This window comes from Saimiri boliviensis, chromosome 4, assembly GCF_048565385.1.
Source record: "Saimiri boliviensis isolate mSaiBol1 chromosome 4, mSaiBol1.pri, whole genome shotgun sequence".
NCBI lineage: Eukaryota > Metazoa > Chordata > Mammalia > Primates > Cebidae > Saimiri > Saimiri boliviensis.
In genome coordinates this window covers 23478228-24054943 of record NC_133452.1, presented here as the reverse complement: position 1 = coordinate 24054943, position 576716 = coordinate 23478228, and the positions used below count along the sequence as shown (strand labels likewise).

The 576716-nt window shown below is 36.8% G+C and overlaps 2 protein-coding genes, 1 long non-coding RNA gene and 1 pseudogene across 12 annotated transcripts; 3 read left to right on the top strand and 1 right to left on the bottom strand.

The window, feature by feature from the left end:
- The first annotated feature begins 5964 nt into the window (after positions 1-5964).
- On the top strand, positions 5965-11227 carry LOC104651180 (uncharacterized). The gene is made up of 2 exons (XR_012517162.1): positions 5965-6069; positions 9180-11227. It is a non-coding gene; the product is annotated as an uncharacterized LOC104651180 (long non-coding RNA).
- On the bottom strand, positions 10555-96369 carry SHPRH (SNF2 histone linker PHD RING helicase). 4 transcript variants are annotated; one of them, XM_010337528.2, is made up of 30 exons: positions 96162-96368; positions 87399-88064; positions 85121-85250; positions 83058-83276; positions 81069-81147; positions 80301-80451; positions 79048-79156; positions 78199-78455; positions 75296-75952; positions 73778-74029; positions 72910-72988; positions 66700-66863; positions 66333-66589; positions 64361-64482; positions 58786-58874; positions 57514-57606; positions 56152-56259; positions 55088-55230; positions 54099-54272; positions 53718-53780; positions 52562-52787; positions 50741-50884; positions 49548-49649; positions 44240-44311; positions 41491-41679; positions 20930-21022; positions 20239-20325; positions 19262-19440; positions 14115-14195; positions 10555-12723 (listed from the first exon to the last, which is right to left on the bottom strand). In XM_010337528.2, exons 2-30 carry the CDS (start codon positions 88029-88031, stop codon positions 12627-12629), a joined length of 5049 nt encoding a protein of 1682 aa, XP_010335830.1. In that variant the 5' UTR covers positions 88032-88064; positions 96162-96368; the 3' UTR covers positions 10555-12626. The 4 variants fall into 4 exon arrangements, 3 of the variants coding, with proteins under 3 accessions (XP_010335830.1, XP_074253416.1, XP_074253417.1); XM_074397315.1 differs by lacking the exon at positions 96162-96368 and adding an exon at positions 95908-96118; XR_012517161.1 differs by lacking the exon at positions 19262-19440 and having other exon boundaries at positions 12636-12723.
- Positions 96370-144220: 47851 nt separating this feature from the next.
- On the top strand, positions 144221-561340 carry GRM1 (glutamate metabotropic receptor 1). 7 transcript variants are annotated; one of them, XM_074397314.1, is made up of 10 exons: positions 144221-144368; positions 145759-146780; positions 280485-280734; positions 432321-432556; positions 478420-478666; positions 485405-485573; positions 515188-515314; positions 522565-523495; positions 550304-550388; positions 557646-561340. In XM_074397314.1, the coding sequence occupies exons 2-9, from the start codon at positions 146081-146083 to the stop codon at positions 550362-550364; spliced, it is 2721 nt and encodes a 906-aa protein (XP_074253415.1). In that variant the 5' UTR covers positions 144221-144368; positions 145759-146080; the 3' UTR covers positions 550365-550388; positions 557646-561340. The 7 variants fall into 7 exon arrangements, with proteins under 7 accessions (XP_074253415.1, XP_010335829.1, XP_074253413.1 ...); XM_010337527.3 differs by having other exon boundaries at positions 557611-561340; XM_074397312.1 differs by lacking the exon at positions 550304-550388.
- Positions 291165-296414, top strand: LOC141584246 (FUN14 domain-containing protein 2 pseudogene; annotated as a pseudogene).
- Positions 561341-576716: the final 15376 nt, after the last annotated feature.

Sequence of the window (576716 nt, the reverse complement as noted above, 5' to 3'; positions counted from 1 at the left end):
CAGAGCAAAAGAAACTATCAAGAGAGTAAATATACAACCTACAGAATGGGAGAAAATTGTTGTAATCTATGCATCTCACAAAGGCCTAATATCCAGAATCTACAAGGAACTTAAATTTACAAAAAAAAAAGAAAAACCCATTAAAAAGTGGGCAAAGAACATGAACAGACACTTCTCAAAAGAAGATATACATGTGGCTAACAAACATCTAAAAAAATCCTTCACATCACTGATTATTAAAGAAATGCAAATCGAAACCACAATGAGATACCATTTCACATCATTCAGAATGGTGATTATTAAAAAGTCAAAAAAATGACAGATGCTGATGAGGTTGTGGAGAGAAAGAAACACTTTTATACTGTTGGTGGGTGTGAAAGTAGTTCATCCATTGTGGAAAACAGTGTGGTGATTCCTCAAAGACAAAGAAGCAGAAATACCATTTGACCCAGCAATCTCATTACTGAGTATATACCCAAAGGAATCTAAATCATTTTCTTATAAACACACATGCACACACACGTTTTTTGCAGCAGTATTCACAATAGTAGACATAAAATCAACCTAAATTCCCTTCAATAATAGACTGGATGAGGAAAATGTACATATACAACATGGAATACTATGCAGCCATAAAAAGGAATGAGATCATGTCCTTTGCAGGGACATTGATGGAGATGGAGGCCATCATCCTTAACACAGGAACAGAAAACCAAATATTGCATGTTCTCACTTATAAGTGGAAGCTAAATGATGAGAATATATGCACACATGGTGGGGAACAACACACACTGGGGCCTGTTGGAGAGTAGGGGGTAGGAGGAGGAAGAGGATTGGGAAGAATAGCTATTGGATAATGGGCTTAATACCTGGATGATAGGATGAGCTATGCAGCAAACCGCCATGGCACACATTTGCCTATGTAACAAACCTGCACATCCTGCCCATGTGCCCCTGAACTTAAAATAAAAGTTGAAAAAAAAAAAAAAAAGAGAGTGATCATGTCAGGAACTAGGTGGTAGCTATGGAGATGATGAAAAGTTGTCAGAGTCTAGAAATATTTTGGGGGTGGGCTTGATTGGCTGGTAGATTAGATGTGAAAGATGACAGAAGAAAGAGGGACTAGGATGACTCCAGAGTTTTTGCTTTGAGCATAAAAAGAATGAATGCCATTTACTGAGATCAGAGAAAATAGCCAGTCAGTTTATTCTTATACTATTAATTGACACAACTTCTATTAACAAATTCATTTTATTTTCTGAAAGTTACAGAAGACTTTACTGGTTATGACCTTATATTCCTTTAATGGTCATCTGCAGCCAAAATCATAGACACAAATTATGGGGAGAGTTCTTGGTAAGCCTCCCATTCCTGCTACTAGGAGAAACCTGCAGGCCCATGTGTCCCAGCGGCATACAGTAATTGCTAAGCGTGAGTGGGGATGTCAGTTTTAGTGTCTCAGTAACAACTGTTAAAGGAGAAAGGGAGGAAAGGAAAGGGGAGGGGAGGGAAGGGGAGGGAGGAGAGGAGAAAGGAGGGAAGGAGAGGGAAAGGGAGGAGAGAGGAAGGGAAGGGGAGGGGAGGGACTAAAAGTTATAAACTATTTAGTCCCAGCTTCTAGAAGGCAGAGGCATGAGGTCTACTTAGGATCCTCTTGAGACAGGTGAACACTTTTTGGTGTCATAAATTTAATATCACAAGGTGATGTTATGTTAGTATTATGACTTCAAAATGTGTGGACAGGCTGGGCACAGTAGCTCACACCTGTAATCCCAGCACTTTGAGAGGCCGAGGCAGGTCGATCACCTGAATAAGGAGTTTAAGACCAGCCTGGCCAACATGGGGAAACCCCTTCTCTACTACAAATACAAAATTAGCTGGGCATGGTGGAGCATGCCTGTAATACCAGCAATTTGGGAAGCTGAGGCAGGAGAATCACTTAAATCCAGGAGGAGGAGGTTGCAGTGAGTCGAGATTGTGCCATTTCACTCCACTATGGGCAACAAGAGTGAAACCCCATCTCAACAACAAAAAAAGTGTGAGCAAATGTCATTTACACCATAATTTCAGAATGCAATAAATTCACATTTAAAAATCTTGAAGTACACTGTATCAAAATTTTACTCCATCTTTCATCCTTATGTAATTTTGTTGATAGGCTGGAAGGACAATGAAAGTGAGTTCAATCATGCTGCCTGGTGTCCTTAATGATAAATACTAAGTGTATTTGCAAACTCTCTGTTAATACAGCAAATTTTTTTTATTCTGAGCTTTATTGAGGTATAATTGACATACAAAAATTGTACATATTTAAGGTGTATAATGTAATGTTTTGATATACATATACATTCTGAAATGATGATCAAAATCAAGATAATTAACACGTCTGTCACCTCATAGTTATCCTTTTAGCAAATCCTTTACTAGGTGGCAAAATTGATTTTAAAATCACATTTTTATTTCCTTGAAATTTTTTCATCTGTAAATGTTCAAGGGCAGTCTTTTAATATAATACAAGCAGCTCATTCCTTCTGTGGCTCCAAGTTGGCACTTCAGCGTCAGGTTTAAACTTTAGAGCAATATATGAAAATCTCCTGAATAAACTTGTCAAAGATTATGGCCACCAAAACTTAGGATGATCAAGGAAACTGCTTTTTACATAATGTTCGGAATATTTAAACTCCACAGAGCTAGAATAAATGAAGTAGAAGTTAAACATGTAGATTTTTTTTCTTACGGTACACGGTCTATGTTATTGCTGATCGAATATCCCAAATCCAAAAATCCCAAATTTGAAATACTCCAAAATCTGAAACCTTTTGAGCACTGATCAAAGGCTCAAAGGAAATCCATTTTGGATTTCAGATGCTCAGCCTGTAAGCATATAATGCAAGTATTCAAAAATCTGAAATCCAAAACATTTCTGGTCCCAATCATTTTGAATATGGGATATTTAACCTGCACTATGGTCAACAGTTAGTTCTTCCTTGGCTTATGCCAGTGGTTCTTGATTTAAGTCCCAGGAGATATTGGAAATGTCTGGAAACATTTTTGGTTGTCAAAACTTGGGGGTGGAGTCTGTTTCTGGTATCCAATGGGTAGAGGCCAGGGATGCTGCTCAATTTTATAATGCACAGGACAGGCCCCCAAAGAAGAATTGCCTGGCCCAAAATGTCAATCGGTAGTGCTGCGATTGAGAATCCTTGCCTTAGGCCATAGCCATTCCACAGCTCAAATCACAGTTGCATTCCTTTAGCTGGACCTTATAGTTCAGTTATTCTACTCAATATTTGAATGCTGAAGGAAGATTGGCCCTCTAGGGTTGTATTTTAGAACAGGGAGAATGTACTACTTTGAGGTTGCATACTTTAAAATGTCATTATGTGTGTTGGAAGACCATTTGATTCCTTACGAGAAGTTAACAAGTGTGCCAGATTAGGCCTTCACCCAAGATTGTCATGAGGGTTAATGAGAGGTTTTTAAGATACTAGTTATCTTTGTTTCATGTTTAAGAACTTTATGCATTGCCTGGTTATTCCAGTTCCATGGCAAGCTCTTCAGTTGGGTTTCAGTTATAGCCGGCAATTCCAGATGCTACAACATTTTAACTGTGGCTGCCAGATATCAGTAAGATTCTCAAGCCTGGAGTACAACATACTTTACAATGTGTGCCTCATATTTTGAAGACCATCTGTCTTATTTTCGTCTACAATTGGCTCTGCCAAAGTTTTGCATGCCAAGTGATATTTTTTAAAATAAGATTTTGTGCTACTTTAAAATGCTTCAAAAATATCTTTGAGATATAATTCACACACCATAAGATTCACTCATTTAAAGTGTGCAAGTCAATGGTTTTTAGTAGATTCATAAAGTTGTGCAACTATCACTACAGTCTAAATTTAGAACATTTTCATGACCCCAGAAAGAAACCCCATGCCCATTAGCAGTCACTCCAGCTCCTCGCCTATCCTAGGCAACCACTAATGTAATTTCTGTCTCCAAAGATTTGTCTGTACTTACCAGGAGTGGCAGTGAGGAAGGAGACCCAGGCATCTGGGATCACCTTCCCCTCGACTTCCACAATGAATTTCAAGAGAAGAAAAAGCAGGCTACCTGGTGCCTCCCGAATCACCTTCCTGTAAATAACACACTTGGTACTGGGGAAACTCTCCAGAAGACAGCTTTTACTTAAAACAAGATCAAACCCCCACCCCACTCCTCCATCCGGAGACCAGAGCCCTTTCATATGTGATTTCTAACTGTAAACCCGAAACCTTTTCATATGTGACTTCTAAAACTGTAAACCCGAAACCCTTTCATATGTGACTTCTAAAACTGTAATCCCGAAACCCTTTCATACGTGATTTCTAAATCTGTAAACCCAGAAATTCACATGTGATTCCTAAACCTGTAAATCCAAAACCCTTTCACTGGTGATTTCTAAGGCTGTAAACCTAAGATTGTTTCACATGTAATATCTAGAGTGTAAGTCTATACAAAGGCAGAACCTTCCTTTGTTAGACGAGCTGGGTTTGGACAACTCATCGCCCGGCTCCCGTCGGTAATAAGACCCTCCTTTCCCCATTCGTTGTTCGAGAGCTCTGTTTCTCGTGGCTGGTCCTGCTACACTGGTGTACACCTGTAGTCCCAGCTACTTGAGGATGCCAAAGTGAAAGGATCGCTTAAATCCAGTAGTTTGAGGCTTCAGTAAACTATGATAGTGCTACTGCATTCCCTTCTGGATGACAGAGTGAGAACCCATCTCTAAAAAAAATAAAGATTTGCCTATTCTAGACATTTCATATAAATAGAGGTATACATTATTTTTGGGCTGGTTTCTTTCACTTAGAGTGTTTTTAAGGTTCATCCATTTTGTATCATGTTTCAGTACTTCATTTCTTTTTTGTCCAAGTCATATTCCATTGGAAGTATATACCAATTTGGTTTATCCATTTATTATTTGATGGGCATTTGGGTTGTTTCCACATTTGCCTACTATAAATAATACTGCTATAAATATTCACATACAAGTTTTTGTATGAACGTATGTTTTCATTTCTCTCCATCATTATTATGGGCTGAATTGTGGCTCCATCAAATTCACAATTTGAAGTCCCAACCCCTAGTATCCCAGGATGTAATTGTATTTAAAGATAAGGTCTGTACAGAGGTGGTTATATTAAAGGAAAGCTGCTAGGATGGGGGCTGTAATCCTATATGAATAGTGTCCTTAGAAAAAGCCATCAGGGACCTGTGTGCACAGGGAGAGACCATGTGAGGACACAGAAAACAGCCATCTGCAAGAAAGGAGAGAGATCTTAGAAGAAAACAGACCTGTCAGCACTGTAATCTTCAACTGCCAGCCTCCAAAACTATAAGAAATAACTTTCTATTGTTTAGTTTACTCAGTCTATGGTATTTTGTTAGGCAGCTCTAGCAGAATAAGGTGCATACCTAGGAGCAGACATGTTGGCTCATGTGTTAAGTCCATTTAACACTCCAAGGACCTGCCAGACTGTTCATATGAGGTTTTGTATGAATATATGTTTTATTTTCTATTAAGTACATAGGAGTAGCATAGCTGCTATAACTATCTGACATGGATACATAGTTTTCCAAAGCAGCTGCAACATTTTACATTCCCACCAGCAATGTTTGGGGGTTCCAATTTTCCATATCCTTAGCAAAACTTGTTATTGTCTATCTTTTTATTATAGTCCAAGGACTAAGCTCTGATTTTTTATCTTGCTCCAATTCCTATCTAGGGAGTCTGGGGAGTCGTGTCCTACAAACCATGGATTCTTATCAGATGCGTTTTATTTGACCCTATCTATATATTGTAACTTGCTTTACAATCTTACCCTGGCATAACATTATGAGACAAGGAAAAAATATTTAGCTCCAAAATATATTTTCTTGCCATGGCTTGAAATTGCCTTGCAAAGTCTCTTGGGGGGTGGGGGAGGGTGGGAATCTACATTCTGTAGAGAATCCCCTTCCCCTTTTGTTTCCCTTTCTTTGCAGATCCAGTGGATAATCAACTAAGAGCCAGGCACCCGTTTAAGTCTGGTAAGAAACATTTTACAACCTGCCCTCTCTTAAGTCTGCTATTTCCTCTTAACAGTAAATCTAGTTCTACACAATCCTTTTATCTTTAACCCGAAATTCCTTCCTATTGATCCCAAGTCTTTAGACAAGCTCAACCGTCAACCAATGTTTAAATTGACCTATAGCCTGGGGGGCCCCAACTTTGAGTTGTCCCATCTTTCTGAACCAAACCAATGTATTTCTTAAATGAATTTGATTGATGTCTCACGGCTCTCTAAAATATATAAAACCAAGCTGTACCCCTACCATCTTGGGCACATGTTCTCAGAACTCCCCAGGGCTGTGTCACAGGCCATGGCCACTCATATTTGGCTTAGAATAAGTCTCTTTAAATATTTTACAGAGTTTGACTCTTCATCGATAAGTCATATGGTGTAAAGTGATAGCTCTCCGTTTCTTAATAGCCTTTATTTTCTAGAGCAGTTTTAGGTTCACAGCAAAATTGAGCAGAAAGTACATAGAGTTCCCATATACTCCTCACTCCCCGCAACCCCATGCACAATCTCCCCTACCATCAGTATCCCACAACACAGTCGTACATTTGTTTCCAACAATGACGTATCATTATCCAAAGTCCATAGTTTATATTAGGGTTCATTTTTGGAGTTGCACATTCTATGGGTTTTGGCAAATGTGTAATGACATATGTCCACCCCTGTAGTAGCATACAGAAGGCTCACTGTCCTAAAAATCCCATTTTGTTTATTCATTCCTTCCTCTTTTCCAAACCTTCATATTTCGGTTTTGATATCTACTTTCCCAGCAGCTAGTGCTGTTGATCATCTTTTCATGTGCTTATTGGTCACTTACATATTATCTTCTTTGGAGAAATGAGTATTCAAATCCTTTGCCCATTTTTTAAAAAAATTATACTTTAAGTTCTGAGGTACATGTGCAGCTCATGCAGGATTGTTACATAGGTATAAACATGTCATGGTGGTTTGCTGCATCCATCTCCCATCATCTACATTAGGTATTTCTCCTAAAATTGGGTTTTCTGTTGTTGGATATGACTGCTTTTTAAGGTTGAATTTGCTCCCTACCAAGGAGAAAAAAACCCATGACTTTTGTCTACTATGAGAAAAACAAGAATACTTTATTATTGTGGAGAATGGCTTCCTCAGCAAATTCACTGTCCTTTCTGCTTGGGATTCACTAAATGTTAATAAAGTCACTTTGTGGTTTCAGAGCAGAGCCGTCATTTTTCTTGGCAGCCAGATTTATATGACTCCAAAAGAAACAACCAGCATTAGGCAATATTAAATAAAATTTAGAGATAAAAGCTAATCAGTTTGAATAACAATTACTTACTTATATAAAAATCAAGGAATTAGAATCAAATAGCACCTGTTATTGCTCATGGGCTTCAAAAGATTTCTATCAATTTGGTACTATTAAAACTTCCTCGAAAGTTAAATATGAAACACATGGAAATAATAGTTACATGAGAAACACTGAGTCATTTCTCAGTGCTTATGAGCTGGGTCCCTTTGGTGGACAGGATTTGTGCAAATGTCTTAGTAACTACATGACTCTGCTCTGTTGTGAGCCACATTTATCATATTTGTCACTTAATTTATTCTAACCAGTTAAATCCAACTATTTACGGAACACCCAGTAAATGGAAGGCACTGCCTCTTCTACTGGAGTCATTAAATTCTTTGATACATTTTAAGAAAGAGTTGTTTTTTCTGTTTAGTAATTAAAAAACAAAATAGCGCCCCCCACCCCCAATATCTCCTTGTATTTCTTAGTTGGGTGAAGATATTCTGGAACTGAACACCATATATTTTGGGAGAAAGAAAAACAAACCTAAATTGGAAAATGCCACAGTTATTAAAACTCTTGAAGTTTATCTGCATTAAAAAAAAAAAAAATCCTTTCCTTTTCTTGAAAAGGAGATTCAGACCATCCTGGCCAACATGGTGAAACCCCGTCTCTACTAAAATACAAAAAGTTAGCTGGGCATGGTGGCACGAGCCTGTAATCCCAACTACTAGGGAGGCTAAGGCAGGGGGAATCGTTTGAACTTGGGAGGCCGATGTTGCAGTGAGCAGAGATCGCGACACTATACTCCAGCCTGGTGACAGAGCAAGACTCCATCTAAATAAATATCACTGCATAAACTAGATGACTGCTTGAGTCATCATTCACAACTTATTAAAAAGACAGAAGTGCCTCTTACAGAAGTGTATTTATTTGCACCCTACCATGCTGGTAGAAAACCGGGAAGGCAAATCTGAGTGCATGGTAGAAAACGGTCAGTTGCAGAATATAAACATTTACATGATTACAATTACAGCTTGAGAAGTGAAAAGCACTGGGGAAGTTTTAGGTAAATATAACATTCCATACTGATGCTTTCACAGTTTAATAGCAGAATCACTTATAAACATTCTGATAAAGATCAGAAACCAAAATACATTCCTGTTTAGAACACAGATTTGCATTTACCAAAGAAGACATGGATCTGTGACAAAGAAAAAATATACTCAATACTATCAACAGGCAATGATGCTGTCAGTCCATGGACACTTTTACAAAGACTCTAGAAAAATAACTGGAGATAGCAGTTGTTTGATTATGGGAAGCTGGGAGAACAAAAGAGGCAAGAGGGGCCTTACAGTTATGGGTAGACAACTGGAGACATGATATGGTAAATGTTAATTAAATAGTCTTGGCAGAAAATAACCACAGGTAATTTCAGTAAGTATATCCTAAATAAATAATAAAATGTGCAGAAGCGATTTCTAAGGAAATTTGAGCACAGATGTTTACTCCTTAGAACACTGGAAGGGTCAGTGATCAGAACTGTGCTCACAGGTCTGGAAAGATCCCATAGGTCGAGGACACATCGCTCCTCTAATGAGCTCGCTAGGGCAGTGTGGAGCATTAAGAGCAGGTTTACTAGAGAGACAAAGACAACAATAGGGTTTGGAAAGGCTGACCATTTTTTAAAAAGGCTGTTTTTTTGATAGGCAGAGAAAAATTACTGGTTTTAATAACAGTAGTCACCTATACAAAGATCATTATACAGATAATGGAGGCTGTTTTTTATTTCTATTTTGCAGGAAAAGAACCGTAAGCTGCAATAAAAATTTGGTTTCAACATAACAGTCAGTTTCCCAAAAATCAGTATTGAGAGTCACTAACATTAAATGATGAAGATCCAAGACTGGTGTGGGGATCTTTACTCTTCATAGACGAGCTGTACATGGCTTGGAAAGGCTGTCTGAAGGCAGGGGAAGGTTGGAGATCCAACTTTGGCCTCTGCCAAGTACTCGTGCTATTTTCTGTGTGTGATACTATCTGTTTTATAACTCAGAGGCAACACCACATACCTAGCATAAGGCTTGAACTCCCTTTGGGGTTATCAATTACTTACATAGCCTTCTTCTAAGGGAAAGCTTGCAACGGGTTCATATTCGACCCTTACATGTGATGAGCATTCATGTGGGCTCCACAATGGAAGAGGTACACAGAGATTCTTGTCAACAGAAAATTTTAGAAAACAGCTATCTGATCTCACTATGAAGAAATCTTACTGACTTGAGTTCCTTTATCAGAGTAGACAGGCTTAAAATGCACTGCTTCCACTATACTGCTGTAATTAATTTGCTGTTTTTGTTTTTGCACTGGTTTTGAATTCATTTAATTGGTTTTAATTCATTTGTTTTATATTCCATTTTTGTATTTGTATGCCAGTTAAAAATTATGAAAAGGCACATTTTGGGATTTTGTTTAGCTAAATTCTATAAAAATGGAAAGATACCTTTTATTCGACTTACGTAAGCCTGAGGTTATGCAGCACAGGTGATCTTTGCATTTCTGAAAGGTTATCTTGTTGTTTAATGAACATAAATAACTTAAGCACACTGGGAGAGCTACTAAATAAGAGACTGAAAAGACATGAATTCTTACTTTGTCCACCTGAAAGGATAGCTTGAGTTGGTGACTAATCTTGCGTTGTTAAAATTAGTTCCTAAATATTTAGATAAGTAGTTGGTTTGATCGTTATTTGTAAAGTATTAGTAGTTACATGTTGAATTATCATGTTAAGATTTTTAGTTTGTTGTTCATGTGATATGAAAGATGCCAATTCCTAAAACTGAATGTATGGCTTATTCAGCTCAGGTCACATACAAAGAGAAAAGCTGAAGCTGCAATAAACACTGAGCTATCTGGGTTTGAAGCAAAAGGCTATGAAGTATATGCACTTTACCTTCTATGTATTTTTTAGTTCTAGTAATCTCATCATGTAACAGAAAATGATTCTCCAGGTCCAAACACATTTAAGTTTAATGGTTGGGGCTACTCTAACAATTGTGGCTATTTCATTTTTTCTCACTGGTTCATTAGCATACCATCCATTTAAGAACTACTTATAAGCATAGTAATATTTTAGAGGCTTTAAAATATAATAGAGGAAGAAAACGTTAAAAATCCTTTGTTTGCAGTCAAGAAAATGTGAAAATCAGATTTGTATTTGTTTTGGACAATTGGGAACTGTCACAATTGTTTTGAAGATATAACAAATGTATACACATTAAGAGATTCTATAGTATCAGCCATTTTGACATCTTTTGTAGAAAGAAAAACACCAAAAAACCCCATATGTTCTACGGCTCAGAAATCAAGGAATTCCACAATTTTACTTTCCACTAAAATATTTATTTAATTGATATCTTACAGAAATAAATAAGAACAGTTTTTGTCTAATAGATCATTTTATATATATGTAATTATTTATTTATTTTTACAAAATTGAAGCATATCAAATTGTTTTCTCTAAAACATAGCTCAGAAAGGAATACTAGAAAACAAACACAAATACTGGAAGAGTCTCATTATTAAATTATAAGCATGGGCCTTCTGAATCGCAGCATGACATGTTATTAGTAAAAGAATGTAAGATACGGAGTCAGGGGACCTGGGCTCCACTGTTTACTTGCTACATGTCCTAAGAAAGTTTCTGAACTTCAGTTCTCTATACCTTGAAAACAGGAATGATATTCATTATAACAACTTCACAAGACTGTTGGGCAAATTAAACATGTAAATGTATAGGAAAGCTCTTTTTAGTATGTGAAGAGCTATAAAAATAACAGTTTGATTTAATTTCATATAAAAGAATCAATGCATACCTCCTTTTAACTGAAGAATAAGCACCAAAAGTGTGTGTGTGTTTTCTTCAGCTGAATTATGTCACTCTATAAACCTAGAGTAAGAAAATGCACCTTAACTGAGCACCAAAGCCTCTCAGACAAATGGGATCCAGGGAATGGTTCTATGAGTTCTCCAGGAAGCTAAGTAGGATCTAGAAAGTCCTGAGGGTCAAAGAGGGCCCTTTAAAACTCTGAAGGCTCAAAGAAAAGGAAGCCAAACAAGAACATTTATATTACATCAAATGGCTAGGATTAAGCAAGCTACTCCTTATTCAGCAATTTCGAAGTCCATTAATTCTTCACAGAAGAAGAAACACTTGGTTATTATCACCTGCAACAATTCGCTTATGTGAACATGGCATTCTGTTGTTCAAAAGGTCAAAGACTCGTGCTTAAGGGAGGAACAACTGGAATAAAATGGCAACTGTACCATGAATTCAGATATCAGTGGCTAAAAAGTCTAGTTACAGAAGAACATGGGAAAGAATTCAAGACATCCGTATAATAATGATTCAAAACAAAGTGTGCTACATTTCCATGTTATAATGATAAGATGAAGTCATAAAACTGCAATATTTACAGATACATCAATCTTATAACATAAAAAAAACCTTAATAGTGAGAAAAATTAAGAGTAGAGAAAACAGAAAATTTTAAGGTAAACATTAATACATTTTAAAAATCTATTTGGAGTTAACTGTTTACACAGACACCACTTTACACATAATAGAAAAATGAATATTTTCAGTGTTTTCATTTTTAGTAGCAAGATGCAGAGGAAAGAAATAACTGTCTAACATTAACTTATTGTAAGGAGTTGTATTACTGCAGAATTACTAGGTATGAAGTTATGGTATAAACCTACTCAAAACGACAAGTTAATTCACCATCTACTTAAAACATTACTAACAAGATATTTGTGAATCATGTGCTAAAGATACTGAAGGCCCTTCCAAAACTGAGATCTATGTTGGTTGAAATACCAGGTCATATAAAGCTAGACTAGTTTACTTTCTTACTCCAACTCTTTTTATGACTGATGTTACTGTAAGAAAAGTACCCATTACCTCTCTTAATTCCCTTGTATCATCAGATACAGATATTATTTGGGACCACAAAATAAATGTTTTATTAAGAGTGGAAAATTAAAAATCTTTATAGAGCTTTTGAAAACAGAATACTGAAAAGGGCCTAAGAAGTACCAGGCCACTGAATAACCAGAACAAGAAACAAATGCTTTCATCTAGGAACAGTGTTAGCTGATAACTACTTGGTTTTTAACCTTGTAACTTTGCTCTACAGCTATGAAAGTTTATTAATACATTAAAGTCGATGGAATGAATAAAGTGTAGTTCATTCAAGCTCTTCAGTTTCTTTGGTAAATAGGTCTGCTAGGTCAGCCACGGTCAAGACGGAGGCCTCTGAATGCTTCACTGATGAATTTGTGTGACTGCAAGGTTTTCCAAACGAGCACAGTCAGAAAGAAACCCCAAGGAATCAGCAATTATATTTGTAATAATAACAACTAGACCCATATTTTTTCTTAAGTTTTTATAATTGGGCTATAAGAAACTCCCAGAGGAAAGCAAGTGATAAAATCATTACTATACCTTGTCAAAACCAGTGAAGACTTCTATATATTACTTTTAGGGTTTGTCAAAATGTTTCTTCTCTGCAAAGAATAAAACCCCTGACAACTGCTACTATGCTCTCACCTTACAAAGTACCTTCCTACACCTAAAGTTAATTTGTTTCAAGGGAATTTCAAACAATTCTTATAACTGCTATTTTATTACAACAGCCTAAATAAAAATCACAGAAGTCCGATACACAAGGATATAAGAACTCTAAAAAGCTTCACGTTTTAAGTAAAAAGGCTCTTGTGAAAGCCTCTTTCCTTACCATAAACCATCACTGGAAGAAAATTTCTGGTGTCAAATTGCTCCTTTGCTATGGGACAATCCCTTCTAAGGTAATAATCTCTTCCTTGGGTACATTCCAATCCTACTTACCTCCTAAAGATGTAGAAAGATTTATGTTTTCAAAAAGACTAACAAATTATAGCATAAATATTAGAAAGTTCTATGATTCTAAAGACAAACTTTTAAAATTAAGACTGGTTTGGTCTCTCTGCTTTTGTTCTGTCTTTGGATTGACACCACAATTAACAAGTTTTTTTTTTTTCGGACGAGTCTCGTTCTGTTGCTCAGGCTGGAGTGCAGTGGTATGATCTTGGCTCACTGCAACCTCTGCCCCCTTCCCCCTGGGTTCAAGAGATTCTCCTGCCTCAGCCTCCTGAGAAGCTGGGACTATGGGCACATGCCACCAAGACTGGCTAATTTTCATGTTTTTAGTAGAGATGGGGTTTCGCCATGTTGGCCAGGCTGGTCTCAAACTCCCAACCTGAGGTTATCCACCCGCCCTGGAGACCCAAAGTGAGCCACCACGTGTGGCCTACCAAATTTTAAAGTCCAGATTATTTCTATCAACACATGACTAACAAGTGTGATGTAGAAAGCAGCAATACAAGTTTAGTTTATACATATCAGACTAAGGCTTGTGTCAGGCATAAAGATATATTTCATTTAAAAAGTGATCCAATGTGGCAAAGAAATGTAGGATAGTTTATGTTTACATGTTACAATTAACCAATTAATTCAAATATAGAATGTCTGGAACACCGACTGGGAAACATTGAAAAGACAAAATGTCAGACCTTGCTTTTAAAAAGTATTTGTGTTATATTTTTTGTCATCATCTAAGTGAAGAAGTTCCAAAGGTACACACAAACTTTTACCAGGAAAACCTTCCCCCTTCTGCTTGTTGTAAATTATTACCTACCTCCTCTCAGCAGTTTTCAGCATTGCCTGCATTCTTTCTTCTATTGTTGCTTTAATTAAGAATCTGTGTACAATGGTAGGTCTAAAAGGCACAAAGAATTTTAATCTTAAAAACACAGTAAACAAATTCATACAAACCGACTTCACATTTTATATGCTATATTCATCAGTCAGTTGGTGCCCACTTGTGGCAATTGCTGGGAGGGGTTGGCATCAAATAAAATGAACTATTTAATCTCCATGAGTTGACATTCTAATGAGGACAGACAATAAACACAGACAAGAGTAAGGTAGTTTCAGGTAAATATAATGCCAAGAGGAGACTGACATGTGAACTGAAACAACAGTGATGGGAACAAGGCCAGTAGGCAAAGGAGGAGTAAGAAGAATATCCAAAGGGAAGAACAGCACATACATGCACAATCCCTGGGAAGGCAACATGTGTGGAACAAGCCTAACATGTTCAAGAGGCCAAAAGAAGGCTAGCATGGCAGAAGCACCCTGTAAACAAGGGAGAGATAGTTGAAAAGAAGGGCAGAGAGATGTGCAGGGTCCAGGTCACATAGGGCCTTGCAGGGTGTGATCAAGCATTTGAATTTTATCATGGTTATAATGGGAAGCCCTTGGTGGCAACTGTATGGAGGATGCACTTCTTGTTCAGCAACAAGAGCACCAGGGAAGCCAGTTAAGAAGTTCTGTAGTCATCTGGGTAAGAGTGAGTGTACTATGGTTGCATCAGTGGAGATAGTAGTCAAGTAGATTTGGAATATCTTTTGGAGGCAGAGTTGACAAAACTTAAAAGATGATTGGGATGTGAGATGTGAAAAGAGAAATATAGAAGAGTCCTAGATTTCTGATCTGGGCAGGAACAGATGACAATGCCACATTATAAGATGGGAAAACCTTAGGGTGGGGGTGAGAGTGCAGAAGCAACACAATTTTGTTTTGTCCATGTGAAACCTGATACCTATTAAACATGTATCCAGGGTGAGTCCAGAGATATGTGTGCAGAGACAGAACTGGATATATGCACCTGGGATGGGAGCTATATGGGTATGTCTGGACTAGGGGTATATACCTTCGAGTCATCAACCTATAAAAGCTACGTAAATCCCTAAGACTGGAAAAATTCATCTAAGGGGTTTAGACAACCCTCAGACCACTGCCAAGAAGTAGGTCAACTAAAAACGTTATAAGCCTCACTTCAGTGATAGAGAAAAATCAACCAGATAGATTGAGAGAGAATAGGGGATGAAAAAGTAGAGATGGAGGTAGGACGTAAGAGAGGGTGTGTATCTTTTTTAAGATGGATAATATTAAGACATATTTCCAGGGTAATATATGACAGGATGAGTATCCCTAATCCCCAAACCCCCAAATCTAAAATGCTTCAAAATCCAAAACTTTTTGAATGCCAACGTGACAAGTGGAGAATTCAACATCTGACTTCCTGTAATGAGTCATAGTCAAAACACAGTAAAAACTTGGTTTTGTGCACAAAGTTATTTAAAATATTACATAAAATCACCTTCAGGCTATGTGTGGAAGTTGCATATGAAACACAAATAAATTTCATGTTTAGACTGGGGTTTCATTCCTAAGATATTTCACTGTGTATATGCAAATATTCTAGAATCTCAAAAAAATCCAAAGGCAAAACACTTGAAGCATTTCAGTTAATGGATACTCAACCTGTACACAGGAAATACACACATCTTTGAAAATATGAGAAGGAATGGGATCCAGGACGAATGAAATGGGTAGCTTTTGAAAGAAAAGGGACACTTCTACTGTAATAAAAGGGAAGGCATATGAGGTACTTTCCTGCTTATCACTGGATGACACATCCATGTTCCTACCTAACACCAACCCTCCCTCCACTTCAGCGTTCCATCCCATATCCTCTTGCTCACTCAAGGGCATTGTCAAACATTCTCCCTGCTGTATTCCTTCACTAGTGTTTTGTCTCTAATGAATCATTCTCTTATTCTCCTATTTGAAAGGAAAAACAAAAACTTCTCTTGATTTCATTCTCTTCCTTTTCTCTGCAGCAAAACTCCTCAAAATACTAGCCTTACCCAGTCACACAGAAGCAGCAGTGCGCTGTGGTTAAAGCTTGTACAGTGAAGGCAGAATGGCTGTGTCTGAAATCTGCCACCACTTTTACCAGCTGTCTGACCATGGGCAAGTTACGCTCTCTTTGTCACATAAGTATTTGTTAAATAAGAAATACACAAAATCCCATTCTCTCTAAAACTCAAGTTAGGCTGTTGCCTCTATCACTTAACCTGGTTTTGTATCTCGATGTTGCTAAATCTATGATCAATTCTCAATTCTTGTCTTCCTTGACACTTTTCACAGCACCTGAAACAGCTGACCATATCCTCTTCCTTAGGTACATTCTTTGCTTGGCTCCTAGGACACCCCTGTCTTCTGGTTTTCTTCCTAACTCATTTCTTGATCTTTATCTGTTACCTTTGCTGGTTCCTTCTACTCTCCTAGAACAGTTTAACTTTGGCACCCTGGAGTTGAGTCCATGGTTGTCTTCTCTATCTAAACTCACCCTTAGGTAATCTCATTCAGTCTCGTGACTTAATGGACTTGTAACTGTACATTCAGTTACATAATAGAAATCTCCATTTGGATGTCTGTTCTTCTCTTACCAAATCTGCTCTACCCTGTAGGGCATGTTCCTCCTCCAGCTCAGCTGAAGTTTACTTCATCTTTTTAGTCGTCCAAGCCATGGTGTTATCCTTGACCCTCTCACATCCCATGTCCAGTCTGTCCAAAAGTACTGTCAGTTCTGTCTTCAAAATATATCTAGAACCTGACTACCCCTCACCATGTGTGCTGCTACCGCCATGGTCAGATTACCTTCAGCTCTCACCAGGATGACTGCAATAGCCTCCAAAACTCTCCCTGCTTTTACTCTCCCTTGCTCCCCTTCACTCCCACCCCATCATAGCACTCAGAATGATTCTTTTAAAACTTAAGTGAGATATGAAACACTTTTGCTCAAAGCCTTCCAATGGCTCCCTATTTCACACAGGGTAAAAGCACTGTCTTCACAGTGGTTTCCTGGGCCCAATGTAATCCCTCTCCCCACTGAGCCCTCTGACTTCAACTCCTGCTTCTCTTTCCTTTAGCAACTGTGGCTCCTTGCTATTCTTCTAACATACCATACTTCTGACTTAGGGCCTTTGCACCAAACGCACTGTTTACTTAAACATTTTTTCCCAAGATACCTGCAAGACTAACTTTCTCATTTTCCCATTTCTTTTAAGTCCTTGCTCAAATATTACCTTCTCAATAAGGCCTTGCATGCCTTCCTGCCCAGACACTCTTACTTCCTCACCCTGTTCTACTTTTCCAGCTCCTAACATAGTCTATATTGTACTTATTATGTTTATTGTTTACCATCTGTCTACCAACTCCATTAGAGCTAGAATTAAGCTCCATGAGGGTGTCTCATGTTCCTAAAACAGTGCGTGGCACACAGAAGATGCTCAGTAAAAATCTACCAAAAAGTATGTGAGTACTGATGCAGGCAGACTGTTCAAACTGATGATGGAAACATGAGGTAGTTCTAGTCTGATTGTGTATGTTTCCCCTGTATGAGGCAAGACTGCCATAGGGAAGAAGAAGACAAATTTAAGACAGACTCCTTAGAAAGTAGCAAAATTGATTTACTTGGGAAGCATAGTAAGATTTTTGGGTAATACTGAATGGTCTTTTAGAGTTGTGGTTTTAAATCTGAGACTAGTCCAGTCTATGCTTTAAAAGAGCATTGGTAGGACAAAAAAATCAATATTTAAAAACATAGAAGAAAACCAACAAACACAAGTAAGACATGACTGCATTTTAAATGACACGCGGTGGTATGTTAGAACAAGTCCGCATTTACTGCAGTAATGTTACCTTGCCCTGTTTGTTAAGAGGCTTAATAAACATGTCTCCTCCCTGCTTACAATTAAACCCTTTATTTTCCCTCCCACCTACTACTTACAGAACAGTCTATATATCTGGGTATGACAGAGAAGACCTCATCTACTGCCAATCATCCCTTTCTCATGCTGTATACTACTACAATACCAAACTCCTTATAGTCCCTAGAAATATCATTTCATTTCTCACCATTGTATTTTTGCATATATAGCTCTCTTTGGCTGTGTGAATACTCCTTTCCAGCCTACTTTGAAGTAATTATTCCTTCAAGACTCAACATCATAAAGTCTTTGCTGACTCTGTAGGGCCTGAGTGATCATTATCTTCTTTTGTTAACACAGTACTTTTATTATACTTTTGCACACTCTATCACAGCACTTTAAATCATGTTTCCTGTACTACAGAGTGACCTCCTTAGGGAAATAAATTATGTATCATTCAATATGAATCTTCAGTATTTAGAATAATGCCTGACATACAGTAGATGCTCAATAAATATTGATTTAATAAGTGCTTATTATGGGTGGGGGTGTGTGTGTGTGTGTGTGTTTGTGTGTGTGTGTGTTTTCTTTTTTAAATATTGAAGACTTGTAACATCCAGCAGGTAATACTAGGAGGCCTTATCAAAGATTAACTGTCTATTCTGATATATGAATAAAGGTAATACATACCATATAATAATATTCACTATTAGGTTTGCTTTGGGCCCTAAACTGAATCTAATGATCTCTTGGAGCTGACTTAGGGGATTTTTCCTAAGGTTAAGAATTTAAGAAGGAGCCACTTATTTTCAGTCATGTACAAGGTATGTCTTCTTTTAAACACAGGGCTACTTTAAACAATCAAAACTCCATTCTCCTCAAAGGCATGATGGATGCCTTCAACTTTTTGCAGCTGTCTTAAGTATTTCTGACAAGGTTTTTTTTTTTTTGGATTAAGTGATAAGGTTTTTGTGGGAAGGAAGACAAAAAAATTTGGGAACATTTGGGGGTTTGCTTCTTGGAGAAGGGAGGATTGGAAATCTCATGCTTTTTAATTAAATAAGAAGTTATCAGTTATAAAATAAATAATTAAAAAATATAATCTCTAAGGAAATAATTAAAAACAAGTAGGCTATGATGAACATAAATGAAGAGTTTAAATACTGACTTGGTTTCTAAGAAAACTGAAGCAAATGTGACTGAGTCTAATTTTAGTCCTTACTTTGTCTGTCCAATTCGGTGCACCCTCCCTATGGCCTGAAGCTCATGGGCAGGGTTCAATATGGGCTCCACCAAGAGAACATGAGTTGCTTCAATGATAGTTAATCCATTAGAACCTGTGTGCAGGGGCAGCAGCAAAATATTGATTTGGGGATCACGTTTAAATGCTGAAAGGTTCTCCTAAAAAAGAAAGGTACATTTTAATTTTAGCTGGATCAGTTAAAATAAGAGCAGTACGTTATAGCTCACTGTAAAGATGTCTAATGCTATCTATTACTATTGTGAAAGGTAATAGCTAAGAAAATTAAATGTAAAATTACCAACTTTAGAAAATGTAAACTTGTTGCTTGATTTTAATTATGAAGAAAAGTATCATATAAGTTCTCTTGTTCTTTGTCATATGTAGAGGAATCACAAGACAGATGCATGTGATACATGCAAATTAAACTATATGAGGTTAGAGGAAAGACAAAGAGAAATAATGTGCTAGAGTGAATGTGAGATAAGAAACACGAATCTGCTAAATTTTCATTTGGTCTCTCTGTGTGCCCGAGGTCATACTCCTGTCACTGTGCTGAGTATGATGTAAGGATAATTGTGACCACATGCAGTTCTGCCTGACAGTGACTTTAGAAGCTAATCCCTGGGGTGTGAGGCCTGGTCTGTATTCAAAAGGTATATATATCATAGTCAATCTTTTCCTGTACTGACAAAAAAAAAGACAAAAAAAATAAAGGACCTCAAGTTAGGAGATCTTTAAAAAACCAATGGTCTTGTTATAGTTGTAATTAAATCCTCTGAAAACACCTAAAGTTTCTCTACTTTGCTTTTAATATTCACTTTATAATTAATCAAGAACTCAGACCCTGTTTTGTGGCTTGCATGACACAAGACAATAAATGTAAGTAAGCTAGTTAATAGCAGTTTCAATTTGCAACTGTGTCTACTACAAGAATCAGGAGTAAAATCTTAACGTACCTGAAATGTCTTAACACGACTGATCTGTGCAAATTCCATGTTGTTGTCAGTGAGAGCTTTTGAAATAATATCTAATACATCTTGCCACTAGAACACATAAAACAATGAGAAAACCAATATTTATATATAGCTTTTATCTAAGGGTATCTGAAAAGGAAATACATCAAAATGATTTTTATACAAAACCCTCAAATGTAGTACCGTCAATATTATTTAGCTCTGTCTGAAACAGTAGTTTTGTTTTCGTTTTTTGCATCAATAGTCATGGTTTTAGAAATGGAATTAAGATAAACAAACAGTAGAAAATATAGAATGAAGAACATACTGGAATATAATTACTTAGTTTTCTAAAATGAAAACTCGAGGTTTTATTCAACACTTAATATTCAGATTCTCCCCTTTTTTTTTTAACCCAAATTCTTGTGAAATGAGACTTTCAAGGTCAGAAATTCCAATTTTAAAAATGTTAAACTAAGAAAATCTTTAAGTGAAAGTAATATAAAGTCATGAAATGTAGCTACACAAATTGCCTTGTGAAGCATTATCAAATTTCTCTAAAAATAATTCTATCTTATGGATTTGGAAAAAAAAATCTAAGGGTAAACATTACAAATTAGTTCTCAGCTGGTTAACTGATTAGGGAGGGAAAATCAGTTCAAGTTAATATTGAGGATGAAAATGTTGATTATACCGTCGAGAAAACGAGTGCTTTAGCCCCTGGATCTCTAAGCTGTATTTTCATCAGAGTTCTGACCACAGCTTCCACTTTTGTAGAATGGCTGCCCTTTGAATACACACAAAAAAAATACACATTACTACTAAATAGAATCTAAATAGTTAAGGATGGAAGGAAAAGCAATATAAAATATTTTATTATCAAAGCTAAACATGCATCAGAATAAATTATCAGGTATATATGTCTCTTTTTCATTTTGTATTTGCTGGAAATTTTCTTTGGCCTAGAAATGTAGAAGTCATGAAATTTACACACAGACATTTGAATGTAAAAGCATGCCAGAAAGTCATAAAGTGCAATGGCCCTAAAGATATTTTTAGCTGAATAGTCAGGTTTTATAGTTACAAAATTTCGTTACTTTAGCAGACATGATGTTTTAAAACATTCTTCATTTTATTCTTTCTTCAGATATTATGTCATTAGAAATGTTAAGAACACAATGAATCAAAACTCTCAATGTAAGCAAACAGTGAAGGATCCAACCAATGGGGAACGCTTTCTTGAAAAGGTATTAATCAGAAACAATGACAGAGGTACAAATGATGCCACTTAGAATGAAGCAGATTCATACAAGGCTATCACTTACAACTATGTTTTTTTTGTATCTTCCATAACCATTTCTATGAGATGAGAATAAAAGTGAGAAAATGATTTTAAAGATGGAGAAATAAGAAAATGAGGAATACAGAGCAAGTATTTTATAGCCCTCAATGAGAAAGTTTTCCTTCTGGAGTGCTCTCAGAGATGGTATGACAGACAGATTAAGGTTGTGGGATTTTGAATGAGACAAATCTAAGTTCAACTCACAGTTCTGCAACTCACTAGTTATAGTTTCTAACCCTTTGTCTACTAATCTGTCAAATAGGGCTGAATGATAATTATATCTTTTTCCCAAGGTGGCTGTGATGTTTAAATGAGAAAATGTATACAAAGTATTTAGCCCAACAACTGGCAAGGAGTAAACACTCAAGAACTTACTATCTTCCTGAGATATTAAATATGAGCACTAAAATGACACAGATTATACCACAAGGGAAGGCAGATTTAACCAAAAAGAAGAAAAAATATTTCCACAGCAGCATAAACCCTGTCCCTCAATCCTCTCAATACACTTTTACATGAAGAAACATTCAAAGGTAAAAATAGAAACAAAACAAGAAAGCTATACTAATTTTAAGTCAGCAAAATGGAATAATGGAAGAAGTTTTAAACTCCTCATGCTAAAATACTGATTCTACAGTTATTTTCTCTGGATATGTAGACTTTCAATTATACTCGCAAGGTTAAAAATGTATTACAAAGATAAAAATGTACTACAAAGGACCTATTTCAGTCTAACAATTATCTCAAATAGGAGCCAAGAGAAAATAGAAAATTTAGTGTACAGGTGATCATTTCAGAATTTAGACAAAAACATCCATGTTCCTTGCAAAGTCTTTCTTTAAAAAATATTTCAAGTGAAATACCAGGGTAACTATGAATCCTTCTAATGATTAATCTGTTTCTTACTAAAAGTTCAAAAGAAAATAGAATAAATCTTTTGTAACCAACATTCCTAGCACTGTAGTGGTAAATCTATGTAGGAAAAGAGCAGAGCATTCATTTTTATCAAAGACTGGCCAGTTCAGTGGTAGGGCTCAATGATGCCTTCCAAATGCTACAGTTCTGAACCATCTCATTTCAGTCTAGTCACTTTCTACTTCCTAGCAGAACAAGTTAGGCTACAAAACAAGTCTTGAAAACAAATTCAAGACTGAAATTACCATCAAGTATCTTTTCTGACAATGGAATGAAACTAGAAATCCACAATAGAAGGAATTTTCGAAAAATAACAAAAATGTACAAATTAAATAATATGCTCTTGAACATTCAAAGGGTCAATAAAGAAATTAAAAGGAAAAATTAAAAATATCTTGAGACAAATGAAAATAATAATACAACATAACAAAACTTAATGGAAACACAGCAAAAGCACTTCTAATAATAAAGCTTATAGAAATAAACACCTATATAAAAGACGAAGAAATGTTCCAAATAAACAACCTAATATTGCACCACAAGGAACAAGAAAAGGAAGAGCAAAGTAACTGAGTCAGCAGAAGGAATGGTATAATAAAAATCAGAGCAGAAATAAGTGAAATAGAGGTCAGAAAAAAAAAATACGGAAAAGAACAATGAAATTCTTAGTTGGTTATCTGAAAACATAAATACAATGGACAGTCCTTTAAGTAGACTAAGCAAAAATAATAGTAAAATTTTAAAAATTATAAATGAAAGAAGAGACATTACAACTGATACCATAGAAATACAGAGAATCATAAGAAACTTGTGAACAGCTGTATGTCAACAAATCAGAAAATCTACAAGAAATGGATAAATTCCCAGAAACAGACAATCTACCAAGACTGAATCACAAAGAAACAGAAAATCTGAACAGACCAGTATGCAGTAAGGAGACTGAGTCAGTAATAAAGTCTCCCATCAAAGAAAAGCATAGGTCCTGGTGGGTTCACTCATAAAGTCTAACAATTATTTAAAGAAGGACTAATACCAATTTGAACTGAAGAGGGAATATTCTTAATTCCCTTTACAAGACCAGGATTACTCTGATATCAAAGTCAGACAAGAACACTATAAGAAAAGAAAATTACAGGCCAGTATCTCTGATGAAAACATGTAGAAATCCTCAACAAAATACTAGAAAGCCAAATTCCACAGTAAACACAGTAAAAGGGACCACTCACCATGATTAACAGGGGTTTATCTCTGGCATGCAAGGATGGTTTTATATATGCAAATCAATAAATGTGATACAGCACATTAACTGAATGAAGAGAAAAAAATAATCTCTTCAGTATATGCAGAAAACATATCTGATAAAATTCAACATACTTTAATATTAAAAACTCTCAACAACTTAGGCATAGAAGGAAGGTACCTTAACACAATAAAGGCCATAAATGATAAGCCTACCAGCTAGCATCATACTCAATGGTGAAAAGTAAGTTTTTCTTCTAAGATCAGCAAAAAACGAATGCCTACTCTTGCCACTGCTATTCAACGTAGTATTGGAAGTATTAGCTAGAGCAATTAGGAAAGAAAAAGAAATAAAAGGCATTCAAATTGTAAAGGAGGAAGTTAAAATGTTTGCAGATGACATGATCTTATATAGAGAAAATTCTAAAGATTCCACAAAAAACCTGTTAAAATAAACAAATTTAGCAAAGTTTCAGGATACAAAAGAAACACAAAAACCAGTAGCATTTCTATACTAACAATGAATTATCCAAAAAGGAAAGCAAAAAAAAAAAAATTTCCATTTATAATACCATGAAAAAATGCTTATGAAGAAATTGAATCAAGGCAAGAGATCTGTACACTAAAAATTATGAAACATTAATAAAAAATTAAAGAGAACACAAATAAATGGAAAGAAATCACATGTTCATGGACTGAAAAAAATTAATATTGTTAAATATTAACCAACATGATCCACAGATTCAATGCAATCCCTATTGAAATTCCAATGACATTTTTCATATAAATAGTACTATGATTTGAGTTTGTCCTCAGTGATATTCCTGCTGAAATTTGATACTCAGTATGGTGGTGTTGGGAGGTAGGGCCCAGTGGCAGGTGTTTTCAGTCATGGGGGTGGATCTTCCATGAATGACTTGGTGCTACTCTCTTGGTAGTGAGTAAATTCTCTCTTGTGCAAGAATGGATGAGCTCCTGTGAGGGCAGGATGTTATAATGTAAATTTCCTCCTTATGTTTGTTCCACTCTCTTTGTATCTGTCTTCTAGTCCTATGACTTCTGCCACATTATTATGCAGCAAGGAAGCCCTCACGTAAAGGGCCATCCTCTTAAACTTCCCTGCCTACAGAACAAGGAGTTACATAATCCTCTTTTCTTTCTGAGATAGGTTCTTGCGTTGTTTCCCTGGTTGGAATGCAGTGGTGTAATCACAGCTCAGAGTAACCCTGAATTGCTGGGCTTAAGTGATTCTCCCTCCTTAGTCTCCCGAGTAGCTGGGACTACAGGTGTGCACCACCATGCCTGGCCAATTTTTAATTTAATTTAATTTTGTTTTGGTAGAGACACAGTTTCACTATGTTGCCCAGGCTGGTCTTGAACTCCTAGCCTCAAGTGATACTCCCACCTTGGCCTCCCAAGTCACTGAGATTGTAGGCAAGAGTCACTGCATCTGGCCATAACTCTGTTTCTTTATAAATTACCCGGTCTCAAATATTCTGTTATGGCAACATAAAACAGACAAAGAAAAACAGAAAAAAAATCCTAAAATTCACATGGAACCACAAAAGACCTTGGATAACCAAAGCAAACTTGAGCGCAAAGCTAAACATATCACACTCCCTGATTCTAAAACACATTATAAAACTACAATAATCAAAACTGTTTTTATGCTACTGACATAAAAACAGACACATAGACCAATGGAACAGGAGAGACAGCCCAGAAGTAAACCCACACATACGTAGTCAACCAATCTTTAACAAAGATAAGAAGATCACACAATGAGGGAAAAACACTCTCTTCAATAAACTGTGCTAAAACAACCTGATTATCCACATGGAGAAGAATAAAACTGGACCTTTATCTCACACCATATAAAAAATCAACTCAAAATGGATTAAAGATTTAAATATAAGACCTGAAATTACAAAACTACTACTTGACAATGGTCTTGGTAAAGACTTTCTGGATATGACCCAAAAAACACTGGCAACAAAAGGAAAAAGATAAATCGGCTTGCATTAAAGTAACAAGTTTTGCAAAGCAAAGTTAATAAGCAACAGACAATCTACAACAAAAAAGAAACTATCTGCGAACTACACATGTGATGAGTTATTATCCAAAATATACAAGAAACTCAAACGACTCAACAGCAATAAAACCACCTGAGGAAAAAATGGGCAAAGGACCTGAAAAGATATTACTCAAATAGTTAACAGGTATAGGAAAAGGTGCTCAAAAACACTAATCATCAGGGAAATACAAATTAAAACCACACTGAGATACCACCTTATTCCCATTAGAATGACTATTATAAAAATGACAAGAGGTAAGTGTTGGTGAGAAGGTTGAGAACAGGAAACCCTTGTATACTATTGGTGAGAATCCAGATGAGCAGAGCCATTCTGCAAAATAGTAAAGAGGTTCCTCAACACATTAAAAATAGAACTACCACGTGATCCAGCAATTCCATTTCTGGGTATATATCCAGGTGAAATTAAACCAGTACGTGGAAGAGAGATCTGCATTCTCAAGTTAATTTCAGCATTATTCACAGTAGCCAAAACATGGAATCAACTTAAGTGTCCATCAGCTGATGAATACATTTTAAAACACGGTATATATACACATGGAATATGTTTTTACCTCACAGTAAAACCTGTCAGGTGAGACAACATCAACGTACCTGAAAGACACTATGCTAACTGAAATAAAACAGGCACAGAAAAGACAGAAACTGCATGATCTCACTTATATGTAGTATCTAACAACATTGAACTCCTAGAAGCAGAGAGTAGAATGGTGGTTACCAGAGGCTGAAGTTTGTGGAGGGAAGGGGGTGGGTTAAATGGTACAAAGTTTTAGTTAGACAGAAGGAATAATCTACAGACCTATTGTACAGAATGGTGACTATACTACATAATAATGTATTATATACAGTTGTCCCTTGGTATCCATGGGGAATTAGATCTAGGACCCCCACTGGAAATCAAAATCTCAGATGCTAAGTGCCTCACAAAAAATGGCAGTTTTTACATATAGCCTACACATATCCTTCTGTATACTTAAATCACCTCTACATTACTTACAATACTTAATACAATGAATTTTACATAATTATTATAGTGCCTTTTAAGAACTTAACGTTTTTTACACATGTTGTATTGTGATGTTTTATTGTTGCTGAATTTTTCTTGAGTATTTTTTATCTGTGGTTAACTGAACCTGTTGATGCAGAATCCGCAAATATGGGGGACCAACTATACTTGAAAACTGCTAAGAAGGCAGATTTCAAATGTTCTAATCACAAAAACTGTTATGTACGTGAAGTGACGGATATGTTCATCAGCTTGATTAAATCCTTCCACAATATCCACATATATTAAAACATCATGTTGCACATGACCATAAGTATATACAAATTTTTCATTTGACAGTTAACAAAGAACTATATTAGGAACTGGATATACAAAGATGAAAAAATACATTCCCTTGTCCCCAAATAGACACACTCTAACACATGTTACAGAATATGAAGAAAAATATATAAGGATGGTTTATCTGCTGGTTTGGCCTAAAAGCAACTAAAATGAATGCTTTATACTGCCTTAATGAGCACTATACACATTCTACTGCTCTTTTTCATGTTTCTTCTATCTCATATATGTAAATAAACTTGGGTTCAAATCTGTCAGCTTCTGAGAAGACTATTCAATGTGGTTAGTGCTATAGAAAGCAAATTATTCACTTTGTTAAAAAAAATAGATTAAAACAGGAAAAAGAGGATGGGTTACATATAGGCAAGGCTGCTTGGGAAAAAGCAAAAAAGTAAGAAAAGCAACTGCAGATACCAACCTCTTCTTGTGTAAGCTGTTAACACAGTATGAACATTCTCAAGACAGGTAAGCTGGTAGCCTCAGTCAAACTCATTATTTAGTTACAGCAGTAAACAGATGGCAAAGTTAAGCTGGAATTATATGCATTAGGAAAGAGTGTGCATGGGAATAGAAATCCCACAAAACTGCTAGACAATCTCTTAATATATCAGGTTGATAAAGTACTTAATTATAAGCACCTCTGTCCTCTTCTGACATTATTGTCCCTTTTCTTACTCCCATCCTTTCTCCTTAGTCTCTTCAACACACACCCTAATCCTACCCTTGTGCTTACTGCTAGGTTTTTCTTCATGTCTGAAACATTAATGACCAAGGCCCAGTTTTGGAGTAACGACACAGCTTCTGTCCTTTACCTTCACTGACTGTATCTTTGCCATTCTTCTCTCCAAGGCACAAATTCTCTCTAAGGTCAACTTGAGAACTGAGATGAGAGACATACAAAGTGTTCCCAGTCAGCTCAAGGCTGTTATCGCTTCTGTTTTTCTACTCAAGGCACAAAGTCAGAAGCCAGAAGAATTAAAATATTTAAAAATAAAGAAGTGAAGTAAATGCAGTCTTTCACTTTCTGGAAAATAAAGTACAAAATTAAAAGCTCCAGAATTTGGGGTAGGAAGTCAACACACTGAAAAAACAGCAGAGACCCACTAGCACCAAAGGCCACTAAAGAATATTTCTAGTGAAGTTTGGCCTGGAAGTCACTTTGTAATACAACTCAGGATCAGAAATGTCATGTAGCTTTTTATCTACTGTGCCACTAGCTTATTTTTATCACAGAGTTAAATCTGATGGAAATAAGGTGTTCTATAGTGGCAGTCTCCTGTCGTAAAATGTGGAGAACCTAAACTTTGAATTACAGGTTGTTAAATGTGTTAAAATGACAGAAAACTCGGTTTTATTTCTTTGCCATATATGCAGCAGACTGAAAATTCTTCTAATAAAGCAACCAAATAGCATCTGATCTAGATTTTAATCCTCTCCCCTCCAGAATGAGATGAACTACTTTACCAATGTAATTTCAGAGTGGGAAAGGGCTTTTCATGCACTGAAGACTGATTGGGGATAAAAGAGGGAGCAATATTAATAGTAAAATCTGAGCATTGGTGTAGAAAGAAACACTGTAGCTTGGCTTTACTCTATTTTGATTCATGTCCATTTCCTATCTACTGAGATTCCTTACTTAGGGGAGAAAGGAAAGAAAGGAGAACACATATGAGCTCTCTGCTGCAGCAGCAAAGGGCCACTTGCACTTGATTTACACATACAAAAGAAAAACAATACTCTGTGACTAGGAAGATATTGTTACATTGTATTACTTTTCAATGACTCTATATAAAGTGAATACGGGATCACACTTTGAAACAGGACTTGGCAATTTATCACCCTGAATTAAGAGCTTGTTACTCAATATATCCCTTTGTCACCAATCTAGTTCCTTTTCCTTTCCCATTTTCTATTTTTTTCTGTTAATCTAATCTGTCCACATCTTTCTACCACCTTTTTCTGTGCAGGACCTGCAGATTCCCATGGTCATGCTTAGCTCCATTTGTAAAATTAAGAGCTAAAGTGGCTCTGACTCCTCAAGAACATCAGAAAAGACAATACAATGGAGATGATGAATATACTCAGTCTTGTTTTTTTATCAAACAAAAGAGAGAACATTCATCTTTGGAGACTATGTCAACAGGCAGGCTATATCTTTAGGGATATTATATGTTATATATTAATATACATATTCATACAAATGAAATACACACACAAATATATGTGAAACACTTCCAAAAAAGTTTTACACTGAGAGGACTGTTAAGTCACAAGTTATTTCCTATTTTGGAATTTTCTGACTTCTGTTACTTTTATTCTGGACTCTTCTTTTTGAAATACAGCTAACTCCTTCAATGTGTCTGTGTTGTCCATTGCAGGATCAGCTGAGTAAGATCAGTTAACATTGTTTTATTTCTGTCTGCACCTGTTGACCATGCTAAAAACCCATACTGGTAGTGACAGATACAATTCAGGGCAGTTATGAAGCTTATATCATTGGTGCTACCAGGGGGAAATACTTTTCAAGCATATGTCTAGGGCAAGTACTGGATTCTTCAAGCATTCACATGATATTTCAATAAAGCTCAATAGAAATTATGCCTGGGCTGTGGAAAATCTTACAAGTGTACTAAGCCACAAAAAAAATTATCCTGTTCTTTTAAACACTTTGCATAGTTATTTCAAAGATGTAAGTTAGCAATGAAAAAAAGTTAAATATTTTATTTGGAGCTAAAGGTGGTTAGGGTTACTAGGTATACAGACTATTCAATTGTTACCCATCAATGCATTCAGCAGTCAAATACTTACTGAGTGCCTATTAAATGCCAGGTATTGCTCCAAATGCCTCATATGAAATAGTGAATAAAACAAAGTGCCTATCTCATAAACAAGTCCTCTAACTTTTAATGGAGTTTATGCTCCACAAGTGATCAAGCTTTTCATAAAGATAAGTTCATAAAGATAACTTTTATTTTATATCTTAGAAGTCTCTACTGTGTGTTCAATTTATTACAGGCTATGGCTAACTTTAACATAAGGCTAACAGTTCAGAATTACAAATATTAACTCGGCCAGTGAACAGAAATAGGGTTTTTTTGTTTTGTTTTGTTTTGTTTTTGCAATTATATTTAGTCAGGAAATATTTTAACAAAAATATACAAATGCATTCCAAATTTATCAGTTAATGTTCATGTTATATAAACTTCTATCTTATATGAGAGTATTTAAATATAATCATTTCTGGATTATATTTACCAAATTATTTTATTCCTATTTTAAACTCAGAATTTTCTAGTTTTTTCCACTCAGATGTTTATTTTAATTATATTTTAAAGTGTGAGACAGATGTCACAAATGATCTTTAACTGAACAAAAACTCAAATTAAAAAAAAACAGAACAGGAGTCTACACGTAGTAGAATTCTACACATAGTATGGCTAAGCTTCTCTGGGAATTGGAATGTAGAGATGTAGAGTTTTTTTTTGTCTACAAAAAGGCTGTGTATTTGCTTGATAAAAAAATGCAGATTTCTGGACCACATCCCAGGTCTAATGAGTCAAAATTTATGGGGTAGAGCCTTAACAAAAATATTTATTTTAAAAAGCAGGCCAGTTGATGGTCACATACTTATAAGTTTGACAAGAGAAGCAATTGTGTAGCATGTGGTGTGTGGGAAGAGTACTGTATTGCTGTCATTTTATCTATGTAGTGGCTATATCTATTTTCTCCTGGAAAGAAATTTCTTATTATCTAAGACTCTCGTTCATTATAGGGTCAGGGTTTCCACTGGCAAAAATGCTTTGTATGAAACCTCGCCAAACGTTAAGACACAGGGAACAAGACACGTGGGCCATATGTTCTGCCAGGAGGCCTACTTCACCATCCAAAATGCCTGGCAGTTGTCAGAACTTGCAAGGGGAATTTTGTTTACTTTGTGAGCTGCCCAGTAGGTTCCAAAGGTCATTTAGGAATACTGTCACACTGTTGCTAGGGAAGACATGGTCTTCAACTTAGGTGCATCCACCGAACTGGACGTTTGTAACCCCAATATTCATTTTATATCTATGGTCAATCAACAGCATTCCTTACATTGTAAAATTTCTTATTTCCAAGAAATACCACTTAAAAAATGTCTACTACTGTTAAATAGTAGTTGTATGTTTTCCAAATATCTTTTATCCACAGAACAGCTATATGATTAAGCATTATGTATGATACATTGTTTGCTGTGACTGAGAATCTTGACATAAATACAGTGAAATAACCATTTCAGAAATAAATTTTATATTTCAGAAAATATAAACATTTCAATTAAATAAAAAATTACTTCTCAGTATTGTTTATTAAAGATCAGGGATTTGATATCAACAATAATAAACAGAAAAAAACTACGTTTAGGAATAATTGGAACTAATAGGTCTAAAATTTGAAAATAATGTCTTATTTACACAGAGTCATGTTTATTTACATACAAATCCAAAATAGGCAATGTGACCATTTACATGGAAATTTCAAAGAGGCACAAGAGAGGGATGAAGTCTCAGCATACAATAAGCAGATGGAAGTGACAGACAGCAGGGCAGAAATGTGACAGAAGTCAGAAGAGGGGACAGGAAGTACAAGGCAAATGTGACAGACACAACTGGTAACAGAAAAAGTGGTGACGAGCCAACCTAAAAGTGGCATGAAGCAATGTGAGGAGGTCGAAGAGGGATAAAACTTGCTTGCACAATGGTACAATATTCAGTCTTATGTTCAAGAAAAGGAAATGTAATTACATATGCATGTATGACAAAAGGGAAATTATCTTTACTAAATTCTATAATCTTAATTTTTTTTTAAGATGCTTCAGTTAATTCACGTGTTCAATACTCATGAAAGACAGAGAGAAGTGAGAGCACAATAAACAGTATTTAGACACTGATATCTTTGCTCCAACAGCACAGCACATGTAACTGTGCCAATCTCTACCCTGGGTGTCTAGGAAAGCTGCCATAAAATGAACAGGTGTTTGGGTGTGATTGGCTCAATGACTGTTTCATAGACTATGCTGTTGACTGGTAGCTAGAGCAATCACTTCCTCAATCTCTCTGCACAAAGCCTGACACAGCACTTGTTTCTTCTGACAGTTCCTTGTACTGTGATGCATGCTTTCACCTAAGGGTAAGCCACCTCTTCTTAGCCACAAAAGCCATCTGTGGCCCTTGAGATGCCTGTGGCCAGAGAAAGAGAAACAAGAGAAAAAAGGAAGGCTAAGAAAGACTATCTTTATGGGAAGGAAAGGGGAAACTTTAGGAGTGGGAAAGAAAGGGGGAGAGAGGGACTGGGAAGGAGAGTAGTTCTTAGTGTTGCAGGCAGGAGAAAGAATAACTGTCAAATGCCTCAAGGCTGTACCATAAGTCACCTACCTCTTCATTCAGTAACTCTTTGGCATTTGCTTTAAAAATACAGCCCTCCCCTAGTATCTGCGAGGGACTGACTAGTTCAAAAACCCCTGCGGACACCAAGATCCCAGGATGCTCAAAGCCCTTACATAAAACAATGTCGTATTTGCATATAACATATACATAGCCTCCTGTATACTTTAAATCATCTCTAGATTACCTCATATAATCCCTACACATCATTTCATGTGTATGGATTCAACATAGACTTGGCATGCTGCAAATTCAAGTATCTACTCTAGAACTTCATGGAATTTTTTTTTTTCCAAATGTTTTTGATCCATGGTTGGCTGAATCCACCGACACACAGTGCTGACTGTAAAACATATCCAGGGGATTCACTGATAGGGAACAGGACTAGATGATCCTTAGGTCATGATGTTCTCATCACCTATCCTTGCCCATTTTGTTACTCCCATACTGTCCGGGACTTCCTTCCTGCTTGTTCACCCTCTGATTCTTTTCCTTTCCCTCCTGGACCTTTCACTGGTATCCCCAGGAACTCATACTTTATTACAAGCAACAATTCTTTCATATTTTCTACCTTTTGTGGAAATATTGCTCTTCACTTCCCTGCTTTAATTAGAATCTGACTATCCTCTAAGCATACTGGTCTCTCAGCAGCGCTTCTGAATGAAGGATGTTTATTCTCTCACTCCTTGCATTTGACACAAATGCAAGTTTCAGATCATTATTTCTCATTTGTGTAACAACTTCCATTCTTTTGAGGCCCAGTTATCCCAACTCTACCCTTTCCTATCATTTACTGAACCCTACCTTACATTCACTAAAGAACTTTGGTGCCTAATTTACTCTATAACTCAATTCTAGATATTACATATTGTCTGCCTGGACAACCATCCAAAATGCAGGTCTCATTGTTTCATCTTCTAGCCTCTTTTCTTCTCTGCCTCACTTGAGTCACTTACTTCTACAGTCATATCTGGCGTACCTGACCTCTCCAGAATGACTATGATCTCCCATACTCAGGGGACACCTATGCTTATCTTTTGTGCTGAATAGCCCAATTTATACCTGTTATTTGACTTCAATGAGACCTCTACTTTCTCTCTATACATCAACATTCTCCTTCTTTTCAAGAAACTTGCATTTCAAATTATCCTTTCTCCCATACCTTCTGTCTATCCTTTTTCACTAGAGATTAAACAAGTGTAAGAATCTTTCGTCTTAAACAAAAGAAAATAACAAAGTGATGTTTTTCTGTACTCATATCTTCTGGTTATAATTCTGTTTCTATCTAATATTTTCTACTCTTGTGGAAATACTGCTCTTCACTTCCCTGCTTTAATTAGAATCTAGCTATCCTCTATGCATAGTGGTCTCTCAGCAGCCTGTCTGAATGAAGTGAATTTAAGAAACAGTTGGGCATTTTTTTCTACTTGTTGACTTCCTGCTCATCCCTCAATCCCTCCCAACTTGCTTTCTGCCTCTACTTTTGCATTAAAAGAACTCCTTCTAGAGTCATCAGTGACTTCATTAGACAATTAGTCCACACTGTAGTTGATCCACAATCAGCACTACTACCTCCTTACCAAAGCAGAGCTTCCCTGTGGCCTCTGCTGCCAGCATACTGCCCTGGATTGCCCAGCCCTAGTTGCTCCTTCTCATTTTCCAGCCCTCCCTACTTGATTCAGTCTTTAATTCAATCTACCAGTACCATGCTATTTTGGTTACTGTAGCCTTCTAGTATAGTTTGAAATCAGGTAGCATGATGTCCCTAGCTGTGTTCTTCTGCAGTGCTTATCACAATTATAACACATTAATTACTTGTTAGCATCTGTGCTTCTTGCCCCAACGCAAACTCCTTCACCAATTTCCACAAGAGGAGCAACCATATCTATTTTATTTATGGGCGTATGCTGCAGCTGCGAGGCCTTGCCTGTGTGCTAGCACATGTCCAATATATGTGTGGAATGAATGGATGGATGAATGCTTATTCTAACTGTGGGATTCTGTTTATCCCGACAGACTAGAGAGAAATAGGACTGATATTTTTAGGTTTTACTCAAATAACAATAAAAAAGAGCAATTAAAAGTTCTTTAATTAAACTACAGTTTTCTTGGGAGGGGGCACCCTAACAACTAACTATTGGTAGTGAAATTCAACTTGTGGCTGATTCTACTTACAAAATACATTCTTGAAAGTGAAAAGAGAGTATCAAAAACTCAGAAGAAGAGGGAATAAAGAACACTTTATATTGCTTAAGAGTCAACCTCATCATTCTCCATTCTCATTCTCTAACTCTTCCTTAAAGCCCACATTTGCTACTACATTTAGATACTGATGTGTCCTTTGTTCAAGTTTGGTTAGAAAAAATATTTAAAAAGCATATTTAAGGAAAAGAAAGAACAAAATAGCCTCCACTTTGTACTAAATACCCCTTAAGCAGTGAATCCAATTATAGATCCAGTCTGGATAACAAATTACAGTAATTTTTTAAAAATTCTGAATGAGTCTTAGCTGGCGAGCAGAGCCCTGAGACGGCAGAATAGCCCATTCATCTGAAATAGCGAGTCAGGCCAGGAGATTCCTAGGCAAAAAATCCGCCAGGAGCCGGCGCCGCAGTTCGAGCCGACTCCGTGAGTCGCAGCACGGGAGATCCCGGCGCCTTTTCAACAAGCGACCGGAACGCGGGGTCCTTCAACTTAAAAGAAAAGACTCTGAGTCAGGGAGCCAGGTGATCAGGCTCGGTTGGTCCCACCCCTCCACCCCCAACAACAACGAAAACAAAACAGTAATTGGAAACCCTCTGGGTTGAGCCCTTCAAACCAAGCACAGCTGAACCGGGACGGTCCGCCTCCCTGGGGGAGGGGCTTCCGCCATTACTGAGACTCTCCACCACTACGGAGGCAGACTGCAGTTGCCGAGGCAACCCGCCATTGCCCAGGCACCCTGCCACAACAGAGAGAGTCCACCATAACAGAGGCGGGGCCACCATTGCCGAGACAGTTCTAACTACGCCCATATAAAAAGGACTACAGGGAAGAGCTCAGGGCAGCTGGGCGGAGCCCACAGCAGCTCAGCAAAGCCCCTGCGGGCAGGCAGTGGCTAGGTGTGCTGCTAGCTGGGCGGGTCCGACCTGAAAGAAAAATCAAAAAAGGCAGTAGTGCAACGGAAACTCATAAAGCTCCAACTCCCTGGGACAGAGACAGACAACAGGTGGATAAACCCACAAAAATGGGAAGAACCCAGCGCAAAAAGGATGAAAACTCCCGAAACCAGAACACCTCTCCTCCTAAAAGGGATCACAACTCCTCACCAGCAAGGGAACCAGACCGGATGGAGAAGGAGGGTGATGAAATGACAGAATCAGACTTTAGAAGGTGGGTAGTAAGAAACTACAATGAGCTAAAAGAACATGTTCTAACCCATTGCAAAGAAAATAGGAACCTTGAAAAAAGATTGGACGAACTGCTGACGAGAATGGACAGCATAGAGAGGAGTATAAATGAATTGATGGAGCTGAAAAACGCAACACGAGAACTTCGTGAAGCATGCACAAGCTTCAACAGCCGAATTGACCAAGCAGAAGAAAGGATATCAGAGGTCGAAGATCAACTCAATGAAATAAAAAGAGAAGGCAAGAACAGAGAAAAAAGCGCAGAAAGGAATGAACAAAATCTTCAAGAAATGTGGGACTATGTGAAAAGACCTAATCTACGTCTGATAGGTGTACCTGAATGTGATGAAGAGAATGAATCCAAGCTGGAAAATACTCTTCAGGATATTATCCGGGAAAACTTCCCTAACCTAGCAAGGCAGACCAATATTCAAATCCAGGAAATACAGAGAACACCACAAAGATATTCCTCAAGAAGAGCAACCCCAAGGCACATAATCGTCAGATTCACCAGGGTTGAAATGAAAGAGAAAATGCTAAGGGCAGCCAGAGAGAAAGGTCGGGTTACCCACAAAGGGAAGCCCATTAGACTCACAGCAGATCTCTCAGCAGAAACCCTACAAGCCAGAAGAGATTGGGGGCCAATATTCAACATCCTCAAAGAAAAGAACTTTCAACCCAGAATCTCCTATCCAGCCAAACTAAGCTTCATAAGTGAAGGAAAAATAAAATCCTTTGTGAACAAGCAAGCACTCAGAGATTTCATCACCACCAAACCTGCTCTACAAGAACTCCTGAAAGAGGCTCTACACATGTAAAGGAACAACCAGTACCAGCCACTCCAAAAACACACCAAATGGTAAAAAAGCATCAACACAATCAAGAATCTGCATCGACTAACCAACAAAACAGCCAGGTAGCATCAAAATGACAGCATCAAATTCACACATAACAATACTATCCCTAAATGTCAATGGACTAAATGCCCCAATCAAAAGACAAAGACTGGCAAATTGGATAAAAAGCCAAAACCCATCAGTGTGCTGTATCCAGGAAACCCATCTTACATGCAAGGATACACAAAGGCTCAAAATAAAGGGATGGAGGAAGATCTACCAAGCAAATGGAGAGCAAAAAAAGGCAGGAGTTGCAATTCTCATCTCTGATAAAATAGACTTTAAAGCAACAAAGATCAAAAGAGACAAAGAAGGACATTACATAATGGTAAAAGGATCACTGCAACAAGAAGAGCTAACGATCCTAAATATATACGCACCCAATACAGGAGCACCCAGATACATAAGGCAAGTTCTTAATGACTTACAAAGAGACTTAGACTCCCACACAATAATAGTGGGAGACTTTAACACCCCATTGTCAATATTAGACAGATCAACCAGACAGAAAATCAACAAGGATATCCAGGACCTGAATACAGACCTGGAACAAGCAAACCTAATAGACATTTACAGAACTCTCCACCCCAAATCCACAGAATATACATTCTTCTCAGCACCACATCACACCTACTCTAAAATTGACCACATAATTGGCAATAAATCACTCCTCAGCAAATGCAAAAGAACAGAAATCATAACAAACAGTCTCTCAGACCACAGTGCAATCGAGTTAGAACTCAGAATGCAGAAACTAACTCAGAACCGCACAGCTTCATGGAAACTGAACAACTTGCTCTTGAATGTTGACTGGATAAACAATGAAATGAAGGCAGAAATAAAGATGTTCTTCGAAACCAATGAGAACGAAGACACAACATACCAGAATCTCTGGGACACATTTAAAGCAGTCTCTAGAGGAAAATATATAGCAATGAGTGCCCACATGAGAAGAAAGGAGAGATCGAAAATTGACACCCTATCATCAAAATTGAAAGAGCTAGAGGAGCGAGATCAAAAAAACTCAAAACCTAGCAGAAGACAGGAAATAACTAAGATCAGAGCAGAACTGAAGGAAATAGAGACACAAAAAACTCTTCAAAAAATCAATAAATCCAGGAGCTGGTTTTTTGAAAAGATCAACAAAATAGACAGACCACTAGCCAGATTAATAAAAAAGAAAATAGAGAATAACCAAATTGATGCAATAAACAACGATAAAGGTGATATCACCACAGATTCCACAGAAATCCAAACCATCATCAGAGATTATTACAAACAACTCTATGCACATAAACTAGTAAACCTGGAAGAAATGGATAAATTCCTGGACACCTGCATCCTCCCAAGCCTAAACCTGGAAGAAGCCGAAACCCTGAATAGACCAATAACATGGTCTGAAGTTGAGGCAGCAATAAAGAGCCTACCACCCAAAAAAAGCCCAGGTCCAGATGGGTTCACAGCTGAATTCTACCAGACATACAAGGAGGAGCTGATACCATTCCTTCTGAAACTATTCCAGACAATCCAAAAAGAGGGAATCCTTCCCAAATCATTTTACGAGACAAACATCATCCTGATACCAAAACCTGGCAGAGACTCAACAAGAAAAGAAAATTTCAGGCCAATATCCATGATGAACATAGATGCAAAAATCTTCAATAAAATACTGGCAAACCGATTGCAACAGCATATCAAAAAGCTCATCCACCATGATCAAGTAGGATTCATCCCGGGGATGCAAGGCTGGTTCAACATACGCAAGTCCATAAACGTAATCCACCACATAAACAGAACCAAAGACAAAAACCACATGATTATCTCGATTGATGCAGAGAAGGCTTTTGACAAAATTCAACAACCCTTTATGCTAAAAACCCTCAATAAACTAGGTATTGACGGAACGTATCTCAAAACAATAAAAGCTATTTACGACAAACCAACAGCCAATATCATACTGAATGGGCAAAAACTGGAAGCATTCCCTTTGAAATCTGGCACTAGACAAGGATGCCCTCTCTCACCACTCCTATTCAATATAGTACTGGAAGTTCTAGCCAGAGCAATCAGGCAAGAAAAAGAACTAAAGGGTATCCAAATTGGAAAGGAGGAAATCAAATTGTCTCTATTTGCAGATGACATGATTGTATATCTGGAAGACCCCATCATCTCAGCCCAAAATCTCCTGAAACTGATAAACAACTTCAGCAAAGTCTCCGGATACAAAATCAACGTGCAAAAATCACAAGCATTCCTACACACCAGTAATAGACTTCAAGAGAGCCAAATCAAGAACGAACTGCCATTCACAATTGCTATAAAGAGAATAAAGTACCTAGGAATACAACTAACAAGGAACGTAAAGGACCTCTTCAAGGAGAACTACAAGCCATTGCTCAACGAAATAAGAGAGGATACAAACAGATGGAGAAACATTCCATGTTCATGGTTAGGAAGAATCAACATCATGAAAATGGCCATACTGCCCAAAGTAATTTACAGATTCAACGCTATTCCCATCAAGCTACCAATGACCTTCTTCACAGAACTGGGAAAAAAAAAAAAAACACCTTAAACTTCATGTGGAACCTAAAGAAAGCCCACATAGCCAAGTCAATTCTAAGCAAAAACAACAAAGCAGGAGGCATCACACTACCAGACTTCAAACTATACTACAAGGCTACGGTAATCAAAACAGCATGGTACTGGTACCAAAACAGAGATATAGACCAATGGAACAGAACAGAGGCCTCACAGGAAATACAACATACCCACAACCATCTGATCTTCGACAAACCTGACAAAAACAAGCAATGGGGAAAGTATTCCCTGTTTAATAAATGGTGTTGGGAAAACTGGCTAGCCATGTGCAGAAAGCAGAAACAGGACCCCTTCCTGACACCTTACACCAAAATTAACTCCAGATGGATTAAAGACTTAAACATCAGACCTAATACCATAAAAACCTTAGAGGAAAATCTAGGCAAAACCATTCAGGACATAGGTGTAGGCAAGGACTTCATGACCAAAACGCCAAAAGCAATGGCAACAAAAGCCAAAATAGACAAATTGGGACCTAATCAAACTCCACAGCTTCTGCACGGCAAAACAAACAGTCAGTAGAGTGAATCGGCAACCAACAGAATGGGAAAAAATTTTTGCAGTCTACCCATCTGACAAGGGGCTGATATCCAGAATTTACAAAGAACTAAAGCAGATCTACAAGAAAAAAACAAACAAGCCCATTCAAAAATGGGCAAAGGATATGAACAGATACTTTACAAAAGAAGACATACGGGAGGCCAACAAACATATGAAAAAATGCTCATCATCACTGGTCATCAGAGAAATGCAAATCAAAACCACATTGAGATACCATCTTACACCAGTTAGAATGGCGATCATTAAAAAATCGGGAAACAACAGATGCTGGAGAGGATGTGGAGAAACAGGAACACTTTTACACTGTTGGTGGGAATGTAAATTAATTCAACCATTGTGGAAGACAGTGTGGCGATTCCTCAAGGACCTAAAAATAGAAATCCCATTTGACCCGGCAATCCCATTACTGGGTATATATCCAAAGGATTATAAATCATTCTACTACAAGGACACATGCACACGAATGTTCATTGCAGCACTGTTTACAATAGCAAAGACCTGGAACCAACCCAAATGCCCAACGATGATAGACTGGATAGGGAAAATGTGGTACATATACACCATGGAATATTATGCAGCCATCAAAAACGATGAGTTCACGTCCTTTGTAGGGACATGGATGAACCTGGAAACCATTATTCTCAGGAAACTGACACAAGAGCAGAAAATCAAACACCGTATATTCTCACTCATAGGCGGGTGTTGAACAATGAGAACACATGGACACAGGGAGGGGAGCACTACACACTGGGATCCGTTGGGGGGAAATGGGGGAGGGGCCGGGGGGTGGGGAGGTGGGAAGAGATAGCATGGGGAGAAATGACAGATACAGGTGAGGGGACGGAAGGAAGCAAAGCACACTGCCATGTGTGTACCTATGCAACAATCTTGCATGTTCATCACACGTACCCCAAAACCTAAAATGCAATTAAAAAAAAAAAAAAATTCTGAATGAAGCATGGAAAAAAAATTAGAAAAATAATGCCAAAATTTGGCTGCACCCCGAAATATCAATCCATGCTGTTTAAATTCTTGTTACTGTCTTCATTAACCAATTTACTTTTTCCTTCTGTTTAGTTGGACACATCTTATATGCAGGGTTGAGCAAAAGAATGAGGAAAACTCTTTCTTTACATTTAACCAGACCTCTATCTACTTGTGGTGGATAGAAATACTATAGAGAGAGGATGATAGGAAACTGGAATTTTAAGATGTTACATTTTAGCCACAGTGTGCATGACTATTGCTAACCATGTTTGAATAAATGTTCTGTGTTCCTCCCCCAATTAAAACTTAGATGGTTAAGCGGAGGCTTTCAGGCAGTATATCTATGGACAACAGTGGTATCCACCTATCCACTGTGCCAAGCTTGTTGTGATATTCATGGTTTCTTAATCAGATACTGCTTCCTATTATATCGCCTTACCTATGCTTCTGCGTGTTCCTGACCTACTTTACCTTCACAGGGATGTCCTCTTCCTGGCTTGCTTTCTCTGATGTGAAGACATACGATATTTCTTTGTGAGATGTGGTCTGGCGGCAGATTGCACACTTAATGGAGCTTCTGTGAGATCCCACGCTGTATTGTTCGACAATTATAGAAATGCATTCATTACAGAAACAGTGACCACAGGTCAGTACTGCCCACTAAAAAGAAAACACATAGAACAAGCTTTAGCACCACTATTAAAGATGCCTTTCAATTCTATCAAAAAAAGCCTTAGTGCTATCAAAGATGCCTTTCGATTTGTAAGTATACTAAAAGGAGAAGGAAGTCATCATTTTTCTTCCTAAAGATTTCATGACATTAATATTCTCTGTTATAAAGCTAAGTTGTGCTTTTAAATTAATTGTTTTTTATTCCAAAGTAAGCTTTCATAGTCTTCGGTTCTGTTTATCCAAATAGTGAGTATGATAGCCATCACTACTTTGTAGGAAGCTGGTGTTCTCATTTCTGTATCTGGGAAAAGTGCAAATTAGTCCTTCAGCACTCTAACAATATATATAACAGAGGGACTCAGAATAACATTATTTTGGAGATAATATCATACTCAATATGTTCTACTTAATTCAAAAAGCATAGTTTCACACATTAAAGCACTTATATAGAAAACAATATAGGCTAGCTAGTTAGTATCTCGAATTTATTTTAAAAGTGGTTCTGGGTAGTTTTTTAAAAAAAAATACAAAAAAACAAAAAGAAAATTTTAAGAAACCCCTTGTCATATTTCGGGAAAAATAAAATAATCCACTCTGAATCTCTGCAACACACCATGGAGACTTTGGCCCTCTTTGGCAATGAGAGACGTAAAGGAGCAACAGATTTAGTTTAGGTGTAAGTTCTAAAAGCCATGGCATCTTATAAATGTATATTTAACCTTTTTCACCTGGTAAAGACAGTATGAAAAACTGTTGTTTTGAGTGACAAAGCTCCTAAATCCTTAAGCTATTTTTGTTTTCAGGATTTGGACATGTATGGAAAGAAAGCATATGGCTGGCCCACTCAAGGTTCTTCGCAGGACCAACTAACATGCTCTTTGGAAAAGAACTCAGAATGAAAGAAAGAGGAAATTGAGGTATATAAGCTTGGTTTTAAAACCACTACTTTGCCTGTTATTGGCTATACTATTCCTACTGTTTTTTAGCTGCACCTCTGCCAGAGTCCACAGGAGTTGAGACTAATGAAATTGAAGAGCTATTTTATCCGCATTTTGTATGACACAGAGCAGCAGTCCATTGCACTTTATGAACCTCTAGCGCCACTGGGTTACTCTATTGAAAAGCAGTTTTGTGACTCACTGGTGCTCAAAAAGGACCAACTAAACAGCTAGACAGGTCCACCTACATGTACAACGGTGAAGAACCAGTGAGATACCTGGCGCCTGAGCACTAGGAGTGACAGGAAGCTGACTGACCCAAACAGAAGAAACAAATGGCAATGCCTCCAGAGGCATCAGCTGGTACACAGAGGTTATCTCTGACAGATTCCTATTTAATAGCTATAAATTAGAAGAAGAGGAGAACTGAGGAGGCAAAAAGGGAAAAACATATACAGCTACTATACATTGTGAGTATGAACGGAGCTTGAAAAGTAGTTTTGCTACTATTATTAAAATCCGGTATGGTCTTTTAAGCGTAGGAAACCTAGGTTATGCTAGACTTAAATGAACAATGTATATGGAAGAACTTTAAAAACTGAAAATGTTTAAGATGAAATAAAATGTCTGAGACAGTCCAGTTGCATGAATCTTATCAAAACTGAAAGCAAAAGAGACTACTTTCTGTCAGATGTCACCAGCATTTGTACACTACTATTCTGCTCAGTTTCCAATGTAATATCTCTACCTTTAAGATACATTACCAAATGAAGTGTTCTTGTGATCTCACCTTCTCCACCAATCTTGGAAAGCAAAAGGTACTTTCTTCTTGATTATTACTGGTCAGAATATAGAATGCATATATTTACCTTTCAACTCTCAGTTCCACAGAAAAAACAGCCAAGAATATTTCTACTTCTTCAACAGTAATAGGCTTATCTTTCAAATTTTCAAAAGCAATGAATATTCTGATATATATATATATATATATATGTATTTAGCTTAGAAAGCAGAAACTTGTATTTTCGTAAATTGCAATTCTCCTAGAGGAGAATATGGTTCCACCATGTTTACAGACACTATGTGTACTAATATTCACAAAGAAATATATTTAATATAGTGGTCTACCAAAATCACATGAAAATTTCCCTAGGAGAGATTAATTTGCACTCTAAAGTACAAGTATTATGAGATATGAAAACTGCCAAGAAGTATGATTCTATATTAATGTAATACCTTAAGTAAATGTATGTGTGTTATGCCACATTTCCATGTAATTATTGAATAACTATGTTACCTGATGAAGTCAAATAAATGGACACAATCTTGTGACTAGAAACAATGTTTGAAACTATTTATCTTTAATGAAAAAGATGGGGTCATTTTAGAAATATTTTTTCACTTTCCATTTAAGAAAAATGTTGCTCAGACCTCTATCCCTAAGAATGTTACCTAACCTCAGGTGTTACCTTTAAGATGATGGTAATACTTGCCTTTCACAGAAACTAGTCTTGAGAAAAATCAGAGAAAGAAAAAAATATTTTATGTAGAACCCTTGGGAAACTGTAAGGTTATTTTATAAATGCGTGTGATGTTTATCATAACTTCACCTGTTTTCCCAGCTGTCGAGCACAGATTGGACAAGGTTCTGGATTAATACCTTCTGATGTTTTGTCTTGAGACTATCCAAAAAAGAATTAAAAAATATTAGTTACATTTTTACATATAAAACCTGATACATGTTTTGCAACTCACAGAAGTGAATACTGGCAATTACAATTTTCATAATCTATCAATTTAGATGATGCATTAATCTCTATATTACCTTATTATTCCTGGGACTTACAAATACCATTTATTCAAGGAGTGAACAAAAAAATAAAAACAATTTTAATCATACAGGTTGAATATCCCTAATCCAAAACCTGAAATCTGAAATTTCAGATAACAGATTTTCAGATTTGGGATGATTAACTGGTATAATGCAAGTATTCTAGAATTTGAAGAAGTCTGAAATCTGAAACACTTCTGGTTCTAACCATTTCAGATAAGGCACACTTAACCTGTAGCTTAAACTATAGTATTAGCATATCTTGATTACAGTAGAAGGCAAAATTAAAAGCAAACTATGACAGCTAGATTTTTAAAGTTTTATTTTTAGGCTAAATTTTGTTATTAAAATATACAGATTACTTAAAAATATACAATTTAGAATTTTGAAATAAGAGCTCCTTAATGTTTTTGAAAAAACTTGTACTTAATCTGCATATCTACTTGGCATAAAAGCATAGATATTGAAAGAGTCAGCATTGATTTATATAATGTAACTCCTTATTAACAGGCTTCTTCTCAGCATCCTTTTCCTAAACTCATATAAAGCAAATAACTGGGAAACAGAAACATTACTGATTTCAGACCTCTTTATAACCAAAAATTATATCAAAAACAATAGCTTTTCGAACTCTCCTTAGTATTATAAAAACTGAAAGAGTTTCAAAAAAGTCCCCAACCAAGTGGACAGGTTTTAAAACTGAGGAAAACATAAAGGAAAATAAATTAGAATAAAAGATCACTAAATTTTTTTGTCTGAGGTTTGACTAACCAAATAAGCAATTAAAAATTCTATATCATTTAGGCTGGGCGCGGTGGCTCATGCCCGTAATCACAGCACTTTGGGAGGAGGCCAAGGCGGGTGGATCATGAGGTCAAGAGATTGAGACCATCCTGGCCAATATGGAGAAACCCTGTCTCTACTAAAAATACAAAAATTAGCTGGGTGTGGCGGCGCACACCTGTAGTCCCATCCACTGGGAGGCTGAGGTAGGAGAACTGCTTGAACCTGGGAGGTGGAGGTTGTAGTGAGCCAAGATCCCGCCACTGCACTCCAGCCTGGAGCCTGGCAATGGAGCGAGACTCTGTCTTAAAAATGAATAAATAAATAAATAAATAAATAAAATCTATCATTTGGCTTATAAATAGTAAATAAATAAATATCTAAATTGTGCATGGATTCAGCAACTCTAAAGGTTAAAAACAATTCTGCTAACTAAAACAAAGTTATGTAGACATTTCAACAAATTGAACAACTGAATTATTCTTTCCTCTGATAAATCAATAAAATATATATATATATATATATATATATTTGCAGTTCTATGATGTCCATTTGATGCCACCATGTAGATTCCAATTCATTTTATCTATGTTGTCCAGTTTTCCTTTTCACGTATAATAAATCACCCAAAATTTTAGTGGATTAAAACAAACATGCATTTCCCATGATATTACAGGTGATTTGGGGATGGGCTGAGTTGGCTAGGGTTGGATGGTCTATAATGGTCTCATGCTCATGTCTAGCAGTTGGTATGCTATCTGGTCTGTGTGGAGGGCTGAGCTGAGCTGGGGCTCTGCTGCTTAAGAAGGTAAACTGGGTTTTTTTTTCAGGCAGTCTCATGGAGTTCCAAAGGACAGCAAGAATGGGAGTACCCCAAAGTGCATGGACTTTTTAGGTCTCTGCATGTCAGAAGGTCAAACAAAAGTTATCTGACTAAGACAGAGTCAGTATAGATGGAGACTGCTTATAGGAATGTACACATGAAAGATCATTGCTGTAGCACTTTGTAAACAATCTACCATAATTCACAATAGCTCTTCTTTCCCAATATGTCAATAAAGAACTGAAATTTATACATATGGTGAGATTATAAATATTTTAGGCCTTGTGGGACACATGGTCTGTATTTTAACTAGTCAGCTTCACTACTATAGCATGAACGTAGCCACAGACAATAGGTAAATGAATGAGTGTGACCATATTCCAATAAAACTCTACTTACAAAAAAAGGTAGTGGGCTGAATTTTTTCAACGCATGGTAATTCGTAGATCTTTAACTTAAACAATTTATAAATTTTCCTGTAAGCACCGTCACATACTTTTACTTTCACACAGTTCAGAGTATTTTTGAATCTCCATTTTGACTTCTTCTTTGATCCATGGGTCACTCAGAAGTATGTTGTCAATTTCTAAACTTTTAGGGATTTATCTAGTTATATTTCCATTACGGATTTCTGGTTTAAATTCTTCTTCAGTCAGAAATCACACTCTTGCATACTTTTAATCCTCTGAAAATTTTAAGAGCTGCTTTTTGAATTAGCATAAGGTCTATTTTGATAAATGTTCCATATACACCTAAAAAATATGTATTCTGCAGTTGTTGAGTGGTCTGTGTCAATTAGGTCATATTTGTTCATTAGTGTTCAAATGTTCAATATCTTTATGGACTTTTTGTTCATTTCTCTGGAAGAATCTTATAATAGTTTACCTCTGCTTACCTCCTTCGTGCTACTAACATATATTTTAGTTCTACATATGTTGTATAACCCATAGAACAGCATTGCTGCTTTTAAATAAGTCAATATCCTTGCATATTTATCTACATAGCTTCTGCTCTTCATTCCTTACCGTATGTTCCATCCTTCAATCTGAAATAATTTTCCTTCAGTCCAAAGAAGTTCCTTTAGTATTTATTGTGATGTGGGTTTACTGGAAATGAATTCTTCCAGTTTGTGTTTGTCTGAAAATATCTTTATTTTCCTTTTTTTTAAAAAAAGGAAATTTTTCTGTAAGTATAGTATTCTAGGTTGACTTTTTTTTTTTTTTTAAGCATTTTGAAGATGTTCTAACATCAACTGGTTACAGAGAGAAACTATGTAAAACAGTGAAACATTTTTAAAGGTGAAAAGAAAAACATCTCTATGTAGCCACCAGTTTTATTAGTGCTCTTTTGTAAATATTAAGTGTTTTATCTCTCAACTTTTAAAATTTTTATCTTCCATTATTTTTGGTCTCCAGGAGTTTGACTATAATATACACCTAGGCAGTATTTTTGTTTTTGTTTACTTATTCTGCTTAGGGTTTCTGAACTTCTTGAATCTGTAAGACATTTGTCATATTGTCTTTTATCAGTTTTAAAAATTCTCAGCCATTATCTCTTGAAGCTCCTGTCCTATTCTCTTTTCCTCCTGAACTTAAATTACAAGTATGCTAGATCTATGAAATTACAAGTATGCTATATTAAACAACTGTCTCAATATCTTTTGCCCTATTTTGCTCTTTATTTTTGTATCTATGCCACTTCAAATTGGGTATTTTCTACTGTACTGTACTTGAGTTCATAAACAATCTTTTTCTGTGTCTGGTCTCCATTCAATGAGTTTTTGATTTCAGATACTGTATTTCTGCAGTTCTATAATGTCCATTTGATAAGATTCCAATTCGTTTTATCTATGTGGTACAGTTTTCCTTTTCCTTTTTTTTCCTTTTCCCTTTTTTCAATACAAGTTGAGCATTCCAAATCCAAAAATCCATAATCTCGAATGCTCTAAAATCATAAACTTTTTAAGTGTTGATGTGATGCTCAAAGTTAATGCTCACTGGAACATTTTAAATTTTGGATTTGAGATGTTAAACCTGCATCAAATTGTTGAAGTGCTTTTAGGAAAAGCTTATATAAATTTGTATTTTCATTGATAATGCATAAAACATATCCATTCACTGCCCTTTTTCACCACTGGGGTGTATAATCATTTAAAAAATTTGTGTCCACTTGTTGGCAGAAAATGGCACCTGTGTAATTTGATTTTCCATCATTAAGGATTATATGCTTTTAGTTTTATTAACAGCCAAATAGAATTTTCCTATGTAGATTATTCAAAGCCTTAAAATTTTAGGTTTAAAAAATATTTTAACATATAAAAAATGAGGTACAATTAACAGATAACTGTCTTTTCTTTTGACTACCATATTTAAAGTATAGAAATCTTACATTTAAAAAACTCATGCCCAGCAATGTTGAGACATTTCTCCTAAGTGTTACATTCTTAATGTTAGCATTTTGTATGACACTTTAAAATTTTCTATCTTTCAGAATAACAGTGTTGTTAATCATAACAGTAGAATCTTAATAATATTAATGGCAGCAAAAACCCAGAAAGTGCTTAAAAGAGCAGAAACTACTCTAGCATTTTACATATATTAACTCACATAATCCTCAAGAGAATCCTATACTATAAAGTAGTGTCGATATCATTTTATAGATGATGCAACGGAAGGTGAATAACTTAAGTAATCTCACATATCTAGAAAATAGTGAAGTCACGACTCAAAATTGGGCTGTCTAGATTCAGTCCGTCTTCTCGTCGCCATGCTATTTTATCTATAAGGAATGTCTAACTTTTCACTTTGAGATTTACTGATTCACGTATATGCTGGACCAGTTTTTGGAACAATTCAAATTTGTAGCTTGTTTTCACTTGCCCTATCCAAATATTTACTACGGTATCTTGCCCCAAGAAGGTGCTCTGCCAACTCTTAATATACAAATTCCTGCAATAAAATGGAATTATATTTAATCAATGACTCATCAATTCATCAATGCTCAAATAATACTTAGATCACAACTCAGAACATGTGTCTTGAATTACACTTAATATTTAACGTCTACCTTTATTACCATGTACTCTGATTTAGTAGCTTTCCTAACACATTTCAGTTTCAAATAACAAATTAAAAAATATTGTTGTATTTATGAATGAATGCATATGTATAAATTGCACTATGCCATTTTCACCAAGATACGCTGTAATACCTCTACTCTTCGAGACTTTGAACTACAGTCCATTTACATTGTTCTCTACTATAGAGTGCAGGCTTTCTATATCTAATGCATAACATAATTTCTATAGATAAAATATTCTTTTGGGATCTGTCTAGTTATTGTAGAGACAAAGGTAGTGTTCTGACTCATACAACACAAATATTATTTTTAAAAAATGTGCACCATTAATTATGAAAAGAGTCACCAAAGTGGTTTATGATAATATAGCATAGGAAAAAGTAGCACGTCTTAAAAACAATACCTTCTCCAAATTAGTTAGGTAAAGAAGCTGCCCAAGTTTTTTCTGAAGCTGTGATGTAGCAACGGCTTTATCATTTAGTAGTTTTATTCGATTTTGTTCTACCTAAAGAAAATAAAAATTTTTTTATTCTCTCTCAGAAAGACAGTTAAATTATGTTAAACATATGCAATTCTCCAATAATATAATTGTATTCTTTTTTTTAAAAAAAAACCTACTTATATTCTAAAACACAAGTTTTCAAAATGGACACTAGATAATATATTTCAAATGACTTTTTAGTTTTCCCTTATGAAAGTCACAACTCAATGTAGAGCTCTTTTAAATAGGAAGTGTCCCTGTGTACCTGAAGTCAGATAAAAATCAGCTCAAATTCTATTATGTTCCATTGTTTTTCAGTAATAGATCCATGGGATAAAGAAATGTCAAATGATTTGCTGCTCTAGCCTCAGTGATTTCATGAAATCCAGAAAAGAATCTCTCTGCCCTTCCTTCCTCTGCTCCCCCGGTAGAATATAGCAGACAGAGAAGGAACACTCTAACAAGAATAATTTACTTTCTCAGAAAAACTTACTCACAATTCACACATAGTAACTATATCTAAATTTTTCCAAGTTATATTCTACAAGCTGTACAGAAACAGACGTAAAGCACTAAACAAATCAAGAATAAAAATGAATTATAAAGAAAATAATATCTTTTAATGGAGAATTTAAAAAATTGCTGGAGTTATGTTTTCAAACCTGGGTTACAAAGACAAATTTATTAGAAGGTAAGTTGTTAACGTTAGTTCGTCATTAGTAAAAGAAACTGCAAAAGAAAAGGTTTCAGTTTTTCTTAAGGAAGATTTTTCTAGTTCTGATAAAACTGAGGTTAATAGAAAAAAATCTAAAAAGTGAGAATATTTATTGGTTTTAAGCACCTATAATGTTTAAAATAAAAAATAGATGAATGTGCAACGTGGAGAGAAACAAAATGCATCAAAATAGTGAATGCTAAGCAAGTAACAGACATGAAATCCCTCATCTTTGACTTTTTTTATCTACAAAGACAATTTTTCATGGGTCGAATTAAAAATGAAGACTAAATACACACTTATAGATCAGTGAGTGCCCTGATTCTGCCTCTTCTTTGGGTCTTGGATATCCATAACATCTGCTTGCTGTTCCCTTTTCTGTGATTTACTTGCCAATTACCTCGTGTGGTTCAATAATATGAAGAACTGGCGGATTAGGCTTTGGCTCCCTAGGATCACGCACTCTTAGTCGTTCTGTAGCCATTGCAAGTTCATCAACAGCAGACACACGATTCCTCAGAGCCATCCAATATTCATGAAGCAACTGAAGGAACAGAAAAGACAAACCAGTGGTAAAGCATGTAATTAAAACCGGTTAAAATCACCAAGATGTGCCTTAAGCAAAAGTCTTCAATGAGATCTTATATTTTTTTTCTCTATGTGTCTAAAGTACAAGTAGTTCCTGGGGTCATTTTTAGGATGAAATGTGAATGAAAAAAATCTCTATAGGATGCTACCTCTTTAGATTCTCAGGAACAGAATACAAAGATTTCTTGGTAGGACCAAAAATCTTTATAAAGTCTAATGCTAGACTGACAGAATCTCTTCTCTGTTTTATTTTATTAAAAATATTTTTATTATAACATATTTCACATATCTATTTATAAAATGGCAACAAGAATACTAAAATATGCACCATCCAATTTGAGAAAGAATAATATGAATTCCTTGGAAAATCTCTGTGTGTTCTTTCTCAATTCTTTCTTTCCTCATATATTCCTCTTTCAGTACCCAACCATGGGCCAAACCCCTATTCTGAATTGTATTTATCCTTCTACATCTTTCATTTAACTTACACTATGTGAAACATATTATTAATAATTCAGTTATTATAGATGTTTCTGAAATTCACAGAAATAGTATCAATCACCATGCATTTTTTTGACAGCCTCTCTTCACTAACTTTACATTTTGAGGTAGATCTGGTGGATATGTATAGTAGGAGCTCATTCAATTGCGTTTCTATGAAAAGGTCTGTAAAGTTATGCAGAACAAAATGTACAAAGATCTGGGAGAACTGCACAACAAGCTCTCCTCCGGACAAAGGGCATGTGGTCAAACTGAATCCAAAGAAAGAATATAGGGGTAACTGCACATTATACATAACACTGTCTTCTTCCATGGCTTACTGTAATTAACTCTTAATATGCTTTCTATTCACAAGAGTAATGTGTGAGAAAAAAATTATTAGGAAGCAATGATTTCAATATTTTAAAAGTATTCCCCAATTTATGACATATCAACTGATAGTACAAATAACTATCTTTCTGCAAAAAATTTTTATCCTATTTTAAAAAGAACTTTTAAAAAAATATTGGATAAGATTATGACATTATAAGTGAAACACTTCTTTTCTTCCTCTGCCTATCTCACCTGTAAAGCAGGACAATGGATAACCAATCCAAATAAAACAATAATTCAAAATTAATGAATTGTGGAATCTCAAGTACAGAGTTATAATATGATAGAATGATTAAAGTACAAATATGAAAGGGCACATTGTGCTTTATTCATTGGAATGGTTTCCAGACTTATAGGATGAGAAGTATTTACTATGTTCCTTAATCTTTAAGGTTGTTGATGCTTGCCTGTTATTCACAGAACAAAAATAAAACAAAACATTAATTTCATACGATAGCAGTGAAAGATAAAGCTAATAATAGTACGAAACACTTTCACAGCTAAACAAAAAGTTTCATGTAAGTTTCAGTTTAATAATGATTTCCTTTTAGTAATTTAATAAACAGAATGTCTTTGAGTATTACGGTCTTTTCTATCCTTTATTACAACAATTAAATTGTAGGCAAAGAGAACGAATGCCACCTCAGTCTCTAAAGACGAGTATACAAAACTAGAGAGAGAGAAAAAGAAAAGTAGCAATTAAAATTCCTGTGAAAAAGGAGAATTTTTAATATTGAAAGGAAATTTAAAAATACTATACCTTATATTCTTTCTTCCATGCTTCAAAGAGATCCATTGAAGTGCTGCCTTCATCAACAAATTCAACATCAAATCTATGTGATTTTGCAAATGATAGTATTGCTTTCATAGATCGCTCTGTCTCACTTATTGCCCAGAGACCCCGGGTCGTGGTAGGTACTCGATCATCCACCAGTCCTTCTTCATCTTCTATCATCTCTTCAAATATTGCAGTCTGGCCTTTGACTCTGAAAACATACCAGAACAAAACGACATTAATTGCTATCAGTGAGTAAGAAGCACTGTAAATGAGTGATATTAGCAAAACAAATACAGAAGCAAGGTCAGTAACTTTTCAACAACTTTCAATGTGAGGTCTAAAAGAACATGTCTGCAAGTCTTTGGAAAAACCAAAAACAACCCTGAAAAAGCTGAAACATAAATTTGGCCATTTTTTTTTTAAATTCTATTATGTCAACTGTCATAAATAGAAAGACTATTGATTCATTCACCATAACACAACACAAAAATCTTGTTTTCTTCCTTGACATACAGAAGTGAACACATGGCAAGGAAATACATAGGGAGAATTTCTATTTTAGAGAAATTGTATTTGTTGGAGATGAATAAACATAATTTGGATAGAAACATGAAGAAATGTATTATTTCCTTCAGTAATAACAAAAACGGACTTGACTTAAAATAGAAATAATGGTGAAATACCAGGATGAAAGTAGACACATTTATTATTCTAACAAGCTTCACTCTGAGAATCCAGGTGTTTGTGACAAGGTTTGCTTATGGTTTTATTAAAGTAATAACACATTCTTTATTCCTGAAAAGTTATACTGGACATTATGAGTTCTTCCTTGAATAGTACTAAAATGCTAGCAAAACCTGTATAATTCAAATCCACTTGACTCTAGAGTCTGGGATTTTACCACTCCCCAAAACTACACCTCAATTAATTATATATTACTACACCATGAACATTTAGTGGGTAACTTCTGGCTAGGTAAAACTGGGAATATTAAACAATCAAATGCCAAAGTACTAATCAATTTAATTAAAGAAACAATATAATAAAGGTTACTGTGGAGAAAATACAGTCTTTAATACTGAGTCTTACAAAATGTTTCACTTTCATGATGGGTAATATAATCAAATAGAAAACTTACGTGTTGGAAAATAGCTTTGATTCATACTCTGTGAACAATTCATCAGCTTTACAAAAGACACAGCTGGAAAAAAGAGATTAACAGAGAAATATTCACAAACATAATCAGCAATCTGGTAATTTTAAGGAGAAGCTTAGTATTTTGACTTCATTTTTCATTTTACTAGATATGCCATTTTGGAAAAAAAAAATCACATGGTTTTTCATACATTGTCCTTATGATTTTATTTTTCTCTAAATAAGATTAATAATGTATCTCTTTCTACTTCTGCCTCAATCAAAATGAAAAAACCTTTATTATATGAGTCAATTGTTTCTTCTCTAAGAAATCTAGCTTAAAGAAATGATACCATTTCATTGTATGATTTCTTCTATTACCTACCAGTTGAGAGGAAGCCTGGCTGGTCGGAGGTGGCAGACTGTTGCAGACTCAATAACATTACGAGATGGAGGTCCCTCCAGGTTTTTTACAGCATCTCTTACTAGTTTCTGGCATTTATTTAGCTCTTCCATTTGTGTTGTAAGTAGGAACTGAAGACCTCTGCAATCATGGAACCTGATTCCCACCAGCACCACCACAGACAACACAAAGAAAAGTATAATAGGTCAATTTCCCCCAATTCAGAAGATGGTTGCCAAGCAAAGTGTTAAAGAAACTGTTTGCTTTTTTTTTTTTTTTTTTTTTCTAACCAGCCACATTTGAGTGAGTTTCCCTTCAGAGTGTATTCAAAGTATAATACTGGGTGTCTACTATAAAAGATACCAAAACATTTGATAGTCCGGTGCTCAGGAACTGAAAAAGAGCACAAAAAATATATGTCTCTGTCTCAGATATCCTTGAAAAAGCAGGATGACCATATTCTTCTGTTTTAAACCTGACTACAGATGGCCCTCTTGACATCCTTGCTCTATACGAGGAGGTGCCTGCAGGACGAAACATAACATAAAAGTAGAAAATTGGAAAGAAGAAAAATGGCTAAGAATTATATTCCTTGGTTGAAAAAATATATATATGTTTGAATATGTAGATATACTTAATTAAATCTGTAATCATGACCTTTGCCAAACACTTTTCCTGTATAATTTCAATAGTTACTAATGTGCTCACATTATGAAATGTAACATATTAAAGTAACTAAAGTAACAAAGGTATGTGGCAGTTAGGAGTTAAACTCAATTACAGACCCATAACCATTTTTATAAACGGTGAATAAAGAGGGCTACAAAAAAGGAAGTATGAATGTGTGTGTATATGTTTATGAAAGGAGAAAAAAAGCCAAGAATAATAAGAAATCAGAAACTAAAAAATACAAGGAGGATTTATTTGCTATAAAAGCTATGAGTAGATACTTTTTCTTCATATTTTCTTACTTCTCTGACATAGAAAGCTTGCCAGTTTGTTGCTTGTAGTTGCTGGTTATTTCATTTCGCACTCGCTGAACAAGCTCCTCATCAATAGTAAATTCTATTGCTCCGTGGATCACATTTAGCCACCAAGGAGAATTAGAATGAATCTGCAAAAAAGGTAGCAGTTAATAAATGAATAGATTTTCTTTTAGTGCTCACTAGGCTTCCGTCTCTGGGAAGGGTGATGTCAAAATTCAAACAAAATAATAAATGCTATTCTCAAAGAGACGATCACAGAGGGGAGATGAGTATACATATTCTATGTACAATGCTCACTTCCTCTTTTGGAAAACATAATTAAAGAGAATACCTATATTCTAACTTCTCTGGATAAATGAGAATTTATTGTATGGACTTATATAACAAAGCTGTAACTAAAAAAATCCTTTATATGTGAAAAGGTCACAGGTCTCTTTATCAGCATAAGAAGGAAAGCCTTCATTCTAATCTAACTAATTGAACTAGATTCTACTTAATAGATAATCTACAACAACTAACAAAATGATTTCCCAGGATAGTAAATAATTAATGAATAAGGAAGACAAAAATTTATAATGCCTGATTTAAAAATTGAAAATAAAAGTGCATTTGTGTAACCTTTTTAGATTTTGCTACTGTTTTCATAAAACAGAAATTTTAGAAATGACAAATGGTATATATTCTGCAGTAAAAACACCTACGATTCTAATGTTTTAACATCTTAAAACAACTCAGAAACAAAATCAAAAGGAGGTTATAGAAGTCTTTACTTTCTTCAAAAGACAACTGTTACATACTCAAGGTAAGAGAAAACCCTAAGAGTTCAAAATAAAGAGAACCTCAAAATAGCTGACTTATCTATACATCTGTTCATTCAACCAATAATCATTGCTAACAGTAAATAAACTTGTATTGTGAGTCAGACAATGCACTAGGTGCTAAGAATTCCAAGATGAATAAGAAATTCAAGTTTCTCCATACAAAAAAAACAAAACCAAAACTGTTATCTGGAGACAAACACAAGTAAGAAACACTGCATTGTGGGGTACCTTTCTTTGAAGCTCATGGATGGTCTGCTGCACAGGATATAAAGCTTGCTGGGCTTCAGCAACTTCTGTATTACACTTGCTCATATAGTGCTCTCGCAGCTGTTTGGCCTGTGTTGAAACAGAAAATATAAACTTTCACTCCTGATCTAGAACATAATGTAGTATGATGTTTCAAGAAGAATGGGTCATTTAATGTATTTAAGGCTACTTCATTTAAACATAAAACTACAAGTATACTGTAGAGGACATAGAAGTCATGCTAAAAATTCCTTATATATGGCAGTTAACAAACTTTACCTGTCCAAGTAACAAAATTTAAGAAATTCCAAAGATTTGTTTGCCAAATTTTTATTTACCTTTTTTTTTAGTTAGAATAAGCAAAGCAGACACACCTTTCTAAAATTTGGCTAATTTAGGTATTACAATTACGGCAGTTTAAAAATAATCCCTTAGAATATACAGTAATACAGGTGTTAGGGACTGAATTTTGTTTCCCCAAAATTCATATGCTGACGCTCTAAGAAAATAGATATTATATGTTCTCACTACGAAAAAATAAGTATGAGGTAATGGATATGTTAGTTTGATTCAGCTATTCCAGTGTCTACATATATCAAAACATCACTTTCTAAAACATAAATATGTAAAATTTTTGTCAATTAAAATAGTTTGCCAGACCTCTTTAGCCCCCAAAACAACGAGTGCAAATAGGCTGTGCAAACTTATACAACTTATTTTTTATCTTGTTGACTCATATAAAGGCTCCACTTCAGGTTCGATACATTTCAAGCACACATACTCTTTTGATTTTAGCTCTTTAATGTTTAAAAACAGCAAAAATCCCCAGAAGAATCTGCAGAAAAAGCTATTAACAATTTATAGTAAAATAATTTATTATATCACTCTTTTCAATATCATTCTTTTCAGTAAAAGTCAACACTTTTTGAAGAGGAAACTCTTTGAGAGAACTTACACCAAAAATTTGACTTTACCCCCTTAAAAAAAAAAAAAAGGTGGAGAAAAGAGCAAAAGTTTATATATTTACTAAGCTATATCTTTCATAGATCTGCCATGAGATCAACGAAAGTTTTCTTTTTAAAACTTAATTACATTCTGTTCTGTTGGCTACCAACAGCCATATCTACAACAAGCATTTATCACATAACTGCAGGTAGATCAGCAGAGAAGCCAAATAATGCTGCCATTCTCTGCCACCTAAAACCACAACAAAATTTGAAACATCAAAGAAACCGGAAAACATGATTACATTTATTTAAATGTTGTATGTCCTAGGATGTACATGGAGCATAAAGTTTGAAGATAATATACTTTTATAGACAGAATGAAAATAATAATAATGACCTCTTCCTCAAGTCGACCATCACGCAAGGTAGGAGGTATCCCTGGGTGCTTGGCTGTCAACAATTCCATCAAGTTATGGGTGGCATGAAGTCTCTACAAACACAACAAAGGCATTAATTATGACAGTCAATGCAGAAGACTCTGAAGAGAACCTAATATTGATAAGGCACACAGAACACTAACAGCACATTAAGAACATATCACTAAATACTTTTCCTATAAAACAATCTGAGTACTACCGCTTTGTTTTCTTTACTCAAGAGCAGGGTATTAAAAGCCTAGGACCTGCCTTTTGTAACCCTTATCCATGCTGAATATAAGATTTATGGCCAGGAGTGGTGGCTCACATCTATAAACCCAGCACTTTGGGAGGCCAAGATGGGCAGATCATGAGGTCAGAAGATCAAGACCATCCAGGCTAACACGGTGAAATCCCTTCTCTACTACAAATGCAAAAGAAAAAATTAGCCAGATGTGGTGGTGCACGCCTGTAGTCCCAGCTACTTGCGAGGCTGAGGCAGGAGAATCGTTTGAACCAGGGAGGTGGAGGTTGCAGTGAGACAAGATCACGCCACTGCACTACAGCCTGGGTGAGAGAGCGAGACTCCAACTCAAAAAAAAAAAAAAAAGAACTTATATTCAATTTTTCCCCACCTTCCAATTTTCCATGTTTCTCTAAAAACCCACTGTGGTACACTGGACATGCTACTCCCAAGTCTGAATGTTAATGACATCTTACCTGGGACTCAAGCCTAAACTTGCCAAAATTAATAAAACTATCTTTACTTCCTATTTAGCTAGAGAGCCTTGTCTATATGAGTCAATGACAGATTCAAGAAGGGAAAGAGAAAATAATTAAAATGTCCAAATCTCCCTAAAGACCTCTAAAAATTATCATTAGGTAAATTTTATTGCTTAGTTCCTTTTCTTATTAATGAAAACCATGTGAATAAATATGTTGATATTCATAAGCAAAAGTGATAAAACTGACCTACTCTTTCAAGTACCTGTATCTGGAGCTACTTTTAAATGTAGCTTACATAGAATTACCTTGTCAGGCTTGTGCCCAAAACTTCCCTGAATGGAACAGTAGTGATTCTCAAATGTTAGCGTACATACAAATCACTTAAAATGCTTATCGAGAAGACCGAATCCCAAATTTCATCCTCAGTGATTATGACTGTTAACATTTATCCTTTTAAATATTCAGAAAAATTACTTTGTTTAAAAAATAAAACAGAATACATATGAAACTGCTTAGTGTTTACTTACTTGAAGTGAATCAGTTTTCAGCTTTCCTTTGTGTTCCTCTGACGAGCGCAACACTTCTCTGTACAATTCTGCTGCCAAGGCATACTCACCTAAAGAATTAAAATGTACTTAAAGTGTAAGAGAATCACATATTTAGCTCCAATGTCATCTAGTTGTACATTATTTAAAAATACTGTAAACATATAACATAATGAATGTAACTGTTTTTTTAAGTAAAGTAATTTGACTTGGAATTAATATGATTGTCCTAGTATTAAAAAAAGCTAGCATAAAAAAAAGGTATAATGATTAGACTCTAATGTAAAGCAGGTGAATTTGATCTATTCACTATGATACTTGGTTTTCCATATTTTTAAAAAGACATGCTTTCTGAGGAAGAAACAAAAATACTCATATTCAATATTACAAAGGTTTAAGTCAAATTTGGAAACACCCATTCTTGGCCACTTGGTGGTGCTAACATTTCTAAGTAAACTGTAGTGGATTTAATACTGCCTAATTTTGTATAAAAACCATTTGGAGAAAACACATTGTTCAAAATTAGAATAATACAGTGTGTTTAATACCAGTCAAGGAGAATCTCAGAAAATGTATTAATGTATCATATGTATTTATTCATATATAATATGAGCAAATCTTTTTTATAGTTTAAAATTAATTTTAGATTTCTTTTAAAAGGCAGACCTTCACTGTCTGATTTCCACATTAGAAGAATCTAATTTATGTAAGTTACATATGTAATGTTACTTTAAAAAATGAATATTGTTTAACACACCACTATGAAGTTAATGAAAACTAAAAGCAGCAAATCTATTATTTTTAGGTTGAAAATTACAATTAAATTCAGCAGGAACATATCCTCTATTAATGAACTTTTGGTAGCATATTTCTCTTGGTAACCAGCAATTGTTTATTGTAATTTCACACACAGAAAGAAAAGAGCAATGATGTGGCTTCTGTTACGGAACTGTGTAGTATTTTGACATAGAAGCTTATTATACCTTGACCCTGATAGGGCACAACTGTGATGGTAATAATCAGAGGTGGAACCCTTTTTCCTGGTCCTCATACTATACATAACCACAGATCAGGGGAAAGTAAATATGAAAAGGGGACAAGAAGAAAAAGCCAAGGGAGGAAATTCACTCACTGTCTAAGCTTCTGAACCATAACAGAATACAATGAGGAATGTAATTTTAAAATCAAGATGGGAAAGTTGAAATTTATTTTTATTAATGTGACAATCTACAACTACTGTATTATTCCATTTCAAAAATTTTTGACTATGAGTTTTAACCTACTATAGACAGCACAATATTGAGGTTTATAATCAAAAAGTATTATTTGATTTGAAATAAAAAGATCCAGGGCACATTCTGTCAATTAACTAAAATCTCAAGAAAGCAACTAAGCTTTTCTGGAACTCAGGTTCCTAGGTAAAATGTGGATAATATCTCAATCACTGGGCACTTATAAGGATAAAATAGCATATATACATGAAAGTGTTATATATAATGTAAAAATCTTATAAAAGACAGTATTTCTTAGGTATAAAGCTACATTTTAATGACCTGAAAATATTTTAAATATGTTCATTATTCATGTATTTTCAAGGACAAGAACACATTTATCATCTGCAATAGTCAAGTAGTCTATTGAATTTAATCATGACTATTCAATTAATTTGGCACTGGGAGAAACTGATATTAGATATGACACATATTTTCCCAATTTTTGCCTAATTATTTCCACACTGATAAATAGAAATCCTTAATTAAAAAAAAAAAAAACTCTATTAAAATAGTTGCCTTGTTAAGTTTTTCACTATGGATTGTAAAGCAAAAAAATTTTTTAGACGTTAGATTGATACCTAGACTATCACAGTCACAGGACAAGTTTAGCAACTGAGATGACTATGATGATAACGGTGATTAACTGTTAAGAGAAAATGCAAACTTGCAAATGCTGCTAGCTAACTTGAGGACTTTCTAGGGAGTGTCCTAGAGGGAAGATTTGCTCACAAAGTAACATGTATTATATGTGAACAATTTAACAGGAATATATAATAATATGCCCTTTTCTATTATTAGTTATTGATAACAGAATTTACATTGTGAGCAGGTTGAAAGTGGTAAGAATCTAAGGTAACCTTCATATTACTATAATCAATAGCGTAATTCTTCATCTATATGTTTTTATAAAGTTTTCAATGTGCTTCCACATTTTGTATTAAGAACAATAGTTGAAGGAAGTAAAACACCTGTATATTTTATTGACAAAGACACAGAGGTTCGGAAATCTTGACTAATATACTCCATTTCACAGGGTTCCAACTGCAGCATGTAAGAAGGCCAATCCTTTTCAGTTCTTGTCTAGAGCTATTTCTACTCAGCTTCTGAGAATCCTTATAACTCTATTCAAGTATCCAGCACAGTAAGAGTCACTTCCCATTTCTGGTTCTCTTACGCTAAAGAGCTAACAACTAAAGACAGGCTACTCAACGAGGCTTAATGTAAGAATATTTCCTTATATTCTACAAAAAGCACACATTTCTTTGGACAACTGATTTCTTTGTACTTCATCTGCTTTTTTTTAAATTTCTTAAGGTAGCAGCTGAAGTCTCCAATTTGAAACTTTCTTTTCTAGTACGTATCTAGTGCTATAAATTTCTTAATTACTGATTTGCTGCCTCCCACAAATTTTGATATTTCATTTTTATTCAACTCAAAATACCTCCTACCTTCCCTTTTACTTCTTAACCCAAAGGTTTAAAAGTGTGTTACTTATTTTCAAAGTATTTGGGATAAATACTTTCCAGTTATCCTTCTGTTCTTGGTATCTACCACTGTGGGCATAGAACATACTCTGCAGGTGTGAATCCTTTGAAATTTACTGACTTGTTTTATAGCCCAGAATATGCCCTATCTTGATATACATTTGACATGTACTTGAAAACAATGTGTATTCTTCTTTGGTTGAGTAAAGTATTCAATAAAGACTGATTAGATATACTGGTGACAGTGCTGTTTGAGCTATGTATGTCCTCACTTATTTTCTACTTATTCTACACAACTGAGAGAGGGATGTAGAAATATCTGACAATAATTATTGTTTATTTCTCATTATAATTCTATCAGTTTTCAATATTTATTTTGAAACTCTTGTTCAGTTACATTAATATTTAGAATTTTTTTTCTCTAGTGATAAAGTAACACCCTTTATCATTGATAATATTCTTTGCTCTGAAATCTACTTAAGAAGCTCCAGTGGTACAATCAGTTAGCAGGCAGTATTAACAAGAAATCTATTTTACTTAATAGGAATATAGTGGCTTTATCTTTCTTTTGATTAGTCTTAACATATCTTTTTTATCCTCTTATATTTACATCTTTAAATATAAAGTGGGCTTCTTATAGAGAGCATATTGCGGATTATTGTTTTTTAGTCCAGTCTGACAATCCAGGCCTCTTAATTGGGATATTTAGAGCATTACATCTTATATGACCACTGATAAGCTGATCTACCATCTTGCTGTTTGTTTTCTAATCATCTCATCTGTTTTTTGCCCCCTTTTGCTTTTTTGCTTTTTTTTTTTTTTACGATTGAAGATTTTTAATTTTTTTTTTTTTTTTTTTTTTTTTTGGAAACAGAGTCTCACTCCGTTGCCAAACTGGGATGCAGTGGTACAATCTTGGCTCACCAAAATCTCTGCCTCCTGGGTTCAAGTGATTCTCTTGCCTCAGCCTCCCAAGTAGGTGGGACTACAAGTGTGCACCAAAACACCCAGCTAATTTTTGTATTTTTAGTAGAGATGATGGTTCACCATGTTGGCCAGGATGGTCTCGATCTCCTGACCTTGTGATACATCCACCTTGGCCTCCCAAAGTGCTGGGATTATAGGCATAAGCCACCGTGCCCAGTCAATTTTTTATTATTATCTTCTTATCTACTCTTTTGGATCATTACCTCTAACTCCTTGTTGTATTCTGAAGTGGTGACTGTGAAGAATGCACATTCTTTCCTTTGTAACAGTCTACTTTCAGGTAATATTTTACCTCTTATATTATAATAATCTTACAATAGTATACATCCATGTTTCCCCAGACTTTTTGTTTTTGCACATTGTACATTTACATGACATAAAACTCACAATATATTTCTTCCTGTTTTTCCTCTTTGGGGCCTCTAACCAACACATTTATATTAGGCCATTTGAAGTTGTCCACAACCTCACTGATGCTCTTTTCAAAATTTTCAGTCTTCATCCTTTGTTTTTCATGTTGGCAAGTTTCTTTACTATTCTATAATTTGATTTTATTGATTTTTTTCTTAGGCCATATCTAATCTATTTAAGTGAATTTTTTATATTTAACATTGAAATTTCTAGAAGTTTGCATGTTTTCAATGTTTCTACTTAACATGCTTAATCTATACTCTTGAACCCACAGAATACATTTTTAATGTTTCTCCTATTTATATGGAAAGATGTCTATATGGCATTTATTAAAAGTGCCAGTTATATAACTTCTGCTTCCAGCCAAGATAGAGTAACAGAGAATGGATTTGCTCTCCTTCCTATAAAAAGTATATTTCATGTAGTTTGTAAGACATTAGCTATAACACACAAAAAGAGTGATCCCTGAGAGATGGGGAAGCCACCAAGTAAATAATCTGTTTTATTTTTGTGCATAACACTCTAACTTTACACACATACATTTTGTGTGTGTGTAGGAGGGTGAGTGTGTACTTGTCATCCTCTGTAAGAATTTAAAGTCTGCAAGATCAGAGAGTTACTTTATTTGCTGTATCACTGTTACCTAGATCAGGTGTGGCACACAAATATTTGCTGAAAAAATGATCCTAGAAACAGATTTTTAAATCAATGAACAATAATTCCTTAAATGTGTCAAAATTTAACCATTCTTTTATTTCTAACCATGCTGGTTGTTTACATTTGTTTACTATTAAAGACTAAGATGAACAACTTAAAAACACATCTTTGTATCCTCATTTCCTTAAAAAAGAACTTCTAGGGGCCAGGCGCAGCGTCTTACGCCTGTAATCTCAGCGCTTTGGAATGCCTAGGTGGGCAGATCCTGAGGTCAGGAGATCTAGACAATCCTGGCCAACACGGTGAAACTCTTTCTCTATGAAAATACAAAAAAATAGCTGGGTGTGGTGATAGGTGCCTGTAGTCCTAGCTGGGTGTGGTGGTAGGTGCCCCCCCTCGGTGGGGGCTGAGGCAGGAGAATTGCTTGAATCCAGAATATCAGACCTAAGAGGTTGCAGTGAGCCAAGACTGCGCCACTACACTCCAGTCTGGTGACAGAGCGAGACTCTGGTCTCATAAAAAAAAAAAAAAAAAGACTTTTCTAAAAATGGAAATAAATCATATGTAAATTTTGAAGGTTTTTGAAATGTTCTATGAAACTGCTCTGTATTAAGTTGAACCTATTTAAACTATAATCAGTAGTGTGTGAGAATATCTTTTTGGGGAGGATTTTAACTTTTTCCAATTAACCTTCCTCAGGAAGTGTTTGGAAGAATCAGAAATAACAAAGTAATCACCTTCTACCTTTAATAATATGAATGCCTGCTAAGCCATTGAGGGCACAAACTAGCTGTCGATGGGCTTCTTCACATTCAGTCCCACATTTCTTCTGCAAAGATGTCAGCAGCTCTTCCATTGTCATGGTGCTAAAAGAAAAAGCAAACTGTTCAAAACTAGAAAGAAAATCCCAAGGGTTACTTCAGTGGAAGTGTTACATCAAACATCATACTGTAAGACCAGTATGAGAGTCTTACAATCTTTATGAGATCTCTAGCATTTTTTTTTTTTGCCTCCATTTTTACCATTATTTTTTCCCGTATAAGCACCTCTATTTGATCACACCATTCTTTGAGTTTTTCCCATTTCAGTAAAAGGAGAATGGAACTATAAAAATCTTACTCAAGTACAAAGTACAACATGATATATCTGAAACATTACAGGTATTAAAATGTAAGACTGATTCTGAATCCCAGCACTGCAATGTAATTGAAAAACCTCTTTGAGCCTGAATATATTTTTAAAATTATTATTTTTTTTTTTTTAAAGAAAGATGGGGTTTCACCATGTTGGTCAGGCTGGTCTTGAACTCCCGACCTCAGGCAACTCACTCGCCTTGGCCTCCAAAGTGCTTGGATTACAGGCGTGAGCCACCATGCCCGGCCCGAGCCTGAATTTTTTTTAATCAGTTAAAAATGAAGATCCTCCAAGGATCAGGTTAAATGCCATTTGCACCAAAAGGCTGTCTAACCTTAACCATTCATATATAGTTTCCAAACTCTAAATGTACACAGCAAATTTACATTTTCACTTCATATTTTAGAAATGTGTAATTTCTGCCATTTCCTTTATTTGTCTATGACCTGCTTAAAAGCAAAGACAAAATTGAATCCTCTTTCTATCTGTATAACCAAAGGGCAGTTCCTGAGTTGCAGTCTGATTCACAAAAAGGTTCTGGGACAATGGAGTATTATGAACACAAATTTCTTAACGTTCTCAGAATGAATAATCAGAGAGATAGAAAATATTTCATGGTAATCTAATTCCCTGATGTGGGAACTATGAAATAAGAATAAAAGTCTTTCATATCTGGAGTATGCCAAAACCCTAACAAAATAATAATTTAAGAAACCTCAACAATAATCCTAATTTTAACAGAAGTGTTTAAGACCAGGTGTGGTGGTTAATGCCTGTCAACTAAAAAATTTGGGAGGCTGACACAGGAGGCGTGCTTGGGGCCAGGTGTTCAGCATCAGCTCAGGCAACATAGCGAGGCTCCATCTCTAAAAAACATGTAATAGGCTGGGTTCGATGTCTCACACCTGTAATCCCACCACTTTGGGAGGCTGAGGGAGGTGGATTGCCTGAGGTCAGGAATTCGAGACTAGCCTGATCAACAGAATGAAACCCTGCCTCTATTAAGAATATAAAATTAGCTGGGCGTGGTGGCACATGTCTATAATCCCAGCTACTTGGAAGGCTGGGCAGAAGAACTACTGGCACCCAGGAGGTAGAAACTGCAATGAGCCAAGATTGTGCCACTGCACTCCAGCCTAGGTGACAAGAGCGAAACTGTCTCAAAACAAAAAAAAAACCCAAACAAACATAAAATAAAAAATTAGCTGGCTGTAGTGGTTGCACTTGTAGTCTTAGCTACTTGAGAGGCTAAGGCAGAAGGATCATTTGAGCCCAGGAATTTGAGGCTGCCACTGTGAGCTATGATCACACCACTGCACTCCAGTGGGAAAGAGTGAGATCCTATTTCGAAAAAGTACCAAAAAACAAATAAAAAAAAAACCACTGTATAAGAGAAATGCTCAAAACCATGAAAATAATTATTTTGATGATATAATTCTCCATTGCAAATGATGTGCCATAACAAAGAAAACCTCCACACTATTAAAAATAACTGACAACTCAGTTACATGACTGAATGAAACTGTGGCCAGAAATATTATCTATTATATCAACTGCAATATAAAAAAGTTGATACTAAAACCTTTTTTGAAGTGGCAAGAACTCCCCACGAACAGCCTGTGGGTGGCAGCAGGCCTGTCTGAGCCTCAGCAATGGATACAGGATAGAGGTGACAGTCCTTCTGTCCAGGCTGCTGAGCTTCAGAGCCCAGTCAGAAATCTTCCTGAGTTTTACCACTGCATCCTGGCAGCACACCTCATGCTGACGGTGATAGAAATGCCTTTCTACTGGAGAAAAGTGGAGCCAGTGTATTTCTTCAGTTTGTGGTGGTATTTGGATCTGTAAAAAGGAGCAGGAAAAAAAAAAATTTCACCTAAAAATTTAACTTTCATCCCAATTATTTCTTTTCTCTTATAGTACCTTTATCAATAAAAACTTATTGTACTGACTTGGTCAATCACATCTTTCTTTGCCGACCTCCACAGTATCTTGGCAATAAAGCTGTAGAGATGCTGAGGATTCTTCTTGCAGTAAGGCCGATAGAGAAGTCGAACCCACCAGTGTTTGACACAGTAAGGTTCAATACCAAGAAAGACCACTAACCCAAAAAGATCTGAAAAGAGAAAAAGAAAGTACACTGAGAATAACTCTATTACTTCATTACTATTTTGCAGAAGCATTTCTACAGACATTACACAGCACATAAACCTTCCATTAATTAACATACAGATTGTATAGGCTCTTAAATCTGAAATTCAATTCCAAATCCATTTATATTTATTGAGCATCTATTCTGCCCTAGGTTTTTTGCTAGATGCTAAAATACTGTTAGGTTTATGGATGCATTACACAAAGCTTATACTTAATTCAAAAATCTGAAATCTCCATCAGAAGTTAAACCAAAAACCACTCAACTGAATGTGTACAGAAAGACATACATAAGAAATAACATCCTCTGAAACCAAGAGATGCAAGACTTGCTGGATCAGGAAAAAAAAATTTCTAATCACACAGATAATATGAAGAATATTCTCTGATACAATATTCCTTATACCTTTATCTAACAATTCTTCTCCTAGAAAAGCCTAAGATAATAGTAAAAATATAGGTAAGATTTACTTACACGGTGATATTCATAGCAACAATATGTAGAATAAGAATGACTCAAAGAAATAAATTATGGTAATCCCATAAAATAGAACTATTTTTCTTTTCTGATTCAGCATGCCTTGTATTTGCTAGCTTTAGAGCATGAGACTTCTTGTGCATCTCTTGACTGGGCACACTCAATTTTATATTCTATTCGCCCTGCCCCACCCACCTCACTTGACATACCCTGAACAGTTTTCCATATATTTATTTGTGATGCCTTAGCCAAGGTCTTCCTGTTGCCCAGGGTGCAGTATAGTTGCACCATCTCAACTCACTGCAGTCTCAACCTCCTGGGCTCAAGTGATCCTCCTACCTCAGCCTCCTGAGTAGCTGAGATCATAGGTGTGCACATACACCATGCCTCGATAGTTTTTAAAAATTTTCTGTAGAGACAGGGTTTCCCTATGTTGTCCAGCCTGATCTCGAACTCCTGGGCTCAAGTGGTCCTCCTGCCTCAGGATCTCAAAGTGCTGGGATTACAGGTGTGAGCCACTATGCCTGGCTTGTAACTTTCTTTATACTTTTCAGTACAGTTCAGTTTTTTCAAAATGGGCATATATTCTCTTCAGAAGCCATAAAACAGTAATAAAAATATCCTTACCACACCTACAACACCTATTCTGAAGATGATCAACAAATATTTAGACTGAATTAAGTTACCATGATGTTTGCTGGGAGTTAGTAACATCTGAAACAACCAATGCTTCACTGCTATGCAAAGGTCCACAGATTGATATTTAGCTCAGATCAATTGAACTGCTATATGCTACCTCTTCCTTCAGGTCCCAGAGCCATCACTAACAAAACTTGCCAAAATCTCAAATTCATAATCTTTTTGTATAAACATGCTTATTTTCTGGTAGTATTCACTAGGGAAACCAGTCACCATTCATGGATTTATGCAAGTCAGCAATCTTGGTATCTCCTGATCTGTCACTGAGGCCTGTTAATTTTTCCCTATCTACTTTTTTTCTGTATCTTTAGGACAAACCTAGGCCAAATCAAAAGTGCCAGCACCACTTGCCTAGATTACTTCTTATAGACAATTGATATCCTAACATCCACTCTTACCCTCTTCTAAACCACTCTCCACACTGCAAGAAGAGTGATCTTTTAAAATACAAATCTAACCATAAGATGACCCCAACCACTGTGTTTACATCATTTCAATAGCTCCTGTTCCTAAGGAAAAAAATAAAATTCTTTAACATGGTGAACAGCATCCTCCACAGTCCCATCTCTACCCACCTAGTCTCTCGATGCACCATTATCTCCCTAGCTCTTTATGCTTCTAGCCACACTGATACTATGTCTGCCATGATCTATTCACATTAATATTTTCTGTTTCCTCTACAATAGCGCATTTTTTCCTTCTCTCTTTACCTAACATATGTTTGTGTTTCAGGTCACAGCCCAGTTGTCAGTTCCTTCTGCATCCCAAGTGCATGATGCTATAGAACCAGATTTTTTTTTAATGAAACCTATTACAGTTAGAATTTTCCATTTTTTTTATTTGTGAAAGTAATCTCAATTGCCATTTAATATTTATCTAAGTATTTAAGAAATATTTTAAGGAATATATGTTTTCCTCTAAGCTGTAAGCTCAACAGATCAGGGATCCTATTCACTTTTGCTCATCATCTGCTATGGTTTTAATGTATCCCCCAAAAGTTCACGTGTTAGAAGCTTAATTTCCAATGAACAGTATTAGTATTAGGAGGTGGGGCCTAGTAAGATGTGACTTGGTCACGAGCATGGAACCCTCATGAGTGGATTAATGTCATTATTGTGGGAGCTGGTTAGCTATCTCAAGGGTTGTTTGTTATAAACCAAGTCCAGCCTCCAGTGCTTCTCTGTATCTCATGTACTCCTTCCACCTTCCACCTTCGACCATGGGATGATCCTTGCCAGCTGCCAGTGTCATGCTCTTAGATGTCCCAGCCTCTAGAATTGTGAGTTAAATAGGCTTCCCTTTTTTGTAGTTATCTAGTCTGTGGTATCCTAAAAGCAAAAATCTGTTAAGATTTATCCTACCTCACAAAGAAATAAATGAAATACATAAATAATAATAAATGAAATAATAAATGCATCACAAAGTACTTATTTAACTTCGACACTTTCAAAGACACTAAAATAGGTAAATGACTACATAAATGAAAAATAAAAACAAAAGCAGAAGTAGAAGCAGCTATCATTCATCGAATATTTAATATTTGCTAAGTACTGTGCTAAATCCTTTGTAAACTTTATTATAATTACTCTTTAAAACACCTTATTTTATAGATAAGAAAAATAAGGACTTACATGTTTAAGGAATTTATTTATGGTCACACAACTAATAAGTCAGGATGTAATATAACCAAGGTTTATATACTTCCCAAAGTCAATGCTTTCTGTATTATACAAACAAATATGTTATGTAGAAAAAGGGTGTGTTGGGGGGTAGAAGGAGTGGAATTGTTCTTCCATATTTGACATTCCAAGTAGATGACCTTATTTCAGTCTGGCAATTTCTGGAGACATTTCTGGGTGTCAGAATTGTAGGAGTGCTACTAGCCATCTAGTGGGTAGAAGCTAAACATCCTAAAACATACAGGACAGTTCCCAAAGAAAAAGAATTATCTGGCCCCAAATGTCAATAGAGCCAATGCTGAGAAACCCTAGTTTAGCACAAAAAGAAAACAAATGAGACTTCCATGTCCAAATACAACACAGTTTAAGTCATGAGGAGACTAACATTCCCAGTGTGACAACTAGAAATAAAACATTTAATTGTAAGAATCATAAAGATACCAGAGATATGGAAGCAAGAGGAAAAGACAAAATTCTAGAAAACCTAGAAAAGCTCCTTTGGAGCCGACTTGGAACATGAGAAAAACTTGTCTAGTGCAAATATATATACGGCTACACATACATATCAAAATTTTCAAAGGTGCTATTTTAAATATTTGGTTACATTATATGTCATTTATACCTCAATAAAGTTCAAATAGCTTAATAAAGCTGGTTTTCAAAAAATTACTCAAGAATTTGTTGAATGGTGACAGGGACTCAAAACACTTGCCAACATCTTACATCTCCAAAAAAATATATCTAGGGAACTAAGAAATGTTTGCTCATATTCTTTCAACATTAAAATTAGAAAAAGTAACTCTGATAGTCATGTACTCTTTTCTATACTCTCTCAGCTAACTTTTGAGCTGAGTAAGATCTTAGATCTTATTAACGCCTAAAGATTATAATTTTGACAGTTTGGAAATTGTAAATATTTTAAAATATTTCATGTTTAAAAAAACATGAAAGGAGACCAATAAATGTGGTCCTTTACGGAACCTAATATTATTCTATAAATACGTATCTAAATGTAGCATTTAAGTTATGCAAATATTTAAATATATACTAGAAAATATTACTAGAAAACCTTTCCCTCCTAAAAATAATCATTGGAAAACACTGCATTTAGAGGTTTAAGTAATGGGTGCTGATATTTTTGCTTTTAGTGGAATAAGTTTTCCTGCTGAAAACAAACATACGAAAACTTGGATTTTCAGAAAGATAAGTTTTAAAGATGAATATTTACTATGGAACTTCCAAGTATATTTAAATTTTGTAATTTAACTAAATTTTTTTTTTTATGTTAATATTTATAGTGTGCCAGAAAGTATAATCTTTGCAACTATTTAGATGATGAAACTTTGAGGTATCAACTTAAAAGTTATGTGAAGGGGTATATTGTTTTCCAAAAGTCTTTCTTTTTTTTTTTTTTTAAATCACTTTTGTTTTTTTATTAGATATCCTCCTATGAAAGTAATTACTACAACTTTCTTTCACTACCTAATTTTCCATTTGTATATTTAAAGCCAAATCCCAAGAAATAAAGCAAGTTTTTCTTAATACTCAGAAATGTAATGAAGAAATATATCTGTACATCAAAATATTATATAGTTTAACCAAAGTATTATTTTATCCCATCAAATATTTAATATAAACATAAAATACTTTTTAACTTCAAGCAACCATACTTGCTAAGTTGGGTCTTTGTCAAGGCATAGGCGCTTAATGAGTATATAGTTTAATCTGAGGCTTTCAACCCTTTGACCATGAAAATGAATTCCAAGGAATTAGCCAAATTCTTTTTTCTCTCTATTCAAAATTTAACATTTATCTTATTGCCTGTTTTTTTTTTTTTTTTTTTTTTTTAAAGAAAAGGAAGAAAGAGAAAGAGGAAGAGGGAGAGAGGATGGGGGTATTGCTTTATTGCCCGGGCTAGAATGCAGTCTAAATATGGGTATGCCTGTAATTGTCCTTAATAATGGAGACATGAAAGAAAATGAGGGAAGAGAATAGCAAACAAGGAGCCAACCAAGATTTCTTTTAAACTTCTAAGTTGATATGATGTGGTACTGATAAGAGTGTATATTTTGTATATTTAAAGTGGAGAGTTCTATAAATGTTAATTACATTTACTTGTTCCAGATCTGAGTTCAAGTCCTGAATATCGTTGTTAATTTTCTGTCTCATTGATCTGTCTAATATTAATGTTGAAGTCTCCCACTATTATTATGTGGGAGTCTAAGTCTCTTTATAAGTCTTGTATGTCTGCGTATTCCTGTATTGGGTGCGTATATATTTAGGATCTTTAGCTCTTCTTGTTGTTGCATTGATCCTTTTATCATTATATAATGTCCTTCTTTGCTTCTTTTGATCTTTGTTGCTTAATTGTAACTTCTGCTTTTTATTTATTTATTTATGCTCTCTGTTAAACTAAATTTTAATAACAGCTTTTAGAGAAATATATAAAACAAGATTTAGTTAAACTTTTTATTTTAGATATTCACAACTTGAATACAGGTTTTAAAAATGCAGTGTCTGTTCTACGGAAAAAGTGACAATAACATTAATGCAGAGGGATCATTTCAATGTATGTGTGGAGAGGAGGAAAAAATCAGACACAATCTAAATATCCAAGAAGGGGAATGGTTCAAGGAATAATGATATATACATATAGTGTGATATTATGAGGCTACTAATAACTTTCATAATTACTAAAATTATGGTCCTAGTATTTGTGTATTCACACAATAAAAACTACAGTCTCCATTTTTATAGACACAGTCAATTGAAATTAATTCCCTTTCTCCCTTTTTCTGCCTCTCCTCCTTCCCCGCTCCAGCCTTTGCTTCTTTTTGGTTAGCTTCTTTCTGTTTTCTACCTACGACTTTGGAACTCTAATTCAAACTATATCTATGCTGTTTAGGAAGGTACAATAATTGCTCAACTTAAGGCAATGAGACCTCTTACTATGTATGTGTCCCAATATACACAAACAGAAAAATCACCTGAGTCCCATTTAAAAAGATAAATGCTTGAAACTATTAGGTCAACTATAGAGACATGATTCATCACTTCAGTAAGGATTGCAGCAAAGGTTAAGCATAACAATACTTTTTTCTCTAAAAAATGAAGCTTTTCAAAATCATGCAATATGTGAGGAAACCATACATTACCCTCTAATCCTCTCTGTACTGGAGTGCCACTGATACACCACCGATTAATCCCACTCAAACGCTGGGCCATTTCCGCAGCCTGATAAGAGAGAAAATGAAATAAAAACAAAACCCAGAAAACCACAGGAAGAGCAAAGAAGTCAGGTATACTCATGAAAAACAGCCCATTAAAAGCTACACTTCTGGTGAGATGTACCTGCTTTTATTTAACAGTTATCACATTCAATGTTGAATGTTATATTCAGTGGACCATCTTCCAGTACAGTGGCTCTCATTAGTGGGAGGCTGCCACGCGGTCCCCTAAAATAGAGGGGTAGTTCAAATACCTATAGAATGAAAAAGCCCCTGAATAAAACTGATCCATGCCCTACATCACTCCATCCTCCAGATACGCTAATAGATGACTCATATTTTCAGTTCAGGTTATAGACTGGCCAAAGACAGCAGAATAAAGACATGATACTCAAAGGCTGAATCAAAATTCTGTCCTCTAAAGAAGGATTTTCTGTTAACATTTTGGCCTCTGATTTAAAAAACTATCAAAGTCAACTTTGGCTTAAAGCTATCAGAGGCTACATGATGAGCTCCCAGTTAGCAGAAATGCTTATAAAAGTTCCTAAATGCAGTTTAGTTTGATCTGCATCATACATAAAGAGACATCTTACTGAAAAATACGTATTTCATATAAAGTAATGATTTACAGAGTACAAAACTAATTTCAAATGGTTATGTAGTTCATAGCACAAGAGAAAAGCACAAGTAGTGTTCCTGCAGGTTAATTATACTTAAAGTATTAAACTATTCAAGTTCCCCTAATTCTTTTCTCCCTTCTTCCCCAGCCCTCAAAAGACTTTGCAGAAACTCTCACTTTTACTGCAGGACATTCAACCATCTGAGCTTCATCAAGGCAAATCCTCCACCACTCCACGGCTACTAGGGGGCTTGGGATAGCCATATAGCGCTTCTGGTTCCGTAGGCGACGTCCATCCTCACTATTACTATGTGGGATATCAACATAATTTAATTCTGAACGAAGTACATCATAGGTGATGATAACTATATCCTGTTCTGCCAAAAAATGAGGTTGTAAAAAGCCATCTTTCTTCACTCCTTGATATACCTAGGAAATAATCAATATAGGCAGTTATTGCAAAAAGGCTCACTAAAAACAATAAAATATTCACTCATTTATACTCTTACTCAGTCCTCACTATTTTCTTAGGAGCATTCATGCTATGAGACAGGTCCCATACCTGTTTAGAGAAGGATATATTTTAGTGTGGAAGATGAATTACATAACCAATGTGCAAGAAACTGTAATAAATAGAAATGTGACAGTATCTTTGCGAAAAGATGAATTCAGTAGCAGAGAAGGTGAAATCACAGAGGAGTTAAAACTTGGGGTATATCAAAAAGGTTCTCATAGGTGGCAAAAAGAGAAAAGGGCTGTATGTATGTAGGAGGATGGAATCAATAGCAATGTGAAAGCACAATGGTATGAAAAACTAGAACAATAAGAGCTATTATTTATGAAATGCCTTTTATGTTTCAGATACTGAGCTACGCATTATCTCCAAACTTCAACAATAATTCTGTTGGTAGTTGTTAATATTTCTATCCCACACATAAGGAAAATAAAAGTGACTTGCTCAAAACTGAAAGAACTAAGACTCAAAGGTTTGCCTACCCACACAGAACAGAGCTTCTTAAGAGCAGAAATTGTTTTACTTATTACTGTATTCTCCATGCCTATGTAGAGTGGATGAAATATAACAACCTTCAGTAACATTTGCATGGAAACGAAGAATGAAAGTAGTGAAGAGTACTAATATTAGGAAACAATAACATTACTATGTGCCCAATAATTTAGGAAATCATATTTGCTAGATACTATTTTTCACTGGATATTATTTTTAAAACTCAGCACAGTTCCTGGCACATAACAGATGGTGAATAAAGATTTGCTGTATAAGTAAATTCTTATTTTACAGCTGAGGTAACTGAAGCTTCACAGGATAATGCTGGAGTTAAGAGATGGCAGATCAGATAAGAAGCTCCTATTACACAGTGCTGCCTTTGGATTACATTTCTCTCTGAAGACTATAAATGCTTATACCAAGATTTTTTTCATTTACATAATCAAGATTTTTTAAAAAGCTCTCACATTTTTATATTCAAAATGCTTTAACGGTGAAATTCTGACGTTAGAAAAGAGTAACACTATACTATTTCTTAGTCTCAATATTTTTCTTTAAGCTTTGATTTAACATTACTATTAAATCATTCAGTTAGTTTTGAGGATAAACAAAGAAACAAAGATGAGAAAACTATCATGAAGAAACAACACTTATATTTCCTCTCCCTCTTTAGTCCACAGTGGCCTTACCAAGACTCGAAGAGACGATGACCTCACGTGCCTGTTGATCTCATCTACCCATTGGTGACAGATAGAACTTGGAGAGATGATCAGAGTTGCTCTTGTTGATACTGGCTCCATTGCAACAAGGCAGTGGGGGCAGTAAAAAGGCTTGATCTTCAGATTTTTCTCATCATAATTCACACACTTTGCATGCTGCCATAGGTGACACTTCAGGCACTGAACACGAGGCTTACGATCTATCTGATCAAGTTCACCACATATGCACTCAAAGCGATAATCAGAGGTGTCAAAGGGACTCATGATATTAGAAGGTGGCACATCACTCTCAGCAGGATGTAGAGATTGGGCACAGTCCTCTGTTTCAAGTTCTTGGTTGAATTCAGATATACAGGTATTTTTAGACATAGCAACATCAGTTATTCCAGAGTCACTAGTAGCTGGACCTTGTGAATTGGGATTGATAAAAGATTGACTTTTTCCTTTTTTTGTGGATGGAATAGGCTTTTTCCTCAATTTACTACGATTTCTCCGGGACTTATAATAATAATAGTAAGGATCATCATCATCATCATCAGAGGTGTTCGATGGCAAGTATTCAGAATCTGTGTCCTTGTTCCCTGATTTTTTAGATTCTTTCTGAGTTTTCCTTGGACTCCCTAATGCCTATGAGAAAAATATTTAATTAATTTATTTCAACATAGTTGCATTTCTGAAATTAAACTCCTGACTTTACGTAAGTATTTTATATAAAAATCTAGCAGCCAGTCTTTGCTACCCTTTTCCCTGAGGAGAATCATTCCTGATAAGTGGCTTTCAATCTGCCCTCTGTAAGGACCCTCACTTTAGTCTGCAGATCTCAAAACAAAAGGAAGGCTCTACAAGCGCACAAGATCTGGAGAGATGAAAGATTAGAAAGATAAAGGAAGCTACTAATATGTTGTTATTAATCTACTATGATTTATAGTCTGCCTCAATCAATACAAGACTAGTACTTTCAAGTACATACATATACAAATTAGGGCAATTACAAAAATACCAAGTAGCAAAATATAGCATCCAAAGAAAGTAAAAGATAATGCAATGGTTACTGCAATTAGCAAATAGATTCCTTCTTTCCTTCCCCTTTCTACCTGTGTCCTCTCTTGCAATTATAAACAGTTTTATAACATAGAGGGAATATGACAGGCAGGTAGGTAATAGAGACAGCTTCCTCCAAGTGAGATCAGAACTGAAGTCAAACAGGGGAGTTAGGACACAACATGTAATCAATGGCATTAACTGAGGGAAATTTTCTAGTTTTGGCAGCAGCACGGTTACCAAAAGCAGATTTCATTGCTGTATTCTATGCTACCTGAGGGTATTGACTCCCTACTCCAGGAAATGAATTTTTTGTCCTTTTCATGGTGGCCAAGCTGGTAGCTCCACATTTTAACTTGTTACCATCAGTCTTCAGTTATGTCTGCAAATATTATAACTATTTTCCTAAAAGCAAATTGAAATTACTGGCCCAACAAAAGCAGTTTTCTATCAAAATGCAGGAATTTTAAAAAGATAATAATATAAGGAAAATGAGAATTTATATAAAAGATTTGAAATTATGTAACATGCAATGCAAATTTCAGGTATTATTAATATTTTTGAAATATGGAACAAACTTTTTAACTGCTGACAGCAGCATAAGAATGCACAAGGCCAGGCTTGTGGTGGCTCACCCCAGTAATTCTAATCGAGGCTTTGTGAGGCTGAGGAAGGATGAACACTGAGGCAATCAGTTTAAGAACAGCCTGGGCAAAATAGTGAGACCCCCACCTCTACAAAAAAGAAAAATTAACCAGGCATGGTGGCCTGTAGTCCTAACTACTTGGGAGGCTAAGGCAAGATGACAGCTTGAGCATAGGAGTTCAGTGCTTCAGTTAGCTATTGAGGGACTGTGCTAAGGAAAAAAACTTTTCTTCCCGAGTCCACTACGGGCATGGTTTCAAAGGCAGGAGCTTCCCAGCACCAAGCCTCCAACCACGCCCAAATCTGAAAGGTAAAGTTATTTGTCTAACTTTCCCCCTCGAGGGCTGGGTAGAAGAGCCAAGTGAGCTTCTTTGTTCAAAAAGCCCGCAGAAACCTCTGGGAAGAGGCGGTTCCATTGCAGACCAAGTAGCCAATCTGGTATCAGAGTCAAAGACAAATCACTCCAGAGGAAGTTTGAAAGAACTCCTCTCATTGGACAAGAACATGAAGGGGAGGGAATAACTCAAGGGTTAACCAAGCCCGATGCTCCTTACCTATAGGGATACCTCGCTTGTATCCCCTCCCATGGCAGCATGGGAGCTGCATCTCTTTTTATTCTCTCTCTCTCTTTCTCTCTGCCTAATAAATTGTTCTCTGCAAAACTCTTTGGCTCCACGATATTTATTCCAACAATAAGCTCACTGCACCTCCAGCGGCCCTTTCCCCACTCTTGGGATAAGAGGGCCAAGGGCCTGGGCACATCGGGTAACTGGGAGCGTTCCAGGAGCCCTGGCTCCCTCCCACAGCTACACTATGACCACTGCATTCTAGCCAGGGCAATAGACAGATGCCCTGTCTCTTAAAAAATAATAATAAAAATAATACAGAAGACGCTTTAGACTCTTATGATATGCTTAGCCAACAAATTTTATAATTCACTCAAAAGTATCTGAGTGTTTTTTACGTGCCAAGCACAATACTCTAGGTTTAATGATAACCAAAATAAAGTTACTCTCATGAAGTTTACAACCACAAAGAAAATATGAGTTACAGATCTAAGTACTTTTCCTAAAAATTTTGTTTTTTATCTTTAGATTGTAAGAGTTTCAGTATCAAGGTGGGATCTGTCAATGTACTCGCTATCACATACATGCAGCTAATATTGAGCTTAACTCAAGCTCTGTTACCTGCTTTTTTGTTTTATCACATATATCCTCTTCCTTGTAATTCTTTCCCAATGTAAAAGTCCCAGAGAAACCATGGCCTTTGATCTGTTTCACAAGACCTTCGAAAATTAAACATTTCAGCATCCGTTTCAAAAGACTCCTGTTCCGTTGAACATCGTATCTGTATATAGAACTGACATATTTATAGATGGAAAGGATGGACACTCCTTTTTTTCCATTCATTTCTTTCACAGCTGTCAGGATCATCACACGTGTAGCTAAACGTAAAAGGATATGCTAACTCAGTCAAAATAATTAAAATGAAAAGAAAGTAAAACTTGGTTAATCTTAATCTGCATGAAGACTGAGTTAAGAAAAAAAATCAAAGATTTATTACAGTGTAGTCCCATTTTGAAAAATAAGTAATAAAAATGTATCTCAGCACAAGAAACAAATTACTGTACTAGAAATAATTGAAGGAAGAATTACTAATATTCAATTGTTAATACTACAAAACAATAATCATTTAAAATTATAAAAGAAAACTTCACCATTATTTAAGTATCCTCTACTGTTAGTATGAGAAACATTCATTTGCTAAAAGATAAACAAAGCTTGGTTTAAATTATAACCTAAAGAAATTTAAATGTAACAAGACTGAGCAAGAACTACCGGGACCAAACAAGTCAAACAAAAGAATATATCTTCACTTTTGTTAAGATATTATTACATGTAATTAAAATCATTTATGAAAGCATGTAACTGTAAAAACAATTATTCATAACAATTATAAGATATCTCTAAGGATGGTATGAACTTTAGCAAAGATCACTCTAAGAAGGTATTTCCTTTAAGATATGTCATACTTACGAGGGCACTGAACTTTTTCTTTTGGTTCAAATGCGATATTATGGATTTCTGTCTCTTTCACTTTTCCTCCAAAATAATGTGATGGAATAAAATAATTCACCACTTTTCCCTGATATAAACAACATTCAGCAGTTACAAAGTGTTTTGCTTTCAGTATTCTGAATTGCTTACTGAAATTAACTTTCCTTCTTTATCAAAATGCAAAACAGGTGTTAAAAAAAAAAACTGCAAGAGAAAGGGCCAAATATGCTACAGACATATACATACCTTTTTTTTATTTCTGAGCTTATCGCTAGAAATCACTTATCTTAAATTACCAAAATGTTATGTGTGGAACCTCTGAAATTAATTTTTAAAGGTATATTTAAATATAAAATTAACCCACTAAATTTACAGTAATATGAAAGTAACTTGGAATTAAAATAGTAATGAGCAGGAAATCTCAGAAAGAAGTTACTGATAGTTAAGTTAATATATTCCAAGTCATTTTTTCTACAAAAAAAAAACATATTTTTTTTTTATTTCCTACTCAAATCTGAAAGGTTAATTCTGCAAACTTGACCTTACTGAAAGATAACATAATGCTAAAGCTGTGAGCCTGGTGGGTCCTAGATGTAATTAATTATGGTTATACCTTTAACTACTGCCTTCATTTCAGCAAGTTTTAATGAAATGACTTCAGATTTCATTACTGGAAAACTGAACTATACACTATATTTGCCTTAGTGGATGTTATTTCTGTAAACTCTAAAATTTGTATTTTTAAACACAAAGTATTTTGGGACAAGGACTTCAAGTCTGTTTCATTTAGCAATATTTTGACTAAGCTACCTGTTCTTTAACAAAGTTCTAATAATTTGGCTCTAAGCTGTATATGTCTGAGATTTGTAGAATATTTTTCAATAGCTCTTAAAAATATTTAGTGGTAATATGGAGACTTCTATTAGTGACAAAACATTTGAGGAATCAATAGTACTTTTGTAAAGGAGTTTCTCTGCCAACTAGAAGGAAGTTTAGTAAGTGACTGCAAATTTTCTTCCTAGTATGACAACATCATTTAATAAATAAACCTTCTGGGTCACAAATAATCCCATTCCCTCTGCCCAGTTGAAGTTAACTAAGCACTAATATAAATCATTACCCACAGAGTGAACAGAAAGTGTTGACTTAAGTGCCAAGCAAATGTTCAACATATGATGCTTTTTGAGAACATATGTCCCTTGCTTTTCCAAGTACTACCGTACTCTTCCTACCTCAGGAAGAGTGAGAGCATCTTGTTTGACATCTTGTCGAGTATGTGTCAGAATTAGAGCCAAAACCTCCACTGTCTTTCCAAGACCCATCTCATCTGCTAAGATTCCACCAAGCAACTGAGGCCCAGAATTTGGGTACTCACGAATGATGCTAAGGAAAAAACAAGAGAAATCACATCATAGGAATCTGAATATAAATTATACTGTTCCTAGTTACTTTTCCTAAAAAGAACTAAAAGCAATGCATGAAGTCTAAGTTTACTGAAACTATATTTTAGGGTGAAACAATTCAAACCGTAGATTATGAACATAAGAACTGTGATAACCCAAAAAACTGCCTAAGCTGACAAGTCAGTCTGCAGAAATGAGTAGTAGTTGAAAGAGAACACACCTGCCTTCTTTCTATGATCTTTATGAATCTATGAATAAAAAAATTACTAAGGGCAATATAACTACTGATTCATTCATGAAGAAAAAAGAAAAACTGGCACCATAATAAACAAGATGATATTTTTACTTAGAATAATAATCTCTTTAAATATTGATAACTAAGCACCTTACGTCTATTATTCCAAAATCATTTACTGAAAAATGACAAGTGCTATTAATTATAAATCTATCCTATCCATAAAGATGTCTAATTAATAAGACTTTACCTTTGACTCCTTCATGAGATAGGGCCAAAGTTATAGTTATGCTAATGATCTTGGACAGTTTTTCATTACATGTATTTTTTAAATAAAGCATATAAGTAAAATTTTGCCTTACCAGCCTGTATATGGATTATAGTAGAGTTTCAAACCCTCAGATGTAACAATCTCTCTCCATAAGTAGTGTAGGGCACTTTCTAGAGAAAAATATAATAACAAACTTTTGTTTTCCCTCTGTCAGATAATCACATTAAAACAAGAATAAGTTAACAGTGAGAATACTCTGACATAGTGATACCCATATTCTTGTGAAGTCTCATTCTGAAAAAGCCACATACTTAACATATGAGTAAAAAGCTAAATGTCACTCTATTTCCTTTCTTCTGATACTACTCTTTAGCTCCCTTTGTTTTGGTCACAAATCTGTATCAGCAAATAATAAGACAGAAAAGCAAAGTGTAGCAAATTACAGAGAATTAACAGGAAAACTAATACACATAACCAGCTCCTACCTGATAAGTCTATTTTTAATAAATCTTGCAATAAATTCTATGAAGTCTTTGAATAATTCAATAGGCATATGCTAGTGGGCTAACGCATTTACCTGAATCAGACCTGACCACTTCTACAGGTCTGAGAGTGGGAAGAAAGGTTTAACTGAGAAAAAAATATCTAAAACCATAACTCGGAAGTGCTGAATTTGCTTCTATCAGAATCTTCCACTATCCTTCCCCTTAATATTTAACTTATTTAAACCAACTGCCAAATAAGTAGCATGTTTCTACCCACCAATGAAACACCAAGTAATTCTCAGTCACCTTCTTTAGAGATAACAGATGGTTTATATTTTTATCTGATAGAATAAAATGACCATTAAAAATTCAAAAAACTACAGATGTTGGCACAAATGCAGTAAAAAGGGAATGCTTTCACACTATTGATGGGAATGAAAATTGGTACAATCTCTATGAAAAACAGCATGGAGATTTCTCCATGAACGGAAATCTATCATTTACTCCAGCAACACTACTGGGTATCTACCCAAAGGGAAACAAGTCATTAAATCAAAAAGACACCTGTGCTTACATGTTTATTGGAATACAAATTCACAATTGCAAAGATATGGGATCAATTTAAGTGCCTAGAAATCAATGAGTGGATAAAGAAAATGTGTGATGATGGGGGCAGGTGTGTATACACACCATGGAGACCATGGAATAGTACACAGCCATAAAAAAGAATGAAATAATGTTTTTTGCAGCAACTTGGATGAAAATGCAGACCATTAAATCTGAAGTGAAGAAACTGGAACAGGAAAACAAATACCACATGTTCTTTCTTACAAGTGTTAGCTAAGCTATGAATACACAGTGGCATACAGAATAGTATAATGGATACTGGAGACTCAGAAGGGACGTGAGGGATGAAAAATTACTGAGTGGGCACAATCTACACTATTTAGATGATGGGTACATTAAAAGCCCAGACTTCATCACTATCTAATTCATCCACGTAACCTAACACCACTTTTAACCCCAACGAAGTTATTGAAAAAAATACAAGAATAAAGAAGTGGCATAAATCCCTCCTGTAAAATGACTACTTTCATAAAAATTTTCAATAGATGTCATTTTATTACTTATTAAAAAGAAAAAATGTAAAATCTAGGAAAATTAATCACCTAAGTCTCCTACTTTGGTAAATTTGCTTTCTGTCACTAACATTCACCATTAAATTGTGAGAAGTTTCTTGCAGATGGTCAATAAGATTCCCACTTGACCAGATTTTAAACAGCAACTCTTTGTTTGAAAGGAGCGTAAAAAAAAAATTTCCCTGGTTTTAAAAAATTCCTATTGAGGGAGTCTTTGATTTCCTTTTGTCAGGAAAAACCAGTTCAAACTTTTATTAATGAAGAAACCCACAAATTATTTTTCTTAGATTTCAATTTTGAAGAATTTCTTAGGAAATAATTTTGTTTATATATAAACAACCGTTCTATCTTACATTTTCAGCACATTTATTTTAACGATCAATTTCTCCCTACCCTAATTGTCTCTCATATAATCTCTCTAATCAATCTGCTTTTCTTTAAACATCTTATTCTTACCAGTAGCAGGAGTGCTTCTGAAACACTCTTGTTGTAGCATCCAATTGACAGCCTCTCTTTGGTAGGGTCTCAACACAGGGATCAATGCAGGATGCTGAACATCCACTTGGATAGACCGTGTTTCTTGCTGATGTGTTTGTTTCACAAAGTGATACAGCTCGTCAATGTCCTGTCCCTCTGGCTCACTTTCTGGATCATCTTCATCCTCTTCCAACACATCTGTACATCACACAACAAACGTTCTCAAAAACTGATACACCATTTCTAATTATAAGCAATTCTTATTCTAAGAGCATATGATGAACTTGCCCAACTCTGGGGCCTTGTTTAGTGTGTTCTGTCACTGTAAGGCCCTATCTTTTATTTCTTCATTAATCAAAAATCTACTCATCCATTCTTTAAGAAAGTTTATCTGCCTACTTTTTCCATGGCATTTTCTTTTTTTTCTCTTTTGCTGTGCAATACTTTTATATCCTGGCTATAACATTACTACACTGTAATCTATCTGGTACTGCAATCATTTACGTGCACTGGTCCCTTTCCCAGTGAGACAAAGGCAAAGTTATTAACTTCTGTAGCCCCTTAGAGAATCTAACATGTAGCTGACATGTCTTGCCTATTGGATATTTTATGAACATATGAGGAACTCAATGTGAATACCATTTGAAGTTTATACAGGAACAATTTATTTCACTTTTACAATTTTAACATACAAAGTCCATATGCAGACATAACTGTTCTATGTCTAATAAGTAAAGGGTTCTCATTTTATTTCTTATGCTAAAAAAGGATAGGCATTTGGTAGCAGTAGCAGCCATCTGGAAGACAAGTGATTATGCTATTGATGCAAAGTTGTAAAAACACTAATTTCATTTGGTGAGCACAATTGCTCTGTAGATTTATGTTTCCTATAACATAAAAAAATAAAAACCTTGAACATATTTACAAACTCCTTTCAGCTAATAGTTCTTTATTTAAAACCTAATTCTTTCAAGGTGAAAAACTATACCATTTATTTCTGAATTGCTTGCAAAAAGGCCTATACACTTTTATAGGACATACCTCATAAATTCCAAAACTAAAAATCGCACCAAAAAAATGTACGACTTTTTTTCCAATAAAATATATGCAACCTAAAATTTCCAAAACTTCATACTTAATGTATAGCTATATGCTTGGTTGTCTTAGAATTTTACTATAATTATAAAATCTAAGATTAATAGCTAAATTAAGTTTTCCTTACATATCAGGCTTTAAAATGTACAAATTGTGATATTTGTAAAAGGCCATAACTTTAAAAATTCTAGATGTACTTAAATTTATTCCTTTTAATCCCAAAACCAGAGATTTCCTCATTTAAAGTACTTATCTTGCAAAATAACTTACTATTACTGATATTACAAAGCATTGCAAAGAATGTACCAGAGAACAATCAAAGTTAAAAACTGATTTTCCAAAAACTCCAGTATGATAATGTTCTATAATTTGCACCTGAAATAATGCTGACCCACCATAAGCAGAACTTGGAGAATTTGGGCTGTTTTTCCGATAGTGTTGATGAGCTGCACCACACCATCTACACTCTCCCGTGGTGACCAATGGCAGACAAGTCTGAATCTGCAGTCCTGACCAAAGATGCAACATCTTGCCAAGAAATAGAGCAAAGTTATCTGGTCTTTATGGGAACCAGGCTTTTGAAATTATTTGTCGGACTGCAAAGGAGAGGTGGAATAAATGCCAGCCAAGAATCTCCGCCATGACAAAATAAAAGCACAAAAATAATGCAAAAATCCCAAACAAGTCAGATCCCTTTAGACTCTGCCTTTTGACTTGCATATTGACTCTGAAAATATTTTTTAATATTACTATAAGCTAGGCACAGAGTTAAACAAGAAACAAATTATATTAGTGGGGCATTTCAAATAAGTATAATTTGCCATAAAATCATTTAATTTTTATTATGGCTGCATTTGCTGTTTTTCTGGTTGTTATTTCTAAGAGTTAGAGAAAAAAACTCACAACTCCTAAGTAATAGCAATTTTTAAGTTTACTGCAAATATTACCTGGAATAACATAATTGTGTAACTTCTCCATTACTTTCTTCATGAGCTGATTGAACTTTTTCATTCTTGAATTTGCATCACTCAAGAAGTCTAGTTTTGCTAGGCCAGCTTCCAAAAGATAAATTCCAACCTACAAAGAATTAATCAAAATGAAAGTAGTTTCAATTCAAATACAGCATTCTTTATGAGGACATAAGAAAGGAGAAAAATAGCATACTACTTTTAAAGGTTTTCATAGTATTTGTGCCACAGATAATAAATACATACCAAACAAATTTCCCCCACATTTCATTTTCAGTAAGAAATTCATTCTACAAATGTACAACGTACAATTTGAGTTGCTAGAAAGTGTTTCCCTAACTGAAATTGAACTTGGAAGAATGTGATAAGAACACCTAGTTCTACCTACCAATGCGATGATTCCCAAAACTGATGAATTAATCAGTCAAGTTTGTTAAAAACACAGATCTCACCAGAAGATTATGATATACAAGCTAGGACTCTTCTGCACTGTTAGGTTTGGGCATCCTTATTACTGAATCAAACACTAAAACATCTTTAAATATCAACCTTGATTAATGTTAATATTTTGACCCGAGTGAAGCAATGTAGTATAAAGTTTTACAGTTTAAAGACTTGATTCTGAACATTGGCATTCATATTTAGAAGCTAAATAAATTTGAGAAAAATAACCTACTTATTTTGACCCAAATGTCCTCATTTACAAAATAGAAGTCTAGCTTCCCTTTACTTCATGGTGACTATGTTGGACCTGAGTCCCTAATCGCTGAGAATGTCATATTTTTTCACTAAAGAACAGAATCCACCAGGCTTACACAGGAATGAATGACAAAGAATGTATTTCATTCTTTGCAAAATTACTGTTTGCATTCTGTCTTGGCTCACTTGAAGACGTCTTACTACGGCAGCAATAAATGTTTAAATATTTGCAAAATTCAGGATCAGGAAAAACAGAATAGATAAAGACTTGGTTTGCAGAAATGTAGATAGAACACAGATATCCATGTAAGTCATAAACTATTACATACTTGTTACCACTGAGCCACAATTTTGGCAAAATCAGTAAAGACGTTAATGCTTGGTTATACAGTTTCACTGTACAGGGAAAAATTAATTGCAATCTAATAATTCTAAATTTTCTCCTTTCCTTCTGACAATTCTGAAATTGTTGTTTCTTATTAATGCAAAAAATGTATGAGACAGTTTTCGGTTAAACAACACGAAATTAACATTTTAAAATTTCTTTTCAAGATTTAGCATAAAAGCATATTAACTTGCTTCATAGTTTACAACGTGTACTTCCTTACTTTATCTGATCTGCTTTTAAACACAATTCTATGCTGTAAGAAGAATGAATATTATTTACATTTCATAAAGAAATTGAAATTAGAGCATTTAAATGATTCACATAAAGTTACTTGGCCAGTGAATGGCAGAGACAGAAATAAATTACAAATTCATTCATTCATCTTCTGAAAATTTAGGTACTTTACTAGATTATAAACATGAAAGGCTTCATAGTCTAGCAAGGGGGAAAGATCTAAAATGTCAGTACATGACAAGCTGCCAAGGCCAAAAAAAAAACAACAACAAAAATGTATCAGAGATTCCGAGGAGAGGGCATGCAATACTACTAACAGATTTAAAAAACGATCTCCCTGAATGGATTAAATGCTAAACTACATATTAAAGAATGACCAGGAATTACCAGGGAAGGGGAAGGGAACAACTCAAGCAGAGGGAACAGTGAGAACAAAAGTAAAGACACAGAAAGACAGTGTGGAAGAAATAAATCAATTTGGAGTTTCTGGGTCAAAATAAAAAAAATAATAATAAAGAATACGGCTCAAGGGTTTGTCAGGGGAGGAACCTGTGTAACAGATTAGAAAGATTATACTTAATTCTGTAAGCAATAAAGAGTAGAATTTCATTTGCATTCATTACCATTCTAGGATTATGAATGGGCAAAATAGCAAACAGAGAAATGGTTAAATGACTGATGAACTAAGAGGAAGAGATGATGAGGACCAAAACAAGTCACTGAAAGTAGAGATGAAAGATCTTGAAAAAGTGTAGACTAAAAATGGTTAGTTGTAACATACATTTTTTATAGTTATTAAAAGCTTAAAGTAAAGTGCACTTTGAAACTTAACAATGAAGGGCTTATTGCTGGCTTTTCAGACTTCTCTCATAAGTTAATTTCAAAGTGGACTGCCAATATAGAAGAGCCATAAAAGACACCACAAAAATTGAGTACCTTGATAATGTGATTTCCTTCTGGTTTCTGATAAAGTTTTATTCTTCTCTTCTTCTGTAGCCATGCCAAATCTTCTAACATTTCACCACTGAAGGATGACTCCACTAGAACACCCTTGTCACAAATACTCACTAGTTCTTTTTTTTGTTTCTCTACATCTTCACCTTTTGAATGAACACAGATCAGGAACTGATTGCTTGACTCTGAACTCATCAATGTAAAACTCCTTTCAGAAAAATTTTCAATTAAACTCTGTTCAGGAAGAAGCTGAAGAGTTAATTCTCCTAGACATGCTTTCCAGGAATTATCGAAGCGATAGGGAGAAATCACAATATTCAACTTTTCAGACAAAGGCGAGAAAATACCAACAGTCTCTTCTTTTTCAATTGGTTTTGAGAAGCTCATCACTTCTGAACACCTCTTCTTATCTCTGTGAGCCACTTCTTCTTTTAGACTATCACTCAGAATGATGCAATGAGCAGAAGAGGTATCTGAACCTGGGCAGGGCTGCTCTTCATCATCACTTAAGGTGATAATTTCATTCCTTCTGTCCTCATGCATATTCCAATGAAGCTGCTGTTGCTTTTTCTCGTCTACCCTCACTGGAGGAGCACGTTTCCGTCGGCTGCTCATTTTCAAGTTTTTTTTCGTTGGTAACTGTGAACTCTAGAAGACAATTGAAACAACAAGAGGTATACCAAGAGATGATTTAGTATTTAAGGGTTACCCAACGAGAAACTCAGCATAAATTCATAGCCAATACACATAATATAAAATCTTCAGTGAGATAAATAAAAAGCAATAGTAATTTTTTACCAGGTCAATATAACTAAGGAATGAACATATTAATCATAATCTCATGTATCAAATAAATTCTAATGGTTTTACTAATCTTTAATGTATAAATTTAGTAAAGGCAATTTGTTGTATAAAATAAACTGTAGACATACATGTAATAAGCAATATAATAGAAACATAAATCTCTCAGTCCCAAGTAATTTAACTGCCCCTCAGAACGAAGTCTAACAATACTTAAAAGAGTAAAGCAAAATCTAACACAAATGTCCAGCATCAAATCTAAAATTAGCAGGCATGCAAAAAAAAAAAAAAAAAAAAAAAGAAAGAAAAGAAAACAGAAAAATAAGACCCATGACAAGGAGGAAAAAAATCAAAAGCCCCAGAAATGACACAGATGATATAATTAGCAGAAACAATCAATCAAACAGCTACATAAATATTCTCAATATGTTCAAGAAGGTAAAGGAAAACATGAACAAGACAAAGAGATGATAGATATACAAGTGAACCCTGTAGAATTTATGCAGATGGAAAAGCAACTTCTGAAACAAAAAACACATTGTATGAGATTACCAGCAGATTAGAAATGGCAAAAAAAAAAAAAAAGCAGAATAAGCTTAAATGGTGGAAACAACAGAAACAAAAGGAATTGTCAAAAATGAAGCTGAGATCAGCAAAGACTGAAAAAATAATAAACAGAACATCAGAAACCTACTGGACAATGTCAAGGAGTCAAACAGCATAAAACTGGAATCTTAGCAGGAAAGAAGGAAAAGGATGCAAAATACTTTTTGAAAAAATCATGCATGAAAATTTTCCAAATTCTATAAAAACCATCGACCCAGAAAAACAAGAAGCTCAATAAAACCCAATGAGGGCAAACCCAAGGACAATCACAATCTAAGGTATGCTGTAATTGAATTACTGAAAAGTGAGGGCTTCTCTTTAGATATGCCATATTTCTCTGGTTTAGACACTTCTCCTACCCTACTGTTCTAAACTCAGCAAAACATCTTTCAAAACAAATGAAGGTGAAAAAAAGACAAACAAAGGCCAAAAGCACTTATCAGCTGTATACCTATAATCTAAGAAATGTTACAAGAAGTTCTTGGGTAGAAGAAATATGACATCAGATGGAAATCTGGATCCACATAAGGAAATAAAAAGCAAAAATGAAAAATATGTGTATAAATATAATAAACTTTTTCTTGACTTTTAATTTCTCTAAAAGCTAACTGACTATATTTTTATTGTGAAAATTTTCAAGCATATACAAAAACATAGAAAATAGTATAATCAAAGATCTATACAATGTTCTATGTTTCTGAACTGGAAGACTCAATATGTTCAAATGTCAATTTCTCAGTATTGACCTATAGAAAAGTAATCCCAATCAAAATTCCAACAGGTTTCTTTTGTAGGAACTGACAACCTGATGTTAAAATTTATACAAAAATGCCTACAATACAGAAAAGTCAATATAATTTTAGAAAAGAAAAAGTTTCATCAAAATTAAATATTTTGGTTCTTCAAAAGATACTGTCATCAAAATAAGACAAGTCATAGACAGGAGAAAATATTAGCAAATCAAGTATCTGATGAAGGATATGTTTGCAGAATATACAAAGAACTGTCACAAATCAATATTAAGAGACACTTAATTTAAAAATGGTCAAAAATTTTTGAACAGACATTTCACCAAAGATGACCTATAAGTGTAAAATAAGCACATGAAAATATTTTCACCACCATCAGTCATTAAAGCAATGCAAATTCAACCCAAAATCACAATGAGATGCCCACTATATTAGAATAGTCACAAATTTAAAACACTGAGAGTATGGCTCAAGCAGAACTGAACCATTTGAACACAGTAGAGTCACTTTGGAAAAGCTTATGAGTTTCTAATAAAATGAAATATAACTTACTATACAGCCTAGTAATCCCTCTCTTAGGTATTTATCCAAGAGAAATCAAAACATAAATCCACAAAAACTTAAAACTTAAATGTTAACAACTTTACTATTAAAAGTCCCAAACTGGAAGAAAATCCAAATGTCCAGCAACTGGTGAATGGACAAACTGCAGCATAGTCACACAAATGGAATACTATTCTGTGATAAAAAAAAGAAACAAGACTTCTATAAAATGACATGAACTGTTAGAGCATTATGCTAAACTGAAGGAAGCCAGATGTGAAAGACTATATACTGTATGATTTCATTTACATGAAATTCTTGAAATGGCAAAAAAACTAATTGCAGAAAGCGATTAGTGGTTACCAGGGGCAAGGAAGTAGAAAGAGGTGACTGATGGCAAAGAAGCTGGAAGGAAGGCTTTGGGGTAACAGAAATGTTCAACATATGATTGCATAGTATATACCTGTCAAAACTCATCAAATTACATATTTTAAATTGTTGAATTTTTTAATATATAAATTATATCTTAAAGTTGATTTAAAGAGCAAAAACAAAGTAGATGCATGATTTATAAATTTTAATATTAAGTATAACTTTATTCTAATAAACCTGAAAAATCTAGATAAAATGAGTAGTTTGTTAACAAAATACAAATGAACAAAACTGGCCCTACAAACAAAACATGAATAGACTAACAACCATAAAAGAAACTAAAATAATATTATTTACTGCCTAAGATCTATCCTCCTTCCTTGATGACTGAAACTTTATTTAGGAACAAGGTAGCCCTGTGATTCGAAGGAAGGTTTCCTTGGCAGATCCAAGGAAGTAGTTTCTATCTGCTATTGGCCAAAGCAAGTCCAATAAGTTAGTTATTAGCTGCATGTGGATACTTAATTTTAAATACAGTTATGCATTGCATAGTGGGATTTTGTTTGATAAGGGACCAAATATTACAGTGGTTCCATAAGGGAGCTGAAAAATTCCTATGGACTATTGACATCACAGCCATTGTATCATAGTTCATTACTTTATTTTTTAGTAAATTTAGCCATAGCCTAACTGTAGTGTTTACAAGGTCTACAAAAGTGTACAGTAATGCCTTAGGCCTCCACACTCACTGAGAGCAACTTTCAGTGTTATAAGCAGCATTCATGATAAGTCTTCTATACCATACCTTTACTGTACCTTTTCTATATTTAGATATGTTTAAATAAACAAATACTACTGTGTGACAACTGCCTACAGAATCTAGCACAGTAATAAACTGTACGGGTTTGTAGCTTAGGAGCAGTAGGCTGTACCATAGAGTCTAGGTGTATAGCAGGCTGGCAGTACCATCTAGGTTTGTGTAAGTATACTCTAAGATGTTCACACAACAAACTTGCCTCATAACATATCCTTATCATTAAGTGATATGTGACTATACATAAAATTAAATGCTATTATAAACTCAGCTCTTTGGTCCCACTTGCCCCACTTCAAGTGCTCAACAGCCCTTTGTGACTGGTGGCTACTGTACTGGACAGTACAAATATAGAACATTCACATAATTGCAAAAAGTCTATATATCAAACAGTGCTTAAGTCCATCATGAGAATTCTATTCCCTTAGCTAGTACTTCACTTAAGAATGTGCAGGTGATGGATTAAAATCGATCCTTGGCTATGGTTACCTACTTTTAAAGTGTGTTAGCCTAGCTTATCTTGAGGAATATTATAGAAAGTTCTTAATTTCCTAAGTGTTTATGTTTGTGTTTGTCCAGTTCTCCTCAAAGCACAAGCTGGAATACTGAAAGTCGGTCACTCTGCTAGAACTTTAAAAAGTTAGGCTATACCAGCTTATCAGTTAACTACTGCCACCAACATGCTGTATAACACACTACTCTAAAGCTCAATGCCTTGATACAGCAATCATAATCATTTCTTCTCACATATCTGCACATTAGCTGAAAGAGGCTGATCTAGGCTAGGTTTCTGGAAGAGCAGTTTGGGTCTGCTTAATGTAGTTCTTATCCCCACTCCTTGAATCAGCAAAGTAACCTAGGAATGTTCTTTATGGCAATGGTTGAGGTGTATTCGTGCAAATCCAATCACACGAGTAGTTTCAAAGTGCTTAAAAACCACAAAGGTGCCACAGTGACCAAAACAAGTCAAATCCATGGACCCAATGTCAAGTAGTAGAGAATTATACTACACTTCTTTACTGGGTGAAACTGCATATGGCAAAGAACGTGGATTTGGGGGGTGGAGGCATAAAGGGGGTGGAGGAAGGGAATTAAGCCAGTTACACAATGTACCACACTAACCATAATAATATTAATTATTGTGGAATAATAATAATATTAGTTACTGTGGAATCATGAACTCTGAAAACCCAAAAACAACTGTCTAGCAGTCTCACATTTGCAAAGCAATGTGGCTTACAGATGAGAATGCAACACTTTGAAGTCTTAAATTCATTCTAATTCCAGTTTTGGCATTTGCTAACTGTGTGGCACTGGAATAGCTATCCAGTCTTCTGTGCCAGTTTTCTCATCTCTAAAATGGGCATGATAGCAGGATTGTGGTTAGAAGTAATTTAAGTACAATTGTGCGGTACCAGAAATTTGGCCTGTATTCAAATGGTAGTTGCTAAAATCATCATCCTGAGAATACTCTAAACCAGCAGTTCCCAACTTTTTTGGTATCATAAACAGGTTTCATGGAAGATAATTTTTCGATGGACTGGAGGAGAAAAGTGGGAGGTGGAGGGGGTGGTTTAGGGATGAAATCGTTTCACTTTAGATCATCAGGCAATAGATTTTAATAAGAAGCGGGCAACCTAGATCCTGTGTATATGCATTTCACAGGAGGGTTCATGCTCCTATGATAATCTACTGACTGTTGATCTGGCAGGAGGCAGAGCTCAGGTGGTAATGCTCGCTCGCCCACAGCTCACGTCCTGTAGTGCAGCCTGGTTCTAACAGGCCATGGACTGGCACCAGTCGCCCAGGGTTTGGGGACTCTTGCTCCAAACTACATTTTACAATAACCAAACTTTAATGTGGCAAAATGGGGGACCACAGATCAGTGCTTCTCAAACTTGACTGCACATTAGAATCATCAGAGAAACTTAAAAAAATCCTGATGCCTAGTCGACTAAATCAGAATGTCTTAGGGAAGGACCCAGGCACTACCCCTTTACTTTTTATAATCCCTAAAAAATTCCAGCGCGCAGCCAAATTTGAAAAACCTTGTTATGGATAACCAGCTGCCTACTTAAATCCACTTCTTTCCTTTCAAAAGTACAGAGTAGTTGAGAAATGGCTGCACAGCTTAGCATGGTCCTGTGACCAGTCCTAGCTAATGGAATGTGAGAAGTAATATGTGCCATGTTTCTTAGAATAATTTTTGTAACAGACATATTACCAAACCAGAAAACATTACTTCAACTATTTATTCTGTTTTCTGGTAAAATCCATCTAGTATCTTTTAAATTATGTACACCATTATAATTTGCACATTCCTTCAGATGTTTTATTTCAACCTGATTCTTCCAATACTAGTGCCTAAAGGTACTTATCAATGATACTGATAAATTGCAGACAAGTAAATACCAGAATTTCTAGCAATGCTCTCCCTTTGTCCAGTTCTTAACTGAGTAAACATTCATAATCAAAAAATCACCAAACAAACAAAAAGCTCCTGGTTTTGGTTGACTCTTAAGACAATCTCTATTCAGAGTTAACTTCTTGAATGAAAGAAAATAGTATTTGGTCAAAAATACTTAAGACTAAAATGCTATTTGGCTACTAGTAAGTCAAGTACTAGTGAAACTCTATACTAGAAGAAATTCCCATATTCGTCTAGCTTTCTTCATACCTTAGCAATCACAACTACTTCTTCCTCCTTAATCAGCAGTGTTTGGGTAGAACATGATTATGTGAAGTTTTATACATGGACCACACTTTTATTGTCTTGTATTTAAATGTAAAAGCCTTTTGCTTGAATTGCTTTTATGCCTGTTTCCATCCCAGTCTTTCCTGGAAAGTCTTCCATGACTAGAGAAGGTGAGTTAAGGGCCCCTCTTTCTTCCAGCCAACTGTTACAGTGCTCACTTTGAAAGATGGGCGAGAGTAGTTTCACATTCAGTGTTGTACTCCTAATGTTGTACTCCCAATGACCTTCCTAGCAGGTCAGTGCTAGGAAGTAAAGACATACTAAAAGGGTGAAACAAAGATCTCTAACTCCATGGATATATTCCTTCCTTTTGAGGACCCAATGGTACTTTACTCACATTTCTTTTTGGAGAATTGTCTCTTATCCAGATTCTAGAAGACTATAGGTAATGTGAAACTATTCTTTCGTATTTCTGAGAAAAATGAAATCTAATGAAATACTAGAATGAGGCAGGGAAACCTGACTGAACTGTATCTTTTAACAGAAAACAAGGATGGAATCCCAGAAAAATAAATGTAAAATGTTAAATTACTAAGAAAATCCAACAAATGAATAACAAACTTTAAATTCACCTTTTTCCCTCCAAAATATTATTTCCTCTTTAAAACATACATACAAATCCTGAATTACAACAAATCCATGGTAGACCTTGGTTCAGGCTATCAAGGGCAAAAGGGATTATATACTTGCCATATTTCCTGTCCAAAGGGTTGTTTTATGGAAGCAAAGCCCACTCCTTACAAAGTACTAGGAAGCTCTTAATGACCCAGGATGAACACAATCTTTTCCCTTTCTGCAGAAATTCCAGCAAGGTGAAGTACTTTCATCTACTGAATGCTAAAATACGTTAGTTACATACACTTGGAAAATGTCCTTATAAGAAGCTTTTTCACCAGCAAACTGTTTCCCCTAAATCTTACTAGCCTAAACTCTTAATAATAAAAGCTTTGTTTTAATAGTTCTACAAGTCCAGCTCCTTTCGGGTGTATAAACAGGATATATAGGAGCATCTCTCAAAAGTAAATTACTTTATTCTCAACTACCAGCTTACTGGTTAACTGGTCCTTCAAAGCTCCAGAAAGTGCAGGTTAATGAGCACAGATATAATTATTACAATACTGCTCAGGACCTCCGTCTCTAGCATGTTTCCTAATCATAAGCCAATAGTTTTTTTGGTGATAATACAGATATTATGGATCATTTCTATTCAAGAGAGTTTCATCATTCCTACTAATGCCCACTGGAATAATGTAAAATAACACTAATGACTTTAATTGCATCTTATTTTGCTCAGATAAAGCCCCAAGTTCCTTAAGTAAAAGTTGGAAGGCATCCCACATCTCTTATTTCTATCTCGTGCTAATGTCAAACTACTTGGAAAAAGGGTACATGCTTCCCGGTCGTTATTTAATAATACTGTGTTTATTATACAGTGACCATCAATCATCAAATAACACCCTACTTTCGTTCCTAAACCTAGCAAGTGCCAGTCACACTGTACAATGTGAAAGGATGATTCTGAGGTTGAACGATTCGAATGTAATTAATCTGGCTCCAAAGGTAACGGAGAACTCCGAGTCGGACTGAGAAGCCTCCGTCTCCCCTTTTACTAACACAACGCCGCGCATAAAGAGGGGAGGCGGCGTCCCAGTTCCAGCCTGGGGGACAGATCTGCTGCGCACAGTGATACCCATTCAGTTATCTTCCTAGAGACCCACAAGCGGCTCCCGGAGACCGAGCGGGGCTGTCAGCGCCGGATCCCTCCCAGCAGGCCCAGCAGACAAGCGACCGCGAGGCCGGAGAGCGCGACGACGGACCCCGGTTCCTAGAGTGTGGACGCTCGAGACACACCTCAGGCCCCGATACAGGGGGAGAAGCACAGCCTCCTTTCCCACTGCCCCACTGTATCCCGGGAGAGCCGCGGGGGTCCGGGGCTCGCTCGTCCGGGATCGAGAAGGGGTGCGGAAGACTCGCGCTGCGACTCCCTCGCAGTCCTCGAGCTTCCCGGGCTCCAGGACAACCAGAGTCCTCTCTCCCCGGTCCGGAAGGCCAGAGACGGCCTCCCTCCTGACCTCTGACCCCTGACCCTCCACCCAAGCGCCTACCCAAGCGGGTTCTTCGAGCCTCTTGAGTCCCTTTGCACCAGGCCTGCGCTCCTCTACGGACTCCGCAGATCACAGGCACGCATTCGCCACCCACCGAACAGCCGCTTGAGGTCGGCAGGAGAGCTTTCTGTGGGATCGTGTAGGGGTTCCCGGGGAGACCCAGAAACCACAGCGCCTAGCTGCCGGGCGCGCGCAGCAGCGTGGGGTCAAGGCGAATGCGCGCGTCGGAAAGCCCGCCCCCTTTTTCCTGCACTGGCTTCATGAGTCTCTTCTGCGCAAGTCCACACTGTTAAAAAACCTGCTAAGAATACAGCGGAGTCTCGCGATAGCTCTGCCACACACCATTAGAAAATACAGCAGGGAAGCCGGGCGCGGTGGCTCAAGCCTGTAATCCCAGCACTTTGGGAGGCCGAGGCGGGTGGATCACGAGGTCAAGAGATCGAGACCATCCTGGTCAACATGGTGAAACCCCGTCTCTACTAAAGGTGCAAAAAATTAGCTGGGCATGGTGGCACGTGCCTGTAATTCCAGCTACTCAGGAGGCTGAGGCAGGAGAATTGCCTGAACCCAGGAGGCGGAGGTTGCGGTGAGCCGAGATCACGCCATTGCACTCCAGCCTGGGTAACAAGAGCGAAACTCCGTCTCAAAAAAAAAAAAAAACAAAACAAAACAAAAAAAAAAAAAAAAAAAAAAACAGAAAATACAGCAGGGGCTGGATGCCCGAAGTAAGGGGCGGGGTTTCCGGCTGTGGGGCGGGGCTCCCCTGAAGCGAAGGCTGTGTGTGCTTCGTAGCTTTAGTAAAAAGGCACGGGACCGGCGTGGTGGCTCACACCTGTAATCCCAGCGCTTTGGGAGGCCAAGGCGGGCGGATAGCCTGAGGTCAGGAGTTCCAGACCAGCCTGGCCGAGAGAGTGAAACCCCGTCTCTAGTAAAAATACAAAAGTTAGCCGGGCCTGGTGGTACGCGTCTGTAGTGCCAGCTGTTCAGGAGGCTGAGGCAGAGGTTGCAGTAAGCCGAAATCACGCCACTACGCTCCAGCCTGGGCGATTAAAAAAAAAAAAAAAAAAAAAGGAAGAAAAGAATTCTGCAAAAGCATCTATTTTACTGCTAGAAAGCAGCCACTAAGTAGGTACGAATAAAGCTGCTCTCCCTTAAAAATAGACTTTAAAGGAAAATGTGAATAAATATTCTAAGATGAGAGAAACTATTAAATATATTTGTTGCGTTGGAGCTGGCCTTCCACTGTTGGTCTTTTTACCTCACCTCTTTCTCACAGAAGTGAGCTTAACATTGGAATAACTCTGAGAGGCTTCAGGGTCAGGAGCCTGTGAAATAACCCTAAGGAAACTCATTGGGCACTCAGATTAGTGCCTAATAGCAGCGTTTCTGCTGTGGAGGCCTCCACCAGGAAGAAGATTAAGACTCAGACTTAGATGACTCAGAAGATTAAGACTCAGGCTAAAATGTTAGCATTTTTTAGCAATAAAATATTTACAGTTAAGGTATATACTTTTTTTTTTTAAGACATAATGCTATTGCACACTTAATACACTATAATGTAGTGTCAGTGTGGGTTTTATATACACTGGGAAACCAAAAAATATCCTGTGACTTGCTTTATTGCAATATTTGCTTTACTGTGGTAGTCTGGAACAAAACCTGTGATATCTCCAAGGTATGCCTATAGATGGAAATAAGTTACTTTACTACAGGATTTATGAGGCAAGCTAAGAAAAGTAGTGCTAATGCTGGAACTTTGGCGAGTAGGGTCCTCCTTCCTTGGCAAACCGATCATTTTATCAAATACAGGGTGATGTAAAGTTGCTTCTCAATGTGTAATTTTCAACTTGTTTTTAATCATTTATTGTGCTGCATAAGGTTATCTTTGATAGTTTTATGTCACCTCTCATCATTGGAGAAGAGAATTGGGCTCAGAGTTTGGCCGAGTCTATCCAACTAATGCTAGACAGAAATTTTTAAAAATAAGCACAGCAGGCCGGGCACCGTGACTGACACCTGTAATTCCAGCACTCTGGAGGGCAAGGTGGGCAGATTGCCTGAGCTCAGGAGTTTGCGACCGACCAGCCTGGGCAACATGGTGAAGCCCAGCCTCTACTAAAAAAATTCAAAAAAATTAGCCAAGCCTGGCAGCATGCCCCTGTAGTCCCAGCTATTTGGGAGGCTGAGGCAAGAGAATTGCTTGAACCTGGGAGGCAGAGGTTGCAGTGAGCCAAGATTTCACCACTGCACTCCAGCCTAGGCAACAGAGCAAGACTCTGTCTCAAAAAGAAAAACACACACACACACACACACACACACACACACACACACAGCATCATTTCACCTTTGTTCACCTTGATTGGAGTGATTTCTATACATAATCATGGTAATACCTATGCAAGAGATTAAACTTCAGATCCAGTTGTCTGTTGTATAGAGATGCAACTTCCAACCATAGAGATGGAATTCTGTACACTACTGTTCAATGATTATAATGAAACAAAATTCTTTTAAATTTTCTAATGTTCAATTTTGTATTTACCAAACGCTCTGCATATTCTTTGAAAAATTTCTCTATGGAATAATATTTTCAATATTAGAATCATCAGAGCTAATTTCAGAAAACATGGTTCATGATTGCACCTTGGCCCTCTGGCAGCTCCCAGCTGTGAGACACCTGTTCACCCCTGAGTACACTGAGTTCATCCACCTATTAGATGCTAGTGATCTAATGACATTCTGCAAATCAGAATGGACTGATTGGACATTGTGCATCTTGCCAGCGAACAACTCAGTGTTTGTGCAACTAAGTTCATCTGCTCCTTCTTGAAACTATGATATGAAAGCAGTCAGACCACTTTCTTCCTTATATGATCTCACTAACTTTATAGATTCATTTTCTTTTGGGGACAGTGGCTTTATTCTAGCCATACCCCCTAACTGGGGCATCTGTTTTACAAATGAATATTCTAAGTTGTTCTCAAGGAGGAGGGCTAGTTGAGAGAGACAGTACAGGAGTTAATGCAAATTTAACTCCCTTTGGGGACAGAAACAGGATAAATGACGATTTATCAGTGAAGAACTTTATATTTTGCTAAAACCCTTTTATGTTTGTTTTTCCATTTGACTCCTAGACTAGTAATAGGCTTTTAAAATTTCCATTTTACAGGAGACCAATCTGAGACTCAGAAGTTTGGTAATTTGCCACAATTTAGCTGTAAGAGAACAAGAATACCTAACACTCTTGATTCTTCTATCTAAGCTATTGCCTCTTATTACTAAATTGTGTTGTCTGTCAAATAAAAATAAACAGCTTAGTCATCAACCTTACTAAGTAACCATGGGCAAACTGAAGTCAACAGGTGTGTCATTACTTATTGACACAGGGTTTGTATATCAACAATAAGGATCATTCAGTATCAACACTGTGTTCTCCTCAATAGATCATTAACAAAATACCGAGAGAAATGTATTCCATATTCTACTTAACTTTGCCTGCTCTCTGGAAACAAAGTAGATGGCCACCCAGTATGATTGGGGATTCCCAAAGATGACTCCTTGTTGCCAGTTCCTGCTACCAACCTGTCTTGGGACTGCTTTCCCTTCTCCTGACAAAATGAAAATATTAGGATCAAAATCACTATTCTGGAATGAATTACAATGTCCAAAACCACTGTTAAAATGTGTGTAGTAGCAAAAAAAAAAAAAAAAAAAAAAGAGTTGGAAGAAGAAACAAGGTCTTGGAAAACTGGTGTTACCAGGAGTCATCAGCTATGATGAGGGAAGTGATATCGAATCAACTAAACAAAAAATGTTACCAAGGGTTGGCCATGCTTTCCAGGAGAATGAGCAGGACAGGAGAATATTGGGGACAGGAGGTGTGCGAACTGAACACAAATCCTCATTTTTAGAACTTTACAGCTTTTCCCTAGGCTAGACCTGGGTAGATTTAATTTTTAATTTTCAATTTTATTTTTCCTTGATGATTTACAAGTTGGATTGGTTTCAAAGTCCAAAGTTTGTTCTGTCTCCCCTGCTGCAAGTTCAACCTGCAAACTAAAAACTCAAGCTGTGTTCCTTCTGCCTCCCAGAACTTGTAAAGCAAAATTTGTAGTCTGTACGCAAAATGCTGCATTGAACAGGAACCTATGACTGTGTCTGTTTTAGGTGTGAATAAAGCAACTATGTAAATTAGGTAAAAACAAGAAGGTTGAAGGTGAATCTGCTGATAAGGAAAGATGGGACATTATGTTCAGTGTTTATCAATGAAGATAATATAATCTGTATCATAGGCCCTCTTTTCCACCATCCCAATTCCTCCCCACCCTCCATACCCAACTTACTTTTTCCCGTAAGGCATGTTTATTTTTTTTAAATTAATCTTATCAGTATGGTCTTAGGCATTAAGGAATAGGAATATTGTAGGTGACTGTTAATGTTTATGACTGAGTAATATTTATTATGCAGTTTTAAAATCTACAAGTATTCTTTGAGTATTTCAAGGGTCACTATCTTGTGCCATTTTGAAGTACGAAAATAGTAGATAGAACTTTCAAAATGAATCGAAGATCTCAAGAAATCTTACTCATAATAGTGTTAACATAAAGTGATGCTTGCCAGGAAATGAAGAGCCTTTCCAAAGCTTCCATCCACTAGCAGGGTAGCACCATACTCAGACTTCAGCATTTGTGTGTTGTTTAGGTCACCTTGGGACAATGACAAAATTAGATCTGGATTCCATTTCCTTTAAGCCCTGTTGAATTTCTGAACTCCTCATTATGACTTTAAATAAACTCTTAAATACCACACAATAGTAGTATATAATGACTAATTATGTTTGTTTATTTGTTTGTTTGTTTTTTGGGACAGAGTCTCACTCTGTCTCCCGGCTGGAGAGCAGTGGCTCAATCCTGGCTCACTGCAATCTCTCCCCCCACCCCCCTCCCCAGTTCAAGTGATTCTCTTCCCTCAGCCTCCTGAATAGCTAGCTGGGCTTATAGGCATGTGCTACCATGCCCAGCTAATTTTTATGTTTTTTAGCAGAGACAGGTTTTCACCATGTTGGTCAAGCTGGTCTCAAACTCCCAATCTCCAGTGATACGCCTGCCTTAGCCTCCCAGAGCCCAAAGTGCTGGGTTTACAGGTGTGAGCCTCCGCATCCGCCCTAATTACGTTCTTATGCTGTAACACCCCCATGTTGACTATGAGCTCCTGGGATTTCACTTTTTTAAAATTAACGATACCATCCGACCATCTAAGGTAACTCCAGTGAAATTAATACAGAGACAACCTGCAATACAGGTTGAGTATTTCCTAGCCAAGGGCATATTTCTCAGATTTCTCATTCATTTCCCAAAGAATGAATCAGACTTTGCAGACAGGTTAAAATCTTTGACCCAACACTAACTAGCTGCATGTCTTTGGGCAACTCATTTCTTTTTGAGTCACAATTTTAAAAGTATAGTGGGAATATAAACACCTACTTTGAGCATATTATGTACGTATATAAATTTGCTCGTAACATCAGGTGGAAATTTTTTTTTGGCAATTTTCAGAGCTGAAGCTCAGGAAAAAAAAAGTCTCATGGTCAGGGTTTTTCAACCTCAGTGTTACTGAAATTTCGGTTCAGATAATTTGTTATGATAGGATCTTCTGTGCATTGTAGGATATTTAGGAGCAAACCTAGTCTCTACCCACTAAATGCCAGTAGCAACCCCCTACCACAGATGTGACCATCAAAAAATGTCCCCCAAAATTGCCAAGCATCCTCTGGGGTATAAAATAGCCTCTGGTTGAGAATCACTGAGCTAGATACTTGTAACTTTGAATCCTCAGTACCTACAAGATTACCTTGCAGACAGTAGGTGTTTAATAAATGTTTGTGTTAATGTAAGTGTTCACAACTGGATTTTGTTGGCAGGTAAACACCACTGATACAGACTTTGAAATTTTCCTATTTGGTTGGAATATTCAGATACTTTGGCATTGTGTCCACCCTTTTTTCTTTTAAGTAAAATTTACCTAAATTACACTTATCTTTCCTAAACAGATCTTGATAAGTGAACTGAGCTTATTTACTCTTTTCATATGCTTTTCTTGTATATTTCCTAATGTTTCATATTTACTCACTAAGTTATATACTAGATACTGTGATGATTCATTTTCTATACCTCAGCCAATGTCAATAATAATCCACACAGTGCATCTGACTTTGATGCAATTTCACATGTATGACATGACTTCATTTAAATATTTTATTTTCGTAAGTTACTATAATTATTGTATCAATATAAAGTTTTTTAAAGCTGGCATCTTTTAAAAAATCTTAGATTATTAAATTAATGGATATTTTTGATTAAAGTAATTTTCATGTGGACAGAGAAAAAGTATGATGATTTACTCAGGATTGAAAAATCTTTGGAACAATATGGAAAATTTACATTTACTGTATTGGGAACCATAAATATATTGTGTTATCCTGAATTCTAAAAGGACACATTGAAAAATTGTGTTATAAATTACTAAAGCTGGAATATTGTGAACATATCAATAAATATTTAATATTTATAAGTAATTAATATCTAAACAATAATTAATATTAATTAGTATTGTCTATCAATAGATAATTAATATTAAACTAACTTCTGTAGCAGTAAATTTGGTGGAATATGGAAAAGTATCTAAAGCTACTCTCTTTAGAAGTAACTTTGTTAAGATTTTTATTTTTGCTTGATTCTATCTTGGAAGGTTGCTAATAGTTTATTTTGGGGGGGTTATCTAAGGGAGGAGTAAAACTCCTGGCACGTAGGAGGCACAGAGTAAATTTCATTGTTCTACTCTCCATTCTTGACTCTTCCCAGCCCTATGTCTGCTTGATGACCAAGTTCTGACCATGAACTTCCATCATTACTCCCATTATCCTAGTTCATATTGCCTTAGTCCATATTCCCACTGGAGTACTGCAACAGCTTAAATGGTCACCCTGCCTCAAGTCATGTGCCTCTCTCCTCCACTCCTTTCCACATGTCAGCATTATTTTTTAAAACATATCTATATCTGACTAAATTATTTCTTCTACTTACTACTATTCAATGGCTCCACATTTCCTTCAAGACAAAGTCTAAATTCGCATGATGAATAATGCATTTTCTGACCTGGCTTTTACCTATCTGTCCTTCTTTATCCCTCATTATGTTCTTGAATTTGTGCTAAAATCATACTGGGTTACTTGAAACTCCTCTAACAGTATCTCCTCTCCAGGTAGGTATACATGCTTCTATTTTGTCTATAATAATCCCATCCATTGTCAGGCATGGTGGCTCATGCCTATAATCCCAGCACTTTGGGAGGCCGAGGCAGATCATGAGGTCAGGAGATTGAGACCATCCTAGCTAAAATGGTGAAACCCTGTCTCTATAAAAAATACAAAAAATTATCAGAGTGGTGGCACATGCCTGTAGTCCCAGCTACTCTGGAGACTGAGGCAGGAGAATCACTTGAACTTGGGAGGTGGAGGTTGCAGTGAGCTGAGATTGTGCCACTGCACTCTAGCCTGGGTGACCGAGTGAGACTCTGTCTCAAATAAATAAAATAAAGTAAAATAAAATCATCTCCTTTTTTGTTTTCCTGGAGTACACTGTGGAGGTGCCTCTCATGACATTTTAGGCACTGTACTATAATTGGCTATTTACTCGTTTGTCTCATTTTTAGTAGATTGTAGGCTCCTTGAGGACAAGTGATATGTCCTATTTATCACTGAATCCTCATTAACAGAGAGCCAACTCAATCAATAAATTTAAGCTCTTCTTTTTCTTCAGTTCCAGGTTAGCATCAGAGGACATATTTATTGTGAACATGATATGTTCACCTTGATTTTCTGAATTCTGGAGGTTAATGTCAAAGATGGTAAAAATGATGCTGATTATATTGAGTGACCTTATATCCTATGTGTGAGAGAACTGCCTGTTGGAGGGGCTAACCTGTTTGCATCTGTCAAAATTATACTGTCAGCCTAGCTGACTGCTCTGTGGAAGGAAATTTTTATCTTAAAATAAAAAAAATGTGGGCATCTCTAAGATAGTACTGTTCAATAAAAATATAATGTGAGCTGCATATGTATTTTAAATATTCTAGTAGCCAGATTTAAAAAGTAAAAAGGAACAGGTGAAATTAGTTTTATTAATTAATTTAAATAATAAATTTTATTTAACCATTATACTCAAAATATAATAATTTTTATAATTCCATTTTTATTGCAACATGTAATCAAAATAAAAGTTCTTAATGGGATATTTTATATTCTTGGTTTTTGTACTTGATCTTTGAAATATGATTTATATTTTATTCCTATAGCACATCTCAATTTGGACTGTCCGTTTTCAAGCACTTAAAAGCCACATATGGCCAGTGGCTACCATCTTGGACAGTGTAGCTTTAGAAGCTTAAGTAGAATATGTCAACTTAGAACAGGACTGCAAATATTTCCAGGGTTTTCCTTCAGAATCCTTGATGCTGAACTGAGATGTCGGCCCCTTAATGAAGGAGAAAACTAATGAACAGGAGGTCACAGAGCTGAATAATAAGAAGAGTGACGAAATATACAGTAATGGCATCACAGATCTGATACTTCTTAAGAGGCAAATCCAAACAGAGAAAGTTCTCTTAATCATGTTTGACTAAGGGCCAGATGGCCTGATGTAGCACTTTCTAGACTGTATGAGATGCCAAAAAGGGTCCCAGGGAAAAGGGTTAAGTGGCTAAATGTGTCTGACTAATAATAGGTTAAATAGGTGGAGCTGTAGCAGGTGTTTTTTCCTATTTGATTTGTGATAATTTTAAAAATATATGTATATTTAAAATTATACAAGTAGTCCATGAATGTATTCACTTAAAAAATTAAAATATGAAATCTCTCCTAGATGCCTAATCCCATTTCCTACCCAAAATGTGTGTCATCCCAAATTTTGTTGCTGTATTGGAAAAGATCTTTCCAGATCTTTTCCTATATATTTACGAACACACATATGCACTTAGAATTACTTACAGTGAGAGCTGGTTGTCCAAAGGGAGCTGGAGTTTTAGAGGGATTCAGCTGTGATCAGAAATGACGTAACAAGCAGGGAGGGAACAGGTGAGAAATGGTCTGACCTGTCTTCCTGTCTTCTGCTGGTATCTCCTGATGGCTGAATGTAATGGAAAGCCAGCTGTGATGCAGCTCATGTGATGAGTTTATAGGAATCAGTCTCTCAGGGAACCATTTAGGGCAGAGAAAGACAGAAAATGTCTCTTGAGATGGACAAGAAATGGAGACTAACCAACTATCAATATTATTATAGCCCCCCCCTTTTTTTTAAGATGAAGTCTTGCTCTGTCAACACAATTGGAGTACAGTGGTGTGATGTCAGCTCACTGCAACCTCTGCTTCCTGGGTTGAAGTGATTCTCCTGTGTCAGCCTCATGAGTAGCTAGTATTACTGGCACAAGCCACCATGCATGGCTAATTTTTGTATTTTTAGTAGACATGGGGTTTCACTATGTTGACCAGGCTGGTCTCAAACTCCTGACCTCAAGCAATCCACCCTCCTCGGCCTCCCAAAGTGCTGGGATTGCAGGCGTGAGCCACTGCTCCCAACCTAGACAACTGTCATTGTTGTCTTTCAAAGTTGCTACACCAATTATTCTCCAGCCATCAGTGTGTGAGAATACTTGTGTCCCCATAGAGTTGCCAATACTTGAGATAAAAGATTCCTAGAGCTTTTCTAAGTTATTTGACCTCAGAACTCTTTGTTTTTCTAAAATACTAGTAATATCTTGTTGACAAAATATATATTGGGAACCATCCATTTACTAGATAGAATAGTCTTTGGGACCATCGACTTAATAGCTGTGTGGCCTTGGTCAAGTTCCTTAGCTTCTCTGAACTTCAGTTTCCAGAAATTCATAATATCTACTTTGCAGAGTTCTTGACAAGATTAAATGTACTTAGGACAGTATCTGGCCCATAGTAGAAAGAGAAAGTGGTACCTAAAAATAGGGATTGGAGGAAGAGGCCATGTTTTTACTAGGTTTCTAAGGAGAAATCTCTTTTTTGATTCTTTTTTTTAATTGCATTTTAGGTTTTGGGGTACATGTGAAGAACATGCAAGATTGTTGCATAGGTATACACATGGCAGTGTGATTTGCTGCCTTCCTCCCCATCACCTATGTCTGGTATTTCTTCCCATGCTCTCTCTCCCCAACTCCCTACCCTCTCTTTTTTGATTCTTAAACTTTTCTACCAAAATTTCCCTATGGTCAGAGAAAGGTCTGCTATGCCATAGGAGCCTAAAGATGTGGCCTGTGAAGCCATCTAACACACTTGTGAAATGGGTTTTACCATTTAAAAATCATATAAGTAGGCTGGGCACAGTGGCTTATGCCTGTAATTCTAGCACTTTGGGAGGCTGAGGCAGGTAGATTGCTTGATCCCAAGAGTTTGAGACCAGCCAGGGCAACATGGCAAATCCCCATCTATATTAAAAAATAATGAAAAGCACATACATATTATGTTCAAATCAGTAATTTATTCATTTTCTAAACTACAACTTTATGTTTAAAAAATACTATTTTTTACATGAAGTCTTTGGGCAAAATTTGTGAAAAAGAACATATGCCTTCTTTATACTGTAGTTTCAAAGTAAATGGCTAATTATGCTACATATGAGGAACTCAGCTAGAAGCAGTGCTGCCTTATTTATTTAAAAATTACTTCGGAGCATATATTGAATATGAGGCACCATGCTAGGAACTGGTAATAAAATGGCAAACAGACAAAAGTTTTCTCCTTGAGAAACTTAGATTTTAGTTGGTATAGGCAGATAACAACAAGCAACTCAACACAGAAGGAAGATGATTAAATGATATTTACTCTGAAGAATTTCATAAAGAAGCCATATAATAGGCTGGAGTGGGCCTATTTTAAAGATGATGGTTAGAAAAGGTTTTTCTGAGGAATTATCATTTTAGCTGAGTACTAAAGAGTGAAAATGAGCCAGTTACTCTAGGCATTTTTAGGCAAAGGGAGTTGTAAGAGTAAGGGTTCCATGTGGAAGAAGTTCTTGGCATAAAGAACAGAAAGAATCTGTTTTTGGCACAGTAGATACTTGAGGTAGTATCATGTGATAAGGAATGAGTAAGGCAGAAGCCAGATCATGTCAGACTTTGCAGGTCATGGTAAGGCATTTGAATATTATTCTATAGGCAATCTAAAATTTTTAAGCTGGGAAGTGATGTGATTTGAATTTAAATATCATTTTGTCTGTCATATAGATAATGGGTCAGAGAGGCATAAAAGAGGAAGAGAGGGACCAGTTAGAAAGCAGATTGGAAGAGTGTAGAAGGAGCAGGTAGAGAGAAGTAGGTGCATTTAAAATATATTTGGGAGACAAAATGGACAGAATTTTGTAATAGAATGGATGGAGGGTGATGAGAAAAAGAGGAGTCAAGGATGACATAGTTTTGAACTTGAGCAAGTTGAGTCAAGGGTAGTGCCATTTGCCGAAATGGAGAAGATTTGGAAGAGAAAGCTTTAGCTTCTTTTTGGATACATTAAGTGTAAAATGACTGTTAATATATCCACAAGGGTATCTCAGGGAGTAGACAATTGTATATAGGTAGAAGGAGTCATTACCCCAGTGGGTCTAATCACTTGGAGGGTTTGTTAAAACATTGGTTGCTGGGTGCCACCCTTAGAGTTTCCAATTCAGAAGCTCTGAAGTGGGAGCTCTGGAAAATGTGCTTTTCTAACAAGTTCCCGGGTGATGCTGCTGCTGCCAGTCCTGGAGCCACGCTTTGAGAACCACTACACTAATGTAAAGTGGATGAGATTATCTAAAAAGAGAATGTGGATAAGGGAATGAAAAGGACATGGCATCAGGCCTGGGACCTTCAGAATTTAGATTCCAGGACAGAGAATTCCCCAATTTTTGATGTTATCTTCTTCCAAAGCTCAAGTAAACTTATTTCTCTGGGCTCCTAACAGCTAGAAAAAAACAAGAAGTTCATAACTAAAGTAATAATTGAGGAATTTTAACAGTTTGAATGACCCTTATCAAAATGATTTATTTGTAATAAAATCAATATTTCATTACATTTCAATCCTTTCAAAATAATTTATTTATGTAGGAGACCTTTTAGCCAAATGATATGAAAATGGCCAGAATTTTTTACTTGCCCAAAACATTTTTACCAGAGATCTTTTGAATTTTTATTTACAAGGGGGTGGGAGATAACAATTTCCCTGTTTTACCAGTGACCAGTGAAGAAGTTCCTGTTGCTTTAATGCCTGTTTTCTGCCATGCAGAATATTTGTTCAATTTCTTTCAAGTTGGATGTGATACATTAAAATCAACCCAAAAAGCATAGATTTGTTTCCTTAAGGGGGATAATTCATAATGGATATGCTGGCAGAAATGAAATATTTAATTAACTACTTAAAATCAAATCATCTGTGATTATTACACTGATTACAAAAGAAATATCATCTTATGTAGTATGGAATATTTATGAAAGTGTGCTTTCAGTTATTTTGAATACAGATATGCATTTATAAAACATTTCAGATTGATTAAAATTTCTCTGCCTTAAAGGACTAGTTTTAGTTATTAAATGTCTCATTATCCTCATCCCTTTGATGGTGCACATTTTGAGGAGTTCTAATAGAATATTTCTAAAGTGACTGCTGGCTATAAAGAGTCATTAGAAAATGTAAGATATTGAAATGGATGATGGGGAAAACTATATTTGTAGATGTAAATAAACATTGCTTTTAGATTCTTGCACCATATGCTTTATTTTCTAATTAGAGATAAGTGTAACTACATAAAATCAATGAAAAGTTTCATTGCTGTTATCTCTATTTTATGTGTTATTTTGCTATTTCGATTTTCTTTTTAAAACTTGGTATATTATTAAGTCATTTGTGGCAAGTATCAAAATACCAGTCTAGACAGGTTTCCTAACTTAGTCTGAGCTTGTCCTTATAATCTGATATCTTTCAATTTCTTGAGAAATGGGGATGCTTTGCACTTATGGGATCAAGTCTTACAGGAAAGTGTTCATCATCCACATTTTGAAGAAAAATGGTGTGGCTTAGTAGAGACCCTGCCTGAAAGCTATAGGAGGCCTTGTTAGCTTAAAATAATGCACAGAAGTCAAAATACACATAGCCAATTTCTGTATGGAGTTGAGTTCTTTGCTACTTAACTGCTAATATAATGCCAAGGAAAATATATGAAGTCTAATTGGCAGAGGCACTGTAGACAGGCACAGTAAGAATACCAGCAATATGGGAATAATTTAGAGACTACAGGAAATCCACACCTCTTTCTCTATCTCTAAATTCTTTCCTCTGTTCACAGTCTTTCAATGGTTTCCCATTTCAAAACAAAAACAAAAACAAAAACAAAAAAACGAAACAAATCCGAATGGCCTATAAGGCTCTAAATGAACTGGTTTCCCATTTGCTTTCTGACTTCATTCCCTGCTGGTCTTTCCACACAAAATGACTTTCTGGCATGTCTTCAGTCACACCAGGTACCCACAAGCCCTAGGGCCTGCCGTCAGATGTTTCCTCTGCTTGGGACACTTTCACAGATAAATTCTCAAGAGTAACTCCCTCACCACCTTCAAATCTTTGTTCAGACGTCACCCTCTCAGTGAGACCTGAATACTCATTAAAGTTACATCCCATTCTGTAGTGTCCACCTTACACTTTTGCTCCCTAACCTACAGTTCTTACTTTCTAAAGGGTACTTGTAGCATATTATGTAATTTATTTATTATGTTTTGTGTTTATCTTCTGTTTCACCTTGGTAGAAAGAAGTCAGAGGTTTTCACGTGGTTTGTTCATTGATGTATCCTAGTCACTTAGAAAAGTACCTGGCATATAATAGGTACTCAGTAGATAGTGATTATTGGTAAATTCATAATAAAAATAATGATGGTCACTTACATTTACAATAGAGTTTTAAAAACACATTTACTTTATTTTTAGAATGTTCTAGTAAATATGAAACTATCTTGAAGAGGGTACCCCAAGAAAACCAGGTAGAATGAGATTTATCAGGGACAGCAGAACCCCAAGAGACTGGGAGAAAGGGTATATATGTTTGACAAGCAATGACTCTGCAAAGTCCAATACACCCAGATGCTTGTGTGCAAAGTAGTCAGTTGAATTAATGATTTGTTGGTCAGGGCTATAGAAAACAGATCATTCCAGAGGTGAGGTTAAGAAGGCATGAAGAGTTAGTGTTGCCTAAATCACAATTTCATCTATATCTGTACATTTTTTGGACATTATAATCAGAGAATATCGTGGTTGGTTGGTAAAGACAAGAGTTAAGAAACAGGAAAATTGGTTTACTTTTAAATCATGCACAGATTCTTTTATATGTGGTTTATGCATTTAGCATGTAAGAGGGAAATACTATTTGGTAAGCAATTTAAGAATAACAACCTAGGGGAATAGATATACTGGAAGACTGGGGCCTTTCTTTCTGAATGGACACATTTTGTCTGTGATATATGTAGCCTAATGATTCTTTTTTTTTTTTTTTTTTTTTTTTTTGAGACGGAGTTTCGCTCTTGTTTCCCAGGCTGGAGTGCAATGGCGCGATCTCGGCTCACTGCAACCTCCGCCTCCTGGGCTCAGGCAATTCTCCCGCCTCAGCCGCCTAAGTAGCTGGGATTACAGGCACGCACCACCACGCCCAGCTAGTTTTTTGTATTTTTAGTAGAGACGGGGTTTCACCGTGTTGACCAGGATGGTCTGGATCTCTTGACCTCGTGATCCACCCACCTCAGCCTCCCAAAGTGCTGGGATTACAGGCTTGAGCCACCGCGCCTGGCGCCTAATGATTATTCAGTGGCGAGAGAAAAAAGAATCCCAAACCAATTTTGTTTTTGAAATATTAGCAAATTTAGCTTGAGAATAACAGCATTGGAACTATCTGTCTTACATACCTGTGGGAAACAAAAACAGCTTCAACCTTCTTCAACAAACAAATATTTTATTTCTCCCTGCAAAGATAAAATCTCCAACCAGAGAATAACCATTTACTTTTAGCTGCAATAACTAGACAAGACTATAAAGCAAGTAGACAACTGGGTTAGCTCCCTTGGTTAGAAAGAGTTAATGCTATATTTTATAAATTCTACCTGTGGTTATCTTTCATACTTAATCAGTTTAAAAAAATATATCTTAAACATAATGAATTAACTATTGTTCTTTTGGTATATATGAGACTAAATTTAATTTTTTAAAAAGCTTTTCCTTGAAAAATATACATGACATAAAACTGTTCTTCTGAGCTATTCTAAAATGTTTTGTTGCATTTACACATAAAGCAAATTTTTTAAAAGAATTAGAACCATGTAGTGGTTCTATAATCTATACTATAATTAGAACCATGTATAGATATAATAATCTATACCTCTGCAAAGACAGATGTTCAAAGTATAGAATTCTTTTTATATAATAACCTTGATAACCTTTTTATATGATAACTTTAATTCCAAAAGTTGGTCTAACTCTAACTTTTCCAATTGTAATACACCTTTTATAATTTTATTTTTTCGTTGAATCTGTATTCCCAACTCTAGGAACTAAATGTTGAATAGCTTGAAAATAAACTGTTTAGTTATTTAAAAACAAACAAACAAAAAACAGTAGTTCATTCCCAGTCCCTTGAAGTCACCACTGTGAAAGACAATTAGACCAGTCAATAATTATTATTGAAAACAGTATTTAGCCTCACAATGGTAGAGAGATGATCATCAAGACAGAGTATATTTGCATGTCCTGATATCTGGAAGGAAGTTATCTAGAAGTAAATATAATTTTTAAATAAAAGGGATATTCTCACTCATAGGCGGGTGTTGAACAATGAGAACACATGGACACAGGGAGGGGAGCACTACACACTGGGGTCCGTTGGGGGGAAATGGGGGAGGGGCGGGGGGTGGGGAGGTGGGAAGAGATAGCATGGGGAGAAATGACAGATACAGGTGAGGGGACGGAAGGCAGCAAACCACACTGCCATGTGTGTACCTATGCAACAATCTTGCGTGTTCATCACATGTACCCCAAAACCTAAAATGCAATTAAAAAAAAAAAAGACTGCACACCAAAAAAAAAAAAAATCCATGTCTAAATAATTTAATGATGAATTTTTTAAAGCATGAATTGTCTTGGTTATGAAGGATTTTCCATGAAATTAACAGAATTCCTGATGAATTTTGGCTTAAATAATAAAGCCAAGAAGTCTGGAAGAAAGTGGCTCCATGTTTGCTGTAGCAGTTGGTCAGTACATTTCGCTTTGTTTGCACCTGCACATTTTAATCAACCTTCCCTTCATGACCTCAAGACAGCTACAGGAGCTCTAGGCAGCAAAACCTAGAGCTTTTTTTTTTTTGTGGCCCTGCCCGTTTCTTTCTGCTTGAGATAGGGCAGGGCCACAAAACTTTCTTCTTGCAAGATGTTTGTATCTTGAAAAAAAATTTTCCAAAATGTTTCCAAACAGACTTTATTTTAGATCTCATTGATTGTAACTGTTTCAAATGGCTACCTCTAACTCCAAGGAATATGGGAAGGCAAATATGTAATGAAGGAGAATAGGAAAATTGGATTTCTGTGACTGGTTTATATTAATCATGGGTCTTTTTCCAGGGCTAGCAAAAAGACCTACCTTCCTTCATGTCAAGAAATCTTAGCTATCTGAAAACAACTGAGATTCCGTTAACTAATACTTGACAAGATTAGCAAAATTCTTTCCTGCTGCCCCCAGCTAATGGCTATGACCCGAAGCTTAAAATAAAATAAAAATATATTCCTTTGATTACTTTCCAAGACCTACCAGCAGTTGGGGCTGGCCGTCATTCTTTATGGGTCGTTGAGATGTCCAGTTCCGAGAAGAGTCTCTGACACTGTGCACCTGCCCGCTCATTCATAGTCATTATAAAGGAGAGGTAGTGGGATTTGGAGGAATGCTGTGATTGTGAGCAAAGTTCATTCTCTCCTCTCTCTTTTCTCAAGGCCACAGCAAGAAGAAGATCGACATTTCATTTCTTGAATGATATCCACTCATGTCTACCTCTTAGATTTCTTGAATCCTTTGGTAGCATAGACACAAGTAACCAAATAAGCTCATAGAAACTACTTGTTGCATTATTTAATTTTTCTCTTCTCCCTTGGAATATATGCTTATTATTTGGGATGATTTCATTGACTCCTGTACCCAACAGTTTTGAATAGTTTTGTGAGGCACAGGTATTAGAGGTTAATGATGATACAGTTGAGTGCTATTTGGAACTGTTTCAGATTGGGACTTAGGGGTATCTGGATTATCTCTTCTCTCCTTCTTCCTTCCCTAAGGATTTCTACACAAATCACATATCTAAGCAACAATAGCAGAATGGAGACCCAAGAACCACATCATCAATTACCAGGCATACTTCCAGTTACACTTTGGTAAGTAGAACTGGGGTATGCAACTTAGACTCAAGCCCTAAACAGTGATCATATTCTATTTTCTTCCATTCCTCAGATGGTTCAGGTATGCTCAGTCATGATGAAATCAGTACAGTGAAGAGGCAAAAACAGATGTTTCTGTTGATAGAGCCATAGCTCTAGCTTGGGTTAGGATAAGGATGTAAGAAGTTCTTTGAATCAAATATAAAATTAAATTTTAAAAGGAACAAAATGAAGTCTAAAAATTTGGAATCAGACTGTCTTAATAACAAAAAGCAGTAAAAAGATTATGTAATCTATATAGGATAGTGAGAGAATAGTTCCTCAGAAGGAAAAGGAAGTTAAACAAAAGAGATTTGGTATAGCTCTATTTTTAAAAAAATTTTTATCTTTGTAACTCAATGAATTCTCCAATCAACCAGTCACATAGGTCTGTTTATTGTGTTGTTTTTATGTCAAATATATGGTTGTTATGTCTGTTAGGAGTGTATGCTGTTATATAAGCATATATTGTAAGGATTTATGAATTAATTTATTATTAGTTAGAAACTCAATATCTAAAATAGAAAACATATTAAAGGACAGCACATTATTTAAATGGATACACATGGGAACCCTGGACCTGGCCCATTAAACCACTTTTTTCTCCTAGGCCTCCAGGCAGGTGATAGGAGGGGCTGTTGTGAAGACCTCTGACATACCCTGGAGACATTTTTTCCCATTGTCTTGGATGTTAACATTCAGTTCCTCATTACATATGCAAATTTCTGCAGCTGGCTTGAATTTCTCCTCAGAAAATAGGATTTTCTTTTCTACTGCATTATCAGGCTACAAATTTTTCAAATTTTTATGCTCTGCTTTCCTTTTAAAACTGAATGCCTTTAACAGCACCCAAGTTACATCTTGAATGCTTTGCTGCTTAGAAATTTCATCCACCACATAATCCTAAATCATCTCTCTGAAGTTCAGAGTTCCACAAATCTCCAGGGTAGGGGCAAAATGTCACCAGTTTCTTTGCTACGGCATAACGAGAGTCACCTTTGCTCCAGTTTCCAACAAGTTTCTCATCCCCATCTGAGATCATCTCAGCCTGGACCTTATTGTTCATATCACTATCAGCATTTTTGTCAAAGCCATTCAACAAGTCTCTAGGAAGTTCCAAATTTTCCCAAGTTTTCCTGTCTTTTTCTGAGCCTCCCAAACTGTCCCAACCTCAGCCTGTTACCCAGTTCCAAAGTTGCTTCCACATTTTCAGGTATTTTTTTCTGCAACACTCCACTCTACTGGTATCAGTTTTCTGTATTAGTCTGTTTTCATGCTGCTATTAAAGACATTCCTGAGACTGGGCAATTTACAAAGGAAAGAGGTTTAATTGTACTTACAGTTCCACATGGATAGGGAAGCCTCACAATCATGGCAGAAGGCAAGAAGGAGCAAGTCACTTCTTACATAGATGGCAGCAGGTAAAGATACAGAGCTTGTGCAGGGGAACTGCTGTTTTTAAAACCATCATATCTCATGAGACTTATTCACTGTCATGAGAACAGCATGGAAAAGACCTGCCCCCATGATTCAGTTACCTCCCACTGGGTTCCTCCCACAATATGAGGAAATTCAAGATGAGATTTGGGTGGGGACACAGCCAAACCATATTAATAGTCATTGATTATTGTAAAATATTTGGAATATGTATAAAAGTCAGTGTTTAAAAAATATTTATTGAATGAATGAATGAATGGGGGGCATTTTGCTTTTAACCATTCAGTGGACTGACTCCTAGACTTCCTGGTGTTGTGTCTTATTATGTCTGAGACAAAATTTGAGCTCTTCCTATTGAAAGAGACAATTAGCAATAAGTGTTCAAAGCAATTTGAATGCTTTAAAAATAACACATTTAAAAAAATAACATGTATGCAAGACAGAAATAGGAGTACACAGAAACCCTTTTATTTTTAAGCTTCAAAGTGAAATCTATAATTACAGTAAGGACCTGACCCCAAATTAAGAACTGAAAATACTTAGCAACCAGTCAGAAGAACAACATATATCCAGAAGCTGTTTTCTTTAGCAGACTGTTTCTATGTTGAAATCTGTAACTGGCAAAAACAAAATAGAAGAAAACTACATGTGGAGAGGAAAATGGCCAATTGCAATTCCTCTGTATCTTATAGACTTGTACTTCCCTTGTTTTATGTATCCTGGAGCAGAGTGTCAGAACTTGGTAAAATTTCTGACTTGGAAATCCTAAAAAAAAAGAGCAACTACAAACAAAACCAGATCATGCTGATTTAGATGTAAACTTTCTTGGAGACAGTAGATAGCACAGATGACCCTCCTCAGTTACAGCAACACTTGACTTTATCCCCGAATGTAAGTCCTCCTTTTCTTCCAAGCTAATCTTATTTCCCATTCCTGTAATGCCTTTTAGCTCTCAAATATAATATGCCCCATCTGGAAAGCTGTTCTCCCTGAAAAACGTGTATCTTTTGACTAACTCATGTTTTTTTTCCCCTTTAAAACAAAATTCAAAAATTCCTTCATCTATCAAGTAATCTCTGACTGATGTCCTTTGACTAGGATCTACTGCTAAGTGTCATTTTAGTTCCTATGTGTTTAAGAAAATATTTGTCATTCATAGTGATGTTGCTTTATGTTTTTCTTATGCTTTTCTGGCATTTTTATATTTGGAACTCTTATGTGATTTATAACAGAATACCTCAAAAGTAATATTTCAGAAGAAAAAGTGATACAGGTAATTTGGTTTTCTAGGATTATCTTATCATTTGGTTAGCACTAAAATGACTTGATTTTGCAGGCATGCTTCTGAGAGTATATTAGAGTAGTGGTTCCTATCTGAGATGCTGGGAGCACTAGAGTATTCTTAAATATCATTTCATGGTCTATCAGAAAAATTTATATTTTAAAAGAAGTCTGGCCAGGCATGGAGGCTCATGCCTGTAATCCCAGGACTTTTGGAGGCCAAGGCAGGCAGATCACTGAGGTCAGGAGTTTGAGATCAACCTGGCCAACATGGTGAAACCCAGTCTCTACTAAAAATACAAAAAATTAGCTGAGCATGGTAGTGCACATCTGTAGTTCCAGCTACTTGAGAGGCTGAGGCAGGAGAATCACTTGAACCAGGAACATGGAGTTTGCAGTGAGCCGAGATCACTCCATTGAACTCCAGCCTGGGCGACAAGGTAAAACTCTGTCTCTAATAATAATAATAATAATAATAATAATAATAATAATAATAGAAGTCTAATGGAAGTTTTGTTTCCTGAAAGGCCACCATTTAGGCTAAAACCATTCGTTTCGGTGCTACAGGATGTTTTTTGCATTGTTGTAAACGAAGTGGTGCAATTCTTTGCATCCATGAGGGTAATATAAAAGACATCTTGGTGGTGAAAGGATTGGTTACCATTCAAATAGACCCTCCTCAGGGCTTTGCTTATAGGTAGCACATATTCCACAGTTTGGATATCCTATATATGATAATTTATATTTAAAAAGATGCTTTGACCCAATTTTTTTTCTATAAATACAACAATTAGAATTAGCAATGTGACTTTAGACTGCTTTCTTAAATAATAATTGTCACATATGTGGTGTCTTCTGTGTGATACACAGTCTTTGGCACTGTTCATTCACAATCTCACGAATCTTTAAAACTATTCCATGAAGCTATTGTTTGTATTTTAATATTAAAGAGATGGAGGTTGAGAAGACATGAGTAACTCGTTCAAGGTTAACGAGTAAGTAAGCAGAAGGGCTAGGATTTGAAAGCAGATCTGTCTGAATCCAGAGTGCTTACTCATTCAACTATTCTTTCTTTCCTGGAAAAATAAATAGACAAACTATGATTAGATTTAGAAGATACATAACATGCAGACAAGAGAGTTGTCCTGTTTGCTCTAAATTTTGTGTGTGTGTGTGTGTGTGTGTGTGTGTTTTTTTTCCCATGGGTGGTTTGTTGCTTTTCTATCAAGAAACTTGATCTTAATGACATTTTTTGCATTTTCTGCTGCTCTAAAAGCATTTCTTTATCTCTGACTTTCCCTGGATTTTGAGTTCCTTAGTTCATGAGTCATGATTTTAGCCTCATGTTCTTTCTAACTTGTGATTCATTATATCTGAATCATGTATATAACATCCTATTTCTCAGTGATGTTTACAAATTGTTTTTTTCTCCTCTCAATGAAAACTGAAAGAACAGAAAGTAAACAAAAAAAGTATTATTTGGTCTCATTCAGTATTGGAGCAAGCTTTTACCACTGCAATTAGGTCCTCTAATAAGGTCACAGTTGTTGGATGACTAACATACCCATGGAAGTATTTATTTACTACCCAACACTATGATCATCATGTGCTATACTGTCTTTTCTGATCTTTTCCTCACCAAGTCATTATTTCTAGGAAATGTAGTTCTATTTTAAAAATGAAAGTTTTCAGCTCATTTTGGGCTCAACTGTTCTTAGTGTTTGTAACAATCTGCTTTCTTCTGCCTTCTTTCAGATTAAGTGAGTCTTTTTTATGATTCCATTTTATATTCACTTTTGTCATGTTAGTTATTCCACTTCTTAAATTTTTAAATGATTATGCTAAAGTTTGTAATAGACATTTTTAACAGTCTTTCTTCAAATAATATTGTAACACTTCAGAGTGCAAGAACCTTAGAAGAATATACATCATTATATTTCCATTTTCTCCCTCCCATATTTTGTACTGCTGCCATACATTTTCCTTCTACATTTGTTTTAAACCACCCAATACGTCATTCCTATTTTTATTTTAGACAATTATCCTTTAAAGATATTAAAATAAGGATTACATTTCTTTTATAATTGTATTTATTTTTACCATTTCTGGCATCTTTCATTCCTTCGTGCAGATCCAAATTTCTATCTAGTATCATTTCTTATGCCTGAAGAATTCTCAACATTACTTGTAGTACAGATATGTTGAGGTGAATTCTCTCACCTTTTGTTTGTGTGAAAAAGTCTTTATTTTTTCTTTGTTTTAAAAGATATTTTCCTTTGGTGTGGAATTTTAGTTGACAGTGTTTTATTTTTTTTTATTTTGTGCTTCAAAGGTGATCTTCATTGAATTTTGGCTCCCTATTTTTTTATGAGAACTATTCTGTCATTCTTTTATTTGTTTTTCTCAGTATAATGTTGCATTTTTGTCTACCTTTAAGACTTTCTTCTTTTCTTTGGTTTTAATGTGCACAAATATGTTTTTCTTTGTGCTTATCTTTCTTTGGGTTCCCTCAGCTTTTTTAAATGAAATTTGTTGATTTTCATTAAATTTTAGCTTGGGCCAGTATTCCTTCATATATGTCTTCTTTTTCATCCTCTCCTTCTTCTTTAGCTTCATATGTGTAGGTGCTTTTGATGCTTCAGAGCCCATGGATACTATATTTTTTCCTTCACTTGGTTTTTTCTTTGCATTTGAGTTAGAACTCAACTGATCTATCTTCAAGTTCACTGTTGTTGTTTTTCTAACTTTGTTTTGTCCAATCTGATGATGAGCACACCAAGGAATTCTTCATTTCTGAATATTTTTATTTATAGATTTTCTATTGCATTTATATCTTCCATTTTTCTCCTGATAGTTATACTAATCTATTTGTATAATTGTTCCAACATATATGACATCACTGTGTTCGTTTACTGTTTTGTCTCTAGACAGTTGGTAATTTTTTTTATTGATTTCCTTTTGTTTGTGTGTGTCTAGTAATTTTTTAAAAGAATACCAACATTATAGCAGTAGAGACTGTTGTAAATAACATTTTTGCTTAGAAACAGAAATACTTTTCTGTCAACAGAAGATTGAGTTGATATAGTCAGGAACTGAACTGGATTTGATTTTGTTGTTACTCTACCTATCTTTAATGCTGCATAGTCTTTATATTACTCTGTTGCTTTATCTTGTGATTATTGTGAGACCTGGAGTGAGAGAGCATCGTCCTTTCTATTTCTGCTGCACACTGAGCTTTGAGCAGGCCTTTAACACCTGTGTCTTTGAGGAGGTCTCTCTCCATGCTTACTCCTTCAGCAGTAGACTACTGCTTCTTGTTACTTGATGAAAGAGGTATGGTGGTAACTGTTTATTTCCTGTTTCAGTTCTCCTGAACTAACCCCTAAAGCTGAGTGCCTCCACTTTGGAAGTGGGGCTTCTTCCACATACAACTCACTTTTAATGACTTGATTTCTTGATAAGGTCCCTTTTGAAGCTTTAAAAAGTATAAAGGGTCATATTATATAATCATTGGCATGCACTTAAATTGTTTTATCCTTGTCAATAATTAGAATCTGAATTTCAATCTCTATCACTCTGGGTGGTGTCAGGTATACAACTAAACCTCTTTTATTTCTACACCTGTTTTATTCTTGGTCTTTCTCCATCTGCCTTTCTCACCATTTTCCATTTTCAGTGCCTTAACTTGGAGTTTGACCAATGATAGAAAACAATATATGGATTGGTACCACAAATTGCATACATTTCACCCTGGATTGGATGCTCATTGTGCTTCTAAATTTTCCTCTTCCAAGTGCCTACTTATCTCAGTGGTATTTCTGCCTTCCCTGGCTCCTCCCAGACATTCTTCTAGGAACTAAGGATGTGATCAAACACAATCATTGACCTCATAGAATTTTCAGACTAGCACTGGATATTAATTGATCAGATTGAGCAATACCACTTTATATTTGCCATCCCTGACTTCAGAATAGCATTTCCTGCTTTTCTTGTACCCAGCTGTTGTGGTCTATTAAGTGTCGCTTTAATTCAGAAATTTTATTTAGCTGGAATTTTACACTCCTCCTCTTCATTAAATGAGAGTGGGTGGATTGTATTCTGGAGTGTGTGTGTGTATGTATGTGTGTGTGTATGTGTGTGTGTGTGTAACAACAGAGAGAGAGAGGGAGGGAGGGAGAAGAGAGTGAAAGAAGGAGAGAGATAAAGAGAAAGAGAGCAAGTGAAAGAAAGAGAACGTGTTATAGATAAGACGGACTTGAACCTGTTAATATGCTGAAGAGGGACCAGTAAACAAGGTATAATTTGTGCACTTGGTACTTTTGGGAGAAGAGAGGTAGAACCTAAGATATTGAGGAATAATTCACCTTAGGAGAAAAGTGGGACACTATACCTCTAAGAAAAATTAAAAGGGAAAATATTTCCTAGATAAAATGAATGTACAAGCATTGAGTAAATACAACTATCCAAATGTAGTAAACTGGCCAAGACAAAGGGGCTCCAGGCCTCATGCAACTTCAAAATTGAATGAGGCGGTAATTAAATCTTAAAGCTCCAAAATAGTTTATTTTGTCTCCATGTCTCACAACCCAGTCACCCTGATGCAAGAGATGGGCTCCAATGAACTTGGACAACTCTGCCCCTATGGCTTTCCAAGGTACAGGCCCCCTCCTGGCTGCTTTCACAGGCTGGTGTTGAGTGTCTGCAGCTTTTCAAAGCACACAGTGCAAGATCTACCATTCTGGGATCTGGAGGGCAGTAGATCTCTTCTCACAGTCCACTAGGCAGTGCCTCAGTGGGGACTCTGTGTGGGGGCTTTGACCCCACATTTTCCTTCTGCACTGCCCTAGCAGAACTTCTTCAAGATGGCTTCACCTCTGCAGCAAACTTCTGCCTTGACATCCAAGTGGTTCCACATTTTCAGGTATCTTCATAGCAGCACTCCACTGTTTGTGGTACGGATTTACTGTATTAGTCCATTTTCTTGCTTCTATGAACAAATACCCAAGACTGGGTAATTTATAAAGAAAAGAGATTTAATTGACTCACAGTCTTGCATGGCTAGGGAGGTCTCAGGAACTTGCAATCATGGCAGAAGGCACTTCTTCACAGGGTGGCAAGAGAGAGAATGAGTGCCAAGCAAAGAAGGAAAAGCTCCTTATAAAACCATCAGATCACTCACTCATGATCACAAGAACAGCATACAGGAATTGCCTTCTGATCTAATCACCTCCCATGAGGTCCCTTCTCCAATACGAGGGGATTACAATTTGGATTACAATTCAAGATAATATTTAAGTGAGAACACAGAGGTAGACCATATGACCTGGAAACCAGGACTATGGTTTTTGTTTGCATGGATTTACCTCTTCTGGATATTTCATATAAATAAATCTTATACATAACAATTTGGATCTGATTCTTTCTTCTGCCTGTTCAAATGTGCTATGCAAACATTTATGGATTTTTTCATTTCAGTTATTACACTTTTGAGCTCCATTTGTTATACTTTTGGTAGCTTTCTTTTATAATTTTTATCTCTTCATTAATATTCTCTACTTGTTGAGACATTGTTATTTTGGTTTCCTTGCACTCTTTTTCAATGGTTTTCTATAGCTCTTTAAATATATTAACTATATTGTGCTTCCAGGGACAGTTTCTGTTAATTCTTTCTGTGATTAGGCCATACTTCTTATTTTTTTATACTTTGTATTTTTTTTGCAAACTGGACATTTAAAATATTATAATGTGGTAACCATAGAAATCGGATTCTCCCCTTCCTCACGGTTTGGTTTTGTAGTTTTCTGTGGGTTTTAGTTGGTTGTTTGGTTAGTCACTTTTCTAAGTTATTTTGCGATTTCTGTATTCTTTGTTGTATATAGTCTTCAATCTGTTTCTTTGGCTTGTACTCAGCTAGTGCTTTGACAGTTTTCCTTAAATGCCTGGCTCCAAAAACAAAACAGAACAAAACAATAATAAAAAAGAAAACAAAAGAAGGAAAGAAGGAAGAAAATGCAAAAAAGAAAATAAAGAAACCCTCTTATACTTTACAGCTTTTGCTCTGTTGGAACACTCCAACTCAGCCAGGGTGCTTACAACTCTGCCTTAGCCTTCACTTCCTGCTTATGCTAAATCTAGACATGAGTCAGTGGTGAAAGCATAGAATGTTCTCAGATATTTTCTGAGTGTGTATTCTGCCCTGGTCATGTGCATGGTTTTCTAAATTTTCCTATTTACGTGGGTGCTTTTCAATGCCCTTATTCCCCAGAAAACTTTCTTTCCTTCTTTTCCTCTCATGCTTTTGGCATGTCTATTGTTTACCTCAACTGGAATCTCTTGCCTCAGGTGGTAGTGGGTTGCTCATTTGTCTTACAATGTTTTCAAAGAATTCCCTTTGCATTACCCCTTTTCCACACTAAGGCATTCCAAATTAGCTGAAACAAAGGCAAGCACCTTGTGTCAATCCTTTGGTAGCCTTCGCAAAGTCTAAAACCAATAAACGCAATTTTTTGAGAATGAGGTTTCCTCTGCTTTCTTGCAAACCAGAGTTCAGAGTCCCACACTGGAAATGTGGGCATCCTACCCTCTTCTGTATCATCACCAAGTTTTAAAGGAGTTGAGCAAGAGCAAGTATAAGTGCTCTAACACTTTCCTACCATTTTAATGCTGCTTTTTTTCTTGATTAAGTATTTGCTTGATTAATATAAGCTGTTATCTGTTCTTTGGAGTTCTGACAAAATTGATTTTGACAGTTTTGCTTGATTTGCTGTTGTTTCTACACTGAAATGAGCCCTTGAAGCTAGCTATCCCACCATTTTTGCTAACGTTATCTCTATAAATGGTTTTATATTTTAAGACTTTTTAAAAAAACCTTTTATTTTAGGTTAGGGGGTACATGTGAAAGTTTGTTGCATAGGTAAACACATGTCATGGGGATTTGTTGTACATATTATTTTATCACGAGATATTAGGTTATCTTTTCTGATCCTCTCTCTTCTCTCACTCTTCCCCTAGTTTCCTTCTTTGTGTCCATAAATTCTAATCATTTAGCTCTCACTTATAAGTGAGAACATGTGGTGTTTGCTTTTCTGTTCCGATGTTTGTGGAGGATGATGGCTTCCAACTTCATCCATGTTTCTGCAAAGGACATGATCTCATTCTTTTTTATGGCTACACAGTATTCCATATATATGTGTATATGTACTGCATTTTATTTTTCCACTCTGTCATCGATGAACATTAAGTTGATTCCATGTTTTTGCTATTGTGAATAATGCTGCAACAAACATGGCATCTATGTGTCTTCAGGTAGACTGATTTATATTCCTCTGGGTAAAACCCAGTAATAGAATTGCTGGGTCAAATGTTAGTTCTGCTTTTAACTCTTTGAGGAATTGCCATACTGCTTTCCACAATGGTTGAACTAATTTACACTTCCGCCAACAGTGTATAAGTGTTGCTTTTTCTCCACAACCTCACCAGCATCTGTTATTTTTTTTTGTTTTGTTTTAATAACAGCCATTCTGACTGGTGTGAAATGGTATTTCATTATGGTTTTGGTTTGCATTTCCTAATGACTGGTGTTATTGTGCTTTTTTATTTCTTATGCTTGCTGGTGGCATGTATATCTTCTTTTGAGAAGTGTCTGTTCATGTCCTTTACCCACTTTTAATTGGGTTGTTTTTCTCTTGTAGATTTGTTTAAGCTTTATATAGATGTTGGATATTAGACCATTGCCAGATGCTAGTTTGCAGATATTTTCTCCCATTCTGAAGGTTGTCTGTTTACTCTGTTGATAGTTTCTTTTGCTGTGCAAAAGCTCTTAAGTTTAATTAGATCCCACTTGTCAATTTTTTCTTTTGTTGCAACTGCTTTTGAATTTTTTTGTCATGAAATCTTTTCCTGTTCCTATGTCCAGGATGATATTGCCTATGTTGGTTTCCAGGGTTTTCATACTTTTGGGTTTTACAATCAAGTTTTTAGCTTGGTGATTTTTGTATAGGGTATAAGGAAAAGGTTCTGCTTCAATCTTCTGTATATGGCTAACCAGTTGTAGCAGCACCATTTATTGAAACGGGAGCCTTTACCCCATTCCTTGCTTTGTCAGCTTTGTCAAAGATCAGATGATTGTAGATGTGTGACCTTTTTTCCAAGCTCTCTGTTCTGTTCCATTGGTCTATGTGCCTGATTTTTGTATCAGTACCATAGCTAACCAGGGAGGTGAAAGATCTCTACAATGAGAATTAAAAAACATTGCTCAAAGAAATCAGAGAAGATACAAACAAATGGAAAACATTCAATGCTCATAGATAGGAAGAAGCAATATCATTAAAATGGCTGTGCTGCCCAAACCAACTTACAGATTCAATGCTATTCCTATCAAGCTGCTAATGACATTCTTCACAGAACTAGAAAAAAAAAAAACTATTTTAAAATTCATATGGAGCCAAGAAAGAGCCCAAATAGCCAAGGTAATTCTAAGCAAAAAGAACAAACCTGGACACATCAAGTTACCTGACTGAAAACTATATTGCAAGGCTATACTAAGAAAAAAAATCAAAAGAATACTATTTTACAGCCTGTGAAAATTTTATGAAATTCAAAGTTTGATGTCCGTAAATATTTATTGGGACATATCTACACTCATTCATTTACAAGTTAGCTATGTCTACTTCAGTGCTACAATAGCAGAGTTGAGTAGTTTTGACATAATGTGGTCTGCAAGCCTAAAATATTTACAATCTGACCCTTTATAGAAAAAAATTGCCAGCCTCTGTTTTAAAGCCTCTGAGCCTCCAGTGTCCTCTCTACCTCTTCAAGCCTCCAAATTGTTGTTATTGACATCTTCTTTAAAAATAATTTTAATTTGTCTCAAATCTTTTTAATTTACTCTACAATGTACTTCTCAATTTGACCCAACCTTCTGCTTAAGCCTTATCTCTCATCCCTTCTCTAGGTCTACTCTAATTACATCACACTTCTTACTCTTTTCCTTAAATGGGATGGTTTTTTTTTCTATGAACGTTTATGCATTGGCATATCCTTTTATTTCTTAGGATACTCCTTCAGACTTTTTAAACCTGTGAAATCCTGATTGTCTGTGGAATAGGTTGAATATTGGTCCTACCCTCCTAAGCTCCAAGAGAGAGGCCAACCTGTAATCAATGAATGTGATCTTATTTGGAAGAAAAGTCTTTGTAGATGTAATTAAGGTAAGGAATTTGAGATGAGATCATCCTGGCTAGGCCCCACATCCAATGACAAGTTTTCTTATAAGAGAAGATTAAGGGGAAAGGACATACAGAGGAAGAGGTGATACGAAGGCAGAGGCAAAGACTGGAGTGATGTGCCTACAAGCCAGCAGCCAACCTGTGCTAGGAATCATGCATGAAATGTGCTCTTCCTCAGAACCTCCAGAAGCAACCAAGTAAGCTAACATATTAATTTCCAATTTCTGGCCTCCGGAACTATGAGAAAATGAATTTCTGTTGTTTTCAGCCACCATTTGTTGTGATTTGTTATAGCAGCCCTGAAAATGTAACACATCCTCTAAACAACCCAGCTCAAATGTCATTTTATGAAGGATTATCTCATTACATGCTCATTCCTCTTTTGTATTATAGCATTTACCACATTTTATTTCAATTTATTTTTTTCAAGTGTTTATCTTCTCTAAAAGCTCTGAACTTGTCTGGGATAAGAATAAGAACTTAGTTTCATTTTATCCCTCACATTTAGCATGATATCTGGTGTACAGTGACTACCCATATTTATTGAATGAATGAATGAATGATAATAGAATATCAGATGACATAGCAAGCCTGGCTTAGAGTCAGTTTATTGGTATTCTATATTTGGTTCCGCTACTTAAAAGTTTGACCACATGACACTTTGATCCTCAACTTGCCCATCTGTAAAGTATGAGAGTAGAACTAAGACTTTTCCCAGCTGTGCAATTTTAAGATGTCTCATTTCTTTCGAGTGATTTCTTTCCTGTCTGTTTCTGTTTTCGTGATTGAATATAGAGAAAAATATCTTTTCGATTCTTCAGGGAAAATAATCACACCTCTAACATTTTATGAGATATATACATATCTATAAATATAGTTTGTTTAAAAAGATTTTAATGGTTCCTCTCCCTTTCTTTAGTTTCTGGAGCAAACCCAGAAATAACCTGATAAAAATATGTGAAAGATTTTCTGTTGTTATGACCACAGCAAACAAATTTTGTGGCTTTGAAAGCTGAACCTGTATGCTTTAATAATGAATCTAGTGTTGACATTAAAATTTTTTCAGGGATACATTTTATAATAGTTATTAATCATTTGAAGTGTACATATTTCACAATAATACAAAAATAGAGGCATATAAAATACATGTAATTTATTATAAAGACAAATACAACTGCAATGTGCCTAATTTATTGTTTGTAATCAGCTCTGAAATTAGTTTTCTTTTGGATAGCTCAAATTATTTATTTTTTAATGGTCTGTTTTTGATATTTCTGTTGTGTCAAAATGCTAATGCATCAGTCCATTGATGATATAAGCACTTGGGTATCCACATGTGAGGAACACAAGTTAAAAGTCAACACAACATGTTATTTGGACATTATTTGCATCAATGAAGATGTACCTTTATATAGGCCCTTCTTCAAAGTGCTGTTAAAACTTTGACTCAGAAAATCACTTGCAAGATAATTACCCCCACAAAGAGATAAGAAAATAGAAATGTCAGTATAGTCATAGAATGAAGGCTAAAAGGAAAACTACTAGATGAATTCGAGTCAGAAGTTGAGAACCCAACTTTACAGTGTAGCAAAGTGTTGTTTTGAAAGGAATTAGGAATCCTTATAAAAGCTAATTAATTTGGAGACCACTTAAAAACCACACTACCTAAAAGGGAAGAAAACCTAGAAGTCCTGTGCATGTCAAACTCGAATCTTTTTTCCTATGCTGTTCACAGAATTCTTTTTCACCTTTCAAATACAGCTTATTTTTATTGAGACCCTATCGTGTGCATGGATCTGTACCATTGATTGCAAGTATAGAATTTGATCTGGTTATTAAAACCAACACTTCTGTAGTCTTTCTTCTTGATTATGTAAGGCATGTACAATGCAGATACTTTCTTGGTGTCAATTAAAGTGGCATAGTTGAGAAGGCATCAGAACAAGCAGCAATCAGTAAAAATCAATGTTTTCTGAAGGCCTCCAAGCAGAAAAGGGGGCTGGAGCTGGGCTTTCCAGGAAGGGAGAGACCAGCATGGCAGGGAGAAGACAAGCCTGCAATAGAGGTAGGAATAAAAGTAATGTTCATGGAGGGAGTGGAGGAATGCATAGGTAAGTAAAGATCAAACATAGGGTACAAGTTAGGTTGGAGAGATCCACATTTAAGTCATCCTAGAAATATCATGTTGTGTTCTATAAAGTCTTATGGAAGAATAAACTATTAATTGAAAGAACCTTATGGGTCTTTGAAGTAAAAAATCCCCTTATGAAATCTCACCCCCCAATTTATAAAATATTGAGAACAAATTATTTGGTCTATTTAGATTTACACAGGTACTGCATATTTAGAAGTCTTCCTATGCAGGTATTAATATATCTCAACAGCATTGATACTGATAACTTCATTTTTGAAGTTGGAATCAACCTTAGTTCATATAATTTTACTCTCATACAGTGTTTAAATTAGTTAATTTTGGCATTTATTTTTTATTAATCTTGTAGCTATACCAGCATTTATATTTTCTTATCTCTTTATGGTAATATCAGTTGATAGGTTAATCTACTGATCGACTGATTTTCTGCACTCTTTCCCAATGCATTCTCCAATGGTAGTAGAAGAGATTCTCAGGAGTTACAGGACTTGAGTTAGGAATCAAGGCCTATGAAACTTCTATATTCCATTAATGTCTCTATTACATTTGCTTTTTTTGCTTCCCGCAACAAGATAACAATTTTCATCTAAAGCTTGAATTGCCTCAGGAATGTGAGAAGAATTAATCTTATTCACAGTAATTGTCAGAGAAGAATGAGGGGAAACAGTTACAGATTTTTTTTTAAAAGGTCATTTTAAAATTTAATGTAATCTCAATCAAAATTAAAAATGGGGAGAGCCTATGTAACCAGCGCTAGCTAGAGTTGAATCAGCAGAAATAAAAATCTGTTGGAGAGCCTGGGCTCTTTCCTTATGATGGTTGCTCCCCTATAAAGATGTTATAGTTGCTCACTTTTGCTGTTGTGGATACATGTACTGAATTTGACACCTACTAATTGGGAGACAAAGGAAGTCTGAATTTACCTTGTAATCCTTAGGCCACAGAAGAATTCTGTCAGGACTATTTAAAAATCTTTCTCCAAGCTGTGTTGTGGACTAAATTATCTTCCCTTCTATCACTGGGGACATTGGTCATTCAAAGCAGGACACTTTTGAGAGTGAAAGGTAGTGTTAAAAAATAAATCCATGAATTAATCTATAAGAGGTATACACTGAATCTGTTCTGGGCAAGCCAGAACATATTTCTGCCCAAAGAAGAAGCCTCTTCCATTATTAATTATCCCAAAATTATCTTCTTACAGCTATGAATATGAGCTACACTGTCTCAAACTCCACCCCGATTCTCTTAAACTCTTAGTTCTAAAACACATATTAGAATTAAAAAACCATAATCAACAAGCTTCCTTCACTCTGTTGTAGTGCTCTCTTTCACTAGAAAACTGATCAGACACATCAGTGGTCATTTGAGGCTCATCTGTGATACTTATTGTAGTGTACTTTGGCTTGGCTCTTCCCTTAAAGACCCTCAAGATAAGCATATTTTGGTCTTTCCTTCGAACCTATCAGATTATTGAGAGAAGCATCTTCTTTCTTTCTTTTCCTTTTCTTGATTTTTTTTTTTTTTTGAAGTGGAGTTTTGCTCTGTCACCAGGCTGGAGTGCAGGGGTGCAGTCTCGGCTCACTGCAACCTCCACCTCCTTGGTTCAAGTGATTCTCCTGCCTCAGCCTCCCAAGTAGCTGAGATTACAGGCACGTGCCACCACACCTGCTAATTTTTGTATTTTCAGTAGAGATGGGGTTTCACCATGTTGACCTGGATGGTCTCGATCTCCTGACTTCGTGGTCCACCCACCTTGGCCTCCCAAAGTGCTGGGATTACAGGAGTGAGCCACCATGCCCTGCCGAGAGAAGCGTCTTCTAACTCCCTTCATAGAAGGTATTAACCAGTTGTTAATTTTCAGAAAGATGAGTAGGGGAAGAGGCCAGAAAAGTGGATGTCATCATTAGCATGTGAGTGTTCATTTAATTTCCTTGTTTTCAGTATGACAACCACACTCAACTATGCCCGATGTTGCCTGTGCAGATATCCTTTGTTTTACCCTTTCCAGAGAAGAGATTTCTAGGTTTTCCTGGGAGGAGGAGGGTTATTTGGCTATAGGGTCAGTGAGGCAATCTGAGGATTTATTTGCTTTTCAAACTTCCAACCCATTCTCTCACTTTGCCTTCATCCTTACCTCTAATTTTAGAGGTAGCTAATGCTACATTTCTTTTTTTTTCTTTCTTTTTTTTTTTTTTAACGAGACACACACTAAAATCTGATTTGTTTATTGCCTGCAACATTTTTCTTTTCTTTTTTTGTTTCAAATACCAATTCAAACCAGGCTTTTTTATACTAAGAAGTTATCTGTTGTTTATCTGATGTTCAAATTCAACTGTCTGCTCATTGCTTTTATTTGCTAAACTTGGCAACCCTATCTCTAGCCCCTGTGAATCGGGGAAGGGTCCAGGAAGCTACAAATAGAAGCCTTTTTTTTTTTTTTTTTTTTTTTTTGAGATGGAGTTTTGCTCTTGTTACCCAGGCTGGAGTGCAATGGCGCGATCTCGGCTCACCGCAACCTCCGCCTCCTGGGTTCAGGCAATTCTCCTGCCTCAGCCTCCTGAGTAGCTGGGATTACAGGCACGTGCCACCATGCCCAGCTAATTTTTTTGTATTTTTAGTAGAGACGGGGTTTCACCATGTTGATCAGGATGGTCTCGATCTCTCGACCTCGTGATCCACCCGCCTCGGCCTCCCAAAGTGCTGGGATTACAGGTTTGAGCCACCGCGCCCGGCCAATAGAAGCCTTTTAAGGGAAGGCTTCCAGAGTGACACACAGTCATTCTTGCCCACATTTCATTGCCTAGAATTTAGTCATGGCCACACCTGGACACACCTAGATAGAAGAACGGCTGGGAAATAAAATTTGCTGGTTAACCAGGTGCCTAACTTCTATAATGCCTTCTCTATAATGCCTTCTATAATGCGATTATAGAAGAAAGAGAGAACATTAGGGGAGAACATTATAAATGTGGGAATATTTAGCAGGCTACCATAGCATATCTTTGAAAAAAAATTTTTTTAGTTTCATTAGTTCTAAATTCTGTCAGAGACATCAATTTCTCTAAATCAGATTTCTGTCGTCTTCCATATTTTCCATTTCCTGTCTAATCACTTAAATCTCTGTCCTTTTCCTTTATATTTGATGTGCTTAAAAAAAATCTATCATTTATCCCACAATTTTCTGCCACATATTTCTTGTTTTTATTTTTTTTTAAATAGAGATGAGGTCTCGCTGTGTTGTGCAGGCTGTTGAACTTCTTCTTTTTTTTTTTTTTTTTTTTTTTTTTGCAGAGGTTGGTGTGGGGTGGGAGGGGAGGGCAGCTGGGATGTAGAAACGTTCCGAACCTACCAGAAGCTCTTCCAAACCCTTACATACCATTAGTCTGTAAGAAAGAATACTCCGACAGAAATCGGCCAGAAGACCCTCTCAGGTTTTTTTCTTCTTTCTTTCTTTCTTTTTTTTTTTTTTTGGTTTGTTTGTTTGTTTGCTTGGTTTTTTTAGAGATAAGAAGAGAGAATGCGGAGGAAAGGTGGGGCAGAAGGAAAGGAGATTAGATTTTTTTTTTTTTATAATAAGAAAAAGAATAAAGAGGAAGAAAGAGAAAGAGGAAGAGAGAGAGAGGATGGGGTATTGCTTTATTGCCCGGGCTAGAATGCAGTCTAAATATGGGTATGCCTATAATTGTCCTTAATAATGGAGAGATAAAAGAAAATGAGGGAAGAGAATAACAAACAAGGAGCCAACCAACATTTCATTTAAACTTCTAAGTTGATATGATGTGGTACTGATAAGAGTGTATATTTTGTGTATTTAAAGTGGAGAGTTCTATAAATGTTAATTACATTTACTTGTTCCAGATCTGAGTTCAAGTCCTGGATATCGTTGTTAATTTTCTGTCTCATTGATCTGTCTAATATTAATGTTGAAGTCTCCCACTATTATTGTGTGGGAGTCTAAGTCTCTTTATTAGTCTTGTATGTCTGGGTATTCCTGTATTAGGTGCGTATATATTTAGGATCTTTAGCTCTTCTTGTTGTTGCATTGATCCTTTTATCATTATATAATGTCCTTCTTTGCTTCTTTTGATCTTTGTTGCTTTAACGACTATTTTATCAGAGGCAAAAATTGTAACTTCTGCTTTTTATTTATATATTTTAGCTCTCTGGTTGGTTGGTAAATCTTTCTCCATCCCTTGTTTTGAGTCTTTGTGTATCCTTGAATATGAGATGGGTCTGGATGCAGCATACTGATGGGTTTTAGTTTTTTATTCAAATTGCCTGTCTGTCTTTGGATTGGGGGATTTAGTCAATTTAAATTTAGAGTTAATAATGATATATGTGAGTTTAATACTGCCATTTAATATTAGCTGGCTATTTTGCCCATTAGTTGATGTAAATTCTTCATTATATTGATGCTCTTTTTGGTATTTTTAGAAAGGCTGATACTGTTTGTTCCTTTCTATGTGTAGTGGTTCTTTCAGAAGCTCTTGTAAAGCAGGCCTGGTGGTAATGAAATCTCTGAGTGCTTGCTTGTTCACAAAAAACTTTATTTTTCCTTCACTTATGAAGCTTAGTTTGGCTGGATGTGAAATTCTTGGTTGAAAGTTCTTTTATTTAAGGATGTTGAATCTTGGTCCCCACTCTCTTCTGGCTTGTAGGGTTTCTGCTGAGAGATCTGCTGTAAGTCTGATAGACTTCCCTTTGTGGGTAACCTGACCTTTCTCTCTGGCTGCCCTTAGTATTTTCTCCTTCATTTCAACCCTGGTGAATCTGACGATTATGTGCCTTGGAGTTGCTCTTCTTGAGGAATATCTTTGTGGTGTTCTCTGTATTACCTGGAGTTGTATATTATTCTGCCTTACTAGGCTGGGAAAATTTTCCTGAATAATATCCTGAAGCATATTTTCCAGCTTGGATTCATTCTGTTCGTCACATTCAGGTACACCTATCAAGCGTAGATTAGGTCTTTTCACATAGTCCCACATTTCTTGGAGACTTTGCTTGTTCCTTTTTATCCTTTTTTCTCTAATCTTGTCTTCTTGTTTTATTTCATTGAGTTGGTCTTTGACCTCTGATATACTTTCTTCTGCTTGATCAATTCGGCTGTTAAAACTCGTGCATACTTCACGTAGTTCTCATATTGTGATTTTCAGCTCCATCAATTAATTCACTTATATTCCTCTCTAAATTGTGTATTCTTGTTAACATTTTGTCAAACCTTTTTTCAAAGTGCTTAGTTTCTTTAGATTGGGTTTGAACAAGTTCTTTTAATTCACAGAAGTTTATTATCCACATTTTGAAGCCTGCTTCTGTAATTGGAACACACTCGTTCTCCATCAAGCCTTGTTTCCTTGCTGATGAGGAACTGTGATCCGCTGCTGAGGGAGAGGCGTTCTGATCTTGGGTATTCTCAGCCTTTTTTGGCTGTTTTCTTCCCTTCATTGTAGATTTATCCATCTGTGGTCTTTATAATTACTGTCTTTGTAATTGGGTTTCCGAGTGGACGTCCAACTTACTGATTCTCAGCGCCGAAATCTGAGCAACCCACTGTGCCGACTAAATCAGCGGCGTTAAGATTGATGGTGCTTTTCTGACTCTGCACCGAGAACTGACGCTCGGAGGCGCTGGCAAAACCGCCTCGCCGGTCACAAGAGTCGCGCTGACGATCTGTGGGGCTCCTCCACTGGGAATCTCCTGGTGCATGAGCAGCAAGAATTCATGTGAAGGTGTGGCATCCTCTTATTCTTTGTGCTTTCACTGGGAGCTACAATCCCGTGCTGCTAGTAATCAGCCATCTTGGATCTCTCCCCTCAAGATGCTACCAGTTTCTTAATGTGGGTTCTGTGATATAACTTCAATTGCTTATGAATTTTTTTCACTGCCAGCCTAGAATTCACCTTTCTTGAATATTCTCAAGCAGTCACCCTTTTATCATATGTGTTTTTTGCTTACTTTCCCCGTTTTCTGAATTCCTTTTCTTTTTCCCTTAAAGATTTATGCATTAAAAATCTCATCATTATCATTTTAATGACAATATAATAATTTACTAAGGAAACAAAAGTAAATGAGTGTGTTTGATTTTCCTTCTTTTTCCAGATTTAAACAGTATTTTAAAATTAGATTATATTTTGCTACTTACTAGTGTCTAGAAATGCAGTCAGTTTGGTATACTAGATTTATATGTAGAACCTCTGCTCAACTCTCTTATTAATTCTAAAAATTAGTCTGCAAATTCTTTTAGGTTATTCTGTATCCGATTCAGTATTCAAACCACTCCGTCAGTCTTCCACTCCCAATACTTGACCAAAATTACTCTTGCTATGGCTACTAGTTTTCCCTATTTTGCAAAATCCAGGGGATGCTTTTCTATTGTAATTTTAATTGGTGTGTTTCAGCAACATTACATACAACTTATTTATTCCTCCTTCTTGAGGTTCCTTTTCTTCTTTGCTTTTGTTAGCATCTTATTCTTCCAGATTCTCTTCTGTTTCTTTGGATGCTTGATTTGATAGATCCTTTTCCTTTAGCTACTTGGAGTTTCTTAGTTTTATTCCTTGGCTCTTTCCTGCTACCATTGTTGTCATCACTATCACCAACAGCAACTGTCATTGACATCGTTATTAATATATAATTAGCTGTCACAACTGTCACAACTATTTCAGGTTTCTAAGCCTTTGAGCTTGAAAAATCAACTCTACAAATTTCCTAATTGTTAAAACAATTGACAAATCTATAGGCATATCATGACTTGTAGGGTAAGAAAAACAGGGTTGAAGCCCATATATGTTAATTATGATAAATACAAAATGTCTAATAAATTCTTATATTTTAATCATCAAGAATTATTCTGATAATAAGCTTATTTCAAAGTTTCAGTCTGGGTTATAGGTGGCTAACTAAAATAGACAGTATGGTTTGGTTAGGTCAGACAGCAGAATCAAAATGAACTGTTCCCAGCTGTGTTAACTATACAGCACAATATATCGATTATTAAATACTTCTATGGTAAACTGGATTAGATGGTTTGATTATTCTAAGGCAATTTAGTGGAAATCCAACATATCTGAGTAGCTGAAAAGGTCTTATTCAAGTATGAAAAATTGCTTTATTATTAAGTCTGGAAAGCAAATCTTTCACAAAAATTTTGAACCTTAGTGAACTTTAGACCTGTTTCAACAAGATACTACCTCCTCTATCACCGAAGAGCATCATTGTCCTTATATAATAATAATAATAATACATAATAATTATTATATCTACTATTTATATTTAAAATGATCAGTCTACTAAGCACTTCCATTTAATTCTTAAAATAACTCTGTCAGGATAAGTATGATTATTTCTGTTTCTTGAGGAAACTGGGATTTAGAGATGCTGTCACTTCTTTGGGCCCCAGAATTAAAAAGCTATGGAGCTGGGGTTCAAATGTAAGTCTGATCTGACTGCCATCATAGATCCTTTCTGACTCCAAAGTTACTTGAATCCTTGAAGTAAGCTTATCACCGTATGCAGAGAGTATATATTTATGTGTATAGATGTGTGTGTGTGTGTGTGTGTGTGTGTGTGTGTGTGTTTGTATGAGAGAAATAGAGAGAGAGAGAGAGAGAGAGAGAGAGAGAGAAAGAGGTAAACTTTTTTTCTACTTAGTCTTTTATAGCTGAATTTTGTATTAAGATTCCCATTTGCTTATATTTTCCTTCTGAATGAATAACTATCATTTGACTTTAATTTTGTTTCTTGAAAATAACCTAAATTTCTTGGCAATCTTATAGGCATATGTCATAAATGATACTGACACAATTTTCATCTTGGAATAAAATTTTTAATTTTGGGCATTTATAGAAGTATGATTCTAAATCTCAAACAATAATTATGATTTGTGTGCAGAATCCTGTGCATCCATGCATGTGTGTATATATGTATGTGGTTGCAGTAATTCTTGTTATTGTACACATATTGATAAATAAATATAAAGGCATTCAGACATTTAAAAAACCTCATAAGGTGCATTTGATCTGTTTCCTAATTCTCATGCCCTGCAATCTGGTTTCTGATGCTATTCCTCCTCATAAAACTGATTTGATAATATTACCACGGAGCTACTTCTTGATAAATTTAATGAACGACTTTTAGTCCTTTTTGTTCCTCCCATGTTCTTGAAGTACTCTTTCTCATTGGTTTATTGACCTACTGTTTGTTAGTTTTTAGATATTTCTGCTGCTTCTCAATGAAATTTGTGGGTTCCATTTCTCTGCTTTTACCATATCCAGGGTTTTTTTTTTCTTACCCTGGATATTCCATGAGTCATCTTATCAACTTCTGTGTTTTAATTTTTGCCAAGGTTCCCCACAGATATTTCACTGCTGCATATCTCATTTCTGACCCCTAAACTTGTACACAAATTACTTTTGGGAGCATTTCTTTTGGCAGGTCTCAAAGGTACTTTAATGAGTCTCAAATGAAATTCATCATTTCCCATTAACTTTCAACTCTTCCGTTTCCAATATTTTCTATATCAGTAAATGGTACCACTGCCTGGTAACTTGTGCTAAATTCCAAACTGGGGAGTCATTTCTTATTGCTTTTTCATGCTCAATCTCTATAACATCTTATGTTTTATTGCTGTCCTTCCAGTTTTTACATGTTTATACATTGTCACTGCTAGTGCCTTAGTTCATTTAATCATGATCTCCCACTTTGATTACTTGCAACCTCTTTTTAAATTAATTTTATTGATATGAAATATACTTGCAGTAAAACACACAGATTTTGCATATAATTCCCATAGTTTTGAAAAATATATATACCTATGTAATAACACTCTAATAAAAATCGGGAACATTTATATTGCTCCAGATGATTTTCTCTAACTCATTTCCAGCTGATCTGCCAAACCTCATGCAAAGGCCATCACTTTTCTGATTTCTATTTGTTTAGATGACTGTGACTATCCTTGAACTTTATATAAATTGGATCAAACAGTATGTTCTCTGGTGTCTTTTAGTCAAAATAATGTTCGTGAGAATTTATCTATTTTATTGTATGAATCTGTAATTTGTTCTTTTTTTTATTGTGGAGTAGTGTTCCATTGTATCGTGATAAGACAATTTGTTTATTCTCTGATAAACAAATAAAAAGGATAAAGGATATGTTTCAGGTAGGTCAATATTTTGGTGATGTGCATATTGTATAACAACTATGTTGTAGATTTTCTATTGCAGTGAGGTAGGAATGCAATAATTTCTATTTAAACAGGAGTAATAATTTAATTGATTATGTAGGTGAAACTGTAGTAGGAAAGTCTTTTCTAGTGAAGGCTTTTATTGGATCTGAAAATTTAGATACTTTTCTTGCTTAATTGTTCAAAAGTTGGCTGTGAGACTGCAAGTAGGTTACTGCCTTTATTAGAACTGTTATAAAAGATGGCTATTTTAAGCAAATAGAACAATCACCTGTAATGTTTGTGCCCTCAGCAGATGAAACACCCAAGGGAAAGGAATTCAAATTCATTTTCTTCATTACTTAAGCATTTTCTGAGAAGAGCATCAATTCAAAGCTTAAAGGAAAATGAAAATAAATAATATTTAGCTCAGTTTAGATGTTTTGTTTTTATTACACTCAATTTATGAATTTGGAATAAAGATAGTGGGATGTGGCACTGCCACTCATTTGTTATCTAAGCTCAGGTAAGAAAATATTCCTGGTGTCTCAACTTTTTCATCTATGGGACTTCCATAACTATTTTGCTAATCAGATATAATGGTTCTGAGAACATTTTCAAACAGTTACTTTCAATTTATATAGCCCCAACATTAGATAAAGTTTAGCTTACATTTAATTATCTTCTCTCTACTTTTATAAAATTTTATTTTCTGTATACTAGCATATGCAGCATAGTAGTAAAAATGGTTTTATCGCATTGGAAACACATTTTAGTACTTCAAATTTAATGATTTTTGTAGTGTAAATATGGTTCTAAAAGATTTAATACTAATTAGGCTAGTTACTTGCACCTGAGAAATAGTTGCAAAATAATTGCTTTTTTAAACCCTATATTAAAGAATAAATGAGAAAAGTCTGTAAACTGCTTGACTTTGATATTCTTAGAGAAAGGCATTGACACAAGATGATAATTTTAATGTTCAGAAAGAATGTTCCATTCATTTATTCAATGAATATTTGAGGACCTATAATGAGCCAGACATTATAGGCACTGGAGATACAGCAGGGAATAAAACAGACAATAGTTGCAACCTTCACCATGCTTCCAAAATAATGTGTTTGTCTTATTCTCCTTAATTGTAATTTTAGATCAATTTTTAAATTTATTTTTTCTTTCTTTTTTGAATTAGCAAAGTTTTTTAAATTGATATGTAATAGATGCACATATTTTGAGGTACATATGTAACATTTATACATTCATATAAAGGTAAAGGTTAAATCAGGGTAATTGGGACAGCCATCACCTTAAGTATTTATCTTTTCTTTATGCTAGGAACATTCAATTTCCTCTCTTCTAGCTCTTTTGAAATGTAGAACATATTATTGTTAACTATAGGCACTCTTCTGGTTTATCAAACATTCAATTGTATTTAATACTATAAAAATAAATATTTGGACAGTTGCGGCAGAACAGTATGTGGCCAAAGGTATGTGTCCCAGTCAATCTGCATGAGTCCACAGAGCCATTAATGATTTCTAATTGCTTATGGAAGTTGATTCTTTTGGTCCTATCTCTAAATATAGTCCTATGTATGGTAATAGGTTAATTAATCAGTCCAATACAACAATTGAACACATAGCAAATTTGGCCTTAGTTCTTATCTTTCAAAGCATTTTCTTTACTTTGTTAATCATCCAAGTTTTATAAAAGTGTTTTGAGTTTCTTAAAGGAAGAGATTTTATTTTCCAATAGATCTTGGAGAACAAAGTCCAATGAAGATATGGAAGTTTCTCACTTGATTTAAGCAATATAGATAGCCAAATTGGATAGATAAACTGAAAATTCTCAGTAGGACTTGAATTATCTTGCCGAAACTATGAATTCAATATAAGAATGTAAGAAATCTTATGCTCAATTAAATTAATTGTCCATGGCGCATGATAGTTTATGGAAAAGCATGATATTTACTCTCCACAATATTGATCTATCTTGAACATCCGTTATGTTCCCTTGTAATATACTGCATATCAATGCTCTACAAATAAATTTTCTACAAAGACATTTTGATCTTATTTCTATTTTCAGTCACTACTATCTCTTTAGTTTATTACCACTTGTGTATACTTCATTTGCATATGTAGGTAACTGTATAAACTTTACTTTTCAAAATACCCATCTGAGTATACTGTAATGTGGAATACAAGCTTGATATGGTTTGGCTTTGTGTTTCCACCCAAATCTCATCTCAAATTGCAATCCCCAAGTGTTGAGGGAGGGACCTGGTGGGAGGTAATTGGATCATGGGGGCTGCTTCCCCCATGTTGTTCTCATTATAGCATTCTCAGAAGATCTTTTGTTATTATAAGTGGCAGTTTCCCCTGCTCTCTCTCTCCTGCTGCCAAGGGAAGACATTACTTGTTTCCTCTTTGCCTTCTTTATAGCAGAGTGAGAAGGGACTGAAACAGGAAATTGGTCCTACAGAGGCAGAGAGTGGGTGCTGCTATAAAGATAACCTGAAAATGTGGAAGCAACTTTGGAATGAGGTAACAGGCAGAGTTCAGAACAGTTTGGAGGGCTCAGAGAAAGACATGGGAGGAAGGAAGATTTGGGAAAGTCTGAAACTTTCTAGAGTCTTGTTGAATGGTTTTGACCAAAATTCCGATAGTGGTATGGACTATGAAGTCCAGGCTGAGGTAGTCTTACATGGAGATGAGGAACTTATTGGGAAATGGAGCAAAGGTCACTCTTGCTATGCTTTGACAAAGAGATGGGTAGCATTTTTTCACTGCCATAGAGATCTGTGAAACTTAGAACTTGAGAGATGCTTCAGGGTATCTGACAGAAGAAATTATTATTATTATTATTATTGTTATTATTTTTGAGATGGACTTCCACTCTAGTAGCCCAGGCTGGAATGGAATGCTGTAATCTCGGGTCACTGCAACCTCCACCTCCCAGGTTCAAACAATTCTCTACCTCAGCCTCCTGAGAAGCTGGGTTTACAGGTATGCACCACCATGCCTGGCTAATTTTGTATTTTTAATAGAGACAGGGTTTCTCTATGTTGATCAGGCTGGTCTTGAACTCTGGATCTCCACCTGCCTCAGCCTCCCAAAGTGCTGGGATTACAGACATGAGCCACTGCGCCTGGCTGGTAGAAGAAATTTCTAAGCAACAAAACGTTAAAGAGGTTACTTGCTTTTTTCTGAAAGTGTGCATTTGTATGTGTTCACAAATAGATAGTTTGAAACTGGAAGTTATGTTTAAGACAGAAACAGAGCATAAAAGTTTGAAAAATTTGTCCCCTGACCATGTGGTAGAAAAGATAACCCCTTTTCTGGGGAAAAATTTAAGCCAACTGCAGAAATTTGTGTAAGTAATGAGGAGCTGAATGTTAATCACCAAGGCAATGGGGAAATCTTTCCAGGACGTGTCAGAGATCTTCAAGACAGACCCACCTATCACAGGCCTAGAGACCTAGGAAAGATAAATGATTTCAGGAGTCAGGTCCAGGGCACCTTTGCTCTATGAAGCCCTGGGACTTGGAGCACTGTATTTCATTTGCTCCAGCTCCAGCTGTGGCTAAGAAGGGCCAAGGCACAGCTTGGGCCATTGCTTCAGAGGCTGCAAGCCCTAAGCCTTGGAAGTTTCCATGTGATGTTGAACCTATAGGTACACAGAAGTGAAAAATTGAGGCTGGAAATCTCTGCCTAGATTTCAAAGGATGTATGAAAATGCCTGGATGTCCAGACAGAAGTCTGCTGCAGGAGCAGGGCCCTCATAGAGAACCTCTGCAAGGGCAATGCAGAAGGGAAATGCGGTGTTGGAGCCCTCACACAGAGTCTCCACTGGGGCACTGCCTAGTGGAGCTATGAGAAAAGGACCACCATCCTCCAGATTCCATAATGGTATTTCCACTGAAATCTTGCACTGTGTGTCAGGAAAAGCTACAGGCACTCAATGCAAGTCCATGAAGAAGATGTTAAAGGCCATAGGGGCCCACCCCTTTCATCAGCATTCCCTGGTTGTGTGACATGGAGTCAAATGACATTATTATGAAGCTTTAAGATTTAATGACTGTCCCATTGGCTTTCTGACTTGCATGAAGCCTGTGGCCTCTTTATTTTGGGCAATTTCTTCCATTTGGAATGGAAACATTTACTTCATGCCTGTACCTCTGTTGTATCTTGATTGTAACTAACTTGCTTTTGATTTTACTGGATCATAGGTGGAAGGGACTTGCCTTGTTTCAGATGAGACTTTGGACTTGGACTTTTGGATTAATGCTATAATGAAGTAAGACTATGAGGGATTGTTGAGAAGGCATGATTGGTTTTGAAATGTGAAAGGGGCATGAGATTTGGGAGAGGCCAGGGGCAAAATGACACGATTTGGCTTTGTGTCCCCATCCAAATCTCATCTCAAATTTTAATACCTAAGTATTGAGGGAGGACCTGGTGGGAGGTGATTGAATCATGGGAGCAGTTCTCATGATAGGTGAATGAGTTTTCAGGAGATCTGATGGTTTCATAAGTGGCAGTTTCCCCTGCTCTTCTGCCACTGTGGGAAGATGTCCTTTGCTTCCCCTTCACCTTTTGACATGATTATATTTCTTTATAGCAGTGTAAGAATGGACTAATACAAAGCTTAATTCATCCCCTTTTTTTGGGTCTTATTCTTGCTCACTTCTTATCTTTCTTATTTGAAGAGTTTGAATTTCTAGCTGATTTTATGTGGAAAATTTTATATCCTTTTGCTCTTTTATAACCTAGACTCATTCTTCTATGAAATGTTTTATGATGGAAAGCAATGATAATTATGCATACATCCATAAGGAGGGTGACCACAGTTTTGTTGATGGGTAGTATTTACCTTATTACTCTATAAGGATGATGAGCATTCTGTTGTTCTTATTGTTTACAGCAGGACATTAAATGATTGTTTTGAGATAATAGCTCAGATATTGTTTTGATCTTGATCTCCTCTACATGGTGTATTAAATAGATTTCCCAAAACTAAATACTAATAACACTTTTGTGTTCTGCTACAAATCACATACTAGATTAGATATTCTTTTGATTTTGATCTTGACCTCCAACACATTGTGTATAGATTTCCAAAACTAAATACTGATAACACTTTTTTACCCTGCTACAGATAATATACTGATTGTAATGTGATTTCATACTAGTACTGAATATTCACACTAACAATACTTCTCAATTCGTGAACCTTTAATATTCTTTGAACTCCTATAGATTAGTGCATTTACCTGTATTTGCTAGTTTGTATGTAACTCATTGTTTTAGTAATCCCCTTCAATCCCACTGGTAGAACCATCCCTTAGATGTCTGCACATGCATTATACCCCGCCTCCTATGTGAAGTCTTCATTTATTAAAAGAAAAGCATATTTGGATGTTCTTGTCTTCTATCTCAGTGCTTTTTATTTTCTTGTTTTTGTCTTGGTGCCTTCTATAGTTAACTCTTAAATCATTATCAATGTGATATATTAAAGACGTTCATAAGTTTAATTGATCATTTCAAATCAATACATTTGAAATTATCTTTTCTTTAGCACTTCAAATATGGAATTTTTGCATATGCATACATCTGGCACATTATAATAATCTTCAAGTTCATCCTCTTTGAAATGATTAGTTTCAGTCAGCCTGAATGTGTAGCTTTTACTTGGACTGTAAAATGAATTTCAGAACTAATAAATTTGAACATTTAATTATTCCTTCAGTACAGCAATGTGATACATTAAAGATGTTCAGCTTTAGGAGCACATGTTGAAACTAAATGTGGACTTCAGAGACATTACTTTTTCTAATGCTGAAAAATCATAATTAAGGGTTTACATATGCACAGAAATCTTTTCACATTCACTATACCTATGAAATATAGGAAAATAATGTTTACAGCTTATCATATACTAATAGAATTATCTAAAATTGAACTTCAGTGGCTACTAGAAGGTCAGATACTGGGGGACACTGTGCATACCTCTGGCTTACTGTTCTTAGAACAGACATATTTCTAGGGTAGAGGCAGAGAACAATTTAGTCCCATATGTGAAGATCAGAACTTTACCTCTTCTCATTTTCCTTATGTAGACATGTGGCTACTTCCTGAATTGAGATCACTTAGTCTAAAGAATATGAACATTGTTTAGTGCATTATCTGTAGAAAAAGAAAAAAAAACTATATTCTCTTTAGGCTGTCATAAAATCCAGAAAACTCTGACACTTAGGGAAAAAAGACCAGGACCAGATGAGAAAGACCTTTTGCTATTGACTACAGGCATTGTTTTCCTTCCTGAATTTCATGGAACACACTGAAGAGCATTTGAAACTGCCTCATGTGGTTTGTCCCCTACAGTCTGATGTGGCACCATTCCATAATTTAATAATGACATGAGCAAGGCGATTATAAGCTGACCCATAAGAGACCAATGTAAGCTGATCTCTCTGCTCTGCAGATGACACAAATAGAAAGCTTTGAACAACAGCAGAAAGACACACTGTCACTTGTCTTTTTCCCCTGAAAAAGCCAGGACACATTCTGCTCAGCCAACATGTTCCCAGAGGAATGCGATTTAACTTCCACTTTTCACGCAGTAAGAAGCAGCACCATAGACCTGTAGGGAAGGTGATGGCAGTCAGGGAGGAATCTGGATAAGTGTTTGTCACTCCAGTGTTTTCATGTGACCTGACTCTCATTCTCAATTTAGCTACATCTTGACCTGAAAATGCAGCCACAATATGCCTCTCTTCATTTGGCTTACCTTAATTCGTAATGGGCATGCCTGTCCTTTTCCTTTTCCCACCCCATGCAGCCTCTTTCTGATTTCCCTTGCAATCTACTAATAGAGCCTTTCTCTAGATGTCTATACATGTATTTACACTCTGTTTTTCTCTGTAGGGACTTTATTTGCAGAGAGAGAAAATATATTTGAGTCCCTGAGATATATACAAAGATATCTACCCCAAAGCAGCTTATGCAGTTCTCCACTTCTTTGGCCAGATCATCTGATTATTCACATATCTGGCAGCTGCTTTAAGACCGCTCATGTAGTAAAGGAATTAATATTCCCAATTCTTCCTAGCTTGTCTTCCCTCCTCCCTCTATCAAGCGACTGATTTTTATGCATGAGGTAATAGACAAGCCTTGGGTGACCTGTTTTTTTTTTTTTTTTTTCTTTTCTTTTCTATCCCTCCCTCCCCCCTCTTTTTCCCTTGCGGTAAAATAGTGCTGAAGAAAGAGGGCACTAGTGTACAGCCCAGATCTCATCCTTGCACCGACTGGATTAGAGCTGAGGCGTCTGCAAGCCGAGCGTGGCCACAGTCCTCTGGCCCTGGGACCATAGCGCTGTCTACCCCGACTCAGGTACTCAGGTACGTCTTAAGTCAATGTCCTCCAAACAGACTCAGGTGAGCGGACACTTCCTCGGGTGAAACCCACCCACAACGGCAGACAAAGTTCCAGTCTATCAGATTTTCCTCCGGGTCCCAGGAGCATTCTCTCTTATGTATTTCTTTTCGTCCTGTATCCTCGGGAGGCGTCGGGACCCATGGGTGCCTGAGTCGTCTTTCTCCTTTTTCTGCCTCACCTTCTGTGCTCTCCTCGCCCGCTCCCATAGCCCCCTTTCGTCGACTCTCACCTTGAAAAAGGGAGCAGGGGAGGAACGGGAGAGGGAGCCAACTTCAGCCCCGCAGGCAGCTGAGATTTGGCGCCTCTGTCCCCAAGCGGGAGGGTTTGATATATACCTGCAGAAGCCATGCAAGGTAACGAGAATGAGGGCGGAGGGGCGGTGGGGACTCGAGTGGAGGGGTGTGTGTGTGTGTGTGTGTGTGTGTGTGTGTGTGTAAAGAAAGCAGAGGAGAGCAAAGGGGTTCAGGGAATTGCAACTCACTGGTGGTCAAAGCGTCCCTTGCAGGCCCTGCCAGGGAAGGTCTGGCTGGACCGAGCACTGTCCAGGGTCCTGAAAGCGTCACGGCTCCGGCTGCAGCGGCGAGAGCAACTGGGAAGCTCCTCTCCGTTCCCTTTCTAGCAACTATGCAAATCCCAAAGGTCCCGATTAGGCGAGTGCAGGACCACCTCTAACTCGTCCACCCACTGTGGAAAACAAGTTACCTTATCTGCACCCCTTCTTCTTGAACATACACAACAAGCCTGACATCTTAGGGGGGAAAACATAACAAACTCCTCCATACGGAGACTTTACCAGGCGTTGCCTTAGTAACTAATATGGATTTTCTTCAAGCTGGCAAATTTATATTTACAGCTGATTGTATGTCAGGGTTTCCTCAATCCTTCAAAATTAAAGTTAAAAGGTGCATTCCTTGTTTGCGTTCATTTTAAAGTTGAGCTTCCACCTTTACAATGAGTTTCCAAATTTTCTTCTTGGAAAAAGTTGATCTTTTCCAGTCAGGAAAGTTCTCTTGGGTTGAAGGACCCAGGTCCTCCCCTCCTCTCTGCTCACCTTCCCCACCGCCCTCCAACTTAGAAAGCATGATAGGTTTTAGGGGACCAGGAAGAGACTTAAGGCTGGAGGAGCCGGCAAGTTGGCAGGGCTTTCCGCTGCCCGGACCCCTGAGGACACAGCGGGCAGGACACCCCGCCTTCCTCAGTGACTACAGCTGCGTTCCAAGCTGTCCCTGCAGCCGAAGTCAGGATGTGCCGAAATGAAATGGGCAAGGCAACTGTTAACATCACAGACCCCAGAGTTTTAACACAGGTCCTCTGATGACATGGCTTTGATTTTTCTCTGTCTTTTGTCAGCAGCATCCAGCTCTCCGCCGCCAACACGACTTCCACTGTACTCTTTATCAATTTACCTTGCTTGATGCACCGGTGAAGAACGGGGGATTCGAATTCCCCTACAAACGCCTCCAGCTCGTAGAGGCGGTTGTGGAGGACCCAGAGGAGGAGGCGAAGGGGAAGGAGGCGGTGGTGGAGGAGGCAACCGCCGTGGACCAGCACTGTTGGCGAAGGGCAGCACGCCGGGAGAGGCTGCGCTGAGCGTCTGCGGGGAGCGCGCCGGGAGCCTGCAGCGGGACCTGCGAGGGAACGCGGCTGGCGGGCTGTGGACCGCGTCCTCACCACCATGGTCCGGCTCCTCTTGGTTTTTTTCCCAGCGATCTTTTTGGAAGTGTCCCTTCTCTCCAGAAGCCCCGGCAGGAAAGTGTTGCTGGCGGGAGCGTCGTCTCAGCGCTCGGTGGCCAGAATGGACGGAGATGTCATCATTGGAGCCCTCTTCTCAGTCCACCACCAGCCTCCAGCAGAGAAAGTACCCGAGAGAAAGTGTGGGGAGATCAGGGAGCAGTATGGCATCCAGAGGGTGGAGGCCATGTTCCACACCTTGGATAAGATCAACGCGGACCCAGTCCTCCTGCCCAACATCACCCTGGGCAGTGAGATCCGGGACTCCTGCTGGCACTCTTCCGTGGCTCTAGAACAGAGCATTGAGTTCATTAGGGACTCTCTGATTTCCATTCGAGATGAGAAGGATGGGCTCAACCGGTGCCTGCCTGACGGCCAGTCCCTCCCCCCAGGCAGGACTAAGAAGCCTATTGCAGGAGTGATCGGTCCCGGCTCCAGCTCCGTAGCTATTCAAGTGCAGAACCTGCTTCAGCTCTTTGACATCCCCCAGATCGCTTACTCAGCCACAAGCATCGACCTGAGTGACAAAACTTTGTATAAATACTTCCTGAGGGTTGTTCCTTCTGACACTTTGCAGGCAAGGGCCATGCTTGACATAGTCAAACGTTACAATTGGACCTATGTCTCTGCAGTCCACACGGAAGGTAGGCATTATATTTGGGAAAGAAAGGTACTGAGAAAACCAGGGCATTGCATGATGTGCTCCTGGGATCATAGTATTGTTCCTGTTTATTTCTAGCACTGTGGGGGACAGAATTTACCCTTATCAGTTCTGCTCACCCAGGCATTGCCTTTTATCCTCAGTTCCTTACAGTTATAATTATAGTGTAAGAAAATTGTACCCTGTGGCATATCTGAGGTTAGTAGGAGCTAAAAGGATATCAAACTTTCCAGGCAAAGTGTCCAGCAATAGATTTGACTTGGATACTTGTTTGCCCTCATATTTTGAGTGTGTGTTTGGAAGGCTTATTTGTTCAAGGTGTTACATTGCTCTTCAGTGACTGGCTATGACTTTCTAGGTGTAATGAGTTAATTCAGTGTGAGTGATTGGCAAGAAGAAGTTACTACTCCACAAATTGAACTTCAAAGCTTCATCTTTCTTGAACAGTTGAAGGTGTTTCTTTAACCTCGTATACCCCTTCTTACATATCCATAACTTTCCTGTGAATGTAGGATTAATGAAGTCATCTCCCTCAGTATATCAGAAACTTACATTTTTACTTCTGAAGTACCTTAGTTACAAAGAAAAACTAAATAATTTAAATCATTTATCTTTTTACTTTATATGCTAAAATGGTCCAGATTCCCTAACTCCCTCAACAAGTACTTCTTTTATGAGAAATAACACTGGTGACCACTTACTTGGATTTGAGTTTTGGTTTCTAGTCTTTTTCTTCTAACACAATGAATTGACATATTAGAATTAAAGTTAGACCAGTAAAACACTAATGAATGGATAGCAGATATCAAGTTTATGTCTTTCTAAAATGAAATAGATTTACCTAAGGTTAAAAGCATTGATTTTTCCAGAGACTTATGGATGTGGATTCTCAAAAAATTTTAAATTTAAAGATTTTCTATACTCTTTTTTTTTACCTTAGATAATATACATTTTTTAATAAAAGTGGATTTCTGAGCTCAGCTACTCTTAACTCCCCCGGTAGGTTTATGAAAATACTGAGGCCCTGGTTATAAATTAACATCTAGGACAACTCACATGTATAAGCTAGCATAAGAAGACAATCTTGATGGTACTTCTGCATTCACTTTTCTCCAAGTAAAATGATTTTTAAGAAGCCATAGACATGGCTCTGTGTTCCTTTAATGTTTCCAAAATATTTAGTTACTGGTGTGAGGTCTGATTACAGAAATCGGCAGTATCCACAGTGAAGTGATTATATGGTTGTCATTAATGAAAACAGATACTTTATAAAGGGAAAAAAATATTCAGAACAAACATAAATCTTATAGAATTACACTTCATAATTTCAGTTTTTGCTTTTGGAAAAAATTATATGCTGTGATATTGTAACTTTATAACAACTGACTTATGCTTCTGAAGCTTGGTTTTTAATCACAAAATGCATACCTTTTTTTGAACAAAAATTCATTACTTTTTAAAGACACCCTTAAGTTCAGATATTCATTCCTTATATTCTAATATTTGACTTTCCTACATGTTAATGCTTAACATACTTTCCTTTAGTGCTTACTTAAATGAAACATCCTGAAAGAGCAAGTTAAAATGTGTTAAATATCAGCATTGGATAGATCCAGAGATAATGGCAAAGAGAATGGCAAAATCTAGATTGAATGTGATTTATTTAAATATTTAATAAAATTTCCCCCATTTGAGCTAGATAATTGATTATTGACATTAGAAGTATTAATTCTTTCTTCTGGAAGAAGTAATACTTTATCATTTTTATACACCAGTTTTATTTTCCATATTTTATTATAAGATTATTTTATTTGGTGAGAGGTGGCTAATAGTGGGTTGCTTTCTGAGAACTAGAATTGTGTTTTTGGGAAATTAATTGAACTTGTTTTCACTAATTTTGCTTATGTGTTAGTTTGGATTACTGTGTTTCCTTTCTGCCTTATGATTGGTATTGTACGGCAAAGACAATGTCTCCATACTAGAATAGTGATTGGTTTCAGACTACCTTGCGTTCACAGAGCAGCATCATAGTAATATGTGGTGTTTATTTTATTACCAAGTGATTATACTATTTGCCTTGCCATTCATATATTATACCTTGTTTCTTCTCAAAGGGAATTAGTCACTTCTCTTAATAGATGTAACATCTGTGAAAACTAAACTGCATTTCTTTCTTTCTATCTGCAAAGAAATTTTGTGTAAACTCCAACTGAAGATTTATTTTTCCTGAGGCTTTGCCCTCCTGCTTCTCAGAGACCCATCGTGTACTGGCCTACAGGCACTTTCTTGGATCATTTAGTAATTTTCCTGCTTTCAGACTGATGGGGTCGCCTACTGGTGACAGTTCCCTGTCAAATAGCAGCAAAGACCGCATACCAGTGTTTTCTCTGTCATCTGAACACTATTCAGCAAGAAAGCCAGTTTGTCTGGATATTGGCAACTTAGGGCTTAGAAATTCTGGGGCCTCCCATGACCTTCACCTCTCCTTTCCAAATCAGACATTCCCTAGTCATTCATTATCACAGTTTCTTGTATCAGAAGTTAACCAAGTACAGTTAATACCAAAAACACTAAGTGACTGGACTGGTGTACCTTCATTTCTATAGTTAATTGTGACTACCTTGAAATCATATTGTTTTTGAATGCTACAGTTGTTTTTATATTGAAGCTAAACTTGGAGATATTTTCTCTTTTGTTTTATATTTTAACCAGTTATGATTTTTTATATTCTTTTACATTATTTCCAACCTTATATTATTTGTAGCACAGTCGATACATACCAATTATCAATTTACATAAAATAAAAGAAAATCAGTAGACATAAAGTTACCTGCAATGCAACAGACTCTCCAGAAATTGTTCATGATTGTCTCTGGAAGGAAATGTTAAGATGGATATGTCAAGGGTGAGGCAGGATATTGGAGTAATGGAGCCTTATCCACAAATACAATTTGAATGCACTTTGGAGCAAGCTGCTTACCTGGAATGTGAGTCTTTAAGTATGCTAAGTATATAGTACATAAATAGCCTACTGCTGATGAGAATATCTCAGCCAAGGACACTTAATTTTGTTCTTCTGATAAAATTCAGATTCCCCATCAAGAAACAAATTTATCATTTCAAACAATTTTTGAAAATAGTCTTAGAACTAACTCTAGTTAGTAAAATTCAAAGCATTGAACAAGTCCAATAAAAATGTTCGTTGAGCTTGTAGCTACAATAAGTTTTTTTGAGTGGATAAATTTTCATTCATTACTTTTATTTATTTGTTTTAAGCCTTTCTTTTAGTATTTTGTCTCAGATACTTAGATAAATATTGATATAATAATGAGTTTAGTGATGCTACTTCCCTTATGAAAATATCCACTTTAAGGTAAACTGTTAGATTTTCATTGTGGGGGAATTTTTTTTTTTCTGGCATTTGCTTACATTTTATATAAAATTGGTCTTTTTGAGTTTCTTTCCAAAATCCGATTTTTTTTCTTCTTAAGTACTCATTTTCATTTGATATAAAACAATTAAAAAGTCTAACAACATCAGAAGAAAATACTCCTAAGTCATAAATACGTAAGTTAACTGTTACTTTTTAATGCAATTACCTGTAATAATTTTATATCTACTAAATAGCAAATTCCTTTCTATGTACCAGTAACTTTCTCTATACATTTCTTGTCTTGATTGCAAACTATTTCAAAGAAAATTATCTTAATACATTGCTCTATTTTATCATATAATAAGAAATAGGAATGTCTTGAAAAGTTATTCAGGCCAGCTAATAAAAGATGCTTAGAACATTACTATTACATGCTTGCCCACGCTCAAAGCTTTCTAATTGTGATTAGTGTTTCTAATTAGAGTAGGAGTATATAGGAGTTAAACTGAGAACAGAATTTCACCTGACTTTTAGTTGGTTCCTTTATATAATAACCTAAAACAGATTTCCTGGAGTTTCCACCAATCCTCCATTGAGGACTAGGAGTCATCCAAAACATTCGAACTTCTCTTCCATATGACACTTATCATTAATGAATAATCTCTCTTTTATAGTATACTCTCCAGCTCCTTCACCCACGTATTTCATTTTTTTACTTCCCTTACCATCATAGCTGATTAGAGTAGATCCTAGATCAATTAACATCCCAATATCTTTTTTTAAAAAGTTCTGCTATTAAGCCATCTATCCTTCCTTTTATGCTTGAACAGTTATGAATTGTGTTACTGTTACCATTAGATCCAAAAGAAAAACTTGAATTTTTTTCCCTTTAAATGTAAAATTATTAGCTTCAATCTGCCTTTCTTACATCAGTAAGTTCTGGGATTTTGATTATTTAACTTATCTTAGCATTCCAGCTTTGTGTCTCCAGGATTTAATTATATATGCTAAAATCTAAATAAGATAGGATCGAGAGTAAGGTCTCAAACCCTTTTATGAGCAAACTACCTGCCTAATTCTGGTGGTCACTTAGCCTATTCTATAACAATTTTGAAGACTTAATTTCAGTTACTAAGTAGGTTTTACTTTAAGGGGAGTGCAGTTTCAATACATGTAAAGTTAAGTGAAACCAATGACAGCATAGACATTTAGAAACAAGAGCTTATTCAATTGCAGGGAAACGAAAAAAAAGTATTAGCAGTGCAATTATCTAGAGAAAATCTGGAGAAAAGGGAATTTTGGTTAGTTTTGTTTGGAAATACAGCATTTGTAAAAGTTAGAGGCAATATTGAAAGTACTCTCATGATGAGAAACAAAGCAGATTTGGTTAGCTGGAGGAAAGAGTCTGGGTTAAGAACTAATAATAATGGCAAAAGTAGGTCCTAATATTCTGTGATTGTCAGTCTTTATGGATATGAAGGACAAGTAATAGAGAATCTTGAAGCATGTGTCAAAGAGTTTTGGTCTCAAGAAAGATACATCTAAGCACAGTTAGACATGTGAACTTTGGCCAAGAGAGCATTGGCAAGAGTGGGTGAGTGGACAAAAAAGCCAGAGATTGTTACAAGATACTTTATTATTAATTTTTTAAAAAAATGTTCACATTCAAGTAAAACCTTGTTTACTCATAACCTTAATTCTCTAGCTGTCTACTTTATACTTGAAGGTTGGTCTCTTTAAACACCAGTTTTTACATTTAAAACATTTTATGAGGTGATCTTTGCAAGCACTACTGTAAAGTTTCCTAACTTCTTCTAAAGAGGGTGCTCAATGTAACAGACACTTTCCTTGAATATGTAAAGTTATCATGAACATAAATTGTTACCTTGAGCTGGGATATGGTGGTACTCTTGGAACCTGTTAAAAAATATAAGGCCATTGATGACTACTCAAAATGGCTGCAAATAGCCATATTTAAAAATTTTTATCTTTTTTTTTCTTTTCTATCTTGACTGGATTTATTAAACCCATTTTAAAGTTATTAATCAGTAATTAGCAAACAGCTATTATGTGCATAGGATTAAAGTGAAATCCAAAGATGGAAAAAAAAAATGACACTTTTGTTATTTTGAGTAAGCTTGTACTCTTTTAGATTCCTTTGCCACACAGTCACCCTTTGTCTACATTTATCTTGCTTGTGGCAAATTTTATAAGAAGCTGTCCTTCATTGATGGCAGCAGCTTCTATTTTGTTTCTACCTTGTGGCTTGGCAGTAGTCACCCTTCTCCTAGTATTAAAGTTTTTCTTTTTATGATACGGGAAGCCAATATACAATGACCACTTTGTGGATTTTCACTTAACTATGCAGTGACTAGAGTGATGGCATCATAAACAGACTTACCAAAAGTTCTGTTTTCAGTGTACCCTTTTGTAAGAAGCCAGAGGGCTGGAAAACCACATCTAGAACAGCATAGTTTGGTGAACACCTACAACCACTAAAAAAACTCATGGCACATGTTGTTCTGATATATGTTGGAAGCAGCATGTCAGTAGGAGAAGGCTGTCAATTTTCAGAGAAGCTGTAGATGAAAATCAGAGTGAAGACAAGACATAAAGCCTTGTCAAAATGTCACTGTCTTATGCAACAAAGAGTTATCATTAGATTCTAAATTTATGTAGAAATATTTGCTTCTTTTTCCTGTCTAATTGTTCTCTATGAATATCTACAATATTTAAAATCTTAACTTACATGAAAAATTATAATTTTAATTGTCTCCAGTCTTGCAGGAAGCTTTATTCTCTTAAACTTATGGCGCTGTAGTACCAAATAGAGCATTAATGTTTTTACGAAAGAGAATTGGCTCTCAGAAAACTCCATTTATCAATTTTAGGATTATATATTTTACTCATTTTATAGCCAACAAATTGGAGATTCAAGGCAATTATCTAAATTTCCAGGCAAAAAAGTTAATTGGTAGTTGAAGCACAGGATTTTGGGAGGCAAAACTTCTTTGATTACCTAGTAACTTATTTGCCTTCTAATAAAGACATTTATAAATAAACACCTGTGACTATTATGTGTCACATATTTTTCTTGGTGCTAGTAACATAAATAAAAATAATAAAAATCACAATGATAATAACTTATTACTACTACTATTATTATTGTTTTCCTCAAGGGTCCCGTATTTGTTGGAAGAGACATCGAAATATATAGACAGTTACAGGCTCATGAGTTATAAAGAAAATGTTTAATTACTGTTTTGAAAAATGCACAAAACACTCTGGGAAATACTGTATGCATGCACATCTCAATTTCCTTTGTAAAATGGGAGTTACAATCGCTACCATGTTATATTCTTCACAGCAGCATTTCAGAGAACAAGGAGATGATACCCATAAATGTATTTCTGTTATTTTCTTAAACTGCCACCACATATTTTCAGCTGATGAATATTAAGCAAATCCAAGAAGCCAATTAATCAGATACAGATTATTGACCCTAAACCTAGTAACATAAGATGAAAATGACATTGGTGGTTAAGATAAAGGTGCAGCATCTACCATGATTTTAGGAGACTTTCTTGTTACAAATGAGAAAACAAAAGCCCAGAAAAATAAAATTACTTATTCAAGATCATAAAATTTATCAGTAGCAAAGCTAGGACTAATTTAGCTTTGTTTTAGACACTTACTTAAGCCAGAGTTTTCTTTCTTTCTTTGCTTCTGAACCCTCATGCACTCCTCTCATGTGAGGTCCATACCATTCAGCTCAACTGCACCTTTCCTGCTTTGCTGCTGTCATTTAGCAGCTTCTAGGAGTCTCCTCTTCTGAAAACTCATTCTCTATGCTGTTAGTTTTCCTCTTAGTATCAACTCTTGCCTTAGTTTTGGATGGCTCCAACATTCATGTGTGTGTCCCATCAATTCCTATCCTCATAGTTCATTGATCTCAACTCTGTGTTCCTTGCCTTCTCTTTAGCAACCTACTCACCCTGACCACAATCTGGCACCCAGGCCTTGCCAATAACTATTTTCTCTATAAATTTTTAAACATCAGAAAGTCACTGAAAAATAGAAGCCTCTTCTTTTCTTCAATGTCTTTTGCTCCCATCTCACATGCTGTCCACATTTCTCTGGAAGATCTGAATAAAGCCATTTTTCTCAGCTGATCTGATTCCTCTTCTTCATGTGAGCAACTCTGCCTCCACATTTGTGCTTGTTATCATCTTATAATATGGCTCCTTTCACAGAGAAAATAAACTTTCAATGTAGAGCGACTACTCCACACAAAGCTCTATTTTAGTAGATTATAAATTAGCCATTTTTTTTCTCCAGCCCCTTCAGAGCAGAAATGTAAAATAAGACCAGAATGGAACACTTTGTTAAAATGAAAGAAGAAAGCATTCCTTTTGTGTGAGGGTTATGGTTAACAGTGGGAGATGACACATGGTCAGATATCTCTACCACAAGTAACTAGAAGTGGTGTGGAGTGGATAAGGTTGAGAAAATTAGAGAAGGATGGCTAGAGTTGAATTCCAGAGATCTAGAATAGGACTGACCCAGGGGATTCATAGAATTAGGCATGCTTAGAGAGCCATCAGGGTGAAATATACAGAAAACAGTCCCCTAAATTTATTATGCAGATGAGATGTGACAGTGCTCCATATAGGGCTAGATAGATGTAATAGATGTAAGATATCATTATTGTTGTCATGCTATTTTAACCTTAATTAGGAAGATGCCTTTAGCTTAGAAGAGCCTGTGTAAAGTAAACACAGGGAAGTTCTGGAGTGGAAGTGTGAAAATAAAGAGGGAAAATGCTGATTTACTAACACCGAGTGGCACATATTCATCTTCTCATTCTCTCCCTCCATAACAATTGCACTCACAGCATGTGACCATCAGTGCAAATTTTTTTATTAGACAGCGTACTCCACAGCTATTGTTAAATAATCAGGGGCAGTTTTGTCTGTTCTCTGTGGTTCTCTAACATGTTTTATAATTTGTTATAAAAGGTAGAACAAAAAACATAAATTAACAAATTGCCGATAGTATGTTCAATAGAAAAAACTTTATGAAAGATTTTAAAAGGTTATATGAGGATATTGAAATAGTGGAAACAGCCTATAATAAAGAAATTAAATATCCCCCTTTTTGGATAAATATATATGCTATTTGTTATTTTCAGGTTTTGGTTAACAGGCACTACTCTATTGGCAGAGAAGAAGTCATGCTCAGATTTCTATCTCAATTTTTATGTTTTATGAGCAAATTCTTTGGGCTGACTAATGTTATAGTCATTGAGTAGTAGAGATAGTAGAATTATAATCCTCCTTTTAGGAAGTTCACCACACAGTGATTACTATTCAGTTTGCTAAGTGCAACCATAGGGGTAGGCATGAAGCAGAGAGACAACAGAGAGAACTGTGATTAGCTTCATCTGGTCCAGGGAAGAAGTGAGGGAAAGCTCATAGAAGCTCCCCAGAAAAGGTGACATTTTAAGTTCACTACATCTGAGTAAACAAAGGAGTAAATGTCAGTAAAACCATTGACATAGAAAGCAAAGTATGCTCAGGGACCTCTAAGAATATCATTAATTCTAAAGTATATATACTGGGAAAATCAGTGGGTGAGTATCAAACTGAAAAGAGAGAAAGAACCTAGGTCATTATGGGACAAACTTATCAAGCCAAAAAATTTATACTGTTTTGGGAAAATGGTGAGCCAATGAAGAATTTTATGCAGAAAGAAATCGTGATCAGATTGTATTTTGGAAAGGGCATCTGGAAAGTTTTGGATAAGACAGATTAAGAAAAGGATTCAAATTTGAAATTAGGAGACAGGTATGAGGGCCACTCATGGTTGAGGGACATCGTGAAGGAAAGGCCAGTTTAATTTATTTATCAATTTATTCAGGAGATGATTAGAGTTTTACTAAAGAAAGTGTCAATGGAAAAGGAGAGCAGAGAATGAATTTGACTTTCTATGTAGCAGGGAGGTTATAAAGGACAAAGAGGAATCTAGATTAAGTCCCAGGTTTCTATTTTGTAGAAATAAATAGGAAATAAAGAGGAATCACAGACTGGGAAAAAATTAGTTTTAGACTGTTTGAGTTTGTGATACCCATGGAACAATAAAGTCAAGGGATCCCATAGGCCAACGAGCTGGAAAGAGGGTTATGTTTGAAAGTTGTCAGCAAATAGCTATGATTAAAACCATGAGAGTGGATAGGACTGTCAAGGGGGTAAGATATAAAACACAAAGAGATAGTCAAGGGCAGTATTTTAAGGCATGTGAAAATGAGAGTCTACAAAAAAGGGAAAAAGTAGAAAAAGAGAGAGGAAGAATCTCATGTTATGGAAGTCAGGGTAGGAGACAGTTTCAAGAATAGAACAGTGACAAAGAAAGCTAATGGACAAAAGATGAGGAGCTATAGAAACAGTGTTCTGTACAGTAATGTCTTGGTTCATTGGTGCTGTTATAACAAAATATGTGAGACTGTGTAATTTATATGCCACAACAACAGCATTAGAGTTTTCTGAATTTTTATATCTACTTTTTTATACCTACTGTGAATTTTATGCCCTCAGATAATATTCTTACTGCATGTCAGTGACCTTTCCTTTCAGATTGAAGAACTTCCTTTAGCATTTCTTGTAAGCAAGTTCTGATGGTGATGAATTCCCTCAGGTTTGTTTGTCTGGGAAAGCGTTTACCTTTCCTTTGTGTTTGAAAGTTAGCTCTGCTGGGTATAGTATTCTCAGTTGACAATTTCTTTTCTTTAGTGCTTTGTCATCCCACTCCCTCCTGGCCTGTAGTTTCCACTAAGAAGTCTGTTGCCAGACAAATTGGAGCTCATATATGTTGTTTTCCTTTCTCTTGCTCTTTTTGGGATTATCAACCTTTGAAAGTTTTGTTATTATATCCCTTGGGATAGTTTTATTTGGGTGAAATCTGTTTGGTGTTCTTTACTCTTCTTGTACCTAGATGTTTCTATCTTTCTCTAGGGTTGAAAAGTTTTCTTCTATTATTACTTCATGTGATCTTTTTACCACTTTCCCTTTCTCAACTCCCTCTTGAAGGCCAATGACTCTTAAATTCGCCTTTTCTGAGGCTATTTTTTTTTTTTTGATCTCAGAGCATTCTTTATTCCTTTTCATTTTTTTCTTCTCTGAATGAAATAACCTGTCTTCAAGCTCATTAATTCTTTCCTATGCTTCATTAATTCTGCTGTTTTAACCCTCTAATTCATTTTTATTTGGTTCAACTAAAGTATTTCTCACTTCCAAAATTTCTGTTTAACTTTTAAAAAAATTATTTCAATCTCTTTGTGAAATTTCTCTGATAAATTTATACGTTGCTTTTAGGTGTTATCTTGGAGTTCACTGAGTTTCTTTAGAATTCTTATTTTTAAATTAGACCTCAGAGCTCACATACTGACATCTTATTGGAGTCAGCCACTGGCTTCTTGCTTTATCCATTTGAGAAGGTTATGGCTCCCTGTTTGCTAGTGTTTTTTGTGAATACATATTTGTGTCTTCTCATTGAAAGAGTAGTTATTTATCCCAGTCTTCATTACCTGGGTTGGTTTGGTCTGTCTAGTGATGTGTGTTTAGAGGTTCTATACTGGTTGCCTGTTGAGTTCCCTTAACCCTAGACAGCTGCCTTTATTTTGACACTAGATGGTGCCCTAGGTTCAGGTTTGCCATAGCTCTCACACAAATTGGGAGCACTGCCCATTCTGGATTGGGAGGGGGGGTCTCAAAGAGAATGGCCCACCTGTTTTGGTCACTAGCTAGGAGTGTATGCCCAGAAGACTCATGAATGTGCCTCCTACAATGTGGTGCTGGCTGAACCTCCTCACAATTTTTCTCTTCTCTATGGCTTCAAGGATCTTCACAGCCTCAGCTTTAAATTGTGGGTTATTTGTGGTGATAAACTTGGCACTAGATAGTTGTTTTTGGCTTTCTGTGAAGAGGCCAAAACCAGCTTTCTTCTACTCCACCGTATTTGTAATGTCATAACCATAGACTGAGTAGCTCATAAATAATATAAATTTATTTGCTCACAGTTCTGGAGAAACTGGCAAGTGCAAGATCAAGGAACTAGAAAGTCTGGTGTCTGGCAAGGGCTGCTATCTGCTTCCAAGATGGTGCCTTTTTGCTGCATCCTCCAGAGGAGATGAACTCTGTATCCTCATGGTGGAAGGAACAAAAGGGCATAAGAAGCTTAAGCTAGTTCTTTCCAATCTCCTAATACCATCACAACTGTTTATGCTGTTATAACAAAATATGTGAGACTGTGTAATTTATATGCCACAACAACAGCCTTAGAGTTTTCTGAATTTTTATACCTACTTTTATCTGTGAATTTTATGCCCTCAGATAATGTTCTTCCTCAGATAATGTTTTCTATGAAGGAGCCTGGGGATAAAATTACAACACATGGATTTTGGAGGATGTTCATATCATAGCAAGTAGCCTCCACTTTCTCCTAGCTTCTGTCTTTCCAGTAGTGTCTCAATTTCTAAATCGATTGGAAGGGCAGAAGGCAGGAGAAAGTGGAGGCTGCTAATACACATCCTTGCTCCTGAGAAAGAAAGATGAGAGATACAATGGTAGCTACATAGAGATGCACTTCTAAGTAAAATAATTCTCTAGGATGGGAAAGAATTAGCAGTTTTAAAGGCTGATGAAAAAGATTGAGTAGAAAAGGAAAGTTTGAAGATAATTGATCAAGCAAGGTTGCTTTGGAGCCAAGAGTAAGCTGTGGTAGGGCTACTCTTGAACAGAAACTTTTCCTCTGTGTGGTGATGTAGTGAAGTTTGGGAAAGAAGAGAAGAGAATATTGAAAATAACGTTTGATAGCCTTTATTTTCTCAATTATTCAATGAAGGAAATGGAAAGAGAGAAGAAACAGGTCAAATACAAATAGAGCATATTTTTAGAGGTCCAAACTGAGATCAGAAACCACATATTTCTAGTAGTGTTAGTTCATACTGTTTTGACGTTCTCTTGACTATTGTGTAGCCCCTAGATACAAGCCACAAGTCTCAGCTTTCATATCAGTTCATTAACTGGACCAACTACTGGCCCAATGTCCAAAACACCAGAATCTTTCTTTAATTTGTTACATAGGCTACCAGGTGCCCATCAGAGATCAGAGCCAAGATCCAGATCCTGTCAAAGGGCCAGATGAGAGAACTGATATTTAACAGTGTCATCTGAAAGATTATTACCAACCTCATAAAGTAGGTTTTCAGAGGCCACCCACAGTGGCTCATGCATATAATAGCAGTGCTTTGGGAAGCTAAAGTGGAAGGCTTGAGGCCAGGAATTTGAGGCCAGCCTGGGCAATATATTAAGACCCCATGTCTAAAAAAATAAAAACTAACTGGGCATGGTGGCATTCATCTATAGGAGGCACCTGTAGGTGGAGGCTGAGGAAAGAGGATTACTTGAGCCCAAGAGTTTGAGATTGCAGTGAGCTGTGATGCATTCCATTGTATTTCAGCCTGGCCGATAGAGTGAGACTTTGACTCAGAAAAAAAAAAATTAGATTTCCAGAATATTACAAAGTCAGGATATTACATGCCTGACTTTGTTTACTCTTCCTGAAGAATTGCCTTTTGTAAGTGACGTGTTTTAATATATATATAAAGGGAAGTGACCTCCCTTCCCCCCTGCCATAGGTATATATTGCTACTGAAATTTCTGTATGCTATGAAGCAGATGGTAATGATAGGCGAAAAGTTTTTTTTTTTAATTGTAGAAATGGGAGGTATCTTACATTCATAGTTTAATATGCCAAAGATTGGAGATCAAGTGTGTACAGAAGAATCCTGGAGTGTTGATCATATAACAGAGGAGAATCACGTTTTTTCAGATTCATTGAAATTCCTTTCTTGGCACAAATGCTTACCCATTCCTGCCCTCTCCTTCTTAGTGCATTCTGGGGCCTGTCATGAGGCTGTCTGGATGATTTGTCCCTTTTGACAGGGTGTATGTATGGCTGAAACATTCTCTCTTTCTTCCATGTTCAACATCTATATGGGTGCCTCTGTGGATTTATAACAATCTATTTTCCTCTTTTCTCATCTTTAAAATAAAATAAAATCTGAGAAAGGTGAATCTGTTTCTAAAGTGACTGCTCAGTGACAAGTGGAGAGGAAGCTTGCTTGTTACCCGTCTTCTAACTTCTTCCGGTGTTCCCATGTGCTTTCCAGGCAATAATTACTTGTTGTCTGGCAGCCAATTTTGTTGAATGTTCTAGGTAAGCTCAGTACCTATGATGTTGTCTTCTACTTCATTCTCCTTTGCCCTAAGGGCAACAGATTTTAACTTGGGAAACCGAGCCTGATATGGGATGAGAAACCAAAAGACACCCTATGTCTCTTAAACCTGTTAATAAGATGACGATTCAAAGCTGGGCATTGTGGCTTGTACTGGTAATCCCAGCTACTTGGGAGGCTGAGACAGGATAATCGCTTGAACCCAGGAGGCAGAGGTTGCAGTGAGCTGAGACCACGCCATTGCACTCCAGACTGGGCAACAGAGCAAGACTCCATCTTAAAAAAAAAAAAAAAAAAGATGGTGATTCAATCACCAAGAATAGGGGGAGGTGCTCTATGTTGATATACTGAGGGATTAATTACTTTTTGGCTAAAAGTACCAAATTTGAAACCATGAAAAAGCAAATTCAATTTTGGTCTATGTCAGTACACGCTAAAGGTTAGGTTTAGTATAAAATATCTTTGATGTGCCATTTTAAAAGCAAAACCTTACTCGAAAAGATATTGCCTCTTAAAAATGAAAAAGTATTGAGTGAGTAATTAATTTTTTGAAGTGCTTATGTTCTCTCTTTCACTAGGTTATTTTAGGCTCTCCTAGGTACAGTGGAATGCAGTCAAGGAGTCTTCTCAAACCTTAGTGTTCATACAGATCACCTGGGGAACTTCAATTAGAGATTCTGACTTAATAAGTCTGGGGTGGGTCTAAGCGTCTGTGTCTCTATAGGCTCTCAGGTGGTATTGAGGCTGCTAATTTCTGGATCACAAAATGGACAGAACCTCTGGAAGCCCCTTCTCATAATGTACTTCTTATAACAGTGCATTGTAGATGCTTTCCCATACATTTAAAAATTATTTCCTTCACAGTCATTTATATATGTCTAAGGGCAACATTATATGATTCTTACATAGGCAGAAAATAGATTTTAAAATGTGAAAATTTAGAAAATTATACTAAAGATATTTATCTATTCATTTCTTACCTTCAATTATTTAAAAAATATACATTAGCTAATCTGAATAATTACTGAATGTAGCATTGCAGTTAATCAAATTTCTGATTACATGAGTGCTATCTCCCCCTAGAATGCCATGTACCCAAAAAGTATCTGTCCTGGTGAAATAAAAACTGCTGGAAAGCAAGAGCCTAGTTTCGCTTTGTTCACTGATAGCTTTTCAACAATTAGAGCAGGGATTTGGACACTGTAGACACTCAGTACAAATTTGTTCAATTGAATTAAGTATGGAAGGCTTTTGTTTCAAACACCTTTTCTGCGTTAGTAAGGGGTTTGATGATGTAAAAGCTTACAGGGCTTCACATCAATTTTTAGTGCCTAGTACTATAAATGTAACTGAAAGAGGATAATGGATTATTTATTTAACTTCCAAGAACCAAAAACCTTAGAAGCTTTTGGTTTTTACTAAATTTGTTTTAAATTATTTTTCTTTTGATTTGTTTCTTTCTCATCAAAGTGGAATATAGCAAAAAAAAAAAAATCCAATTACATGTTTTGTGGGTAGACTCTATGTATTATCACTCTCTGCTTTTTCCGCTTTTAATCATTGAAGGAAAAATCATTACATTTACTGGCAATTAAAACTCACAGATGGGCTGGTCGTGGTGGCTCATGCCTGTAATGCCAACACTTTGGTAGGCCGAGGAGGGCAGATCATGAGGTCAGGAGATTGAGACTATTCTAGTCAACATGGTGAAACCCCATCTCTACTAAAACCACAAAAATTAGCTGGGTGAGGTGGTGTGCACCTGTAGTTCCAGCTACTTGGGAGGCTGAGGCAGGAGAATCTCTTGATTCAACCCGGGAGTCAGAGGTTGCAGTGAGCTGAGATTGTGCCAATGCATTCCAGCCTGGCGACAGAGCAAGACTCCATCTCAAACAAAAAACAAACAAAAACCTCACAGATGTTATATTTTTCTTAATTGCTTTCTGTATATGAATATTGGTATCTAGTACCCTCTCTTCCTTTTATATTCTAGTGCCCATGGGCAGTGAGAAATGTACTGAGTAGGAGGATCTGGATTTGATATCCCTTCCTCTAACAACACCACTCATGACTTTGGATAATCCAGGAAATTGCTTTAAGTCTATCCATCCTGCCTTTCTTACAGGTTTCCTGTGAGACCCAGATAGCTGATGTGGAAGTGCCTTGGGAACTGTATACTTTTATATACATACAATTTGCTGCATTATATTCTGCCATAGCTTGTATTATTGTTTTCTCATTTTCATCATTAATAATTCCTCCTAGCCTCTACATTTACCAGAAAGTTATAAACAACCACTGTTACTCAGCATTTATCTGAAATGCTAGATTGTATGCTAAAAGAGAATATCTAAGTCCTTGATTTGAAAAGAAAACTTAGATGTGACATTGCACACAGCTAGTTACTGTAAGATGCATGACTGTCATTGTAGACCAGCTTTTTCTCTCTACAGTCTCTGAAGGATCTACGGATCATTGACATTCACTTCTTCACATGCTCTGCCTACTGCCTGATTTTCTTCCACCCTTACATTTGTAGGTTGGCTCGAAGGGTAACCTTATTCATATCAATAAACCAACAAGTTAATCAATTTATTTTACAAATATACTTCTACTAATTATTAGGCATTAGGTATTGAAAATGAATCCAGATGTGCAGAGGCCAATAAAGTGTGGTAAAATAAGCAAATATCTGTAAAAAATTATCCAGATATATTATAGTACAGTAAAATAATATTTTTCATGTTTCCAAATTTTATGGGTGCCCTGCACTTCTTACCATTGTTTCTAGTCCAGATGGAGGGCTAGAGAAAGGATTATTGCCACATCATTGTGAGAAGGTATGAGGTCCAAGGGAGGGACAGATTACTTCCAGTGGGGTTATTGGGTAGGTATTTGGAATAGGTGGCATTAAAACTGGGTCTTACATGATAGTTAGTCTTGCAAGTGCAGAACCATATGGCAAAAGAATCTCACATCAGTAAAATCATGTGAATCAAGGATCCGAGTAAGGTGCTAGCAGGTATGTAGAGAATGGTGAATGGTTTAATTCATCTGGAGCAAAAGGTACTTAGAGGGAAGTTGTGGAGCTGGTTGGAAAAGTGGATCTAGACGTCAGAGTGCTGATAATGTCAAAGTTTGAATTTGTCTTTCATCTGCTTTATTAGCCAAAATAGAGTAGACCCTCTTTTGAGAATTTTTTCCAAAGACTGATAAATAGGGATTTATTTTTACCATTTCCTGCCCACTCATTTTTCTGCTTCTTTTTTTCCTCCTTGTAGCGTTTGTGTTAGCAAGCAACACCTTTGCAAGGAAGCCACCTTCTTTGTTTGTCTGAAAAAATGTCGTTAATCATACAGTCCATTTACATTTCCAGAGCAACATAAATATTTGATTTTAGGAAGGATACAGGCAAACGTATTGCAATGTTTTGTAGCTAGAGTTGCAGCCTCTGTGGACATGTGGCCCGCCTCTCAGTGAAGCAAAAGGCATATCACAAGCTGGCTTCTCAGCTGTGAAATGCCACTACTTAGGTCACATGCCTCAGTTAAAAAAAAAAAAAAAAAGCTTCCAGGAGCAACGCCTTCTTCTTGGCAGAGAGGCCTGCCACCTGTCACCCAAAGCTGCTGTCCCATCTAGCATCATGCACAGATAACTTTGCTTCACTTCTGCATGTGGGGAGGTCGTGTTCTCTGCCTTTTGCAGTGTATTTCTCCATGACATTTATATAGTGGAGAATTCAGTTCGATATTTATTGAATTGGGGATTATTGCTCATACTTATCAGACAAATCTTAATCCAGAAGAATGGTTATAACCTAGGATGGCACTGGGTGAAAATGTAAATTGTGTTTCATGTGAAAGATGGCATATGACAGGCATATTTCCACCTGACACCTAGCCACCCTTGGTGACAGCACCTTGGTGCCACCCTTGGTGACAGCAAGATCACACCTTATGTCACTCCTTAATAGCATGTATGGATTCCTGGAAATCAGCCTTAGTGAACACATTATGGTTCCTTAGAACCATGCCTCATCAGCTCTTAAGGCACAGAAAACAAGAAACATAGTTCACATATTTACAAGCAGGTAAAGCACTCCATACAGCATGTACCGTATTTAAGATTTCCTCCATATCTTTGTAAGATCTGATATAGTGTTAGAACAAAGTGCTTGATTAATGTTTGTTGAATGAATAACCAAATGGTGTTTTGTTAAGAGACAATCTGATAGAGAGTTGAGCTGGCCAGGGTATTGGAATTCCTTGGCTTTCTGTTTCTCTAGGAAGGACCTATGTGAAACCTCACTGGGCCCTACTTGTATGAAGAGATGCAGGTTCTTACTGCCATAATAATGCCATCTGGGCACAAGTGTAATGCTTAAGAGTTACAGCATTTTCCTTTGCATTTCTGAGTGGTTCTGAAAAACCCATATTAAAACATATGCTTTCCCAAAACATTTCAAATATAAGTCTTATTTTTGTCCTTTGTTTTTGTAATGGAGTAATTGTGTCCCCCTACAGCGCCCCCCTAAAAAAGTTGGAGTCTTAATGCCTGGTATCTCATAATATGAGCTTTTATGAAGATATGGGCTTTACAAAGCTGATTTAAATGATAAAGTTAAAATGGTATCATTAGGGTGGGCCCCAATTCAACGTGATTAGTGACCTTATAAAAAAAAAAAGGCACACAGGAAGAACACAATTTAAGATGAAGATGGAGATTGGGATGATGCATCTAGAAGCCAGGGAATGCCAAAGATTGTTAGCAACTACCAAAAGCTAGGAGAAGGCATGGGGCAGACTCTCCCTCATATTTGTCAGAAAGAACCAATCCCATCGACAACTTGATTTCAGACTTTTAGCCTCCAGAACTGTGAGAGAATAAATTTCTGTTGTTTAAGCCACCCAGTTTATGGTACTTTGTTACAGCAGCTCTAGAAAACTAATGCAGTTGTTTTGATGTTATTATATTGTAAGACCTGCTCTAGGTTTTGGTACTTTCCACATGGGCTGAAAAAAAACTAGTGTTCATGGGGCAACAGATGCTCATCTGTTTATGGACTATTAATTGCTTGACTTCTACCCTTTCCCTACCATGTGAACCACCACCCTCTACTCATAAATGGTAGGTACTAAAACTCAGATGTATGTTCTTGTGATGGCTAATTTTTTTTTTCTTTTTGAGATGGAGTCTTGTTCTGTCAACAGGCTGGAGTGCAGTGGTGTGCTCTTAGTTCACTGCAACCTCTGACTCCCAGGTTCAAGCAATTCTCCTGGTTCAGCCTCCTGAGTAGGTGGGATTACAGAAGTGTACCACCATGTCCAGCTAATTTTTTGCATTTTTAGTAGAGATGGGTTTTCACCATGTTGGCCAGGATGGTCTCAATCTCCTGACCTCATGATCCGCCTGCCTCGGCCTCCAAAAGTGCTGGAATTACAGGTGTGAGCCACCACTCCTGGCTTGTGATGGCTAATTTTAGGTGTCAGCTTGACTGGATTAAAGAATACATGGATAGTTGGTAAAGCATCACTTCTGAGTAGGTCTATGAGGATGTTTCTGAAGAGAACGATATTTGAATCAATAGGCTGAGCTAGGAAGAGCTGCCCTCAATAATGCTATAATCTAAGGGCCTGGATAGAACTGGAGCTGGGATCCCCTCTTTTCTCCTTTCCTTGCATTTCCTGGAGTTAGAACTCCAGGATTCCAGACTTTGAACTCCAGGACTTGCACTTGTAGCTGCCTAGATTCTCAGGCCTTTGGCCCTGGGCTGAGGGTTATGCTGTCATCAGCTTCCCTGGTTCTCAGGCCTTTGGACTTAGACTGAGTCACACCACTGGCTTCCTTGGTTCTCCAGCTTGTAGACAACTTACTGTGGAACTTCTCAGCCTCCATAATTGCATGAGCCAATTCCCCTAAGAAATCTCCTTTTATATCTATCTATCTATCTATCTATCTATCTATCTATCTATCTATCTATCTCATGTTGGTTCTGTCTCTCTGGAGAATCTTGACTAACACAGTTATTATTATTAAAAAATAATGATGGCAGCACCATGGATTGAGTATTTATTGTGTGCTAGGCATTGTAATTGTTTGATGTTCATTGCTTCATTTGGTCCTTTCAATAACCCTAGAACATGGGTACTATTATTATTCTTGGAAGTTTAAAAATTATTATCTAACTCATACAAGTGACAAGTGGCAGACAGTGTTCAAACCCAGTCAGTCTTATTCCAAGGCCCAAGTGTCTGATGATTACATATAATCTGTATAAGGAGACACTAAAATTCATAACAGACTTATGAATTTTGAGCTGGATATTGTCAGCATTTTTAATGTCTAAGAAAGTAAGGAAAATGTAAATAACCAGTGCAAAGACAGTGTTACCGTGAGTGAAAGCAAAGTCTTTAAGAAAAATCAGGTCCTGGAGCTGTATTGCATTCAACATGCCTGTTCTTGTCAACCAGGATATAGCCCAACTCATTATCAATTCAGAAAATGATAAAATAAACACATACTGGGTCTTCCTTTTCAGTTTCCTTCATGTTCCAGAATATGCATCTCTCTAGAGAAGGCAGTTTTACTCTAAAGCTGGCTCCTGTCTGGCTGCAAGTAACAGACAGAGGGAGGCATTGTCAGAGGGTAAGAGTAGCTACACACTGATTTGTTTTAAAGCACACCTGATTCTTGAAAAACCTTCAAACTCGGTAACTCCTGAAAACAATGATTTAAATACACGCCTTTTTTTTCCTGTGTTTAGAATGATGCTGTAATTAAAAGAAACAAACACACCCATATTTCTAAAAATAAGGGATATTTTCCAGTGGGGAAAGGGAAAGAAAAGCTTTATCATCTCTTTGGAAATTTTTAGGGCGTTAGTAATGGGGAGTATACTGTGTTTTTAAATTTGACAATACTCTTAACTGCTCATTCTCCAAAGCATAATGTACACACTGCCAATTGATTTTCCAATGTAGTGTTAGTTCATGCAGAAGCCAGCCTCTCTTATTTACTCCCTAGTGTGATTATGGGCATATGGCTATGAGAGTCCTGTTTGTTTGTTCATTTGCTTTTGTGGAAGGAATTCAGATATTAGGCTTACTTGGTTGGACCAAATAAAACTGATGAGCTGTGAACCTGTGATCCAATGAAGAGGATACATAGAATCTATGATTTCATATCAGAGCATTGCAATCAACCCTTCCTGGGAAGGTCTACCAATCACTTTGGCTTTCCAAAAGAGCTACTAGTCTTTTCAATTCTGTTTCCTTCATTTGTAGTTATAATTCAAGCAGAGACATAACAAAAAGCTTGGCTATGAAGGATGGGGGATTAGCAGTTAATGAGACTTAGACTCAGACACACCTGTTTTCTTACCCTATCTTTGAGCCATGTGACTTTAAGTGAGTTACAGCCTCTCTAAACCTACTCTTCAAATCTGCAAACTATAGATTATAATTGTACTTATTTCTCATGCAGTTAAACACATAATGGCTGGCACATAATAAGAACCCAGTAAAATACATATACATACACTTACAAACGAATAAGTGGTCATCTGATATTGTATATCTTACACTGGTTAGCTTCCATTGGAAGTGACTTCGCCTCCATCTGTAAATATGATATGGTGTTCATCCTAAGTCTTCTGCAGAGACCTATGCTGCAGCTAGCATAGAATTAAATTTATTGGTAAAGGGGAAAAAAGGAGGTTTCATATGCAGAATAGTCTGAGAGCTTCTTAGGCATCTAACTGCTCCCTTCCTTGACTGACTTACATCTGGAAAATTTGAAGTGTTTAATATGCTCCTGTTAAAAGGTAATGCCTCTGGAAAATAGAGCACTTAAAGCTATGATCAGTTATGACCTCAGGATTTTCAGATAAGTGTTTAAGGGGTCATGGCAGAGTAGTGCCTGCAGCCGGGAGCCAGTCCTTCACTGGCCAGTTGGAAGACATCAAAGCTTATTCCTATTTTATAATTGTTAGTTGATTTTAGCTATGAACATATGCATAGCATTTCCTGAAGGTTTCGGAGAATCATCTTTAATCATCATCACATTGTTTCCCTAGCACCCTTCTATAATCTTCTTGGTTTATATAAAATAATGGCTTCTACTCTGTACAAGGTTGCCATTTGAAAAGGCACTGGGAAGAAAATACTGGCCACAAAGGATGGCCTAGACCAGGCGTCCCCAAACTTTTTACACAGGGGGCCAGTTCACTGTCCCTCAGACCATTGGATAGCTGCCACATACTGTGCTCCTCTCACTGACCACCAATTAAAGAGGTGCTCCTTCCTGAAGTGCAGCGGGGGGCCGGATAAATGGCCTCAGGGGGCCGCATGTGACCCGCGGGCTGTAGTTTGGGGACGCCTGGCCTAGACTGAAGTAATACCAACAAGATCATAAGGCTGAAACCAGACATTTATAATGCTGCTTTTAACTTTCTTGAGAGTAGGATATATCATATCTCTTGTGATTCGTGTAGCATCTATTATAACTCCTTGTATACAGATCGAAAATGTTAGTTGAAATAAATTGGTCATTATAAAATAGGCTTTTGTCAGAGTTGTGAGGATGGAAGGAAAACATATTCTTTGTCTGAGGGAAGGAATTAGAAATTGGGGGCAATTTCTGTAACCAAACTTTCCTCACTATTATGTTTACCTTATTACATTCGCTTTTCTTAGTCTTCTATGGGCCATACATTTAGCCTCTCTGTGGTTTATAAATTAACTTTCTACTTTTTTTGCTTAGGGCACTAGTTGTCACTTCTGGCTGCTCATTAGATTTATCTAGGGAGCTTTAAAACCTACAGATGCCCAACCCCAGCTGTGGAGGCTCTGCTGGAGCCCAGAATTCAGATTCAGTTGTCCACAGCCCTTCCCATGGGGAGAGGAATGGGGAGTTAGAGAGAGAAGTGGGTAGAGAGTGGGTCTGGCATTGCCAATGTACAGAGTGAGCCTGCCTAGTATCATCTAGTATCACCCATCACATCACACTCAGCCATGGGTCTCCTGGCCATACTTGGGCACATGAAGGAGGTACCCTCACTAAGGCCTCAGTGTTGGCTCTTTCCTCTAGCTGAAATCCACTTTCTTCAGCTATTTTTGTGGCTGGCTGCTTCTTTTCATTTAGGTCTTAATTTAAATATCATTTCCTCATGAAGTCCTTCTTTATATAAAGCATAACCCTTCCCCTCTCACTTTCTATGTTTTGTTTACTTTGTGGCATTTCCTACCATTGGAAATGATCTAATTTATGCGATTCTTTATATATTTGTTGTTACACTTATCTACTAATAGGACACTGTTGTATTTCCAGAACCTAGAATGGTGACTGATACCCTCAAAGCTTGCAATATACCCTTTGAAATAAATAAACTCAAGATTTAATGTTTATAACGGGAAAGACAAATATGTGGCTAGATATTGCTAAATGACTTATGATATCCCTTCTCCCAGATTCTGTAACGTAGCTCTCAGCACAGTTCTCACTCATACATCATTAGCCTCCAGATGAAACCTTTTTTTATACCCCCTGTTTAAAAGGTATTTTTTTGTACTTTTTGTAACTAGCTCTCTTCATTTAGGAAATTAAGTCTCAAATAGGTTTAGCAAATTTTATGTTTTATTCATTCTTTTAATTCATTCACTTAAAAGTATTTATTGAGAATTTAGAATACAAGAAGCAAGATTTTGCACAAGGTTTTGCCCAATATGTCTCCAGAACTTTGATTTTGTGCTATGCTTGGTAGTAATGTAGTTTTAATGTATATTTGCTGTATTTAATTCAATAGAAAGCTTGAAACAGATATATAAATTACTTTACATAAAGCATATATGACAAATGTAGGTGGAATGATTATAGCGTAGATTATAGGATCAACTTAGAGGCTGAAGGGATTTCAGATCATCTATTCCAGTGACCTCATTTTGCAGATGAGGAAGTTAAAAACCAGACATATAATAGCTTGTTTTTCATGAATGCTTGGAGGATGAATTAAGGACTGATGGACTGAATCCTGCTGAATGTCATGTGAGGTTTTTTTGGCGTGGCAGATCTCGGAACCCAGTTCTCAGCCCAGGGCTCTTTCATCCTCACCTGTGATCCCAAAATGCATGGGATTACAAACATCTGGGGATATTGCAAAATATGCTGCAAATGGTGTTCTGGGACTCAAATTTTTATAATCCCCTACCTCCTTAGGTAATTCTTTTGCACAGCCAGATTTGGGTACCACCACATTAATATATGAACGTGCCTCAGTTTTAACCAAAGAGATAAGGAGGTTCCACCTAATGAATGGAGAATATAGGACTTTCAAAGAAACTCTTTACTTTTTGCTTAGCTACACAGTACCAGTCTGAGCTAAATCTCAATAAACTAAAGACTTGCTTCAGACATTTAATTAAATCCAAAAGTTATTGAGTAGGAGAGATAAAAAATGAATAAGACATACTTCTTAATTTAGAGTCTTTAAATCCTGCTTAAATAGAGGACAATAAATCACAGAACCTTGATATTCCCATGAATTTTAGATAATCATGATTTGTTGGGCCGTTGGCAACTTGTCTTATACCTTGCAAGGTGCACAGGGATATTTAATTTGTTCTGATTTACTCTTACATGAAAGTATCAGCTTTTTTACTTAAACTCTTATGGAATTATCTACCAGTACTCAAAGTACTTTTTCATTATTTACGTTATCTGGATGAATGGAGAAAGAAATGGAAAGGAAGCATCATATTTTGCCTCTCCCTTATTTTCAGATTGAGCAGAGACATATTTTATTATATAAATATATCATAATTATATTAGATTTCATTTTTCTATGGAGGTAGCAAGCTCTTTCCATAGCAAGCTCTGCTTTTCCTAACCAGCTTTCCCTTTCTATAGCTTATATTTTATCTAAAAGTATCTGTCAACAGTAAAATTTTTATCCATAAACAATTCTCTATATGCTCTTCACAGAATGTTGGGCCTAAGATATTTTATATTGGGGGCATAGGCATTCATTTCTCACATTTATGGAGAAGAGAAAGGGAAAGAAACATTTTAGACAGTCGTCAGACTCCAAGAGGCATTGGAAAATCCAATATATACTGGGTGCAATGTGCAATATATGTAGATACATCAGTTCTGTCATATATTACACATATAATGTAGTTCTCCATTAAACATTTTTTTCCTGAGAATGAGAAATCATTTCATCTAAAATGAAAGCTATTCTAAAATCATGACTTTCAATTTTTACCAGGTCATGTTAACTTGATTATTCTTTCTTTTGTAGATACCAACTCTTGGATTGAAATTCTAAATGCAAATTCAATGAGTCTTTCACTGAGTGGTGTGTGTTTGTGTTTGTGGGAACAGAATTGAAGGGCTAGGGAGGTGTGCTTTTTTTTTTGTCTCTTGATCTTTTTATTTTATTTTTTATTGCATTTTAGGTTTAGGTTTTGGGGTACATGTACATGTGAAGAACATGCAAGATTGTTTCATAGGTACGCACATGGCCAGGAGTGTGCTTCTTTTCTGACAGCATGTAGGCAGCATGCAGAGCAATAAATAATTTCCCTCGGCAGCTGTAAAGATGGGAAATATGTGGTTTTATGTTTATAAATCAAATAGGTTATAAATGATTGCCAACAAAAATGAAAGCATAACTGTAATGAAATAACTTGAGGAAATAAAAGCTGGATTGCTAGTAGAGAAAGAAATGTGTATTTACTTTATTTAGTGAATTATATTTATACACATAAGCTTATTAAATAAAAAGTCAAAACAATTGAATTTACTCAATCACTAAATTGATTTGAAGGGAAGCAGTTAGAGACTAAGCAGTGAAAAAAACCTTCCAGCTGATTCATTAGTTAGTTAACATATTTACTGTTTATATGAATTCAGTCTCACTTAAAACCACACAAAGAATGCTTTCAAACATAGTCAGATTAGAACTGATATTTCTCATCTTGGTGGCATAATAGGAAAGTTGCCATGTTTCAAATGTAGTATCTTTCTATATAGTTAGCTATTTTTAAATTTTATTTTTCTAAAACCGTCTCACACAGGACAATCTGGACACAAAAACCGAAAGTTCTGATGTTTACAGGGACACACAGGTGAAGCTAAAAAGATAACCGTGCAAGAACCTGAGCAAGCAGAAACCAGCACCCTCTCTAGCCAAGTGTGGTCATGGGAGAATGTGGACCTGCTGTTGCCGGGTCTCTTTTTTTTTTTTTTTGAGACGGAGTTTTGCTCTTGTTACCCAGGCTGGAGTGCAATGGCGCGATCTCGGCTCACCGCAACCTACGCCTCCTGGGTTCAGGCAATTCTCCTGCCTCAGCCTCCTGAGTAGCTGGGATTACAGGCACGAGCCACCATGCCCAGCTAATTTTTTGTATTTTTAGTAGAAACGGGGTTTCACCATGTTGACCAGGATGGTCTCGATCTCTCGACCTCGTGATCCACCCGCCTCGGCCTCCCAAAGTGCTGGGATTACAGGCTTGAGCCACCGCGCCCGGCCGCCGGGTCTCTTATTTAAAGAAAAATTAGAAATCGGAAAGTGTATGTGAAATGTCCCTGTCTTTACATTGCAGCAACTAATTAATTTTTTGAAACACCATATACACCCAACAAAACATACCTGCACCCAAGCTGCTAGTTTAAGAACTCTGCCTTAGATATTCAAGTGCAGTGGCAGGAGTACAACTATAAGAACTGGACTTCCTGGGTTCTAACTACGCAAGAATTTAACGTAGTAAGCCTTGGGCATATCACTCTTTTGCTCAGGGTCTTCTTATTTTTAAAATTAGGGATTTATGCCAAATGATATGTAATTTAGTGGCTTTTAAACTTTTACAGCATCTATGCTTTCATAAGGAACAGTAACTAATCTTCACAGTCATTAACATTTTCATTTTCACTGTGAACTATGCAATTTCTCCAAATACTTGAAATCTGCCTACTATTGGCCTGAGAGTTGTTTATGAACATTTGTTGAAACTGACCAGAGAAAATACTGGCAACTTGTCTCTGAGTCTAAGCAAATTGTTAGCAGAGTTTCAGTACTTGGCTATCTCCTGCTGTAGTAAACATATTAATAAGCTCTCACCAGAAGAACTGTGAACAGATGCACTTCTTGAAAACACAGTGTCCTTGTCACATTTACTTGTCTGTCTCTCCTAGTGAGTAAGACTTGCTTGTGGTATCCTAGTAAATATTCCCTTTTTATGTCATAATCAGATCATAGTTCACGAATTCAGTAGAAAAGTCATTGTAACCAGTATCTTTGATTCACAGAGCCTAAACCATAAGGGAAGATACACAACGACATGCAGTGAGAATACTTTTCATCTTTCTCATCCTGTCACGAAATTTCTTTTATTCTATTTCACAATTTCTTGGAGCCAGAAATAAGAATTGTACATTGTCTTTGTAGTCACTTTTCAATATGGAACTTTAGATGCTTCAAATACAACAAATGCATCTATACAACATCTTATATCATAAATTGGGAACTATCCCCACTGTAATGGATCAACCTAGGTATCGCAATTAAGCACTTCTGTCTTTGCTGGTAACTAGCTGAGTAACCTTGAAAACTGCCTATCTTTTTGAATTTACATTTTATCCTTTTATAAAAATGCTACTTTAAAAAATGTGATGGGATAGTTGAGAGAATCGCAAGAAAGCAATTAGATATGAAAGTGCTTTGCAAAAACATAGAGCACTGTATGTCAATGAGATATCATGCCAATCAATCACTTAACTCATTCAAACATAAGGAATGGAAGTACAACTTGAATAAAGCAGTTTGTTGAATGTGGCATGCTTCATTCAACTGACCTCCTTGTTCTCTCTGACCATACCTTCTTTCCCCATTTTAAACCATGTTTTATTTCTCAACAATTTAATTAATTTGTGGCACTGGGTATATGGAATCAAACTCAGAACCTCAGAGAAAAAGATTTGATCTGTTTCCTGAAGAACTCTAAAGAATATTACTTCAGATTTACTTTTAAATTTTTTAAAGAAATTTATATTTATAGGTTTTTGGTGAACAGGTTATATTTGGTTATATGAGTATGTTATTTAGTAGTGATTTGTGAGATTTTAGTGCACCCATCAGCAGAGCAGTATACACTGAACCCAATTTGTATTCTTTTGGATTTACTTTTTAAAAGAATTATGTATTTAATATTCTTTTTTTTCCTTCTCTCTGGACGTCTTCCAGTTTTTCCACATTAGTGTTGAAATTGAGGACTTTGGGTGACTATAACATCACATACAGAATTATGTAGATAATGTGCTGTCATCTTCTTTTTGCATACTTTTATGGTAAACAGTTTCCACCTAGTCTCAATATTCATGATTTAGAGTGGTGGCATGATATTCTATAATTGGCTATACAGATATATCTAACAGATATTTTGGATTCAGTTCTAGACCACTGTAATAAAGCAAATATTGCAATAAGTGAGTTATACTTTTTTTTGTTTTCAGTGCATATTAAACTTATGTTTACACTATACTATAATCTTTTAAGTGTGAAATAGTATTATGTCTAAAAAATGCTTACCTTAACTAAAAAACAATTTGTTGCTAAAAATGTGAATAATCATCTTAGCTTTTAGCAAATTTTAATTTTTTTTGGTGGTTGAGGTCTCGCCTTGATGTTGATGGCTACTCTGATCAGGGTGGTTGTTGCTGAAGGTTGTGGTGGCTGTGGCAATTTCTTATGTAACATAACAATAAATTTTGCCACATCAATTGAGTCTTCTTTTCATTAAAGACTTCTCTGTAGCATGCCATACTGCTTGGTAGCATTTACCCGTATTAGAACTTGTTTCAAAATTGGAGTCAATCCTCTCAATCACTGCTGCTGCTTTGTCAACTAAGTTTATGTAACGGTCTCAACCATCAATTCATAGCATCTTCACCAGCAGCAGATTTTGTCTCAAGATACCATTTTCTTAGTTTATCCAGAAAAAATAACTCTTCATCTGTTCAAGTTTTATCAAGAAATTGTATTAATTCAATCATATCTTCGGCTCCACTTCTAATTCTAGTTCTTTTACTGTTTCCAACATGTCTGCAGTGACTTTCTCCACTGAAGTCTCAAACCTCTCAAAGACCTTCATAAAGGTTGGAATCAATTTCTTCGAAACTCTTAATAATGTTGATATTTTGAATTTTGATCTTATTTAGTGAATCCCAATTATACTTAATGGCATGTGGAATGGTGAATCACTTTCAGATGGTTTTCAATTTACTTTGCCCAGATCCATCAGAGGAATCACCGTCTATGGCAGCTATAGCTTCATGAAATGCATTTATTAAATAATAAGACTTGAAAGTCAAAATTAGTCCTTGATCCATGGGCTGCAGAATCGATGTTGTGTTAGCAGGCATGAAAACAACATTAATCTTCCTGTATGCCTCCCTCAGAACTCTTGGGTGACTAGGTGCATTGCTAATGAACAGTAATATTTGGAAAGGAATCTTCTTTTTTCTGAGCAGCAGATTTCAGCAGTGGGCTTTAAATATTCAGTAAACCGTGCTATAAACAGAAGTGCTGTCATTCAGGCTTTATTGCTCCATTTATAAAGCGCAGGCAAGGTAGATTTAGCATACCTTTTAAAGATCTCTGATTTTCAAAATGATACATGAACATTAGTTTCAACTTAAAGTCAACAGTTGCATTAGCTCCTAACAAAGAAGTCAGCCTGTCCTTTGATGCTTTGGAGCCAGCATTGACTTCTCTTTATTAGCTTTAAAAGTCCTAGATGGCATCTTTTCCCAATATTATGTATTTTGACTGCATTCAAAATCAGTTGTTTACAGCTGTCACTTTCATCAATTATCTAGGTAGATCTCAATAACTTTCTGCAACTTGTACATCAGCACTTGCTTCTTCGTCTTGCACTTTGATGTTATGAAAATAGCTTATTTCCTTAAAAATGGCTTCTTTCCTCATGAACCAACACCTTCGAGCTTCAAACTCTCCTGCTGAATCTTTCTTCTCAGCCTTCATAGAATTGAAGAGTTAGAGCTCTGCTCTGAATTAGGCTTTGGCTTAAGGGAATGTTGTGAAAGATTTGACCATCCAGATCACTAAAACTTTCTCCCTAACAGCAATAGACTGTTTCACTTTCTTATCATTTGTGTATTCACTGAGGAGTAGCACTTTTAATTCCTTTCAAGGACTTTTTCTTTGCATTCACAACTTGACTACCTTTTCGGTGAAAGAGGTCTAGCTTTTCACTTATCTTGGCTTTCATCATGGCTTCTTCACCAAGCTTAATCATTTCTGTCTTTTGATTTAAGTGAAAGATGCGCAACTCTTCCTTTCATTTGAACATTTAGAGGCCATTGTTTGGGTGTTTTGTTTGTTTTTAATTTTTATTTTGGGCTTAGGTGTATGTGTGCAGTTTTAATATATAGGTAAATTGCGTGCTGTGGGAATTTAGTGTACACATTATTTCATTGCCCAGGTAATAAGGATAGTACCCAATAGGTAGTCGTTTGATCCTCACCCTCCTCCCACTCTCCACCTTCAAGTAGGTCATGGTGTCTGTTGTTCCCTTCTTTATATTCCTGTGAACTCAATGCCTAGCTACTATTTATAAGTGAGAACATGCAATATTTGGTTTTCTGTTTCTGCATTAGTTCACTTAGGACAATGGCCTCCAGCTCTGTCTACATTGCTACAAAGAACATGATCTTGTTTATTTTCATGGCTGTATAGTATTCCATGATGTATATATACCACATATTCTTTGTCCAGTCTACCATTGATGGACGTATAGGTTGGTTCCATATCTTTACAATTGTAAATAGAGCTGTAATGAAAATATGCATGTGGATATCTTTCTGGTAGAATGATTTATATTCACCTGGGTGTATACCCAGTAATGGGATGGCTGGGTCAAATGGTAGCTCTGATTTAAATTCTTTAGGAAATCATTGTGCTGCTTTTCCCAGTCTCTGAATTAATTTACATTTCCAGCAGCAGTGTATAAGTGTTCCCTTTTCAACACAACTTTGCCAGCATCTATTATTTTTTGATTTTTTTAATAGTTGCCATTCTGACTGTTGTGAGATGGTATCTCATTGTGGTTTTTATTTGCATTTCTCTAATGATCAGTGATGTTGAGCAATTGATCTAATTGTAATATTATTGTGTCTCAGTGAAAGGAAAGGCCTGTGGAGAGGGAGAGAGATTGGAGAAGACTGAGGCAGTGGAGCCATCAGAAAACACACAACATTTATTAATTAATTTTATTGTCTTATCTAGGTATGTTTTATGGTGTCCCAAAACAATTACAATAGTGACATTCAAGACCACTTATCATAGATCCTCATAACAGATACAATAATAATGAAAAAGTCTGAAATATTACAAGAATTACCTAATTTGAGAGGGACACAAGGTGAGCACATGCTTTGGAAAAAATGACCTTCATAGACTTGCTCTATGCAGGACTGCCACAAACCTTTAATTTGTAAAAATGCAATATCTATGTTTGCACTTTGATTTATTGCACATCACAGATATTGCATTTTTAGTGCCTGTACTAAAATGCCCTTTGTTTTAAGCATTCAGGATGTTTACGGTTTTTGGTTTGTCTTTGTTTTTCCTTAAATTTATCCAGTAGTGTGCTACTGTATAGAAAACCAGCTTTTGAGAAAACAAAAAACACAAAACAAAACAAAAACTACTCGCCTTGATTTGTACCATTTGCTAATTTCATGTTGTAAATTACTCCTACTATGCTTGATTTCAAGCTACTGATTTTGTCATTGAATGGGGAGTTGGGGAAAGATACGCCTAAGATCACTTGAGTGTATAAGCGTCTCTAGCACATCACTACATGGTACTGTGATAAACATCTTAGTACACATGGAGAAGAAAAAGCTCTAAGTACTGCATCATAAACTTACAAGAGAAAGACCATATTTAATTTTCGCATAGTATTATATGCAGTGAATACTCTATGATGTATATATAACATATAATACAATTTCCATGGTATTTTTTGTAAAAAGAATAAAATAGCCAGGCGCGGTGGCTCAAGCCTGTAATCCCAGCACTTTGGGAGGCTGAGGTGGGTGGATCACGAGGTCAGGAGATCGAGACCATCCTGGTCAACATGGTGAAACCCCGTCTCTACTAAAACTACAAAAAATTAGCTGGGCATGGTGGCGTGTGCCTGTAATCCCAGCTACTCAGGAGGCTGAGGCAGGAGAATTGCTTGAACCCAGGAGGTTACGGTGAGCCGAGATCACGCCATTGCACTCTAGCCTCGGTAACAAGAGAGAAACTCCGTCTCAAAAAGAAAAGAAAAGAAAAAAAAAAAGAGTAAAATAAATGTATCACTAGTCTTTCAAGATTTTTTCCATTTTGCTTTTTATTTAGTTACAGAATTTATACTCACTAGTCTCAACTTTTTTTCTAATTAGTAATAATACTTTTATCAAATTATTATATAGTTAAAATATTCCAAAACTTACTTCAGTTATGTTTTATATCCTATTTTCCATATTATAATTCTTACTTCCTCTCACAGTCTATATTATTAATTATTTTGCAGAAGAGATATTTTGATATAATAGTTTCTGAGATGTCACATACCAGAGCCCCTCAAACCTCTGAACATTGCTCCATTGTCTTTTAGTAGACATTGTTACAGACGAGTCTGTCAAATCCTAAGTTTATTTCTTTTGGAGGTATGCATGTTCTCTTCCTGCTTGGACGTTTGTAGCAGGCTTTATCTTTGTGATGACAGTAGCATTTGCAAGTGCATATCTAGGTTGTCAAAGTCTTTTTATTTATGTCATTTTGTGCATAACCTTGTAAATCCTCCCAGTTTCCAAGTCTTTCTCTGGTTCTGGTTGTTGCTCTTTGTGCTAATTTACTGCCCATTGCTCTGTCTTCTTTGGTGGCAGAGGTTGCTATTCCACTGTTTCGAATGTATCTTTAACATTTTCTTATCCTTTCTAATCTGTATTCAGGTTTGTCCACTTTATCATCAATTTATTTTTCCCAAATGCCTATTTTGTTATTTTTCTTCCTCCAGTGTGACTTGTTTTTGGTCTGTTACTCTATTTTTCGTTTGTAATCTGCTCTTATCCTGGCCTCCGCTCAAATAAAATATGGGCTTGAAAACCTCATTTTTGAACAGTCAGTACGTATTTTCTAAAATTATTTTATATTTCTTCAAAAAATGATTTTTGAAGCTCTCCTTCATTCTTGTGATGCCTTTACAGAGTTGTTCCTTTATTTTTGTGCCATAAATGTTCTTTTATGGATCCTTGCAGACTATTTTTTTCTTTTTCTTTTTTTTCATCTTTGAGCGAGGCTAAGTCCAGGTGGATTTGATAGTCCAAAGTAACCAACAGGCACCTTGGCTTAGACTTTTCTTAGCGCTACCATTGTTTGCTCCTCTAAGAGCAACCTACTCTGGCAGATTTGAAGTTGGAGAGCAGGCTGATTTCAATGCACTCAGCATAGTAGCCTCCAGTGCAGAGTATCACCAGAGCAGTGCTTCTATGAATTTTAATTTATCCTCCTAGCTGTGAATGAACTAATTAGAATTCAAGTTAATGGGAAAATTCTTTGAAATGTGTTAACAGACCTATGATTGCTAGTTACACAATCTTTAATCCAGTCTCATCAATTTGGTAGTTTGTAGAAATGATTAGATTCAACATTGAAGATTATTGAATTGAAGATTCAATTCGACATCGATATCGATGTTGAGATTGTTTTATTTGCGTTAATTGTTTTCAAGACTTACTAAGACTTTTTTCTCAATTCAGACATTATTTTGGAGATTTTAATAGGCATTTGGGAAGGAAGCTTTCTGTTACTTTCATTTTCTTGTTTCTGTAACTTAGTTTCTATATAATAAAAAAATCACAGAATTTCATTTGTTTGCTTTTCTATGTCTTATTATAATTATTTTTCATTATTCAATTCCACATGCACAGTGAAATCAGGTCATTTCTTAAAGCTATAGTTTAGGCTTTTATTCGAGCACTGTATTAATAGTAATATTATGAATCTATATTGTAGTTCTTATGTTGCATACTGAAGTAAAGGGCAGTCACACATATCACATCAGAATCATTGCAAATCTTGTATTTATAGAATAAGAATTCATGATATTTAAATATATTGCATATTCAGGTACAACCAAATTATTATCTATGCTAATTAAGAGATGCAAAGTCACAGAAATGCAGTGAAATCGGGAAACTATTTGTGTGTTATTTTGGATTCACATGCATTATAACTTTTGACTTGCTTCATATTTGGAGAACTACAATCTCACCTAAAGTTATATGCAAATTAACTTGAATTCTCTGAAAATATACCAGTTGCCTAAATTAGCTTGCTAGTCTGCAACAAGGAAAAGAAATCCAGGATATAAAATTTGAGGTACATAATTCTTAAAATAGATAATCCATAAATTGTTGAGAATTCACAAGTCTTCTTTATGAATCTGTAAAAATTTCTGGAGTAATTGGCATGTGTGTGAACATGTATGTACATGTATATGTTTGTGTGTATCAAAGGTATAATTAATGTGAGAATTGTAGCTGTATTTTTTCCATAGTATTAATTTGAATAATAGAATTGTTATCTGCTTTTCATCTGAATACTTTTAAGTCTACTTTTATCAGTTACTTTAACCTAACTTAAAATTATTTCATAAATAAATACATTAACCAATGTGAGATTTAAACTAAGCCCTGCAATTCTGCACCAATGTTTTAGCCATGATTTCTCCATTTTCAGAAAATATTAAAACATGACATTTGTGTCCAAATCCATTTGAATTATTTTTTTGCTAAAATATGATGATGTTTTTCCTGATTATCAGTGTATTGTATCTGTTATACTTCCTTGATCCACTAATTTTTAATTTCTCACAAAAAAATCAAAATAAAAAACGGGTCAGATTTGTTATTTTTATATCTTATCTTTTTCTTGATAAATATTTGATGAGCCTAATATTTACAGAATTTTTCTTGATTTTGAGTCTTATACTTAACAAACCATCAATATCTAAATACTAGATGGCAATTTGCATACTGTTTGACCTTATTGAAGATGATTGCCAAAGTTGCTAGATAATCTTCAAAGCCCTGAATTATCTTAATTTTCACTTAAATTTTTTTCTTATAAAACTGTTTTAATATTTAAAGAAATATAATCACTCCATAAGTCTGTGTCATCTTTCAGTTATGAATTCTTCCTTGATATTTAAACAGGGCCTTCTTAAATTATACCCTGTAAAAAACATATTCAGCCTACCTTTGGTCCAAATCCTGACCCTGCCACTTCCTGGACAAGTTCTGAAACTTCTCTGTGCTTCCATTTCTGTATACGTAAAATAGGGATAATAATCATACTTATCTTTTAGGGTAATTGACTGACAAGTACATGAGATAATACCTGGCACACAGTAAATTGTTACAGAGTTTGCTGCCATGATTATTACCCATTCAGTGCAAGTGAGGTACCCTGAATAAACTACATAACAAAACAGGACATCTGATGCTGGGCCTGACCTGTTCAGCCCTGTAAGCAAGGATGGAAGCAGGGTAGACCACTCCTGATCCATATGGAATGAGATTCCCAAAGTAAAGAAGGGAATTGTCCAGATAGGAGAAGGCAGAAGGAATGTTGGGTAAGTACAAGTATCAGATGTCCACTCCATATGCCGAAATGTTAAAGGAATCATAAAGGGGAAAAAAACTGTATTGTCATTTTCATTAGCAGAAGTACTATTTTGCAAAGGAGATGTTAGTCTTGCTCTGTGTGGTTGTAGAAGTTCGGACTAGGACATGCACATAAGATGTGCAAGAAGTCAGATTCTTATGATTCAAAGGAAAATAAAACCTGACTAGAATTCTGAAATTGAACTGCATTGTAAGGCTGTGAGATGCATGTTGCTTCAGCAGGCTTTTATTTCTTATTTTTTTCTTTTTCCTTTTTTCAACATTTATTTTGGAATTGGGGGGTACATGTGCAGGTTTCTTACAAAGGTATATGTGAGTGATGCTGAGGTTTGGAGCACAAATGAATCCGTCACCTAGGTAAGTAAGTATATTACCCAACAAACAGCTTTTTCAACCCTTATCCTCCTCCCTCCTTCCTCTTTCTTGTGTCTATTATTCTCATTTTTATGACTAGGTTTACCCAAATTTTTGCCCCCATTTATAAGTAAGGGGGGCTAAAGGACATGATTTTGTTGCTGCAAAGGACATGATTTTCTTTTTTAAATGGTTGTACAGTATTCCACACACTATCTTTTGTTTATCCAATCCACCATTGATGGGTACCTGAGTTGATTCCATGTTTTTGCCATTGGGAATACTGCTGCAATGAACATGCAGGTGCATGTGTCTTTTTGGTCCAACAGTTTATTTTCTTTGGGGTATATACCAGTAGTGGGATTGCTGGGTTGAATGGTAGTTGAAGTTCTTTGAGAAATTTCCAAATTGCCCTCTACAGTGGCTGAACTAATTCACATTCCACCAACAGTGTATATGTGCTCCCTTTTGGATAAGGTTTTTAAACAGAGGTCTAAATCACTTCTTAGAGAACAGATTTTACATAATAATAGGGAGAGAGAGAGAAAGAGAGAGAGAGAGAGAGAGAGAGAGAAAGAGAACACATAGTAAATGCATAGTGAATATGACTAAATCTATGACTTCTAAAAATGTGGGACATTTAGGGAAAGAGCTCAGATCTTTGAGAACTTGCTCTATTAATAGTTGTATGATAATCTTCCAAATTTCTAATAAAATGTTAAGATATTTTAGTTTTTGACTTCTTAAGCTATAGTCTTGATGTAATTTTATCTTCATATTTAACCACGTAAGTATAATCCTTGCTAATATGTGCTTACCAGAGAGTTCAGAAATGTGGCGAATTCTCAAAACCCATTTTAGTTATGCTTCCAACTGAACTAGTGAGTTTCTGTATTACACCCTGATTCTGGCATTAATGAATTTCACTGAGAGAACAATTTAATTAATTGATCTCATATTAGTAAAATAACTAAATTTGCTCATCAGCAATTCCTTACCGTCTGTAAGGAATACAGAATGGCTGTATTCCTTACAGACAGTAACACATGAATTAGAAACTTGGTTATTTGTGTATCACTCATATATGTATTCAATATGATGTTTGCCTTAAATCTCCTGTGAAGATAGGCAGTGTATAAATTAGATTTGTGTTTTATTTTAGATACATTCAAGCCACTATTATTGTAAAAGGGTCTTAGACATTTTGCATCTGGGTAATAATTTGACAGTAATTTAGAGAGTCAATTACTAAACATATAAATGTCCTTTTGAAATGTTTAAATTTTTTTGGAATGGAACGAGACAATTAAAAAATTAAATATTATGCTTATTTAAGTAGGAAAGAGTTAGTAAATAAATAACCAAACATGATCCTCAGCAAAGTAATTTAAAGCAAACTTAAACTATTTAAATGGTTTCAAAACACCTATCTACCACAAGTTCATTGTTACACAAATAAAAGTCTAGGATAAGGAATGAGTTTAGATTTTTCCTATTTAAAAAAAGGGCTACTTATAGTCTTAAAAAAAAAATCAAACAAGCAACAACATAAATTTCCAAAGATAAAGATTTGAAGAGAATTCCTCAAATTATTATGCATATAATTTTCAAAATGCTGTGAAAATAGTTTCACAAACCTGATAAGTTTATATTGTGACATGATAAAATGAAATAAAACTTTTGGAATTTTCATAATAAAGAAAATAATCTAGCTTTATCTTTATTTTCAGTGATTTTATTTTGATCAACTCTAATAATGTAATTTCAGGGATTTGGGGGAAAAGTAGTAATGCCCTTTGCATTTTAAAAGGTTGCTTATAGGCCAGGCACGGTGGCTCACGCCTGTAATCCCAGCACTTTGGGAGGCTGAGGCGGGCGAATCACGAGGTCAATAGATCGAGACCATCCTGGCCAACATGGTGAAACCCCGTCTCTACAAAAATTAGCTGGGCGTGGTGGCGTGCATCTATAGTCCCAGCTAGTTGGGAGGCTGAGGCAGGAGAATTGCTTGAATCCAGGAGGTGGAGGTTACAGTGAGCTGAGATCGCACCACTGCACTCCAGCCTGGTGCCTGGTGACAGAATGAGACTCTGTCTCAAAAAAAAAAAAAAAACAAACATAAAAATAAAAGGTTGCTTATAGCTTACCTACAAAACAACTCTGATATTTGGCAATAATTGTTAGAATTCATGGAATGTGTAGCTTAATCATTAAGCCTTCAAGTAATTTTTTAAAGACTTTGTTGTTGTGTTAAACAATGTTGTTGCATCCACATTTTAATTTTAATTTTAATTTTTATTTATTTATTTGTTTATTTATTTTTTTGAGATGGAGTTTCGCTCTTGTTACCCAGGCTGGAGTGCAATGGCGCGATCTCGGCTCACCGCAACCTCCGCCTCCTGGGTTCAGGCAATTCTCCTGCCTCAACCTCCTGAGTAGCTGGGACTACAGGCATGCACCACCATGCCCAGATAATGTTTTGTATTTTTAGTAGAGACGGGGGTTTCACCATGTTGACCAGGATGGTCTCGATCTCTTGACCTTGTGATCCACCCGCCATGGCCTCCCAAAGTGCTGGGATTACAGGCTTGAGCCACTGCACCCGGCCCACATTTTTAACTTTATTCCCCTATTCTCCTGAGGGCGAAACTAAAATCTGTTTACAAGATAGGGAGAAAAGAACAAGAAATGTGACAAGTCATGAGGATAGTCTGTTTGTAGTTAAATTTCAGGCCACAGCTAACCTACAGAATGAATAATCAGACAATTGTTAAATTATTTGTCTTGGAAATAGTAATTGCTGCAAACCTAATATAATTGCTGCAAACTGGTACAGCCCATCCAGATGAGAGTAATATCAGAAGAGGCTCATTTATTTCATGAATCAGTATAAAGGCAAATAATTGGCTTGAATATCTTGAGGACAATTAAAAAGTAGCTAAATGCTCCTTTGTGATTTTAATTACTTACCTGAACAAAATAACATTTTTATGTAACAGCACCTCTTCATTTAAAAAGCTACTTAATTAATCCAACAATCCTTGAACATCAGTTCATACTTATATATTTTAAAAATCATACTTTAAAAATATAAGCCACATTTTCTTTTAAATTTTTAATATAAAGTTTATGTATCAGATTGATTATATGAATTATTTTGCTTCTTGACTTAAGTGTTTCTTATGAAGCTTATAATTTCCTAAATCTCTGAACTGATAAACTTATTATCTTTCTAGGTCAGTGGTCCCCAAACATCAAATCGTATTTTGACTTTTGAAATATAGAGACTATCAGACTTCTTTGTGACCCATTGAGGGAGAATATCTAGAAGCTGAGTCCCAACATTCGATTGGTTTTTAAGTTTCCTGGTGGCTGTGATCACTTATATCTGGGACCCTTTGATCCTGTACAACACTTAGCGTCTTTGAATCTACTTGTTATTTTTGAATATTTTATTAAACATCCTTCATCAGATTGTAAGCTTCTGAATGACAATGCTCATATTACATTACATTACATTATGGCTGGGTTTTAAAAAAACTTCTAAAGTAACTTTTATATGTTAAATATTTCAAAAACTTATGGCTGACTCTAGATTGTGTTATGAGTAGCAGGAATATGAAATCTCTTAAAAATATACAGATAAGGTTTTATTATGTTTGAAATGTCTTTTATTTTATTTATAATTGTTAACACATATTATTCTGACTCTCTGGAGGCCAGGTTTCAGCTGTAGTTAGTATCCAGTCCATAAATTCTTTTCAGAATGTTCATCAGTTAAGTACTCTTGACTGTGTTTAAATAACACTGTCAATTCCAAGTTGAATTTAAAATACGGTACAACATTTTCATGTGAGGAAAGATTCCTAACCTTAGCTTAGGAAAGTTGTGAAAACTACGGGAAAGCCAATGAAGCAATCCATGTTGTGCCTTTTTTATACTGCCACCACTATCATCAACACTATTTCCACTACCACTATTTTTTATGATATGCTAAATGCTATACAAGGTATTTTAAATATACAAGCTCATTTTATCTTCATAACGACTCGACTCAGGAGGAAGCAATTGAGCATCAGTTTCAGTAGCTTAGCCAAGGTCATTTAGCTATAAGATGGAGGAGCGGGATTTAAACTAGATCCCCAAAGCACACCTTTGTCTCTCATAATAAATACTCCAAAAGTCTAATAAAAGTATTTATCTGTTATATGCCAATTTTCGTGTTTGGCCTTGGAGAAACCAAAATAAATAGGACCTGGTTGCTGCCCTTTGGAAGCGTAGAATCTCAGAAAAGTTTCTGAAAACACTTCTTCATCTTTCTCCCAGTGCTCTTAAAGTTATTTTTCTTTCTCTAACAAGTTTGTTGCTCAGTGGTGGTCACCAAGTCCAATTTTTAATCTTATATTAAAATATCCAAGAAAGCCGTCATAAAGCCGAAAACCTAAAGAATGTAAGTGAGAGAATTACATTAGGAAAAAAAACAGGCACATTTTGAGCACTCAATACACATGATTTTGTTGAATACTTATGACAGTCTTATGATATGCACTTTATATGAGATTTATGAAGGGAAAAAATGAGACTCCTAGTAATTAAGAGATATAGCCAAGGCACCTAACTTGCAGGCAGAGATGCCAAGATTTCAGTCTTATCCAGTGGCATCCAAGGCTTTTGCACTTCCACTTGGATCATGGCATCACCCACACGGTTTTGGTACCAGATTTCTAGTCTGGGGGGAGGTTCCCTTGGGAGCCTGAGGTTTATAGCGCAGCAACTTTTTCTACTATACCAGGTAGATTAGTAGAATCTAAGTTAAAATAGATTCGCTGTACAAATATGTAAAATTAAGATGTAGCAAACCAGACTTAAATAAATGTAGTTAGACAGCCTTCCAGTAAGGAGTGTTTCTTAACTTATTTTGTCAATTATTGGCAGCAGAATCTTGACCTTAGTAGTCATTCAGGAATCCACTTGGATTATCAGGAAAGACTTATCAGCTTGGAACTTTACGACAAAAATATTAGTTGAAAATAGTTTAACCCACACGATGTAATAACCATTAACACTTCACTGAAACATAATGACCTGTGGTAATTAAACCACTACAAGGCAGAGTTTGGTATAAACTGCTACTTGTAATTCACTAAGGAACTATTGAAGTAATTAGCCTATGGGGCTTGGGAATAACCTGCTTTTTGTCTATCTATATTTCTCTTCCAAATTTGCGAGTCATTCTGTTTGTTCATGCTGTTTTGTCTCATCCTGGTCTGCTTCTTTGCATCAAGGTTATTACATTGACAGGAATTTCTTGGGTTTTGTCCATGTGATGGTTTTTCAAAGGTCACTTAAGTATAGCGTTTGTCTCTTCTCTTTAAAAGGAAATCTTCTTCTGAGATACTTTCTGCTAGACAACTTCTGTCTGGTTCTTCTCTTTGGTATAGTGCACTAGCACTGTGCTGGGCTGTTACCCAGGACCTGCATATTCTTTTCTGTGGTAGAAGGAAGGGATTTTACTCTGCTTATTTTCTGGTAGAAGAAGAAATTTCAAATAGAAATCTAAGTTAGAAATAGATTTCACGTTATCAAGAACTATGGATGCATTATCAACTTCATGCTCAGTATTGCTATATATCTTCACTCACTTAGGCAGTTTTACTGTTTAATTATATTTCCCCTAAATTCATGTGGGCTTGAAAGGCAAGACTTTTTGGAAGAGCACGGTTTCTTTAGGAGGCATGAAGCATTACTAAAATCTGTCACTTTTTAGTTGTCTCATCTTGGGTCTCTGAGATGGAGATTACCCTGCAGGAAACTTACAGGAATGTTCTTGAAATCCACATATGTTGGTGATGGGGAGGAAAGGAGACAGGATAAGGTAGGGGACTGCGGTACAGTCACCACAAAACCTCGACCAACTCTATAGCAAGCTCTGAAGCTGAAATTCCGTACCCATTAGAGTTGCATTTGGTTAGGGCCAGGACCTGGGCCTTTGTACCTGTGTGTTTACCAGTCATTCAATGGAGGCTGCTACTGAAGTTAGTATGACCTTCGCTGAGGCAACTTTTTCAATGGAGGGAATTCTGGAAGTAGATTAATAGCTGAGAGCTGTCCTAGTAGATGGGGAATAAATCCCTCAGTGCTAAAGACAGGATCTTGGCAGCACAATGCAGCATTCGTGACACTAGCATTTCATGAAGAGGAAATAATGACATAGATTAGGCCAATCTGTCTCAACCATTTCAAACAATTCCTCTTTTTGATAAACATAAAACTTTATTTTGATAGACCTCCCTGAGGAAGGTGTGGTGATACTCTGGTTGATAATCTGCATTCTTTGTATCTAGCCACTGGACAAGAATATAACCTGAGCCCTGGTATTCATTAAGAGACTTCTTTTCCTTTGCTTTCCTTCTCTCCTAACTGACCTTCCCAGATGCTCCCATTCAGGAGTCTGAGCTGTAATACTTCCTAATATTTTTCTGTAAAATGACCAGGATAAATCTGTACAGTGATGTTGTGATGTCCCTTCCTTTTTTCATGCATTATTCTATAATATCCTGCACTAAATGCTCACAAAAGATCAAGTGATTGATGTATAAAGAAGAACCAATAGTTAATATTTTTTACTTTCAAAGGTTTTTACCAAGATTCCACATCAAAAGAAAAGTAAATAAATAAACAAAACCTAAATGTTATTGTCTTGGATAAAGTACTAATTCTTTTTTCTTACTGTATGTATTTAAGGTGTATGACGTAGCTTGATCATATTTCTGAGGTCAAATGGCATATATAGCTATTAAATATATATTATATGGGACTCTATGTTGAAATATGGGGCTTATTAATTTATGTGAGAAAAAGAAGGAAGAGATTGTGTGGGTGAAAAGAATCAATTGTAAAACAAAAGACAATGAACTGCTAAAGGTCAAAGGAAAAATTGGTGGTAAAAGCAGAAACTCTCTATAAATTCCTGAAGACGCTTGATATATTCACTGGCAAACATCCATTAAGTATTCTTGATGTGCTCTGCTGTCTATACTAGGTGCCTGGGATACAAAGATAAATGGAATTTGCTGTCAACCAAATTGCTATTTAGTGGTAATACACAGGTAAGATGTGCACGGGGTCTCAGTGGCCACCAGAATTTGTATACCCAGATGCTTGCACTTGTTGGTAACACTCCTCAAACTTTCCTGCTTCTACTGTCTTTTTTTAGGGGGGAGGGATGATGATGATGATTACAGGTTAGCTAATTATCTATAAAGGAAAATTGAATATTATAGAATAATTACAGTAATGTATCTCAGGGTGTGCTTATTGGGGCAGGATATTTATTACTTTGATTGCAGAGACTAGGGAGAAATGATGGATCTGTAAGGAAAAAGATAAACTTATCAGCATGCCAAATGCTATGGTAGCTTGTTGACCTTGTTGGCTAGAAGGGGGCTGAGGTTTTAAGAAGTCAAAACATTTTCAATATGAGTTAGAACACACATTGTTAAAGCATCCTTTCTTATAAAAGGAGAGGATTGAACTTTCAAGTAAGGCATGGTGTAGTAACCTCTTACATGGTTGATCTGAGGTAAAAGTCAAAAGGCTCCACCACTTGTTTTCTGTGCAAATGGCCAAATTGTTAAACTTTACTTTTCATTTATATTTTGGTACTAATATTTGGCCTATTTATATAGGAAGATCAACGGACATAAGCATATATGAATATATTTTTAAAAATCTGTTTAATATACATACACAAGCATATACAAATATATTTAAAGCATAATGAAAATGCACTAAATTATAAAATTATAGATTGTAACTCTCCAAGTGTCATCAAAATAGAAAATTCAAGTGTCATTGTAGAGTGTTGTCTGCAAAACTGGTAATGGTGGAGGAAATATGACAAAAAACTTTACAAGTATTATAAGTAATGATTAAAATGACCACAAGAATATCAGGCATTATTTGGAAAGGCACAGGGAAAAATAGCTACAACGGAACAAAACCTTGTGTATATGTATCTGGAATGATGAAATTCTAAAACCGCATTTTAAGAAAAAAATAAACATGTGGATCACAAAAGTAAATGGACACAAAGGTGATCAGATAAATGTAGAGATGTCTATATCTGGAGAAAAAGAAATACAGACACCATTTAGAAATACTGATACTAAATGGTCTCTAAAAATTGGTAGTTAACATAATGTATGAATTCAAATCTGTAAAAATCCCCAAGATTAAAGATCATGTGAATGTTTTATCAGTACAGAAGTACTGCATTCAGGGAGCAGCTATCCTTTGATGTCTGAAAGAGATACTGAGATAAAAAGAACTACTTAACCCAGGAGGTCATTATTCTGGGGAAACAATATACCAAATGTTGCTGGATGAGAGATGTCAAGACCAGATTGCCCCTCATCTCTTCTCCTCCCTAGAGTAGTGTTGGAGTAGTGTGGGCAAGATTGTGCGACTTCATCTCATAAAGGTTGAGGGATGTACATTTCTATGTTTTGCCTGGTTGTTTCCTAGTCACCTGTTTTTTTGTAGGAGGAGTTTAAGAAGAGTAATAAGGCTGAAAATGTGTGACTTCTGTGCTCTTTGCCTCTCAGTCCTCAAGCATCCCCCATGCTTGAGAACACACAGGGTTATTGGGATTCCCTCAAATTCAGAGTCACAAATCCATGCCTACGTTAATCTCCACCCAGAGGTCTGGAAGTCTTTTTGTCTTAGAATGGATTTGTCAGTCGTGGGATATTTTGTGAGCATTTCTCCTGTGCCCAGGATTGCAGTCACCTTTGGCTTGGGTAGTCACTTTCTGGCAGGATTCTTTATTAATAAATTGTTGTTTGCTTTTATAAGTTGATATCAAATGCATGTTACCCAATAAGCCTTATTCTTAAATTTCTTTGGCCCCTTTTGCTTTTGACTGGAATTACTTGGACTTTTTTATAACAACAATTTTTACTGAATAGTTGAGAGTAATAAATTTGACATAACTATTCCACAGGCAATGCCTATTTACTTTCACATAACAGTTTAATCACCTTAAACCATGGTTCTGTGACAAGTTAGAGAAGTCCAAACTACCTGTGCAAAATACACGTAATCAAGGGCTGTGGCAGCTTGGTAAAATACAGTTATGCTGCCACATAAGAGCATTTAATTTATAGAAGGGGATAATCTGCTTTTCTTTCTATGTCTATTTTACATCTTTTTGCCTTTTATCATTTAAATAAGGATCAATTTTCCAGAGTTTACATGCTGTGAAACAATGTAATCATAAATCATAAATTGAGTTCCATTGATCTCAGTGCTCTGTTGCTTCCTGATAGTGTTCCATCAGGAAGAAGAATTAGATATCTGTCTTTGCAAATGACAAGGAGATATTTGATATACTCCAGAAAAGAAGACATATTATTATTACCTTGATTAACAAAGCAAACCCATAGCACATTTATTGTTAGAAAGCCCAGTGTTACACTCTTAAATAATAAAAAAGCACAATTGTTCCTTATTTATTTAACAATGTATTAACTGATCATCTACTATTTCATCAGGCACTGTGCTAGCTCTCAAAATTCATCAGTGAACAAAATTCTTCATCCTCGGAGAGCTGAAATTCTGCTGGAAAAAGAATCAAATAATAGATAACTAAATTATATAATATTTCAGAGACTACAGAGCAGGGTGATGATGATGGGGAGAGCTGGAGTGGGTTACACTTTAAATAAAATGGTGAAGATAGCTACATTGAGGAGCTATAATCTGCATGAAGGATTGGAGATGAGTGTATTTGTTTCCCAGGGTTGCCATATCGAAGTACTATAACTGGAATAATTTAAAATGATAGAAATGAATTGTCTCACAGTTCTGTAGGCTAGAAGTCTGAAATAAAGCTGTCAGCAGGGCCATGCCTCCTCTGAAACGTGTAGTAGAGAATCCTTCGAATCCTTCCTTTTTTCTTCTCAGTTTCTGGTGCCTCCTGGCACTCATTGGCATCCTTGGCTTGTAGCTGCATCACTTCAGTCCCGGCTTCATCTCTTCACATGGGCCTCTTGTGTGTGTGTGTGTCTTTGAATGTCCACTCCCCACCTTTTTTTTTTTTTTAGGACACCAGTCATATTGGTCTGCTTTAGTGACCATAATCTTAACTTGATTACATCTAAATAAGGTCACATTCGTAAGTACTGGGAATGAGGACTTCAATGTATCTTTGTTGAAGATGAAACAGTTGTGTCCCAGTGGAGGACAAAATTCGATCTATAACTATGATATAATTAGCCATGCAGGTATTTGTGTTTGGGGCCCAAGGACCAGTACAGAGGTGCTGAGGAGGCTGCATGATTGGTGTATTTGAAAAACTTCAAGGAGCTCATTTTTCTTGCATAGAGTTAGTGAGGAGTGGAATAAAGGGCATGAAGTCTGTGAAGAACCAGGAGACAACCTGGCCAGGGACTTGTAGGCCACTAGTGATCTTGGCTTTTTAATGCGAGGTGGAATAGGGAGCTTTAGTGATTTGATTTATGTCTTAAATGCTGCACTCCATCAGCTTTGTTGAGAATAAATTACAGAGGGGAAGGAAGGTGTAGGGAATGTGATTAGAAGCAATCTGATTGCAATATTTCAGGGAAGGATGATGTGGGCTTGGATCAGGGTGGTGGTAGTAGAAGTGGTAAAAAGTTGCTGGATGGATTCTGGGTACATTTTAAAACTGTAGCTTGAAAATTTGCTGATTGTTTGGATGCAGGTGTGAGAAAGGAGTCCAGGGTGACTCCAAGGACTTCGACATGAGTAACCTGAAGGATGGAGTTGCACTGAATGATATGCAGAAGCCAGTGGAGCAAGTTTGGAGGCAGTATCAGAAGCTCCATTTAGGTCATGGAATGTACAAGCCACCTTTTTAACACTGCAGTGGAGAGGTTGAATGGTCAATTTTGCATAAAGAGTTGAATTTGTGGTAAGAGATCTGACAGAAGAGCTGCCTCTTGCCAGATAGTGTTTGTGCAAATTAGTACCAGGCAGTTCTTCAGGATCAGTGACTCTCTGAGCCAGAGCTTCTGCTTTGCCTGAAAGCCTTCACACAGTGTTAGCCCTGCTTACACCTCCCTGTGAACTATGTCCAATAGGACATTTCTTTCTTCCCTACTTCATAGAAAGCCAGGTCCTGGCTTTTCATCCCTCTAGTCAGAATGACCTTGGACAAGTCTGGAGAGGGTAGTGTGTAAAGGTAGTGGATGACAGAGCCTGATCGTAGGATATTTCTGTTATTTTGGAATTTGAATTAAAAAATAATTAATTTACCTTTCTCATTTTCAATTAAACTTGTTAGAGATTTCATGATTGAAGCTGCAGTATGGAATGAGGATACATATTCAAAACAAAAATATTTGGGGCCTGATTTTCCAATCACTAGACTTGAAGACCACTGTGAATTTTGGTTCAAATACAAATATGAGCTATGCATATCATACTGCTAAGGTATACACAGACAGATATAGGCAACACCTCTATTCCTTCCCAATTTTATTTGGATGGGGCACTTTCTAGGGAGACAGGATAGTTACCTCCACCTTGGTGGTTTCAGTCAGTGGCTGCTTTGTTCCAGTGGCATCTTGTGCACTCTTCTCTCTACATTGCTTTTTCTGAACTTCCCTTTCCCAGCTTCAATTCAGCACTCAGGAGACACACATTTTCCTCAAAACAAAGACAAATTATGAAGCAGAGTATAGCTGTAGAACACATACTAGCTGGACTGAGCATCACAGATGTCAATAGATTCATGCTGAACTTTGGAAGGGAAAAATGTAACAACAAATTACTCACTGCTTACAAATATTGGAAAATTAATTTTATATTTGGATCATGAAGGGGGAAATAGCCTGAATTGTCAGCAATTCAGACGAAATTTCCTTGTCTTTAAAGATTCTTTCCAAATTATCTAGCTCATTTATTTCCACAAGTATTTGCTAAATGCCCTCATATACCAGGACCTGCTATGAGCATAGAGCTAATTCTCTATTTCACTGTGGTGGAAGGACTTGGTCTAAGAGGTCAAGACAGGGCAGAATCAACTCAATGCTGGCTGTACTGCTTTGAGTGAACCAGGAGGGCAGCTAATGAAGATGGCAGAACCAGATGAGGTGTGAAGCTGAGAAGAGGAAGAAAACGTAGACAGCCTGATAATGGTGCGCCATATTAAAATGAGGCACTGGGTTTTGTTTCGACTCCTTTGACAAAGCAGATTCCAGCTTAGTTGACACATTCAACAAAATATAAGCAAATGAACATTATTAGAAAAAAGATTTCCTTTGTTTCTCTGTGTGATGAGAGGAGTAAGCATTGTCAGCAGAATTTTTACATAGGCTGGGAATGTTTCCTAGTGTTTAGTGCAACATCACATCTAAAGCATCTTCATTATTATTCAGGCTGAGATCTGCTGGTGTGATGGAAGATGAAAGACAGGATTTTTGTTGCTAAATTCTTTCCCCGTGCTGTGTCTGAACTGCCTTCCTTATGTGTTGTTTTTAATGGTAGGCTGAAAGACCTCAAGATGAATAACTCACTTGAAATAGCAGCTGTGGAAATACATTGTTAAAAAAGGAAGAAAATAAAGAAAAGGATTCTGGCTGTTCAGCACAAGTGCTAGCTAGAACTGGCATTTGGACATGTATTGGTTCAGTCAGGGTCTACTGGGCATGGTTGATAGGTAATATGCTGGGAGAGAAATGTTAAAGAAGATGAAGGCAATGTATTTATTACCATTCCACTGGCATAAAATGTGGATATGGAGGTTAAGAAAGACTGATTATCACTAAATAATATATACATATTTTTGGATACATATACTTGGATAAAATTGTTCTACTATTATTTATAGAATGTTATACAGTATTTAAAATGAATAATTTCAGCAGGAACTTAATAAAACAATATGGTGGGAACACTTCAGTCATTTCAATCATGTATTTTGTTATTGTAATTTTCACATAACCAGGAAAGATTAGGCTCCCAGACACTTTGAAAGGTGGGGGAGAATGGAGTTTACTGGGTGAAAAGGAAAAAAAAAAACCTCCTCAAAGTCGGAGGGGTTCCTGTTAAAAGGCCCCCATCTCACAGATTGAATTCCAGGTTACCGCACAGGAATCAGAGAGGCCGGGCTCCTCCTCCCTGCAAATCACGTGAACTTCCTGAGGCGTCACCCTGCCTTCCCACTGCACAGGCCAGTTGGAGATTCTCAGGCGAGCTCTTTTTACTTGGCTCTCTCAATACCATTATCATTTTCACTGTGCTTGCCTAGAAGCATTTGTTGCAATGCCTATGGGCTGGAAATCAGGTTGAGCAGCATGCAGTTTCAGAAGTGATTTTCAGTTTAAAGGCAACATTCCATTCAGTTTCATGAGTGTGGGATATGTGAGATCCAGGTTTGAGGTGATGGGTGGGGATGAGACGGCCATCTCCATTGAATGCCAGAGAGGAAAGTGGTAAAGTAAAAAGGGGAGACCTCTGCCAAAGAGAATATCCCAAATTTATCTTCTTTCTTGGAGCAGACTGATGGAGAACAACTTTTGTGTTTGTTTTTAAGTTGTTGAAACTTTAAAAGAAACACCTTCATTAGTAAAAATTTATTATCCTGTCTCCATTATCAAAAAATAATACTTTAAAAAAAACTCTATGAGAGAAAACTCTGGTACCGATGAGAGTGTGTCCAACCTCCTTCCTTCCATTTTGTATGGTACTTGAGCATGGAGAGCAAGTACTCCAAGGCACCTAAGCAGTCAATGAAAGAGCCTTGTCTGTCTGATCATGAGAATATAGAACACTGGTAATTCATGGAATGTCGAAAATGAAAACCAGATTGATGTCTTATAAAGCCAGGGATTGTAGAGGAACTATCAGTGGAATTTTCATTTTCATTGCCTGTGCAAGCACATCCACCATATCTCTTTAAATCTATGGGTGGGTTAAGAGGTTGTTAAAGGTTTTGACAGATTCCTGGATTTCACTTTATATTTTGCTCTCATTCTCTTCAGTGAAAAGGGGGCTTGGGAGGCTTTCAGAATTCTTCACTGTAGGTTTGCCCCAGTGAACCTATAATTTCATAATTTTAAAGTGAGTATGAACTGGCAGATTGTCACCAATAAAGTAGATCGGTGTGAGATTTTGGTGGCCCACCCAAGGAATCAGAGCATCTTCAAGAAGTTATTACCCAGAGGCAGCTTTATAATTTTCACTGGGGATGGTGATTTGACTCTGTTACTGTGTAACTCTGTGACTGTGTGGAAGCTGATGTGGAGGGCGATGTAGCAATTAGGTTTACCCACCATTTTAGAATTGTGAATATAAGAATTTTATGTACACATATCCTTTGAGTTGCATAATAATACTTTGAAATATTGATCAATTACTTTCCTCTTTTTTTCCTTCTCTGAATATGCGATCTTCTGCCTTCACTGTCTCAAGGAAGGGCTGATACTAAAAAACAAAAAAATAGAGAAATCTGCTCTTACATTTTGTGTTTCTAATGTCTAGGTGCTGGGGAGACAGGATGTAAAACTGCAAGTGATATAGGGAGAGCCAGTTCTTCATTCCTCATACTAGAAAAGGTCCTTAAGTGATGAAAGAAGGGAGGAAGTTAAAAGGTAAGCAAAAAAGTAAGATGCTGAGGGTTTCTGAGCCAGGGGCTCCCGCCCTAGTTCCCTGGTCAGAGTCTGTGGCCCTCCGGTAATTTGGGGGGATCTGAGAGCAGAGAGGATCCAAGTCTTAGTAGTGTGGGGTGGGGTGGAGTTGGGTGGAATGACAGGAAGAGTAAAACAAGTAGAAAGGGGAGGAAATGCAGGCAGCAAAACTAATTTTTTTGTGTTCCCACTTATGGGTTGGAAGCAATAAAGTAGAAGTGACTGCACGTGGTGTCAGGGCAGGCATGACTAAATAATTTCATAGTTCTCTGTATTCCCCAAAGGGTGGGGAAAGCACGTGCTTGCACATGTGCTCAAACATAGCCTTACACATTCCTGCTGAATTTCCCGCACCCACAGTGGAATGGGATCAGCTAAATGTTTCCCAAGCGCCCAAGGGGGATGTGGGGATGGCTCAGAGAGGGCAGGCCCTGGCGCAGCCTTGTTGCTGGCAGTGAAGGATGATGCAGTAGCATCCATGAATAGATGACCCAAGTCCAGGAAGAATAAGGTCCATCTCAGCAAAGCATCATTTAAAAGCTATGGAGTCACTAAAGTACTTGGAAATGAAAGGGCATCTAGACTGCAACTTGCTCTAAGTATGAGAGGGTGTGGGTGGGAAAATGAAAAAGCAACGGTGATAAAATGTTAACATTTGGGAAATATGGGGAAGGGTATACAGAACTTCGTATTTTCTGCAAATCTGAAATTATTTCAAAATAACAAGTTAAGAAGCTACAGAGAGAGGCAAAAAAATAAAATAAAGCAATGCATGTAGACTGGTCTGGGTCATATTAAGATCTGTAGAATATCATTTATTCAAAAAGAGCAGCCCTGCAGTACTGAATTAGTAATAGCTGGGGGCCCACCTCTTCACATCTGAAAAGAGAAAAAGAAGAACGACTCACAGCTTGGGGACATGTCACAGCAAGAGTAGAAGCAGACTGTTAATTTGTTTTAAGCTGAAGTTAATATAAAGTGAAGTGAATGGCCTGAGGGAGCCCGTAGTTTGCAGAAAGATAAGTTTTGGAAATCTTGAGCTTTTGGTAAGCAAGTGACAGAATGTTTCCTTTTACCTGGAAGCACTTTTTCAAATTAAATTTAATGCCTTTCTTTATTATTTAATTCATCGATGAGGTGTACATTAAGCAGTGTGTGCAAGGTGTTGTGGGAGCTAGGATGAATAAAGCTAGGTTGTAGCTAAGAAGATTTTCTTTCAAGATGTCTATGAGTCTTTGGAGGTGGCAGACATATGAATACAACCATGGAGGAGTAGAATTTAATAATAACTATACAAAGTATGTAAGTAAAATACTGTGGCAACAAAATAAAAATTATTTTTATTGGAGAAACAAGAAAGGTTTTGTGGAGGAGGTGACATTTTAGCCAGATTTTGAAGGTCAGTAGGATCTTATAGAGTAGAGACGGGGAAGTTAAAGTCAGTCTTTATGAAGGGAAGAAGATATGCTAAAATGTAGGCATAGGGAATTGGGTAGATGGGGGCATTCTTCATAATGCTGCTTTGAGACTAGAAAATAGGTTTAGTGGAGTGGATCTCAAATTCAGCACATTCTAGAGTCCTTAATTCCTAAAGGAATTCTGTGACTTTTTTTTTTTTTTTTTTTCTTTGAGATAGAGCCTTGCTCTGTCACCCAGGCTGGAGTGCAGTGGTGCAACCTTGGCTCACTGAAACCTCTGCCTCCCAGGTTCAAGCAATTCTCCCATCTCAGCCTCCCGTGTAGCTGGGATTACAGGCACCCACTACCATGCCCAGTTAATTTTTTGTATTCTGTATAGTGACAGGTTTTCACCAAGTTGGTGAGGCTGGTCTAAAACTCCTCACCTCAGGTGATCCGTCCATCTCAGCCTCCCAAAGTGTTGGGATTACAGGCCTAAACCACCACACCTGGCCTGTGGTTTCATCCTTTTAAACATTTACCTTCTTTCCTGTTTGAAATTTATTTTGATGTCTGTTTTGAAGTAAGGATCCCATGTCATTATCTTTAACTCCTTCCTTTCTCTACCTCTACCCATATCCAATCAATCACCAAGTTCTATCAAATCCATCTCTAAATGTTTCTGAAATATTTTTATTTTCCCTACCATCATCCTCACCTGTTCAAGTTGCAATCATTATTTACTGAATTGCTCCAACAGCTACAACTGGCACTCATATTTCATGCCCCTCTGATCCATTATAAGAAGACAAATCTTACAAGTCACCTGCCTGCTTAAAATTCTTCAGTAGCTTCCCATTGTCCTTAAAGTTTAAGCCGTTTACAACCTGCCTCTTGCCTTCCTCAACAAATTCATTTTTTTGCTACACTCTCGTTATGTCCTGTGTTCCAGCCATAGGGAACGTCCTTCTGTTCACCATGCCCTTCTCTAAGCCATGACTTCTCACCTAGCTACTGCTTCTGGTCTCAGCTTGTGGGTTACTTTCACACAGACGCTTTTCCAGATTCCCAAATATAGTGTACTTCATCCTATAAAATATGCCACTAGCACCCTGCACATCCATTTTAGCATGTGTGCAATTACTCATTTTATGGGGCTATCTTCCCCACCAGACTGTAGACTCCATAAAAGCAGAATCTTGCATGGTTGCTGGGACACAGAAGATGATACAGATAAATTTACCGACTGATGGAATCCAGCTTTTCCCCTATTGTTTTGCAATGTGTCCTTAAGATTGTCAACCTACTTAAATAAACTGAGGTTAAAATTAATACAGAGAGTTTATTTGGGCATGGTTGAGGACTGCAGCCTGGAAAGTGATCACTGGGTGATCCGGAGAACAAAGAAAAGGTTCAAGCTTTTAAAGAAAAAAGGTTGAATCAGGAGAGGGGTGGTCACAAAAATTGTTTGTCAGGAATTCTCGTTGGTTTATAGAAAATAACGTTGATTAATGATTGGTTATACATTGTTGAACTCTAGGGTATAAATTATGGTGTCCAGCATATAGCATTGTTAAGGTTAATTTATAGTTATTGGTGGTGATACTCAGTTTAGAGTCCATATAGCAGGCAGATTTTGAGCTCGAGACTGGGAGTGAGAAGTGACTGCTGTCACAATTCAGTGTTTCTCTGGGCCTAATAATTTAAAATGGTTCATTTTCCTCAGATAAAAAGATTCTTTCTCAAGATTTTCATTTTAATGTCTGTTTCTGGGCCTTCTTTTCTTTTCTAGTGAATATCTATTTATCTGTCTATCTATCCTCTATCTATCTCATCTATCTATCATCATCATGATACATCTTTACTATTTTAAAAAAATTATTATTATTATTTTATTTTTTGTTCTGGGATACTCATGTAGAACATGCAAGTTTGTTACATAGGTATACATGTGCCACGGTGGTTTGCTGCACCTATTGATGCCTCTTCTGGGTTTCCTCTCCTAGATTTCCTCCCCGCACCTTCCAACAGGCCCCAGTGTGTGTTGTTTCCCTCCCTGTGGCCGTGTATTCTCATTGTTCAGCTCTCACTTATGAGTGAGAATATGTGGTGTTTGGTTTTCTGTACCTGTGTTGGCTTGTGAGAATGATGGTTTTGAGCTTCATTCATATCCCTGAAAAGGACATGATCTTATTCCTTTTTATGGCTGACTTGTATTCTATGGTGTATATGTACCACATTTTTTCTATCCAGTCTATCATTGATGAGCATTTGGATTGTTTCCATGTCTCTGATGTTGTAAGCAGTGCCGCAATAAACACATGTGCATGTGTTTAATAGAATGATTTGTATTCCTTTGGATATATATTCAGTAATGGGATTGCTGGGTCAGATGTTATTTCTGGTTTTAGATCCTTGAGGAATCACCACATTGTCTTCCGCAATGGTTGAACTAATTTACACTCCCACCAACAGCATAAAAGTGTTCCTGTTTCTCCACAGCCTCACCAATATCTACTGTTTCTTTACTTTTTAATAATTATCATTCTAACTGGAGTGAGATGGTATCTCATTGTGGTTTGATTTGCATTTCTCTGATGATTAATGATGTTGAGCTTTTGTTCATGTTTGTTGGCTGCATAAATGCCTTCTTTTGAGAGGTGTCTGTTCATATCCTTTGCCCAGTTTTTGATGGAGTGTTTAGTTTTTTTCTTGTAAAGTTTAGGATATTTGTAGATGTTGGATATTAGCCCTTTGTCAGATGGGTAGATTGCAAACATTTTCTCCAATTCTGTAGGTCACCTGATCACTCTGATGAGAGTTTCTTTTGCTATGCAGTAGCTCTTTAGTTTGATTAGATCCCACGTATCAATTTTGGCTTTTATTGCAATTGCTTTTGGTGTTTTCATCATGAAGTCTTTGCCTATGTCTATGTCCTGTATTGCCTAGGTTTTCTTCTAGGGTTTTTATGGCTTGGGGTTTTACATTTAAGTCTTTAATCCATCTTAAGTTAATTTTTGTTTAACTCAATAACCCTCATTATAAAGGTGTAAGGAGGGTGTCCAGATTCAGTTTTCTGCATAAGGCTAACAAGTTTTCCTAGCACAATTGATTGAATAGGAAATCTTTTCCCCATTGCTTGTTTTTGTCAGCTTTGTCAAAGATCAGATGGTTGTAGATGTGTGGTGTTATTTCTCAGGTCTCTGTTCTGTTCCATTGGTCTATATGTATGTTTTGGTACCAGTACCATGCTATTTTGGTTACTGTAGCCTTGTAGTATAGTTTGAAGTCAGGCAGCATGATGCCTTCAGCTTTGTCCTTTTTACTTAGGATAGTCTTGAGTATACAGGCTCTTCTTTGGTTTCATATGAATTTTAAAATAGTTTTTTTTTTTTTTTTTTTTAATTCTGTGAAGAATGCCAATGGTAGTTTGATGGAAATAGCATTGAGTCTATAAATTACTTTGGGCAGTAGGGCCATTTTCATGATACTGATTCTTCCCATCCAAGATCATGAATGTTTTTCCATTGTTTGTATCCTCTCTTATTTCACTGAGCAGTGGTTTGTAGTTCTTGAAGAAGTTCTTCACATCCCTTTTGAGATGTATTGCTAGGTATTTTATTCTCTTTGTAGCAATTGTGAATGGAAGTTAATTCATGATTTGGTCCTCTGCTTGTGTATTTTTAGTGTATACTAATACTCTGCTTGTGATTTTTGCACACTGATTTTGTGTCCTAAGACTTTGCTGAAGTTGCTTATTAGCTTAAGGAGTTTTTGGGCTGAGAAAATGGGGTTTTCTATAGAATCATGTCATCTGCAAACAGAGACAATTTGACTTCTTCTCTTTCTATTCGAATACCCTTTATTTCTTTCTATTGCCTGAATGCCCTGGCCAGGACTTCCAATAGTATATTGAATAGGAGTGGTGAGAGAGGGCATCCTTGTCTTGTACCGGGTTTTTAAAGGAAACTCTTCCAGCGTTTGCTTATTCAATATGGTATTGGCTGTGGGTTTGCCATAAATAACTCTCATTATTTTGAGATATGTTTCATCAGTGCCTCATTTATTGAGAGTTTTTAGCATGAAGGGATGTTGAATTTTATTGAAGGCCTTTTCTGCATCTATTGAGATAATCATGTGGTTTTTTGCCATTGGTTTGTTTGTGTGATGGATTATGTTTATTGATTTGCATATGTTGAACCAGCCTTGCTTCTCAGGGATGAAGCTGACTTGATCATGGTGGATAAGCTTTTTGATGTGCTGCCGGATTCAGTATGCCAGTACTTTAATGAGGATTTTGGCATGGATGATCATCAGGCATGTTAGCCCGAAGTTTTCTTTTATTGTTGTGTCTCTGGCAAGTTTTGGTATCACACTAATTCTGGGCTTGTAAAATGAGTTAGGGAGGAGTCAATTGTTTGGAATAGTTTCAGAAGGAATGGTACCAGCTCCTTTTTATACCTCTGTGAATCCATCTGGTCCTGGGCTTTTTTGGGTTGGTAGGCTACTAATTATGGCCTCAATTTCAGAACTTGCTATTGGTCTATTCAGGGATTCAACTTCTTCTTGGTTTAGTCTTCAGAGGGTGTATGTGTCCAAGAATTTATCCATTTCTTCTAGATTTTCTAGTTTATTTGCATAGAGGTGTCTTTGGTATTCTCTGATAGTAGTTTGCATTTCAGTGGGATCAATGATAATATCCCCTTTTTCATTTTTGTTGTGTCTATTTGATTCTTCTGTCTTTTCTGCTTTATTAGTCTAGCTAGCAATCTATCTATTTTGTTAATTTTTTCAAAAAACCGGCTCCAGGATTGATTGTGTTTTTGGTGGTTTTTTTGTGTCTCTAAATCCTTCACTTCTACTCTGAGCTTAGTTATTTCTTGTCTTTGCTGGCTTTTGGGTTTATTTGCTCTTATCTCTATAGCTCTTTTAATTTGGATGTTAGGGTATTGATTTGAGATCTTTCCAGCTTTCTGATGCAGGCATTTAATGCCATAAATTTCCCTCTTAACACTGCTTTAGCTGTGTTCCAGAGATTCTGGTACATGTCTCTTCGTTCTCATTGGTTTCAAAGAACTTCTTGATTTCTGTCTTAATTTCATTATTTACCCAGGAGTCATTCAGGAGTAGTTTGTTAAATTTCCATGTAATTGTATGGATTTGAGTGGGTTTCTTAATCCTGAGTTCTAATTTGTTTGCACTGTGATACGAGAGACTGTTTGTTGTGATTTAAATCCTTTTTCATTTGCTGAGGAGTGTTTTACTTGCAATTATGTGGTCAATTTTAGAACAAGTGCCATGTGGCACTGGGAAGAATATATATTCTGTTGATTTGGAGTGGAGAGTTCTGTAGATGTCTATTAGGTCCACTTGATCCAGAGCTGAGTTCAAGTCCTGAACATCCTTGTTAATTTTCTATCTTGTTGATCTAATATTGACAGTGGGTTGTTAAAGTCTCCCACTATTATTGTGTGGGAATCTAAGTCTCTTTGGAGGTGTCTAAGAATTTATTTAATGAATTTTCTTGTTTTTTAAATAGATTATCCCCCAAATCCTCAGGATTATACAAAACTATACTTTGAAGAGAACTGACAAATAGTTACTTTTCTCTTAAAGAAGCATGTTAAGTTTCTACATGTAGTCATGCCATTCTTTAAGTCTCAAAGGAATATTTGCAATATTTGGAGCCATAAGAAAGTATAAGTGCACGTTTATTAAACCTCTGGACAGAAAATGATTTTCTAAACATTAAAACAGTGGAAGAACCAACAACAGAAATGGATGATTGATATAGCTACATAATAATAAAAGTATAGTAATATGTTTAAATACATTATAAGTAAAATTAAAAGAAAAGGGAGAAACTGGGAGAATACTTTAAAGGAGTTTCTAAATGGCTTTTATCTTTACCACATAAATAAATGGCACAAAACAATAAAATAAGCACGAATGCCTCAAAGAAAAATGGAGAAAGAACTTGACCAGTGTTCAGAGTAGGAATTTAAGATGGCACAGACTATTCTTTTCATGTAATTTTGATTCAAACATGTCTCTGCATGCACCAGCTGTTTTTAGATCACTTGTAAGGCTCTTTTTCTTAGTTGAATAAGACCTACTAGGTTTTTAAACTGACTAGATCCTTTGTTAAATATAAATGACAAGCTTTAAAAGTTTTATTTCAGTATCTTCTCCGTGTTTTTTAATTTATATCTCTTGGCAAAAAGAAATAGAGGAAAGTTGTATCTTCTACGTTTCATAAAAGCAGGAGAAAAACTTTGCTACTTAATGGACTGTAGACATGTATAAACTACTGTTCTTTTAAATTACATGTTAATCTCAATATCCTAAGAGTGTACTGGCAGTTTTCTTTATTGTCATCAATCAATGGGTTACACATATAGTTGCTTTGAGAAATTAGAATTTAGTTACTTTGAGGAATTAGGACTTGAGGTTTCTTTTTGGATAATTTCTTTTTAAAGCTGAAATTTATACTCTGATAACTGCTGAAAGTTTATGGAATTTGTGAGTTTATTTAATAAAATTTGACAAAGTTGTTGCTTTGTGTTGGCATAGTCTACATGACGGGAATATAGAAATATAAGCTACGCCAGCTACCAAAACAACACTGGGGTGTGTGAGTGGAATAGTCTGTATTTTTATGTAGGTGATTTTATAGTGGAATAGTATGCATTCTTATTATTAGATTTGAAAGGAGCCCACGCATAGTAACTCTCTACTTTCCAGTTCAGGTATGATTACCAAGGAATGAGGGAGCCAGTAATCAAAGTAGCATTTTTGTAAAGCCTAAATTAGTTATTTGGCTTGAGCTATGGTGGTAGCTATGCAAACTTTAATTTGCTCCTCTTGCCCAGGTCATTTCACTAAATCGTATGTCTGCTTAAAACTTCAGCTTTTTCCCTGAAGGACAAAAGCTGTCCTTGTGTTTACAATATAAGCTATAACATAACTTTACAACAGATTAGTGGAAGAGTATGTGTCTCAAGGCCAGACTACTCTGTAAGAGACAGGGTGCTCATTTGCTCATTGTCAAAGCTGCTAATCAGGTAACTCACTCCTCTTATCTTGATGAGGTATGAAAAGATGGGCCAGTTACTATTTTCACCCAAGTACTGGCATTTTCTATCCTGGATAGGATATAAAAAATAGGAGATAAACATATTGATTTTAATACCTAAGTTTCAGGTCATCCAGGGGTGTGATACCTCTCTCAGGGGAGGAGATCATTAATGTGTCCTGCCCTTACCTTTATGAACTCCTTTTCCCAGTACCAACAATTGACCTTGAGTCTGTCTTCTGGGACAACTGGTAGGCAGTACAGATATGCAGTGGATCAGAACGGCACATTTGTTAAATCAATTCTCAGGCCTTGCTGTTACCCAGGGATAGTAGTCATTCCTTATCCTAATTCTCATCCAAAATATGTCTAGCCTCGTGATCAACATAGCTCCTGGAATATTACTCAGGGAGATAAATGACAGCATAAAGATACTTCAATAATATTATGATGATAATATATAAATGTCCCCAAGTGCAGATTTCCCCCTTTGAAAAATTCCTGTATCAAAGAGACATGAAAATTATCTTTTATCTGAAATTTTAAGATCCAAAACTTTTATGTTAAAGTTTAAAGAAATAAACTTTCAAAATTTATGTTATACAGTTTTTCTTTCTGTCCAATCTCAGATAGTAGCATGTACCACAGTCTAGACAGAATTCAGTTTTCTCATCAGCTTTATTTTGAGCTGCCTTATGTTGGAATGAGTAAGGTTCTTTCAATCCTAAGCCTCTCGTATGCCTTCATTATTTTATCTTTTTATTTTGACACAATTATAGATTCACATGCAATCACAAGAACTAATACAAAGAGGTCCTCTCTGCCTGCACCTAGTTTTCCACAGTGATAAATACTATCGTACATAACCACAGTACCATGTCAAAACCAGGAAACTAACATTGGCATTGGTGCAATCGATAGATGTTATTCAGATTTCACCAGGTTTATGTGCACTTGTGTGTGGTGCGCATGCATGTAGCTTTGTAAAATTTTGTCACATACGTAGATTCATGTGGCCCTCACCACAATTGATATAGACCGCTCCACCGTCACAAAGATCCTTTGTGTTTGTCTTTGCTGGTCACACACACTCTCCACACTACCTCATCCCTGACCCCAAGCACCTACGAATCTGTTTTCCATCTCTATAATTTTGTTATTTAAAGAATGTTATATAAATGAAATCTTTCAGTATGTGACCTTTTGAAATTGAAGTTTTTCAGTCAGCATCATGCTTCTGAAATCTATTCCATTTGTTGCATGCCTCAAAAGTTCATTCCTTTTTTTGGTTGAGTGGTATTCCATCACGTGGGTTTACACAGTTTGTCTTAACCATTCCCTGTTGAAGGACATTTGAGTTGTTACCAGTTTTTGGATATTACATATAAAGTTGTTATGGACATTTGCGTGCATGTTTTAGTGTGAACAAACTTTACATTTCTCTAGGATAAATACCCAGAAGTGCTACTGCTCATTTGCATGCTGAGTATATGTTTAGCTTTTTAAAGAAACTGTCAAAACTATTTTCCAGAGTAGCTGTATCATTTTACATTTCCACTAGAAAGATGAGTGATACCTTTTCTCTACATCCTATCAGCATTGGTTCTGTTACTATTTTTTTATTTTAGCTATTCTGATATGTGTATTAATAATTCATTGAGGTTTTGATTTGTGTTTCCCTAAAAGCTAGTCATAGTGAGCATCTTTCCCTGTGCTTATATTTTATGTGTATATTCTTTCAGTGTAATGTCACAGTATGTTTTCTGATTTTCTAATAGAAAGGTTGATTTTTGTTTTCTAATGCTGAGTTTGGAAAGTTTGTTATATATTCTAGAAATTTGTTATTTGCCAGGTATGTGGTCATGTGCCTCATTTTTAAAGTTCAAAATAATATTGAAACACCTGATGTTTCAAGACCAGCTCTATAGCCATGAAATTTTAAGAGCCAAGCAAAAACTTGAGTGACTAGAGCTGTAATCCCTTGTGAAATAATGTTTCCAGAACCCATTGTTTCATCTAGTGCAGATTCCTGTTATTGTTATCAAAGATCCTAATGGAAATTCCTTGATATTTGAGGAAAGGAAGGTGGACAGAGGCAATCTTTTTTTAAGTCTTGCCAGGATTAACAGGATTGGTCCAAACACCATGATCTAAACATTTAAACTGGACTATAAGAAATTACGTTGCATTTACTATAAATGGGAAGAAAATCCACCTATCTATAAGCAGGTCTCCCATCACGGTAACTGCCCGCTGTGCCTCTGGCTATGAAAAAGGCCTATGCTATCTTCTTCCTGGGGGTAGTTTTCCCTTGTCCCCACATGTGTCAAATCAAGTGCTACATCCTAATGTATTATTTGTAATACTTTATAATAATCAATATAAATAAAAACACATAACAATTTACCTAGTCTTCCTGAATCAATGAGATTTAACTTTAGGGGAGGTGCAGAGCCATGATGGTGATTCTTGATATCCACCTTTGCATAATTTCTTCCTCTTGAATATGGGCAGGGTCTGTTACTTGCTTCTAACCAACAGAATATGGCAAAGGTAAAGGGAGGTCACTCCTATTATTGTTCATTATGTGAGCCTCTGTCTGGCTGGCAGACTCACTCTGAGACTCTCCTTGCTGACTTGATGGAGCACGTGGCCACATTGATGAAGCCCATCTGGGAAGGTACTGTGGGCCTACTACAGGTAACCTTTCAGAGACAAGGGCATTCTCTAGCCAAGAACCAGCAAGAAACCAGAGAGCCCACTCAGGCCTTCAGTATCAAGGCAATGAATTCTCCCAACAAACTGAGTAAGTCTGGGAGCAGATTCTTCCCCAGTCAAACCATCAGATGAGAATGTAGCCTGGATGAGACCTCACTTGGAGTCTTATAAGACCCTAAGCAGATGCCTAAACTAAACTGTATCTCTCAAGTCATGACCCACAGAAGCTAAGAGATAATGCATGTGTGTTGTTTCAAGTCACCAAGTTTGTGATAATTTGTTACCCAGCAATAGAAAATCAATACAGTTTTACTCCCACCCTGATTTTATTTATTTTTGCCACTGGAAACAATACTGAAAGTGTTTTTATTCATATATCCTTATATATTGATGCCTTTATTTTATAGAAAGGTTTTCCAGGAGTGTGGTTACTGCATGTTCTTTTAAATTTTAATAGGTGATGCCAGATTGCTTTCTAAAGAAGGTCTAATGATTCACATGCTACCAGCAATGTGTAAGGGTATCCTTTATCTTTCATCCTTGCTACCAATGGGCACTAATAGAGTTTTCTAAATCCTTTAAGTTTCAAAGGAATAAAGAGATACTACATTGCTACTTTAATTTAAATGTCACTGCCTACCAGTGAGTTTAAGCATTTTTTAATGTTTCTGGTTACAGGGGTTATCTCTTCTGTGAATTGCTTGTTAATGGTCTTTGCCAATGTTTCTCCTCTATTTTTTATGTCTCTTTTTTTTGTAATAAGGTTTTGTGCATTATGGATATTAAACTTCAGTCCTGTATGTTGAAGATTTTTTATTCAAATCTACTTGTTTTTTTTTTAATATATATATATTTTTTATTGCATTTTAGGTTTTGGGGTACATGTGATGAACATGCAAGATTGTTGCATAGGTACACACATGGCAGTGTGCTTTGCTGCCTTCCGTCCCCTCACCTGTATCTGTCATTTCTCCCCATGCTATCTCTTCCCACATCCCCACCCCCCCGCCCCTCCCCCATTTCCCCCCAACGGACCCCCGTGTGTAGTGCTCCCCTCCCTGTGTCCATGTGTTCTCATTGTTCAACACCCGCCTATGAGCGAGAATATACGGTGTTTGATTTTCTGCTCTTGTGTCAGTTTGCTGAGAATGATGGTTTCCAGGTTCATCCATGTCCCTACAAAGGACGTGAACTCATCGTTTTTGATGGCTGCATAATATTCCATGGTGTATATGTACCACATTTTCCCTATCAAGTCTATCATCGTTGGGCATTTGGGTTGGTTCCAGGTCTTTGCTATTGTAAACAGTGCTGCAATGAACATTCGTGTGCATGTGTCCTTGTAGTAGAATGATTTATAATCCTTTGGATATATACCCAGTAATGGGATTGCTGGGTCAAATGGGATTTCTATTTTTAGGTCCTTGAGGAATCGCCACACTGTCTTCCACAATGGTTGAATTAATTTGCATTCCCACCAACAGTGTAAAAGTGTTCCTATTTCTCCACATCCTCTCCAGCATCTGTTGTTTCCCAATTTTTTAATGATCGCCATTCTAACTGGTGTGAGATGGTATCTCAATGTGGTTTTGATTTGCATTTCTCTGATGACCAGTGATGATGAGCATTTTTTCATATGTTTGTTGGCCTCCTGTATGTCTTCTTTTGTAAAGTATCTGTTCATATCCTTTGCCCATTTTTGAATGGGCTTGTTTGTTTTTTTCTTGTAGATCTGCTTTAGTTCTTTGTAAATTCTGGATATCAGCCCCTTGTCAGATGGGTAGACTGCAAAAATTTTTTCCCATTCTGTTGGTTGCCGATTCACTCTACTGACTGTTTCTTTTGCTGTGCAGAAGCTGTGGAGTTTGATTAGGTCCCATTTGTCTATTTTGGCTTTTGTTGCCATTGCTTTTGGCGTTTTGGTCATGAAGTCCTTGCCTACACCTATGTCCTGAATGGTTTTGCCTAGATTTTCTTCTAAGGTTTTTATGGTATTAGGTCTGATGTTTAAGTCTTTAATCCATCTGGAGTTAATTTTGGTGTAAGGTGTCAGGAAGGGGTCCTGTTTCTGCTTTCTGCACATGGCTAGCCAGTTTTCCCAACACCATTTATTAAACAGGGAGTCCTTTCCCCATTGCTTGTTTTTGTCAGGTTTGTCGAAGATCAGATGGTTGTGGGTATGTTGTATTTCCTGTGAGGCCTCTGTTCTGTTCCATTGGTCTATATCTCTGTTTTGGTACCAGTACCATGCTGTTTTGATTACTGTAGCCTTGTAGTATAGTTTGAAGTCCTTTAGTGTGATGCCTCCTGCTTTGTTGTTTTTGCTTAGAATTGACTTGGCTATGCGGGCTCTCTTTTGGTACCATATGAAGTTTAAGGTGTTTTTTTCCAGTTCTGTGAAGAAGGTCATTGGTAGCTTGATGGGAATAGCATTGAATCTGTAAATTACTTTGGGCAGTATGGCCATTTTCACGATGTTGATTCTTCCTAACCATGAACATGGAATGTTTCTCCATCTGTTTGTATCCTCTCTTATTTCGTTGAGCAATGGCTTGTAATTCTCCTTGAAGAGGTCCTTTACGTTCCTTGTTAGTTGTATTCCTAGGTACTTTATTCTCTTTGTAGCAACTGTGAATGGCAGTTCGTTCTTGATTTGGCTCTCTTGAAGTCTATTACTGGTGTATAGGAATGCTTGTGATTTTTGCACGTTGATTTTGTATCCGGAGACTTTGCTGAAGTTGTTTATCAGTTTCAGGAGATTTTGGGCTGAGATGATGGGGTCTTCCAGATATACAATCATGTCATCTGCAAATAGAGACAATTTGATTTCCTCCTTTCCAATTTGGATACCCTTTAGTTCTTTTTCTTGCCTGATTGCTCTGGCTAGAACTTCCAGTACTATATTGAATAGGAGTGGTGAGAGAGGGCATCCTTGTCTAGTGCCAGATTTCAAAGGGAATGCTTCCAGTTTTTGCCCATTCAGTATGATATTGGCTGTTGGTTTGTCGTAAATAGCTTTTATTGTTTTGAGATACGTTCCGTCAATACCTGGTTTATTGAGGGTTTTTAGCATAAAGGGTTGTTGAATTTTGTCAAAAGCCTTCTCTGCATCAATCGAGATAATCATGTGGTTTTTGTCTTTGGTTCTGTTTATGTGGTGGATTACGTTTATGGACTTGCGTATGTTGAACCAGCCTTGCATCCCTGGGATGAATCCTACTTGATCATGGTGGATGAGCTTTTTGATATGCTGTTGCAATCGGTTTGCCAGTATTTTATTGAAGATTTTTGCATCTATGTTCATCATGGATATTGGCCTGAAATTTTCTTTTCTTGTTGAGTCTCTGCCGGGTTTTGGTATCAGGATGATGTTTGTCTCGTAAAATGATTTGGGAAGGATTCCCTCTTTTTGGATTGTCTGGAATAGTTTCAGAAGGAATGGTATCAGCTCCTCCTTGTATGTCTGATAGAATTCAGCTGTGAACCCATCTGGACCTGGGCTTTTTTTGGGTGGTAGGCTCTTTATTGCTGCCTCGACTTCAGACCATGTTATTGGTCTATTCAGGGTTTCGGCTTCTTCCAGGTTTAGGCTTGGGAGGTTGCAGGTGTCCAGGAATTTATCCATTTCTTCCACGTTTACTAGTTTATGTGCATAGAGTTGTTTGTAATAATCTCTGATGATGGTTTGGATTTCTGTGGAATCTGTGGTGATATCACCTTTATCGTTTTTTATTGCATCAATTTGGTTATTCTCTCTTTTCTTTTTTATTAATCTGGCTAGTGGTCTGTTTATTTTGTTGATCTTTTCAAAAAACCAGTTCCTGGATTTATTGATTTTTTGAAGAGTTTTTTGTGTCCCTATTTCCTTCAGTTCTGCTCTGATCTTAGTTATTTCCTGTCTTCTGCTAGGTTTTGAGTTTTTTTGATCTTGCTTCGCTAGCTCTTTCAATTTTGATGATAGGGTGTCAATTTTAGATCTCTCCTTTCTTCTCATGTGGGCACTCATTGCTATGTATTTTCCTCTAGAGACTGCTTTAAATGTGTCCCAGAGATTCTGGTATGTTGTGTCTTCGTTCTCATTGGTTTTGAAGAACATCTTTATTTCTGCCTTCATTTCATTGTTTATCCAGTCAACATTCAAGAGCAAGTTGTTCAGTTTCCATGAAGCTGTGCGGTTCTGAGTTAGTTTCTGCATTCTGAGTTCTAACTTGATTGCACTGTGGTCTGAGAGATTGTTTTTTATGATTTCTGTTCTTTTGCATTTGCTGAGGAGTGATTTATTGCCAATTATGTGGTCAATTTTAGAGTAGGTGTGATGTGGTGCTGAGAAGAATGTATATTCTGTGGATTTGGGGTGGAGAGTTCTATAAATGTCTATTAGGTTTGCTTGTTCCAGGTCTGTATTCAGGTCCTGGATATCCTTGTTGATTTTCTGTCTGGTTGATCTGTCTAATATTGACAATGCGGTGTTAAAGTCTCCCACTATTATTGTGTGGGAGTCTAAGTCTCTTTGTAAGTCATTAAGAACTTGCCTTATGTATCTGGGTGCTCCTGTATTGGGTGCATATATATTTAGGATCGTTAGCTCTTCTTGTTGCAGTGATCCTTTTACCATTATGTAATGTCCTTCTTTGTCTCTTTTGATCTTTGTTGCTTTAAAGTCTATTTTATCAGAGATGAGAATTGCAACTCCTGCCTTTTTTTGCTCTCCATTTGCTTGGTAGATCTTCCTCCATCCCTTTATTTTGAGCCTTTGTGTATCGTTGCATGTAAGATGGGTTTCCTGGATACAGCACACTGATGGGTTTTGGCTTTTTATCCAATTTGCCAGTCTGTGTCTTTTGATTGGGGCATTTAGTCCATTGACATTTAGGGATAGTATTGTTATGTGTGAATTTGATGCTGTCATTTTGATGCTACCTGGCTGTTTTGTTGGTTAGTTGATGCAGATTCTTGATTGTGTTGCTGCTTTTTTACCATTTGGTGTGTTTTTGGAGTGGCTGGTACTGGTTGTTCCTTTATATGTGTAGAGCCTCTTTCAGGAGTTCTTGTAGAGCAGGTTTGGTGGTGATGAAATCTCTGAGTGCTTGCTTGTTCACAAAGGATTTTATTTTTCCTTCACTTATGAAGCTTAGTTTGGCTGGATAGGAGATTCTGGGTTGAAAGTTCTTTTCTTTAAGGATGTTGAATATTGGCCCCCAATCTCTTCTGGCTTGTAGGGTTTCTGCTGAGAGATCTACTGTGAGTCTAATGGGCTTCCCTTTGTGGGTAACCCGACCTTTCTCTCTGGCTGCCCTTAGCATTTTCTCTTTCATTTCAACCCTGGTGAATCTGACGATTATGTGCCTTGGGGTTGCTCTTCTTGAGGAATATCTTTGTGGTGTTCTCTGTATTTCCTGGATTTGAATATTGGTCTGCCTTGCTAGGTTAGGGAAGTTTTCCTGGATAATATCCTGAAGAGTATTTTCCAGCTTGGATTCATTCTCTTCATCACATTCAGGTACACCTATCAGACGTAGATTAGGTCTTTTCACATAGTCCCACATTTCTTGAAGATTTTGTTCATTCCTTTTTGCGCTTTTTTCTCTGTTCTTGCCTTCTCTTTTTATTTCATTGAGTTGATCTTCGACCTCTGATATCCTTTCTTCTGCTTGGTCAATTTGGCTGTTGAAGCTTGTGCATGCTTCACGAAGTTCTCGTGTTGCGTTTTTCAGCTCCATCAATTCACTTATATTCCTCTCTATGCTGTCCATTCTCGTCAGCAGTTCGTCCAATCCTTTTTCAAGGTTCCTGTTTTCTTTGCGATGGGTTAGAACATGTTCTTTTAGCTCATTGTAGTTTCTTACTACCCACCTTCTGAAGTCTGATTCTGTCATTTCATCACCCTCCTTCTCCATCCGGTCTGGTTCCCTTGCTGGTGAGGAGTTGTGATCCCTTTTAGGAGGAGAGGTGTTCTGGTTTCGGGAGTTTTCATCCTTTTTACGCTGGTTTCTTCCCATTTTTGTGGGTTTATCCACCTGTTGTCCGTCTCTGTCCCAGGGAGTTGGAGCTTTATGAGTTTCCGTTGCACTACTGCCTTTTTTGATTTTTCTTTCAGGTCGGACCCGCCCAGCTAGCAGCACGCCTAGCCACTGCCTGCCCGCAGGGGCTTTGCTGAGCTGCTGTGGGCTCCCCCCAGCTGCTCTGAGCTCTTCCCTATAGTCCTTTTTATATGGGCATAGTTAGAACTGTCTCGGCAATGGTGGCCCCGCCTCTGTTATGGTGGACTCTCTCTGTTGTGGCAGGTTGCCTCCGCGGCGGCAGGTTGCCTCGGCAACGGCAGCCTGCCTCCGTAGCGGTGGAGAGTCTCAGTAATGGCGGAAGCCACTCCCCCACTGAGCCGGACCGTCCCGGTTCAGCTGTGCTTGGTTTGAAGGGCTCAACCCAGAGGGTTTCTAATTACTGTTTTTGTTTTGGTTGTTGTTGGGGGTGGAGGGGTGGGACCAACCGAGCCTGATCACCTGGCTCCCTGACTCAGAGTCTTTTCTTTTAAGTTGAACGACCCCGCGTTCTGGTCGCTTGTTGAAAAGGCGCCGGGATCTCCCGTGCTGCAACTCACGGAGTCGGCTCGAACCGCGGCGCCGGCTCCTGGCGGATTTTTTGCCTAGGAATCTCCTGGGCTGACTCGCTATTTCAGATGAATGGGCTATTCTGCCGTCTCAGGGCTCTGCTCGCCAGCTAAGAGGGCTCCCAGACCAGTGGCTTTTGTATGGAGAACCGCAGCAACAGGGAGTGGTCACAGCAGCCGCGCGGGCGGAATCAGCCCCGCGGGGGCCAAAACAGCCGCACCGGCTGGGACTGCGACGCTGGCGACCCCTCTGCCTGGGTATCTCCTGGTCTGTGGGCAATAAGAGTTCGTCTGGAAATGCGGCGTCCACTCACCCTCTGCACTTTCACTGGGAGCTGAAGTCCTGAGCTGTTCTTAGGCGGCCATCTTCCTCTACTTGTTTTTTGTTGACTTTGTGTATAAAAAATATGGACACAGGGAGGGGAGCACTACACACTGGGGTCCGTTGGGGGGAAATGGGGGAGGGGCGGGGGTGTGGGGAGGTGGGAAGAGATAGCATGGGGAGTAATGACAGATACAGGTGAGGGGACGGAAGGCAGCAAACCACACTGCTATGTGTGTACCTATGCAACAATCTTGCATGTTCATCACATGTACCCCAAAACCTAAAATGCAATTAAAAAAGAGTTCTAAAAAAAAATGTTTATGGCAAAATGAAATTTTTTGCTGATAGCATCCATGTCCCTTCTGTGTGTGAAGCCACAGTAAATCTTTCTACAAAGTTTTTACACTAAAACCCTGCCTACATTAAGGTTAGCCTTTATTTGAGCAAAGAAACTCTCTTAACTATAATGTAATACCGACCCCATTGGGTGGCTTTAAGCCATAGCTGTGCTGCATGAGTCAGAGCAAGTTCAGTCACAGAAAACCACACAGACTATGATTGCTAAGCACCACACTCCCTCAACAATTAAAAACCAGGTACATAGTGACAATAAAAGCCACAGAAATCCAGTGAGGTCCAAACTCAGGTGGCTTCAGGTTACAAGGTATTGAGAGCTTCTAGCCTCCTTCTCTTTCTTTCCTAAGCATGGCCCACATTCTGGTCCATGGTTCATCTCAGAATTTCCAATCCATGAACCCTTAATTTAGGGCTGTAGAGAACCAATCAATGACATTCCTCTTCACCTCCTGAATTCGGAAAAAACAAACAAACAAACAAACAAACAAACAACTCCTGTATGTAAGAACATACAGGAGTCCAAACAGATGATAAGGCAGGTATCTGCCACTTTATTAATAATGATGAATTAGAGAATGCCACTTGACCTATAGCCACACTCGGTCTCTCTACTCCACCACCCCAACCTGTGAATCAAACTTACCCACTTACAATACCAGGCCTTAAAAAGATATTCTGGTCAGGGGTGGAAAGAAACAATGTGTGTCCTGAGGACTTTGCTTTCTGAAAATGTAAAAGAAGCTGAAACGTTTGTCTGAGTTCCTTCTTCCCATTGGCAGGATCAAATAACTCTTTCCTCCCTTGGGCAAGTATAGGCAAGGAGGCAGCAGAGAGTACCCTTTCAGGAAGTAGAGCTCCCTCTCCACTATGGTCATGTGAGGAGGCCAGGGTGAGGGAGTGCCCCTTCTAATATTTTGATAATGTACTCAAAAAGGCTCTTCATAGCTGATGGGGTCCTTAGCTCTAATTGGGATTTAGGTGGATGTTTGAGAACTGGTATGTGACATTGAACCTCAGCTTGAACGGATGAGTGTAAGTGTACTAGATGTTTGGTAGCCAGAGTGGCATTTTAGACAGAGGAACAACATAAATAAAGGAAAGCCATAAAATTGCAGTGTGTTCAGGGAGCAGCCAGTGGTCCAGTGTGGAAAGAACACTGGGGAAACTAGCTGGAGCTGAAGTTTTGAGTAGGGAAATCGTTTTCACAGTATTTTTTTTTTTTGAAGAATAAATGAATTAGCAGCTAGAGTGATAAAGGACAGCTTTTAAATATAGATATGGAACTCAGCAGATAAGCTGAGTTTGTCATGAAGAATTGTTGAAAAGTCTATCTGAAGAATTGTGAAAAAGTCTGTCTCTGCAATCTTAATAGAATTCAGAAACAAAAATTCAGATTAATCGAGGGGAGTTAAAATACTTCAGTTATTAACAGTGTCATATGTGTTTGGAGGCACTTTGCAAACTCAGAGAAAAGTCAAGCTTGAGAGAGACAAGCATGGTGGTATCTTTGGACTGTTGAGATTCCATGCTGTTGTTATCTTTCATTTATCCAGGATCTAGTCAGCCAACCAGGCTGTGAATTTTTCTTTGAAATAATTTTAAAGACATGCTTCACTTTCCCATTCCCCAAATGTCTTCATCGTTTTGGCTGCTATTACAAAAATATGATAATCTGGGTGGCTTAAACAATAAATATTTATTTCTCATAGTTTTAGAAGCTGGGAAGTCCAAGATCAAGGCTCCAACAGGCCTTGTATCTGGTGAAGTCCTGCTTCATGGTTTGTAGTAAACAGCTACCTTCTCCTTATACCCTTACATGAGCGGAGAGTGAACTCTAGTATATTTCTTTTCTGATTAGGACACTAATTCCACAAAAGGATTTGCCTGCTGACACTCCTACTGGAGACTAGGGTTTCAACATATGATTTTTGGGAGAATACAAGCATGCAGTCCATAACATCAACTATCTTCACCTCTTACAGGTATCTATTACCCTACACCATGGCCAGTTTTGCCTGCATGAGTCATTTTAAGTAATAACATTTTTATGTGGTTTTTGTATTGTATTATCTTTAGAGATTAGACCCATGGTACAGTCTTTCCTTCCCTTCATAGAACTTGTTGAGAATTTGCACGTACAGTGTCACATGGGCATGGAGTACGAGTATTTGTTTTATTCAGTGTGTGCCTGGATCAAGGACTCTGGCAGCCCTTCTGACTCTCCCCAGATTGAATTTATTCATCTTGCCACAGGTAAGATGCTGTGATGCCTGTGATGCACATCTGAGAGGGCTTACTTCATGGAAGCTGAAAGCCTGACACCTGCTGCATCTGAAAAAGCAGAACCAAGAGGAGGCAAGGGAAGAGCACAGAGCCTCTTTCTAACTTTCGAGGAAATTTTGCCTCGAAACATTGCCACACCAGAAACATCGCCCAATGAGTTAGGCTTTTACTAACTTTGCCAAATTGATTTGTTTTTCTCTCTCCAAGAGGAGGAACAATTTACAGAGGAGAAATAGAGTATGAAACATTGCTACTAACATCACTGGTTCTTTCTCCCTTCCAGAGATCAGGACATGATTTTAAGTTTTGGTTGGGGAAAGAATATGGGATGAGCAAGACTAGAATTTTCCACCATATTATTCGTCTTATGTCTGTATTATTTTCTAAGTTTTAGTTAACACACCTTTTATTTCTAACTTGGAATCTTCTTGAGATGAGAGCCCATGTAAATTGCTTCAGGTTATTCCCATACCAATAAATATTCAGAAAAGAAACAGATTTAGTTGGAAATATGCAAAATGCAATGTCAGATGGAAAAGCCTTGCTGTCACTAGATATCTACGTGAGATTGGCTTGAATCCAATGATTCCACAACTTTGGAAGATTTCTGTCAGTTTCCAAGGCCTCTTTCTTGTGATCTCCTCTGACTGCCAGACTCTTGTTTCCACTTGTGCTGTCTTGGCTGTGCATGCAGTTAATTCAGAGGTGATTCTCAGAATATTGTTTGATTGGTTTACATACACTCAGAGAATTTGTGAGTACACTAGATTTTACTGTTGCTAGATAAAGGGAGGAGACCTTGATGCATAGCTCAGAAACCACACGGATTATGGATTCCTCTTCTCCAACATCCTTTGTGGCTGGCCCTCACTGAAGTTTCCTGTCTTAGTCCCAGACCCATACATTACACTGTTTTATATCCTTTTTTGAACTCTTCTTTTTTCTTTTCTTGTCTTCCATACCCTCTTTTCACTTTTTTGCTAGAAATTCTAAATGCTTCAGTCTCAATTTTACTAAAAATAAGCTTTCTCCAGCTCCTTTTCTCAAACATGCATGTACAAATCCATCAAGGGGCTCAATAAAGGGCTGCCAGGATCCAAGAGCCACTCTCGTTAGGTGTTTATATGCCCTGTGAATATAATTAGCAGGTTTTTCTATTATAATTAGAATATTATCCTTTCATTTCTAGGTCACTTTTCTCCTACTTGCATAACAGGGGAATGAATATTAAAACTGTATTAAGAAGTCTTAGAGTTCATATCATATCAAGTCTCCTAAAATATAGGAAGAAAATGAGTTTGATAAGTAAAATTTTGCTGAATTTTGTTTAGATGCTCAGAATTTAAATATTCTCTTTTGTTGATAGTCCTTATAACAACAAACAACTCCCAAAACTTTTCTGATAGTAACTGGCTACATAACTTTCTTAGATATAAATAAAACTAGGGACAGTGAAGTCTTTACCAAAAAAGAGCAATTCATTAACCTTATTAAATTAGGATTAAATGCAATGGACACCAGGTCTCTATAAGCTAGAAAAAGTGCAAAGTATGAGAGTGCAGCACAAAATTGTTGAGAAAATGTGAGTGCTGGGAATGGTAAATCTGTGGTGACTGTCCCTTTTCCTGGTCTGGGGAGCCTGGTCCCTCTAGGTTATAAGCAGCCAGTAGTCCTGGTCAGGGACACAGATTTTCCTGGTCATTACTACATTAACACGGAACTGAGGCCTTACAATTCTCTTTCTATCATGCTTGTAATTATTACCATTTCTATGCCGTAAGTTCTAGAATCAATCACAGAACATTATCTTTGCATGACTGCTACAGGACATATTACTCAATTTTCTTTACTATGTTAATTATACTATTTGGTAACACTAGCAAGTCTGAATTTTAAACAACTTACTTAGGTTACCCTATGTATGTATAATTAATCATTTCATTGTTAATGGTATGATGTCAAATACTGAAAAAAAAAAGTTATTCTAAATGGCACATACGCAAGCATGGCAAAGACTCAGAGACTCAGACTATAATTATAACCTTGCAGTAGAATAGGAGAATAATCAATATTCATTGAGATATGCCATTAAGGATCTACTATAGATTCATGACTAAACTCTCAAATCCTAGAAAATGTGCTGAGAATCATGCACTAGTTTAAAGAGGGAGCCCAGGGCAGTGGTTATATTTTTTTAAAAAGGCCAAAGTCATATATGAGCTGCCACAAGATGGTTCTTCCAAAGATCCAAAGGTAAAATTTCATAGATAATCAAAATAAAAGGCTACTAGTGAATTCAGATGTTCAGAGAGTAGTATATTATTCAATACATGATCAAGGGGATGGAAATGCACACATGATCAGCACTAATATGAATGTGTATGTATCACTGAAATTGAAGTTTTAAGTTAATCTCCATAGAGTGAGTCTTAGCTAACCCTATAATGTCTTTATCAAACTTAATCTTGTTATTAAAATTGCATGTGATACCTTAAGTTTGCTGTCATCACCCAAAGATAACAAACATGTGATTCTGATTCCACACCCATGTCAACTCCTGTTCCAGCCCCAGTTCTCCTGACAGAAGGGTGTACCCCACTGGCTCTTGCCTGTTTAGCACCTTAGGGCCAAATGGTGGGCAGACTGATCACTTTAAAGCAGGGGGAACCAACATACCTGTCCTCATTTTCATGGCATCCTTGGCTATTTAGTGAAGCACATGGAGGCTCAGGAATGGCAGGTTTTAGAAGCCATTTGTTTCCTCTGTGACCCCTTGGCTTTCTTTCATCTCATCATTCCAAAAACTCTTCATTAGTGTCCCATCCTTGCTCTGCGAAGCGGGAAGTAATATCTCCTTTCTCAGAAATATCTTCGTATTTCTTCTGTGCTTCTTCTTTGTGACTTATCACTACTTGCTTGGAAGCTCTTATGTTCCTCTCAACTCTCAGTGTTACAGTGTATTCTCAGAATGATCTTTGTATGCCTTATAGGACTTTCACAGCGCCTGGCCCAGGGTAGAGTTCAATAAAAGTGTTGGATGAACAATAAGCTGCAATTCTGCCATGAGATTCATGAAAGTAACAGACACTGAATTCTTGTACAGAAGCTTATGGTGGCATTTTATACTCTAAGGTTGGAGGGAGCTTGACTTAGAAGCTTCTCAGCCTCTCTGCAACATCTCTGCCAAGTGATCTCCCAGCTTTTTCTTGAACATCTCCGGTGATGGTGAACTTGACGCCTCTAGAGGCAATCTCTTCCATTTTAGACAGCTTCAAATGTGGGTCTTCTTCCTCTCTTCTGACAATATTTTGACCCCAAGATTCAGATTTATTATCAGCGCAGCTAAAGGTACTTTAACTTAATAAGGCTGAAAATAGTTTCTTGTTTTAATCAGTCTAAAGCCTAGAGCTATCCAGATTCTGCCTGTCTTTGCTGAAATTTTCTTCAGATACTTTTGTTTTTGTAGTTCTGTTTTTTTTTTATTCCAAACAGACTTATGGAGATATAATTGATTTTGTAAACAAAACCTGCAAACGTTTAATGTATACAATTTGGTGAGTTTGGACATATGCATACATCTGTGGTACTGTCACCATCTTCTTAAACTGTTATTGCCCTTCATAGAATCAAAGGGATGGATGAGACCTGGAGATTAGCCAGTTCAGCTTATTTTTCTGATGATCCAGTGGAGCCTAAGTTAGAGGAAGGGATTTGCTAAATGTCACACACCTTAGTTGCAGTCATCACCTATACAGGAAAGGAGGGTGCATTCCCAGATGCTGGCCTGCTTAAAGGACCCAGTGGCTACTTATTCCACATATTTTTTATATGCAGTAATACTGTATGCTCCAACAGAAGCTTTTCACTTTTGAGCTATAATATTAATCCTATGAACTTAATTACAAGCATAACAAATGTCTTCCCCCTCTTAATCCCTTACTTGTTCACTTGCTGGCCTATTGCCCATGAACAGGCAGACAATTGTTTGTCTTTTGTCAACTGATTAGGGAGTGATGTTGGGTGGGTGTTAATTCTTGGGAAGATGAGAGAATCAGAAATTCATCATAGGAACATACTTGAGTAATAAGTTGGATGATATAATCTTTAGCTGTGAGACAATTTTGATTTTCATAAAAAGGAAAATTTGTTATAACTTTAAGTAGAATTTAACGTTATCTACTGAAATACATTTGGGTTTAGTACAGGAAACAGATGATATTTGGTCTGAAAACACTCTGCAAATTTACTTTTTTCCACAGATTGTTGCTTACTTTTTAAAAAATTTCATGTTCTACTATGCCAGGGAATGACAGTTATGTTAGATTATGTAACTGGCAATAGTAAATTGAGGAAATAAAAGATTTGGTTCAAAAGGTGGTTCTGCTTATGAGGAACTTATTTCAAAAAGTTGATATTGTGCATACCTAAATTTTATTCAGGAACTGAAATACAGGCAGGCTGTGGGTTAATATGCTAAATTGAATTTTAGGGAGATTTTGCTTAGTGGGGGTTTTCCAGAGTAAATTATGATTTTACTCTTTTTCTCATTTTTCACATATGCAACTTCAGAAAACTCTTTGCATCTGCATTTTAAAATATTGTTTTTATTTTAAATTCATATTCTGGATAAATTAGTTGATTTTTGATTATTCTAAAAATTTTTAGTAGAAACCACTTTTAATCCTGTGAATTGAAAAGTATGTATGAAGATGTGGGATAGGTGTTTGCTAGTACAGGGTAGGAAGTATCTAAAATAGCAAGTAAGCGTGGGTGAAGAAAATTTGTTAAATAGAATTTCATAAATAATTCTGGAATGCATTTGCAAAACTACGTGATGGGTCATATTTTTCTGTCTCATGTTATAGCCAGTTTAACCCTCTTGCTCTAGAAAAGCTAGAGCTATTTCTGTGTTCTCAAAGTTGGGTTCAAAATTACCTGTCCAGTATCTTCTCCCTCTACATTTTCCACAAAATGAATACTTCAGTTTCATCAACCTTCTTTAAGATCCTTGAGCATATCTAGAACTTCTGGCCTCTGCAATTGCATTTTCCTCACTGGTGCGCCCAAGGAACTTGTGCAAATTCATGCACTGTCAAGGGCTAAATCTGGATCATCTGTCAGTCTCATTCAGTGACAATCTGTCCTGATTTACAGTCTGAATTAAGTATCCCTATAGCATATTACTAACACCTCTATTTATTGCTTATACTAGCTTTGCCTTGTGATTAGTTATTTCATGTTGATCTACTGAACTTAAATTCTGTGATCTTCTCATTGGCCACACATTGTTCCTCTGTTTAGCACTCCTTATTCTTATCCCTGCTAGAATGCTTATTATGGTGCACAAGCTCCATACATATTTATAAAATGGATATTAATTGAATAAAATATTCTCTATAGGTCTTATAATTAGTAGTTCTTCAATGAATCACAGTGATTATTTTAGCTGATTTGACATCATCATACCAATCTAATATACAAAACTGCATACTAAAGAACCAGGGAGACAATGAAATATCTAACATATTATCATTTTTAATATATTGGCATACTAAACTTTAGAATATATAGATCAAGCCATTTATTTCAATAGGATAACATTTAACAAAATGCTTTGGTAAGTTGCTTATCCATCTCAAAAGGATACTGATAATATTGTTCTATAGAAAATTTACATAAAAAGACTATGATTACTGGTAACCACAAATAGTCCTAATTAGTAAAAATATTGCCTGAAGTATTTCTGAATTGAAAAAAAAATCCAGATTTTAATTACTTTTTTTTCAAGTGTGCTCTTTTAAAATACATACTTTGCTATACTAATTGTCATAACTTTTTTGTGTGTTAGGTGTATAAGTAAGCATGTTGTATAGATTATGATCAATGAGTTATTGGGTAAATATTATTTTCTACTATTATCTAAAGTTAGTATTACCACCTGATATGGTTTGGCTGTGTCCCCAACAAGTCTCATCTTGAATTGTAGTTCCCATAATCTCCATATGTGGGAGGTACTTGGTGGGAGGCAATTTAATCATGGGTTTGGCTACCCTCATTTCTCGTGATAGTAAGTTCTCCTGAGATCTGGTAGTTTTATAAGAGGCTTTTTCCCCCTTTGCTTGACGCTTCTCCTTCCTGCTGTCATGTGAAGGAGGATTTGTTTCCTTCCCTTTCTGATTATAAGTTTCCTGATGCCTCCCAAGCCATGCTAAACTGTGAGTCAATTAAACCTCTTTCCTTTATAAATTACCCAGTTTCAGGCATTTCTTCATAGTATGAAAATGGACTAGTATACCACCTATACTTTGTTCACACTTTTCATTGAGAAATGTATCTTGCACACAGAAAAGTACATACAACCTATGTTAACAATTTTACAAATAACTATAAAGCAAATATTTGTGTTGGTTGGGTGCAGAGACTCATGTCTATAATCCCAGAACTTTGGAAGGCCAAGGTGGGTGGGTCACTTTGAGCTCAGGAGTTTGAAACTAGCCTAGACAACATGACAAAACTGTCTCTATAAAAAATACAAAGATTAGCCAGGTGTGGTAGCATGCACCTGTGGTCCCATCTACTCAGGAGGCTGAGGCTGGAGAATCACATGAACCCGGGAGACAGTGGTTGCAGTGAGCCGAGATCATTCCAGTGTGGATAGCAGAGTGAGACCCTGACTCAAAAAAAAGAAAAAAAAAGAAAAAGAAAAAAAGAACCAAATAATCTGTGTAAAAACTACCCAGACCAAATAGAACATTTCATTTAAAAATTTTGGAATAGCTACTGAGGGCAGAAGGAGAGGAAGCTAGCCAAGCACAAGCATCTCCCTGAGTATCCCTCCCAGCTGCAGACTCATTCCTTTCCTCTATTGCTTATACTACCCTGACTTTTATAGTATTAATGTTTTCCTTATCTTTATAATTTCCCTAAGGAAAAAGATAAGTTTTTCTATTTTTGAACTTTATGTAAATGAAACCATATTCTATATATTCTTTTGTGTTTTTTTTTTCTTAACCTTCCGCTGGTAAAATATATTCATGCTGTTGTATGTGGCTTTAGTTTGTCCATTCATTTTAAAAACTATAGTGTCCTTTAAATAAATATACCACGGTTTATTTATCCATTCTACTTCTAAGGAAATTGAATTGTTTCCAGTTTGGGGTTTGAACATATGTCATTGTGCAGGCATTTCTTTAAGGCATATACCTAGCAGAGGAATTGCTGGGTCAAAGAGTAGGTGTGCCTCAACTAGGCTAGAAAACACCACACTGTTTTCCAGAGTGCATGTATAAATTTGTATTTCTACAACCAGTATGTGACAATTCCTGCTGGTCCAAATCCTGCCCAACAATTGGTATTTACTTTTGCATTTTTTCCCAATCTTAAGAGTGTTTTGTGCTAACTCATTTTGTTTTAATTTCTGTTTATTAACAGTTAGGTTGAGTACCTTTTTATAAAACATAAGTTTGTATTTTCACTTTTGTGAAGCTTCTCTTTGAGTTCAGCTCTTTGCCTACTTTTCTATTGAATCACCTGTATGTTTTTATTTGTATTTCTCATTGAATTTACTGTATACTGAATATTGTTATGGAGTCTTATGATAAGCAGAAGTTCATAATTTTCATGTAGTTAAAATTATTTTTCCTTTATAATGATGATTCTTTCTGTCTTATTAAAGACTCCTGCTCCTCAATTATGAAGGTATTTAATTTTATTCTCTCCTTAAAGTTTAAAAAATTTGCCCTTTCCTCTAGCTTTGTTCTTTTATCACAAGGCTACAGTAATCAAAACAGCATGATACTGGTACCAAAACAGAGGTATAGACCAATGGAACAGAACAGAGGCTTTGGAAGTAATGCTATACATCTACAACTATCTTATCTTTGACAAACCATACAAAAAAAAAGCAACAGGGAAAGGATTCCCTGTTTAATAAATGGTGTTGTGAAAACTAGCTAGCCATGTGCAGAAAGTTGAAACTGGACCCCTTCCTTACACCTTATACAAAAATTAACTCCAGATGGATTAAGATTTAGACATAAAACCTAACACCATAAAAGCCCTAGAAGAAAACCTAGGCAATACCATTCAGGACATAGGCATAGGCAAGGGCTTCATGACTAAAAACCAAAAGCAATGGCAACAAAAGCCAAAACAGGCAAATGGGAACTAATTAAACTTAAGAGCTTCTGCACAGCAAAAGAAACAATCATTGGAGTGAACCGGCAACCAACAGAATGGGAAAAAGTTTTTGCAAGCTACCCATCAGACAAAGGGCTAATATCAGAATCTTCAAAGGACTAAAACAAATATGCAAAAGAAAAACAAGCCCATCAAAAAGTGGGTGAAAATATGAATAGACGCTTTTCAAAAGAAGACATTTATGTGGCCAAGAAACATATGAAAAATGCTCATCATCACTGGTCATTAGAGAAATGCAAATCAAAACCACTTTGAGATACTATCTCACACCAGTTAGAATGGCCATCATTAAAATATCAAAGGCAACAGTTGCTGGAGAGGATGTGGATAAATAGGAACACTTTTACACTGTTGGTGGGAGTGCAAATTAGTTCAACCATTGTGGAAGATCCTGTGGTGATTCCTCATGGATCTAGAAATAGAAATACCATTTGACTCAGCAATCCCAATACTACAGTATAAACTCAAAGGATTACTTTACTGGGTATATACCCAAAGGATTATAAATCGATCTATTATAAAGACACATGCACATGTATGTTCATTTCGACACGGTTTACATTAGCAGACTTGGAACCAACCCAAATGCCCATCAAAGATAGACTGGATAAAGAAAACTGTGGCACATATACACCATGAAATACCATGCAGCCATACAAAAGGATGAGTTTGTGTCCTTTGCAGGGACATGGATGAACCTGGAAACCGTCATTCTCAGCAAACTCACACAAGAGCAGAAAACCAAACACCTCATGTTCTCACTCAAAGTGGGTGTTGAACAATGAGAACACATGGACACAGGGAGGGGAACATCACACACCGGGGTCTTTTGAGGAATGGGGAGCTACGGGAGGGATAGCAGGGGTGGGGGGATTGGGGAGGGATAACATTGGGATAAATACCTAAAGTGGGTGATGGGGGCATGGAGGCAGCAAATCACCATGGCATGTGTATACCTATGTAACAATCCTGCAAGATCTGTACATATACCCCTGAACTTAAAGTAACATTAAAAAAAAATTGGCCGGGCGCGGTGGCTCAAGCCTGTAATCCCAGCACTTTGGGAGGCCGAGGCGGGTGGATCACGAGGTCGAGAGATCGAGACCATCCTGGTCAACATGGTGAAACCCCGTCTCTACTAAAAATACAAAACATTAGCTGGGCATGGTGGCACGTGCCTGTAATCCCAGCTACTCAGGAGGCTGAGGCAGGAGAATTGCTTGAACCCAGGAGGTGGAGGTTGCGGTGAGCCGAGATCGTGCCATTGCACTCCAGCCTGGGTAACAAGAGCGAAACTCCGTCTCAAAAAAAAAAAAAAAAAAATTACCCTTTCCACTTAGGTTTTGAATTGAATTTAAACATGCATACTCGTTATTATAGTTCCCATGATTAAAAAGCAGCTTTCCCCATTGCTCTAGGGTGCTAATTTATTACAAATCAAGTGTCCTTGTGTGTGTAAAGTTGTTTCTGAACTTAAAATTTATTTTTTTGGTCTAAATGTCTATTCCTGCAATAAAAATTTACCACCTTGATTACTGTAACTTTATATAGGCCTTGATACCTGGGCAAGTCCTTTCTACCTTATTTTTCTTCTTCAGTTGTGTCTTAGCTAACTTTGGCCTTTCAAATATAGATACATATTAAAAAATCTACTTACGAACTTCCGCATGCACACTAAAATAACCTGATGGTAATATGAAATTTATTGAATCTATCTATACATTTATTTCAAGAGAGGGTAGGTGCACACATATATTTCCAGTGCTTCTGGAAGCCAATGTGGGAGGAGTACTTGAGGCCAGTAGTTCAAGACTAGCCAAGGCAACATAGTGAGACTTTGTCTTTAGAAAAAAAGTTTTTAAAAAGCTGGGCATGATGGCAGGCTGCCTGTAGTTTCAAGTACACAGGGTACTGAGGTGGGAGGATGGCTTCAGTCCAGGAGTTTGAGGGTACAGTGAGCTATGATTATGCCATTGCATAGGAACCTTTGTCACCCAGGCTAGAGGGCAATGGCATAATCATAGCTCTTAAAAAAAATTCAGGAGAAATATTTACACTAACAAATTTTTCAGACTGTGAATTTACTGTATATTCCTTTCGTTGACATCTTCTTTAATGTAATTTAATAACATTTTATGATTTTTCTGTAGTAGCCTTATACATCTCTGTTGGACTTTTTCTGGGTTACCTGATATATTTTGATACTGTTATATAAACCCAACTTTGTTATTGATCATAAGGCATCAAAATCTTCCTAGACCTTGCTTGTAATTTATTTCCACTAACTTGTGTTCTCACTGCTTTTTCTTCCATTGAGCTGCTCTCTTTATTGCATGAACATAATTTTTACCCATTATGTACCCATTTTTAAAAGCCCTTCAGTAGTTCCCTTTCTTTTTTTATCATAGTCAATAATTTAGGCATGATGGTCCACACTTCTGTCTCTTCCTTCTTACCTTTCAGCCAGTCATTTTACAACCTGCTGTGATTTGACTGCTTCCATCACCACACTACAACTGCTCTGCCAGAGGATCCTCTCATGATTAAAGCCAGGGACTATTTTTCAAGGTCCTTATGATGATTTTTCTGCATTATAGGACATTGCTATAATGCTAACAGTATTAATATTAGCCATAGTAATTATCACTTACATATATCACTGGTAAATATCACTGGTATTATTACTACTATAATTATAGCTAAAATTATAATTATAGCAAAAATAATACAGTTATGTTATTACTATATTATATATTACTATAATTATAGTAATTATATGTTATAGTAATAATAATTGTGATATAATTAATATCAACTGATTGAATTTCCTTTGTGGCAGCACTTTATATCCACTACTTTTACAAATTAGATATTATTATCAAAGATTGGATCCTTTCCATTGTCCAAGGTCATGAAGAGTTAGTTCTACAGGGAAGTCAGCCTCTTGCAAGAGTCTAAACTGCCCAATACTTGTCTCTGCCTTAAATCCTGGAATTGTGCTCTCCTCTGTTCCTCCATTTGTCCATCCTGCCTCTTTTTCTTAGTCTTTTGCTCTGGGTTCTCAACCACTGCCCATATCCTCAGTCTGGCTCCTCACCAGGTCAGTCCTTTTTTCACTCTTCCTATGTTTCCTTGTATAATACCCTCTCCCACAACATAAGCGTTCACGTAGAATACCAACTTCATTATATCAAAGACCTAGCGTGGTGCCTGTCTTGTAGCTATTGAATGGTAAACGATTTTATATCTTCATTGGTTGGAGTCTAGACATCCCAGCTCAATATTTACAAAACTGAGCTCATAAATCTTTTTCTCCTAAACCTGCTTCTCCTCCTATGTATCTTATCCTGGTTAAAAGCACCAACTTTTATCCATTTGCTCATTCCAGAAAACTGGTAATCATAGAACTCTTTTTATCTTGCCAGCCTCAGAAATCTCTTCTACCAATGCAGATTTCTTTGCACCGTGGTCTTTAGTGACCCATCTCCTGGTGCTGTCCCATTTGGAGCACGTACAAGCTTGATATGTTGACGATTTGATGAACTATTCTAGAAAGAATAAAATAAATGCAGACTTTACCCTTTTTTGCAGTAACTATTTTTCATATAATGAAAAATAATTCTTTCAGTTTAGCAGCTTATATTTTGATATTGCCCAAGAGAGTATCATACAAGTACCCACTTACTGATTTTTTTCGACACTTTTAGGTGTCTAAAGTTATGGAAGAGAAAACTTGTAAAGAAACTGATATTCAAATACTTTGGAACTTAGTTGAGATTTTCACAATTTCTTTTTCAATATTCACAAAAGTGTGGCTGAGAACATTAAATTGTGCACATCATTACAGTTAATGGCAGAACAACCAAATATTTGGGGATATTTCCGTCTTTTCAAATTGATTCAGGTTAAATTCTTGCTGCAGGGGTTTCTCTGTGCAGCGTCTGTGATGGATTTTAGGGGTCTCTTGCATGGCGTGGCTGTCCTTCGGAGTGCCACAGGGAACAAAACCAAAGTTATTGAGTTAGAACAGATATTTTAATACCAAACATGGTGAAATTGGTAATTGCCATTTTTGCATAATGAGGTAAATATATTTGAAGGCATTGGAAATCCTAACAAGCATTATATATAACTTAGGAGATTGGTTAATGAAAAAATTTTAACAATGTTTTATAGAGTGAGGGACACCATGATGTATAGTCTGCTATTGACAGTGTCACTCTTGGCTGTCAGAGCCCTTCAGGGATTACTCAGGCAGAAGGGGTCATGCCTCACTTTGAGTCAGGTGAAGGGACACAAAGGCCCAGCTCTGTCACCCTCTCTTGGCACATTCTGTCCTCAGATTTCCCTTCAGTGTCAGCTAAGGCTTCTGTTGAGACTGTCACAGCTTGATATCGTCCTCTACCCAATCTTGCTTCATTTTCTTTCTTTCCATTTCCTTCCACAGGCAGTGATTTTGTAATAAACGTTCTGTATGCTAATCTTAATCTTGGAGTCTGCTTCCAAGGGAACCTAACCCTCAACTCCCACCATATAAAAGTTTTATGCAGCTTTGCCAGAGAAGCATAACATTAATGGGAATGCTGCGAGGCTTCTCCCTAGAACAGGAAACTCACAAAGGTTACCAAGTAAACAGATTCATTCATCCTGGCAACACTTACACATCATTCTCAGGGATGCAGAGATGATTAAGACAAGGTTCCTGTTCTCTGGTGAGGGAGGTAGGCACAAACAAGTGTTCACAATACAACATCGGAAGTGCTGTCCTGGAGGACTGCACAGTGTGCTTAGGAAACACAGATGAAGGGGCAATTAAAATTGCCCAGGTGTCCTGGAAGATGAGGAAACATTTGATCCAACGTGGAAAAAAAAAAAAAAAAGAAAGAAACCAAAAAATCAAAAACCATTTGATCCGAATGCTCTTTTTCAGGAAAGAGAATTCCATGCTGGGGGAGCAGCACATGAACAGGCATGAAGGCAAAAAGGGAAGGGTACGGTTTGGGAGTAGCTTGTAAACTGCTAATGGTATGGTTTGGGGGTAGCTTTGCAGCTGTGTAAGGTGTCTAGGGAGAAGCAAGGAGGCAGGCTGGGATGAAGATGAACAATGGCAGGAAGCAATGAAAAAATGAACTAAGGAATGGTTTGGGGCCAGAGCTAAAGAAGGAGTGGTTGCCTAGTGACAATGTGTAAAATGAGGAGATAACAAAAGATATCTAAAGAAGACCAATGTTTCATATGGGTAGCATTAAGGAAGAGCAGTTAGTGAACCACTAGAGAACCACTAAAGTGGAAGAAGGAAAACTGTAACATTGCTGCAGAGTAGAAAATTTCAGAAAGGCAAAGGTCAACACTGTTACATGCTCCAGAGATGTTCAGTAGGTTGAGAACTTCAAAATAAGCCCTTAAGCTCTAGCAAAATGGACACAGGAGTGGGGATATATTCATAAACGCAATACCATACAGTAAAACATGACTACAGGTTCATCTGAGAAGAAAACGATAAATTTTGCAACAAGACGTTGAGTGAGAAAGTTAGATCTACTACAAAGACGGTTTTAATTAAACCTGTAGTGCTTGGAGATACTTGCTTAGGTGACGAATGTAAAAGAACGCTAGAAAAATGGGCCCTTGTAAGGACAGACAGGGTAACAATCTGAAGTAGGCATGAGGGGATCTGCTGGGCTCTGGTCAAGTCATCTTTCTTGATCTGAGGGAACTTTATGGATATTTCCCTTGGAATAAATCTTTGGGCTGCACATTTCTGTTTTGTGAAATTTTCTATGATGCAATTTATATTTCACAATAAGTAGGGTTTTAAAGAGAAGTAATTGGAATGATTAATTTCAGAATCATTGTGACTTTTGCTGAGATGTTTGAGTAAAATGTTTGGTGGTAGAAGTCTGATTGTCCTGGGTTGAGGAACTGAAAGAACAAAATTTAGAAATGTGGATTATTTCTTCTGTATGTTAATGGGAAATAGAAAGAGATAATGTAACCCTTTGGAGTAAGTAATCTTTAAACTAGTAAACTTAGTATTCCTAAGGCAAATACCCTTCGTTAAATCTATAACACATCAAGTAGATAGGAGTAAATTATAAATAACCAAATGAAACATCAGTAGTAAATAATTAAAAATGTGTAGTGGCAAGCAAATAACAATTTTAAATCAGGTTTTTGAATAAACTTTGTCCATATTTGTTATATTGTGAATTTCATAAATGATTTCTAGAAACTTGAAGTTGTAAAATGGACAGTTTAAAAAATGATAAACTATCTAAAAAGACAGGCAATTAAATATATGTCATTAATCTTTCAAGGCACTAGAATCTTTGGTATATTAATGTTTTTGTAGTTTTGGCATAGTATTTGTATTGTATTATATTGTGCTTATCAGCAAAATACAACACATTTAACTTCATTAAAACCACACTTCAAAATTCCTTTAGAATTAAGGAATTAAGAATAACAGGAGACCTTTAAGATAGCTCATTTAGCCAGTGGTAGCCCCAGCTGCTGCAGCTATGTGACGTGGGCATCCAGGACGATGAGCTGAGCCTGCGGGCCCTGCAGGCCACCAGGGGGACCTCCAAGCGGCCTTGGAGCTCATCTTTGCTGGAGGAGCCCCATGAACTCCTTGCTTCCCCCAAACCCCCAGCAAGTTGTAGAGGCTGCTGCCCATGGGAGGCACTCATGAAGATGCCTCCATCTCTCCCTTCCCCAATATAACTGATGGTCAACTGAAAAAAAAAAAAAAAAGAAAAAAAGAAAAATAGTTCATTTAACTTGCTTTTTGACAGATTGGGAGTCTAAGGGCTTAGGGACTAAATGCCAGTACCCAGGTTACACAGTTATTGGAAAGCCTAAGTAAAGCTTGGGTCTCTCATTTCTCACTCTAGTGATAATTCCACTCAGCACCTTTGAGCAATATATCATAGAGCAAATCTTATTATTATCTAAGATTCTAAACAGGCTCTAGGGCATTGTTATAATAGAATTTGGTCTGTACCAATACAAATGTTCTGTATTTGGAAATTGGTTTCTTTCAAGTCATAATTCTACAAAATGTAATACATATTAAGTATAATTTGTATTTTGTCATAGGGTGGTAACATTTATTTAGGGAGGACTTATCTCTTTTGTAGAATGTGATTATAACAACGATTTGATCAATGGAAGTTCTCTTTAACTGCAACTCATAATACAAGCCTAAATCCTGAGACAGAAGGTCAACTGCATCATCATGTCACTTTCTATTAATATTACAATATGAACACTATTGTGTTGCTTCATTACAGACCCTTAAGATAACTCTGTGGATGGCAAGTGCTTCTGTTCTCATCATAGAGAGGAGGAAACGAATTCCTGGCTATGTAGGTGGTGGTCCCCAGGCTGTACTCCCCATACAAGCTGTGGCCTTCAGAGAGTTTATTTACAGTCTGCCCCTATGCTTATAGGAAAGTTACCCTCTTTGAACAGCATTGTCCCATGTGACACATCATATAATGCAGGGCAAAACTTACCAATTCAGTTCATGTCAGGATTTTTTTTTTTAACCATTGATTTTGTCGTAAGAGCTACATCTCTTAAAATAAGAAATTTGTATTCAGGTAGCCTGAAGATCTTTATAGCCATTGACCTTCCCAGTGACTGCCAACAAAATCTTTTAGTTTATCACTTCACTGAGCCGTGTCATCACTTAGAACACTCAAATCATTTAAATTTAGGTGACCTGGTGGTATATCATTCCCTACGTATAAGATCGAACAAACACCTTTGTCACATTCTAAATGCCTTGAAGGCAGATGGAAAAGTGCCTTGAAGACAGGAACTCACTGGGTGACTCACTTAGCCACATAACAGTGGTGATATGCACAGGGCGAGCTCTCAGTAACTATTAGCAAAACAATGATAAGTGCTTTTTAGTTTTATAACTTTCTTGATTCTGTACTTCCGAGAGTGGAGAACTTAACTCTTTGACCTCTGGGTAGCATTTGACAATAGGACAGTAAATGGTTTCTCCTCCTTTGGCCTCAGTGGCCCTTTACTGTGCTTTAACTCCAGTAGGCTGAATTTGCAAGCTCTTCTTTGACCTCATTCTTGCATTGTTCTGTACCTCTTAGCATGAAGATAGCCTTCTATGACTCCCTTTATTCCCTCTGCTCTAAGTTTAAAATGCATTAAGCCCATTGTTGAATTTTTTCTATGAATATTTATGTTAAATACTGTTATTGTATGTGAGACAAAGTAAAGAAATATAATAAAGGTATGATACATAAAATAAATAGAAATATTCAGGTGTAATGTAGTAGTATGCTCAATTAAATGCATATTTTTTTTTGTCTTTCCAGGTAGATTTTTTTTATGGCTTTAACATTCTTTGACCTACTCACAGTGCTTTCAGACACTGAAAAACAGCCATAGGGCCTGGCTCGGCTGAGATCCCTCAGAGGCTTCCTGTAGGCAATTGCAGCTTTGCCTAGTACTGGCCTAGGGTGGCTGTTGTTACTGGAGCCTTCACCCTTTCAAGCCCAAAATGAAACTGCAATTATCTCCAAAATTCTGAGCTCTCCCTGAACGCAAGAAGCCCCTCTCAGTGTTGTTGATTTCTGTTCATTTTAATTACCTGTCATTTGCATTAATCTCATAAAATAGTAGATGTTTGCATATTTGACAGGTAAGTTTGGGGAAAATGGATACTTTAATGTATCCATGGAGTCTGTGGGATACCTTTCTAGTCCTCTCATGGGAGGGCCTCATTTTGATTATCTGGGAGGTCACTTCACTAATATAGGGGAATGCTTTTTCTCTCCTTATAAATCTCTCTTTTTGATTGTCTAATTATTGAGTCTTAATCATAAAAGTTTCTTATTATGAAATTATTTGCTTATGTCAGCTGGCATTAAATGTTTTCTGCTATCTAGCTCCAATTCATTTTCTCCACTTTATGCTTCAGATGTCTTTGGCTTTCAGAGAGATTTACATTTTTCAGAGTTCTTTCAAATATAAATGTATATAAATACATATGAGAATTTTGCATTAACCTTCACATTAATACTGTGAAATAGGTAGAGCAAGTTTTACAAATATGAAAATTGAGACTCAGAGAAGTTATGCAATTGCCAAGTTGCCTAGCTGATAAATGGATATGTTCATGCTGAAATTTGGGTGTAAGGATTCAGAACACAGTGTTCTTATATCATCTTCTTCCAGCATAGTCTCACTATGATATGGTCTTGCTATGTCCCCACCCAAATCTCATCTTGATTTGTAACTCCCACAATTCCCGTGTGTTGTGGGAGGAACCTACTGGAAGTGAATGATGGCGGATGGAGGGGGTGGGTCTTTCCCATGCTGTTCTCATGATAGTGAATATGTCTTGTGTGATCTGATGGCTTTAAAAATGGGGGTTTCCCTGCACAAGCTTTATTCTCTTGTCTGCTGCCATGTAAAATGTGCCTTTCACCTTACACCATGATTGTGAGGCCTCCCTAGCCATGTGGAACTGTAAGTCCAATAAACTTCTTTCTTTTGTTAATTGTCCAGTCTGAGGTATGTCTTTATCAGCAATGTGAAAAACGAACTAATATAGTAAATTGGTACCAGTAGACTGGGGTGCTGCTGAAAAGGTATCCAAAAATGTGGAAGCAATTTTGGAACTGGGTAACAGGCAGAGGTTGGAACAGTTTGGAGGTCTCAGAAAAAGATAGGAAATACGGGAAAGTTTAGAAATCCCTAGAGATTTGTTAAATGGCTTTGACCAGAATGCTAATAATGATATGGACAATGAAATACAGGCTGAGGAGATGATGAATTTGTTGGGAACTGGAGTAAGGTGACTCTTGCTGTATTTTACCAAAGAAACTGGCAGCATTTTGCCCCTGCCTTAGAGATTTGTGAAACTTTGAACTTGAGATGATTTAGGGTATCTGGCAGAAGAAATTTCTATGCAGAAAAGCATTCAAGATGTGACTTGGGTGCTGTTAAAGGCATTCAGTTTTATAAGGGAAGGAGAGCATAAAAGTTTGGAAAACTTGCAGGCTGATAATGCAATAGAAAAGACAATCCCATTTTCTGAGGAGAAATTCAAGCCAAATGTAGAAATTTGCACAAGTAATGAGAAGCTGAATGTTAATCCCCAAGACAATGGGGAAAATGTCTCCAGGGCACATCAGAGGCTTTCAAGGAAGTCCCTCCCATCACAGGCCCAGAGGCTTAGGAGAAAAAAGTGATTTTGTGGGCAGGACCTAGGGTTTCCCTGCTGGGTGCAGCCTAGGGACTTGATGCCCTGTGTCCCAGCCACTACAGCCTAGACTGAAAGGGGCCAACATAGAGCTTGGGCTGTGGCTTCAGAAGGTGAAAGCCTCAAGCCTTGGCAGCTTTCATATGGTGTTGAGCCTGCAAGTTCACAGAAGTCAATTATTGAGGTTTGGGAACCTCTGTCTAGATTTTAGAAGATGTATGGAAGCTCCTGAATGAACAGGAAGAAGTTTGCTGTAAGGACAGGGTCCTCACGGAGAACCTCTGCTAGGGCAGTGCAGAAGGGAAATGTGGGATGGGAGCCTCCACACAGAGTCACTACTGTCACACTGCCTAGTGGAGCTGTGAGAAGAGGGCCACTGTCCTCCAGACCCCAGAATGATAGATCCACTGACAGATTGCACTATGCACCTGGAAAATTCATAGACACTCAATGCCAGCCCATGAAAGCAGTCAGGATGGAGTCTCTACCCTCCAAAGCCACTGGGGTGGAGCTGCCCAAGACCGTAGGACCCCCCCATCTTGCATTGGTGTGACCTGGATGTGAGACATGGAGTCAAAAGAGATCATTTTGGAGCTTTAAGATTTCACTTCCCCTCTGGATTTCAGGCTTGCATGGAGCCTGTAGCCCCTTTGTTTTGGCAAGTTTCTCCCATTTGAAACTGCTTTATTAATCCAATGCCTCTACCTCCATTGTATCTATGAAGTAGCTAACTTGCTTTTGATTTTACAGGCTCATAGACAGAAGAGACTCACCTTGTCTCAGAGGAGACTTTGGACTGTGGATTTCTGAGTTAATGCTGAAATGAGTTAAGACTTTGGGTGACTGTTAGGAGGGCATGATTGGTTTTGAAATGTGAGGACAAGAGATTTGGGAGGGGCCAGGGGCAGAATGACATGGTTTCACTGTGTCCCACCCAAATCTCATCTTGAATTGTAACTCCCGAAGTTCCCACATGTCATGGGAGGAACCTGGTGGAAGGTAATTGAATCATGGGAGTGGGTCTTTCCCATGCTGGTCTCTTGATGGTGAATAAGTCTCCAGAGATCTGATGGTTTTAGGAATGGAAGTTTCCCTGCACAAGCTCTCTTCTCTTGTCTGCTGCCATGTGATATGTGCCTTTTACCTTCTATCATGATTGCGAGGCCTCCCCAGCCATGTGGAACTGTAAGTCCAATAAACCTCTTTCTTTTGTAAATTGCCTAGTCTCAGGTATGTCTTTATCAGCAGCATGAACACGGACTAATAAACCCTATTATCCCACAGATGGCATGTGGCTTCCCATCTGTTTGTGCTCACCCAGCTTCTTCTCTCAATGAATCAGAAGACCCACTTTCCAAGGCTCCATTCAAGTCTCCCTCATTTCTAAAAGCTCTTGCTGATAAAACCAGTATAGAGTTATTTTCTGTAAATGCTTGTTATTTATACCATTTATTTTGTATTTTCTCATAGACTGTTTTGTATGGTTATTTAACTATGCCAAACTAGATGTTTAGAGATAAGGAAATGTCAACCAAACTGAAACGAAACCAGGCAAGAAGTAGCTAGTTACTGGCATTTATTAGTGGTCTTAGTAATTGCAATTTGGGAGACATAAACTCAACATGAAATTGAATTGTGTTTCTAAAGGAGAAAGGAGAGAGAAGGGTTTTAAGAAGAAAGAAGGTAAAAGTTTAAAAGATTACAAAAGTTGTTTGTCCAAAATCATGATTGGCTAGGGCATGTCAAGTACATGAGTCCATACACAGCTAGCTGCAAGCTGGTTGGCTAAATCCAGCATCTTCCAGGATACTGTTGCCTTTTTGATTTGGACAAGTTCTAAAGTTCATAGGAAGTCCCAGGTATAGCTGTTTGAGGATGCACAGAAATTCCTCAACAAAATGGCTCCAGGCTCCATTTTAGATGTTCTGAATCATAACATAGCCATTTTCTATGGTGGTGGGGTGGGTGGGGGGAACATGGGATTTGGAACCATCTGGATTTCAGTTCATATCCTGACTGTTACCCACCAGCTTTCATGGCCTTGGATACCTGCTAACTGAACTAAAAACTGGGGATATATTCAGAAAAAATATTTACTGAATGTATACTATATCCTGAGTGTGCACAACAATGAATAAGACACACAGAGACTGTGAGGGAGATAGGCAAGTAAAACAGATCATCAAGAGTTGCAAGCAATATTAAATGATTTTTAAAACTAAAAACAGTTGATAACAGCAGCAGCAGAAAGAATCCACATCGGAGAAGGTGGTTGTGGAAGGTCTTTCTGAAGACGATGTTACTTTACCTGAGACCTGACTGACATGTGAAGCCGGCCTTGCAAAGATGTGATGAGGAAGTTGTTCATGCAGGAAGACATAAGCTTTTGTTTTCTTTCTTTTTTTATTAGTATACTTTCGGTTCTGGGGTACATGTGCAGAACATGCAGGTTTCTTACATAGGTATACACGTGCCATGGTGGTTTGCTGCATCCATTGCTCCATCATCTACATTAGGTATTTTTCCTAATGTTATCCCTCCCCTATCCCCCTACCCACTGCTACCCCTCTCTAGCCCCACAACCCCTGACAGGCCCCAGTGTGTGATGTTCCTCAACCTGTGTCCATGTGTTTTCATTGTTAACACCCACTTATGAGTGAGAACATATGGTATTTGGTTTTCTGTTCTTATGTCAGTTTGCTGAGAATGATGGTTTCCAGTTTTATCCATGTCCCTGCAAAGGACATGAACTCATCCTTTTTTATTTCTGCATAATATTTCATGGTGTATTTACTTTATCCAGTCTATCATTGATGGGCATCTGAACTAGCTCCAAGTCTTTGCTATTGTGAACAGTGCTGTAATAAACATATGTGTGCATGTGTCTTTATGATAGAATGATTTATAACCCTTTAGGTATATACCTAGCAATGAGATAGCTGGGTCAAATGCTATTTCTATTTCTATCACTACCAGGTTTAAGATAGCCTAGTTTATTAGAGGAATAGAGAGAAGGATGGTTGCTGAGGAACGGAGGCAGAAAATCATGTGGCGATTTTGAACAGTAGTGAGGAGTTTGGTTTTATTCTATCTAGTTGCAATAAGAAGTCAATGAGAAGGGTAACAAGGCCCTCTTGGTGTTGGGCATGATGAATGGATTAACACAGAAAAGCATATGACACAACCCTTGATAGTTAACTGTTTAACATATTTTTATTCTTTCACATGTATTTTATTATTAAAACTACACCATTAACTTCTCAAATGCAGGGGCTATATATCACACGATTGCATACACAATATGGTACTCTACGACACACATAAATTCATCAGGCTTGTTGGATGTGAGTGTTATCCTAGTGCGCCCCTCGGCAACAGCCTTTTCCATGCAGATGACTTGCAGTGTTCTTAGTAATTCAGCTAAGCTGCCTGATTCTGCCCATTTAATATCATCTCATACACATGAGGCTATCTGATGAGTTCTGTAATAGAAACTTGCACACAGTGGAGTGTGTAAGCATGCATAATTCTCAGCTTGATCTATTTTTAATTGTCATTCTGGAAAACATTGACTTTTGTATGATTATCTAAAAAAAAAAAAGAACAACACAAGTATAAGAAATGAAGAATTTACTTAGCATTTTGGAAAGGGACTATCTTCAGAAAAGTTTTTTTTTTCTTTTTATTTGCCACACCATCTGCTTTTGAGATAAGCAGAACTAGTGAGTTCTTTATTGAGATACATACTGTTACTTAGACTTTGAAGGTTTATTTCTTCTTAGAAATGCCACGTGTTTAGATTTTTCTGTGCTTTAGAGCATGTATTTTTTTTCTTTCTGACAGTATAGAGATCAAGACAGAGACCCCTCTATCTGGGCTCCCTTGGTAAAGGTTTCTTCCTGAACAGAGGCTTCCCAAGAGGCATTTGTCACTATTTCTATGCATAAGAAGTAGGAAGATTTTTATATTTTTCCTTTGTATGTTCACATTCAGATCACTCACTCAGGGACATGCACTGATTTTTAAATTGTCTGCTGTTTGGAATTAGAGATGCCTCTTGGGTTTTATGCAACTTCAAATCTGAGCCAATTCAGCTCCCCCTTGAATTGGTGGCCCTTTTTGTTGTTTATTCTCATTCTCTTCTTAGAAGGTCACCTTCCAATGATTAATAGGTGGACTAGCTTGAGCTTCAACACAAATTTAAAAACATTTAATTTTCAGCCATCTAGCGCTCTTTGAAAATAATCAATAGACACGGTTAAACCTTAATAAATTAAAGGCAACCCAGTATTTTATGGTATTCTCTTTTCCTCTTCTTAAGTCTTCAAGTTCCATGTTTCCTTTTGAAAAAAAAAAAAAATCAAATAAAGTCCAATAGCAAGAGAGCAGCAAAGAGAGTGAATTAAAAGTACTCTTATTCCTTTAATATGGTCAGTCTTATTTAAGTGTGATTTAACTTTTGTCTTCTAGCTAAAATGGAAACTTACTGGGGGAACAGATCATGGCATGTCCTCGCGTTTCCTCTGCACTGCCAAGAAACACATCGTAGATTGAATAGACACTCAACAAACACATAGTAAATGGAGTAAAATATTTCGAGACACTAGGTTTGCATTGTTATTTGATAATTCCCTGCTTCAATTTAAAGCTTCGTGATATTCCACTTTTGACAGTAATTAAACTATATTTAACTTCTGAGCCCTTGAATTTGGCATGCTGCAAGGATAGAGCACTAACAAGGCCTTATCTTATGCTAAGTATACTGCTGCATTTATGCTGTATAATTCAGGCCCTCCAGAAGAAAGTATATGTACTCTTCATTTTAAAGACTGAAGACTTCAAAAGTGAGAATGCAAATGAGGATAGCCTCATTTCACTCCTCTTAAATCAGTGTAGTGCAGCACAGCGTTCTTCGAAGCCTTTTACTGAAGGTCACTGGGTGTGATGCTAATGATGTTTTGATGTCTAGAACACCGACAGTTTTTCTCTCCAGATTTTTGCAACAAAGCTTATAAGTGACAGTGAAACAAATTATTCTTTTCAGAGAAAAAAGTTTTATGAAAATAAAAATATGATTCATTTCTCTCAGGTGTATTGTGATAGGTTTTGACAAACCATTAGCCTGTATCCATTTCTCAAAAGAATGAGTGAGTCCACAGCTGTTTTGGGAGTGCTGCTTTGGGCCACCAGTCCTCAATCCTTTCTTAATTCTTTGCACACTGAGAAACACTGTGTGGACATGATTTCTTGCTCTAAACCTTGAACTGAGCCATGTACTCCTCCCAAATCAGCTTCCCTTTATACAATTTTGGATTTATATGCATGAACTCCTCTTACATAATTACTGTATTAGTTGACACATGTTGAAATTGAAAAGGAGGAGGTGTATATTTAACACTTTGACCTGTGGACTCTGATGCTTAATTTTTCTACATTTTGGAAAAGATGATCTCATTTATTAAAAACAGTTATGCTGTTAGGAGCATTGCTTTTAGATTTTAGTATAGTAATGGTTGTTTAGAATCTATTAAACAGGCAAAAAAACCCTTTAAATAATAAATACTCATAGTTACAAAGAGTTTGAAGATGGTATTCTCATATATCGCTGGTATTATTGCTTTTCTAATAATTGGAAATCAAACTGGGATATGTTCTAAAATTAAAAATGCTTGTAATCTTTTCTCAGGAATCCCATTTTCTGAAGAAATAACTGAAATTATGGAGAGTGTTATAAGCATGAACAAACTCTGTGAGTTGTTACATGCAATTACAAAACCAAACCAAACCAAAACCCAAATAAATAATAGTTGTAGAATGATTATGAAAATTAAGATGCATTCACTCAACTGTACATTATGAGATTTTCAAAATCATAGTAAATTGGTATAATAAGCATGGAAAAATGGTTTATTGCATAATAGTAAGTAAAAGCAGGCTGATTCTGAAATTGTACTATTCTAATATTATAAGCATCAGACTGGATAGTAAGGGATGTATTAAAATTATATTAGTTGTGTTTGGGTGATGGGGTTATTCATTTATTCATCCAACAAATAGACTGCAAACCACATATATTTTCATTTAATCATTGTGATATCTCTGCACAGTTGCATTGCTATCCCCATTTTAAGGATTAAAAATACGTAAATAATAAGAAACTTTAGACTGGATGTTGAGTGTTCAAGTTTGTTGTTCAGTGATCATTCTAATACTGTGGATGTAAGTTTTATTAAGTGCTTAACAAAGGACTGAAAGAACATGAAAAGTCTTTCAAACAACCCTGAAAATTTACACTTTCAGATACTAAGATTATAGTTTGGGTCAAAAATCTGATTGAGACAATTACTATTTGAGAGAAAAAACTGAGTAATCTCCTTCAAACCTATAGATTTGAAAAGTAACAACTATTTGACTTTAGGTATGTTATTTAATTTCTCTATAGTTCAATTTCCTCATCTTAAAATGCTGATTCAAATCATAGGGCTGTTTTGAGGATTAAATGCATACACACATACACATACAGATATGTACATGTACTATACATGTGCTATGTAGTACATATATAATATTTGTAAATATAGACTTGTATACATAAAATAGCATATATATGTATAGTCTGTCACATTAGAGCAGTGCTTGACACATAGTATGTTCTCAATCCATGGCAGCTAGTATTACAGGTCTGTTGATCTAGTTGTAGCTTTACTTTATAGTATGCTATGCACTACTGTCATTTAGTAAATATTTCTTGATTAAATTATCTGCTTATTCCTCAAATTAACTTCAATACTACCTGCAAAATTTCATTTTAAAAATCGGGAATTAAGCTACAGAGTTGTTAAAATTATGTTTTAACAACTCTATAGCTTAATTATGTAAATATGTAATTTTTAAATATTGTCTTCTCTTTCATATAGGTCTGGCACATTTCTCGTGTTTATTCCAGGGAGTTATAAATTTGCTGCTCCAGTGTGAAGTGGAGATTTTTCATAATATTTTACACTGATTTATTAGAAAAGCTATTGATTTTGATTGAATATTTTTGTATCTGATCACCATTACGTGCTTTCATTTCAGTTTTAGTTGGCTTTGGAGATTATTTTCTTGTATTAATGAATAGACAAACATATGGTCTGCAAAATGATGTTGGTTTTCCTTTGATATTTAATGATTAATCTCTTTTCTTGCCTTATTGTACTGGCTATGTACAATTCTACGTAATTACATTCATAATAGATACATTTGCTTCATTTAAAATATTTCCAACATTTAATACTTACCATGTTTATCATTTATATTTGATAAATGCCATTCATCTTTTTTTTTTTGAGACAGTCTTTCCATGTTACCCAGGCTGGAGTGCAGTGGCACAGTCTTGGCTCACTGCAATATCTGCCTCCTGAGCTCAAGCAATTCTCTTGCCTCAGCCTCCCAAGTAGCTGGGATTAAAGGCATGTGCTGCTATGCTTGTCAAATTTTTGTATTTTTAATAATAGCAGAGACAGGATTTGAACTCCTGGCCTCAGGTGATCTGCCCACCTTGGCCTCTTAAAGTGCTGGGATTACAGGCATGAGCCACTGTGCCTGGCCCCCAGTCATCACTTTAAGAGAGATTTTTATTTATTTTTAACTCAGCATTAAGTTTAAAACTCAGGAATTAGCCTTGAATTTTGTCAAAGACTTTTTCCTCATGTTCAGATGATCATGTCAGTAAACAGTTACAACATTGAATCATATTAATAGATTTTTAATGCTAAATTATCATTATAGTTCTAGAATAAAGCCTGTTTGGTAACTGATTAATATTCTCTCAATATCCTTCTATATTTACTTTGCTCATATATTGTACTTAGGATTTTTACATGCGTTTTTCATAAGAGATAAAGATCCAAAGTGAATTGAGTGTGTGTGTGTTTATTATATTTTTCCAGTTTTGTTATCAGTGTCACATGCTTTTTTGGAATCAAATGAATTATTTATTTAATATTTTGATAGCACTGAGTTTGAATCAAACATTATATTTATTGTATTCTCTTTTATATTTCAACAAGGAATACAAAATGTCTTTCTATATAATTCTTTTTGCTGCAAACATATTTTGTTATTAATACATTGCAATTACTCCCTTTTTAAAATTGTTGTTGCTGGTATTTGTCCAGTAGATACATCTAACTCCTCATTTCTTACCTTTTTGTAATATTTCATTTTTTTATTGATTTATTTGTATATTTATTTTGTAGCTTGCATATAGCTGAATGTTTGTGAAGCCAATGTAAAAGTTTCTGTTTTAATAAGAACATCTAATTTATTTGTTTTTCTTGTGATCACTTCTATATTATATATTCTTTTAGGAATTTCATTTTGTGACCTCTTATTTTCTTGTTTATTGTTATTTATTTTAAGGTCAAACTGTTTATATTTTACTTATTATCTCCTACAAAATAGTTTAAACATTCTTTTATTACAATTCTGCTAATGAAGATATATTCATATAAATATACTTAGTTTGCCTATCAGTTTCAAAGCTCAATATCTATAGTCTCTCTAAGCTTCCCCTATTTGCACACATACAAAAGAGCTTTAACATGTTTATTTTCCTTTCCCTTTGAGCTCATCAAGATTTTGTTAAAAATCAAGAATTTGAATTCTTGATTGTTGTCCTTCTACATTATAAATATTTTACTTTATGACTATTATTTAAAAATGTTATTACTTATAAATATTATTTATTCATTTTGTAGATATTATACAACTTGCTTACAACTATTATTTAATACTGTCTCCTTTTGTTTTGAATTCATTTTTGATTTTGCTGCAATGTAGCATAATTTTTTTTCAGAAAAGATGTAGGATTAGCAAATTTCGTATGTCTTTACATGTCTGAGAAACGTTTATTTTTTGACTTAAATAATTTTTGTTTAGATAAAAATCTTTTTCCACCAGCATTTTGTAGTTGATTTTTACCCCCTTCTAGGTTCTTATTTTGGACATTACACAATAATTCTGATGCCAGTTTGATTTCAGTTCTTTTGTAGTATTTTTTTTCTTCCTTGGCAAGATAATGTATTTTTCTCCTTATCTTTGGAGTGTTCAAGTTTTATTAGGTGGTATCTATATTGTATTCCACAAATTTGCCCTGCCTCAACACCGCACTGCAACTTTCCTGTAAAAATTTTATGAAGTGCTTGCTCTCTGAAGGTGTATTTTATTAGCTCCAGTAAATTCTCTTTTATTAATTTCTTTATCATTTTCTACTTCATACTTTTCTTCTTTCTTTCTTTCTTTCTTTCTTTCTTTCTTTCTTTCTTTCTTTCTTTCTTTCTTTTTTTTTTTTAGATGGAGTCTTGCTCTGTCACCAGGCTAGAGTGCAGTGGCACAATCTTGGCTCGCTGCAACCTCTGCCTCCTAGGTTCAAGTGATTCTTCCACTTCAGCCTCCTGAGTAGCTGGGACTACAGGTGCCTGCCAACACGCCTGGCTAATTTTTGCATTTTTAGTAGAGACAGGGTTTCACCATGTTGTCAAGGATGGTCTTATCTCTTGATCCGCCCACCTCGGCTTCCCAAAGTGCTGGGATTACAGGTGTGAGCCACCGCCTTACTTTTCTTTTGTTAGATGTTAGGTCCTCTGGATCTCTCCTCTGTGACTGCTTCTCTCTTATAATTTAATGTTTTCATTCTGTTGCATTGAACATTGGAGAATTTCTCAGCATAAACTTCTATTTTACAAATTAGCTTTAAGCCTATATCATTCTGATATTTGGTATCCATTTTATTTTTACATATAAAGTGTCTTAGTTTTCATTTTAAGACTAATTGTTTCTTATTAAGAGTAACCTCAATCATTTTGTGGATGTTATTATTTCAAATCTCTAAGAATTCTATTTAGTTTAAAGTTTTCTGTGATTTCTTTCTTTTTTCTTTTTTATTTTTAGACAGTCTCACTCTGTTGTCCAGGCTAGAGTGCAGTGGCATAATCTTGGCTTGCTGCAACCTCTGCCTTCCAGGTTCAAGCAATTCTCCTGCCTCATCCTACTGAGTCGCTGGGATTACAGGTGCGCACCACCACACTCAGCTGACTTTGGTATTTTAGTAGAGATCTGCTTTCACCATGTTGGCCAGGCTGGTCTCGAACTCCTGACCTTGTAATCTGCCCACCTTGGCTTCCTAAAATGCTAGGATTATAGGTGTGAGCCACTGTGTATGGCCTGTGATTTCTTCTATTAAGTTCCCTCAGGCATTAGTTTTTTGGTTTGATTTAACACCCAGTTTTCACATTGTTAGATTTTCTGAAGCATATTTCTATTTCTAATTGAGGGCTGAGATTGGTAAGCAGTGATGGTTAGAGATGATCTTCCCAGCAAAAGTGAATATAATTCTTTCAGAGAGCAAATTTAGATTCTATTTTTAGAGGAACTTTGTAGGAAGAGAGGATGCCTGTTTGGACCAGGCAAACCTTCAAAATTTCTTCTAGGTTACCCAGAGAGTTTGCTTGATGAACGCAGGGGCTGCCTGTTCACAAAGGGACCAGAAGTTATCTCGAGTCCCACTGGAGTGCTCTCGCTCTTTTGCCCCAATAACATTTGTACGTTTTCTATGGTGGAGTCTCCATTTTATTTGCAGAGCTCTAGTCTGAAGACTCATGATACAATCAGCAGTACAGCAATACTGCAGCTCAACATCCAATACCCAACTGTGCCTCCAGTCCCTGCTGTATTTGATCTTGGTGTTCTTCATGAATTCTGAGAGGAACACTCACATTGTTAGTAGCCTTCCCTCATGTATTTTTAATGCTGCAGGTTCAGCCCTATTCAATGTTTACCACCAATCTGATCCCATCTGCCTCAAATCTTCTAGAAATTCTCCCACTCTTCTGGTCTATGGCTGGCATTTTTCCCAGGTTTCTAGTGCTACCATGGATTCATCCTTATTTTTAAATCTCTGCTGTTATTGAGTGGCATCATGGGAAGCAGGAAAGATTGATACATATGCTCAGATGTCCATCATGAAGCAGAACAACTCCGTTTTGAGTTTTAGTAATAAAACTTGATTTCTTTTAAGGAATCAGCATAGTTGAGTTTACAAAACTCATCATTTTTATTTGATTTCAGCTTTGAATAACAGTTTCAGAAATATTAAGTGTTCTGTCACGTTTGCACATATAATTCTACATCATCACCATGCAAAGTCAAAATTTTTCCCATTTTACAGATGAAAAAAACAAATATTTGGAAAGTGTTAATTAGTAAGTGATTCGAACAAGGTAATGCTTTCAAAAATCATACTTTTCCAAAGGATAAATTGATTGAAATATAAAACTCTGAAGACTTCATAGCATAAATTAAACTACTAAGTTTTATGGTTTTTAAATTTCAGTCAAGACTAGTTCTAAATGTAATAATTTCTTTACTGTAGATTTCAAAGAGGACATTAAATGTTTGCACCATTTTTAGATTACCTCTAAATTCATTACTTATTTAGTTTTTCCAGATACATTATTCAATTGCCCATTTTTCTTATCCCCTTAGAGACAATAACCACCATAATACATTAATAAATGTGTATATGTTTACAACATATCTGTATTATAGATATAAGGTGGTATATTGGCAACAATTATCTTCATGATTTTAGTGTCAACTATACCTACTTCTGTGGCATAAGAATTGATTATAATACAATATGGTACAACTAAATACCTACATACTACAAAAATTGGTATATACTACAATAAACATTTCTGAAAAACTAAACAAAACAGTTAAATGATAATACTCATCAATAGAAATAAAACGGAGCATTTTTATAACTTTAAATACATGCTTATCTTTTTAACAATTCATCTGTGGTTATCTCAGACTTCAAGAATCCAGTGCAATGCACTTCTGCAGGTTGACATTACTAACCACAGAGCTCTGGAAAAGAAATATTGCTTATGTTTCTTGAAATATACAATTGTTTAAAATTCTAGTTACTCATTTAAACAGGAGAAAGCTGTTAGCAATGTGAGTAAAAATTGTGTTAATTATCAAATGCCAATGACATCATGTAAGTGAGTTAAAAGCATTCTTTAACATGCTTTGCTATTGGTGTTACTCGCCATCACTCCAAATAGGTTTGAGTTTCAAGAACGACCCAGGCTAGTTTTTATATTTCTTTGATAACTGCCACTTCCCAAATAATAAAATCTGGCATTAGACTTGAAGCTATTCTTACATTTTCTAAGAAAAAAAAAAATAGACAAAAATATCTTTACCAGTCCCAACACCCAAATAGTTAACTTTTTATTTTCAATTGATATTTCAACTGGAGCAATTAAATATACACAGAAAACATATCTTAATTTAGTTAGTAAATGCAACTTTATGTTTTTTTCTGCTTTCTGGCATGTTCAGCCATTTTCAAAGCCCTCAGTGTGGGTATAGCTGGTATTTAGAACATAGGAATATCTTTTTCTCCTCCCTTCCTCCATTCCTTCCTCTGCTCCTCTCTCTTTTCTTTCTTTCTTTGCTCCTCTCAACTTTCTCTCACCTTTCCACCCTCTTCTCCTTTCTCTTGCTCTCCTTTCCTCCCATTATTTTTTCTTTCTGGCTGTCATCATTTTATTCTTAGACTTCAGATATAAATTATAAATTAAAGTCTAGGTCTATGTGCTAAGTATATTTGAGTTTAAGGTAATCATTTTGTGTTTATCACTTTTAGCAGCACTTTAAGCAACTAAACTCTTTTATTTTTTTCCCCCTTTCCTCCATTCTGAGTTTCTGTTTATGTGAGTGCTTATTACACTTGCATGTGTTTTTTTCTAATTCACTTACTCAGAATCCTTAGTAGTGGTCAGTTATTTTTTCATTTTATCACCTCGTTCTTGAAATAGGTGATCTAGTATGAAAATGTCTAAAAGTAATGAAAATCAAAACATAAGCTGAAAGTGAATTCATGATGTAATTTGACTGATCGGAGTACTGTATTTTTCTTATTTTCTTAAAGTTAAGATTGTTTTCTAATTATATCTTTGTTTTTAATGTTTTAAAAAATTTCTGATGAAGTAATATTTTTCTATTCATTTCTGGTTACACCCAGAAACTAGAGAAAAATGATTTTCAGAGCCAAAAATTTCTACTTTATATTTTTGTGGAGACTTTTAGAGAGGCTTCTTATACCAACAAGAATCAAACATTGACCCAAATTGTGAAACAAATGGAATTAATCTTAATGAAGACTAAATTAAACACAAATGTTTGAATCATCACTTGATAAAAATACATCTTGACAATGAATGTTTATCTTTTATTTGTGGTTATGAACATAATTCATATTGATGACATAATATTTCTAAAATAGAGAAAAATGTAAGGGAATGAAAGAGCAACCATAACCTCATCACTAAGAGATTTACTATAACAATTTGATATGTTGCTTTTCTATATCTTTTTGGTGCATATATGTTTGTACACAAATATACACATATTTTAAAACTTGCTGTGTATATAGCCTAACCTTTAAAAATTATTAATATAATTGGTTCAACTGGAGCCAAGCTTGTTTTCTAAAATGACTAAACCAGAGAATCAAAATATTATTTGTGCTAAACAATTATCTCATTTCAAATCAATCTATTACAGATACGCTTTAAGATTCTTAAGTATTCTTCTAAATAGTCTCATTAGTTGTATCATATCACTGTAATTTTAATCATTAAGGGACAGGAGAATGATTCTCCTGTGTGTTTGGTTATTGGAATCCTAATTTTATTCATTAATTTTGGAAGCTCTTATGAACTCTACTGTTGAAGAAAGTTTTAAACTTGCTCTGAAGAAACTATTTTAAATTTGCTGCTGCCAAACTGTTCTAAGATTTCAAACTAATGTAATAACCCCTCTTACAGATAGAACTTAATAGCTGTAGTGTGTGATCCATTTCAGCTAAGCCTCTCAGGAGTAGGTGTGGATTCAAGGTTGTTAGGTGTGATTTGGAGAGCCTTTTAAAAGAAAAATATGTAAAAAGTAAATTACACTTGGTGAAGTTAATAAAAAGATATTTCACTAAGTACATTGCCAGGGCCCCTCCCCCAGTGTCTGAAAAAGCCCAGATAAGTGAGCAGCCTTGAAGTTTAGAGCTTTCTTTATGTTAAATTTGCCTTGACTCTGAAGTTAATATTAGTTTTCATTTCAGAAACATAGTTACATTTTACAAATTATGCTACTGAAAATGGATTTATACTTTCCTTGGAAAGAAATGGTGAGAGGATGGTGGGGAGAGCCAGGGGCTGTACTGAACATTCTGCAGCCAAGACTAAGAGAGGGGTTATGTACCTGAAGTTTCAGGTGATGGCCTCATCAGTGACACATTAATAGAGAATGATCAGCAAATGTTCAGAAATCTGGAAAGGCAGTCTAAGCTGGTAGTCAAATAAGGGGGAATATCTGAAGGAGAAACAGAAATTCTCATTTCAGGAGTTCAGAAAGTAATCAGAAGGCATTTCCCCAGGGAAACACAGCTGATGTTGTTCATGGCTGGTGCTTACTCTTGAGGTGTGATGGGTGGGAGGTCCACTTGGGCTAAAAGGATCAGAGATGGGATGCAACAGACCTAAAACATAACAATGAGCCAGGAACAGTCTCAGTTTAGCAGGGGATTCTTGAGTGAGACAACTTTCCAAATTCCAAATTGCTGAGGAAGCAAACTTTGAAATCAGAAAATCTGAGTCTTAGATATCCTGCTAACTCTTAGGAGCTATGTAATTTTTAGCAAGATTTCAATCTCCCTGAGATTCAGTTTCTTCATTTGTAAAATAACGGCATTAAGTATTTTTCTGGTTGTTTATTCATATGTAACAAATTACCCCCAAATTTAGTAGTTTAAATGATAACATGGATTTTTGGTTATGATTCTGTAATGAGGGCAGGGCTCAGCAGCAAGCTTGTCTCTGTGCTATTGAGAGTTAGCTGGGGTAGCTCAAAGGCTGGGGATTGGAATCATTGTCATTTGCTGAGTTTGCTCACTTGCCTCCCTGGCAGTTGAGGTTGGCCATAGGTTGGAACTTCAGAATGTGACTGGAAGGCCTACACATTGCCTCTCCACATGGCTTGGCTTCCTGTGAGCATGGTGGCTAGTTTCCAAGGGCAAGTATCCCTAGGTGTTCAGGAAAAACCTTTATCACCTTTATGACTTAGCTTTGGAAGTCATCCAGGTCACAGTTACAGACCCACTATAAGGGAGGGAGCAGAGTCTATGTCTCAATGGAGGAGTTATAAATCACCTTGTAGGAAGAACATGTGGAATCGGATATATCCCTGTGGCCATCTTTGGAAAATAGAGTCCTGCTGCTAAGATAATAACAGCATATGTTTATCAAGAGTATTTAATAAGTATCAAGTGCTAAGAGATTTACATACATATATCACCTCATTAAATTTATCACCACAACACTCTGAGGTAGGTACTGTTATTATCATGTCTATTTTCCAGGTGAGAAAAATGCAGCATAGGGAGTTTTATTTCACCAAGAATATATTTAAGGGGTGAGATTGAAATTAGAATCTATGTCTCTAGCATTCATACTTTCAATCTTTCACAGCAGTTATTTTCAGGATTAAGCAAGAACATATATATTAAAATATTTTGTGAATTCTGAATTTGCTATCCAAATTTAAGTATTTTTAAAGGAAAATCTTTGGGCAACTTTTTCAGAAATATTAATATTTTGGATTTCAGACACAATGAATGTCTGGTTGGCTACAAAATTAATGTAATAAATAATATTATTGGTATTTCCAGACGTAAATTTCTGAGAATCCTTTTTTTTCCATTCTCTTGTTCCAGCATCCTTGGACAATTGCTAAAAATATAGACCACCCCCTGAATTTTTATTATGAAATTAGAGAATGTTAGTTAAAGCTGTAAAAATCCTAAGATTTTACATGGCCCAACTCCCTTTTGTATGCCTAATCTAGAGTCTTTGGATGTGGTTTCCAGAAGACTAATGATTTTTGAGAATAAATATTGATTTTTTTTTGAAATACACTTAAGTTCTGGGATACCTGTGCAGAACGTGTAGGTTTGTTACATAGGTATACATATGCCATGGTGGTTTGCTGCACTAATCAACTTGTCATCTACATTAGGTATTTCTCCTAATGCTATCCCTCCACTAGCCCCCCAACTCCCCAACAAGCCCTGGTGTGTGATGTTCCCCTCTCTGTGTCCATGTGTTCTCATTGTTCAACTCCTGTTTATGAGTGAGAACATGCAGTGTTACGTTTTTTTGTTCCTGGGTTAGTTTGCTGAGAATGATGGTTTCCAGATTCATCCATGTACTTGTAAAGAACATGAACTCATTCTTTTTTTATGGGTGTATAGTATTGCATGGTGTATATGTGCCATATTTTCTTTATCCAGTCTATCATTGATGGACATTTGGGTTGGTTCCAAGTCTTTGCTATTGTGAATGGTGCTATACTATATATAGCAGTGCATTCTACTATAAAGACATGTACATATGTCTTTATGGTAGAATGATTTATAATCCTTGGGGTATATACCCAGTAATGGGATTCCTGGGTCAAATGGTATTTCTGGTTCTGGAACCTTGAGGAATCACCACACTGTCTTACACAATGGAGTTGAACTAATTTACCCTCCCACCAACAGTGTAAAAGCGTTTGTATTTCTCTACATCCTCTCCAGGATCTATTGTTTCCCGACTTTTTAATGATTGCTATACTAACTGGTGTGAGTTGGTATCTCATTGTGGTTTTAATTTGCAGTTCTCTAATAACCAGTGATAATGAGTTTTTTTCATGTTTGTTGGCTGCATAAACATCTTCTTTCAAGAAGTGTCTGTTCATATCCTTTACCCACTTTTGGATGGGGTTGTTTGTTTTTTATTTTTAAATTTGTTTAAGTTTTTTGTAGATTCTGGATATTAGCCCTTTGTCAGATAGATAGATTGCAAACATTTTCTCCCATTCTGTAGGTCACCTGTTCACTCTGATGTCTTTTGCTGTGTAGAAGCTCTTTAGTTTGATAGATCTCATTTGTCAATTTTGGCTTTTGTTGCAATTGCTTTTGGTGTTTTAGTCATGAAACCACTGCTCAAGGAAATAAGAGAGGACAGAAACAAATGGAAAAACATTCCATGCTCATAGATAGGAAGAAGCAATATCTTGAAAATGGCCATATTGCCCAAAGTAATTTATAGATTCAATGCTATTTTCATCAAGCTATCATTGACTTTCTTCACAGAATTAGAAAAAGCTACTTTAAATTTCATATGGGACCAAAAAAGAGCTTGCATAGCCAAGACAATCCTAAACAAAAAGAACAAAGCTGGAGGCATCATGCTACCTGATTTCAAACTATACTACAAGGCTACAGTAAACAAAACAGCATGTTACTGGTACCAAAACAGATATAGAGACCAATGGAACAGAACAGAGATCTGAGAAATAATGCCACACATCTACAACCATCTGATCTTTGACAAACCTGACAAAAATGAGCAATAGAAAAAAGGATTCCTTATTTAATAAATGGTGGTGGCAAAACTGGCTAGCCATACCCAGAAAACTAAAAAACTGGATCCCTTACGTATACCTTATAAAAAAATTAAGATGGATTAAAGATTTAAACATAAGGCCTAAAACCATACAAACTCTAGAAGAAAACCTAGGCAATACTATTCAGGATATAGGCATGGGCAAAGACTTCATGACTGAAATAACTAAAGCAATGGCAACAAAAACCAAATTGACAAATGTGATCTAATTAAACTAAAGAGCTTCTGCACAGCAAAAGAAACTATCATCAGAGTGAAAAGGCAACCTACAAATGGAAGAAAATTTTTGCAACCTATCCATCTGACAAAGGGTTAATATCCAGAATCTGTAAGTATTGATTTTAAGCACTTTTTCTCCCTGATATTTTCAAGTCAGTGTAAATTTTTTTTTTTTTTTTTTTTTTTTTTTGAGGCAGAGTCTCACTCTGTCACCAGGTGCCAGGGTGGAGTGCAGTGGCGTGATCTCAGCTCACTGCAACCTCTGCCTCCCTGGTTCAAGCAATTCTCCTGCCTCAGCCTCCTGAGTAGCTGGGGCTACAGGCACACACCAGCACGCCCAGCTAATGTTTGTATTTTTAGTCAAGACAGTATTTTCACTGTGTTGGCCAGGATGGTCTTGATCTCTTGACCTTGTGATCCACTTGCTTCGGCCTCCCAAAGTGCTGAGATTACAGGCGTGAGCCACTGCACCCGGCTGTCAATGTAAAATTTCTAGCAGTGTGCAGCCCTAAAGAATGACTGACTTGGGGTGAAAGCTTTCTTTATAATTTCTTTTGGTGGTTAAATATTTGGACATTTTATTGGAATTTTCTTCTTTCATCTATTGAAATTTAAAGAAATAGCAATATGTGTGTAATACAAAAAGAACAGAAGATAACATTCCCATGTTCTTGGGATTTGCATTATATAGAACCAACCTCCAGAAACAGTGACTGGTGTAGCAAGCCCTTATTATCTAGGATATATGGCCTTCTTCTTGAAGTGTAGTGTTTCATTAAACAAGACAAATAATTCCCGTGTGTGTATGTGAGTATGTTTGTGGCAGGAAAATCAATTCCAATTATACTTCAGAACACCATATTCTTGTCCTACGTAAAGCTTTCTATAAAGAGGTGTGGGCAGGAAAAAGCCAGAACCTCCATGGAAGGCTTTACTGCAGTTCACTGAGAGGCTGCACAGAGCAACTTTGGAAGGTGGCAAGGATATGTCTTCCTTGCTTCCTTCCTTGCTTCCTTCCTTCCTTCCTTCCTTCTTTCCTTCCCTCCTTCCTTCCTTCCTTTGTAAGAAAAATGCAAATAATTTTGTGATTTTATCAGTCAATGCACTTATGAGTTGTAACAATTGTGTATTTCCTGAAAGTAAATAATTAAAATAAACTTCTTAATAAAAGTTGGTGGAGGATGTTAGATCGTTAAGAGAGAGTGAATGTTGAATAGTTGAGAATTAGCTAACTAGTTTGATTTTGTATATTTTTAAAAGTTTTAATATTTTTATTTAAAGTGCCATGGTAGGTAAAGCCCAATATTGTGCTTTTTGTTTGTTTTTGAGATGGAGTTTCGCTCTTGTCGCTCAGGCTGTAGTACAGTGGCACGATATTGGCTCACTGCAACCTCCGCCTCCCAGGTTCAAGTGATTCTCCTGCCTCAGGCTCCTGAGTAGCTGAGATTACAGGTGCGTGCCACCACACCTGGCTAATTTTTGTACTTTTAGTAAAGATGAGGTTTCATCATGTTGGCCAAGCTGGTCTCAAACTCCTGACTTCAGGTTATCCACCTGCCTTGGCCTCCCAAAGTGCTGGGATTACAGGTGTGAGACACTGCACCTGGCCTGTGCTAAGATTTAAAGAAAATTTTATGATATGCTTTTCATTCACCTCAGTGAACTTACCTTTTACTATATTTTATTAATAGATTTATTCAGTATTTCCAGAAGGTAAAATTCCAGAGAATATTATCTTATTTTACTAAAATTTCACTAGTTTCATCTAGAAAAGTCTGAGAAAGGAGACATCTGAGAAATACAAAATTAGGAAACAAAAGACTTTACCTGAGTTCAAGCTGTGACATTGTAGTGCAAGAGTGATGCAATTGTGAGGCTAGCTCCCCTCTGAAGTTCCTTATAATTTCTAGAAGGAGACAAATATATGCATGAAAATGTATTTACCATCAGGGGTCTTCAACTTTCTTTGTTAAATAATTCTTCTTAGAGTAGAATTAGCACCATCAGCACTATTGATGATCACAGATGGAAGTGGTTGCCACTTTTTGAGTCAAGCTAATAGTAATAAACTGGGAGAACCAGGTGTCTTCTCTTTGCACCAAGGCCTAAAAAGTTTTTTTCTCCCTGGAAAAAAGTTACTCCATAATAACTATTAAAATATTATGTAATGTTTCAGGAATTGGAAGAGTTAAATAAGGTCTGCTTCTCCAGGTGCTGATTTACTCATTTAAGACTTAGGCCCTCAGAAGACAGCACACATTTCATTGATTATGTCAGTGAGCAGTGGCTGATGATGAATTTGTCTGTACTGTCCTAGAATGTTGTAATTCTCAAGTAGACTTTTAGACTACTTTTTCTTTTGCTATTTTTCCCTTTTTGTAAAATTCTGAATGATAACCTAGAATTTTTTGGTGTGACAATGTGATAGAAAAGGTGTTATCTCCCAAATTAGGAGCCCTGGGTTTCAATGTGACCTTGGGCAGATTTATTTTTCTGCACCTCAGTTGTAATGTGAAGATTATGGATAAAATAACCTCAAAGACTCTTCAAGCTTTAATATTATATATGATATGGTATATATAATATATATATAATTTTAATGAAATGCAGAAAGTACACACATCCACACTGTCACTTGCAGAGGCTATAGAAGGGCAGCGATACCTCTGATGGGACAAAGAGTTTATCAGGCAAACTGATCATATATTTGCTGCTCTGGACAAAGGTGTTACAGACATGACCCTTACCCTCAGAAAGTGCACACACCCATGTGGTATACAGGCATCAAGCAAACAACCACACATACATGGTTATGTATTTATCTATATCCAACCATAAGTGCTGTAAAAGGAATAAACAGAGTGTAGTGAAGAAGCCAAGTTAGGGGCCACTTTATGTAGGATGGCCAGGGAGGACCTCTATGAGGAAGAGACAGAGCTGAAACCTGGATGAGAAACAGCAGTAAGCCTAGCAAAGCCAAGGAAACAAGTGACTGAAGTCTTTTGTCAAGGAAAGAACTTGTCACATTTGATAACAAAAAGAAGTCCAAGGTGGCTGTAAAAGTGAACTCACAAAGCAGAAAGAAGTGAGGCTGGCAAAAGAGGGATGCTGGAGGTCATATGGAACACTGAAGCCATAAAAGAGTTTTGGACTTTATCCTCAGTGTCAGGGGAGACCACTAAAGAGATCTGAGCCAGCAAATAAATCGATCCAATTATGTTTAAGATAGCTATGATTTCTAGGTTGAGAATGGATTGGAGAGGGAGGATATGGGGGGCCCTTTGAAGGATATGGCAATAGTCAGGGAGAGAGCCAATGAAGACTTAACACATTAAGATAATAGTATTGCTAGGTTCAACATGTCATTAAGAAGTCAATAGATTATAGGTGAGCAAGTATAAGGAAATAAAATGGTTTTATCATGATTGGGCACATAAAATATATCTAAATTTACTTCCATTAAAGACTACTTTTTCATGTATCAAATGCACAGTGGTGTGTGTGTGTGTGTGTGTGTGTGTGTGTATTTGAAATTGTCCCACATTTTATTGTGTATTCCTCTTTTCTTGTTTTGTTAACTGACAAGATGTACGATTTACTCCTATTTTAGAATGGATCCAGGAAACAGACATATGATGAAGGCATAATTTCAATGCCCTTATTTCCTAATCCTTCAGAATCAAGACCTACTTTAAAACAGTATAGATTTTCCTTCCCTGGGGAAGTCTGTCTTATTCTTAACTAGATATAGATATTCTGTCCTCTGGTTTGCACTTCAGCACCCTGTACACAGCTATAATCATTCCTTTGTGGGTCTCACTCTTCCAGAAACCTTTTAGTTTATTTGGTGTGCAGGATTTCTTCTCTTTGTTTATCTCCAAAGGCCTAGTTCTACCTGGCATGTACATGCTGGAAGACATTGAACAACAAAGAGATCATATTGACATAGGACGTAACAGTTATCTTTCCATGTTCTCTGGTGATAGTGCAAAAACTGAAGACTAGGGAGTGGCTTACTTGAGTTTTTTTGTTGCTGCTATCATCTCTGTGCAATGAATCAGAGACGTTGGAGGCTATCATATGGCAGGCAGTCATAGCACTTGGCAAAGAGTCATTGGAAGAGCTAAATCAACAATACCTATATAGTTCAGTAACTTATAGCATTTGGAATGGGAAGGAACCTCAGAGGGAATCTAGTCCTATAAGTGACTCACTTTGCACTGCAACATTAGAGCCAAATTTGTCTAAAATGCTGGATTACTAATTTTGGGCTTCTCAGAAATAATGTCTCTTTTCTTAGTTTTTATTGGTGAAAACTAATGATGACTTATCAACAAGGAAAACTAGACATTGACATATTATCATTTTTTGGCTACTAATTAATTAAATTGCATTTGTACACAAGGACAGGGGGAAAGATATGGCAAATAGGTGAGGGGAGAGGACAAAGAATGATTTCCATTCCAGTTCTTTGTGAACTATTCCTTTCTATTTTATTTATTTATATATTTAACCCTCATGTTCTTATGAAAAGTACCTGTCTTCCATGATCATCTTGTTCCCTCTCAGGAATCCTCTTGTCAAAATGTGCTGTGAAGATTTTAAATAATGGACATTAGAACTTACCATCAGAGGGTGTTTGATACTGATCTAAGGATGATCAAAGCACCCGGGACCCAAACGTGTTGTGGAATTGAAAAATTAGCCTTTCGTGCAATCCCGTGCTTTGCAGCCCTCACTTGCTTGGCAACATGATGCCTCAGTTGCCCACTGCCTCCCGAAGGATCTGTGAAACCAAAGCACATTAGAATGTCAGGGTTTAATGGTTACCTCTCCTAGGATCATTTTTCTTTTCAGGAGCAAGGGAAAGTAATATCTTGCTAACGGTAGAATTTTAGGCTAGAAGGGTCTCTGCCATCATGTTCAATAGCAGCATATGTAAGCATATGTCCTCAAAATCCTGGCCTGAGGAGCAGATAAGATGCCCAGTGACATTTACTGGCCTGTGTACTTGGCACTTCATTGACTCGGACTTGCCCAGTGTTCCATGCAGGAACAGTGTGCCACTCCTCCCTGTGGTCTACCCACTATACATGCTTACTCATATGTCTCATCCTCCTGCAGCAAATTGAATACCACTGTGGGCTCTAGAGTCTCACTGCCAGGGCTGTGTTTCCCTCTCTCCAATTTACTCTATGTGGGAACATAAGCAACCTTTTTCAGCCTCAGTTTTATTGTATGCACAATGGCATGCTATTGGTTTCTGAAGACAAAAGGAGATAATGGATGTAAAGGGCTTAATTTGGTACGTAACACATAAAGCTCATTAAATGTTATCAAAGTAAATAATTACAAACTCTCATACGGTACTGTATTAGTCCATTCTCATGCTTCTAATAAAGACTTAGGAAAGACTGGGTAATTTATGAAGGAAAGAGGTTTAATCGACTTACAGTTCCACATGGTTTGGCAAACTTACAATCACGGCAGAAGGGAAAGCAAACATGTCCTTCTTCACATGGCAGCAGGAGAGAGTACTGCAGAGCAAAGCAGAGAAAAGTGCCTTATGAAACCATCAGGTCTCAGGAGAACTCACTGACTATCACAAGAACAGCATGGGGGGGACCACCCCCATAGTCAAATCAGTGCCCACGACGTTCCTTCCCCAACATATGAGGATTACAGTTCAGATTACAATTTAAGATGAGATTTGGGTGGGGACACAGAGCCAGACCATAACAGATACTTACTATATGATAATATTTGCATATATAAAAATTATTTAATTCTTAATAATAACCCTAAGAGGTGGTTACTATTATGTCCATTTTATAGGTGAAGGAGCCAAAGCACAAGGAGGTAAACTGACTTACCCAAAGTCTCATAGCTAGTAAGTAGTAGGGAGTTAGAATTTGAGCCCAGGACTCTCTGCTGCCAGAGTGCCTGCTTATCACCATTCTGCAATGCTATCTCTCCCACAGATGGATAATATCACTCCAAATGTATTGGCAGAGCCATTGGAAAACTCCTCTGTACACTCTGAATCCAAGCGAAGTGCAGGTCTGACTAAGGCTCTGTGATGTGAAGTAGAATGGAATGAGCCTTTCCTATCATGATGCAGAACACCTGGGCTAGAGTTACAGCCACATAGTAAGAGATGTCAGGGACTACTCAGTGTAACTCCTTCACTTTACATATAAGGGCACTGTAACCCAGGGCAGTGCAGGAACTTGCATACAGTCACAGTTACAATGAGTCAGAACCAACCACTGGTTAAATTTGCAAGGGCTTTTATTTTATTTTTTTGTGGGTGCATAGTAAAGGTATTTATGGAGTACATGAGATATTTTGAAAGAGGGATGTAATGCACAATAATCATATCAGGGTAAATGGGGTATCTATCACCTTAAGCACTTATTGTGTTACAAACAATCCAAGTATACTCTTTATTTTAAAATATACAATTAAATTATTACTAACTTCAATACCTTTGCTATCAAACACTGGATCTTATTCATTCTTTATATATATTTTTTGTACCCATTAACTATCCCCACTTTGCCCTCACCCTCCAACCACCCTTCCCAGCCTCTGGGAACCATCCTTCTACTCACTATCTCTGAGTTCAATTTTTTGAATTTTAGCTTTCACAAACAAGTGACAACAATGCAAAGTTTGTCTTTCTGTGCCTGGCTTATTTCACTTAACATAATGACCCCCAGATCCATTCATGTTGTTCGAAATGAGACAATCTAATTCTTGTTATGGCTGAAATGTACTCCACTGTATATACATACCACATTTTCTCTGTCCATTTGTCTGTTAATAGCTACTTGGATTGCTTGCAAATCTTGGCTATGGTGAATAGTAATGAAATGAACATGGCAGTGCAGATATCTCTTCAATACGTATACTGTTTTCTTTTCTTTTGGGTCTATACCTAGAAGTGGGATTGCTAGAATATATGGTAGGTCAGTGTTTAGTTTTTTGAGAAGTTTCCAAACTATTCTCCATACTGATTGCACTAACTGACATTACCACCAACAGTGTATGAGCGTTCCCTTTCCTCCACATCATCCGCAGCATTTGTTATTGCCTGTGTTTTGGAAAAAGCCATTTTAACTAGGGTGAGATCTCATTGTAGTTTTGACTTGTATTTCTGTGATGATTAGTGATGTTGAACAGTGTTCATATACCTGTTTACTATTTGTATGCCTTCTTTTGAGAAATGTCTATTCAGACCTTTTGTTATTTTTTTTTTAAAGACTATTAGATTTTTTTCCTATAGAGTTGTATGAGCTCCATATATATTATGGTGATTATTCCCTTGTCAGATGGGTAGTTTGCAAATATTTCCTCTCATTGTGTGGGTTGTCTTTTTACTGTGTTGATTGTTTCCTTTGCTGTGCAGAAGCTTTTTAACTTGACGTGATCCCATTTGTTCATTTTGCTTCGGTTGCCTATTCTTGTGGAGTATACGGAAGCAATCCTTGCTCACTCCAATATCCCGGAGAGTTTCCTCTATGTTTTCTTTTAGTAGTTTCATAGTTTGAGGTCTTAGATTTAAGTCTTTAATCTACAGCATTTTGGTTGGATTATTGTATGTGGTAGACAGGGGTCTAGTTTCATCTTTCTGCATATGGTTATCCAGTTTTCCTTATGCCATTTATTGAAGGATTGTCCTTTCTCCCATTGTATGATTTTGGCATCTTTGTAAAAAATAAGTTTATTGTAGATATATGGATTTGTTTTTGGGTTCTCTATTCTGTTCCATTGGTCTTCATGCCTCTTTTTATGTCAGTATCATGCTGTTTTGATTACTATATTCTGTAGTGTATTTTGAAGTCAGAAAATGTGATTTCTCAATTTTTTCCCCTCAAGATAGCTTTGGCTATTCTGAGTCTTATGTGGTTCCATAAACATTCTAGGATTGTGTTTTCTATTTTTGTGAAGAATATTGTTGGAATTTTGATGGGGATCACATTGAATTTATAGATTGCTTTGGGTATATGGATATTTTAACAACATTGATTCTTCCAGTTCATAAACATAAAATATTTTTTTCATTATTTGTGTTCTCCTCAATTTATTTCATAAGTGTTTTATAATTTTCATTGGACATATTTTTCTACTTCTTCAGGTAAGTTAATGCCTAGGTATTTAATTTTATTTGTGACTACTGTAAGCAAGATTACTTTTTTGATTTGTTTTTCAGATTATTTGCTTTTGGCATATATAAATAGTACTGATTTTAAAAATACTGATTTTGTATCCTGCAACTTTACCGAATTTCTTTATTAGTTCTAATAGTGTTATGATGAAGTCTTTAGGCTTTTTCAAACATACTATTATATGATCTGTAAACAAGGATAATTTGACTTCTTCCTTTTCAATTTAGATGCCCTTTATATTTTTCTCTTGTCTGATTTCTCTAGCTAGGACTTCCAGTACTATGTTAAATAACAGTGGAGCCATGAGTATCCTTATTGTGTTTCAGATCTCAGAGGAATCTTTCAGTTTTTCCCCATTCAGTGTGATACTTTATGTAGGTCGGTTGCATATGGCTTTTCTTATGTTGATATATGGTCCTTCTATATGCAGTTTTTGAGTTTTTTTTTTTTTTTTTAATCATGAAGGGTTGTTGAATTCATCAAATGCTTTTTCAGCATCAATTAAAGTGATCATGTGATTTTTGCTCTTCACTCTGTTGATATGATGCATCATTGATGATTTGATGATTTATTTGATGTCACATTGATTGACTTGATGATTGCTGATATGATGTCACATTGATTGATTTGCATATGTTGAGCTATCCTTGTATCCCTGGGGCACTTGGCCATGATAAATGATTTGTTAATGTGCTGCCGAATTTGGTTTGCCAGTATATTTTTGAAAATGTGTTAGGATATTTTTGAGGCTTTTTGCATCAATATTCATCGGGAATACTGGCCTGTAGTTTTCTTTTTTAATGTGTCTTTGCTTTTGGTATCAGAGTAATACTGGCCTTGTAGAACGAGTTTAGAAGTATTCCCTTCTGCCCTATATTTTGGAATAGTGTGAGTAGGACTGGTATTAGTTATTTAAATGTTTGATAAAATTCAGCAGCAAAGCCACCAGCTCCTGGATGTTAGTTTGGCAGGAGACATTTTATTACAACATTGACCTTGTAATAACAAATAAGGTCAATGTTCAGGTTGGGCCTGTTCAGGTTTGGAATTTTTTCCTAGTTTGATCTTGGAAGGTTGTATGTGTCTAAGAATTTATTCATTTCTTCTAGGTTGTCCAATTTATTGGCATATGGTTGCTTATAGTATCTTCTAGTGATCCTTTTTCATTTCTAATTTTATTTGAGTCTTATCTCATTTTTATTAGTATGTCTAGAGGTTGTCTATTTTATCTTTTCAAAAAACTTTTTGTTTTGTCGATCCTTTGTATAGTTTCTTGTTTTAATTTTATTTACTTCTGCTCTGATCTTTATATTTTTGTTCTTCTACTAATTCAGGATTTGGTTTGCTCTTGCTTTTCTAGTTCTTTAAGATGCATACTTAGGTTGTTTATTTGAAGTGTTTCTATTTTTGCTTTTAATGTAGACACTTAATAGCGCTAAAGTTTCCTCTTAATACTGATTTTTTGTATTGTATAGGTTTTGATATGTTGTGTTTCCACTATCATTTGTTTCAAGAAATTTTTAAATTTTCTTAATTTCTTCATTGACCTACTGATCATTCAGGAGCATACTGTTTAGTTTCCATTTTATACAGTTTTCAAAACTCCTTTTGAGTTCTAGTTTTATTTCATTATGGTCGAAGAAGATACTTAATACAATTACAATTTTTTTGAATTATTTAAGATTCGATTTGTGGCCTAACATGTGGTCCATCCTTGAGAATTATCCATATGCTGAGAAGAATGTTTATTCTGGAGCCATTGGATAAAATGTTCTGTAAATATCTATTAGGTCCATTTGATGTACAATGCAGATTAAATCTAATGTTTCTGTGTTGATTTTCTGCCTGGATAATCTGTCCTGTTCCGACAGTAAAGGGTTGAAGTCTCTAGTTATTATTGTACTGGAATTGATCTTTCTCTTTAGCTCTAATAACATTAGCTTTATATATCTGGGTGCTCCACTGTTGGGTCCATATATATTTACAATTGTTGTATCCTCTTGCTGAATTGACCACTTTATTTTTATACAATGATCTTTGTCTCTTTTTATAGTTTTTAATCTAATTTAATTAATTAGATTTAATTTAAATTAAATTAAATTTAATTTAATTTTATAGTTTTTATAGTTTTTAGTTTGACATAACTATCTCTGCTCTTTTACGTCTTCCATTTGCAATTAATATACCTTTATTTTTAGTCCGTGTGTGTCCTTATGGGTGAAGTGTATTTCTTAAAGGCAATAGATCATTGGGTTTTTTTATTTTAATCGTTTCAATCATTCCACATCTTTTGATTGGAGCATTTAGCCCACTTTCATTCAATGTTATTATTGATAACTAAAAACCTATTCCTGCCATTTTGTTGTTTGTTTTCTGGTTGCTTTGTTATCCTCTCTTCCTTCTTTCTTTCCTGTCTTTATTTTAGTGAAGGTGATTTTCTCTGGTGTTATATTTTAACTTCTCGCTTTTCATTTTTTGTATCCATATTGTTATTATTATTATGTTTTTAGACAGAGTCTCACACTGTTGCCCAGGCTGGAGTTCAGTGGCATGATCTCAGCTCACTGCAACCTCTGCCATCTGGGCTCAAGTGATTCTTGTGCCTTAGCCACCCAAGTAGCTGGAATTACAGGCATGCACCACCATGCCCAGCTAATTTTTGTATTTTTAGTAGAAGCAGGGTTTCACCATGACTGCCAGGCTGGTCTTGAACTCATGGCTTTACATGATCCACCCACCTCAGCCTCCCAAAGTGCTGTGATTACAGGCGTGAGCCACCACACCCAGCCTGTTATAGGTTTATTGATTTGAGGTTACCATGAAGCTTGAAAATAATATCTTATATCCCATTATTTTAAACTGATGAAAACTTAACACTAATTGCATAAACAAACAAATAAACTAACAAACAAAAAGGAAACTAATAAAAAGTCTACACTTTAACTTTTGTCTGCTTTTTAACTTTCTGTTGAAAAAATTTTTACACTTTTTTAACAGACGTTTAAAACCTTTTTTACTTGTTTCTATTTATATCTTATTGTATAATTTATGTTTTGAAAAGTTGTAGTTATTAATTTTGATTGGTTCATTTTTCAGTTTTTCTACCTAAGAAATGAGCAGTTTGCATATCACCATTACAGTGTTATAATATTCTATGTTTTTCTGTGTACCTACTAGTAACAGTGATTTTTTACACCTTCAGATGATTTCTTATTGCTCATTAATTTTGTTTATTTTCAGATTGAAGAACTTCCTTTAGCATTTCTTGTAGGACATGTCTGGTGTTGATGAAATCTCTCAGCTTATGTTTGTCTGGGAAAGATTTTATTTTTTCTTCATGTGTGAAGGATATGTTCACTGAGTATATTATTATTCTAGGGTAAAAGATTTTTTTTCCTCCTGCATTTTAAATATGTCATGACACTCTTTCCTGGCCAGTATTGTTTCCACTGAAAAGTCTGCTGCCAGACATTTTCTCTTGCTGGTTTTAGGATTTTTTTTTTCCTTGACCCTTGGGAATTTGATTGTTAAATGCCTTGAAGTAAACTTCTTTGAGTTAAATCTGCTAGGTGTTCTATAAATTTCTTGTACTTGAATGTTAATACCTTTCTCTTGGTATGGGAAGTTTTCTGATAATACCCCTTGGAATAAACTTTATACCCATATCTCTTTCTCTACCCCTTCTTTAAGGCCCAAAACTCTTATATTTGCCTTTTTGAGACTATGTTCTAGATCTTTTGGCATGCTTCATTGTTTTTTGTTTGTCTCCTCTAACCATGTGTTTTCAAATGATCTGTCTTTAAGATAATAAATTCTTTCTTCTGTTTGTTCAGTTCTGCTATTAAGAGACTGATGCATTCTTTGGCATGTCAATTGCATGTTTCAACTCAAATTTTGCTTGATTCTTTTAAATTATTTCAATCACTTCATTAAATTTGTCTGATAGGATTTTGAATTTCTACTCTATGTTACACTGAATTTCATTGAATTTCCTCAAAACTGCTACTTGAAATTCTCTGTCGAAAAGGTCACATTATTTCTGTTGCTCCAGGATTGGTTCCTGATTTCTTATTTAGTTCATTTGGTGAGGTCATGTTTTTCTGGATAGCCTTAATGCTTGTGGATTTTTATTGGTGGCTGGGTATTGAAGAGATAGATATTGTAGTCTTCATGGTCTTGGCTTATATGTCTCTGTCTTTCATAGGAAGACTTTTCTGGTATTCAAAGAGACTTGGGTGTTGTTATATAAGTTTTTGGTCATTGTAGCCATGCCTGCATTAGAGGACACCTCAAGCCCAGTAACACTATGGCTCTCCTAGAAGTACCACCTCATAGAGATACCACCTTGGTTGCCTTCAGACAATCTGAAAGAATTCTCTGATTACCAGTAAGAAACTCTTTTTTATCTTCTCTTACTTTCTCCCAAACAAATAGAATCTCTCTTTCTCTGCTGAGTTGTCGGGAGCTGTGGGAGAGGTCACACAAGCACCCCTGTGGTCACCACCACTGAAATTATGCTGGGTCAGACCTGAAGCCAGCACAGCAGTGCAGAACTCACACAAGACCCAATGTAACTACTACTTGGTTACTGCCTATGTTTGCTGGGCTCACAATTGGCAGGTGACAAAGCAAGTCAGGCTGTGTCCTTCCCTTCAGAGTGATGAGTTCCCCCAGGCCTGAGTGGGTCCAGACATGCCATCTAGATGGCAAGACATGGAGTTAGAGACCTTAAGAATTTACCTTGTTTTGTAGTCTACTCCAGCTGTGCTGGCATCCAAGCCACAAGACAAAGTCTTTCCCACTCTACCCTTCCTTTCCATAAGCAGAGGAGTTAACTCATCGTGGACACCACCACAGGCCTGTAGGGAGTACTGCCAGGCTACTGCCTACGTTCACTCAAGCCCTACAGCTCTTCAGCCAGCTTGTGGTGAATTGTGTCAGGCCTGAGACTCACCCTTTTAGGGCACTGGACTCCCTTTTCACCCAGCGAAGGTCGAGAAATGCCACTCAAGAACTAAGGCCTGGGATTGGTGACCCCACAGCCGGCTTGGTACCCTACCCCACTGTGGCCAAGCAGGTACTTAAGCCGCAACACAACATCCCCTTTACTTTTCTCTCTGCATTTCTTAAGGAAAGGAGTCTCCCGCTATAGCCACCACAGCTGGGAATGTGCTGGGTCACACCCAAAACCAGCATATCTCAATTTCACCCAAGGTCCATGGTGTGTACTACCTTGCTACCACTGCTGATTATTCAGGGCCCAAGGGCTTTTTAGTCAGCAGGTAATGAAGCCTGCCAGGACTGGGTCCTTCCCTTTAAGGAAATGGGTTCTCCAAGGGCTTTTAAATTCACTACATTTACTGCAAGAGGTTCTCATGTTCTTTGAATTAAAGGAAACTTTTTTTCTGTACCCTGATTTCCTTTTGACCTTGGGTAAAATCTATTTTGACTTAGCCAAATGTTATTTTGTACTGATGATGTAAAAGATATAAAAAGTGGGGTTAAATAGGAGGAGACTGAGAGCTTAGTAATAGGGTTGAATTGATTCCACTGAGCATAAGGTGGCTAAAAGTAGCTACTTGGAGGGGTAAGAGAACAGCTGGATCCTGATGAATGCCAGTCCAATGATGCTGGCAGTATGTCTTTCTATTAGTTCAGGTTCACCTAATGAGCTTGTTCTGGAAGTGGCCTTGTTTTATCATATGTTGGCTGTTTCTGCAGGGCAGTATCTTGTTCCCTGTTTTTCAGTGACTGCATAACTAAAAATGAATATTGGCAAAAAAGAATCTGCAGGCAAGTTACATTTTAAGTGGTTGCACAACAAATGCTTTCTCCTCCCCTACAGTAATACACTTGTAAAATAAGTCAGATTGGGAAAGAAAAAAAGCTGTTGAAAAAAAAATCTGCTAAGCAGGTGCTTACTTTGAATACTGAAAATATGAAAAATGTTTTGACATGAAGCTCTAGATTATGAAAGAGTGCTGATTCATATTGCTCTAGAATCACCAAATGCTTATGCTATAAGAAACCTTAGAGATCTCCGAGTACAAACCCTGTATTTTGAACATGAGTAAAGAAGACAGAATGATACACAGCTCAAGGTCATAGCTAGTTAGAAGCAGTCAAGACTCCTGGCTCTCATTCTGAAAATTTTATTGTGAAATATCATATTGTATTAGCCTACTTGGGCTACCATAACAAATTATTACAGACTAGGAAGCTTAAACCACAGAAATTTATTTTCTCACTGTTATGGAGACTGGGGAGTCCAAGATCAAGTTTCCAGAAAATTTCGTGTCTGGTGAGAGCTCTCTTCCTGACTTGCAGATGGCTACCACTTGCTGTGCCCTCACATGTTTCATAAAGAGTGTGAGCACTTTGGTGTCCTCTTCTTAGAAGTCTTCTAATCTTATTGGATCAGAGCCCTACCCTTATGATGTCATTTAACCTTAATTACTATTTTACAGGACCTATCTCTAAATACAGCTACATTGGGGTTTAGAACTTCAACATACATATTTTGTTTGGGTTATGATGGGAGTGGCTGGTGGGTTTATAACAAGAAGAGAGATTTGAGCCAGCACATTCAATCTCTTTACCATGTGATGCCCTGTGCTGTCTCAGGACTCTGCAGTGTCCCCACCAGCAACAAGGCTCTCACCAGATGATGCTCCTCAACCTTGAACTTCTCAGTATCCATCACTATAAGAAATATATTCCATTTATTAATTATTCAGTTTTAGATATTTTGTTATAAGCAATTAAAAACAGACTATGACAGAGAATTGGTACCAGGAGTGGGGTTGTTGCTAATAATGACTGCCTGAAAATGTAGAATTGGCTTTAGAACTAGATAAGAGACTGGAAGAGTTTAGAGAAGCAAGCTAGAAAGGTCTGTGTTTTTATGAATTGATCATTAAGAGTGATTCTGATGAGGGCTTAGAAGATAAGAATTGGCTTTAGAACTAGATAAGAGACTGGAAGAGTTTAGAGAAGCAAGCTAGAAAGGTCTGTGTTTTTATGAATTGATCATTAAGAGTGATTCTGATGAGGGCTTAGAAGATAAGAAGATGGGGAAAATTTGATACTCCTTAGAGGTTGGTTTAGGCTTATGACTAGAATGATAAAAGAAACATGGACTGTAAAGACCATTGTGTTAAAATTTCCAGTGAAACTGAAGAAAAAAGTATAGGAAACTGGAGTAGAGGCTATCCTTGTCATAGATCGGCAACGATTGTGGTAGAACTGCGTTCATGCCCAACAGCTTTGTGGAAAGTCAAACTTAAGAATAATGATCTTGAATATCTGTCAGAACAAATTTCTAAGCAAAACAGAAGAAGCTTCATGGTTGCTTTTGTCTGCTAATGCTGAGATTCAGGAGAAAAAGGATTTAAAGACAAAATACATAATTAAAAAGGAAACAAAATGAAAAGATTTGGAAAACTCTCACCTTGGCCACATAAAGTGTGAAAAAGTATGTTCAGAAGAAGAAATAAAGGTTGTAACTCATCAACCATATGCTGAAGATATTAGCACAGATAGAAGGAAGCTGGGTGCTACTCCTCAAGACAAAGGAAGAAAGACCACAAAGGTGTTTCAGATATCTTTTAGGCTACACTGCCATCAGAGACCCAGAAGCCTAGAAGAGAAGAATATTCCCAGGGGACAGGCCTAGGGTGATCTCTGTGAGCAAACTGCCCAGGGCCACTTCAAGATTCTACTCCCTGTCCCCAAGCACAGAGCTCAACTGCCCAGCCATGGCTCAAGTGGCCCCAGGTACAGCTTGCATTGCAGCTCTGATAAATATAAATTGTAAACCTTGGTGGCATCCACGTGGTACTAATTCTGCAGGCTTGCAGAAAGCAAGAGCTGTGGTAGCTTCATGTCCTCCACCTAGGTTCTACAGGATGTCCTGGAAAGCCAGGAGCTAATGCAGATACTTGTCACAGGGGCAGAAGCACTGCAGAGATATCCCACCAGAATAATAATGAACAGAAATGTTGGCTCAGAGCTTCTGTAGAGAGTACTCACTAGGGCAATGCATAGTGGAATCATGGGATTGGGACTGCCACTGAGACTTCAGAACTATAGAGCTACCAGTGTGCAATGCCAGCCTGGGACAGCTAAATGCATGGAGCCCAGTCATGTCATAGAGGCAGGGCCACCCTAGGCCTTGGGGTCCAACTCCTCTCACCAGCATGCAAAGGACTCTGGACATATAGTTAAAGGAGATTATCCTGGAGTCTAAAGATTTCATGTCTGCACTCTTGGGTTTCAGACATTCCTGGGGCCTCTTATCACGTTCTTTTGACCTATTTCTTTTAAAAATGTGAATATTTGCCCTGTGCCTATACCCATTGTATCTTGAAATTAGATAACCTGCTTTGATTTTGCATGTTCCCAGATGAACTTCTAGACTTTGGACTTTTGATTTGGTGTTGGAATGAATTAAGACTTTGGGGTCATGGGATTGGAATGAAGGTATTTGTGAAGGACATGAGTTTTGGGGACCATGGTGAAATGTTATTCTTTGAACATCCCCTCTAAAACTATGTTGAAACAATCTCCAATGTGAAAGTATTGAGAGATAGAGCATTTAAGAAGTGACTGGATTAAGAGGGTCTACTCTCATGAATGGATTAAGCCTGACCTAGCATGTTAGCACATGAGCACACACAAATTACTCACTGTGTGTTGCCTCGTGCCAACTTTGGGACATGGAAGTGAGTCTCCACCCATAAGGAGTCTCTCACAAGATGCTCACTGTAGACCTTGAACTTCTCAGGCTCCATACTGTAATAAATAAGTTCCTTTTCTTTATAAATTACCCATTTTCAGGTATTCTTTTATGAGCAACAGAAAACAGACTAATACAGTCTGTATATTTGACCCTTCATCATTACCACATGGCTGCTACACCTCAGGCTCAAGTCCATTTACTGGCTAAAAAAAGAAGAGACAAAAGGCTTAAGAAGCAGACCATCTGCCATCTGACTTTTTCAAAAATTTCCCAGAAGCTTCATTTGAAACTTCTGCTTAATTCTCATTGCCTGGAACTGGGTCACTTTGCTTCTCTGGTTACAAGGGCATCTGGGCAGGTAGGTGTTTTTGGCTATGCCCAGTCACTACAAACAAAAGAAGAACAGAGGTGTACAAAATACATAGAAAACTACCAGAAAATCAAACAACGCATGTTCTCACTCATAGGCGGGTATTGAACAATGAGAACACATGGACACAGGGAGGGGAGTACTACACGCTGGGGTCCGTTGGGGGGAAATGCGGGAGGGATGGGGAGGTGGGGAGGTGGGAAGAGATAGCATGGGAAGAAATGACAGATACAGGTGAGGGGAAGGAAGGCAGCAAACCACACTGCCATGTGTGTACCTATGCAACAATCTTGCATGTTCTTCACATGTACCCCCAAACCTAAAATGCAATAAAAAAAAAAAAGCAGAGCTTCTTGGAGAATTGCTGACTCTAGGTCTAGGGCAGGAAATGAACAAGATGATCCTGTAACATCTTGCCATATTAGGTAGTCACAAAGCTCTCAAAGACAATTTGAGCCATGTCAAAAGACTGGAACCAACTTGAAAAAGTTACTACTGGCCAAATATGGGGAAATTCGAATTTCAATAAGGATAATAAATGTGATCGATTTTTTTTTTTAAAAAGAAAACTACCAGAGTCTGAAACATAGAACGTGTTGTAGGTAAGTAATTAAGAATTGTCAGCTTTAGAGTTAGACGTATCTGAGTTTGAATCCTAGCTCTGACAGTATTTGGGCAAGTTACTTAAATTCTCTAGTCCTCAGTTTCCTCTGTAAATGGAGAGAATTATGACAAAATAAAAAAGATGAAAGAATGATAATTAAAATATAAGTTCTCCGTAAGTGCTAGTGTTCACATTATACCACCATTTTAGGATCACAAGGCATTAATTTTTCTTATCCTCTCTGGACAAGTCATACTTTAATTTCTTTTAACTTTAGTGAGACAGAATGTTCAGAACACTAAGACACAGAAGCTGGTGAAACAGGTTTTATTCAGCATTTTTTCCTATTAAAATAATTACTCCCTCTGCTTCTAGACCTTTGCCTAAAGGGAAGTCCTTTATAGAGCAATCCATGCTGTCCTCAACTTGAAGGATAGGTTCCTTGTATTAGAGAAGAAGTGACCAGGCCTGCGTCCTAGCCCTTGTAGGAAATGTACAGCAAACAGAGAAGGTGTCCTGAGTCCCGTATATTTTTTCTTAATGCAGAGGCTCAGTAGTTCATTAAATCTACATCTCCCAAACTCAGTCTCATTGGGCCTTTAACTTAAAAAAAGAAAAGAAAGAAAAATAAAAAAGAAGACAAATTACTTCTTTAGCAAATTAGGGACACTCACATCAGATTTCAGGATTTCTATCAAGTATCTATTACTACATACTTTTAATCTAAGTACATAGCCCATAAAGTGGCACATAGCCTATGGCCAACTGTACTTAAGGGCAGTCACTACATTAGTATTTCTTATTTCCTTTAGGGAGAAAAATTGTTATGTAGGCATTATGAGAGGTTCAATTCCCTTCTGGAAAAATTTCCCAAGTACCTTATAATAGCTATGCTTGACACAGCATTCAGTTTTCATCCCTATGTATTTTTATTTCAAAATTATTTATATTAACTAATCAATACCTGATTATTGTAGATAACTTAGAAACTAAAGATGTTAAAAATATAAAAACACAATTACATATGATTCCATCATCAAAATAAAACTATTGTTAACATTTTTACGTTTGTTCTTTAAACTTTTTCTATGTTTAAATGTGATACATTTTTATTTTTATTTGATATAAATCCAATTTTAAAAAATTGGATTTACATTTTGCATTCTATTTTAAACCATTTTGGCACTAAAAATATGACATAAATATTTCCCCTGACATTTAATACAATTTTATTCATCCTTGAAAATGCTTTCATGTATTACTTTTATAAATACATACTAACCTCCTGTGGTTGGACACAAATTGTTTTCTGTTTTTGATTTCCAATATGTTCTGTGATGATTTTTGAGACTAAAACTTGGTGGACAAAGAAATTATTTTCTGAGTCAAAGGATATGAACATAATTTAACATACTTCATAGCACTGATATTAACATTACCAATTTTTTTCATCAAAAAGATGAGGAAAATTTATTACACCTTTAACATGAACTCTTCCCAACACTGGGTATTATCATTAACAAGTATATATAGATTTTTGTGTCTGTGCATGTGTGTGTGTATGTAATTTGGAAGTACTTTTTCTGAACTCATTGTTGTATATACAACCTTCCTGTTTTTGATTATATACCAATACCACATAGGTATGGATAACATGTCAGATAGAATTGCTTCTGTGAACTTGTTTCTTGCACGTGGAAACCTCAGTGGGAAATGCTGTTTTTTTGCAAAAATGATGATCTCCTTTTGGATTTTTATACCACTTAGATCTGGTCTTCTCTTAACTTCTTTCTCCGTTTCATAAATAGCTGACTGAAGTTAGGGAATCAATGAAGTGGGTCATTGTATGAAGCTCTAAAATGGATACAATGAGGCATGAGTGTTTGTAACTTAAAGAAGACTCAATGACAGGGACTGGACATAGATAAATGTAACTTTCATGCATTTTTAAAACCTAAATACTAAAAGCTCCAAAATGAAAAGAGAAGGACTTGCTTTGTGCAAGTGTGGCAGAAAAAATATAGGACAACCTGGACACAAGGTGACCATGAGTGGACAGTGAAGCACTGCAGTAAGGAAACAATCATGAGCTTGGGTTTTATAAATAGGAACATGGGCATAAAACTGAAGCTTTTGGGTCAATACTAAAGTCTTACGTCCACTTTTAGATTCTACAGCTGTACAAAGACATGGAGAATATTCCCTGCACTTTTCTTTGTTCTGGGAAATTTAAGTCATTACCACATAAAATTTACTAATCATGATGAGTTTCTCAGATGTGCATTATGACCTCCATTTTACACAAAAGGATCAAAACTTATAAAAGAAAATACTTTAAGGTTATCAAACTCTTTATTGAGGATGCAGGGATTCAAACCAGGTTGATCTGCCTCCAAGTCTCATTCATCCTCTCCGTCATTTAGCTGCAAGGCACAATGGGAACACGATGCTGAGAACACAATGAAGCAAGAGGACAATGATTACTTGGGCTCTATCCTATTACCTAAAGAAAACACCCAATTTGTAGTAAATCTCCTTCTTCTACTTTGATGCTATACTTGTGCTTACCCAAGCTGGAAAATTGCTAGTAAGAGAGATTCTCCTGTTCTACATGACTGCCCTGTGTGAGGCAGTTCCTTCACTGACCTTGCATATAAATTTATTTCCATGCTACCACCTGGGAACACTGGGGCAGGTGATGATTCACTCACCTCTGACTGACCAGACCTATCATGCTGACTGTGTTAGAGGACTCAGCAGATGTTTAGATGGAGACAAGAAACCCATAACATTTTCTAGGTATTAAGTGGCAGAACAGAACTGAATAAATTAAAAGGTTGCCAGGAAAAGTAAAAGTAATAGAGGTTGTTTCTCTGCCAGGAGAAGAGAAATCTGAATTATGACTTCCAGAAAGACCACCTTTCCTCTCCCCAAAAAGAATTTAAACCAGCTGATACCTGTCTCCACTAAGAATAAAGAGGAAATAAATTTAGATTTTATCATAAGAAATTATAGGTCAAAAAGTAGAATTTCCTAATGGTATAGATGTAGAGTATTGCAAAAGTTTTTAGATGGTGCTATGAAGTCAATTTTATTTACAGAAATTTTTATTTTTGTTTTATCTTTTATTACTTGTTTTTAAAAATTTTTATTTTTATTTTTTGGATACATAATGGTTGCCCTTATTTATGAGATACATATGATATTTTGACACAGGCATACAATGTACAATGTTCAAATCTGGGTACTTGGAATATTCATTACCTCAGCCATTAATCATTTCTTTGTTAGGAAGATTCCAATTTTACTCTTCTAGTTTTTTTTGAAATATACAATAATTTTTGTTAACTATAGTCACTCTATGGTGCTACTAAAGTAGATATTATTTCTTTTATCTAACTATTTTTGGAATCATTAACCAATCCCTCTTTATCTTCTCTCTCCATTACCACTCCCAGCCTCTTGTCACCCTCCTACTCGATCTTCATGAGACTGAACTTTTAGCTCCCACAAATGAGTGCAAATATGCACAACTTTTGTATGTCTGGCTTATTTCAGTTAACTTAATGTGTTCCAGTTCAATCTATGTTGTTGCAAATGACAGGTTTTACTTTTTAATGGCTAAATAATATTCCTTTCTCTGTGTGTATAAACACACATGTACACACACACACACACACACTGCTCTTGAAACTTTCACCAATGTTGACATTTAAGTCCCAAGTCCTTTCTGAATGCTGTCATATTTTTACAATTATTTTCTTAAATAATGGCTGCATTTACATGGTATTTATCCTAAAATTTTTTGAAAACTATTGCCAAATTGTGCCCCAAAAGTTTCAACTGCTTTCACCAACAGTGTATATATTTTACCTTGCCAACACTGAATATCATTAATCTTTGAACTTCTAGCATTCTAATAGGTGAAAAAATAATATTAGACTTTAAAGGTACTCTGTTGATAACAAATAAGGTTCAGTGATTTGTTTCATATGCCTGTTACCCACTTTTACTTATTTTGTTTAAATTGCTTTTGTTTATAACTTTTGCCCATTTTTCTATTGGGCTGATACAACAAATGCATCTTTGCTATGCATTTAAGTATCTAGAACTATCATGAGTACATCCCTGAAAAAGCCACAGAATATTTTCTTATGAATCTTGCGTTCTAGGGAAAAAAGAAAAATAAACAAAAATATCAGTAATATGTACAGTCATGCACCACATAATGACATGTTGGGAAACAAGGGGCCACATGTATATAATTGTGGTCCCATAAGATTATACTATGGTATTTTTGCTGTATCTTTTCTATGTTTAGATACACAAATACTTACCATTGTGTTACAGTTGCCTAAAGTATTCAGTACAGTAACATGCTGTCTGGGTTTGTAGCCTAGGAGCAATAGGCTATTCGATATACCACAGGTGTATAGTAGGTTATGCCATCTATGTTTGTGGAAGTACACTATAATGTTCATACAATGACAAAATCGCCTAACAACACATTTCTCAGAACATATCCCTGTGATAAAGTGACCCATGACTATTTTGAGATAAAATATTGGGGAATGATCAGGATTTACTTAGAGGTCGCTTTAAGCTAACTGATCAGGAAAGGCTTTTAAAGGAGGTGATTTTTTTCATGATATTACTGATAAGATCACCCAGTAGCAGAGCATCTTTTCAGGTGATGGAAATAGCACGCATGAATTTGGGGTATTTCCCTAACAGAAAAGGAGGAAAGGCTCATGGGGTGAGCCTTCCAATTTCTCCAACCTCACCTCTTTCCACTTTCCCCTCCCAGACCTTTTCCAGTTTTATGGAGAAGCCGCTGCACAGCCTGGTAGTTCAGGGGAAGGAGCTTCAGTTTTATTCCACGCATGTTGGAATGGAAGTGGAATTTTCTGTAAAGGAGTGACAAAATCTGATTTACCCCTTAACAGATTACTCTGGTTGCTAGGTGTGAAATCAATCACTGAGAACAAGAATGGATGCAGGAAGACAAATCAGGAGTCTAGGGCACTTGTCTAGGTAAAAGCTGATATTTACTTGGTGTAGAGGATACTATACTTGGCCCACCCAGATTCCCTTTACCTGCTGGATGTCCCAGTCTCCTAGCTACCATGAAAGTAGGCTTCTGTTGGCTGGGCATAGTGGTTCATGGCTGTAATCCCAGCCCTATGGGAGGCCAAGGTGGGTGGATCACCCGAGGTCAGGAGTCCGAGACCAGCCTGACCAATGTGGTGAAATTCTGTCTCTACTAAAAATACAAAAGTTAGCCAGGCATGGTGGCATACACCTATAATCCCAGCTGCTCGGGAGGCTGAGACAGGAGAATTGCTAGAACCCAGGAGGTGGAGGTTGCAGTGAGTTGAGATTGTGCCACTGCACAACAGCCTAGGCAACAGAGTGAGACTCAGGCTCAAAAAAGAAAGAAAGTAGGTTTCTATCAATCCCAGCTGCCTGTTTCCTGGGAGACCGTACCTTGTCTTCCCTCTCGTGGACCTTAGCCAATAATTGACTGACAAAGGGATCCCTTGCCTGGAGGTGGGGGTAACTCTCTAGTATAATGTGCTCTAGTATTTTATAGTTGTCAGCCTGAGGCTATTCAGCTTAAATGATGTTTTTGCTTAGCTCTCTCCTACCGTTCTTCCCTGTTTCTTTTTGGTTTCTGTTCCTCAATAAATTACTCGAACAAGAATCTTCCTATCAGGCTCTGTTTTTAAATAACCTGACCTAAGACAAAATTTAGAGTGGCAGAGGCTGAAATAGCAGAAAGAGAAAAGATTAAGGTTAGAGATAAGGGTTACAGGAATGGTTCTGGAATGTGAGAAAAAGATGGAAATAAAAATTGTTAAAAATTTTCATTATTGCGCAAGTTGGTGGGTAATGGCATCATGTATTAAAAGAAGTAGATTTGCAAGATAGAGAAGGAAATGATTCTATTTCAGTTATGTTAAATTTAAAGTGTCTATACATGGATACCCTCAGGTAGGCAATTAAGTAAACCAATCTGTTGATCCAAGGGGCAGTTCAGTCTAAAGATCTATATTTGGGATTCAACAGTGGCATTCAAATAATATTTGAATGCATGTGACAGAGTGGGAGTATTTATGGTGAGAATATAGATGAAAAAGGCAAAAGTTCCTAGGATTGAGTCCTGGCATGACAGTTGGAGCAGAGAAGGAAAATCCAGCAAACTACTGAGGAGTGACCAGTGAAGTGAGGAAAGAGGAGAAGGTTGTATCACAGAAACAAAGAGAATAAAATGTTTCCAGAGGGCATGACCAACTGTTGAATGTAATTGGGTGCTTGATGAAGATGAGACAACAGATCACAAGACATGGAAACAGGGAGATTATTACTCACTTTGGCAAGAGAAGATTTTGGTAAGAGAAGATTCTGAGGTGATGGGTATGTCTACGTCCAAACTCATCAAAATATATACATTAAATGTGTGCAATTTTTGTGTATCAATTAGATCTCAACTAAGAAAAAGAGGGGAAAAAATGCCAAAAAGGAGAGAATGGAAGAAGTAAATACATTGACCTAGGCAATTATTGTTGCTGTAAACAGGAGCAATGAATCAGTAACTCAAGAGGGAAAATGAGGTCGGGGTATTTTTCTTTTTGATTAACACTGATAGGAGGGAGAAACTGATTATCCAAGAGATGGAACAACTGTAGGAGAAACTCCTTGAATAGACAAAAAGTGATGGGATCTAGTGTCCATGAGCAGGGTTTGGCTCTAACCTGCAGTAGACACACTTCAAATTTACAACAGAAAGGTTGATAGATAATATAAATGCCTGTGAAGGAATGTTTATAGATGTTGTAGTGAGAGGCTGAACTAGTTTTTGATGGACTGTTTCTATTCAAACAGTTTTGATCATCTGTTCTTATCAAAATATGAAATGACAATGAGGTTGAAATAGGGAGTAAGTATGGTTTTGGTAGTTTGGAAATTTTAAGATGGAAGAGTAAGGATGAAATAACTAATGAAATATTTATATTTAATAATGAAATAATTTCTTGATATTTATATTTAATAATTAATGAAATAAATTTTCTTAGAGGGGTGATGTAGTATAATTTCCTTGTGCTATTGAATATCCCTTTTGGCATGTGTACTCAATGAATTTTAAAGGAAACCAGTCAGCAAGGTTCTGAGTCTTTCTTGCCCGTATTTAGGTGCTCAGGTGTAGACATGGATTAGGCAGCTGGTTGGGTTTAACTAGCATTAACGGCAGGAAAACACAAGCGAGTTAAGGAATTTGCAAGAAGCAATTAAGGGGTAGACTATGAAATCTAAGCTGGGCTAAGAAGGAAACGAGAGGGCGGATGGAAGGAGAAAACAAGAAGGTTAATTTTGAAGTTTTGATGAGGTTGAAGAAGTGCTGCAGTAGGGGTAGTAGAATATGTGAGTTTGTATGATAAAATGAGGAAACAGAGATAGATGTTTGGCATCCACATTCAGAGGTATTAGAAACATCTGTGATAGCAAGGTCAAAAGTGTGGCCCTGGAGGTGTGTGGGTTACAGGAAACTTCAATGGAAGGGGAGAGTCTGAGAAACCGTGAGGATGTGGTATTAGATGTATCATCCACATGCATCTAAAAGTCCCCAAACTTGGGGAGAGGAATAGGGACACAGAGGCTTATAGAATGGGGGTTGAAGTCATCAGTGGAATACAGAGACAGGGAATTTGTAAAGTATGATATTTATCTCATTGATTTCTATGAATTTTCAGTTTTTAAGTGTATTTTATTACAAGAATTATATACAACAAAAATCAGAATATAAGGCACAAATCTCCCATAACCCCGTCACTTGGTCAGAGGGTGGTAGATTTTGATGAAGCCCTGTAGCTTTTTCCGGTCTGCTGATCTCTGATCTGGCCAGGTGTTTCATTTACTTTGCTTACTCATTCTTCATGGAAATGTTGCAGGGCTTTATGTTACTAAGAGTGGCTGCCTTTTAACCTGGCGGTCAGTGGAAGCAAGTCCTCATATGAACAGGCCGTCTCTTTCTGTCCCTTTCACCTCCCTAGTCCAATGCACTGATTTCTCCCATGTAGTTAAGATCTGGGACAAGAACTATTAATAATGGGTGTAAAATAGGGCAGCAATCCTTCATTTCACAAAACTTGTCTCATTATGGGTTCCCTAGCTCAGATAGTCTCTCGTTTCCACAGAGCTGATTGGTTACATTCGATTACTCTTTCATCCATCCAGATCTTCCTTCAGTCTCAGTCATATTTACAAATCTGTGGCAAGTCCGTTCTCTTGATATTTGTGACTAACAAGTTGTTATTCCATTTGGTAAGTGGTGTCGTTGCCACAGTTGTCTTGAATATCTGCTGATTGTTTCCGGACAGGGAATTATGGGGAGAGCGGAATGGATGCTTTCAAAGAGCTGGCTGCCCAGGAAGGGCTCTGCATCGCCCATTCGGACAAAATCTACAGCAATGCTGGGGAGAAGAGCTTTGACCGACTCTTACGCAAACTCCGAGAGAGGCTTCCCAAGGCCAGAGTGGTGGTCTGCTTCTGCGAAGGCATGACCGTGCGAGGACTCCTGAGTGCCATGCGGCGCCTTGGTGTTGTGGGCGAGTTCTCACTCATTGGAAGGTAAGGCTCTCTCTCTCACTATCTCTCTCTCTCTCTCTCTCTCTCACACACACACACACACACACACACACTCACACTTTGGAATACATAAGCTTCCTTTTACAAAACTGGACTTCTAACTCCAAGTGGGAGAGATGTGCAGTGCTGAGCTCAACATTAGTTCTGGATCTCACTGATAATGTGGATATTGGCATCTTCCTGCTAGACAAGAGCAGAGCAGAGCAAGGCTGAGGAAGGAGGATTGTTTAAGCCCCCAGGAGATTGAGGTTACAGTGAGTTATGATTGGTGCCACTGCATTCTAGCCTGCGCAACAGAGTAAGACTTTGACTATTTAAAAGAAAGAAAGAAAAACAAGAGCAGAGCAGTAGATAAGAAGAATTTTGAGACTTATTCAGAAAAAATGATGGGAAGCTGATCTGGAGAATTCTGTCACTATTATGAACTGGGCAGAATGATAATGGCAACTTAAGTCTTTCTAGCTCTTTTTTTTTAACCTCCTAATAATGCAGTTGAGCTCATACAAGTATTTCTGAGAGTCTTGCACGTGTTTCTTTAGGTGCTTGTCTATGAAGAGGTCAGCTACATGTGATCTCTACCTCTTTTATTCCTCTTATCTGCCCCACCTCTGCTGGGTTCCACTGACATATCCTAGGGAGTTATTGTTGCAATGAACACTTGAGCTTCTGAGGGTACTGCTTCCTGTGCTAATAGTTACACTCACTGATGCATGGAATCTTTGAGATGCCAAAGCTATACCATGCTCTTTGCCAAGTGAGGAAAAATGTTTCTGCTTTTCTGGGCTACTTTCCACAAGTGTCTGTCAAAATGGTGTTGGCTCAATTTTTTAGAGAATTTTGATGAAAGCAGCCTTTTAAATATTTTTGTTCATAATTTTCTCTCCCTTCCCTGACATCCAGATACAAGTTCATAAGGAGCTGAACTGGGGACACAGCCAAGTGGTGAGCCTATCCCATCCTTGGAAGTAGCCTTCCCTTGAGGTGGCTGAATCCCTCTATTTATGGGGGATGGAGTCTATCCTAAATGCTGTTTTGTCACTCATGTCAATGCACATGTGGTGGGCTTGGTTCCCTCATTTCAGTAGGCATGTCCAGAATGGCACCAGTTTAACCTCAAGCAGCAACTTCTAGCTACATTAGTAATGCTGTCAAATATGTCTCATTCCCTTTCTAAGGGATTTTATCTACCAAATGTTGAACTTTTTTGAAATCAGAAGCCATTGTTTGGTTTCTTTCATAACACATGGTATGATTCTGGCTACTGCCAGAGTCACAATAGGACATTGTGTAGGTGGTCATGAACTTCTTTTCATACAGGTGAAGATCATAAATCATGGTATAGATAGCAGCAGGAGAGATTTGGTTAAAAAAAAATAAGAACTTTTTAAATGAAGACTTACAGCCTGATCTCCATGTCTCTTGTTTTCTCTCACACTTCACATGCAATATGTCTGGAACTCTTCTTGGTGCTACCATCAAAACATATTCAGATGTGGACAGCTTGTCACCACTTCCTCTGCTACCATCCTGGTCCAAGCCACCACCATCTTTCACTTGGCTTGTTGCGATAACATCATAATTGGACCTCTTGGCCATCTAGTCTTAACAAAGAAGGCAAAATGATCTTATAAAAAATTAAGTCAAGCAATGTCACTCATTACCTTACATGCCTAATACCTTAAAATGACCTCTGTTTCTTTCATAACAAAGTCATTACAAAGGCCTTCAAAGCTCCATATTTGATCACTTAGAATGAGTTGCTTAGAATGGAATAATAAACTCTACTGATAGAAAAATAGACTTTTAAAAAAAGTTCTCATAGAGAATAAAAATATTATATATTTAATAATTGTGGGGTAATAAAAAAACAAAACAAAACAAAAATGGGCTAAGAGTTCTAGCTATGCTATGAAGTAATTATGTGATCTTCTTTACTTAGTAGCTTTTTGTCTTGGAGCCTGTTTTTTAAAATAAAAATAAAATGTTTGGCTCCAGGTTATGTTTAAACCTTTTTCTAGTACTAGAATTTATAATATATTAAGACAATATGACTAATTTAAGATCAATAGAGATGTATTTATAGATTTGTTTGTCTAATATTATTCATGAATTTAGACTGCTCAATTTTCTCACTAGTCACTTTGTTAAAACCAGAATTTATAGAATAAGCTGGTCAATATTAGGATAAATCTGTGGATATGTAATATAGTCAGCAGACCCAGGGGAGAATCAAACCTTTGACTCTGAACAAATTGGCGCAGTATTCTCACCAAGCAAATTAACTAATCACAATCAAGTTAATCATAGTGCAAAATATTCATTTCTTCTAGGCTCTATGAAATAGCTTAATTTAAGATGCTTCTCAGAATTATGCTCACTATATTTATAATAATGATTGTAATAATGATTGTGATGCTGATGATGCATCTGCATCTGATAATATCTGTTTAGGACTTACTATATACAGGCAATGTTCTAAGAACTTTGTGTATAACTCATTTAATTGTCACAACAATGCAATAAGATAGGAACTAATATTATTCTACTCTTGATATATGAAGGAGTACAGTAACTTGTCAAAATGTGCTGCAGTGCCAGAGCTGGGATTTGAACTTAGGCATTACAACTTGAGAATCTGTGCTACTAATTAGTATGTGTGTGGGGTGATGGAAAAACAAAACAAAATGTGAGGTAAGAGTTCTAGTTTTACTGTGATTGTTTTTTTTTTCTCCAGTCTTTCTAAGGTTTAATTCAGGTAGATTGTTTTGTTTAAGAGATATTGGCATTAATCTTAGTTTTCTTTTAATTTGTTCTCTCTTTCAGAGATTTATTTCATTGTTTAGAGTCACCTTCTTTAGCAAAATCAGCTGAAGTATATATTTTTCTCCCATGAGAAAATTATTTTATGCTTTGAGTTAGTCTTTATTTCTTTGCATTCTTTTATTTCCCTCCTAGTTTTAAATATTTTCTATGATAATTCATTAAAGGATAATTCAGTTAACCTTTTTTCCAGCTCATTTCTTTATCTTAACATGAGATTCTACAATATCATTCTCTTTGCATGCCAAGCTTTATCTATAGAACATATTTATATAGAAGCCAACTTGGAATGGGTGATATTTCTCTAAAATCCTAAGGTATAATTATTAAAATACTAATAGTTAACTGATGGATCTGTTCTAATTATTAAATTGTTTTCTCTATCTGAAGAAAGTAAAACAGAATAATTTATGTGTATGAGCACAAAACCATAGCTACCATTTATTGAGGGTTTATAGGTACTAGGCTATTCATATATGTTGTCTTCAGTTCCAACAACAACCCTGAAAGGTTGACTTAAAAATCAGAAAAGTTCAATAATTACCCCAAATTCCTAAGTTTAATAAGTGGTAGAGTCAATATTCAAACTTACTACTGTACCATATTATCATATACATATGTAGATATTGAATTATAACCTCCTCAGCTGTAGAAACCAGGTTTTATACAATTGTTTATTTTCCTTCATGTCAAACATAGTGTGTTGGCATCATAACTTTTAAATAACTACGTCAAAAAGCTTGGGAGGTGGTAGAGAGAGCAGGGAGCCATAGTATGTGACCCCTGATTTCCCTTTGATATTCTAGAATCAATAAATTTTACTTGGTTTGGTAAGGGTTGATGATCTTCAATCAGCCTGTGTCTCCACAATTCATCTGTAAAACTGGAACAAAAACCCACTTGGGTTATTGTATTTGTCTAATCACAAAATGCCTGCTTGCCTGCTGAATCATCACTGGGTCTCAGCAGTAGGTCCCTTGTGGGTACCTTACCTCCCCTAAAGACACACTATTCTTTCAGGGTGAGTGACAGCCTCCTGGTCTTAGTCCTTTCCCTAGTGTTGGCGTTATCCAGAACTTGGTTTCCTCATCTGGGGAAGCCTTTGCTCTAAGTTTACCTCTGCCTTGTTAGGAGTCTCTGATTAGACATACTAGGTGTACCATATTTATTTATATATTTGCCATCCCTTTTTATTGGATTATGACTATATCCTTTTTTTTTTAACAGTTCTTTCATTTCAAATGCTTGTTCCTTGCTAGTGTGTGCTGTTTTAACTATTTCTTCTCCCAACTCTGTGATCTTCTCACTCATTAGGCCAACTTTCTATCACTTGTCACTGCAGAGAAATACCAACCCCTGCACTTTAGCAAAAACTTGATCCAAGAAAATGTTAATCCCATGCTTTTTTAGTTGAAACACAACAAACACGTTAAACACACATTTAAAAAGTGGTTGAAATGGAGCAATTCCTTTATTTGGAAAAAAGACTGTAGTTTCATTTTAAAGCAAATGGAATACTTCATTTTGACTGTGTACCGTTTGGGGGTCTTTTTCTTTCAGAACACATATTTGGAAAACATGACCTCTATATCCTTGAAATATAAGATTATATACCATGGTGTTATGTTTCATATACCTTTTGAAAATAAATATTTTTTTTAGGTTTCATCTTTCCACTATGAAAAAAATGGGGAAAAATCTAAAGTTTGCAACCGTTAGGAAAAGTTGCAAAGGTTTTATTTTAAAGAGAATGTGGACTTTCATGGAAGTGTGACATCTCCAAAAATGGATTATAATCAGAAGGCCAGTAAGGCCGATAAGCATTTTCTGATGCTTAATAGTCATGACTTACAGCTATATGACTTGGCCTTTTCTCAGTTCCCAAGGGCAGGAAATGCTTACAAACCTGCAGACAGGCTATACCTTTCTTTAAACACTCCTCCTCTACGGGCAGAATAATGAGAGTTTTGTGGAAAATTACACTGCTAGAAAAAGACTGAGAAATGTGTGCTAAGATAGGAGAAGGAATTTTGTTTGGAATATGCTGAAGAATAAACATTATTTGTGAGATATCAACAGGTATTGTGAATATAGATCTCTGACACAGAATTGCTCAGGATTTCCATAATAACTGAGGTGGCTGATTTACATTAAATTTGGTAATTATGAATGCTTACTTTATTCTAACACCAATAGTGTCATGTTTCAGACACTGGACATCTGAAACATGAAAGATTCCACTTTCATCGTCTTTACCTGCCTTCAGTGTATTAAAATACCGAGGAAAAGGGTTTCTGGTGCTGTCTGCATCTGTATGGCACTACTCAATTGGAATGGGTGAAAAAGGATGTCATTATGATTCAACTCATTTTGTCTCTGATGCTGATCAGAGATAACATGAAATTTATCTTAATATGTTCTTGTAGCACCTGTGACGGTTCTTACCTGGGTGCAAATCAGAATCAGCAAATGCACTTAAAAATAGATTCCTTGATCTCACCTTAGACCATCAATAGAATTTCTTGGTCAGGACTTTGGATCTTCTTTTTTTTTGACCTCTGTTGAGTTAGCTTTCAGAAGTACTATCTGATGATGCCTGGATCAGGGCTTTGCACTCATATGGCATTCACTATGAATGAACTGCTTATAGGACATATTTGAAAGGGAAGACAAAATGAATGTTTAACTCTATTGCCTGTTATTCTACCATTTCAGCTCTGTTTTTTCATTTCTTGAAATTTACTTGCCTTTAAGATTTTTGTCTTAAACTACAGAAACACTTGAGATTAGTAAATAGTAGTAGGAGTAGTAAAAATCTATTTGCAATTCTGTTTATTTCCTGTGTTTGTGTCTTCTCCTGCTGCCCAAATTGGCCTGTTGACCTGCCCTCTGAACACATAGTCATGCTCCAGTTTTCTGACTAATCAAAATGCAGAGTAGGAGCATTGAAACATAATTCAAGGTCAGTCTTAGCCATCTCCAAGTTGCCTGGGGCCTACCAATGAAGTACTATGCTTGCTAATTACCAGAATGGGAACTGATGACTGAGTTGTTCCTGAAGTTAGACCCCCTCCATAGCCACTTACCTGTCTGTATCATAAACCTGGGGAAGTTTTAAAAAGTTTAGCTTTGAGCTCCACCTTCTTTCTAGTTTAATATGCTGGGGAAGGGACTTAGGAATTTATATGTGCTCTTCAAATCAGCTTTATTGAAATTCACCAATCTTATGTGTTTATGTGACGAATTTTGATAATTCTATACAGTGACATAAGCACCAAAACTATCATGCTTTGCCATAAGCAACAAGGAAATTATGATATGGGACACTTGCACAACGTTTCTTAGTGCCCCTTAGTCCCTTTTTGCAGTCTCTCCTTGCAACCCCTGGAAACAGGCAACCACTGGAATTATGCTGGCTTTTTCTAGAATTTCATATAGAAGGAATCATACAGAATGTAGTCTCTTGTGTCTGATTGGCAAAATACTTTTGAGATTCCCTCATGCTGTTGGGCATATTACTAATTTCCTCTTTATTGTTGAGCAGTATTCCATGACATAGATATATCTCAACTTGCTTATCCATTAACCTATTGATAGACATTTGGATTGTTTCTAATTTGTAATTATTTCGAATAATACTGCTGTGAACATTTTTGTACAAGTCTTTGTGTGGACATGTATTTTCAATTCTCTTTAGGAACTATCTACAGGTGAGATTACGGGTCATAAGTATATGTTTAACCTTCTATGTTACTGTATAAGAAATTGACTATTTTTCAAAGTGGCTGTACAATTTTGCAGTTCCACCAGCAATGTATGAGAGTTCTAATTCCTCCACATTTCACCAAAATAGTATTGTCAGTCTTTTTACTTTTAGCTATTCCAGTGGGTGTATCATGGCATCTCTTTGTGGTTTTAATTTGCATTTTCCTAATGACTAATGATGTTGAATACTTTAATGTACTTATCTGACATTTTAATATCTTTTTTGGTGAAATTTCTTACACATCCATGTCCAGTTGGATTTCAGGTTATTTATCTTCTCATTATGAAGTTGTAAAAGTTATTTATAACTTCTGGACACAGTGATTTGCCATATATGTGTATAATAAACATTTCCTCTCAATATGTATCTGAAATTTTAATTCTGTTGAATGTCTTCAGAAGATAAAATGTTTTGAATTTTAACAGTGCAGTTATCAATTTCTTCTTTTATGGTTTATGCTCTTTGAGGTCTATCAAAAATATTTTACCTCCTCCAAGGTCACAAAAATTTTTCTAAAAGTTTTATAATTTTTGCCCTCCTATTAGATATGTAACTCATTTGGACTTAATTTTTGTGTATGTTGTGACATGGGGCGAATGTTCTTTTTATATAAGAATATCCAGTCATTTGAGAACCTTTCACTGAAGGAAATATTATTTCTTCATTAAATTAACTTGTTATTTTGTTGAAAACAATGTAATATATGTGTGTGGGTATTCTTATTTTAGTTTAATTAAATTTTGAGCATTCCGTTTTTTCTCTAGTTTTGACTTACTAGCTATAACAATTATGAATAGTCAATCTAGGGTTTCAAATATACTTCTTTACGTTGGTATTGTCTGCCTCCCAAGAATATTATACTACATCACATACAATATAAGAAGTTTACAGTGGTATATTTCTGTATCTCCTTCCTGACCTTTGATTCTATTGTTATCATATATTTTAATTCTATATCTATTATTAAACTCAAAATACATTGTTATTTTTGCTTAAATGGTGAATTATCTTGCAAGAAATAAAAATGAGAACAATTAGCTTCTATGTTTACCAATATAATAACTATTTATGACCTTCTTTATTCCTCTGTATTGATCCATATTTTCTTCTGGATTATTTTCTTTCTGCTTAAAGAATATCCTTTAATATCACTTATGGGGCTGATGTACTGAGACAAATTTTCTTCTACATTTTTTGCCTGCAAATGTTTTAATTTTGTCTTAGTTTTAAAAAAATTCCTGATATAGAATTCTACATTGATTGTTGACTTTTACTCTCAATTCTCTAGAGCTATTACTTAATTATAATTTGACTTAAATAATTTCTGGTGAGAAATCTGCTATATTTCTTCTTACCTTTGTTTCTCTAATATAATACTACTACTACTAGTAATACTATTGCTGAATGCTCTTAAGTATGTTTCCTTATCACTAGTATTGAGTCATTTTATTATGAAAAGACTTGATGCAGTTTTTTTTTAATATTTGTGGGACTTGGGGCTTATTGAAAGTTTTAGATAAATGTGATCAAATTTAGAAAAATGGCCATTATTTCTTCAAATATTATTTCTGTCTTCGCTGTTATATTCTTTCTAGCTGAGATTCCATTTATTTGTGTTTGATAATTTTATATGGAGAATTTACCTATTTATTTATTTTCCACTTTTTTCTTTTTCATTTTCAACAATTTCTATTGCTATGACTGAGTACACTGATCTTTTCTTTTGCAACATCTAATCTGTTAATCTCATCATGTACTTTTAAAACTTGAGATACTGTTTTTTTCATCTCTAGAAGTTATACTTGGGTATACTTTGTTTCTTTTCTTAACATGGTCATTCTTCTGGGATATACAAGAACATATTTAGAGTAGTTGTTTTAATGTCCTGCTGTGTCTTGCCAGGCAGGCTTTCTACTGCAGTTTATGGGGTAGGAGCTATTCTCAATATTGTATAAGTTCCAGGATTTGTTTGTTTTATGTTTTCCAGTGAGTCTTTCTCCAGCCTTAGATATTTTCTTCTCAGATATGTGCACATCAGAACTTAGCTGAAAACTGGAGGGAATCCCTCCATAGACTTACTTTTCAATGCACTTTTCTCCTTTTCAGTACTCTGACCCTGTAAGTCTACCTGCTTCAACCTTCCCAAACTCTGATCCCTGTTTTCTTATTCTTTGCTGAATTTTCCTTCCCTGTTCTGCAGCATAGAGACTACCACCAGACAGGAATATGGACAGTTTGGTTCATCTTTTTAATTTTCTGCAGAATGATAATCCTATGTTGACATTTATACAGTGTCTGACAACAGTTGGTTTATATATTTTATTTGGTGTTTTAGTTGTTGAAGGCAGGAAGACACCATTTCACATTCCTACTAGCAATGTATGACATTTTCACATACTAACCAAGGCTTGTTATTGTCCTTTGTAATATAGCTATTTAAGTGGGCATAAAGTGATACTGCATGTGGTTTTGATTTGCCTTTCTCTAATGTTTATCTGAAAATATCTTTATTTCACCTTTAATTTTGAAAAACAGTCTTGCTGGATATAAGATTCTCGGCTAACAGCTTTTTTTTACCCTCTCCAGTATGTTGACTATGTCATTTAACTGTCTTTTGTCCTGTATTGTTTCTCATAAGGGATTACATCTGTATCTTATTGGTGTTTTCTTTTTATGTAATCAGTGGGTTTTCAAGATTTTTCTCTTTATTCCAAATGTAACCATTTTTACTATGCTGAGCCTTAATCTTTTTGTGTTTATCTTACTTGGAGTTCATTCTTGCATATGTAGATAAAAATTTTTCAGCAAATTTGGATAGTTTTCAACCATTATTTATTTAAATATTTTTACTTCTCCTTTATCTTTTTCCACTTTTTTCTGGTACTCTGTTTATATGTATGTTGGTACACTCACTTAAATATATCTCAGATTTCTCTGAGGCTCCATTCATTTTTGTTGTTACTGTTTTTCTATTTTCTCTCTTTTCTTTGGGTTTTATAATCATTATTGATTCACTTAGTATTTCTTCTGCCACTTCAAACCTACAGTTGAGCCCTTCTAGTGAACTGTTCATTTTATCTTTTCAACTCCAGAATTAATTTTGGTTCATGTTTTTTAATAACTTCTGCCTTTTGATTGATAGTCTCTATTTGATTATACATTGTCATTATATCACTTTTCACTTATTTAAGCATAGTTTCCTTAGTTCTTTGAATATATTTATAATAGATACTTTAAAGCCTTTGTTATAGCTGACATCTGGTCCATCTCACAGGCAGTTTTTGTTGCCTGCTTCTTTTTTTCCATGTATGTGAGTCTGCTTCTTTTTTTCCATGTATGTGAGTCACACTATTTTTTTTCTTGATATCTCATGCTTTTTTGTTATAAACTGGAAATTTTTGGTAATATATTTTAACAATTCTGGATATGAAATCTTTTATCTGGGGCTTGATTTTGTTGTTTATATATTTATCTTGGGTAGACTATTTTATTGAAGTCTATGTTTTGCATTGTGAAGTAACATAGAATTTTTTTTTGAATTTATACTGTGTATTAGGGGTATTTTATATATGAGAACACCATGGCTCAAAGAGGTTTGATGACTTATCCAAAGCCACTCACCTAGTCACTACAAGCAAAGATCTTCAAAAAAATGTCTAGCTCAAGAGTACTCTGTGTAATAGGGTACAGTGATGAAGGTTGCAGAATAAGAGCGTATTCATTTTCTATTTTTTCTACTATAGCAAATTACCACAAGGTTAATGAGTTAACAATACAAAATTTTAATATTAAGTTCTGGGCCCTCACATGTTAAAAGCCACCTGGTGCAGCAACTGCACACCGCTCTGCATCCTACAGTGTGGATCCTCTGCATGTGTCTCTGGGAGATGAACTCACTGAAATGGCCATGTCCAGTCAAGGACACTTTGAGGGAAAATTTGAGTCACTGGATTTTGCAGAATTTACTCAAAATCAGTCATGGGAGAATAAGCTGTTTGGACAGGAACCTGGACCTTTGGCCAAAAAGTATCCTGTGACAACCCAGCTGTTAATTGGAAGTGTCACTGGATGGTACATGGGTTTCATATTCCAAAAGGTTGGAAAATTGGTTGCGGCAGCTCTGAGGGGTCATTTTTTTTCTCCTTAAGCTTGCAAGTCATACTGGGTACATCAAAGATGACTGGCAACAAGTGGAGGAGGATTTGAAGAAAGCCAGAGAACAGCTGTAAATCCATAAGACCAATCAGATAACTACTGAGGTCAAGAGCAAAGCTGAGGAGGTGATGTCATTTGTGAAGAAGAAAGTTCTAATGACTGGGGGATTTTTCAGAGGTCTTCTGCTTGTCATCATAAGAAGGATGACCTCATTTCTCTTTTTCTTGTTTTTTTCCCAGCCAGCAGCCTCTATATTCCATCACAGAGTATAGAGCCCTGCCACCACTTTTCCCATGCCTTCCTCCCAGCTATGGCAAATCCAAATGGCTTCTATAAGAACCTGTTAGTGTGAGTTAATATGGTCCTTTCTGGAGCTTGATGGTGACAGAAGAGACTAATAAATGTTAGTTCTTCTAGTCACTACTGAAGATTTGTTTTATTCGGAAAAAACAAACAAAAAAACTTGGGATACCAGAAGTTTGAAATGAGTGTTCCTGGGCTAAAATTAAGATATTGGCATGCCTTTTCTACATGCCTTGGATTGTAGAAATCTACATTCCTTGGATCACAGCCTTCTTCCTCCATTTTCAGGCCAGTAGCATTGGACTGAGTCTTCCTCATGCTGCCATCTTTCTTCTACTCTCTTCTGATTCCCTCTGCTACTGTTAATCGCCCTTGTATTTACATTAAGCACACCTGGATAACTCAGGACATTCTTCCTAATTTCAGACCAGGTTGAATGGAAGCCTTTGTTTCATCTATCACCTTAATTTATCTTTACCATGTAGCCTAATGTATTCACTGGTTCCAGAGATTTGGGCATGGACATCTTTGGCTGGCTATTGAGTGGAAGGTCAAAGAGAGTTCAGGGATTAGTTTGTGGAAAAAACAGTACAATATCTAGGAAATATTTGGTAGAGGAGCGAGGGAGCCTTAAGAGACTGGTAGACTGAGGGAATAACTTGGTACAGAGTAAGAATCTTAAAGCTACGTGAGGTGAGTAATAGCCAAGAAAGGTCTTATCACAGTGATATTCAAGGTGGGGTTGGAGTGAGGGCACTATGTTTCCACGAGGTAACATATGAGTCTTAGAGGGTAGGTTAATGGTTTGAAATTAAAACAGTATTTTTTTATAGTCCTAGAATTTGTTTTAGTCATGTTTAATGTTATTTGCATTTAAAACATTGAAAATTGTGTAATGCTTTATACTTTTCATGGAAAGAGATAGGTTTTGGAAGAGTAGAGAAACACTAACTGATAAATTGATCAAGGAGATAGGATCATAATTAAATATATAGGGCTGAATTTTGAAAAGAGAGGCGACACTTCTTCCTCTGACCCAGGACAGTGAGCGAATGGCTGGGTAAAAGTTTGGATGGACTTTGGTAATAAACGGATTCAGAAGAAGGTGTGCTGCAGTATGAAAGTTCTTTGACTAGAAAACTCTTGATTCTTGTAATCTATCATATTCCATCTCTGTTTGTGGATAAACTAATTTTGATGAATCGTAAAATAATTAAGAGCCACTGCTTTAATCATTCTAGACAGCAAAAATAAATAACTTCTCTCATTGATGGATGATTCCAGGATTTTATCTGAATTCTGTGGAATGTTTGAAAATTGCATGTAATACTTTTTTTTTTTTCCTGAAGTTCTTACACAGAGTTGTAGTTCCAGTTATGTCTATGTCAGGTATGTTCACATATTTGGGAGAATATAGATCCTTATTTGTTATCTGCTATCTTATCTCTTAGAGATAAGATATTTCTATACATTTTTAAGACAACATTGAAAGTTGAAAAAATCATGTTCTGAAAATTCAGTTTTAGAAATTTTTATACTTTTTATTCTAGTATTAAATTTTCCCTGCACAGGTATATTCCCTAGGAATTGCCATAGACATTTTTTTTTTTCAAAACATAGACAGAGCTTCAGGGATTTATGAAAACACTATATGATAACTACTGGATATGACCTTATGGGCTTCTAGATTTAGCATTCATTTTTAATAGAGAAATAAATATTATTTTTTCCTCCTTGCTGATCAAATATAGCACATTATACAGTTATTAAATTTTACTCTAGTCCATGCCTGTGGGGATTGTAAACCTAGATAAGTGCAAAAGGAGCTGGAATTGCAAAAATTGTGTCAGTAAAGAGGTATACTATGTGTAGTTTGCTAGTATGTTTTGCCAAAGTAGAATATTGAAAATTATTAAATCAGTGTACTGATTTTGGTCACTACATACTATTGGAAAATTTTACATTGATTGCTATGTAATCACTTAATTAAGCTTATAATTTCCAAAAGATAAACAAAAGCGTATTAGCTATGTTTTGGGTTATTAGATTAGGAATGTTTACCTTTGTATCCCCAAGGCTTTGTGCCTTGAATTTTCTTTAAAGAGAGGAAAGTCTTGGCTGAGGCTGACTTTCTGTAAAGAAAGACTTGTGAAATGCAAATGGTTTTCATCCATCCAAAATCTCATTACTTCAAAGCTCAATTTGGGGAAAATCTGCTTCCAAACTCTTTACTTTGCTGTTGCTGTGGCTCAGATTCTTGCTGGTTATTTGTTGCAGCTATCAGTTTCTTGCCACATGGGTCTCTGGGTGGGGCCAGCTCAGGTGAAATCTGGCTTCCCTGAGGTGGGGGGCAGATGGAGAGAGAGAGATCCAGAGAGAGAATGGAGGAAGTCATAGTCTTTTTGTAACTAATTGTGAAGTGATATACTGTTACTTTTTTCATATTCTATTCATTAGAAGTAAGTCAGTAGTTCCAGCAATTCAATGGGAGGGAATTGCGCAAGGGAATGAACACCAAGAGGCAGGATCATCTCAGAGGCTACGTATTATGATGGTAGAAACAGATCCATAGTATTTGCGTTTGGAAATCACTTTTTCTGATTAAATATGTTTGGCTATTAGTCATTTTATAGTTTTGCTTTTGAAGCTATTATGCTAATGAGGTTAAAGCAGAAATCAGAATGCAAATTTTGCAGTGACACCATTGGAAGACCTACATCTCCTGTGCTAGCATTATCACTTGAGTTTTCTGAGATTTGTAATAGATACTTGTTACAACCTCTACTTTCTCTATGTGTCATCTATTGTAAAAGCTTCAGGTAAAGCCTCTTACCAGTTGTCTGGACATGTCTATATAGATGGTGTTTCTTTGCTGGGTTTATTGTATTTCCCATGGGACTTTAAGGAGCAGTATATGAAAAACAGGAGCATTTTACTTTATAGAAGTTGGTTTGACTGTCTAGTTTTTCCTTCAAAATGGTAAATAGTAAAAATAAAATAATACAATACACATAAATACAAATGTAGAATCCATCTTATAAATCCAAAATATCCTCTTCTGTGTCATTGGAAGTTTTTCTTTTTAAAATCACAAACTGGAGTTTTCAAGTCTTCATGCACAATTTGTGTGGAATGGAAACAAAAGATGTATATGCCATACCTTCCTAGCCAGAGGAGAAAGGCCTACAATCTTCCCTATAGATGATAGGGTGTAGGTTTCATTAGGTTATAAAAATGTATTAATTGTGTTTCACAGAGCTTACAATAATACTTGGGTTGTCTAAACCTATATGTTATAATAGGCATTGTGGTTTTGGGGAAACCTCTAACCCTCTTTCCTCACTTTAAAAGAGAGACAAAAATTCACTAAATATAGTACCTATCTCCTAAGTTATTCTGAAGATTATATAATAAAATGTAAGCATGATAAGAGCACGATTTTGTTTAGCTGGCTTTTGAATCCCTAGCACTCTTTCATCAGTGCTTTAGCCTTCATAGATACTGAATTCATACCTAATGTCAAATAATGTGTCCAGTTCAGTACCTAATACACAATGAATTCTCAACAAATGCTGACAATTGTGATTATTCAACAGTAAAATAGATTTCTCTAGGTGTCAGCAAGGATCCTTTTATTGGAAATAGTCAAGCAAAAGTTTTTTTTATTTATTGCCTTTTAGGTTTGGGGGTACATGTGAAGAACAAGCAAGATTGTTGCATAGGTACACACATGGCAGTGTGGTTTGCTGCCTTCCTTCCCCTTACCTGTATCTGTCATTTCTCCCCATGCTACCTCTTCCCACCTCCCCACCTCCCCGTCCCTCCCCCATTTCCCTCCAACGGACCCCAGCGTGTAGTTCTCCCCTCCCTGTGTCCATGTGTTCTCATTGTTCAACACCCGCCTATGAGCGAGAACATGCAGTGTTTGATTTTCTGCTCTTGTGTCAGTTTGCTGAGAATGATGGTTTCCAGGTTCATCCATGTGTCTACAAAGGATGCAAACTCATCATTTTTGATGGCTGCGTAATATTCCATGGTGTATATGTACCACATTTTCCCTATCCAGTCTATCGTCGATGGGCATTTGGGTTGGTTCCAGGTCTTTGCTATTGTAAACAGTGCTGCCATGAACATTCGTGTGCATGTGTCCTTATAGTAGAATGATTTATAATCCTTTGGATATATACCCAGTAATGGGATTGCTGGGTCAAATGGGATTTCTATTTTTAGGTCATTGAGGAATCGCCACACTGTCTTCCACAATGGTAGAATTAATTAACACTCTCACCAACAGTGTAAAAATGTTCCTATTTGTCCACATCCTCTCCAGCATCTGTTGTCTCCAGATTTTTTAATGATCGCCATTCTAACTGGTGTGAGATGGTATCTCAATATGGTTTTGATTTGCATTTCTCTAATGACCAGTGATGATGAGCATTTTTTCATATGTTTGTTGGCCTCCTGTATGTCTTCTTTTGTAAAGTGTCTGTTCATATCCTTTGCCCATTTTTGAATGGGCTTGTTTGCTTTTTTCTTGTAGATCTGTCTTAGTTCTTTGTAAATTCTAGATATCAGCCCCTTGTCAGATGGGTAGACTGCAAAAATTTTTTCCCATTCTGTTGGTTGCCGATTCACTCTACTGACTGTTTCTTTTGCCGTGCAGAAGCTGTGGAGTTTGATTAGGTCCTGTTTGTCTATTTTGGCTTTTGTTGCCATTGCTTTTGGCATTTTGGTCATGAAGTCCTTGCCTACGCCTATGTCCTGAATGGTTTTGTCTAGATTTTCTTCTAGGGTTTTTATGATGTTAGGTCTGATGTTTAAGTCTTTAATCCATCTGGAGTTAATTTTGGTGTAAGGTGTCAGGAAGGGGTCCTGTTTCTGCTTTCTGCACATGGCTAGCCAGTTTTCCCAACACCATTTATTAAACAGGGAATCCTTTCCCCATTGCTTGTTTTTGTCAGGTTTGTCGAAGATCGGATGGTTGTAGATATGTTGTATTTCCTCTGAGGCCTCTGTTCTGTTCCATTGGTCTATATCTCTGTTTTGGTACCAGTACGATGCTGTTTCGATTACTGTAGCCTTGCAGTATAGTTTGAAGTCCGGTAGTGTGATGCCTCCTGCTTTGTTCTTTTTCTTAGATTTGACTTGGCTATGCGGGATCTCTTTTGGTTCCATATGAAGTTTAAGATGGTTTTTTCCAGTTTTGCGAAGAAGGTCATTGGTAACTTGATGGGAATAGTGTTGAATTTGTAAATTACTTTGGGCAGTATGGCCATTTTCACAATGTTGATCCTTCCTAACCATGAACATGGAATGTTTCTCCATCTGTTTGTATCCTCTCTTATTTCGTCGAAGCAGTGACTTGTTCTCCTTGAAGAGGTCCTTTACGTTCCTTGTTAGTTGTATTCCTAGGTATTTTTTTCTCTTTGTAGCAATTGTAAATGGCAGTTCATTTTTGATTTGGCTCTCTTTAAGTCTATTACTGGTGTATAGGAATGCTTGTGATTTTTGCACGTTGATTTTGTATCCTGAGACTTTGCTGAAGTTGCTTATCAGTTTCAGGAGATTTTGGGCTGAGACGATGGGGTCTTCTAGATATACAATCATGTCATCTGCAAATAGAGACAATTTGATTTCCTCCTTTCCAATTTGGATACCCTTTATTTCTTTTTCTTGCCTGACTGCTCTGGCTAGAACTTCCAGTACTATATTGAATAGGAGTGGTGAGAGAGGGCATCCTTGTCTAGTGCCAGATTTCAAAGGGAATGCTTCCAGTTTTTGCCCATTCAGTATGATATTGGCTATTGGTTTGTCATAAATAGCTTTTATTATTTTGAGATACGTTCCATCAATACCTAGTTTATTGAGGGTTTTTAGCATAAAGGGCTGTTGAATTTTGTCAAAGGCCTTCTCTGCATCAATTGAGATAATGATGTGGTTTTTGTCTCTGGTTCTGTTTATGTGGTGAATTACGTTTATGGACTTGTGTATGTTGAACCAGCCTTGCATCCCTGGGATGAATCCTACTTGATCATGGTGGATGAGCTTTTTGATATGCTGTTGCAATTGGCTTGCCTGTATTTTATGGAAGATTTTTGCATCTATGTTCATCATGGATATTGGCCTGAAGTTTTCTTTTCTTGTTGAGTCTCTGCCGGGTTTTGGTATCTGGATGATGTTTGTCTCATAGAATGATTTGGGAAGGATTCCCTCTTTTTGAATTGTCTGGAATATTTTCAGAAGGAATGGTACCAGCTCCTCTTTGTATGTCTGGTAGAATTCAGCTGTGAACCCGTCTGGACCTGGGCTTTTTTTGGGTGGTAAGCTCTTAATTGCTGCCTCAACTTCAGATCTTGTTATTGGTCTATTCAGGGTTTCGGCTTCTTCCGGGTTTAGGCTTGGGAGGATGCAGGTGTTCAGGAATTTATCCATTTCTTCCAGGTTTACTAGTTTATGTGCATAGAGTTGTTTGTAATAATCTCTGATGATGGTTTGGGTTTCTGTGGAATCTGTGGTGATACCCCCTTAATTGTTTTTTATTGCATCAATTTGGTTATTCTCACTTTTCTTTTTTATTAATCTGGCTAGTGGTCTGTCTATTTTGTTGATCTTTTCAAAAAACCAGCTCCTGGATTTATTGATTTTTTGAAGAGTTTTTTGTGTCTTTATTTCCTTCAGTTCTGCTCTGATCTTAGTTATTTCCTGTCTTCCAAGCAGAAGTTTTGAAACACCTATGAGGAAATAGAACGGATTAATAAATTAGGACATTTATTGATGTGCTCAACTTTAAGTCATGATGTGTTGCAACTGCTGTTTTAGAATTGATGGGTCAACAGTCTTACCTCTTTTTGAGGATTAATATGAATAGCTGTAATGTGAATGTCTCCCCATGGGCTTCTCTGGTCAATTAAGGCAAGAAAATCAATAAAAAAATTCAGAGATCTTAACATACTAAAATTTTGGTTTAATTCACTTGGCTCTATCTCCTGTGAAATCAACAGCTCAAAAAATATTTGAAAGGAAAAAAGAAGTCTGTAAGTTTTCCCTCAAGATAAATTAAATATTGTAGATTTTCTAAGCAACAATGAAGTTGTACTATTCTATACCAAAATAATTAGTTGATTAAATAAGTTCTTAGAACATGATTAAATCTTTTAACTAGATTATTTCTATAAATAACCAATAAATTACATCAGATAATTACTCATAGAATAGTTTTTAACTAGAATTCGTAATATAAATACCTACATTTTAACTCCAGATTCCCCATTCATTACTGAGAGACCTTGAGTGAGTTACTTAACCTTTCTGTAAAATGATACCAATATTAACATCTACCATATTGAGGTTATTACAACCTTTATGAAGAAAATGAAATTTAAATGTTTAACAGAATTCTCCTTCATGCCATTATACCAATATATGTTAGCTACACATTTTAACCTTATATTATGAAATAGACACAACCTAAGCTTTCTTTTCTTCTTTAAGCATTAAGTATTTGGTTTCAAGTTTGTATGTCATTTTCCTAACAGAGGACCAGGACAGGAAGCAGCAAAGTAAAGTAAGTGAGCCCTCTATGTCTGACCTTTAGACCATTGTTTCAATATATGATTTTCTAATCCCAACCTAGGGGAATAACAAGAACTGACAAGTATTCCCCGAGTAACTTCCTCTGACAACTCACAACAGGCTAGAATAGAATAGAATAGAATAGAATAGAATAGAATAGAATAGGCTGAGTTAAAAATTTTAGATTACCTTCATTCTCCTTCTGCTAGACGTGTTCTGAAAATAGTTTGTACAAGTTAAGTTTCACCTCTGTCCTCTAAAATATTATTAAAGGTGTGTTTCTTTTAATTTGGCTGTCTTTGATTTTTATATAGCTTAATAAATATATTTCTCATGCCCTTAATGTTCTTAAATTCCTGGCATTGAGTTTCAGAGCTTTTATACCACACTAAAAATCTGATATTCACATATTTTCAACTTTTGAAGCTGGATAGCTTATGCGTAATGTTTTGAAAAAATGAATTGCATTCCTTTCTCAGTTACCATTATTTAAATGGCATCTCTGGCTGCATTGAATTTTTTTCGCTGTTGCTCTCATTAAATGCATTTTTGCAATTTGAGTTTGACTATTTCTTGTCTCTGCCTTGAAAAAGGCATTTTAGAATTGTAGCCAAGAAAAATGCCTATGAAAGATAACAATTTCATAGTCTTATGAGCACTTTCTCATCATAGGTCTGCAGAGATTGTTTTTATAACAGGCCTGCAGAACTCTTTATTCTGTGCATTAATTTAATAAATTTGACTTTTTAGAACAGTTTTACTATTCTTAGAACAGTTTTACAGGAAAATCACTAAGATAGTACAAGAAAGTTTCCCTATACCCAGCACTCAATTTCTTCTAGCTTTAGTAGCATATTTTATTAGTAGAGTATATTTATTATCATAATGACTCAATATTGATACCACATCATAACAAAAGTTGATGCTTTATGCAGATCTTAGTTTTTACTTAATGTCCATTATCTGTTTCAGAATATCACATTCTCTTTAGTTGTCATGTCTCCTTAGACTCCTTTTGGGTATCAGAGTTTCTCACACTTTCCTTGCTTTGAAGACCTCAATAGTTTTGAGAAGTACTGGTCTGGTTGTTTGCAGAATGTCTCTTACCTGTGACTTGCCATATGTTTTTCTCATTAGTAGACTGATGTTATGGATTTGGGGCAGTAAGACCACAGAGGCAAAGTGCTATTTTCATCATATTATATAGATTGAGTATCCCTTACCCAAAATGCTTTGGGATGTTGGATATCTTTTTGATTTGGAAATATTTTTCTAAACACAATGAAATATTCTGGGGATGGGACCCAAGTCTAAACATGGAAATTAATTTATGCTTTATGTACACCTTATACACATAGCCTGAAGGTAATTTCATACAATATTTTACATAATTTTGTGCATGAAACAAAATTTGTGTACAATGAACTATAAGAAAACCAAGGTGTCACTATCTCATGTCTTCTGTGCTCAACAAGTTTTAGGTTTTGGAGCATTTTGGATTTTGGATTTTGGATTTAGGGATGCTCAACTTGTATTAACATGACTTATCACTGCTGATGTTGATGTTGGCCATCTACTTTTCATGTGTGTGTGTGTGTTTTAAGTTTCTCATTTGGAAGCCATTATTTGGATCCACATATCTATTTAGATATATTCATTTTGGGGACCATCTTCCCTAGACCAACTTTCCCACTGTTGCATTACATACATCACTCGCTGGCTGGCACTGCTAATGTGAAGCTGGGTTAGGAACAGCCCTGTGATTTAATTCAAAGCCATTAATCTACCCACAAAAAAGCCTCTAATCTGGGCTGGTGGTATAAGAGTGGGGAATGATTTTAATGCATTGGAAGAGAGTCCTGTGAGAAATAGACAGTGGTCAGAACCCAGACATATGGGCTTTTCATCCTGGAAGTAATCCATTTACAGATAGGAAATAGAGTACCAGACTATAAAACACTGGAGAATCTCAAATATACAAATCGGGAGAGCAGAGTATATTGAAGAAAATAAAATAAACACTCTCATGTGCTCATGTGTTCTTAGGACTAACACTGACTAGTGTAATCCAGACATAAAACACCAAAATTCATTTCAGATCCCACTACTTAAAATGCCAGGCCTCCACTGGACAAAAAAAGTTTGGCTGAGCTTGCAGAGAGATGATCTTAATCACTCCAGCCAAGCCTTTGGAGAAAGAATGGGTCAGTATCTGTGTAGGGTCAATTGATTGAACATTTTGTTCATTCATTTATAGGAGAGGAAATTAAAGGACGGCGTGCCTGTTGCTCAGATTGTAGCATCAGTAGCATGCCCAGAATTAGAACACAGAACCCTTATTTTTTGCTATTGTTCTTTATTCCTTCATCTTTTAAGAGTTTGAAAACCTCTTCTTATCCCAGCTCATTGGGAGGCTGACACAGGAGGATTGCTTGGGCCCAGGAGTTCAAGACCAGCCTGGGCAACATGGGATATTTTGTCTTCACAAAAAGATGTAAGAAAAAAATTAGCTGGAGTATGGTGGAGTGCAACTGTGGCCCAGCTACTAGGGTGGCTGAGGTGGGAAATTCACTTAGGCCCAGGAGGTCAAGACTGCAGTGAGCTGTGATCATGCCATTCCACTCTAGCCTGGGTAACAGAGCAAAACCCCACCTCTCTCTCTCTCTCTCACATACACACACAACTCTTCTTAAAAGGTTATCTGTATTTTTCTATCATTTCTTGAATTTAAGTATATTTTATGCAGATATTAACTTTTTAAATATTATAGACCAAATCATGTAAGAGATTTGCTAGATTTTGTTGCTGCTTATGTTAAGTACCAGATTTTCCAATTAAGCACAGTTTATTTTCACTGACAACATAAAGTAAAACTAAGATTTGGTTTATTTCTATTGATTATGCAAGAGGAAAACTTATCTTAATTGATTTTTATATAATGAGGTTATACTGAGAGAATTATCTCTTTTAAAAGCAGAAGAACAATTTTTTTTCATCTTTCACACAAAGCAAGTTAGAGCCTTGGAGGGATAAATGTGAAATATATATTGTGTGGAGTGATAATTGATGAAATTCCTTCCTGCTTATTTTATTTAAGAAAGAACTAAAACTTTTCTTCTCTTTCTGTCATATAGGTTTTGCTACCTTGATCATTTTTATTTTTTCTTTCTTTCTTTTTTTTTTTTTATTCAACAGGACTATAACATTCAAATGTCATGAACTTAAATTTTACTAAAATTGGTTCTCTTCATAGGACTTCCATTAGCTTCTCATGATTTATTCTTTCCAGCCCACAGCTTGGTTTTTCTTTTAACAAACTGTTCTTTAGGTTTAAAATGATCTAATAAAATAGTGCTTCTCTAATATGTGACTTTAAGCAAAGTTGAGTCTTGAATAAGAACTCATTTCAGCAAATATTTTTCAAAGAGGACCTCTCTGATTAGTTCTAGGTATAAGAGCAGGAGATATATTCTTAGTATAACTAGAAATAACCTCAGTGCAATAACACACTTAAAACCCATAGGATTATGAAATGTATAATTATAAAAGAAATTCTGCTGAAGAGCATTTGTGCCAAAGAAAGGAAGACGCTATTTTCACTGCCCATCAACTGAGGATAATTGGCAATAACACACCTCAGGTACATAAATAGATGTGTAGTGCCCATGGATAACATGCATTTCAGCAAGAGATTGCTGTGAATACAGAATGAACTTAACAAGAGGCTAGGAAACTTGAAATGTTCACACATAACTTGCCACCTCTTAAAATAAAGCAAACCACAACAAAAATCCACAAATTCTCCAAAGAATAATGGTGAGAAATGAAGTGTTTGAGGCACTGAATAATGAAGTCTTTACGATAAATTCAGTTCACTAAATAAAATATGTCTTATGCCACCATCCTAGGATATGAACATATTCAAGATTAGGAAGAAAACTCAAAATAACTTTCAATTTTCAAGTGAGAAAAGAACATTTCAAAAAGATCTAGAGCCTTAACTCCTTATTGTATCGAATATAAGTTCACTCTGCCATAATTCCTGTTGTATTCTGAATATACCTACAGCCCTTGATATATAATAGTCACTTAATATATTTTGTTGAATGACTTCAGAAGGAAAATATTCATAAAGAACTGAAATATGGTATAATGTTAGAAATTCATAGGTTAATTCAAAATATTATGAGTTCAAGCTGTCAATTTCTCTTTCTTTCAGGTAACTAGCAAGTAGGGTACTTTTGTCTCTTTGTCATTTGTCAGTGTATTAAATACTAAATAGCTGAGTCTGATACCAGCTAAGAAAGAAAGGCGAGTATTTATGGGATCTGTTTGATTGACAATGAAAATCAATTTATAATCATTTTCAGCAAGTTATTAATTAAAAGCAGGACAAAAACAATATAGTTAATAGGAGCATACAAAAGGTTATTCTTGGAACACACGCCAATGGAATTTTAGGGATATAAAATAAGAGATCATTAAAAAGGAAAAGCAATTAAGAAAGGGTAGTAATTTTATTAATAAAAAAGTCGTGAAAGATTATGTCAAGCATTTCCAGAGCTTACCTAAGAAGTTCTTATCTTACTGAAAGTAAAGGAAATGAATTGGACATAATATGAAAATTATTGGTCTATTTTGTTAACCTTTTCATCCACATCTCAATTACTTAGAATATAGCTTAAGAATTATTTGTGGTGAACTGTAAGCTTTTACAATACAGGATCTGCAAACAGATTTATTTCATTAATAAGCAGGAAAGACAAGAAGCTTGATTAGTAGATTGTTTTTCCCTCTAGCAAATTGTTTCTCTTTGAAATACATTGTCTAGAGTTATTTTTAGTAGAATTTCCAAATGACAGGTGGATGAAACTTTTTCTTTTTTGAATTTCTCTTGATTGCAAGAAATTAGCTAATTTCTTCCCTCAGTTCCCCCCAAGTCAGTTACAGCTGTACATGCAGCGTTATCTGAATTGGAAATATACTTCAAAAATCATTCATTTGCATGTCTTTAGAAGAACAGGCAAAATTCTAATGACAATAATTACTTGCCCTTTCCTGATGCTCATTAAACAAAATACTTTGCAAATTGTACATAAATTTGCCTTAAAATGTTAGATTACCAGCTTGAACCTGGGAGATGGAGATTGTGGTGAGCCAAAATTGCGCCACTGCGCTCCAGCCTGGGCAACAGAGCAAGACTCTATCTCAAAAAAAAAAAAAAAAAAAGTTAGATTACCCATATATGGTACATTCTCAGAAAGACTTCGTAGGTTGGATAAATGAAGTACTGTCTCTATCGTTGCATATTTAACTGTAAGTTATTGCTTTTTTTTTCTGGAGCAGAATTAGATGCGGTAGTTTACAACATGAAACAAAACATACATCCTGGGGTTAAGTCAGTAAAACATTTCACTCATGTTTTCTTTGAATAGAGACACTAACCAAAGATCAAATCTCCTAGACAAATTGGATATTAATATTTTCTCATAAAATTGGTAACAGAAATGCCTGCTTTGTCATACGAATTAGGGCATGAGTTTAGTTACTACATTAGAAATGAAACTAACGCATAACAATCTGGAGGCAGGCAGTTAAGGGCTGGTAGGACAGCCCTACCTCATGAGGTCTTCTAGAGATTCAGGCTCCTTCACACTCATCTTTCCATCATCCTCTCTGGTGTTGTTCTCATCTGCAGGATTCAAGACGGCTTACCGCATCGTCTATGGTCTAGTCACTGGAAAGGGAAAAGGAGACTACTGAAGACCGCCTTCCTTTAAAAGAAGGACATAAAAGTTCTACATATTCATTATTTCTCTTCCCATTGACAAGAACTTTGTTATAACAATGCCACATTTAGCTCCATGAGGGATTGAAGAGTTAGTTCTTTCTTTTGGTTGGCCATGTGCCCAACTAGGAACTCTTACTATGTAAGAATAGGAGAATACATTTTGAAAGATAACTATCATTTTCTGTTCCACTTCCCAGCTCTTAATTGCGGTGAGCATCAAATAAAGTAATGGAAGGAGAGGAGGTATGAATATTAACTGATAACATAGTAAAATAAAAACAGTAGTTATTAGTCCTGAAATCAGCTGCTAGGACCTGGTTGGGAACACAGCTCTGAATTTTAGTTTCTGTCTATAAAAAGATGGCCTGAATAGATGATGTCTGTGTTCCTTTTCCATGCCTTGTATTATGATCTTAAAGTTCTTTGTGTCTTTCTTAAGTAACTCTGCCATTCTCTTCTAGAACTGCTGTGTCTAGGCTGATTGCTTGGATTTATCTTGTCTGATTCTGTTAACATTTCTCTCCATCATCAGTTCCTCCCCATTAGTCTGACTCCTGATGTTGGTGGTTACAATATCTGCCTTGACTTCTATCTCTTGCATATGGCATAAATCCTCATATTTTTATAAGTTCTTTGTGCAGTTTCTGTAAAGATAGGAACATAGCTGAAAACAGGAAGATACATCTCAGGAGTTACAGCAATAATCAGGCCACTTAGTCTGTAAATCACACTTGGAGTGGGCAATTAACTAGGTCTCCTCCTCACTGAGAACCCTGAAGTATTGTAAAATGTAGGACCTGGAACACTGCTGGATTTAGCCAGGAATTCAATATTAAAATGGGTCACCTCAGACATCTAATAGCAGTTGCTAGTTGATAAAAAAAGGTTTAACAGTATGATCATAAATCTTGGGTCCAGCCTGGGCACTTGGCTTTTCCCTATCTTGTTTTAAATCAGTTTGAAAAAGACAGAGGGGGAGATAATTATGAACACAGAATCTTTGAATCAGAAGAAAATATAAAGGTCATTTCATATAATTTCCCTCCAGAAGAAGCGCTGTCTCTCCAACTTTCCAAACATGTTTATTCTATTTTTGCTTGATTGGAAACTCACTGCCTTCTGAGACAGCCTATTGTTCTATTGTTTACAATACTGAGAAATCCTCTGATTGTGGCTGATCTCTCTTTTTCTGTTTTTTAAATTAACTATCTGTGGATTATCTGAATGGGCCTCATGGACTGCTGTGATAATACTCTAAATTTTATTCTCCTTGACTCAGAGTTTTGTTACTTAATACTAAAATGCCTGAGTGAATTTAGTACCATTAACTAAATTTTTATCGAGTCCTGTGGTAAGCAAAGCACAGATTTCCTATACCTCTGTATCTTGTATTAGTCTGATAGGCTATGCTATTCTGTAATAACAAACAATCTTATAATTCTAGCAATTTAAATCAATAAACATTTATTTATTTCTCATGTTATATATTATCTCAGGTGTGTGAGGCTCTGGTTCATCTCATTCTCATGCAAGAATGTAGCCCGACGAAGCCTTCATGATTAATATCATTGATCTTTGACATGGAGACAGGAAAGGAATATGTCATTTAGAATATTTCCCTTAAAAATATCTACCTTGAAGAGACTACATAGCTTCCACTCACGTTTCACTGGATGAACTTTATTTTATGAAAAGGAAATGAAATAGTATCAAGTGTCTGAAAGGTGGAGAACCAGAAATATTTGCTCTCTAGTAAAATATTAGTAACAAACATGTAATATCTGGTCAACAAATGGTCAGCTTATTTTTATTTCCATGTGCACAACACATTAACCTCTTTCAAAAGAAGGTAACCCAAAGTCCCAACCAGTGACAGCATAAATCTTCTAGATCATGACATCTGGATGATATGCCAGGTCTGAATATAACCCTTTTTGATCTGAACACACATAAATTAAAAATGTGCATTAATTTCCTCTCACAGTCCAATGTACCTGACCAAAGTAGAAGAGGATAATTTGAGTAAACATTCCACTTTGGAAAAAGAATAATGAGAGAACATGGGGCTAGTCTGGCCCAAAACAATTGTGCTGTGCCATACATCCAAGATTGTGAAAGCTGCCTACCTTCAGGTTGGGAAATATTCCTAGCATAGGCTCTGATTTGGCTATCTGGGAGTAGCCTCCTTGTCCTTTGCTTTCGTGACATTCTGAAAGATTCCTTCCTTTCTGTTATCCTTCGTGGGCATCTCTGAAAAATTGATGTTGGAAAATATACCTTCTTTCAGGCCTGAGCAGCTTTCCACATCCACTTTGTCAGATGACTGACAGCTCAAAGATTAATTTAAACCTAGATCAATGGCATTCTCTTTCCATCTAGATTGGTGATTTGTGGTGATTTTGTAGTAAAATGCTCTGAAAACTTTGTGAGTGTCTTATCTATTTGATTCTAATCAGCATTTTATGCTAGTAATCCCACCCACAGTTCTTCTTAAAATACATTTCTTAGGACAGCTTTATTCTATAATTTTCTTATCCATATATCTCTAAATACTGTCCATTGTAGATAATTTGAGCCACTTAGGCTGAGGAGAATAATATCATTAAGCTCATTTTCTGGAAGGCATACCTTTAGTTAGATCTCACTCTGAGATAACCTTATCCACTTAGTGCTATAGACATCCTTTTTTTTTTTTTTTTAAATTTTGAGACAGAATCTTGCTCTGTCACCTAGGCTGAAGTGCAGTGGTGTGATCCCGGCCCAAAGTATTGGCATTCCATGCATAAGCCACTGCACCTGGCCTGTAGATAGACTCTTAATATGACCATTGCCCCTTAAGACTGATTTTACTTTGACTTTGTTGCTCAGAGATTATGACTTTTATATTTTTGCTGTTTGGGTTAGGGAATCAGTGCCTCTTTGTATTCCTGAATTCAAGGACGCAGATTTCTTTTTCATTCTGGATTTAAAACCATTTGTTTTTCTGACCAAATTTCTTATAATACCTTGCCAAATGCAGTCAATAGCTACCTACACAACAGCACAGATATTGTTTCTTGACCTCTTTTCTGAGAGTCGTGAGTTTACTGGTTACATGATGTTTACCAACTTACTAAAGGTGACAGTTTTACTAGATGTTTTCCTACTGCTTAACTGATAAAAGTTTCTTCCTTACCTACTGCTTAATTGCAAAGCTACAGATCAGTTTTCTACTTTTGTTACAGCTGACTCCTTTTCTTGTACAAATGTCTGTGTCAGTCAAAATATGCTAAATTATTTTCTGGTAACAAACACAACATTTTAGTGATTTAAACCCACAAAGGTTTATTTACTGTTCACAAGATACGTACCTCAGGCTATAGGGGTTATAGTGTACGTTGTGCTCACTTAACTATCTAAGGAGTCTTCCTATTTGGAGTGCTGCTGGGAGTTATGGCAGATGGAAGGGAACTTTAAAGGTCTCTGCCTGGAAATAACAAATGTCAGTTATATTTACCTTTTACTGGTCAAAGCAAGTCACATGGCCACAAGCGATTTAAGGGGAAGAAGAATGTAATATTACTATGTATCTAAAAGGTGGAGAACTATGGCTATGCTGCTTCCTTTAATTTTTAAAAGAGTGGTTGATTGTGTTTAAAGTCTAGAAGATCTGAACTCTGAAATGCTCAGAGTGTTTGCACAGGTAACAACCAAATGTGATTTCATTATTCAAATGTCTGTAGGGCTAGAATATATTAATCAACTAACTATAATAAAATATTTGTGTAATATCTGCTAAATTTCAGAAGGAAAAGATGAATCCATTATAAAATAAATGAAGGCTGCATCAAGAATATTTACTTACTAATACAGAGAGAAAGCGTTTTGTTTTCCAAATGAGGACATTCATAACTCATACCACATTATGAAGTTTTTGATCAACTGGAATTTGCTTCTCATTTTCTTGTAATACCCTTACTTGTATTAGAGATATGTATTAGGATATATTTGTAAGGATGTCGTTTAAGTGTCTTAGAACTTTTAAAATTTGTCCAGAGCAAAAGATCATATTCTTTCAAGTGATCTATGGTACTCATCAATGCACCAAATAGAGGTGAGGGAAATAATTCATGGACAACAACATAAATAGATGTTCTCTTATTACTGGGTTAATTTCATTGAAATGTGATTTATATTTGCTAAGAACCAAGAAGACAAATATCTACAACAACTAGGCACAAAACATATATAATGAACTATTTTGCTTTTTTATGAAACAACACAAACAACAACAAAAAAAGGGAAACAATAAAAAAAAAGCTAAATGAATAGACAAGGTTTTAGAAATAATTTTCTATAATCGGTAAGGACAACCAGGCAAATGCAGCATCGCATAAAGTCCAGTAGAATAATTATTTATTATTATTTGTGTTCTTATTCTACTGTTAAAAAGCTCTCAATACTGCGTATCGAGTTGGTAAAATAGCAAGCCATTGTCCTGTGCAGAGACTGCTTTCTTTGTAAAACTAAGGTTCATTATGTTTTCTCTGCTTATAATTATCACAGCCATTTAAAGTGTTTCAAAAAAGGATCAATTCTTCTCTTACAGCTACCATACATCATAGAATTAACAGGAATCTCAAAAACTCCTGTGGTCACTGTACCACTGAGATGACTGAAATAGCCTTTTCTCTGATTTTCTTTCTTCCAGACATCTTTTCTTTCAAATCCTTCCTGTACCCCACTGTTAAATCAGCCTGTCTACAAATCCTCCTTTCTAAAAATCCTTCTTTGTCAATATGAGTTCAAGACACAGACAACTTTGATTCCCTATTTTTTATAGGATACAGTCCCAATCTCTTGTAGCAGCACTCAGGATCCTTCACAGATGTTACAACCATTGCTTTTCTCTTCCAAGAGAATAACAATTCTCTATTGCTTTCTCAATTGCCACAGGCATCTCCATTTCTGGACTGAAATATTGTAGTTTCCCTTGCAATTTGTACTAATACTCAAAATCCAAGAAGACTTTGATGAATATTATCCTGTTCTTAGATTTTAATGTCAGAGTTTAATTCTCCCCACACCCCAATAACTGAAACATCCCCTTTGTACAAAGAGATGGAATTATCAAGTAATGCGATAATTTCATCACCCAAAGATACATTTTAAAATTTCTTCACAAGACCAAGCTTACAGTAAATACTGATGAACCGTTTGTTAGTTTATTGACCATGTTACATTGGCTTAGTTTTCATCTCACAGCAAATTCGTAAATTAGCCACAAAATTAGACTACCTATTTTAGTTTCTCATTCTCTAGAACCAGAAACCCTTTTTTTTCTTTTTCTTTTCTTTTTTTTTTTAATTGCATTTTAGGTTTTGGGGTACATGTGAAGAACATGCAAGATTGTTGCTTAGGTACACACATGGCAGTGTGGTTTGCTGCCTTCCTTCCTTTCACCTGTATCTGTCATTTCTCTCCATGCTACCTCTTCCCACCTCCTCACCTCCCTGGCCCTGCCCCATTCCCCCCAACGGACCCCTTTTAAATCAAGAACTTGCTGCCTCACTTCCAAAGAACAGTAATACGCATTCCTCTTTTCTCAGGCTTTATGCTCTCACGATTTTACCAATTTTCTTATTTGTTCATTCAAAATTCAATTGTTGAAAACATAGTCAATGCTAGACTAAAAGCTGGGAATGGAGAAACTATCTCTTCCCATCAAGAGTCCATAATGTGGTAGTGAGACAGAAGCTAAACCAATATGCACAATAATGTTATGAGCGTTTGGACTAAAATTCAAGCGAGTATAATAGGAAACATTTGAAAGTCAGCAAAATAATTCTAAAGCACCTACTTCTTAATTGGTGATTTTTCCCCCCTAAGTGTCATTTTCTCATTGTTTCACTTCATTACAGAAATTTTTTCATGCCTCTTAAGCCTTAAGATCCTTGATCTGGCTCCTATGCACTGGACTATTTTCCTGTTTTCCTCAGTGACCTGGCCTGCTTTTTGCTTTCTGTGGGATTCCCACCAGCTTTTTGAGCTGTGTTCAGCTCTGGGTTAAGCCACTATGACATCCTGCTGCTTTTTCCATCTGTCTATAAATTCTGTAGCAATTCCAATTCTAAGTATGAGCCTAATGCAATGAGTGAGCTGACTTCTTCGGCTCTTTTGCCTCTGAAATCTTTTTTCATGTAGTGCTTTCTATGAGCATTCTGGTCTGTCGACCTGAAATACCGACACTTCTACTTGCTGCTGTCAGACTCTGAAGTAAAAGAAAAGATGTTTTCATATCATTATCATTATGTTTCATATGTTAGAGGTCTTTATATATCTCAAAGTTATTTACATTCTCCTCATTTTATTAATAAAAACCTTAAGTACAAGCAAAGATAGGCATTTGGTTGCAGTGTTGTAGTTAGTAGGAGAGTTAGGATTTAATCCATGATTCTACCATTTGCAGAAGCAATGTCATGGCTCTTTTCACTAAGGTTCTATCTGCTGTGAAAAGCTTCTATAGACACTGAACTTCCACTGAGGGAGTATAAATCTTTCTTCTGCTAATAACACATCGAATTTCTGGATATATTTTAATTAATCAAAGTTCTGACTGTTAAATAAGGGCAGGGAAATCCTCTGGTGCCAGTGTCAAAGGGAAATTTAAAAACAGAATTGTATGTTAGAGTGTTTTGCTTCGGCAGCTCAAAGATGGGAGGGCAGGAATGTTAGTGTAAGTCTGGGTATCAGGCCTTGGGGTTGTTGACTGGAGTTCAGTATCCATTGGGGAACAGAATCTGTGACCTTGGATTCAATTGAAAGAATGGGAATGAATCACCGTGCTAAAGCTGCACCTTTACAAGAAGTTGAGTAAAAGAGGAAGTGGGGAGAATGTTCACATAGCCCGAGAAGCAACAAAGACCTTGACTGTACCAAAATCCTAGGTGGAAAATAAAATTTTCCAGTGAAAAGCTGAAATCCTAGGCCAGAGCCACAAATGAGCATGGTGTCTGACATTAGTCTACGAATGTTTTGTTAGACTACTCAAGCCAAGCTATTAATTTTAAAACATTTTGAACTAGTAAACATCCGGGGAGTTTTAAGAAAGCAAAGATGAAACAATTATGTAATAGCCAAACTGGGGTACATGAGATTCTTAAGGGAAAAAAGTTTCACTAAAAATGAGCTCATGAGAAAAAATAGAAAGCACATGAGGCAACATCACACCTTGAGAGAGTCAGGCCACATGAACCCAGGAGGAGCAGCTGTCTCAAAACTTGAGATGATAGAGCAACCACAAAGAGGCCAGGTAATATTTAATGCACGGTTGAAGTAATTTAAAAAGTAAAAAGAGGAATAGAATAATAAATAATAAGAAAAGATGACAAAATAGCCTACAGAGTTAAAAACAAACAAAACTTCTGCCAGTGAAGAAGTCACAGAAAGGAAAATTCATACAATTCTTATAAAGAACAGGATGCAGCTGAAGAAATTGACAATGAGCTAAAAAAGTACTCAGAATGCAGCACAGAGGGTGAGGAGATGGGAACTAGGAAATAGAGGTTAAGAGATATAGAAAATGGAATGAGCATGTCATGATCAATGCGAACTACCTTTAAGTGTGAAAGTGTGAAGAGGTGATGATTTTCTCTGAACATTCAAATGCATGGAATGAACTTTTGGTTTCAGATTCCAAGATCATGATGGAATCTTTTTCCTGAATAAGCAATGTGGAAATGGTCGGATATTTGAAATGAGAGTTTAAGTGCTGTACTTTTCTGGGCAAGTAATGGGGATGGGGTAGTTTTAAGAAAAGACCCTAGAATGGATTCATAGCTTGAATATATTTTTATCTTTCATCTTAAGCCTGAAATAATATCTATCTATCTAATCTATCTGATCTATCTATGTCTCTGTCTATTATCTATCTATTTAGCTCTCTATCCTCTATCTCTGGAGTGTGTATGCATGTGTGCATGTGTGTGTGTGTGTATGTGTGCGTGTGTGTGTGTGTGTGTGTGTGTGTGTGTGTGTGTGTGTGTGTGTCTATTTCAAATATGACTACTTGACTTGTCTAGCTAGTCAATACGTTTTGGAATTTGATGCTGGAAAATTACCTATTTTATGTATCTAGTAAATAACGCCCCTTTTCCTGCCAGTCAGACATGCCTTATTGATACAGGAGGGCAAAGAGGTCATTTCTCTCCTGATGTAGGCTTTTGAATAATTTTTTCCCTTAATGAGAATGGTCCTTTATATACAAAAAACATCCTCCCACTTTTAGCAAAAAAACAAATGAAACCTTTTTTTTTCCCAGACAGCAGTAGTCATAACAAATGAGTTAATACAATATTCCAAATCTTCCTGGTGGAAGGTTGGTGGGACTTAGGAAGAGGGCAGCCCAGGTAGCTGCTAGTCTGTGCTGCTGCTACAAGCATCAGCTCCTTAATTCAGCAAATGTTCTTTGAGCACAATGGGCCAGACACTGTCTAGGTGTTAGACATACAGCTGGGAACCAGGCAAAGTCTGAAAGGCTGAAGAAAAGCATGCTGTAAGTTTGGAACTGCATGCCATTCACATACTCTGTCGGCCCTTGCCAGGCAAAGAAAGACTACACACTTGACTTAAATGGGGGCAGTTGGAATGGTCATTAGATTTGTAGTAATGAGGTAGATGTATCAGGATGAAGGTCACTCCTATTTACTCCTTCACCGCTGCAAGTAAATTAATGCACAGCCTTGCTTTCTGCCATTCTGTTGGACATTTTCTGAGGGGAGTCTGCCCACTTGCATTCTAGATTCCATTTCTTTCCATTGCATAGAACCTCATTTTTCTTCTGGTTGTCTCTTACTGGTAGTTGGCTCTTAGCATAGAAACCTGCTCAGATGCAAATCTTAAAAATAAAGCGAGGCAAAACAACAACAACGAAACAAAAACGCATTCCTGCCCACTTGTTCAAAGCTGCCATTTTTGTGGTGGAGGCAGCACATCTGAATTTCTCTACACTGTTATTTCCACTTTACTCTTCAGTCCACTGCAGTCAGACTCTTACCCCTCTACACTTGAACCTGTTCTACTAATCACCTCTTAGTTGCTGTATCCAAGGGACGCTTTACATTCTTGTTTATTTGCTTCTCTGATGAATTTGTACTGCTAAACACTCTCTTTTTCCTGATTTTCTCTGATTCTGTTCTCTTCTCTTGCTATTTCCTCTATTCTATTCCTTCTTGCTTTAGTGTTTTCTTTTCAGTCTGTTTCGATCCTCCCTTCTCTTCTGCTGGCTCCTTAAATGCTGACATTTGACAGAATTCTTTCCTCTGACCTTCATTGCTTACTCTATCCACTTTCCATGGGGAATCTCATTCACTCTTAAGGCTTCAGTCACCACCCATCATCACTCTGGAACTCTGCATCCACACACTGATGTACTCACTGAACACTATCAAGTGGGTATCCCACAAACAAAACTTCTCGCCTCTGAGAATGAGCTCATCCTTTCTCTTCCTCCTCCTCCTCCTTCTTCTTCTCCTCCTCCTCCTTCTCCTCCTCCTCCTCCTCCTCCTCCTCCTCCTCCTCTTTCTTCTCCTCCTCCTCCTCCTTCTCCTCTTCCTCCTCCTCCTCCTTCTTCTCCTCCTCCTCCTCCTTCTCCTCCTCCTCTTCCTCCTTCTTCTTCTCCTCCTCCTCCTCCTTCTCCCCCTCCCCCTCCTCCTCCTCCTCCTCCTCTTTCTTCTCCTCCTCCTCATCCTTCTCCTCTTCCTCCTCCTCCTCCTTCTTCTCCTCTTCCTCCTTCTCCTCCTCCTTCTCCTCTTCCTCCTCCTCCTCCTCCTCCTTCTCCTCCTCCTCCCCTTCTCCAATTTCTCCTCCTCTTATATATTTTAGGGAATGGCACCCAGAACTACTGCCCTGTCCCCCAAGCCACACACTTGGAGGAGGCGACACACACACACACACACACACACACACACACACACACACACACAGAGTTAAATCTAAGTCTACTTTGGTCACCATGTTTTGTTGTTTTTACCTCTTCAATAGTTTTTTGGCTCTGTCTCCTCATCTCCATCCCTATTGCCACCACCTCGGTTCAGGTCTTCATCATTTCTCATCTGGATTACTGTCATAACCTCCCAACTGACTTTTTTGGCTCAGCATTGCAGTTTTCTCCCCCCACCCCACCCCCAGTCTTATCTGCATTCCCACTTATCCTTCACATTCCTCTGTCAAAACACACCATCTCTCTGATTTATGTATTTAAGGCTGATTTTAGTCTTTAGGGCGAAGTTCAAGCTCTTTGATGTCGTGTTCATAGCTCCTTAAGACTGGACCCTAGACCACCTCTTAAATACCATCACACAACTGCCTCTTCCTCCACACACTTGCCACCGTTCTCTCTCTCACCTCTGTGTCTTTGCACTGTCTCTGTGGTTTGGAAAGGTCTCCAAGTCCCCTTTACTTAAGTCAGTTCCCCTTTCAGGAAGCTTCATTGATTCATCTTTTCCACAACCTCTTCCCTGGTCTGGATTAGGCTTCTTGCTATCGTTCCCATATCCCCTTTGGTGTCTCCTATAGCATCTGGTACATTCTCTGTCATGGCATTACCACGGGTGTTATGATGGTCTGTGGACCAGGGTGATCGCTACGGGATTGTGGGTTCCTTGAGGGCAAGGACCAGTTCTAACTTGTATTTGGCACAGTGTCTGGCACACAGGTGATGAAGCCTGTGCTATTAGTGAGTGAGGTGGCTTACAGGATGGTTTCCTCTGCAGTGATTCCTCTGTGTTTAACCCTATTACTGATTGTATTTCCAACTGAAGCTGAAGCCTTTCTCAGCTATCTTCTTTAAGTATTAAAAGTGGATTTGATTTGCTTCTAAGAATCTCCCCACCCTAGTGTCAGGGTCACATCACTGTCCCTTTAGGCTTCTCTACATGGGGTCACACTAGATAGTTTTACCTAAACAATTACCTAAAGGGAGAAAATGTTGAATCTCCTCTGTTTTCTTTCTTGTTTCTTTAATTGGACTTTTTGTTTTGTGTGATCTCTTTTGCTTTTGCTTTTCCCTATTTCTCTTCTTTATTCTTCAATGCATCTTTGATTGGATCATTTCTCTTTCCTTTCTCTCGTGCTGACACTAAAAGCAATCTATCACCTTTTGTTCTTTCCTGTCAGTCAATCTCCGGTCCATGACAGATTAATGTTGACAAGCTTTTGTGCTGAATATAAATAGTTTCTCTCTGTGTTTAAAAGGGAACACACAGCACACAAACAAGCTGGAGAAAGGACTATTTATCACATAAGAAGTTGGAAAAATTGGGATAAACATATTGATCTATTGCAATCTTTCGTTTGTGCTAAGACCAAGTAAGTAATTATTCTGACTACTTAATAACCTCTTCACAATTTGAGATTGCTTAACTTTCAGTGTAAACGAATTTTATTGTGATCTAAGACAATTTCCAAATGCTAGCATTCACTTATTGAAAAGGGAAAGGTCTATGGAATAATAACGTTCTGCCATCCTCCTTTTAATGAGAATGGTTATGATAACATTTTGAAATAAGTACATCAGAACAACCACATGATGGTACACTGAAATAGGAGAAATTGGATTATTATTTGGGCTTTTTAAATTAGCATAACCAAATTGTAGAATACTAATGGGACACACATGGAGGAAAATGTTATCCTGGTTGAGGAAGTTGGGCACTAAAATCTACAGAGCTGGGTTAGAATACTAACTCTGTAATTTATTAGGCACTTGGCCTTGGACAAAACCTCAGGTTCCTCATATGTCAATATGGCTAAGGATTAAAAGGAACAATGCATTATATAGCATAGTTCCTGGCATAAAATACTCAATATATCTAAGTACATAATTAAAATAATAATTGTCATTAGCTTCTCTCTCTCATCCTCCTGTTCCTTTTGTTATTGTCATCCAACTTAAATGCCCGCTCTCAAAATTCTCACTATTCTTACTCTTTCTAAACCAGTAACCAGTACTTTTAAACTGTGTTGTGACCCAATAGTGGGTTATGAAATCAATTTGGTGATCTATATTTTAAAGTGTGATACAATAGAAAATATTAGAGTGAGTTGCTTGTACTAACAATAAGAATTTTTTGTGAAATTTTTTAGTTATACATATGATCTGACTGACATTTTAAACAGGCTCTTCTGCCTGCTATATGGACTATGGACTCTTAAGTGGGCAGAGCTGGAAGAAGGAGCTTTTGCTGTCATTCGTATGAGTGATAGTGAGGAAGATGACTGGCATGGATGGAATAGCTGCTGGTGAAATGTAGCCAGATTACAGATAGAGTTCATCGTAGAGGCAACAGGTTTTGTTAACGAATGGATATAATTTAAGAGTTTTTTGCTGGACCAAACAACTGGAAGAATGGATTTGCCAGTTTCTGAGATGGGGAAGCCCGTAAGAGGGCTAGGTTTGTGGACTAGAACAGAGAAAGATAAAGTTTGAGTATATTAAATTTAAGATGCCTATTATTATGGACGTGAAGATGTTAAGTAGGTGGTTAGATATACAGTCAAAATTCAAAGGCCAGTTCTGGGCTGAAGACACACATTTGGGAGTCATTAGGATATATATTTGACTATTTGAAGTCATGCATCTGGGTGAGATCATCAAGGGTGTGAGTGAAGTTTAGAGAAGGAATGAGATCCAAGAATTGAACTTTGGTGGACCACGACATCTAGAACAAGAGAAAATAACTACAAGCAAGTAAAGAGACAGAGACACTGCAGCTAATGAGAGAGAGATTAACACCTAGGACAGAGCCAAGTGAAAAAAGTACAACTTGGAGTGAGTGGTCACCTGTGTCAAGGGCTGTCAGTGGCTCACCAGGTGGAGATGATGTATTTTGCCACTGATGGCAATTGATGATGCATACAAGCACCATCTTGGTAAGGTGGAAGCAAAAGTGTAAGATACGTATTTTGTGTGTGTCAGGTTTTATAATATGTAATTGTTATAATGCAATACATTTTTTGTTCTTACCATTTTATTTTAACATCATGTTTTTAAAAAGCATTCTAGGTCATATGTCTAGGTTGCTGCTTTTACTGGTGCATTCTACTGTGTTTTTAACTCCATTTCTCTAATGAGGGAGACCTATGCAGTTTCTAAGTCACTGCCATAATGAACTTGCCTGTCCCCTTTTAGTCCTGTGCTAGTATTTCTCTAGGATACATACCTAGGACTGTAATTACTGGGTCTTAGGGCATACATATTCTTGATTTTTCTGAAATACTGCCAGATTGATTTTTTTTTTTTAGTAGCTGAACTTGTTTATCTTCTCTTCAACAGCATATTGAAGTTCAATATCTTCATAACTTTTTTTTTAACACGTGGATCTAGCCTTTTTTTCTTGACTTTTTTTGGTCATTCTAATGGGAATTCTGTAGTTTCTCAATGTTTTAATTTGCATATTTCTGATTACTAATAGTTTAACAACATTTTCATATTGATATCGGCCATTTGGGCTGCTGCTTTTCCTCACTTGCCTACTCATATCTTCTTTGTGCAGTCTTGTGCTCTCTCCACTGAACCACATTTTTCCTTTTTAGAGTCTTCAGTATCCACTAATGACAGCTTTGTTGTTTTCTTGCCGGTTGCCCTGACACAAGTTGCCTCTCTTTATGATTCGAGTCTGTGTTAAGTTCTCTTCAGTTACCTTAAGCCTTCAAACCAATGTTCTAATATCCAGCTAGCACCGTAATCTTATATTTCCTTAACTTTCTTGGGCTTTATTGGCCAAGTCTCTAATTGAGCCAATATCAGGGGCAACTTTTGCAACTTCTCATTTTTAATCTTTCAAAATAAGAGTTTCTTTTTTCTTTTTTGTTCTTTTTTTTTTTTTTCGACAGAATCTAGCTCTGTCACCCAGGCTGGAGTGCAATGGCATGATCTCAGCTCACTACAACCTCTGCCTCCTGGGTTCAAGTGATTCTCCTGCCTCAGCTTCCCTAGTAGCTGGGATTACAGGTGCCTGCCACCATACCCAGCTAATTTTTGTATTTTTAGTAGAGATGACAAAGTTTCACTGTGTTGGCCAGGCTGGTCTTGAACTCCTGACCTTGTAATCCACACCCTTTGGCCTCCCAAAGTGCTGGGATTACAAGTGTGAGCTACCAGGCCTGGCCTAAGAGTTTCTTTTTGTTACTACAAATATTTTGCCATCCATCTCTCCCACTGCTTGACTCCCTGTTGAGCTTCCCAACTCATGAATCAACACTCCCCAATCCCCAGTTGACACCCAGTTGCAGACACAATTCTTTCCAGAAAGAAGGTAAGCAACCTGAGCCAAATGTTTTCCTCTCCAAGAAGCCATATATACCTACACTGAACTCACATGGCTCTAAGCAGATATTGTCCCACAGGTCACTCTTTGCTTCAGTTCAACTGTCCTATGAGGTTATCAATTGTTGGAGGGCAGCCATGTTAGCATAAACCAATATAACATGGGTGTAAAGAACTGGGATCTCAGGACCAGTAGTCTTGGTTCAAATTCTGACTTTGCCACTTAATAGCTTAGTTTAGAGATGTTACCTAACCTCTCTGTAACTTGGCTTATTACATCATCGCTGTAAAGAATTAAATGAGTTACTACATGTAACGGACTTAAAAGAATGTCCAGAAGATTGTAATTGGTCCATACATGTTGCCCATTACTGTAAATGCTGATATCCACTCTAATTCCATTCCAGTGACATGTTGGACATGTTAATAATGCATATTTTAAATGATTTGAATATGAAAGCAGTATATTACAGACAGTGGGTGAGATGAACACTGGAGGTAAAAATAGAAACAGAAAGATGAGAAAGCTTAAGAAATATAAGATTAGGCCAGGCGCGGTGGCTCATGCCTGTAATCCCAGCACTTTGGGAGGCCGAGGTGGGTAGATCATGAGGTCAAGAGATCAAGACCACCCTGGCCAACAAGGTGAAACCCCATTTCTACTAAATTACAAAAACAGCTGGTCATGGTGGTGCGTGCCAGTAGTCTCAGCTACTCAGGAGGCTGAGGCAGGAGAATTGCTTGAACCCAGGAGGCAGAGGTTGCAGTGAGCCACGATCACGCCACTGCACTCCAACCTGCTACCTGGTGACAGAGCTAGACTCTGTCTCAAAAAAAAAAAAAAAAAAAGGAAAAAGAAATATAAGATTAAAGTGTTAGTTGAATTTTAAATCATTGATTTGAAGGCTCAGGAAAAAAGCACAAAGGCGTAAATGCATCCACCTTCTATTATCTCTTTTCTACTTCAGCCATGGCCCATAAAAATGAGAACTTCACAGACAATAGGAGAAAATTTTTTATCTATCTCTTTACTTCCTCAGGCCTGCCGTCCAGGAGGAAGGCTCTCCTGATGGATGAAATTAAGAGGATTACTAAGTATGCCTGCTTGAGCCCAGTTTTTGCTCTTTCTTTTCACCCAGCTTTCCTCTATTCTCCTCCAACAGTAAGTGCACAGGGGCAGGCCTTGACCCTGTGCGGGGAGGTACACATGCCAGGGGTCATAGGAAAGCCTGTGTTTGCCCCAGATGCAAACTAAATTCTCTAATAGAAATTCACTAGCAGTGAGGCTGATGTTTTGATTCTTCTCTGATTTCTGTGTTTTATCTCTTAGTTTGTCCTTTGAGAAGTCCCAATAAAGGGAGGATGCCTAGCAAGATAAAGAAAGGAGATAGAGGAAATAAACATGGAGAGACAAATATAAAGGTAACTTGGCAGTGGTAAATGAAAGATGGAGACTTCTTTATCTGTTTCTTAGAGTAGAACATTCACAGAATTGCAGCGCTGGTGACTGATGAAGAAAAGAATAGATTCAGCAACAGGAGGTACTGAGAGAGAAATAGCTGCAAATAGGAACCACATGCCCTGATTTGGCTGGGACAGTCCAGGTGTATGACTACAGTCAGCATTTTGTTCAGTTTAGCATTTTCCTGGACAAAGGTATCCCAGTTTGGGCAATTAATTACATAGTCACCACAGGTGTGGTGGAAAGAATGAAGCTGTTGTTGGTGCATGATAATGGACAAAACTATAGATACACAGTTTCATGAGGAATGTGATTTTTAAGTGATGGGTGATAATATGCTTTTAGTTGAAATGCCATCAGAAAATTGGGTGTCATAAGTCTTTTTCGAGGAAACATTATCATTAATACAAAGATGGTCAAAGAGACTATTTCCATTTGTCTAGTTCAGTGGTTTTCAAAGTGTGGTCCCTTTAAGGGTATCCACGTTAATGCCACCTGTGAACTTGATAAAAATGAGGATTCTCAGGACCCATCCAAAACTACTGAATCAGAATCTTTGAGATTGGGGCTCAGCCATCTATTTTTTAATAAACTCTCCAGGTGAATTTGATGCACAGGAATGTTTAGGAGCCAGTGGTCTCTCTTATATGTGATAATTGTGAAGGCAGAAATATAATCTGTTGATCAATCATCACCTGTTAAGAATCTATACAAAGCCCTGTGTTGGGTGCTTTATTCTATGAAAGATAGAAAACAACACAAATATAATAAAAGAAGCATTCTCTACCCTTGAGAAGATCACAGTTGGGTTGAGAAAATTGCACCTACACCCATAAGAAGTTGTCTAATAATAGTAAACCATAAATAATTAGGCAAGGAAAAATGTCTATTGGAGTTCAGGAGAGAATTCCCAATGGGAGAGCACTGACAGGAGATACTCTGTGGAAGACATAGAGCTCAGAAATGAGAACAGATGGGAAATAGTAGGAACCAAGAGAGTCTAACTGGGGAAGTAAGATCAATTTTCAGCAAAGAATGAGTAGCAACTGAAGAGAGCAGTGTTCATGCCAGTAGGGTACTGCATTGGTCTTATTGAAAAAAGGTTCCAAGGTGAAATTGAGATTAGACAAAATTAAACAAGTTTCTTTTACTGCATATACTTCTCAGAGTATTTAAAATGCTAAAGAGCAGTGTGGTGCTCCAAGAAGAATTTTGGTGTTTGCCAGTAGACTTGTAGTCCTTGGAGCAGCAGATGCCAAAACTCCTCTGAAGTGGAAAGTTCTTGAATCATCACAGCTCATGGGGTTTACCAAGGCATCCAGCATGCTAGCCACCTCTTGCTTGTCCCATTCAACTGAATTATGTCATTGATGAACTAGATCAAAGTGATATTATGTGGGATGTCCAGAAAATCCAGATCCTTTTATACCTTATTGTAAGAGATGATAGGAGAAATAGTCTAGCCTGGAGGCACAACTATAAATGAATAGTATTGTTCATCTTCTGCGAACGGCAACTGTTTGTGATTTTCTTTTCTATTTGTAATAAAAAAGCACATTGCCAAAAGAGTATCAACATAGGACTTTCAAGGTGGTATGTGTAATAGTCAAACTCATAGAAGCAGAGAATACAGTAATGGGGCAATGACATTTAATGGGTATAAATTTCTTATTAGAATAAATGAATAAGTTCTAGAGATCTGCTGTAAAATGTAGTGCCTATAGTTAGCAATACAGTATTGTACACTTCAAAATTGTTAAGATGGCAGATCTCATGTTAAGTGTTCTTACCACAAAAAAGCAAAAAACAAAACAAAGGGATAAAGGACACTTGGGAGGTGTTGCATATTTCTATTACCTTGATTGTGGTGATGGTATCACAGATGTTTGCACATGTTCAAACTCATCAAATTGTGCGCATTAAATACCTGCAGTTCTTTGTATATCAATTATACCTTAATAAAGCTGTTTAAAAATCAACAAAGCCTTCCGAATCTGCTTTAGCAATGCCACATCCAGCATAGTAGCTGAGATAAAGGCTGTGACTTGGTGGAGTCTGTGGTAGTCTATAGTCATTGTTCAGGTTCCATCTGGTTTCTGCAAGAGCGAGTTCAGGGAGTGAAGTCAAGACATGATAGCAGCATCAATCCTGCCTCTTTAGGGGTTTAATAATGGCAATCATGTCTAACAGTCTCCCACCCCCAGGATAAAAAATATTTTTAATGTACTGAATTTCGGCTAGAGGTAGGAGAAAGTTTCAGTGGTTGCTACTTGGTCTTTTCCAAGACCAGAGATCTAATATAGTGGTGATTTCAGCTGCCAAGTATGTCAGTAACAATTATACAGTCAGGGACTGAAGAAATCACCATTAGGTAGGTCCACAGACCTAGTGTGCCCACCCTAAACTGTACCTGAGATAAGACTTTATTTTTCACTTGGCCGTCACAAGCCCCTACTTAAAACAGAGAGGCTATAATAATGCGTTGGGTTTCTGAGTATGAACTTCAATTCAGACCTTATGTTCAATTATCCTTGAGACGTATGGGCATGCCCTGTCCCCAGTGTACCATTATATGAATATGTGGCAGAAGGACCAGGGAAATGCCAAGTCCTTCCTCCCAGGGACCCAGCCAACTCTTCAGTTAGTTTCCAGATCTGAAAACTGGCTCAGGTCTGTGAACTGAGCCAAGGATGGTGACTTTCTATTGAGGTAATTCCCTTCAGCCATCCAGTCCTCCATTGTTACTTTTTGTGTTTGTTATAGTAATTTCAGCTTCCTGGCTTCTGGAGGAAAAGCCCCTCCTATGGCTTCTATTATATGGGGCCCTATTATCCTCATGGATATTAATGAGCCCATCTCTGTGACTCCTCTCCTAGACCAAGTCAGCAGAGGAGAGTTACCATGGAACAATTCCGTGATGCCAGTTTCCCTCTCACTAGTGTATTCCTGACAGTGGCTGGTGTGTCCATGAGGCTTCCCACTGAGCTCAGTTCTCTGAGGGATTGTCTAACTGCACATAACATAACCATCATAGCATTCCCACTTTGCTCAGCCTCTTTATTCCTTTCTCTTTCATTTGGCAAGGCAACTCAACTGCATTCAGCATTGGTCATTGCTTTCTGTAGGCCTCTAAGAGCTGCACACTAAACTCAGTATCCCCTGTCCCTGGTGTCCTTGCTGCGATAGTAAATTATTTGTACCCAAGTCAATGAAATCTTGCTTATCCAGCCTTAAATTATTATCCTCTCAATTAAGTTACCTCAAAATTCAATTACCCAGAGGTAATTCCCAGGCTCCTGCCAGTACAGGCTAGCTAATTCTTTCAGCTTTTTAGTTTATCATCTCTTTCCTCACTTATTGGACTCACCGTATTCCGAGCAGAGTTATGCTGGGACGTTGCCGGTTATCTGCCTGCCAGTAGAGGAGGGATGGGGCAGCTCCTGAAGTGGGTATGACTGCATTGTTGGTGGGGAGGTCTCTGCTGCATTTTTAAGCATGAGGGAAATGCTAACTCTTTCCAGGGAAGAGTGTATTACATCAGCAACTTTCGGGGTTCAGGGGGTCTGCAGAGCTCATGTCCTCAAAGACATCCATCCAAATGTCTTTATGTTTCAGGGTTCCAGATTTTCCCATTTGGGACTTGGACTAAACATAGATTTGCCTTGGCTGAGCATTAAAACATTTCTGGAGCTCTGCAACTCTCTAACAGTTAAGTCTCCAGCCTGCTGCTCATCTGTTTGTGCTGTTCACTGCAGGAGGTACTAGTCTCTTGGCAAGCTACCAGTAAGGCTCCCTTGCTCTCATCTTTTAGTCTTAAATTGCTTGTCATGGTTTTCAATTTCTCATTATCCTTCTGCGGGGCATCAATCCAACTTAGCAATAACCAGACAATACCTTATTCTCCAGAGATTCTTCCCATGATCTCTATCAAATGCCTTTGTGCTCACACTAGGCATATTCCCCATACATTTTTCCTAGATCACCATTAATAGTCTTTAGTCATTGGGTCACTGCCTCCTTCCAGGAACTCTGCAGTGGCCATATACCATGCAGGAACAGGTATATATTCTTTGTCTTCTTGGCAGTAAGTGAGCCAGCACCCAAACTCTATTTTCCCATCTGTGTTCTAATATTACTCCTGGACCCCCCCGTGATAGTTCAGCTGCTCCAAGAAGTACATGCCAAGATGGGATAAATTTGCAAAATAATTCTGAGGGGGCAGGTGGGGGATGGCAAAAGCCTATGAAGGATAAGGGGGAGGGGGCATAAGGGAGAGAGAGCCTTCAGTCCACATAGCAAATCTGAAATCTGTAAAGGAGAGAGAAAGAGGAGAATTGGGTAGAAAAAAGAATCAGATTGCTAAGCAGTTCAAAGAAACTTTTGATCAGGTCCATGTGGAGTCTTGAGTAAAAATTGTCCATTAGAAGAATCCTGTGTCTTGTATTAGTTCTTTTGCTCTGCTCATTTCTTGGCTGTGAGAAACTCATGGGTAAACATGAGACTCCCCATGTCTCAGTGCAAACATGGTGGTGAATCTGTGCCCCTACCAGAGATCTGAGTGGTGCATTTCATAGCTGTGAAGGGTCTTACATTTTCAAACTTCTTTGATCATGGACTTCCCTGTAAAACATCTTCAAGGGATGTTCGGTGAAACATACTTTTTAAAACTCTGGGCTTTATATTTGTGTTAAAATTTGAGTTGCTGAGATAAATTAACTTAGGAGTGTATGTGATACCTCTTTCAATGTCCCTCGTTTTTATTGCTTTTCTTCGATCAAGAGAATGCTCTCTATTTTTACTGTTTTAAAACAAATGTCTATATAATAGATTACTGTGTACCAGAACATTTTCAAGGATTCTGTCTGTCAGCTCAGGCTGCTGTAACAACATGTTAAACTTGGTGGGTTAAACGACAAGTATTTTATCCCTTATAGTGGAGTCTGCTAAGTCCAAGATCAAAGTGCCTGCCAATTTGGTGTCTGGTGAGGACTCTCTTCTGGGATTGTAGATGGCCGTCTTGCTAAAGCCATAGTCTCCAATGTGATGTAATCATGGAGATAGACTACACGCTTCCCTAGAAAGAGTTAGCACTTCTCTCATGCTTAAAAGTGCAGCAGAGACCTCCCCACTGACAGTGCAGTCACATCCACTTCAGGAGCTGCCCCAAACCTCCTCTACTGGCAGTCAGGCCGATAACAGGCAATGTCTCAGCATAACTCTGCTAGGAACATGATAAGTCTGATAAGCAAGGAAAGAGATGATAAACTAAAAAGCTTAAAGAATTAGCTAGCCTGTGTTGCACAGCAGAGACAGATTTCATCTCTCTCATGACTCTTATAGGGCCCCTAATTCCATTCAGGAGGGTTCCACATTGATGACCTAATTACTTCCCAAAGTCTATACCTCCAGATACCATCACATTGGGGATTATGGCCTTAGCATAAGAATTTTGACAGAAACATTCAGTCCATATCAATTTCTCTGTATGTTAACTTGTAACAGTACATTTGAGACATGCACTCTTATTATCTCCACTTTACAAATGAAGAGGCTAAGTCTTCAAGAAGTTACATGACTGCCTAAAAAACACATAGTTAGTAAGTGGTTGTGCCACTTGTAAGTTGTGTAACTTGTAAGTTGAACTCACATGTCTGGCTCCAGAGTCAGTGCTCTCAACCACTGTTTAATGCTGCCATGTGACATTTCTATGTTGTCTATGGCTCTGCAGAAGAGTCTGTGGAAGCTAATGCTGAATGTGACTTAGCAGGTTATTGTTAATGAGGGACCTGAGTGGCTGGTGCAATGTAATCTGGATGACTCAGATAAGCAGGACTCTGATAGCCAGAGAGTGCATCCCCCAATGAACGTGTGTAGAAATATACACTCCATGAGTACATATTATTTGCACCATGGATAAATACATATATAAACCCTCATGCAAATGCTCCATATTCATCAGTGTATCATGTAGCTGTGCTATGCCTTATAATATGTTCATTTTAAGTATACACAGTTAGAACATTTTTTAGTATTCTAAGTGTATTAGTAGCTGATTAGTATGGGATCTGTCAGGTTTGAAGCCATACAGACCTTTACTCTAATTAGTAGTGGGATCTTCAGCAGGTACATTTACATCTTTGACCCTTAGTTGTCTCATCAATAAAAGCATCTGTCATCATACCTGTCTCACAAGGTTGCTCTGAAGATCACATGTGAGAATTGACACTGCCTAATACAGCCTCATTACTCAGGAGAACAGTGGACATTGTGTTAAATTGAATTAAATATCATTTACAACTCTTAACACAATGGAGGCTTCTAATGATTATTAATAAAATGAGCATGGATTATGTAACCTGAGCTGGTTTCAAAATATGTACCCCGAAGTTTCTACTGTAAAGTCCAGGCTTCTTGTTTTTCCCTAGGTTGAATCATCAGGCGTTCTGAATTATCTTCTTAGCACTCCCACTGGTTAGCTTTGTGATTCTAGAGAAGCAACTTTCCACTATTGTTTCTGAGTTGAGATTCTCAGACTCAGCACCATGGAGAAGTGCTAGGTTGGCTGCAAGAAATTCAGCAGAAAAGTTTTACGGGGGGATGGAGGCAGCAAACCACCATGGTATGTACATGCCTTTGCAACAGTCCTGCAAGATCTGCACACGTACCCCAGAACTTAAAGAACAACAACAACAACAAAAAAAACGAGTTTAAGAGTTTAAGGCTATACCTCAGTGATTCTGTCTGATAGCATTTTATTCATTAGGCTAATACTAGCTACTGTAAGAAATGAATCCCTGAATTTTAGTGGTTTGATACGGAGAAGTCTATTCCCTAGTCATGTTAACAGTCTGGTGAAGGGGTTACTGCTATTTGTGCTGCTATTCCCTCTGTGGGGGTTTAATCTTCTTTCATTTTGTTGCTCTGTCCTTCACCAGGGCATTGGAATCCTCTGCCTCCAGCTAGCAGACAGAGAAAAGTGAATGTAGGATTGCATGCAGAGTGATGCACATCTGTTTCTTTTAGGTTCATTGACTAGAACTTAACCTAATGGTGCACCTAGTCTCCATTAGGTTGTGGGAAATAGGGATGTGGGAAATGTAGCCTCTGATTACATAGTCCTATTTCAGGGACAGCTTTATGCTGAAAGGAGGAGAACTCATTTCTTCTGTGAACCACTGTCTTCCTCTACCATGACCAGGCTTGTGACTCAGTGAATTTGACGGCCCCTAAGATTATCAGACTGTATGGCTAAAGCACAGTATATATAGAGGAATCTTAACCATTATTTAATGAAGGCTATAAAACTTTTTGAAACTCTGAAACCTGAATTTGTATCCTAAATTTGAATTCCACACCAAAGAGATAACCAGAAAATAATCTGAAAAACTTTATCTCTCATGTAAATTCCCACAATTTTGCATGTTGGAGCATTAATTACTGTCGCCCGTTGTTAATTCCCTTATCTTTTGAATGTGTGTGTAGTGAAAATCTTTCCAACTAAAAAGAAGTATTTTCTTCAATCACTATTTATATCAACATTTTATAAGAATAAATTCCCTTGTTCTTCAATACATGTAGATTGCGTTATTTTTGAATATAATGTTCTTATTGGGTGTTAATTGCATGCACCTACAGCTTTCAAAGAAGTGATAACTAGATATTGTCAAACTGATAACAACCAGTCTTCTCTCTAGCTTTATGCATGTGTTAATTTATAAGGTGAATTAGCAGGAACTTCACAAGCCCTTTATTTTTGCTCTACTTGGTGATGCCAGTGATGAAAGAAAAAGTGCAGATAAATTGCTTCTGTTTAAAGTTTTGTAATTCGACAATATGCTGGAGTGCTCTAGCACAGAGGTTTCTATTGCTGAGAGCATTTACCAACTTACCCTAATTTCCTGAGCTTTTAGGGTTAGCAAAGCAAGTACATATAAATACAGAAAAATCTATTTCTATTTTCCTGTAATGTTCTTAATTTACACCCTATAAGTTGGAAAAGACCCATGTAACTGCACTTAAAGTTATTTGCAGAGCACAGTCTATTGTTAACATTGTCGTGTAACTTCATAAGGACCAGTGAAATGTGTGCCGAAGGTGGAGCCAGGTATCATATTTAAGGATAGGTCCTATACTAGAATATGCCACGTTTTGGAACCAACCCAAATGCCCATCAATAATAGACGGGACAAGGAAAATGTGGCACATATACACCACGGAATACTATGCAGCCATAAAAAAGATGAGTTCGTGTTCTTTGTAGGGACATGGATGAATCTGGAAACCATCATTCTCAGCAACCTGACACAAGAACGAAAATCAAACACTGCATGTTCTCACTCTTAGGTGGGTGTTGAACAATGAGAACACATGGACACAGGGAGGGGAGCATCACACACTGGCGTCTGTTGGTGGGGGAGCAAGGGAGGGACAGCAGGAGTGGGGGAGTTGGGGAGGGATAACATGGGGAGAAATGCCAGATGTAGGTGATGGGGGGATGGAGGTAGCAAACCACATTGCCATGTATGTACCTATGCAACAATCCTGCATGTTCTGCACATGTACCCCAGAACCTAAAGTACAATTAAAAAAAAAAAAAAAAGACTATGCCATGTCCATGTTCAGAACTCCATTTTTAAAATATATTTCTTGAATTTTGGGGATAATTCAGAAGTAATTCATATTTAATTCAAATGTTTCTTATAAGATTTGCTAAATAAAATACTGCAAAAAAGGTTGGAAGAGAATATTGAACTTGAAAGCAATTTAGAAACCTTAGCTGTGTGCTTTTGGGCTGTTCAGATTCAGTAGCAAACACAGCAGGGGTGCTTTTGTGCCTGCAGAGTTCTGAAACAGGTCTAAGGGAACAGAGCCAAGGTGCAAGGCAGGGCCTTGTTTTCAGCCACTCTATGGCTGCCCTTGAAATCCATGTAATGCTTTAAGATATATCCTCATATTCTATGAGGACAGGGACTTTGTTTTCATAGGGTTCTTGCATTTGAATAGAGTTGGCCCCTTTACACAGTGTTATGTAATATTTAGTTAATGAATGTATATATAAAAATGCATGCATTAAAAATGCCCAGTGACTTCATTTATATTCTGCATTTAATCTATTTCTAATTAGTGAAGTTCTAAGTAATGTGAAAAGTAGCTTCAGGATACCTTGGGTTTAATTGAGGACATGTTTTAGAGTAAAGAATATTTATAATACTCAAAGATTTTGTTAGAAAATGACAAAGAAGATCATTGAATTGTGGTCCCTTTTTCTACAAAGCTAATTTCTTTCTTTATTGTGAACTACTGTTTAAAATTCTTTCATAGCATACAAAATTTATTTTAAAAGATAACGGTCATTTTATGGAAAAGTTTAAGGTTGTTCTGACTTTTATTTTCCCTCATTCCTTTTTGAGAACCCAGCATGTATGTTTCAGGTGAGGGAATATTTAGGAAGCAAATTCTTAATAGCTAGACGATCTGACAATGAATATTCAAAAGGATAAAGCAACCAAAATAACATGGTGAACATTCCAGGAGCCTGGTGAATTATTATGTGGAAAGTTTTTGAAACTTTATTTTTCATTAAGTTAGTCTGAACCTGAATTGTTATCAAACAGTGCAATATATTCTTCTCTTTAAGCAGTTAAGTGAAATCAGATTCAAAAAGCCAATAACTACACTTAGAATGGCACATTAAAACTTATTTTTCCCCCCTTTTAAGTAAGACTTAGCCCTTTGTCTACTTTCAGTCCTGTTCTGGGGCACACATGTTTTCTGAAGGCAAGTTGAGAGCACTTTGCATTGTAAGCAATCTGAGGTTCAGCCTTACCCTGCCCCTGCCCCTGCCCTGATTAATATTTGGCCATTTACCTCGTTCTTCTTTTCCCAAATGCTCCAAGAAAAAACTTGCCGGCATGTGCAGAGTCACAGGCAGGCTCTTCCAGGAAGGCATGGGCAGAGGTCCATTTGCAGGCAGCGTCATCATGTTATCTTGATCTATTTAGGTTTTGAGACCTTTAAACACAGGTGGAAGAAGGTTAAAGAAAGGAACAGGCTGATGTATGTCACAGTAGAAAAAGAGAAGTGGAGACATCTGCCAAGCATGGTCAGCATAGTTTTCTATATCCTAGGAGAGTTCATCAGGACTGTCTCTCTAGGACACGTATCATTTGGAAACTTTTCTACTTTTGAGTATAAGGCAGAAAGATGTGGTCAGGAGCAACAGACAGAGAAACAGGAAATAATGCCAATGCCATGTCGGAGAAGAGAGTGTGTACAGTGTACACTTGATAGGGAAGGCGATTTTATTCCTGTTTTCCCAGATCATTCCCACTTCTAGTTCCTTACTTTCTTGCTCGATGCTTCCATGAAGGGGAGGAGGAGTTCCTATCCCAGGCCTGAGATTTTAAGACTATCAGTTGCCAGGGTTATCATTCCTTAATAATTACAAAGTTATGGCTATTTATTATTATCTTCCTGGTTTTATGCAGCTGAGTGGGCAAGTGGTCTTAGGGTCTCAGGGAGCTTGGTTAAGAAGCACCCTCATTCTTATATTCTCTCTCTCTCTGTCTCTTTCTCCCTCTAAAATCTACTTGATCTTAAAAACTTGAAAGTTTGTTAGTTTCTTCAAATAGTTGTCTTTTTTTTTTTTCTTTTTAACTTTTATTTTGGGTTTGGTGGTACTGTGAAGGTTTGTTATATAGGTAAACATGTGTCATGGAGGTTTGTTGGACAGATTATTTCATCACCCAGGTATTAAGCCCAGTACCCAGTCTTTTGTGTATCTTTGGGTACCCAGTTATCTTTTCTGCTCCTCTCTCTTCTCTCACCCTCCCACCTCGAGTAGACTCCAGTGTCTGTTGTTTCTTTCTTTATGTTCATTAGTTCTTATCATTTAGCTCCCACTTATAAGTAAGAACATGTGGTTGGTTTTCTGTTCCTGCATTAGTTTGCTAAGAATAATAGCCTCCAGATCCGTCCATGATCTCATTCTTTTTAATGGCTGCATAGTAGTCCATGGTGTATATATACCACACTTCATCCACTCTGTCATTGACGGGCATTTAGGTTGATTTCATGTCTTTGCTATTGTACATAGTCCTGCAATGAACATTCACATGCATGTGTCTTTATGGTACAATGATTTATATTCCTGTGGTTATATACCCAGTAATGGGGGTGCTGGGTCAAATGGTAGTATTATTTAGGCACTTTAAGGAATCACCATCCTGCTTTCCACAATGGTTGAATTAATTTACACTCCCACCAATAGTGTATAAATGTTTGTAATAACCACTCATTGTGGTTTTGATTTGTGTTTCTCTAATGGTCAGTGGTACAGAGCTTTTCTTTCATATGCTTGTTCGCCACATGTATGTCTTCTTTTGAGAAATGTCTGTTCATGCCATTTGCCCACTTTTTAATGGGGTTGTTTATTTTTCTGTTGTAAATTTGATTAAGTTCCTTATAGATGCTGGATATTAGACCTTTGTCAGATGCATAGTTTGTAAATATTTTCTCCATCAGAGCTCTATTTTAGGTACCTGCAGAGTTATTGGTTAAGTAGTATATCAATTCCTATTTTCCTGCAGAGACAAGTAGTGGGCAAGAAAAGCTAGAAACACTCCCAGATATCTGGTCATAATACTATCACACACCATCCAAACCACATCTTTTAAAATAATCAGGCAACCAAAAGTATAGGAAGACAATTTGTTTTGATGAGGGGGGAAGAAGACATTTAGAGTCAAACAGGCATGTATTTGAATCCCTGCCTAAACTTAGTGACTAGTTATTTATTACATTTTAGGTTGTTGGTCTGAGCCTATTTTCTTATCCCTAAAATTGAGTTTATAATATTTTCCCTGAAGAGTTGTAAAAGTCACAGATAATCCACAGCTTTTGACATATAACAGACATTAATTTATAGGCATTTTAATCTAATCAGCTTCTGAGATGTTTTCCTTCTATCTCCTCTCCCAAAAGACCTCTTTCTCTCTTTCATACAGGCTGCCTGTCATCCTTCTGTGACTTCTCTTTTTGTCTTAAAGGTTGCTCTGATTCACTGTCATCAGATTTCATTTGTATAGACCTAGAGGCAGTCGAGGGTTGAATAAAATAGAAGTTCATGAGTCCTGGGGGTTACAGTGACATAGATGATATAGGCATATTACATAGGTTACTTCACTGTCAGGTGACTTCATGGTCCTTGTTGGTAACCCAAGAAGGCTAATGGCATGACATGCTTTCAAACTGATATTCCTTACTTATCTTTTCAACTTTTATTTAGAGTGAACAGGTAAAGTTTCTACTGAAAAAATATTGTATGCTTTTTAATATATACATTGTAGTTTGTTATATGTAATGAAGCAGTATAAAATTTTTTAGAATTATCTTTTATTTCACAATGTTAAGTCACTCATAAACAAATAACATTGGTTATTCCTACAAAGTGTTAAATTTGTTCCCCTTTCTACCTCTCTATCTGAAGCAGAGTAAAAATATCATCTAAATAAATCTAAAGTAAAAATATCATCTAAATAAATACTGAATCTTATTGCTGAACACTGCCAATCTTTCTTCAGTTCTACTCATGTCAGGGTCTTGATCATTTATTGTCATTAGGCATTTTGAAGTTGTTAGGAATTTTACCTTTAAATTTCACACACAGGTGGATATATACATGTATATGTATAAAATGCACACACATAAACAGACACACACACTTCCTAGAAGAAAGATAAATTACTGGCAGTATTTTGTCAATCATAATAATTCATTTTGTTTTGCAATTTTGAATAGTCTCCAGCTCTCAGTTTAATTTTTCCCCTTAAAATTTTATACATGCCAGTGATTACAAACAGGACAGTTTATTTCTTAAAAAACCCAAGATGACCTGACTAAATCAATGTAATTTTGAAAATCTGTAAAAATAATATTAAGGTGTCATCTATGAGTAAAAATCTTAATAATATATACTAATCTTAATATATTACTTTATAATTTCTTTATAGTTACTAAACAATATCATATTTATTACTCTATTCCTGGCAGCAAACCTATAAATCAGTTACTATTAATATTTTAGGTAAGAAATAGAGACCTAAGTCATTTCATTTATCTAAGAGTATGAAGCTAGAGGTTGGCATGAACAGTACTCAAATCTAAATCCTTTAAATCCAAATCCTGTGCTCTTTCTTGTGACCATGTTGCAGGTAACAGATATTTTTATTTTTAGAAAATTGAGCAAATGCTCCAAATCTTAGGTTAAGAGTCAGAGAGGCAAGAATAGAAAATTGTCCACCTGGGATGATTTGTCCTAGAGAGTGCAATTAACTTGGTCCCAAAGTGCTTTAAAGATCTGGGACATTTTTGTTTAAGTAGGTGAAGGTTGGTAAAATTTGCCAACTTTTTCCATTCTGACTTCATTCACTTCTTTGTACTTTAAATCTGATTTCATAGAACCAAGAAGTAATGAACCATTGAATAAAAGGCTGACAGTTCATGGCTCCAGGCACATGAGATACCTTTTATTCTACTATATAGGTTTTCAGAAAAAAATATGTATAGATTTGAAAGATTCATGGAAAATGATTTGGAGGCAAGTTATATAAAACAGAATGATGGTTAGGGATGGAAGGGTATATTTCATTCATGGAAAGGAGATGTCTAAGGCATTATCATTGAGGTGTGTTATCGATTAATTAGGATTTTGTACATTTACATTACAAATCAAATTGGTATTATTATTTTGGATTCAGTGATTCAATGAACCTTAGTGTTACTGATGAGTGGTAGATACTTTACGCTCAAAACACTTTTAGATTGTTAGGCAGTGGTGGGAAAGAGTATAAAGAAAGTGGAGGTTGATTCCAATTTTTGACAACTATGAATAAAACTACTGTAAACATCTGTGTACAGGTATTTGTGTATACATTAGTTTTTCACTCATTTGGGGAAATACTCAGAAGGAAACAATCATAATGAATGTGGGGGACTGGCATCTCATGGTCTGGATGTGATGATCTGGTGTGTTCCAGGTCTTTGATAATTTTTGAGAGACCTGAGGATCCTTTCATAAGGAAATAACTCAGATAAAACAAATGTAAATTTCAAGCTTTAAGAGCAGAATGGTCAATTTTTATGTTTATCCAAATAACTACGTATGAAACTATTGGGTTGATTTCACTTTAATGATAGATACATGAGAATATGTATTTATCGGAACCCATAGCCTGTGTAAGAGTGAACTCTAATATAACTATGAACCTCAGTTAACAGTAAGCATCAGTATTGGTTAATTAATTGTAACAAGTGTAGCAACTAATGCAGAATGTTAATAATAGGAGAAACTGAACAGAGGGCTGTTTTAGGGAAGGAGGTATGTGGGAACTCCCTAAACTTTCTCTGAAATTTTTCTGTTCACTTAAAATTGCTTTAATAATGGTCTTGTTACATGGGAGGATATGGATTTACTTTTGCTTTTCATTCCATTCTTGTCTGAGTTTCAGTATATTCTCTATGTTCATGTATTTATTTTACATTAAAATTGTAGATATGTTAACACTCAAAAAAAAAAAAAAAAAAAAAAAAAAAAAAAAAAGAAAGTGGAGGTTGAAATAAGCTTTCCAGGTTTAAGGGTCTTGGTGTTCTTAAAAAATGTAGTAGTACCACAATAAAATTTTTAATAGAAAGGAATCTCAAGGAGTAATGCATTTCTGCCTTGCACGTGTTATTTTATACAAAGAACAACTATGCTATATTTCCTGGAGGTAATGTTATTTTTGAATGGAAGATTGGGATAGAAATGTAAGAGATGAAATTTTCAGATGTAATAGGGTAGGGGCCTCTTGGCTTTTATACTCTCAGAATTTTTCAGTGACTCAGCAGATTGAATTGCAGTGTCAAAATGAAGGAGCTGAGAAGCATGGCCTCGAGGGGAAAAGAAAGAAAACTAAGTCATAGAAGCTTCGTAATTTGTCCAAAATTTTACAGCTTCTAAATCTATGTTCTTGAATTGTGTATCCTCAAAGTTCTATGAAATCTATGAAATCAGGATAATAATAACACTAATCCATAATGTTACTGTAGTATTAAACTAGAAAATAAGTAGTAAGGACTTAACAAAGTATGAAGCAGACACTCTGCAAGATGCTGTAAAGTTACAATGAAACTAATTATACTTATTCTACATCCTATGCTTTCTTTACCATACCACAGTGTAGTAACACAAGACAATTTAGTACTGCGACCAGAGGCAGAAAAGCTGCTGCTCCTTTGTTCTTATAATGTCAGGGAGTGCCAGCTTATGGGTAGGTGTTGCAGAAACAGGAATTGGAGTTTGAGGTAGGTGGAAGAGGGAAGAAATAGTGAGAACAAGACCCAGGAGCCTGCCCATGGCACTGTTGTGAAAGTTAGCGTCTTTTTAGCATCCTGAGGCCACCTCCTACCACAATGGTAGGAAAAGTATTTGAAAAACAGCTCATTCATTTACCAATTCTTTATTCTGAATGGATAGTTCTCTGAAATAAAGGAGACTAATTTCACTGCAGTTCCACAAATGCAGGGTTTGCTTGCATGGCATTAAGAATTGTGCTTCCTGCTCCAGTGGCACATAGGCAGGCTCGTGTATGCTAAAGAATGGAGATTCATAGCAGGAATAGGGAGAAACCTTTAAACCTCACAGTAAGTTAAGCCTATGGGTCAAATAGACTGCCTGTTCCGCACACCACCCTCTTATGTAAACCTTTCAGAAAGAACTTCTTAATATAAAGTAATCATGACCTACTCAAACCAATCACCCTCCTGCTTTCAGGTCCATTGAATCATTCAACTTCCACAGTATAACTTTCTATTTGAGTTATACAGAGAAGGGAAAAAAATTGGCTTAACTTGGTATAGTATTTTCCAAAATTCAGGCATCCCTAGGGTTCTTAGAAAGTAATGAGCGTTGAGTTTGTCTTTGGTCCAGAGAGTTTTTATTCCCTCTCTTGGAAGAAGTTGACAGTTCTAGCACTTGGTCATTTGTACTAACTGAACTGTGTGTCTCCAGTGAAACTTGAAGAGCCAATCCAGTTTCTAATGATAGAGAAGGAAATCAAAGAAAATATGTTCTCTTAACCACCGTTATAGCAGATAGTTCATATTTTAAGATAAAAATGAAATTTTTCTTGGGTCTCTTAAATGGAGGAAGTTTGATATTTAATCAGGTTAAAACTTTCATCAAATAAGACCATTCTGATTATCAGGAGACTTTTTGTTATATGACCTCTTAATAAAATATGTTCTAGCCACCAACACATTTCTTGGCAACTAAACTGAACCCACTAGGGGTTGGTGGCTAGAACATATTTTATTAAGATCTTATTTGAAAAATCATCTGTAAATTTTCATCAAACATCTCCAATTATGTCTTCCAAAAATCACGACTATACTTAAATTTCTATGAGCGAATTGCTCAGAGAATAAACAACAATAAGCAATGAACAATAGTATTTGTTCCTAATCTTTTTTCTAAGTGTTAATTCTACAGTTTTTTTTTTCAATTTTATTTATACATTCCACTGACTGGTTTGGCTCTCAGGAACTGGGCTAACCCAGAGGACAACATGTGAATCAGTCAGGGCTCAACCAGAGAAACAGAACCATTAGGAAATGTACATATTAAGAGATTCATTGCAGTGAACTGACTGACACAGTTGTCAGTGCTGTCTAGGCAAATCCAAAATCCACAGGACAGACCATCAAGAAGGGCAGGCTGGAACTCTTGGGAACTAGCAGAAGTTGCTGTCCACAAGGGAACTTTGTTCTTCATCAAGGAAGTCTCAACTCTGTTTTAATACTTGTTAATGATGGAATCAGGACCACTCAATTATATAGGATAATTTCCTTACTAGAAGTTAATTTATTAAGGATTTTAAAAATATTAACAAAATACTTTCACAGCAACATATAGATTGGTGTTTGATTAAATAACTGGGACTGTAGCCTAGCTAAGTTGACACATCTAAAGACCATCATAACATGTCAGCATGTAACTGATCCATGCAAATAGCAAAGAATTAACACTAGTTGACTAATTTATTCAAACAGGGCTTTGAATAAATTCACACTATCTGTGAATTTCCAAAAAGGTTATCGTTTTGAAGATGTTTCAGCATTGCCTTCTACTTCTTAGTATAACCTCAAATAAATAAATCAGTAGGTGACCTGGATTGGTGTTTCATCTGGAGACAATCCCTGAATTATCTAAACTAGCTATTAATGTTCCAGACCTATAAATATCAGCACATAGCTGTTATTTGGGGGACATGGGATTATCTTCACCTTTTCTTTCTCTAACTTCTTTTTAGTCTTATTAGGGGAAACCATTCTTTCATTGAGTTGATTATTTGCTGCTATGGTAAAAAGGTAATAGGATTTTTTAAAATGCATAACACAATGTTGAATACATGATGGTTAAGTTCTCAGGCTAGCCCCTCCAAACTTAGTTCAAAGATCAAAAACTGTACTATTTAGCTATATACCCCCCATTTGGAGAGTTCTTCCCTAAGGCAACTATACCCCAAATTTACAGCTAGTTTATGAAGTATATATACACCCAACTGATATCGCTTCATCGTGTACTCATTTATTAAATTGTTCTATTTTTGGTGTAAGAATTATTTCTAATTATTTCTCATAAGGTAATATTTATTGAGTTTCTACTACTTGCTAGACTTGGTACCAGATGCTGTGGTATAAAAACACAAAGGGGAAGGAAACAGCCTTACAGAGCTTAGTTGTGCATTCAATTCAGGGTAATTGTTATAATAAGGGAAGTAGAAAATTCTATAGGAGAATATTTCAGGGGCACCAGGAGGTTTCTTATGATTTTTTTCAGAGGAATTAATAGCTAAACTGAGATTCACTTGGTTTAGGGCAGCAGTGAAAAGAAAGGGCAGAAAGAGAGGAAGCACATGCCTGAAAGACAAGAAGTGAGAGAGCATGATGGATTATGAGAGAAGTTTTATCAGGTTGAAGCACAGAATTCAAAATGAGAGTGCTGAGGTGTCCAGAGATGAGACTGGGTGGGGAGTAGTAAGTAAAGGCTAGATATTAGAAGAAATTAATATTGATCTTTACCTATGGAAAATCAAAAGACATCAGAGAGCTGGAAGTAAAAAGGCAAGAAGAGGCAGATTTGGATTTCAGAAAAATTTCTCTGCCTGTAATATAGACAACAGATTGATGCAAGGTATCCGTGTGGATGTTTTTAGTTTATACATCATTGTATATATTCCTACTGACTAGTTAAGTGCTTGGAATACAAGAGACATTGATTTATTAATGTATTCTTTCATTTCATTCCACATATATTAGTTGTTTAACTGCTGCATTAGGGTTCTCCAAAAAAAGAACCAGTAGGAGATAGATAGTTAGATAGATGATTAACAGATAGATAGATGATAGATAGATAGATAGATAGATAGATAGATAGATAGATGGGAGGGGATTTATTGGAGGAATTAGTTCATATGACTAGGGAGGCCGAGAAGTCTCATGACAGGCTGTCTGCAAGCTAGAGACCCTGCGATGCTAGCAGCATGGCTCAGTACAGGTATTCAGGCCTCAGAACCAGGGATGCTGATGGAATAATTCTTAGTATGAGACTGAAAACCTAAGAACATGAGGGGGCATTGGTGTAAGTCCAAAGCTGGAGGCCCTGGAGTTTCAATGTCCAAGACAGTAAAAGTAGAATGTCTCCTAACTCCCAGAGAAAAAGGGACAGTTCATTTCACCATTTTTTTTTTTTTTTCTATTTTTGCTCTATTCTGGGTCTCAGCTAATTGAATGGTACCTGGCCACTTTGAGGGTAGATGTTCCCCTAGGCAGTCCTCTCAGACTCTGAAGCTGATCTCTTCTGGAAATACTCTCATTCTAGATATTCCTTAAGCCCATCAAATTGACACCTCAGGTCAACCATCACAACTGCTATATATAATACACCTTGCTATATGCAAAGAAGATATTAAGTACTAAATTAGACTAGCATGGTCTAAGCCATAATGGGCCATGGGAGAGGGAGATAAACAATAAATTAATTAACAGTATCATTATATATTGTGCTAAACTCCATGAAAGAAAATGAAGGATTGTTCCGATGGAGAATAGCATGTGCAACTTTAGGTAAGGTTGTTAGAGGTTAAGGAGGTGGTAGCCTTAAGATATAAATTGGAAATTGTGTGTTTTAGAATAAACTATAAAAAGTAAGATCAGGTGGGAGCTATTACAAAGACCCAGAGAAGATATGACAAGTGTCAATACAATAGTTCAGACCTCAGAGAACTCATGGTTAAATAGGGGGTGGAGGCAGACTAGGGGAATATATTTGCAGTATGGTGTGAAGAATAATAGAGTTACATCCAAAATTCTACAAGAGAATAAAGGAAGAAATACTTCTTTTGGATACATATATATATAGAGAGGAAGTCTTTACAGAGAGGGTAGAATTAGATCTGCTTTTGAAAAATAGGGAGGACTTTAGCAGAGAGGGAAGTACACGAGGTTCAGAGAGGAATGGCCAGTCTAAGGGCTGAGCTTGATTAAAGGGATGAGAGATGCAACAAAAATGCATGGTATTCATAGGAACAGTGACAGGACTGGATAGGCTTTAACACAGAGTTTGTAGGAGACAGAGGGCCTGTGATCTACCTTGCTATGCAAGGATATTCTTACTCTGCTAACCCAGAAATGCGCCTTATAAAAAGGTTGGACGAAAATAGACCCCTTTTATGATAGTGCCCCATTTGATTTTTCTGTGGACTGACTGTGATGCTCAAAGTTTGTCATTCCTTCTGAAAAGTGACTGTTCATATCCTTTGCCCACTTTTGAATGGGTTTGTTTGTTTTTTTTTTCGTATAAATCTGTTTTAGTTCTTTGTAAATTCTGGATATTAGCTCTTTGTCAGTTAGGTAGATTGCAAAAATTTTTTCCCACTCTGTTGGTTGCCAGTTCACTCTAATGATTGTCTCTTTTGCTGTGCAGAAGCTCTGGAGTTTAATTAGATCCCATTTGTCTATTTTGGCTTTTGTTGCCAATGCTTTTGGTGTTTTAGTCATGAAGCCCTTGCCTATGCCTATGTTCTGAATGTTTTTGCTAGGTTTTCTTCTATGGTTTCTATGGTATTAGGTCTTATGTTTAAATCTTTAATCCGTCTGGAGTTAATTTTAGTGTAAGGTATTAGGAAGGGGTCCAGTTTCTGCCTTTTGCACATGGGTAGTCAGTTTTTCCAACACCATTCATTAAACAGGGGATCCTTTCCCCATTCCTTGTTTTTGTGAGTTTTGTCAAATATCAGATGGTTGTAGATATGTGGCATTGCATCTAAGGCCTCTGTTCTGTTCCATTGGTCTATATCTCTGTTTTGGTCCCAGTACCGTGCTGTTTTGATTACTATAGCCTTGTAGTATAGTTTGAAGTCAGGTAGTGTGATGCCTCTGGCTTTGTTCTTTTTGCTTAGGATTGTCTTGGCTATGTGGGCTCTCTTTTGGTTCCATATGAAATTTAAGGTGTTTTTTTTTCCAGTTCTGTGAAGAGGATCATAGGTAAGTTGATGGGGATAGCATTGAATCTGTAAATTACTTGGGCAAAAAATGCTCATCATCACTGGTCATTAGAGAAATGCAAATTAAAACCACATTGAGATATCATCTTATGCCAGTTAGAATGGTGATCATTAGAAAATCTGGAGACAACAGATACTGGAGAGAATGTAGATAAATAGGAACACTTTTACACTGTTGGTGGGAGTGTAAATTAGTTCAACCATTGTGGAAGACAGTGTGGTGATTCCTCAAGGACCTAAAAATAGAAATTCCACTTGACCCAGCAATACCATTACTGGGTATATAGCCAAAGGATTATAAATCTTTCTGTTATAAAGACACATGCACACGTTTGTTCATTGTGGCACTGTTTACAATAGCAAAGACCTGGAACCAACCCAAATGCCCATGATGATAGACTGGACAAGGAAAATGTGGCACATATACACCATGGAATACTATGCAGCCATAAAAAATGATGCATTTGTGTCTTTTGTAGGGACATGGATGAATCTGGAAACCATCATTCTCAGCAAACTGACACAAGAACAGAAAATTAAACACCACATGTTCTCACTCACAGGCAGGTGTTGACCAATGAAAACACATGGACACAGGGAGGGGAGCATCACACACTGGGGTCTGTTGAGGGGAAATAGGGAAGGGACACTGGTGGGTGGGGAGGTTGGGGAGGGATAACATGGGGAGAAATGCCAGATATAGGTGACAGGGGGATGGAGGCAGCAAACCACCTTGCCATGTATGTACCTATGCAACAATCCTGTATGTTCTGCACATTTACCCCAGAACCTAAAGTGCAATAAAATATATATATTAAAAAAAAAAAACCCAGCACTTTGGGAGGCTGAGGTGGGTGGATCATGAGGTCAAGTGATTGAGACCATCCTGGCCAACATGATGAAACCCTGTCTCTACTAAAAAATACAAAAATTAGCTGGGCGTGGTGGCATGCACCTGTAGTCCCAGCTACTCAGGAGGCTGAGGCAGGAGAATTGCTTGAACCCAGGAGGTGGATATTGCAGTGAGCTGAGGTTGTGCCACTGCATTCCAGCCTGGAGCCTGGCGACAGAGCAAGACTCTGTCTCAAAAAAAAAAAAAAAAAAAAAAAAAAAAAAAGGTTTGTCATTCCATAATTGTCATTCCATATTGTTTTTGTAAAATTCACTGAAACCACCATTTTAGCCTTTCAGTAGTTGTCTTTTTTGTAGGGTAACTATCATGTTACTAAACATGTCCATTAATCATTCCAATTTTGTTTTAAGAGTGTAAAAGGATCTCAACATTTTTAATTTGGTCTCTTCCTTAATGATAGCTAGCATATCTTAGGATAATCAAGCATGTATTTATTTTTCCATCTATGTCAGTATTTCTCTTTTTTCTGTTTTTTCTCTCTGTCCCTTGTCTCTTCTCAAACACTTTCTGTTTCTTTCTGAATTGCTTTCCCCCTAATACACAAATCTATAACTGCCTCCCCCAAAATTTGTCCTAGCAGGAAGAAACAAATAGATGTGAATAATGCTCTGAAGATATCCTAATTTTTGTGCCCTTACTCTAAGGTCTTATTAGAATAGTGTTTCTTTAGGCAGTGGCCTTTTAAAAATATTTTAAATAATATTGCTGTGTTTTAAAAATGTGTTTTCTCTTTTAAAAAAATTTATAAACACACCACAAAGTCTCTTGCTTTATGATGTGCTTATTTCACAGTACCTGCCTGTATCAGAACATCTTATATATCCCATAAAATATATACCTAGTATGTACCCACAAACATTTTTTAAAATACTGTATATTATAGAAAAGTTGTTCTAAAACTGTTCTGTAAATCTGACTCTATATATGTATTAGATTATATATGTATGTATATTTATGTATCAGGCTCTAGTAGGTATTAGATTTGTCTAGTTGAGAAATGTGCTAATACTGTTGTACCTTAATTTTGTTTTCTTTTTGGGTAAATATTATCAACTCTAGAGACTGAAAATTAGGAATATCCCAAACATCATTAAGAATTTTAATGCTTTCTTTCATTTAAAAATCGATTTTCAATAAGCTCACATTCCAGTTTATAAACCTGGAATAGATAATTAGTGGTAGAGAAACATAGCAGACTTCTGTTGGAGAACAGCATAAAACATTGCTGTTTCAAAAATGCCACTTAAAATCATCTGACCTACACTGTCATCTTCTTTTGAATTGTCTTTGTTGCCATGTTAACAGCTTGATCTGAAGTCCAGTCTTCTTTGGCCTCCTGTGGAAAAATATTCTTCAGCTGACTGGTTCTTAGAAAAGTTTATTAAAGTTGGCTACACAATTTAACACTGCAGCAGAAACTGGGGCTAATGGAAACTGTGGCTTGAAGGTGCAGCATTTAGCATGGAAGAATCCTGTTAGTCTAAAGTACAAAACATTCACAGCAGAGTCACTATGTACTCTCATAAGCCACCTCACACGCTGAAGTCAAGTTATCACTCTATAAATCGTTGAGAACATTTCATTGGCAGTGAAATCTTTTAAGAAAAGTTTTCTGACTAAGCACCATGTGCTGGAGGCCACCTGTTTTCTGAGCACCATGGTACCCAGTCAAGGAGCCTAACTTGGTTTGGTTTCTAAGGCATCTTTTCAGATCCCATAGTATTGAAAAGCTAGAGGCTATTTGGTGCAGGTGAAGTCAAAATATTATGAACAATGATTATTTATTAATAGTCTATTCTTGTATGTCAGCTATTGTGTCTGGCACTGGTTATAAAAAAGTGAATAAGACTGGAGGAGCCTTGTGGGGTCTATACTTAATTTGAGAAGACAAGCATATATAATTACTTAGTTATATTGATTCTCAGAGTTAAAGAGTGCAAATGAGTCATAGGCCAATGAGGTAGGAGAAGAGAAATCAAAGTAATGAAAACTTCTCATTTATTGTGACATGCAGAATACCTACTAGAATAAGTTAACCTTTGTGTATGTTTTTGTTGGAAATCTCTGTAGTGTTGCTGCTAAATGGTAGCTTGTTCATTGTCAAATTTGTTGCCCAGAGAGCAATACCTTGAGTTGGTGCATTGACTTCATTTGTATTCTTCTTGACGGATAACATTGTTTTACTTACATATAAAAATCATGTTTCATAAACATAGCACAGGTACAATAGAGCCCTCAATTAATATTTTAAGGCATTTATTTGAGCAATGAAATAATTACACAGCCTGTCATGAAAGGCCTTTAATATTATTATATTCTCATAATATTTAGAGTAAAAGGGAGATTATGCCAACAATAGAGTCATTCATTTACTCAAATCAAGAGAGGAATATAGGTGCCTACTGTGTGCCAGGCACTGTGGTAGGAGCTGAAGGCAACATTTACTAAGACATGGTCTTTCTTTTGTGTGTTTTCAACAAGAATATGCACACAGAGCCCATAGTCCATATGAAGTAGTAGATAACAGTCTTAATTTCAACACAAAATGAAAGCATTAATAGGCGCACTTAAAAACCTGTCTGAGGAGCATCAAGTATAGAGGAGTATTTGCAAGGTGAAGGCTTCCCATAGAATGTCACTTTAGAGGTTTATCTTGAAATAAGAATAAGTGTTTGAAGGCATACAGGCTGTATTACAGTAGTAGCAAAACCCATTTATCACGTATATTTTGCCAACCATTTTGTTGCACATGTCTTTTTTCTTTGCAATGCATCTTATTAATTATCCTAATAACGCTGTGAGTCAGGTACCATGGTCATCTCCACTTTAGAGAATGAAAACAGTACCAAGTATAGAGAGGTTAGTAATTTGTCAAAGTCTCCTAGCCCATATGTGGAAAGGGGGTCACTGCAGAGGCTGATTTCTTATCCACTTAAATGAAACAATTTCTCACTGTGGTGGTGAGAGGAATAGACACAAGGGTTGTGAAAAACTTAGCATCATTTTTTGGCCCTGGAGATTGGAAATCAGTTTTGGTGAAATTGTGAGATCTTGAAAATAAGGTCCAGATCATATACTTCTTTTATATCCCTTTCAATGCCCTAGATAAATTTCCTGGATAATTGCAGACATGAAGGTTTTTTGTGTATATGTGTGAAAATATTTTTGAAGCAGAAAGTCATAATGTATTTGTGATAAACAAGCAAGTTCCATGCCATTGATTCATGAGTATTGAGTCTTTACTAAGGAAATTTTTCAAAATCATATATGATACATAAATCAGTGATGTGCTTTCAAGATTCTGACAAAGTCAGTTAGTATCAAAAGAAAAGATATAAATAAATTAGTTCCTTATTGAATAAAACATATGAAAAAATCAGAAGAATGAACCTTAAAGGATTCAGATCCTGCTTTAATTATATGGGTAGTGAAATATACCTGCCATAAGACATCAGCTTCTGTGAATGCATTCACAATTCCAGATATAACATCTTACCTTTTGCTGTGACACTGTTTATCAATTTCTGGAGGCTCCCTAGGTGAATTTAATATTTAAATACAAGGGAAACTGAGAAAAGAAGACATTATTCCTGCCACACATATAGCTTATGACATATTTTTGTGGAAGTAATATTATAAAGACAACATCATGGCTGCACCACCATTAAGTCTGTTCTCTTATTTCTTTAGTGGAAAGATGTGGAGTCACCTACCCACGGTTTGCTTGATTTCTTCATCTTCAAAGAGCTAAATTATGTTATGTTTTAGAAATGATTTTTTGATTTCTCTTTTCTCTAAATCCCTTGATTGCTCAAGCCTTAGTTATTTTTAAAAGCTTTAGATTTTCTTTGCACGCATTTCTCATTTAGAGTTTGAAATGATATGATCAAGTACATCTGCCTTAAGAAATAGCATTCAAATCAAGATCTGGGTGGATGAATTTGAAGTAGTTTTTTTAAGTAGAGAGCATTTTATTAACTAAGTTTCTGCCCATGGGAATATTTTAAATGTGTGAGGATAAAGAGAATATGTTATCTTCACGGCAGCTGGTGTGAGAAAGCCTTTGTAAGCTTGTTGAGAAGAGGCTTTGATAAAGCCACCAGGGGGTGAGAATAAGACTTTGGAGTCTTGGGTAGAACTTATGCTTAGGTTTCATGTAAGAAAGAGAGCAGTGCTGAGAAATGAAGAATGAATCAAACAAGAGTTAGAATGGTCAGTCTGTGGGATAGCCCAGAGCGGTGGTTTTTAAACTGTAGGACATATCCCATTTGTAAGTCATGGAATCGATTAATGGATAGAAACAAGCCATTAAAAAAATAAAAGGGAAGAGAATGGGAAATACTAGTTCATAATATAGTGAAGATTAATAATTTTAAAGGAAATATTAGCATGTCACATATAGTAAAAATTAAGTATTGTTTTTTAAAATGTTTCAATTTTATGTGTGTACATATGTATTGGGTGAATATATTTCTTATATAATATTTGTAAAAATAAATTACAAAAAATGATCTATAGAGAAAGGGAATGTGAATTAATGGTGGGATAGGGATTTTCTTTGGGGGAAGAATGAAACTAAGAGTTTATAAACCCTTTCCATCTCTCTTGCGCAACTTCAGTAAATTCTACCTTGTTACCAATAAAATGAATCTCTGTGTATGTGTATGCCCTTGTGCACACATATGGAAGTGTATAAGCTTAATATTATAAACAGGGAAGGTATCAAGGAGATGGGAAAGAACAGATGGCCATGAGTATGTAGAATTACATATCTGTGTATATGGATATGTAGAATTACGTGTGTGTGTCCATATTTGAGTGTCTTTAATGTATCCATATAACATGGATACTGTATTTAAATATTTGGATACATTTAAATAATATCATCAGTAGATCAGAAACTAATAAATTTCAAATAGCTATACTGAAAATGGAAAGTAGTGTAAATAGAGGTAGTTACTTAATTATTCAATTTAATTTTGAATTCTCTCACTTGAAATGAGATGTATGATTAACTAAATGGGTAATATTAGTCTGAAAAGTTCACCTACATTAGAGAGTGGGAGTTCCTCTGCATATATATCCCAATATTTTGTGTTAGAATTTAACATCATGGTTTACTCTATTTTCTACAATTCATAATCTTAATCTGTAGAGTAAATAATTTTGGAAGTATTTCAGTAACTGCTGAATACTTTTTAGCATCTTCATTAAGACACATATTTTTCCTTTTTCCTTCCTCTTTCCCATTCTTCCTTTATATTTTTCCTTCTTTTCATATATAAACTGATTTTCTCCCATGTGCCATTAGCTGGGAAGACAGACACTGTCCCTGTCCTCATGAAGTTATAGTAAAGAGGAAGGACAAGGTGTGAGAGAGCATGTCAGTGGGCATCAGTGTAGACGTGGGGGGTTGGAGGAGGTCCCTGGATCAAATAACATCTCAGATGCTACCTCAAGTACGAGAAATGCATGACCAGGCAAGTCAGAGCTGGGATGAGGTGAAGGTGTTACAGGAAGAAGAAATAGCATGTGCATAGGGTGGGTGACAAGATGAACAGGGGAAAGAGAGGTGAGAGATGACCACAGAGAGGTGGGAAGGGGCTCCATCTCATCATGAAATCTACCACAACCAGGTAAGAGTCTGGCTGTTATCATAAAATCGATGGGAGTTGCTGAAGGCATTTAAGCCAGCTCCATTCGAGTAGGAATATATTTCTGAAAGCAGCCCAAAGCCACTCAACATCCATTGTAGACTAAGACTAGAGGTGGAAAAACTTTTTTTGTAAAGAATCAGCGATGAAATAATTTAGGCTTTGTGGATCATGTGGTCTCTGTCACAACTACTAAACTCGGTTGTTGTGCTATGCACACAGCCATAGACCATATGTATTCAAATGAGCGTGATGATGTTCTAATAAGATATTACTTACAGACATTGAAATTTGTATTTCATAGAATTTTTCTGTTCTACAAAATACTCATCTCTTTATTGTTTTTTCTTACCATTTAAGAATGGTTCTTAGGTCACAGACCATACAAAAGTAAGCTGTGAGTAGGATTAGGCTCACAGACTCTAGTGTGCTGAACCCTACTCTAGAGGAAAACCTCAGGTGTGTAACCTAGGTAGCAACATTTGGGTGGTGCCTGAGGACACCTATGGAGTAAAGCACCTGGTTAATCCCTGCTTCTAACTCTAAGTCCAATGGATGAGTGCAAAGGTACTTTAAATATTATGTACAACTATAAAGACTCTTAAGATGATGCCTTGGAGGGACAATTCATATTTTTATCTATATGTTCTGATATGTTTAAGGAGAATTAAGGTTTTCTTAAAAAAATCAAGTCTTCAAGTACTTTCACATGATAATGATAGAAACAGGCACTATAAGAAAGACATACATGGTAAATGTATTAGTTTGGTTTCTCCAGAGAAAGTGAATCAACAGAACACACACACACACAGATGTATATAAGATATCTATATCTGTGTGTGTGTGTGTGTGTGTGTGTGTGTGTGTGTTTGCATGTATGAAAGTGGCTTATATCATTATGAAGGCTGAATAATCACAAGATCTGCTGCTGGGGACCCAGGAGAGCCAGTGGTATAAGTTCCAGTCTGAGTCTGAGTCTCAATGCAAAAGACTGATGTCCCAACTCAAAGACAGGCAGAAAGAGAGAGGAAAGGAGAGACAGGGAAAGAATAATTTTTTTCCTACTTACTTTTAAAAATCCATTCACATTGGAAAGAGCAATCTTTTTCTCCGTATACTGATTCAATTGTTAATTTCATTGAGCAACACCCCACAGACACACCCTAAAATAATGTTTAACCATATATCTGGGTACCCTGTGGCCCAGTCAAGTTGATACATAAAATTAATCATTACAAAAGCAAGTGGGTTTATAAGTCAGAATGAGATAATTGGAAGGTCTGGTTACTCTGAAGAGTAACATTAAATTGGGACTTTCAGATGAGTTAATTAGGTAGCAGAGTCACTGGGGGTGTTAAAGGCAGGTAAGAGAAGCTTAGATGGGGGAGCTACACATATTTGAATCTAGAACAATATTAGAGCATAGGAAAGATCAGAAGAAGCACTTTATTTCTATCTAGTAATATAGAAACCCCAGGAACCCCTGGTATCTCTCTATTATCTGGCCAGAGTAGAGCCAGCTGTAAGCAACATACAGCTGCAAGCAACTTACAGCTGGCTCTACTCTGGCCGGATAATAGAGATGCCAAGTGATGTATTGTAAACAGATCACTGGTGCTATTCAGTTTTTCAAAAACAACTCTTTTTAAGCAATGAGCTTCCTGCATCCTTGCACACACCTCTGCCCAGTCTTATCTAAATAACACCTAAAAGGTAAGAATAATCCACAAGAAAAGCCTCCCATGTAAGCCATATTTATGTCCCAGTTTTATCCTTCAGAACCTTTGCTCCTTGAAAAACACTCCAGGAAGAAGTCATTAGGTTTCTTTTACACCATTCTTTGCATTAGATTGAGGTAGGGTAGACCCGTGACTAACCGCAGGCAAGTAGTTTAAAGACTTCCCATCTGCAAGCTCTAACTTGGTTTCTTTGACCTCAAGACATGTGTCTGAGAGACCATGAACAAAGGATTTCATGCCAAAAGGAGGAAACAATAAAAAGTCATCCTATAGCAGCCTTGAAAAATGCCAGTTTTTTTCACCAAAATATACTTGCATAAAAACAATTATTGTGGAAAAAGCAAAGCAATTTCATTGTCTTGGCACCACCTGTATAGCATCAATGGAATACCCTTTCTCTGCCACGTATTTCATGTGCTATGCTAAAAGAAATCTACTGTGATTCTAGGCTTACATTTGCAGTCTTCATACACCACATGCATGTTCTCATATTCCTTCAGAGATATTGTACGCATTATAACCCATGTCCCATCACAAGAAAGTGAGTTTCAGCATTTTAAACATGAAATCATAATTTACTATTTTCATGTAGTATTATCATTGTTCTTTAGAGGCCAGGCATATAATGTAGTTTTCTAACATTATGGCAGATCCATTTTTAAGGGTGGAAAAAAACCCAGTATCTTTATTACTTATGAACAATTTGGGCCCTCCAGAAATCCAGCTGTGTTACCATAGGAACCTCATTCGCCTAGATGTGATGTCATTGGACAACAAAAGCTAAAATTCAACCAATCTATTACAAATTGTTAATACAAGTAAATATTGAATCATCTAATTACTGATAACATATAACACTTTCTCCAGTTCTTTAAGAAGTTCAGAAAATATCTATTAAATATGATTGGTCAATAATGAAATGCCAGAATGAAGTAGGAAGGATTGGCTGAAATGGTGAAATTTACTATTTTTTTAAATGCAGCAAACAATTTCTAAAACTATGTCTTAGAGACAAAACCATTTTAATGATAGTTATAAAAGCTAAGAAAAACTTACTAAATTAGTTCTAATCTTATCCTAACAACAACAGAAGGGGCTTGTAGCTATTATGTTTTCTGGAGAAAACTCAGAGGGTGCCATCATAAGGCAACTTTACTTTTCACAATGACTATATCTTTAAATTTGCATTAAAAAGTAATAATTTTCTTCTATGCTTAAGTGATAGAGTAAGTTTGACAGCTTAGATAATGAAAAGTATACATTCACTTCTCATCACGAGAGTCTCTGTTTGGTAACATGTCCAGTCCAGTGTAATAATAAACAATTTTGGATTTTGAGTAAGCTGAAAGATTCTGCCTTCCCTTGGAGAGAGCCTAGTAAAAGCAAGAGTCCTCAATCTGACTTGGGGAAGATTTTAGGCTGTCTTTTTCTTTAGGCAGTAATATCTCTTCAACCAACAACAAACAACTACTGGTTGAAATGGGAGGAAGCAGGGGAAAATAGTCAAGAAAACAGAAAAGGTCTTCTTTGACTGATACTGGTCAGTTAGTATCAATCCTCTGTAAAGTTACTAAGATTGAAAGCTGACTTTTCTCTTGGGGTACTTTCACGAGTTCTAGGGAGACCTTCCCTACCCCAAATACAAGAGATGCATTTCCTCCAAATGGTTGTTCATTTCCTCCATATCCCTGAGCATCTGGATACTCTTCCAGTTTTTCTCTATTAAATTCTCCTTATCCCTCTTGGTAGCACTTGTGAGAAGACTTAAGAAAATCTCAGCTTTGTTTTTCCTTTTGTATGACCAATATCTGCTCCCTGGGAATCATAGTGTCTTTGAGTCATTGTGTGTGGGAGTGCGATCCTCTTGTTTCAGCTCCTTCACAGACAGCTCCAGCTTTTTACCTTTGAGATGTCTCAGATATGGTATCTAAAAAGATTAAGGAACATATCTTGAGTAATCCTGCTGCTTCCTTGAAGTTCTGGAACTAGTGTAGGACCAGAAAGACAGAGGCTGTACCACAGTATAATAATCTCCAGGGAAGTCCTCTCTTTAATGTTCAGCCTTCTGTGGCCAATTCAACTGCAACCATATCAAACTCCTGATATGAGAGAAAGGAAAGGAAAACAAAACAGGTTTTTAAACAACTCTTCGTTTTGGCAGCCTGGAGTATGTATTTGGAATCTATTTTCTTGGGACTTCAATCAGAAATAAAACAGTTTCCAATTTTAACACTCAGGTATGGCAGCCATTAATATTCTTATTTTGAAAATAAATTACATTCTAATAATAAATTAACACCAAATTTAATAATGAAAATGAATCTAAATTCTGTGTAATTATGAAACTATTTTATGTGAGCACTGAATACATTCTTAAATAATGGGATTACTAGAGTATTTGGATGTTCATCAAAATAATAGAAATTTTATGTAATTAAATTAACTTCGCTTACCAAAATAAATGAATAAAGGATATTTTTAAACCACGCAATATGTTAGTATAAATGAGTGTGGCAAATCTGACCAACTAGATAAATTTTCTTGCTTTGCCTACAATGACTGGACCAGATGTTTGGCTTGCATTTTGTTATAAGCTGGAATGCACCTTTGTTTGCTTCCAAACCCCTTTGTGATAACTGTGTTGTAAATATCCTTTGGAGATGAGTGGGGAGGAATAATGCTATCCTGAACCTCAAGGGCAAGTTCTGCTTCATTTAAGCCAATTGGTAAAGCCATTTTCTAGCTTCATAACTGGCTAAGGGATAGGGATAGGTGACAAAATTTGGACCAATAGAGCAAAAGGAGAAGGTCACTGGTGATTTCTGGGAAAAGCACTTCTTCCTTCTTTCCAGAGAGCAATCCAGGGAGTTCCTCTCTCTTCCTAATGGACATGAACTGAGAAAAACTGTAGCCCTAGTGTTATTTGACAGGCATGTTGGAATTTCAGGAAGTATCAGCTTCAAATGATAACCATACTGTTATCCCAGCAGAAATATTTTAAAAATAGTATTTATTGCACTAATTTATCTGTCTCCAATTTTTGATTTGACAAATAGGAGCTAAGAAATCTTAGAAGAGACCTTAGAGTTCTCATCAACTGACTACGGTTCTGAGTCATGAAAGCTCAATATGCTACCAATCTATCAATAATAGATATGCCAATCAAATACATTGCAACTATGGCTTTTTATGAAAGGAAACAGAGATATAGGCATCTTCCTTTACTGGATGGGGAAATCTTTTTATTTTGAGGGGAAAGAATATAACGCAGAAAGAAGCACAATTAAATATCCATTCTACCCAAACTGAAGTCATTGTGTAAATGAGTTGTGCACCACTATTTATTTATTAAAAAATTATTCTGTCAAAGCAATTGATTCCGTTTTAGAAGGCATTATTATGAGTTTATTAGATTTCTATAAACTGCATTTCATAGAATTTTTAAATTTCATTGTTGTCAAGTGAGACCAAGATTGAAACACTTACTCTTAAAGTTTTCTCTGACATTTATCTCCCCTATGGTAAATTGTACAAAATGCTAAGGCCATGTATACATCTACAGAGCATTTATCAGCTGTTCAATAGAACTCAAAGCTAGTGCTTGGTCCTTCTGGCATCACCTTCATAGCCTACACTGTTGCTGAAGAGGATTGCTATTGATCAGTGTTTTAGTCTGTTTTATTTTGCTGTAACAAAATACCATAGACTAAGTAACTTCTAAAGAAAATAAATTTATTTATTATAGTTCTAGAGACTGGAATGTCCCAAAGCAGGTGCTGGTATCTGGTGAGGGCACTGGTGCTGCATTATCCCATGGCAGAAGAGCAAAAGGACAAGCATTAGCCTGAAGAAGAGAGGAGCACCAGGGGTCAGGCTCACTTTTATGACAACCTGTTATTGTGATAATAAACCCACTCCCAAGGTAACAAATTAGTCCATTAGCAAAGACTCCACCCTTATAACCAAATCACTCCTAATACTGTCACAGTGGCAATTAAATTTCGAAATGAGTTTTTGAGGGGACATTCAAACTATAGCAACTGGAAACCTAGGTTTGGTTCTTAAGCTCAATTAGTGCAATAACAGTTTTATCTCTGAAGGATGCATCTCTCCTTCAACTGGAAACATACACAAATTGCATTATAGTAATAGTATGTATATATATGACAACTCGATCATAAGTTTACTGCAGTCCACACTATGTCAAAGGCTCTCTTGAGATGCCTGATATTTGACAATCTACCTTGCATATGAATTATTGATTCCTGTAGCTTCTCCAATTTATCTTTTTTTCCATTACATCATCTATATGTGCAGCATTTAAACTTTATCTTTATACTAATTCCATACTCCTTGCTTTATTGTAATCTGTTTACTGTCCTCTTCAACTCCAATAAATATCTTTGTCTATTATTTTCTGTCTGTGAACTTAGAAAACATATTCATTATGAGTTTATAAAAGAAAGTAAGAGAGTGAGGGTATAGAGAATACATAAACATCTTATCTTTATAAGCTTATCCATGTTAGCCTTTAAAGGAGGAAACATGCTTTAATAGCAAAAAAAGTCAATTCTAAAATTGCATTTATTTTTAATTTTTGGAAAATTGTGTTCATATGACACTAATATATAGAGTGACAGTTTTCAGGATGAGCAATTTGGTCATCCTTTCAGATTTGTGGATTTTATTATTTGTCAATTCCCATGGACAAAAAAATCTCTTTTATTGACAATCTTAAAGCATGTTGTGAAAGTTTTTAAAATTTTGAATGAACGTAGAGTCACTCCTTTTATAGAAGGTATGTATAATTAATATATTGTATTCATGTGAGTTTTGAGGGGATGCAGGTCTCTACTTTTTATTACGGACATCCCAGGTACTCAGGCATTTCTGTTCTCTGCTCCCAGTAATTGGGCCTGGGAATAAGATCAACCATCAAACATTTGATACCCTCATTGAACCTAGAGGAAGCAACACAGAGATGCAAGGTCAGATAGTGATAACAGGGTGGTGACCAAGAGTTTGGAATGGACTGTTTGGTAAATAACTGTTTACTGTCTCTTCTCCTATGACTCTAGTTCATTTCCTGAACCTGCTTCCAAAATATTTTGTTAATATCTGAGCCATGAAAATAACTTTCAATAAATTTTTCTGCTCAATTCAGTATATCGGATTCTGTTGCTTGCCACCAAGAGCTCTGACTGATTTGGTATTTAACTGTTCTATGTAAACTTTGACAGAATAAGGCTGTATGTTGAGGAAATATGAACTGAATGTCCTAGATCACATAAAAAGGTTCCTGGAGAGCAATTCTAGTCCTGGATGAACTTGTGACTTTCTGAATGGAGTTGCACAGATTAACTTCTCTGGGTACCAATGCCTTGGTCTGTAAAATTAAAAGGGTAGTTAGTGGTGATTTTCATACTAGATCAGTGCTTTTTTGTGCCTCTTGGAGCCATAGATACCCAAAGGAGCCTCCTATTAGCCATCAAGAGAGAGCAAATTAGAGAGGGCATGAGCTGGCACTGTTATGCTGCTTAATTTCCTCACCACCTTTTCACAAAGAGTAATCAAAGTCATATTAAACTTTACACACTAAGTAAATTTTCTTCAAAATTGCTTTTGAATAAGGGATTCTTCAGTGTTTACAAAAATGGAATAAAGATCTATGAATTCTTCTAGAGTCCCATAATTCTATGAATTTATGTTTTGTCCTGAAAATCTCTTCTGCATTATATTCTCCAAAAATAATAGGAGTAAGAAACATGTTATAGGAAGAACACCCAAACAAAATGTGTATATTTGTAATAAACATAACTATCATGTACTGAGTGTTTATACTAAGACTTACATGTGCACTTAATGAATAAACCCTTTAGTGCTCACAACAACCTATACGATTGGTGTGCCAATCTTATGGGCATTATTTCTAAGATCACATAAATATAGGAGGTAGGATTTGAACCCAGGCTGACTTGCTCTAGAGCTCTAGCTCTTAACTGCAATTCTGTATACTTTCCGTCTAATATAAGACACTAGAAGCTTAAGGCAAAATGTCAGTTGCTCTCAGGAATAAATGAAAGGACTGAATTATTTGGGAAAGTTAGGACAAAATGCTTTCTGTGAAGCTCTGTGATATGCATTTATCAGATCTAATGTTATTGGCATTACAGGACTGAAAGTGGTTGATACATTGTTTTCAACACTTTGCATACATTGTTTTCTACTAAGCTGCTGAAATGCAATAAATAAATTTCAAGAGAATGAGAAAACAATTTATAGACTGGAAGACAATATTCACAAAAGAAAAATCTGATAAAGGAATGTTATCCAACATAAGAACTCTGAAATATCACTAATAAGAAAACAACCCAATGAAAATATGGGCCAAAGGCCTTCATAGTCACCTCACCAAAGAAATATACAGATTGCAAATAAGCATATGAAAAGATGCTTCACATCACATTTCATCAGAGAAATGCAAATTAAAACAACAAAGAGATACCACTACAAACCTATTAGAATGGCCAAAATCCAGAACACTGGCAACACTAAATGTTGGCAAGGATGTGGAGCAACAGGAACTCCCATGTTTTATTGGTGGGAATGCAAAATGGCACAGCCACTTGGACAGACAATTTGACAGTTTTTTTAAATAAAAGTAAACACACTCTTACAGTACAATCTAGCAATCACACTGTTTGGTATTTACCCAAAAGAGTCGAACATTTATATCCAAACAAAAACGTGCATATGGATGTTTAAGCAGCTTTATTTATAATTGCCAAATCTTGGAAGCAACCAAGATATCTTTTGTAGTGAATGAATAAACTGGCACATCCAGACAATGAAATATTATTCAGTGCTAAAAAGAAATAAGCTATCAAGCCATCAAGACACATGAAGGAAACATAAGTGCATATTACTAAGTGAAAGATGTCAATCTGAAAAAACTACATACTGTATAATTCCAATTATATGATATCTGGAAAAAAGTAAAACTATGGAAACAGTAAAAAGATCGGTGGCTATCTGTTGAAATTCACTTGGGTTGGCTGGCAAAATATTAGGAAAAGTTATAGATTGTAATCACAAACCTTTTGGAAGACCAAAAGGTTTTACTGAGGCAAGCTGAAGATGGCCAGTTCATCACTAGGGAAGAAATAGGGATAATAAAAAACCTTCCCAGTTTAAGCCTGTTTACCCCACATCCCTTTGTCTCTACTCTATTTACTCATATAAACTTTGTGTTGGATGGTCCTCTCCGAGGAGATCAAAGGGGAGTTATCCATTAATAGTGTTTACTCTGGGCCCAGAACCTAAAGCTTTTATCATTCATACAACCATTCTTTTAACCATGTTAATTATACACAAGTGTGTTGACTTAGAACCTCTGTTATGAATAAATGTGTGGATGTACAGGCGGTCTTGGTCGATTGGTTGGATTTCACCCTCTGAAAAGCAACCAATGACCATCCATAGCCCACTTGAATCACTGTAATGGTGTGAGAGTGCATTCATTCTTCTGTAGTTAGTCAGGGTCTGTAGCCCAGACCTCCACAGGTGGGTGATCAACATCTCAGCTATCAAGGGTTGAAGGCAGGGAGGGATGAGCAGGCAGAATATGGAGCATTCTTAGGACAGTGAAACTATTCTGTATGCTACTATAATATTGGATACATGTCATTCAACATTTGTCTGTACTCATAGAATGTGCAACACTAAGAGTGAATTCTAATGTCAACTATGGACTTTTGGTGATTATGATGTATCAACGTAGGCTCATCAACTGTGACACATGTACCACTCTGGTGGGGGATGTTAATAATCAGGGAGGCTAAGTACATGTGGGGGCAAGGCTATATGGGAAATCACCATACCTTCCACTCAATTTTACTGAGAATCTAAAATTGCTCAAAAGAATAGTCTTTAAAAAGGAGTTGATTTAAGGGCAACACCTTTAAATGTTTTTCCACAGCAATGCCAAGTCAAATTCCACCGACTGGAATTTGAAGAACTGTGTTGAATATAGTGAGAGTGGACAACTTTACCTTGTTCCTGATCTTAGGAGAACAGATAATTTCAACAGAGAGATGAAAACTATAAAAAATTCAAATAGAAACAAAAGGCAGGATGACAGATTTAGTTTTTAATAATTAAATATAATCTTAGTTGGGTAATGCCACATACTGCATCAGGTTGAGGAAGTTACCTTCTATTCCTAGTTTCATGAGAGTCCTTTCCATGGAAATAATCATCTTTGTTTTCTTTTGTGTGAATTATATTGATATATATGTGAATGTTAAATTAGCCATTTTTAATATTATTTCATTATGCCTTACTTTAACCATGATATATTATCATTTTTATATATTATTGGATTTTTTATTGCTCATATTTTATTGAGGTTTTACATCTATACTCATGAGGAAAATTGGTCTGAAATTTTGTTTTCTTGTACTACCTTTGTCTATTTTTCCTGTAAGGGTAAATCTTAGCCTCATAAAGTGAATCAGGGAGTGCTCTCACCTCCTCTATATTCTGGAAAAGTTAGTGTAGAATTGTAAATGTTTGGTAAAAGTCACCAGTAAAGCTGCCTGGTCCTAAAGTTTTCTTTTTGGAAGTATATCACTTACAAATTTAATTTTTTAAATAAAACTTATACAATTTAGGTTATTTATTGGATGAGCTTTGACAGTTTGTGTCTATATTAGTTTGCTAGGGCTGCCATAATAAAGTACTGCAGACTCGTGGATTAAGCAGTGAAAATTAATTTTCTCATAATTCTAGAGGCCAGAACTCATAGTTCAGGGTGTTGACAAGGTTTTTTCTTCTGAAGCCTCTCTTCTTGGCTTGTAGATTCCTATCTTCTCTATCTGCACATCGTCACCTCTTAATCCAAGTTGTTTATGTCTTAATGCCTCCTTGTTTTTAATTTTTAATTTTTATGGGTACATACTTGGTGCATATATTTATATGGTACATAAGATGTTTTGACACAGACATGCAATGTGAAATAATCACATCATGGAGAATGAGATATCCATTTCCTCAAGCATTTGTCCTTTTTGTTACAAACAATCCAATTATGCTCTTCTAGTTACTTTTAATGTACACTGTAGTCACCCTGTTGTGTTATCAAATGGTGTGTCTTATTCATTCTTCCAGTTTTTTGTACACATTAACCATCTCCACCTGTCCTCCAGCCCCCCAATACCCTTCCCTTCTTATTAGCACACTAGTTATATTGGATTAAGGCCCACCCATATGAGTTCATTTTACCTTAATTATCTCTATTAAGGCCCTATCTCCAAATCTAGTCACATTCTAAGGTAGTGGGGGTTAGGACTCCCAACATATGAATTTTGAGGTGACACAATTCATTCCATAACAGTGTCATTCATGGAATTTGTCTGCTTCATCTAAGTTGTCAAAATTATGAGTATAGAGTTGTTCATAGCATTCCTTATTAAACTTTCACGTCTAGAGTTTATAGCTGTGCCTTTTAAAAAATTCTTGATGGTAGAATTCTGTGTCTTTCTTTTCTTCTTAATCAATAGGGTCACATGTTTACCAATTATACTGCATTTTCCAAGGAGCAATTCATAGTTTAATTTATTTTCTCTATTGTTTTTCTGTTCTCAATGTCATTGATTTCTAAATTTTATCTAAATTATTTTCTTCTGTCTGATTGCCCTGGGCTCAATTTTCTCTGGTTACATATTCTTAAACCTGAAACTTAGATCATTGATCTGTAATCTTTTTAAATATAAACGCTTAATGCCACAAATAGCCCTCTACATTATGAGATTCTATTATGAGATCCATACACATATAGCATTGTTATGTCTTCCTTACGGATTGATCCCTTTATCATTGCTTTAGCTGCATCCAGTAACACACTAGGTTCAACTTATACTGGCTCATGAGAGCTAATTGTGGAGTCTCTTCCCAACTACATTTTCTGTGATGTCAACCATGATGGAAACATGTAAAGCATGAAAATTGGCAAATGCTGCAAATCAACATCTTTTTTTTTCCCCCAGAAAGCTGACTGTTAAACATTTACGACAACAGTGTTCTCTTATGTCCTATTAATTTTGGTAGATGATGTTTTCATTTTTACTGAAGCCAAAATATTTTCCCATTTCTCTTTTGATTTCCTCTTTGGCTCATGAGTTATTTAAAAGGGTGTTGTTTAATTTGGACATATTTGAAGATTTCCCCAGATATCCTTCTGTTACTGATTTCTAGTTTATTTTACTCATAATCCAAGAACACACTTTGTATAATTTCGATTTTAAAAAATGTGTTAGGATTTATTTATAATCAAAATATAGTTTACTTATAGTCTGGAGTGTTCCATGTGCATTTGAAATAATAATGTATACAACTCTAATTATGTGGAATAAAAATATCTATTAGACCAACTTAGGTCACCAGTGTGGTTTAGTTTTCTTTATCTTTTAAGTTTTCTTTTTCTTTTTATTTGTTCCATCAATTACTAAGAACAGAGGGTTGAAGAATTCAACTATGGAAATAAATTTAATTTCTTCTTTCAATTTTAAAAAGTTTTTGCTTTGTACATTATGAGATTCTATTATGAGATCCATACACATATAGCATTGTTATGTCTTCCTTATGGATTGATCCCTTTATCATTATGTAGTGTTCTGTATTTCATTTGTTTAATAACTGTTTTCAAGGTTCATCTATGTTGTAGCTGTTCTTCATTTGTTTTTGTGGCCGGATATTATTTCACATTTTGTTTATTCAGTAATCCATTGATGGGCACTTTGGTTGATTCAACTTTTTAGTTTTTTTACTTTTAACCTATTTTTTTCATATTTAAGGTGGGTATCTTGTAGGTAGCATCCGATAGCATACAAGCGTATCTTACTTACATATATTCTGAATTTTCTTTCCTTTTAATTGGTTTGTTTAAATCATATTAATTATGGTATAATTATATTAACATTTGCCATCTTTTTAGAGGCTTTCCTATTTATTATATATATTTCAATTTTCTTATTTCTTTGGTGTTAATTGAGTTTTTAATGACTCATTTGTCTTTATGATTGTCTTATTATTTATATCTACTGAATTTCTTGTAGTGGTTGCCCTTGGTTAATAATGCTGATCTTTAATCAAGGTATGCCTTCCAATACTTTTATACTACATATGAAGTGTAAGGACATAATAACAGTAAACTTCTACTTCTTTCCTCCCATATTTTGTTTCATATTTATCATAAAATTATTTTAACATATTTTATAAAGTCATTTGCTACTATGTTTGCTTGAGACAATAATCTTTTAGAAAAACTAAAATAAGAAAAAAATGAATTGTATGTTTATCTTAATTACTAGCTTTTTTGAGACAGGGTCTCACTCTGTCACCCAGTCTGTAGTGCAGTGGCACCATCTTAGCTCACCACAAACTCTTCCTCCCAGGATTAAGCAATTCTTGTGCCTCTGCCTCTCAAGCAGCTGAGACTACATGCATGTGCCAACATGCCTGACTAATTTTTTTATATTTAGAAGACACATGGATTTGCCATGTTGGTCAGGCTGGTCTTGAGCTCAGGCAATTCTTCCATCTCAGTCTCCAAAAGTACTAGGATTACAGGAGTGAGCCACTGCACCTGGCCATTTATCCAAATTTCTTTTTGTCATCATATTCCTTTGTTAAACTTCCTTTAACACTGTAGTGCAGGTCTGCTGCCAATGAATTCTCTCTCTCTCTCTCTCTCTCTCTCTCTCTCTCATTTTTAAATTCTCTATTGTATTTTTGAAAAATATTTTCACTGTGCATAAAATTCTCATTTGTCTAATATATATATATATATGTATATTTTTTGTCTTTCAACACTTTAAAAATGTCACTCTATCGTATTCTGGCTTGTAAAATTTGTGATAAAAATGTTTCTGTTTTCCATATCTTTGTTCCTATATAGGTAATATATTTCATTTTCTGGTTGTCTTTGATTTTTTAGAAGTTCAAATATGATATGTCCAAGGATTTGTGTGTGTATTAAGTGTTCTTTCTTGTTGTTAATATCTGAGCTTATTAGATTTGTGGTTTTGTGGATAAAAAAATTCTCTGCCATAATAGCCTCAAATTTCATTTGTTACTTTATTTTCTCCTTTTGAGATTTCAATTATGCATGTTAGGTTGTTTGGGTTTTTTTTTTCACAGATTTTGAATATTCTGTTTTTTCTTCCTTGTGTTCAGTTTGATTAGTTTTATCCTCAATTTTGCAATTTTACTTTTATTTTCACTTCAGTTTTTAATCTGATGATGAGCCATCGAAGACATTTTTTCATCTCTATTGTTAGCATTTTCATTTGATTTCTTCCTTATAGTTTCATCTCTTTGATGAAATAATCTATCTGATCATGTCTGTTGTCCACTTTTTCACTAAAGCCCTTTACATATGTATTATCATTTTGTTAATGTTCCTGTTGGATAGTGATAACATCTGGGTCATATCTGTGTCTGGTTCCGTTATTTTTTTCTTGCTTCCTTGTGTGCCTTATAGTTTTTGTTGAAAGATGTGCCCTTTTTTTGGAGGAAATGGAGAGAAATTATATTTTTGCTTGGAAATGGGTTTGCTTTGTTTTTTTTGGCAGGCTTTTATTAGCATGAGTTGTGTCATTCTTATTAGGAGTTGGACAGAGTATAGGCTTCCAATTCTTCCAAAGCAGTCCTTTGTAATAGAAATATAACACATGATTTTAATTTTTAGTAGTCTTATTTTCAAAAGTAAAATAAAAATGCAACATATGCAAAATACTGTCATTATAGCATGTAGCTCTACTCACATTTCAAGTATTCAGTAGCCACATGTGATTTGTAACTATAATATTCGACCACAAAATTTGAGTATTTTCTGTTTTAGAATGGAGGTTTGTTTGCTAGAGAGTTGTCTTCAATGGTTTTTCCACCATCACCTTTAGATTTTCCTTTAATACCTGTCCTTGAAGGAGTTTTTGTTCTATATTTTTGACGTTCTCCTAGTAGTACGCCGCTGTTCCTTGTTTCTCTGTGACCAGTGGTGGGCATTGGGGGACCATTCTCTGGTATTCTGGTCTAGCCTTGTTCTTAGGCAATCACTTTGTCCCTGAATCTCAGGGGTAGAGCCTTTTCAAGGATTCTTCTTCTCCCTTCAATGGGCTGGGCCCAGTATATATTTCTTTTCCTCCACAAGGGTGAGGTAATTTTCGTTGTTGTTTACTTCCCTCAACAACACTGGGTAATTACCTGCACCTTAAGGATGATGATATTTTCTTTATTACTCCAGAGTCTTAAGGTTTTTGTGCCATGGGCAGATAGGAGAGAAGGATCCAGGTAAGCCTTCAAGTGTTTCTTGCAGGGCTGCTGTTCTTTTCCTCCAGGCTCAATAGAGACTTTCTCAAGATTCTTGCCCTGCCCCCAGTCAAGTGTGGTGGTATCCAGTGAGGTTTGTGAAGAGTCTGGAAGTGGATGACACTCCCCAAGTGTTTTTGGTTCCCAAGGGCTGTATGCTGTCACAAGAGTTCACACTCCACCTTTAGCAAGCTGCTGGATTTTAGTAGAATTTGTCTCACTGGCTTGTATCACACTGGGTGTCTAGCATCTGCCTTGGCTCATCAGTGGCTAGTGTGCTCCTTGGAAACACTTGTTTCTACTTAGATTTCAGGTTAGTTGGTAGCTTTGTGATTCAGCTATCTTGAAGATTCAAGAAAAATTGTGATTTTTGCAGATTTTCCTATATGTTTTAATATTTAAAGGTTAAAGTTATACTGCTTCAGCTTTCTGTATAGCAGGAAGAAATGAAAGTTCCTTAATGTTTACTTTTGATAAGAGTAACTCTCTTATTCTCAAGGAATCGCTGATGCATTTTGCTGAAAATCTTGGATATACAGAAAGTAAAGCCTAGCTTCCAAAGGATTCCTTAAATCATTTTTTACTATGATTTGCTGTATTGAGAAACAATGTGCTTTTTTGTTCTATAAATAAGAATTATTTGTAAAATATTTTTACAAAGTTATTTATAAAATAATTATACCAATTATTGTTTATTTATAAAATCATTGTTTAGCAGACAAGAATATTTCTTAAACATTCTTTTTATATTATACTTTCTCCTCCAGAGAAGCTGATATCCAGATAGAAGGAGGACTTTCCCATACTCCTACTTCCAGATATGTTAGAAATCAATGATACAGACATTGACATTTCTTTGTGACTGGAGAAATGAGAGTTTGATCAGTGTCATTGTTAAACAAGCAAAGTAAGACCAAGCCATGTCAATCTTTGTATCCTCTTAGACATCTGAAGTCATGCCATCTGATAGGGTGATTTATGATTGGATATCCAGGGTTTGATGTAATTTCATTGTTTTACAAGGGGTTAAGCTCAGACTCTGTATCCAAGATTTATGTAGCCAGGTATGCTGGGTGCAGAACTTAAATGTTTGAAAAGTATTTGGACAAATTGTTTCTGATCTGACACATTTCACCTCCAGATATTGATTGTTGCAGTGACCCCTGGTTACAAATCACAGCTACTAACTAACTAATGGGCAGTATAAGCCCGTGGCTTCACTGACACCATCGTTTTTTTTGGTGTGTATTTTATGTTGTTTTTGCTGAAGTGTGCGTGACAAGTTAGATCCCATCTCTCTGCTCAGCAACAAGCAAAATGACAAACACAACATAGGAGATGTTGTTCACATTTCCAAGATTGTTTTCTACCATTTGGCTTTACTGATATGCTAACATTCAGAGCTAATAAATAAGTGAAAAATGAATAGGACCTTGAAAATGGATGATTTTTATAAAAACTGCAAGCTGACAGCAGTATTTTAAAGTGGACAGTTGTTTGCATTAACATTGGTTATTCATTTTATATTTAATTCACTCACCTCTCTCCAAAAGGTTCCAATGCTGTGAAATAAATTAGCTGTCACATTTTATACCAGTAAGTAGTAGAGGAGCTGCTTTCCTTTCTGGAGCTAGGCTTCATAGAAAGACTTGGACATGTGATATGACTGGTATTTTGTTTAATCTAAAAAATTTTTTTGGAAATGAATAAAAAGGGTATGTACCCTTTAGTAGACAGTTTTTTTCCACTGTAGTTGCTGACATTTTGTGGAAGACTCTCTATAAATTAGAGGTGGAGTTCTGTGAATTGTATATTCTTAATTATTTCTATTGGAATAATTTTTTTCTTTTTCCCTATGACTGCCAATTCCTGTTTCCACAGTGGTGCAGCTGTGCTTGGAAGATGCTCTATGTTTATTTCTTGAAGTTGAAGTGAAGTGGACAGATCTATGAATTTAAGGAAATATCTTAAGTACAGGAAATATGCATTTAACACATTTTATGCTCTTTTCCTAACATGCACCATTGCCTCTCCCACTTTTCACAAAATACCTTTTAAGTAGAAGGTTAAACCTAAAAAATATGCTCAATAAGTGCACATTGCATTAATAAATCAGTTCACCTGAGTATAGGAAACTCTCGTGATGATAACATTTGACTATGAAATTCTCCCTTAACCTTTATACCTTTCCAAAAACCTTCTACCTCTGACTCCAGAGAATGCACGAATTAAAGTATCATGCTGTTCTTCTACAAAAACTTGCAAATATCCACTATGGTTGCTGTTATTAATATTCTTTTGTTTTAGAGAGAAAAGTACAAGCTCCTCTCATTTCAGAGCAAATAACACAACTGTAAAAGCTGTTGCCAAGCAACCTGAATTCACAGCTCAGATGGGCTGAATTGTTTATATTCATATGTGGATAAAACTGACCCACTCCTTCTCTAAAAAAATATATCTATGAAGTTTTTGAGATATTTCCACTAATGTCTTAGGCTGTAGGTTATGGCGTTACTATTCTATAGCAGGTTCTGAAATTGACACACTTACTGTCTACACTGTGGCATAGCACTTCCATATTACATTATAATTGTCTGCTTTGGGGTCTTTTCCCCATTAGACTGTGAGTTCCTTGACGGCAAGTATTATGTTCTACTCCTCATGCAGGAAATGTTCTTTATACATAGCCAGGATTTTACCAATGTTTGACAGATGCATTAAAAAATGATTTTATGCCAGTGTCTGTGCTGTACACTTTCTACAAAAATATTTTCTTACTAGAACATGAAAGAAGGACACTATTTGATTTAAAAATGTAGCAATATTAAATTATAATAAGCACATACTGAAGCACTAAGGTAAAAATACTAGAATTATAATAACATTTTATAATTAAAAGAAACTTTGTGGGACATTTAATCTGGTGGCTCTCGTCTGAATCACACCTGGAACTTACAAATGTAAGTTTTGAGTGACATTTTCAAATGGGGTATTCTTTTTTCAAAGTTCTCCCAGGAGATTCAGGAACCAAAATATCACTGATGTAGTCCAACAGTCTCAGTTTGTTGTGGAGAAAACGGCCCCAGAGGAGGGAGAACTGAGAGGCTATGGGAAGAACACAGCTCTGGAATCACCTGCCTGTCACCTGCTGTCTGACTCTAGCCATCTGTTCTTCACTGTCTGTAAAATGGAAATCATACTTACTTGTGAGACTTCTGGGGAGACTTAATGATATGACCTGATTAGTGCATCTAGAACCATGTTGGTGGGAACCTGGCGAGGACCTTCCCTTCCCTTCACATTATCCTCTGCGTTGCAAACATGTTGTGAAGAGAACATTTGTTGGCTGACTTCCAGATACTTCATGGCCATGTAGAACCTCACAGGATACCTCCGGCTCCGATGTTTTGACTGGAAAGGAGCAAGCATTAATCATATCTGTCAAGATCCCTGCTGAACACTCATGAGGCATCATCAAAAGGGTAAATTAAGAGTGTTGAATAAAAAGACTCTTTTCAAATTGTGGCGAGGTTAAGGGAACCACCATGGAACTGTGAGGCAAGTCAGGGGCTACCAGACCAAAGGGTCAGAGTGGTTACTGGAAACTGGTGCTATCTGTGGCTCCAAGAAATGGATTCCTGGCAGGAGCTGAATGCAAATGAAAGAAATAGAGCCAGACTGCAGCCTGGCAGGATGGGAGCCAGGAAAAGAATCTCCCTCTCCTCCCACTCTCTGGTTTTCTGCCGGCAGTCGCATTGGCTAAATTAGAGAAGGAGGACGCCCATTGAAGCAATTTTGAGGGCCAATCTCTGGTGACACAGAGCAGGATGAAGGATGGAGAAGGCTCTGGAAGGGAACATAGACGATATCTAGGCAATTTCCTGTCTTCAACTTTATATGCCGGGTACTTTTTATGCAGGATGTCTTTACAACTCATGTTGCTTTGAGTCCAATTCAGTTGAACATAAATTACCTAAAAATGACTGACATTCTTTGTGGTACAGCCTTCCTTGCCAGGAATTTACGTATATACCTGCTGACCCTACCGTGAATAAATGTTCCCAGGCAGTGAAACCAAAACTTGACTACTGAATGTGGGTGCCCTGCAGACAAGACAGTTTTCAACTGAGCCCAAGGCCTCTTTGTTGGAGTACATTCAGGAGGGAAACCAGCCTCAGGGTCTACTTGCCAGGGATACAAAATAACCAAAATTCGTGCCTGCCTCAGCAGCTGCCTGATTTTCCTGAGCCTTCTGTTCACCACTTTGTTTTCAAATGTATCCATCTAAGAAATGAGAAGAACACCTGCGTCTCATTACAAGATTGGGATTTTTTGAGAGAAATGAGGATCATTCTTAACGGTGGAAAGATGCTGCCTACTTAAATGCAAAGTTGAGGAGTGAAGCATTGTGCTGGTGCTAATTTTCTTCAACAAATGGGACACGTATGAGATTCCTGATGCTTTGTTTCCTTTACTGAACATTTCTTGAGAACCACCTGGAGACTGAAAGTTGAATAAGGTCGCCTCTACCTTTGAGGAGTTTACGGTCTTGTGGAAGCAATCAGAAATGAAATAATTCTTAAAAGGGAATAATACTAGATTGAAGATCTTGGTATTCTTTTGTAATCTTTTTTTGCATTGATTTTATTTAATGTTACATGTATTTATTTATTTTTAATTTTTTTGTGGGGGAAGTAAAACTATTTGCAGAAAACACATTTCTTTCTTTTTTAAAAAATTGTACTTTAAGTTCTGAGATACATGTGCAGAACGTGCAGGTTTGTTACATAGGTATACACATACCGTGGTGATTTGCTGCACCCATCAACTGTGATCTTCATTAGGTATTTCCCCTAATGTAGTTGTTTTTATAAACTATGGTCTCCATACACTCTTTCAGCACTTCACATGCATTGGGGTTGCCAAGTAGTCCCTCTTGGCCCCACTCTTCCCTGGCAATTCCCTCCCTTAAGTCCCAAGGTTCACCAACTGTTTCACATCCATACCTTGGTTCATTTCTGACACTATTTGAATCTCCACTGGCTTTCAGCCTTGTTCTGAATAATTTATCCTAACTCAGTTTTTTATTCTTTTATGTTATATTTCTCTAAAAGCCCTATTCAGTATCTTCATCCCCATCCCCACCTGGCAGAAGAGAGATTTTATACAGTGGTTTTATAAAATACCTACTGATCACCTATAAAATACCTGCAGATAGTAAATATTCTGTTATTCTTTTCTTTTTGTCCAATGGTGAAGGTTTCTGAATATTCAGGAACAAGGATGTTAGGACCCATAACCAGCGAAGCTTTAAGCTTACAAAAATTTAATTATGAAGTATCTTACAGCAATATCAAAGGGAACGAGGGCCTCTTCATTGATTTGAATGTGAGCTGGGGTTGAAACGCAATAGCGTTCCAAGAAACAGCATGCATAAAGGCTCAGAGTTGGGAATGGGCAAGAGGTATTCAGGAGCACAGTGACATCACCCTATTTGGGGTAAAGAGCTCCAGGTGAGATGTGGTTATACCACCTACAATGTATTATGTGACTTCCATGTGTCTAGAGCTTTGCCAGATTGCTTACATATATGAGCTCTTGTCCTCACAGTACAGAAACGTGTGTCACACAGCTAGCAAGCAGTAGAGCCCTCTTCAGTACTCAGCTCTGTCTGCTTTCAAAGCCCCAGATTTCTCCACGGCAGTTTGCTGCCTCATTTTATAAGTAATATAGGATTGAGGAAGGAGAACCAGATGTTGAGGATTTTTGAGAACCAGAAACAAAAAGTATGGAAAAGATCTGGTAGACCTTAGACCTCAGTCTTCATGTGCATAACTTATGGAAGAATGTTTTCTAAAATGATCACATACCACTCACCAAGATTCTCAAAAGGTTAAACATATTCCTTTTTTTTTTTTTTGACTTTGAAAATACTTTTTAATCAGTTTCTGTAAAGCCAGTTGCTTGAAATTCCTGTGCTTTGTCAACACCCTTCTGAATCTGGTCATTACTTTTCTCTGTTCATTACCTGAGAGGTAGTAGTGAAAATACAGCAAATGAATGATGGGTAGCTTTCATCATACCTCCCTCTATATTGCAAGCACTTTGTTGTAATGCCTTTTTATCTAAAAGACTAGAATATTTTCCCTTCTTCATTTCCCTTCGTCTTTAAAAAAGAATTCTACAACACACCAGACATGAGGGGCTTTGTAATGACTCCATCTGAGATACAGAAATTGCTTAACATAGAGAAGTGAATTCATGTTAGCATTCTTCATCTATGGAGAATACGTGTAGTACTGTGTGTGTGTGATTTAGGTTAAGCTATAACCCATGTACTTGAAGCATTCTAATCAGTTATGCTCAGTCCCAGAGAGGTCACCTGACCTTTAATCAAGTAAGCCAGAGGCAGCAGCAACAAACCTTTCAGCAACCCAGATTTTAACACAGGAACCTTGGAAAAAGACATATTAAATGCAAGCCATGAATTTATATGAGTGAAACTGTTGTCTTAATTAGCATGAAGAATATCATAAATGGCTTTTTGTCAGTGAAATAAAATGTATTCACAATACACATATCAGCTAAAATATGTTAAAGATGCTCTAAATAGGGTTTGACTATCTTGTAATATCAGTAGTCAGGACCTCAAGAAAATTCCTGTTCTCCATTCCTAAATGGTACTCTGTCCAGCCATTACTTTAGGAGGGTTTCTGTTTCCTTAATGGAAACCAGAGGAGTAACAGAATCCTATCTCTGGAATCTTCCTGTGTCTGCCTTGAGTAATTCTTTCATGCAAAAATTATAGAATAGTCAGAGCACCTAAAAATGACAAGAATGGGGGCTCCTTTTAACTTTAAAATACAATGTATGAACAGTTTTGCACCTTCTTCCTGGTAAAAGTCTATTTGGCAAATGTCTTGGTGTTTGCAGAGGTAGGTAACCCTCAAGTACCTCAGATTTTGGGGGTACACTGTTACAAATAAAAAGAACCCAAAAGTTATTCAATCAGTTGGCAACAGTTACCTGTCATTCTATTTCAGCTACTTTATTGGGTAGGCAGGGTTTGAGGGTAGTCTAGGAATCAGACCAGTACTGATAAATTCTTATAAGATATATTTAAGTGCTAATTAACCCCATGTAATAGGAGTTTTGGATCAAACTCCTGGCTAGGTTGGAGATAGCCCGTAGTAACAAATGTTTTATTTCCTAGCAACCCCGAATAGCCCTGATTTGTGAGCTCTCATTTATTTACTCAGTTTGGGAAATAGGAGTGAGCCAGACATGCAGCCATGAATTCAATAATCATTCTCTACTGTGGCTCACAGCAAACCTTTGGGTATTTCTCAGCTATTGCTGATAATTCAGAAAAGAGCAGTTAGCTATTGCAAATTTGATGACTGTGCCTGTTTTGCCACTTCTATTCTTAACCTAATTGATAGCTGCTGCTTTTATTATGAATTATTAACAGTAAGAGTGAGTTTTTTGTTGTTTTTCTCAAGGTTAATTGCAGTCCCTATGCCCTGTTTATGCTTTAACAATTCCTAATGGGTGCCAACAAACTATTGAAAATATAAATTTAATTGTCTAGAAAGGTAGCCTAAAGTAAAGATACAATATTTATTTGTGTTTAGGGGCAAGAATGGTAATACAAATGCTCAAGAGATAGGTTTAAGATCACAGAGAAAGTACGAAGTGTGGTGACAACAAAAATCATTTCTACTTCTTTTCTTCCTGAACTGTTCAAATAAAAACAGTCTCTGGGCTCGACAGTTATACCAGGCAAAGCATTATTGATGTTTTCTAAAATTTCAAGGTTTCTACAAATAAACATCTTGATAAAGAAATTAATATTCTATGTACTTAAAATACTTATTGTAATTATTATTTATTTATACTGTTATCAAAATGATGCAAAGATTGAAATAGGTGGTTTTAAAAGTCCAGGACATATGATCAGATTTTAAACAGGTTGAAATAATCATAGCAAGATTGTAAAGAGTGGTTAAGTATTTAATACTTCCATTTTCCCACTGCAGACATATAGTGAATACATTCATTTTCTCAGAGTGCCTATATTTCATAATTTCAAGATTAATGCATATATGACAATTATTCATGATAGTTAAAAGGAAAATATAATTGAGAACCCTCTAAGGAACAAATGCTTTTCTAATATCTATAAACCAACTGTTTAAATCTTACAGGAAAGAACTTTCATTTTCAACTGTCTAATATTTGTGGTCTTAGTGCCTTTCAAAGGATGTGACTTGTGAATATTTATCTTAGCAATACAACAAGATACAGTGGCTATTTTATTGAATTGTGTTCCGAAAGCCCTATTTCAATAGCTTGACTTGTTTCTATCTTCCACAGTTCGTGCTGTTAAATATATGTAGCTTCTGATATACACTCTTATTCTAAACATAGCTAAATTAAATTATGCTTATAAATTTTAAATTCTACAAATATTAGAGCCAACAGCATATGAATGGGGCTAACTCTTTGTGCTCTGTCTTTGTGCTTGAAGTGCTGGCCTGTAACATTCCAGGAGAAAATTCTCAGTCACTTGCAGTTATATTCTAGAAAGCAGGCATTTAGACAAATTTACCTTCAACAACTTAGCAATGATGAGTCTGTACCTACTGCTCAGGTGGCACTGCCAGGGCTTGACCAGAGTAGTTTGCTGTAACTGAGAGCTTTGGTGAGCGATTCTTTTGATTGGAGAGTCGGTGAGATTCCTAGATCAGGCTGCTATGGAGGGGCGAGGCTCAATAGGGGCCTTGCCAGTCAGGTGAGGTGGCTGATGGCTGTTTGTAATAGCTTTGGAAGGTACAGCTGATGATCGGTGGGAGTCAGTCTATGGATGTACACTCTCAGCAAAAGAAGACCAAAGGATAGATTATGCTGAGAGCCAAGGGTTAAGTACTCTTTATTAATAGCTACACCTTAAACAGAATTCACAGAAGGGTCAGGGGCTTTCACTGAGAGTGGGAAGTGTATCGTGCTGTATCACAGTCTGTTTCATCTCTGCTCTTTCTAGAGAAATGTATCATCTAAAATGCAATGCAATAAAACAATGCAGCCTTTGCTTTCTTAAAATCCAATACATGAAATAGGTATCTGGATAATAGTAGGTTCTTGATACATGTTGTACTTTGATGAAACCGGATATATTAACAGACTCTCTTAGTTCCAAGCTATAGAAACCTTTTTGAGCTAACTTAGGTGAAAATAGTGAGTTTATAAGGTATCTGGATAATAATAGGTTCTTGATATACATTGTACTTTGATGAAATCAGTTATATTAAGATACCCTCTTGGTTCCAAATTTTAGAAACCTATTTGAGCTAACTGAGGTGAAAATGGTGAATTTAATAAGAGGAAAGGCCACAGCCAGGAATTATAAAATAACTGGTATGAGGGACATCTGTATGAATAGGGTGTTGTCACATTTCTTCTCCCATGCAGTGTATTTCCCTCTCTCTGTAAGCCAGCTTCTCCTCTTCTTCAGTCCACACGGTGTAACACATGGCCCTCAGTAGGCACCCGTGTTTACATGAGACAAGCAGGGTCAATCTGCTGCTAAGAAAAGATTTTTTTCTCAGTCCCCATTCTAAATTCTCTGGGGAGGGAGGCTGTGTGTTACATCTTAAGATCAACTGCCCATTTTTGGACCCACTTATCTGGCAAGGATCGTATATGACTAGTGACCTGGCTGCCAGTAAGCTAGTGATGTAGCCGCATGGTGCAAGGAGGCAGTTTTTAGGAAAAGACAAGTGAAACTGTTGTGGAAATTTGAGCAAAGAAGACCAGAGAAACCAAGAAACACAACAGAATCTCTGTAATGGAGCTGCAGCTGACAGTGGCCTCACTGCCTATAATGGCCTCCAGCCCTGAACAAAGAAAACGTATGGCTTTTATACAGTCTGAAGCAGGAAAAACAAGGCAGGAAACAGATTTCGGACAAAGACAGTTAATCAAGTTTTAAAACCTTGGACTTCATGGTTATTTGACTTCATAACCTTGCAGCTGAGGTAAGAGGTTGAAAGATTGAGGAGGACACCCAAGGAGACTAGAAAAAGAGGAATTGAAGTATGTGTGGGCTGCAGATCTAAAGAGGTGCTCTGGTGCTCCTATCTCAGTAGAGAGGGGGTTGTACTAGGTCTGCTTTACCTCTGCTTTCACTAAATACAGGTTTTTTTTTTTTTTTTTTTTGGCAGAGTTTCGCTCTTGTTACCCAGGCTGGAGTGCAATGGCGCGATCTCAGCTCACCGCAACCTCCGCCTCCTGGGTTCAGGCAATTCTCCTGCCTCAGCCTCCTGAGTAGCTGGGATTACAGGCACGCGCCACCATGCCCAGCTAATTTTTGTATTTTTAGTAGAGACGGGGTTTCACCATGTTGACCAGGATGGTCTCAATCTGTCGACCTCATGATCCACCCGCCTCGGCCTCCCAAAGTGCTGGGATTACAAGCTTGAGCCACCGCGCCCGGCCTAAATACAGGTTTTATGGCTAGCCTGGAATGTGGGCTGTGACATAAGTTTGCAGCTGCAGTTAGTTGGACTAAGCTGGGAGGTGTTACTTATTTTTGCTTGCTATGATTTTTCTTAATGGCCCAGTCCTAATGTTAACTATTACTCGATTTTAATATTTTCTTCCTCAAAACAACTTAAAAATAGGTAGCCTGCTACTTCAGAGGAATCGATGTGAAGGCTGTTTAAGAGATATACATATGGCTCAGTGTGGTTGCTCATGCCTGTAATCTGAGCACTTTGGGAGGTTGAGGTCACTGGATCACTTGAGATGAGGAGTTTAAGACCAGCCTGGCCAACAATGTGAAACCCAGTGTCTATTAAAAATATAAAAATATTAGTCAGGCATGGTGGCACATGTCTGTAATCCCAGTTACTTGGGAGGCTGAGATAGGAGAATCTCTTGAACCTGGGAGGCACAGGTTGCAGTGAGCCGAGATTGTGCCACTGCACTTCAGCCTGAGTGACAGTGTGAGACTTCATCTCAAAAAAAAAATATATATATATATGTGCAAGATATATATATATAAAACATAATATGTATTATATTTAATATAACCATATAACAACATATACTAATATATATAGTATGTTACATCCTGCTATATATTACTAATATAATATATACATAAATGATGAAATTAGCATGGATTTCAGAGATTCATCAAGTTGTACTAAGAGTAAAAGAATCTGTATTAGATGTTTCCCTAGGAATCCTTTGTTGGATGCTGGATCTTAAGAATTGGGAAGGATGTAGCTGCTCTGTTCTGGTGGAAATGCTAGATCTTTAGACAAAAGCTTGCTGCTTAGTAAGCCTCCCTCCTTTTCTTCCTCCCTTCCTTTCTCCCGCCCTTCCTTTTCTTCCTATAGGAGCAACCCATCCCAGTGTAGCTGCTTTCACTCTAAAAAGCCCTATTGGTGATAAGCCCTTAGGCTTGGTGAATGAGAAGTGTTGCGATGATACAAGAAAAGCTGTATAAATTACTGTCAAGACAGGTGAATTGGATTGTGATATCTTTGGCTCTGTGTTCCATCAAAATCTCATCTCAAATTATAAGCCCCACATGTTGATGGAGGGACCTGGTGGGAGGTGATTGCATCATGGGGGCAGTTTCTCCCATGCTGTTTTTATGATAGTGAGGGAGGTCTCACGAGATCTGGTTATTTGATAAGTGTCTGGTATTTCCTGCCCCACTGCTGCCATGTGAAGAAGTTTCTTGCTTCTTTTTTGCTTTCTGCCAGGATTGTAAACTTCCTAAGGCCTCCCAGCCATGCAGCACTGTGGGGCAATTAAACTTTTTCTGTTTATAAATTACCTAGTCTCAGGTAGTATCTTCATAGCAGTGTAAAAACAGACTAATACAAAGAATTGATACAAGGAGTGAGGTACTGTTATAAAGATAACCAAAAATATGGAAACATTGAAAGTGGTGACAGGCAGATGTTGAAACAGTTTGGAGGGCTCAGAAGACTACAAGAAGATGTGGGAAAGTTTGAAACTTCCTAGAGACTTGTTGAATGGTTTTGACCAAAATGCTGATAGTGATGTGGACAATGAAGTCTAACTTGAGATGGCCTCAGATGGAGATGAGGCACTTTTTGGGAACTGGAGCAGAAGTCATTCTTGCTATGCTTTAGCAAAGAGACTGGCAACATTTTGCACCTGCTCTAGAGATCTGTGGAACTTGGAACTTGAGAGAGATAATTTAGGGTATCTGGCAGAAGAAATTTCTAAGCAACAAAGTATTCAAGACGTGACCTGGCTTATTCTGAAAGTATTCACAAGGAGAGGGGTTGAAATGGGAACTTACGTTTAAATGGGAAGCACAGCATAAAGGTTTAGAAAATTTGTAACTTGACCATGTGGTAGAAAAGAAAAACCCATTATCTGGGGAGGAATTTAAGCCTGATGCAGAGATATTCATAAGTAATGAGGAGCTGAATGTTAATAGCCAAGACAATGGGGCAAACATCTCCACGGCATGTCACGGACTTTGCAGCAGCCAGTTAATCACAGGTCTAGAGGCGTAGGAGGGAAAAATGGCTTCATGGGCTGGGTCCAGAACCCTGCTGCTCTGTGCAGCTTTGGAACTTGGTATCCTGCATCCCAGTTGCTCCAACAGTGGCTAAAAGAGGCCAAGGTACAGCTCAGCCATGGCTTCAGAGGATGCAAGCCCCAAGCCTTGGTGGTTTCTATGTGGTTTGGTGCATATGGGTGCCCAGAAAACAAGAATTGAGGTTTGGGAACCACCACCTAGATTTCAGAGGATGTACAAAAACACCTGGATGTCCAGGCAGAAGTCTGCTGCAGAAGTGGGATACATACCTCATGGAAAACCTCTACTAGGACAATGCAGAAGGGAAATGCGGCATTGGAGCCTCCATACAGAGTCCCCACTGGGGCACTGTGTAGTGGAGCTGTGAGAAGATGGCAACCACCTCCCAGACCCCAAAATGGTAGCTCCACTGACAGCTCACACCATGCGCCTGGAAAGGCCACAAATATTCAATGCCAGTCTATGAAAGCAGCCAGGGGGTGGGTGGAGGGGCTGTGCCCTGCAGAGCCACAGGGGTGGAACTTTCAAAGGGTTTGGGAGCCCACCCCTTGGATTAGTGTGCCCTGCTGACATGACGTCAAAGGAGATTATTTTGGAGCTTTAAGATTTCATGACTACTCTGCCAGGTTTCAGACTTGCGTGGAGCCTGTGGCACCTTCGTTTTGGCCAATTTCTTTCATTGGGAATGGGAACTTTTACCCAATGCCTGTACCTGCATTGTATCTTGGAAGCAGCTAACCTGTTTTTTATTTAACAGGCACATAGGTGGAAGGGACTTGCCTTGTCTTAGGTAAGACTTTGGACTTGAATTTTTGAGTTAATGCTGGAATGAGTTAAGACTTTAGGGGACTGTTGGGAAGGCATGATTGGTTTTGAAATGTGAAAAGGACATGAGATGTGGGAGAGGCCAGGGGTAGAAGGAAATTGTTTGGCTCTGTGTCACCACCTACATCTCCACTCAAATTGTAATCACTGTAATCCTTACATATTGAGCAAGGAACCTGGTGGGAGGTGACTGGATCATGGGGACAGTTGCCCCCATGCTGTCCTCATGATAGAGAGTGAGTTCTCATGAGATCTGGTTGTTTGATAAATGTCTGGTGCTTCCCCACCAAACATCCTGCCATGATGTGAAGAAGGTCCCTGCTTCCTCCTTGCCTTCCACAATGATTGTAGGTTTCCTGAGACCACCTCAGTTACGCAGAACTGTGTCTAAATTAAACCACTTTTGTTTATAAATTGGTCTTAATTGTAATAGTATTACTCAGGATATTACTCAGGTTGTATATTTATAGCAGTGTGAAAACAGACTAATATAGATTGACCATAAATATGACACAGTCAAGCAGATGTAAGAAAGATTCGGTGTATTCATTTAAATTACTTTCAGACAATGATATCTTTATGTATACATTCACTGTATTGCACAGATATTTTTGTTTCACCTGGGAAGATTTTATGTTTTCTACATATTTAATGTTGTGATTGAGATCTTATATTTTCTGGCACTGTTCTAAGTATTTTATTTAATTTATTATTTAATTAATATAATAACTCATGCGGTAGGTTGCTAACTACTTTTTACAGAGGAGAAAACTGAGTCACAGATAAGTTAAATAGCTTGACCAGCATCATGTGATGAAGCCAGGATTTGACCCAGTGAGTCTGGTCCCAGAGCCCATTCTGCTGTGAATCCCACACCTTTTCAGTGTAGGTGCAGTGGCATGTTAGTTATGTACCTGACAGAGTTAAGGGTATATTACTGGAAATGTTTGAATAAATCAGAACTATAAAATTATATAAAGGTGAGAAAAATTACACCATAATTTCCTGTACTTCTCCCGGTTCTAAGGTGACAGATGGGACTACTTTAGCAAGACAAATGTCTTAAAGAACTTCGAGGTTTCTGACATTTTACTTTTCAGCCCAGATGCAGTACTTTGATTAATGAAGTACTGCTTTTAGTTTCTCTAATTTTCAGGCTTACATCCAAGGTCCTTGGGAGAATATACAATAAGCCTAAGTGAAAATGTTAGTGGCCATCTATCTCTTTCTAAATGGAACTACTTAAATAATTGCAGACAGAAAATTGTCTACATTAAAACCATAAAATATGCCATGAAACTTCCTTCTTTGGCCCTCTTACAATCAGGCATCTTGAATACTGACTCTATGTCTATTTTTCCTTCTTTCTCCCATTCTAATTTGATTGGTGTAAGTTCCTAAAGCTTCATCAGTAAAGTATTAACATTAAATATGTAGAAACTCCTGAATTTTTCCAGTCTTCCTTCATACTGCTTTTCTAACCCAAGGTCCTTTTATGTTTGTCCCTGCATTCATTCTATTTTCAGACATCAGTGTCACATTCACAAATTGGCAGACCTGGAGAAAGTAGATCATACATTATTCCCCTTTGAATTATTTGTGACCTAAAATTTAAATACTAGAAGTGAGGGACAGCCTTGCTGTATATATCTGGCAGGTCTTACTTGAAATTACCTTAGGCCAAAAGCAGCCGATGCTGTGTTTCACAGTTGTTCAGAAGCATGACATTTAAGTAAAGACACCTTGTCTGTCTAATCTTGCCTTGCATTTGACTTGGGTGCACGGATAAGGGCAGAATTTGTGAGTATAATCCTCATAAATCAACTCTAACCATATTCCTAATTTACTTCATTCCTTTGCATGGCTTCCTCTCTCAAAGTTCATGCTCAAATCCTCTGTGACATCATCTCCACTAATAGCATCTTTCAACCTTGACTCAATTACTCTTTCTTGATTTTGCCCAGCACATGCTTACCAGGATGCCTTTGACATTGTAGTTCTCTCTGCCTAAATTGCTCTTCCTCATACAGTCCCAGGGCTCATACTTTCGCCTCCTTCATGGATTTTCCTCAAATGCTTCTCAGTGAAGCTTTCCCTGACCACCTTCATAGAACTGCAACCCACTGTCCTGACACTTCCTTACGTCCCTCTTTTTGCTTCTGAGAAGTTATCACTACCTAACATTTTATACATTTTACTTATTTTTCTTTATTAGTTTGCTGTCAGGAAGGTAGATATTTTTGTTCATTTTATTCACAGGTATATCTCTAAAGGCTAGAAAAATGATTTGAAAATAGTAAGCAGGAAAATATTTGGTGACTAAATAAACAAGCAAAGATTGTTTGTGCAAGAAACAGAGATAATAAAGAAGGGTTCAATTCACTCCAATAATGTTTGAAAAATATTTGAAGAGACTTCCTGAAGGAGGTGACATCAAAACTAGGTTTTTATGGATGACTTAGTCTGGCTGTGGTGGCTCACACCTGTAATCCCCGCACTTTGTTGGGCCAAGGCAGGTGTATTATTTGAGGTGAGGAGTTCAAGACCAGTCTGGCCAACATGGGTTAAACTCCATTTCTACTAAAATTACAAAATTAGCCAGGCATCATGGTGAGTACCTGTAATCACAGATACTCAGGAGGCTGAGGCAGGAGAATCATTTGAACCCAGGAGGCAGAGGTTGCAGTGCTAGCTGAGATCCCACCACTGCAGTTCAGCCTGGATGGCAGAGCAAAACTCCAACCCAAGAAAAAAAGGATGAATTAGAGTCTTGGAGTTTTCCAGGAGGACAAACTAGAAGAAGAAATTTTACATAGTTGAAAAAACATGTGCAAAAACACAGATACGATACTATATAGTGCATTTAGAATCCAAGTTTAAAAATATTGATAAATTATATGATATCTAAATAAAGATATTATAATTTATCATTTTAATCATGGAAAGCACACTGGGAGTTTTAAGCATGAGTGATAGAGAAACATGCGCTATTCTGCTTTTATAAAGATCCTGTGGCAGCAATATGAAGTGTGGATTTGTAGAAATATTTAGAGATATAAGTTAAAAGCATTAGCAACAGTCCAGGCTTCAGTAGATAAGGACTGTACTATAGGATGGAGGGATAGGACTGGTAACAAAAGAACTAACATGAATAAATGATTGGTTGAATGATTTTCTGTGAGTATGTGTGTGTTTTGGGAGGAAGTTTGGTGGGATAAAGGAGCTGAACTTCATTGTTGATGAAAAATGGAGTTATTCAGTTGAATTACTCAGTTTATCTCTCGTTTGTTAACATTGATGTATTTTCTGGGGAAACTCCTAAGCTGTTCACATTCATTTGATATATCTTAAGAGTTCCAGAACTCTGGTTTATTGGTTAGGAAATGAAATTAGTAGGATGATAGACCTTTGTTTTTTAAAATCAATGAAAATATCAGCAGAACACCCTAAGCTATATATTTTTTCAAGGTGTATAATCTTAAGACCTTGTGTAAAATCTCAACTCCTGAACTTTTTTTTTTTTGAGACGGAGTTTCGCTCGTTACCCAGGCTGGAGTGCAATGATGCGATCTCGGCTCACCGTAACCTCCGCCTCCTGGGTTCAAGCAATTCTCCTGCCTCAGCCTCCTGAGTAGCTGGGATTACAGGCACGTGCCACCATGCCCAGCTAATTTTTGTATTTTTAGTAGAGATGGGGTTTCACCATGTTGACCAGGATGGTCTCGATCTGTCGACCTCGTGATCCACCCGCTTCGGCCTCCCAAAGTGCTGGGATTACAGGCTTGAGCCACCGCGCCCGGCAACTCCTAAACTTTTTTCTGGAGTTAACAGAAAATTATCGACTTTAGTTGACTCAAACAAAATAAGAACTATTCACTGACAAATCGTCTGCATAAAATTATTCTGCATGTGAAATACATAGCTGTCTGCTATTGCCAGTTCAGTGTGCATTGTTCAGTAGAAAAGACATAAACTTTGAGTCTTAGGGACATGGGCTAAAACCCTTAACTGTGAGAAAATCTTTGGCAAAACTACCTGACCACCATGAATCTTACTTTTCTCTTCACAAGACAATATTTTACATTTTTTTGAAAACCCTACATCCCAGGATAATTATGAAGTTTAAACTAGGTAGTGTGTATGTGTAAGTTGAGGGTCCTTTGATTCTGAGTATAAACAACTTTGGCTAATTAGGAAAATAGGATTTATTGGAAGGAAATTAGGACTTAAATTATTGACATGAAGCTAGAGAATGGGCAGAAACTACAGCAGTAAGAATCACAGAAATGGTCTCATAGCTTAAACAAACTGGTCTGGATGCCACCACAAGAAAGAGTGTGTGCCAACTGTTCCTGTTTTTCCTCTTTGTGTGAGCTGCTTGAGACTCAGTACCAGGACAGAGTATTGAATTGGCAGATTTGACCCCTCCCAGCTTCCACACTGGGAGGAGTCTCCATCCCAGTGAGACTCCAGGCATTCAGACAGAAATAATTCTGCAAAAGGAAATTGGGATGCTGAGAAAGAAAAATGGTTTCTTGCTAGCCAAAAACATGAAAGTGATGACTTTGAAGTGATCCCCTAAATTGATGACTTTTGACTTGTTTTGACCGCAATTCATAGCAAGAAATGCATTTTACCTTATGACTTAGGAGGCACATACGTAAATGTATCTTTGTATTTATATATAAACAAGAAAAATGTTTATTTTCTTACCAAGCTTAGTCTTACCATATGTGTTGCACTCTGTTTTGTTCTATTTTATTCTATTTTACTTTTTAAAAACCCATTCATGTTCTACTAAATTGATTTCATGACTTGCGAATGGGTTACAATCTACAGGCCGAACACATTTTGTTATAATTTATACAACATTAGCGCATTGTAGCAAATATTAGCAAACTGTAGATGTCAATTCTCATATCACCTTATTCTTTTATTCTGCTTCCCACTCTCCCATCAAATAAAATCGCAGGCAGTGACTGACCAAGGTATCTACAGCCTCTCTCATTTTATTGGCTGATGGCATATTATTAATCATAGTTTCCTGAAGAATGGGGTTGTATCAATTTCAGAACTTTTAAGAGATGTGGCATGTAAAGAAATACAGTCTGAATGAAGAAATAGTAAAATGAAGAATATGAGATGACCTAAGTCTCAGCAAAACTACAACTCCCTTCTAGAAATACCATAATCTTCTGCTCTGCACACAAACACATCTGCTGCTGCTCTATGAAATAAGATCCTAAGATTAAGCACACCTTTTCTTAATCTTGACTGTGTAGAAAAACCTATTTGGATATTTTTGGTACAAAAATATATTTTGGCCTAAGATATTGAGATATTGAGTTAATTGGTTTGGAGATTTGAGGCTTGAATTAATGAAATAATTTACCCCATTCTTTATTTTTTATTTTAGTTAGTCTTTCACCAAAGCATTATTAGACTTATAATACATTTGACTGAAGATCTTCAATCTAATATAATTGGAAAACTTACAGTACTTATTTTATTTTTAATGATTCTTTATCTCATTTCCAAGGAGAACTGTGACAGTCTTTCTCTTCAAACCTTCAGTGCTTAATCTATCCTTATCAAACCGTGATTTCCCTAACTCGCATTTGAAGCCTTCCTCCCTGAGATTCCTCTTCAGAAGCCCTCAAATTTCAAGGTGTATCATTTTTCCTGTGGCTGGATCTCATTCCTTTTGGCATCTCCTGGTACCAAAGTTTCTGAATTTGACCTCTTTTGTTTTCTTCTTTAATTGGCCTTCCCCACTGACAATCCCATCTCTTTTCACAAATGTTCTCTGATGCCCTAACAAACTATTAGAACAGTCTTGCTCAACTTTCCTATTCTCACAGGCTACCATCCCATAACTCCATCTTTCTTCACATGCTAATTTTTTTGGAAAATACTGTATGTACATTTTGCTTCCATTTCATACTATCCTCTCATTCCTGTGTCTTTAATCAAGCATTCACTCTCTTCAATCTATTGAGACTCTTCTCTGAGTCTCTCATGACACTATCCAAGAGCTGTATTTATTTGAGTTGGTTTCCTTGTTGTGGCACTATTCTGGTCCTTTGGCTTAAGCTGTATCCTAACCACTAGGCATTCCTCAAAGCCCTCTGCTGATCAACCTTCTTTTTGGTAGAGGGGTAAGGTACACTTACGTCTACTGACTCAGATACAGTTGAGTCAAAGAGGATAGGTAAATCATTGATCTTTGGTTCAATCTGGGGTCTGCCACTGTGAGCTTTGCCGTCTTGCCTTATGGTCTTACTCTTCTCAGCACTGTAAAATAGAAATAATAAGAACCCGTATCCTAGGTTCTTCTGAATATTAAATGTGAAAATATTGGTACAGTGCTTAGAGTTCTTGGCTGGCTTTCGGTGTCAGTTATCAATTTCCCACCAAGGAAATAGAGGCCCTTCTGTTGCAGATGGAAGAACATGTTTTTCAAATTCATAAAGAGGGAGTTCCTCAACTATACCACCCTGGGCCTCTATCTGGCCCTTCACTTCTCCCCCAGTGTGTTTGGGGAAAGGGTCCTCCTGTGTAGCTTAACTCTTTCCATCTTTTTTTTCTCACCACTCTCTTCCTTTATGCCCTAAATTTTGTAAGGGACTCTGCATATGGTAAGTTTATGTAAGGCTAGGGCTCTATATTAGGAAGCTGATTCTGTCATACTCCTGAACCCTAATCTTCAGCACTTTTGTATTTGTCTGCCATTTCCTTTATCTGTTTCAGTTGATGAAGAATTTGAGCAGAGAATAAAGAGTAGTGATCCCTTGGGCCCTCTAAAACCCCAACACTTACTGATTTTTTTCTCTACTCCATTGGATTCTAAACTCCAGGCTTTCTCTACTGTGGTCCATCCTATACAACACTGCCTGTCATCTTCCGAAAGTTCTCACAAAATTTTTTCCTTTACAACCAGTACAATTGCTTCCAGTAACTTACGCAATTGCTTGTGGCTTCCCCAGGGCATTCATGACCCTCCCCTGCAAGGTCTCATGTCCCCACTGCTGCTTTTGTATTACTCCATGCACAAGATGCGCTAGATGTTTTAATGAGCTGTGTTTTGCTTTATAGTCTCTCTCCATCCTCCCATCAATCACATTAAGTATTTCTCCAAATGTTAGCCATCCCCAATCCCCAACCACTCCTATCCCTCCCCTAACCCTGCTACCCCCTGACAGGCCTTGGTGTGTGATGTTCCCCTCCCTGTCCATGTGTTCTCATTGTTCAACACCCACTTATGAGTGAGAACATGTGGTGTTCGGTTTTCTGTTCTTGTGTCAGTTTGCCGAGAATGATGGTTTCCAGCTTCATCCATGTACCTGCAAAGGGCATAAACTCATCCTTTTTTATGGCTGCATAGTATTCCATGGTGTATATGTGCCACATTTTCTTTATCTAGTCTATCATTGATGGGCATTTGGGTTGGTTCCAAGTCTTTGCTATTGTGAACAGTGCTGCAATAAACATTTGTGTGCATGGATCTTTACAGTGAAATGTTTTATAATCCTTTGGGTATATACCCAGTAATAGGATTGCTGGGTCAAATGGTATTTCTGGTTCCAGATCCTTGAGGAATCACCACACTGTCTTCTACAATGGCTGAACTAATTTATACTTCCTCCAACAGTGTAAAAATATTCCTATTTCTCCACATCCTCTCCAGCATCTGTTGTCTCCTGATTTTTTAATGATAGCCATTCTAACTGGTGTGAGATGGTATCTCAATGTGCTTTTGATTTGCATTTCTGTAATGACCAGTGATGATAAGCATTTTTTCATGTTTGTTGGCTGCATAAATATCTTCTTTTGAGAAGTGTCTGTTTATATCCTTCACCCACTTTTTAATGGAGCTGATATTTTTTTCTTGTAAATTTGTTTAAGTTACTTATAGATTCTGGTTATTAGCCCTTTATCAGATGGGTAGATTGTAAACATTTTTTCCCATTCTGTTGGTTGTCAGTTCACATTTTTTCCCATTCTGTTGGTTGCCGATTCACTCTAATGATAGTTTCTTTTGCTGTGCAGAAGCTCTTATATATATGTGATATGTACAAGAATTATCTTATAATTATATATAAGTATTATCCTATATATCATATACAAGTATTACATATAATCTCAAAGGAAATATATAAAAAAAGAATAGTCTCTCATACCTCTTTATTTTATGAAACTCTGGAACTTAAATATATCTCTTCTGCTATCATCTTTTCAGTAAAGGCCTTCCCTGTCCCCATTCTGATATAATTCATTCCATCATTAGCATGTATTTTTCAATTCTCTTCTGGCATATATACACATATAAGTGTACATATAGACATCCTTATTTTAAAATTTATGGCATATATATACATATAAGTGTACACATAAACATCCTGGTTTTAATTTTACACAATAAGATCACAACCTGTTTAATGACAGGAAATACATCCTCTTCTTTTAAGCCCCATGGTGGCTATCTAGCATTGTGTACTGAGCAGGGAGTCCTGTGGGTAATGAGTTCTCACTAAGTCACTAAGTGTTTTATGATTTAAATGGAAATGAACAGTCAGTTTATTATTCAGGATTCTCCAGAGAAACAAAACTAGCAGAATGCATAACTATATGTGTGTCTGTCTGTCTGTTTAACATGTGTACATATATAATTTATCTTTATATGTGTACATATATAATATATATTACATATAATTTCTTATAAAGAATTGACTTATATAATTATAAAATTGAGATATTCCATGTCCTGCTATCTACAAGCTGGATACTCAAGAAAGCTGGTGGTGTAGTTCTGAGAACCGGTTGAGAGCAGGAGAAGACTCATGACCCAGCTCAAGCATTCAGGCAAAAAGAGCAAATTTCCCCTTTCATCTTTGTGTTCTTATCAGGCTCTTAATGGATTGGAAGATGCCTACCCACCATGGGGAGCAATCTGCTTACTGAGTCCCCTAATTCAAATGTAAATCTTATCTAGAAACACTCTTCAGAGACAATGCAGAAATGATGTTTAATCCAAGCACCACATGTCCGAGTCAAGTTGACACATAAAATTATCCAACACATCCAAGAAACACACTTTCTATCATTTGTTCTTTCATTAAAAAGAATAGTTTTTTTTTTTTTTTCTAAGAAAATACTTGTGGTTTTAGAAATAGAGGTAACTAAACTACCCAGTGGTTACTGTTGTATGAGCAATGAGCAATTTTTTTTTCAGGTTTTCAGGTGGAAGAAGCTGGTTTAAGATTTTGCAATTTCTTATAATATTAAAGGCATCAAAATGCTGGCTTGAGGACTTGCCTGATTTCTGTCAGCAGCAGTGATATTCATGTAAAATTTTCTTTGAAAATGAACTACTAAGCACTTTCAAAATGCTTTGGGGTGCACATTTTCCTGAATTCATCCTATAAAATATGTGCCATATATCTATATGCACATGACTGAGCTAAACTTGATTTTAAAAGATCCTAAATGCAAAGATAGGCAGCCTGCTCTACCCAAGAGGAATTTTCCTGGCACTTTGCCTTTTTCAACCATAGATATGCTCATTCTTTCCTTTTTCTTCCTTATTGCAGTTTCCTTTCTGCCTTTTTTTCTTTCTACATCTCCTTGATATCTTGCCTTCTTTTCTTCCTGTGTATTTTATTTTATTACCCTTTTTTTTTCTTTTTTCTTTTTTTTTGAGATAGGGCCTTTCTCTGTTGCCCAGGCTGTAGTGCAGTGGCATGATCATAGCTCACTGCAGCCTTGAAATCCTGGGGTCAAGAGATCCTCCTGCCATGGCCTCCCAAAGTGCTGAGATTACGGGGGTGAGTCATGGTGCTGGATCTTTATTTTATTCCTGACTTACCTGCCGGAGATGTGTTAAAATATTTCACCAAATTTACCTCAGTTGTGAAACCTCTGAGAATACCAGAGAGATCACTGGAACCAAATAACCTAGAAGTTGACCTTAATATATACAAGACAGTAAATCCATGACAGCAGGGTTCACACCTACCCTACTTAATTATCCTAGCTTCAGTATCTTGTTCAGTGCATTGTAATAATAGATACATTTGCTGAATAATGACTCAACAAGAATGCTAACACATGAAAAAGGCCTTTCTATCCAATCTAGAATAGCGAAGCCTTCTTTCCCTGGCTGTTCTCCTAGGCGTGGCAAAGACTTTTCTGTCTGAGCTTCCATGAACCATCTGCCCAGGAAACTGGTGCTGGTCCCATCACCTGGGCATATTTATGGTTAAAGGTTCACGCTCCAAGAGAACACTTTCCTTTCCACCTCTTTCCTTGACTTACTCTTATTAATCCATCATGTCCTAGTTTAGACAGTCAATTTTGATGAAACTTTAATCTTGGATGGTGGCCAGATCTCAGATACTACTGAGTTTTTCCTCTCTCAGTGCTTATCACACTGACTTTGTTTTTAATTGTATAAGAATACTTAAAATAAGATCTACCCATTTTACGAAAATGTAAGTGCACGATATAGTATTGTTAACATTAGACACAATGTTGTAGATTAGATGTTCAGAACTTACTCATTTTGCATAACTGATACTTTATACCCACTGAGCAACAACTCCTCCTCCTGCAGGCAGTGCCAGCTACCATTGTACTCTCTGCTTTTTATGAGTCTATTTCTGATAGCTCATATTAGTAGAGTTATGCAATAGTTGTCCTTCTGTGCTGGCTTATTTCACTTACCGTAATGTCCTCTGAGTTTCTTCATATTGTTTCAGATAGTAGAATTTCTTCTTTTTAAAAGCTGAATAAGATTCCATTGTATTTATATATCCCATTTTCTTTCTTCATTCATTCATTGATGAACATTTGGGTTGTTTCTGTATCTTGGCTATTGTGAATAATGCTTCAAAGAACACGGCATGTACTATCGCTTTGAGTTCCTGATTCTAGCTCTTCTGGATATATAACCAAAGTTAGAAATGCCAGATCATATGGTAGTTCTATTTTCTTTTTAAGAACTTTCATACTGTTCTTCACAAGGGCTGTACCATTTTACATTCCCATCAACAGTGTACAAGGATTCCAATTTCTACACATCCTCACCAATACTTGGAATCCTTGTACACTGTTGATGGGAATGTAAAATGGTACAGCTCCTGTGAAGAACTGTATGGAAGTTCTTAAAAAGAAAATAGAACTTTAAAAATTATATATATATATATATATATATATATATATAATTATATTATATATATAATTATATCTATAATAATATAATATATAGATGATTATATATATATATATAATTTTAAATATATGTAAAATAAGTATTGTTGAGGATGTGTAGAAACACGTAAATGAGCAGGAAGGGAGGGTGGGCTGAAGAACCTAAAGGCCCTGGAACCTGGTCTAGGAGTTATTGTGTGGATTTTCTAATCTGGAACACAGAGTGAAGGGAAGGAACTGTTTAAGTGTGCCAGTTCAAACAGCATAGATGTACTGTTCTCAATTTCCCACAAAATGCTCCTTAACATGGAGAAAAAAACGATAATTTTCCTAACTAAATAAATCTGACTAAACCATTGTCAATCTTGAATAAATTTCCATTGATTTAATATTAATTTAATTGAGAACTAGTTGGCAACTGACAGTACTTTCTCACCTGGAATAGACCAAAACCTTGAGGTCTGTAGGAAAGTAGTCCTAAGCCTAACTGCCTTATTATTATTATTAAGTGTCATATGAGATTTGAATTAAAAGCCAGTGTTGAGAACTGCTGGCATAGGTGATATAATTTAATCTTATTTTAGGATATAGGCTTGAGATTGTCTCCCAAAATGCAGAGAAAAGTCAAATAAATAATGTAAAGCAAAAGCAGACTATAGATATGAAAAAGCAGAAAAGAAATGCAAGCTACAAATTATAGTCATTTTCTCAAGAGAGGACAGGACAATTAGAACAGAAGTAGTAGAACAGAAGAAATCCCCCTTGAAAGGATATGCCATGTTTCTAGTGAAGTGAATTTAAAGAGAGACACCTGGGAACATTCTTGAAATACCTAGGAATTTCAAAAACATTAAAAAAAATTATGGTAGAAAACAAAACATTAAAAAAAACGAAGGAAAAGACACAAAGTTATAAACCTGGACTAGCTTCAGGTTTTTATGATAGAAGAAAATGTAAACATGGCCAAGAATTTTGCCAAAGACAGTATGTTGTTATCTGCACCCAGTCAAGATGTTGTCCTCAGGTGGAAGAAAAGGTAAAAAAAAAAAAAAATTTAATCTTACATAGAAAAATGATCTTGACAACCTGCTGACAAATTGTAAAACATATTCTCTATCTGACTAGTTTTTAGGAGTCATTAGATTTTCATCTCACAATCTCACAGCATTACGAAAAGTATCTTAAGTAAATTACACTATATGTGTGTCTCTATTTATAATTTACTTTATGTATATATATACATATATGTACGTATGTTAAGGGTACAATAAAAATATACAGAAATATTTCAAGGTAATGCATGAAGCAAAAAGGAAAGTATTCATAACACTGGATCTTTAAACATCTGTTTACAACAGAAATCATCATAAGCAAAATATTTTAAAAACCAACAAAATAGGAATGTGTATATTATACTCACATGTATATATTATACTCCCTCTGTGTATGTGTATGTATAAACGTACATATATACACATGTATAAGCACAATACACACACATCCATCTATCCAAATTTTAATGATGCAACCAATATGAAACGTGTAAACTTGATATGGGAAAATGACATGAAGAAGCATTACAAATCAATAAGTAAGTATATTGATAAATATTTGTTGAGTAAATGTTTAAACTCTAAACTTAAATATAAACATATATATAACTCACAATAAACAATTTAGTAAAAAACAGAGGCAAGTTAAATAAATGACCTAATGCAACTTTTCACCTATTAAATTATCAAAGATTCAAACAAACATCCACATGATATTTCTTATGTTGGTAACTGTAAGTAGATGAACACCTTCTCAGTACCACAGTTACTACTGCTGAATGTAAATAACACTGTCAAACTGGCAATATGTATTTAAAAACTTTAAATGTTTACTTCTTTGACTCAGTACTTCCCCTTTTTGACTCTGTCCTTAGAAAAGCATCAGGATACTGACCAAAATGCATGAAAAAAGGGTGTCTACTTCAGTGTTCTTTATAGTAGAAAAAAATTTAGAAACAACTAAAATATCTAGCGAATGGTTAGGAGAAAATATTTCTGTTACAACCATAAAAACATTTAAAAACAATTTTTGTGATGTGATGAATACTTTATTATGTAATTATAACTAAATCACTGTGAAATTATTAATATAATAATTTCTGTAAAGGAAAATCAATTATGTTTTTAAAAGATTGGAAAAAATTAATCAAACAGTGCAATTATTCTCTAAATAGTGAGATATTAGGTGATTTGTATGTTATTCTTTATGCCTTTATATATAAAATTCTAAATATATGATTAAAAATTATAAAATAGCAGACAAGTATTGTTTACTAAACAATGTGCTGATAAATAGCAATTTAGAAGGAATTCAGATTAGATCCTTATCTTACCTCAAACACAAGCATAAATTTGTTTTATTGCCTTAGTACAGTATTTTCTATGTTTATCTGAATGCCAGCACTGCAGCCTTTTGTAGCTTAATTATTTTGCATTTCAATTGCTGCAATCTCTATAATGTTTTAGGAAAAAAGTAACAGAATGGCTAGTTTAATCTATTATACAAATCTAAATACAAATTTATAGAAAAATCAAGTCTTTCATTTATATTTGGATCTTTAATTTTCTCATGAAAAAAGGAACTAGGATAAGGCATAGGTTCTTAGCCTTTTGCTGTAATGACATTAAAAATAAATTTGAGAGAATGTGTGCTAGTCTTTTCCTATTGGGAATATAAAGCAATTGCATTACCTTAGAACACTGCTCTTCACAGAATGCGTGCTCATTGGAGAGTTAAGTAGTGTTAAATTAACATCTTAATGAAAATTGTATATTAATACTGCTCTTGTTCCTAAATAGTCATTTAGTTCTAATGAATCAAGGAATTCAATTTTTTCTAAGTAAAAATCACTGTCTTGGAAAGTATGATACTGCAACTGAGCATTTGCTGTATTTCTGATATTTAGAGCTACCATTAAAAAGGAAACATATTCATTTTGAGGACTATGTGGTTTGGAAATTTTGCTTACAGTACCATACAAGAAATCAAATAGTGTTTTCAGTGTTCTAAAATGAGTCATTAGATAATTCAGTTTAGTTATAGATACGAAAGTAATATACTGTCTTGCCCATATGATAGAACTTTAACAATATTTCTGTCATAAATTTAAGTTCTTTAAGAGATTTAGCCCAACAATAAAAACATGACATTAAGATTCTTAATGCACTTCAATGATAAGAACATAGTTTTTAATTAAAATTTTAATCCAAGTAAATTTAAATTTTCCAATGAAATTAAGTATGAGTTTTTTTTTTTGTTGTTGTTGTTGTTGTTGTTGTTGTTTTAGATTCAGGGGGTACATGTGCAGATTTGTTACATGGATATATTACATAATGGTGAGATTTGAACTTCTACTGTACCCACCACTCAAATAGTGAACATTGTAACAAAAGGCAATTTTTCAGTCTTAATTCCTCTGCTACTCTCCCCTCTTTTGGAACCTCCAATATATATTATTTCCATCTTTATGTCCATGTGTACCCATTGCTTAGCTCCCACATGTAAGTGAAAGCATGCGGTATATGATTTTCTGTTTCTGAGTTATTTCACTTTGGATACAGCCACAAGCTCCAACCATGTTGCACAAAAGATATGATTTCATTCTTTTTTATGGCTGCATAGTATTCCATGGTATATACATCCCTCATTTTGTTTATTCAATTATGTCTCGATGAACACTTAGGTTGATTCCATGACTTTGTTCTTGTGAATAGTGCTGTGATAAGCATACAATTGCAGGTTTCCTTTTTATATCATGATTTATTTTCCTTTGGGAAGTACCCAAGCATGAGATTCCTGGGTCTAATGGTAGTTCTAGTTTTAGTTCCTTGAAAAATTGCTACACTGTTATTCATAGAGGTTGTACTAATTTACAGTCCCACCAACAGTGTATAAGCATGCCCTTTTCCCTGCATCCTCAATAACATCTGCTGATTTTATTACCTTAATAACAGCCATTCTGACTATCATAAAATGGTATGTCATTGTGGTTTTAATCTGCATTTTTTGATGATTAGTAATGTTGAGCATTTCTGCATATGTTTGTTGCCACTTGTATATCTTCTTTGGAGGAATGTCTGTTCATGTCCCTTGTTCACTATTTAGTAGAATTATTTGTGTTTTTCTTGTTGAGCTGTTTGAGTTCCTTGCAGATTTTGAATATTATTTCTTTGTTAGATGTATTATTTGCAAATATTTTTCCCATTGTGTAGGTTGTCTGTTTACTCTGTTGTTTGTTTCTTTGGATGTTAAGAAGCTTTTTAGTTTAATAGTCTCATTTGTCTATTTTTTATTTTTATTTATTTATTTATTTATTTATTTTATTTCTTTTGTCTATTTTTGTTTTTGCCAATTTGCTTTTGAGATCATCGTTAAAAATTCTTTGCCTAGGCCGATGTCTAAAAGACTTTTTCTTGGGTTTTCTTGTAGGATTTGCATAGCTTCAGGTCTTAAATTTAAGCATTTAATCGAGTTTGAGTTAATTTTTGTATATGGTGTGAGATAGAGACCTAATTTCATTATCCATATGGCTAGCCAATTTTCCCAGCACCATTTATTGAATAGTGCGTCCTTTGCCCATTGTTTATTTTTCTTAACCATCATTGTATGTGGTTTTACTTATGGATTGTCTATTGTGTTCCATTGATCTATGTGTCTACTTTTGTTAAGTATGAATTTTTTAAAAAAATACATATTAGAGAGTTAACTTTTAAAAGTACAATATATGTTAGTAAACATAAAATAATCCAGCATGAAATGAGCAAATAATATTTACAATAAAATTTAAATATTTGCATGCAATGTTTGATTTTGAATTATAATTTATATTGTATATTGGAGTCGTTCAATAACTTGTAAGCAAATCACTTTGTGACATGGAGTAGAAGGTGTGTGTGTGTGTGTGTGTGTGTTTATATATGTATATATATATATATATATATATATATATATATAATGTTAAATATAATTTAACAGGGTGTCAATAAAGTTTTAATGTTCTTAAGATTTTCAATTCTCATTCTCCTATTCATTTTTGTCCTTCCCTCAATTTCCAAGGAACCCCTTTGTCTTAATTATTTCCATGATACTTTGACCACTGGCATTAATCATCCAACAAGAATGAATGGTCTGTCGTTCTTCACTCTTTTCTTTAATAACATTTAATTAATCACCAGGCTCTGCAGGAAACTCCTGTTTCCCAGATCTCCCATCTTCACTTCTTTCCATCTATACTCCCACCGTCCTAGTAAAGAACCCTATAAATTCTTATCCAATTGTGTTTCTCTCTTTGTAACTTGTTCAAACTTCGTAACTTTGTAGCTAGTCTCACAGCAAGTCCTTCGCCCATCCATTCACTATGTGCTGACAGAGGTCTATGGCTAGAAAACAACTCTGCTAGTATCACCCACCACCTTGCGTCCACCTATTCAAGGTCCCTGTTGAGTAGCCTTCCAAGTGTTAGAGATAAATAGCAAACTCCATAACAGGATATATTTTTTTAAATTTTCAACTTTTATTTTAAGCTTAGGGGCACATGTGCAGAATGTGCAGGTTTGTTACACAGGTAAACATGTATGTGCCACAGTGGTTTGCTGCACGGATCATCCCAACACCTAGGTATTAAACCCAATGTCCATTAGCTCTTCTTCCTGATGCTCTCCTTCTTCCAACTGCCCCCATCTGACAGGCCCCAGTGTGTGTTGTTCTCCCCATATGTCCATGTGTTTTTATCATTAAGCTCCCACTTATAAGTGAGAACATATGGAATTTGGTTTTCTGTTCCTGCATTAGTTTTCTGAGGATAATGGCTTCCAGCTTGATCCATGTGCCTGCAAAGGCCATGATCTCATTCCTTCTATGGCTGCGTAGTATTCCATGGTGTATATATACGTCATTTTCTTTATTCAGTCTATCATTGATGGGCATTTAGGTTTATTCTATGTCTTTGCTATTGTTTATAGTGCTGGAATGAATATATGGGTGCATGTATCTTTATAATAAAATTACATTCTTTTGAGTAATACACTCATGTATTAGGGTTCTCTTAGAGAGACAGAACTTTATATATATATATATATATATATATATATGACTATATATATAAGTAATCATGTAAGTAAATACTTAATAAACATGAGTTTATTATTTACTTACATGATTACTTAATAAACATGTTTATTATTTACTTACATGATTACTTATATATATATGTACATGTGTATATGTACGTATAAGTTTATTCAGTATTTACATACATGATTACAAGGTCCCACAATAGCTTTCTGCAAGCTGAGGGGCAAGGAGAGCCAGTCCCAATCCCAAAACTGAAGAACTTGGAGTCTGATGTTGGAGGCAGGAAGCATCCAGCACAGGAAAAAGATGTAGGCTGGGAGGCTAGGCCAGTCTCATCTCTTCACATTTTTCTACCTGCTTTATATTCACTGGTTACTGATTAGATTGTAGCCACCAGATTAAGGGTGGATCTGCCTTCCCCAGCCCACTGACTCAAATGTTAATATCTTTTGGCAACAGATACACCCAGGATTAACACCTTTATCCCTCAATCCAATCAAGTTGACACTTTTTAACCATCACAACTTAGTCATTGGATTTTCGGGTTGAATGATATTTCTGCCTCTAGGTCTTTCAGGAATTGGCACACTGTCTTCCACAATGGTGGTAACAAGGCTTTTGAAGTCCTTTGAGTTCTGATCCATTCTTGAAATGCACCCATTTTTCAACCATTTCTGCTAACCTCTTTGCTTTCTACCTCTACTAAACATATTCCTCAGGATTTGACATGTTTTCACTTATCTCAAGATTTTTGTTTTTACTTAGTAAGGTGTAAGTAATTGACACACATTTTTTTTTTTTGAGATGGAGTTTCGCTCTTGTTACCCAGGCTGGAGTGCAATGGCGCGATCTCGGCTCACCGCAACCTCCGCCTCCTGGGTTCAGGCAATTCTCCTGCCTCAGCCTCCTGAGTAGCTGGGATTATAGGCACACCCCACCATGCCCAGCTAATTTTTTTTTGTATTTTTAGTAGAGACGGGGTTTCACCATGTTGACCAGGTTGGTCTCGATCTCTCGACCTTGTGATCCACCCACCTCGGCCTCCCAAAGTGCTGGGATTACAGGCTTGAGCCACCGCGCCCGGCCGACACACATTTTTTAAAATGACTGAACATATAAAAATGTTAAGCCCCCAACCCACAGCAACTTTCCATTGCCACCTCTGAGCACTTGACCTCACTGAGTCCTATTCTGTCCACTTATGTTTAAGAAGTTGACTCCTTCATCATTTCTTTTCCAAAGGCTTTCTTAACCCTGGTGCTCTTTCTTTTGGGCAGGAGAATTATTACTCTACCTATACTGACTACATTGTATCATTATCCATTTATTTATCTATCTTTCCTGTTTTCCTTAATTACAAGTATTTATTGATACTTGTATCTTCAATGACAGTCACATGCTTGATAGTATTAGACACCATTATTCTGTTGAATAATGAGATAAATGAAAATTCTGGTATAGAGATTTATAAAAAAGACTATTAAAATCATCCTTGACCATTATGAGTCAGTTCATATACTACCTCCTATAATAGAACTTTTCTGTTCCTTCACCATTGTCAACTGGATATGACCTTTCCTACCTTTGAGCCCCTGCAGTACTTCAGTTATTCCTCTTAAAACTCATAATGCTCTAAAGTTTGTATAGAACCATAAATGACTTGAAATAACCAAAGCAATTTTGAGCAAAGAGAACAGAGCTGGCGGCATCACACTTCTTTGACTTCAAAATATACTACAAAGTTATTGTAGCCAAAGAATAAAAACAGACATATAGACCAATAGAATACAAGAGAGTCCAGAAATAAACCCACACACTTACAGCCAATTGATTTTTGACAAAAGAAGTAAGAACATTGAATAGGGAAAGATCAGCCTCTTCATTAGAGCTCTAATTTTTTTCCCCTAGACTTACAAAAGGTACTCAAGATTGATAAATACAGAAAAACAAACAAAATGTGTATTCCTCAAGGAAAGATGCTTGCTTTTTTTTTTTTTAACCCACCCTGACTGCTTCCGAAGCAAACCAGGTGGCGTGAGTACCTGTGATGCTAAGTAAATGATAGCATTATAATTTTATCAGTTGACCTATAAAATAAGTATCCTTAATTTGGATTCTTAAGGGCAGCATCAAGCCAGATTTCATGTTACAATTGCATAAAAATACAATAATCAGTGTATACATTTTGCATGTCTCTAATGTATATTCACATATCCTTTGATAGTTAATAAGAGGATTCATGCTTCATATGTCATTTAAACCTCATGAAAAGTCCATGAATTAGCACAGCTTTAAAACACTGACAGAAAAAATGGAGTTCACATACACTCTTCAGAGAGAAGGAAATCTGGATGTATGCTGGTTGTTTAAGAGGACAATTCCCAGGATGTTTTATAGCAGGGTTCCCCAACTGCCAGGCTCAGGCTGGTTCCTATATATGGCCTGTTGGGAGCTGGGCTGCACAGCAGGAGATGAGTGGCAGTGGTGAGCAAGCATTACCACCTGAGCTGGCCTCCTGCAGATCAGCAGGGTCATTAAATCCTCATAGGAATGCGAACCCTATTGTGAACACATGCAAGGGATCTAGGTCGCATGCTCCTTGTGAGAATCTGATGCCTGGTGATCTGAGGTGTAACAGTTTCATCTCAAAACCTCCGTGGAAAAATTGTCTTCCATGAAACTGGTCCCTGGTGCCCAGAAGTTTGGAGACCATTGCTTTAGAGGACAAAGTGTCAGAGAACAATGGCCAGGATGGTAAGCAGACTTATGAGGAATGGTTGAAGCTTGTGTCCAATAAATTCTTGCTAAACTAGATTAAATGGAATAATGTAATGTTTAAATTAAAAAAAAAGTGAGGGGATCAGTTTGCATTAAATTCAGACCAAAATGATGTTGAGGATGCCAAAGTTTACATATTTTTTGGCATATAGTATATTAAGGTTTTATGTTTTTGTTCATCACAAGGGCCTGCTGGCCAGAAAAATTAGATTTAGGTAGTTTGAACTTTTTTCTTAACCATGCATGTTTTCAAGAACTCCAAAAAGTAAAGAGAGAGAGAGTGTGTGTGTAAGCAAGCAAGGCATTTGTTACAATTATTTCCCTAAAGAAAGATTCAGAAATCAACATTTTTTTTTCCTTTTCTTTTTCGAAAAGAGATGATCAGCATTTAGAATATTTTGAAAATAAAATGAAACCATGCAAGATTCAGTAAGTCTGTTTTATCTGGTTGCAGGTCTTTAAATCTTTCATTAAAACTTCTACCCCATACAAAAGAACCTTCTACATTATGTCAGTATTTTAAGAGCAACATTGAAAAGAAATGTTGCTTTCAAGTGATTTTTTTTTCTCCTTAGTTAATTTTTATGGGGAAGAATTTCAGAACAAATGTAGAAAAAATAACCATCGCCAAAGGATCAGTAGCGCTCTGGACCCATGGCGGGAGTTGCTGCTAACTCCCCAAGACCCCCATCCCAAGGTTTGAATTCCTCCAACTTTCCTTCTCTGTTTCTCTTTTGTGACACCTGAGATAGTTGGTCACAGTCTTGGTGACCAAGAAAAAATTAACTGCCCTAAACCTCTGGGAAATTGAAATGACAAACTCATTTTTATGAACACTATTTCAGGGAAGAGCATAGTTATGGAGTCTCCTAATTGCTGAGTTTTTTTTTTTTTTTTAATATCTTACCCACTAAAGTGTTTTTTTTTTTTTTTTTTTTTTTTTTTTTTTTTTTTTTTGAGATGGAGTCTTGCTCTGTTACCCAGGCTGGAGCACAGTGGCACAGTCTCAGCTCACTGAAACCTCCACCTACCAGGTTCAAGCCATTCTCCTGCCTCAGCTTCCCGAGTATCTGGGATTACAGGAATGGGCCACCATACCCAGCTAATTGTTTTCATTTTTAGTAGAGACAGGGTTTCACCATGTTGACCGTGATGGTCTTGATTTCCTGACTTTGTGATCCACCTGTCTCGGCCTCCCAAAGTGCTGGGATTACAGGCATGAGCCACTGGGCCCAGCTAGATTTTTATTTTTTAAAGTAAGCTCTAGTGATATCCATTCTAGAGGTTGCCAAGGGCTCCCTGGCCCAGAGCCTAGAACCAGACTGCAATGAGGTGGGAGGGTTTTACTATGGCTCAGGAAAGAGCCTTGTTGGGAAGCTGGTAGAGGGAACAGAGGAGGCGGCTAGTGGGAAAGGAGACAAAGGGGCCTCGGAGGGAATCCTGGAGAGGGAAAGAGGACTAGGAGTTCAGAAAGGCTTCTGAGAGGAAGGTGGTCTTTTGAACGTTTATCTCAGTCCAACCCAGTTTCTAAGTCTTTTGAGCTTTGCCTGTCATTAGCTTTTGTAAGCATTGAATTGCATTTTCTTAAATGTAGGCAATTCATCACCTTAAAAATTGCTAGCCTTGTTTGTAGAAGAGGATGAAGAGCAGCTGCCACGTGAGCCACCTAATTTTCTCTGTGTGTGAGGACAGTCTGCTAAATGGCCATGTTCAATGGAATCTCATAATTCACAGCTATTGTTGCATAATGATTTATGAGCCAAATCACTCACCCATTAGAAGAATGAGCCTTCAATGGTCAGATCAAACATAATTTATTATCTCTAACATCTGGTAGTCTTATATTTCACAAATACTTTGCAGCTTTTGTCAGGGTATGCATTCCTGCCTGTGGCCGCAGCACTGAAGACAACAGCAGCTCCTTTTCGGTTTTGTCCAGTAATTCTCCACATTCCTGCATTTTGTCCATGTTTACAGTGTTCCAAGACTGTCCAGATACATGGTAGAGTTAGCTCTGCCTTCCTTTACCTTATGGATATACATAAATACATCCCTTGTGGCTATAGATACATAAAGTAAGCATTTGACTAGTTTCTCTAATTTGAGAAGATTTAAGAATGCCCATTTTGCCAAAAATATATTACCCAAGAGTGCTTGGGGATTATTTTTAGCTTATCATTTTAAAACATGCAAATTATCTTTAATGAATGAACATCATAATCTCCTATCACTTTAACTGGAATTTATTTTATCATACAGGTTTCAATTCAGCAAACATTTACTGGTTACTTTTTATATTTGAGATACAAAGTTATTTATGTTATGGGACCTGAACGTAAGTAAAAAGTTGTCCTTGAACTTGGTGACCTTTTAGACTACCAGAATGAGTTTCTCAAAGTCTGTCTTTTACAGCGCCTGGAATAGTAGAACTTATAAATAGTGTTCACTGAATAAATACATTACTAAATGATTCCAGTGGATTTCCCATGCCCACAAATATCTATGATCCATATAGTATATTAGGAGCACCATAAGAATATTACAAATATTTTAACAATGAGAATAGACAAAAGAGAATTTGTAATGGCTTCCTAAAGGATGTTTCATTTAACCTGATTGTTAGATAGAATTTAGGAGGCTTGTGTGCAAGGTTGTGGGAATTTCTACCAGGGTAAAGAGTAGCAAAAAAGACATAGATGATTTTTTAAGGGTACTGCGATTTGGAATCAGCTAGTGCCTGGAGCAAAGCTGGGCAGGAAATGAAAAACAAGAATTGCGACCATGAATAGAATCCTGGGAGTGCCTTGTAAAGGAGCATGGACATTATTCCTAAAATAAGCAATCAGGAGCTCCTGAAGGCTTCTCAGTAAAACTGTGATTATCATCGTAATAAAACGAGATCATTGTGTACTTCAGAAGGAAACACAAAATGATTTGGGGGCAACAGAGAGGTTTTTCCTCCAGCACGGTAGGCAAAATTGGTCTAGAGCTCCAGGAATCCAAGAAGAATGTCATGTGACTTGTTCTTTGAATGCTAAGTGTCTACATATACTTGTGCCAAATATACTCCTTCGCCAAAATATGGTGCCCTCTCCTTTTTAGTCCTCTGGTATTTGAATTAGCTAGTGCATTTGGTGAATGTTTTCTGATAAATAGTATTCTGGTGAATAGTATGAGGCCTCCTTGGTGTAGGACTTCTAAGGTGAGCACTCTTCAGCTGATGGACTGAAGGAATGTGGAAGATTTGAGGCCTGCCCTAGGAAAGACATGCCCCAGGGAAGGAGAAAAAACTCACAGCATTTATTTATATGAGAATAGAAGTCAGTCAAAGGAGGTATTCTTCAAACACAAAGCCGAAGTACTGCAAAATAATCTATGATTATTTCTTAAATAACTTTTCGTTAATACTATTGCCTATGTCTCCTAAACTCTCAGCTAAATGTTTTGAAATCTGCCCATGTCATCAAAGAACAGAAACACCCACAGAGTTGATTCTCACTCTTACAAGCTCTAAGTGGTGCCTAGGGCTTAAGATGCACCATTCTTATAGGTTTATAATAGTAGTCATGTGATCCCTGTTAATTTCCCATGATGAAGACTTAGAAAGTGTTTCTTTTATAAACCAGAGGGTAAATACAAAATGTCCTCTTTAAAGGAGGTTGCTAAGAGTTACAAAGGATTGGACTCAGTGTTTTGAAACTTGCTCTGTTTTTTCCAGATGGATAATTGTAAAAAGCTTATTACAAGTAGTTAAATGAAAAGGCAATTACAAGGAGACTAGGAACAAATCTGCATTCATTTTGATTTGAATATTGGACCATTCATGGTATTTGTTGTGTGTTCCTGTAATGGAATTCAACCTTTTATCTTTTGTTAAAATGTTCTTCAATAATATGTGACTATGCAGATGCATAGGACTAAAACATGTATTATAGAGTGAATCACGCTGCAATTGTTTTTCTATTATAGCAAATTTCAAGCCTTTCTTACTTTATATAACTGCAATAAGAATGTATCTTTGGATTTGCTTAACATATGTATACGACTGCTTTTTTTTTTTTTATTAAAGCTATTCAAAGAGAAACCAAAGACAGGAATATCAATAAGATTTCTTTTGAATAAGTAAAAACTTGGAGAAACATGGCAAATAATGTGGCACTATGTTTTTTTAAATATATTCTATGTCATTATATGTAAATATTTTCAATTAACATAATTTTTTAAAAAATTCCATAACTACTATACATATTTTCCAGACTTTGGAACCATTTTCAATAAAATCAATTTATATAAGCTACTTTTTAATAATATTGCAAAGAATATCATCTCCATATCCTGAAGAAATAGGTAACATAGTTTGTGGTGTGATGTTTAATTTCATTGTACACATAACGTCTAATTTGGTTCCAAAATCTCTGAGTAGGACAAACTCTTGTCAATTTTGTTAATTATTTTTATTCTCACAGTATTTAAAATATACTTTAAAATTTTTACAAAAGAGAAATATTTTTAACTGTTTTAATATTAAATTCAGAAAGAAGAGAGTGCAATTATGAAACTTACTTCCATGCTTCAAAATGTTGCATATATGTTAGTTATTAATATTTATCTCATTTCAATGATATAGGCTTGAAATAGTAGAAGAATGCCTGCTTTATGAAAGAAAAAAAACAGAGGCTAACTTAGCTTAGCTCCTGATAAGACCCTTTGCTTTAATAGTTACATGACACAGAAATGCAGTAGGATCAAGATATCAATGTCTATGCTAAAAAATTAATGTCCAGATAGAAGACACTTAACCAACTAAAAATTAGCTGGGCTTGATGGCAGGCACCTATAATCCCAGCCACTCAGGAACCTATGGCACAAGAATGGCTTGAATCCAAAAGGTAGAGGTTGCAGGGAACCAAGCTAGTGCCACTGCATGCCAGCCTGGGAAAGAAATAAAGAGAAAAAAAAGGAAAGAAAAGAAAGAGGAAGGGAGGGAGAAAGGAAGGAAGGTAGAAAGTAAGAAGAAAAAGAAAGAAAGAGAAAGAAGGGAAAAGAAAAGAAAAAAGAAGGCACTTGGTCAAAAAAATGTATGTTGAAGAACAGCAGTGAGCATTGTGGAACTGCAGTGAACTAAACTGAGTGGATGCTGATTTCAAAAAGCTAAATTGTCAGAGAGAGACAAAAACCAACCAAATGAAACCAAACCAAACCAAAGCATGTAAATACCACAGAGCTTCAGAGGCGAGAGATGTCACCACAAATTGCAGCGGGCAGGTCAGGCTTAATCTAGACCTTTTATGGTAGGTGAAATTTGGATTGCAGGAGGAAGGTGGTAAGGGCATCTAAATCAGTGAATGACAGCTGGGGGGCAGGGCAGGGTTGTACAAGGAACAGTTTGTACATGCGGGAACTCCAAAAGAGGGAGAGAGTTGGGTGAGAAGACATGGGAATCAAGTTTGTTTCATGGGATCCTCAATCTCTTTTGCTCCAATTCCCCCGCCCCAGTTTATTTCTCTGTCTCTCCCTCCCTCCCCCATCTCTTCCCTCCGTCACTCCTTCTTTCCTATCTCTATCCCTATCCATAACTCCATCTTTAGCTCTATCTCTAACTAGAATTCAATTAGCCTCCAAAGCCAAGACAATTCCTTTGTTTAAAGTTTCATTCTTTCATAAACAAAATTCATTTTTTTTTCTGCTCTAAACGTTGTTTAGCTTCTGGCACACTGTGGTCGCCATCTAAGATTATCAGTGTTTTACTTTAAAGGATCAGTTCAGATGATACTGAAATTCTGTAACTATTTAGCTTAATCATTCCATATAATTTATTAAAAATTATTTTGTGTTGTGGTTTTGCACACATTATTGGAGTTTTCTTCTGATTAACCAATGAGTCTCAGGTCTGTTGAAAATATTATTTGTACATCTTTTTATTTTCCAATAGATGAGGAAGAGAAGAAAGAGAAGGAGGAAGGGAGAAAGAGAGAGAACACAAAGGGTAAAATAATTAATGCTATATCAAGCAATTTAAAAGTATTTTAGACTCTATCCTAGAAGATTGTGAAAACATATTACAAGGTTTATTATTATTTAAGTAACGTAGTAATGTTATCAGCCTATAGCTATCTTAATATTTCTTTAAGCCCATTATTTGTAGTTATGAGTGGGTACCACCAATACAGTGAAAAAAAAATCTTAGAATAGGAATAAAAATAGATTATAATTCTTCATTCACCACTATGTGATTTTAGTAATATAAATTTATCTCTCAGAGTCTTGGGTAATACCATCATTAAAGAGAAAAAAATTATGGCATTGTTACATTAGATAATCTAAAAATGTCATTCCAGACTTCATATTTATTATGTAGCAGAATTTTTGTTCCCCCTTTTCTAAAACCAGTGCAATTTGGAAATAATTTATATTAGAAATTCTATCCTTCAGATTGTTATTATAGAACGTAACTATTCCTCACGCATACATTTTATGTTAATGATTTTAGTGCATGAATGGTTTTTACAGACTCATTATGCCAATAATTTTAAATTATAATATGTAGAGACAAAACAATTAACAGGCAAAAGATGAAACCTATCAATCTCTCAAGTTGAGACACCAGAACACTTGTAAATACTTTGATTTTTTTTCTCCCAGAGAAAATGAATTGTTAGTTAAAAATCATGACTAAAAAATAAAATAGTCTAATGATTAAATAGACTAAAAAAGAACATTTTATCTTAATATTCTTGAGTCTAAAGTTTTCCAGAGACTGGGTCCAGGGGCTTACATCTGTAATCCCAGCATTTTGGGAAGCTGAAGCGGAAGGACTGCTTGAGCTCATGAGTTTGAGACCAGCCTGGTCAACATAGTGAGACCCTCATCTCTATAAATAATAAATAAATAGAAATTAGCTGAGCATGTTGGTGCAAACCTGTAGTCCCAGATGGCCAGGAGGCTGAGGTGGGATGATGGCCAGGGAGATTGAGGCCGCAGTTAGCCATGATTGTGCTGCTGCAGTTAGCCATTGATTATATCCCTGCACTCCAGCCTGGGCAACAGAGTGAGACTCTGTCTCCAGAAAGATAAATAAAATAAAGTTTCCTAGCAAGTTTGGTGTGTGATTGTTTGCATAGGGAATTCTGTAATATGAGTGTGTGCACAGGAAAGGGTTACTTTGTTCATCTTGGGTTGATCAAACCCTGCAGACTCCGATGAAAAGCCTGTCTGCCTTTGGAATACCCCTTGATAGCTCCTGGAGGATGAGCTAAACCCTTGGAATATTCTGCCTGATAAGAGTGTTTCTATTGGCCTAAGGCCTTGGGCCACCCAGCACCAGTTAGATCAAATAGTTTAGGCTAACAGTGTGATCTACAGGGAAAATTGAGGAGACTGAGTAGCTGAGGTCACCTGACTGACTCCCAATTAAAAACCCTGGACATCAAGATTTGGGGGAGCTCCCCTGGTTGACAGACATTGGCAGACGTTTTTACGTATTGCGAGGAGAATTAGGACCATCGATACAACTGCACTGGGAGAAAACACCTGGAACTTTGCTCCTGGTTTCTCCTGGACTTAACTTTTACACTTTTTCCCTCTGATGGTTTTTTGTTTTTGTTTTTGTTTTTTATAGACAGCATTTACCTCTGTCACCCAGGCTGGAGTGCAGTTGTGTGATCTTGGCCCACTGCAACCTCCACCTCCCAGGTTCAAGCAATTCTCCTACCTCAGTCTCCCCAGTAGCTGAGTCTACAGGTGTGTCCACCACACCCAGCTAATTTTTTGTATTTTTAGTGGAGACAGGGTTTCACCGCGTTAGCCTGGATAGTCTTGATCTCCTGACCTCGTAATCTGCCTGCCTCGGGCTCCCAAAGTGCTGGGATTACAGGCCTGAGTCATTGCCACTCCCGCCCCCTTCCTTTTGCTGATTTTTGATCTGTATCCATTTGTTACAATACATTGTAACTATGAAGGTAACAGTTTATCAAGTCTCCTGAGTGATTCTAGTGAATAGTTGAGACTGAGGGTGAATTGTGTCCACCTCACCCCAAAGTATGGTTTAAGACAATTCTTTTAATTAATAATAGAACTTCGAAAGCTTTCCTAAAATGCTTCTAAAGTCAAGTAAATTTTTTTAAATAAAAGCTTAATAGTTAACTTTCAATTAAGAGAAAAAAAAATCCTGAAAACAATATCTTTAGGCTATCTGAGATTTAAAAATATCTATTACCAAGTTTTCAACAAGTGACTCCAGATACTTTGGATTCAAGACCAAAGTGATTGTATTTTTTCTCTTCAATTCATTAGTGTAATACCCATTTGATAAAGAACCTCAAAAGGAATATCATTATATACATTCAAATCACATTTATTTGTAAGAGTCATTAAAAACCAGAAGCTATACTGTGTACTTTAAATATATTATATTCAATTTTTAATTTCCAGTATAATCAGGTGATATATTAATGTTGCTTTAATGTGAGAAAAAATGGGCTTTAAAAGCTAAAGAGATTACTCCAGTCATACAACTGAAAGAGGCAGAGAGAGTATTTGGACTAGGATCTGTTAGGAATTAAGTTCATGCATGTTCTATTATGATACTCCACAAATTTACCTTTAATGACATGTTACTTATTCCTTCTCTGGTAGTAGTGAGAGTAAGCTACTTGTACATCAAATTTGCTTCTTCTGTCCAAGCAAGGTGGCTCATGCCTGTAATCCCAGCATTCTGGGAGTCCGAGGCAGGCAGATCACCTGATGTCAGGATTTCAAAGTCAACCTGGCCAACATGGTAAAACCCCATCTCTACTAAAAATATAAAAATACAAAAATTAGCTGGGTATGGTGGCTTGAGCCTGTAGTTCCAGCTCTACTTGGAAGGCTGAGGCAGGAGAATTGCTTGAACCCAGAGGCTGAGATTGCAGTGAGCCAAGATGGTGCCACTGCACTCCAGCCTGGGTGACAGAGTGAGACTCTGTCTCAAAACAAAAGAAAATAAAACAAAACAAAAACCAACAAAGAACCCCTTTGCTTCTTTCTTAAAATTTAATGGAAATCAACAATGAAGTTATATAGAGCTAGAGGTTTCTCTGTGAGAATGATTTTTATTGCAAATTTATTTTTATTAACAAATATTGTAATTGTAACCATCAAATTCTTCTTAATATCAGTTTTTCTATTGTGTCTAACAAGGAATTTCTCAATTTCTTTTAAACCATCAACATTACTGGCATATAATTTTTAAAATTTCGGATCCTTTTAATGTGTAGGGAATCTACAATATTTAATTCATTGCAACTATTGATAATTTATATCTACTCTCTCTCTCCTTCAGTATGTCTAGAGGTTTATAAATGCTACTAATAACTTCAAATAATCACTTTTAGTTTCTTTGATTTGCTTTAACTTCTATTATATACTCTCTTTTTACATACTTTTGATTTAATTTGATATTCATTTGCTAGCTTACTAAAGTTGAAACACATTAATCTTTTAATATTTTTGTTTTTCTTTCATACACATTTAAAGATATAAAAATTTTTAATCACTGTTTTAACTGCATCCTATAAATTTGAATAGATTGTGTTTTAGTTATTATTCAGTTAAAATTTTTTCTGTTTACCTTTGACATTTATTCTTTAAGCTGTGGTTTATTTATAAGTGTGTTGCTTAATTCAAAATAGTTGGTGATTTTCCAGATTGTGTTATTATTGATTTTTATGTTTAATTCTATTGTTGTTAGAGAACATTATTTGTATTACTTAATCCTTTGAGTTTTAGTGAGCTTTGTGGCCCATGCTTTTACTTACATAAAAGCACCTTTAGTTTGTCATCATTTAAAATTAATATTATACTGACACTAAAAACTTAGGTTGATTAGTTTTATTTATTTATTTATATTTTTGCATCATTTGCTTTCTTTCTTGCATTGTTTTTCTGTGACAAGGGTGTGATCATTCTTATTTATTGTTTACCAGTAGGCAATTTCTCTGGCTGCCTTTGATATTTTCTCTTTTACTTTGGTTTTCAGCGATTTGGTGGGACTAGGTGTGGTTTTCTTTGTATTTATCCTTCTAGGATTTTCTTGAGCTTCTTGGGTGTGTGGGTTGATTTTTTTTTTTTTTCGGTCAAAATTGATAAGTTACATCATATTTATTCGAGTACTTTTTTCATTTTAATTTCTCTCATCCCCTTGGACTTCAATTATGTGCATATTTCTGCCACTCTGAACTATCGATTTTATCTCTTCCACCTACAAAGACCCTAGTTCTCTGGACTTCTGTGTTTAGTGCTGTGATTTGGACAATGATCCCTTGTGGAAAGCTGAAGTTAATGCAGAGATCATTTTGTGCAGTTCCCTAATCCCAGTGATCACAGCCCTGAGTTATCCATTGTTCCATGCTTGAAAATAGCTACGGTAGATATTTATCAAGTTTTAGTGTTATATAAGGGAGAACTTAACATATGATGACTATGATTCTTTCATAACTGTTGCTCTGATTACTATCACTCTGGAACCTCAGTGTTTCTAGTTGCTAATATAATCTAGTGGTAAGGAGGACAACTGGGTTAATAGTTGAATCCCTTAATATACATAGAATATTTTGGGCCCAGAAACATGATTTTTCTTACCTGAACATATGTACATTTTCTACATAATGGATTATATCTCTTTTCTCTTATTTTTACACATTACTTTGTTTACATTTTCTTTGAAGACAAGTTCTCATTTTCTCTCACTCAGGCAGGAGTGCAGTGGCATGATCATGGCTCACTGCAGCCTCAAACTCCTGAGCTCAAGCAATCTTCCCAACTCAACTCCCCTAGTAGCTTGGGACTAGAGGCACACATGCCACCTAGCCCAGCTAATTTTTTTGCTTTCATTTTTTTTTTGTAGAGATAGGGTCACACTATGTTGCTGAGGCAGGTCTTGAACTCCTGGCCTCAGGGATTCTCCAGCGTTGGCCTCCCAGAGTGCTGGGATTACAGACATGAGCCACCAAAGGTAGCGTTTTTTATGTCTTTATTTTTAGATACTAACCTCACCCATCCTTTCTTTTCTTGCCTTTGGAAGATAACTTTACACTATGAAGCTACTTTTCTGATTATAGGTAACTTGTTGTCTAGTTAAGAACTGAATCACATTTCTAAATAATGCTCAAAAAATTTTAAAAATACACAAACAAAAACATTTGGAAGAATTATTTTTCACTAGCACTACTTTTTCACTTTCTTTCTGATGGTGATTTATTTTGAGTCTAACTTTTATGATTGCTAATTTCATTATAAACCAAATTCTCCAGCTTTATTATGACTAGTATAACAGGAAGAAAACTAACGAGAGACTCAGGGATCAGGATTCCAGCCAGAGCTCTGCTCCTGACTAGTTGTTAGATATTTAGTAAATTGCTTAGCACATTTAGTCTCAGCATTCTCACCCTGAATAAGCAAGATGCTCTCCCATGCCCCTTTAAACACTAAGTTCTGTCTTTAAGAATACAATTTCAGCAAACTGACACAAGAGCAGAAAATCAAACACCACATGTTCTCACTCATAGGCAGGTGTTGAACAATGAGAACACATGGACACAGGGAGGGGAGCACTACACACTGTGGTCTGTTGGGGGGAAATAGGGGAGGGACAGCAGGGGGTGGGGAGTTGGGGAGAGATAGCATGGGGAGAAATGCCAGATATAGGTGAAGGGGAGGAAGGCAGCAAATCACACTGCCATGTGTGTACCTATGGAACAATCTTGCATGTTCTTCACATGTACCGCAAAACCTAAAATGCAATTAAAAAAAAGAATACAATTTGAAATGTTTCTCTTTTCACACTGAGGGAACTCAGACTCCTAAAGAAATTTTAATTAAAAATGGCCTTTTGCTATGTTTGATGAAGGACAATATGTGATAATAAGTATAAAAACAATTTGAAAAGTTGAAAGCGTTTTAACAATGTAATTTTAGATTATAATTGTTATCATTTCTGGAGGCTGTATTAATTTTTATGTTCCTTATGGTACATTATACTTGGTAGAACTTGAATACCTCTTATTTTTATGATTAATATACTTCTGGCAAAGGAAAATGATAGTTAAAATCACTCTATATGATGAAATAAATAAGGCTTTCTTCTTTTCAAATTGTGGTGGTTTCTGTGGCTCACTACTCCTTTCATCTATTCATCTGTGCTCTAAATGGCTTGATCCCATCTTGGCACGCACCATCATTGATTCTTAAACCGTAAGAAGCTGCATTGATGTACGTGTACCTTTGGTAACCTTGTGTTGAACGGAGCTCTGCATTTGGTGCTGTGGATAAAGAAATGGTTACAACACTATATCTGCATTAAAGGAGCTCAAATTCCAGCAGAGGAGGTTGACAGGGCAGTCAGTCATTCTAAATCCAGATGACCAGTGCACAGGCTACTTGGGAATCATAGACAATAAATCAAATTTAGAAAATTTGAATGGGTGTTTCAAGAGTTAGTTGATAATACTGTCAGCACTGATGTCTTCCTGTATCTTAAACAGGCCACACTTTTTGCTGTCTGTCTTTGCACACACAGCACCCTCTGACTAGAATGTTCTTTCCCTGTATTTTCACTTACCATTATTTAATTTTCAGCTCAAATATCATGCTATTTAAGGCCCTCCTTGTCCACCTTCTCCACAATTGTGTCACCTTTGCAGTTTAATTTCCCTAATATTTTATTTTTTAGCCCCACTTACTATTATCCACAACTAACTTATTTATTTGTGTCACTGTTTATTATCTGTCTGACCAGATGGGAGGAACCTGTTTTGATCACTTCTATATATCTGTGTAACCTAGAACATGCCTGGCTCGTAGCAGCCACTCAAAAAATATTTGTTGAATAAAAGAAAAGCATTAGAAAATTAGAGAATGAATGTCTCTCCTTCTGGCCCTCCACACCCCACGAAAAATAAAAAAAAGGTTGGAAAATTAGTACAAAAAATTCCTCTCAATTATTATTTCAGAAAATATTTATTGAGTCAAATACTATTCTAGGCCAGAGTTTATGATATTTATGATATGTAAAAAATAACATTCTCTCTTGTTAAGAAAAATGTGCTTTATTTATTTCTACAGATGGTACACAAACTAGAACTAGATGGAATGCAATAAAAAAGATATAAAATGTTAGGTATGGGTATGAATCAATTCAAATCTATGTATGTATACATGGTAGTGACTTAGAGCATTACCAGTAGCATAATCTGGTCCAATAGATTAAATAACTGGTAAGAAGTAACATTTAACACCCCGTACCAGAAATTTTGCATAATCCCTTTTCCCTTGATTTTTGGCTCAGCCATATTACTTGCAAAGGCCAGTGAGACACTAGCAAACCCCTCACAAGAAGAGAGGTGAAGTATTTTGCCAGTTGGTTTTGTCACTTTTGCTTCTGCCATCACTACAAATAGAGCTTCCCTGAAGTAGATACTGCTCCCTCAGCCCCAGGCCATGTCCAGGAGGAATCTCTAAGGACCAGACCTGAGCGCAATGCACAGCAAGTCTAACTTGAAGCAGAGAATCCCAGCAGAACCCAGCCTAAATCTGCAGATGTGTGAATGAGCATAAATGATTGCGGTTTTAAACTGCCAATTTTTGTAATGGTTTTGGTATAATTAACGAATGAAAAATCAACTAGATACAAGCCCCAAACCGCTGTTGAAGTTTTGAGTCAAGAATGTCAAGTACGTATGGGCTTTGTTCCTATGCTGTTGGATATGTGAAAGATATTTAGGAAAACATCAGGTGGTCCTGTGAGCTAGCAAGGCACGAGAAGCAGGGTTTTATGGGCATACTTCTGGAAGTAAAGAAACAGGTTGTACTCTCATTAGTCATATTCACCTTGCAAGTTAAAGCCAATGACATGTTTTAAAAGAACTTTGGATTGGCCTGTGGTATTTATCTTCTTTGTTAACTCATGAATCCTTAGAAAAAGAGTGGAAGAAAATGATAATACCTCATATTTATTAAACACTTGCTATGACAATTATGGTTCCAGGAGCTCATCTTTGATGCTAGATTCTGAAAAACATGTGATAAATATATTATTCTCACTTTACAGATCAGAAGAGTGAAGAGTAGACCACTTAAGTAATTTGTCCAAGGTCACAGAACTGGACAGTTACATAGTGAAGATTCCACCTTTATAGGCTTCCAGTATCCACATGCTTAACCACAATGCAGAAGTAAAGTAAAGACTCAGAAGGCTGAGTCTTGTGGAAATGGGGTTGGGCGTCTATCTGTGGAATAGAGCAGGCAGCAGAACATTAAAGATCAGCACACAAGTGATGAAAACACAGGGGTGCTGGTTCTGAAAAGAATGTGGGAAATATATGAGAAGACTGACAGTCACACATCTAAACCCTATTTGTAGCTGATCCAGTCATGATAGTTTAACAATGTTATTACTACTAATAATAATATTAAGACACCAGTTTACTAACAAAGATAGGCAATGGCAACTGTGAAATTATTAAAAAAAAAAAAAGAAAGGAAAATATCATCCAAAGCCATTATCTTGCTTTATGGCATAGGTACAGCTGTTTTGTAATCTACCTACATATATATTAAAGAGAGCAACTGTGCATAATTGAATGTTCTTTGTGCTGGATTCTAAAATGAGAATGGATGCTTCATTACATAAGTAATGCAAAGAGAGGCTTTTAAGATTCACTTCTGTGAATTTTAAGCTATGTATATGTTATGGCTTGACTCTGTGTCTCCAACCAAATCTCGCCTCAAATTGTAATCCCATTTGTGGAGGGAGAGACTGGGTGAGAGGTGATTGGATCATCAGGCGATTTCCCCCATGCTGTTCTCCTGATAGTGACAGAGTTCCCATGAGATCTGATGGTTTTAAAAGTGGCAGTTTCCCCCATGCACTCTCTCTCTCTCTCTTGCTGCCATGTAAGATGCATGCCTTGCTTCCTTCTTCACCTTCCACCATGATTGTAAGTTTCCTGAGTCCTCTCTAGCCATGTGGAACTGTGAGTCAGTTAAACCTCTTTTGTTTATAAATTACCCAGTCTCAAGTAGTACCTTTATAGGAGTATGAGAATGAACTAAAACAGAATATATTGGAAATTTTAGCTTCAACCAATCTGCTTTTTAGTTAGTGATGGATAAGTCCTTGAAATCAAATGAGATATAAAATTCACAAGTTCTATTTCCAAGCACCTCACCCAATGAGAGCAAATTTAATACTTCTTGGCATTTCCTTCAGGTCACTCTTGTTTCCTCCTTTCACACAATCTTAGAATTTTTAAAATGGAGGAAACTTTCATGTCATCTTCACAAATTTCTGTTGGATTCTTGAATATCCTCTGATGGAGGAATGTACCATTTCTGGAGTATACCCAGACTCACAGCTGATATACTTATTGGCTGTCTCAAACTGAACATATTTCAGGCCAAACTCTTGACCTCCCCTTTCTTGATTTTCTCCATCTCTGTTAATGTCACTGATATCCACCTGTTGCCTGAGTCAGAAATAAACACTCTCACCCTTCACCCTTCATCCTTCACCTTTAGTCCATCACCAAGTAATGCTGAGTGTAACTCTAAACAAAGCTCCACTTCTCTGTGTATCTACTATTTCAGCGTGCCAGGCACCATGACCTGTAGTCTAGACTTACTCATTGACTTCCAACTAATTTATCTGATTTTGCTTCTACACACTTTCCTTCTGTTTCCCTCGCAGAGTATGTTTTGTTTCTTAATATGAATTAGAACTCTTTCTTTCTTCTCAACCTTTCATTAGATTCATAATGTGCTCAGAAAGAACTAGAATCGTTGACCTTGAAAGCTATGCTCTTCTCATTTCTTTGCATCTTGTTTCTGCATGTTGACCTCCTTTGACTGTGCTGTATTCCATTTTCATTCATACTTCAGGTTGATATAAGAATTTAGTGATAAAGCACACATAAATCACTTACAATAGTGCCTAGCACATAGGTATATAGTTAGCCATTTTTATTAGGTTGCTGCTGCTTTTTATTCACTTCATCCTTGATCCTCTGCTAAAATCTGTGAGCAGGAGCTATGTCCATTTTGCTCAATATCTCATAGCTTAATAGCTCTTAGCACACCTGGAAAATTGGATATGCATATTTCACCTTTATAAACATATGTTGAATGAGATCTATAGTTAATGAGTTCTGACCTATAGGAAGTTATTTTTTGTGTGAAGTTGAAACATAGCTTCTATCCACATGTTGGGCTTCCTAAACCTTTAGGCCATTCAAAATAAGTTTTACTGTCTTTGTACTTAAAAACAGTTATATCTATATCTGTCCTGCTATCACAACTGAATCAACATTAAATTCATCAATGCCTATTTTAAAAATATTCAATTTAAAATATTTTAAACACCAAACATTTTATAAAACCTAGTTATTTATAAAAGTCATTATGGACATCTAAATGTATAATAACTATTTTAAATTTCCCCCAAATTTCCAAAAGCTGTCTATTCTAAGAAACTCAATACATATAAAAGTACAAAATGGAAAAGAGCTAAATGAGGAGGTACTTTTTACTTTATGAAATTATATTTTATTTTTAAAGGGTTTTACATTTAAATAGCATGTTACTTTAAAAAGCATACCTACTTGCTTATTTTTTAGGAAAGTTAATTGATTGCTAAAATGTCAGGATTATCTCTACGAACTAAATCAAAGTACTTGTGTTTTATTAATACAGCAACTTCAAGTTCTTAAATGAATCACAGGAATCTTTGCAAGAATGAGTTATTTAGATTTTGCCATGTGTCAGTGGAAAAATACACTTTCAGTTAAATTATGAACGTGGCAACACGAAGGGCGTCATGTTTAGATATAAGGAAACAAATGAACAATTGGAAAGCACAGTTTTTAACAAGTTTTTGCTGCAAGGAACTTGAAAATCCACTTTAAAAAACCTGGCTCAACTGACATTGATGACCTCGACAAGTTTCAAAAGAACCATAATTATAAAAAGTCTGGAAGAATGAGCTCCTTCTGAAAAATGCCTAAAAACTGACAGCCTCTTGTATAGATTTTGGTGAAATAGTAAACAACCTCAAATGAAAATGTGTTAAATGGCAAGCATATTATCCCTGTTGGGGAAAATATAATGAAAATCGAATGTTTTAGCACTGTATAAACATTAAAGGAGATGGCAAGATGAACAATTATTCTTTATTTTTGATCAGTGTGGACAGGCAATCCAATCATTTGACTCAGGGAGAAAAAGAATACAACTTCAGAGTTGTATGGTAGATTTTTTCATACAAGATTGGTAGATTTTTTTCATGGTAGATTATAGCTCAAATAATCTAGAGTATTGCTTCAATTTTGATTATGAAGCCATTGGCCAAGATAGAGTTTCTTCTCCTTCTCCTTCTCTTTCTCTTCCTCCTCCTCCTCCTCCTTGTTTTTTTGAGACAGAGTCTCGCTGTGTTGCCCAGGTTGGAGTGCGGTGGCACAATCCTGGCTGACTACAACCTCAGCCTCCTGGGTTCAAGTGATTCTCCTGCCTCAGCCTCCTGAGTAGCAGGGACTACAGGAGGCCATCACTGTGCCTGGCTAATTTTTGTATTATTATTATTATTATTATTATTATTATTATTACTAGATATGAGGTTTCACCACATTGGCCAGGCTGGTTTCAAACTCCTGATCTTGTGATCCACCTGCCTCAGCCTCTCAAAGTGCTGGGTTTACAGGCATGAGCCACCATGCCCAGCCAAGATAGAGTTTCTTTTTAATGGAAGGAGGAGTTTTCTGTAACAAGTAGGGTTTAGAGACTCTTCCCATACTTTTGGCTTGGATTGTGATGAAACCAGTCCAGGGCAACTTTCCTGGCTTATTGTACTGATAACTTTTCACCTTATATAAGAGGTCAGGATCCTAGATGAGTCATTTTCTAGGACCTTTTACTTTCTTTTTTCATACTGCATTTAATCATGAAATTATTTCATCACATTTAGGAGGGTCTTAAGGTCCCTATATAAAGCTTCATTTCTTTTTCTTTTTCTTTTTCTTTTTTTTTTTTTTTTTTTTTTTTGAGACGGAGTTTCACTCTTGTTACCCAGGCTGGAGTGCAATGGCGCAGTCTCGGCTCACCGCAACCTCCGCCTCCTGGGTTCAGGCAATTCTCCTGCCTCAGCCTCCTGAGTAGCTGGGACTACAGGCACGCGCCACCATGCCCAGCTAATTTTTTGTATTTTTAGTAGAGATGGAGTTTCACCATGTTGACCAGGATGGTCTCAATCTCTTGACCTCGTGATCCACCCGCCTCAGCCTCCCAAAGTGCTGGGATTACAGGCTTGAGCCACCGCGCCCGGCAAAGCTTCATTTCTTAAACTAACTCAGCTCATGTACTATTTATGGTTGTTTGTATAGGCTGCAGTTTTCTCCCTCCTTTGTTTTTCTCCTGTACTGCCACCAAAGCTATCTCTGAAAGAGATTTTATGTTGCTTTTTAATCAAAATATTTAATCTCTCACTGAATTTAGCATATCCCAATATGAAGTGCCAGTTTCTTGAAAGCATTGACCCAACTGATGTTTACAATATAAATTTAGCCTCTCAACTTCATAATGTTTCTCAAAGCCTTCCTGACCCTTCCAAGAATGATTGCCCCTTACATGGTTTATTTATTCTTACCGTCACCTTTTTCTGACTCGCCTCCAAGTTGTCTATCTGGACAATTCTTATTCCTGCTTCAAGATCCACCTCAATGATAACCTCTTCTCTCTGTGGTAGGCAGAATAATGGCAGCCCCGGAACCTGTGATCATGTTACCTTAGTGACAAAAGGGACTTTGAAGAAGTACATTAAAACTAAATTTTAATTTAATTAAAATTCTTGAGATGCGGAGATTATACCAGGTTTTCTGAATGGGACAATTAAGGGTTCTTATAAGGGAGAGAGAGAGGCAAGGGAGTCAGAGAGGAAGGTGTGGTAATAGAAGAAGAGGTCAGAGTTTTACAACCTCTGGTTTTGAAAAGGGAAAAGGGCCACAAGCCAAGGAATGCAAACAGCCAGTGGAATCTGGAAATGATGAGAAGCAGATTCCCTTCTAACGCTCTCAAAAGGAAAACAGTCTGTTGATATCTTAGTCTTAACCCAGTGAGACACATTTTGGATTTCTGAACTCCAGAACTATAAGATAATCGATCTGTGTTGTTTTAAGCCATCAAGATTGCACTAATTTGTTTTAGCAATAGTACGAAACTAATACAGATTTGGCTGCCTGGAAGTGGGTTGCTAATGCAACAAATGCATAGAAATGTGAAATGATCTTGGACTTGGGCAATGAGCAGAGGCTAGAAGAACTTTAAGGAACATGATAGCACTTGCTTAGATTGTCTTGAGCAGACTGTTAGTGGAAACATGGCTGTTAATGACCCTGTTAAGGAAAACTCTGAAGGGTGTTAGGATCCTGGTAGATAATACCCAAGTCATCATGAGCAGATAGTAGATAGAAATAAGGATGTTAAAGGCAACGTTGGAGAGGCTGCAAACGGAAATGAAGACCATGCTATTGGAAAGTAGACCAGAGGGGATCCTTATTATATAGTGGCAGAGATCATAGCTGAATTGTGGAAAGCAAAACTTGTAAACTATGAACTTGGATATTTAGTCAGTGATAACTTCCAAACAAAGATTTAAAAATGCAGCATAGTTTCTTTTGGTTACTTATGCAGGTCATGCACCACAGAACAATGGTTTTGTTTTGTTTGGTTTTGTTTGGTTTGGTTTGGTTTTGGTTTTGAGATGGAGTTTTGCTCTTGTTGCCCAGGCTGGAGTGCAACAGCGTAATCTTGGCTCACTGCAAACTCTTCCTCTTGGTTTCAAGCGATTCTGCTGCCTCAACCTCCTGAGTAGCTGGGATTACAGATGCCTGCCACTATGTCCAGCTAATTTTTATATTTTTAGTGGAGACGGGGGTTTTGCTGTATTGGCCAGGGTGATTTCAAACTCCTGACGTCAAGTGATCCATCTGCCTCGGCCACCCAAAGTGCTGGGATTACAGGTGTGAGCCATCACGCTGGGCCAGAACAATGTTTTAGTCAATAATGTACTGTGTATACTACAGTGGCCACATAAGATTGTAATAGAGGTAAAAAATTCCCATCACATAGTGACATCATAGTGGCCATAATGTCCTAGCACAATGCACTGCTCATGTGTTTGTGGTAATGCCGGTATAAACTGAGCTGTCAGTTGTATAAAAGAATAACACTTATAATTGTATATAGTGCATAATACCTGACATTGATAATAAATGGCTGTTACTTGTTTATATATTTACTATGCTATACTTTTAATGGTTATTTTGGAGTATACTCCTTCTATGTATTTAAAAAAAAATAGGTTAAGTGTAAAATAGCCTCAGGCAGATTCTTCAGGAATTATTCCAGAAGAAGGCATTGTTATCATAGGAAACAACAGTTCCATGTGTGTTATTGCCCCTGAAGACCTTCTAGTGGGACAAACTTGAAGGTGGAAGACAGTGATTTGGAAGATCTTGGTACTGTGGAGGCCTAGGCTCATGTGTGTGTTTGTGTCTTCATTTTTAACAAAAAAGTTTAAAAAGTAAAAAAGTGATTTAAACAGAAAAAGTCCATAGGATAAAGATATAGAAAATTTGAAATAGCTATACAATGTGTCTGTGTTTTTAAAAAGTAAAAACAATACAGTAAAAAGTTACAGTAAGCTAAAGTTAATTTATTATGGAAGAAAAATATCAAATACATTTAATGTAGCCTAAAGGCCCAGTGTTTATAAAGTCTATGGTAGGGTACAGCAATGTCCTAGACCTTCACATTCACTCAACACTCACTCACTGTCTCACCCAGAGCAACCTCTCATCCCAAAAGCTCTATTCATAGTGAGTACCCTGAACAGGGCTATCATTTTTTTAAACTTTTATACTGTATTTGTACTGTACTTTTTCTGTTTAGATGTCTTACCATTGTGTTATAATTGGTTACGATATTTAATATGGTCACATGCTGTACAAATTTATATGCCAGGAGCAATAGGTCATACTACACAGTGTAGGTGTGTAGTAAGCTGTACCATCTACATAAGTGTTAGTGCATTCTATGATGTTCACACAATGACAAAAATCACCTGTTTCTCCGAATGTATCCCAGTCAAGTGATACATGATTTTATCTGTAGTAAAGTATGAAAGGAAGGAGATAAAAGAGATATTAGGCAAAAAAAATGGATTTGGGAAATTCTCAGCCTGTCCAAATTACAAATATGCTAAAATTAGGAGAATCACTATCAGGAAAACATGATATGTAGGGAAAGCCAAGGGTGTGGCTGGACAACCTTTTGTTACTGCATTAGAAAGATCAAAACATATGTGGATTCAGTCATACAAAGGGCTCTTTGAACAGATTAGTGCATCTTATGGAGCTCTTTAGCCATCTCCAGAGAAACCAAAAATAAAGATCAGATTATCTAGGAAAGATCTGTGGACACAACTCTTGTTAAATGGGAAAGATTTTCTTGACATATACGAAGTTCTTCAGAATTTCTTAACAACATAAAAAACTGACAGCTCTGACTGAAAGGGACAGAGACCATGAAATGAAGCGTAACTGTCAGACTCACAAAAGTATATAGGCAGGAAACAGACTGACAAAGTATTCAATTGCAAACATGTGCTACCATTCATAAAAGAGGAAGCATGACTCACAGGGCCAAGTCTCATGACCAGAGGGTAAAGCCTGTAACCACAGGGAATTGCTCCCAGGCTTTGAAATCCAATATTGTCTGGCCATTGGGTTTTTGAAATTGCTTGCGATTGATGACTCATTTTTTCTTTCAATTTTCTATCTTTTTGAATGGGAATGTGTATATACTGGTACTGCATGCCTGTCCCACTATTATATTGTGTGGTGCAGATAATTTGTTTTCTAATTTCACAGGCATAGCTGGAGAGGAATTTGTCCCCAGGATACATCATGTTTTACTCATATCTGCTTTACATGATTGAGGTGATGAGATTTGGGAATATTGAGTTGAAGAAATGTAAATGATATTTTGGACTTTGAGCTGATTCTGTAATGGGTTGAGACTTTGGGGGATGTTGGGAGAGATTGACTGTATTTTGCATATGGAGTTGATATAAATCTTTATGCAGCAGAGGGCAGACTGTGGTAGGCACAATAATGACCCCTCAAATGTCCACATCATAATTTCCCAGACCTATGACTATGACAAAGGGGAGCTAATATTTCAGATAGAATTAAGGTTGTTAATCAGATGAATTTAAAATAGGCATTTGCCTTAAATTGTTCCTTCTCTGATGTTAAAATTACGTTAGCTAGTTTCTTTTTATTTACATTTCCCTGGTATGCTTTTGCATATCATGTTATTTTCAACTTTGCAATTTGTTAAGTTTTATTTTAGTTGGGTCTGTTGTATCCAACATAGTTTTGGTTCTTTAAAATTCCATTTAATCTATTATTTTTATTATAATCTATGAGTTAACATTTTTAACATTGCTATTTTTAAGTGACAGATATATTTAGTTCAATTTCTGCCATATTATTATTCATTTTATACTTTGTAATGCCTTTTATGAGGTATTTTATCTCTTTGTTTCTGTAGTGTAGATGTGTGTATGTAGCTATGCATGTCTAGATCTTTAGAAAAGTTTTTATTATTATTCTAAGAGTTTATTTTAGGTTTTACTTTTAAATATATTTGATTTTCAAGTATAACAGTCATACAGAAAACCACACAAAATATGCATAGCTTAGTGAATTTTCACAAACTGAAAACACCATGTAGTCATTACCAGGATAAGGAAATTGAATATTCCCAGCACCCACAATGTACCTTCATGTTCTCTTCCAGTTGCTACCACAAATACTTCTTAAAAATAACCATGAGGAAGTGAAAGACTTGTTCACAGGAAACTACAAAAGATTGTTGAAAAAAGTTAAATAAGACACAAATAAATGGAAAGATATGCATGGATTGGAAAACTTAACGTTCAATATTTGTGGAATAGAAGATTTAACATTATTAATATAATACTACTATCTAAACAAATCTGCATGTTTCAATGCAATCTTTATCAAATTCCAACAACTGTTTTTGGAAAAATGGAAACGTGGATTCTCAAATTCATATGTAATTGCAAGGGGTCCCAAATAACATAACCAAACAATATTGAAACAGAAGAAAGTTTAATTACTGACACTTTAACATTTCAATACTTACTATAAAGCCATAGTAATCAAAACAATGTGATACCAATATAAGGATAGATATTAATATATAGTCAAGTGCAATAGAATTGAGAATCCATAAATAAACCCAAGTTATTTTTAGTGAAGAAGCCAGTATCATTCCATGGGGAAGAATAGTCTCAACAAATATTTCTGGGAAAACTGGATATCTGTATGAAAAAAAGTAATGATGGACCCTTACCTCACACTCTATAGAAAAATTAATTCAGTATAATAATGACCTAAATATAAGAGATGAAACCATAAAATTTTAAAAGTAAACATAGGAGTAAACCTTTATGATCTGGAATTAAATTATTTGCTATGACATTGAATGCACTATCAATGAAAGACAAAACAGATTAATTGGACTTCAAAATTTAAAACTTTTATTCATCAAAAGACATTATCAATAAAATGAAAAGACAACATACAGAGTGAAAAAATATTTACAAATTATATATCTGTTAAGGGCCTCCTATCAAGAATATATAAATCTTACAACTTAACAAAATGCAATTAAAAATAGATGAAGGCCATGAAAACACATTTCTTAAAGAAAACATACAAGTGACCAACAAGCACAGGAAAATAGTCACATCAGTAGTTACTACAGAAGTGGAAATCAAAATCACAATGAGATGCTATTTCATATCCAGTAGGATGTCTAGAATTCAAAAAATTTAGATAGCAATAATTAATGAGTTTGTACAAAAATGAAACCCTTGTACCTTGCTGGTGGGAATGTAGAATAGAGCAGCTGCTGTGGAAAACAGTTTGGTAGTGCCACAGAAAGCTAAGCATAGAAGTACCATGTGACTCAGCAATTTCATTCCTGTATATATAACCAAAAGATTTGAAGATGATAGTCAAAAAAATGCATGTATACATATGTTTATAGAAGCACTATTGATGATAGCCAAAAGATGGAAACAACCCAAAAGCTCATCAGTGGACGAATTGGATAAACAAATCATATTATATGCATATCATGTAATAATATACATCCATACAAAGGAATGAAGCAGTGGTATACACCACAAAATGGATAAATCTCTAAAACATCATGCTAAATGGAAGAAACTGGATGCAAAGGTTCATGTATTGTATGATTACATTTGCATATAAAATATCTGGAGTAAGTAAATACATAGAAATAAAAAACAGACTGGATTGCCAGGAGCTGGGGACAGAGAGAAATAGGAAGTAACTGCTTAGTGGGTATGGGGTTTTGTTTTGGTGTGGTGAAAATATTTTGAAATTAAATAGAAGCGATGATTGAAAAACATTTTGGATGTTCTGAATGATACTGAATTGTTCACTTTAAAATAGTTGGTTTATGTTATGTAAATTTCATCTTCAGTTTTAAAAATAATGAATAGTTTTTAAAAAAAACAATGGAAGGGAGATGCTTGATGCAGGTAAACTGTAAACATCAGCTTGTGCTGATGTCTCTACAGGACTGACTTTTGCTAGTCCTCTAATAAAACCAACCAGTTATAAATGCAAAAAACAAAAAATTCTTGCATTACTTAATTAATTCAGTATGATTGTAATGTATTATCTTTTTGTATCTTCCCTAATTTGATTTTACCTTATTTTTTGCATCAATATCATGAATGATATTGGCATATATTTTCAGAAATATTTCTATCTTTGACTGACTTTAGTATTGTTATAATAACCTTAATTGAAAAGTTATAATATCCTCAATTGGAAAATATTCATTTTCTCTGGTTTAGTTTATATAAGATAACAATTATCTGTTATTTGAACACTTGTAAAACCATCTGGTAAATCTAGTGTTAGTCTAGTGAGTACATTTTAAACTACTGATTTCATTCTTAAGTATATGATTGCTTAGATCTTATATTTTTTTGAGTCAGGCTTACTAATTAAGCTTTTCTAGGAAAAGGATTAGGATTAAATTTTACTGGCGTAGAGTTAAAATTTGCTAGCATCAACTATTTCATAGTATTTTTCACAGATGATTTTTAAAAAATTTATCTTGTATCTGAAGTTACTTATGTTTTCAATTTATTCTAAATGTTGTTTATTTGTGCCTTCTCTCTTTTTTATTCATGGCAATAATCTCAGAGGACTGAATATTTTATTACTGTTTTCTAAGAACCAATTTTTAGCTTGGTTGATCATTTTTATCACATCTTTTCCCCAATTGTATTAGTTTTTGCTTTATTGTATGTTTATTCCATGTTCTTTTCTACATTCTTAAGTTGAAAATAAGCTCATTTATTTTTAGGTTTTCTATTTTTAAAAATATAAGCATTTCTGGGAATAAATTTCCTTCTAAGAACTCTTTAAACTGCTTCCTATGGGTTTCAGTATCTGATATTTTTCTTTATATTCAAATAATATGTTTTAAATTTTATTTAACTTCAATTTCCTTAGAAGTTTTAAGTATTTAGTTCCAAGTAGTTTGAGGTAGATTCATTTTTTTTAACAATTCTAATTTAATTTATGATGTTCAGAGATGTGGGCTATATATTAATTTTTAAAATACATTGAGACATATTAGTAACTAGATTAATTTTTAAAATTTCCACATATGCCATTGGAACACATTCTCCTCTGTTAAGAAGTACATCCTATATGTTCATTAGACCAAGCATCAAGCATGTTAATTGTATTAAAATATTCTAAAGATCTAACAAATTTTGCCAGCTTGCTTTCTTAATAACTGAGAGTAGTAAGTTAGACTACAAAGAGAGAGATTCACATAGGGGAGAGAGATTTATTTTTATCAATTTACTTTCTATCTTGTTGTGTTACTTACTGTGCAAATTTCAAATCATTATATCTTCAGAGACGCTGACTTTCTTTTTTCCTAATAAAGATTTATGCCTGAAAATAGGTTGTATCTTACCTTGCTATGATAATCTCTACTTTGTATTGGTTAATATTTGTTTGGCTAATCTCTTATTATCTTTTACCTTTAATTATTCAGTACATTCATATTTTAGAAAAAATGTGTTACAAACGAGGTATAACTATTGGTGTTTTTCTTTTTAATTTAATAGAAAATGTTTGTTTGTTTTTAAGCTGGTGAATTTATATGTAACCACTGATATATGTGGGATTAGTGTCCTCAGTTTATTTTACAGTTGCTATTTGTCCCACCTTTCCAGTGCTCTCCCTTACTTTACTGCCTTCTATTGGAAAGTTTAGATATTTGATTGACTGTTTAGGATTGGATTAGTTGGATATTTTAATCAGTATTTAATTTCGTTTTGGCCATTTTTCTGAGAATAGTATCTTCTATCCATTTCTTTTACATATTTTTTAAAATTTGAGATGGAGTTTCACTTGGTCACCCAGGCTGGAGTGTGCAATGGCACTATCTCTGCTCACTGCAACCTCTGCCCCTGCCCGGTTCAAGTGACTTTCCTGCCTCAGCCTCCCAAGTAGTTGGAATCCCAGGCACCTGCCCCCACACTCAGCTAATTTTTTTTTTTTTTTTTGTAGTTTTTAGTAGAGATGGGGTTTCATCATGTTGGCCAGGCTGGTCTCGAGCTCCTGACCTCAGGTGATCTGCCCACCTCAACCTCCCAAAGTGCTGGCGTTACATGTGTGAATCACGGCACCTGGCCTATTTCTTTTAACTATTCCATATCACTGTGTTTTTGGAATTTCTCAAAGCATAGAACTAGGCTTTAATATCTGGTTTTAGAATAATTGTCTTTTAAAAGTAGAGTTTAATTCGTTTGTGAATCTGATGTTAGTTTAGTGGTCTAGTGTTTGTATGTATATGTATATTATTGTGAGATTATCTCAGTAGTTATATTTTCTTTTTTAAAAAAACTTTTATTTCAGGTTTAAGAGTACGTGGGCAGATTTGTTACATAGGTAAACTCATGTCAGGGGGGTTTGTTGTACAGAGTATTTTCTCACTGAGGTACTAAGCCTAGTATCCAATTGTATTTTTTCTGCTTGTCTCTTTCCTCCCATCTTTCACCCTCAAGGGGGACCCAGTGTCTGTTGTTCCCTTCTTTGTGTTCATGTGTTATCATTTAGCTCCCATTTATAAGTGAGCACATGTGGTATTTGGTTTTCTGTTTCTGCATTAGTTTGCTAAGGATAATGACCTCCAGCTCCATCAATCTTCCCGTAAAAGACATGATTTCATTCTATTTTATGGCTGCATAGTATTCCATGATGTATATATACCACATTTTCTTTACCCAATCTGTTACAGATGGGAATTTAGGTTGATTCTGTGTCTTTGCTATTGTGAATAGTGCTACAGTGAACATTCATGTGCATGTGTCTTTATGATAGAATGATTTATGTTCGTCTGGGTATATAACCAGTAATGGGATTGCTGGATTGAATGGTAATTCTGTTTATAGCTCCTTTTATTTTTAATTGACGATACTAATTGTGATATTTATGGAGTACAATGTGATGTGATACATGTATACATTCTGGAATGATTAAATCGGGCTAGTTGACATATCACTTCACATACTTATCACTACTTGGTGGTGAGAACATTTAAAATCTATTCTTTTAGCAATTTAAAAATACACAATACATTATTATTAACTATAGTCACCATGCTATGATACATAACCTCATCTGCCTCATCTCCCAGAATAATTCAGAGTTCCATTGATTTTGAAAGTGTCTTTAAATTTTGACTTCTGATGGCATTTCATTGGGATCCTAGGGATTTTCAATAATGTTAGATGAGTTTTTTAAATAATTTCTTGGCTTATGGTTCTTATAACATATAGGCTGTGTAAATTCACACGTCACACATGTGCATGGTGACTTTCCTTTAATACTTTTTCTACCATAGCCGTTGGACTGACTTCAAGCCTCCTCAGGCAACTCTTCTAGTTCCAGTCTACTGGGTTTTGTAAGATTTCAAATATCCCAGTCTTCTGCTTGGGTCTCAGCTTCAGCTGTCTGACTTCTATGGTTCTTGAAGCCATCTTTCACACCACTAGACAGGTGTTGGAACTGATTTCCAGTCTTCGGGGCCTTACAGCCTATTGTTAAGCATTGCCTTATGCATATTATTTGGCTTTCATTTCTCTCACCATGGCTAGCACCTGGGAATTACTTTTTGTTTCTTGATTATATTTCATTTTTATATATACTTCTGTATTCAGGAGAATATCTGCATTAACTTAGTTGACTACATTGGGAAAAGTTTAAACAATTTTATAAAAAAATATTCTGTGTTTAATGAAAAACATCAGGGGATAGTTTGGATACTTAAGATGAATTAGCAATTCATAGAGTTATTGACCCCAAACTGATGAGGACATTTTTTTCTTCAAATGGCAGGATCTAGAAATTAGAGATTAGAATCAGTTGCACTGGCTCTGTTAGGGGGATTTGTTAATGAGTTACTAAACCAATGGATACACTTTTGAAAAGCTGCAAGTTGCTGTGCTTTGACCTTTTGTTCAAATAAGAAAAATATATCAGTTTTTAAAAAGAACTAAAAGAGACCTGGACAGCCCGGTTGGCATCTCAGAATACGTGAAAGCAGCATTGGAAAATTAACCCTCTGTATGTACACTGTGAACTTCTGGCACCGTGGTCTTCAGATGCTCATTTCTTAGCTTCTCTTTCCCTTTCACTCTGTGTTCTTTTCTTCCATTCTCCTGCAAATTACTGAGAACATAAAGTTACATTCTGTGTGGTGCTGAAGAATTATTCTTGTTGCCTGAGGCCCCTGAGTCGAGAGTTTTCATTTTTGCCATTGCGATGACTGTGCAACCCAAGAAACTGCCCAGCCAGACATGGTTGCCAAGAATAACCCAATATCCTTTTGACTTAGTCATAATTTATTCATTATCTACATTCATTTTCTAGACCCCTCACTCATTATTATTTATGATACCTGCCCTCCCTGACCCCATATATACTTTTGTGTCCTTTTCACATATGACTTTAAATTGGCTGAGGGTCAGATGATCTGTGTTCCTTATTAAAGAATGCTTTTTTTCCCCTCCTTTTTTACAGAAATTGTGCATCGCTCTTGCTTCCAGTCCCATATCTGAAGCAGAGCCCTACTCTCACCTCCAGGGCTGCCTTAGAATGAGAGATCATTAAAAATAGGTGGTAATAGAAATTTTAGTAATGAGGCTGATTCTATTGGATGAGTTCACTTTGGGACCTAATGAAGCCAAAGTCTAAAGCTTCAAATTCCACTCAAACTTTGCAGAATTTAAACTTCAAAACTGGGTCTGTTCTAACCGAATCCAAGTGAAGTCCTATAGCCAATGGTTTGCAGAAATACGAGATGACTTCAGGGCCATACGGAATACTCTCAGAACAAAATGTTAAGACTTTTCTGGAAGACACTTTGCAACTCTTTGTGAGATATTTGAACAGTGAGGTGTTTCTGAGCTCATAATGACATAGATGTAGAGTCTACTGAGTAAGGTGTGAGGAAGAAAGCTGAGGCTTGCTTTAAGTCCTGATGGGCTCATTGATTTCTCTAGCTTTGCTCTCAGAAGCAACTCATTAATCTAGGTTATCAAAACAGGACCATCTTCTCATAGAAAATGTTATCCTCATTTAATAACAAAACTTTACAAAAGTTATGAAAACACATCAAAAATTTAGTGTACATCAAATGTACAGTAGATAGCTGAAAAACAAAAGTATCTATTCAAATATCCCCTATTCTGATAAATGTAAACCTCATTAGCCTAGAGTTTCATGACAGTGGGTAATGTTCAGTCATAGCTGCTTGTTCCTGTCTTAGGACCTTTGCATGAGCTGCCCAAAGACTTCCCTCTGATCCTCAGCTGGCTTGAGCCTTTATGTAGCTCAGATCTCAGTGTTAAGCATTTTCTTTTCGAAGTTGTTTCTCAAACTGCTTGATACTTTTCCTGGCCACCCAATCAAAAATATATTCCTCTTCATTCCTATTATATGACTCTTCAAAAATCCTCTATTTAACCTATATCACCATGTGATAATTTTTTATAATTGTAACTTTAACATCTCTTTCTCCTTCCATCAATGGATGGATTTACATGCCTGGTAACATGGATGCCAAACATTGTGAATTTTACCTTGTTGGGTACCAAACATTTTGCATTAAAAATATTCTTGAACTAGTTTTGGAAGGAAGTTAAATTATTTTGATGCTTCTATATTTTGCTTTTAAGGTTTTCTAGGCAGGGTCAGAGTGGTACTTAGTCAAAAGCTATTTTTCTTCACTATTGAAGCAAGACCCTTACCATTACATTAACCAATTCTCCTTGGAATATAAAGTTTTCCACTCTAGCTGTTAGAAACTGTTGCTAATCCCAACAATTCATGAATTCCAGGTGCTGTTCCTTCAAACCATATTGGTTGATTATTTCCTCAGCCTCAGGTAATTTCATTACATATGTGGCTTACTAATATGCATCTGAATACTTGTGGGAGATATGCTGCAGACTGTTCTCTTCTTCTGTAGCATCTCTTCTCTAGCATTTGCCCTACAAACCCTGGCCACCCTGGCTTTGCTAGACTTCCAGTGCCTTTCTCTCAACTCTGCAAATCCACTGGACTGTACCTGAGTTCCCCACAACCTCGACCTTCTTGCACTATGGTTTGAAAACATCTAAGCAGTAAACTCAAAAAAATGTAGTGCTCACCTCATTTCTTCAAGAGCTCAATAAATTAATACATTCATAAATGTCAAATGAATATGACACATGCTATATTTCTTCAACCTTTGTGAATATGGTTAACATTGTAAATAATAGAATTTTGTGTTTGTTTACATGTGTTTAAATATCCTTTGATTATGCTTTTCATCTTTTCCCAATCATATTTTAATCTCTAAAAGAATTATAATTGTATTATCATGTATACACAATTACTTGAACTTATAAATAAAGTTGTTTTAGTTCCTAGATTGTAATCATTTTAATTGAATGAAAATAGGTTTTTCTAAAATGTTTTTGCATACTGAAAAAAATACTATTGTATTTGTTTTTTACTGTCAGTTTGCTAATGAAATTAGTTTAACTGACATAATGCAAAATAACATTCATACAGCCCCAGTCAAATTGTAATTGGTGGAAGCAGAAATAGTATTTTCCTGTTGTTAATATTAGAATTTATAAGATGGAATAAATCTTCGAATTATTTGAGTTTGAAACATTTTATAGGTTGATTGGAAAATAGCCTCATGAAGAATTGCTGTATAAAAATATTGAAGGAACATAGGAAATAAGGATTCTTGTATGTTAGTGAGAAATATTGAAGACATACAGCTTTCTGATAAACAGTTCACGATATATAGTTTTATTTGTAGACCCCAGCTAGGAAAAGGAACTCGTAATTGAGAAGCAGATGGAGCAGCAGAAGCTGCTAGAGGCAGTGAATGTGCTTCACAGAGAGTCCGGCGCTGTCTGAGGCTGGGTCACTACCCAGCACAGCAGGATTCACTCCAGACACTTGAGGAGTGACCAGGTACCTGCAGGTCATCTCAAGTCAAGCATAGTCTACTTGACACCCCGCCACCACCATCTAAGAAAGAGTCTCTTCCAGGAATCAGCTATACTGCTGACTTGCTGTTTTAAAGTATATTTCAGAGATCATTCATCAAAATAATATCCTCATACAGAATTCCAATGCAATGAAACAGCAAAAATCCTTTAAAATTTTCTGAAAATGCATTTGACAGGTGATACAAAGATGAAACACTTTAGAAGTATAAAAACAGAGAATTGCTTTAGAGATGTTTTCCAGTGACTTCTTTCATGATAGCATTCTCTAACAGCTTACCTGTGATCTATTTAAGATCTCATGTAAACCTTTAACAACTAACTCTTTAAAACATATCCACCAAGTAATCCTCCTTGAATATTTTCCTTACATCCTGGTTCTCCTTGATTTTATGTTCTCTTAGATTTAACACCAACTGTAACTTCTGAAAGAGGAGGCACCTACAGTGAGGGCAAGGGTCTTTGACTAGTGGTGAAGGAGAGTTAGAATTCTAGATCATTAAACCATGTGACTTAAAATTGTTGCATATTCACAGATGAAGTTTCATCCTATAAAGTGCCCTTCAATGTGAGTGTGCTCAAGGGTAGGAAATCACACTTACCTCTCCTAGAATTGACACAAAGCATTTGCCTTTACCAACTAAGCTGTTTAAGCTGTTATGTGCTTAAAAAGTTCACATAAACATCACAGAAAGTTCATTTCATACACATTTTTATGATTGTGACTTTCTTGTATACACTGTAAACAAAACAAATTTCACATATTATTAAACTGTGGGGAGAAACACACTTCAACCCTAACCTTTATGTCAAAACCAGTTATTGTTTTCAAGTTATGAGTCATTTCGATTTTTAAATATTTACCCTTAGAATTTCTTCAAAGTCTAACTGGTCTTATTTTTATCCTCCTTTGTGTCATAAACTGTAGTTCAAATTTTCAAATTGCAGTAGACATAGTGAAGGTGTAAATAAAAATACATTTAAATGTAAATAATTAAACCAGTTTGAGCCTTTCTGAGTAGACCGAACCTAAAAGAAGACGAATGAGTCAGTCTTTTTAAAATCAATTTGATTGGCCATTATATTCAGCAGTGGTAAGCAGAGGACTCACCAAAACAATGGGCCGGTCATTTACCCTGAGGGAGGAGAGAAGAATGACCTGATTGAGTTAGAAGTTTATAACACTTTCAGGACTTCCCATGGTCTTCAGACTAACAGTGTCTAGGCTAGGTTTTATGCCCCTACCCCCATCTCATGCCATACTTTTTTCTATTCTCTAGCTATATGAACACTTTTGCAATTCCTTAAATATGCCAAGCTCTTTCTTATATGTTAATTTTCCAGAAACCTTCTATACCAAACCTCCCCTTCTCACCTGACTAAGATTGACCTCCTTTGGGTCTAAGCTTAGTCACCACCTTCTTAAAGAAGCCATATCTAATTACCTCTATCCCCCATTGTCTCACAGACACAGTCATGCATGCACAACACAAGCATGTACATGTGTCTTATCTACACACCAGATTAAGCTAAACTCCTAAGCTCTCGCTTCCCTTGATACTGGTCGCATTTTTTTTTTTTTTTTTTTTGAGACAGGGCCTTGCTCTGTTGCCCAGGCTGGAGTGCAGTGGCAAGAGGCAAGAACATGGTTCACTGCAGCCTCAAGTTCCTAGGCTCAAGGGATCCTCTTACCTCAGCCTCCCAAGTAGCTGGGACCACAGGTACACAACACCACATCCAGCTAATTTATTTTTATTTTTATTTTTTGTCGAGATGGGGTTTTGTCATGTTGCCCAGGCTTGTCTCAAATTCCTGAGCTCAAGCAATCTGCCCACCTTGGCCTCCCAAAGTGCTAGGATTACAGACACTTCTCTTTCTTTAGCCTCATAGAATTTGTCATTCTTGTTTAGTGTCTGTTTTCCTCACAAGGTTGTAGCACCATGAGGGCAGAGGAGAGTGAGTCTTATTCTCAGCTGAATTCATAGCAGAACATTTGTCACACAGTGACTGCTAGGAACACACAGAAGGAAGGAAGAAAAGAAAAGAGAAAAAAAGGAAGGAAGAAAGAAAGAAAGAAAGAAAAAGAAAGAAAAGAAGGATGAAGGGAGAGGGGGAGGGAGGAAAGAAGGAAAGAAAGAAGGAAAGACGGAAGGAAGGAAGGTCCTATACATAATTGTAAAGTCTCTAGTCTAGTGGATTTGAAAGCATATAAACAAGATATTCTCTGGTTTGGCTGGCTAGATCCTACTGTACCTCAAAGTGCCTTTAGTTCTGGGTCAGGTTAAGTCAGCTATACCTTCAACAACCTTTGACCTGTTGAAAATGCAGCCCATGTGAGTTCAATGGGAAGATTCTAGAGAGGAACTGCACTACTTAGGTCAACTAAGTGAAGAGCACATTTATCTCGGTTGATCTCAGGTAACCAAGGGTGAGCTATGGGCACCGATGCTTGCCCAGTCCTTTCTCTGTGAGAAGCAAGCAATAAAACACTTTCTTTGGCAGAGATTGCATCTTTATATTCCACAAACTTCAGGGTACCACTTTGTGCAGAGAAGAATAAATCCATTCCCTGACAAAGATAGCCTTAATATTCTCTTCAGCTTGACTAAACTTTAGACCAGTTTCTTCCTGAGTACTGGGCCGTGACATCTTTTTTCTAAGAGCATTTACGTTGAAAAACCTAAAACTGTAAATTATTTCTCTGCCTTGTTGAGATGTAGATCCTTTAGCTACGTGCGAATTCAGAACCCAGGTATGTCTTACTGAAGGACAAGAACCTGACAGCCATCAAAGGTAATCATCAAAAATAGTGACAAACCCCTCCCTCCCAGTTTCTGGGGGATGGTAGGAGCCTAATGTGACAATTAACAAACACAGATGCCTAATCACATGGGCCAACCTCATGCCAATGGCCCTCCAGTACTTTTCAACTAGCTCACCCGGGACTTAGAAACCTTCCCATCTTTTATTTTAGCAGAATTGGGTTCAATGTCTCTCATCTATTGTAATAGCCTTTAACAAAGTCTTCTTTGCCTATGTAGCTTTGTCTGGTTCAATTTGTCTTTGATACCTTTGTAGGCCTGGCTCACATGTGCACTTGAATTAAACAAGGGCTACATCACTCCTGGTAGATGAGAATGTTCTAGAAGGTGACCACATTTCAAAAATTCTATCTCACTAAATAAAATGTTGATGAACTCCCATTTAGTGAGAAGGAGAATTCTTTTTATACCTGGAGGTGAGATTGTTTCTCTTTAATGCTGTTATTTTGAAATAACATTAGAAAAAAGAAAATATCTGGCTTTGTCTTTGGGAAGCAGATTTGAATGATGTCCCAGGAGGAAAAATTGTGGTTGGCACATTTCAGAGCTATATCCGCTTTCTACTCCACATAATGTAGCTCACGTAATGGTCCTGATTGCAATGTTGAAACCTTGTTGAGCTCTTATTGTGAAGATCAGCCTCTGAGGTGCATAGATTTTATTTTCTTCTGGTTTGGAGAGTGGCTGATAGGCTGTGTGGCTGAACTCCTTCCCTCTCAGTAAAAGTGAATAGCACAGAATCTGATGACTAGTGAATACTCATTGAACTTTAATTGTAAGTGTTGCTGTCATCATCTCATCATCACTTTCACAATTGCAAAAACAAAGAAATAAACAGGAAATTATGCTTTCAAAACTTTCTACTCTCTACCAAAAAAAAAAAATAGTTGATGGGTAGTAATGCTGGCTTAAAATAGACTGTAGCCTTTGCTGGATTGCTTCATTCATACATAACTCTGAGCTCTATTTGTGAGACGTTTGTCTTTCTCTCTCCCTACCCCAATCCCTGCATTTTTCAGTGATGGATGGGCAGACAGAGATGAAGTCATTGAAGGTTATGAGGTGGAAGCCAACGGGGGAATCACGATAAAGCTACAGTCTCCAGAGGTCACGTCATTTGATGACTATTTCCTGAAACTGAGGCTGGACACTAATACGAGGAATCCCTGGTTCCCTGAGTTCTGGCAACATCGGTTCCAGTGCCGTCTACCAGGACACATTCTGGAAAATCCCAACTTTAAAAGAATCTGCACAGGTAAATTGTCTTCACAAAATAGCAACTCAGAGGCTTTGTTCTCTCTTCTAGATTTATTGCAGCTTGATAAATGAGAATAGAAGGTGCCAAGGCTAGAGATCCAAAGAGAAAGTTGTCATCTGTGTTTATAAAATCCTAGAATGAGAAGGAAGTGTGTATCACCCCAGGAATTCATGAATATCTGGAAAGACAACTTTGGTCTCTGTTGGAGCAAGTGATAAGAGATAACAAAAGTAAAGGAAAAACAAACTGAGGAGTCAGGTATCTAGTATTCAAGCCAGATTAAAGAGATTTTATTACAAACATGGTTAGGAGACCTTAGCCTTATATAAGTCAGCAGTACTGGTTAGATTCTCTTTTTTTTTTTTTCTTTGTGGCTTATTTAGATACAGAAGTCAGGAGAAGATGAGGTAATGTGACCCCAGGCCATACCACCAGCATGGTTGTTTGTGGGCATAGGGGCCAAGAAACTGCACTCTGATCTTTCAGTCAGAACAATGGTTCACAGCTGGACAGACAAGCACCAGGCACTACTCACTGATGCCGTGCCAGGAAACTGCAGCACATGGTTTCAAGTCTTTCAGGGGCGTGGTAAAGTCCACAGGATGTCCTCCTTGCAACCCCTAGTTCGACTATAACTCAGATTCTGAAGACTGTAACTTTTATGAGTATTATTATTATTGCATAGGGACATTGCTGCTCCCTGTCCTTTTGCAGTATTTTCAATGCTGTCAAGATAAATCATCTATGTCCTTTCATAATGCCATTGAAAGCCAGTTGTTCATGCTGGGTCGATAACATAGAATAATGGAGCACTTATGATAATGGGTGATGGAATCTACCCATGACCTAATTTGTATTGTGGAGCAGTGGTGTGACATGTATATTCTGTATGTAGGCTGAGCAGATATGATTTATAAAGGTATAGAATCATATTACAGCCATGTATAAAACACTATATATAGCAAAAAAAAAAAAAAGGCTAGAGAAACATATAATCCATGACTCTTGACATAGAGAGGCTTGCCATCTCTTTGGGCAAATCAGAACAGATCACACACATGAAATACATAAATAACAATAGAGGACACTTGGTTTTTACAGAGGGTGGTAAGAATGTGGCTAATTACATAGAATATTTCTATTTTGAAGAGTATTCATATTTTGATGTTAGAAAATGCTTTCAGATACCAATATATGTAAATGTATTGATGTATGTTTGACTTCATAAGGTTCAACAGAGTTCATTGGGAAATGGGCTGGCATGGATCTATTTTCAAACAAGGAAGTTTCAGTGTTTTAGAACTTCCTCAGTGTGGCTTCTAGGGAGGCTGACAGAGGCAGGAGAAAGGGGAGACATGGCTCAACAGTAACCCACTTCTGCCACATAGGTGTTTCTACTTTCTCTGAAATAATAGTCACACCAAGAATAAGGATTCTAATGGACCAATAAATCATCCAGGACAGTCTTCTTATTTGCAAAACAGAGATGATGAAGGTGAAAGGGGAAAACGGTTTCTCTAGGCTCATAAGGTTAATGGCAGCAAAGAAAGGAAAGCCCACACCTCCTAGACACCATAGTACCTACTTTTAGGCTTAGCATTTGGTAATAAATTATCTCTTATTGCTTTCTAACCATTTCCTAAAAAAATGTTTACCATTTTCAACTGTAAGCTTTTTGTAGTCAAAGCATCCTTACTTCCTTCATAGAACCCTGTACAACATGGATCTCTGGGAGCTCAGTCAATTCTTGTTAGCTAATTGATTAGTTAATTTACATCTTCATTAGGATAGGGTGAAGGGCCCAAGGAGAAGACCAGTGAGGAGCCTACTGAAAAAGCAGGTGGGGTGGTGAATTGGGCATGGCAGTGGCAAGCAAGGTGGAGAGAAGGGGTTTGATGCTGAGGACATGTTGATTGAAAGTTGAGATTTGCTGATAGAATTGTCAAGAATAACTATAATCTGAGTAACTTGAAACATGATGTCACCATTGACTGAGACAGGGGAAGACTTCAGGAAAATAAGATTAGGGAAAGTCCAAGAGGCTGATTTTGGACAAAGTAAGTTTGAGTCATCTATTGGTGATCTAACTATAGATGTTATTTTGTCATTGTTTTTTATTGGTAACATTCAGGATACCACTTATTATACATGCTTGGATCACTCATATAAGGATTTCTAGGAAAGTATTTTGAAACCTGAGCTCTTAAAACAAGTTAAAACTCTGCAACGATGTACACTAATATTTTGGGTTTTCAATTTTCACGGTATATAAAATGTCAAGGTTAAAGCTTAAAACTGGGTTAGCATATTTACAGCAAGTAATAACAATTTAAAAATCTTGATTTAGTCTTACACTTTGCTTGAATCTTATAGCTATGTTTAAGCTTGAATCTCATAGCTATGCTTTCTCATGTAATTACAATCTTTATGAAACATGTTTATATTTGCATTTTATTCTGGAGTCAAGTTCAGCAAATATTTCTCTTTTAGGTCTAAGGAAGACAGGAGGCTTATTTAACTTTTCAATTTGGAATTAATTCATAAGACTTATTTATCTTTTCTGTAGAAAAATTCTTATAATTTTATCTTTAGAAGTGTTTATATTATTTATGAGGTATACATTCATGTACAGCTACCTTGTTCTACATTTTTAATCTTTATATTTCTGTGAAATTGGCTTCAATGTTATTGAAGAACAATAAACTCACTTCATGTATTATTTTTATCCATTTGAGATCCTTGAATATCAAATGAATTCCATAATCTTCTAACGAATATGCAGACACATTTATGAAGATTAGTGTGAGGAAGTAGAATTAACCTTTCCATGCTATTGATAGCTACTGCTTCTGTCACTCATTTTTACCTCTTCTGATTGGGTCACTTCTGGTGGTTTGGAAAGTTTTGATATTGCCATTAGTTTCCATAGAAACCATTATTGAACTTAATCCCAGATGTCACAATTTAAATAAAGAGTTTATGTGCACTAGATTGCCAGTTTGAGGTCTGAGCCCAGGATGAGTAGTTTAGGAATCATTGTGGCTACTTTAAAAGTATTTCATGTAAAGTACATATCGCTGCTTCATTAGTTGACTATATCAAAGTATTGAAGATGTGTTGGAAAAGCTGTAACTGAACATCAAAGCCTAACTTCTCAAAAATTAATCATTGTAGGACAGTAGAAAGAGGTGTAAAGCAAATCAGAGTCACACTCTTCCAGTAAATGTCTTAGCTGCTTACAGGATTTGTATCATGTTTGCAATGGCATAGTACTTTTTCATTCCTGATGAGAATCATTAGAAAGATTTCATAGAAACTGATAGGATGTAGCATTTGGAAGCACTATTACTGGATCCAATACCAGTTCAGTTATGTATCAGCCATATGATTTGGATGACCTCACTTAACCTCCGAACCTCAGTTTTGCTAACATGAAAACAATATCTAGCTTACACAGAATTCTACATGAATTGAATGAAATAACACAAGTGAACTACTTTACAATAAAATAACACAAGTAAAATACTTTGCAAACTGAAAATACTTAGCATAAATGTAAAAGTTACTACTAGTGTCATGACTAACTAGAAAATAGGTTATACCATAGATCATTTCATAAAAATATTTATTTTGGAATTATAAGTTTAACTAGGATGTGGAAACTAGAAAAAACAAGCCAACAATCTTTAATCAATCACCCTTACACAGTTAGTGTCAGTATAGCTGTTTTCTCTTACACTTTCCCATGCAGTCTTTTATAATTTCTTTCTGATAATGAAAGTAATACATGCTTAATGTACTATTGCATACACCTGGAAATATACAGAAGCATGAGAAATATGAATAGAATTAAGAATTTTCTCTTATCGGCCATGCGCGGTGGCTCACGCCTATAATCCCAGCACTTTGGGAGGCCGAGGCAGGTGGATCACGAGGTCAAGAGATCGAGACCATCTTGGTCAACAAGATGAAACCCCATTTCTACTAAACAATACAAAAATTAGCTGGGCATGGTGGTGCATGCCTGTAGTCCCAGATACTCGGGAGGCTGAGGCAGGAGAATTGCTTGAACCCAGGAGGTGGAGGTTGCAGTGAGCTGAGATCGTGCCATTGCACTCCAGCCTGGGTAACAACAGTGAAACTCCGTCTCAAAAAAAAAGAATTTTCTCTTATCTAACCATCATTAGTCACTGTTAAATTTCTGGCATGCTTTCATCTTTCTCTATGTAGTTTTAAATTGTGTATTAATATTATTTTATATATTAAAAGAAATGTTGCTCTGTTTTATACATTGATAAATTTCTCTTTGTCATTAAATTCTTTATTCTTAATGGCTGCTTAACATTTTGCATTTAGATAAGCTATAATTTAGGCATTTCATTCTTCCTATTTAGGTTTCTTTTTAGTTATTCACAATTTTTTAAAATGTTGCAGTGATATAAAAATTTTTCATCCTAAACTTTTTTTATATTTTAAATAATTTTCTTAGGTTGCAGTTCTAGAATTTAAATTTCTAGAAGTTCAATCAAAAGATATAAACATTTTTGGCCGGGCGTGGTGGCTCATGCCTGTAGTCTCAGCACTTTGGGAGGCTAAGTTGGGCAGATGGCTTGAGATCAGGAGTTCGAGACCAACCTGGCCAACATGGTGAAACCTTGTCTTTACTAAAAATACACAAATTAGCCAAGATGATGGCGGGCACTTGTAATCCCTGCTACTTTGGAAACTGAGGCAAGAAAATCGCTTGAACCTAGGAGGTAGAGGTTGCAGTAAGCTGAGATCACACTGCTGCACTCCAGCCTGAGTGATGAGCAAGACTGTCTCAAAACAGAAAACAAGCAAAAAAAGATATGAACATTTTAAAGCCTTTGAAAAGGAGTTCCAAAAGGCAACTACTAATGCTGTATAAAACTCTATGCATTCGTTTCCATAATTATCATCACAGTGTGCATACAATTCTGCTTCTTATTTCACTTAGGATTATATTTTACATAGTTTTGATGTTGCTGCATGGCCTTTATAACCACCATTTTAATAACTCTACAATATTCTATCTAGTTAAAATACTGTAATTACTAGCCATTCTTTTGTTGGACATTTAGATGGCTTTTAATTTTCCTTCATACATTAAAAAACACACTGAATATGGAACACAGAGTTTTCACAGCTGTTACTATTTTTGGATTGTCCCTTTATAGTAGATTCCTAAACATATAATTATTAGTTAATAACTTGATAAATTTGGGGTCCCTTAAAATATATACTGCATTTTCTTGCAATATAGCAATATTTGCATATTTAATATTTGTTATGGCTAGCAGTATATTAACTGTATGAGTTTATTCTGTCCTTCTCAGCCTTTTTCACAGCTCAGTGAAATCATAGTCATTATTCTACTTTCCATATTCTTTGTATCAATTGAGAACAGATGGATACCATGCCTTTTAAAATTAATGTATCTTACATCTGGCTATTTTATAAGTCATAATGAAATAATTTGGCTAATATTTGTAATTCTCTCTAACAGCTCAGGACTAGTAAGATAATGATAGTCTAGTGAAAACATTTTAAGACTTTCAAGTAAGGGGACTCTTACTCCAATAATTTGGAGATTGCCATTCACAATTTTAGACTGATACTGATCTTCATTATATATTTGCCTTATTAGGTTTCAAATTTTATGGACTCCGTTTTGAATTAACTTATTTTATAAGGCCAGATAAGATTGGTCCATTACAGTTTGATCCAGATTAAGACATTCCATAAACTGAGATGGGTTCCAGTTTACTTCAGCCCATTGGGTCCTTTGGTAATAATTTCGCTTTGTCTCTGAAAGGTGATCCAAATGTCAATATGCACTTCTGAAGAATATCATTTGCTTTCCACCCAGAAGCTGATATTATTAGTTGGGGTTTGTGGAAGACATCACATTTCTTCACCCCTTTTTGTATCCATGCTCTTCAAAATATGGCTTTGTAGCTTCTCTCTTCATGAGGTAAAGTTTTGTTCCCTACCTCTTGAATCTGAATCAACCTTATAATTTAGTAGCTCCAAGTTTAGGACTAAAGAGACTTGACCTACTCTCATTTTCTTTCTTGGAACCTTACCTTAGCCATATGAATAAGCCTGAGTTTATCTGCTAGAAGATGAGAAATAGCATGGATCAGAAACAGGATGACCTCTCAATTAAGAGTGTCCTAGATTAGCCAGTCCCTGGCCAACCCACCACCTGACTGTTGCCGTATGAGTGAGCACAGCTGAGATGAGTCATGTCCAACTCAGAGCAGCAGAACTTCCTAGTTGACTCCTAGATTCATGAACTAAATAAGTTCTTATTGTTTTAAACCACTAAGCCCTAGGATGGTGTGTTATACAGATTTTGTGTGTGTGTGTGGCAATTTGGTAACTGATAAAGGTATTCATAGCTTTGTAATCCATGGAGCAATAGTTGGTTTAATTAAATTATGGAACGCAATTCCTCAACCCAATGCTAGAATGCTCAGTCTTTTCCCTTCATAAGAAGAGTGATGCAATATTGCACCCAAGATCTTGTGGAACAAAGCCAGGAAGTTTTATAGATCCTGCAATCAAAAGAATTTTAAAGCCCCCTGATCCAAGGCAGTTAAACTCTTCTACTTAGGAATTCTGCTATGCATACAGGAAGTGCTGAAAAAATGGGGTACAGTTATAGCTGAGCCAAACAAATACTCTCAAAACAGTCATATGTTCTCATACAGTGCTGTTATAAGTTGCTTTACGGAAATAGGTTTTACAAGTCTTAAATGTGTTTATATACTTTAGTTGGAAGGATGAAAGTAACCTGACCTTATGTCTCATCTGGACATTATAATTTCTCAGACAAATCTTATTATTACAGAGATGAAGCTCTGAAAGTAACTATTCTATAGGCACAATATTGGCTTGCCTATCTCTTATTAACACTTTTTATTGGCACTGCCAAATGTGTTAGCCAGTAGCTACATGTTTCTATTTGCATTTAAATTTAAATCAGTGAAAAATACATGAAATGGAACACACAGTTCCTCAGTTTCACTAGCCACAGTTCATGTATCATTAGCCAAGTGTGGTTGGTGACTACCATGTTGGACAGCACAGATACAGGAAACTTCTACTATTGCAGAAAGAACTATTGAACAGTGCTGCTCTTGAGCGTTTTCTACTTTCCTAACTCCACAAATTCAACCTTGATAGTTTTGGTAGTATTTGGATATTATTTACAGGTTATTGAGACTGATCAACCTGTTGAATATCCTGACCAACTACAACAGCTGAAAGTTGACTCGCTCTTTGGTATGAGCCAAGATTGCCAGCTTGCCTGGTAATTCCCACAAATCTGATGCCCAACACAGGGTGGACGGGTTCCGACAAAGACCAGGCATGTCTTAACTAGCCTAGTTAAGTTCTTTACTGCATGTCAATTTTAATATTGGATGGAATTAGAGAAAATGCACATGTTTTGTCATCCAAAAATTATAAAGATTGATGCTGGGACATGAGTTATTCATTCTTTTACTTTATATACATCTTGATTTGTTTCCCAAAAAACTCAAATAATTTTTAGTAGCAGATACAGACTTGAGGCATAAAAATGAAAATTATTTGAGACATCTAACATGCATTGAAAGAGTGGACAGTTACTATTTTATCTTTTATATGCAAGTGATTTTTTTTTTTTTTTTACTATGCCTACAAACCAGTTACCTAGAGATTGACTTAAGTTTCATATACTTTAGTTATTACTAGAATTTGGTTAAAACTATTAATAAATTCTTTAAATAGATCAATTTTCTTCTTATTGAATAATGATGTATTTCTAAAGTTGAATGCTCTGTGATGTGGTTTAGCTTGCCTTCTGAACAAGTTTGAAATGAGTGTTTTCAATGATTAAAATCTGTGACTGTTCATAAAGATTTTACCTTGGCATGAGCAGTGGTTAGTATCTATTTCGATTGTTTCTATGGCATTTCTTCATGTCCTCTATGGGTGTTGCTTCTTGTCAGGAGAATAGTTTTGTGTTTCACACCATGTACACATTTGCTGCCAGGAAAATTAATATAAAGTCATATTTTTCAATCATCATAGAAAGTAACAATTGTTCAGGGTGGGTGTGACCAAGTATACTTCAGGTCTGGTCCATTTACTCTTTTTCTACTTTTTTATAGTTTTATTAAGGTATAATAGATACATTACACACATTTGTAATGAACAATTTGATCAATGTTGATGTATGTATGTGCCCAAGAAACACACATCAATTATTGGAATTAAGATACTGAACATATTACTTCTCAAATTCCTTTGTACCTCATTGAAAATCCCTCTTTTCTACCCCCTTCATTCCAATCCCCAGGCAGTCACTGATTTTCTGTTGCTATATTTTATTTATAATTTCCATACTTTAATATAAATTGAATTTTTATGAAAGAGTACAATGTATACATTTTTCTGCCTGCCTTTTTTCACTCAGCACAATTATTTTGAGATTCATCATTGTATTTCATGTATTAACAGTTCATTCATTTTTATTTTCTTTTGGAGACAGAGTCTTGCTCTGTCGCCCAGGCTGGAATGCAGTGACATGATCTTGGTTCACTACATCCTCTGTCTCCAATGTTTGATTTTGGTTCAAATGATTCTCCTGTCCCCATCTCCCAAGTAGCTGAGACTACAAGTGTGTGCCACCATGCCCAACTTTTTTTTTTTTTGTATTTTTAGTAGAGAGGTCTTGAACTCTTGACCTCAAGTGATCCACTCGCCTTGGCCTCCCAAAGGGCTAGGACAGCACTTAACTCATTTTAATTGATGGGTAGAGTTCCATTATTTGTATATCATAATTTGTTTATTTATTCACCTGGTAATAAACATTTGAGTTGTTTCCAGGTTTCGGTTATTTTAAATAAAGCTGCTATGAATATCTTTATACAAATCTTTGCATAAATACGTTGTTTCACTTTTCTTTGGTCAGTTTCTAGGAGTGTAATGCCTGCATCATGTGGTAAGTGTGCGTTTAACTTCTTTTTATTCACCTTTTGGTCCTGTTCACTACGGAGATATATGGCTGAGAAAATAGCATCATAAAGGGATTGAACACTGAGAAGATAAATGGCTTGTTAAATTTCAAGGACCAGTGAGACTTCTGAACTGGTTCTAAAGAGTATATTCCATCATTCCATTTTTTTTTTTATTTGCAGGTGGCAGTTAAAGTGAAGGGGATATTTTATGTTCATATTATGAGCCAAGTCTTGGGTCATAATAACTACTAAATATGATTTCTTATTAGCTACTATGGAATCAAGGCTTTCGTATCTCTGAACAATTTCCTGAGTATGTTCCCTAATAATAACTTTTCCAGGGACTGCTTTTCCTGAAAACTAACCTCTTATCCAAAGTTAAAATATTCATCTGTGCCCTAATGACTAGGAAGTTGCCTTGTATAATCATCCCACAAGTTATATTTATGTCTCTAGGCCACAGTAATGTACTGGGAAGTTATATTTTATATCCAATAATTATTTGTCAAACCTCACACCAATGAGGTGTATGAGGCCAGGAGTTCAAGACCAGCCTGGGCAGTATAGCAAGACTCTGCAAAAAATTATCTGGGCATGATGACATGCACCTGTAGTCCTAGCTACTTGGGAGGCTGAGGTGGGAGGATCACTTGAGCCCAGCAGATCAAGGCTGCAGTGAGCTATGATTGTGGCACTGCACTCCAGTCTGGGCAACAGAGTGAGAATCTGTCTCTTAAAAAATAAAAATAAAAAAGAAATGCCAGTGAATTGAATCCAGATGATGTAAATAGATCTGGATTGAATACTCCAGTCAGCTTAATACTATTGTGCAAGCCATTTGGCTAAATTAATAGCTTAAGCCTTTGAATGATGTAAATAAGAATCTGGTGCTTCAGAGCTGTAGTTCTCAAGCATGGCTTATTAAGACCATCAGGAAAGCTTTTACACAAAACTTTCCTATATTAATCTGGGTCTTACACCATACAAATTGAATCAGAATCTTTGGAGTGAGGCCAATCATTTATTTTAAGGAAAAGAAGAAATTCATACTTAAAATTTATGAACCATTTAAAATTTCAAAATTCAGAACCATCTGTCACTGTCCAAGTTGGGAGCCTAGTAAGGTTTTGGCCCTGATTGTGGCATCTGAGATAGCTAATGAGATTTTAGTGATTCCTGATGCTGAATCAGTCTCTTCTGTTTGTTTTATTTTATTGGTAGGCTTGTTTTATACTCTTTTCTGCCTGCCTGCATTTGAAATATTGGCATTCTGAAACCAATAAGTCATAACCAAACACTGTGTGCCTGCATGTCCAGATTGGGTAATTCTTAGATGTATTAATTTTCCATTACTGCCATAATAAATTACCACAAACACAATAGCTTAAAGCAACACAAATTTCTTATGTTCCAATTCTGTAGGTTAGAGTTCTATGACCTAACCTCTAAGGCCCTGACAAGAGTCTCCCTGGGGTAACATCAGAGGGTCAGTAGGCCTGCATTCCTTATGAAGGCCCTAGGAGAGAATGTTTCCTTGCCTTTTCTTTTAGAGGCCACTCACATGTTTTGCCTCATGGCCCCATTCCTTCATATCCAAAGCCAGGAACATTACGTCTGTTTGACGTTTCTTCCACAACCACACCTCTCTCTGGCCATGACCAGGGAAGGTTCTCCACTGTTAAGGATTCATGTAATTAAGTGGGATGCAGGTAACCCAGGATAATCTCTCCATCTCAAGGGAAGATTAGTCACATTCCACAGTCTCTTTTACTATGAAAATGAATTTATTCACAAGTTCAGTGATTAGGATGTGGGCATCTTTGTGGGACTGTTTTGTTGTCTACTACACTAGGTGTCCAGACAGAGCACAGCATTAGTCTCTCTAAGTCCCTACCAGCTGCTTCTTTGGTGCCTTCTACTGCTGCAGCCTGCCATTATTGGATATGACTCTTTAAAAACAGGTTTTAAAAGTCATTTGTGTTGTGTTCCTGTGAGGGTTAAAACATTCAGGTAGTTGATGACATATACTTCTTGCATCCAGCCTCAGGGAAGTCTCTTATTTCACATCATCACTCTCCTTGGCCTCCTCTGATGGTGCATGCTCCTCTGACTGGGGACTGTGTTTTTGAAGGCCAGACAGCTGTCTTCCTCTTCTACCTGATCCTAAAATGTTGAAGGCCCGAGGCCCATTTCGAATCTCCAATGCTCACAGTCTCTTTTAGTCTAGGCTGCCAGCTTTTTAATTTTTCTAAGAAAAATCTTATTACAAATGTAGTTTTATTTTTAACTATTTTATCAGGCACAACGTGCACCAATAGGCATGCCTACAATTCTTGTTAGACAACCCTCACTTTCCAGACTTACTTTTAGGTACATTGAACCTAACAGACTCCTAGTAAAAAGCCAGTCTTATTCTCTTGTTTCTCAGCTATTTTCTTCATCTGAAAGATTTATGTGTGCCAAATTAATATTTTCAGATATTTTAGCAAAAGAATATGAATCTTGATATGGTTCTTGCCATGAATCTAAGTTTAGTTTTCATAAATCTTTTATGGCGCAAAGACCCTGTTAGCTTGCATTTTAACAGCTGGAAACAAAAATCGATTTCACTTTTGTCTTTGCTCATTTAATTTTTCTACCTCCTTGCCTAAACATGCAAGCTCAATTGATAAAACTTCTGCCTTCCAAGTTATTGCAGGTGACAATATTAATGAGTGTTTTGCCATTGCATAACAGTGGAATAATTACGCCCTTTTAGACCCTGGTCACAGTTTCTTTGCCAATTGCTTCCTGTTTCTATATGCCTTGTAATTTACATTTCATTGTTGGTTTTGTTACTGTTGTAGCAATCCCCCTACTATTGATTCTTCCTATGCATGAGCATGGAATGTTTTTCCATTTGTTTGTGTCCTCTCTTATTTCTTTGAGCAGTAGTTTGTAGTTCTCCTTCAAAAGGTCCTTCGCATCCTTTGTAAGTTGTATTCCTAGGTATTTTATTCTCTTTCTAGCAATTGTGAATGGGAGTTCACTCATGATTTGGCTCTCTGTCTATTATCGGTGTATAGGAATGCTTGTGATTTTTGCACATCAATTTTGTATTCTGAGACTTTGCTGAAGTTGCTTATCAGCTTAAGGAGATTTGGGGCTGAAATGATGGGGTTTTCTAAATATACAAACATGTCATCTGCAGAGACAATTTGACTTCTTCTCTTCCTATTTAAATATGCTTTCTTTCTTTCTCTTACCTGAATTCCCTGGCCAGAACTTCCAATACTATGTTGAATAGGAGTGGTGAGAGAGGGCATCCTTGTCTTGTGCCAGTTTTCAAAAGAACGCTTCCAGCTTTTGCCCATTTAATATGACATTGGTTGTGGGTTTGTCATAAATAGCTCTTATTATTTTGAGTTGTGTTCCATCAATACCTAGTTTATTGAGAGTTTTTAGCATGAAGGGATGTTGAATGTTATAGAAGATCTTTTCTGCATCTGTTGAGATAATCGTGGTTTTGTCATTGATTCTGTTTGTGATGGATTATGTTTATTAATTTGCATATGTCGAATCAGCTTTGCATCCCAAGGATAAAACTGACTTGATCATAATGGATAAGCTTTTTGATGTGCTGCTGGATTTGGTTTGCCAGTATTTTATTGAGGATTTTCACATCGATAGTCATCAGGGATATTGGCCTGAAGTTTTCTTTCTTTGTTGTGTCTCTGCCAGGTTTTGGCATCAGGATAATGCTGGCCTGATAAGATGAGTTAGGGAGGAGTCTCTCTTTTTCTATTGTTTGGAATAATTTCAGAAGGAAGGGTACCAGCTCCTCTTTGTACCTTTGGTAGAATTCGGCTGTGAATCTGTCTGGGCCTGGGCTGTTTTTGGTTTAATTACTACCTCAATTTCAGAACTTGTTACTGGTCTATTCAGGGATTCGACTTCTTCCTAGTTTAGACTTGGGAGAGTGTATGTGTCCAGGAATTTATCCATTTCTTCTAGATTTTCTAGTTTATTTGTGTAGAGGTGTTTATATTATTCTGTGATAGTAGTTTGTATTTCTTTGGGATATCTCCTTTATCATTATTATTGTATCTATTTGCTTCTTCTCTCTTTCTTATTAGTCTGGCTAGCATTCTATCTATTTTGTTAATCTTTTCAAAAAAACCAGCTCCTGGATTCATTGATTTTTTGAAGGGTTTATTGTGTCTCCATCTCCTTCAGTTCTACTCTGATCTTAGTTATTTTTTGTTGTTTGCTAGCTTTTGAATTTGTTTTGCTTGCTTCTCCAGTTCTTTTAACTGTGATGTTAGGGTGTTGATTTTAGATCTTTCCCACTTTCTCCTATGGTCACTTAGTGTTACAAATTTTCCTATAAACATTGCTTAAGCTGTGTTCCAGAGATTCTGATACATTGAGTCTTTGTTCTCATTGTTTTCAAAGAACTTATTTATTTCTGCCTTCATTTCATTATTTACCCACTAGTTATTCAGGATTAGGTTGTTCGTCTTCCATGTAGTTGTGCAGTTTTGAGTGTGTTTCTTAATCCTGAGTTCTAATTTGATTGCACTGTGGTCTGAGAGACTGTTTGTTACGATTTTCATTCTTTTGCATTTGCTGAGGAGTGTTTTACTTCCAATTATGTGGTCAATTTTAGAATAAGTGTGATGTGTTTCTAAGGAGAATATGTATTCTGTTGATTGGGAGTGGAGAGTTCTGTAACTGTCTATTAGGTCCACTTGGTCCAGAGCTGAGTTCAAGTCCTGAATATCCTTGTTAATTTTCTGTCTCATTGATCTGTCTAATATTGACAGTGGGGTATTAAAATCTCCAGCTATTATTGTGCAGGAGTCTAAGTTTCTTTGGTCTCTAAGAACTTGCTTTGTGAATCTGGGTGCCCCTGTATTGGGTGCATATGTGTGTGTATATATATATATATATATATATATATATTAGTAACATCTTCTTGTTGCATTGATCCCTTTTCCATTATGTAATGCCCTTCTTTGTCTCTTTTGATCTTTGTTGGTTTAAAGTCTATTTTATCAGAGACTAGGATTGCAATCTCTGCTTTTTTTTTTCTTTTTTTTTCTGCTCTCCATTTGCTTGGTAAATCTTCCTCCATCCCTTTATTTTTAGCTTATGTGTGTCTTTGCGCATGAGGTGGGTCTCCTGAATACAGTATACCAATGGGTCTTGACTCTTTAACCAATTTGCAGTCTGTGTCTTTTGATTGGAGCATTTAGCCCATTTACATTTCAAGTTAATGTTGTTATGTGTAAATTTTATCCTGTCATTATAATGCTAGCTGATTACTTTGCCCATTAGTTAATGCAGTTTCTTCATAGTGTCAATAGTTTTTATAATTTGACATGTTTTTGCAGTGGCTGATAACAGGTTTTTCTTTCCAAATTTAGTGCTTCCTCAGGAGCTCTTGTAAGGCAGAGCTCCTGCCTTACACAATCTCTGAGATTTTGTAAGACAGGATTTTGATGACAAAATCTCTCAGAATTTGCTTGTCTGTAAACAATTTTATTTCTCCTTCTCTTATGAAGCTTAGTTTGGCTGGATATGAAATTCTGGATTGAAAATTTTTTTCTTTAAGAATGTTGAATATTGGCCCCCACTCTCTTCTGGTTTGTAGGGTTTTTGCCTAGAGATCTGCTGTTAGTCTGATGGGCTTCCCTTTGTGGGTAACCCAACCTTTCTCTCTGGCTGCCCTTAACATTTTTTCCTTAATTTCAGCCTTGCAGATTCTGATAATTATGTGTCTTGTGGTTGTTCTTCTCGAGGAGTATCTTTGTAGTGTTCTCTGTATTTCCTGAATTTAAATGTTGGCCTGTCTTGCTAGGTTGAGGAAGTTCTCCTGGAGAATATCCTGAAGAGTGGTTTCCAAGTTGGTTCCCTTCTCCCCATCACTTTCAGGTACCCCAATCAAATGTAGGTTTAGTCTTTTCACATATTCCCATATTTCTTGGAAGCCTTGTTTGTTCTTTTTCATTCTTTTTTCTCTAATCTTATCTTCACACTTTATTTCATTAAGTTGATCTTCAATCTCTGATATCCTTTCTTCTGCTTGATCAATTCAGCTATTTGCTACTTATGTATGCTTCACAAAGTCCTCATGCTGTGTTTTTCCGTTCCATCAGGTTATTTACATTCTTCTCTGAATTGGTTATTCTAGTTAGCAATTCTACTAACCTTTTTTCAAGTTCTTAGCTTCTTTGCATTGGGTTAGAACATGCTCCTTTAGTTTGGAGGAGTTTGTTATTACCCACTTTCTGAATCCTACTTCTGTCAATTCGTCCAGTTTTGTTCCTTTGCTGACAATGAGTTGTGATCTTTTGGAGGAGAAGAGGCATTCTGGTTTTTGGAATTTTCAGCCTTTTTGTGCTGGTTTTTCCTCATCTTCATGGATTTATCTACCTTTACTTTTTGACGTTGGTCACCTTCGGATGGGGTTTCTCTGTGGATGTCTTTTTTTGCTGATATTGATGCTACTCCTTTCTGTTTGTTAGTTTTCTTTCTAATACTCAGGCCTTTCTGCTGCAGATCTGCTAGACTTCATTGGAGGTCCACTCCAGACCCTACTTGCCTAGATATCCCCAGCAGTGGCTGCAAAACAGTAAAGATTGCTACCTATTCCTTCCTCTGGAAGCTTCACCCCAGAGGGGCACCCACCAGGTGCCAGCTGGAGCTCTCCCATATGAGGTGCTTGTCGACCCCTGCTGGGAGGTGTCTCCCAGTCAGGAGGCATGGGGGTCAGGGACCCACTTGGGGAAGTAGTCTGTCCCTTAGCAGAGCTCAAGCACTGTGCTGGGAGATCCGCTGCTTTCTTTATCAGGCAGGAACATTTAAGTCTGCTGAAGCTGCACTCACAGTTGCCACTTCCTTCAATTGCTCTGTCCCAGGGAGATGGGAATTTTATCTATAAGCCCCTGACTGGGGCTGCTGCCTTTCTTTCAGAGATGTCCTGCCCAGAGAGGAGGAATCTAGAGAAGGCAGCTTGGCTATAGTGGTTTTGCTGAGCTGGGGAGGGATCTGCCCAATTTGAACTTCCCAGTGGCTTTGTTTACACTGTGAGGGGCAAACCACTACTCAAGCCTCAGTAATGGTGGATGCCCCTCCCTCCGTCAGGCACCAGTCCAGGTCAACTTCAGACTGCGGTGCTGGCAGTGAGAACTTTAAGCCAGTGGATCTTAGCTTGCTGGGCTCCATGGGGTAGGATCCACTGAGCTAGACCACTTGGCTCGCTGGCTTCAGCCCCCTTTCTAGGGGAGTGAACCATTCTGTCTCGCTGACATTCCAGGTACCACTGGGGTATGAAAGAAACACTCCCGCAGCCAGTTCAGTGTCTGCTCAAACGGCCACCCAGTTTTGTGCTTGAAGACCAGAGCCCTGTTGGCATAGGCACCTGAGGGACTCTCCTGATCTGTGGATTGCGAAGACCATGGGAAAAGTATAGTATCTGGGCTGGAGTGCACGGTTCCTCAGGGTACAGTCCCTCAAGGCTTCCCTTGGCTAGGAGATGGAGTTCCCTAACCTCTTGTGTTTCCTGGGTGAGAGGACTCCCCTGCTTTGGCTCACCCTCCGTGGGCTGCACCCACTGTCTAACCAGTCCCTATGAGATGAGGCGGGGACCTCAGTTGGAAATGCAGAAATCCTCCACTTTCTGTGTTGATCTTGTCGGGAGCTGCAGACATGAGCTTTTCCCTTTTGGCCATCTTGCCAGTCATCTAAAATTTTAAACTTAATTAAAATTTCAACTGTCAAAATTACTGTGTTAAAATGCCTTGAGAAATTTTTTGCCAAAGATGAAGAGAAATTTCCTTCTTCTCTACCAAGACTCCAGTAAATTAATTATAGGTACTTTATGTTAAGGCAGTGAATGAAATATTCTGAGGACCAAGACAGTATGATATTTATCAGAAGAGCTTGTCAACAAAATACCTTTATTTTCTAATTAAAGTAAGATTAAGCAATAATCAGGCATTAGTGTCCCGAGTTTCATGTTTCCACTAGTGAAATCTTCCTCTCTGTTTAAAGGTTTTGAGTAGGACTGGAGCTTCTTCTCATAAGAGGGATAAAAAGAAAGGGATTTATACATAGTCCACCCAGTATAATGACCTTCTTTCTACAGGGGGATCTCACCTTTCAGATCTACCCTGAGATAAGTGACTGATGAGCAGTTGTAGAATTTCATTTCTTACATGGGTGTGAGAAACCAATATTATCTTTTCTAACAACAGAGATTGTTTTTGCAAAAGAACAAGCATGTACAAATTATTATGATATAGTGCAATGATTGTGTAACAGCTCAAATCATATTTCCCCTATTTGCAGGGGATTTACACCATACTCTAGGAATAAAATGGCTTCAGTCTGGCTGTACCATGCTCTCTTGGTGACAGTTTTTCAAGTCTACATGTGCAGAGGTTAAAGAAACACTGTTATGTAGCAAACAGCTAAGAATTCCACATTTTCTGATCCAACATCCTTCACAAAATTGTCCAAGGGTCCTTGGAACACTATTATTAGGCATTATACTTTTCAAAATCCTTAAATTAATCTGTGAAGATTTCTGTCACATTTTAATTTATATCTTTTTATATATCACTGAAGCTGAATATTTTCTCAGCTTTTATAATTTTATCTTCTGTGAGTTTCTTTGCTTATGTCTTTTGTCAGAGTGCCTTTTCTTGAAATTAAAATTGGTTTTATTTTAAATTTCTTATTATAAAACATCTACTTCCTTATTTTTAAACCCTTAAGTTACGTAGAAAATTAGTTTTGGCCTTTGAGTTTTTAAAACCATGTCCTTAGTGCCAGGTCTGGTTTGTAAGTAAGAACACATTCAGATATGAGAACATAAGTGTTGGACTCTAAAATGAGGTGAATAAGTCAGAGAAGTGATCACAAGCCTATTGGAATTGACTTAATTGAAAATAAAAATATAAACAAAAGTTAAGTTGTGTTTGAGGACTTGCCTGTAAATCACTATTTTTCCACAATAGCAGATATGGAATCAACCTAAATGTCCATTAAAGATAGATTGCATAAAGAAAATTCAATACATATACACCATGGAATACTATGCAGCCATAAAAAAGAATGAGGTTATGACCTTTGCAGGGACAAGGATGTATCTGGAGGCCATTATCCTTAGCAAACTGACACAGGAATAGAAAACCAAATACCACATGTTCTCACTTATAAGTAGGAGCTAAATGTTGAGAACACATGGACACATAGAGGGAAACAATACATACGAGAGTCTTTTGTGGGCAGAAGGCAGGAAGAGAGAGAAGATCAGGAAAAATTACTAGTGGGCACTAGGCTTCATACCTGGGTAATGAAATAATCTGCACAGAACACAAGTTTACCGGTATAAGAAACCTGCACTTATACTCTTGAACTTAGAGTAAAAGTTAAAAAAAGTAAAAGTGATATGAATAAAATAGTAAAATTAATACATAGAAATTAAATCAAGATATAAAGTATGGATACCGTGCAGCAATCTCCCAGTTATATGACATAGCCCACATTGGCTAACAACATTATGAAAAACTTTACCAATGACTGTTTAACCAAAAGTTTATGTATATATGCCTGGATATATTTCATGCATTAATACATAGCTGTTTTCCAAAATGTACTTAAGGCAATGTACAAAAATCCTGACAATATGACTGGTTGTTATTGAAAGAACAGAAAATAAGAATACCAGGAAGTTAGCTGTGGTATAAGGTGCCCAATGTGTGCCTTGATTTTCTTTAAATAAACTTTTAATTTTAGAAAAGTTTTAAAGATTTACAGAAAAATTGTGAAAGTGGAATAGAGTCCCTATATAGCCTACAATCAGTTCCCCCACTGTAATATGTAACAGTAGTTAGATTTATCACAATCGGTAAATCAGTTTTGATACATTGTTATTAGCTAAAGTCCATCTGCTATTGATAGTTTCTTAATTTTCATCTAATGCCCCCTTTTTCTGTTCCAGAAATGCCATCCAAAGGATACCACTTTGTATTTAGCCATCATATCACCTTAGGTCTCTTGACTGTGATTCTGATGACTTTTTAAAATATGGAAACTTTATGCAATAAGGGTAAAGTAAAATCAGATAAAGTCAAGGTTGCGTTTAGAGACAAAATAGGTGTTAGGAAATTATGTTCTGTGGCTAGAGGTGGGCAAGAAATGTGACCCTGAACCCACAGTGTCCAAAAGAAACAAATACCCTGGTTGTTTACAATGCTTCACAGAAATGAAACTCTTTCTGATAGTGAATCCTGAGATAACCTTCTCCTACAGTCTTCAATAACAGACCACTTTGCAGTGTCCTAAGCATTTTCCTTAACATATTTTTATGTCAAGTAAAAAAATGGCACGTAAAGCCTATTTTCTATAACATCTTTGGGGTCAGCCAAGGTTGTGATTGCTAAGTGCATTTCAGGTGTGGGGAGGAAGGATCAAAGTAGACTCAAGGCATGCAGTGATGCAAGTTCAACAGAGGGCTGGGAAACTTCCCTTAAATAGTAGGTAGCTGATCCTATAGGGCTCTTCTCCAGGCTTCTGGAAAAGACCAGCCAACTCAGTGATTGCCATGTCTATTTCACAATACAACCACGGAGTCCACTTTGCCCTCCCTTCCCTAGTTTCTTCTTTGATGCAATACAAGCAAATGCCTTAAACGTAGCTATTGGAAGAGAGATTTCAGTGGGGGATTTCGGGTCAGTGGACACTGGGGCAGTTAGTTGTTGAGGCTGATGGGACTACAAGGGACTGGATTTCCACAGGCAAGGATTCAAGGCAACCCACAGGTTGTAGGATAGCTGCCCGCTCTGTTTTTTCCTATGTCACAGTTTATTTGGTCAGGGACAGCTGCTCATAAAAATGAAACATATTTTCTTTAGCCACATCTGTCTATAGTGCATGGTTGCCAAAAGTTTGAAGCTACCTTCTCTATGCAGTTCCAATATGCTAGAAACCAGATGGGATTTTCTGTAATTGCCATCATTTATATTGTTCTCTAGATTTAGAATTCCTATGTGAACAGTATTGTCAATTAAAGCATTGCTGCAATTAAAACAGAAGTGTTACCCACTATCCCCAAACTCATACACACACTGACACAATACATACACAAAACACACTGACACAATAACTGTTATCACTGACTTAGATCTGTACCGTAGGATTAGTAGACTCTTACTTGATTTCTGTGCAGAAATTGAATTTTTGCAAAGAAATTCAATTATTTGAAACAAATGCAGGTTTCTTACATAGGTAAATGTGTGTTCTGGGAGTTTGTTTACTCCTTGGTGTGTGTGGCTTTGGAAAAAAATAATTAACACCTCTGGGGATCAGTTGCCCAATATGTAGGCAATGTGCCAATGTGAAATAACAAAGTGAAATAAATTATGTGATCCTCCTAAACAAACATCAAATAGTAATATTATCTTAACAATACTCTCTCTATATACACACATAATGTACATATATTCAATACTAGTTTACTTATCTAAATATGACATATAATCGCTGTCTTCTGTATCACAATTAGATCCATGTGCCCTTTCCTTTGTGACATTTGTCATAAGGTCCCCCTGGTATTTCTTTCTGTTCTTTTGAATTCTTCACCTTTCCAGTTCTCAGATCTATGCACAGGCTTTTAGGATATTCATCTCAGGAGAAATTTTTATTTATTAGGTGCAGTTGGGAATTTGTCTCGATCTTCATTTAATCCTTTCCTAAGGAGAAAGGACCCCATGACCCTGCAGAGGACAGACACTACTGTGGGCAGGTTACCCTTCACCCTCAGTAGGGCAGGCTGTGCCAGTCGTGTGGGCCACCTTGACCTGTCCATCTGTCGGTAAATGCCATCAGTGTGAATCCTCCTAACCCTATCTCACCACACCCTGGGACCATCTGTTACCATCTGTTACCAGCACATCTTTAATCTCCTCCTGTGGAGTCTCTGTTTTCCTTGCTGCCATTGTCAAACTTTTCTCTTAGATCTTAGATTCCTTAAAGATTGTGAATGTAGGATGCATTTTTCTATCCCCTCCTCAACAAACACAATGAAAAGGTGAGTGTGTGATACATAGAGTTGAATGAATGGAAAACAGATGAGATTGAACATCCCTCAGATGTTCCCTGGCATGGATCTATCCTTGCCTCAAAGCTCTTATTACCTATTATAATTCAAGTACAGTTTCAGATGGGACACGTTCCTAGCTTTTATGCTGCCACAAATTCCACAGCGGAGGACAGGGCTCTGAAGGGCAAGCTCAGGTGTTTTGTGGAGAATTGGGGTCATGAGCAGTTAGGATCTTGAGACATCTGACTTTTTTGACTAAGGTAGGGTGTTGAGAGACAGAGAGGACATCGTGAAAGCAATGACGAAAGTTTGGATTCCTTAGAGGGAGTCGTCAAAGATATACATATAGACAGCACCAAAAGCAAACCTTGTTAAACTCCTAAACATAACTTTATGTGCCTGCAAATCACAGATGTTCCTTAACTTTTGATGGTATTATATTCTGATGTCCATCTTAAGTTGAAAGTACTGTAAATAAAAAATGTGTTGAATACACCTAGCCTGCCTAATGTCATAGCTTCATAGCTTAGCCTAGCTTTCCTTAAATATGCTCAGAACGTTTACATTTAGCCCACAGCTGGGCAAAATCATCTAACACAAAACCTATTTTAGAATAAAGTATTGAGTATTTCATGTAATTTATTGAATACTGTACTGAAAGTGAAAAACAGAATGATTATGTGTACTTGAAGACCAGTTTCTTCTGAATGTGTGTATCATAAATCAAACTAGTGTGTTGGGTCTGCCTGTATTTCTAAAACTTCCCAAGAGTTCTTATTGACAAGTCTAACAGGCCAGTGTTAATATTAAGTAGGCTTTTTGCTAGTTTCAGAAGCAAATAAATGATAAACTAAGAGCCCTGTTGACCAAATTGAGCAGCAGCAAGTTTCTTGAGTGGCAGAAAGGATGACTGTGTGGTTATGACTGAACAGCTCAAGGAACCCTGGACCTCTCTCTAATTCTGCTGGCTGGGAGAGGAACATAGTGAAGACTCGTGCTGCCTTGGTTTTCGTTTTTCTTGTTAAATGAATTTTTTTTGGTTGTCTTAGATACAATTACTTGATTTAGCTTGGAGCGTTACTCATGATCTAAAGAGAAAAGTTTCCGGAGAGAATTGGTGTATTTTTAATGAGTTTTTACTAGGGAAACAATGTTAAAATAACAATGGAGACCTATTGGGAATTTTCCCACACGCCCATCACTTTATCAAATTTGCAGTCACATGTCTTTTTATATTATAGACTTTTATCCTATACATAACAAACGCCTACATGTTATAGAGATATTTTTGATCCAGTCTTGTAATCTAAATTTTCAATTTCATCTTGGATTAAAAAAAAATCTTTTTCCCTTCTCATTATACCTGCATCCCTTCTCTTACCTTCTCTTAATTCTGGCAAGTCTAAACAATACATTTTTTGGCCTGGTGTTATCCCCAATCTATTGGTTACTTCTATTTACAATGTTTTTTTTTTTTTTTTTTTTTAATTCTTTAATGTTTTGAGGAGAACTAACAGGACTTAATGAATATATTCTGTAACAAGGGCAGGATCAATAAACTATGGGGTGTGAAATATAAGTAAATCTAGCAGATATTCATTATATACTATTACATCCAAAATGCTATGGGCTGAAAAAACTATTGATATCTGTACCCACAGAAGTTTATAGTCTAGTTGAGGTGTTGGGGCATACTCACATGATTCAATTAACTAACAATATCTAATCATATATAACAGCAAGATAAACTGAAATAATAACATGCCAAATTGTGAGATGCAGAGACCCATAGGACTGGGAAGCACATACTGAACAAAATGTGCTAATTGTGAAGTTCAGATTCATGCAGAAAGAGAGAGAGAGTGCAGGAGGGCCCTGTAGCCTTCTTGCATCATCAGGGAAGGAGTCTCAGAAGAGCAGCGGATACAGGCTGCTGCCCTGGCAGCATTCAGAGAGGAGAAGGAATGGATTTCAAGTCACTATTGGAAATGATCCATGGGCTGTACTGGACTGTTTGGTGGAATGTGCTTGTTTCATGCCCTCTTAGAGCTATGTTGCGCTACACCTGTGGAGCTGAGAGTCTGTACCAGCCCTGAGAGACCACATTAGGCAAGAAAGAATAAATCTCTGTAGAACAAGACAATATTATGTTTTTACATTTTTATTAGCTGGAGAAAAAAATGGATGGTAACAAGAAATAATGGAAAATGATATTGTGCAAGCCAAAGAAGAGCGATTATCTCACTATGTATATGATACAGAATGTAAAGTGTGTGTACATGTATAGAGTTTAAAATCCTGATAATAAATTTATAAACCTGTCTTAAGCAAGGGATATAATTTGTTGCTATCAGGAAGACTAGAGACACCTGTTTAGGAAAGAAAGAGAGTTAATTTCCATCTCTAGCATGCTGCTTACCAGGTATGGGTCTGGGTGCAAAGTCAATTTCTTCCTCTATAGAATTACAAGTTTTGGATCTTCTTCATAAGGCTTTTGTTTGTTTGTTTGTATTTTGTTTTTTGTTTTTTTTTTAGACAGAGTCTCACTCTGTCACCAGGCTGGAGTGTAGTGGTGGGATCTCTGCTCACTTTAACCTCCGCCTCCCGAGTTCAGGTGATTCTCCTGCCTCAGCCTCTCAAGTAGCTGGTACTACAGGCATATGTCATCACACCCAGCTAGTCTTTGTATTTTTAGTAGAGATGGGGTTTCACCATGTTGGCTAGGATGATCTCAGCCTCTTGACATCATAATCTGCCAGCCTCAGCTTCCCAAAGTGCTGGGATTACAGACTTATATATCCCACCTGGCCCTTCAAAAGGTTCGAAGGGAGACTAACAGAGTACAAACAGATGCCAGTTAGTCCTGTTTTCCTTTAAAGAAAGCATTCTAATCCCAAACTTGTTTGTTTATGTTTGAAGATGACTTTGTGCTTGTGCTAAGTAGCACTAAAAAATATAGTCTGGCCAAAAGTTGCCCTTGAAGAATGGCCTTAAGGTCAGCTGAGTAGTTGAAAAAAATGGACTTCAGAGTGAAACTATCATGTGATAATTGTGGAATCCAAAAGAATCATAGAACTAAAATGGAGATGGTACACTGTCCAGTTATCATTTGAGGGACATGAGCATTCTTTATTTCTTAAATACTCAGAGGAATTAGTCTTAGGCTACCACAGTATTGATAATAATGGTGGATTTCATGAAATATGAAAGCTCATTGTCTTTTCCATGGAGTATCTTTTTATAGTTGGCTGGGGGCTAATGCATCACGTATATCTTCCAATGAGAGTTTTTTAGTTTTCTCCTGCAGCCTTAACAAATTATCATGATGTGAGCAGTTTAAAATAACATCCGTTTGTTATATAACAGTTATGTAGGTCAGAAGTCTCAGTAGAGCACGGCTCCATTGAGTCTTGTTTAGCATCTCATAAGGCTCTGGAGATGAATCAATCTTAAGCTCATTTAAGTTGCTGCATGAATTCTCTTCCTGGCAGCTGTTGTCCTGAGGTCCCCATTTCTTTGCTGCCTGTTAGCCAGCATTTGTTCCTAGAGGTTGTTCCTGTAGGTTGTCCACAGACTTTTTTGTGATTTCCATATGACTTCTCTGGTAACAATGGGTTCAGTCCCTTCTGTGCTTCCAGTCTTTAAATTTGTGCCCTGTTTCTCTAATTCCAGGCAGAGAAAGTTCTCACTTTAATGGCCCATACGGTTTGGATTTTGCCCACTCGAATAATCTAGAATAACATCATTATTTTAAGGTACTTAATCGTAATTACACATGTAAAGTACCTTTGCCATGAAACATAACTTTCACAGGTTTTAGAGACTAGGGTGTGGATATCCGTAGGGGGCCATTCTGTCTATCACAAAAAGTTAAAAGCTATTATTCTGTATCAATGTTTTAGGATATTTTATCCTCCTAAAAGTCACTTTCTTATTTCAATTCCATAAGCTTGGCAACCCTGCCATCTAATATACCCATAATATAACTCTCAGAGGGGTAGTTCCTGGTATTTCCCTGACCCTGACTGCTTTGCCTCAAACATACATTTATTCATTTTTGTGGATTCCCTCCTAACATGAGTGCTGAGTCTTTCTCCCCATCCCTCTTACATTCCTTAGTTGTAGGATCTATTTTCTAGATTATGAAATTAAAAGAAAATGGTTTTTATTGATAACTATGCTTTGTTACACTTGAATACTTGTCTGTGCATATTATGTGGGACAATGATCATGAAAGTGGTTAAAAATATATTTGACCACATTTCCTGGTAGTGATGTGGGAAAATGTGATGCTGAGCCATCTGTTGTCATTTGGTAGGATTCGGCTGGCACGAGGCTTAGGCTGGCTGATAAGAGACCATTACTGACATGGCCACTCTCAGACTCTTCCTCATATGGATGCAGACAGTGAACTCTTAAAGGGCCTAGAGACAAAAGCCTACATCCTCAGGTGTTGATTGTTTTTTTCTTTCCCCCTAGTATTTACTTCCTTAAGTGTAGGAAGATAAATTGAGGAAAATCACACAGTATTACTGTAAGATTGTAAAATCCTTGTTCTTCAGGCTGATTTTCTCTTCTTCCTTCCTTTGGCTTACTTGTCCTTCAGCTATTTCCCTGCTAATATAATTTCTACCAGGAAGTGAACAGTGGCAGAGAAATGACAGTTATATGTTACTCTAATTATCAGCCCGATGTCAGGTTTGGAGAATGAGATGGTGAAAACCAGGGACCAGAAGAATGGGGTCTTCAGTTATCATTACTTGTCCCCAGGATCCCAGTGACAATCCAAGCAGCTTATGGATGGCCTTCACTATAAAGACCTGGACATACTTAGAATCCAAATGGGAGCTCTTGGAGCTTACCCAGATAATCCTTTCTTGTTTTACAAGATGAAAACCCTGAACCTAGAAAGGTTTATGGTCTGTCACAGCCCAGAGAAACCTAAGGAGACAAGGAAAATAAACGACGTGTGATATCCTGGATAGAATTTTGGGACAGAGAAAGGAAAAGGAATTGATGAAATCAGAAAAAAATGAAGTTTAGTAAATAGTAAAGAAAATATATGCAGTCCTACCCTGGGACCGGCACATTGAAAGGATTGCCTCCTCTGTACCCTCAGGTTGCTGGTGTCCGCATGACTCCTCCATTACTTCCTGTTTCCAAGGTCCCAGCCTGGGTTCTCTCTTTCTTGCTGTGCTTATTTGCCGCTCCCTATTCCTAGTTTCAGAAAGGGCTTCCACACTGCAGAGCTTCAAGGGCACCGTTTATCTTCATGTTCTCTGTGGATAGCGCCCTCTGCAGGCAGCCCACTGCCTTGACCCAGCCTCTTCCAGTCTCTCTCCTGTCCCAGGTTCTGCCTGGAGATAACACATAGGAATGACATCAGGAATGCTTTTACTTCTCTGTGACTGCTTCCTTCTAATACTTTTCTTCTTTTAATTAAAACACTTGGAAAATTGTAAGAGGCCATCAAACACTTCTACACATTTGGCCAACTAATAATGGTCTTCTGCATGGCCCCAGAACACAAACACCGTGTACATTTCCTTATACGATATTTAGCAAATTGGCCCTGTTATCCTCATTCATACATTCATGAATGTATGGAGAACCATATGTATGAATGAGGATAACAGGGCCAATAACACACTCTGTCATCAGAATTTGTTACTGACAGTTGCGTTGGTCAGTATGAATAAACTAAGACTAGAATGCAAATCCACTGTATTTTCCCTGTACAGGCTTCCCACCTGCTTATGTCTAGCCAGATGTTGAACTGTCATAGGGAAAGTGTGCTTACTGTAATGGAATGGATAGGTGGGGAGGAAAGCTCCTGATGGATCATTATTTGCATCTTCATATGCCCTTTGTGTTCCAGGATGCCTTATTTCCCACTAATAAATCACCATAAGCTTGAGGCCTTTGTCTTGACAACCTTATTTTCTCTCAGTCCACAAGCATTTCATGCCCTTGGTGTTACATGATAACATCTCATACTCGTGTGGATTTCTGTGTAAAGAATTTTTCTTCATTGGAATTTGTTTTCCTTTGAAATTAGCCAAAATTCAATAAGAAAAAAAATTATTCATGATGTGGGTCTCACTTTTTAAAGCAAATAGGACTCTCCAGTTGCAAGGGTCTGACAGGGGCTATCTGCTTTCAGTTAAGAGTAATTTAGATATCAGATAAGAATGCCTTCTCATTGACTGACATCTTACAAATGAAATCTGCAGCCTCTTGAATTTAATTATATCTTCATGAATATTTTAAGGCTTCAAAACTTAGCTGTGGTTTTGAAACTCAGCCAGGGAGGTATTAATGGTGTTATAATTTGTATTTATGTAGTGTTCTTTCTTCCAGCTGGTTTAAAGTACCTAATACATTGTTTCAGTCTATCTATATAACATGCAAATGAGTTGTTAAGTGGAGTACCTCACTATACCCATTTATAAATAGGGACCCTAAAGGTCAATGAAGTGACACAAATTAGCAAAGGCCACGTCAAACTCTAGGGGGTATCTTGTGCTCTGAATCCCTCCCTAGGAAAGCTGCTTTCACTGTTGAGATGTGTCTTATTTATATCACATTGTGCTAAATACACGTTGGGTCTCAACTTCTGCTTCAGCCATCAATCCCAGCTCCTGTTCTCCCTTTCTCTTTTTTTGCCCACCCACTTGATTTCCATCAATAACTTCTTCCTACTCCAAGTCCTAGAATGTAATTTTTTATCTTTAAAGTTCAATAAACTTCCCCAGAGCCCCCAAAATGTTGATTTTTTTTATGTGTAGGTCTATGATGAGCCCAGAAATCTGCATTTTAACAGACATTAAAAGGATACGATGCCTATAATTTTTCAAAAATACCTCATGATATAGTTTGGCTGTGTCCCTACCCAAATCTTATCCTGAATTGTAGCTCCCATAATCCCCACATGTCCAGAAAGGGACCCAGTGGGAGGTAACTGAATCATGGGGGCAGATCTTTCCCATGCTGTTCAGGGGACAGTGAATAAGCCTCAAGAGATCTGATGGTTTTACAGGGGCATTTCCCATGCACATGCTCTCTTGCCTGTGACCATGTAAGGCGTGCCTTCCTCCTTCACCTTCCACCATGATTGTGAAGCCTCCCCAGCCATGTGGAATTATAAGTCCATTGAACCTCTTTTTCTTTATAACCGAGTCTTGGGTATGTCTTTATAGCAGCTTAAGAATAGACTAATACACCTCACAATCAGTTAGAATGTGGAGTGGGAGTGTTTGAAAGAGTGCTAGCATCTTGAGCCTGAGCATTATGGTATAGTAGAATCTAGGCCATCCATTCTGTCTTAGATTGAGTTCTCAAGAAGCAGAGCCAGAGGCAGAGATTTCTTTGCTAATGACTTGTTGAGGTGTGTTCTCAAGAGGAGAGGAAGGAAGTAGGCCAGGACTGGGGAGTAAGTTAAGCAATGTCTCAGCTGGAGAGCAGCTGCAATCTGATTCCAGGGAATCCTCTGAAACACAGATTGACTGTAGAGTTAGCAAGGCGTCCAGCCTTCTGAACTCTAGGGTTAGTCATTGGTTGAGTTCTGGCTTGGGGCAAAGGATGAGGGAACAGAGTCTTCCTGATGAGGCGTTTCCTGTTTGTCTGAGAGCAGTTCTGCACAGAAGATGGCAGCCGTGGGTTGATTTTAGCAACACTCCGTCAACTGTGCTATGAGTGTTCTAGTTGGTAAGGTGGTCTGGACTGGTTACCAAAAATACTGGCTGCATTTCTTCACTCAGCAAGAGTCACCTTTGCTCCTTGCCTTGACCTTCTGGCTTTTTCCTTTCCCCAATATTGGCAACTCTTCAAATTTGGTGCTCAGACACAGTTCCACCTTGAACCCAGTTCTAGTACCCGACTCCATAAATTTTTGTGCCTGAATCCCTGTCCTGGTAGCTTCTATGATACCACACTAATTAAAAACTTGTTCTAAATAATCATTTTCCCAAAAAGTGATGTCCTACTCTGGGGCCTGCCTATTGAAAGGATGCCCACTCTGGGTACCCTCAGGTTGCTGGTGTCTGTGTGACTCTTCCATTACTCCCTGTTTCCAAGGTCCCAATCTGGGTTCTCCTTTCTTGCTGAACTTATTTGCCTGTCCCTGTTGCTAGTTTCAGGAAGGGCTTCCACACTGCAGAGCTCCAAAGGCACCATTATCATCATGTTCTCTGTGGATGGCGCCCTCTGGAGGTGTGCACTACAGCAGTCCAGGTAGTACTCCTTGGCTAAGTTTCTGCCTCTGAACTAGAATTCTGCAGCAGAACCTGGCAGCCCACTGCTCAGACCCAGCCTCTTCCAGTCTCTCTCATGTCCCAGGTTCCGCCTGGAGATAATCCATATGAAGTCAGGAATGCTTTTCCTTCTCTGTGCCTGTTTCTTTGTAATACCTTTCCACTTTTTAATTTAAAAAAAATTAGAAAATTGTAAGAGGTTATCAAATGTTCTTACATATTTGGCCAACTAATAATGAAATAAAATGCTTCAGTAAAATCACTTGGGGGAGATACTCCTAAAATGTTCTTTGGACAGAGTAAACAAAGGAACTGAACTATATAGGGAAAGTAAAGGTAGAGATATTAAGCCAGCTTCCTAGTCTCTGGGATTGCTGCCTGCACACGACTTGGCCTTCTCGTGAAACTCAGGGTCTGTATACTGTGGCAGAAATTCAAAAAGCACTGCTTTCACCTTCTTCCCTGCCAGGAAATCTCTCTTCTAAAGATACAGCACAGTGATGTACTTGGTAAATCAGACTCATATTTTGTATTTATTTACAGGAAATTAACAAAAGTGGAAAAATTATAACTACTTGAAAATACTATAATAAATATGATCATTATAATTTTAAAATAATGAGGCCACAAACAAGAATACACGATTCCCCCAAGAGAAAACAGTTTACTTCCCCTAGTAACTAAAGAAAATGAAAAGAATAATTTTATATTTGTCCAACTGCTATATATTTTACAAAATGATAGTATCTACTGTTGGTCAAGATGTGGTAAAATGGGTTCTCAGATATGCAGCTGATGGTAAAATACATGGTATGATTCTTTCTGGAGGGCAATTTTCCAATATGAATCAAGAGTCTAAAAAAACATCTTGGTTGAACAGCTTTACTGCAAATGATTCATACCAAGGAAATGCTCAGGTTATGCAATGCTAGTCATATTTGTGTGCAAACAGGAAAAGTAAAAACTTCCCATTTTCCTAATCTCCAACAGGTCAAATATTAGATAAATGCTAATCTATTTTTACTACAAATTATAATGGCACCATTTTACTGGGCTAAGTCAGGTATACCATGAATCGGCTTTTTCAATGGTGATATAATCCAAGCTCAAAGATTCCTAAGACTGGCATGGGAAAGACAGAGCAGAGTTGAAGTGACTGGCATCTAACAAGTCCTCTGTATGGTCTATCTTATCCTGTTTTAATTCTGGATTTGGTTTGGGGCCCAAGCCCCAGCTAATTAGAGAGTGTTAACATTGCTTTCTTTGCCTCTACAGTTCACACATCTTTCTCAGGGCCTCATGTATGTCTGTGGCTTAGAGTAGGTCTCATGAGTTTATGTATGTTTAAAATAGTCAGTGTGGGCTGAACACCATCTAACAGAAAAGGCCTTCAAAGAAATGATAGTACACTGAGCCTGTCTATGCTGAAAGTCTGTAGAGGCTCCCTCTGTATTATTGCTTCAAATCTATCTAAAGCCCTCTGATTTGTTAAAGTTCATTAAATATCTGTTATTATCCCCTGGCATCCCGCAGTGGAATGATGGTGGTATAAGTTATAGAAACCCAGAATAGCTCTTTATTAACCAAGTTCATGAAGGCTGGATCTGCCCTGTCCCCTCTACACTCGGTGTCTCCTCTCTTCTTGCACCTCTATCAATACCAATGCTGCTTAGCAGCCTATTCTTCCTTCTTCTGTTCTTTGTGTCTTATTCTTGCTTAATAGCAGTCTTATGCCCAACTTCCTCCATATATCTTCTCTGGGATTCCATAGTGACTGCAGCCTTTCTTAAATCCTTATCCTTATAGTTGGATCCACAAAGTATGACTCTATTATATACAAACTGCACAGAGTTAGACATATGAAACATACTCTGTGAACAGCTGAGTAGGCAATTTTCTAAATGGAAATGCAATCACTGTGGTATTAAATACTTATTCTCTTGAATAACTTCAAAGAATGAACTGGCATTCTCAATTTTATTTTAAAAGCAAGTAAAAATTCCTATTATATCAGGTGCTGACATGTTCATCCCATCAAAAATCTGAATGGACTCGAGCATTCAGCAGTTCCTTTACATCCAAACTCAATTCACATCCTCAACATGGAACATAATTTTTGTTCTACATTTAAGGGACTTGAAGAACATCTCACTGTTTCAGACGAAAATAATCACCTGAACTTTTCCCTTTCATTTTTTCCCCATTTATCCACAGCTTATTTTATTGCCACAGACATTAAGAGCTTTGAATTTGACTAATATAATAAATAGACACCTCATTTTATATTACAGCTTTTATTCAATAATCTTGAGTGATAGCTTTACAGTCATCATATCAGGTTTTCTTTTGAATATTCTTAAATGTATTGTAGTCACTATCAATAATCATGCCTCAGTGAGATCATCATCCTGTTGCTGAGTTGTTAGTCATTCACAATGGGAACAATTGAGATGATACGAAAGACAATAGTCTAAATAATTTACTACTGCATGAAAACAAGCAAAGTGTGCTAACATCACAGAGTCTACTCCGACAGTGTGAAGAAGGTTTGGCATAAGGGAAGGGCTGTGCTGGATTTCTGGCAGGACACTAGCCCTCGGCTATCCTTTACCCTCGCATTGAAAGCTATGCTGGGCTTCTGTAACTTGTACCACCATCACATTCCACTGCAGGAAGCCAGGGACCATAGAATCCCACAAAACAGGCTCTTCCTCCTTGATGAATACAGTCTGAAAACAATCCGCCAAGGAATTCTGCATGCTGCTTGAGTTTACATTAGCAGTTGCAGACGTACCTGGTGACTATGATTCAGCAGTTGTTGAGGCAAAAGAAAATCATTTCTGCCTTCACTTGAGATTCTGTAAGCTTTCAGCGGGCACTACTGAGAAATCAATGCCAGGTGTGTACTTAAAGAAGCTTCTGTTAATGGTTTTCCTGTTGACCTAGCCCATAGAAGAAGCTGTCATATTTAATTAGTGCGACAGTATCGTGCTGATCAATCTTTTCCCTGGTTTTTCTCTCTTGACTGTTTCTGAGCATATACAGAATTAATACACCTGTCTTTGTACCGGTGCCCATTTTTCAGCAAACCAATCTCTGCAATGATTTTCTTGTCCCTTGTTGAAGGCTGTAGTCTTCTCTGCTGTTGCATTTTTGTTTTTGTTCCCAGATGAAATGAATGCAGGGACTATACCACCCCGAATGCTCCTGATCTCATCTGATCTCGGAAGCTAAGCAGGGTCAGGGGGCAGGCCTGGTTAGTATTTGGATGAGAGAAATCAGACTTTTTTTTTTTTTTGAGACGAAGTCACACTGTGTTGCCCAAGCTGGAGTACAGTGGTGTGATCTTGGCTCACTGCAATGTCCATTTCCCGGGATCAAGCAATTCTCCTGCCTCAGCCTCCTGAGTAGCTGGTACTATAGGCACAAGCCATCAACCCTGGCTACATTTTGTATTTTTAGAAGGAACAGCATTTCCCTATATTGGCCAGGCTGGTCTTGAACTCCTGACCTTGTGATCTGCCCACCTCAGCCTCCCAAAGTCCTGGGATTATAGGCATAAGCACTGTGCCCAGCCAAAAAGCCACATTTTTAACCTTACTGACAGCTTATCACATCCTCTGTTAATGAGAAGAGAGTTGTCTTTTTCTATGTTAACTTCAGTTGGAGGATGCTACAAAATAGCAGGCCCCAAAATAGCAGGGTGCTTTGAATGCACACCTTCCGGTACATAACTCAAAGCATGTGCAAACCCACATGCATACACACACATGGTAAGAGAGTTCTGCTGTATCACCACTGCATTTTGTGCCTAGAACCAAGACTGCCCTCAACTAACACAAGCTTTGGTGTAAATCTCGTACATCAGTCTAGACTTCTTCCTTTATGATGAGTTAAGGTATCCATTGCTCATTCCTTCAATCTAGCCTTGGTTATATATGACTATATTCTATTTTTCCTGTTTTCTTGGTTTTGGTTAGAAAAACCAAGTGGTTAGCAGTATGTTAAGATCTCTGTCTTCCTCCTCCTCTCTAGCATTGGCTCCTGATTTATGTGGTTTTCAGAATCAAATACATACATTGAGCAGGTGGAGGGATCACTCCTATTTCATCTAAATTCCAAGCTCTAGTTGAAGATGTTTCTCTTGTAATATAAGAAAATTATTTACTTTTGGCATAAAAATGAACATAGAATAATTGTAGTCAAATAAGCACCTGAACACATTTGTATTTGTCTCATATATTCTCATTTCAAAACAACTAGAAACCATCAGGGAAAATCTTTACATGTTGTCCAATTAGTATTTCAGTAGGACTGAATCCCATTATGGATACATCATTCAAAAAGGGAATAACACATGACTGTCTAGAAAGCAAAATTCCCCTAAAGCACTAAAGAAGTTCCACAGTCAACAGAAATATTGTCCCAGAGATGCTAAACTCCGTACGTTCCTCGGTCACACTTCTGATGGGTGTGTTTTGGTAAGCTGGTGCAAGGTCAGTTTGCAAAGACCTAACGCCAACGGTGCAGCCAGCCTTAACTAGAAGCCTTGGGCATTGGCACAGTTTCTCTGAGAGAATTCCTCATGACACCTTAGAGCATCTTTAAAGTTTGTTCTCATTATTTGAGCTTTAAACTAATATTAACAACCATGACCATATGCCTCCCTCAAGGACCACTCATTTAATTAGTCTTAAGTTAACATTCTTTGTATATTTACCTCTAGAAAAGAAGATGCATTTGAAGCTTTTTTTTTCTTTTTTTTTTTTAATTGTACTTTAGGTTTTGGGTTACATGTGCAGATCATGCAGGATTGTTGCATAGGTACATACATGGCAAGGTGGTGTGCTGCTTCTATCCCACTGTCGCCTATATCTGGCATTTCTCCCCATATTATCTCTCCCCAACCTCCCCAGCCCCTGCTATCCCTCCCATAGCCACCCCTCCACCAACAGACCCCAGTGTGTGATGCTTCTCTCCCTGTGTCCACAGGTTCTCATTGTTCAACACCCTCCTATAGGTGAGAACATGCAGTGTTTGATTTTCCATTTTTGTGTTACTTTGCTGAGAATGATGGTTTCCAGATGCACCCATGTCCCTATAAAGGACACAAACTCATTGTTTTTATGGCTGCATAGTATTCCACGGTGTATATGTGCCACATTTTCCTTGTGCAGTCTATCATCAGTGGGCATTTGGGTTGGTTCCAGGTCTTTGCTATTGTAAACATTGCTGCAGTGAACTTATGTGTGCATGTGTCTTTATAATAGAACGATTTATAATCATTTGGGTATATACCCAGTAATGGGATTGCTGGTGCAAATGGTATTTCTGTTTCTAGGTCCTCGAGGAATTGTCACACTGTCTTCCACAATGGGTGAACTAACTTACACTCCCACCAATAGTGTAAAAGTGTTCCTGTTTCTCCACATCCTCTCCAGCATCTGTTGTCTCCAGATTTTTTAATGATTGCCATTTTAACTGGAGTGAGATGGTATCTCAATGTGGTTTTGATTTGCATTTCTCTAATGACCAGTGATGATGAGCATTTTTTCATATGTTTGTTGGCCTCATGTATCTCTTCTTTTGAAAAGTGTCTGTTCATACCCTTTGCCCTCTTTTGAATGGGTTTGTTTGCTTTTTTTCCAGTAAGTCTGTTTTAGTTCTCTGTAGATTCTGGATATTAGCCCTTTGTCAGATGGATAGACTGCAAAAATTTTTTTTCCCATTCTGTTGGTTACCAGTTCACTCTAATGATTGTTTCTTTTGCTATGCAGAAGCTCTGGAGTTTAATTAGATCCCATTTGTCTATTTTGGCTTCTGTTGCCAGTGCTTTTGGTGTTTTACACTACATGACTTAAAACTATACTACAAGGCTACAGGTAGCAAAACAGAGACATAGACCAATGGAACAGAACAGAGGCATTGGAGGCAATGCCACACATCTATAACTATCTGATCTTTGACAAACCTGACAAAAATAAGCAACAGGGAAAGGATTTCCTGTTTAATAAATGGTGTTGGGAAAACTGGCTAGCCATGTGCAGAAAGTGGAAACCGGACCCCTTCCGGACACCTTACACTAAAATTAACTACAGGTGGATTAAATACTTAAAGATAAGACCTACCACCATAAAAACCCTGAAGAAAACCTAGGCAAAACCATTCAGGACACAGGCATAGGCAAGGACTTCGTTATTAAAACATCAAAAGCACTGGCAACAAAAGAGAAGGTGCAGTTGAAGCTTTTTAAGTGCGTGAACAATTGTGTTCATAAGAAATGACCTTATAACTGTCTGAGAACTAAGACAAAACCTTAGGGAATCAGTTAATAGTTTATTGTAGGTGTGTTGGTCCCAGGGTTGTAGAATCTGTAATACTGACTTCTAGTAGTGAGCTTCTTTCCAAATTATTTTTGCCTGTTGATTTTTAACCTTCTTTATGCAGTGATGAACAAAGCATCTATATAAAGAGCTATGCAAAAAATTCTGTCTCTCTATTAACATCATTCATGTTAAAGAAATCATGGCAACATTATGTGTGATCACATGTTGCAGAAAGTCTCTTTATAGATTATTTATGGTCACCAGTCAGGGACAAATTTTATTTTGCACACACAAACATTTGTTAATATTGCAGTAAATATCACATCTTTCCATCAGCTTGCTGAGTATAATGTTTCTCCTGGGCAATAACTAAGCAAGAGACAGAAGTACCTAGTACTTAAGAGTGAGAGTTCTGGAGTCAGGAAGGCAGGGTGTTAATCTAGTGACCGCCATATCCACATCAGCTGAGTGATCTTGGACAAATTATCTGACCCACTAGTCTTTAGATTGTTCATCAATAAATTGAGGTTAGTCCTGTCACCCATTTCGTAAGTCCTTGTTAGTTGAATAGAACAGCACACATAAAGCCCTTAATGGAGTTCCTATCACAGAGCAAGTATTTAATCACATAATCACTTTGTACCTGACACTGGGCTACATATTAGACTAGTTCTTGGACAGTTTTTAAAACTAAAGTTTGCATTTTAGAATACTGTTAGAGAAAAGTTGGGAAGATAGCACAGAGGGCTGGCACAGTGGCTCATGCCTGTAATCCCAGCACTTTGGGAGGCTGAGGTGGGCGGATCACGACGTCAGGAGATCGAGACCAGCTTGATCAACTTAGTGAAACCCCATCTCTACTAAAAATATAAAAAATTAGCTGGGCGTGGTGGTTGGTACCTGTAATCCCAACTACTTGGGAGGCTGAGGCAGGAGAATTACTTGAACCCGGAAGGTGGAGGCTGTAGTGAGCTGAGATTGTGCTATTGTACTACAGCCTGGGTGACAGAGCGAGACACCATCTCAAAAAAAAAAAAAAAAAAAAAAAAAAAAAAAAAAAAAAAAAGATAGCACAGAGTCCTCCACGCCTAGATTTCCCTATTATTTATATCTTATATTGCCACACAACATTTGCCATAATGAACCAATATTGGTGATTGATGCGTTATTATTAACTAAAACATTTTTTTTTTTTCAGATTTCATCATTTTTTTTTTCCTTTTTCTGTCCCAGAATTCTATCCGGGACATCACATTTCATTATTTTCCTTGTTTCCATAGGCTTCTCTGGGCTGTGACAGTCCTCAATCTTCCCTTGTTTTTGATGTCATTGACAGTTTGTAAAAGTACTGGTCAGGTATTTTGTGGAATGTCTCTAAGTTTGACTTTGACTAACTTATTTCTCATAGTTCAGTTGGGATTAGGAAGAGAAAGGCCAAAAGATAAAGTGACATTCTCGAGTATATATGATCAGTTTATCACTGATGATGTTGACATTGATCACTTGGCTAAGGTAATGTTTACCAGACTTACTATAAACTTACTTTTTAATGCCTTTTTAAAAAAATGTTATACTGTTTGAAAGCTAGTCAATCAGTGAATGACCCACTTAAAGAATGGAGAGTCATGTTTCACTTTGTTGAGAACAGAGTATCTACACATATTATTTTAAATTCTTTACAAATTTTTCTTTTCTCTCTCATTTATTTTTTACTTAATTATTTATTCATATCAGTATGGGTATTTATTTTAAACACTGGATTACAATTCACTACATTTTATTTATATTGTTACTCAAATTTTTCCTGCTCTGATGGTTGGAAGTCTTTCAGCTGGCTCCTGTATCCCTTTGACATATCTCCACTGTTTGTTGTTATTGTTGTTGTTGTTGTTGTTGTTGTTGTTTTATCATTATTATTTTGAGATGGAGTCTTTCTCTGTTGCCCAGTCTGTATTGCAGTGGCACGATATCAGTTCACTGCAACCTCTGCCTCCCTCCCGGGTTCAAGTGATTTCCGGTTAATTTTGTACTTTTAGTAGGGATGGGGATTCACCATGTTGGCCAGGCTGGCCTCACACTCCTGACATCAAGTGGTCTACCCACCTCAGCCTCCCAAACTGCTGGGATTACAGTCATGAGCCTCCATGCCCGGTTTCCACTGTTTTGTTTTTCGAGCACTTCTTCACTTTCTGGTACTACAAAATGCTTTAGGCTCATCTTGTATATTTCCTTTACCTCCACCACACACGATTGTTTTTCCTCCAAAAAGTCCTGATGCCTTTTATTGAAGAATTGTATTAGAAACCAAGATCTGGGCATTCAGTGTGTTTGCTCCTATTGGAGTGTTATTTATTCAGTGAAAAGAACTATGTAATACATATATGCCAGACCACATGTAAACATGTATCTGTAATCATTTCTGTATATCAGTTTATATACCAAACTTAATTTAAATTTGTGCTGATGTTTCCCTGTACCACATGGTTTTATTCTAGCTTTCTCCTTTTGCTTATTTGTAATCTCACCACCCAACAGTGACAAAATGCTGGCTTCTACCACCTGCTATTCATTTATTTATTTGTTCAGTTTTGATATATGTATATGTAGCTATTTGAAAATCATTAACACATACCCAGTGAGAAACAACTCTACTAGCTATAATGCAGTGCTTGTATTTCATTCCTGAGTGTAATTTTAATAGATTTGGCTCAGACTGTGACCTCTCAAGGTGATCCTTCTTATTGTAAAATCTGTATTTGTCATTCTTGTTTCTGCAAATATGCCCTTTGCAACCTGAGCAGAGTGGCTGATATATCCAAACAGATTTGCGTGAAGTCTGGGCCCCACATTTGTTTTATCAGCAGATGTCACTAAGACTGCCTTGCCTGTGTGCTCTTGACAGCATTAGTCTTCTTAAGTTCTGTGATAAAGTTTCACTAGCCGTGAGTTTTTACCAGGCCCTTGGAAATTCTAAATTTGACTCTTTGAAGAGATGCTACTGGGAGACACCACATAAAAGGTAACATTCAAGAAATCCTCACAATTACAGCATTGGGACAGAGTGTCATCATTTAACTGGATTGATAAGTCTACATAAAATACCAGCTAATAGTGCCCTGAAGAAATGAACCTTAAACAAAAATCCACAGTGTATCTTATTCCCATGTGCTGCTGATACGGCAGTAAACCTTATGGCCTAGTGTTTACATCACAAAGTCTGTCCAGAACATGGCAGGCTTCTGTTACATGCCCCTATTTCATCTACTTGGTATATTAATTCCAGAGAAAACAGCTAAAGATACTCTTTAATATATCCTAACATAAACTTCTTAAGTGTGACATTTTGTCAAGTGATAGATATTTTGTTGCATTCATCAGGAATCAATCATAAAAGTGGATTTGCAGTGTTAATGCCATATAACATTTATGGTTTTGATTTTGTAATAAGCAAGACCTTATATTGGTTACCAGAAGATATTACATTAGACCCTAATAACACAGGTTAGAAATAAGTAACGTTTTTACAACAGCTCTTCCATTTCACTTTGTATTATTTTCTTTGTGTTATTAGCTCAGCCTAAATCATTGCAGTCTGAAAATAGAGATACTCAGAAAGGACATATCATTGCTTGGGATTCAAAGAGGACAATAATAGCATAAACTTTGAAATTTTCTTACATATCTAAAGAAAAGTATCCTTCCTATCACCCATAAATAAATAGAGGTGGTGCTATGAGCATAGATCTGCCTTCTTTGAGTGTGGGAGAGGCCAAGAGGAATAGTAGGCTTGGCAAAGATTCTGACCCAGCAGGTTGTTGAGTAAGGAATTGGTTCCTGATGAATTCTAACAACAGTATAACTTCCCACACTGGCTAAAGCAGTCAGCTCTCTGTAGCACACTCTGTCTCTGTGATTGTCTGCCAAATGCCTACTGCAGACCTGCAAAGATTAGTTACTCCAGGGGGAGTGGTTTATAACTGCATGACACTGTTTTGAGCCAGATCAATAATAACAGCAAAGGCACACAGCAAGCAGCCCTTGTTTTCTCTCTTAAAGAAACGAAGAGCCCCCAAATTCAACTGTTACTGACTGATCCTCAGCATCACTTAAACACCTTTGTGATTGTCCTTGTTTTCCAGATACACCATAATTTTTTGAGATATGGATTAGCTAAGTGCAATTGTATTTTCAGAATCAAGATTACCATATATCATTGTCAATTTGCAAAGAGCCTGCTGTTTATATGTCACACACCTGAAAAATTTATTATAATGATGCATTTAGAAAAGTTTCTATATTGTTAGTACATGTAAAGCCCAGGTGGGGTTAAGCAATAGAAATTCAGCTAATAATAACATTGATAATAACATGTGCTTGATTAAATGATCTTTCCTTTCTTCTCTTTTCTCCTACATAGGAGTTAATTTACATTTTAATAAACTGAAGAGAAAATAATGGGTTTGTTATATTTTTCTGTGATGTGATCAGAGAAAACGCTTTAGGGAAAGAGTAAAATCTAGAGTCAGAGGAAACAATTCCCAGGTCTTAGACTTGGACACAGGCAAGGCTAGACAGTTCTGAATCTTATCTCAAATTCTCCCTGGAAATGCATAAGGAAACTTTAGCAGCCCAGGCCTTCAAGCAAAATTGAGGGCACTTTATCCCTTTGAGGTCATTATTTTAAAAATGACCTGATTAATCTTCCTTCAATACATCTAAGACTCAGGCAATTTAAAGGAATATGAATTTCATTTTCTTTGCTCGATATGTTAACAATATAAAATAATTACAGCCCTTTCTATTTTGATCCGAATTGAGATTGTATCAAATTATAATGCTGTCAAGCAAAAAGAAGCAGTGGAGAGCCACAAATGTCAAGAAATCAGAAGAATATTTTTTCCAGGGAGAGTCATGTTTACCATTGTTTCCCTGAATGCTTGCTTCCTTGCTTTATGAGGAGATATGCTAATGCTTATGGTGTTTGTTCTTTTAATTTGAAGTTAATGCCAAGGATTTAGACTGGAAAAGGTATCATTAGACCTACATGCATAGTGATGGGGTTGCATTAACAAAATCAAACAGGCATCAACAAAGGTACTTTATTGGGCTTAATATTCTTTCAACCTATTCTCTATATTTTTCAATTCTGGACATTCATACTGGGACAGTGTTACTAACAGCTCAGAACAAACAAGCATTAAGCAAATAATTTGTGCTGACAAATGTCCTGTTGTTTGTAATGGGACCGCTCCACGAATTGAGTAGGGCTGCCGCGTGCATACACAGCGCTGCTGCCATGGAATGCCTGTATATGAGGTCTGCAACTGTCCCTGCTAACTCTGTCACCTTGAATTTAGGACTCCTGCAATTTTAGTGGGCCAGCCAATGTATTTATTTCCTTCCCAAATTTAGATCCGAATAAGCGGTAGACCTAGGAATAGACTTGTAGCTGGGATTACAGGTGCCTGCTGCCATGCCTGGCTATTTTTTTTTTTTTTTTTTTTTTGTATTTTTAGTAAAGACGGGGATTCAGCATGTTGGCCTGTCTGGTCTTGAACTCCTGACCTCAAGTGATCCACTCACCTCGATCTCCCAAAGTGCTGGGATTACAGGCATAAGTCAACAAACCTGGCCAGAAATATATTGCTGATACGATATAGCAGAACTGTTATCTAATCCCAGCTGCTCATGTGCCTCATCCAGAGTTCTTTCTGCTCTACCACTCTGCTGAAAAACCATCCTAAATGACAGCAGATGGAGTTACTGACCCTTCTCCCAGCCACCATGAATTTCCTCTTTTCAGAGGCTACCCTGTCTGTTTCTGTCCCCATGGAGAGTCTGTATGCCGCTGACTCGGGTAGCAGTTTATAGGCCTTGTGGAGCTTTCACAATAAGAACAAGATTACTATTTAGAACCAAGGCAGCTATTTTCATAACCCACACTGAAGTAGTTAGGCAGGTATTCTTTTGAAAGTAAATAAACACAGTCAATTGCAATTATTTGGTTCTATTTAGCATATTAAAAAAGGTAATGATTTAATGATATCCTAGTGGTCCCAAATAGTTAATGCACCACAGAAAATGAATCATAAAATCTCCTTCTTGCTAATAACTCTGAGACAAGTGTTATGAAAAGGCACTAAACCCCAGGAAACCAAAGTGTTTTCACCTTCCCAGCAAGTGAAAATGTTATTAGTTTATAATTCTCTCTTCACTAGTCATGAAAATATAGGATCTTTAGAGGACAGAGAAGGCTATCATAGATTTTGTTTGTCAGATAATAGATCCTTAAAACGTTATCTGGGACAGTTGCTGTGCTAAAGGAAATGGCCCTGTTAAAGCCACATGACCTTCCAACTTTGTCACCTGTCCCTCCATGCTAGTTCATTAGACTGGGGCCAGGAAGGCTGAGACTGAGGCAGTGGCTGAAGAGAGTTCTTCCTGACAGTAGGAGCCGCCTGGGTGTACAGAGCCAGGGGACTGGCAGGGTAACAGAACACAGGAACCCACTTCAGATGGACACAAACACACAAACTCTGTGTTTATTTTTGAAAGGGGTGTGATCTATTACATCACAAATATTCCCCGGAAGCATGTGTCTAGCCTCCCGGCTCTCAATATGATACGGACAGAATGGGCTTCTTTTTCATCGTTTGCGTTGATTGATTGGGTGCCAGTACTTGCAGTCAGAGAGACAGCTGTGCACATCTGGAATGATCCCAGGGAGAGGTCCTAACCTAGGCTTGACAATGATGTCAGGGCACTGAAGGATGCCCTGTCCTCTGTCAACAGAAAAGTATCTCCTCTAGATTTCTATGCCTGCCCTTGCACTGCCGCTAAGTGTGACAGGAAGAACAAGGACTGAGGAGGCATTTGAATCTAGTTCTACCATGTGGTTTCCTCACCTGTCAAACAGTGAGACCAATATTTAGTTGGCAGATTATGGTGAGCATTACAGTTGATCTATTAAGCATCGTATATAACAAACACCAAAGAAGTGGTAGCTAGTATTAATATTACTGTAGATATGAAGCTATTGCCTTTTCCTTAAATGCTCTTTCCCAGATATTTGCCTGATTAACTCCCTATTCTTTTTCAATTATTCACTCAACTCTCCTCTTTTTAGTGAGGTCGACTCTAACCGATCTACATAATACTGTCTCGGCATTCCCAATTTTTCTTTCCTATTCTCTTCTATTTTTTTCTATCACACTTATTTAATTGTAATCATTGCATAAATTTTCTTAGTTGTATTAATTAAAATTTTTTTTCTATAGCCTTTTTATAAGAATTTGAGTCCTATGACATCAGGGATTCTTGTACAATTGTCTACGTAATACCCCACTGCCAAAAACAGTGCCAGGTATATCATAGGTATGAATAAATATTTATCAAATAAATTTTTAAAAAATTAGGTAAGTGTGGCCAGGCACTGTGGCTCATGCCTGTAATCCCAGCACTTTGGGAGGTCAATGCGGGAGGATCACAAGGTCAAGAGATAGAGACCCTCCTGGCCAACATGGTGAAACCTCTTATCTACTAAAAATATCAGAATTAGCTGGGCATGGTGCCTGTAGTCCGAGCTACTCAGGAGGCTGAGGCAGGAGAATTGCTTGAACCTGGGAGGTAGAGGTTTCAGTGAGCTGAGATTGGGCCACTGCACTCCAGCCTGGTGACAGAGTGAGACTCCATCTCAAAAAAAAAAAAAAAAAAAAAAAAAAAAATTAGATAAGTGTGAAATTAGTTAAAAAAATAACATTCTATTTACTGTTTATTGTTTGTATATACATATGTATACATCTATGTCCAAATGTTTACGTGCATCTATACATACATGTTTGTATATTAATTTTACCCATGATAACATCAGAAGATAGATACAGAAGGCACTTGGGTTAAAAGACATGACACAATTTACCTAGTTTGCCTTGTTTACACCTGTGTTCTTCAAAATAATCGTTACCAACACTAACTCTCTAGAAAGTGACCCAAGACATGTTACATGATCACTGTAAATGAGGATCAAAAGGAAAACACTGATCTCACAGATGTCCAAGAACAGTTCCTGGCTCAGTGCTGATGAATGTTTAGTATCCACTAGACAACCACTGGCACTGGCTTATTGTACCAGGGACACCAACATAATTTTTATCTGTGTAAAATAAATCTTAAATAGTAGTTATAAAACCAAGAAGAGCAAACTCAATGTCCATAAGGTTTGTCCCTAACAGATAATTTTTCATTTGGCAAAGAACATTATGTGTTTATTGTGATATTTTTCTACAGTTTGATCCTGGTGTTGGCTGGAATGATTGCAAATTTGGGTGATGGTTTTAGTATTTAGTATTGACCTTAATGGGCTGCTACCTTGACGGTTATTTTGCCACTCAATTTTTGTCTTTTTTTTTTCTTTAGCTCTGATTCTAGTAGCTCTAATATTTAGCATTTGGGGTTCTGGGCAAGCCTATCAGGGCTTGTTTAAGAGTTATCAGACAGACAGCACAAATATGATCCCAGTAGGTTTTGAGAGGGAGAGAAAGAAATCCAACAATAAGGGCCCTGAGTTCTGGGTGACAGAAGACAGAAGATACTCTGTTTAAATCACTGTGCAGTTTTTGGAAGGAGGATCTTTTCTTTCTGTCTTATGTAACTTTCTACAGTTATTATGTACGGTTTGATTTTAAAATGCCCTTCCTGTCTCTCTTACTCCTCCTTTCCTCTTGGAAAATTTCCTTTCAATCAGAAAAACATTGCTTTAGAAAATTACTCTTTTAACAATGTCCTGTCACCCAAAGCTGGAAAATGAATTAAAATCTAATCTTCTTCCCCTTTAACCTAGCCTGGGTATTTTAGAGCTCACTCTCAGGTTAGATATACATATATCTTTTTCAAACTTTTGACTACATCTAAATAGATAAGCCTTTAAATAGAACTCTTTAAAAATGTCCATTTTCATCCCGAGTTTGATATCAAAGTAAAAACTCTTTGTCATTTCTTCTGAAGACTCAAACTGTCTAACTTCCTAAATATTTCTCTGCTAGTCTTAGCCTGGGAACCTTGGTGTCCAGTGACCTATTTAGGCTGGAACAAAGAGGGCAGCTGGCAGGGAGTGTGAGGAGCCGCATGTTGTTCTCAGCCCCACAGGCAGCTGAATTGCTGACTTTCCCAACTTCTAATATTCAAGCACACATCACGTCGGTCCCCACTATCAGTCAAATGAGGAAGGAAAAGCTCACTGAAGAGAAAAGCAAGTTTCAGAAACCAACTACAGACTCTGAATTGTGCCAGTGATGTGTCCCAATACATTTTTTGTTTTCCAAACCTGCTACCTTTATTTCAGCAAACCCAATTGGTTCCCAAATTTCTCAACCATATGTAAATCCTGAAGTCTAGACTTCCAATATGGAGCTTATATGTAACATAGTACCATTCTTGTGAACCTGCTTGGCAGTAGGGGAGTTTTTGATCATCTGTGACATAGGTAGAAATGATTGCAGGGTTTTCAAAATTCACAGGTAAAATCTAAAGGCTAAAATTAATGTGTAGTATCACTCTTCCATCAAGAAACATTTTATCTGAGTTTCTAATAACTAGCAAATCTGATTTAAATATTTCTTCCCTGTCAATCATATATAAGAAGAGATTCATACTGGCCATTTCTTCTAACTCTGGATTTTTCTGGCCCTAGAAATGGTACCAATAGTGGAATCACCAAAAGAAAATACCGTGGTTTAGATAATGCACAAACTGAATTCCTGTGAACTGTGGATTGTCATAAAGGAATAAAAAATGCTTTTCTAGTACCATGATATAGGAAGATTTTTAATATAAGTTCCTGTGAACAAAGAGGGCATAAGAATTATTTCCATTAATCCTTCAGGATTTCTTTATAATATTTGAAAGTCCATTATTTTCACCTCTATGGAGTTTGTTTTATATCTCATAAGACCATTATTGAATAGAGAGAATATGACTGAATAAACCATCTGCAGGTGGAATCCACTGGAGCTAGCCACAAGTGCACAGGTGGGCTTGGTCTCTGCCAGTGTCACTGCCCATTCCCTTCCTCTGAGAGCTCCAGAAAGCATTTGAGAATTCAACCTGTGAGCCTAGTCTTTATTATTGTGACCTTGATAGTGATCTACTTTTATTGTTACAGGCAATGAAAGCTTAGAAGAAAACTATGTCCAGGACAGTAAGATGGGGTTTGTCATCAATGCCATCTATGCCATGGCACATGGACTGCAGAACATGCACCATGCCCTCTGCCCTGGCCACGTGGGACTCTGCGATGCCATGAAGCCCATCGACGGCAGAAAGCTTCTGGACTTCCTCATCAAGTCCTCCTTCATCGGCGTGTCTGGAGAGGAGGTGTGGTTTGATGAGAAAGGAGATGCTCCTGGAAGGTAAAGTAGTCTTTTCAGTAATGAACCTGAATACAGATGTGAGCCTTCCTGAGCCAGACAAATGGCAACTACGGCTTCATCTGGTTCCCATGGGTTCTGGGTGTCAAGAGGATAGATACAACTAGGTAGCAAAAAAATCCAGAGATAATATCGGGTGAAATGACCAAAGACCACACCACTTTTTAAAACAGTGAAATACTTTTTTGTCAACACCCAGTACCCAGTATTCTACCGTGCTACGCCCTTACTCGACTGTCACTTGACCCTTTTCCCAGAATGCTTGGAATCTCCCTGCAAGCCCAGGAAACTAAATAAATTACACTTGGCCAGCAGAAACCTCTCAGATCTTGCCAGCATCAAGCCAGTATCTTTCTTATTCATTGACTAGATGACATTCTGGTTATGAAATATTTTGAATATTACACCTGGTTAAACAGCTCAGTATGCAAAGAGAACTGCATATATGTCCCTTCTCTTTAGGCTAACTTATGTTTCTGCTAGCATACCTCTTGGAACAAGAAAGGAAAGAACTTTCTTTTTGGGATTGAGTCCCTGTGGCTCAAGAATTAATCAAACAAAAAGTGGATGAAATATAAACTGATGTATATATATAAAATCCTCTCCAAGCCATTTGATATACAGTCTGCTCTGCAATACTTGTTTTGATACCACCAGTTAGCTCAAGGGTAATTGATACATAGAAAATTTTGTTAGTTTCAAGAATAGTTGTGTTCGATTATACATAATTTCCTAGGAAAGGCATAATGAGAATGGCAGAAGAATTGAAACCTCTAGGAGGAAGGAAGGTCCTCAGATTGGCTGCCATGCAGCAAGCCCAGGGTCTCACAGGCTCTGCCACCTTTCAGTATATGATGTCCCAGACTTAGAGCTTTTTAGGAAATCATATGCTGTGTGCAAGTGCAACATCAAATTATTTAATCTTCATTGCTGTAGGAAGATTGTTGTCTTTCTTTTACAGATAATAAAACTGAGTATTGGAGAAACTAAGAAAGTCACCCAATGTCAGACAGATTGCAAGTGGTGGAGGCAGCTGCTATCACTCTGAGGCTTGTAATCTTTTGCTGCATCACACTACCTTTTAGCTAATCCTAAAACTAAAGCAACGTGGCTGCTGGCAACCTTCTTTTTTTTTTTTTTTTTAATTTATTTATTTTTTTTATTTTTTAGATAGGCTCTTGCTTTGTTGCCCAGGCTGAAGTGCAGTGGCATGATCTTGGCTCACTGCAATTTCTGCCCCCTGGATTCAAGTGATTCTCCTGCCTCAGTCTCCCAAGTAGCTGGGACTATGGGTGTGTGCCACCACATCTGTTGTTGTTGTTGTTGTTGTTGTTTTTGTATTTTTAGTAGAGATGGGTTTTCACCATGTTGGCCAAGCTGGTCTCGAACTCCTGACCTCAAGTGATCCACCCACCTCAGCCTTCCAAAGTGCTGGGATTACAGGCACGAACCACTGTGCCTGGCCCTCATAATCTTCTTAATGCCATTTCAGAAGCACTGTAAGGGACTGTTTGACCCTAAATAATTTTCCATGTATCTCTTTATGTCAGCTTGAAGTTCTGCACTTAGGGAGTACCTTGTGAGAGCTAACTGAATTCTCCCTGTTAAAAATCCAGCAGCTCTAGAAGGATAAATGATACAAGTCATTGTCAGCAATTAAAATGATCAGTTTATCAGATTTCTTACAAGCTGCTAGTTAGGTGGGAGCAGATTTTTGTTAGAATGCAAGTGGGGTAGATGGAATGATTCATGAACTGGGCATGTGAAAAGCTTTGAGGAAATGGTACCAGGAGCAACAATTGAGTCTGAGATTCAGAGCATTGACTACTTGCCTCTGTAAACCCTCTTTCACCCTGTGTGCCACTGGACACTAGGCTCAATAAGGGGTCATAATGAGAATGTAAACCTTCCTTCATGATTCTCAAAGATAACATACCATGTGCCTGGCACAGGGCCAGATGCATTTTTGACACTTCATAAATTTATGTTTACTCTTCTTTCTCTTGACAAGTTATCTAAAATGTAGGTGCATAATTTTAGCTTGTTTCTTCTCCATCTTTAATTAAATATTCAAATCTTAGGCTTTCTCCAGGGCCTTTTCTTGGGGATCATATCCTTCTGCTTGCAATTGGTTGGCATAATCTGTTTCCAATTTCTGTTTCGAAAACCTACCTGTACTTCCTCCTCCTGTCATACCATCGTTCATGCTTTTGGTCTCTTTTGTAATTATTTCGGTTAATCATCACACAATGTGAACTGACTGCATTAGGAGGATGTTGCAAGCGTGTGATTTATAGCTTAAAAATATTTGAAAATAAAGACTAACATGCCTGGAAGGAATCTTGTGGTCAAAAGAGAAGGGCAGTGTTCAGTAACACACACAGTACAAGGAAGGCTTTTAAAAAATTAAGACAGTATTTTTTCCTTGATATTTTTCAGGAGTTTTTCTCCTGGCTTTGGGGGATTTTTTAAAAATGTGTTTTATACCAAAATATTGTGATTTTTTTTTGTTTCTAAATGCTAATGAAGTGTGAACTGATTTCTCTTATGAAAGAGCAGTGAGGAAACTAAAATAAAAATCTTGGGAAACTGATTTAAAGGAAAAAGACATTCTAGAGCTAGCATTGCAGCAAAGCCTTCTTTGTGAATATGTGAGAAGCTATAATAATGTAATCTGGAGCAAAAACACAAAAATTCCTGGAAATGAAAAAGGAAATTACTCAGATCAAACACTGACGACACCACAAGAGATCCTGTAGCTCTAATGAATTTAAAATGGAAAGATATTGGAGGTGTAGATAGTGTCACTGATCACAGGATGAGTGTGAGCCTTCTGCCCACAGTTAATTCCCACTTGGGTATCACTCAGAAAGATACTCTGAAGAACTTTCTGCCATGTCTCAGCAACTGGGGATAATAACTCTCTATTAGCCAAAAGTCAGCACAGCAAAGAGATGAATAATGTGCTCTAGGTGTACCATTCTCCCTTCTCATTCTAGGTGTGTTTGTTTACCTGGCAAAGGAGAACTTTTCTTTATTTTGCCAGAGTGCTCTTTTCTTTTAGGGGACAACTATTTGTAGAAATTGCAAGAATCTGGATGTGGAGAAGCCATTAGCTACCCTGTGGGTGACAGAATGCATTTGCACATTAAGAACAGGCAGAAAAGCCAATCAACTGATAATTCCTCATCTAGATAAAATAAAATAAAATAACTAGGCCACATACAGCCAATATGTTTCAGATGCCAGCTCAGTTTGATTGCCTGTAGCCTCCTGGAGTGCTAGGCTGAGAGGGGTGGTGAGCATGAATCAGTTTGGAGAGAAAGAATTCCAGGATGGATTAGGCAGGGGCATGGGAGAGGGAAGAGGGATGAAGACAGCTGGGTATGCGTTGATTAATCGCCATTTCTTTCAGTCAAGCACAAAGAGCATGAGGCCGTGACTCATCTTCTAGTTCAAGAGGATGAGGACTCTGCATAGGTACTGCAGAAAAGAATCCCACTTTGCAGAACTCATAAGGGCCAGCCAAGAATCCAGCTTTGGGAAAATGCAGCATTAATTATAGAGTGAATAGCAACATGGAAAGAAGATCTAAGAATGCTAGTGTTTCCCATGACTGAGACATAAATGGTTATGCCAGTGCAAAATTGTTCTCTAGTATTCGTATAGTAATGAAAATAACCAGAGTATTTTAGGGCACTAATAGTAATAGAAATATGAATAAAATCATGCTATTTCCTTCCAGATTGCCCTTGTTCATTTGGAACGCTATAACAAAATATCATAAACTGTGTGGTTCCTAAATAACAGAAATGTATTGCTCACAGCCCTGGAGGCTGGAAAGTCCAAGACCAAGACACCAACATTTGGTGTCTAGTGAGGCCCTGCTTTCTGGTTCATAGATGTTGCCTTCTAATTGTGCCTTTGTGTGGTGGAAGGGGCAAGAAAGCTTTTTAAGACTGCTAATTTCATTCATGAGGACTTTGTCCTCATGGCCTAATTACCTCCTGAAGGCCATTCCTCCTAATACCATCAGCTTGGGGGTTAGATTTTCAACATATGAGTGGAAGGGGGTGAACATCAGTATTTTGACCATAGGACATATACATTTGTCTCAATTACAAAGCAGTTTTTACATGCCTGTCTTAATAAATCCCTACAAGAACCACATGAGGCTTAAAGAGTTTAGTGGCATTCCTAAGTAGTATAATCTACTGTTAAAATGTTAGAAAAGAGACCAGCTTACACATTCTGATGTTAGATCTTGTGTTCTTTAGATTGCACTGGAGAATGTCCTATACCATGTACATACATGGTGTGTGGTCTACAACATGATGTTTTGATATAATATGGGTATATAGTGAAATGATTATTATAGTGAAGTGTTCTAAATGTATGTTTTGCCATTGTGTAGTGTTCCAGCAACTCAAATTATGGCTTCAAAAATATTTATCCTAATCAGGGAAGAGATCAGCTTAAATGTCAATGCACAAGACATTAAACACTCAACATCCTTACTAATGAAAGATGACTTCCTCAGATTTTTTGCTCTATTAGCACCTTAAAAAGGTTCCAGACTTGATACAAAACTCACCCTTTTTAATACAGCATAATGAAAATGACAACTGAATGTGAAAAACAAATTTGGATTAAAGTAATCAAATAAAAAATTGATGCTCTTATTGATCGTTACTTATTCAAAGAATAACCTAGTAAATAATAATTTGAAGGACATGATCAACTCAGCAAACACAGGATTTTTTTTGGAGGATAAGGAGAGAGAAAAGTACAAGAGTAATTTATTTTTTAGTGAATATACATGATACACAGAGATTGAAGATTGGAATATACACATTTTGGATGATCAGAGGAAACATAAGAAATAAACTAAAATAGGCCAGGTGTGCATGTTCAGCACTTTGGGAGGCCAAGGAGTGCAGATCACAAGGTCAGGAAACTGAGACCATCCTGGCCAATATGGTGAAATCTGGTCTCTACCAAAAATATAAAATTAGCTGAGCATGGTGGCATGTGCCTGCAGTTCTTTTTTTTTCTTTTCTTTCTTTTTTTTTTTTGGTTAAAAGTGAATGTAATTTTATTTCCTCCTTTTTTAAAAAAATATATATATTAGTGCATTTTAGGTTCTGGGGTACATGTAAAGAACATGTAGGATTTTTGCATAGGTACATACATGGCTATGTGGTTTGCTGCCTCCATCCCCATCACCTATATCTGGCATTTCTCCCCATGTTATCCCTCTCCAACTCCCTACCCCCAACTGTCCCTCTCTTAGTTCCCCCCGCCACAGACTTCATTGTGTGATGTTCCCTTCCCTGTGTCCATGTGTTCTCATTGTTCAACACCTGCCTATGAGTGAGAACATGTGGTGTTTGATTTTCTGTTCTTGTGTCAGTTTGCTGAGAATTATGGTTTGTAGGTTCATCCATGTCCCTACAAAGGACACAAACTCATTGTTTTTTTTATGGCTGCATAGTATTCCATGGTGTATATGTGCCATACTCACATATTCCATGGTGTATATGTGCCATGTTCACAAGTCTTTGCTATTGTGAACAGTGCTGCGATGAACATACATGTATGTGCATGTGTCCTCATAATAGAATGATTTAAAATCCTTTGGACATATACTCAGTAATGAGATTGCTGGGTCAAATGGAATTTCTATTTCTAGGTCCTTGAGGAATCACCACACTGTCTTCCACAATGGTTGAACTAATTTACACTCCCACCAACAGTGTAAAGTGTTCCTAATTCTCCACATCCTCTCCAGCATCTGTTGACTCCAGATGTTTTAATGATCGCCATTCTAACTGGCATGAGATGGTATCTTAATGTAGTTTTGATTTGCATTTCTCTAGTGACCAGTGATGATAAGCATTTTTTCATATGTTTGTTGGCCTCGAATATGTCTTCTTTTGAAAAGTGTCTGTTCATATCTTTTGCCCACTTTTGAATGGGTTTGTTTGCTTTTTTTCTTGTAAATCTGTTTTAGTTCTTTGTAGATTTTGGATGTAAGTCTTTTGTCAGATGGATAGATTGCAAAAATTTTTTCCCATTCTGTCAACCGTTGGTTGCCGGTTCACTCTAATGATTGTTTATTTTGCTGTGCAGAAGAAACAAGCAATGGGGAAAGGATTCTCTGTTTAATTAACGATGTTGGGAAAACTGGCCAGCCATGTACAGAAAGCAGAAACTGGACCCCTTCCTGACAACTTACACTAAAATTAACTCCAGATGAATTAAATACTTAAACATAAGACCTAACATCAAAAAACCCTAGAAGAAAACCTGGGCAAAACCATTCAGGAAGTAGGCATAGGCAAGGACTTCATGACTAAAACACCAAAAGCATTGGCAACAAAAGCCAAAATAGACAAATGGGATCTAATTAAGTAGTTCTAGCTACTCCAGAGGCTGCGGCAGATTGCTTGAACCCAGGAGGCAGAGATTCCAGTGAGCTGAGATCAGCTCCACTGCACTCCAGCCTGGCAACAGAGCAAGATAGAAAGAGAGTGAGAGAGAAAGAAAGGGAGGGGGGAGGGAGGGAGGGAAGGAAGGAAATAAAATAAAATATTGGCAGTAGCTGAATGGAAGATGATTCTAGCTTTTCTCTTCATTCTATTATTATCTACTTACCAACTTTCTGTTTTCTACATTAGGTATCTAATCTGTAAGACCTGCATGTTGTGTTCTTTGTAGGTATGATATCATGAATCTGCAGTACACTGAAGCTAATCGCTATGACTATGTGCATGTTGGAACCTGGCATGAAGGAGTACTGAACATTGACGATTACAAAATCCAGATGAACAAGAGTGGAGTGGTGCGGTCTGTGTGCAGTGAGCCTTGCTTAAAGGGCCAGATTAAGGTGAGCCAAAAATGCATTCATGCTTGGGATCTGTGAGAAGGTCATCTGCCTGGACGTTAGTAAAGAACAACACAGACAATTTTAAAAACAAGACTGTCCAGAAAGGGTGTGCCAGGCTTACAATTTTTGACTCTTGTGTTTAGCTAAAACTGAAAAGACAAAGATTGGAAAATAAAGTAGGTAAACTCTTAGAACATTTGCACAGTCTTTACTTGAATCACAGTGACGGGCTGGAATCTTTAATACAATCTAGGTAGGAAAGGGATGAGTAATCAAATTTTAAAACTCGAAAACAGAAGTAAATGTGAAAACCAAAGCCAGTAATAGTGCTTAGTTATAGTTCTAGCTATTGTTAAGGAAAGAAGCTGAACAATGCTAAATAAGCAAATAACTAAAATACCAGAAGTTGAAATAAGGTAATGCAGACTGCTTATCATTTCCTTTTCTCTACCAAGTCCTTTGATTCTTCTGAAACTGGCATGTTTTTCTATACAAGGCAGAGTCCCCACTTTCTTACTATTTTCTGGAGCTATTTGGAGGGTGGGGTAGGGCAAGTGAGTAACTATGACATCACTATACGTAGAAAATGACAATAAACAAGCATCAGATCCTTGGATGTGCTAGAGAGGCTTCTCGATGAGAAAGGCATGGAGGCAACACTCTCCGTATCCCAGGCTATTTAAAACCAAACTGGGTGATGCACTAGGAAATGGAGCATAGAGGAGGGACTGTGAATGGCAGGGTATGGATTAGATGACCTAATAGGTCTTTCCCATCCCTAATTTTCTGTGATTCATCTTGAGGCACAGACAGGCTGTCACATAAATGTCTCACAGCACAGCTGGAGCTGGGGTAGATCAGGCGTGAGGCTCTGGCTCCTGCCATGCTGATGTGCCACCATGCCATTCTTTGCTTGGGAGCTGCAAAACCACTCATGCAGGTGAGGTGCTCCGAAAAGCTCACTGAATGGGGCCCAGGGCAAGAATCTAGTCACATAATGCTAAGTTTTAGACAGAGGTTGGACAAGCCTTATCTCAACCCACTAAAGAAAATGCAGGATATGCAACCTGTAGCATCTTTTGGCAGCTGAGAAGAGCTATCCTGGTGGACTCAAATTCTCAGACACTCCAGCTGCCTGGACAAAGAAACAAACTTCTGAGATGAATTATCCTGGTTTTAAGTATGTTGTGCCTTCTCTGCAGAAGCTATATTAAAAATATTTAGTAGTTGTTATGACAACCAGTCAATCAGCATAGACTCCATGCTCTTGCTATTATGGGGTACTGGAGGCCTCCTGCCATGGCTATGGTAAATCTTCGAGTTGGTGGATCAAGGGAAGAATTTGGTTGATTTGTCCTACATGACTGGGTGACTGAGGTTGTGTAGGGCATTCAGAAGACACGGAGACACTGCTAGCTTCTAATCAATGCAGAAGTATTTCAGTAGTCTACTAATATATAAAAATTGTATGTATGGGCTCATTCCTGTCTAGGTAGAATATTTCCACATGAGGTTGCTGATGATACAAGGTATGATCTCGGAAATTTAGAGGCCCCAAATTTCTCCTTGCCTGTTGTTGTGAGATGCCAGCCCAAGGCATTCTGGTTGCATCATCTTTCTGGATTGTGGGAAGCAACAGGGTATCTGTGGACTGAAGTCATAAGGTGGGGAGAGGAGAGAAGCCCTGAGATCATACACTTCTGCCACCCAAAGGATGTCATATGTTGGTTCAGGCTGCCTCTCCAGTGTGGGTGTAGCATTGAGTCTACTGTGCAGACAATTACTGGGAAAAGGTTTTTAAAATCACAAAGTTCAGTTTTACAGGGTGTATGGAAAACATGAAACCTGGCAGGAGAAAACAAATTGTTGCAAGGATTCGCTGTCTTCAAGCTCTCTTTCACAATTTTTGTTACTCTGACTGCCAGGGGGCTGTGAATGGGCACTCACATACCATGCGTGTTCCCCTTTACACTGTCCAGGAGAGCAGCCTTTGTTCTACCCCCATTTGGGGCCAGGCTGTTCGCCTCTGTCCCTGCACCTAGACACTGAACTATTTCTGGCATGATGTTTGTGCTATCCCATGCAGCGTTATAGAAGGAGATCCTGAAGTTGTTGCTGAGCCATTACAGAGCTTTCACCATAAATGGAAAGCTCTTGGAGGCCAACTTTAGAAATATGGTATACCCTGCAGAAGGAAAATATACGTGTTCTCAACAGCGACCTGGAGCGGAGGTGAGGGGAGATGTTTGTTTTGTTTCTCATAAGCACCTTGGGAGATATGGAAACAAATACAACTTGAGTCCCCTTGACCAAATAATTGCACATTCTAACATCACTAATTTGCCAGCCACCGGGCCCAGGATGCATACAGCCAGCTCAGTAGCCACTGTGAAGGAATAAGAGAGACAGGCAGCTTACAAGGTGACTGTAGGACATACGCTTGTATTAACTGGGAAATATAACCTTTAGGAAAGGGTTACTTATTTTAAATATCAAATATCATTTAAACTGCTAAAATAATAATTTGATGTCTTTTCTGATAACCCATAGAACTTTCTTTTGATCATTTCCTTTGAAGTAGTCAAAAACCGAGTTTTCTTTTGTTATTGATTTTTAGAAATAAAAAATATAGCCTAAAATATATCTTGTGGAAGAAGAGAATAATTTTGGTCAAACCACAAACACAGATGAATAAAATAATACTTTTTATTGTTGTGTGTTACCTTAGGGTCCAGTCAGAAAAAATAAAGAGCCCATGTCAGATGGTTTAAAAGGGAAAATTTAAGAGAAGAAAATGGTTTCAAAAGTAAAATGGGGTACTGAGTCAACTCAAAAATGACCACCAGCAGCATCTATTCCCACTCCAGAGAGAGAGGGACCCAGGGAAAACTTGCAGCTACTACCTCTGAGCTATCCCTGAAGTGGGAGAGTGAGGGCAACCTGGCTTTTCTCTTCTCCTTCTCTTCTGCCTCCCATTAGTTCCTCCTATTTCACGAAATCCATACAGAAGACAGCTGGCAAGAGATCCTGGAAAATGTAGTTCACAAGTATCTTAGCTCAGGTTCCCTTGAACCCTACCAACTACGCAAGGCTTAATTACTAATGCATGCATGGAAGATTCAATCCTAGAGAAACAAGAATGAGGGGGAAAGGGAAGTGAGATATGGAAGGATGGGGAAAAGCAACACAAAACAATGTGGCACATTACTGAACAGGAGATTGCTTCACTGAGGATAACTAGTCATGTGGCCTCAAGAGGTCACTGCACAGGCTATTCAGAATATTGGAGGAAGGACGGGAGAGGAATGAATGTGTTCCCTTCATCCTATTTTCTGCTTCATGTGTCCAAAGTTTATGCTCACAGGAAATTACATCACCTGATCCCTTCAGGCAGCTCCCGAAGAAGCCAGAGCCCATGCCTGGTGATAGCGCTTCTTCAGATTCTGGAAGCAGTGTTAAGGAGTGACAGCCTATGTGGGTCTCCTATGGTCTGGTCTGGGCTACTGCTATGATGAGTCCAACAGGGGCAGTTCTGGAGCCCAGAGCCCACTCTAAGGGAGGGAGAGACAGCTGGAGATGACAGAAGATGAAGGAGCAGTGGTTGAGGCTACAGTGGCAGTCATAACAGCAACATCTAGAATTCTCTCAGTGCTGAGAGCCAAGGGCCCAAGACACAAGTGCAGCCAAAGAGAGTCTGGGGCAGCACATAAAATCCGAGCAATGTCATACAACCAAACATCAGGGCCCTGGTGTGTGTGCTGGTCTCACATACAGAACCCACTGCTGTTTTCCTTGCTGTAGTAAAGGACGGAAAAGGGGTAGGAAGGGGAGGAAAGGTAAAGAAAAAGAAAGCGCTGGAAAAGAAAAGGGAGATAATGGAGATCAGGGACTAACATTGGTTAATATGTTCTTAGGCAAGTGCAATTGATACTTTACAGACATCACTTCAATTACTCTTTGAAACAACCCTTTTAAAGCAGGTATTATCATCCCCTCATTTTATAGATGAGGGTTCTGAGACCCAGAGGGATTGAGTCACTTGCCCCTAAGCTCTCTCAGCTAGAAAGTGCCAACGCTGGGCTTGGAGCCAACTCAAAGCTGTTATCATCCCACGGACACATGTTTTTCAACTATCTTTCATTATGTGAACTGGCACATTTCCTACAAATGCATATTTCAATTTCTAAGCCTTGTTTTTTCAATAGCTCACAACAAAATCATAAGTAATGATCCACTTTTAAAATGCTGAGGGAACAGAATCTAGAGTTCAGGAAACAATATTTGTGAAGGAGGCTGAAAGAGTTTAATAGGGACCGAGACGTTGGCACAGAAGTGAGGGACAGGATACTGAAGACTGATTTCACTGGCCTCCTGTTCTTTCTTCCCCTCTCTCCTCTCCCTGCTGTCTTCTGCTTTATTTTTCCCTTAAGTTTGTATTTGAATTCTTTTCTCCAAGATGTTGGTTTGGGTTGAGAGGTTGGGGTAAGAAAGTGGAGATAACCATTCCTTCCTCCTATCATCACCCAGCCAATTATGACAGGATTCTGAAGATGTTGGGTGAATGTGGTGTACATCATAAATGTTTCTCCTCATTTACACATGCCCTATTGTTGTATAGTAAAGTGCCACCTTATTTATATAGAAAAAAGTCCACTGACAAACATATTATACACTGTATACTTTATTTTTATTTTTTATTATACTTTAAGTTCTGGGGTACCTGTGCAGAACATGCAGGTTTGTTACATAGGTATACATGTGCCATGGTGGTTAACTTTTTCATTTATGAGACAAGACATTTCATCTAATTTGTTGGAATTATCTACTGGAGAAATAAAATTTTAGTTTTAAAAGGCGTTAGAAATGTGCCTTTTAAGAAAAAAAGGACTGTTTAAACCCCTAGAGTGCTCCTTGCTCAATTTCAGCTTCTTATATGACTGTGATCTTTCCATGGATGAGCAAAAAGGCCAAAGAATTGATTCATTGAGTATCAAGGCAAACGGAACATGATCATTCTCATTATGACCTAAGATACCCTTAAAAATGGATGGAACAAAGAGAGTCCACTAAGAAATCATTTATATTTGACTGAAATTGGAGTGTTAAGTATGTCTAGGTTTGTGTCGTGAGCATTATTAAATAATGCTGCTATAGGACTTTGTATCTGGCTTTTCCTTTTAGTAGATATAGCTGCTTGAGAGAAATTACCAGTGGAGATAACTTATAATTTCTAATAATATTTTAATTATAATTTTAATTAAAAATTTTTAATTTTCATTTTGAAAAAAACACAGTTGATCATATTAATTTTCACATTGACACATTTCAACATAAGCCATTGACTAAAAAGCAGCCAAGTTGTGTTCGGTCATGTCTCTTCAGGCCTCTACAGATACTGGGGTTAGGGTCTCAGATTCCAGAGCATTTGTCATCATCAGCAACCTAATACCTTTCTTTGCTCCCTTACTGTAACATCATTTCTCCCTTTCTCTGTACATTTCCCTTCTATTTAAAGTTCTCTCTACATTCACAGTTGTTTATTTAGCCTTAGCTTCCGCATTACTGGGTAAAAGAGGCTGTCTATCTGGAAGATTAGATACCCATTCTTGACCACAACTGTCAAGCAATTAGTACAACACTACTCTTCCTGATAATAAAAAAAGGAATGGGATAAGGTGAAAGTTTATACTCTAGAATGTAATATAAAATCTATGTTTATGTGTCTATGTATGTGTATGTATGTATACATATGTGTGGGTATACTATTAATATATTTCTATTATGTGTAACCAGTTCTTCATGTTGCTTTATGCAGAAATAACTACATAAAATCGATGTGTTCTCAGCTATTTAAATAGATGATGTCCTCAGGGAGAAAAACAACTTTAATAATGTGATAGACAAAACTTGTATTCTGTGGAAATCAGCTAGATGAACTTTGAAAAGCTTTATTATTCCACTTACTTTGCAGCGATGGAAACATTGCAACGTATTTGTCAAAATATAAAATAACAAAACTATGCTATAACACCATTTCTTGATAAGATCTACCACTCAAATAGATATTGTCACTCTGATCTCACTGGCAGTGATTGGAAGGTTGAGGGAATGGGAACCAAAAGAGGCAGGGGAAAAAGAGATTGGGAAGAAGATAGACGATGCATCTGCTTCCACCTTTCCTACTCTCACATTGAATCCAAGTAGTTCATCTGCTGATTTACTTCAAGGTCACATTGTAAATCATGCTGGATCGATGATTTTATACTCAATTATTCCATCTGCAATTACTCCAAGTTCAGAGTTCAAGTGTGTCATGTTGTGGCTGTATTTTCTTTAACCTCGAACTATTTATTTTTGTTTTTAAAGTCTAGGCCATATAATCTAGAAATAGTTTCTTTTTCTTCCAGTGCATGTGCTTCAAAATTGCTTGTATGCATTTGCTTTCCTCCACGGTAGTACTGGGAGGAATTTTGTCTTGAATGTGATAGCGATAGAGAATTGTTCAGACAGAAATCTACCTCAAGCAAATTATCCTATTGTGCAAACAATCATCACTTTCTGATTACTACCTGCTTAACAGTGACATATCATAACTCTGTCCCGATGACCCAGTCCAGCCAGCCCCAGATAGCTTAATGAGATTATTCTTTTGCCTTTAACTATTTCATGCCTACTAACATGGATTATCTTTGAACACTTTTCACGTCTTTACTCAGTATTTTTATTCTTGTTCAACTGTGTCTTATGATTTTGACTAAGTTAATAAACACCTCTCTTTTGTTCTTATTTTGAAACATAAAAGAAAACATTAAAGAATAGCAAAATAATTACTCATGTATCCACCAATCCCATTCAAGAAATATAAATCTTTTACTATGTCATACCTCTTTTTCTTTGTCTCTCTTTCTCCCTCTTATTCTATTTTTTGGGAACCATTTAAAAAGTACAAATATCATCCAATTTTATACCTTAATACTTCAACTTAGATCTTCTGAGAACAACGATAATTCTCATATAATCATCAAACCAGATAAGAAAATTATCAATAACATCTTCAGCCACAACTGTCGCTTCCACCCCAGCTTTCCCTCTTTCTGAATCAAAACGAACTAATGATCTAAATTATGTAGTTAAGGTAACCATTTTGGCATCTAGTAAAACAATGATTCAGTTTCTGCACTGTGTAATATCTTCTCAATTCCACTGCAAAATGGCAGGTTCTGAGTACAAGTTGTCCACAGGCATATACAAAAAATCCTGTACCTGAGAAACCTACAATGATGTAATGATGAGATCTGTCTGTGCTACTAAAATTTTGAAAAAGAATTGAAGCCAAAACATTGTCTTTAATGTCTTATTGTGAACGTAATAAAAAATGAAATTACTATAGTATCTTTGAATGAGGAGGAAACTTTTCAAACACAGGTTGGAGTGAAAAATTCCATGGAAGTATCATTAATTTATCCACACCCACTCTGAGTAATGGCCTACACCTTCACCTCTCCCACTCTGACCTCTATCTGTGCTGCTCTCTTGATCACTGAACTTTTCTGTTATTACCTCAGATCCAGCCTCTTTATCACTTTCAGGAACAGATCCCCACGGATACTGCTGTGAATCATGGGCTATTGGGCAGAACAGGGGACACAGCAAAGCTGACATGTCTTTGGTGGCAGTCACATAAATGGGAAGCATTTAAATTTTTTAAGTAGACATTTATTGAAGTATAATGTACACACAGAAATGTAGTGGATGACAGCGCAAGTATGAATATGCAGGGTACTCATCCTGCCTCGCCTTGCCCTGCTGTTCCCTCCGCCTAAAACACTCTTTCACCAGATTCCTTCAGGTTTATGCCCTTCCCCTCCCTCAAGATTTTACTCGAATGGCGACATCTTAGTGAGACTTTACTTGACCACCAGATGCAAAATGGCAACCCTCTATTTCAGGTGCCTTCCTATCAGGACTAGGACCAGAGTGAGGCAGGCACCTATGGCACAGGCTTCGAGGAGGTGGTCACTCTCAAGGTCCTGCAAGCTTAGGCGAGGACTCGCACGTCCCTGAGGGAGAAAGTCTCTTTCAGCTTGCTCCCTAGACATTCCCCTTGCCTCATCTTGGTTTCTGTCCTGCGACCTATTGCTCTTTCTTGCTTTAGCTTTTTCCAAAGCCCTTTTTCCTAGCAAGACAGCTCCTCAAAAGTGGCGATATTATCTGTTTTATTTACTGATTATGTTGAGCCTTGATACGGTGCCTGGCACATTGTATGTAGGCTAGGCAATCAAATGCGTATTTCAAATAAATGAATGAATGGATGAACGAGTGAATGAATGACTGAATAAATATGCTCTGCATAGGCATTTTTATTGATACATAATAATGGTACCTATTTATGGGGTACACATGATATTTTAATACATGCATACAATGTGTAATCAAATCTGGGTAAGTGGGATATCCGTCACCTCAAACACGTATTTCTTTGTGTTGGGAACATTCCAAATCTTCTCTTCTAGCCATTTTGAAGTATACAATAAATTCTCATTAACTATAGTCCCCCATTGTGCTGTCAAACACTAGCATTTATTTTTTCTGTCTAACTGTATTTTTATACCCATTTATCAGTTTCTCTTCATTCATCCCTCCCCTTTCCCCTTCCCAGCCTGAGGTAATCAGCATTCTATTCTCTACCTCCATGAGACCAACTTTTAAAACTCCCACATATGAGCAAGAACATGCAATATATTTCTTTCTGTGCTTTGCTTATTTCATTTAACACGATGTCCTTCAGGTTCATTCATGTTTCTGCAAATGACAGGATTTTATATACTTATTGGCCATTTGTACATTTTCTTTTGAATATGCCTATTTACCTTCTTTGCCCATTTTAAAAAACAGGTTGTTTTCTTACTTTCAAATTGTTTGAATTCTTTACATTCTGGTTATTCATCTGTTGCTGGATGGATAGTTTGCAAGTATTTTTGCCTATTCTTTAGGTAGTTTCTTCACTCTGTTAATTGTTTCTTTTTCTGTGAAGGAGCTTTTTAGCTTGTTATAATCTTACTTGTCTGTTTTTGCTTTTGTTGCCTGTGTTTTTGAGGTCTTATCCAGAAAATCTTTGTCCAGACCAATGTCTTAACGTTTTCCTCCAATGTTTTTCTCTAGTAGTTTCATAGTTTCAGCTCTGACATGTAGGTCTCTAATTCATTATGATTTACTTTTTTATATGGTGAGAAATAGGAATCTAGTTTTTTTCTTCTGCATATGAATACTCATATTTTCCCAGCACCATTTATTAGAGACTGTCTTTTCCCCAATGTATTTTCTTGGAATCTTTGTAGAAAATAAATGGCTACAAATATGTGAACTTATTTCTGGATTCTCTCTTCTCTTCCACTGGTCTATGTGTCTGTTTTTATGCCATAATCATGCTGCTTTAATTAAATACTTGTGTAGTATATTTTGAAGTTAGATAGTCTGATGCCTCTGGCATTGTTCTTTTGCTCAGGATTGTTTGGCTATTTGGGTTCTTTTATGTTCCATGAGAATTTTAGGATTTTGTTCTATTTTTGTTTTTTTACTTTTATTTTAGCTTCCCAGAGGGTACAAAGTATTCTACATGGATAAATTGCATGCCACTAAGATTTAGTGTAGAAATGATCCAGCCACCCAATTAGAGAGCTAGTACCAGACAGCAAGTTTTTCAACCCATGGCCCCCATGATAGTAGTCTCCATTGTCTGTTGTTGCGATCTTCATGTCCACGTTTACCTGGTGTGCAGCTCCTGCATATAAATGAGAACCTGTAGTATTTGGTTTTCTATTCCTGGATTAATTTGCTTAAGATGATGGCCTCCAGCTGCATCTGTGTCGCTGCAAAGGACATGATTTTTCTTTTTTATGGCTGTGTAGTATTTTATGGTATATATGTACCACACTTTTCTTTATCCAGTCCACCGATGAGCATCTAGCTTGATTCTATGTTTTTGCTATTGTGAATAGTGCCATGATGAACACATAAATATATGTGTCTTCTGTGAAGGTTGTTATTGTTACTTTGATAAGGATTGCATTGAATCTGTAGTTCACTTTGGGTAGTATAGACATTTCTACTATACTGTTTCTTCTAAGCATGAACATGGAATATCTTTTTATTGTTTTGTGTCCTCTTCAATCTCTTTCATCAGTGTGTTATACTTTTCATTGTAACAATATTTTAACTCTTTCGTTAAATTTATTTATAGGTATTTTATTCTTTGGTAGGTATTTTAAATGAAAAATGCTTTTTTATTTCTTTTTCAGATTGTTCACTATTGGCATATAGATATGCCACTAATATTTCTATGTTGATGTTGCATCCTGCAAATTTCCTTAAATTCATTTATCAGTTTCTATGGGTTTTTTTGGGGGGGAGGAGGCTGCACAGTGGAATCTTCAGGTTTTTCTAAATAGATTATTATGTTATCTGCAAACAAGGACAATTTGACTTCTTCCTCTCCAATTTGGATCCCTTGATTACTTTCTCTTGCCTAATTTCTCTGGTTAGAACTTCCAGTACCATGTTGAATAAAAATGTGAAAGTGGGCAACATTATCTTATTTCATATCTTAGAAGAAAAGGATTTCAATTTTTCCCTGTTTAGTATGACATCAGCTGTGGGTTTGTCATATACAGCCTTTATTGTGTTGACAGATGTTTCTTATATAACTAATTTGAGAATTTTTGTTCTTAAGGGATGTTGAATTTTATCAAATACTTTTTCAGCATCTACTGAAATGATCATATTGTTTTCATTCTTCATTCTGTTGATGTGCTATTAAACCATGCTTGCATCCCTGGGATAAATCCCAATGGATTGTAGTTAAAAATCTTTTTGATGTATTGTGGAATTTGGTTTGCCAGTATTTTGTTGAAGATTTTTGCATTTCTATTTCTCAGGGATAATGGCTTGTACTTTCTTTTTTGTTGTGTCTTTGTCTGGTTTTTGTATCAGGGTAATGATGGCTTTGTAGAATGAGTTTGGAAAAATTCACTTCTCTTAAATTTTTTGGAATTGTTTGAGAATAATTGGTACTGGTCTTCTTTAAAAGTTCAGTAGAATTCAACAGTAAATTCATCTGGTACAGGACTTTGCTGAGGGATTTTTATTACTGATTCAGTCTTTTTACCCATTATTGGTGTGTTCAGGCTTTCTATTTCATCATGTTTCAATCTTGGTAGGTGATATGTATTCAGGAAATTATCCATTTATTCTAGATATCCCAATCTGTTGGCATATTGTGGTTCACAATTGTCCTCTGTATTTCTGTGGTGTCAACTGCAATGCCTTCTTTTTCATCTCTGATTTTATTTATTTGAGTCTTTTCCCTTTTTTTCTTAGCTTGTTTAGTTAAAGATGTGTCCATTTTATTTATCTTTTCATGAAACTAAATGTTTATATTGTGTAGTTTTTTTTAGTTTCATATTTCTCCTTTGATATTTATTGTTTATTTTCTTCTACTAAGTTGAGATTTGGTTTGTTCTTGCTTTTCGAATTCTTTTATGTGCATTATTAGGCTATTTGAAGTTTGTCTACCTGTTTGATATAGGTATTTATTGCTGTAGACTTCCTTTTCAGTGCTGCTTTTGCTATATACTGTAGGTTTGGTATCTTGTCTTTCCACTTTTATTTGTTTCACAATTTTTACATTTTCTTCTTAATTTATTCACGAACCCATTGGTCATTTAGAAACATGTCATTTATTTTCCCTGTTATTTCAGTTTCCAGAATTAATCTTGTTATTGATTTCTAGTTTTATTCTATTGTAGTCTGAAAAGATATTTGATGTAATTTTGATTTTTTTTTAAATTTTAGGGTATTATTTTTGTCACCTAATGTATGGATGTATGGTCTATCCTAGAGAATGTTCCATGTACTGCTGGTGAAAATAATATGTACTCTGTAGCTGTTAGATAGAGTGTTCTGTAAATGTCAGTTAGGTCCATTTGGTCTAAAATGTAATTTAATGCCAATGTTTCTTACTGATTTTCTGTCTGGATGATTCATCCATTGCTAAAGTGGAGTGCTGAAATATCCAACTATTATTGTATTGCAGTCCATCTCTCTCTTTATGACTGCTAATGTTTGCTTTGTATATTTTGGTGCTCTAATATTGGGTGCATAGATATTTACAACTGTTATATTATCTTGTTGAATTGAGCCCTTTGTCATTGTAAGATAGCCCTCTTTGTCTCTGTAGTTTTGACTCGAAGTCTATTTCATCTGATGTAAGTATAGCTACTCTTGCTCTTTTAAGGACTCAGTCTCTCTTCCTGTTGTGCAAGTTTAGGTGAGGACTTGCATATAACTGAAGGAAAAATCTCCTTAACTTTGTTACCTAGGTTCTTTTCTTTCTTCGCCTTTGCTCCTGCTCTGTATCCTATTTCTCTTTCTTGATTTAGTTTTTTCCACAGCCTTTTTCCAGAATGATAGCTCTTTATAGGTAGTGATATTATCTGCTTTGTTCACTGATAATTTCTAACCCTGACATAGTGTCTGATACATTGTAGGCACTCAAATACAATTTTGGATGAGTGAATGAATAAATGTTGAATGAAGGAATTAATGAATAATTGAATAAATATCTCTTCAATGGTGTTTTGTTTCCCCTTCTAGAGATATACTTATTCTGTTATGTAAGATTTTTCAGCTCTTTAACTTCAATTATTGAGTCTTTATACTTATTTGTTCCCATTCATAACATCATATCTGCCACTATGTACCACTAAACAAAAGCTGATTAATTGAATATATATATATATATATATATATATATATATATATATATATATTTGCTAACCTCTCAGATACTTTGGCTCTCAGTATAATCTGTTATCATACTGGCAGCCATATATATTTAAAATATGTAGATGTAAAATTGTTATACTGGGAAGAGCCTAATTCTTGGACATAACTTGACTGAGGCTTGTGCAAGGTATTGAGTCCCTCTACACATGTCCCCTCATTTGCAAAATGTACATAATTAACTACACCCTATGGAGTAGTTGTCAAGATTCATATAATTCTATAGAATGCCTACCATGTAGTTTGACTTAATGTAAGTCAATTTTTTGATCATTTTATGTTCTTATCATCTTTTTATTATATTTTGTCTGTGGTAAGTTAAAGTGTATTCCTACATCGTATGATATGTTTATGCAGTTCTATGTCTCTCTTTGATTCCAATTGAATTCTTCATTTCCATTTTCTCTTTCTCTCATATTCTATATTATTACCTTCCATTCTTTCACATACATTGTTGAGTAATTAATATGTGCCAAGAACTGTGATAGCACTGTGATTGCAAAGGAAACAAACATGGCCTTTTCTTTTGAGGAACTCATAGTTAGCTGGGAAAATAGATCAGTAATTAGATTCTGTTGTTTCCCAAGCTCCCAAAAAGGATATGAGGTCCTTTGAGGACACAAGCCAGTGGAGCTAGCTCCTTTCTCTTACAGCTGACTCTCCCACAATTCTTTTTAATTTTAATTTTTAATTTTTGTGGGTACATAGTAGGTATATATATTTATGGGGTACATGAGATGTTTCAGTACAGGCATTCAATGTAAAATGAGTGCATCATGGAGAATGGGTTATTCCTCCCCTCAGTCATTTATCCTTTGAGTTACAAACATCCATTTACACTCTTTATGGTATTTTAAAATGTACAATCCAGTTATTATTGTCTATAGTCATCACTATTTGTGTTATCAAATAGTAGATCTTATCCATTCTATTTATTCTGTACCCATTACACATCCTCACCTCCTCTCCATGCCCCAACTACCCTTCCCAGCCTCTGGTAGCCATTATTTTACTAGGTCCATGAGTTCAATTGATTTGATATTTAGATCCCACAAATAAGTGAAAATATGTGATGTTTGTGTTTCTTTGCCTGGCTTATTTTACTTAACATAATAGTCTCAAGTTACATCCATGTTGTTGCAAATAACTGGATCTCATTCTTTGTTATGGCTGAATAATACTCCATTGTGTATATGTATCACATTTTCTTTACTAATTCATCTGTTGATGAACTTTTAGGTTGCTTCCAAATCTTAGCTATTATAAAAAGTGCTGCAACAAACATAAGAGTGCAGCTATTTCTTCAATATACGGATTTCATCGTTTTGTGTGTACTCAGTCATGGAATTGCTGGATCAGAGGGTAGCTCAATGTATAGGTTTTTAAGGAAACACCAAACTGTTCTCCATAGTGATTGTACTAATTTACATCCCCACCAACAGTGTAGAAGGATTTCCTTTTCTCCACATCCTTGCCGTAATTTGTTATTGCCTGTCATTTGGATATACATCATTTTAACTGGGGTGAGATGACATCTTATTGTAGTTTTAATTTGCATTCTCTGATCAATGATGTTGAGCATTTTTTCTTATACCTGTTTGCCAGTTGTATGTCTGCTTTGAGAAACACCTAGTTAAATCTTTTGCCCATGGTTTAAATTATTAGATATTTTCCCCTATAGAGTTTTTTAAGCTCCTTATATATTCTGGTTATTAATTTCTTCCTAAATGGGTAGTTTGCAAATATTTTCTTTCATTCTGTGGGTTATCCCTTCATTTTATTGATTGTATCCTTGCTATGAAGAAGCTTTCTAACTTGATATGATCCTACTTGTCGGTTTTTGCTTTGGTTGCCTATGCTTGCGGGGTATTGCTCAGTAAATTTTTGCCCAGATCAATGTTCTGAAAATTTTCCCCAAAGTTTTCTTGCATTTCCATAGTTTAGGTCTTATATTTGAGTCTTTAATTGATCTTTATTTGATTTTTGTGTATGGTGAGAGCTGGAGATCTAGTTTCATTCTTCTGCATATAAATATCCAGTTTCCCCAGCACCGTTTATTAAAGATGCTGTATTTTCCCTAGTGTATGTTATTGGCACCTTTGTCAAAAATGAGTTTACTGTAGTGGTATGGATTTTTTTCTGGGTTCTCTATTCTGATGAATTGGTCTGTGTGTCGGTTTTTATGCCAGTACTGTGCTGTTTTCGTTACTATAGCTCTGTAGTATAATTTGAAGTCAGGTAATGTAATGAGGTTTCTCCAGTTTTGTTCCCTTTGCTTAGGATAGCTTTGGCTATTCTGGGTCTTTTGTGGTTCCATATAAACTTTAGGATTTTTTTTTTCTATTTCTGTGAAGAACGGCATTGATGTTTTGAAAGATTGCATTGACTCTGTCAATTTCTTTGGCTAATCTGGATGTTTTAATGATAATGATTTTTTTCCAATCAATTAAGATAAAATATTTTTCCATTTTTGGTTGTCCTCTTTAACTTTCAGTGTTTTATAGTTTTTGTGGTAGATACCTTCACCTTTTTTGTTAAGTTAATCTCTATGTATTTAATTTTATGTATGTATATCAGTCTGTTATCCCACTGCTATAAAGAACTACCTGAGGATGGGTAATTTATAAGGAAAAGACGTTTAAATGTGCTTACAGTGTCATGGGTTGTACAGGCTTCTGCTTCTCAGAAAACTTACAATAATGGTGGAAGGTGAAGTGGAAGCAGGCAGATCTTCACATGGCTGGCAGGAAAGAGAAAGAGTGAAGGGAGAAGTGCTACACACTTTTGAACAGCCAGATCTTATAAGAACTCTATCATGAGACAGCACTAGGGGAAATGATGCTGTGTACCATTAGAAACCACCACCATTAGTCAATCATCTCCCACCAGGTCCCTTCTTCAACACTAGAAATTACAATTTGATATGAGATTTGGGAGGGGGTGGACAGAGAGCCAAAGCAATCAGTGTGGCTACTGTAAATGAAATTACTTTTTTATTTCCTTTTTATATTGTTCACTGTTGTTGACATATAAAAATGCTACTGATTTTTGTATGTTGATTTTGTATCCTGTAACGTTATTGAATTGGCATATAAGTTCCAATAGTTTCTTGTAGAGTCTTTAGGTTTTTCCAAATATAAGATAATATCATCTGCAAACAAGGACAATTTGACTCCTCCCTTTTCAATTTGGATGTCCTTCATATCTTTCCCTTATCAAATTGCTCTAGCTAATACTTACATAGTACTATGTTGAGAAGCAGTACTGATAGTGAGTATCCTTGTTGTGCTCCACATCTTAGAGGAAAGAATTTAAGTTTTTCCACATTCAGTATATTATCATCTCTGGGTCTGTAATATATGGATTTTGTGATATTGAGATATGTTCTTTCTATCCCCAGTTTTGAGGAATTTTATCATGAAAGGATGTTGAATTTTATCAAATGCTCTTTATGCATCAATTTAAATAATCATATGGTTTTTATCCTTCATTCTGTTGATATGATATATCACGTCGATCAATTTGCATATGCTGAACCGTCCGTGCATCCCAGGAATAAATCACTCTTGTTCATGGTGAATGACCTTTTTAATGTATTATTGAATTCACTTTGCTACTGTTTTGTTGAGGATTTTTGCATCAATATTCATCAGAGATAATAGCCTGCAGTTTTATTGTTTTTGAGGTATCTGTCTGGTTGTGGTATCAGAGTAATATCAGCCTTGTAACATGAGTTTGGAAGTATTTTCTCCTCCTCTATTTTTTGGAATAGTTTGAGTAGGATTGGTATTAGGTTTTCTTTAAATGCTTGGTAGAAATCTTCAGGGAAGCAATCAGGTCCCTGGCTTTTATTTACTGGGAGATCTTTTATTATGGCTTTGATTTTGTTACTTGTTATTGTTCTGTTAAGGCTTTGAATTTCTTCCTGGTTCAAACTTGGTAGGTTGTGTGTATTCATGGATTTGTCTATTTCTTCTAGATTTTTAAATTTATTGGCATATAGTTGCTCATAGTAGCTAGTGACAATCCTTCAATTTCTGCAGGATTAGTCATAATGCCTTCTTTTTAATTTCTGATTTTATTTATTTGGGTCTTCTCTCTTTTTTTCTTAGTTTGACTAAAAGTTTTTCAAGTTTGTTAACTTTTCAAAACATCAACTTTGGTTTTATTGATCTTTCATATTGTTTTTCATTTCAATTTGATTTATTTCTGCTCTGATCTTCATTATTTTTTTCATCTACTAATACTGGCTTTGGGTTGCTCTTGCTTTTCTAGTTCTTTAAGATGCACTGTTAAATTGTTCATTTGAAGTTTTTTCTCTTTTTTGATGTAGGCACTTAAAGCTGTAAACTTCCCTGTTAATACTGTTTTTTTCTGTATACCACAGATTTGGTATATTGTGTTTCCATTATAATTTGTTTCAGGAAATTTTTCTATTTCTTTATTAATTTCTTTATTGACCCACTGGTCATTCAGGAGCATATTATTTAATTTCCATGTAGTTACTGTAGTGTCCAGAATTCCTCTTGTTATTTGTTTTTGCTTTCATACCATTGTGGTCAGAGAAGATGCTTGATATTATTTCAAATTTTTTGAATGTATTGAGACTTGTTTTGTGAAATATTGTATGACCTATGCTTGATAATGACTCATTCTCAAGGAAGAGGAAGAGAGGAAGTGCTGAGAAAGAGAATGTGTATTCTGCATCTCAGAGATGAAATATTTTGTAATTATCTATTAGATCCATTTGTTTTTATAGTGCAGATTAAGAGTGATGTTTCTTTGTTGATGTTCTGACTGAAAGATCTTTCTAATTCTGAAAGTAGGTTGTTGAAATCTCCAGTCATTATTGTATTGGGGCCCATCTCTCTCTATAGCTCTAATAATATTTTCTTTACCTGCCTGGATGCTCCAGTATTTGGCACATATATGTATAAAATTGTTATATCCTCCAGTTGAACTGACCCTTTTATCATTATATAGTGACCTTCTTAGCCTCAGAGTTTTTGTCTTGAAATTCATATTTTCTGGTATGAGTATTGCGACCCGTGCTCTTTTTTGATTTCCATTGGCATGGACTATCTTTTGACATCTCTTTATTTTCTGTCTAAGTGTGTCTTCATAGGTGAAGTGTGTTTTTGTAGGCAGCAGATTAATGGATCTTGTTTTTTCATCCATTCAGCCAGTTGATGTCTTTTAATTAGAGAATTTAATCCATTTACCTTCAATGTTATTATAGATAAATAAGGACTTATTCCTGCCATTTTGGTATTTGTTTTCTGGTTGTTTTGTGGTCTTCTCTCCCTTCTTTCTTTCCTTCCTGTTTTCCTCTAGTGAAGGTAATTTTCTCTGGAAACACGATTTAATTTCTCGCTTTTCATTTATGTGTGTGTTTCCATTGTATGTTTTTTGTCTTGAAGTTACAATGAGGCTTACGAATACTACCTTATAACCTGTTAATTTAACCCATAACAAGTTAACACTGTTTTCATAAACAACAACAACAAAAAAAACAAAAACAAAACAAAAAAAAAAAACAAGAAAAAAGAAAACTAGTTAAAACTATATGCCTTAACTTTGTCCCGCTGCTTTTAAACTTTTTGTTGTTTCTATATGTATCTTATTATACTGGCTATGTCTTGAAGAGTTGTTGTAGTTATTTTCGATTGGTTCATCATTTAGTCTTTCTACTTAAGAGTAATTTACATAGCACAGTTATGGTGTTATAATATTCTTTTTTTCCATGTACTTATTATTACCTGTTAACTTTGTAACTTTAGGTGATAATTTATTGCTGATTAATGTTCTTTTATTCTTGATTGAAGTATTCTCTTAAGTATTTCTTGGAGGACAGGTTTGTCTTTTCTTTCTTTCTTTCTTTCTTTCTTTCTTTCTTTCTTTCTTTCTTTCTTCTTACTTCCTTCCTTCTTTCCTTCCTTTCCTTTCTTCCATTCTTCCTTCCTTTCTCTCTCTTTCTTTCTCCTTCCTTTCTTCCTTCCTTCCTTTCCCTCCCTCCCTCCATCCCTCCCTCCCTCACTTCCTTCCCCTCCCTCCCTCTGTCCCTCCCTCCCTCCCTCCATGTGGTGTTTGGTTTTCTGTTCCTGTGTTAGTTTGCTGAGAATGAGGGTTTCCAGCTTTATTTATGTTCCTGCAAAGGACATGAACTAATCCTTTTTTATGACTGCATGGTATTCCATGGTGTATATGTGCCACAATTTCTTGATCCATTCTATCATTGATGGGCATTTGGGTTAGTTCCAAGTCTTTGCTATTGTGAACAGTACTGCAATAAACATAAATATGAATGTGTCTTTATAGTGGAATGATTTAATTTTTTTTTCCTTCAGCATCTTAAATATATATTCCCACTATCTATCTCCTGGCCTGTAAAGTTTCCATGGAGGAGTCTGCTGCTAGACATATCGGAGCTGCATTTTAAGTTGTTTTTTTCTCTTGCTGCTTTTAGAATTCTTTCTTCATCCTTCACATAATACCATGATTATTAAATGCCTTGAGGTTATCTTCTTTGGGTTCAAACTTTTCAGAGTTCTATACCTGATATGGTTTGGCTGTGTCCACACCTAAATCTCAAACTCTAACTCTCATAATTCCTACATGTCATGGGAAGGACCCAGTGGGAGGTAAGTGAATCATGAGGGCAGGTCTTTCTGGTGCTGTTCTGATGATAGTGAATAAGTCTCACAAGATATAATGATTTTATAAAGGGGAGTTCCCCTGCACATGCTGTTTCTCTTGCCTGCCACCATGCAACATGTGACTTTACTCCTCCTTTGCCTTCTACTATGGCTGTGAGGCCTTCCCAGCCATGCTGAACTGGGAGTCTATTAAACTTTTTTCCTTCATAAATTACCCAGTCTTGGGTATGTCTTTATTAGCAGCACAAGAACAGACAAATACAGTAAATTGGTAATTGGAGTCAGGCACTGCTGTAAAGATACTTGAAAATGTGGAAGTAACTTTAGGACTGGGTAACAGGCAGAGGTTGGAACAGTTCAGAGGACTCAGAAGAAGATAGGAAAGTGTAGGAAAGTTTGGAACTTCCTAGAGACTTATTGAATGGCTTTGACTAAAATACTAAAAGTGGTATGGACAATGAAGTTCAGGTGGAGGTGGTCTCAGATGGAGATGAGAAACTTGTTAGGAATTGGAGTAAAGGTCACTTTTGCTATACGAAGAGACTGATAGTATTTTGCCCCTGCCCTTGAGACCTGTGGAACTTTGAACTTGAAGGAGATAATTAGGGTATCTAGTAGAAGAAATTTCTAAGCAGCAAAGCATTCAAGAGGTGAAAGAGAATAAAAGTTTGGAAAATTTGTAGCCTGGTAATGCAGTAGAAAAGAAAAACCCATTTTCTGGGGAGAAATTCAAGCTGGTTGTAGAAATTTTCATAAGTAACATGCAGCGCAATGCTAATCACCAAGACAGTGAAGAAAATGTCTCCAGGGCATGTCAGAGACCTTTAGGGAAGCCCCTCCTATCACAGATCCAGAAGCCTAGGAGGAAAAAATGGTTTCCTAGGCTAGTTCTAGGGCTTCCCTGCTGTGTGCAGCCTAGGGACTTGGTGCCCTGGTTCCCAGCCATGGCTAAAAGGGGCCAATGTAGAGCTCAAGCTGTTGCTTCAGTGGGTGCAAGCCCCAAGCCTTGGTAGTTTTCATGTAGTGTTGGGCTTGTGGGTGCATGGAAGTCATGAAATGAGTGGGAACTTTCATCTATATTTCAAAGGATATATGGAAATACCTGGATGTTCAGGCAAAGGTGTGCTGCATTGGTGGAGCCCTCATGGAGAACTTCTGCTAGGGAAGTGCAAAAGAAAAATGTGACATGTGAACCCCCATATAGAGTTTCCACTGGGGCACTGCCTAGCGGAGCTGTAAGAAGAGGGCCACCTTCTTCTTACAACTCCACTGTAAGAAGTCTTACAATCCCCATAATCCACCAAACCCGAGAATGGTAGATCCATTCCACTGACACTTGCTCTGTGTGCCTGGAAAAGCTTCAAACATTCAATAGCAGCCTATGAAAGCAGCCAGGAGGGGAGTTTATCTGATAAAGCCGAAGGGGTTGAGTTACCCAAGACCATGGGAACCCACCTCTTGCATTGGTATGACCTGGATGTGAGACATGGAGTCAAAAGATATCATTTTGGAACTTTCAAGTTTAATGACTGCCATATTGGATTTTGGGCTTACATAAGGCCTGTAGCCCTTTCATTTTGGCCGATTTCTCCCAATTGGAATGGATGTATTTACTCAATTCCTGTACCCCCATTGTATCTAGGAAGTAATTAATTTGCTTTTGATTTTACAGGCTCATAGATGGAAGAGATTTGCCTTATTTCAGATGAGACTTTATACTGTTTACTTTTGAGTTAATTCTGAAATGAGTTAAGACTTTGTGGAACTGTTGAGAAGGCGTAATAGTTTCTGAAATGTGAGGACATGAGATTTGGGAGGGGCTGGGGTAGAATGATACAGTTTGGCTGTGTCCCCACTTAAATTTTAAATTATAGCTCCCATAATTCCCATGTGTCATGGGAGGGACCCAGTGGAGGTAACTGAATCATGAGGACCATTCTTTCCTGTGCTGTTCTCATGATAATGAATAAGAGAATAGTTTCATTAAGGTGAGTTTCCCTTCACATTCTCTCTCTTGCATGCCTTCCTCTATACAAGACATGACTTTTGTACTCCTTTGCATTCTGCCATGATTGTGAGGCCTCTCTAGCCACGTGAAACTGTGAGTCAAACCTTTTTCCTTTACAAATTATCCAGTCTCAGCTATGTCTTTATTGGCAGCATGAGAACAGACTCATACAATACCCATCTTGTACTTGGATATTGGTATCATATGCTACATTTGGGAAGTTCTCTGATAATAACTTTTTAATATACTTTCTACCTCTATCCTTTTCTCTACCATGTCTTTAAGGCCTATAATCCTTAGATTTGCCCTTTTGAGGCTGTTTTATAGATACCGTAGGTGTGCTTTATTGTTTTTTATTCTTTTTTCTTTTGTATCCTCTGATAGGTATTTTCAAATCTCCTATCTTTAAGCTCACTAATTCTTTTCTCTGCTTGATTCATTCTGCACTAAAGGACTCCAATATGCATTATTCAGTATGCTGATTGCATTTTTCAGCACCAGAATTTCTGCTTCTTTATTTTTAATTATTTCCATCTCTTTGTTAAATTTATCTGATAGCATTCTGAATTCCTTCTCTGTGTTATCTTGAATTTCTTTGAGTTTCCTCAATATAGCTGTTTTGAAGTCTCTGTGTGAAAGGTCACATATCTCTGTTTCTCCAAGATTGGTTCTTGGTGCCTTATTTAGTTCATTTGGTGAGGTCATGTTTTCCTGGATGGTGTTGATGCTAGCACATGTTCTTTGGTGCATGGGCATTGAGGATTTAGGTATTTAATGTAGCATTTACTGTCTAGGATTATTTGTAACCATCCTTCTTGGGAAGGCTTTCCAAATATTTGAAAGAACTTGAGTGTTGTGATCCAAGCTGTATCTGCTTTAAGAGGCTCTCCCAAGCCTAGGAACACTGTGATTCTTGCAGACTCATACAGGTACCACTTTAATGGTCTAGGACGAGATCCAGGAGAGTTCTCTGCATTATCAGAGACTCTTGTTCTTTTCTCTTACTCCCTCTCTCTCTCTCTCTCTCTCTCTCTCTCTGTCTGTCTTTCTGTCTCTCTCTATTTCTGTTCTGAGCCACTTAAAGCTGTGAGTTGAGGGACACAAATACCCATGTGGCCACCACAACTCTGACTTTGAGAGGTCAGTCCTCAAATAAGCACAGCACTGGGCCTTTCTCAAGGTATGCTGTAACCACTCCCTGCTACCTAAATCTGCTCAAGGCCCTTCGCACTACAATCAGCAAGTGGCTAAGCAAGTCAGGTCTGTGTACTTCCTTTCAGGACAGCAAATTATTCCATGCCCTGGGTGAATCTAGAAGTTCCATCTGAGAGTCAAGGACTAGACTCAAAATCCTTAGAAGTCTACCTGGTGTTCTGTCATACTGCAGCTGAGTTGGCACTCAAACCACAAGATGCAGTCCTTCACATGCTTTCTCTCCTTTCCAAAGGTAGAGGAGACTCACCCCATTACACTGCCACTCCAGGCCATAAGGAGTACTGGCAGATTACCTCTGAAGGCCTAAGGTCCCTGAAGTCAGCTTGTGGTGAATGCTCCCCAGCCTGGCACACACCCTTCAGGGCAGTGGGCTCCCCTGTGGTTCAAAGCAAATCCAGAAATGTAGTTCAAGAGTCAAGTCATGGAATCAGGAGCCCCAGGAGCCCATTTGGTACTCTACCCGCTTGTGGCCATACTGGTACTTAGAATAAAGCCCCCTTTACTTTCCCCTCTGCTTCTCCCAAGCAGGAGTTTTGTCCTATATCCACCACAGCTGGTAATCTGTTGAGTCTTACCTGAAGCCAGTCTCAAAGTCTCACTCAAGGCCCTCAACATAGTACCTGTGTATAGCTGTTTGTATATAGGGCCCAAGGGCATTTCACTTAGCAGGTGATACACACTGCCAGGTCTGAGTCCTCTCCTTCTGACTCAGGTTTTCTTCTGGCCCAGGATGTGTCTAGAAATGTACTCTGGGAGCTAGGCCCTGGAACAGGGGCTTCACAACTCTGAAGGATGCCTTATCCTGCTATGGCTGAGGTGGTATCCTAGGTGCAAGACAAAGTCCTCCCCACTCTTTCCTTTTCTTTTCTCAAGTGGAAAGAAGGGGTCTTTTTTGGAGCTGCAAGCTGTACAACCTGGGGTTAGGGAAGGGGTGATGCCAGCACTCCCTTAACTTCCCCAGCTGGTGTCTCAGTATGTTGTCTGCCCCCACGAGTCCACTGTCTCTGGGCCTAGCTCGCCCCTAGGACTCACCTAAGAGTTCAAGGCCTTATGATCTAGACCGTGTTTCAAGTTTACTTGGAGACACAGAATCCTGTAGCTCTCAGTGGCAAGGTTTGCAGGCACTCAACTTCTAACTCATGGAATCAGCGAGTCTCTTCTGGCTAGGGCTGGTTTAAATGCTCCTGCTGTGGGCGAGCATCAGCTGAATTTAATTTGGTTTTCCCTTCTGTTCTAACAGGACAGCACTGAGGTAAGTGCTTCACAATTACTGTGTTTTCCCACCCTCAGTACCTAAGGATGCTCTTGCACCATGCGGCAGCATCTAGAGAGTGGAGAAGGGGTGACGTCAGCAGTTCAGGACTGTTTTTTCTAACTCTTCAGTGCCTCCTTCATCAATATGAAGTTAAAACCAGATACTGAGTACTCACTTGATTTTTGGTTCTGTATAGGTATTTGTTGGGGTCCCTGGTGGGGAAGGCAGATAATTGGTGGAATTCTCTATTCCACCATCTTGCTCTGCCTTGTCTGCCAGAAACAGTTTAATCTTTCCTACTAGAGTAAACCCAGTTCCTTTATTCTTTTTAGTCTTTCAGATGTTTCTCTTTCAAAGAAAATTTTCTCTTTTACCTTTTGACAGTGACTTTTCCACCGTTACGTTTTCCTGGTGCTGTTTGCTTTCTTTGATTTATTCTCTAAATAAAATTTTGATTTAAACAAATCCATTTCATGTTACTTCAGAAACGTAGTCACAAAGTGGACATTTAATTTCCTATGGTGTAAATGTTTGAAGACACTCACAGTGTATATAAAGTGAATCATAGCATTGTGCGTAGCAGCAGATTACCGACTCTCACTAACAGGCATAGAACCATATATACAGCATGTCAAAAGAATCATAACAAGTCCTATGTCTTAGAAAGCTTTAGTCCAGCCGTCCCCAAGCTATGGCCCGCGGGCCGCATGCAGCCCCCTGAGGCCATTTATCCGGCCCCCCGCCGCACTTCAGGAAGGGTCACCTCTTTCATTGGTGGTCAGTGAGAGGAGCATAGTATGTGGCGGCCCTCCACCGGTCTGAGGGACAGTGAACTGGCCCCCTGTATAAACAGTTTGGGGATGCCTGCCCTAGTCCTTCAAGGCAGGTTTCAGTAAAATGTTAAAACTTTTCTATGACTCAGAGTTGTCATAGAAAGCATTTTAGTGTGACAAAAATTAAGCAATACTTTATTCACTTATTGAATGTATACATCATATAAAAGAAATATCAGTTACTATGATGAACATAAAAATAATTTTTAATTTGTGACTTTGGGGAAACTATAAATAAGAGATAATAACCTAATACATTTTTAAAAAACAACTTACCGGAATGAAACATATCCACCACGTATTCATAAAACAATTAGAGGACAAAAGCTAACTTGTGGTAATAAAATATCAACAATATTTTTATTGATGAAGAGTTCCAAATAAAATGTTTTGAAAGACTCACTACTTTAAAATAATCACTGAAGCATGTGACTTTTGTGTCTGATCTTGAAAGCAGTGACATAGAGGGCCTGATGTAGGAAAGATGACATTCTAAACAGAAGGTAATACGCATTTAAGTACAGAGGCTGCCCTTCCTTTTTTCACAGACATATGTAAGAAATTAATAATAGACAAAGTTAGGCACAGAAACAAAAACTAGGGGCCAAGTGAATGCCTGATGGAAGAACTTATATTTCCAATGTCTTAGAATAGAAGGCACTAAAGTTCTTTGAGTTCTTTGAAAAAAATTATGTTTTTGAAAAATATTCAATTCAACACTCACTCATTGGCTGTGTGTGATTGGTATATTTCTGTGCCTTAATGAGTAATCTGCGAAAACACTGAAAGAATGGCATAGTCCTTTCCTCTGAGGAGCCATGGGCTATTTGGATAATCTTGGCAGCTATGTGCATCTTACTCTGAAGTGAGAAGAAATTAGAGACATGGTATATTATTCCATATATAATGGATCATACTGGCAGGGAACATGATTTCAGTGTAGAGTAATAGAGTCTGAGTCTAGAAGGGTGGCTGTGAAGATAGAAATTATAAATTTCATCTTACGGGTATCATATGGCGAAAGTCCACATGCTTGGTGCACTTGGTACGTAAAGGTGGGGAATAAAAAGTAACTCCATTTAAGCATCCCTATTTTTCATTCTGTATTAAAGATATAAGCTAATAACATGATCATTAATTTATTCATTCAGTCAAAAGCTAATGTTCAATATCTTCCATGTACTGGTTATTTGCAGAATCTACTTTCACCAATCATCCTCCATAAGTAAATTTGTTTAGCATTATCATCTTTTGGATTTGTCTAATTAGCAGTACTAATTTTACAGGGAGAGAAAGATAAAGCTGGTTGAGGTAGCATATAGTAATTTGTGATGGCTCTTACTGTACTGCTTAACCTCATTAAAATAAGACAGCAGCATTTATTTATTAATTCAGTTTTTCTCATATCATTTAGAAATCTTTTATAATTTAAATTTCTCTTGCCTGTTTTGAGGCATGTCTATTTTAAGGATAGGTGTGAGTTTTTTCAAAAATGACTTAATTTGACTCTACTTTCAAAAGTTATTTGAAAGTAAAAGTAGAAAAAGAAAACCTTTTATACTTGTTGAAAATATTCTGTCATTTAATCTTTTTATGTAATTCTAAAACAGTGGTATAAATGTCAACCTGATCTGCAGGAGGGTTATTTTATTTTTATGAAGCCTAGAGTTTCTATTATTTTAAAATATGGCAATAATTAGAGTTTAGTTTCTGATTTTACAGATGGGACTATTTGAACACTTTTAATGTGTTAGAGAGAAACTTCTGCTCCTAGAGATGATGGATAAACAGAGTCCAGACTTAGCCTTCTGCCATAAGCAACTAGAAATCTTGATGAAATATATGAAACAACTGTGTTCAGACATTGGAAAATAGTACATGACCTTGAGTTCATGGAAGTGAGAGGAAACAAACACAAAACCTAAAATCACTCAGCTTTCTGCCTCCAGTCAGAAAGACAGAAACAGTTTCCTTATTGTTGTTCATTTGAGAGAGAAAACAAATGTAGGTTGGCCATCTTGCTAATTTAAGAAGACAGAATCAGAGTTTTAGAGGGCCAAATCAGCTAGAATCTGCATTGTAAAGTATGGAAGAAGATGGATCTATGCAAAAAAGGAGTCAAAAAAATTAGCGTAGGCATTCCCTTGAGTATTTGATTGAATACTAATCTACATGTCAGCAGGCGGGTATTTTGAGTTCAGTTCAGTTCAGGAACACTTACTAGGGAGTTGGATTTCCAGAGCTGACATACAGCCAGGAATTTTTCCAGCTTCCACTAGCCAGAGTAGACATATCTTGTTGAATACATAAGGAATTAAGTAAAAGCTCTTGGAGTGTCATATCTTAATAATGAGGCTAAACTATTCCTAGAATAGCAACTATTCTAGACTTGATCCAAACATTTAAAATCAAAGCCCAAAGGGAGCAAACAGAGCTGTAAGTTGCTTAACTGCCTGCTCAAAGTCCAACATTCCTTTAAAAAAAAAGGAAGAAAAATAAATCCACACTCTATATCTTAATGCACACAATGTCATGCATCTGGCCAAAAATTTGTAGAAAACTGGTAAAATGTGTTACATTACCAGGAAGAAAACTGAGCAATAGAAACAATTCCAGCAATTACATTGATGTTGAAATTAGCAGTCCAGGGCATCAAAACAGGATAAATACATGCCAAAATATTTAAAAACAGACATAAATATAAAAAGAATAAAAATGAAAATATAAAAATAACAAAATGGAAGTTATAGAGATGAAAAATAGTATATCTAAGAAAAAAACATTTTAATGGATTGGATTAACAACACATTTGTTGTTGTAGAACTAAAGGTCAGTGAACTCAAAAACATAGCAATAGGAAACAGCCAAATGAGGCAGAAAGAGAAAAAATTAAAAACTAAGAGAAATGAGCAGACTCTCAGTTACTTGCAGAGTAATACTGAGGGGTAGACTATAAGTGCAACAGAAGCTCCAAAAGGATGGGAGATTGAAGCAGGTCAAAAGAAAACCTGAAGAAATAATGGCTGTAAACTTTTAAATGTAATGAAAATGTAAACCCAAGTCCATAAAGCTCAACAAATCCCAAGCAAGATAAACACTAAGAAGCCATTATAAAGTTGCTAAAAACCAGTGATAAAAAAAATTAATGTTATCCAAAATAAGAAAGGGCTGATACATGCAGAGAAATAAAATAACAGTTATGCCAGACTTCTTATCAGAAACTATAGGTGAGACAAGAAAGAAATAACATCTTTAAAGCACTGAAAGCAAAAAAAGAAATCTTTTACCTAGAATTCTATTCCCTGGGACAAGGAAATAGCATAACATGCTGAAACAAAAAATAAATACACTGTCAACGTAAACTTCCATAGCAAGTGAAAATGTTATTTTTGAAATACTAAGGCAAAATTAATGCTTTTTCAAACAAATAAAAGCTGAGTGAGGTCATATTCTCAGACAGGCACTGCTGTAAATGTTAAAGAAAGGTCTTCAGGAAGAAGAAAATTATATCAGACCAAAATGTGGACCAACACAAAGTAATTTTAAAAACCAGAAATGTAAATATATGAGTAAATATAAAATATAATGTCTTTCTTATAAAACTTATTTCAGAGATAATTAACTGTTTAAAGCAAAAATAATAATTCATTTGAGAACGGGCTATAAAATAAATATGTAGAGGTAGAATGTATAAAACTATTACCTAAAGGATGGGAGGGGAAAATGGAAGAATATTATTGTAGGTTTCTTACATTATACATAAAGCAGTATAATCTTATCCAAATGTAGACTGTGATAAATTAGTGATGTATATTTTCAACTTTAGAGCAACCACTAAAACATAATAATGAGGTCTAACTAATGAGCCCCTGCGGGGATAAATTAAAATGCTAAAAAGAAGGCAGAAAACAAAGAACAGATGGGACAGACAAAAGCAAAATAAGAGATGATTGATTTATATCAAACCATATTGATTATTATAATAAATGTAAATGTACTAAACAATAAAAGGAAGAAGTTGCCAGACTAGAGATAAAGGCAAGACAAAATTATATGCTGTCTCCAAGAGACTCACTTTAAATGCAATGTGATTTTATGTTTATTTTTGTGCTATGGAGTGTAAAGTGTTCACCAAACAAATTGAAAATGGGGGAAAGTTTAAACTGCTCAAATAACAAGTGGTTCTCCCATAATTTTGAACTAGTAATTTTGCTACCAAGACTTGATATGATCTTTTGAATTCACTAGAAAAAGTCAGGCAGGGCAATACTTGATTCTGAATTCTTAGCTAATCATTCTGTTTTTATGTACATATATACTTGCTCTCGAGTGAAATTGTCTATAATTCAGTCTTTCATAATTACAAAATATTGTATAATTACTTAGCTTTTATGAATTAATAAGGTTTTATCTGTGACATTTTGTGGTAAAACATTACTTGCTTTCTCAGGGAAGAAAAAAGTATATTTTTTACTTTTTTGAAAGTAATAAATGGTAATATAAACAAAGATTAAATTAAACTGTTTCATTTTTAACTCTGCAAAAAATGTAGTCAAATAACTCTATAAAATAAATTAATATTGAAAAGCCTACAAACCCAGCATGGAATGAATTGACATTTCCATCTGAACTCTAAGATAATCAAGTATATGCAAATTCACATTCTTAAGATTCCTCAGCATATAAGATTTTTTTTTCAAAGTTAGTCTTTTCTTCTTTGTTCATAGTCTGAAAACAAGTCCTCATCTGAAATAGAAGCTTTTCTGAGAAAACTCTCTTTAAAATTCATGAAATATCTGTGTTATAGGTTATACGGAAAGGAGAAGTGAGCTGCTGTTGGATTTGCACGGCCTGCAAAGAGAACGAGTATGTGCAAGATGAGTTCACCTGCAAAGCTTGTGACTTGGGATGGTGGCCCAATGCAGATCTAACAGGTAGGAGCTGCCTCACTTGGAAACCTTGTCCCTGACCATTTGCCTTTCTGATGTGTCCATCGCTCAAATGAGAATGATTAGCTCATATCTTCTCAATGTTAATTTACAATGCACACTTTTAAGTGTTCATGTCAAGGAATGCATAAATCTCTTATAAGTTTTCTATAATCTTCATTGAAAAGAAAGTTCATGTAAATCTGTATAACAATGAATTGCTGTGTGGTAGAACATGGTATTTTAGAGTTGTTTTCTGTTTTTCTTTAAATTGTATTTGAAGGTATTTCTGGCCACCTGAATTTATATTTGCTATCATTCCTTCAATATCTCCCATGGATGAGGCACAACTGTAGGTCCTAAAGATAGAAAGGTAAATGAAACACTGTCCCAGCTTTTATTTTGCTTAAAATCTATCAGGGAAGGAACATGGAAAATACAATAAAACATAGCAGAATGATTGAAATAATAGAGATATCTATAAAGTGCATAAAGTTTGTTAGGCAGGCAAGAAGAAGAAAAGAATTTCAGACCTAAAGTCAAACATGGGAAACATGAAAGTTTATGACACATTTACAGAAAACCATAGAACAAGTATATGGCATTGGTGGGTAGACATAATGGCCCAGTAGAGTAGTGGTCAGAAATGAGAATAGACAAGGACACTGACGGGATGGCCAAGTGCTTCTGTGTTACCTTCTTCTACACGTTTGGACTTTGGCTTTAAGCACAGGAGAACCACTAAAGAATTTTAAAGTGGTGAATGACATCATGATATCTGTATTTCTGAAGTATGCTTCATGTGGTGGTATAGGAAGCTGTTGTATTGATGCAAGTGAGTTATTTGAAAACACGTGGACTAGAACAGCTACAGTGGGAATGGAAACGAATCAATGAATGCAACAGATGATTCACTGGTAAAACCAATGGAACTCAGAGGGATTGATTATATGAGTTTGTAAGTTTCCTAAGAGTGATGTTCATATAAATGAGTTTTGTTTTTCACAGACCTTGTTATGAGCTTACAGAGGAGAAATGATTCATAAAACTTTGCATAAATTTTAGGAGCCATAAAAGCTTTTTTTAAAAAAAAATCTGAGTACATAGACACTTTGTCATCTGAATAATCTAGCCTCTTGTCTTAGAAAGAGGCCTCTAGCTGAGGCCTAGAGAGGTGAAGTTGTATGGCCAAAGTCAGTAAAATAGTGAGATTCAGAAACTACTCCATTGACCCCTGACTCCATGCCTTTTTGGGTGCTGTTGAAAATCATCCGAAAATGTAATATTATTGATGATTGGTTACTTTTTTACTTGTTTCCAAGTAAGAATATGCAACTAAAAAATCATGCAGGTTTTTCAAAGTATATCAGAAATGACTAGGTAAGTAGAACTAGGTCAGGTAACTAAAATTATACTTACTAAGTGACAATACCTTGTAAAATGTTAATTTTGTTAGAAAAAAATTAAACAGCAGCAGAAAGCTTTCATGTCACCTAGTATAAAGGTCCTTTTTAAAGAGAAGAAAAGTAGATCAGAATGTTTTTGAAGGTAAGAACTGCATCTCACTCATCTTTTTATTTGCCAGCTAAATTTCATGCCTAAAAATTACCCAGGAATTGCCCACCTCCAGAGATTCCCCTTTGCTCAGTCTGGAGTGGAACTCAGCAGATCCTGATGCAATTAATCCCTGTCCCACCCATTGAGAAACACCATTTTCTTGTGCATAGCCTGATGCCTTGAATATAATGGCTACTTAATGTATGTTTGTCAAATTGAGGGAATTAAGAAAAAGGGACTCATCGAGGTCAATGCAGTTGGTTAATAGAAAAACCACAGTGAGAATTCACGATTGTTTGTCAGTGGATCTAATGAATGCTCTCTGACTCTGCCATGGTTGCATGCAGTGGACTGGCTTGGAAAAGCTTTTTAAACCTCATTTGGGACTCATGCCTTCTATCCACTTTACACTATTTCTCTTCAAATTTTTATCCTCCTTCATAGTGTGTGCCTCCTGCCAGGCCACTTTTTCTTGTATATGTAGGTCCCCTTAGATGGCCATTGTGTTTGAGAGCTGGGGTTGACTGAGAGTCACTCCTCTCCTCTGTTTGACTGAGATCACAACTGACTAGGAAGAAGCTCAAAGACAAAAGTGACCTCTTTATCAGGTTAATCTTAGAAGTCCGAAGTCTTGGCTTTGAGGTACAAAAATTTTTCTCCTGTCTACATTTTTGGGGCTTTCTCAAACTTTTCTCACTGCTCCATTTCACTTTAATTAGGGCTTATCTTGCACATTAAAAAGAACTTCTATTCTCTTTTAAAACATTATGATCAAAAAAAACTTCATAAAAAGACCTGATATGATGTAATACTGGAACTCAAAGTCATATCTTTTATTCTCTAGAGATGCTTTATTGTGGAATTATTGTATATTGTCTGCCCACTGCCAAATGATCATTTCCATTGATTAGGGATCTTTAACTTGGCAAAGTGTTTTTTAAATTCTCCTTGGTTAAAAATAGATGAATATTAATACAGTCACATTTCTAAAGATTTCTCATATGCATAAAAGTCACTTTAACATTCAAATGAGTTGAGCCAGCAACTGCTCAGACCGTGGTGTTAGCTAATAACAGGCATGCAGCTACGATGGGGTCATATATTCAGATGATTTTGTAAATTTTATCTTAGGGTCTTTCAGAATATAGATTTCTCAATCTAATGTATACTTATGTTTTAATGATCCCTATTTATTCTGCATTTCTTTTAGTCTCATATACGAATGGAAAATGAAATCTCATTTACCACTTGCTTGGTGCCATGTCAAGCACAAAGCAAGGGCATAGTCTGTGCCGATGTGTTCTGGGTGTTACCATGGTAGCGGTAGTTGTGAAAAGAAACCCACGGGAACAAAATACGAAAAATCAGTAGAATTACCCAGAAAAGTCAATGCATTGCATTATCAATAGCTTGATATAATTAAATTATTGAGTTAGTATGTTGATTGGCTCTAGTAATATCTAGGCTCAGATAAATTCTTATTAGTAGTAAGAGAAATAGTAAAGACAACCTCAAATTTTTATGTAAGGGAAGAAATATGAATAAACAAGAATATAAAAAGGAGAGTATGATATACACAAGAATTTTATAATGATGATCTTGCACAGAAGATCCTGGTATGGTTATTAGCATGCTCAAAGGTCCTTGGGTTAGCAGTTAACTTCCATGCCCTTTCTACTTCCGGAGACTTTTGCAGAACTTCAGTTTAAAATTACTAATAATCAGTATATTAAGGTTCCCTTTTATTTTTCTAGGGTGTTGGGAATGATGAGGTCATGAATAAATATTCCAGTGAAAATGTCCTCATATCGCTGGCTTTATAAACTGGAATGTTTCAGCTAAGAAATAAAAATCTAGTTGTATTTTAGCCGTTGTGAGGATTGTGGCTTTTTAACAGTGGAATGCTTACACGGAGTCATAAAATAAGCACACTATTTGCACTAGTACCTAGTAACAAATAATAGAGGGAAATTAATGTATACAATCCATCTGGAGATCCTCAAAAGTTTCTTTTTCTATTTTATCAATGTCCCATACTTTTTTTCCAAATTAATTCAATTACAAATGAAGCACGAGCTGGACAAATCTTCTGCTATCCTGAAAATGTCTTCCCATTGCTGTTTAATTGGCCAACTTGCCCCTCCAGAATAAGTTGTCTCATTTTTCATGAGCTGTACTGAGTTTTCACAAATGTTCTTCAAATGACACTTGTGCTTGAGATACCTACAGGGTTTCTTATCCACAGGCCCCCAAACCATAGACAACAGAGACCCTTAAGTTGGTTTACTGAAAGATCTGTAATTATGTTGATTTTGGTTATTTACTTTTTAAGTTTATCTGGAAATGTCAAGCCATGTATTGGATATTTTCTAAACTGGTAATTTTACATTTTAACTGGTTTTTCCCCTTTTGATTCAACTAATTCAGGAGGTTTTAGCCCACGGAGGGAGAGAATATGGTCCTTTTTATGTCGGTTGTTGAGCCTATTTCAGAACTATTTGGAGGTTTCCTAAAGTTTATTCTTCATCTTTATTTAGTTTACAACTTTGAATATTTATTGAAAGAAAAGCTTCTGAAAGTGCCTTATGTAATGGTTTTTCTATTTTTATTTTTTAAATGTTACATTACTGGGTTATTTTAATCTTCTCTTTTCTACTCTTGCATTTAAACACTTTTCTACATAAAAGGCTAACAATTAATTGAATTAATTTATACATACTTGTGGTATGAACAATAAATATCTAATAACATTTCCAAATTCCATAGCAAACATTATGTTCTGTACTCATAATGTTTAGGGAAATCATTAACTATAGGTCTTAGTATGGCTTTGCATCAGGATTTTTATTCAACTTCTATAGTTCTGACTTATGTTCTAGAAAATTTAAAAAGTTACAGATTTTCCAGTGAAAACTCTGAAGACAGAGTAGCTCATTTAGTGAGTCAGGTAATGTTGCATAGTGAAAGAATGAAATGAAAAGAAGGTAGCATTCAGAAGGTTACAAAAACCTTGACAAAATTCGTCTTTGGATTTGAAGATTTGTTTGCAGGATGCCAGCTAAAGGAGATGACAATTGACTATTTGGTATTTTATCTCCTAATTTGTCTAGAGCCCCCTTTAAATATTTTAATTTATTGACTTCATTATATTAAAAGTTCCCATATGGCCATTGTTATTTTAAATATCTATTTTCTATCTATCTATCTATCTATCTATCTATCTATCTATCTATCTATCAATCATCTATGTATCATTTGTCTGGCCTGTATTGGGGAAAAAAAAAACAAAATTAATTTGAGACTTTATATAGGAAGAATAAATTCTTCCAGAAAGTGGTTTGTATTTAGACAGAGACAAATCCCTGATACACAAGGAAGAGAGGCAAAGTGTTCTGTTCTGTCAAAAGTGTGTCCTTGCTAATGGTGTCTTAGATTCCAAAAGCAAACAGTGTAGGACGGGAGCACACATTCACTAAATAAGTGATCTTTCCTAAGCTGACAATATGGGAAGTACTCTTGTCAAGGTTATCTAAGAAACCTGAGGCTGAGCGACCTACCATTTTTTTTTACAAATTTGTTATCAGTTTACTGGATCTCCAAACATTAGCACTCAGGGCCAGCTTGGTATGGACACTTTTTAGGCCTACATGTTCCTCTAGTGTTTATGAACTATCCCTTATACATTCAACAAAAAAACATGATTCAAAATAAAACAAACAAACAAAACAGAAAAAGATGATTCAAAACAAAACAAACAAATAAACAAAGCCCATAAAATAAGACTTTGTACATGTATGTAAATAATAGCAAAAGCAAAGAAAATAGAAAAGGAATAAACAGATATGAAAAAAATTACCAAATTTTATGTTTCTAAAGTAAAATGTTTGTTGACATGATAAAAAGTTTATGTCTAATTACCAAATGGTGCATTTCAAAACCAAAGGTTATATGACTTAATCTTTTAAAGATACAGGTGAAATTATCTTACACAAAGACCTAAGTTTAATGGCCTTCTATTTAAAGGCCCACATGATTACAAATCCTAGGATAACGATAAGTAAATTCAGCAACAAGGGCTCATTAAAATTAGCAAGAGCGAGAAAATTGTTGAGACTGACTCACATGGTAGTACATGGGAAAGACAGAATTTGGGCATGAGGGGCCCAGTGGGTGACCCTGCTGATCAGAGCATCTCTTGGAATGTTATCAAATAAGGGGTCTTCAAAATTATCTTGGTGAAGTCCCTGGAAATATGAAACATGGTGAGACTAAATACATATATTTTTAAAAAAGAAACACAAAAGCCAAATAAATTGCTTACTATAGTAAGGGATAGTTATGCTAGGCAGATACATTTTCTCTGAGCAGAAGACTATTTATTTTCTCTGGAGTTTTAAGAAAGTGTGGAGTTTAGGGATTGAAAACCTTGCAGACTCTGAGAGCTTGTTGACATCACCTGTACCAATGTGATTACTCATATGAGACTGTTGATTAGTTGGCACTCATTTACTGAAGTGATTCTGATCTTGCCTGAGTGATTATCAGAAGCAAGGGCTGACAGTACTTGCTTGGCATACAAACACATGTTCACTGAAGCAAGTTGTTGATTGACTGACAGATTTAGCACTGGTTCTGATGGTTCCTTGTTGCCATGGCTACAGAACAATGAGTCTTTTCCTAAATTTATGGAATTGATTTTATTCTCATAATTAGGGAAATATTGGCCCAGATCAAATATTTTGTGGTTAAAAATTTCTGTGAAGGGGTTATCTCCAGAGCCTGACAAATTTTTCTCTCACTCTGAAATACAAAATAAATTTTATCCTCCATCTAGAGGGAAAAGGTAAGTCAGGTATTTAGGAACAAACTCTGGTCTTTCCTTTAAAGAGCTGGGTTGGGGGATATTTCATTCTTCCTGGATATGTCCATTAGAGGTTACTAACTCAAAGGCCCTCAGATTTCAGATACAGATCATTCATGATTCATGAATAGAATGGTGATAATTAAGGTGCTGATATTTAAATATTTTTAAATATCCCTATTTAAGGGATACAAACTCCCTATTTAAGGTAACATTTAATTAGTTGGCACAATGAGTGCCAACTAATCAACAGTCTCATATGAGTAATCACATTGCTAGGGGTGATGTCAACCAGATCTCAGAGTCTGCAAGATTTTCAATCACTAATATCCTTAAGCCCTAAAATTCACATTGAAAACACTTTGCTGGCCAAAAACTACTTGTCTGTGAGCTTGAATTGCCTATGGACAATGATTACATCAAAAGAAAAGTTTTGTTAGTTTATTGCTTAATAATTTATTTTATCCCATTAACATCATTTAACCCTCACTGGAAACCAAGTTTAATTTGGGTGTTTACTTTTTCTGAATGTGTAAAACCGAGTCCCATTCACAGAACAACATCTATTTATAATGCTGGTGTTGGAAGGAAAGATCATTTTTATACGTTCAAGTATGTCACATTAGGCTTGTAATGAGGTTAGGTGTGGGGATATAATTGTCCAGGGAAGACCATGATGTATCTTTATTTATGTAATAGTGAGCATTTAAAAAAAAATCATTGAATACCATAAATCATGAAGGATGCAAAGATGACTGTGTCCCTGGTGACTAATAAGGATGCTGTTATTCCTAGCAGAAACCTTGGATTCATGCTAAGATGATTTTTCTCATCACAGGCTGTGAGCCCATTCCTGTCCGCTATCTTGAGTGGAGCAACATCGAATCCATCATAGCCATCGCCTTTTCATGCCTGGGCATCCTTGTTACTTTGTTTGTCACCCTAATCTTTGTACTGTACCGGGACACCCCAGTCGTCAAATCCTCTAGTCGGGAGCTCTGCTACATTATCCTGGCTGGCATCTTCCTTGGTTATGTGTGCCCATTCACTCTCATTGCCAAACCTACTACAACTTCCTGCTACCTCCAGCGCCTCTTGGTTGGCCTCTCCTCTGCAATGTGCTACTCTGCTTTAGTGACTAAAACCAATCGCATTGCACGCATCCTGGCCGGCAGCAAGAAGAAGATCTGCACCCGAAAGCCCAGGTTCATGAGTGCCTGGGCTCAGGTGATCATTGCCTCAATTCTGATTAGTGTGCAACTAACCCTGGTGATAACCCTGATCATCATGGAGCCCCCTATGCCCATTCTGTCCTACCCAAGTATCAAGGAAGTCTACCTTATCTGCAATACCAGCAACCTGGGTGTGGTGGCTCCTTTGGGCTACAATGGACTCCTCATCATGAGCTGTACCTACTATGCCTTCAAGACCCGCAACGTGCCCGCCAACTTCAATGAGGCCAAATATATCGCCTTCACCATGTACACCACCTGTATCATCTGGCTAGCTTTTGTGCCCATTTACTTTGGGAGCAACTACAAGATCATCACAACTTGCTTTGCAGTGAGTCTCAGTGTAACAGTGGCCCTGGGGTGCATGTTCACTCCCAAGATGTACATCATTATTGCCAAGCCTGAGAGGAATGTCCGCAGTGCCTTCACCACCTCTGATGTTGTCCGCATGCACGTTGGTGATGGCAAGCTGCCCTGCCGCTCCAACACTTTCCTCAACATCTTTCGAAGAAAGAAGGCAGGGGCAGGGAATGCCAAGTGAGTTATCTGACCTGGGTTTGTCTCTCTTCTCTTCTCTCTTCCTTTCTCTGTCTCTGTGTGTGTGTCTCTGTCCTAACTTCCTCTAGTTTTCTGAGTTCTCTCTTCCATTTCCCCAATGACTTTCTCCTCCTTTCTTAATCTTTTCTCCTTTTGCTTAAATCTCACATTCTGTTGCAGCAGGAGTGCAGAACGGAGGCTTCTCCCTGTTTTCATTTCTTTAAAAGAACGGGAACAGGAAACAATACTCATTCTTGCCTTGAAGTGGAAGTCTCCGTTTTGCCAGTAACTTACCCTTTCACATGGGTCCTCCTTCTATGGAGCATCACTGTGGCCCTGGGGTCTGGCTCAGAGAGGCAAGCAGTAATTATAATGTCTAGTTCTGATCATGGTGAAGGTAGCTTCTAGTTTATCATTCTGGAATCACACCACTACTAAACCGGGGTGAAGGGGAGGAAAACTTAGTACCTGGAGAAACTGCCATTTCAAAATTTGGTCACCACTGAGCACCGAGTATGTCCTAAAATAAGATCCCTCAAGCAACTATCTTATCATATCTCTCTTATTTATTGAACTTTATGTATATAGTAATAAAAATGTTCCACCATGTTATACCTGAATTGGGTCATCTCTGCTACTGCAAGATCATGATCAGAATAGTTTCATAGCCATAAAGCACCAAAAAAAAAAAAAAAAAAAAAAAAAAGTGAATCAGGTGATAAGCCCCAAACTCAAGACTTTGTGTGAACATTAAAGTCCAGATGAATTCTATTCAAAGTCCAGATGCTTTCTATAATTCTTTTGAGTAGTTTGTATGATAAGCACTTTGCTATTCTTTTTTTATTTGAGAATATGTTAAAATTTGCATGTGTCACCTTTTTCTGTGACCCATGAAAACAAATTTAATGTGATGTTTTTAATCTTTAAAATAGCATGGATGCTTGAAGTTCTAAAGGTAACTGAATTATCTAAAAATTAAATCATTTCCTTAATTAGCAGCATTAAGTTTTCCCTTTCAAATAATCCTTTAAAAGTAAAAAGTTTTAATAATAATCATAATAAGGTACACATTGTTTAATAATTATTCCATCCATCTGAACCTATCAGCAAGGTATTATAAGAGAAATCGACATTATTTTCCCCCATTTTGTAGTTGAGAAAAGTAGTCTGCTGTAAATTTTTGTAACTTTTATTATTATTATTATTATTATTATTATTATTATTGTTTTCTCAAGCCCAAATGTGATAGTAGAATTTTTGTAACCTTTCAATGTAATTTTCATTAGCCACTCTTTGTCTAGGTCTTAACTGGTATGATAGTTCTCACTTTAACACATGCCAAAGATTTTAAGTGCTTTATATTTCTTGGCTTTTTGTCTACTTTTCAAGCAGCAACATGGGCATCTTTTGCAGAATTTCTGTACTTTGAGGATCTAACAAGGGAGTCTTTGGGAAAACAAGTAAAGACATCCCTACTTTTTTTCAACATTAGGATGAAGCCATTCACATATGCTTACTTCTTGATGTATCCATTCGCCATAAAGTCCAGATGTAAAATGGCATCACTAACAATTTCCACTCAGAGGAAAGAATTAAGAGGAAAGAAAATGCAAGTAAAGAAGGCATTCTTTATATTGGAACGTTTGTAAGGATTAGAAGATTCGCTTTATTGCCTCACCTATGATTTTCTGAGGGTTCCATTACAACATCTACCATTATGTAGCTCCATGTTTATAACTGTCTTACCTTTATTATGATTCTTCAGAAGCTTTCTTATCATTTTGGGGCATGTGTCATTTTTGAAAGTTGTTCTTCTAACCATTTAAGGTAAAGAGAAAACCTACATAATTAAGTTATCTTATGTTGGTGCCCAGGAATATGCATTTTTGAAAGCTCTCCCAGTGATTCTATGTACATAGATATGGGCACCAGTTTAAGTGAACTGTGAATAATGAAGAGTATGCAGTGCTTGCTGCAGAGATGAGATGGAGCTAGCCGATGTCACATTACCAGTGCTAAGCATTTCTCCAGTGGCCAGGCATTGCTGCAAGAGATTATCTTCCCACTCCTGGAGCCACTTTCTTTATAAACTGAGAGTATTCCCTTCACTATTAGAAATGTAGAAATTGATTTAATGTGGGATCTTGCTCTGAAAGAAAAGGCAGCATGGTCTAAATGAACTGGATTGTTAGTCTAGGAAGTTCTGGTTTTATCAGCAAACTGTTAAACTATTAGCTGTAATTTATCAAGCATTAAAATAATTTAATAAGAAATATATTTCTAATTAAAAATTATAACCTGCAGGTTTCTGTGTATAATTTAGACCTTCTCCAATATGCATCAAGCAATGAGATGACCCAGAGAGGGTATTTGAGGCCGATCTTCTATGGAAAACAATCATATGTTTACTAATTTTTTCCAATTATTCTGCTGTTGCTCCTGTGGTAATTATATGAGACCATAATTTTCGTACATAAAAAAGAATCTTAATGCTTATGTTTTTACCCTTTTTATTGCCATTTCATGTTTTCCTAGTTTGTCTCCAAAGTTACAAAAACCACAAACAATCTAATATTTTTACAGCAGCAAAAATCTGCTCGAGTTTTGCCAACTGAAGCAAAGGGGCTAAAAACTCTAGAGAAACATCACCCAATGAGTTTATTGCTATTCTGGATGTGTAACTCCTACGTTTGTGGTACACTGAGGGTGCTCAGCAGTCTGCATGTGTAGCTATAAACACAGAACAGATGCTGTAATGAAGAGTTTCCAACTCATCTATCTGTTTGAACATTGTTCTGAGGAGTTGCAAGTCCAGCAGCATTCTCATGACAGGCTGTTTCTGAGATACGTGGTTTGAATGATGTTGTGTGTCTGTTTTTAGCAAAGTTTATTTCAACTTTTGATTTTATTCACAGCTGAATATCTGACACAACCAAAGGTTTGGACACTTTACATTTTCTGGAATATCATTTAGGAGTTTAATTAATACACTGGGTGTTTGGGTTACTTGGATTATTTATAATCAGCAGTGCCTTCAGGCATACTCCTATCCTGGAAGATCAACTGCGGTTGCCTTTGACACCTCTCATTTCTTTAGCTTTTTTAAAAAATAAAGATGAATGGAAAAATATTCAGGACTAAGTACATTTAAAAATATTGAAAGAAAAATCTTTCCTGGCAATAGAAAAAAAAACACAGAAATCTCTGGACATTTATGAAGAAGTAAATTATTTAGATCCAAGTTATTTCACACTTATTTTTAAGGCAAAATGAGTTAACATTGTTCAACTGAAAAATTCAAATATCATGTAAATGACATGCTTTTTAAAAAAGTAATTATATCAATGATTAAATTTCAAACAAACATCTCTAAGTTATTCCTAAATAAATAAAATCACTGAGTGCCAAAGAATTTGATGGCACATGGAGCTGAAATGTGATAAAACCTTTTGCATGCAGAATTGTGTACAAAGCTAAAAACAATTATAATCCTTCCTCCCTAAAGGCATCAGACTAACACAAAGAAGTAATTTTAAAATATATTTTACTTAAGTAACCTATAATGGATATTATTATGCTACCTGGACTATTTCTTGAGTATTTGAGTTTTTTTTTTTTTTTAACTGAGTCAAGAACCAAGTGAAATTCTAAATGGAGTGATGCTCTGAGGAAATTTTCCACTTTGTTCTTCTTTGCTAGAAACATATTTTGTCCATCAGTAGAAGCAAATAAGCCTGCAGCATTAGTCATTAGGCCCTGGGTAAGCATTTTGATTTGTCTTTCCTCTGATTATGAAAAAAGATGTATTAGTGAGATTACAGATATCACAGCCAAATAGAAGTGGCATCTTCTCCAGTTTTCATTTTTGATACAGTTCTCATTTAATTTTATAGCTCTGCGAAATTTTTATTATTTTTAATTGACATATAATAACTGCACCTTTTTATGGGGTACACGGTGATATTTTCATACCTGAATACCATGTGTAATGATCAAATCAGGGTGATTAGCACATCTATCATTTCAAATATTTATCATTTCTTAGTGTTGGTAAGATTCAAAATCCTCTCTTCTAGCTACTTGAACTGAGGTTAATTATAGTCACTATACCCTACCAGAATTTATTTGAAACAACTCATTCACTATTCTGGCTCACAAATAAGATAATCTTGTCATTTTGAATTTTTTTTCTCTTAATCATGTGATATATAGCATTAAAAGCTATTGTAATTCTTCATGATATTTATACTAAACATTAGAAGATTTTTTTTCCTGTGTCACTTCTTCAATTTAATGAGTTCAAATTGATACTGCACTGTACCAAAGTGACGTGCAAAAACTTTAGCTAAGAGATAAAAGTACCTCCTCTCAAATAATACAGTTTGTTTTCAGGCTGCTAACTGTCTGCAAGGCTTCCTGCATTGGCAATAGCAGCCATTTGTAATAGAATTTTACTGCCGAGTAGTAATACTTACTGAGGATCTACTTCTCATTCTTTCACTTATGCAATCAATCATTGTAAGCTTAAAAGCTCTTAGGTACTTGATACAAGGTGCTAGGTATTGAAGATGAAATATGCATACATTATATATATGAAGCAGGCACTGACTGCACCAATCTTGAAATATGGCAAGGGGAGACACTAAAAATATATCACTAAATGTATTATGTTAGGTACCATAGTGGAAAACCAATGTAACACTTTCAGTGCCCAGGGAAGAAAGAGATCAAGTCTAGCTAGTGGAGTAGTATCTGTAGGAGGATTGGAAATATCTTCGAGTATAAGTAGCATTTGAACTTGACCATGTAGGGTGTTTTTCAACTGAAGAAATTGTGCTATTATGGAGCATTTTACACAGTGAAAATAATATAAGTGAAGATGCAGAAATGTTAATGCACTTTCATGCCATGACATAGAATTTGTTATGCATGAAGCATATAGAGAGGTATAGTGCTGGGTAAATTTGCAAATGCAAGAAGAGGATAGAATACAGATAACAGTCAATGTCCCAAGAGGAAGTTTCAGTACTTTTTCTATAAACCACATGGTGCATTAAAGGTTTTGGTAAAGTTTCATCATCATGTGTAAGCTTTATGGGAAGAAATTGACTTATAGAAAGACCGGTTAATAGAGTGCCACAGTAATCCAAATAACAGGTAAAAATAAATACCTTAAACTAGAGCAGTAGAGTGAAAGTTGAATACAAGGCATGCATATGAAAACGTTTTCTGAGCTTAATTCACTCGACTTGAATATCAAGTTATGTGAGGTGAAAGAAATAATAAGAAAATAGAATAGGACACTTAAGATTTGAGCCTTGGTGAGTAGAAAAATACTGCTACTATTAAACAGATAAGGAATACAGGAGTTGGACAGAGGAGATATTGACAAGTTGGATTTCAAATTAATTAACTGAAAGTGGTATAAAGTCATCCAAAGGAAGGTATCCATAACATTCTTAGAAATTTAAATCTGGAACTTAAGAGAAAGGTCTAAGCCAGACCTCTAGAAGTGAAGATCAATTGTCAAAATATTTAAAGAGCCCAAGAGGGTAGCTATGACATGAGAAAAGAAGAACTACAAGGAAGAATAAACATTGGGGAACTCTTACAATTAAGAGGTTAGATCAGGAAAATCTGAAAGCAGTAAACAAAGGTAATCAAAAAGAATGTGGGAAGTAAAAGGATGCAACATTATGGAAACCAAGGAGACCTTGTCTTAATGTACTCAGATTGCCAAAACAAAATGCACTGACTGGTAAGCTGAAATAAAAGATGTGTATTTTCTCAGTTCTGGAGGCTGAAAATCAAGATCAGGGTGCCAACATGGTTGATTTCTGGTGAAGGCTTTCCCCCTGAGTTGCAGGCAGCCACCATCTTGCTGTGTACTCACATGACTTCTTCTTCGGGAGATAGAGATAGAGGATATAGATAGCAATGAAGCCGACAGAGAGACAGCTCTATTGTGTTGTTTTGCTTTGTTTCTATTTTTTGTTTTTTGTTTTGTTTTGTTTTTACATGAGCACTAATCCCATCCTAAGAACCCCATTCTAATGACCTCATCTCAACCTGATTACCCAAAGGCTCCATCTCCTAAACAATGTCTATTAGGGCTTCAATAGATGAATTTTGGGGAGAATGACTCATATATTCAGTCAATAACAGAGTGTTTCAATAATATAGAACTTGAGGTCTTATCCTTGGAATCATCAAAGATGGGGACTCCATGGCTAACCTTGAGAGGTTTCAGTGCTATAATCTGGGTAGACGTTATACTGCATACTACAATAAGTTGAGGAGTTTGGCATTAAAAGAAGCAAGAAATTCCAACAGTTTTTGAGGAGGTTGAAGAAGAGGGAGGAAGGGGATCACAGAGGAGAACTTTAAGCTTCTTTGTAATATCTGAGAAATGAGGCAACACAAAAGGAAAAAATGAAAGCATAAGAGAGAGATCATCTGGTATATGCTGGGAGGCCTGGCTGAGAGCTAGGCTGTTACAGCAGAGCCATCTGACATTAATTGAGAAGTATGACCATGAAGCACCAATTCTGAGGATATGTGTGGGTGACACTGGTTCTCACTTAGCTGTGTGTGTAATGACTGATATTAAAAGAGTCTTAAAAATTAGACTGGGAGTTTATCATCTGTTTTATTAAAATTTGAAAATAAAACCCATCCTACTGATTTTATCAGGCCTCTGGACTTACAAAGATTGATAGTAAGATTTCAGAAGGCACAAATGAGGGAAAGCCTGAAAAGGAAGGTATGGTCTTCTGGAAATAGTGATGGGCCGGAGCACTCTCAGCCTGTAAGCAGATGCCTTTTGTAGAAGAAAGAATGGTAGGCCAAGCATGGTGGCTCATGTCTATAGTCCTAACATTTTGGGAGGCCGAAGTGGGTGGATCACCAGAGGTCAGGAGTTCAAGACAGCCTAGCCAATATGGCAAAACTCCGTCTCTACTACAAATACAAAAATAAAATTAGCTGGGTGTGGTGGCTCACACCTGTAATCCCAGCTACTTAGGAGGCTGAGGCAGGGGAATAGCTTGAACCCAGGAAGCGGAGGTTGCAGTGAGCCGAGATCACACCACTGTACTCCAGCCTGGGCAACAAGAGTGAAACTTTGTCTCAAAAATAAAAAGGGTGGGGAGAGACGATGAAGTAGAAGAAGAAAGAAGGGTATTGTGTATCCAGAGTTAAACTCAGTTGGGGATAAAGCATACACATCTGTTCTGTGTAACTGGAAAGAGTTAGAAATCCTTAGATCCCTCCCTGAAGCACAGTCAGTCGTAGTGCCTACATGCCCAGCACAAGGATATTTTGTTTGAGGTAAAGTCCTGTGCTCCCCAAAAAATCAGTCCAGAATATTCTCACTTCCTGAAAGATGCAACACTTTTTCTTCACCTAAAGGCCCTTAGCACACTTTAGAATAAACATAGCTTAGTAAGTAAATTGCATGTGGAGGAGAATGCTGCTGCAGGAGACCACCTGGAGAGCCACAGGCTCAAGTGCAAGGAAGGGGTGAACAGCCCCAGGATAATGGAGATGCACACTCCCTGTCCCCAACCTGGTGCGGCAAATATGCAGTCACCACCATTTTCTTTTTTTCTCTTGCAAAAAACACACTTGCTTCACAAATAACACAGAGATAACTACTTTTAATACTTATGGTTTATATTTTCAAGTTCTCATCTGAGACAGACCATGGGCACCCATTATGCTATGGCTTCAAGGAGAACATAATTTCTTTTAAATATAGATCATCTTTTATATTTCATATTCAAATAAACTTGTATGGTCAATGCATATTCAAGTTCTGAAACATTTTTTTATTCTCATATGTTAATGTGTAGTTTCTAAACTGAATTCATAAATATTCCCAAATAATTATCCATCATGACCCAAGGTGGGTACATTCATAACATCATCATACAAATAAAGAATCCGAGGCTTGGAAAGCTCAATGCCAGTTTTATAAGAGGAAGAAATGGGGCCCAAAATTGTTTTCTGGATAAAATCATTTATTTTTATCATTCTAAGGGCTCTCTCTCTGTTTGTTACCTCAATAATGTATTTATTATTCATGCATTAAATTTAATTAATAAGAGACAGAACCCATCCCCAAAATGTTCATTAACACATGGTTACAATAACATTGTGTGCATAAAATGATAAGAAACATTATAATGTATCCATGTTAATGAGAAATTTCAGAGTCAGATGTTGTTTTAGTTTGAACTGCTATAACAAAAATATCATAGACTGGATTACTTAAACAGCAGAAATTTATTGCTCACAGTTCTGGAGGCTGAGAAGTCCTAGATTAGGGTGCCAGCATGTGGGGTCCCAGTGAGGTCCTCTTCTGGTTTGAAGATGGCCATCTTCTCATTGTATCCTTACATGATAGAGAGCAGAGGAGAGAGGAAGCAAGCGCTCTCCTTTGTTTTCATTAGGGCACTGATTTCTTCATGAGGGTTCCACCCTCTGGACTTAATTATCTTCCAAAGACCATACCTCATCATACTCTTACATTGGGGTAGGACTTCAACATCTGAGTGTTGGAAGAACACAAACCTTCAATTCATAGCCGATGTCTACCGAGTCATCTGTTTTTTTTCAAATTACTAGTCCTTGGGCCAATTGTTTAACTTCTATGTATTTCAGTTATAAAAATGGGTAATAATAGTGCTTACTTATTTCACAGGGTTCTGAGGAGGATAAAGTGAGAAAATTTGTATAAAGAGTATAGCACAGTACCTAAATCATTGAGTAAAATCTCAATAATTGTTAGCCAGTGACATTAAAATTATAAAAATATGGCAAGGTACATGAAAGTTCATATACTAACATAAAATTCTGAATCACTCCTTCAAATAAAGAAGGTTCTAGAAACTGGAAATGTGTCTTAGCCTTAGGCACTCATTATGTTCATGCTATAAAAAATGGAGGAGCTGTAAGTCTGCTGGAAATGGAGGCATGCAAGTGTTACTTAGTGTGACATGTGTGAGGAAGGACACCCTGTTTGACATGGTTTGCCAACCTGTCCATGCTTGGCCTCAGCTGAAGAAAGATGAGGTCATTTGCATCCCATCTGCTAGCCTTAGTGTCCAGTGTAAAGTGTTATCAACTTAAAAGCAAAGCAAACTGTGTGAACATGTTGCAAAGCTAGCCCAGGAGCAAAAGTATTGAGAGTCTGGAGAATGAAGAAAATAAGAGGAAAGTCCCAGTGGGTTTGGAAGCTTCAGATCGTAGGAACAGAGCCTAAAGGGTCATTAATTAGAACACTTTGGCTGGACATTATAGATGACAACTTAAGCTAGCCTAAGCAAATGGGGTGGGGTATTTAATATAAAAATATAAGAAATAATAGCAAGTATCTAATACTACGTAGAGGACTGGCTCCACACTAGAAAAGCTCCAGGTTCTATCTTCTTGTCTCCTGTCTCACTGTATGCCTTTTTCATCTTCTCCTCAGATATCTTTATTTCTTGAGCACTTGTGGTGAGTCTAAGGATAACCATGCTGATGCTCATGAGTTCACATGTGGTTATAGGTCCAGATATCCAAGGAGACTGGCTGAATTCCCTCTACTCACAAGGTTCTGTGTAGCACAGAGAGAAACATTGTCCATGGAGAGGGAAGAAAACTCCATGGCTCTGTTAGAGGATGCACTTATTATGGAAGTTTGAGGTGTAGAGTCAACCAAGTTTAAAAACCAGACCTTATCGTCACTATGATTATAGAAGTTTCTGGCTATAAAATGCCTCTCCATTTGCCTCAGGATGAAGACTGAGAAAAGATGGAAGTTAAGTTTTGTTTTTGTTTTGTTTTGCTTTGCTTGCTTTGTCTTATAAAGAAAATAGATCACTAGGACATTGTCTTCTGAGTTAATAAAAATACATCGTAAGTTACAGGACAACAATAAAATATTATTGTTAACATTGGTTAATAGAATTTTTAAAAAGAATATCAGTGCATATCTAATCAAATTAACAAAAAAAGGTACCTATTCTATGATTTTATTTCAAAGGAGTAAGGAAAGCCTCCTCTAACTGAAGGCAACTTAATAATTGCCTGTTTCCAGATTATCTGTAAGATATATGAGGACTTGGCTGCTAATAAAATTAGGCCGAGGCTCTAGGTGATGCTGCTCAAGGTAATGGAAAACAACTGTTTGAAAGAAATCAATAACAATAGGAAATACTTTCCTTCTCCAGATTTTCCAGTTGTAAAAATATATGCTTGTTACCCTTCTCCTAGTAAATGCCCTTAAACACTGTGGGAATTTACATCACTTTCCACTTGATCATACTTTGTATTTCTTACATTATTGGGCTTAGATGGGTATGAAAAAATATAGACTTATGTGATAAAAGTACAATAAAAGAAATTATGATAACGGAACTGGAGTAGGGATGAGGGAGGAGAGGGGATGCTGTCAGCCAGCTCTGTGACTGCAGCTGTTGATTCCATTAGTCTCTTATTGCAAACTATAGACATTTAAGTAAGGTTTTTACAATTGGTCCTTAAATTAAGAAATTATACAGAGTCAACTATTTTACAAAACTGTGAACAATTTATTGGTAAAGAAAATAGCACAGTCTGTGATCTTACAGAACTTGGAGTGGAGTGGAGGCATACCAGCAAGAAACCCGGCCATGACAATGTGACAAGGTGAAGTTCTACAACAGAGGAAGCAGAGAACGTTTGGGAGGCACAGAGAGGGCCTCTAGTAAAGGCCTTGGAGGCAGGGAAAGTCAGGAAGCTCTATGAACAATAGTTCCCATTAGTTGGACCAAGAAGGAAATTAAGAATGAGGGGGTTAAGGTGGGGGAAGTGCAGAGAAAGTATTCTAGGCAGAGGGACCACAGTATAAAGAGATTTGGGGGCAAACAAGACCACAGCTTATTAGGAAAATGAAGGAAAAAAGGTCTAAGTGGGGTTGGTATTCTTTACAAGAAATATTTGTTTAACTCCAAGCTTGTGAAGCCAAAAGTTATTTCAGGGCTGACCCTAGTATAAAATCCCTTTTGCTACAATGGTTAGAATTATAGGCTTGGTTTCCAGGACTGAAACACACCTCTAAAGATCCAGAAGGGAAACACTGTTGACTCATTCATTCAATAAACAACTTTCAAGCACCTAATTGTATTAGGCAATGGGACAACTGCAGTGGTGAACAAGCAGACCTGGCTCCTGACTTTGTGGAAATAGAAATCTAGCTAGTAGACCAGGCATTGGACAAGGTAATACAAGCGTGGTGAGTGTTTCCACGAGAAGAAGTACGGGTGTGGTAGGAGTGTTATTACAAGTCTCTAACCAGTCCAAGAATGCTGGAAATGTTTCCAGGAAGCATTGCCTTAGCTAAGATTTCTGAAGAAGAAGACGGGTTGGTTAGGAAAGGAAGAAAGCTGATGGGACTGAGCAGTCAGATAATCTGGATTTAAAGAGGAAAAAAAGCACTAATAGATAAAGTAAATGAAGCAATTCCAGGAAGCCTGGAGCAAGAATAAGAAGTAAAAGTAAGAAGGAAAACATACTGAGATAAGACTGGATAGGTCTCTAGGGCCAGATCACTCAGGAACTAGTTAGAGGAAGCCTTATGAGCTTGGATCTTATCTTCTGGTCAGTGGGAAGCTACTCAGATCACAGAGCAGGGTGCACTGTGACTGGTGAGATGTGTGTTTCAGAACTAGCACTCTACCCCCAGTGTGGAGGATGCTTAGGTGGAGAGCAAGATATGAACCTGAGCTCTGGGTGGAGACTGGTGTAGGTTCCAGGGCAGAGATTACAGTGGCCTGACTTGTGGCTTTGACGGGTGGACTGAAGATAGTAAACAAAGACAAATACCGAAGAAAAAAGTAAAAGTAAAATTGCTCAAAAAATTCAATGTTAATGTCTACACAGAGCCAACAGAGACATGCCTTTGCCTCAGGATTATTGGGCTCCGAGACTGATAAAAGTTGAACTATAACCAGAATAAATGTATAAACATACTAAAACATGACTGATCTGTAAAAAAGGGGCATTGATAAACCATGAAAGCATAGAAAAGCAGTTACCCAAACAAATACTGGAAATGGCCACAGACCTCTGTAAGATGGAGGTGGGTAAAGGGGTTGGTGACCAATGGGGTCATTAAAAATTTAAGATGAACCTATCTTCATTTGATGCCATCAAATGTTTAACTATTAAACTTTGTAACCCTTCACTCCCTCCTTCTGCCTCGCTGTGAACAAGCAATGGTCAAATCTTGTCTCATCCTTGTAAGTCTATTGATATATGTTGCAGTATTTTCAACACTGTGTGTTATTTCCATTGCAAAATGAAAATGGAATGAATCTGGCATGTGACAATCTCATTTCATGAACTTGCTTAATGTAAGTTTTATCCTAGCTGGCATATCACTTTTTGGGGGCAGACGAAAACAAGCCCTGCATTTAGGATTGACCTGAGAGGTGAGTAGTGGGACGCATGACAGCAAAACTGAGAGGCAGATCCTGGCTGGCCCTTGGAAAACCTTTCCTTAGGAATGTTCACTCTTTGGGGTCATGGCAGCTCACCATGTTTTTCACATTTACTTTCATTTTTTGCAAAGTTCAGTTTATTTAACTCTAGAGTAGAGACCACAATACCCACATTCTGCTTATCACACTACCCATGAACATACTACATTCATATAGCATCATACTGTTCTAAAATAATGAATTATGTAGTAAGTGGATTTTAAGAATCAGCCCAAAATTTATGTCCTACAACCTACCTTCTTATATTTATGCTCAGCTTTTCTGACCAGAAATTCATAGACAGCTCATGTATTAACACATACTACATATATATTTCATTTCTCCCACAGTAAGAATCCTAGCTCCCAAGAAAACGAATGTGAGAGTCAGAATATTCTCTTAAGTATGTATTTTTATTATTCCACAATAGTCATACAAATGTCCTATAATAACTTCTAATATCACCACTACCAACTCATTACTGAGAGGAATTAAAACAAATTTCATACTATCTTCCCATCTCCTCCTTTTTAAATAGTTTTACTCTATCTACATTATCTGAGTACAAAACCATCTTTCTTTCAACTTTAATCTTAGTTCTACAATTAAGGTTATGTTTAACACTTACCTCCTGTTCCTATGATGATGTCTCTGTAGTTATTTCAGTAATCTGAAGTTTATAATCTTGTTCTAGAGTAGATTTCTCAGGGAAAGTTCATGGGACTAAAACTTAGATTTTGCTTGTTGAAAACATTTTGTCTACAATCTTTATCTCAAAGGCCGATTTTGCTAGATACAATTCAGGGTGCACATTTTATTTTTCTTAAGTGTTTTCAATATGTTGTTCCAGTTACATTTAGTATAAAAGCTTTGCTGCCCAAAAATCTGATAATAATGTTTTTATTTTCATTATAAAACACTGTTTCCTTCCTAGACATCCAAAATATTTTTTCTTTCTCTATAAACTCTAGTGATTTCACTAGAACATTTCTTGGTACTGATTGTATTGGGTCAATATTCTTAGAAATGCAGTACTTTCTTTTAATGTGTAGTTACTTTTTTTTAAATTTTAGAAAAATTTTATTGAATTACACTCTTCAGTATTTGTTTCCTTGCTTTAGTTTTCTTCATCAATAATTCCTAGTATTTATATATTAAGTCATCTTTGGCTTGCTTCAGTATTTATACTTTTTCTCTAATCCATTTTATTCTCTCATTTTATATATTTTTCTGTTGAAGTATAATTACATATAGTAATGTGTGTTAATATTAATGATAGTCTGATACATTCTACAAATGTGTAATACACCCATGAAACCAACATACAACCAAAACCTAGAGCATTGCCCTTGCTCTAGAAAGTTTCCTAGTGTCCCTTTCTAAACTATCCTGCTCTCCAATTAGAGACAACCACTATTCTGATTTCTAGCCCCATATATTAATTTTGCCTGTTCTTGAACTTAAAAATGAAATCATAGTGTAGATATTATTTTATGTCTCTATTCTCTCACACAACGTGAGATTGATCTATGTTCTGGCATGTAACAGGAGCTTATTCCCTTTAATTACTGAGTAATGTTCCCTTGCATGAATATACAATGTTTATTCTTCTGGTGATGAACGTATGGGTTGTTTCCAACTCTCACTATGAGAAATAAGGGTACAATCAACATACATATACAAGATTTCATGAACATGTATTTTCATTTAGTGGTTACATGCTTAGGAATGAAATTGCTGAATGATAAGGCAGGTGTATGTTTAACTTATAAGAAATTGCCAAACAAATTTCCACAATGCTTTTACCATTTTGCCTCCACCAAGAATGTATGTGATTCATTTGGTGTTGATAGTCTTTTACATCTTAGCCACTCTGATGCGTGTGCAGAGAGGTTTAATTATAGTTTCTATTTGCATTTTCCTGATGACTAATAATTTTGAGAGGCTTTTCATGTGTTCATTGGCCATCTTTATGCTATTTTTGTGAAATGTCTATCCAAATTCTTGTCCTTTTTTCAATTGGGCCACTTGCCTTTTATTATTAATTGTATAATCTGGATTTGAGTTCTTTGTCAGATTTATGTATTGCAAATATTTTTTCCCAGTCTTTGGCTTTTCATTTCTTATTGGCATTTTTTGATGAGTAAAAGTATTTAATTTTGATGAATTCCAATTGATGAATTTTCTTTTTACAGTTAGTGCATAGTTCACTGTAGAAACCTTGCCTATTCTAAGGTCATAGAGATGTTCTCCTGTTTTTTCTAGGAAATTTATGGTTTTGACTTTTATATTTATTACTGTAATACATTATTACTGTAACACATTATTACTGTATTACATCTTGTAGTACATAAGCAACATGTCTTAGTTTATGTGGCTATAACAAAGCCATCCATAGATTGGGTGGCTTATATACCACAGAAGTCTAATTTTTACAGTTCTACCGGATGGAAGTCTGCAGACTTCCATCTTCCAGGATGGTGCCAGCATGGGCAGGTTCTGGTATGGGCCCTCTTTCAGGATGCAGACTGTTGTATTCTTGTATCTTCAGTTGGCAGAGACACCGGAAAGCTCCATGGGGTCTTTTTCATAAAGGTAGTAATCTCACTCATGAAGCCTATACCCTCATGACCTAATTACCTCCTGAGTGCCCCACCTCTTAGTTTCATCACATTAGGAGTTAGGATTTCAGTGCATATGTTTGGAGGAGGCACAAACATTCAGTTCTTAATAGAGTGGATGGAGGTTATTGTTTGTTTTTGTTTTTTCTAAATAGACATCAAGTTCACCCAGATCAATTTTTGAAAATATTGACTTCCCTCATTGAATGACTGGTACTTTGTCAATATTCACCTGAACACATGTTTAGTCCTGATTATGTACCCTCTGTTCTGTTCTATCCATGTATTCATCTATCTTTCTGCAAATACCACACTGACTTGATTACTGGAACTTAAGTCTGAAAATCAGGTAATGTAAATCCTTTGTTCTTATTTTCTTAATGTAAGTCAACTTTGTTCTTATTTTCCATGATTGTTTTGGTCATTCTAGATCTAGGACATCATTTTCATTACTAAAAAGTTCAGCATTATGTTTGATGCTATCTGTAGGTTTGGCAGAGATGCCCATTAACAGGTTGAATCTTTTACATTCTTAAATAAATTAGTAGTTTTATCATTTTCCAAGCAAGGCAAGGATCATGAAACACTTAAATTTATCTTGCATCACTGTTGTGCTTTTTTCACATGCATTTTATTTCTACACATATTTTCTATCCTATCTTATAGTCTTATTAATATGATTGCTTTGCATAATCAATATTTTTGTGTCCCCACGTATTTCTTCTTTATGTTATAATCCAGTTACAGACTGAGCTGATTTTATGTGGACTGTAGTTTTGTCAAACTTGTTCTGCTTCACCTGGTGCATCCTGTTCTGAGGGTAGAGCTATCCAGGGGTCCTGGCTGAGATTCTGTTCTGATTGTGTACTTGAACCTCTCTTCCTTTGAAAGTCTTTGAAGAGTTTCTTAAGTTTGCTGAGAAACTGATCACAAATAGGCATTGAATTTTGTCAAATTCTTCCCCTGTATCAGTTGAAATGATTATATTTTTCTACTACTGGGGAAATATGTTGAATTATCATCAAATATTAATCAAACCCTGAATTGCTAATATAAGCCCTCTATTGTCCTTTCTATTGACTACTAGAAACAGAGTCTACTTTGTCTGATATTAGTATAACAAATGACTTTTTGTTTGGTATTTGCATGATATGCCATTTTCTGTCCTTTGATTTTTAGCATTCTAACCTTTTATTTTCACCTTTTGTGTTTGTATGTTTAAGGACTGTGTCTTATAATCAAACTTATGAGTTTGATTCTGCTTTTCCATCCAATAATGTTTATCTTTAAATTAGAATATCTAGTTTATTTACATGTGATATAATTGCTGACATAATTATATTTATATTTACCACTTAACTATTTTCTGTTTGTCTTACTGGATTTATGTTCCATTTTATCATTTTTCCCTTCTTTTGATTAGCCTTATATTAATCAAAATAATAATTACTAGTATTTTAATATTCAACTTTCTCCTGTATTAATTTTTTAGCTCTACATTTCTTTTTTTATGGTTACCATAGAAATTACAAAAAAATTCTTTAATATTTTACAGTCTCAAATAAATCAGTCGTTTTATCACATTCCATGCAAGGCAAGCATCATGAAACACTTAAATGTATCTTGCATCACTGTTGTGCTTTTTTTCTTTTGCATTTTACTTCCACACATATTTTAAATCCTATCTTATATTCCTATTAATATGATTGCTTTCTATAATCAATATTTCTGTATTCCCAGGTGTTTCTCTTTTATGTCATAATCCCATTAAAGACTGAGCTGATTTGATGTGGACTGGTTTTATCAGACTTGATCTGCTTCACCTGGTGCATCCTGTTCTGAGGGTAGAGCTATCCAGGGTTCCTGGCTTAGATTCTGGGTTCCAATTGTGTACTTGAACCTCTCATCCTTTGAAAGTCTTTCACTCCAATTTTGATTTCTCATCACCCTGAGACTTCCAGAAATTTTACTCTGACTTTCAGCACCTTTCTGCTGAGTTTTGTATCTTGTGCTTTGTGTAGCCTAAAATTTGATAATTTCTCTAGAGGGTAACCACCAAGTGTCAGTCACACTTTTTACTTCCCTCTCTCTGGGATCTTGGTTCCTCAACTTCTAGCTGCCTTGGAGCACTTGAATTCAAAATTTTATGTCCACAGTCCTGCGAATGTATCAAAAGTTTTGCTTCTTTACCTCTTAGTTAAGAACCTCTGCCTGGATTCTCAGTTTATTGTCCTGTATCAAGAATCATCAAAAATTCCAAGGAGAAATATAGCTTGAAGATGATCTGCTTACCTCTCTGAAGTCCTGTTTCTTCCGATTTATTGATCCGATGGATTCTGGTTGCCATGGCAACTTCTCAATGTCTTCCAGTGGTTTAAAAAATATTTTATCTGGTTTTTCTTGTTGTCCTTAGTGGGAGAGTTAGTTTTCCCTGGGATACTACATATTAGCTGAAAGCAGAAGTCTTATTATATCAATCTGAGTCCCTGCCTTTATTATATGTACCACTTAACACTATTGGAGAACGTTAGAAAACCAATACCTTTCTCAATAGGCTGTGATGTGGCTATGATGTTCTTTAGGGCTACGGTGATTATACTAGTAATACTATGAAAGAAATTGTATGATAATTGCTTATTCAGTTCTTTTTTAGTTTCCATGTGTGATGACATGAAAGTATTAACGCTTCTGCTTAATACCTATAAAATGCCTCTGTTTAAAGAGAAATAGCAGGGTAAAATAAACCTTAGATACATGTGGAAACATGTATCTAATATTGACATCAGCGCTATAGCTGAGAATTTTAGAATCCTCACAAAATTTTAGGCTTTAGTGTTATAAGTCCTTTATAATTATCATTACATCGTCAGTTTTAAGCTTCTTACAAAGTAATTATTTCCTTTTTTCAAAACATCTTGAGGTGAAAATTTTAACTTTTGGCAAGTTGTTTTCATCATCCTTTTCTCTCTCCCTCTGCGACAAATCAAAGTAAGATAATAAAAAGTCTCACTTTGGCAGTCTGTCATCTAAAGTCTATCTGGGAGCACAGCAGGTTATTTTCTCTTTCGTGTAACTTGGTTTGCCTTTTTTTTCCCTCCTAATTCTGAGTGTCTGTTTCTCATTAGAAAAGATTTCTATATGTGAGACCGAACACTTAAAATGTATGTGAATTAAATAATGTTTTTACAATATGAAAAGTACTAACTGTACTCTACTGTAGAATTCTGAAATAAGGAATACTTCAGTAGCAATTGACTACTAAAATATTAGTACTGTGTCAAATTCTGTCATTTAAATTTGGCATGACTCCTTAGTAGTGGCTCAGATATTTTAACATATAGTTTTAGAATATTTACATTATATATTTTTAAGCAAAACAAAATATATGTGCAGTCCCCATGTAGTATGTGTAGTATCTTAGTTATTGGGGTAAAGCTAAGAATAAAAGAGATCATACTCTGAATTATTAGGTCATGATAAATTTATTTTTGTAAGTTTTTGCTTATTTTATATTAAAAATAATAAATATTTACAGTGCAAAATTTGGAATATATTGGGAAGCATAAGGAAGCTAAATAATTACTTACAATTATATCTAGAAAGAAAAATCACCATTGATATTTTAATGTATATCCTCATTTTAATGCACACACATATATATACATGCATATACATACACATTATTTTTACTAAATTTTCTTAAAATTTAAATTTCCCTGGGGATGTTATAACATTCAATATTAAATAATAAAATTAAGAATTTATAATAAAAATAATTGCTTTTGCTATACCTGCAATTACTAAAGAAGCTCAAAAGTATTTCTTGCTAATATTCATATTAAGAATATTTCTATATTCTGTTTTAATTTATTCAGTTATTCATATAGACTTATAATAAGTAGAATGGCCATATGTCTTTGCATATCCAGGCAATCCCAATTTATACCTTTTTAAATGACATAATTATAAAGAACACTTCTTTCACTATTAAAAGTAATAGGTTTGCATGCGAAATTCTATGGTTTTCTTACTTATTTGAAAATATTGGGGTATATGAAAGCAGAATAAAGTGGCACAGAAGGTAATTCTGACATGAATTATGTCAGTCTTTAGAGATTATGGCCTGTGGGAGATTAGAATTAACATGAATAACATATAGTAAGAAGTAAAAAGGATCACAGGAGAGGTACCGAGATTTGGCATGCATTGCAATGTGAATTATACAGGAACTTGATGAACATATTGCAGTTGTGAAGGAGACATATGCAAGATCCCAAAGGCTAAGGATACTTTGGAAACCTAAACGTTATCAAAGAAACAGAAGTAAGAAAAATATTAAGATACCATTTTACAAGCCTCAGTTTGGCAAAAATTAAGAAAAAAGAATTCTGATAAGACTTCTATCTTGGGTAGAGTGAAAGAGATTGTGGCAGAATAGCTCCCAAGAAGGAGAATTGTAAAAACAGTAGCAAAGACAAAGATAATTCATTTACAGCATCAGGAAGCTACTGAAATGATGAAGATTAATGAGACTAACATTTCTGAGAGAGGAGAACTGAAAAGTGAGCCAATTATCTGCAACAGCATTTCCATGGGGCATTTGCCAATTCAGGGCACTATCTGGAGGCTGAAAGTATTTGTTTATTCTCACACTGCTATAAAAAACTACCTGAGACTGGGTAATTTATGAAGAAAAGAAGTTTAATTGACCCACAGTTCCACAGACTTAACAGGAATCAGGACTGGGAGGCCTCAGGAAACTTACAATCGTGGCAGAAGGCAAAGGGAAAGCAAGCATGTCTTACCATGGCAGAGCAGGAGAGAAAGTGAGTGAAGGAGGAAGTGCCACACACTTTCAAACAAGCAGATCTTGTGAGGGCACACTCGTTATCACAAGAACAGCAAAGGGGAAACCTGCTTCCATGATGCAGTCAATTACCACCAGGCCCCTTCTCCAACACGTGGGGATGACAGTTCAACATGGGATTTGGGTAGGGACAAAGAGCAAACCACATCCCTGAGTTTCCAGGCTTGGGCCAGGCAGAGAATCAATGGAAGGAGCAGAGAAAACGGGAAATCATTCTCTCACAAAGGACTGGGGTGAGGAAATGAAAGGCCACAGAAGCTTCACTGTAGGTCCAGCTTCTCCCTCAACACATTTGCCAATGTCTGCAGTTGGGTGGGCCAGAAGATTAAAAGCCAAAAACATCTGACATACAGGATAGGTTTCCATGGAGTTCCCGAGTGCTAAGAGACAGACTCATCTGAAGAGAGAGCTCAAAAACACTTTTAGTAATCATATGAAGCTAAAATAACAAATTTGAAGACTCAAAGTCACTAAAACACATGATCAAGGTTTCCTGTCAAGATACTTTCGTAATTTTGAAATTATCTGCAGAACAAGACCAAAAACCTAAAGAGAAAATCTTTGAAAAGCAGGGAACAGAGAGAAAGACCCAGCAAATGAAATACACTAGTGTACAGCCAGGCTTTCTGTTGAATGTCGTCAAGGAATATGCCCTATGGTAGACTGATTTTTATCAAAATTGTAAAATGATAGTGACTCAGTTCAGTCACTGGTTGGATTACGTTTATCAGTGCCCCTCTACTTAGCAGAGAAAATGGTAAAGCAAGATTGTACTTTCTAGGGCCCCTACATAATATCATTTTACATGTACACAGTCTCATTTGATATAAAATACTGTTAGGTATGCCAAGAGATAGGGCCATATAACTGGAAAACCTACAGCAACAGACAATAGAAGCAGACCTGCATGTGATGAATTATTGGAGAATGTTAGAAAACCAACTCAGGATTCTGAACAGTGGTAAATAAAGGAAAAGAATCACCTATTTCCCTTGCATTTTCTGTTTGAACTCTGTCTCAGAGGGACTAAACAGATGATGAGGGAAAGTTCTTCCTTAGAAGGGAAATGTAGTTGGCAGATACAAAAAAGGATGTAAAATTGCATCACCACTTTGTAGTCTCATAAGAAAATAATTTACCTACATTCTGATAATTAACGGCCGCTAAAACCATCAGAGGAAAGACTGAGGGGATGTTTTATAAAGTAGGCACCACACTGACAACATCTGAAATCTTTGAAAATTGCCCTAATAAAAAGTTAATTTTAAAAACGTCTAAAAACCTCATACACTAGTGTAAATTGTGCAAGAACTTTGCAGAGCAATTTGGTAACATATAAGAAAGATGAATGTGGATCCTCAACAATGCACCAATTCTAGTTCTAAGTAAATATCATGGGTAAAAAATCTCCCACGTTTGTGCAAGAATATTTATTGCAACATTGATAAAATAGCAGAATGTAAGAAGCAACCTAAATGGCTATTAGTAGGAGAATGCATTATTTTATACAGTGTGGTATTTATTCAATTTAGTTTAAGTGAATGAACTAGAGTTGTACCTACCAACATAATGCTGTATAAAAAGGGAAATTGCTGAATGGAAATGTAGTGTAATATCAAGTATATGAAATATAATATGCTAAACACTATCATGTATTATTTACTAACACATATGAATATATGCATTGTAAAAGCATTAAAATATGCCAAATGATAATACATACCAATTTGTCTCTTTAAATGGAGAAGATTCATATTTAGAATAATGTACAGAGGGCTTCAAACATATCCTTAATATTTTCAAAAGAAAGAAGATTTTAATAAGGTAAAGTGTTCATATTTGACAAATCTGTAGTGGTAACTAAACTGAATGTTATTAAATCATTCTCTATAGTCTCTTACTAGCTTAAGAATATTAATAATCAACAATTTTGAAATGAAGCAATATTTTACATATATATGAAAAGACTGCACTGTACATATGTAAAAAGAGTTTTAATGTACACACATGTGTTAAAAGGAAGAGTGGAAAAAATTTCCATTTACAGAGAGCCTACACACATACTCAGAGCTCCATTCTCCCTTCCTATGAACAAATGCTGGAAAACAAATATTAAAGTTCAGAAAATAGGAAAAAAAAGGCATTTGGCTTTGGAAAGCGATCAGAGGCACAAATTATGTTATTTATCCATAAAAACAACATAAAATAGACTGTACCCTGCTAAAATGGTCTTGAGTGGTGGCTGTCATTCTTTATGATTACTTTGGACAGCTGCTGCATTATTATTTCCATGATGAGCTTTCTATATTTTTAAAACTGACCATCTGGAATTCTACAGACCATTTTATCTCTGCTAAAAAGTAGATTAACCTCCAAACCTCCATAAACATGCTGCTTCACAGACAGCTAACCTGATTGTTTATCTCACCTGATCCTGACAATTCCGTTCAAAGTCACTGTTACCCAAATAAAAAAAGTCTGGAAGAGACAGAAAACAAAGTCTAATTTATTTCTACTAGCAGTTGTTGACATTCTTGAGTAAGGGAAGTGGCTGAAGTCAATGAGTAAAGTGAAGGGATGTTTGAGATACTGTGAAATAGACTAAGCTAAATACACATTGATATTAAAAATATCTGGGTCTTTTGTCTGTGTCTTTGTTTTTCCATCCTTCAAAATAAGGATATTAATAGCAATGGCTTATGGCTTAGGCCGGAATAGCATTTTGCTCTTTGAAAGCATTTTCATAAATACTTTCTCAACAATCCTTTTTTATGGATGAAAAAGTTGAGTCTGAAAGAAATGATCATACAGTTGGAAAGTGTCAGGCCTCCTGACTCGATGTCCAGAGATCTCATTGCTAATATCATACTAAGTCAAACTTATTTGTAACAAATTCTCAACTTCTTTAAAAGAAATAAATCTTTATATAGAAAGTGAAGAATGGGTGACCTAAGGTAAATAAAATAACATATTAAAGCAAAATCCTACAGAGTTAAGTACACTCAAAGAGAGATAGGCTATTATATCAAGGAATACTATTTGGACAATGGAAATATATGGGTAAAGCTATACAGAATCCATCAGTGTATGACGAGCAGTGACTTTACAAAAAGAAAAAAGAAAAGGAAGAAGGAAAGAGGAAGGGAGGATGGGGGGGCAGGGAGGGAGAGAGGAAGGGAGGGAAAAGAAGCAAGGAAGGAAAGAAAAAAGGCAGGAGAAAAGGGAAGAGGGAGAGACCTTTGCACTTTCAGAAGAAATTGAAGAGGACTCTTTCTAACTAAACTACTTCTGGGGTTTCTTTAAATCCACAACTTCTGCCAAAAGCTTCAAGCACAGATTTGGGACTTATATTTGACAAGCCCCCATATGCTACATTTTCCCTCCAAGCTTTTACTCTGGCTTGCTGAATCGGTGGTTGGTTGAATATGTGGTTTTTACAATGGCTAAAAATACCCCGAAGTCAACCTCTTTCTCTCAGTTTTTATGCAGTTGATAAAATGGCCTCTCTGGCCTCTGATTTTACATGGCTTGGCCTGTAACCTTTGATAAAACACAGAGTCTGTATGCCGGGTCATTTATATTTCACTTCAATGCAAAATGAAAGTCAGAGACCAAACAAAAGGGATCATAAAGGAGATGCTCTATTGTTTTTTTTTCAACTTTCTCCATCAATAGTTAATTAGGGTGTCTTTGGGATTACTCAGAGTTGCTTTGTGCAGCTTGGCTGTCAATATATCTGAAAGCCCCAAAGGAACCACGTAACTATTCCCTAACTGCAGGAGTAGTTTTGACAGGGAGTGTAAGTCACAGAGGCCATAGAACTTCCTGTCCAATTCCTGGGAGACGCAGAAGCACAGATGCTAGCCGGGTACACCACACTGTGCAACTGTGCTAAGGTCAGCACATCAAGTCTCTAAGTTATCAAGGCATCCCCCAACCCCTGGTTTTTATCGTTAAACATCCCCAGCAGGCAGAACCAGCTGCATTTTTTGCAGGGCCCAGTGCAAAATGAAAACCTGGAGCCCCTGGTTCAAAAGGCAGGGGAAAAGTGCTAAAGCTATTACAGTATAAAGCCACAGCTTCTCTTGATCTGTCATAGTGTTTTGTGTTTTTCATTTAGTGCTGTGCTCCCTTGTGTGGGGCAAATGAAGCCTTACCCAGACACAGCTGCCCCCATTTTGTGACTCCACACACACAACCCACAGGCTGCCAGGTTCCCCTCCAGCCAGTCACTGGGCAGAGGCCATAGGCAGATTGAACCACTTACCTCTCTTTCTCATGTGCCCCTTGCCGCAGCCCATTTTAGACAGGTGACTCCTGAGGGTGTTGCAATAACAGTGCAGGGAAACCTAAGCTATCTGGATAAAGGATGGGCAAGAGGCATGTTGCCTTCCAAAAATGCAGTGGCACTACCAGTCCAAGGAGGAGACAGCCACTGCCATTCATTGCCTTTAGATAGTACAGGGTACATACACCAGCTCCTGATCATGTCAGGACTTGTACAGGGAGGAGACAGCCACTCCCATTCATTGCCTTGAGATAGTGCAGGGCATATACACCAGCCCCTGATCATGTCAGGACTTGTGCCCAACCCCTTGTCGGTGGTGGAAATTGGCAGTGATTTCTAAGCAAGGGCAGGTAGTGGGAGGCTGGACAGGCTGGGACCCAGGGAACAGGAGTGCAAAAAGCCTAGACCCTGTCCAGGGAAGGCAGGGAGGCTGCAAGATGTGGGCCATGTGTAAACTGAGGCTCCAAACACCCAGTGCATGCTCTATTTTCCCATTAACCATCACTTACAAAACACAATTAAAAGATAACATAATTATGAATTTCAAGAGGATGACCATCGAGCACTAAACATCAAGTGCAGAGCTCTTCGGAGGGAGAGATTGTGTTTGTCTGTGCTGGTTATAGGCCCGTGAAGCTGGTGATGCCAGGGCCCCAGCTCCCAGTGCCATTTGAATAGGCCATATACAGACATTACTCAAAAGTAGAATTAATTGGAGTCTCAAGAGCATGCAAACAAGGCAAAGCCTAATGCTTTGAGAGTATTTTCTATTTTCTTTCATGAGAAATGAAGTTGTTTGAGTATTATTTTACAGATTACTTCCCACTGACTTCATTTATATATTCAGACATACCTTTATTCCTGATCATCTCCTTGTTAATATTTTCATTGTTTTAATGATCTTTGTGATTTTGAGTGGACATCTTGAATGTCAGGGACATATTACCTTGACAAGTTTGATAGCAAACATTGTCTCTTTCTAATTTTCTTAAATAAATGGATTCTTGTGGTAATAATGAAGTCACACCAAGGTGTCTCAAATTCTTGTTTCTGGATGAAGATTTCAAATTACTCTGAGTAGATCATGCACCTTTAAATGATTTTGTGAATGATCCAAACTTGATGGAATTGTACATATGGATTAACTCTGTTTTTTCCTCTGTTACATTCAATGTGCTATGGAAAGTCTTTTTCTGCCTTATCCATTCAGATCAAATCCCTTGCTTTCAGGTAGTGAAAGTCTGTTCCAGAGTATTCTTGTTTAAAATTTAAAACTCTCATTTCTTCTTCCCAGCACCTGTCAGGCCTCAGCTTGAAAGCCCTGGAATGGGAAGAGGCATGATCTCCTGAAATGTCTCTTCCTCCTCTTTCTTCCGAGCTTTCACTCTTCTGTCTGCTTTGATGGGAAAAAAAGCGATCGAAGAGAAGGAAAAGGTCTTTGACTTTCCAGGAGCCACTGTGGTCCTCTTCTAGGTTACCCTGGACAGTTGTCACCAGGATCTTCTGGGTAGAGGGTCAGATGTTGACTCAGAGAGAACACTGATGAGTTTGAGGAGCCCTAGAGGGAACCACATCATGGCGGAGTCCCCTGACAAGGAAGATCTCTTCCCAGTTGAACCAACCTCATTCATACCACCTGCAGCATATGCTGATAGTTCACCCTAAGCATCTTGTCCCTGGAATTCTTTTCTATGACAGGCAACCTTCTTATGTGGCATCACAGCCAGACAGCTTTATCCCACCACTTTCTGCAGTGCTAGCTAACTCACGGGAAAAGCACTTATCCTTATTCCAACAAATGATGGAAATGCCAACTACCCATGGCTGCCCATCAGCCTTGTCATGTCTAGCCAGTTCTCTTTTCCCTCTGCCAAAGGGGCACAGAGGACAGACTATCTTAGGTGCTGTATAAGGAGACAGCCTATTAGAATCAGATGACATTCCTCCCTCGTGTAGATTCTTCCAGTCTCAACAGGTGGGTCTCTTGCTGCTCCCCCTCTCTCTACCACTGGACATCTTCTGTCTTGTGAATGCAAGAGATAAATGTGACTTTATATGAAGTGACAGTAATGCATTCATGATGCTATCAAATGCAGGAAAATTAACAGTGCAATTAAAAGTCACAGTGTCAGACATAAACTCATGCACTTCCTTTAAGAGGGATAGAGAGTGGAAAGATTCAGACTACATCAGTGTGAGTAGAGGTGAAGGGGGACAATTCTTCCAGGGATAAAGAAGGGTGTCAACAGTGGAGGGAAAGAGCAAACCTGGGATAGACACACACACACACAGCAAAAAAAGAAGCATATGCCACTTGAAAAGAGATATACCCCACTGAGACGGCTTTAAGAAATAGCCGGACAATAAGAAACAGCCAGGCAGAGCAGGGACCATACAGGAAACAGAGGTGGAGGCAATACAGAGCAAGGCTCAGGGCCAGGCACTGCTTGAGTGGTGGACTTGCCGTGTCTGTACACATGTGTAACCCCCTCGCTCACTGGGTGTCTTTTTCTTTTCAATCTTCAGGAAGAGGCAGCCAGAATTCTCGCCCACCAGCCAATGTCCGTCGGCACATGTGCAGCTTTGAAAACCCCCACACTGCAGTGAATGTGTAAGAGAAGCTGCATGGAAAATCTAGTGTTTTGCCCCTTGCTTTCTCTCTCCTGGGGTTTTCCACTTTCTAACATGGAAACAGATGTGGTGCATGCCATCAGAATGAAGAATTCATTTACGTGCCATGGTTTGCACGACTGCCTTAAATTGATTGTCCATCATTCTTAAAAGGACACTGTCAAGTTGTTCGTTTAGTCTTTTTGCTTTTTTATGTTTTGATGCACTATTATTTTTTTTCTGATTCTGGAGATTCACTTTTGTTTGTGACTCCCACACACAAGCTTGAAAGTGAATTTTCCCCCTTCAGAAATGTGTCAGCTTCTCCTTGGCAAACAGAGCTCTTTCTTTTCTTTTTTTCTTTTTTTGCCTTTTTGCAGTTGCGCAAATGTTTGAAATGATCCTGTCTGCACTGAAGTAAAAGCCATCGCTTGAATTTATGGAAGAGTTCTATCATGTCAGTTTGCGGGGGTGGGTGCCAACATGAGCCTCTGCTGGGTGCCTCCTACGCCCTGGGGAACACAAAACAAAAGTTTTGTGAGTCCCACAAAAAAGTGCACTTTACCAAAAGGAAAAGTAGTCATTTTCCTAACATTATGAGCGATTTTTATCAGATTTCCTCGTCTGATAAAAACGATGCATGTCTGGTCCCATTTTTGACCTTTAGATCTTGACAGTGTCTTTTTAAGTTAACAAAAGAACATAGACCATGTTCAGTTCGTTGTGCACGGAGTCTGTGGTCATTTTCAGCTGTTCCTTTACAGCCCTTCAAACTCCTGGGAGAGTCAAAGGTACACATTCCTGCAGCAGGAGGGAGCCCACTGATGAGGCGTCTGTGGCTTGAGTAGCTCTTCAGATGAGAAGAGCCCGATTTGTTCAAATATCTGCTACTGAACCTGGCCCTGGAGGCTGGTGAATAGGGCCATAACATCTCTTCCCTTCACTCAATGGAGTGGATTGGGAAGTCTGTGGTCTGCCTTTCTGCTATTCCTCATACAAGCCCAAAAGAAAGAGTGTGGTCTCCACCAAATCATACTGATTCTTAGAGGAACAAATATGGTAGTCCTGCTGGTGTTCCAGGTAGTAACGGAGAGGCGTCTGCACATCTAGGTCAGAGCCACTCTGCGGTGGCTGGATGCATTCTCTGTCATCATTCTCCCAAGTGCAGAAGGCATTGAGTGTTTCTTGCGTCATGGGGTGAGTCTAACCAAGGACACAACAAGGAGATTCTAATTGTGAGCTTCTGGATGCCTGTCAAAAAGGATTGATGGGAATGGGTAGATGTGCTTGTCCTGTCACGACAGCAGGGCCAGAGAGAGAGGAGAGTTGACTGACATTTTGTGGCTTAAAGGTGAGTGCCTAAAAGCAAAAGTAAAAGCTGAATGTGGTACATCCCTGGTGGGTGACAAATAATAAAGCAACAATCCCCAAAGCTAACAGATTGGCCCTTAAGAACTTTCAGAATAGGATCTATTCAGACTTTTCTTCTTCAGTCTATAAAGGATTAGGAAGAGATACATAGGTTTAAATCTGTGCACCATCGACTAAACTAAGACTGGATATTTTTAGCCATGGTTGTTCCTGTTAAGTTTTTTTTTTTTTTTTTTTTTTTTAAAGGTATGTTCTGTGACCTTCAGTTCCTACTGTTTTTGTGAATTGGCAAGGCAAAGAGATTAGTGATGATGGAAATAAAGCTGCCTGCTGGACCATTATAATCTGTCTAGATCTGTCCTACTCCTGAGAAATAATCCCAGCAGAGAGATGCAACTGTCATATTTCTTACAGCTAGAAAATTGGTGAATTTTCCAATTGCAGGAAATATGGCAATTGCATTGCTCTGTTAGGATACCGGCGAATTGGGAAACTTACCAGTTTTCCCATTTTCCAGGGTGAATTGTGAAAACTCCTGGTAAAGCTGAGGAGCATCAAAATCTCTATTAAGAGATTGTTTCTGATAGCATAAAGCATGGAAGAAATAATAATGTTTGACCTGAAATTTCTTCAAAAGGAGAATCTATACTTCCCAAGGAAATATAATTACATTTGTTACACCTCTGCCAAAGCAAGGCTACAGCACCAACATGATGTCTTAAGTAGACTTTGGCATGAGAATTTCTTAGATCAGCCAATAATCATGATTAGGTTGAATCAAAGACCATTCAAAATGTACTTGGAAAAGTAGTATCCACCAGAATTCTATTCTTTAATTTGAAATAAATTTGGCAATTTTCTCAAGACAGTGGAGCCTCTACCCAGACAAAGTCTATGGTACCTTCCATACTTTACTGAATTTGATTAGGTAATTTTATCTCTGAATTTTTTTTCTTTATTGATCAAATGAAGAAAGCACGGGTCTTAATAAAGGCAAACTGTTTTTGTTTGTATTGTCTTTTATCCAGTGTCATATAACTTGAGGGTGTAGGATGTAATTGATCTAAAGATTCTAAAAAAAAGGACTGCACCTTTAGACTTTGTGATATTGTCTAACTTCCACAAGCCAATGGCTCTCTGGCTTATGAGGGTAGAATTAAAGGGGAAAAGGCTAAAATTCACAATACTATTTAAGATGTAATTATCAATAGAAACTACCAAGTTCTCATATAGTTAGAAAGCATTTGTCTTAAAAAACACACTCAGAGATTCTCTACCTCAGTCAGTGGTGAGTAAAGAAGGCGAGAAATTATGTTCAGATAGGCACCTAAGTTTGAGAATATATTCTAAATATGCAGATTTTTCTGGAAAGCTCTCAAGAAGTGGAACTGCAGTCAGTGAGAGTCCTTTGTATTGATGACAAACCTGGGGTTGCCTGGGAAAACAGAAGTCTGATTCAACTGGTATCAAATAATTCCTAGACCTGAGATTCTGCAAGATCTACTTCTCAGGCTGCATTAAAGTATCAACGGGCTAACACATGTGAAGGTGAAATATTTGGACAGCTGCATTTCCAGCATTGCTTTGGGAAAGTCTTGGTGGGGCCAGAACCTCCCCTTTCTTGACAGGCCTCATGTTCTAGCTGTAGCTGCAGGAGCCATAGCAGAACTGCCCCAAAACCTGTACCTTTTGATTGTTTTTCTTGGTGAGTCAATTCTCTCCTTGCTGGGACTCAATGGCATTTTCTGTTTCCATTTTCACTTTCAGAGAAAACAAGTGCTACCCTCTTCAGGTTCCAAGGAGTGAGCCTCTCTTATGTGAAGGTCTTGCATTATCCGTGGGCTTTCTGGATACGGTCCTTGTATCTGTTGTGAAGCTATTAAGCCTAGAGGCAAAAACTTGATTTGGACATAAGAGAGGCATGTGTTGTGTAAGCTTCCCCTTCAAGCAGCATGTACAGGATGCTTCCCTCCTGATGATCTCAAACACCCACCCACTTTTATTCCCATTTTAAACCTCTCTGGATCAGAGAACAGTGTACTCTGCAGATGTAACTGGTACTTACTGAAACAAATAAAACAGACAGGATCACTGAATGCCAAAGATATACTAAGCTGTTTACACCACCCACTCTCAACTATTCTCTAACGTGCTGTAAATATTGGGTTTTCTGTTTGAGGATTGCAATACTTACCTAATGAAAGAAAAGCTAAAGCAAGATCCTGAACCTGTTGTTGCCGGAACTGCAGCCTCAGGCCTGCCTAGCTCCCCACATAGTAACTATCCGTTATCCTATACATCCATAGACCTAACAATGTTTTCCTACAATTGAGCCACCTGAGATAGTTACTCCAAATGCCGCTGCATTTCATCTTCAAACATGAGACTGTTTTAGGCCCCAGGCCTGTCCTTTGAAGTTTGAGCAAAAGGTTAGGGTGCTTTGTAACAATTATGTGGTGTTTTCTAAACCAGATTGCTTTTCCTAAGATTAAGAAGACAAACAAAGTTGAACAATAGAAGGAAGAGCTGTTGGCAGACGCAGAAACAATTCAAATTATCTGGGATTAAATAAATGTCATATTGCAGGGTAATATTGCATTTTTATAATGTACATATTCTTTTTTGATATAAAGGGATTTGATTTTATGCATTTTTCTCTTCTTAATTTCACAGTAGTGGGTTCCCAGCCTTCTCAAATAAAATACACTCTTTTCTCACCAAAACAGTTCCTAAGCCTTCACCAGAATCTATTATTAGTAAATGGAGCTCTATTCATGGCCATTTGAATATAGAACACAACAAAAGCTTCCTAGAATTTAGTTACACATGTATTGAATAGCACAGTTTATCATAACAGCATCTAGATACAGTTTAAAACAGCAGTGCATTATCTGCAAAGACATAGTATTTATTCAGCCTAAAAACAATGCTTAATGCAGGTCTAGATACATGGACCTTTCAGATTGTCTACGGACCACAGGTAAGAAATGACTCATCCTGAAGGACTAAATGTCTGTGAGATGATACATTTCTTCTACTATCTTTGGTTTTTAAAAAGCAATGTATTTTGTCCTTGAAAAAAAGATTATGCTAATTTTCTTAATCTGATAAATGCTCTGAGACGTGAGATCTGTCTCCTTTTTAAACAATACTTTACAGCAAATCTAGGGCAAGGCTGAAGGGAACCAAAGTTACCAGTTTTGAAGGCCATAGTAAAATGTCCCATTTCAAGAACAAAAATGGAATTCAATTAAAACAGAACTAAGTTGTGATTCTATCTGTCTGCAAGATGATTAATAATACTGTTAATTTATGGGTGTTTTTGATTTGAAAAGAGACCCACATAGAACCTGTGGACAATGAGGAAAACAGCCCGTGTGAATGAATGGGTGAAGTGGAATCACCTTAGGGCTTTCCAGGAAACAAGGTACCTTTTTGCTATTATGTGTAGAGACTAAGGCAAATGTGTCATTGGGGCAGCTAAGATGCAGACTAGTTCTCAAGGGAACTGTTTTTTTGTTTTTGTTTTTTAACACACACACACACACACACACACACACACACACACACCCCTAAATTGATACAGTATAACATTTTGTTTAAGCATTTTCCTGATGGACATTAAGAAGGTGTTTCCTAATGCCTGTTAAGAAGTAGGCAGGTGGGGAAGGAAACGTTTTTTTCATTGCAATTTAAAATGATACAAATCATTGAGTTGCATGTTATATACAGTAAGGCATATTTAAGGAGGGTAAAAGGCAAATAAGTTTTATATTTGCCTTTCTTGAAGAGGTATATTGAATGCATAAAGAGAAACAAAGTGTGTATCATGGTAGATGAAGGAGTAGTTGAGAAAGATTAAGGGAGGTGAGCTTACCTAGAGTTTTAAGTGCAGAAGAGCAACTGTGGATTCTGGCAGTGCTTTTGGCTGGCTGGTTGACTACCTGTTCTTGCCAAAGACATCACTAGCCTGTTCTTTAGTTTGTTCACCTCAGAAAAGAGTCAGACACTGCAACAAAATAGTGTGGAAGTAAATGAGACAATTTTTAAAAACTTTACAAGCACTTACACAGTCTCAGATAGTGTGTAAAGCATATATTTGAAAGAAATATTAACTTTGATATAACAGAGATGAGCTTTTTCTTAGACAATTAAAGGTGCAGTGTAGGTTACAGATACATGAAGGAACTACCTATTTCCCAAATAATGAGGTCAAAACTTTAACTGTTTCATCTATTTTAGAGCCCTTATATCCAGAATTTTCTGTAATCAATATCAGACTTGTACAGTCATCTGTACTGATCTGGCTCACTTTACTTTTCAACATTATAAAATATGAAATGTCAAAACATTACCCTCATCATAAATGTGATGCTCACATGTAATTTTTGAAGCATTCATTCTTGTATTCGCAAGATGATTAAATCAATCATTATTTAAACTACTGATCATTTCCTAGGTTTTTTCCAAACAAAAACTGGAATATGGATTAGTCTATTTCACACCTGCACTTAAAGAAAAAAACATTCATTTTCATATTACTTTTAATGCCACAAACATGTTATTATTATGTTATTTTCTCTGTCATTTTACTGGATGCAGAGAAAAAGCAAACTTCTGAGAAAAAGAGAAGAAACAGTTATTTCCTGATTTAAGGATTAATGCTGTTGTTATTAATAGAAGGCTATGGTAAGGTACCACCATCTGCTAAAAGTTATACAGAAACGAAGTTGAGTCCAGAAGTAAGATCAGAATTATTACAATAGGCAGAATAAAATTTGGGGTGTATGCCACAGTACATTTCATTATTTTCTTATTCAGGGAGAAATTTTATATGGTAGGTTTTCTGTGGGTGCCATGAAGATGAGAGTTGATAAGGCTGGGAGGCTGTTGGCGTCCTAAGACTTTTCTTCACCCAGGCTCAATGAGTAGAGGTCTTTGTGACTGCTGCTTTGTCTCAATCATAATCTTCTCCTATTTGCATCAGACTACCCTAAAGCCGGATGTGGGCATTTGTATTTTGCCTGGCTTCTTCCTTCTATTGCTTTTCAAACACAGCTATTTCAGTGTTCCTAGTGTGGTAATCCCAAACTACCTGCTGTGAATCAGGGCCTTAATGTGAATTGTGATCCACTGTATGTGTGACAAATAATGCTCTGAATTTTTTTTTTTTTAAACAAAAGCTATGAAGCACATAAATTGACTGTGAGTCCGGGTTTTTCTGTCATCTGCTTTTTCATGCTCCTTGTAGGTACCCATTATGATTATGCCACTCTGATCATGGGGAATACTTGCATATGAGAATGAGTAACTGAAGGGATTTATTTTATAATCCCACAACAACGAGAGTAGCTTTGTATGTGGGTCTGAATTTGTCTCAAGGACTACAGCCACTATTTTGGTTTTCCATGTGTAACTAAGATTTTTCTTAAAATAAAAGTTTTCCTCCATCAGTTGGGAGTTTTTCGTGTGTGTGTGTGTGTGTGCGACAGAAACAAAGAGCGCGAGAGACAGCGTACAAGGGAGAAAAAGGGAGCTTCGTGGTATCTTAGACCTAAATGAAAATAGCTATTTCTGCAACAGACTGGCTTTTCTCCTCAACACCTTTTCTCAGGGTCAATATTTCCTTCTTCGGCTCAGGATGGAATCACTGGCTGCAGCTCCAGAGGCAGCCCGTGGTAACTGCAGCTTTGGGTGTTCTTTTCTCAGAGGAGGTATGGGGTGCTGGAGCAAAGGCCTAAAGCAGACAGCAGTTAAATCACATTGAGCTAGGTTTGCATATGTTTTTATATGTATTTTATTCTGTGTGCATGATCTATCTGCAAATAAATCCATCTCTATTTTATTCATAGTTCTAATGGCAAGTCTGTGTCATGGTCTGAACCAGGTGGAGGACAGGTGTCCAAGGGACAGCACATGTGGCACCGCCTCTCCGTGCACGTGAAGACCAATGAGACGGCCTGCAACCAAACAGCCGTCATCAAGCCCCTCACTAAAAGTTACCAAGGCTCTGGCAAGAGCCTGACCTTTTCAGATACCAGCACCAAGACCCTTTACAACGTAGAGGAGGAGGAGGATGCCCAGCCGGTTCGCTTTAGCCCTCCTGGCAGCCCTTCCATGGTGGTGCACAGGCGCGTGCCTAGCGCGGCTTCCACTCCGCCTCTGCCGCCCCACCTGACCGCAGAGGAGACCCCCCTCTTCCTGGCTGACCCGACCCTCCCCAAGGGCTTGCCCCCTCCTCTCCAGCAGCAGCAGCAGCCCCCTCCACAGCAGAAATCGCTGATGGACCAGCTCCAAGGAGTGGTCAGCAACTTCAGCACCGCGATCCCGGATTTCCACGCGGTGCTGGCAGGCCCCGGGGGTCCCGGGAACGGGCTGCGGTCCCTGTACCCGCCCCCGCCGCCCCCGCAGCACCTGCAGATGCTGCCGCTGCAGCTGAGCACCTTCGGGGAGGAGCCAGTCTCCCCGCCCGCGGACGACGACGACGACAGCGAGAGGTTTAAGCTCCTCCAGGAGTACGTGTATGAGCACGAGCGGGAAGGGAACACGGAGGAAGACGAGCTGGAAGAGGAGGAGGAGGACCTGCAGGCGGCCAGCAAACTGACCCCGGAGGATTCGCCCGCGCTGACGCCTCCGTCGCCTTTCCGCGACTCGGTGGCCTCGGGCAGCTCGGTGCCCAGCTCCCCCGTGTCCGAGTCTGTCCTCTGCACCCCTCCCAACGTGTCCTACGCCTCCGTCATTCTGCGGGACTACAAGCAAAGCTCTTCCACCCTGTAGGGGGGAAGGGTCCACAGAGAAAAGCAAGACAAGCCAGAGAGCTCCCACACCTCCAGAGACGTGCAAAGGGCTGGAAGGAGAAGCCGGGGAGTGGGGAGCCTCGTCGGCGGAGAGGAGGAGACCGCTGCTGCCGCTGCTGCTGCTGCTGCTGCCTTAAGCAGGAAGAGGGAAGGACACCAAGCAAAAAATGCTCCAGGCCAGGATTCAGATTCTTGAATTATTCAAAAGCCTTCTCTGGGAAGAAAGAGAATTCTGACAAAGCACAATTCCATATGGTATGTAACGTCGCAAATCAATAAATAATGACATCACAAACATAATCTCCTCTTTTGCACAATTGTGCATAGCTATATATATGCCCACACACACTGGGCCACGCTTGCTAAGGAACAGCCCACGTGGACATGCCAGTCAGATCATGAGTTCACCTGACGCCATTCGGAGTGAGCTGGTGGAGCCGCACAGAGCAGGTGCGAGAAGGGGAAGGACCCAGGCCAGACCCACAGTGAATGACGGGATGATGGAACAGGAGCTCCTTGCTCAGAAGCCCTTCTCTCTGCTGGGCTGACAGACTCCTCATCTTCAGGAGACTCAGGAACGGGGCCGCGCAGGGGTCCTTCTTAATCCACCGCAACCCATCCAGTGCCAGCTTTGAGACTGCACTTGAAGAAACGGGCATGGACCCCCTGCTGCTCTGCGGGTTCCGTTTATTTAGGAAAACAGGGATAAGAGCAAAATTATCACCAAGAAGTGCTTCATCAGGTGTGCTGCAGGAGGAAGGAGCTAGAAATAGGACAATCCATCAACATGGGACTTTGAAAAACAAAACAGCATGATCAGCTTCTCATGTTCCATATTCACTTATTGACGATTTGGGGGAGAGGCCAGAACAAGAGATTGTTTTGAGAGTGGCAGAAACCCGTTTGTGGATTAACTTGTGTTTGTGCCAAGCGGGCTCTCCATTGCCCTTCAGTTAAAGAATAAACCATGTGGCAAAATTGTTACCTTCCACTTACTGTAGCAAATAATACCTACCAGTTGAACTTCTAAGATGCGTATATGTACAATTTGGTGCCATTATTTCTCCTATGTATTACAGAAACAAATCCAACTTTGAATCTAATGGTGTACTCAATACCCACTATTACTGGTTTAAATGACAAATAATTCTATTCTCTTGTCACTGAAGTGTCACTAGCTAGTGAATGTGTTCCTGTATCCTTGTATATGTGCAATTGTAAAATTTGTGCAATGTAATGTCAAATTGACATGTCAATGTCAATCTTGTAGTCAATCCAACTGCAATTAGAAATTGTCTTTTAAATAAATATACTATAGTTTTTTTATGTTCCAATAATGTTTTATACATCATTGTCATCGATATCTACAGAAGTTCTTTGAAAGTTTGAATACTGTGGCTCAATGTTTTTCATATGCAGCTTGCATGGACATTTTTCTTCAAAGATGGAACTTATTTTTCAGATATTTTCCAATGTGGAGATACGTTATTAATGAAGTGGTTTAAAAATTTGTTATATTAAAAGTGCACAAAAAACTGAGAGTGAAAATAAAAGGTACATTTTATAAGCTTGCACACATTATTAAAACATGATTGAACAAAGCATTTAGATTGTTCCAGATTATTTTAGTTTTAAAAAAAAAATTTCCGCAGCTACTCGAGCTCTACCATGCAGTAACATCTAACTCAACTCATAATTTCTAAAATCTTTATTTATCAATCACATTTGCCTTCCTTTAATTTTTATGTCCATGTACTTTCATTCCTGTGTCTTGGCTGTCATATTTTTTTATTTCTGTTATCTGCTGTTGTGTAATATCCATGGACATGTAATCCACTTATTCCACCTTTACCCTCCCTTTTTACCCACAATAAAAAGATCTTTCTTGCTTTTTTGATTTCTTCTATTATTTGTGGAATGAATTTCTACCCCCTTAAATATCTTTGTTTATGCCTTATGTTCAGTCATATTTTAATATGCTTCCTTCATATTGAAGCTGCTGATTTCTCAGCCAAAAATCATCTCAGAATCTTTAAATATCCACTGCATCATTTGTTCAGAATTTAACATCCACTCCAGTGTTGGAGGCTTGTATTTCTTATACTTCACCATATTCTACTGCCAAGTCTAGTCAGTTCCACATCAAGAATGAATTGCCTTTCCTTTAAAAAAATTATTTTAAAACACCTTTATTGAAAAGATCTCATGACTGAAATGTGGACTTGGGTTCCATGTTTTCATTGTGAGAAAGCAGACAGAGGACAATCAGTGGCTCCAGTGGTTAATAGATGGGTTTTTAGTAACTGACAAATTCACAAGAGAAAGTATATGATCTCTTTCTTAGTGAATCATGTTTATTTTTTAATCTTAATGCCACTAAAATACATCCCTAATATCACAGGGCTTGTGCATTCAGATTTTATAAAATTAGAATAGATAAGAAAAACAACTTATATTCAAGTGTAAGATGATATCAGGTTGGTATAAGACATTTGGTGAACACGCTCATTAAACTGTGATCATTTTATTACTCTGAATGCCTACTATTGTCCTCATTATGGGGTCTCTTGAATAAATACAGTATTAATCCTTATGTCATCATTGTTCAAAATTGGAGAGGTACACATACATACCCTATAACAAGAGGTTCTTAACTCGTCACCTTAATGTATGTGCTGCTACAAGTTGTTCAGCTTCTTGTAAATGTGTTTTCCTTTGGCTCGTTACTGCCTTTTGTCAAATAATCTTGATAATGCTGTATAATAAATATTTTCTATTTATTAAATGTGTATGTTCTGTCTCTATACTCTGAGAGTTACCACAATAGAAATGGACCAATAAAAGAAACACTTCCAAGGTTTTGATTTGACTCAGAACATGTTTTCTGGGTGAAAGCTGGAGAAAGCAACACAAAATCTACAGATCAAGTAGGTGAGAAGTATAGTGTGGCTATGAAGAAGTGGTACCTCACATTATAGCAGTTTTAAATGAAATCCAAAATTAAAATTTGCAGTGCCCTTGGCAGACATTGTCATTCATCTTATTGACAAGTGTATGAGGCTGAACAAACTCTGGGCGTTCTAGTGGAGCTCTGGGGGCAAAGGTTTTCAGTGGTCCTAGTCCCAGCTTTCTTTTATTCATGCCCTGCAAGGCTTTTCTTTCCTTGGTTCACACGTTAGGGGGAACCTCATTTCCAACCTTATTGATATTCTTTGGCTCACCCTAAGTTCTACTCCTCTACATTTCAACAGGCACTTCACTGGTTCCCCAAACAAAGGAGTCTCTGTTATTGACACTTTCTGCTATGAGATTCCTGCAAAGTAGGGCATTTCCCAAGTATCACTCAAAAAGAGAATATGATGGTACAAGAACCACACCCATGAGACTGCCACGTGTTTTGATGGCAGGAGCAAGCTCCATACAGAAAGTCTAATGTTAAAGACCCACAAACAGAGGCTGGGACACGAGAGGTTTCTTCAGTGTGCCAAGAAGATGGAATAAGAAATCATGCAATGAGAGCTTTGTGTCTCAAGAGGAAAAGTAGGCTGGCCAGGCACGGTGGCTCACACCTATGATCCCAGCACTTTGGGAGGCTGAAGTAGGCAGAGCATGAGGTCAGGAGTTTGAGACCAGCCTGGCCAGCATGGTGAAACCCCATCTCTACTAAGAAAATACAAAAATTAGCTGGGCATGGTGGTGTGCACCTGTAACCCAGCTACCTCGGAAGCTGAGGCAAGAGAATCGCTTGAACCTGGGAGGCGGAGGTTGCAGTGAGCCGAGATTGTGCCAAGGCACTCTAGCCTAGGTGACAGAGTGAGACTCTGTCTCAAAAACAAAAGAGAGTAACTTATAGGAGAGGAGAGAATGAGAAACAAAAACAGGAAAGAAAAAAAATGAAAAAAAGTGATAGAGAAGACAAAGAGAAATGTTTAAGATACATAGCCCAAAGATATATCCAAGTATCAAGGTAGGTCACAAAAGACTCCATTTGGAGAGAGTCCAGAAGCTTTATTTGGACCATAAGAAAGACATTTGGAGAGGCTAGGATTACGGTCCAGATGCCATAAATGACGTATGAGTAACTACCTCATTATTTCTACAGACAATGCCCTGGGAGGGAATCAAAGAGAAGGGAAGCAATACTTTTATAACCTGCTGTGTGCCAGCCGCTGTGTGCCAGCCACTGTGTGCCAGCCGCCGTGTGCTGGGTTCTTTGAATTCATTCTCAGTTAATCTTTCTATTACTACTGTCATATAGAATGGACACTTTCCGTTTATCAGCCAGTAAGTGGCCCAACAGAGCTTCGATCCTCATTTTCATCCAGTATAGAGCCTGTGAATTCATGTTCCTCTCCAGAGCCCAGGGAAGTATGAAGGAGGTGGTTCCTTTTTGCTTGGGATTAATTCTTCTTTCTGACTTCTGAGCTGATGGCAAAGCACATACTCAACAAAGATTTGTTGAAAAATAATAGAGAAAATGAATGTTAGAACACCATAGAGTTTTCCCAGCTCAATTCCCTGAAGATTTATTCCAAGATCCTTATGGGGTCCAGAGCTCTATATTTCCACCTACTAATTCTAACTCTGCCAGCTGGAACAACACATGCTTCCATCATGAAAAGCAAGCTCTCCTTTTGGCATCAGAAAGAGCTGGCCCATGGGCAGCAGGTCTCCCTTTCCTGCAGAGTCCATTGAGCCCAGCCAGAATGTAGTGCTGGGTGTGGAAAACAGCGTCCTCTGCAGAACAGCAGGAAAGACATAAACTACTTAAGTGGGACATCAGTTTAAGTGATGAAATCACCCATGAGAAAGCAGGGGCAGGTTTTCTTTCTTAAAGAAATGAATGTCTTCAGACATAGGCAAAGTAAAATGGGTTACCAGGAGTTGGAGGAACGCAAGGAAGAGAAAGAGCTTAGGTAGGGAGTTGTACTAACAACACCAGAAACCAGAAGCTGGCTTGATTTTCCCAGGGCAGCTTAGGAAGGAAGAGTTGTTAGTTAATAAATAAAGAGAAACGAAACTTAAGAATGAAGATCACGAAAACTGAAAAGGAAAATAGTGACAGAGGCTTAGAGTTGGAAGTAAACTTAGAAGTCATTTAAAATAAACTTTTACCTTGTTTAGAATTCCATTCCCCTGTGTTCTGTTACTCTTCCTAGATGGCAAGAAACCACTACTGATGAGTTGGGCTGGACACGAGGCCAATTACCTGCAGTTGCTGTGCCAAAGAAGGCAGAGAGCCTTAGATACTGGGAGAACAAGTCCAAAACCATATTGTTAAACCACAATGCTGGTTAGAGAACATAACTCAGGCCCAAATCCAGAATGGAGGCATGACAGGAACCAGGGAATCTAAAAGGAGAAATAATCAAGACAGGCAACAGGGTGGTAGGCTATGGAATTCTGTAAATAACATGCTGGTGACAGAAATGAGCTTTTAGTGAGAACTGCAGAGGATTACATGTGTAACCAGAGTTTAAGGGTCAGAATAGATTGAGGTCACTTTTTTCCTCTCTGCTTAACTATTTCCAGAGACTAGAGTCTTGTATTTGATAAGGGAAAGCTCTACTTGTTAAAAAATTCTTTCCTGAGCTGAAAATTGCTTTTCTCTAATTTTTCCTGAGTTCTGCCTTTTAGAAAAACACTGAACAAATTTAGTCCACTGTGCACATGACTTCCTTTCAGCTAGTTGAATACAGTGATTATGTCATTCTTTAGTGGTTTATTCTCCAAACCAAATAGCTCAACTTCCTTTCATTGTTGTCTTTATTATTATTTTCCTAACTACGTAATCAGGCTATAATCATACTCCAATTTTTTAATATCCCTTAAAAACATATTGTATCCAGAACTGGACACAATATCACACTTATACTTGGACTCTCTTTAACCATTATTCTAATATTTCTGCCTAAATTTCTGTTAACTTTGTTTGCAGTATTGCCTCATTTTGCACTCACACTTAGCTCAGAGCCAGCTTTAACCCTGAAGCCACTTTTATATGAATTGCAAGAAATGGATATGAATGTGAATCTTTTCTTAAGTTGAATTTCTCTAGAAAGAGACCCTGAGAGGAGGACTTGCCCACAAGTTGTGTACTGGGGAAGTGATCCCAGGAAGCTCTGGTAGAAGAGGGCACAAGAGAGGCAACAAGCAATATGCAAGCAATAAAGGGACATTGCCATGCAGGGTTGCCACTGTGGGAAACAGGGGCTCAGTCCTGCTGAGAACTCTGGGAGACAGTGGAGAATATGCCTCACAAGCCTCCTCCCTTCCTATGGGGCAAGAGAATTGAGGGCAGCAATTGGAGCAATTCCTGTTAATCATAGTTGAATGCGCTGGGAAGGGAGGTACATGTCAATTTCTAGTTAATCCCTGTGTGTCCCAAGTGCAGGTCCCTGTCTGAAGAGAAAGCACTCAGGCAAAGAGTTGAAGATGCTGGAGGTTGGATATTTTAATATTGGTTTGTGTGAGGAAGGTAGGCACCAAATGGATGTGTCCAGAACAACAGAGTACCAGCTACAGATGTGATTATGGCAAGAAAGAAAGATGGAGTGGGGGTGCAGAGAGAGAGAAGTGGGAGGATATTTCCACAAACATAGATAACACCACAGATAAAGATGTGAAGACAAAGCAAAGGTATATCGAAATATTTGTAGTGGGAACAGGCACTTCTAGAATCACCCATAGATAATACTATTTCTTCATGGCAAGGAAAATCACAACAGAAGAAGTGAAAGTTTGCTTTAAATAAGTGTGTTGTTACATTCTGGATTACTTCCATGCAATGAGTCCTTAAATTTGGTCATTATTCTACTACAAAAGTAATAATACACATTGTAGAAAATTAGGAATTAAAGAGAAAACCTATAGTCACATGACCTAAACATTAACATTGTAGATTTTATTTTTTCTTCCAGTGACTTTCATGTAAGTTTTGTTTTAACTGAGTTAGAGTCAGCTTTCATTTATATTAGCTTTCATTAAATTTTGTTGCAAAAGTAACTGCAGTTTTTGATATTACTTTTAATGGTAAAACTCACAGTTACTTTGGCACCAACCTGATATTTGTGTTTCCTGCTTTTTTTCATTTAGTATTATGACTGACAGCAGTTTCTACTTGATCAGATCTAAGGAATCACCTGCTTACAGAGTTGGAGAAGTCTCCCACTCCCAAATAATCCAGGAAACCTTTGGGAAATAATTTATACCTGGTACCTAACTGACGTTCAAATGTATAGCACCATAGCCAATAGGCGGTAATGTCTTCGGGAAATCAGATTATGGAGAGGGGCAACAGACGGTGTGAAAGAAGGAGGAAAAAAAAAAAAGAGTCAAGAGAAATAAATGAAAGATCCCATTTCTATAAAAAAAAAAATTAGCCAGGCACAGTGGCACACCTATAGTCCCAGTTACTCTGGTGGCTGATATGGGGGATCCACTGAGCCTCAGGGGTATGAGGCTGCAGTGAGCCATGATGACACCACTGCACTGCAGCCTAAGTGAAGTGACAGGACAAGGCCCTGGAGAGAGAGAGAGAGAGAGAGAGAGAGAGAGAGAGAGAGAGAGAGAGAGAGAGAAAAGAAGAAGAAGAAGAAGAAGAAGAAGAAGAAGAAGAAGAAGAAGAAGAAGAAGAAGAAGAAGAAGAAGAAAGAGGAGGAGGAGGAGGAGGAGGAGGAGGAGGAGGAGGAGATGAAACAATGGAGGGGAGGAAGACAAGGAGGAAGAAGGAGAAGAAGAAAGCATGACATCTGAGCCAAAATCAGCAACAAGGCTTGGGTAGTGGGTGGACAGGAGTGATCATTAAACCCATTAGATCAGGTGTCCCCAAACTTTTTACACAGGGGGCCAGTTCACTGTCCCTCAGACCGTTGGAGGGCTGCCACATACTGTGCTCCTCTCACTGACCACCAATGAAAGAGGTGCCCCTTCCTGAAGTGCGGCGGGGGGGCGGGGGGCAGATAAATGGCCTCAGGGGGCCGCATGAGGCCCGCAGGCCGTAGTTTGGGGACACCTGCTTAGATCCTGGAGCAGGGGTTAACTCATCATAATCTGCTGCACTCAGCAACGGAGAAAACTGTGTGGCTCTATAGTAAGGATGTATCATGGGGGAATCAATAATAGAGGTCAGAAGCAGAGGGTACCTGAATACCTGAGCTCTTAATGACAGCAAGGAAGAGAACCTCATAGGACGTAAGATGTCAAGGCTGTGTAAGCACTACCACATGGGCAACTCAAGCCAGGAATAGACGGCTAGGTGGCTGTGGATAGATACATGGAACAGCCATAGGAGCAATAAAGTATCCACAGGCAATAGTCAAAACAGAGCATAAAGTTAGCAGCTGAAGCAAAGAAGACAGAGATGCAGGCAACATGCAAATTATATGAAAGGCAGCACTCTCCCTTCTCCAAAGACCCAGCAGAATTGGGACATGCTATGGACTTTGCCATGAGGCATATATGGGGTTTGGGAGAATCATTAAAATAACTTGCTTAGTATTCATAAACTGAAAGGTAAAGCATTGCAGGTATTTCTGACATTAACAAAAATACTCCATAAACTTCATGATGTGAATATCTCTTAATTTATGTAATAATTTTCCTACTTCTAGACATTTTGATCATTATAGTTTTCTGAATTCTGTAACTAGTATAAAAAGTTGTTTCATGCCAAAAGATTTTTCTATGTATAATAACACTCTTAAGCTAGTTTCTAAGATTATTTTATCAATTATTTAATAATTATTATTTTTACTGTCAAACAATATATTTTTAGGTGATAGTTGACTTGGTAAGATCCTTTGAGATAGTACTTATTTTATAAATATGAAAACTGAGGCTCAAAAAAATAAACTTGCATAAGATCATGAGGCTAGTGAAGTACATCCACTGGATTGCAAAGCCCACACTCTTAACCACCAGGCTATGCTGAAAAGCTGTGCTAAAAACACTATCCTGAAAGCTTTTGGTACAAATAAACACACTTAGTTTAAATAGCAAAATAATGGAAATTTCATATTGCTGGCTCTAGAATCACCAGTTGAAAAGTAGGTATGAATTATCTCCCTAGGGGCTTCAAGATTCTATGGAATTGAGGAAGTTTGTCTAATTACACAAGTAGAATCGCCACCAGATATTGACTTGCTGTGGAAGGCGGCCATAAGATAGGCCAATTCTACCTTTAAACCACAGTTTAATTCCAAAAATTTATAAAGATGTTAGAAAAATACTTGAAATAAAACAATTTTGTAGTAAGCATCTTATGGCTCTGCAGTTTAATAAAACACATCATTCTAAAAGTAATATTTTTTTAAAAAAGTCATTATTACTTTCAAAATATTTACTGAAGAATTTCAAAGTAAGAGAGAGAGAGAGAGAGAGAAGAAATTACTCTATCCTCAAAAATGTGAAGTGGATCACGAGATTAGGAGATTGAGAACATACTGGCCAACATGGTGAAAGCCCATCTCTACTAAAAATACAAAACTTAGCTGGGCGTGGTGGCACCTGCCTGTAATCCCAGCTACTTGGGAGGCTGCGGCAGGAGACTCACTTGGACCAGGGAGTTGGAGGTTGCAGTAAGCCATGATTGCGCCACCGCACTCCAGCCTGGAGAAAGAGTGAGACTCTGTCTCAAAAACATATAAATAAAAATAGTCAGCTAAATTCCTAGTGAGAACTATCCAACAATTATAAAATTGAGGCCAACACTGTGTGGGTATCAGTAAATCCTCAATGTATTGGCTATATTTTAAAAATAAACTCAGTTCTTGTTTTCAGCAGATTAACCTCACTCAGAATTAGCATGCCTAATTATTTCTTTCACTAAAGTGGTACTTCTGATTTAGGGAGAAAATCTATAGTAAAAGAATCCTAGGTTAGCAATATTTAGTTGTGCCAAAAGTTAGCTGTTTGGTCATGGATAAATCACTCGACTTCTTTAATCCTCAGCATGTTTATCTCTTAAATAATGAATTTGGATTATGTGGAATAATAATAAATGCACTCAGGACTTATTATGCATCCTTATGTCTCTAGCATTATGTCTTTGATGTTGATTAATCCATATAACTGAGTCAAGTAGGTATGAAGTACTGTATTAGCAGAATCAACTAGATTAAGCTAGGACAGAGGGAAGAACAAAGGGAGGAAGGGAGGGAGGGAGGGAGGAAGGGAAGGAGGGAGGGAAAGAAGGAGGAAGGAAAGAAGGAAATGAAATCTAAGTGCCTTAATAAAATAACATTTATTTCATGGTTACGTAAAATTACATGCATGTTGAGCCACCCACTTGTATGCCAGTAGCAACCCTAGCTGGACTCTGCAGTTCCAAAGTCACTACACAGGGGAATTTCATGAGCTGGAGGCTTGTGCAGGGTGCTTTTAAAGACCAGAACCAGCAGTGGATGGCTTCACTTCACTTCCACCCACACTCTCTGGGTGGAGCTCAGTCATGTATCTCCTGAAACTTAACGGTAAGGGAGGCTAAGAAATATAGTCGTCCTAATGCCTAACACCATAAATAGTGAACACAGTTCATTACCTCTACCATAGTTATTTGATCAAATCTATATATAAAAAGACTGGGGCTTAGGTATACTAAATAGTTTGCCTAGGGTTCACACAGCTAATAAGTGATGATTATGAAAGCCAAAGGATCAAAAGAATCCTTACATTAACTAACCTCTAAATTATGCAAACCTCTAAGTCTCCTTCCATTAGCATTGTCACCACCATGAATGCATCCAGAAAACAGAGTAATTGACAGCAAAAATTCTTTTTTTTTTTTTTTTGAGACAAAGTCTCGCTCTGTCACCCAGGCTGGAGTGCAGTGGTGTGATCTCAGCTCACTGCAACCTCCGCCTCCTGGGTTCAAGCGATTCTCGTGCCTCAGCCTCCTTAGTGCTGGGATTACAGGCACGTGCCACCACACCCAGCTACTGTTTTTTTTTTTTTTTTTTTTTTGTATTTTTAGTAGAGATGGGGTTTCACCATGTTGGCCAGGATGGTATCCATCTCCTGACCTTGTGATGTGCCCACCTCAGCCTTTGGGAAGTGCTGGGATTATGGGCATGAAGTACCGTGCCCTACCAATTCTTTTGATTTGTTTTTCTTTTTTCAGATCTTTGCTGAAATGCATAATCTATTTCCATGTAGCCACATAGATGGGCACATGACAGAAATTTTTAGCACAGACTTTTGTAATCAGTTCTGTTTATCAAAATTCAGTCTGATAGTGATAGTTCAAGTCCACTCCAAGTAACTTGTGGACAGATGTATCTTAAAATAACCTTAATCCTCTCATACTACAATATTGTATTTAATTTACTGTACGTGGTAATGGAGAGAAGTGTTTCTTCAATGATTAGTTGAGTTTTTATTTTTTTAAAATAATTTTAAAATAATTTAAAATAATGAATACAAATTAATTTTTGACCAAATTTAAAAATAACTAGTTAAAAATATGGAGTAGTGATCAAATTATTCTCACATCTGCAGAGTTATAGTAGAGCCTTAGTGATAAAATGAAAATACTTTTCTAGGAGAGAGGACTTATAATTAATGAGTGGTTTCTGCTCATTTAGGGTGATATTTGCTTTTATGAAATGCAATTTATTTCTCCTGTAGAAATATGTATAATTTACTACCTGATGAGATGCCTTCTATTTCTCCTGTAAAAAGTATACCCTTGTGAGGGAGTGACTTCAATGCCTGGCAGCAGAGAGCCTCAGAGGTGCGAGGTGTGAGATCCAAGGAGATGTGAGTAATGAAGAAGTTCAGACCAATGACCCACATTAGCAATACCAAGTAACATGTAGACATGGTTATTCCCAAGCTATGACGGGGTTGTGATTTATGCCATAATTTACACTTACATCTTTCATCAGATGCTGCAATGGTGTCAAGATATTTTCTACCCATTATAACAGGTTATAAAATACCTGTAGAGCTTCAGCCTGTTTTACCTTCAGACAGACTGTTGATCACCATTTCTTCTTTTTTAAATCCCTATGTTTAAATCTCTAAATTTGAGATCTGAAATCCTAGAGACTGTAAATATTATCCACTTTCTCTTTTCCTATTCAACCATTCTAAATTTACCTGAAATGTAAAGGCTAAGCTAAAAGGAAAATATGCACTCATGAGAGATTTAGTTTTCCCTGATTACCATCTTTCTGTTTACCATTTCTGTTGGCATAGGCAAGTAAAATTGAATGACAAACATCGTTTTACTCTGCCTCTTGTTTATGTTAAAGTGATGATATTACAGAGCACTATGCATAATATATAAAGCAGATTCACCTAGAAACAAATGTTATCTCTATTCCACCTCCTTGAAACCAACACAAATATGTGACAAGTTTTTATTTTATCTCAAAATATTTATGCAAAGTTGAAGAAATATCATCTCTGTATATTTAAATTTTTAAAATATTCTTTAAATATTATTTTCAAACTGGTTCTTCTTAAGCTTTAGTCTAGAAAGAGTCCTGAATCACATCTGAATCTTAAAAAAACTGCTCCCATTGCTAATGTTAAAGGAAGGAGAGGAAAATTTATTTCACATTTTGGAAACCACAAATCACAGCATCACCCAGCATATTGAAAATAAAGCCTAAAATATTGGAGATTAAATTATTAGCAAACACCATTGTCCCTTATATTCAAAAATAAAGTTAGAAAATGATATTTCATCTATACCACTGCCCAATTTGACCATGTAACTGCTCAGGAAGTTATTAAAGTTCCTTCCAAAGATTTTAAATAAAAAGACCCATAGCCATTTATTGTGTCACCAATTGTGTGTCACCTGTCCAAACGTACTAGAATTGTTTCCTTTCCTGACCTTTAAGGTACAAAAATCCATGGTATTTGACACATACTTCATAATTTGTTGGTGAGAGTCACCAGTTAGAATAGGACCCTACGATCTAATGGTTTGTGACTATGCTGCTTCTAGTAGAAGAAATTCTCATTGTTGGAAACAGCCAGCCAACCAGTATCATAGGAGTCTTTTCAGCTCCCAACTTTTTGATAAATCAGCTGACAATAATAAACAATGAATCAGTTAATAACAGTGGAAAATTCAATGGAGTCCTTCTAAGGCCATGGTTCTTAACCTGGACTGCATGTTAGAGCACCTGGGTAGCATAAAAACAAAACTGATACCTGAGTCCAACCTCTCAGACAATTTTTAGCCTTTAGAAATACAGCTTATGTATCCATATCTTTCAGAAAGTGTTCCAGGTGTTTCTACTGTGCAGCCAGGAGGGAGAATTATTGTCTCAAAAGCATGAGTAGAGATATTGAATTAAAAAAAATAATAAGTCCTTAAGAGTGGTAGAAAAGTCTACTTTTGAAAATGTTTACATTTCTACATGTAATCCTGGCTTACATTTTGTATAGCAAGTTGCTAGCTCACCCATGGCCCTAGAGCTTACACAGATTCAGCCAATGGAAAGAAGAAAAGCTACATTAAGCATTAAAAAACATCTCCTAAGAAGATGAGGAGCTTCTTTCCTCCCCCTCATTCTCTTCTTCTCCAAACCAGACCTGTATCCTCCAATAAGAGCTGGTTTTGTACTCACTACCAAATAGGGCAGGGTGAGAATGTGGAGGCAATATCTGAGATGAACTCTGTATGCCCCCCACAAAAACAACCACAAAACCATCAGTTTTATTCCTTACATTTCTCTCTTCATGTAGACATGGACACAGTTTTCTCTTAAATTAATCTCTATTCTATCAAAATCCCCTTGGTTCTTGAGGACTCCTGTATTAGTCTGTTTTCACACTGCTGATAAAGACATACCCAAGACTGGGCAATTTACAAAAGAAAGAGATTTATTGGGCTTACAGTTCCACATGACTGGGGAAGCCTTATAATTATGATGGAAAGCAAGGAGGAGTAAGTCACATCTAAAGTGGATGGCAGCAGGCAAAGAGAGAACTTCTGCAGAGAAACCATCAGACCTCATGAGACCCATTCACTATCATGAGAACAACACAGGAAATATCCAACCCCATGATTCACCACACATGGGAATTATGGGAGCTAGAACACGAGATTTGGGTGAGGTCACAAAGGCAAACCATATCATTTCACTCTCAGGCCCTCTCAAATCTCATATCTTCACATTTCAAAACCAATCATGCCTCCCAACTGTCCTCCAAAGTCTCAACTCATATCAGCATTAACTCAAAAGTCCACAGTGCAAAGTCTCATCTGAGGCAAGACAAGTCCCTTCTGCCTATGAGCTGTAAAATCAACAGCAAGTTAGTTACTTCCTAGATGCAATGGGAATACAGGCATTGGGTAAATACAGCCATTCAAAATGAGAAAAATTGACCAAAGCAAAGGAGCTACATCCCTCATGAAAGTCCAAAATCCCCCAAATCCAGCAGGGCAGTCAAATCTTAGAGTTCCAAAATGATTTCTTCTGAATCCATGTCTTATATCCAGGTCACACTGATGCAAGAGGTGGGTCCTTATGGTCTTGGGTAGCTCCACTCCTGTGACTTTGCAGGGTGCAGCTTCTCTCCTGGCTGCTTTCATGGGCTGGCATTGAGTGTCTGCAGCTTTTCCAGGAGAATGGTGCAAGTTGTTCATGGATCTACCATTCTGGGGTCTGGAGGACAGTAGCCCTCTTCTCACATCTCCACTAGGCATGTCCCAGTAGGGACTCTGTGTTGGGGCTCTGGCCCCACATTTCCCTTCTGCACTGCCCTAGCAGAGGTTCTGCATGAGCACCCTGCCACTGCAGCAAACTTCTGCCTAGGTATCCAGGCATTTCCATACACTTACTGAAATCTAGGCAGAAGTTCCCAAACCCCAGTTCTTGACTTCTGTGCACTTTCAGGCTCAACACCACATGGAAGCTGCCAAAGCTTGGGGTTTGCATCCTCTGAAGCCATGGCCAAAGCTCTATCTTGGCCCTTTTCCCATGGCTGGAGCAGTTGGGACACAAGGCATCAAGTCCCTAGGCTCTACACAGCACAGGGACTTTGGGCCCATGCCATGAAACCATTTTCTACTAGGCTTCTGGGCCTGTGATGGGAGGGGCTGCTGTAAGGACCTCTGACATGCCCTGGAGACATTTTCCTCATTGTTTTGGGGATTAACATTTGACTCATTACTTATGCAAATTTCTGCAGCCAGCTTGAATTTCTCCCCAGAAAATGGGTTTTTCTCTTCTATCACAGAGGCTGCAAATTTTCAGAACTTTTATGCTCTGCTTTCCTTATAAAACTGAATGCCCTTAAGTCACCTCTTGAATGCTTTGATGCTTGGAAATCTCTTCCATCAGATATCCTAAATCATTTCTCTCAAGTTCAAAGTTCCACAAATTTCTAAGGCAGGAGCAAAATGCTGCTAGTATCTTTGCTAAAACATAACAAGAGTCAACTTTGCTCCACTTCCTAACAAGTTCTCATCTCCATTTGAGACCACCTCAACCTGGACCTTATTGTCCATATAACTATCAGGCTTTTGGTCAAAGCTATATAACAAGTCTCTAAAAAGTTCCATCCTTTTTCACATTTTCCTGTCTTCTTCTGAGCTGTTACCCGGTTGCAAAGTTGCTTCCATATTTTGGGGTATTTTTTTCAGCAACACCCTACTCCCAGTATCAATTGACTGTGTTAATCTGTTTTCACAATACTGATAAAAAACATACCTGAGACTGGACAATTTAAAAAAGAAAGAAGTTTATTGGACTTACAGTTCCACATGGCTGAGGAAGCCTCAGAATCATGGAGGAAGGCAAGGAGGAGCAAGTCACATCTTACATGGAAGGCACTGGGCAAAGAAAGACTTTGTGCAGAGAAACTTCCATTTTTAAAACCATCAGATCTTAAGATACCCATTCACTATTATGAAAACAGCATGGGAAAGACCTGCCCTAAGACTCAATCATCTTCCACTGGGTCTCTCCCATAACATGTGAGAATTATGGGACCTGTAAGAAGAGATTTGGGTGGGGACACAGAGCCAAATCACATCAAATCTCATATTTATTTCGTTAGGTAGCCAGATATAAAAGATCTGCTGAGGGTCAGGCATTATCCTCTGCTCTGAGTCCACAGTTGATTCAAAGAACAGATACATATTCAAAATGCCCAGGAACACAAAGGTGAGAGTGGCCAGCTCTAGTGCTAGTCAGAGCCTTCACTCTGCTGAGCCAGCAGGACAACTCCTGTCAGTGTCTGTTGCATCATGAGCCTCTCTGATAACTTGGAAGTAAGAGAGTTGTGCAACAAGAGGTGCCACAGCAAGCCCATAAGTAGACCACATCTTATCAATTTTTGTATATCCCAGAGTGCCTTGCACATATTAATTACCAAGCAAATGCCAATCAATAAATGAATAACCAATGCTCCTGACAACCACTTATGAATTATGGATTTTCTGTTTTGAAAGAAAAAAAAATGCCAGTATCATGGTTTTGCATATGTGTTTAACATAAGGTTTTTAATAAGGATGTTTGAGTCCACAAAGTTGAAAAAAATAAAAACAACCCACCAACATTGGAAACTGTATATATGGAATATTATAAAATAATGTCATTTAATTTAAATCACTAATTATGTTTATTATTTTAATCTCATTTAATTTAATCCTTAACAACACTCTTTAAAGTTTGGTACTATTATTGTTTTTTAATTGACACTAGTAATTATACAAATTTCTTAGGTACATATGTTATTTTGTTACATGCATACAACATGTAATAATCAAATCAGGGTGTTTGAAATATTCATTATTTTGAGCATTTATCATTTCTTTATGTTAGAAACACTCTAAATCTCATGTTCCAGCTAGTTTGAAATTTGTAATAAATTATTGTTAATTACGGTCACCTAGTATGCTGTGGAAAAAAAGAATGTATTCCTTCAAACTGTTTGTCTATAGCCAAAGCCAATTTCTTTTTATCTCCCCATCTTCCTACCCTTCTCAGCCTCTGATAATTATCATTCTACTTTATACCTTAATGAAATCAATTTTTTTAGCTCCCACATATGAGTAAAGAAATGTGGTATTTGTCTTTCTGTACCTGACTTATTTCACATAACATAATAACATCCAGTTTCATCTATATTGCTGCAAATTACAATATTTCACTCATTTTAGGGCTGAGCAATATTTAATTGTGAATATATGTCATGTTTTCATTTCTATTGATGAAAATTTAGTTTAATTACATATCTCGGCTATTGTGAATTGCACTGCAATAAACATGGGAGTGCAGATATCTCTTCAGTATATACTGATTTTCTTTCTTTTGAATACACACCCAAAAGTGGTATTGCTGAATCACACATGGTTCTATTTTTAGTTTTGTGAGGAATTTCCATACCATTTTCTGTAATGGCTATAATACTTTACATTTCCACCAACAGTGTACAAGATTTTCCCCTTCTCCAAATCTCTGCAAACAATTATCTTTTGTCTTTTTACTAATAGCAACTCTAATTGGGGTGAGATGTGATGTCACATTGTGGTTTTGACTTGCATTTCCCTGATGATTTGTAATATTATTTATAACTGTTGGTCATTTATGTGTCTTCTTTTGAGAATGTCTATTCAGATTCTTTGACTATTTTTTAATTGATTGTTTTTTCCCTTGAGTTGTTTAATTCCTTTATACACTCTGGATAGTTTCCAATATTTTCACCCATTCTGGAAGTTATCTCTTCACTTTGTTAATTGTTTGCTGTTAATTGTTAATTATAGCTTGATGTACTTTTATTTGTCTATTTTTAATATGTTACCTGCTTTAGGTGCCTACCTTAGAAATAATTGCCCAGACCGATATTCTTAGAATTATTCATATTTATGATTTGCTTTTATATTCTTGCTGCTTTTAGGATCCTCTCTTTGTCCTCGACCTTTGGGAAGTTGGGAAAATTATGTGCTTTGGGGTAGTCTTATTTGAATTGAACCTATTTGATGCTCTTTGACCTTCCTGTGCTTGTTTATATATTTCTCTAGGTCTGAAGTTTTCAGCAAGTACTTCTTTTAATAAGCTTTCTACTTCTTGCACTTTCTCTTCTCAAAGGCCAATTACTCTTAAATTTGTTCCTGTGAGGTTATTTTCTAGATTTTCTAGGTGTTCTTCATTCCTTTTTATTCTTTCCTTTTTTTTCCTGAATACGTGTTTTCA

Excerpts from the sequence above, each read along its gene's own strand:
- SHPRH (XM_010337528.2), bottom strand. The coding sequence starts at position 88,031 with ATGAGCAGCCGACGGAAACGTGCTCCTCCAGTGAGGGTAGACGAGAAA. Across the intron at positions 58,875-64,360 it reads AGGCATTCATATTATTAAAG|GTGAGTATGCCTTGGCAGCA; the intron begins GTAGAAGGTGAT and ends TTAATTCTTTAG. Across the intron at positions 55,231-56,151 it reads TCCATGAGCTTCAAAGAAAG|ATTCATTCTAATTCTCCTTG; the intron begins GTACCCCACAAT and ends CCTTTTTTGCAG.
- GRM1 (XM_074397311.1), top strand. The coding sequence starts at position 146,081 with ATGGTCCGGCTCCTCTTGGTTTTTTTCCCAGCGATCTTTTTGGAAGTG. Across the intron at positions 146,781-280,484 it reads CTCTGCAGTCCACACGGAAG|GGAATTATGGGGAGAGCGGA; the intron begins GTAGGCATTATA and ends GTTTCCGGACAG. Across the intron at positions 432,557-478,419 it reads CTTTAAAAGAATCTGCACAG|GCAATGAAAGCTTAGAAGAA; the intron begins GTAAATTGTCTT and ends TTATTGTTACAG.